Consider the following 531,267-nt stretch of genomic DNA (forward strand, 5'->3'; position numbering starts at 1 on the left):
TAAAAAATAAGCAGAAAAAATAGCCTTGAGGGAACACATACAATGCAGGGAGAAGAAATCTATTTTATATCCTCACAGATAAGAAAAAATAAGCAATTATGAATAAAACAGGTTACCTTTTACAAAGGAGAAGGGCAAGTATTCAGAGAAAAAAATAAAAATATAGTAGCAGAAAAGAAAAACTTCTGGTGATTGGAGGACAAAACTGAAAGGATCTCCCACAAATTGCAGCAAAAGGCAAAGGGATAAAAAACAAGAGAGAAAAGATAAAAATTTAGAAGGCCAGTGCAGTACATGAATAATAGTACTTCTTCTAGAAAGTACAGGGAAAACGAAAAGATAGAAATATATACGAATTAATTTTTAAGATAATTTTCTGGAAGTGAGGGACATGAGTTTCTAGATTGCAAGGGTTTGAAGCATGTCAGGTATAATGGATAATGGTAAGAGTAGCTAACACGAACAGTGTTAGGGCTTCCTCTGTGCCAGGCACTGTTCTAACTGCTTTAATATATTTAACTCATTTCCTTGTCAAAACCATCATTATCTACCTTTTACAGATGTAGAAATTAAAGCTGAGAAAAATTAAATAAACTGTCCAAGACAATACAGTCAGTAAGTGATGAAAGTGGCATTCAACTCCAGCTGGCCCACGCCCTACACTCAATGCTCTAAATCACTGTACTATATTGGATGTGAATAGACTTACACCATGATTCCTATCAGGACACTGGGATCTAGGGGAAGATGCCATAAGCTTCCAGGGAGAAAAAGCAGGTCTCATGGAAGGATCCACAGTAAAGATGGTTTCAGAATGCTGACAATAATAAAACTAAAAAGAAATGAACAGGCTGGGCATGGTGGCTCACACCTATAATCCCAGCACTTTGGGAGGCCAAGGCAGGCAGATCACCTGTGGTCAGGAGTTCAGGACCAGCCTGGCCAACATCGCTAAACCCTATCTCTACTAAAAATACAAAACTTAGCCGCACATAGTGGCATGTGCCTATAATCCCAGCTACTAGGGATGCTGAGGCAGGAGAATCACTTGAACCCTTAAGGCGGAGGTTGCAGTGAGCCGAGACTGCGCCACTGCACTCCAGCCTGGGTGACAGAGCGAGACTCCGTCTCAAAAAAAAGAAAAAAAGAAAGAAAGAAAGAAAAAGAAATGAACAAACCCTTCAAAATTTTGTAGGAACATTATTTACAACCTACAATGCTATACCTAGCCAAGCTGTCAATGACATCTTGAGAGTAAAATAAAGACTCTAGACAAGAAGAACTCAAAAAATTTTCCTCCCATGTACCCTATCTCAAGTAACTACTGGAGAGGATGCTGCACCAAAATAAAGCAGCAAACCAAGAAAGAGGATGACCACACAAGAAACAGGGGCATCTGCACAGAAGAGAGTCGAGTGAATCCCCAGGCGGATAATGTCAAAATCACAGAAGGAGAGTTTGTTCTGAGTATGAAAATAAACAGTCCAGGTTAGAGCAGGACAAGACTTCTTACGGGCCTTCTCAGGAAGGTGAAATAGAATAAAATACATCAGAATGTTTTGAGAGGACTAACAACTGGCAATGAGCACGGAGTTAATAAATAAATATTTCAATAAATGCATGGAAAACTAAGCAATTACTAAATCCAATTACTAAATTTCTAAATCCTGCAAAAAGAAAGTAACAGGGAAGGAAAATTAATCATGGTTTGCTACATAGATCAGTTCTGAAATGTTCACGTACTGCTGTGGTATGAATGTTTATGTCCCCCAAATATTGTATGTTGAAATCCTAATTCCCAAGGTAATGATATTAAGAGCCTTTTGGAAGGTGATTAGGTCACAAAGATGGAGCCCTCATGAATGGGATTAATGCCCTTATAAAAGAAGCTCCTCAGAGCTAGCTGGTCCCTTCCACCATGTAAAGACACAGGTAGGGAACTGTGGACTCAAGAAACAGTTCCTGTCTTCACATGCATTCCTATCCTTGTGGATAGGAACTATCTATTATGAACAGGACCTCACCAGGCATCTGCTGACTCCTTGATCTTGGACTTTCCAGTTTCCATAACTGCAAAAAATAAATTTCTGTTTTGTATAAACTACCCAGTTTATAGTATTTTGTTTTATCAGCCCAAATGGACTAAGACAATAGTCACAATAATGTTAACATTTAATACTGATCTAAGACAAATTATAATATAATCTAATGACATGTTTAGAGGGAAAAGGAAATATTCTACACCTGTGGTAAGGTTAAGAAAAAAAATAGGCCGTGCACGGTGGCTCACACCTGTAATCCCAGCATTTTGGGAGGCTGAGGCGGATGAATGACTTGAGGTCAAGAGTTTGAGACCAGCCTGGCCAACATGGTGAAACCTGGTCTCTACCAAAAACACAAAAATTAGCCGGGTGTGGTGGCACGTGCCTGTAATCCCAGCTACTAGGGAGGCTGAGGCAGGAGAATCACTTGAACCCGGGAGGCAGAGGTTGCAGTGAGCCAAGAGTGTGCCATTGCACTCCAGCCTGGGCAACAAAGTGAGACTCCGTCTCAAGGAAAAAAAAAAAAGAAAAAATGTTATCATCTATACTGGGAAGTCAATAGATTGTGCCTAGAAAGAAAAGAAAAAAAAAACAAACAAACAAGAAGTAGTAATACCGACGTGGTATTTCCAGTTTTCGAGTCATGGAGGTAAATAACAACATAGGTAAAGTACGTGAAATTAGTTGACTCTGTAGAGGTAGAAATGAGTGGTAGTGGTATAGAAAACTATTATTTTATTTTATTTATTTATTTATTATTTTTTTGAGATGGAGTCTCGCTCTGTGGCCCAGGCTGGAGTACAGTGGCGAGATCTCGGCTCACTGCAACCCCCACCTCCCTGGTTCAAGCAATTCCCCTGCCTCAGCCTCCCGAGTAGCTGGGATTACAGGCGCACACCACCATGCCCAGCTAATTTTTTTGTATTTTTAGTAGAGACAGGGTTTCACCATGTTGGCCAGACTGGTCTCCAACTCCTGACCTCAGGCGATCCATCCACCTCAGCCTCCCAAAGTGTTGGGATTACAGGCGTGAGCCACTGTGCCTGGCCTATTTTATTTTAAGACAGGGTTTTTTTCTGTTGCCCAGGCGGGAGTACAGTGATGCAATCATAGCTCACTGTAACCTCGAATTCCTGAGCACTCAAGGGATCCTCCCACTTTAGCCTCCCAAGTGGCTGGGACTACAGTCATGTCTGGCTGATTTTTTTTTTTTTTTTTTTTTTTGCTTTTGTAGAGATGGGGTTTCACTCTTTTGTTCAGACTGGTCTTGAACTCTTGGCCTCAAGAGATCCTCCCACCTCAGCCTCCAAAAGTGCTGGGATTACAGGCATAAGCCACCATGACCAGCTTGGAAACTACTGTTTTAAAAAACAAATCTTTATTTGAAATACATTTACAGAAGCCGGGCAGAGTGGCTCATGCCTGTAATCCCAGCACTTTGGGAAGCCAAGGCGGGTGGATCACCTGAAGTCAGGAGTTCAAAACCAGCCTGGCCAACATGGCAAAACCCCGTCTGTACTAAAAATACAAAAATTAGCCAGGCGTGGTGGCTTGCGCCTCTAGTCCCAGCTACTCAGGAGGCTGAGGCATGAGAATCACTTGAACCCAAGAGGCGGAGCTTGCAGTGAGCTGACATTGTGCCCCTGCACTCCAGGCAACAGAGTAAGACTCGGTCTCAAATAAATAAATAAATAAAAATAATATAAAATAAAATACATTTATAACTGGCAATGTTTAAAAAGAGAAACAAACTGAGTTCCACTGAAATTAAGAGATTTTCTCGGTCTCTGGGCGGGCCGTGGGAGGCTTCCTGAGGTGGGGGCCGGGCCAGGATGGCTGCAGCGCAGCGACGGCCGGGGCCGGGAGCGGGTCCTGGGCGGCCCAGGAGAAGCAGTTCCCGCCGGCGCTGCTGAGTTTCTTCATCTACAATCCGCGCTTCAGGCTGCGCAAAGGAGAGGGGGAAAATAAGATTTTATTTTATCATCCAAATGAGGTAGAAAAAATGAAAAGATTAGAAATGTCGGATTGTGTGAAGCTATTGTACAGTTTACAAGGACCTTTAGCCCATCAAAACCTGCAAAATCTTTACATACACAGAAGAACAGACAGTTCTTCAATGAACCAGAAGAAAATTTCTGGATGGTCATGGTATTTACATACACAGTGTATCTTTCTGAAATTGTATGGTGAAGCTATGGGTGATCTTTACTATTCAGAATTTAGGAAAGTTCTCTGGCTGTTGCATCCAAGTAAAATTAAAATAAAATTGGTTGCAATTTTAAAATAAAAAAAAAGAGATTTTCTCATGGATATACAACTAATTGGGACAGGGAAGACTCTAGAACCCAGATCTACTAAAACCTAGAGTTTTCTCTCTATTACTATCTTATCTAAATCTGATTTTTAAGAAATCAAAACTAACAGCAACAATGCCAGATATATTGCGCAGTAGATTTGCGGACTTTAGATTTTAAAATATTTACAGTTTTCAAATAAATTATTGGAAGTATTATCCCTGAGACTAGATGGATTAGTGACAGTAACCCTAAAAAGAAAGAGTTCAGGCCGCTCAGTGGGATGTGGACTACAAAAATAAAAATACAGCATGAATCTTTTCACAGTCCAAAACATATGTTGATACAGCTGGAGATTGTTAATTTTTAAAGAAAATTGAATTGGTTTTGATTTCCAAAGAAATGAAAACACACTAAATTTCTGCTAACAACTATCTTTGGTTGTGTAATCGTAAAATGGTCTTTTTCCACATTTTAACCAGTTAACAATCCAGCTCTAATATTTATGATAATTACTGAGATGGAGGAAATTTAGTCAAAATGTCAGAAAGAACAAATAGGAGAGGACAGGTATGTAAAGGAAGTGGGAAGAAAGAGTAGAGTGGGTAATCTGGTGAAAGCTCCAACTCCCAGACTTTCAGCCAAGAAACTTTGGGAATGTTTCTGGTTGGCAGATCAGAGTCTTACACAGAGCACACTGGAATTTTATGAGGCAAATTTGGACTAGGAATGTTGATGTTCCACCTTCTCAAGTCACACAGCCAAGGCTATATACAGAGCCTGGGTTCCTGACAACTTTTTTCAGGGATGAGGATCACTAAATCAAATGAGTCACTCACATCAAAACTCCTGACACAAAGTGCTCTTCATTTGTGCCATATGTCACAGATAGAAGAAAATATCGGGATAATTCAGATAATGGCTTCTAAATATGTCAAAGCAGCAACCACCAGACACAACTCCTTACTCTGAGGTTAAACTATGGACCTACATGGATTATAACCCCCAGGATGCTTTGATTGTTCCGCACCTTTATAAAATTGGAAATCTACATTTATAAAATCTGCATTTCTATAATTACAGATGTACTGATATGCTATCTAGAATTTACTTCAAAATAACCCAATGGTGGGAACTGGGGTGTGGAAAGTGAGTGAGTATAAGTGAGATAAAATTGGCCGTGAGTTGATAAGTGCTGGAGCAAGGTGATAGAGACATAGAGATTCATTTTCTTATTCTTACTACTCTTGCATGTTTGAAATTTTCCACAATAACGAGTTGCATGTGTTTTTTTTTTTCATCTTTATTATCAGATTCTCTAAAAAAATTGGAAGATCTTCCCCTTGGGAAAATCAAACTGGAAGATTATCCCCTCAATGCCACTCTAGCATGGCACCGACAGACTGGAGCTGAGTGGCTGCTGCCCCTTTGGAGGAGGCGCATGCTCTCCCCTTCTCCAGTCTCTGCACTCCCTGTATGGCTTCACTGGACCATTTTGCTCATTTATGCTACTGACTCGATATTGGAATGCATAGGTTTGTAACCTCAAAGTTATCCATAACCCCCAAATCCCAGAGTGATAGCAATGTATCAAAAATTTTATATTTGCAGAGTGATATCAGTAAGGTGGCAGAATAGGAAGCCTCAGATCCTCACTCACCAAGGAAGACACTGACTTAACAATATACAAACCAAACTGCTTTAGTAAGAACTCCAGAAACAAGTTAAGAGGTTGCAGCACCTCAGCAAGTGCATTGAAATGGGTAGGAAAATTCATGGCATTTTACCTGCCCTAGCCATTCCTTCTCCCGTGCACAAGGTGGCACAACCAGGAGAAAAATTCTAACCCCATTTTTCCTCAGGAGTGAAAGAGATGAATGCACTGTTTATCCAACATTCTGGTTTTTCGGGGATGCTGCTCAAGGACTGGGTTCTATCTTACCTGACTTGGAACAGTGACCAGAACAGCAGTTTGGATGCCAAGTTGGGGGGCCACTGGGAACAAAGGCAAGCTCCACAGTTTGTTACAGCACTGGAGAGAGTGTAGTACCACAGACAGACACCAGGAAAAGCAAAAGATTATGAGCTCCAGTGAAGAAGCAAGTAAACCTTTTTTAACTGGGAAGTTATACACACAAGCCCAGAGAAGATGCATTCCCAGAAAGGTTTGGGAGGTCGCCATACACTCTAGCCAGGCTGACTGGTGAAGACCCTCCCCTGCATGAAGCCAATGTCTAAAGACTGGGAGAGGTAGCTGTTTTTTATTTGGTTTGGGGGGTTTTGGTTTTTTTGTTTGTTTTTTGTTTTTGTTTTTTGAATGCCCAAAGCTCAACAAAAGGGCACAAGGCCTACAAAGAAACAGGAAAACATGGCCTGATCAAAGTAACAAAATAAATTTCCAGAAACCAACCCCCAAAGAAACGCAGGCCTATGATTTACCTGACAAAGGATTCAAAATAAACATCTTAAAGATGCTAAGTGAGCTAACAGAGAAGATAAACAACTAAAAATCAGGAAAATGATACATGTACAAAATGAGAATATCAACAAAGTCATAGAAACCATTTTTTAAAATCTGGAGCTGAAGAATACAATAACTGAATTTTAAAATTCACTAGAGGAGTTCAACAGGACACTTAAGCAGAAAAAAGAGTCAGTGAATTTGAAGTCAGATCACTTAAAATTATTGAGTCAGATAAGCAAAAAGAAAGAATGAAGAAAAGTGAAGAACGCCAAAAATACTTATAGAACACCATCAAACAGACCAATATATGCATGATGGGAGACCCAGAAGAAAAGGGAGAAAGGACTAGCAAGCCTACTTGAAGAGATAATGGCCAAAATCTTCCCAAATTTGAGGAAGAAAATGAACATACCAATTCAAAAAGCCCAACAAACTCCAACTAGGATAAACCAAAGTGACCCAAACCAAAACACATTATTATCAAACTGTAAAATGTCAAAGACAAAGAGAGAATCTTGAAAGCAGCAAGAGAAAAGTGACTCATCACATACTAGGGAGATCTTATTAGACTATAAGCAGTTTGTTTTGTTTCTTTTTTTTTTTTTTTTTGAGATAGGATCTTGCTCTGTCACCCAAGCTAGAGTGCAGTGGCATCATCATAGCTCACTGCAGCCTCGAACTCCTGGGCTCAAGCAATCCTCCTGCCTCAGCCTCTGGAGTAACTGTGACTATAGGCACACACTACCATGCCTGGATAATTTTCTTTTTATTTTTTGTAGAGATGAGGTCTCACCGTATTGCTCAAGCTGTTCTTAAACTCCTGGTCTCAAGCAATCCTCCCACCTTGGCCTCCCAACCTTCTGGGATTACAGGTGTGAACCACTGAGCCCAGCCTACCAGCAGATTTTTTAGCAGAAACCCTGCAGGCCAGGGCAAAGTGTGGTGGCTCCCACCAATACTCCCAGCACCTTGGGAGGCCAAGGTGAACAGATCAGTTGAGGTCAGGAGTTCGAGACCAGCCTGACCAACATGGTGAAACCCTGTCTCTACTAAAAATCCAAAATTAGCCAGGCGTGGTGGTGCTACTTGGGAGCATGAGGCAGAGAATTGCTTGAGCCCAGGAGTTGGAGGTTGCAGTAAGCCAAGATTGCGCCACTGCACTCCAGCCTGGGTGACAGAGCGAGACTCCGTCTCAAATAAAAGAAACCCTCCAGGCCAGAAGGGAGTGAGGTAATATATTTGAAGTGCTAAAAGGGAAAAAACTGCCAACCAACAACACTATGTGTGGCAAAACTGTCCTTCAAAAATTAAAAAGAAATTAAAACTTTCCCAGATAAACAAAAGCTGAGGAGGTTCGTTACCACTAGGCCTTACCCCTACAAGAAATACTAAAGAGACTCCTTCAAGTTGAAACAAAAAGACACTAGACAGCAACATAAAACCATAGAAAAATATAAAGCTTTCTGATAAAGGTAAATATGTAGATAAAATGTAGAATTAGGCCAGGTGCAGTGGCTCATGCCTGTAGTCCTAGCACTTTGGGAGGCTGAGGCAGGCAGATCACCTGAGGTCAGGAGTTTGAGACAAGGCTGGTCAACATGGCAAAATCCTGTCTCTACTAAAATTAGCTGGGCATGGTGGCACATGCCTGTAATCCCAGCTATTCAGGAGGCTGAGGCAGGAAAATTGCATGAACCCAGGAGGTGGAGGTTGCAGTGAGCTGAGATCACACCACTCGACTCCAGCCTGGGCAACAGAGTGAGATTCCGCCTCAAAAAAAAAAAAAAAAAGGTTTCTCTATCTATATATAAAATTCTATAGTATTGTAAGTAGTGTAATGTTGTTGTGTAGATCACTTTTAAGTTTGGCATAGAATCTAAAATACAAAAGCATGAAAAATAACTATAAATTATGTTAATGAATACACAATATAGAAAGATGTAATTTCTGACATCAATACCAAAGTAGGGGAAAGTGGAGATGTAAAGAAGTAGAATTTTTGCATGCCACTGAAGTTGAATTGTTATCAGTTTTAATTAAATTGTTATAACCTTAAAATGTTTTACGTAAAAATGGTATATTTGTTCATTCTGACCTTTGTCTTGAACTGTTTTAGTCCCATATTCAATCATATCATGGCTATCTCCTGATTTTTAAAAAGTATCCTATCTTAAAAAGAATACCAAAAAAATTAGCCACGCATGGTGGGACCATAGGCAGCTATAGTCCCAAGTAGCTGGGATTGCTTGAACTTAGGAGTTCAAAGTTGAAGCGAGTAATGATCATGCTACTACGCCCCAGCCTGGGCAACAGAGCCAGATCCTGTCTCTAAAAAAATTCTTTTAATTAAAAAAATTAAAAATAAGAATGCAACAATCAAGTGCATTCTATTGTGGATCTTTCACCATCTGAAATTTTCTTTTTTTTTTTTGAGATGGAGTTTCACTCTTGTCTCCCAGGCTGGAGTGCAATGGTGTGATCTTGGCTCACTGCAACCTCCACCTCCTGGGTTCAAGTGATTCTCCTCCTGCCTCAGCCTCCCAAGTAGCTGGGATTACAGGCGCATGCCACCATGCCTGGCTAATTTTTTGTAGTTTTAGTAGAGACGGGGTTTCACCATGTTGGCCAGGCTGGTCTTGAACTCCTGATCTCAGGTGATCCACCCATCTCAGCCTCCCAAAGTGCTGGGATTACAGGCGTGCGCCTCCATGCCCGGCCCTGAAAATTTTCAATCAATGATCGTCTATTGAGTGCCTATATGAGTTATGCATTGGAGCACTAACATAAGAAAGCATTCCTTTCCTGCTCTTAAGGCATTTCAAGAGAGGGAGAGACATATACACATATTACTGAATTTTGCAATGTAATTTTATTTCAATATGTGCAGTTTTCAGAGGTTCAGAAACACCTGCCTAAAATCATGATTAAGAGAATCTTAAAGCTGGAAGCAGGACTCTTCTCTCAAGAAAATCATGAGGAACCAAAGCTTTCTCAAATTCCATCTTTTCTCAAGGAATATTAAAATATTTTATTCTGGCAAACTTTTTACAGATACACGTTTCATTCATTTTCAACATTATGAAAAAGAATGTGTGATCTGAGAGACCAGAACAGATGCCTCTTTATCAACTAAGATGGCCCACAAGGTTAAGGAAATAAAAATTATTATGGTGTCAAGGGCTCAGGGCTCAGTTGGCATGACAACTTCCTAAATTCCTACCCCTAGAAGAAAAAGCACACTCTTGCTAAATTCCATAACAACAGGAGCTATCACAGCCCTCCTGACCTTGATTTACATCCCACACCACTACAACTCTGATTGAGCAGAGGACTAACCTTACAAACCTTCTTTTCTGAAAAGCAACTACAGACCTTAAGCCAGTTTCTGCCAGCTTATAGAGGCTGCTCATGAACTGTGTCTGTGCCCTGTAGTTCACTTTTGATATAGAGCCAAACTCCACCTTATTTTAATGCTAAAACCCCACCCCAAAGTGAACATGGGAAGTATGTTACATATATGTTTGCCCATTGCACATGTGCTTGACTACCTTCATACATATGTATAGCTTTCCCCCCAAAACCTGCTGAATATGTATTACTTTACTGTGTGATACACGCCCTGGGAGGCCTAAAACCCAGCCTGCCCTTTCCCTCTTCGAAGAAAGAGCACCTTCAGTCCACTTCAGAGACTCTCTTCCCAATTCGCAAACTGATATCACCAATAAAACTCTCCTTTCTAATATTTAGCCATCCTGATGGTCTTTTGGACAACAGATGGAAGCATATTACTTATACCCACAATTAATGCCACTAACTAAAAGTGCCAGGTTGTGAGTGAGGTGTGACATGCTTAGGGCTCCCTGGTGGCTCCAGAGGACAGACCACAAAATGATATCTGTGCTTCTGGGTTACACAGTGGGGACATCAGGATGTGACATTTTTGCACACAAATTCTCCATGCTACTTTTAAGAGAAAGACATAAGTGACAAGTTGATTATCAGGGATTATGATTTTTAAAGAGAAATGATCAGGATTTGCCATAGGTACAGTGGCCATATTTTCAACTAAAAATTCAGGTCAGATAGTTTGGCAAGTAGTACATATATATTGTAAGAATAAAACCAAATTTTTTAAATTTCAAGACTCCTGGTCTGCACAAAGATCAAGAGAATCAGCCCAATATAATATATCTTCTATACCTAGATTACAATGATAGTGATACTCACAGTAATGTCTAACACTAGAGTAATTCTCATTGTGTGCCTGGCAGTTTTCATTTAATCTTAAGAAGTAGGTATACCTGTATTATCCCCATTTTACAAATGAGAAAACAAACACAGAAACAAGGTAACTTATCCCAGCTCACACAGCAATAAGCAGCTGAGCTATGATTTGAAGAAAGGCACCCAGGTCTAAAGTCTATATTCTTAAACAGTATGCCACAGTGCCTTTCATAATGAAATGAAGCTAAGATACTAGAAGATCAGCCAGGCGCGGTGGCTCACACCTGTAATCCCAGCACTTTGGGAGGCCAAGATGGGCAGATCACTTGAGGTCAGAAGTTCGAGACCACCCTGGCCAACATGGTGAAATCCCATCTCTACTAAAAAATACAAAAATTAGCTAGGTGTGGTGGTGCATGCCTGTAGTCCCAGCCACTCGTGTTACTGAAGCATGAGAATTGCTTGAACCCAGGAGGCAGAGGTTACAGTGAAACTTCCACTCCAGCCTGGGTGGGAAAAAAAAAATACCAGAAGATCCTAAAATGCCTACTGAATCATCTAAAAAATACTAAACTGTGCTCAAATGTAACATTAATATCCAAGTGTGCTTTATTGGATTCAAATGCTAGAAAAATTATTCATCCAAATCCAATACTTTCCAGTTGATCAATTCCCCATCCCCCATCCACTCTGTGTTTTCCTCATAAGACCTTCTGTGTATTTTCATGTCACTTTCACACAAGTATGTGTGTTCCATATGCTTCAGGGTCATTCCAGATAGAAAATAAGAAATTAGGCAGAAGGAAAAAGACTGAATTTTTTTTTTTTTTTTTTTTTTTGAGACACGTTCTCACTCTGCTGCCTTGGCTGGAGTGCAGTGGCATGATCACAGCTCAATGCAGCGTCAAACTACTAGGCTCAAGGGATCCTCCCATCTCAGCCTCCTGAGTAGCTGGGACTACAGGCACACAGCACCATGTTCAGCTAATTTTTTAATTTTTTGTGGAGACCGGGTCTCCCTATATTGCCCAGGCTGGTCCCAAACTCCTGGGCCCAAGCGAGTCTCCCACCTCAGCCTCCGAAAGCACTGAGATTTATAGGCATAAGCCATCACCCCCAGCCTGACAATTTTTTTTAGGAGAACAAAAACAAAGTGAGTTCTACTTGCTACTTTAAAGCACCACATGTGAATATTCAATGATGTTTCATTGCAAATTGGAAACTAGATCCCATTTGTCAATTTTGGCTTTTGTTGCCATCGCTTTTGGTGTTTTAGACATGAAGTCCTTGCCCATGCCTATGTCCTGAATGGTGTTGCCTAGGTTTTCTTCTAGGGTTTTTATGGTTTTTAGGTCTAACATTTAAGTCTGTAATCCATCTTGAATTAATTTTTGTGTAAGGTGTAAGGAAGGGATCCAGTTTCAGCTTTCTACATATGGCTAGCCAGTTTTCCCAGCACCATTTGTTAAATAGGGAATCCTTTCCCCATTGTTCGTTTTTGTCAGGTTTGTCAAAGATCAGATAGTTGCAGATGTGTGGTATTATTTCTGAGGGCTCTGTTCCATTGGTCTATATCTCTGTTTTGGTACCAGTACCATGCTGTTTTGGTTACTGTAGCCTTGTAGTATAGTTTGAAGTCAGGTAGCGTGATGCCTCCAGCTTTGTTCTTTTGGCTTAGGATTGACTTGGCAATGCGGGCTCTTTTTTGGTTCCATATGAACTTTGAAGTAGTTTTTTCCAATTCTGTGAAGAAAGTCATTGGTAGCTTGATGGGGATGGCATTGAATCTATAAATTACCTTGGGCAGTATGGCCATTTTCACGATATTGATTCTTCCTATCCATGAGCATGGAATGTTCTTCCATTTGTTTGTGTCCTCTTTTATTTCGTTGAGCAGTGGTTTGTAGTTCTCCTTGAAGAGGTCCTTCACATCCCTTGTAAGGTGGATTCCTATGTATTTTATTCTCTTTGAAGCAATTGCGAATGGGAGTTCATTCACGATTTGGCTCTCTGTTTGTCTGTTATTGGTGTATAAGAATGCTTGTGATTTTTGCACATTGATTTTGTATCCTGAGACTTTGCTGAAGTTGCTTATCAGCTTAAGGAGATTTTGGGCTGAGACGGTGGGGTTTTCTAGATATACAATCATGTCATCTGCAAACAGGGACAATTTGACTTCCTCTTTTCCTAACTGAATATGCTTTATTTCTTTCTCCTGCCTGATTGCCCTGGCCAGAACTTCCAACACTATGTTGAATAGGAGTGGGGAGAGAGGGCATCCCTGTCTTGTGCCAGTTTTCAAAGGGAATGCTTCCAGTTTTTGCCCATTCAGTATGATATTGGCTGTGGGTTTGTCATAAATAGCTCTTATTATTTTGAGATACGTCCCATCAATACCTAATTTATTGACAGTTTTTAGCGTGAAGGGCTGTTGAATTTTGTCGAAGGCCTTTTCTGCATCTATGGAGATAATCATGTGGTTTTTGTCTCTGGTTCTGTTTATATGCTGGATTACGTTTATTGATTTGCGTATGTTGAACCAGCCTTGCATCCCAGGGATGAAGCCCACTTGATCATGGTGGATAAGCTTTTTGATGTGCTGCTGGATTCAGTTTGCCAGTATTTTATTGAGGATTTTTGCATCGATGTTCATCAGGGATATTGGTCTAAAATTCTCTTTTTTGGTTGTGTCTCTACCAGGCTTTGGTATCAGGATGATGCTGGCCTCATAAAATGAGTTAGGGAGGATACCCTCTTTTTCTATTGATTGGAATAGTTTCAGAAGGAATGGTTAAACTAAAGAGCTTCTGCACAGCAAAAGAAACTACCATCAGAGTGAACAGGCAACCTACAGAATGGGAGAAAATTTTTGCAACCTACTTATCTGACAAAGGGCTAATATCCAGAATCTACAAGGAACTCAAACAAATTTACAAGAAAAAAACAACCCCATCAAAAAGTGGGCAAAGGATATGAACAGACACTTCTCAAAAGAAGACATTTATGCAGCCAACAGGCACATGAAAAAATGTGCATCATCACTGGCCATCAGAGAAATGCAAATCAAAACCACAATGAGATATCATCTCACACCAGTTAGAATGAGGATCATTAAAAAGTCAGGAAACAACAGGTGCTGGGGAGGATGTGGAGAAATAGGAACACTTTTACACTGTTGGTGGGACTGTAAACTAGTTCAACCATTGTGGAAGACAGTGTGGCAATTCCTCAGGGATCTAGAACTAGAAATACCATTTGACCCAGCCATCCCATTACTAGGTATATACCCAAAGGAATATAAATCATGCTGCTATAAAGACACATGCACACGTATGTTTATTGTGGCACTACTCACAATAGCAAAGACTTGGAACCAACCCAAATGTCCAACAATGATAGACTGGATTAAGAAAATGTGGCACAAATGCACCATGGAATACTATGCAGCCATAAAAAATAATGAGTTCATGTCCTTTGTAGGGACATGGGTGAAGCTGGAAACCATCATTCTCAGCAAACTATCACAAGGACAAAAAACCAAACACCGCATGTTCTCACTCATAGGTGAGAATTGAAAAATGAGAACACTTGGACACAGGAAGGGGAACATCACACACGGGGGCCTGTTGTGGGGTGGGGGTATGGGGGAGGGATAGCATTAGGAGATATACCTAATGTAAATGATGAGTTACTGGATGCAGCACACCAACATGGCCCATGTATACATATGTAACAAACCTGCACGTTGTGCACATGTACCCTAGAACTTAAAGTACAATAAAAAATATATATATTTAAAAAAAAGAAAATTGGAAACTAGGGAGGTACTAAAAATGAAGTCTATTATTTTTCTTAACCAAATGAAATGTTTCAGTTTATCATTTTTAAGAGAATTTCTCTCTTGCCTTCTTTTGGTCCCTCCTTGGGATCTCAAAGATGCATATTTAAGATGTCTTTTGAAAACAATGCAGCTGAAGAAATTTCCTCTTCTTTTAGTGCAATTTTACAAAAATTAAAATGAATAGCACAAACGACTCAACTCCAAATGCATTTTCATCTACTTACAGTGCTGTCGTTTGTGACACAAGGAACAAGAGTATGTCAGGGACTCAGAAGATCTGTCAGAACTGGGTACTAACCCACAGCTGTGGGCAGTGGCCCATCCACCAGTGGGCATTCAAATATCTGCCCTGAACTATACATAGTGAAAGGTCCAGAGACCTTCATGCCCTTTGGATGCAAGACACAGAGTACAGATTCAATCATGAACTGACTGTCATTTAGATGGAAGAGGTCTTCTCAAACCGGCTGGCCTTTCCCTCAGGAGAAGCTGAATTTCCTTAGATGTATTTTCTTGACACTTCAGTTTACAAAGACGCTTCACTTCATACTCCCTTTCGAGTTTGATAGCTGAAAAAGAAAATACACAAAACAATCTGACATACATTTTTCATCAGGCATAACTAAGTCAAAACTGAATATCATACAGCAAAATCCATATGCCTGAATAATAAACAAGATGACAGAGCTACAAAGATAGGAGGTATGGGTGTAAATACACAGATTTAAACATTTCTCTGATAAGCAAATGGCACACTGAATTTATAACTTATTAAAGCAGAACTTAAGGAACTTACATTCTGCAGAAGGGAGCAGTCCATCTTTAATGGTGGTACATTTTGTGAGCTGCACAGAACCACCAAATGAAATTTCTTCCAAGAAAGGCAACTTGATATTGGCTAGGTTTGTGGACCAGGTCTTTGCAAGCAATGCAATATCCCAAGGTTCCTGTCTGGGGCAAAAATTCATTAATCCATTCAATAAATATTGATTAAGCACCTACTATGTGAGATGTAGAAGACATTAATTCTCAGTTCCATTTGCCACTAGACATTTTGGTTTATGGGTGGAGGGGGAGATGTTCAGAATTTTCCAGAGTTGTAGTTCCAGACAGGAGAGGGAGATTTATATTAACTAATATAGAGATAATACTGAACAATGACCAGAAATTACACCAGGAACTTTGATTCAGCCTCCATGAAGTCAATCCATTCTTTCCATGTAAGAGGATGTAGATAAGAACTGTAAGCTCCAGAGTCTTTTATAGCTCATAAAAATGTGGTCATATTGAAGAAGGAAAGAAGGGCATAATCATACATTGAGCAGGGTGCTTGGCACAGACTAAGGTTTTGAGTGTGCAATCTGGGAATGGGGATGAAATTCCAAACTACAAATTCAAAATAACCACTATGAACCTTTAAAAATTGTTCTCTTTCACCTAATTCTGAAATTTGAAAATATCAGCTACATGTTTCTCATCTGCAGTCAATATGAGTTCAGCCTCATATGCATGAAGAAAGTGAAAGACCTGCTTTGGTCCAAGCAGGGGAAGTGACCATATTACACCAGCCACCCCTTTGTTTACCTGTTCCACCTTCCCCATCCTTTATCATCTAACTTTCAGGAGTGACTTAGAGTCTACAATTATTATAGATGTACCTGAACAAGTCATAAAAATGTATAAGAGTGTTCATTGAAGTGTTGAAGTGTCATTCGTTTAAACAAACAAACAAAAAAACATGGAGGCCGGGCATGGTGGCTCACGCCTGTAATCCCAACACTTTGGGAGGCTGAGGTGGGTGGATCATCTGAGGCCAGGAGCTCAAGACCAGCCTGGCCAACATGGTGAAATCCCGTCTCTACTAAAAATACAAAACTTAGCTGGGCATGGTGGCGGGCGCTTGTAATCCCAGCTACTTGAACCCGAGAGGTTCTGAACCCAGCTTGAACCCGAGAGGCGGAGGTTGCAGTGAGCTGAGATCATGCCACTGCACTTCAGCCTGGGTGAGAAGAGCAAAACTCCGTCTCAAAAAAAAAAAAAAAAATGGAAATAATCTTAATATCTATCAAGAAGAGCCTGATTAAACAAACTGTAGTACAAACATGTAATGAAAGAATAAGGATTGTGTCGATTTGGAAAGATAAGCAATAAAACAGTTATTGTTTACATAGCACCTACTACTAGGCACTGTTTTAAGCAATTTACACACATGAACTCATGTAATTACTGCAACAACCATATGAAAGAGGCAGGTGCTACTACTATCCTCAGTTTACAGATTAGAAAACTGAAGAGTAGGCTGGGCATGCTGGCTCATGCCTATAATCACAGCACTTTGGGAGGCAGAGGCAGAGGCAGAGGCAGGAGGATCGCTGGAGGCCAGAAGGCCAAGACCAGCCCAGGTGATGTGATGAGATCTCATCTCCACAAAAAAATCAAAAAATTAGCCGAATGTGGTGGCACAGGCCTGTGGTTCCAGCTACAAAAGAGGCTGCGGCAGGAGGATCACTTGAGCCCAGGAGGCTAAGGCTGAGACTGCACTGAGGTGATAGAGTGATACCCTGTCTTGATAAAAAATAAAGATCTCCAGCCGGGCATGGTGGCTCATGCCTGTAATTCCAGCACTTTGGGAGACCAAGGTGGATCACTTGAGGACAGGAGTTTGAGACTAGCCTGGGCAACAAAGTGAGACCCCATCTCTACCAAAAATAAAACAAACTCACCGGGCACAGTGGTGTGTGCCTGTGGTCCCAGCTACTCAGGAGGCTGAGATGGGAGGATCACTCAAGCCCAGGAGGTGCACAACATTCCAGCCTGCGTGACAGTGTGAGACCCTGTCAGGAAAGAAGGAAAGAAGGGAGGGAGGGAGGGAGGGAGGGAGGGAGGAAGGAAGGAAGGAAGGAAGGAAGGAAGGAAACTGAGGTGCAGAGAACAACTTGCCCAAGGTCACAAAGCCATTGGTTGTGAAGTTGGGATCTGAACCCAGGAAGTCAGACTCCAGAATTAGTGCTCTTACCTATTAGGCTATACAAGATATATTAGGAAGGGGTGGGCAGAGCAAAGTTCAATATGATTCCATGTGTTAAAAAGACATATGTGTGTGTATACATGTGTGTATGTGTCTTGTGTAGCAATGCACATACACAATGCAAATAAAATAATAATAATAATAATAATAATAATAATAATAATAATGACACTTACTATAATGGTACTTGCCCATAGTTCAAGGTCTAAATACGTACTAAACTGACAAAACTAAACAGAATGCAACAGTGAGTTTTCTCTGAATTTCTTATAGCTCTGGTTTTATAATCCCGTAGGGAATCCTCATTTACTTCACAGAATATTGTTTAAAAGACAAATTCAGCTGATGCCTAATCAAACGTTTAAGAAAGGAAAAGACTGCACTACAATACCACAGAGTAAAACTACTGTGTGGTTGCAACACGTGCTCACTATGCGTTCACTGGATGACAGGCAATGTGCAAGTACTTCACATACACGACTTCATTTATAATCCACACCGCATAGCCAATTGTTATATGCATCTTGCAGATGCAGAGATCAAGGTACGAAGAAGATGGCCTTAGGGAGCTGGGGGCAGGGCCAGGCTTGGAGCCCACGTCTTCTTGATTGGAAAGCATGTGTTGTCCATCCACTGCCTGCCAAAGTATACAGGATATAAAAGCGACCCTTTGTACCAGCTAATTAGGTGCTCTGTTAAGATACATCTGACACCAGGGCATTTTTTTGGTAGACGTGGAGTATCTAAACAAAGTTTTTTTAAAGTTGTGGGTGGAAGCAGAAAATGCTGTCTTGGAACAAAAAGACTCCGAGTCTAGCCTTTGCATTTCCTTACTACAGGACTGTGACTTTGATCAAACTTCTCTGAACCTCAGTTTTCTCACTTGAAAGTGTTGTGTTGTAAAGACCAAGTAAGATAATTAACTTATAAAAGCAGTTGCCAAAAAAAAAAAAAAAAAAAATCAGATCCCAGACACCTCAAAATACTTCACATAGCCCAGTATCTCATGGGGAGCACAGAGTGTCCAGTCCTTTTATTTAACAAAGACACTCCCCACCGCAGTCAATGCTTACCCTGATTTAAAAAAAAAAAATAGTACTTACACATTATAACAACTGCCCCGCAAAATGGTTTTCACTGTGTTCTTTCTTGGCACTCCATACGCCATGGTGAGTTATTACGGTATGATTTCGTTACATAGGTGCCTGATGGAATGTCACAGATAACTCTGTTCACTTTACCTGAAATGATGGCAACGCACCTAATTAATGCCTCTCACGTGAATATTTTGTAGCCAAATAATAGAAAAAAATTCTGAATGTCAGAAAGTCCTTAATAAGTGTTCATTGAACTGGAACCCCAAGTGTAAAACCGTGTTCTCTTTCATTTTTCCATGAACTCATTTTTTCATTTTTTGCCACCGAATAAGGAGAAAATGCCAGGTAAGTTTCGTCATCCTGAGACAAAGTTTCGGTGTCGCACTCTCTGCCCTTGCCTGAGCCTGCCAAACCAGCTCCAACACCGCTGCGCCAAAATGTGTCTGATCGTGGCAGTGCTGAGCGACCAAAGGCTCTGCCTGCACAGGAACCACCCGCCCCGGCCCGGGCACTTTGAGCAGAGCAATCCTTCCCAGGTTTTCCCTCATTCAAAACACTCAGCACCACTCCCGCGTCCCCGCCCTTGCACGCCGATTCGGGGCGAGTCCCCTACCCTTCCCCGGACGGACGCGCAGGGCCCGGGAGGAACTGGTTCCCGGGACGGGTGGGGGCCTCGGCCGCCCACAGAGCCCGCGGAGAAGGGAACGGCCTCAGCCTCGGCTCCTTCCCACACCTGGGCCCCACCCTGCCTCCGACTCGCCAGGAATGCGCTGTGTGCGCGGGGCTTCCAGGGTGGCGGGTCCCCGCGAGCCGGCGCCGGCGGCCTGGTTACCCGGGCTCCAGGGGCTCGGAGGGTCGCGGCCGGGGTACTGAGGTAAGAGCGCGCTGCGCTAAGCGCACATGGCCGCGCACACGCCTCGGGGCCGCGCCGCAGGCACACGCCTCCTTCCCGCTCGCCGCGGGCGCCGAGTCTGGGGCTCCTCGCGTCACACGGGAGCCTCAACAAAGGGCTTTGTGGGGCCCTCCCCACCCGCCAGGGAGGGGACGCCGGGCCCGGGAGACGCGCCCCGCGGGGTCCGCTCTCTGGTAACCGGGCCGGGGCAGGCCGCGCTCTCGGAATCCAGCCAACCAGCCAGAGAGGGCTGTAAGCCAGACCTTTCCTGGGAAGGACGCTTTCCAATGTAGGGGGCTGCATCCAAGCGATCTGGACTTCGTTTGCGGGCGCCATTTAAAGAAATGTACCCAGTCCTGGCTGCTGACATCTGGGGAACCGAAGCCCTGTTGCCAGCGTTCTCACACTGCAGTGGGTGAAGGCAGTGAGCTCAAAGCCCACGTGTGATATTTTAGGTGTTCGTGTTCAGAGCAAGACAGCATCAATTTCTAAAGCCGTTATTACGCTGTGGTGATTTCGTATTTCTTCATTTGAATACATCAGATGGCCACCCCTTACGGTCAAATGAAACGAGCTTACATTTCCATTTTGAGTGAGGGTTTTGATGTCAGAACTGGTTTGGAATTCTAGCTCTGCCACTTAAGATTTAACCTTAAGATTTCGCATGTCACTGCTCTAAGCATCAATTTCTTCATCTATAAAACAAGGATAATGCTCTATGTCTTAGAGGGTTGTTCTGAGGATGAAAGATCCTGCCCTGAGATTCTCCGCCACGTGATAAATGCCTAATTGATTGTGAGCCTAAAAACAACTTTATGAAATAGGTAAGAGCGATACTACTCATTTCAATTGTGGAGCCGACGAATGAGTTCAGGGTGGTTAAAGGGCTGCCCAGAGTCACATGGCAAGTTCCAAAGCCAACTTTTAAAGATAAACACAGATGGGCCAGGCACGGTGGATGGGCCGGGCGCGTGTCTCACGCCTGTAATCCCAGCAATTTGGGAGGCCGAGAGGGGCAGATCACGAGGTCAAGGGGTTCGAGACCAGCCTGGCCAACCGACATGGTGAAACCCTGTCTCTACTAAAATGCAAAAATTAGCTGGGCGAGGTGGCGCGCGCCTGTCGTCCCAGCTATTCAGGAGGCTCAGACAGGAGAATTGCTTGAACCCGGGAGGCAGAGGTTGCAGTGAGCCGAGATGGCGCCACTGCATTCCAGCCTGGGCAACAGAGACTCCATCTCAAAAAAAAAAAAAAGATAAAACACAGTAACCTTTCCATCTGACAAGCAACTTCTGATCCTTCTGATTAGAGTAGGCTCGCAGGGCTGACCCATCTTTCAAAGGTGCTTTTGTGCCTCCCAGAAACTGGAAGGTGAGGACTGTCACTCGCTCTTCAGCATTTCTGCTCTACCACCAATGAAAAGTGAGCACCGAGGAGTGACAGTGGGTGTTTTCTTTCCACAAAGAATGTTGAAACCCTCAATGGACTGTGAGACCAGTGTACTACAGATTTTGGCCTGAATTTTTATTTATTTATTTATTTATTTATTTATTTATTTATTTATTTATTTATTGAGATGGAGTCTCGCTCTGTCGCCCAGGCTGGAGTGCAGTGGCGCCATCTCAGCTCACTGCAAGCTCTGCCTCCCGGGTTCACGCCATTCTCCTGCCTCAGCCTCTCGAGTAGCTGGGACTACAGGCGCCCGCCACCACGCCCAGCTGATTTTTTTGTATTTTTAGTAGAGACGGGGTTTCACCGTGTTAGCCAGGATGGTCTAGAGCTCCTGACCTCGTGATCCGCCCACCTCGGCCTCCCAAAGTGCTGGGATTATAGGCGTGAGCCACCGCGCCCGGTCTTTGGCCGGAATTTTTAAAAATGAGTTAGCATAGAATGGCGAATAAAATTAGAGTACATCACACAGATAAGTGTAAGAAGGTATTATTTTGTGGCACTTTCATTTCTGTTATATACATATATATATACACATATACACATACGTGTGTGTGTGCTCAGGCTCAATGTACAGCCCTTAACAATGGGTCTAAAAAATTTGAAAGGCACTTTCTTAGGTGATTTTATTTTAGAGATGAAAAAACAGAGACAGAGAAGTTATTTGAGGTTATATCCAGATAGGGGACAAGCCACCTTAGAAGGGAAGTTCCTCATGGTTCCATGGTAAGTTCTCTTTTTATAGTTGTAGAAATAGGTCTAGGGCCACACCAGAAGAGGTCAAGCCTGTGATTTCTTTATACAGGAACTCCATTTCCAGCATATGCATAAAATTCCTGACAATTGTATTTAGTTATTTCCTGTGTGACTCACTGTGAACAAATATGGTGGACATTACTGTGTATGACTTCTGAGATAAGGTCATAAAAGGTATTGTGGCTTCCTTCTTGCAGTCTCTCTTGGGTCACTCACCCTAGGAGAGACTGGCTGCCATTTGAAAGGACACTCAAGCTGCCTTATGGAGAAATTCATAAGGAATTGAGGGCTTTTGCCACCAACTATGTGATTAAGCCATCTTGGAAGCAGATGCTTCAAGGCCCAGTCAAGCCTTCAGATAACTTTAGCCCCAGCTGAGGTCTTGACTTAAACTTCGTGAGAAATTCTGAGCCAGAACCACCCAGCTAAGTCACCCTAGGATTCCTGGCTCTCAGAAAATATAGGATAATAACTGTTCATCATAGTTGGGCACGGTGGCTCATGCCTGTAATCTCAACACTACGGCAGGCTGAGACAGGAGGATCACTTGAGCCTGGGAGTTCAAGACCAGCCTGGGCACCATAGTGAGACCCCATCTTTACAGAAAGTAGAAAAAAAACTTAGCTGGATGTGGTGGCACACACCTGTAGCCCCAACTACTCCAGAGGCTGAGGCAGGAGGATCCCTTGAGCCCAGGAGGTTGAGGCTGCTGTGAGCCATGATCACGACTGCACTCCAGCCTGAGTGGCAGAATGAGACCCTGTCTCAATTAAAAAAAAAAATCATTATTTCCTCATTTTAAGCTACCAACTTTTGGGATAATGGTTACACAACAATAGATAGCATTAGACAGCAATAGATACCACTAAATATCTTATTGTAGAAGGAATGTTTTATATAGAGGAAAATGCTCATCTTTTTATAATTAAGATTAATACTAAAATTAAAATGAACAGTAAAACACATTACACTTTACAGACATTTGCCATCCAGGACGACTTAAGATCCTTAACATTGTCAACACAAAAAAATACATGGCCTCTGCCACTTCCCCACATGTATTTTAAAATAATACAATTTTCTAGAAGGTGGATGTCCAAAAGAGATCTGGTTTTTCTCACAATGACTATTTCAGTATATCCTTTTGAAATATCAAATTCTTTCTACAATTTCTTCCCCTCTCTCTCCCTCTTTCCCTCTATTTCTATCTCTATCTCTATTGATGTCTCTATACCTATCTCTATTGCTATCTCTATTCATCTTTTTCCCCCCTGCTTTGCTGGCGTCCTACACACATCTTTCTATTAGGTAAGGCTTCACCCATCTCTTCTATGCCAGAAAGTAAGCAAGTATCCTTTTAATTGGTTAAGAGAGCATTGCTGCCACCTAGTGTTAACACTAAAGCACAAGAAGGAATGCAAAAGATCAACACCTAACACAGAAACAATAATAGTGTGGTAACTTTACAGTCATTTACTATGTTTTGAGTACTGGTGAATGTATTTCATATACATTGTCTCAATTATCACACAATAAATGCTACTATTAATTTAGTGGTGGGATTTTAGGAATATTAGAGAAGAAAAAATGGAGGCACCTCAACCACGAATAACTTTTCTAAGGTTACAGGATTTGAACCCAGACTGCCTTATTCTAATTTTTGTGCCGTCCTCATCACACTGCACTACATATTCTCCCAGGACTATAATTAGGGCAAGGTTTTAGATTACACATTTGAAAACAGTTACGCAACTACCCTTTTCAAATATAATTTCTCATGACATACATGTATATATGTATGTGTATCGTCATTCTCATTTCAAAAAGTGACATTTTCTTTCTTTTAACTTAATGTGTAAATCACAAATGCAGCTTACAGTTTTCTAATGACTATTATAAAACTCTCTAGTAATGACACCAATTCTAGGATAACGACAAAACAACACATCTGCAAAAACTTTAAAATCACCAAATAACGGCCCTAAATATTCTCCACCCTTCTGTACTAGTTTCTAATTGTCTCACCTGTCTGGCCACTCCTTTGCTTATTTCTCTCATTCTTCTCGCCCTTAAATTTATGTCTTCCCGTAGTCCATTTGTTCTGCCTCAGTACTCTCAGTGGCTCTGTTCTCACTAATGTAACTATCATTTCTCCTTGGATGGGTCCCAAATCTGATTCTCTAGCCAGCCTTGGCTTCTCTCCTAGATGCGTATCCGTTTGTGGGAACTTCCTACTGGACTATCTTGTTCAGAAGAAAATTTCAACATAACCAAAATGTAATTCATCTCCTACTCCCTAAATCATCTCCTCTGTCTATCTTTTCTATTTCTGGGAATGGCCCATGAGTCTCCTATGAGCCAGGCTTAGAGGACTGGAGTCATTTTTAAAGTATATTGCTGGCCACCTACTCCATGCTAGCCATCATTCTTAGCCACTTTACATGGCATCTGACCCTCACAGATTAAGGGGGAAGAAACTAATACTTTCCCTAGTACAGTTAAGGGGGAAAAATGTTTAAAGGGCTCTAAAATGGCCAGACACAGCGGCTCATTCCTGTAATCCCAGCACTTTGGGGGGTCAAGGTGGGTGGATTGCTTGAGTTCAGGAGTTCAAGACCAGCCTGAGCAACATGGCAAAACCCCATCTCTACAAAATATACAAAAATTAGCAGGGTGTGGTGGCACGTACCTGTAGTTCCAGCTACTCAGAAGGCTGAGGTGGGAGGATTGCTTGAGCCTGGGAGGTGGAGGTTGCAGTGAGCTGAGATCGTACCACTGCACTCCAGCCTGGGTGAATGAGTGAGACTCTGTCTCAAAAAAGAAAAAAAACATACATACATAAAGGGCTATAAAAGTGACTTGTTTATGATTACACAACTAGTAAGTTGTAGAGCCAGATTTGAACCCAGGTCAGTTTTACTCCTGAGCTACCTCCTTTAAGTTCTCTGGATTCTCTCACCCAGCCACAGTTCCTGTATCCACAAAACTCCCATTGTATCCTTACAAAAACATTCATCCACTCACCCATTTTGGTTGCTCTAGAGTGGGTTTCTATACCTTAGACACATTATTGCATGACCAAAACAGACAATAATGGCTGCAGCTAGTGGTAGACTTCTCTACTCTTCTTAGAGGCAGAAGTCACAATCTCCAGGTGCCCTGTTCCTTGGGAGACAAAGCAGGTCAGAATCCATTCTCCTGTTCCAAGATATAGCATGTGATTTACAGCCTAGGATCCTCTGCAGAGCTGGAGTAGTGGGAATCCCTGGCTGGTTCTCAGGCTGGCACCACCAAACCTGCATCTGCCACGGAGCAGCTTATACCAGGAAAGCTCAGCCCCTGACAACTACATTTGAATTCCTCCCTCAGGCAAGCACAAAGCATTAGTTCTAAGTATAGGAAAAAAAAGTATTTCCTTACATATCTTAATACATGAGACCTTTAGGCTGTTACAACGTCACCCTATAAAGTACTAATTAAAGCAAAGGATTTACCTGCTTCAGTTCAATTGAAGTTTCAATTTCATGCTGACTTATAATGTTGCTTTAAAAGTATATCACAGAGGCCAGCCAAAGTGGCTCACGCCTGTAATCCCAGCACATTAGGAAGCCAAGGTGGGTAGATCACTTGAGGCCAGGGGATCAAGACCAGCCTGGCCAACATGGTGAAACCCCGTCTCTACTAAAAATACAAAAATTAGCCAGGTGTGATGGCACGTGCCTGTAGTCCCAGCTACTTGGGAAGCTGAGACACAAGAATCGCTTGAGCCCAGGAGGCAGAGGTTGCAGTGAGCCGAGATCATGCCACTGGCCCCCAGTCTGGGTGACAGAGCAAGTATCTGTCTCTAAATAAATAAAAATATATCATTGGGCCAGGTGCTGGGGCTCACACCTGTAATCCCAGCACTTTGGGAGGCCAACGTGGGCAGATGGCTTGAGCCCAGGAGTTCGAGACCAGGCTGGGCAACATGGTAAAACCCTTCTCTATTTTTTTAAATAAATAATTAAAAGAATAAAAAGAGTATATCATTAGTTTGAAACTAGGAGAAATTAGAAAACTGAGATAAGATCTCTAATTATAAATATTATTTTTGAGTCACATTTTATTGGCTTTTAAAATATATTATAAATGGAACACCTATAATCCCCACTACTCAGCAGACTGAGGCGAGAGAATTGTTTGAGCCCAGGAGTTCCAGGAGGTGGTGCTCTATGATCGCACCTGTGAACAGCCACTGCCCTTCAGCCTGGGCAACATAGCAAGTCCCTGTCTCTAAAAGTAAAAATAAAAATTTAAAATCCCATTCAACTGAACTCTTCCTGAGGAAATGGAGGCCAGAACAAGAGGCCGAGTGCTCTGATAGAAAGTCTAATCACGAAATTCAAGAAATCTGAACCTGCCAGGCACAGTGGCTCATACCTGTAATCCCAGCACTTTGGGAGACTGAGGTGGGAGGATCACTTGAGCCCAGGAGGTCAAGGCTGCAGTGAGCCACGATTGTGCCACTGTACCTGGTCAACAGACTGAGAGTGAGACCCTGTCTCAAAAATAAATACAGAACTTCTCTCGCTGAAGCACTGACCTCCTAATGATAAATCTGTCTGAGGATTTTACTCAATTTTTTTTTGTCTGCTCGCTCCTCTAAAACAAATTATTAATTCTTTCTCAGCTTCTTAGTTTCAAAGTACCAACAATAAGTCAAAGGACACCCCTGCAGTTCATTAGTAGACATTGCAATCTCTGTGCTTTTAATTATATATTGCACATTTGAGAAATGAAAAAAGAGATAAAATAATGCCAGAAATCCCCACAGAACCAAGAGTTGTAGAAAGAAAGACAAAATAAATAAAATAATAACATTTAAAAATTAAAATAATGCCAGAACAAGCTTACGTCTATCCCAATGTTAAGGAAAGTCTCTAAAATGTATTTAAGTAGTCTTATAGAGTCTACTCAGTTTCTAAATCTGGTATTCCATTCTAAATTTCAGGCAGTGCCAGGCACAGTGGCTCACTCCTGTGATCCCAGCACTTTCAAGAGGCAGTGGTGGACAGATTGCTGAAGTCCAGGAGTTTGAGACCTGCCTGGGAAATATGAGACCTTGTCTCTACAGAAAATCTAAAAATATATACATATTAGCCAAACATGGTGGTGCCTGCCTGTAGTCCCAGCTACTCAGGAGGCTGAGGTGGGAAGATCACTTGAGCCTGAGAGACAGAAGTTGCTGTGAGCCAAGATAGTGCCTCTGCAGTCCAGCATGGGAAATAGAGCGAGCCCCTGTCTCAAATAAATAAAATTTCATGAAACTGGACATGTTCAGAATAATACTTCAAATTCCAGAAAATGCTTTACATTTTGCAAAGTGTGAGTCTTTAAAAGAAGACTTGAAACCCCACAAGCAGAGTGTGACAATTAATGACTTTGTAGTAAGTTTCATTAAAAACTAGTACTGGTCTTACAACTCTAGCCAAAATGTAGGTGTGATAGGCAGCTTTTTTTTTTTTTCTGAGACTGAGTCTCACTCTGCCGCCCAGGCTGGAGTGCAGTGGCACAATTTCAGCTCACTGCAACCTCCGCCTCCTGGGTTCAAGCAACTCTCCTCCCTCAGCCTCCCGTGTAGCTGGGACTACAGGCGCCTGCCACACCTGGCTAATTTTTGTATTTTTAGTAGAGACAGGGTTTCACCATGTTGGCCAGGCTGGTCTTGAACTCCTGACCTCAAATGATCCACCCACCTCAGCCTCCCAAATTGCTGGGATTACAGGAGTGAGCCACCGCACCTGGCAGTAGGCAGAATTCTAAGATGGTTCCTGTTACTGGGAGATTTGTATCCCTGGTCCCCAAAATTAATGTGTTGAGATCCTAAACCCCAGTATCTCAGACTGTGACTTTATTTGAAGATAGGGCCTTTCAAAGAGGTAATTAGGGTAAAATAAGGTCACAGGGGTGGGTCCTAATCCAATATGACTGGTGTTCTTATAAAACAAGATTAGGACACAGAAATGCAAGAGCAAAGACCATGTGCATTACAAAAAGGCCAGACCCCTCTTTCTCTGGCCAGGTTGGTTAAGACACACACTCTTGCCCTGACCTTGGCTCCCTCCATGGTTTTGGAATCTAAAGCTGGTGAGTCGAAGAAGCAGGGAGAGTAGAGAAGCTGCCCGCCCATGATGCCTGAAATCAGGCTGGACTTCAACACCAGGATAAAGGCATGCCATAGCTAACAGCACAGTGAGGGAGTCAGATGCATGGGCCCTGCTACCAAACTGCCTGGGTTTGGATCCCTGCACCACCTCTGACAAGCTATGTATCTGATGCTAGATATCCTAGCAACAGACAGGTAAATCTTGGACATTACAATTTTCCTCAACACAGCAGAGTGAGCTGTTCAAATTGTAAGCCAGATCATGTCTGTCTGCTCAAATCCTGCAGTGGTTCCTTTTTTTTTTTTTTTTTGACATGGAATCTTGCCCTGTCACCCAGGCTGGAGTGCAGCAGTGCAATCTCGGCTCACCACAACCTCTGTCTCCTGGGTTCAAGTGATTCTCGCGCTTCAGCCTCCCAAGTAGCTGGGGTTACAGGCACATGCCACCACACCCGGCTAATTTTTGTATTTTTAGTACAGATGGGGTTTCACCATGTTGGCCAGGCTGGTCTCGAACTGACTTCAAGTGAGCCACCTGCCTCGGCCTCCCAAAGTGCTGGGAATACAGGCATAAGCCACTGAGCCCGGCCAATGGTTCTCTTTTCATTCAGAGAAAACAACCGAAGTCCTCACAGTGACCCACAGATCATATCTGATCTCTTCTCTCTGTCTCTCTCACTCACACTCACACACACAGCTTTTATTTATTTTTATTTATTTATTTTTTATTTTTTGAGACGGAGTCTCTATCTGTCGCCCAGGCTGGAGTCCAGTGGCGCGATCTCGGCTCACTGCAAGCTCCACCTCTCAGGTTCACACTGTTTTCCTGCCTCAGCCTCCCAAGTAGCTGGGACTACAGGCACCCGCCACCGCACCCGGCTAATTTTTTTTTTGTATTTTTAGTAGAGATGGGGTTTCACCATGTTAGCCAGGATGGTCTCGATTTCCTGACCTCGTGATCTGCCCGCCTCGGCCTCCCAAAGTGCTGGGATTACAGGCGTGAGCAACCGCGCCCGGCCACACACAGCTTTTATAACCTCCACTCATACCAATCTTCATTTGCTTGCTCTGCTTTTCCCTCCATGACCTTCGTGCTCTTTCTTAAGCCTGCCCAGCATACTCCCACCTGCTATGGGTTGAATTGTGTCCCCTAAAAAGATATGTTGAAGTCCTAACTCCCTATACATGCTATACATGTGAATGTGACCTTGTTTAAAAATAGGGTCTTTGCAAATGACCATCTAATCAGGCCAACTTTGCAGGTGACCTCATCTAATCAGGTTTAGAATAGGCCCTAAATCTAATCTCTAGTGTACTTATGACACATATAGATACACAGAAAGAACACCATGTGACCATAGAGGCGAGCCTGGAGCAATGTGTCCACAAGCCAAGGAATGCTAGGGGTTGCTCACAAGGATCAGAAGGTAAAAGAAATAAGGAATTACTCCAGGTGTGGTGGCTCATGCCTGTAATCTCAGCACTTTGGGAGGCCAAAGCGAAAGGATTGTTTGAGCTCAGGAATTCAAGACCAGCCTGGGCAACGTAGTGAAACCCCATCTCTTTTACAAAAAAATTAAAAATTAGCTGGGCATGGTGGTATGCACCTGTTCCCAGCTACTCAGAAGGCTGAGGCAGGGGGATCTCTTGAGCCCAGAAGATCAAGGCTGCAGTGAGCTATGATCGTGCCACTGCAACTCCAACCTGGGCAACAGAATGAGACTCTCAAAAAAAAAAAAAAAAAAAAAAAAGAAAGAAAGAAAGAAAAAAAAGGGAATGAACAGACTCTCTTCAGAGCCTCCAAAAAAGCACCAATACTGCTGACACCTTGATTTCAGACTTATAGCCTCCAGGACTGGGAGAGAACAAATTTCCATTGTGAATCCCCCAGCGTGGTACCTTGGGAAACTAATACACCACCACCTGCCTTTACCTTAGCTGTTCCTACTACCTGCAACATCCATCTTCCAAACATCCAGATAACTTGCCCACCTCCGTCAAGGCTTTGCCAAGTACCCTTTTCAAAACTGCTGCTTCTGACACCTGTGCTGACAACCCCCTTACCCTGCTCTAATCTATTTCAGCACTTATCACCTTCTAACATCCTATAGTTTATTATGTTTATTGTTTTGATCATCATCTATTGTTAGAATTTGAGCTCCGTAATCATATGGAATCTTTATTTCTTTCACTGAGGACCCTGTATGCCAAACAGTGTAATAAAAAAAAATAAAGAACAGTGAATATCATGAAAGACAAGACAGTGGTTACCTTTGAAGGGAGAGAGGGGGCTGTGATTTGGAAGGTACATGGTGGCTTCTGACTTGCAGGCAGTGTTCTATTTCTTAACCTGGTTAGCAGCTTTAGAGATAATTGCCTTCTCATTATTTGTTAAACTGTACATTTATGTTTATGCATCTTTCCTTGTGTGCTATTTTCACAAGAAAAGGAAGCCTCAAGAATTTTCACATTTCTTCCATGAGGAAAGGGAGATTTATTGCTTTAAAATATTGTTTATAAAAATGTTGTAAGTGGCCAGGCCCGGTGGCTTGGCTCACGCCTGTAATCCTAGCACTTTGGGAGGCCGAGGCCGGTGGATCACGAGGTCAAGAGATCGAGACCATCCTGGACAACATGATGAAACCCCCTATCTACTAAAAAATATAAAAATTAGCTGGGTGTGGTGGTGCACACCTGTAGACCCAGTGTCCCCGTAATCAGTCGGTTCTTGGTCTCGCTGAATGAAGCCACAGACCCTTATGGTGAATGTCACAGCTCTTAAAAGCAGCGCATCTGGAATTGTTCATTCCTTCCAGTAGGTTCGTGGTCTCGCTGGCTTCAGGAGTGAAGCTGCAGACCTTCATGGTGAGTGTTACAGCTCCTAAAGGTGGCGCAGGCCCAAAGAGAAAGCAGCAACAACATTTATTCCAAAGATCAAAAGAACAAAGCTCCCATACCATCGAAGACAACCCAAGCAAGTTGCCGCTGCTTGCTCTGGTGGCCTGCCTTTATTCCCTTATCTGACCCTACCCACATCCTGCTGATTGGTCCATTTTACAGAGAGCTGATTGGCCCATTTTACAGAGAGCTGATGGGTCCGTTTTGACAGGGTGCTGATTGGTGCGTTTATAAACCTTGAGCTAGACAGAGTGGTGATTGGTGCATTTACAATTACTTAGCTAGACACAAAATTTCTCCAAGTCCCCACTGACTAGCTAGACACAGAGCGCTGATTGGTGCGTTTACAAACCTTTAGCTAGACACAGAGCGCTGATTGGTGCGTTCACAAACCTCTAGCTAGACACAGAGTGCTGACTGGTGCATTTACAATCCTTTAGCTAGGCTGAAAAGTTCTCCAAGTCCCCACCCATCCCAGAAGCCCAGCCAGCTTCACCTCTCACTGGCACGCTGGCACTCGCCGGGACTTTGCGTCACCCAGCCTGGGCACTCCGGTAGCCCAGAAGGAGCTCATCCCGAGATCAAGCCCAGCAGGAACCGGCCGCCGCGCCCAGTGCGGGGCCAGCCGAGCCTGCGCCCACCCGGAACCCGCGCCGGCTAGCGAGCGCCTTGCGCAGCCCTGGCTCCGCCCGCGCGTTTCTCTTCACACTTCCCCGCGAGCACAGGGAGCCGGCTCCGGCCTCGGCCAGCCCCAGAGAGGGGCCCTCATAGCGCAGCGGCGGGCTGAAGGGCTCCTCGAGTGCGACCAGAGCGGACGCCAAGGCCGAGGAGGCGCGGAGAGTGAGCGAGGGCTGGTAACACGTTGTCACCTCTCACCAGCAACTCAGGAGGCTGAGGCAGGGTAATCGCTTGAACCTCGGAGGGGGAGGTTGCAGTGAGCCAAGATCGCGCCACTGCACTCCAGCCTGGCGACAGAGCAAGACTCTGTCTCAAAAAAAAAAAAAAAAAAAAAAAAAGTTGTAAGCTGGCAGCAGTGGTGTACACCTGTAGTCCCGCCTACTCAAAAGGCTGAGGCAGGAGAATTGATTGAGCCCCGGAGTTCAAGGTCAGCCTGGGCCGCATAAAAAGGCCGCATCTCTAAATAATAATAATAATAATTGTAAGTTCAATGATTACAGATTCGAAAAGTACACTTGGAGTTCATAATTCTCCAAAAGAGAAGCTACAAAGCAGCAACATGCCACACGTAGCTGCTGTTAAGGACTGAATTGTGCCCCCTCAAAATTCATTCGTTGAAGCCCTAACCCCTAATGTAATTATATTTGAAGATAAGGCCTTTAAGGAGGTAATTAAGACTAAATGAGGGGCGGTTGCGGTAACTCACGCCTGTAATCCCAACATTTTGAGAGGCTGAGGTGGGCGGATGGCTTGAGCCCAGGAGTTCGAGACCAGTCTAGGCAACATAATGAGACCCCGTCTCTACTAAAATATTTTAAAATTAGGCTGGGCACAGTGGCTCATGCCTGCAATCCCAGCACTTTGGGAAGCCGAGGCAGGCGGATCATTTGAGGTCAGGAGTTTGAGACCAGCCTGGTCAACATGGTGAAATTCTGTCTCTACTAAAAATACAAAAAAAAAAAAAAGGTAGCTAGGCATGGTGGCACATGCCTGTCGTCCTTGCTACTCAGGAAGCTGAGGCAGGAGAATCACTTGAACCCGGGAAGTGGAAGTTGCAGTGAGCCGAGATCACACCACTGCACTCCAGCCTGGGCAACAGAGACTCCATCTCGAAATAAATAAATAAATAAATAAAATAGCCAGATGTGGCAGTTGCGTGCCTGTAGTCCCAGGTACTTGGGAGGCTGAGGTGGGAGGATTGCTTGAGCCCCAGAGATTAAGGCTGCAGAGAGCTATGATGGCACCATTGCACTCTAGCTTGGGTGACAGAGCAAGATCCTGTCTCAAGGAAGAAAAGAAACCTTGCATCTGGTATGAAATGTTAGACAGAGTTTTGGGGTAGAGTTGGGAAGACAAGTGGTGATCTGAGGTTGGCCCCAGAAAAACCACAGTCCCCATTATCCAGGAAGATGGTTCTGAACACCACTTAGGCTTCTGAGGTCCTTTTTTTTTTTTTTTCTTTTTTTTTGAGACATAGTCTCGCTCTGTTGCCCAGGCTGGAGTGCAATGGCACAATCTTGGCTCACTGCAACCTCTGTCTCCAAGGTTCAAGCAATTCTGCCTCAGCCTCCCGAGTACCTGGGATTACAGGCACCCACCATCACGCCCAGCTGACTTTTCTATTTGTATTTTTAGTAGAGACAGGGTTTCACCATATTGGCCAGACTAGTCTTGAACTCCTGACCTCAAGTTATCCACCTACCTTGGCTTCCCAAAGTGCTGGGATTACCCACGTGAGCCACCGCTCCTGGCCCTGAGGTTCTGATTCCTGTTTGATGAACCTGAAGATGATTAGTCAGCAAACCGGGGCTAGGTGGGATGGGCCCATCAGTAATCCTGACTACCTCAGAGGGCATAAGGGCCACTGACCTTCAGAACTCAGCCATTTCCCGGGATATGCTCAGATCCGCAATAAACTGGGAACAAATTCTAATGATTAGGAAGGATTTTAAAATCAATGTTTATTAAAGAGGAGGGCCCTGCATGTTTCTATTTCTCTCTACAGAGAGCTTTTATGGCCTTTAATGTAGAGTAGATTGAACAATACTTCTCAGAGGAAGCTCTCTGGAATCCATAAGAATTAAGTGGGGAATGACGTTAAAATGCATATTACCAGGCTCTGACCTCAAATATTCGGATTCAGATAGTATGGGCCAGGGATCAAGAATCAGCTTTTTAGGCCAGGCATGGTGGCTTAGGCCTGTAATCTCAGCATTTTGGGAGGCCAAGGCAGGCAGATTGCTTGAGGCCCGGAGTTCGAGACCAGCCTGGGCAACATGGCAAAACCTAATCTCTACCAAAAACACAAAAATTAGCTGGGTGTGGTGGTGCATGTCTGTAATCCCAGCTTCTTGGGAGGCTGAGGCATGAGAATTGCTTGAACTGGGGAGGAGGTGAAGGTTGCAGGGAGTTGAGATCGCATCGCTACACTCCAGCCTGGGCAACACAGCAAGACGGTCTCAAAAAAAAAAAAAAAAAAAAAAAAGAATTGGCTGGGCACGGTGCCTCACACCTGTAATCCCAGCACTTTGGGAGGCCAAGGCAGGCAGATCACTTGAGGTCAGGAATTTGAGGCCAGCCTGGCCAACATGGCAAAACCCCATCTCTACTAAAAATACAAAAATTAGCCAGGCATGGTAGTGCACACCTGTAATCCCAACTACTAGGGAGGCTGAGGCAGGAGAATTGCTTGAACCCAGGGGGCGGAGGTTGCAGTGAGCCAAGATTGCACCACTGCACTCCTGCCTTGGTGACAGAGCAAGACTCCATCTCAAAAATAAATAAATAAATATTAAAATAAAAATTTAAAAAAAGAATCAGCTTTTTACAAGTAAGTGTTTAAGGTGATTCTCTGTCAGATGTTTTTAGACATTTCTCCAAGAGTGGCCCAGAGACCACTGGTGTGAGATGATCACTTAGAGTCTTGTGAAAAATACAAATTTCCTAGACATCCTGAATTTTAGTAGGGAAAAGGGCGATAGGGAGTGGAGCCCAGGATTCTGCATTTTAAAGAGGCTTCCCAGTTAAAAGTTTACTGGCAAATGTTAAGAACCACCTGCCTAGGGAATAATAAAATGTTCTCTTGGAGAGGAGGGAGGGGATCAGGAAAAATATTATAACTAGATATAATGGATACTAGGCTTAATAGCAGGGTGATGAAATAATCTGTGTACCAAACCCCCATGACACATGTAACAAACCTTCACATCCTACACATGAACCCCTGAACTTAAAATAGAAGTTGAAAAAAATGTTGTCTTGAATGGGCCATGACCTGGAAGATCTGTTTCTGCTAAATCTCATTAAGCTACTTTGGGGGTATTTTCATGAGGAAACACAACACAAAGACTCAAGGGAGGAATGAAAAAGAGACAGGGCACTGTTTAAGGACAGGAGTTTGGTAATAACCAAGAATGGTATCACATCAGGCCAGGTGTGGTGCCTCACACCTGTAATCCTAGCACTTTGGGAGGCCAAGGCGGGTGGATCACTTGAGGCCAGGAGTTCGAGACCAACATGACAAAACCCCATCTATCCTAAAAATACAAAAAATTAGCCAGGCATGGTAGCGCACGCCTGTAATCCCAGCTGCTCAGGAGGCTGAGGCAGGAGAATTGCTTGACCCGAGGAGCAGAGGTTGCAGTGAGCCGAGATCATGCCACTGCACTCCAGCCTGGGTGACTGTGCCTCAGAAAAAAAAAAAAAAGAGAAAAAAAGAAATGGTGTCACATCAAATAATTTGTATAAAGTTTCTCCAGTGGGAGGGCCACAACACATTTGCTCCCTACTCATCCTTGCTTTGCCTGCAGAGAGCACAATTTTTCTTACACATAGATGCTCAATAAGTATCTGTTGAATTGTTTTGAATGTATTCCCCTTTGGAGAACTATACTTTCAACATACACACACACACACACACACACACACACACACACACACACACACACACACGTTGCTGGTGTTTGGATGAGCATATATGTGTGTTTATGGGTAGGGGCAGAAGAAGTGATGATGAAAGAAAGTGGGTTTGATAAAGGGAGGGAGATAAAATTGAGTGAACTGCTGAGTAGATTTGAGTTATACTTAAGGAAAACGTAACTACAAGTTCTATTTTGGTTTACTTCCTCTCTTGCCCTGGGATCTTAAGCAAGCAAGCTACTTTCGTTTCTCTATTTCAACAGTGTCTTTTTTTTTTTTTTGGAATGTGCCTTGTGGAATTATTTTTAAAAGTAAGTAATATGAGATTGGAAAGCACCTTTTCCTCTTAGCCAAAAGTGTGCAGAAGAGAATTTCCACCATCTGGGCCACTTCAATAAGAGAAGTACACTTACACTCTCTCTCTCTCTCTCTCCCCCTCCCTCCCCCTCCTCAACCTTACTCTCTCTCTCTCCCTCCCTCCCTCCTGAAGATCATTTATTTAGTAAATGTTTATTGAGAATTAATTATATGCTAGAAGCTGTGATAACTTCTGGGATAGCAAACAAGACATGACTACTACCCACTATTGTTGTAGAATCTGGAGAATTCAGGGTCTGAATTCTCAGACGTCGGAAGATCAAAGAAAAGTCACTAACCAGCCCTCCTGGCACAGGTGGGCAAGTTCCAGTGTGAGAAGCCAGGCTTCCAGCTGTCCAAGTGGAAACTCAGCGGGATCCCTCTTAGTGATCAGGGCTTGTACTTGGGAGGAAGTGCTTGTACTTGGTGTGGAGCAGACAGCAAGGACATATGGAACTCACCCCCACCTTTACCTGTCTCTCAATGTGGTGGGGAGTGGGACAAGTTGGGATATGCCAATCTCTCTGTGTCCTTCTCCCATAGAATGGCTGCTGGTTCACATCTATCTCCCATGACCCATATCTCATGCAGGCTCCTCTTTTTCTAACTTTTAACACAAATTATTCAGGGAAGGGGATTCTGGGAACTATAGTTCCAACTTAGCCAAGCTAACACCATTACATATGAGGAGCTGGGTCAAGAAGTGATGAAAGAGAATTCTCAAGACACCAACACTTGGCTGAAGGTGTCAAAATCAAAGTAAAGATTCTAAGCAAAAGTGCTTGTTCAGGTCCCAAGCCGTTTGCAACTTCTCAAAAGCTTCTTTGAGTGGTCTCCTGTGTCAGCACTAGAATTTTCCTACATAACAAACAGCAAACCGGCTGCAGGAAGGTAGAAGTCAGCTGGTAAATAAATATATGGCTGATACCCAATACAGTGACCACAGGCGCAACAATTAAGGATGATCACTGAATTTCTATATCTCAGTGCGACACGATAGCTATTAACAATCACTTTAAATTCTAATTTTTTATCAGATTTAGATTTATGAGGTATGGAATACTCCTCTGTTCAAATATTTATTAATGCTTACTATAAGCCTCGTGAAAGTGAAACATCCTACTAAACTCTGTATGAACCAACTACACACCCTTCTATCAGTCCTTGCTTACAACACCTCAAATCCCCTGCCCAACTGTGCCAGATTCTCTGCAAGACTTACAGTAAATAAAACCTAGCGATACACTGAGCCACATGATAAAGTCACAAGCTCTTCGCCCAGAAAGATTGAGCGTAATTCCTTAAATTAAGGTGATTTGGAGCCAGGTGCCTGGGCAACAGAGGAAGACTTAAAAAAAAAAAAAAAAAAAAAAAAGGTTATTTGGTTAAAAATAGCGGAACTTCTAGGGAACTAATTTAAACTGAAAGTGGGATTTATAATAAAGATACTGGCTTATCTCATTGGACACAAGCACAGGAATGCAGCCAGCCCTCAGGCAGAGACTGAAATAAAGAAGTAGAAGGAGCACCCCACTGCATTTCATTTCTGCTTCTCTCTGTGCACTTGCCCCTTCTGCCTGCAAGCTGAATTTTTCTGTTCTTCAAAACACAAGATGAAGCTGGGTGTGGTTCCTCATGCCTGTAATCCCAGCACTTTCGGAGGCCAAGGCGGGCAGATCACTTGAGACCAGGAGTTTGCGTCTCTACTAACAACACAAAATTAGCCAGGTGTGGTGGCTTGCACCTGTAATCCCAGCTACTCAGGAGGCTGAGGCAGGAGAATCACTTGAACCCGGGAGGTGGAGTTTGCAGTGAGCTGAGATCGCACCATTGCACTCCATCCTGGGCAACAGCGCAAGACTCTGTCTCAAAAAAAATTAAAAATTAAAAAATTAAAATGTTTTTAATGGCAGAATATAAAAAGTAACAATCTTTTGCAAAACGGAGAAAGAAGGAAGACCTAGGGAAAGTGCTTAGGTAGAAATGTGAAAATATCATCCCAAGGGACAGGGTGTGACTGACCTCTATTGGTTGTAGCAGATTATTTGTTAGGAGGTCATCGAATGCCATCTAAGAAGTGTGAAGTTGATCCTGGAAGAAACAGGATTTGAGGAGTCAGTGTGCTGTGGCATAACCAGATTTATGCTTAGAAAAAGGGAAATCGGTCCATGGCAAGACGGAGAATGGTTTAGAGGACATAAAAGCTAGGGGCAGGAAGTCAAGTTAGAAAGTTTTGCATGAGGCCGGGCACAGTGGCTCATGTCTGTAATCCCAGCACTTCGGGAGGCCGAGGCGGGTGGATCACGAGGTCAAGAGATCAAGACCATCCTGGCCAACATGGTGAAACCCCTGCTGTACTAAAGATACAAAAAAAATAGCTAAAAAAAAAAAATAGCTGAGCGTGGTGGCTTGCACCTGTAGTCCCAGCTACTCAGGGGGCTGAGGCAGGAGGATTGCTTGAACCTGGGAGGCAGAAGTTGTAGTGGGCCAAGATCATGCCACTGCACTCCAGCCTGGCGACAGAGTGAGACTCCATCTCAAAAACAAAAAAGAAAAAAAGTTTTGCATGAAATAACCAAGTCAGAATTGAGGGCTGAAACCAAGGTATGTCCTTTGAAATGCAGAGAAACAGAACAGCTGTGGGGAAGTGGAGGCAGAAGGCTTGGTGACAGGTTGGATGTAAGCACTGTCCGGGATGGAGGAGACTTACACTGGCTCTTTTTTGAACAGTGGTGAGATCCCAGCCTTTTCATAGGAATTTCCCCTGCTTATTAGTTTTGTGGAATAAAATCAGATTGGCATAATTCCTCTCATCCTACACCCCCACTCTTGGGAATATCCAACACACAGATCAGACAGATCTGCTACCTCAAATTGTATTACTAGGCTTAATTAACATAAAAGGGCTGCATCTTAATTTCATGGCTGGTATATGGGACTGGAAATCCCCTGGAACTCTACCAAGTCTCTGGCCTTCTGAGCTCAGATGAAGATTTTGGAAAGCTTGCTGAGGGTTTTTTCTTATTTCTTTGATGAGTTTTGCTGCTGCAGCATGCCTTCCTGGTGTTCCAGGTGAGAATACTGAGTGCTCACAACATGCCAGATATTTACTTACATTCTTTGTCTGTCTGTCTGTCTCTCTGTCTCTCTCTTTTCTTTTTTAGAGACAGGGTTTTGCTCTGTGCCCAGGCTGGAGTGCAGTGGCACAATCATGGCTCACTGCAGCCTTAACCTTCTGGGCTCAAGTGATCCTCCCACCTCAGCCTTCCAAGCAGCTGGGACCACAGGCATGCACTATCATGCCTGGCTATTTAGAAAAAAAAAATGTTTTTTTGAGACGGAGTTTTGCTTTTTGTTGCCCAGGCTGGAGTGCAATGGCGTGATCTTGGCTCACTGCAACCTCTGCCTCCTGGGTTCAAGTGATTCTCCTGCCTCAGCCTCCCAAGTAGCTGGGATTACAGGCATGTGCCACCACACCCAGATAATTTTTTGTTTGTTTGTTTTGTATTTTTAGTAGAGACGAAGTTTCTCCATGTTGGTCAGGCTGGCCTCGAACTCCTGACCGCAGGTGATCCACCCACCTCAGCCTCCCAAAGTGCTGGGATTACAGGCGTGAGCCACTGCACTCAGCCATTTAAAAAAACAAAAACAAACAAACAAACAAAACAGAGTCTCACTACATTGCCCAGGCTGGTCTTAAACTCCTGGCCTCAAGTGATCCTCCTGCCTCGGCCTCCCAAAGTGTCGGAATTACAGTCATGAGCCACTGTGCCCAGCCGATTGTCTCTTTTTATTCTTATAATATCCCATTTGGAGAAACTGAGACTCAAAAATGTTAAGGAACCTATTGCCCATACATCATTTAGCTAGTAAATCCAAAACTGGGATCAAACCCTCTTTTAGTCTGGACCCAAAGCTTGGTCCTTGAATCACTACAAGTTCCTGTGTTCTTACTGTAAGTAGCTGCACCTTCTGCCTCCCTGGAATTAATAGGTCTCCTGATAGTCAATGCCTGCCTATATATCCATGAGCCAACTGCTCTGCCTGCTCTCAAAATGGTATTTAGAAAGCAATATTTCGGTATGGTTTTGCTATTGCTATTGAGATGTCAATACTCCCAGGTCCTTTCAGGGGATTGAACTAACCAATGCATGTGTTTGTGCATGTATACACACACACATGAGCATATAGATATGTATATGAGTGTATACATATAAATGTGTATGAATATGGACATGAAAACATATATGTAAATGTGTGTACACATGTTTACATTTATATCTATCTTAATATATTAAAGACCATTAGGTCACTCCAGTGCTTCCAATTCTAATCCATCCACAAGGTTCATTCTAGTTTTCGCTTTTCTTTTTTTTTTTTCAAAACCACATTCAGTTTTTAATTTAATTTTCCACTGGGCAATTTACATATCTCCCTCACACTGTCTTTTAAGTTAGTGTCACAATTTTCCATAATAAACTGCTTAAAGAAGCTTTGGTCAAAAATGGAATGAAGTCGCAATAAAAAAAAAAAAGTACTGCTTTTAAAAAACCAACACTTTAACCAATTTTATATTCAAACAAAACCACATGGTATTGGCGTGATATATGTTCTCAGTGTTTCCTTGGGGCTGGCTTCCTTGCCATCGTGCCACAGCACAGCTGTGATCTTCCACAGTTTGTTGTGCTGGATGGCGGAAGCTCACTCAGCTTCACATCCAGAGGCCCTGGATGGAAGACTCGAGAGTCTTGAAATCCTAAATTGTCATGGCTCCACCGATGTCAGTAGTGCAAAATTTGCGACAATCTTGCTTGCCCACCTCATAAATAGAGACTTGAGTGATGCTATTCGGGTGCAGCATCTCCAACACCGTGTTGCGGTCCTCAGTCGTGGCCCTCTTGTCCATGTTGCAAAAGCATTCATGACAGACATGTTGCGTTGGATGCTCTGTTTTGGAACGTCCAACCTGGAGATGAAGGTCAGGCAGCCTCGGTCATCGAAAAGAGCGTTGGGCAGCAGTCATGGCCAGCAGCCACCACTCTGTTCTCTGAGACAAATGAAACACTTAGGAGCAGCAGGAACTCTGTGTGAGACCTGCACACTTTTTGAGGCATCAGCAACAGACATGGTGCTGTTGTGGCTGACCCAGGCCAGGCGGCTCCCACTGGCAGAGAAGCTGACCCTGTGGACCCAGCCACCAGTGCCACTGCCACCTAACTCTGACATCAGCTGCCCAAAGGGCATCTTGCTGCCCCAGTGCATACTGACTGGCTTTTCATCCACTTTTTTTTTTTTTTTTTTTTTGAGACGGAGTCTCGCTCTGTCACCCAGGCTGGAGTGCAGTGGCACGATCTCGGCTCACTACGAACTCTCCCGGGCTCACGCCATTCTCCTGCCTCAGCCTCCCGAGTAGCTGTCATCCACTTCTTTAATGTAGGCAGAAAACAGTCTGCATTTGAAGTCACATGATCCTGCTGCCAGCAAAACGTCGTTGGGATGGCAATCCAAGCTGAGGACTGTGGAGCGAATTGGCTTTTTAATGTGCTTGCTCACCCACCAGTCATTTTCAGACTCAAAGTAACAAACAGAAATGAATCGTGCTCCACTTCCCACAGCAAATTTGTTCCCTAGTGGGGACTACTTCACAAAAGTAGCTGCACAGTTAATTCTCAGGATCACCAGGGTTGGCTTACAGACACCATCTTTCTGACTCCAGACATAGGCATTGTGGTCTGCCCCACAAGTGACGATGCGGTCGCTCTTGGGAGCCCAGTCAATACCTGTGATATGTCCGTTGTGCTCCTTGAGTTCATGAGCTTTCACCCCCCGGCTCCCGTTCTTCTTCTTCCTTTTTTTTTTTTTTTTTTTTTTTTTTTGAGACAGAGTCTGGCTCTATCGCCCAGGCTGGAGTGCAGTGGCACGATCTCAGCTCACTGCAACCTCCACCTCTTGGGTACCAGCAATTCTCCTGCCTCAGCCTCCCGGGTAGCTGGGATTACAGGCGCCCGCCACACCATGCCTGGCTAATTTTTGTATTTTTAGTAGAGATGGGGTTTCACCATCTTGGCCAGGCTGGTCTTGAACTCCTGATCTCGTGATCCACCTGCCGAGGCCTCTCAAAGTGCTGGAATTATAGGCGTGAGCCACAGCGCCCGGCTCCGTTCTTCTTATAGATGTGCACTTGGTGATTATTGGAACTGAGGGCAATCTGGGTATGATCCCTGTTCCAGGCACGATAGGTGATTGGCTCTAATAAAAACTGGTGCAGTGACATTATTCTTAGTGTTTTCAAAGGAGAGAAAGCTGGGGTCGGGGGAGTCCGGACGGGCTTGGAGTGGAGGATTCATGGACTCTGGGCAGTCAATGCAAACAGGCCCACCACGGGGACCGATGACTAATTTTCTCTATTTCTATACTTTAATCCCTTTTCTGACAGTGAGAAACCTGACCCTCATTATCTTTGACATATTAGTTTACCTGAATATATTAATCTTCCTGTATATGACCAACCTCCCATCACCTCTTTCATTCCCTCCCCATGCAAACATCCTCCTCACCCCATTGTATTCTGATATGCAATACTAGGCCACCGTAGGCTCGTGGGTGAAAGCCCTCCCATGCCATTTGTGCTCTTGTGTTCTCTGAGCTGCCCCCCTGTATAAGCACCCTCCATCACCCACTCCAGTTCTGACTCCCCACACCAGGTTGCTCCCATGTATGGATGACTTCCTCTCCTTTCTTGGGCTCCAGCACCAGTGCTGGGCCATTTCCATGAATGGATATCCTCCTAATCCCCTTAGGTTCTGACTCTTCACATCAGGCTACTTCCATGTCCACCCAAAACCTGTGAATGTGATTATTCAGAAATAGAGTCATGGCAGATGTAATCAAGTTAAGATGAAGTCATATGGCTTTAGGGTGGGCCTTAATTCAATGACTGATGTACTTAAAGGAGGGAAGGCTGGGCACGGTGATTCACGCCTGTAATCCCAGCACTTTGGGAGGCCGAGGGGGGTGGATCACCTGAGGTTGGGAGTTCAAGACCAGCCTGATCAACATGGAGAAAGAAACCCCATCTCTACTAAAAATACAAAATTAGCTGGACATGGTGGTGCATGCCTGTAATCCCAGCTACTTGGGAGGCTGAGGCAGGAGAATCACTTGAACCCAGGAGACGGAGGTTGCGGTGAGCCAAGATTGTACCATTACACTCCAGCCTGGGCAACAAGACTGAAACTCCGTCTCAAAAGAAAACAATAAATAAAAAAGAAGAGGGAAATTTGGACTCAGATATACAAGGAAAATGCCATGTGATGATGGAGACAGAGGTTGCAGTGATATGTCTACAAGCTAAGGAACACCAGGGAGTGCCAGCAACCACCGGAAGCTAGGAAGAGGGAATGAACAATTCTCCCCTAGAGGCTTGAGAGACAGCATGGCCTGATGACATTTTGCTTTCAGACTTCTGGCCTCCAGAACTATGAGACAATACATTTCTGTTGCTTTAAGGCACTTGGTTTGTGGTCATTTGTTACAGCAGCCCTAGGAAAGTAATACATCTACTTTGTCTGGAACAAGAGGACAGAAGTATGTACTTCCATTGATTTATGTGCAGTTGCTAAGAATTTGGTTGGATGGTCAAGAAAGGAAGAAGATTGAAACACTGGTGACAAAGAAGTATGGGGAATAGGTATGTTGATGCACCTCTTGGAAAGGACATAGACTACAAAGACGTGTGTCTATGTGAATGCTCATCAAGGGAAATTCACAGCAGAGGATGCTCTGAATAACCAAAAGGACAAAATGACATACTATGTGGATGCAAAAAAAAAAAAAAAAAAAACTTTTTCCGGACACTTAATGTTTACTCAATGGGCACATGAATAAAGTGGTCATGATGGCAGGAATGGAGGCTAGACATGGACTCAACAACAGCTTCTCCTGAAGCTCCTAATCAAGATTAGCCAGGCTGACACTATTGCTGAGCACCTTATCTGCCAACAGCAGATGCCAACACTGACCCCTGATATGGCACCATTGCCATATGATTAGCAGCTGTCTGGTAGCAGGCTGATTATACTGGAACTCTTCCATTACTGAGAGGGCAGAAATTCATTCTCATTAGAATTGACACATATTCTGGGTATAAATGCCTTTTCTATTCATAATGATTCTGCCAGAACCTCCACAGACTCATAGAATACCTTGTCCACCATCATGGTATTCCACAGAGCACTGCTTCTGCTCAAGAAACTCATTTCATGGTAATGGGAATACAGCAGTGAACTCATGTCTATAGAATGCGGATACTGCATCATCTAGAAGTGGCTCCCCTAACTTAAAGGCAAAATTGCTTACTGAAAACTCATTTATGCTGCCTGTCTTAGTCTGTTTGAGCTCCAGTAAGAAAATACTATGGACTAGGTGGTTATAAACAAGAGAAATTTACAATCACAGCTGGGTGTGATGGCTCAAGCCTACAATCCCAACACTGGGAGGCCAAGGTGGGAAGATTTCTTAAGGCCAGGAGTTCGAGACCAGCCTGGGCAACATAGTAAGACACCATTTCTACAAAAAAAATAACAAAATTAGCTGGGCTTGGTGGCGTGTGCCTGCAGCCCTAGCTATTCAGGAGGTTGAGGTGAATGAATCCCTTGAGCCCAGGAATTCGAGGCTGCAGTGAGCTATGATCATGCCACTTCACTGCACCCGGGGCAGCAGAATCAGACCCTGTCTTCAAAAAAGAGGAAAGACAGAAATAAAGAAAGGAAGAGAGAGAGAGAGAGATGAAGGAAGGAAGGATGGAAGGAAGGAAGGAAAGGATGGAAGGAAGGAAGGAAAGGAAGGAAGGAAGGAGAGAGAAAGAGAGGAAGAGAGAGAGAAAGAAAAAGAAAGGGAGAGAAAGAGAAAAAGAAAGAAAGAAAAGAAAGAAATAAAGAAAAAGAAAGGGAGAGAAAGAAAGAGAAAAAGAAGAAAGAAAAGAGAGAGAAAGAGAAAGAAAAGTAAGGAAGGAAGAGAGAGTGAGGGAGGGAGGAAGGAGAAGGGAAGGGAAAGAAGGAGGGAGGAAGGGAGGGAGGGAAGAAGAGAAAGAGAAAGGAAGGAGGAAGGAAGGAAAGAAGGAATTTAGTCATGTATCACATAAAAACAAGAATACCTTCTAAGAAGTGTGTTGTTAGCTGATTTTGTCACTGTGAACATCTTAGACTGTGCTTACACAAACCTAGATGGTATAGCCTCCTACGCCCCTAGGCCATGTGAGATAACCTACTCCTCCTAGGCTACAAACCTTTACAGCATGTTACTGTACTGAATACTATTGGCAGTTGAAATGATAAGTATTTGTATAAACATAGAAAAGATAATGTGTTGCACTATCAGTAGGTATAGGAATTTTTCAACTCTACTGTAATCACATGGGACCATCCGTCATTGACCAATATGTCATTATGCAATGCAAGATCAAGGTACCATCCATTTCTGTGTCTGGTGAGATGTCTCTTCTGGATAGACAGCCTTCTTTTCACTCTAATGTCACATGGCAGAAGGGGTGACAGGTCTCTCTCAGTCCTTTTTTTATTTTTAAGGGCACTAATCCCATTCATGAGGGCTATGCCCTCCTGACCTAATCATCTCCCAAAGGCCCCACTTCCAAATACTATCACCTTGGGGGTAAGGATTTCAACATATGAATTTTGGGGGGGACATAAACATTTAGACCACAGCAGTGCCAGATGTGAAACCACACTTTTAAAGATCGGATTCTGACTTGGAAGATGCAGTATATGCTTTGAATCAGAGACCGTGATGTAGTGCCATCTCCTCCACAGCCAGAACAAGAGTCCAGGAATCAAGGAGTATGAGTGAGAGTGGCTCCTTTCACTACTGTATCAAATAACCCACTTATAAAATGTTTCTTCCTATCCTGGCAACTCTAAGACTTGCTGATGTGAAAGTTTTTGTTCTCAAGGGAGAAATGTTTCCATTAGAAATACAACTATGTGTCTAGTCCACTACATTGGAAGATGAGGATAACACCTGACCATCTTGGGCTGCTTATGTCACAAATCAACAGGTAGAATAAGTGGTTTCTATACTGCTAGTGATTGATCCCAACTACCAAAGGGGAACTTAGGTTACTGCTAAACCACGAGGACAAACAGAACTATGTATGGAACCCAGGGGATTTCCTGGGACATCTCTTAATACTTCCATGCCTGTATTAGTCAGGGTTCTCCAGAGAGACAGAACCAACTGTGTGTTGTGTGTGCGTGTGTGTGTGTGTGTGTGTGTGTGCACGTGATATGGGGAGATTTATTAGAGGAATTGGCTCACATGATTATGGAGACTGAGAAATCCCATGACAGGCCATCTGCAAGCTGGAGACCCTGAGATGCTGGTAGTGTGACTCAGTCCAAGTTCAAAATCCTCAGAGCCAGGGAAGCTGATGGTGTAATACTCAGTCCAAGGCCAAAGGCCTGAGAACCTGGGGGCATTGGTGTAAGTCCTGGAGTCCCATAGTCAGAGAGCCTGGAATTCTGATGTCCAAGGACAGGAGGAGGAGAGTATCCCAGCTCCAGGAGAGAGAGAGAGAGAGAGAGAGAGAGAGAAATCCTTTTCTCTCCTTTTTTATTCTATACGTACTAAACTCCTTAGCAAAAATGGTCACTTGGCCATATCCTTAGTATTCTCTCTTGAACTCTTGAACACACTTTTTCATTTTTTACATGACCAGGCTGAAAATTTTCAAATCTTTCCATTCTGCTTTTTTCCCCCTTTTTTTTTTTTTTTTTTTTTTTTTGAGGAGGAGTCTTGCTCTGTCACCCAGGCTGGAGTGCAGTGGCATGATTTTGACTAACTGCAACCTCTACCTCCTGGGTTCAAGTGATTCTCCTGCCTCAGCCTCCTGAGTAGCTGGGATCGCAGGCATGCACCACCAGTCTTGGCTAATTTTTTTGTATTTTTAGTAGAGATGGGGTTTCACCATGTTGGCCAGGCTGGTCTTGAAGTCCTGACCTCAAGTGATCTGCCTGCCTCAGCCTCCCAAAGTGCTCGGATTACAGGCATGAGCTACTGCGCCCGGCCCCATTCTGCTTCTTTTTAAATTATGAATTCCATCTTAAGTCATTTATTTCCTCTTATATCTTACTGTATGTGGTTAAAAGTAGCCACACAGATCCTAAAAATATTTTTCTTAGAAATTTGTTTTACCCAGCTGGGTGTGGTGGCTAACAACTCTAATGCCTGTACTTTAGGAAGCCAAGGCAGGGAGTTCAGTTGAGCCCAGGAGTTCAAAACAAGCCTGGGCAGCAAAGTGAGACCCTGTCTCTACAAAAAATTTAAAAATTAGCTGAGAGTGGGGGAGTAGCATCCCAGCTACTCAGGAGGCTGAGCTGGGAGAATTGCTTAAGCCCAGGAGTTTGAGGCTGCAATGAGCTATGATCACACCACTGCATTCCAGCCTGGGTGACAGAGCAAGATCCTGTCTTAAAAACAACAGCAAGAAAAAAGCTCTTCCATCAGATATCCTAGCTTATCACTCTTAAATTCTGCCTTCTGTAAAGTCTAGGGCATGAACACAACTCAGCCAAGTTCTTTGCCATTTCATAACAGGGATGGCCTTTACTCCGGTTTCCAAGAAGGTATTCCTCTTTTCCATGTAAGACCTCATCAGATTGGCCTCTACTGTCTATATTTCCACCAATATTCTAATCATGGTCACTTAAGTAATCTATAATTAGTCTCAGCCCTTCCCTGCAGCTCTCTTCTTCTTCTGAGCCCTCACCAGAATCACCCTTAATACTCCATTTACAGCAATCTAGTCTTTTTCTAGCCTGCTGCTCCAGATCTTTTTAGCCTCTACCCATTACCCAGTTCCAAAGCTACTTCCGCATTTTCAAGTATTTACTATAGCAACAACTCCAATCTTGGTACCAATTTTTTTGTCTTAATCCATTTTGTGCTGTTATAATAGAATGCCACAAACTAGATCATTTGTAAACAGAAGAAATTATTTAGCTTGCAGTTCTGGAGGCTGGGAAGTCAAAGATTGTGAGCCTTCATCTGGTGAGGGCCTTCTTGCTGCATCACAACATGGTGGAAGGCATCCCAGGGCTAGAGAGCATGCTCAAGAGCAAAAGGGGAACAAATTCACTTCTATAACCAAACCACTCCCTCAATAACTAACACACTCCTTTGATAACAACATTAATCCATTCATGAGGGTAGAGTTCCCATTACCTAATCACCTCTTAAAAGTCCTACCTTTTAACATAGTACTGTTGTATTGGGGATTAAGTTTCCAATATATGGCCGGGCATGGTGGCTCACGTCTATAATCCCAGCACTTTGTGGGGCCGGGGTGGCTCACATCTATAATCCCAGCACGCCAAGGCAGGTGGATCACTCCTGAGGTTGGGAGTTCCAGACCAGCCTGACCAACATGGAGATACCCCGTCTCTACTAAAAATACAAAATTAACCGGGCATGGTGGCACATGCCTGTAATCCCAGCTACTCCAGAGGCTGAGGCAGGATAATCACTTGAATCTTGGAGGTGGAGGCTGTGGTGAGCCGAGATCACACCATTGCACTCTAGCCTAGGCAACAAGAGTGAAACTCCTTCTCAAAAAAAAAAAAAAAAGTTTTCAACATACAAACTTTGGAGGACAAATTTAAACCATATCAATGCCCAAGAAAAAATATTAACAGAAAACTGTCACACACACAAAAAAATAGAGGCTGGAATATTAAGACTCAGACAATTTAGAAATGAAAGCTTGGTCACTCCACTAAGACACCTGACCAGCTGAGCTTCTGGCTGAGGGCAAAGGGAATACAGAGTAGGTAGCAGAAGGTCATAAATATCAACCATGGTCTCGTCATCAGTTAAAAAACAGGGCTGTAGTAGGTTGGCTACATATTTTCTCTTTGCTTGTAATATGTATGTTTATTTTTAAATGTTAGCCATTTTCTTTTTTCCCCCATGATTTAATATACAAGTTGTTGGAGGTTAACTTTACAATTTAGACTTTAGCTAACAGAATATTTAGTAAACTGTGACTGAATTTGAAAAGCAATTAATAAACTCAGTATTAAAATTTTTTAATTTTAATTTTTAAAATTATAGTAAAATATGCATAATGTAAAATTTATCATTTTAATCATTTTTAAGTGTACAGTTCATTGGCATGAAGTACATTCATATTGTTGTGCAACCATCACCACCACCCATCTCTAGAACATTTTCATCCTCCCAAACTGAAATCCTGTACCCATTAAGCAATAACTCCGCATTCTTTCCTTCCTGCCCTCCAGGCCCTGACAACCACTGTTCTACTTTCTGTCTGTATGAATCTGACTATGCCAGGCACCTCATACAAGTGGAATCATACAATATTTGCCATTTTGTGATTGTCTTATTTCAAGTATAATTTTTTAGAAGGTGAATTATAACTCACATACAAATACAAAATGAATATGTGTGATAGGTTTTATTTACCTCATTAATTAATGAGGGAACCAGTAAGATGTTACAACTAGATCAAAGGATAATTCAAAAAAACACACATAAATAGGCAACAAGGAATGCTAGAATGCATTTATTTAAAAGATGGAAAATGGTCTAACCACAGGGTGGTTAATCTACTATATTCCACCAGACACAAATAATTTTCATTTCTATGAACTAAAAATCTTTTACATTGTTATTAGTTTTCTACAACTTTCAGAGCTATAAAATAGCCCCAAAACAATGAAAGGAAAAGAAAACCAGGGAGTGTATAAAAATAGAATGTCCAATAATCATACATATAGAGCATGAATGGATATTGACAGTATAGCCGTGAATGGAAAAACAAAAACAAAAAAGGGAGGGTAACACTGTGCCAGTTATCAATTTATTGCTCCTTAGTCCAAAGCAATCTTTCTTTTTCTTGTTTGGAGTTAACTGATCTGGATCTGGATCCCATGAACATTTCTCATTTGCCAGCTGGTGCAATGTTAGGCTTATCAGCAGAGGGCACTAGAGAGACACTGCAGGCATAGCAGAGAGGCAGTAGCTGCCCTTCCTAGATCTCCTTGTTGTAGATTTTGTTCTTATGGTGTCACCTATGGAGTTCCATTGGCACTCACTCTCCAATAAGCTTCCACCTCACCCCAGTAGATGGCTTCCAGCTCACCATCCCCACCTGCAGCTGCACCACCACCTCTATCTGCAGCACTCCAGTGAATTCCTCTGTCATTTACACATATAATTTCTCTGCCATCTAGCTACAGCCCCGTCCTCTCCAAGGGGGTCTGAATTTTAGCCTCAGGGTTGAGATCTCTTCCAAGTCTGTTACTCCCTTGGATGTTCTCCCTCAGCCTTAGAGGTAGTCATGCTGTTTACATTTGCTTTTTCTTCTTCTTCCTTTTTTTTTTTTTTTTAAGAGATAGGGATCTTGCTAAGTTGCCCAGGATGGTCTCCAACTCCTGACCTCAAGTGATCCTCCTGCCTCAGCCTCCCAAGTAGCTGGGATTACAGGTGCTAGCCACTGCATCCAGCTGCCTTTTTTTTTTTTTTTTAATTTTTAGAAACGGTCTCACTCTGTTACCCAAGCTGGAGTGCAGTGATACAATCATGATTCACTGCAGCCTCAACCTCCTAGGTTCAAACTATCCTCTAACCTCAGCCTCCTGAGGAGCTGAGACTACAGGTATGTACCACTATGCCTGGCTGTTTTTTAATTTTTTGTAGAGATGGGGTCTCACTATGTTGCCTAAGCTGTTCTTGAACACCTGGGCTCAAGTGATCCTCCTACCTTGGCCTCCTAAAGTGCTGGAATTACAGGCATGAGCCCTTGTGCCCAGGTTCTGGTATTCTTTAGAGTTATCCTTTATCTGTCTTAATAGTTAACCATGTTTTATTAGTTAGTAACCTTTATATTAAATTTTTCCTGCTGGGTGCAGTGGCTCATGCCTGTAAGCCCAGCACTTTGGGAGGCCAAGGCGGGTGGATCACCTGAGGTCGGGAGTTTGAGACCAGCCTGGCCAATGTGGTGAAACCCTGTCTCTACTAAAAATACAAAATATTAGCCACATGTGGTGGTGGCAGGCACCTGTAATCCCAGCTACTTGGGAGGCTGAGGCAGGAGAATGACTTTGAACCAGAGCTGCAGAGGTTGTAGTGATCTGAGATCGCACCATTGCACTCCAGCCTGGGCAACAAGAGTGAGACTCTGTCTCAAAAAAAAAAAAAAAAAAAATTCCTGATAAATTATTGGTATAATTTCTGTCTCCTGATTGATAACACCATAAGCTTATTTATTTTCTCCCTATTTTAAAGTTGTCAAATCCATATTATTACTCGTGCAAAATAAATATATTAGCATGCTTTCATGTCATATTAATATTTTCTAGGAATTTAGTTCTGAGTTGTAATTGAAATAGTTTCTATTTCTCTTTTCTTTGGTTCTTTTATTTGGATTTTACTTACATGTTTGATACCTTCTGATATTGCTCCCTCTCTCTTTTTTCTTTTGAGACAGGGTCTCACTCTGTTGCCTAGGTTGGAGTGCAGTGGCACAATCATAGCTTGCTGCAGCCTCAACTTCCCAGGTCCAAGCCATCCTCCAACCTAAGCCTCCCAAGTATCTGTGACCATAGGCGCATGCCACCACATGTGGTTGTTTCTTTTTTTGAAACAGAGTCTCACTCTGTCACACAGATTGGAGTGCAGTGGTGTGATCTCAGCTCACTGCAACCTCTGCCTCCTGGGTTCAAGCGATTCTCCTCCCTCAGCCTCACAAGTAGCTGGGATTACAGACGTGCATCGGCACACCTGGCTAATTTTTTGTATTTTTAGTACAGATGGGGTTTCACCATGTTGGCCAGGCTGATTTTGAACTCCTATCCTCAAGTGATCCACCCCCCTCGGCCTCTCAAAGTGCTAGGATTACAGGCGTGAGCCACCACACCAGGGCCATGGCTAATTTTTTTATTTTTTATAGAGACAAGGGCTCACTATGTTGCCCAGGCTGGTCTTGAACTCCTGGGCTCAAACGATCCTCCTGCCTTGGCTTCCCAAAGTGCTGGCATTATAGGCATGGGCCACCACACCCAGCCTCTGATATCTCTTAAAGCAGTATGAATTTCTGCTTCTCTTATAATGTGGGTCCTTGTGTGACAAATTTTCTGTGAACTTGTATGCTTGAGGCTTAATGTCAGCTTTACTATGCTTTTATATTTGAATGATAATTTAAGTGGTAACATATTTGTGTGCTAGCACATTCTCACATTGCTATAAAAAATACCTGAGATTGGGTAACTTATTTAAAAAAGAGGTTTAATTTACTCATGGTTCTGCCAGCTTACAGGAAGCATGGTGCTGGCATCGGCTTATCTTCTTGGGAGGCCTCAGGAAACTCTGAATTATGGCAGTAGGCAAAGGGGGAGCAGGCACGTCACATACCCAGAGCAGGAGCAAGAGAGAAAGAGAGGAAGTGCCACACATTTTTAAATGATGAGTTCTCTCAAGAACTCACTCACTGTCATGAGGACAAACCAGGAAGATGGTGTTAAACCATTCATGGAAATCTGCCCCCATGATCCAACCACCTCCCACCAGGCCCCACCTCCAACATTGCAGATTACAGTTCAACATGAGACTGGGGCAGGGACATATATCCAAACTGTATCAATTTGTCAGTCTCATATATATATGAGACCGAGTCTCACTCTGTCGCCCAGGCTGGAGTGCAATGGCACGATCTTGGCTCACTGCAACCTCCGCCTCCCAAGTTCAAGCAATTCTCGTGCCTCAGCCTCCCAAGTAGCTAGGATTATGGGCATGCACCACCACATCTAGCTAATTTTTGTATTTTGAGATGGGGTTTTGCCGTGTTTGCCAGGCTCGTCTCAAACTCCTGAGCTCAAGTGATCTGCCCGCCTTAGTCTCCCAAAGTGCTGGGATTATAGGCATGAGCCACCACACCTGGCCCCCAAACTATAACAATTTGAATGATAATTTATTTAGAATTTTAAATATGAAATTCTAAGCTCTAGGTTTGTTTCACAATACTTAATATTACTCCTTTGTCTTCTTGCAGCACATGTGCTGTTGAGAAATCTAATATCAATATGATCCTTGTTCCTTCATAGATAACATGTTCTTTCTTTCTAGAAGATTTCAGAATTTCTTCTTTATGTATGTTACTTTGACATTTCATTCTAATGTATCTAGTGTGGATCTTTCCTTTTCTCTTTGGCACCTTTATAAACTTTTCAATCTGAAATCATTCATCTTAAATTATAAGAAATTTAATGTTATTTCTTTGACTATATCATCTTTTTTTTTCCTTTTTTTTTTTTTTTTTCTGAGACAGAGTCTTACTCTGTCGCCCAGGCTGGAGTGCAATGGCACGATCTCAGCTCACTGCAACCTCTGCCTCCCAGATTGAAGCAATTCTCCTGCCTCAGCCTCCCGAGTAGGTGGGATTACAGGCTCCCACCACCACGCCTGGCTAATTTTTTGTATTTTTTAGTAGAGATGGGCTTTTGCCATGTTGACCAGGCTGGTCTTGAACTCCTGACCTCAGGTGATCTGCCCACCTTGGCCTCCCAAAGTGTTGGGATTACAGGCGTGAGCCGCCGTGCCTGGCCTATGTCCTCTTCTTCCTTTTTGTTTCTAATTTCCCCTCTTGGGACTCACATAGGTGCTGACACTTGTACTTCCATCCTGTCATGCTGGACCCGTTGACTTCATTAGGGATGGTACCATGTTTGAGAGGCCGAAGAAGAGACTTGGAACCTGCAAACAAGACAGGGTTTATTGAGGAGACTTAAATACAGGGTGGTCTAGTGTTGGTGGGCTGGACAGGAGAACCACAACCAATTGTAAAAAGCATGCAATTTATATAGCATTTTCACTTAACACACTTCCCCTAGCAACCTCCACCTGGCAATGTTCATTTAACCCAAAACAAAAGAGGGCCTCCATCCCCTGTACAGCCTGCATTCCAGGGAATAGGCTGCAGGTTATGGTCCTCATAGATAAGGAATGAATCTCCGGGTTGGCCACTCCTAGATTCCTTAGCTTGGAACTCCAAACACACATTCTTCTTAGACGATAGGGTCATTCTCAGGGTATGCTTACGTTATTGCTGTCAGGTGAGTCTGCCATACAGGGTCATTCTCTGGGTATACTTACGTTATTGCTGTCAGGTGCATCTGCCATACCGGGTCATTCTCAGGGTATGTTTATGTTATTGTTGTCACATGTGCCTGCCGTACAATCCTCCATATTTCTTTGATATGTTTTATGCATTATCATTTCCTGCTGGCTTTTCCATCTGTTTAGCTGTGAGTTTTTAGAGGAGGGCCTCAACAAACCATGGGAAACTACAACCTAACACCCACTTTTGTAAATAAAGTTTTGTTGGAATAATCATATTCATTCTCTATGTACTGCCTATGGCTGCCTTTGTGCTATAATAGCAGAGTTGAGTAGTTGTGACAGAGACCATGTGGCCCATAAAACTTAAAATGTTTACTATCTGGCCCTTTACAGAAAAAGTATGCCCACCCCCATTCTAGAAGATAGGAGTCATCTTGTTCTATTTTCCCTCCTAAGGGCCTAGAATGTACCCTGCCCAGGCTTGTTGAATGAATGAATACATGAATAAATAAGCTTCAAAGGACAGATATATCAAAAGGTGGAGGCCGGGCATGGTGACTCATGTGTGTAATCTCAGCACTTTTGGGAGGCTGAGGTGGGAGAATTGCTTGAACCCAGCATGGGCCACATAGCAAGATCCAGTCATGTGTTTTTGTTTTTGTTTTTGTTTTTATTACAGGTAGAACTAGAGCATTCTAGCTAAAGGGAACAGAAATAGAATAAGTAAATACGTACAAGTGAAAATCAAGGGCAGCTTTCCAGTAGAGCAAAATGTCTAGCAAAAGTGAAGTCAGAAAGACTGGTTTAAGAAATATTCTGGGGCCAGGCATGGTGACTCATGCCTGTAATCCCAGCACTTTGGGAGGCCGAGGCGGGTGGATCATGAGGTCAGCATTTCAAGACCAGCCTGGCCAAAATGCAAAATGGTGAAACCCTGTCTCTACTAAAAACACAAAAATTAGCCAGGCGTGGTGGTGGGCGCCTGCAATCCCAGCTACTCAGGAGGCTGAGGTAGAGAATTGCTTGAACCCGGGAGGTGGAGGTTGCAGTGTGCCGAGATCACGCCACTGCACTCCAGCCTGGGCAACAAGAGCGAGGCTCCATTTCAAAAAAAAAAAAAAATTCTGGAAAGCCTGGAGTCTAGAATGAGGAGTTGATACTGAATTCCCTTTGCAATTGCCACATATATCACATGACCAGAGGTATAATTAAGGAAGATTCATCTGAGAGTGGAGGTTGCTGTAATGGTGAAGTTCTAAAGAGCTGACTCAGAATGGTGATGGAAAGTTTCTGAGAGACAATGCAGCTGGGTGGAAAGAGATGGGCTTCACAGCCAAACATCTACAACCCAGCCCCACAACATCCCAACTGTGTGACGTTAGGCAGTTGCTCAATCTTTCTGATTCGTAGCTATTTGTCAAACATGGTGATTCAGTGAGGATCCAGTTACAAAAATAACACTCATGCCAGGTAGTTCAGTGGAGAAAATTTAATACTGAAAGACCCAAAAGGGGAAGGTGAGACTATTCAGGCATTAAGCAACTGCCACCCTAAGGTGGGGACTAAGGGAGAACTTAGTGTTACAGGAGCTCAGGAGGCAGGGCTGTTCATTGGGATCTGTAGAAGCTGGGGCTATGGGGGAGGTGCTGCCACTGGGCCAGAGCCATTGCCCAGAGCAGAGAAAGAAGAGAAATGCCCAGGAGTTGCCTCTCTTCCTGCCCTTCTATCTCCTCCCAGTGCCTTCCATTGGCCAAACCCACCCAGAAGCCAGTTTCCCAGCAAAGAAGCCCTGAAAAGGTGGTTTGGGAGAATCTACCCCGTGACTGAAGGCAGAGTAGAGGAAGGGCACCTAGACTAGACTAGACTAGATTTGAGGCAAACGAGCAGATGACCTGTGCCATCTATCTCTGACTTGGGGTTGTGTTGAAGCAGGCTGAGCTGACACTGTGGGCTTCCACGTAGTATACAATCAGTAAATGGTAAATGTTCTTTTTTTCTTTTTACATCTCCATCCTCATTTTTTACCATTCGTCCCCAAATTCAGACATATTGATGTCTTTTTAGTTTCTAAAGGTCACTATGAACTCTATGACTTTGGGACCTGTGGATATTTAACTCCCTCTGCCCACGAAGTTTCATGTCCCCGTTTGATCACACACATTTTCCCCAACTTCCTCTTTTCTTTTCTTCTTTCAAAAATTTTTTTTCTTCCTCCTTCCCTCTCCTTCTCTCTTCTCCCTCTTTTGTTTTAGAATTCATCTTAGTTACTACCTCTGCCAGGATGCCTTCCCCAAGTCCTTTAGTGTTTGTTGGATGTCCCTGTCTGTGCTCTGATAACCTCCTATGCTCTATCATGTGTGCCTCTAGCCTAGCACTGAGCAAGACATAGATTTATTTTTTCTTTCCGTATGAGTTTTCTGTCGCTGCATAACAAATTACCACAAACTCAGCAGTCTAAAACAACACTCATTCATTACCTGACAATTTCCATAGGTTGGACTTGCGGCATGTTTTACCTGGGTCCTCTGCTCGGGATCTCACTAGGCTGAAATCAAGGTGTAGCCAGATGTATCTTCATCTGGAGGCTTGACTAGGGAAAGTTCATTTTCAAGTTCCCTTGGCACAATCCATTTCTTATGACTGTGGCCTTTTTTTATTTTATTTTTTATTTTTACTAGCTGTTGGCCAGAGGCCACCCTCAGCTCCCAGAGGATGCTTTCAAGTCCTTGCTATATGGCCTCTATACAGCATGGTAATTTGCTCCTTTAGGGCCAACAGAAGAGAAGCTGCTGCAGCTTTGGATCTCTCTGACTTACTCCTTCTTTGGCTCCTAGATCCTCTTTTCAAAAAAGAGCTCACCTGGTTCAGTCAGACCCAACCACACTCAAGGAGAGGAAATGAAATCATGTGGGATTGGGAATCTTGGGAGCCATCTTAGACTTCTGCCTACCACACTCTCCTTCTAGATACGAACTCTCTGAGAACAAGGTTATTCTCTTACTTCTCTTTATATCCCCAGAACTGAGCAGAATTAGTACCTGACAGTAGCTATTTAATACAAGAATAAAGACATAAAACAAAAAAAGGGAAGAAAACTCATAAGGAAGGGAGAGATTTAAGAGGAAAGTTAAATATGACTTGGTAATAATGGACACTTGAATCAGAATCCCGAGTCTATAATGGCACCATTAACAAAAGTTGAGAACCAAATAACAGGAATTGGGTAGTATAAGTTCCACGTTAGATACATTGAATTTATTTTGCCTGTGGGACAACCACATGGAATTTCTTGCAAACCAATGAGGGTGATAGTCTGGAACTTAGAAGAGAGATGTGGGTTGGGATGAAACAAAGTATTGAGTGCTGAGTTCTTGAAGTTGTGACATAGTCTTTAGGGTGCTCTTACCTCCAATCCTGCTCCACCGGGGCACTGTTACTTAGCTTTTCTAGTCTAACCCTCTCTATTATTTCTTTTCCTTCCCACTTCTCAACTATTTGACTTTCCCATAATCATTCAGGTTTCCTTTTCCTCTTCTTATTTAGTCCTCCAGATATAACTGTCAGCATGAAAACCCCATTGCCAGCTCCCTTGAGCCTGCTGATGTGAATTTCACACTGATAGACACTAGTTGAAACACTTATACTAATCTAATTTTGTGTATAGTGTTAAGAACATGGCCTTCAGCCATGGAAGAGCTGAGTTCAAATTCTACTTCTACTATTTAATTGGTTATGTAATCATGATCAAGATGAAATATCTCTCTGAGGTTATAACTTCTTTATTCATGAACTAGACAATATACCCACATTTTCAAGGAGATTAAATAAAGTTATATGTGTACAATGTCTGGGAAATTGTGGAAACTCAGTTAAATCCCTACATTTGTTTTGGGGGATGAAAAAATATTATTGTGCTCACATTGTGTTTTGTTCCAGCTGCACTGGAATTTTGCAAATTACTACTTTAAATGTGAAATCAGTTGAACAATACAACTACATGACTAAAAAGCATTCACAGTCCCCACTGGATTTGGGGAGTAGTGTGTAGCAATGAGGAAAAATTTACATACAATATGAACCTCATATTTGTTAGAAAAAGTGATGTCAGGTCACTAGGAATCACGTTTTCTGCAAAGTATTCATCACAAAATACAGACAGTTATTTTAATTATAATAATTGTGCACCTGGTTCTTCTTACAGCAAGTTCACATTTGCATATCTGCCTCCCAGATAGAGACAGATAACTAAGAATTTCTCTATCTGCCCACAATCTATACCTGGCTTTCTGTACATTTTCTTGCATAACCTTAGGGATTATAATTGTAGCCTGACTGTCTCCAATCCACTTTCATGTGGCAGTCTCAGTAATCTTTCTAAAATGCCACATGATCAAATCAATCTCCTACCCACCGCATTTAGGATGAAAGGAAAGCTTTGTAGGTTGGCATGTAGTGCCCTTCACTATCAGTTTCTGGTTGACTTTTCCTGTCCTATTTCATATCACTGCCCCCCTCATAATCTTTGCCTTGAAGTCCCGCTCCTCCTCTTGATTTCTGTTCTTTTTTGGGAACTGGCCCTTCCTCTACTTCCCTTAACCTGGCTTAGACTAATCCTTCCTCCTTTTTCATCCCTCCTCAGTGCCAGCATCTCCCTCTCCTCATCTACACCGCTTTCCCCGGAGTCTGGGTTGGCTGTTTAATTTAATTTTTTTGTTTTTGTTTTTGAGGTGGGGTCTCATTCTGTCACCCAGGCTGGAGTGCAGTGGCATGATCATACCTCAACGCATCCTCGACCTCCAGGGCTCAAGTTATCCCCCTACCTCAGCCCCTGAAGTAGCTGGGACCTCAGTTGTGCACAACCATGCCTAGCTAATTTTTTTGCTTTCTGTAGATACAGGAACTCACTACGTTGCCTAGGCTGGTCTTGAAGTCCTGGGCTCAAGTGATCCTCCTGCCTCATCCTCCCAACGTGCTGGGATTCTGAACGTGATCACAGTGCCTGGCCTTATTTTATTCTATTTTTAATCATAAGTATATGCTCAGGTTAAGATTTATTTGTTCCGCCAGGTGTGGTGGCTCACGCCTGTAATCCCAGCACTTTGGGAGGCCGAGGCGGGTGGATCACGAGGTCAGGAGATTGAGACCATCCTGTCTAACATGGTGAAACTCCGTCTCTACTAAAAATACAAAAAATTGGCCGGGCGTGGTGGCAGGCGCCTGTAGTCCCAGCTACTCAGGAGGCTGAGGCAGGAGAATGGCGTGAACCCGGGAGACGGAGCTTGCAGTGAGCCGAGATTGCACCATTGCACTCCAGCCTGGGCAATAGAGCGAGACTCTGTCTCAAAAAGAAAAAAAAAAAAAAAAAAGATTTATTCCGGGCGTGGTGGCTCACGCCTGTAATCCCAGCACTTTAGGAGGCGAAGATGGGCAGATAACCTGAGGTCCGGAGTTCGAGACCAGCCTGACCAACATGGAGAAACACCCGTCTCTACTAAAAATACAAAATTAGCAGGGCATGGTGGCGCATACCTGTAATCCCAGCTACTCGGGAGGCTGAGGCAGGAGAATCGCTTGAACCCAGGAGGTGGAGGTTGCGGCGAGCTGAGATGGTGCCATTGTACTCCAGCCTGGGGAACAAGAGTGAAACTTCATATCAAAAAAAAAAAAAAAAAAGATTTATTTATATACTTTGCGAGAATAAGTTAATGCCCTTTGAGATATACATGCAGTCATTTGGAGGAACATAATTTAAACTGCTGGCTTAAAATGCTTGGATCTTGCACAACTGCAGAGTTTAGAAGTACTTCAGTTTGACCAAACAGTTGTCCATGTTGTGATGCTGGGCACATTCCTCACCTGCCTCTATCTTAATGTTGTCTTCCCTCCTCATGGGCTGTTTAGGTGCTCTGAGAATACATCCTGTGAGCTTCTATGAGTCCCAGGGGTTTAACTAATTTGTTTTTAAATTTTAAGTAAAATCATGGCTGAAAATTGTCAGGTAACATCCCAGGAGCCCTCATATGAAGAAGCACCTAAAAAGTCCCATCATCATATTTAAAAGGGAGATTTATTTGGGGGGGTGGGGGGGTTCTGTTAAAAAAAAAAAAAAGCACCGATGTCAGAAACATGCTTCATCTTATTAGAAACATAATCTGAAATGTATGAGATTAGGTTGTCAAAATTAAGAAAGTGCTGGAATTTCATTGAGTGTGCTAAAAATGTAATTTAAGAATTCTTGTAAGGAAGATGATGGAGGAAAGTGTAGCTAACAAAGTTAAATATCTGCAACTCCATTACATAATTACTCTCCTTTTGTTTATGTCTGAAATTTAAAAAGTAGATATAAAAAATTTTTTAAAGTAGATATAGTGTAATCACTTTTTAAAATAGCCTTCTTATTGACTATTTATATAAGATGACCAGCAGAAGAGAGAGAAAGGCAACTTAAAAAATAATAATAACTCACTGGCATGGCTATCCTTTTTTATTCATTATCAGAAAATTAATTTGATTTAGTCTTTTTAAATAGCCAGTCACCATTCACGAAATAAATCAACAGAAGTGTGTACTGGAATTATTTACTTGCTTGTTTCTGCCACCACACTGGAATGTCATGAAAATAGGAGCTCTGTCTTTGTCATCAATATGGCTCGTCACCTAGCACATTGCCTTAAGAATATTGATATAAATGGAATGACTTACTCTCTGAACCAAAGCTACATCATCTTCAACAAAATTTTTGCAAAATTACAATCTTCAATTCCAAAGGCAGGAAAATAAAATGATCACACTTCCACTGTCAACATCATTTACTAAGTTGACCACAGTTTGAAGAGCCCTATAGGAGATACTATGGGATGACACAAAAAGAACACAAAAAAGGAAAACATTTTAGATAGAAGTGGTAAAAGTTTTCAGATTATAAAATATTACCATGCTAATATATATTTCACAATGAAATGTATTCATTATATAGCAAAAACGTTAAAATACTTGTTATTGATTAGAATAGAGATCAGTCTCTGTTAGAAACCTTTAAAAGGTGTACAAACACTTTGTAAGAGATGACTCCTGTCCCATCCTGCTCAGGGATGACCAGAACTTTCATCTTAGATAGATACACCACCAGGTTTCATCAGGGACACCTTAATTATTTTAGCTGTCTAGGTAAACCAATCTCCCGATGGGAGGATATGGAGTAGGGCGAAGAGTTATATTTTGGAAAACAATCCATGGGAAATTAAGTCAAGTAGCCAAAGGTTTAATTTGGAAATGCAAATATCCATCAATTAGGTTTTCAATTATGTGGACAATAAAAGAGTTGAGCAGAGCAGTAGAGACAAACAAAATTAAAAAGAGAAAAGGCAGAGAAGGCAGGGAGGGGCTTATTTTCACACATTATACCAATTTACATTACACATCATATTAAATTTAAGTAAGGCGCTTTTCTTCATCCAAATAATTTCACCCATTTTAAACCATAAAATACTGTCGGCGAAATCTCATCTGGGCCATTTGATGTAATCTTTCTGCGTCCCTTTCAGGAAGGAAGGTGCGACAACACAATGAAGACAGCCTGTTGCTTTCCTTGGTATGTTTACAGCAGGAATCGGGCAGCGACTTAACTAGACATAAGTTTCCCCTTCTTCCCATGGGTCTATTTGCCAAAGCCCCCTGCACCTATTAGAATTTTCTGAGGTTGGGCTGGTGGAGAGCAGAAACCCGGAGGCTAGATTCAGGAGACCTGGTTTCCCATGCCACTTAGTAGCCTGTGACATTGAGCACAATACTTACTTTTCGGCGCTTCCGTTTCATTATTTGGGAAATGGGAACAATATATCTGTTTTATAAGATTGTTGTGAAGATGAAACAGGCCTGTGTGTGAAAGGCCTTTTCTAAATTGTAAAGCGCTCCCCAGATGTTAGTTATTATCTCCTTTAAAGGGCACAGAATCTGTTTCAATATTATAGGAGGTTGCAAAAAGGCTCCTTGACACTTTTTGCTCAGAACTTGACCCTGAGCTTAATCTCGCCGTAAAGTGAAAGGGTTCTTGCGCCCCCACAGCAGCCCGGGGCAGGGTCACCCTCGCGACCGGGGCGGTCATTGCCGTATTCCGTCCTGAGCTGCCGCTCCCCCACGATCCTCCCACCAATCCCGGGAGGGCCGCGACGTCCCTTGCCGCTTGGGTGGCGCCAGCTAGAGGGCGCGGGCCGGGGCGGAACCCGGTACCGCAGCTCGGGAGGTGGGGGTGGGGGCGGGGCCTCGCGCGGAGGGCGTGGCCTCGGGGCGTCCCGGGCAGCCGGCGTGCTGAGCTTGCCAGCCAGCTAGCGAGCGACGGGCGCGCGCGGCCCCTGCGCACTCGGCCGCCGCCTGCGCGCGTTGCGGCCGCAGCTGCACCTTTGCCTCCGCGGTTCCGCAGCCGAGCCCCGGGAGGAGGCGCTCCCCTGCGTCGTCCGCACTTGCGCCCTTTCCCACCGCAACAGGTCAGGGGAGGGCGGAGGTGACGAGGGCGCCCGACCCGGGACTAGAGGACGGAAGGGTCTGGAAGGTGAGCGCAGCCCTGCGCCACCCAGGGCTGGGGGTCGATCCGCCCGGCCCCCGACGCCGCCGCCGCGGACTTCTCGGAAGCCGAGGCTCTCCCCGCCTCTCTGCCGGCTTCCCAGCACGCTGACTCAAGTCGCTGGCGTTCCCACTTTTCCGGTGGGAGCCCTCGGGGAGAACGGGCTAGGGCTCAGAGCTCTCACCGCCCTACTTGCGATCCCGCGGCAGGTAGCGCGTAGAAAAACAGGGGACGGGGACATGGGAAGAGACCCATGCTCCTCCCTCACGCGCAGCCCCCAAGTCAGACGTTTGCCTGTGCACCCCGCGTTTTGCGGAGAGCTGTCCCGTTGTTGGGACCTGCTACTTGAGTTGCGTAATGAGTCCCAGAAGTTTCTCGGGGGGAGGGGGCGGGGAAAAGTGGGGTTCTTCTCTCCTGCACCCCGGGACCCTTCCCTGTGCCTGTCGTGGAGAGAGATGAGGGCTTCCCGCCGCGTCTCGCTGAGAGCAGGAGGGAGGCGTGTGTCGGTGGTCCGTAGCCTCCGGGGAGGAGTTGGAGCCACCTTCTGAGACTTAACTTCAGGGACAGAGGGAGAGGCGTCTTTAGTATGGGACTGGTTAATTTCTCTTGATAATGCTTTTTTCCCTCGGGTGTCCCATCCTCTGTGGCCGTCGCAACCCCACCCTCCGACGGTGCGAGCGCCGGAGCCAGCGAATGAGAGGGGAGAGAAGGTGGAGAGTGTGAATCACACGTTACCTTAGTGTAATGGTAGTTGCATTAATGGAGCTGCGACGGGCCTGCGGGCGGTTCGATACCGTCCGGCTAGTTTTCTCTTCCCGGAGCTTCTCCACCACCAGCACCCGCAAATTGTTATGCAGATCATCCCGGGAAGGCACTTGGCTTTGGAGGTGGAGATGTGTCCGAATCTCCCTTGAACCAGTCTCTGTTAGGGGGAAAGGCCTTGCAGCCAAGTGATTTGTTTTAAGGGTGGAGCCGGAGATAATTTTAAACACCCTCCCCCTTGGTGCACGTTGCGGGGTGTGACTCACCACGGGGAAATCAGACTGATTTAAAACCTTCAGTGCAAACTTGTAAATTAAGGCGAAGACCCAGTGTTCCCTGGGACAGTTGCAAAGTGAGAAGAGCTCAGAAACTGAAGCACAGAAACGTTAGGTAGGAGTCTGAGAGGCGTGGAGAATTTTGCTTGTGCAAGATTATTTCAGAGCAAGGTCGTGCGGTGTGTGTAGAAGGTAGGTGGCCGTGGGTTACCTCTCTCAGACCTGCGTGGTGTTGGCCTCTGGGTGGGGATAAAAGTCACGAAAAAGACCTTTGGACCCAGAGTCTAGTTTTTTTTCTTTGGGGCCGAAGAATACCTAGGCATGGCCCTGTTTCAGTGTTTACTTCCTCTGTCTAATGTATTTCCTTAGCTCGCCTTTCATCTTTAGTGGGAAGGATTACTTGAGTGGATATTCCGGAAGTAGATTCACAGGAGAATGGAAAATTCTGGATGGTTTGCTTGCTTTAATTTCAAGGTGTTGTCTCTTGTGGATGTTGGGAAGTATTGTACTTGAATATTTGAAGATAAATATGGAGAAAAGCAGTGGTGAGAACTAAAGGAAAATGATCCAAGGGGAGATGAGAGAAAGCAACAAAATACATAAGTAGTACGTAAAACTAGAGAAACTCACTGGAATTAAGCCATTTTTATGGAGAGAAAGAACCAAGGAAATAATTTGGGATAGATTTGGTCACTTTGAGACAAATAGAGATTGAAGAGTGGGACTTTTGGGGAAAATGAGTTTAGATATTGGAGACTTTTCTTTTTTCAAATATAACTTACAAGGATGTTGAGGCTGGAGATGTGAGACTTGCAGGTATGTTGCTGTGAATTCTTTGCTTTTCACCTGCAAGAAAATGAACTGTTAAATATTAATCTGCCTTATTCACTGTAACAATTGAATTTGTGGCTTTGGCATTTGCTTAACTCTTCAACTTTGCAAAACTATAATTTTGAAGAATCACAGTGTGTTAAATTAGAATACAAAGATCATTTAGAGATTGAAAATTTATGACAAAAGTCCAGGCCATTGTAAACATTGCTTTCTCCTACATGCGTAACAGGCATGCATTTTTTGCCACCAGAATCACTAATCTACTATAGGGTAATAAGACTATATCAAAACTAGCTGTCTCTTCTGTTTCCTCTCCGGTTTAACTGAATTTTGCAGAGCTGGTTGAGGTGAAAGTTACTTTTTTAATTGACTGAGAACTTGCTTAATTAGGTTTTGGATTAAATTTGGAAGAGACTATTCAATTAAAATACATATATATTTATCAGGCACCTTTACAAGTCACTTTATTTATTTTTGAGACAGGTTCTCACTCTGTCACTTAGGCTGGAGTGCGGTGGCACGATCATAGCTCACTGCAACCTCCAACTCCTGGGCTCATGGGATCCTCCCTCCTCAGCCTCCCAAATAGCTGGGATTACAAGCATATGCCACCATGCCCGGCTAATTTAAAAAATCTTTTGGTAGAGATGGCTTGGGGTGGGGGTGGGGGTGGGGGGCTCCCTATGTTACCCAGGTGGGTCTTGAACTCCTGGCTCAAGCAGTCCTCCCACTTTTGCCTCCTCAAGTGCTGAGATTACAGGTGGAAGCCACCGTGCCTGGCCTACAAGTCACTTTAGCCAGGTGATTGTTTAGTTGAAGTTTCATATTGCCTTGAAAGTTGAAAAGAGGGGTGAAAAAATTGAGCTTAGAAAGGGTAAACTTGTTTTCAATATTTTTTGAAAAGCTGATGGAAGGAGTTCTATGTTCAACTCTGTAATTTGTGGGCCCAAAGTTCCTTTATTTCAAGGCTCTAGACCATTAACTAATTTTTTGGGAGATTGAGAAAGTATGTTAGAGAGAGTGCAAATTAAGGAACCTCATTGGGGCCAGGTGTGGTGGCTCACGCCTGTAATCCCAACACTTTGGGAGGCTGAGGCGAGCGGATCACTTGAGGTCAGCGGTTCTGGACCAGCCTGACCAATATGGGGAAACCCCATCTCTACTAAAAATACAAAAAGTAGCTGGGCATGATGGCGTGCTCCTGTAATTACGCTTCCTCGGGAGGCTAAGGCAGGAAAGTCGCTTGAACCCAGGAGGCGGAGGTTGCAGTGAGCCGAGATTGCACTGCTGCACTCCAGCCTGGGCCACAGAGCAAGACTCCGTCTCAAAAAAAAAAAAAAAAAAGAAAAGGAAAAAAGTAAGTGTATTTACCATAAATATACAGAGTTTGATTAGTGATATTTTCCTCAAATAATAAATTCAACAATGGTTTCTGAAGTTTAATTGGCAGTTGCTTTCTAGTAGTCTCTTTTTTTAAGACACAGTAGAAGCTTATTTAATAGTGTTGATTTGGATCTTAGATTTTAAAATAGATTACATAAACTCTGTAATCCATTTATTAAAATTCTACCACAGCATGGAAATAAATGTGAAATATGTGGCTCTTTGTAGGTACACATCCATTATTCATGATTGTTTATATCTGGACAACAGATTGTTATAGACTTGACACCATGAGACCCCAAGGTCATCAGGGTTGCTAATAGGAGTTTCTGTTGTATGCCTTAGGACAGAACTTCAGTAGTATTCCCGAAGGGAAGAAAATCAGCTGATTTTCTTAAATTATCTGGCCCATTTTAAACATGACTAAGGATTTCTTGCTAGAGTGACTTTTTCCTATTAAAAGACTGAGATTATTGTGACAAATAGTGCCTGAAGGAATCAATTACATCATTAATATAGTATCTCATATTCATTCCTAATACCGCGTAAGTATTGAGTAGCTTCTGTGAGCCAGACGGTATCCTAAGCATTGGAGAAATTGTGATGGTAACATGATCAAGAAAGAGAAAGGGCCTGTGCAGGTGGAACTTATATTGGCACTTCACTGTTTACCAACAGCTTTCACATGGCATAATCATTTAAGCCTAATTGTGACTCTGAAATTGGAATTCATTTTCCATTTTAAAATCAGGAAATTGAGTTGAAGAAGTTAAGTGACTTGACTCTGTGACTCAAAGCCTGGTGCCCTTTCTACTATGGTACACTGTGTTGGCTATGTTGATGTGTGGTTTCCTGTTTTTCAAGAATTACAGCTTGACTCTAAAATATAAATAGTGTTTCTCCTTGGGTAAGTAATTCTTTCTGATCACTATGGGAATAAAAACAAGTATTTTCATTTAGGATTTTGAACATTTGTGCCTCCAAAGGAAAAAATTATGCAAACCTATTTAACAGACACGTGGTGTTTATTTGCACTAGATAAGAATCCTTACCTTTCTAAAAATTAAATAGAGGGCCTTACGGACTAGCTGCCTTAGTGCTTGAAAACTATTATTCAACTTGTGAAAGCTCAGTTCATAAATTTTTTAGAGCATATCCCTATGTAAGTCAGAACATACTCATACCATTTCCTTCTTATAGATACAGTGAATATGTGCAGCCTGGCAGTAGTTCTCAGACCTATAATGTACTCCTGAAAGGCTTGTGAAAACACAGGTGTGCTCCTCTTACCCGTCCCCCGAGTTTCTGATGCAGCAGGTCTAGGGTAATGCCCAAGAATTTGCATGTGTAACATGTTTGTGGCTGATATTGATGCTGTTATTTCTGGAACAACACTTTGAGAACCACTGTGGTATAGCAGAGAGTTTAAAAAGGTTTCTGAGTCAGACAGCTTGGGTTTGAATCTTGGATATGCTACCTACTAGCTGTCAGACCTTAGGCAAATTACTTTTTTCAAGAACTATGAAGGCTGAGCGAGCACTGCTGCTTACGCCTGTAATTCTAGCACTTTGGGAGGCAGAGGCGAAAGGATCATTTGAGCCCAGGAAATTTGAGACTAGCCTGGGCAACAAAGTGAGACCCCTTCTTTAAACAACAGCAACAGCACCTGTGAAGTCTGAGGTTTTACCCTACTCTCAAGCTAACTAACCTGCCACAGTTTCATGGACCCCTGGGTTACAGAGGAATGACTTTATCACTCATCAAGATAGCTGTAGCCAGAATATCAACATTTTCTTAGACTGGTTTCCTAAGCCCCAATTTTCCAAAGGGTTATGTGAAGAGGGGAAGAGAGCCAAGTGACACATGCAAAAACAGTGGGTTGTATTAACAGGAAGGGAATCCTGAGTTTTTATGAGACAGAGTCTCACTCTGTTGCCCAGGCTGGAGTGCAGTGGTGCAATCTTGTCTCACTGCAACCTTCGCCTCCCAGGTTCAAGCAGTTCTGCCTCAGCCACTCGAATAGCTGGGATCACAGGCATGTGCCACCACGACCAGCTAATTTTTGTATTTTTAGTAGAGACGGGGTTTCACCCATGTTGGCCAGGGTAGTCTTGAACTCCTGACCTCAGATGATCCACCCGCCTCAGCCTCCCAAAGTGCTGGGATTACAGATGTGAGCCACTGTGCCTGGCCTTCCTAATCTTTTATAGTTGTCAGTAAGTGTGTCTGCTCTTCACAGGGAGATTTTATCTTTTTTTTATTTTTCTTTCCCCTAATCATTAGAACCTGTGAAGGGAGGGGCTGGGCATGGTGGCTCATGCCTCTAATTCTAGCACTTTGGGAGGCTAAGGTGGGTGGATCACTTGAGGTCAGGAGTTTGAGACCAGCTTAGCCAACATGGTGAAACCCTGTCTCTACTAAAAATACAAAAATTAGCCGGGTATTGTGTTGGACACCTGTAATCCCAGCTACTTGGGAGGCTGAGGGAGGAGAATCGCTTGAACCCTGGAGGTGGAGGTTGCAGTGAGCAGTGATCGAGATTGTGCCACTGCACTCCAGCCTGGGTGACAGAACGTGACTCGGTTTCAAAACAAAACCTGTGAAGGGAGAGTTTTATCTTGATTATACTGCATAGTGAACATGCTGCCCTTAGTGCTAGGAGACTATCCCTAATTTTCCAAGGCTGTTCACCATACAAACATCTTTAAAGATAATTTGAAACAGCCAGGTACAGTGCCTCATGCCTGTAATCGCAGCACTTTGGTAGGCTGATGTGGGAGGATTGCATGAGCTCATGAGTTTGAGACCAGCCTAAGCAACGTAGTGAGATCTCGTCTCCACAAAAGTTTTTTTAAAAAATAGCCAGGCGGGCCGGCCGCAGTGGGTCACGCCTGTAATCCCAGCACTTTGGGAGGCCAAGGCGGGTGGATCGCTTGGAAGTCAGGAGTTCGAGTTGAGCCTGGCCAACGTGATGAAACCCCGTCTCTACTAAAAATACAAAAATTAGCCGGCGTGGTAGCACATGCCTGTAATCCTAGCTACTCGGGAGGCTGAGGCAGGAGAATTGCTTTGGGGGTGGAGGTTGCAGTGAGCCAAGATTGTGCCATTGCACTCCAGCGTGGGCAATAGAGCAAGACTCTGTCTCATAAATAAATAAATAAATAAATAAATAAAATAAAAAATAGCCAGGCATGGTGTTGCATGCCTGTGGTCCCAGCTACCCAGGAGACTGAGGTGGGAAGATTGCTTGAGCCTTGACCTAGGCTGTGGTGAGCTGAGATCCTGCCACTGTACTCTAGCCTGGGCAACAGAGCAAGACCCTGTCTCGAAAAAGATAATCTGAAACAAAAAGACAATTGATGCCTCTGCTTGTAAAAATATGCACAAATACCACAGACCCATGGAGAAATTGTCTCCGAACACCTTTCCAATCCTCCGTTTTTTTTTTTTCCTTATAAATTGGAGTGAGCAATATAGCAATATCTTCTTTATTGAGTAGTTGAACAGAGTAAAGGTACTAAGATTTGGCAAGTTCTTGGAGCAGAGCATAGTAAGTGCTACATAAATGTTTGCTATTATTACTCCTGAAGGAAGAGATTGTGTTCTCAGTCTTTTTTTCTTTTTTATGGTAAATATTGTCTCATAAGATGAAGTAATTGGTTTACTTTGAATAAATGGCAAACTTTGAGTTTGTTCCAAGAAACTTTTGTAAGGGTCCAAATTCTGAAATGAGGACAATGCCTTGTACGATATTTTACCAGCCCACAGGGAATGAGGTAGAGACATTTTCTACCAATATCCATGTGCTTTTCTGTGTTTCCTAGCTTCTTTATGGTTACACAGAATCAGGTGACTCATCTGTCCAGATAAGCAGTGAGTCACAGATAAGCAATAAACATTTATTTATTTAGCATAAGTTAACTCCAGATAGTAAGTAGTAAGTACTATGAAAAAATAGAAGTGTGGCCAGCACTGCTATTTTCCTACTCAGTAGCCATTCCTGTTTGTTCTTGTTGTCACTAAAAGAACTTTAATTGCTAAGAGACTACATTTGTCCAGTCTTAGGTAATAGATCATGTTTGTTCTCAGCCAGTGGTGACAGTTTGTATCTTGATTTACCTGCTTCCTTTAAAGCTAGAAGAACCTGGGTGACCTAGTTCTGGTTTTTTGATGGTAAAGATTTTTGGCAAAAATAGACAAATATGTCAGGCAAAGCCACACCTTCCTCTTCTCCTCCTCTTCGTGCCTTGAATATGAATGAGATCTCTCGTTCATAAGATGGACCATGGCAAGCATGAAGACAACATGCTAAATAGGCAAAGCAGAAAAAGTCAGAGTTCCTGATGCCTCATTGCATAGCTAACAGTATGCCAAGTAGCCACCCTCTTCTAGACTTGCTGTAGGAGAAACATAAACTTCTATTAATTTAAACAGTTATTACTTACAGCTAAACACATTCCTAACCCATATAATAAGCATAATGGAGTAGAGAGTTGTGGGTTGGCTGGAGAGAGTCCTTGAGGGACAGCATTGTCACATTAGCTTTGAGAGTCAGTGGAGGCCTCTCTGAGAATGTCATTGGAGCTGAGCACCTAATGATCAGAGGGAGCCAACAATATGTGGGATGTGTACTTGAGTGTAGCGTAGCACCAGAACCCCGTTGAACAAAACTTCAAAGTGTAGAAGAGATAGTTGGGGAAATTGTATTCCTTTATGGATTTCTGAGCTTGTGAGGTCCATGTGCATTGGAGAGCCTAGAGGAACTGTAGATGATCAGGTCAGTTTGGGGTCCTGGGAGATTATGATCTCTCCCAGGGGTAGATCTCTCTACTAGGGGTAGAGTTCTAGAGAATCAGACTAAAACAGAATGTATGTCCCATGACTTATCCCTAACACATTGCCTGTTACCAAGAGACTGTTATTCCTGGGTAAAGGAGAAGTATAGTTGACGAGGGACTAACTAGCCTACAGGCCTCTGAACAGAGTAATTTTTCTCATATTCTCCTTTGGAAACTAGATTGTGGTCCGGGGACTGGGGAGCTGCTTGCTCTGTTTGTCCAGTTGAAAAGTTCCCAGGCTGGGCTCAGTCGCTCACACCTGTGATACCAGCATTTTCGGGACCAGCCTGGGCAACATGGCAAACTCCTGTCTCTACAAAAAATACAAAAATTAGCCGGGTGCAGTGGCTCATTCCTGTAATCCCAGCACTTTGGGAGGCTGAGGTGGGCAGATCACCTGAGGTCGGGAGTTTGAGACCAGCCTGACCAACATGGAGAAACCCCGTCTCTACTAAAAATACAAAAAAATTAGCCAGGCGTGGTGGTGCATGCCTGTAATCCCAGCTACTCGGGAGGCTGAGGCAGGAGAATCGCTTGAACCCTGAAGCGGAGGTTGTGGTGAGCCAGGATCCTGCCATTGCACTCCAGCCTGGGCAACAAGAACGAAACTCTACCCAAAATAAAAAAAACAATAATAACATAAAATGAAATAAGCCAGGCATGGTGGCACACATCTGTAGTCCCAGTTACTCTGAAGGCTGAGGTGGGAGGTTTACTTGAGCCCAGAAGGTTGAGGTTGCAGTGAGCCATGACTGTGCCACTGCACTCCAGCCTGGGTGACAGAGCAAGACCCTGTAAAAAAAAAAAAAAAAAAAAAAAGTCTTCCCTAGTGTGTGGAATTGCCCCAGCACATGGTTTGGCCAGCCAAAAAAATAACTAGAACAACCACTATCATTTATTGAATGTTTACCATGAGCCAGTCATTGTGCTAAAACTTTTACAAACATTATGTCCCCGACGACAATCCCATGAAGCCCCTGTATTACTGATGAGAAAGCTGAGGCCTTAAGAAGAATAATTTTCTGGAGGTTTTTTTTTTTTTTGGACAGTCTTGTTCTGTCGCCCATGCTGGAGTGCAGTGGCGCGATCTCAGCTCACTGCAAGCTCCATCTCCCAGGTTCACGCCATTCTCCTGCCTCAGGCACGCGCCATCACGCTTGGCTAATTTTTTTTGTATTTTTAGTAGAGATGGGGTTTCACCATGTTAACCAGGATCGTCTTGATTTCCTGACCTCGTGATTTGCCCGCCTCGGCCTCCCAAAGTGCTGGGATTACAGACAGCCGCGGCGCCCAGCCTCGAGGTCTTATAGCTAGTTGCAAAGCAGGTCTTTTACCAGCATGTGGTAAAGACTCTTGAGAGTAGGTTCCCCAGAGTGTACTAGGTTTGGAAGCACTTAATGACCTAAGTGAACAGAATATTTGAAAACATCTTGAGTCACTTTTTATATTCATCTTCTCCCTTTTTTTCTATTTATGTATGTATGTGGTGTGAGTGTCCATAAAACTTACATATATGTGTATATACTCACATGTATGTGTATACACACTCTTGAATTATGAATTGTTTGAGGAAGAAAAGCAGTTTGATACACATGACATTTTAATTTCTGAATAAATTTGGTAAGCAAGAGAGGGAGGACTATAGAAAGGTCACTTAGATAGTAATGTACATTCCTGCCATGGAACATTCCAAAATGAAATAAAGTTTGCATCATTCACATAAAATTTAGTGTGGATATAGCTGCTACCATGTGTCAGTGTGCTAGGTATTTTAGCTAGGTGATATAATATATGCTTCTCAGTTACTCTGGAAGGTAGGAAGGTCTCTGTTTTACACATAGGGGCATGGAGGCTGATAGAGCTTAACTTGTCCAAGGTGATCATGCAGCTCACTTGAGCCTAGCTGCTTTCTGCTGTACAGCACTACTCTGTTTTTAAATAGAGCCAAGTTAGTATCTTCCTTATTTTCTTTTCCTTTTTTTTTTTTTTTTTTTTTTTGAGGCAGGGCCTTGTTTTTTCACACAGGCTGAAGTGCAGTGGTGTGATCACAGCTCACTGTAGCCTCCACCTCCTGGGTTCAAGCTACCCTCTCACCTTAGCCTTTTGAGTAGCTGGGACCACAGACATGTGCCACCTTGCCCAGCCTTTCCCAATTTTTTTTTTTTTTTTTTTTTTTTAGACAGGGTCTCTGTTACCCAGGCTGCAGTGCAGTGGCACAGATCACAGTTCACTGCAGCTTCCTCCTTCCTGGGCTCAACCAATCCTCCTGCCTCAGCCTCCTCAGTAGCTAGGACTACAGGCATGTGCCACCATGCCCAGCTAATTTTTCTATTTTTGTAGAGACAAGGTGTCACTGTGTTTCCAGGGCTGATCTTGAACTTAAGCAGTCCTTCTACCTTGGCCTCCCAAAGTGTTGGGATTACAGGCATGAGCCACCATGCTTGGCCCATGGAGGATTATATTGAAAGATTGATAGCATAACAGAATAAAAGGTGAAAATGCCCTTTTAAATCTCCTGCTCTGGCCTCTTCACCAAAGCTCTTCCCTTTCCAGAAAGCTACTATTAACAGTTTGGTATATGCTATTCCAAACTTTGTGTGTATGCATAAACTTAAAGCATTAAACAAAAAATTGGCTCACATTGTACATTTTATTTAGATCTTGCTTAGATTAACCCATGTGGTTCTTTTTGATGTTTTAAGGCATCTCATTATGATGTATCTGTAGTGCTCCTGAGCGGTGAGACCTGGGGGGTTGCTCACTCCTTCAGTTTTCTACTTATCAGTCCCGAGGACCCTTTTCCACTACAGATCTCTATGGCTTGCTCCTCACTTTAAGTCTTTGCTCAAATGTTGTGTTCTCTGACCACCCTACGTAGAACCGCAATACCCTACCTTGATTCCTCTCTGCACTCCCATTTTGCTTTTCTAACATCTATATATTTTACTGAATGTGTCTTTGCTTACCTTCTGTAGTATGTAAGCTCAATGGTAGCAAGAGTCTTTTCTTCACTATATTTTTTATGTTTTTTGAGGCAGGGCCTTGCTGTGTTACCCAGGCTGGAGGGCAGTGGTGCAATTTCAGCTCACTGCAACCTACATCACCCCCACCCCCCACCCACCCCCACCTGCATCCCTACTCAAGCAGTCCTCCCACCTCAGCCTCTTAAGTAGAGTAGCTGGGAACACAGGCATGCACCTCCACACCTGGCTATTTATTTTTATATTTAGCAGAGACGGGTCTTGTCATGTTGCCCAGGCTGGTCTTGAACTCCTGAGCTCAAGCATTCAGCCAACCCTGGCCTCCCAAAGTGCTGGGATTACAGGTGCACACCCGGCCCACTCTCTTTATTCTTAGTACCTGGCTTACAGCAGATGCTCAGGATACATTTGTTGGTTCTGTCAGTCAGTCAACAAACAAGTGAACTCAGGACCCCTCTCAGATTGATAGCCACCCAACAGCCCAACCTGTCTCCTTTTCTCCTGTTATCACTCTCCACCAAAGAGCCCTAGGGGTGGGTGCTATTGGGTTGCAAGCAGGTTGAGCATCTTCACTGGGAGGGTAATGTGGGGAACTGCCATCAGGGACTCTTCAGATGCCTCTACAGAAGTGTTATGAAGAATAATGCCAACAGGAATACAATAGTGTTTTATTGATCACTTACTGTGTGCCAGCCCTGCAAGTCAAGAGAGAGAAAGTGTGAGCAGCAAAGGCAGGGGTAGAGCTAGCGATGCAGAGAAAGAGAAAAAGGAGAAAGTGAGCGATAGTAAGTGGTGAGGGAAGGGAAGGGAGACTAGTGGGGATTGAGTTGGAGAATTGAGAAAACTTGCCTAGGGGGCCACTATTGCTGGTCAGAAGAGTGACACATGTTTGACCCTGAAAAGTAGATCTCTGCTAGTGTGAGTTTAACTAGAATATTTTAACATCCATGCTGCAATCTTTTGAGAGAGGAGAAAGAGTGGCAAATTATGTCTGCTAGTATGGAAACATGTAGTTAGCAAGTCAGCAATTTAAATTTCATGGAGAGGGAGATAAAAGACCTTATCGGGAGTAAGAATAGAGCTGTGAAGGACTATATTCAGTGTTTCAACCTCAGCCAAAGTTGTAACAGCCTCTTAAACAGAGGCAAGTTAAAATGATTACAAATTTAATGTGTGTTTCCATTTGTATCAAATGGTTTGTCCAGTCTGTACTAAGATAATTTAGTAACATACCTTTCTTTGCCTTAAGGATGTTTGAAAAGTAAAACAAACTATTTAATGCAAGTTAGGATAAGTGTAGTCAATTTATAAATACTCACTAGAGAGGGAAAAGGAAACAGCTGTAGACAGTGTTAACCATAAAGAGAGGTTGTTTCCAGAGTTACCCAAGATAGTACCAAGACTATCTGCCCAGATTGGATAATAATTTTTCCCCCAAATTCAGTCTTGTTTTGAAAGAATGCCCAATAGTTGTTTTATTTCGGTTTTTGTTTGTTTTTTTTTTGTTTTGATTAAGTACCTTTAATGAGTGGAAGTAAAATCTTAAGATTGATTGTCACTGGGACCCACTTTTCTTAAGTGTTGCATTCTTATGTGAGAATGACCTGTTGATTTCCTTTCTCTTGCATAGTTGACACTCTTACCTTTTCTTCCTTTTAATTCTAGTGAGGATGCTGACACAACCTGTGACCTTAGGCAAATTACTTAAAACTAAGTCTACATTTCTTGGTTGTTTTTTTTTGTGTGTGTTTGAGTCTCCATTTTCTTAACTATAAAATGGGATATTAGTATCTGCCTTGCAACTTTATTGTAATGTATTAATGAAATGCCATTTTTAAAAGGGCTTATTTATATTTAACACAATGCTTGGCACAAAGTAGGCACCAGGGGAATGGTATTTCCTTTTCTCCTCCCCCTCCTCCTTATGGTAAACTTGTGCACATTGTTTTCTTGCTGAAATGGCTTTGAGAAGCAGCCTCACAGTTAAAAGTGCAATTGGCCTTTGATATATACTAGATAGTTTGTTCATACAACTTGGGAATTGGAGAACCATTTTCTAATTCAAATGAGAACTTGGAATTCTGTCTCCAATAAAGCTTCTTACAGGTCATGCGTATCCCTGAATTTACTCACAGGCTAATGTTCACAGGCTACTCTTTGTTTCTCTTTCAGATGAACAGACTAGCCACTTTGCATTGACTGGAAACAATGGCATTTACAGAAAGAGTCAACAGCAGTGGCAACAGGTAAGCATAGAATCTATGATTCAAAGACATGCTGATATTTAATTTTATAATCTACTTTTCAATGAATAAGTTTGGTCTTTTTCAATTTTGCAACTTAAGAACTCACGGGTGCAAGAAAATGTTTGAAATTTTCAGTTTTCTCTACATGAAGTCAAACTTGTTGGACTGGCTACATATTTTCTTTTAAATCTAGCAATCGCTGAGTCTGTTAACTCATTTTTTTTAAAAATGTGGATGTTAATTTAAATGATTAAATCAGCATTCTAATGCTGTGTTCAGGATAACAAGATTGCACTGATTTGGGGAAAGCATACACATGTTCAGCCTGTGCTTGAAATAAATAAACAAATCCATCTCATCCTGAAAGCTGTGAAGGAGGGAATTCCTTCATATTTGTATTTTGCCCCTTTCACATCTCTCCCTCCAACTCTGCACACACAATTTAGTGCCTTCTTGCATATAGTAATTGATCAGTGTTGATTGAGGGGATCATATTAACATTTTGAAGCAGTTTTACATAATAACTCATTTGACATTCGGAAAGAATTGTTATCACTGATTAGTTTTTATTTAAAGTATTAGCTATTCAAAAATATATATATATATATATTTTTTTTTTTTGAGATGGAGTCTCAGTCTGTTGCCCAGGCTGGAGTGCAGTGGTGTGACCTCAGTTCACTGCAGCCTCCACCTCCCAGGTTCAAGCAATTCTGCCTCAGCCTCCCAAGTATCTGGGATTCACCATGTTGACCACGCTGGTCTCTAACCCCTGACCTCAGGTGATCCCCCTGCCTCGGCCTCCCAAAGTGCTGGAATTACAGGCGTGAGCCTCTGCGCTACTCCAAAAACGTATTAAATGTTTTTAAATGTTACTACTACCCCTTGTAGTAACATTCTAGCAATTGCAGAGTTGTTTTTATTGTTACTTTTATCATAATTTCTATTTATTAATTATTATTATTATTATTTTTTTTTTTTTTTTTTTCCCGACTGGGGCAGGCGGGCTTTATTCCGGGTGCTGGAGAGCTGTGGGCCCCACTCCTCCCCCAGAATGCCACCGGGTTGAGGGGCTGAGCCTCAGCAGGGGTGAGCGCTCAGAGCAGGAAGGGGATGATGGGCATGCGCAGGGGCGGGTAGTCCCGGAACTCCTTCAGGTAGCTGCGGTGCTTGCCCTTGGCCCAGATGGTCATCTGGGTGAAGCCCACCAGGGAGAACAGGGCCACTGGGAGACACTGCGTCATGATGGCGAAACCGATCCAGGACCCCACCTCGTAGGTGTAGTTGGGGCAGGACACCAGCAGGAAGAGCCACGTGAAGGGGTTCTTGGTGGGGTATGGGATCTTCCGCGTCTTGGACCCAGCGGGCCGCAGGTCCCGCAGGGCCATGTGGATGGAGAAGTTGCCGAGCTGGCAGATCACAAAGATGGCGAGCGCCAGTTTCACCTGCTGAGCTCCGTAGGTAGGGGGAGTGTAGAGAGGGTGATTGATGTAATAGGCCATCCACGCGGCGAAGCCCCAGTAGTAGGTGCAGTTCTGAAAGGGAGCAGGGCAGGGATGGGACTTGGGCCAGCACCGGACAAGGCAGATGCTGCCCATGTCTCATCCCGAGGTATTATTATTTTTTTAAGACAAAGTTTCGCTATTGTTGCCCCGGCTGGAGTGCAGTGCCATGATCTTGGCTCACTGCAACCTCTGCCTCCCGGGTTCAAGGGATTCCCCTGCCTCAGCCTCCCAATTAGCTGGGACTACAGGCGCATGCCCCGACACCTGGCTAATTTTTGGTAGAGACGGGGTTTCACCATGTTGGCAGGCTGGCCCCGAATTCCTAACCTCAGGTGATCCACCTGCCTTGGCCTCCCAAAGTGCTGGGATTACAGGCGTGAGCCGCTGTGCCCAGCCATAATTTCTATTTATAATAGAATTCTTTTCCCACTTCTTGCTACTGCATTTCACTAGTCTAAAAAATAAAAACATTATAAGAAATGTAGACTCAGACTTATTTATAATGCAACAGAATAGATGATGGTGCCTGCAATTGTGGACCATCCCAAATGTTCTCCTACTTCTCCCCCTTTCTGGTTCATTTAGGAAATTATTCAATTCCTGGTCATCATTGTGGGCTGCTAAACTTGGTTTACTCTCTCCCCTCACCAAAGGGAAGACAGTTAGTTGACCCTGGCTGCTGCAGTTCACATTCTGCTAGAGCCTGGGGGAAAGCTGTTGTCATTTGTCTTTAGGTTTATTCATAATGTTGGGTTTACACATACGTTTTACATTTTTATGTAGTTAAATGTCTTGTCCTTTATGGGTTCTGGCTTGATTGTGCTTAGAAAGGTCTTTCCTCCTCCAAGATTGTGAAAATAATGTCATGTGTTCTTTGCTGGCACTTGTACGATTTCATTTTTGCATTTAAATCAGAACTTGTAAGCTGGTGGACTGTGGGACAGATCTGGTCAACATATGGGTTTTGGTTAGCCTGTCACGGAATTCTGAAAGAAATTATCTGCCAGTGTTTTTTACATAACAATCTTCTATCTTCTCATGAAAAATGTAAGATTTAGCAACCCTGGGCTTGCATTGTCATATAGCAATGCTCAGAAAGAATTGAATAGCTTCGGCTCTTTTAAGCGGAACACAGGCTTTCTAATTCAGAACTTCCCAATTGGTGTGCCATCAAATGCTTTTCAGGTGTGCCACGATGTTGATTCCCCGCCCCCCAGCCTAAAGGTCAGCCAGAGCTCCTATCTAATTTCCTCCTGCAGACATCATCTGCTTTGTCCGTTTGCCCCAGAGACTTGATGTCACAAAAAAAAAAAATTGAGAAAGCACTGACGCTTTTCAATTCGTTACAGTTCTCTGCACAGCCAGATTCACACATTTAGTTAGCTGCTTGACCCTCTTAACTTGCAACCCATTTTACATCTTTGACTTTTTAGTATTTTGATCCACATGTAGTTAACTTGAATATATATTGTACATTTCATATTAATAGGAAAAGGTAAAGATGGGGGATGTTAGGGAACTTTTTTTTCTTTTTCTTTTTTCTTTTTTTCTTTTTTTTTTTTTTTTTTGAGACGGAGTCTCCCTCTGTCACCAGGCTGAAGTGCAGTGGCATGATCTTGGCTCACTACAACCTCCACCTCCAGGTTCAAGCAATTCTCCTGCCTCAGCCTCCTGAGTAGCTGGGACTACAGGCACACCATGCCCAGCTAATTTTTGTATTTTTAGTAGAGACGGGTTTCACCATGTTGGCCAGGATGGTCTCGATATCTTGACCTCATGATCTGCCCGCCTTGGCCTCCCAAAGTGCTGGGATTACAGGCGTGGGCCACCACATCTGGCTGGGAACCTTTTTTTTTTTTTTTTTAAAGCAAAAAGCTAGACAATTGTTTCATCATTTTTTATTAAATCACCTGTCTTTTCTCCACAGATACAAATGCTATGTCTAAATTTTATCACAGTCTTGGGTCTGTTGTTGGGCTGTCTTTTGCTCCATTGATGTGTCTTTTGGCAACTGTGGCATATTGTTTCACTGTATCTTTATATGTCATAATATTGAGGCAGATTCTTTGTAATTCTTGTTTTTAGAATTTTCATAGCTATTCATTCTCATGCTTCTCAGTGTATTCTGAAGTCATTCATCATTTTCTAGAAAATTTATGATTGGCATTTTGATTGGAATCCCTTGGAATTCATCAGTTAGAGTTGACTACTGTAGGCTATTAAAACGTCTTCCTATAAGAATGTAGATATCAGACTGGTGAAAATTTAAGGAGCTGAAGTAATTTTAAATTTTAATTGTAAGATTTTCGTGGAGGTGATTTTTCAAAAAGGTTTAGTTACTGATGTTGGTTCCTGTGTTATTTCTGGTAGATGAATCAATTATATTAGGTAAAAGTATTATCATTGGCATGATTAAAAAGATGTTTTAGCTTAAAACCTAAATGATGGGTTGATAGGTACAGCAAGCCACCACAGCATGTGTATACAACCTGCATGTTCTGCACATGTATGTAACAAACCTGCATGTTCTGCACGTGTGTTTAACAAACCTGCATGTTCTGCACATGTATCCCAGGACTTAAAGTAAAAAAAAACAAAAAAACAAAAACACAACTTTTTTTTTTTTTTTTTTTGAGATGGAGTCTCACTCTGTCCCTCAGGCTGGAGTGCAGTGGCGTGATCTTGGCCCCTCTGCCTCCCGGGTTCAAGCGTTTCTCCTGCCTCAGCCTCCTGAGTAGCTGGCACTACAGGCACCCACCACCACGCCCGGCTACTTTTTGTATTTTGTATTTTTTATTTATTTATTTATTTTCAGTAGAGATGTGGTTTCACCATATTGTCCAGGCTGGTCTCAAACTCCTGACCTTGTGTTCCCCTCCACCCCCACTACCCACCCCCACCTTCAGCCTCCCAAAGTGCTAGGATTACAGGCCTGAGCCATGGCGCCCAGCAAAAAGAAAAAAGATACTTTATATTCTATGACATATTTTTTTTGTTTTGCTAGTTATTAAGTTTGGATGGGTAACTGCCCCTTATAGTAACATTCTAGCAATTACAGAGCTGTTTTTATTATTTGTTACTTTTATCATAATTTCTAGCTCCTCACCTCCTCAATATGCTCCTTTTAGTTTTAGTACCTACTACAAGTGGTAAGTTTGGGGATATCCTTTAAAAAGCTCTATTTTTAATACACACCAGTAGCTCACTTGTTTAAATGTTTAATCATGATAGGTATTTAATCTTTTATTTGCCCAGAAAAAAACATTAAATTCATGTGGAACTGGTCCAGGACTAGGATATATTTGCAAAGGAAACAGATGTGTATTGAGTACGCAGCTCTAATCATTCAAACTAAATTGAAGTCTGAACGTGAACCCTTACTTTGCTCAGGGCTATCAAAAGTCATAAGCGTGGACAGAATATTAATGTAATGTGCAAAGACAATGTTTTAGTTCTTACAAATAATGAGCTTATTCTGTGACTTCCAGATTTATCGGCACTTGACACTGTTGAATTTGAGCTCACTTATATTTCTTCACCTTCCTTCCGTCCCCCTTTTTAATAGTTCTTTCTAAAAATTGTTATTGGAGTCTAACAGACTGAAAAAGGCAGACATTATTAGTACAGTTTAGTGCATTTTCTTTTCTTTTTTCTTTTTTTTTTGAGATGGAGTTTTGCTCTTGTCGCCCAGGCTGGAATGCAATGGCGCGATCTCGGCTCACTGGAACCTCCATCTCCTGGGTTCAAGCGATTCTCCTGCTTCAGCCTCCCGAGTAGCTGGCGCACCACCACGCCCAGCTAATTTTTGTACGTTTTTAGTAGAGACGGGGTTTCACCATGTTGGCCAGGCTGGGCTCAAACTCCTGACCTTAGGTGATCTACCTGCCTCGGCCTCTCAAAGTGCTGGGATTACAGGCGTGAGCCACCGTGCCCGGCCTAGTTCAGTGCATTTTCATAAAGTGAACACATGTAACAGATTAAGACCAGCTGTCTAGAACTCCTCTCCTTTCCCCTTTCAGCTACTACCTCCCTTAAAAGTCATCACTGTTCTGACTTGTAACACCCTGCATTTGTTTTGTCTGCTTTTCAATTTGATTTAAATATAATCATATAGCATATACTCCTTTATAAAGTTTCCATTCATTTTGATGTTTGTATTAGTTAACCTTCAAACACTGTGAGGTTTAGGGGTAAAATATCTACATGACTTTTGGCTCCCTAAAAGCTTAACTACTAATTAGCCTACAGTTGACTGGAAGCCTTATGAATAACATAAACAGCTGATTAACACATATTTTGATATGTATTAAGTAGTGTATTCTTACAATAAAGTAAGCTAGAGAAAAGAAAATGTTATTAAAATCATTTCTAGGCATGGTGGCTAATGCCTGTAATCCCAGCACTTTGAGAGGCTGAGGTGGGCAGACTGCTTGAGTCCAGGAATTCATTCGAGACCAGCCTGGGCAACATGGTTAAACCCTGTCTCTACAAAAAATACAAAAATTAGCCACCTGTAGTCCCAGCTACTGACAGGGGTCCAGGTGGGGTAAAGGCCTGAGGTGGGAGGATTGCTTGAGCCTGGAAGGTCAAGGCTGTGGTGAGCCAAGATTGCACCACTGCACTCCAGCCTGGGTGACAGAGCAAGACCCTGTCTCAAAAAAATCTTAAGATAAAATGTATTTACTGTTCATTAAGTGGAAGTGGATCATCATAAAGGTCTTCATTCTCATCCTCTTTATGCTGAGTGAAAGAGGAAAGTCTTCATGTCTCTGAAGCAGAAGAAAATCCATGTCAATGGACTTGTGCAGTTCAAGCCCATGGGGTATTTTTATTTCTTCTGTTCAATATATTTAAATATCTTTATCATATATTTTATATTAGTATATTACTTATGTAATCACTTTACCTTTTACATTCTTTTCCCATCAACTTCTCATAGTCTAAGATGATAATGTAATTATCCTTTTTGTTCCACCTTGTGACTGTCATCTACCCTCCAGCTATTCTTTCTGCTTTTGGTTTTAAATTATCCAGATTTCCAGATTAATAGCCTATTTTATTTTATGATTATTTGTGCCCTTGCAAGCTTTGTCTTTAAAATGACAATAAAAGTGGAAAAACCAATAAGCATTATTTACATTGTTTTGATTGAGAAGGAAAATCGTGTCTAGGATTTTATTTCTCCTCCAGCGTCAACTCAAATACCACTTGAACAGAATGTTCATATTGATTAGGACTAATGAACTATCATTAACTGAATAAATTGTTCAAACGCCAAATTTTAAATTGCTTCATCTTTGAATAGTGCTTTTGCTTTGCTTGGACTTTCTAATTTCTTTTTCCTTATTGAAAGAGAGAATGTGCCTTTTTGCCATTTCACTAACATGTTCCCCTTCTTACTCTTTTGTATCAACTGCTTGAAATGTCTCATTTTCTCCTTGGAATCTTGAAACTAAAATTAATTTTTACAAAGTGTGTGCTAAATTACATTCTTCTGAAATTGGGCCCAGGTAACTGAAGCCAGAGAGTAAAGTTGGGATATATTCTGGGAAATTTTTTACTTGAGGACAGGGGGAAAACATGTTAAAATAAACCATAAGAATGAAGTAAATGTCATTTCAGGCTATACCACCAAATGGGTGGGACATGATTTTATCGTCTTCTGCCATTCAGAGTGGGTACTGAAGTGTTTTAGGAGATTTGCTGAGATGCTTTTCAGTTTTTGGGAAGATTTGAGGGATTGGATTTTGTTAACCTTGCATCATATAGGATGGAATACTGTAGCCCCTGGAAGCTCTCCTTTTCGAGTTTGAATTGATGTTTAACTCTCCTAATTGAGAAGAATTCTCAATTATTGAGGAAGCTACAAGGTGTTCAACAGATTAACACCTATTATATGGACAGATCTTCTTTGTGCAAGTAAATCAAGGGCCAAACTTCTAGATGCTTACTAGAGAGTTTAATGGCTGTAGGCCATGTTTTCCTGAAATAGTGATTGGCCTGGGCATTGTAAATAGTGCACACCTGGAATTGTGAAATGAGGAAATAAGGTTTCCTGCATTTTCAAGTGAACTAGTTTCTGGCCTGATTTACAAGTGCAATAATATTTCTTATACAAAACACCTTGTTTTCCCTCATTTTAGAAAATGATTGCTAACTGATAAGTATGTGTCATTGTCATATGTAGTTTAAGATGAGTCACTCAGTTTGATGGGTTTAGAAGAGTTTAGATTCAGACTTACCTGAGAACTGAGGAAATATTTTTTTGGAATTAGTTATTTCCCAAAAGGAAAGCTAAATTTTGCATATAAGAAGACACTGCTACATAGTATTTACTCTTCTACAAGTGGCATAGTCATCTTAGAAAACAACAGAAGTAACTTTATTGAGGTGTAATTTACAAGCTATTTTAAGTATACAGTTTAATTTTTAGTAACTTTACTGAGTTGTGCAACCATTACTACAATCCAGCTTTAGAACATTTTCATCTAGATGGAACTACCTGTTTACAGTTAATCCCATTTTCATTCCCAGCCCCAGGTAACTATTAATCCTCAATAATTTTGCCTATTCTGGACATTTTATATAAGTGCAATCATACAATATGTTAATTTTTGTGACTGGCTTCTTAGGATAAAGTTTTCAAGATTCATCCATATTACAGCATGTATCAGTTTTTCAGTCCTTTTTATTGCTAAATAATATTCCATTGCATAGATGTGCCATCTTGTACTATTCATCAGTTAATGGACATTTAGGTAGTATCCACTTTTTTGTTTTTATGAGCAATGTTCCACATATGTTTTTATTTCTTTTGGGCAGATGTTTAGGAGAGGAATTGCTTGCCTCTAAGGTAGGTTTCTGTTTGGAGTCATCTTTATTTTAAGCTCACAAGCCATTGTGCCTGGGGTCACTTTTGTTTATTTGCATGTACTTTTTCTCTGTCTTTAGCCCTGAACTCCCTGCTGAGGCTGAGAGTTGGAGGAGAATGAATTAATATTAATAATTATTTTGTGCCTTCAGTATAGTGGACACTAGTCCAGGCATTTGGCATTATATCATTTTAGGTGCTAAACTTGGTCCAGGTGGTAGATAAGATGAACACTGAGTTGAATTGCTGGGGATAACATTGTCTTTGTAGGGATACTAATTTTATACTGTCTTGATGTGGGAAAGAACCATTTTTCTTTCTGGAGGCCTTCCATTATAACAGTACTTTTCTTCTGAAGCCATACTAGTCAGCCTACTTTAGGAAGAAGAGAATTTCAGTTCCAGTTTCTCCTGTTTTGCAGAAGCTGGGGAACCATTATTTCAAAATCTGAGTCATGTTTTCTATGCTCTGTAAGGTATTCATATCAGTAGCCTAATTTTACTGGAGAAAGCAAAAGCCTGGAGAGACCTTCATAGCTGAGTATGTGAATCAGACTGTGGGGAATGCTGGGGCAACTAGTTCATTTTTGGTTGGAAATTTTTTTTTCTTTTTTCTTGAGATGGAATCTCACTCTGTTGCCCAGGCTGGAGTGCAGTGTTGTGATCTCCGCTCACTGCAACCTCTGCCTCTTGGGTTCAAGCAATTCTCCTGCCCCAGCCTCCCAAGTATCTGGGACTACAGGTGCATGCCACCACACCTGGCTAATTTTTTATTTTTAATAGAGACAGGGTTTCACCATGTTGGCCAGGCTGGTCTCAAACTCCTGACCTCAGGTGATCCTCCCACCTCAGCCTCCCAAAGTGCTGGGATTACAGGCGTGAGCCACCATGCCCAGCCCTGAGCCACTGCGCCTAGCCTGATTTTGCCATACTTAAAAAAACAAACAAACAACTATCCTTTTTCCTCTTTTTCTTTGCTGAACTATTTTAAAGCAAATTCCATTTCACTTCTTCATACTTTATGTGCATCTCTAAAAATATATGGACATTTCCCTACTTAAATACATACCCGTCTCACACCTAATAAAATTAACATCTTGGATTCGTCTAATACCTAGTCTATCTCTGAACTTTTTCTTTTTTTTTCCTTTTTTTTTTTTTTTTTTTGAAACGGAGTTTCACTCTTGTTGCCCAAGCTGGAGTGCAGTGGTGCCATCTGGGCTCACTGCAACTTCCACCTCTCAGGTTCAAGCAATTCTTCTGCCTCAGCCTCCCGAGTAGCTGAGATTACAGGTGCACATCACCATGCCTGGCTAATTTTTTGTATTTTTAGTAGAAACGGGGTTTCACCATGTTAGGCTGGTCTCAAACTCCTGACCTCAAGTGATCTGCCCAACTCAGCCTCCCAAAGTGCTGGGATTACAGGCGTGAGTCACCGTGCCCGGCCCCAAACTTTCTAGATTGTTTTAAAATGTCTTTTAAAATTGTTTTTAGCCAGGTGCGGTGGCTCATGCCTGTAATTCCAGCATTTTGGGAGGCCACGGTGGGTAAATCACCTGAGGGTCAGGAGTTCGAGACCAGCCTGACCTACATGGTGAAACCCCGTCTCTACTGAAAATAAAAAATTAGCCGGGTGTGGTGGTACGTGCCTGTAGTCCCAGCTACTCGGGAGGCTGAGGCAGGCGAACCACTTCAACCCAGGAGGCAGAGGTTGCAGTGAGCCGAGATTGTGCCACTGCACTCCAGCCTGGGAGACAGAGTAAGACTCTCTCAAAAAAATAAAATAAAATAAATAATAAATAATAAAATTGTCTTCATCTTGATCCAAGGAAACCAAAGTTCACATATTGCATTAGGTTTTGTTTCTTGAGTCTTAATCCAGAGCAGCATTTACTCTATTTACTTGTGGGGTGGGAGCATTTACTAGTTAAGGAAACAGTTGCATGTATGTCCTACTTCTTGGATTTGTTTGTTTCCTATTAATGCGTTTAACTTGTTTCGATATAGCAGTAGTTCTCAACGGAGGACAATTTTGTCTCCCTCTCTTCCAGGGGACATTTGACAATGTCTAGAGAGATTTTTAGTCATCACAATCTAGTGAGTAGAGGCCAGGGATGTTATTAAACATCTACAATGCACAGAACAGCCCCCACCACAAATAATTTCCTGGTTTCTAATGTCAATAGTGCTGAGATTGAGAAACTGTCAGCCTATCCCATGTATTTCCTGAAGAATGGAAGTTAGCACTAAAAGCTTGGTTAGAGTCAAGATAACTCTTTTTGCTTAAAATAGTTAAATTGCCCAGGAGTGCCGGTATTCTGTTTTGATCTGGGTGTTGGTTACAAGAGTATATCATTTTGTGAAAATTTATATGTGAGCTCTACACTTTAAAAAATGTGTGTTATTTTTAATTTTAAAAGTTTACATTAAAAAAAGAAACCTCTTTATTGTGTTGGGTCCCTTCCTCTTTTTGTCTGCTACTTCACACTTCTTAAATAGTTGAATAAATCTTTAAAGCCTCACTCCCTTTTAAAGTTCCTTAATACTCTTTTTTTTTTTTTTTTCCCAATGTGAGAGACTGGTAGAGATGGGGGAAAAAATGGGTGCCTTTTGAACTCATTGTTGGGATGGTTGAGTGTCTGTTAGGGAAGTCAGAGTGCTGGTACTTTCCTTGCTCTGCAGAAAATTGCAGAGTTGCCCTAAGGGAGGGACACCTAAACGATAAGTAACGTTAGGCCACTTGGGTTTTGTGTAAAGCTGAAAGGAGAAAGTCATTCCAGATGGGATGGTTTGAAAGCAGAGGTTGGCTTTCATGAGCTGTGGAATTTGGGAAAGGGGCATTCTGGGCTGAAAGAACCAGGGAAGGTAAGGAATGCATTAGGGGTGTGCTGGGAACCTTTTCTTGAGCGATGTCTTAAAGCCAGCTTCTCTTCTCTGTCTCTGATAAATAATTGGAAGGAAAGGCAATGAATTTTTTTCTGACAGTTGGTTCTAACTGGGGGCCAGGGCCTCGTTTGCAAATGAAAGGACTGCTGTTGGAGTAGTTGAAATCACAATGGGCCCTGACTCTTTTCACATCAAAGTGTAAAAGAATCTCCAGGGGTGATAAATGGGGGCTGCTGGACTCATTACTTGTAAACAAAGCTGAGGGATGACCTCTACATTTTTTTTTAATTAAAGGAAAACAGGGTTTCCTAGTGGTGAGCATGGGGCTGCTCTTCGTTTGAATTTTGACTGTTCACACTGGAAAAGATCTTTCTTTAAGGTTACAAGGGAGCTGCCGCTGTTACCCAGGATTTACCCTGAATCTCAAACACTACTGGAAAAATGCTGTGCCTAGGACGGCCCAGCAGGTATCCTGCATGTGTTGAGAATTGAAGTGCAGTGGGTTCCGCTGCGTTGTTACAGTAAAGTGGAACAGGGCAGAATTTCTGAGTGCTGCTCCTCTCAGGAGACTGAGGGCTCCTTTACTCCTTTTCCCACCCGACATCAGGAGGAAAACTCCTTTATTCCTGTGCAGTGTAGAAAAAGGTCCGTTTTTAAGTAAATTCTTAGCTCTTTGTAAAAGAAGTCCAAAGGCAGTGGTTTTAGAGTTTAAAGATAGTATTTCTTTATATTTGTGTAGTTACAAGGCTTTGAGTATGATCAAAACGTTTAACCAAAACTAAAGTATGTGCATACTTTATGGTGTTGAAAGCAATGCTACTAAAAATAGTACAACATTTTATGGGATTAAGATTGCAAATTGCTGCCTAAATTCAGCTTGCAGTTAAGGCCTACCTTCAGTAAACTCTCGTTGTGTAGTCAGCTCCCCACCAAGCTTATCTCTTGCTGTTTTTCCACTTGGCTCCTCTGTTGCAGTCAGTCCAAGCCCTACCAGATTTTAAACAACTGGAGGTCAGAGACTGCCCTTTGTAACCTGAGTGGAACTGGTAAGGCACTGGGCACCCAAGAATTCTAATGTGTTTACTGACTTTCCACATGTTTAGTAATCACCTTCTGAGCCTATCTTCCAAGCAAGTTGTAAGACTTGAGAAAGGAGCAGAGGTCACAGCTGGCAAGGAGCACAGCATCCCTGGATGGTTGACAGAGACAAGCTATCCTCCAGATGAAATATTTCCAACTACAGATGAGAGTATTGAAGGCCTTCCATTCCCCTTTGATATCAGAATGGTGAGAATGTGGGAGACACCACCAGTTAACCCTGCCTTCATGAGTACAGATACCCATGAAAATATTTAATAAGCGCAGTGACCAGACGAGACCTGTGCTAAGTATTTGATAGGCATGCTTTCAATCTCGTAACTCCCTATGAGGTTATGTTTTACAGATGAAAAAGGGAAAAGGAAGATACTCATCAGTGGCTAGCTTCCTTCCATCACCGAACCCTCAAGTCCCTGTTCCCTTTTTGTCTTTGTAGAAGCTGGTGGCAGGGATATACTTTCTGAGCTCTGGTTTAAAACTCTGAGTTTTGGGCCACAGATCCCCTCTAGCTGACTCTTCTTTTTTGACATGAATGAGATAAAAAGTTGTTCCTGGGAGATAGTTTCAGCATGGCTACAGTAGTCAGAGAAACGTGCATCTTTTCCAGTGAAGGAACAAAGCTGATTTCTTTGCACTGGGGCATAGTGGGGGTGTGGGAAGGGGGGGCTGAGTGATGGGAATAGGGGTCACTACTGAGTCATATGGCAGGAAAAAGATGAAAAGATTAGTTACCCAAAAAAAAAAAAATTAAGGAATGGAGGTGGTTCCCATCCTAAATTAGAATCTCCCCAGTTTGCGTTTCAGAGCCCTTTTCATCGCCGTGGTGAGATGATGTGTGCTCTCTCAGAGCACTTTGTGGTCTGTTACAGCATTGCACAGATGTCAGGTGGCTGCCCTGTTAATAAATCAACCTCTCAACGGTTAGAAGTTGTAGCAGTTCTCGTTTTAGATTATCTTTCTACATCCGGCAGAGGCTTACTGTCCCCCGCAGAGCACTTGGTAAACGAGATATGAAATTGTCCTTTAAGAATGGAGGTTTAATTTTCCAGTAGGACAGAGTATTCAATAAATGAGAGTGGAGACTATATTTTATTTGTCTAAAATATATGTTTTTTAAAATGTGTTCCTCAATAGCTGGTAAAGGACAAAGCCAGGGAGTTGAGAGCAAAGGGTATGCACGAGCTGAGATAGCAGGATATTTGGAAAAGTTATTGTTTCTTTTTTTTTTTTTTTTTTTTCCTGTCTCATGTCCTCAACCTGGAGTAGTGACTCTGGTGAGTAGAACACTTCTTACAGGCTCACTGGGACCCTGCCACTAAATTTTCACCTGGAGAGGCAGCCTAATTAAGAGAGAGTTTGCTTTGAAATCAGTTAGATCTGGGTTTGAATTGTATCCCCATGAGACAGGTAATGCTGGGCAATTTTCTTAACCTCTCCAAACTCTAGTTCTTTCATTTGTAAAATAAGGATAATAATGACTAAATATATACATTTATTTAAAGCCCATGGAGTGCTTGGTACTCAATAGACATTTAATAAATATTAATTTTCTTCCCTTTCTGTTGACTTGCCTTTGATAATTTCAGCATTTAGGGTGTGGAGAATTTGAACTTCATGATGTTCATAGAACACCTGAGGTTTAAAAGTTTGGGTTCCATTGGGCAATATAGGGAAAGCAGCCTTCCCATGCTCTGAGACCCAACTCTGAAGCATTGTCTGGGACCAGCGCCTGGCACTGTATGTGAACTGTATAATCACGTGTTCCTGCCAACTGTGGGTTCAAGTGATGATGAGTCTGATTTTTGTTACTCTGGAACTTACATTATTAAGAGTTTGGGTAATTTGAAATGGTAGGTGACACTATGAATTAATTTCTCAATAAAATTCTCATTTCATATTTACTACTAAAATATTACTTTAAGATATAGTTTAGGATACACATGAAGATAAGTATAGGCCAAGCACGGTGGCTTATGCCTGTAAAACTCAGCACTTTGAGAGGCTGAGGTGGGTGGATCACTTGAGGCCAGGAGTTCGAGACCAGCCTGGGCAACATGGTGAAACATCATCTCTTCAGGAAATACAAAAATTAGCCAGGCGTGCTGGCATGCACCTGTAATCCCAGCTACTTGAGAGGCTGAGGCACGAGAATTGCTCGAACCTGGGAGGCAGAGGTTACAGTGAGCTAAGATCACACTACTGTACTCCAGCCTGGGTGACAGAGTGAGACTCCCATCTCAAAAAAAAAAAAAAAAAAAAAAAAGCATAGATAACTATGTGTAAAGAAACTAGGTATTCATTTAATAATACTTTTTATCCTTTTAGGTTAAGTAAATAGAAATCATATATTTCCTTCAGGTTAGTTTGATCTTGAATGGAAGTTCTCTGTTCTTAATCCAATATTCATTCATTCATCAAAGACTTTGTGGAGAGCCTTTGATGTCAAAAGTGTCAACTAGGAACTAGGGAGAGGGGATGGGAAGAAAAACTGGTACCATGGGGGAGGGAAGGAACTGGGATGGAGGTAGATTAGTCCACAGGGAGTTCACATTAGCGCTTGCGTTCAGGTTACTATGTGTAGGTTACTATGTGCATCTACTCTTTTTCATCCAATGCTTTAAACTTTTTAAAAAGCTTATTCCTAGTCCAGTATTGTATTTTAACCTTATAAAGATCTTATAGGGTAGGTCAGGCAGATAGTTCCATTTGAAGTTTAAAGGGGTTAAGTGGTTTGCCAATGATCTCAGGGTTAATAATGAAACTGTTTTCTCAACCTGGAATGAGTTTTCTCTCCCTTTCCCAGCTCCTCAGTCTATTGATATCTTAGTCATCCTTTAAGGTTCAGCTGAAATACCACCTTTTCTTTTCATTTCTTTTTTTTTTTTGAGACAGTGTCTCACTCTGTTGTCCAGGCTGGAGTGCAGCATTGCACAGTCACGGTTCACTACAGCCTCAATCTCCTGGGCTCAAGTGATCTTCCCACCTTGGCCTCCCAAATGCTATGATTACAGGTGTGAGTCACCATGACTAGACTGGTTTTTTTTTTTTTTTTTTTTTAGTACAATTTTTTTGTAGACCTGGGATCTCACCATGTTGCCCAAGCTAGTTCTGAACTCCTGGCCTCAAGCAGTCCTCCTGCCTCGGCCTCCCAAAGTGCTGGGATTACAGGCATGAACCACCATGCCTGGGTTGTTCTTTTGGTTTTTTTTTTTTTTGAGATGGAGTCTCGCCCCGTCACCAGGCTAGGGTGCAATGGTGTGATCTTGGCTCACTGCAATCTCTGCCTCCCAGGTTCAAGCCATTCTCCTGCCTCAGTCTCCCGAGTAGCTGGGATTGCAGGTGCGCACCACCACATCCAGCTAATTTTTTTTATTTTTAGTAGAGATGGGGTGTTGGCCAGGATGGGCTCAATCTCCTGACCTCATGATCCGCCTGCCTTGGCCTCCCAAAGTGCTGGGATTACAGGTGTGAGCCACCGCACCCAGCCGCCTGGGTTGTTCTATACATCTTTTTTTTTTTTTTTTTGAGATGGAGTTTCACTCTTGTTGCCCAGGCTGGAGTGCAATGGTGCAACCTCTGCTCACCACAACCTCCACCTCCTGGGTTCAAGCAATTCTCCTGCCTCAGCTCCTGAGTAGCTGGGGTTACAGGCATGTGCCACTATGCCCGGCTAATTTTGTATTTTTAGTAGAGACAGGGTTTCTCCACGTTGGTCAGGCTGGTCTCGAACTCCCGAGCTCAGGTGATCCACCTGCCTCAGCCTCCCAAAGTGCTGGGATTACAGGCCTGAGCCACTGCGCCCGGCTGTTATATACATCCTTCTCGTTATTCCTCTATCATAGCTTACTATTTTTAAATATTAAATTTCTGTTTGCATTATTGTATGGTTTCTCTCTCCTGATTAGACACAGACTAATAAAACATTTAGTAATTATTTTCCTCCATCTCATATATCCGTCTGAGTCGTAAACATCTTTTATACCAAAGACCTATTTAATCCTTCAGCACTATCTCTGTGTTTTGCAAATAACCAGCAATTAATAAGTGATTTGAGTTTGCCGCTATTGGAGTTATTGTTGCTGTCATAGAGAGATGGAGGAGTGCTGATGTGGAGGGTGGTTATAATGGGTATTTATTTGACCTTTCTTAGAAAAACAACCCAAAGTTCTTACTCTGTTACTAATGGGTTAACTTAGTGTTGCTGTGAAAGTCTGTAACTGTTAAGACAATTACGCATTGTTGACTCAACTGTTGAAAACTACATTTTAAGGCATCTATATAAAGTCTTCAGAATTATGTAAACAGTGATTTACTGCTACCTATTTGTCTTCATTGACCTTTTAAAAACAAATTCCTTGCACAGGCAAGCCTTAGAGCCAATGGTGCCTACAGGTTACCTGTATTTCACTTTTCGGCTAATTTGTCAATGTTTTCTCACAGCAGTGTTTTTGTCTGTTTTAACCAGGGTGTTTGGTTTGGATTAATGTTCAGTTTCTACACACACTTGCTAAGCCTCTTCTCTTATCCACCTATTAGCAAAAGGGAAGTGAAGGGTATAGCCTGTAGAGGGAATTCCCCCTCTTCATTTTGCATTCTAAGTCTATATCTAGGAAAGCATTGTAGCCAAAAAACCCAGGAGTATTGTCTGTATTTTGAAGATATTTGCTCCAAGATGGCTCACAGAAAAAAAATAATTGATAGTATCATTATTAGGCTAATGGGCATTTTTGACTCCTTAAGAGTTACTTGGCTCAGTCAGTCTGCTGGTTGAGGCTTTGGATTTGCTGATTGCAGCCCATGGGTATTTGCATACGCCTTCCCTTCTCCCAAGGCCTTTCTCCCCCATCAGTGCTTGTCATTGCTGAATTCATTGCACCCCTGTCCCTCACACCCACTCACATGACCTTCTCATACTAATGCCTTTTCACACTTGAGCAAGGTTTCTCCTTAATGAAGACAAGATGCATTAAACTTCCCAATTCAGAAAATTGGAGGGTAATGATATGTATGAAATAAAGTAGTTTCTTTTTAAGAGAACTCAGAGCTGTCATCCATTGATTCAGGGAATGAATGTGGTTTTTGGTGTGCTGTATTCTCCCCTCTTCCCCAGGGTGGTAGTTAGTTTCTTTTTTCTTTCCTTTTTTTTTTTTTTTAAGTTCTGGGATACGTGCAAGGTGGTAGTTTCTACAGTGAGATAGTGACTTGATAATCTGAGAAATATGCATCTTACCCACACACATACCCACACCCTAAATGGAGGTACTACAGTATATTTTGCACTTCAGTAAATGCTCAGCACCTACTGTGTGCAGAGTGATATATATTGAATTTTGTGTGCGGTGCTGTCAATCCTTCCTCTTCTCTGATTTCTGAGACACAATCTGGCTCCTGTGCCTTGTGATTCTGATGAGGCCCTCTCAATTTCTCACCAAACTTCCTTTTGTCTTGCTTGATAAAAGTTGGCATTCCTCAAATCTCTATCTCTGACTTGCTTTCTTTTTATACTATGGATTTTCTCTGTATAATCTTTCATAGTGACTTCACCATCCCCCAGTGGGTGATTCCAACATCTGCATTTTCAAGCCAGGAAAGCACTGTAGCTCCCCCAAAAGCAGAAATATTGTGTATATTTTGAAGATATTTGCTCCAAGATGGCTCACAGGAAAAAAAAAAAAATCATAGTATTACTAGGCTAATGGGCATTTTTGACTCCTTAAGAGTTACTTGGCTCAGTCTGCTGGTTGAGCCTTTAGGATTTGTTGATTGTAGCGTGTGGGCATCTTCCTCTACTTCTCCAGAGGTAAGCCATTATCCCCCATTCTAATTTAATCATTCCTCCTCTTCTGTTCCATAATAATTAGGAGAGACTTCCTTATATGGGGAAGTTTCCCATACATTCCTTTTGCTTCTCTAGTTAAAAACTTCCAGGGCACCATATCTCCTACACTTTAGAGTTTGATTCCCTTAGTGTGGTGTTCAAGCCCTTTATCCCCTGGGCCTCAGCTTGTTTTTCAAGTCTCATCTCCCATCACTACTGTCCTTCTACCAACCTTGGTGCCTTGCTTTATAGAAGATCTCTCAATTCCATATACAGGCTTTTGTCATTCAAGTACTGTGCCTTGGCATATACTATTCCTTCCTCCCATCCCTGCTTCATCAGTCCATCCCTTTGTCTGTCAGTGCTATCAGGGAAATACAGGGTTTTACAGGAACATGTAGGAGTAGTACCTCAGCATAGATTTGAGGACTAATCAGAGAAGACTTCTTGGAAGAGGCAGTTAGGCAGAACACTGATGTATGTTTAGAGTTGAAAAAATTGGGTGGAGGAGTGGATAAAAGAGAGATGTGTGTTCCAGATAAAGGAACCATACTTGTGAAGACTTGGGCGAAAAGAAAAAACAAAACAGAAGTAAACCGTAGGGCCCTTTTGAGGAACTGAATGAAGTTCACTGTAGCTGGAGCAGAGAGCACCAGGTCAGGAAGTGATCTGGTGAGCCATGCTAAGAAATTTGACCATGTATTTAGGGTAATGGGAAGCCATCAAACTATTTTAAATATGTTAGTGGTTTAATATGATTTTAAAAGGTCGCTTGTCAAATGGAGAATGGAGTTTAGTGGGACATGGGCAGGAGCAGAAGCAAAGCAACCCATTGTGGGGATATGAAGTAAGTAGTGCATGGGAGAGCTGAAGAGAATCCAGTGGGCTCTGGATGATTTTTTTTTTTTTGTAAACAATGAGAAAAGATAGGTAGGTTGGATGCATGAAACAGAAGACTCAAGAACAATTCTTAATCATTGGTTTTGTCACTGGGAGATGCTGAAAGATGGGAAAGACTGAGAGTGGTACAAGTTCCTTTTTGAGTAGTCCAGGTTTGAAATGCCTGTGAAAATCCTGGCAAGTGGAGATGTTAAGTGGGCAATTGGTTCTCTAAGTCTAGAGTTCATTGGGGAAGGTCTGGGCTTAAGACACAATTTATTCAGTAGAAAATGAATCACAGTTGTGCATGAGATTTCCCAACAGATGAGAGTGCTCAGGAACTTGAACTACGTAGCAACTTAGTGGGAACTAAGTAGCAGAGAAGGCTTAGTAAGGAGGTTGAGATGGAGCTGATAAAGAAGCTGACAAAACCCAGGAGAGTGCTCTCTTGGCCAAGGGAAGAGCAGGTGGGGAGAAGAGGTTCAGAACATCAAATGCTGTTAAACTGTGGATTCAGTCACCTCTTCCGTGAAACCTCCTCTCTTACCCTCAGGCAGTAATGGTCTCCCATTTCTCAAAGATACAACCTTTTATTATGGCATTTAAATTGTTTTTGTTTTTATCTTCCTTACAAGATTCTGTCATTGGACAGCTGATTATGAGCTAGCAGACACAGTAGAAATTCAATCAATTAATACATTAAATAATTTATAGAAGAATGATTATTGGCCTCTGCCACCAAGAAATGGTTATGTCTTCTTAGTGATTTGCCTGCTTTTTGTCTCCCTGGATTTAGGATGTAGTTTTGAAAATAACATTGACGTTCCTTCATAGACGTTCGTACAGTTTTCAGTATTCACAATGGCAGAAGTATGATATTTCGACTGTGCCCTATTTTTATGCTGGGCAAGGACCTCAAGAACAAAACTCCTGTGACCTTACATAGGGGTCTTACACTGAAGGAGTATGGGAAATAGCAACTCTTGTAAAAATAAGCTGGTCAGTGGGTGGTAGGTAAGCTGAGGGAAAAGATTTATGAGCAACATCCTGTTCTGGGATCACTGCTGGGGACGGAAGAGGGGGAGAAACTGCTATATAAATCACGAAGGCAGCTCAGGAAATAAAGTCTGCCATTGGAGGGTCTCAGGGGGACCCTTCTTGGATATCTTTTGCATAACACATGGGTGAAGGAGAATCAACAGGTGTCACTTTTCTCAGCCCATGTGGGGGGTTGGTGCTGGGTTGGGATAATTCATCTTTCATAAGGGAAAAAAGGAGCAGAAGATGACAGAGTGAGATGGCACAGTGGGCCCCAGAGTCATCTCTAGTTTTGTAATTGCTTGCTGGATTGTGAAGAAAAAAGGAGAGAGAAGGGGCCATTTTGTAGGAGCAGAAGATTGTGTTCATTGGTCTTAGGTCTCACGTGGTAGCCTCTCCACGGAGCGCCTCCTTGTTCCTTCAGGAATCTGCATCAGCTTCTGCTCAGTTCAGGATGTGTAGGTGACATCCTGTCTTGACCAGAGGGTGCATTTGGCTTGAGACTTTTTTTCTTTTCAAATGAAAGACAGTTGAGTCCAGGCGTGGTGGCTCACGCCTGTAATCCCAGCACTTTGGGAGGCTGAGGCAGGCGGATCATGAGGTCAGGAGATCAAGACCCATCCTGGCTAACATGGTGAAACCTTGTCTCTACTAAAAACACAAAAAATTAGCTTGGCGTGGTGGCACGTGCCTGTAGTCCCAGCTACTCAGGAGGCTGAGGCAGGAGAATTGCTTGAACCCAGGAGGCAGAGGTTGCAGTGAGCTGAGATTGTGCCACTGCACTCCAGCCTGGGCAACAGAGCGAGCTTCCATCTCAAAAACAGAACAAAACAAAAAACAGTTGAATCGGTTTATCAATAGGGGATTAGATTCTATGTTATGATGTACCTACAAAATAGAAATGAAATAGTTGTTAAAAAAAAAAAGGGTAAGATAGGCCCGGCGTGGTGGCTCACGCCTGTAATCCCAGCACTTAGGGAGGCCGAGGCAGGCGGATCACGAGGTCGGGAGATCGAGACCATCCTGGCTAACACGGTGAAACCCCGTCTCTACTAACAATACAAAAAATGAGCTGGGCGCCGGGGCGGGTGCCTATAGTCCCAGCTACTCGGGAGGCTGAGGCGGAAGAATGGCGTGAACCCGGGAGGCGGAGCTTGCAGTGAGCCGAGATAGCACCACTGCACTCTGGCCTGGGCGGAAGAGCGAGACTCCGTCTCAAAAAAAAAAAAAAAAAAGGTAAGATAGTTTATATGTGCATCAAGATTGCATGATATAGTATACAAATTACAGAACAGAATCAAAGATATCTTATTTTTGTGGGTAGGAAGCTAGAGCTATATCTACCTAGATAAACACATTCATAGAACAGGTCTGAAAGGGGGTGCACCAACTCCAGCAACATGAATCTTTTGGGGGAATATAATTATTTAGTTTTTTTAATGTTATAACTTTTAAAAAATTATACGTGGAAGGGTAATATTTGTTGTTTGTTCTTTTCCCATAATGTGCATATATCAATTTTATAGTTTAAGATATTAAAGTGGGCCAGGCATAGTGGCTCACACTTGTAATCCCAGCACTTTGGGAAGCCAAGGCAGCAGGATTGCTTGAGGTGAAGAGTTCCAGACCAGCGTGGGTAACATGGCAAGGCAAGACCTCGTCTCTACAACAACAACAACAAAGATACTAAAGTGGAAACACTTCCTAGAATGTTATTTGAAAAAATGAAGGAATGAGTCCCCATCCTGCTACCTCCTTAAGAAGATAAAAATGTTGCTCCTTTACTTAAGGGTACATATTTTTATTTTTAGTTAAAAATATTTGGAGCGCTTGTTGCATTCTAGGTATTGTTCTATGTAGGGAGGATGCAGTAGCAAAACAAGACAAAGGAGATCCTGCTTTCCTGGAGTTTCCATCCTAGTGTGTATGGGTAAACATGTATTATAGATGAAAAATAAACATGAATCATATCAGGGTTATAAAGCAGGTTTGGTGAGGGTAAAGAGTGTCAGCTGGATGAAGGAAAGGTGTTCTGTTTTATATCTAGTCATCAGGAAAGGTGCTGCTGCTAAGGTTATGTTCGAGCAGAGACCTGAGGAAGTTTGCCAGATAGAACTGGAGCTGGGGGTGGAGGGAACTTTGCAGGCGAGGGGGAGCTTGTGCATAGGCCCTGAGGCAGTGTGTGCTTTGTATTTTTGTGGAACAGCAAGGTAGCCAGTGAGGCTGGAGCAGAATGTTGAGGAGGGTGTTTGGGATGAGGTTTGGGAGCTGGCAGGAGGCCAGATTGTGGAGGGCCTTGTCGGCCGTTGGAAAGTTGTTGGAGTGAGAGAGAAAGCCATTTGAGGGTTCCATCAGAGGAGTAGCACTCTTCAAATGCCCTTTAACAGGATCACTTGGGAAGCTTTGTGGGGTTTACACTGCGGTGAGCATGGGAAAAGCACATTAGGGGAAACTATCCTTGCAGTGGATGGGGATTATCTTTCCCTCCCATTTCACTAATGGAGAAAGTCAAATGTTTGGCACAGGAACATAAAACACTGTAAGCAGGGACCAGGTCCTGAGTTTTCCCAGTGGCAACTTCGGTGCTCTGTTTTTCAGAGGAAGCTATCTGGGAATTTCCGTTTCCTAGCATGCATTATAACATGTTATTTTTAATAGCTAGGTCTCTGATCAGTTATTGTGACTGATCTCAGTCTTCTTGCATGAAGATGATGCCTCTGATTTATGATATTTTCTAGAATTCTGAGTCAGTATGAGTTAGTGTCACTTCTTCCATAACAAGGTGGGAATGCACCCATACATTTGGTCCTTGTGTTGCTAGCAGATATGAATTAAGCAGTAGTTTAGCTTACCTTGGAACCAGCTGTTCCTTGCAGATGCACTGATATTAAGGGTACACATGTCTATTATAAGGCTGGTAAATTAGAGTTTGCTTTATCAGAAGCTTATCAAAGGTCTGCTGTGTGCAAAGCACTATGCTGCATTCTTTTAGAGCTATTAGATAAATAGCAATACTCTATCTTTAAGGAGCTTACAGTCTATTGGACACTATGGGCAAAAACACTAATGTTAGAGTTGCAAGATGATGTGGAAGTACAAAGGAGGTAGAGATGAATTATGAGTGGACAGTATGGGAAAGCCTTCCTGAATGAGACAGCAGGTATTTCAACTGGGTGTTAAAGTTTGAAGGGGCGCTGGGTAGGTTGGCTTATGCCTATTATCCCAGCACTTGGGGAGGCTAAGACTGGAGGATCACTTGAGCCCAGGAATTTGAGACCAGCCTGGGCAACAAAGTGAGACTCCATCTCTACAAAAACTTCAAAAGATTAGTCGGGAATAGTGGCACATGCCTGTAGACTCAGCTACATGGGAGGTTGAAGTGGGAGAATCACTTGAGCCCAGGAGGTCGAGGCTCCTGTGAGCTGTGATTGCATGGCACTCTAACCTGGGCAGAGCCAGAGCTTGTCTCAAAAAAAAAAAAAAAAAAAAAAAAAAAAAGTTTGAAGAGCAGAAAAGCAGGCATTTTATGCTTAAGGGAGAGCCAGAGAAGTGACATGGAAGGAAAATGGGTCTGTTACATTTTCTTCCATTACCAGAATGGTCTGTTATAGCTGAGGTTAAAGTATTTTTAAGAGAAAAGAAAGAGGAAGGCAGTGGGAAAAGTAGATGGAACCATTCCATCTAAGCCTGAACTGTCTACTATGGTAGTCATTGGCCATATGTGACTTCTGAGCACTTGAAATGTGGCTGGTTAGAGTAGAGATGTCATGGTATAATACAGATTTCAAAGACTGGGAAAAAAATGTGAAATATCTCAACAACTTTAATTACAAGTTAAAATGAAGACAGTTTTGGGTTATAAATTTAATATTATATTTATTTTAATTTATCTTGAGACAGAGCCTCACTGTATTGCCCAGGCTGGAGTGCTATGGTGTGATCTCAGGTCACTGTAACCTCCATCTCCTGGGTTCAAGTGATTCTCTTGCCTCAGCCTCTCAAGTAGCCAGGATTACAGGCGTGCACCACTACACCCAGCTAATTTTTTTGAATTTTTAGTAGAGACAGGGTTTTGCTATGTTGGCCAGGCTGGTCTCAAACTCCTGGCCTCAAGTGATCTGCCCATATCTACCTCCCAAAGTGCTGGGATTACAGGCCTGAGCTAGCACACCTGGCCTAATATTATTTAGATTTATTCCACTGCTTTCGTTTTTTACCTTTTTAATGTGGCTACTTGCAAATTTAAAAGTGCATTAGTAACCCCCATTATATTTCTGTTGGTTATAGCTGATCTAGGTTAGGGCTAGTAGCCCTAGAAGAGGGATTGAAAGCAGGGTGAACAAGAAAAGGAAAGGGAGAGAAGAAACTGAAAAAGGACAATCTCTGGGATTTGTAAGAGTTTGTGTGTGTGGGGAGGGGGTCAAAGATACTGCTTGTGGCTTCTGACCTTGGTGTTGCAATCAACTTGGAGTGCACTGCTGCACGGAGGCAGTGAAGGGTGGGGGAAGATTATTTCACTTGGGGCCTGTTGATCCCAGGCTGTGCTGTAGGGAGGTTCCTTTGGCAGCCAACTGTGGAGTGGATTAGCATTGGCAGAGCTGGAGGTGGAGAGACCAGTTTGGTTGGATCCCATGCCCGTTAACACCTGGGTGCTGCAGCCTTTTGTATAAGGGGGCAGGATGAGGGTGAGGTTTCGGTGTGGTGTACTATAGACATAATCTGCAGAATTGCTTGGTAGTTTATGCTGAATTTTACATTGGGCTTCTCAATTCTGCCTCAGTTGGTCTCTTAATTTTTTTCCCCCTTAAATTACTACACCCCTTACGGTAGAGAAAAAAGGAAGTATGTAGGTTATGGTATGGCCAAAATTTTTTAATGTATTGAATTTGGACTGGTGTAGCAACTTGTCTTTTTCCTTATTTATTTCTGGAAGCAGATTGATTTGGTAAAGAGAAAGGAAGTATCCAAATAACAGGTCTGCTGATTTCTTACCTAGACTCAGCAAATGTTTATTATGAGGACCTGCCTTTTCCAGAGTTAACGTTTTCTTTCTTTTCTTTTCTTTTTTCCTTTCTCTTTTCTCTTTTCCTTTCTTTTTTTTCTTTTCTTCCTTTCTTCCTTTCCTTTTTCCTTTCCCTTTTCCTTTCCCTTTTCCTTCATGCCACAGATACTTATTGAAGATCTGCTGTCAGATGATGCCTTAAAATCTGATAGATCAAAGATGACCTATGGGAGAGAATACGAGAATAGAAAAATGGGAGTCCCTGTTCTGTTTAACCTGGCAGATAAGCACACAGCCAGATTGTGAAACAATGTGATAAACGCTCTAGCAGAAGAGCAAATAAAGTGTTAAAGGATCATAGAAAACAGCAAAGTGTCACGGATGAAATCTTTCTAATGAGAACCCTGGTAATTCTTTTTCTTTTGGGGCCCTTTGGGTCATGCCATCTTACTTGGAGCAGTGCTATGGCAGAATTCAACTTATTTATTTATTTATTTTTGAGATGGTGCTTTCGCTTCTGTTGCCCAGGCTGGAGTGCAGTGGTGTGATCTTGGCTCACTGCAACCTCTGCCTCCCAGCTTCAAGTGATTCTCCTGCCTCAGCCTCCCAAGTGGCTGGAGTTACAGGCACATGCCACCACGCCGGGCTAATTTTTTTGTATTTTTAGTAGAGACGGGGTTTTACCATGTTGGCCAGATTGGACTCTAACTCCTGACCTCAGGATGCGCCTGCCTCGGTCTCCCAAAGTGCTGGGATTATACAGTCTTGAGCCAACATGCCCTGCCCAACTCATTTATTTAAATTTTATCCTTCTTAAACTTTTTAGTTTGTTTAAATGCAGGGATTTATATTAAATATATTCTCCTTCTGTGGCTGTTCTGCCATTGTAACTGGTTGCTATGAAGCTGCTGTTTTTCCAAGATTTGAAGTGCAGATGAAGGTATTAGACAGGAAATGCCATCCAAAATTGCTAACTTCTGATTTCCTGAAAGGATGGTATTTTTTCTAATTAGCAATAGTCATGTAAAATATTTTAAAGGCCAGTGTTGTGAAATCACAGGAAAACATTTCATACATAAAGAGCTGTACACGGTGTTTTGCTCACGTTAAGTTAAATTCAGAAAAGAGCTTTGGTGACTAAAACGGGCGTCGTAATACAAAAACCAAGTTGTCGGTTTGTGGTGAAGGTATTTTGCCATCGTTTCTGGTTTCAAATTCTAGGCTTTTTCCTTACCCTCTTTCATCTTATGAGTGATATTCTCCAGCTAACTGTTGCCTCTTCCATCCCCCTGTGTCCGTGCTATAAAGATTTTTGTAAAACCATGACTGCTTGAAAAACTCCCTAATAGATCATTATGCTCCCTAAAGAAAACTATTGCAAGTCTCTTTGCAACCCAATACGCACTTATCTCTTTAGTGCTTTTCCTACTTCTCTCTTGTGCACCCTATAATACAACCTCAGTTTTTGCTCCTTTCCCCCAAAAGCCATGTTTTCCCATTCCTCTGTGTTTCTGACCATATTGGTCCCTTCCGACACTACTTTGTTTTTTTAGGGAAATCCTATTTATCCCACCTTAACCTCTTTTTTTGTTTGTTTTGTTTTTGAGATAGCGTCTCACTCTGTTACCCAGGCTGGAGTGCAGTGGTGCAGTCTCTACCCACTGCAGCCTTGACCTCCTGGGCTCAAGCCATACTCCCACCTCCACCTCCCAAGTAGCTGGGACTACAGGTGCACACCACCACACATAGCTAATTTTTATATTTCTTGTTGAGATGAGGTTTCACAACATTGCCCAGGCTGGTCTCGAACTCCTGGTCTCAAGTGATCCTCCTGCCTCGGCCTCCCAAAGTGCTGGGATTACAGGTGTGAGCCACTGTGCTCAGTCTTCCACCTTAATCTTTATTTGGTTTCAGTCCAACAAATAGTTATTGAGGTTTTCCCACATGCTGTGTGTTGAGGATACAAAACTCATTAAGACAGCCTTTTTTTTCTCCCCCCAAGGAACTAATACAAGGATGCAGGTATATAAACACTTAATACTACCTCCTTATCAGAGTTAGGTGTTGAAAATACAGTGACAAATAAAACACAGTTATTCTTTTGCCCCCATAAGGTGTATGTTGTATTGGGGGAGACAGAAGTCAAATATTTAAAATTGACCTATGAGAAGTACTGTGAAGGGGGAAAAGCCCCTTTGATCTGAGAAAACAAGTGACTTGAGAGGGCATGAAGATCAATTTTAGATAAAGAGGAGGGTCAGGATTGGCCTCTTTGAGGAGGTGACATTTTAAAAAAGACATTTAAACAAGTAATTACGGTATCATATAATAATTATTATAGGGTGAGTATAGCAGGCCTACGAGAAGAAGTGTAAATGTAAATGAATGGTTATAATACAGTGTGTTAAGTTCAATGATGGAGGGATGTAACAAGGAAGGGAACTTCTGTAGTGGGAGGGGCACACAGAGTTTTTATTGCCCTGCAGTGGAAGGATGTGGGGAGGGTTGGCTGTAGGGCTTTCCATGCAGAAGCACAGAGGTTTAAAACAATTTGGGTTGTGTTCACAGTATTTAACACATCTATACTCACATTCTGGTATTATTACTGGCATTTTGCATTGCAAGGAGCCCAGAGGCAGGTAAGGAGGCAGAGAGGTGGGTGGTGTAGAAAGGCGCTCCGCATTATGGAATCAACCATGGAATCAACCTAGGTGCCAGTGGTAGACTAGATAAAGAAAATGTGGTACATATACACCATGTCATATCACGCACCCATGAAAAAGAATGAGATCATGTCCTTTGCATCAATGTGCATGGAGCTGGAGGTCATTATCCTAAGCAAACTAACTCAGAAACAGAAAACCGAATACCACATGTTCTCACAAGCGGAAGCTAAATATCAAGTACATATGGACAGAAAGAAGGGAACAACAGACCCCAGGGCCCTACCAGAGGATGGAGGGGGAGGATTGAAAAATGACCTAACATGTACTATGCTTATTACCTGGGTGACGAAATAATCTGTGCACCAAGCTCCCACAACATGCAATTTACCTGTATAACAAACTTGCATGTGTACCCCTGAACCTAAAGTAAAAGTTAAGAAAAAGAAATGGGCTCTGGAGCCAGAACTGGGTGCCTACCTCGGTGTCTCACATGCCCATACCTGATGTCTAGGGCAAGGTTTGTAACTCTTTGTGCCTCAGTTTCCTCATCTGTAACACTGAAATGATGATAGCACCTACCTTGTCAGGTTATTGTAGTGATTAAGTAACTTAATACTTAGGAAATTCTTGGAACAATGTCTGGCACACAGCAAGTGCCCAATAAATGCAGGTGATGGTGCCTGTGGGCATTTTATTGCATGGAAATAATCTTTGACCTGTTGGAAATCCATGAAGGCCTATTTGCAGTGGAATAACTTGATCATGTTTCTGTTTTTCAAATACAGTAAGTAGTCCCCCCATATGAGACAGATACATTCTAAGACCCCCAGTGAGTCCTGAAGTCACAGATAGTACTGCACCCTATACACTATATAGTATGTATTTTCAATCTCATAACTGAAACAGCTACTGAGTGACTTACAGGTGAGTAGTATCTGTAGTGTAGATATACTGGACAAAGGGATGATTCACGTCCCAGGTGGGACGGAGAGGACAGCGAGAAATTTCATCACACTACTTAGAATTGTGTGCAATTTAAAACTTATGAATTGCTTATTTGTGGAATTTTCCATTTAATATTTTTAGACCTTGGATGACTGTGGGTAACTGAAACCATGGAAAGTGAAACTGCAGATAAGGGGGGCTTCTGTATTGTTTTAGAGGGAGTGTGAGCATGTGTGTTAGGAGGGGGCTGGAATTGCATTTCTGTGGATTCTCCAACCTCACCTTTTTCCCTCACCCCCTGCATAATTACCTGTTCCTTCACCTGTGTTCCCATGGTGTCTTATCTCTGCTGTGGCGTTTTCCTATTGTATTTTATAGTCTGTGTTTCTCATACTAGACTGGGTCCCCTCAGGGTGTTAAGGACTATGTGTTACTCATCTTTACATCCCATTGCCAAGAATAGTACCTAACACTGGCACATACTGGGCACTCAATAAATGTTTGTTGAATTGCTTTGAAAGGTTTACCAGGGAGTTGCCCTAACATAATTCTGGAGAAAGGTCCTCCCATAGAAGAGTCTGGGCACGTTGCTATGGGAGAGTGTTTTCTTTGTTTCACACACCAAGTATTTATCGAGTGCCTACTGCACACTGTGCTGTGAGGGGATACATAGATGAGTCAGACGTGTACTCTGCCCTGGGTTGTGTTGACTTAATCGTGGGTGGAAGGAAGATGGTAAATGGTTGCTGATAGGTTTAATGAGAAATAAGCTATGATGTGGTTTAGTTGTATTTGGGCTTTTGTTTAGAAGCATAATTATTTCAATCAAAGAATGTTAGAATTTTTTTAAAATGATGTCTCATTGATGGTAGCTTACTTCTCTTACTTCTCATTACATTCACTTTTTTTTTTTTTTTTTTTTTTTTGAGATGGAGTCTCGCTCTGTCAGCTAGGCTGGAGTGCAGTGGCACAACCTCGGCTCACTGCAACCTCCACCTCCTGGGTTCAAGCGATTCTCCTGCCTCAGCCTCCCGAAGAGCTGGGACTACAGACGCGTGCCACCATGCCCAGCTGATTTTTGTATTTTTAGTAGAGACGGGGTTTCACCATATTGGTCAGGCTGGTCTTGAACTCCTGACTTCATGATCCACCCACCTCGGCCTCCCAAAGTGCTGGGATTATAGGTGTGAGCCACCATGCCCGGCCTACATTCACTTTTATATTATGATAGAATCTGTCTAGTAAATTTCATAGTGTAGTTTCTTTTTAAATTTTTATTCTTTTGGAGACAGGGTCTTGCTCTGTTGCCCAAGCTGGAGTGCAGTGGTGCAACCAATATAATATAAAGTTTCATAGTGAGCCTGCTTGTTTCTTGGATTTTAATCCTGAGTAGAAATGATTCCACTTAAGGTGGGATATATCCTTGTCTGTAGCCAGAAGACCTTCATGAGCTCTTGCTACCTTTTCTTGGATTTACTTTGTAATCAGTGTTGCGTATTATGTTTTACTGGAGGTGCCTAGTTACAAGGTTTTATTACAGCAGTATTTCTAAACATTTGGTTAGTCTGTCTCTGCTTTTCCCACCATAATTTTCTAGCACTTGTAGCTCACCTTATCTCCCACTTCCCTTTTTAAATAGAAAACAGGCTTGTTCTGTTTTGACCAGGTATAACTCTTTGCTCAGACTGTCTCTAAAGCCCAGAAAACTATTCCTCTAGTGGTCCAATGAAGTGTTCCCCATTGAAAGTTTGCCTCATGTACTCTCAACTCCAGTGGTCTTCAAACCACTGGAATCACTGAATACCGTCTCCTTTGCCTCTGCCTCTCTTTTTATTTTTTTGAGACAGAATCTTGCTCTGTCGCCCAGGCTGGAGTGCAGTGGCGTGATCTCGACTCACTGCAACCTCCGCCTCTTGAGTTCAAGTCATTCTCCTGCCTCAGCCTCCCGAGTAGCTGGGATTACAGGCATGTGCCACGAAGCCCGGCTGAATTTTGTAATTTTAGTAGAGACGGGGTTTTGCCATGTTCACCAGGCTGGTCTCGAACTCCTTGACCTCAGGTGATCCTCCCGCCTCGGCCTCCCAAAGTGCTGGGATTACAGGGATGAGCCACTGCCCAGCCTGCCCCTGCTTCTCTTAACACACTGGGAAGCTCCTGCTGTAGCAAAATCCTCAATAAATAGGTGTTGATTAGATGAACTGATACGAATAAAACCTATGTGGGGGTGGGAGAGTTTTTAAATTACTCAGATTTTTAAGGAGGATTTCAATAGTCCTTTTTATCTTTGTGAAAATTTTATTTGAAAGTTCTTATTTTAAAATATCAAACCTGTCAGAACAGCTACACTTTTAAATGCTCCTTTAATATGAAAAGATACTCAGTCATGCATAAAAAGAGAGATGCAAATGAAAACTACATTTAGCTATCATATCTTGTCTATCGGAGTGGCAAAAAATAAAGTTTGACAACATGTCTTATTGAAAAGGTTGTAGGGGGAAGATACTGTGCTTACATACATAGCTGGTGGGAACGCAAAATACTATGACTGTATTAGGAGAATTTGACAATATGTAGCAAAATAACATTTGCATTTACCCTTTGGTCAGCCAGGCTCACTTCTAGAAATCTATCTCCCTAGGAATCTAACTCTTTTGAGACAGAGTCTCACTCTGTTGCCCAGGCTGGAGTGCAGTGACGTGGCCTCAGCTCACTGCAACCTCTGCCTCCTGGGTTCAAGTGATTCTCCTGCCTCAGCCTGCCGAGTAGGTGGGACTACAGGCATGTGCCACCACACCCGGCTAATTCTTGTGTTTTTAGTAGAGATGGGGTTTTACCATGTTGGCCAGACTGGTCTTGAACTCCTGGCCTCCAGTGATCCACCTGCCTCTGCCTCCTAAAGTGCTGGGATTACAGGTGTGAGCCACTGCACCTGGCCCCTAGGAATCTAACTCTAAGATACACTGGCAAAATATGAAAAAAATGTCCAGAAGTCTATTCATTACAAACTATATGTAATAGCAAAAGAGTGGAAAAATCTAAATATCAATAAAGAGTTGGCTTAAAAAACCCAGCTGGGCATGGCGGTACATGCCTTGTAATCCCAATTACTTGGGAGTCTAAGGTGGTAGTATAGTTTGAGGCCGCAGTGTGCTGTGATTATGCCAGATGGATAGCCACTGCATTCCAGCCTGGGCATTGTAGTGAGACCCCATCTCTAAGAAAATAAAAAAGGAAACCCATTTGGGATTTCAACACACTAGAGTATTAATATACCTGTAAAAGGAAATGGACTATTTTCTACTGTTGCATAATCTCTAAGAGATATTATTTTTTAAAGTAAGGTATAGGACAACATGTACAATAATGCTACCTTTAGTAAGGGTAGAAAAAAATGAAAATGTGCATTCATTTGCTTATATTAAAAGAATAACGAATAGAAAGCAAACTTAAAAACTGATTGAAGAGAACAGATGGAGGAGAGAACGATAGAAGCTAGACTTTCCTGAATGTACCTTGCTTTGTGGCTTACTTTGGAACTATTAAATGTGATATATAATTATGAAATAACATTTTAAAAAGTTGAGGGAGGAACTTATCCTTTAAAAGTTGAAAGTAATGGCCAGGTGTGGTGGCTCACGCCTATAATCCCAGCACTTTGCGAGGCTTGAGGCACCCCCCCCCTCCACCAAAAAAAAGGAAAGTAACAATGAACAAATGAACTTAACAGTGTTTTGTTTGTTTGTTTGTTTTGTTTTGAGACGGGGTCTCGCTCTGTCGCCCAGGCTGGAGTGCAGTGGCACAATCTCGGCTCACTGCAAGCTCTGCCTGCCAGGTTCACGCCACTCTCCTGCCTCAGCCTCCTGAGTAGCTGGGACCACAGGTGCCCACCACCAAGCACGGCTAATTTTTTGTGTTTTTAGTAGAGACAGGGCTTCACCATGTTAGCCAGGATGGTCTCGATCTCCTGACCTCGTGATCTGCCTGCCTCAGCCTCCCAAACTTAACAGTTTTTTAAGTTGATTATGTAGGAATTGTAGGCAGGCCTTGCTTTGTATAGTTCTGATATGCACAAATTTCAGTTATTATGGTTTATTTATTTTCTTTATTTTTGAGATGGAGTCTCACTCTGTTGCTCAGGCTGGAGTGCAGTGGTGTGATCGCGGCTCACTGTGATCTCCACTTCCCAGGTTCAAGCAATTCTCCTGCCTCAGCCTCTGGAGTAGCCTGCGATTCCAGGCACCCACCACCATGCCCAGCTAATTTTTGTATTTTTAGTAGAGATGAGATTTCACCATGTTGACCAGGCTGGTCTCAAACTCCTGGCCTCAAGGGATCCACCTGTCTCGATCTCCCCAAAGTGCTGGGATTACAGGTATGAGCCAGGACCCCTGGCCTAGTTACTATGTTTTAAATAGCTCCAGCCCCCAACACGGTGGTTCAGATTTCAGTTAGGACAGTTTATTAACTGTGCAATTTCATAAAGCACAAAGTTTGCTTCTAGCTTGTTATACCACAAATCACTTTATAAATAACAGACGTGCATCACGATCTCTAACCAGTCATTCTCTTCCTCTTAAAGCCTGTTGGTGACTGGTCACTAACATCTGCTCTTCAGTTTATACACAGACAGCAAGGCGTGTAGTTGTGTTGCCTGTCTCCCAGTAATAAACCCATGTGATATTTTACATAAATGGATCACCAAAAGAGGAAATTCGCCAACAGAGATCAAAGCACGGGAAATAAATGAGAAGTGACAGCACTGAAGTGAGATTCTGCAGAATGTTAATGAAGTTACAGAAGAAATAGCTGACTGTGGGAATGTGCAGTGAAGAAATTTACTGAAAGTCAACTTACTGATATAAATGAGGAAAGTCATTGTGAGGAAAAGGATGAAGATGTCCCAGAGGAAGTGGTGCCTCACAAACACTTTGTATTAGAGAAACTTGCAGAGAGATTTTACCACATTGAAGGAGCAAAGGATTCAATGTTGGAAGTTGATCCATACTTAGCAGGGAGTACAACAGTTTGCTAAGGCAAAGAAAAGATGTTCACATTGTGTCAGAAATTATATGACAAGAAGAAGGCAAGCGCTGTTCAAAGAAAAAAAATTGGCTTTTTTTTTTTTTTTTTTTTTTTTTTTTTACAAAGTGCTGTAGTCTGTTTGTATCCCCCTCCCAAATTTATATGTTGAAATTCTAACCCCCAGAGTGACAGTATTCAGAGGTGGAGCCTTTGATGGTGATTAGGTCATGAGGGTGGAACCTTCATGAATGGGATTAGTGCCCTTATAAAAGAACTTGGGCTGGGCGTGGTGGCTCATGCACTTTGGAAGGCTAAGGCAGACAGATCACCTGAGGTCAAGAGTTTGAGCCCAGCCTGGCCAACATGGCAAAACCCTGTCTCTACTAAAAATACAAAAAAAATTATTCAGGCGTGGTGGCAGGTCTCTGTAATCCCAGCTCCTCTGGAGGCTGAGGCAGGAGAATCGCTTGAACCCAGGAGGCGGAGGTTGTGGTGAGCCGAGATCGTGCCACTGCACTCCAGTCTGGGCGACAGAGTAAGACTCTGTCTCCAAAAAAAAAAAAAAAAAAAAAAAAAAAGGAAGCTTGTTTGCCCCTTCCACTGTGTGAGGGCACAGGTAGAAGACGCCTTCTTTTAACCAGGAAGTGAGCCTTTACCAGACACTGAATCTGCTTGTGCCTTGCTCTTGGACTTCCCAGCTCCAGAACTGTGAGAAATAAATTTCTGTTGTTTATAAGCAAGCCAGTTTTTAGTGTTTTGTTTTATAAGCCTGAGTTAGACTAAGACACAAAGAAATAGAATACTTTGTCAGGCCAGGCACAGTGGGCTCAAGCTTGTAATCCCAGCACTTTAGGAGACCAAGGCTGGCAGATCACTTGAAGTCAGGAGTTTAAGACCAGCCTGGCCAACATGATGAAACCCTCTCTCTACTAAAAATACTAAAACTAAGGCTGGGCACAGCGGTTCACTCCTGTAATCCCAGCATTTTGGGAGGCCAAGGTGGGAGAATCACCTGAGGTCGGAGTTTGAGACCAGCCTGACCAACATGGAGAAACCTCGTCTCTACTAAAAATATAAAATCAGCCGGGCATGGTGGCACATGCCTGTAGTCGCAGCTACTCAGGAGGCTGAGGCAGGAGAATCACTTGAACCCAGGAGGAGGCAGAGGTTGCAGTGTGCCGAGATCACGCCATTGCACTCCATCCTGGGCAACAAGAGCGAGACTGTGTCTCAAAAAATAAAAAAATTAAAAAATAAAAATACTAAAAATATAAAAAATTAGCTGGGCATGGTGGTGCACGTCTTTAATCTCAGCTACTGAGAATTGCATGAACCCCGGAGGTGGAGGTTGCATTGATCCGAGATGGCGCCTCTGCACTCTAGCCTGGGTGACAGAGCAAGACTCTGTCTCAAATGAAAAACCAAAAAAAAAAACAAAAAACAAATAAAATACTTTGTCGCCAGGCGCAGTGGCTCACGCTTGTAATCCCAGCACTTTGGGAGGCCGAGGCAGGTGGATCACGAGGTCAAGAGATCGAGACCATCCTGGCCAACACGGTGAAACCCCGTCTCTACTAAAAATACAAAAAATTAGCCAGGCGTGATGGTGGGTGCCTATAGTCCCAGCTACTCGGGAGGCTGAGGCAGGAGAATGGTGTGAACCCGGGAGGTGGAGCTTGCAGTGAGCTGAGATGGCGCCACTGCACTCCAGCCTGGGTGACAGAGCGAGACTCCATCTCAAAAAAAAAGAAAAAGAAAAAAGAAATGCTTTGCCAATGTATCTAGTGTTTTAAATCATAGCCTACTAAATATTACTTTTTTCATTTCTTTATAAATGTGTAAGTGACAGAATTATTAGCATTTTGACAGAAATTTGTAAATGCTGTGGACAATCGTAATTTTTCCTGTTGATGATTAAGGTTGTTTGGCACAGTTTCGGCTTTCATAGTCGTTTCTATGGTCCTGCACTATTTTTCAAAGTGAGAACTGTATTTCAAGTGACCCTTTTTTTTTTCCAAGTGACATTTTTTTTTCTTTTTTTTTTTTTTGTGACTGAGTCTTGCTCTGTTGCCCAGGCTGAGGTGCAGTGGTGCAATCTCAGCTCACGCAACTTCTGTCTCCTGGATTCAAGCAATTCTGCTTCAGCCTCCCGAGTAGCTGAGACTAGGCGCACGTCACCATGTGCAGCTAATTTCTTTTGTGTTTTAGTAGAGACAGGGTTTCACCGTGTTGCCCAGGCTAGTCTCGAACTCTGAGCTCAGGCAGTCCGCCCGCCTCGGCCTCCCAAAGTGCTAGGATTACAGGCATGAGCCACTGTGCCTGGCCAAGATACATCTTAAGGATGAAAAAGAAAGAAAGCTGGATACAGTGGTTTAAGCTTGTTATCCCAGCACTTTGGGAGGCTGAGGTGGGAGGATTGCTTGTGTCCAGGAGTTTGACATCAGCCTGCGAAGCATAGCAATATCTTGTCTATATAAAAAATTTTAAAAAGTAGCTGGGCATATAGTCCCGCTACTTGGGATTCTGAGGCAGGAGGATTGCTTGAGCCCAGGAGGCTGAGGCTGCAGTGAGCTGTGATGATGCCACTGCATTCCAGCCTGGCAGCAGAATGAGACTCCATCTAAAAAAATAAAAATAAAAAAGACAAATCTTAAAGTGTTCTCAGCAAACATGTTTAGTAATGGTATTGGTATTATTATTGTACTTGTTAAGAAACAAATAGAGAAAAGAGATACAAACAAAATCAAACAGTTTAAAACACTGTAATCCTAAATTTAATAGAAAAGGGAAACTAACATGTTTTATAAATACAAATATTAATAGTAATATAATATATATAATTATGCATAATATATAAAAATATAATATATATAATATGTATTACTATATATATATATATATATATATATATATATATAAAATTATATTTTAGGCCGGGCAGAGGGGCTCACGCCTGTAATCCCAGCACTTTGGGAGGCCGAGGTGGGTGGATCACCTGAGGTCAGGAGTTTGAGACCAGCCTGGCCAACATGGCAAAACCCTGTCTCTACTAAAAATACAAAAATTAGCTGGGTGTGGTGGTGGGCGCCTGTAATCTCAGCTACTCAGGAGCCTGAGACAGGAGAATTGCTGGAACCTGGGAGGCAGAAGTTGCAGTGAGCCAAGATCATTGCACTCCAGCCCGGGCCGACAACAGCGAGACACTGTCTCAAAAAAAAAAAAAAAAAATGTAGCTCGGCGTGGTGGCAGGTGCCTGTAATCTCAGCTCCTCGGGAGGCTGAGGCAGGAGAATCGCTTGAACCCTTGAAGCGGAGGTTGCAGTGAGCCAAGATCACACCATTGCACTCCAGCCTGTGCGAAAAGAGCAAAACTCCATCTTAGTAAATAAATAAACAAAAATTAAAATGATACTAAATAGCAAAATCCAGTAGTTACTTTTGGAAAATGGCAGGGAACTAACTCATAATTAAAAAAATAATAATAAAAGAATCAAGCATTTATCCTAGTTTTTTGAATAAGCTGTAACTCAGTGTAACTAAATGATAGAGAAAAAGTTATTTACAGAAAAAAAAACTAATAAAAAGTGATAACATTATCATTTTGCATCCTCTCTCTGAATAAGCAAAGATTACCACTAATTGATAATACTGTTAGGTAAAGAGCTGGTGAGAAACTTTGTAATGGGATGTCTTAAAGTGACTAATTAAACACCTGAATCCTTTTTTTAAAATTTAATTCAATTCAATTTAATTTAATTTAATTTAATTTAATTTAATTTAATTTAATGTAATTGGAGACCGAATCTCACTCTGTTGCCCAGGCTGGAGTGCAGTGGCATGATCTCAACTCACTGCAACCTCCACCTCCTGGGTTCAAGCGATCTTGTGCCTCGACCTCCCGAGTAGCTGGGAGTACAGGTGCCTGCCACCACGCCCAGCTAATTTTTGTATTTTTAGTGGAGACAGGGTTTCACCATGTTGGCCAGGCTGGTCTTGAACACCTGACCTCAGGTGATCCACCCGCCTTGGCCTCCCGTAGTGCTGTGTTACAGGCATGAGCCACCGTGCCTGGCCCTGAATCCATTATTTAAAGTTAAGATATTTTTAAAAAGAGTTAACTATTGTGCCTCTTCTCGTGATTTAATGAGGTATAGACTAACCACCTATGAAATAGTCTTTCCAAAAATTTAGACAGAAATCTGATCAAGCCAGTTTATAGAACATACATTCAACTGAGAAACATGTTAAAGGACTCTTCTTGGATGCTGTCAGCAAAATTCATAATGTTAGAACTCTGCAGAAAAAAAAAATTGTTTTTCCCCCAACAAATAAATCTCATAAAAAAGAATATAGATTATAAAGAAGCCTAAGAGACATATCAACCCTTAATAAAAGGATCCTGTTTGGCTCTGAACACACTAATGAAATTGGAAGAATAATTAGATATTTGATGCTAGTAAGGGAAATTTTATTAATATTACATTAATATTAAGTAATATTACATTAATATCAAGTAATAAACATTTTAGATAACATAATAGTATTGTGGTTATTATTATTATTTTTAAAATCATCATTTTTTAAAGAGAGGGTCTCTGTTGCCCAGGCTGGGGTGCAGTGGTATGAGCATGGCTTGCTGGGTACAAGTGATCCTCTGGCCTCACTGTCCTGAGTAGCTGGGACTACAGGTACACACCACCATGCCCAGCTAATTTCATATTATTTTTTGTAGAGATGGGGGTCTTGCTATGTTGCCCAGGCTGGTCTCAAACTGCTGGCATCAGGTGATTCTCTTGCCTTAAATCCTCATCTTCAAGCCTATTTAAAACTGAAAACCCTTATCCTGAATTTCTTATCAGTAAAATAAGGAAGAGGACTAAATGTCTTTGCTGCTTTCTCTGTGCTCTGCTCTAGCTGTTATATAATAGCCACTCCCTCATGATTTCCTTCTCAGAATCTTATTATTATAATGTATAAGCAATAATGTTGCTTGTGGATAAGACTTTATTTAATGCGTCTACCTCTGGGGGCAGGAACTTCAGGGCTCACGCTGGATGACCTGATTGACCCTAGGAAGTTGCTCTGTACCCTCTTCCAGACCATTTGTCCCCTCCTGAGCAGGATCTGAACATAACAGCTCTGGGCCTTGAGTCAGGGGTCATTTAGGGTCTTGATAACCAAGAATGTATAGACTGGGATGAGTTAGACTTGGTGGAGAGCCAACCCTCTGTGTGGAAGTCCTAATTCTTCAGTAGGTGATAACTGATTAATACCCATGTGGAAACCAGAAGCAATAACCACCAGAGAGTAGTAATGATTTGGCACACCACCCCCTTTTTGCAAGTTATTATTTGTGTTTTAAAAATCATTCAGTCTGGCCAGGCACAGTGGTCATGCCTGTAATCCCAGCACTTGGGAGGCCGAGGCGGGTGGATTACTTGAGGCCAGGAGTTTGAGACCAGCCTGGCCAACATAGTGAAACCCCATCTCTACTAAAAATACAAAAATTAGCTGGGCATGGTGGCACACGCTCGTAGTCCCAGGTACTCGGGAGGCTGAGGTAGGAGGATCGCCTGAGCCCAGGAGGTGGAGATTGCAGTGAGCTGAGATTGTGCCACTGCACTTCAGCTTGGGGGACAGAGTGAGACTCAAAAAAAAAAAAAAAAATTATCCAATTTTAAGCTGGGGTCATGTTATTCCCGCCCACCCCCCAACCCCAGAGTTTCTGATTCAGTAGTTCTTTTTGTTTTTGATATATAATAATTGTACATACTTATGGAGTTACATATACATTAGATACATTTATACAATGTGTAATGATTAAATCAGGGCAGGGCAATTAGGATGTTCATCACTTAAAACATGTATCATTTCTTTATGCTGGGAACATTTCAAACCTTCTCTTGCAACTGCTTTGAGATATATAATAAGTTATTAACTATAGTCACCCTACTGTGCTATCAAACACTAGAACCTGTTCCTTCCATCTAACTGTATGTTTTGAACCATTAACCAACCTCTCTCCATACCCCGCCTCCCAGCCTCTGGTGACCATCATATGGTTCTCTACTCCGTTAGATCAACTTTTTTTTTTTAGCTACCACATTTGAGTAAAAACATGCGATATTTGCCTATCTGTAGGACCTTCTTAAGACTGTGAAACTGTACCTAGGAATCCAACTTACAAGGGATGTGAAGGACCTCTTCAAGGAGAATTAAAAACCACTGCTCAAGGAAATAAGAGAGGACACAAACAAATGGAAAAACATTCCGTGCTCATGGATAGGAAGAATCAGTATCGTGAAAATGGCCATACTGCCCAAAGTAATTTATAGATTCAATGCTGTCCCCATCAAGCTACCATCAGCTTTCTTCACAGAATTAGAAAAAACTACTTTAAATTTCATATGGAACCAGAAAAGAGCCTATATAACGAAGACAATCCTAAGCAAAAACAACAAAGCTGGAGGCATCATGCTGACTTCAAACTATACTACAAGGCTACGGTAACCAAAACAGCATGATTCTGGTACCAAAACAGATACATAGACCAATGGAACAGATCAGAGGCCTCAAAAATAACACCACACATCTCCAACCATCTTATCTTTGACAAACCTGACAAAAACAAGCAATGGGGAAAGGATTCCCTATTTAATAAATGGTTTGGGAAAACTGGCTAGCCATATGCAGAATACTGAAACTGGACCCCTTCCTTACACCTTATACAAAAATTAACTCAAGATGGATTAAAGACTTAAACATAAGACCTAAAACCATAAAAACCCTAGAAGAAAATCTAGGCAATACCATTCAGGACATAGAATTGGGCAAAGACTTCATGACTAAAACAACAAAAGCAATGGCAACAAAAGCCAAAATTGACAAATAGGATGTAATTAAACTAAAGAGCTTCTGCACAGCAAAAGAAACTACCATCAGAGTGAACAGGCAGTCTGCAGAATGGGAGAAAATTTTTGCAATCTATCCATCTGACAAAGGGCTAATATCCAGAATCTACAAATAAACAAATTTACAAGAAACAAACAACACCATCCAAAGGTGGGTGAAGGATATGAATAGAGACTTCTCAAAAGAAGACATTTATGCGGCCAACAAACATGAAAAGCAGCTCATCATCACTGGTCATTAGAGAAATGCAAATCAAAACCACAATGAGATACCATCTCACACCACTTAGAATGATGATCATTAAAAAGTCAGGAAACAACATGCTGGAGAGGATGTGGAGAAATAGGAAAGCTTTTACACTGTTGGTGGGAGTGTAAATTAGTTCAACCATTGTGGAAGACAGTGTGGTGATTCCTCAAGGATCTAGAACCAGAAATATCATTTGACCCAGCAATCCCATTACTTGGGTATATACCCAAAGGATTATAAATCATTCTGCTATAAAGACACATGTACACATATGCATACTGCAGCACTATTCACAATAGCAAAGACTTGGAACCAACCCAAAAGCCCATCAGTGATAGACGGGATAAAGAAAATACGGCACGTATATACCATGGAATACTATGCAGACATAAAAAAGGATCAGTTCATGTCCTTTGCAGGGAAATGGATGAAGCTGGAAACTATCATTCTCAGCAAACTATCACAAGGACAGAAAACCAAACACCACATGTTCTCACTCATCAGTGGGAATTGAACAGTGAGAACACATGGACACAGGGAGGGGAACATCACACACCAGGGCCTGTCAGGGAATGGGAGACTAGGGGAGGGATAGCATTAGGAGAAATACCCAATGTAGATGACAGGTCGATGGGTGCAGCAAACAACCTTAGCACATGTATACCTATGTAACCTGCACGTTCTGCCCATGTATTCCAGAACTTAAATTATAATAATAATAATAATAATAATAGACTGAAACTGGCCAGGTGGGGTGGCTTATGCTTGTAATTCCAGCATTTTGGGAGGCTGAGGCAGGAGAATTGCTTGAAGCCAGGAGTTGGAGACCAGTCTGGGAAGTATAGTGAGACCTTGTCCCTATTTAAAAAAAAAAAAAAAAAAGACTGCCTAACTTGTGGGAGACAGAGCAAGATGCCTTCAGGAGGAATCTCTGGCCGTCTTCTTTGGTAATATCCAAAGAGCTTTGGTCAGCGTTGATATCAAAGCGGTGTGAAGAAAACATAAGGCCATAAGACTAATCTCTGGAGAGCTGCACACTGAAGGGGAACCTAAGTTCTTGAGTCCCTGGAGTACCCCAAGTGTGGTTTCAGAGAGGGTGCCATTCATGAGCAACACTGCTAGCCATTAGTGGCCAGCAAGAAGGGGAGTGAAAGGAGTATCTTGTAGATGGTGACTTGGGTAATATGAAATTGCTGTCATCAAGGTTTATCAAAAAACCAAAGGTTAAATATTACATGTAGGCAATGTGAGGCTGCCCCAAATGGTGTGTTTCCCAGGAACTTGATTCAACTCTGAGAATAAATGCATGAGTACTGAGAAAACTGTTTGGGTGGAAAATATTTATTTATTATTTTATTTTGTTCCCTCAGCTGTGATCTGCTTATTTGAGCTTGTTAGAAATATGTAACCTAGGCTGAGCGCGGTGGCTCACGCCTGTAATCCCAGCACTTTCGGAGGCCGAGGTGGGTGGATCACCTGAGGTCAGGAGTTCGAGACAAGCCTGGCCAACGTAGTGAAACCTTGTCTCTACTAAAAATGTAAAAATTAGCTGGGCGTGGTGGCGGGCGCCTGTAATCCCAGCTACTCAGGAGGCTGAGGCAGGAAAATTACTTGAACCCAGGAGGTGGAGGTTGCAGTGAGTCGAGATCGTGCCATTGCACTCCAGAGCAAGACTCTGTCTCAAAACAAAAAACAAAACAAAAAAAAACCGGCGCAGTGGCTCACGCCTGTAATCCCAACACTTTGGGAGGCAGAGGCAGGCGGATCACGAGATCAGGAAATGGAGACCATCCTGGGTAACATGGTGAAACCCTGTCTCTACTAAAAATACAAAAAAATTAGCCGGGCTTGGTGGCAGGCACCTGTAGTCCCAGCTACTCGGGAGGCTGAGGCAGGAGAATGGTGTGAACCTGGGAGGCGGACCTTGCAGTGAGCAGAGATCGCCCCACTGCACTCCAGCCTGGGCGACAGAGTGAGACTCCATCTCCAAAAAAAAAAAAAAAGAAATATGCAGCCAACATATATAGCCTTCTGCAACTATATATTTGTTTACAAAAGAGAAAAATACTGTTGAAATTGTTTTGACCCAGGTTCTTTTAAAATCGCTTTATAGTCACAAAATGATTGTCCTAGAGGATACCAGCCTCCATAACTGTGGCTACTACCCTTAAGACTCAGTAACATTAACTCTCAGCTCTGAGACTTTTTACTACGTTTTTTTTTAAAGGATGTGGGTGCAGTGGACATCCCTTAACTACATCTTTAGTGTGGCTTGCTAATCACCACAGAGACTTTAGTGTTGGTACCTGAAACATCTGGAAAATAAATCAACAAATTAATCCAACAGGACTGGGTTTTCATGTTTACTTCAAATTGCTTTTTTTTTTTTTTTTTTTTACATCCTTTTCCATTATTGAAATATGGTAGATGCTTTGGTCCTATTTATTGAATTTTCTTTCAACCTTCAGACACTTCTCGAGAAAACCAAACCAACCATGATAATACATTACTATTTTGCCTTTTGCAGAAGTCGTCTAGCTGAGCTTGAAAGTAACATCAAATTTGGGAGTGCTGTGCTGAAACATATCTAGGTATCAGGAAAAGTGATTTTCCAAAGGCTTGTAAAAAGTCATAGGATTCTATGACTGCTTCCTCAAGAGTGTAACAATAGCTTATCAAGAGAGGCTGTGCAGCATAGTGGTGAAGATTATGGACTCTCGAGTGCAGGGTCATATCTCAGTCCCACCACTTACCAGTTTGCATGACTGAGAAAATTGCCCATTTTCTTGGGGCCTCATTTTTCTTATCTCTGAAGCAAGGATGGTGACATTGTACTTGGCTTAAAGGCTTGGAATTAATTTAATATGGGTGAAGCACTTAGAGCCAGGAATATTGTGCATGCTCAGTAAATTCATATTACTTACAAAATTAATTCCTAACACCTTCCTTGCCATTTTGCTGGACTGTGGTATCTAAGATTGTTACTAAGTGTCTCAACCACGTGTACTGAGGGAACATTATCATATTTGGAAGAAAGTCATCTTTATGTGAATTCCCAAGTGACAGTGTAGGGACCCATTAAGTTGTTAAGCGTTTTAAGGCATGAAGCTGGCCAGCTTTGAGGTGTCAGTGACTTGTAAGGGCACTAACAAGTCTGTCAGTTGGGAGCATAGTTCCCAGCTGCAAGTTCTCACCTTGACAAAGTTATAATTGTATTAGCAAGGGAAGACCCCTCCTTTCTGAGAACGTAGGAAATACTGTAAACCTGAAAAACTCTGTTGCTATAACTTCTGTAATTTTCTTAAATGAATTCTTAAACATGATGTATAAAATGACAAGATTTAATCAGCTCAATAACATATAAATCCTTGATCGTGAAAATATGTATAATTGGTTATTAATCAGCTTTTTGTTCTCTAGATTAATTGTAATTTCAAGACATGTAGGATTTAGAAAATGGAGTAGCCCTTTCTTTGAGTGAGTAAGTTCTTAGAAGACAAAGATTTTTTAAAAAACATGCTTTCCTATAGGGTTGCATGAGCTTTAGACGTAATAAATGCTCAATAAATGTTGATTTGATTTAGTTTTAATCTTCCTGTTTTACATGTGACCTAGGTAGGAAACAGAGTCCACAGCCAAGAAGCCTCAAATAAAACTCCCCTAACTTTTTGGAAGGCAGCCTCAGTCCTCAGATGGAAGGTAAAATCCATACCTCCAATTAGGTTTTGCTTGGATTCAAACATTTGCTAGGAATAAAAACAGCACATTTACGACAGGCTAGGTATCACAGAAAGTGCCAGTAGTTGATGTAACCTCTTTTATGTGTGAGGAGACCAGATCTTAGTATAACTAATAAGCTGCAATTTACTGATCATTGTGGCTTGCCTATATATGTAGTTTTTTTCTCCCACAAATGAGGAAAACATCCCTGCAGAGATTGAGGAATATCTCCTATCTTCCAGTTCTTAAATCCTTCCCCTTTCCTGATATGTGTTCAGGAAAATTTAGGGATAGTTTCAAGGGCAGGAAAAGCCCATAACTCATAGATGACTATGCCACAATACTGTTCAGAGACTGTTTCAAACTGAATAATGGTAGTAATTGTGGACACTTGTCTTTGAGAGTTTATGGAACTCCTAAATGTCATAGATTTTATAGTACTGTGCTTCTCAGAGTTCAATGAGTATATGAATCACCTTTGAATTTTGTTAAAATGCAGATTCTGGGCTGGGCATGGTGGCTCATGCCTGTAATCCCAGCATTTTGGGAGGCTGAGGTGGGTGGATTATGAGGTCAGGAGTTCGAGACCAGCCTGGCCAACATAGTGAAACCCCATCTCTACTAAAAATACAAAAAATTAGCTGGGCATGGTAATGTGTGCCTGTAATTCCAGCTACTCGGGAGGCTAAGGCAGGAGAATCATGTGAACCCAGGAGGTGGAGGTTTGCAGTGAGCTGAGATCGTGCCATTTCACTCCAGCCTGGGAGACAGAGCGAGACTCCGTCTTAAAAAATAATAATACATTAAAAATATAAAAATGCAGATTCTGATTCAGGAAATCTGGGATGGGACCTAAAACTGCATTTCTTATAGGCCTCTCATGTTAGAGCTGCTGCTCTGCAGCCTTACTTTAAGTAACAAGGCACTAAAACACAGGTTCTAACTCAACTGCACACTAAATTGCCAGAAGGCACTAAAAAAGAGTCCCCCTACTAAATAAACTATATTTAAACAAACATTTGTTTTCTTACTTGAATTAATCAAAACACACGAAGTTGCTAATTCGACTTCCTGATCACTGTGGGCTCACTGGTGCTGGCACACTGAGTTGGCATAAGCTCCAGGAAGGCCCAGAGCGGAGTCCTTCACACACTTCTCATGGTCAAATATGTGGTTTCCTTTGGATTTTTTGAAATGTTGGAAATTGTTCATTGATCCTCACTTGCTCCATTTGTGGATCTGGATCAGAGTCCACTGATTGTGTAATGAGAGAACCCCAGATTATGCAATCTGGGGGCAGATCTCACCTGCAAACACATGTGTAAAAGGAAATCTTAGCAGCTGCAACTGTAGCAGAGTTCTTCACAGTTCTCTGCTTCAGAAATTATCTTTTGGCTGCATTGGTTTTGGCTGCCTTTCTGCTCAAACAAGCAAACACTCCCCTTGATCCATCCAGCATCATGACTTGATATGCATGAGAACTAGGAGCTTGTGTTAGGTAGAGTGAAGGATAAGCTATCAGAGAAGGCTTCTGAGAAGAGCTGCATTTGTTAGAGTTTAGATAATGGTAAGGGGTCTTCAGCTGGAGCAGAGGGAAAGGGGCATTCTAATGAAGAGAAAATACTGTCTGCAAAGGTTGGTGGCATTAGAGAACTGTGGGGCTGGAGGGTGTTCATGGGAAAGCGGGGAGGGGACAGAGAGAGGTTTGGTGGATGATAAGGCTACTGAAGTTGGTCCAAATTGGGAAGGGTGTTAGATATCCTGTAAGAAACTGTCTCCAGGCCAGGCATGGTGGCTCACACTTTGTAATCTCAGCACTTCGGGAGGCCAAGGCAGGTGGATCACCTGAGTCCAGGAGTTTGAGATCAGCCTAGGCAACATGGTAAAACCTAGTCTTTACAAAAAATTAGCCAGGTGTGGTGTTGTGTGCCTGTAGCCCCAGCTACTCAGGAGGCTGAGGTAGGAGGATTGCTTGAGCCCTGGAGACCGAGGCTGCAGTCAACTGAAATTGCAGCACTGCACTTCAGCCTGGGCAACAGAATGAGACCTTTTCTCAAAAAACAAACAGGCAGTTAGAAAAATCTACCCCCTTCCCCCTCCCCCTCTCCCTCCCCCTCTCCCTCCCTCCCCCTCTCCCCACGGTCTCCCTCTCCCTCTCTTTCCACGGTCTCCCTCTGATGCCGAGCCGAAGCTGGACGGTACTGCTGCCATCTCGGCTCACTGCAACCTCCCTGCCTGATTCTCCTGCCTCAGCCTGCCGAGTGCCTGCGATTGCAGGCGCGCGCCGCCACGCCTGACTGGTTTTCGTATTTTTTTGGTGGAGACGGGGTTTCGCTGTGTTGGCCGGGCTGGTCTCCAGCTCCTAACCTCGAGTGATCCGCCAGCCTCGGCCTCCCGAGGTGCCGGGATTGCAGACGGAGTCTCCTTCACTCAGTGCTCAATGGTGCCCAGGCTGGAGTGCAGTGGTGTGATCTCGGCTCGCTACAACCTCCACCTCCCAGCAGCCTGCCTTGGCCTCCCAAAGTGCCGAGATTGCAGCCTCTGCCCGGCCGCCACCCCGTCTGGGAAGTGAGGAGCGTCTCTGCCAGGCCGCCCATCGTCTGGGATGTGAGGAGCCCTTCTGCCTGGCTGCCCAGTCTGGAAAGTGAGGAGCGTCTCTGCCTGGCCGCCATCCCATCTGGGAAGTGAGGAGCGTCTCTGCCCGGCCGCCCATCGTCTGAGATGTGGGGAGCACCTCTGCCCTGCCGCCCCGTCCGGGATGTGAGGAGCGTCTCTGCCCGGCCGCCCCGTCTGAGAAGTGAGGAGCCCCTCCGCCCGGCAGCCGCCCCGTCTGAGAAGTGAGGAGCCCCTCCGCCCAGCAGCCACCCCGTCTGGGAAGTGAGGAGCGTCTCTGCCCGGCAGCCACCTCGTCTGGGAGGGAGGTGGGGGGGTCAGGCCCCCGCCCGGCCAGCCGCCCTGTCCGGGAGGTGAGGGGCACCTCTGCCCGGCCGCCCCTACTGGGAAGTGAGGAGCCCCTCTGCCTGGCCACCACCCCGTCTGGGAGGTGTACCCAACAGCTCATTGAGAACGGGCCATGATGACAATGGCGGTTTTGTGGAATAGAAAGGGGGGAAAGGTGGGGAAAAGATTGAGAAATCGGATGGTTGCTGTGTCTGTGTAGAAAGAGGTAGACATGGGAGACTTTTCATTTTGTTCTGTACTAAGAAAAATTCTTCTGCCTTGGGATCCTGTTGATCTGTGACCTTACCCCCAACCCTGTGCTCTCTGAAACATGTGCTGTATCCACTCAGGGTTGAATGGATTAAGGGCGGTGCAAGATGTGCTTTGTTAAACAGATGCTTGAAGGCAGCATGCTCGTTAAGAGTCATCACCACTCCCTAATCTCAAGTACCCAGGGACACAAACACTGCGGAAGGCCGCAGGGTCCTCTGCCTAGGAAAACCAGAGACCTTTGTTCACTTGTTTATCTGCTGACCTTCCCTCCACTATTGTCCTGTGACCCTGCCAAATCCCCCTCTGTGAGAAACACCCAAGAATGATCAATTAAAACAAACAAACAAACAAAAAAACCCACAAATATTTATGTTGAAACTTAAACCCGATGTGGCAGTATTAAAAGGTGGAGCCTTTAAGAGGTGATTGGATCGTGAAGGATCTGCCCTCATGAATGAATGCATTCAAGATTAACGAGTTTATGGGTTACCATGGGAGGAGAACTGGTGGCTTTTAATTTAATTTAATTTTATTTTTTTGAGAGGGAGTCTTGCTCTGTTGCCCAGGCTGGAGTGCAGTGGCACGATCTCAGCTCACTGCAACCTCTGCCTCCCGGGTTCAAGTGATTCTCCTGCCTCAGCCTCTCAAGTAGCTGGGATTACAGGTGCCCACCACCATGTCTGGCTAATTTTTGTATTTTTGGTAGAGACGGGGTTTCACCATGTTGGCCAGGCTTGTCTCGAACTCCTGAGGTCAGGTGATCCGCCCGCCTTGGCCCCCCAAAGTGCTGGGATTACAGGCATGAGCCACCACGCTTGGCCTGAACTGGTGGCTTTATAAGAGGAAGAGACCTGCAGTAGCATGTTTGCATGCTCAGCTCCCTCACCATGTCACTTTGGGACTCTAGAGTCCCCACCAGCAAGAAGGCTTTCACCAGGTGTGGCCCCTTAACTGTGGACTTCCCAGCCTCCATAACTGTAAGGAATAAATTCCTTTTTAAAATAAATTACCCAGTTTCAGGTATTCTGCTATAGGCAGCAGGAAATGGATTAAGGCACATGCATTCTAAATATTTAAAAATGCATACTTGGGCTGGGCGCAGTGGCTCATGCCTGTAATCCCAGCACTTTGGGAGGCCGAGGCAGGTGGATCACAAGGTCAGGAGATCGAGACCATCCTGGCCAACACGGTGAAACCCCATCTCTACTAAAAATACAAAAAATTAGCCGAGTGTGGTGACGGGCGCCTGTAGTCCCAGCTACTTGGGAGGCTGAGGCAGGAAAATGGTGTGAACCTTGGGGGCAGAGCTTGCAGTGAGCCAAGATTGTGCCACTGCGCTTCAGCCTGGGCAACAGATCGAGACTCCATCTCAAAAAAAAAAAAATGCATACTTAAGAGAAAAGGATAGAAAAAAACAGGCCTAAGAAGCTGAGTGAGGCTGGGCATGGTGGCTCACGCCTGTAATCCCAGCACTTTGGGAGGCCGAGGCTGAGGTCAAGGACTCCAGACCAGCCTGGCCAACATGGAGAAACCTCGTCTCTACTAAAAATACAAAAAATTTGCCAGGTGTGGTGGCACATGCCTGTAATCACAGCTACTTGGGAGGCTAAGGCAGGAGAATCGCTTGAACCCAGCAGGCGGAGGTTGCAGTCAGCTGAGATTGTGCCATTGCACTCTGGCCTAGGCAATAAGAGCGAAACTCCGTCTCAAAAAAAAAAAAAAAAAAAAAAAAAAAAACAAGAAAACTGCGTGGACAGCTTTAGTATCAAGAGGGCAGAAGTAGAACCAATGGAACAGGGCTCTATTTTAGCTTCATGAGAGATAGAAGTTTCTAATCCTCATCATTGGCCTGCTGTGGAAGGGGCTGCCTTGTAATGACAACAGATGTCCCTGGAGACATGCAAACAAGCTAGTCTCGCTAGAAGAAAGAGCATTCTTGCATGGAGAAGTGGATTAGATGACCCTTACCTCCTTCCTGGAACTAAGACTTGATTATAGTTGTTTTGTTTTTAGAATAATTGTGATTCAGTTTTGTGACTACAAAAACAGGTGTGTGTTCATTTTATAACGTTTAGACAATTTTTAAATACCCAGAAGAAAATAACGTCATCTGACTGTTCCATTCAGAGATACCTACTGCTAGCATTTTGCTACAGAGGCCCCATCAATCTTTTGAATACACATTTCATTCAATTTTGATGAAGTGGGATACTAACAAACATACTGTATTGTACCTGTTTTTTTTTCCTTTTAAAAATTATTGTATTTTGTACCTGCTTTTTTATTAATCAAAAAACTCTGATACTATGAATGTCTTCCTTGTCATTAAGTATTTTTTGTAAAACAAGAGGGTGAAAGCTTATTCAGTGGAGGGGGTGGTAGTGGTGATGGGAGGAATTAGAGATCAGTGTTATAAATTCAGAAATAAAGAGAAGTATCTAAAGTGAGCTCTTCCCACTCCCATCCCTCTACTTTCAGTATCTCAAGAAATCTCTGGGATTTTGGTAGCAATATGTGTGGAGAACAAGCCAGGAAAAGGATCTCTAGTTTGGATGATTGGTGATTGGCTCATAAATTAGGGGCCAGGAGGAATGGAGTGGGTTGGAATTGGGGCCATTCAGATGAATTCTGGCCTGGTCTGGCCTTGGGACCATTTCTCAGGCTGTCTCTTTCTCTTCCCTGTTTCCCTTTCCTTTTGAAAGGCATCACTACTCCTTCGCACTCACTGGTGTTTGCTATTCAACAAATTATTAATGTGGCTGATCTTATTTTAAGGGGTTTATTGCTGATCTTCACAGTTAAAAAACACACGGTAAAATATGGAATGTTTTAGTTTTGTGTTAGCCAAGTCCCTCCTGATCTGCTTATAGGAAGCTCTCTTTGAATTCTGCCTTCTGCTTTTATTCCCAAGGAAGGAACTAACTAAACACACTTTTCCCCTAGTCTTTTTTAATTCCTTTTTTTGTGAAGGAGATACTATCTTCTTCCTGTATGGAGAAACCACCCCTTACAGACCCTAGAGGCAGCTAAGTCTCATTGATAGATATCTCTCAGCATCTGTTGTAACTGCATCCAGATGGGGAGGATCTTATTGTGTAGACACAATGAGAAAATGTTCTATTTTGGACAACCTCCCAAGTGCCTTTTCATGCCCAGGAAAGTGTTTTGGGGCATCTAGAACAAATAGTCTTGGAGTTACAGAGAGAAGTTTAGGTTGGAGTTACACATTTAGAGAGTTACTGATGATATTGTACAAGACAGCATTTAGATTGAGAAGAGACAAGTAAGGTTTGTTAGAACTCTATCCTGGATCCTGGATGTGTGAGCAGAAAGAATTGTAAAATAAGATTGAGTTGCTTGAAGTCTGCAGAGAGCCTTTCATGGGAGGTGGTCACTGGCATCATAAAGGAAGCCGACTTCTCTTGGTGTAAGAAGCTTGGCAGTGATGGCAGAAGGAGACTGGGTGGTAGCGTTTACAGAGAAGAAACCAATGTATTGGGAGAAATGCCTTGTGCTGGGACTAGGGTAGAGAAAATAGATGATGAGCCTGGAGCATCCTGTAGTAACAGAAAGGAAAGGGTGCTCGAAACACAAAAGGATGGGGCATGTCAAAGGGGCAAGGAGCCAACCTGAAGGGGCTCCCAGTGGCCAAGGCTGGAACAATTTGATAACAAAATCAATCATGTAGTGGCTTATGATACAAAGTTCAAAGGAAATACCTGTGAGAGCATGCTCATATAAATAAATAATTGAATGAGTAAATAAATGGAGAAGAGGCAAATCTTTCTTAGAGAAGAATTTCAAATATGTATAGCTATTACCACCCCTTTTCCTGTGTCTGCTTCATTCTCTCCCTCCTTTGAAGGGAAAACAGCCAAAACCAGATAGAGGAACATTCTACGGGATAGCCAGCCTAAACTTCTCAAAACTGTCACGAAAAACAAGGAAAAACTGAGAAATAATGCAGTTTTAGGATACCTCGGGTTGCATCTTGGACCAGAAAGATGTCATTGATGGAAAAAGTGGTAAAATCAAAACAAAGTCTAAAGTTTATTTCATAGTAATAGACCAATGTTGATTTCTCAGTTTTGGCAAGTGGTCAATGGTAGTGTAAGATATAAACAGGAAACTGGCTGGGTGGGGGTATAATCCTTTGCAACTTTTTTGTAAATCTAAAGTTATTCTAAAATAAAACATTTATTAAAAAATAAACTCTGTGTGTGTGTGTGTGTGTGTGTGTGTGTGTGTGTGGCAGAGGAAGTGGGGGAACTTGAGCTTGTTTGTAGACTGATAATAAGTAATTGGTATAATTGTAGGCTAATATCCCTGATTGATCAGGGTATTAGGGTAAGGAAGGGCATGTTTTATTAATGCACAAATAGGAGGAGATATGGAAAACTGTAGACCAGATCAGGTAAAGAAAAAAACATTGAGTGAAGAGGTAAAGTTGAGCAGTAATTTGTATACATTTTTGCTTGTATACCTCCTACAAGAATGTTGAAAAACTGTAAATCTTTATTCTTGAACCAAACAGTTGAATCAGATTTATTTTATTAGAGAAAGTCTAACTTCTGATGGCCCTATACATCTCATTTCATAATTCTAATTTGTATATAGTCAGGCATAGGCACCTTGCCGCAGGCTTGTTACCTGGATGTGTTTAATGAGGATCTATCTATTAATATTGATTTAACCCCGGGGACTCTCCTCCTACAGAGAACTGTTCCTTTGGGGGCCTCAGAGGTATTACACCTGGAGTAATGCACCATTTTAATATTGATTTGGGGTGGATGAGAGGACTGCTTTCCTTTTTCTACTTTTTTTTTTTTTTTTTTTTTTTTTTTGGTGACGGCGTCTCGCTCTGTCACCAGGCTGGAGTGCAGTGGTGCAATCTCGGCTCACTGCAACCTCCCCCTCCCAGGTTCAAGCGATTCTCCTACCTCAGCCTCCCGAGTAGCTGGGACTACAGGCGCTTGCCTCCACGCCTGGCTAATTTTTTGTATTTTTAGTAGAGACTGGGTTTCACCGTGTTAGCCAGGATGGTCTGGATCTCCTGACCTCGTGATCCACCCGCCTCGGCCTCCCAAGGTGTCGGGATTACAGGCGTGAGCCACCGCGCCCGGCTCGTGCTTTTCTTTTTCAAGTGGAGAAAACCAAGTGGGAAGTGAGAGCCTGAATCCTGGTTGTAAGAAAGAGGACATTTGTATATTAAGGATCTAGAAATAGATTTGCCCTTAGGTCGTGAGAATCTCCAGGTAACCCCAGTTTAAAGATAAAGGCAGAGAACCTGGAAAGTGTGAAATAAGGATAGGAGGGCTGCTTTGTGTTGAAGTCACAGCTGAAGGGAGAGCCGGTTAATTTCCAGTGGTGCTCATTAGCAGTCCTCCTTGCTGTCTGCCTTCTGGGTAATGCCTGTTTTTATTCTCCTCCATTATCTCCTCCCTCTTCCTGTGTCTGCTTCACTTGAGATTTTCAATGGCAACCTTGAGCACCCTTCTCTTGGCAAAGTGATTTTAGCAGTGTCCTGGTTAAACATCATTCCATTGAAATGAAGTAGCAGTTCTTAGGGGATTTGACCTATGTGACGTTTAGACCAAAAATGCTACAAAGGGTAGAATTGTTGAATGACCATTGTGGTACAAATGCATACATTGAATGAGGTATGTTAGAATTCGGAATAAGGCAACCTGTTTAAATTTTTTCTTTTCTTTTCCTTTTTTTTTTTTTTTCCCAGAGACGGTCTTGCTCTGTTGCCCAAGCTGGAGTGAAGTGGCTCACTGTAATCTCAAATTCCTGGGCCCAGGTGATCCCCCTGCCTTAGCCTCCTGAGTAGCTGGGACTACAAGTGTGAGCCACCATGCCCAGCTAATTACAAAAATTTTTTTAGTGGAGGTGAGATCTTCCTATGTTGCCCAGGTTGGTCTTCAACTCCTGGCCTCAAGTGATCCTCCCACCTCAGTCTCTCAAAGTGCTGGGATTACAGGTGTGAGCCACCAGGCCTGGTCAACTCTTAAGTTGTTAAAAGGGCAATGAAGTTTTTTTTTTTTTTTTTTTTTTTTGAGATGGTGTCTCACTGTGTTGCCCAGGCTGGAGTGCAGTGGTGCGATCTCGGCTCACTGCAGTCTCTGCCTCCCAGGTTCAAGTAATTCTTCTGCTTCTGCCTCCTGAATAGCTGGGACTACAGGCACATGCCAGCATGCCTGAGACAGGGTTTCACCATGTTGGCCAGGCTGGTCTCAAACTCCTGACCTCAAGTGATCCACTTACTTCAGCCTCCCAAAGTGCTGGGATTACAGGCATGAGCCACCGTGCCCAGCTGGGCAATAAAGATTAACGGGCGATTTTACTCCTTATTTGTAGGGTAAATTGGGTCTGTTAGCAGGAGCCGGGTCCAGGGATTCTTAACCTGAAATCTGCGGAGCCTCACGTGCTTCCTAAGTGGGTTTCAGGGGAATCAAATTGCATGGAAGTTTAACAAAGGTTGTACTTCAGTGTCCTCAAATTTCATCAGAAAGCCAAAGAATTCTTTGCCCCTCAAAGGTTAAGAATGCCTTTTTGTTCAGTTTCACTGCTGATGAAGATGGTGGGTTGGATACAATGGTGTTTTCAAAACACTTGGAAATAATAATGCCCATGTTGGTATTGCAGTACTTTTTTAGCCACATACAGTATCCAAGTCACAAATCATTTCTCCTGTACTTAGTAATTTTAGATGTATTATAATCTAGTATCATCCCACTTGTTTCAAATTACTCCCATGAATTTACATTACAAACCATTTTGAGAGCCCAGGGAATCTCAGGTGTAATTCTAATCTGGTATTGATTCCATATATCTTTGGGGGTAAATATTTGCTGTATTAAAATTTTTTTTCCATTTATTCATTTATTTGAGACTAGGCCTTGCCCTGTCACCTAGGCTGGAGTTCAGTGGTGTTCTCATAGCTCACTGCAGCCATGAAGTCCTGGGCTCACGCAATCCTCTTGCCTCAGCCTCCCAAGTAGCTAGAACTATATATCCAGCTAATTTTTAAATTGTTTTTTAATAGAGACAAGGACTTGCTATGTTGCCCAGGCTGGTGTCAAATTCCTGCCCTCAAGCGATCTTTTTACCTTGGCCTCCCAAAGCACTGGGATTACAGGCATGAGCCACTATGCCTGGTCTGTTTCCTCATATTTAAGTGGTGTCAGATCAATTAACATAGTTCAAAAAGTATAATTTTAATATTATCAATGTTACATTTCTAGCCTGTGCTAAATGGACATATTATGAGTAAGTGCTATTATGAAGTATTTTTTCAGCAATTATGTCTGATACTAATTTGTTTATAGCATAAATGATCACAGTCAATATAGATAAAACAGCAAGAGAAAAATGGGGAAAAACAGCCACCAAAAAATTATTGAGAGTAGACTTTTGCCTGGTTTCCTTGAATATTTACTATTGCAAAAGAAAATATGCGTACAAAGGTATTTTGTTGTCCGATATAGATTTCTTACAAATGAAAATAAATGTTGGCCAATTATGGTCCTTAGAATGATTCAAGGATTATAAATCAAGACTGAACCAAAAACTTCTTAAAATTATTTTCTAAATAAGCATGATCTAGGTAAATGGCTTTCAAATGAAAGCAGACCACAAGCATCACCTGGAGAATTTATTGAAATGCGTATTCCTGGGACCTCACCCCACAAGGATTCTATTTCAGTAGTTCTGCAACTAGGATCTGGAGTCTGTTTTTAACATATGCCCCAGGTGGTTTGACCACATTTTGCTAAAACTGAATCTAGGTGCTAAGAGGTTACATGGAATAGCTGTAATATATAACACCTTTAATTAAAAGAAGGCTCGATGAGTGTGGAGAGGTGAGGGAGACATGGAAGTATTTAGCAAATGATATAGAATAAGTTTGCACCTCAATTACTGTGAAACCCAAAGAGCTTTTGTATATGTACATTTTAGATATTATTTACTACATTAAAAATTAAAATTGAGGTATTTAAAATATTTATTTTTAAAACCCATTACATATTGACCTAAATAAAACTTTTATAAAACCAATTTTCCAAAATTAAAAAAATTATTGAGAAAGAATGGCATTATTTTACATTCATGCAAATCTCTTTACTGTCTGGCTTAATAGAAGACAGCTAGATTCTCATACAGGTTATCCAAAATGCTTGGGACCAGAATTGTTTTGGATTTCAGATTTTTTCTGATTTTGGAATATTTGCATTATATATTCTTGTTCCAGTGAGCATTTCCTTTGAGCGTCATGTCAGTACTCAAAAAGTTTTGGATTTTGGAGCATTTTGGATTTCAGATTTTCAGATTTGGGATGCCCAACCCAAACAGATTGAATCTGATTCTCTATTCAATTTGTTGCAATGTTGTTTTGGTTGAAGTCTATAAAGAAAATCCAACTTCACACAGAAAGAGGATGAGTATTTTTAATACCTTCTTTGATATTATACCAAAACTCTGTAAGTGTTAGTTTCTTAAAGGTTAATTGCATTGTGGAATCTGAAATGAGCTTTTTAAAAAAACTAAACCTTTGATACATTAAAATCAGTTGGTCTGTTTTGCACTTTTTTTCAGTGGATCTTTCATCCATGCATGATTTTGGTTTTTGTTTGAGAGAGAGTCTTACTCTGTCACCCAGGCTGGGGTGCAGTGGCACAATCTCAGCTCACTGCAACTTCCACCTCCCAAGTATCTGGGATCAGAGATGCGTGCCACTATGCTCAGCTAATTTTTTGTGTTTTTGGTAGAAATGGGGTCTCACCATGTTGTCCAGGCTCTGGTATCAAACTCCTGAGCTTAAGCGATCTGCCTGCCTTAGCCTCCCAAAGTGCTGGGATTACAGGCGTGAGCCACTGCACCTGGCCTACCCATGTATGATTCTGTTATACCATTGGTCATTTCAAAACTAAGGCAGATCTTCTCATATAACTTTCATCACTGTCACTCTGATCTCATCAGGAAAGTCTTTAAGTATTGGCGAAGCTGGCAAGATTATGTGGCAGATGCAAAAAGTCTTCCAAAATGCTTGAAAGCTCAAATTTCATCATTGGCAATAAGTACTGTCAATTGTTTTCCTCAAAGAAACAGGCTCAACTTTGTTCATTTTTAATGTCTGCCAGATACCCAAGTCAGAATAACTACAGTTTGTGAATTGTTCTTTCAAGTAAAAATGGTAGTCCATGAAAAAAAAGCTAGCTCAGCTTGCAACTCAATTACACAAGTGCTTTTCTTCTAGACAGCCATTGTACTTAAGTGTGCAGTGGACTGCTTCCTGGGTACTTCCCATTTTATCACAAAGAACATCAAAAAGACCCATGCTCAAGGGTCAAGATTTAATGAACGTAATAATTCTGACTGCTTGCTTCATTAACGACAATCATAAAGGAAACGCTTAAAAAAAAATAACGTGTGGTAGTGAAGAATGCAGTGACTACTAGTTTCATTTGCTGTCACTGCTTTGGTTAGTGCGAAGGCGCCAGCAGTTTCCCCATAATTGCTTTTGCACCATCAGTGCAAATGTCAGCACAGTGAAAAGACAATGTCTTTGTGTTATTCTAAAAATAGTTCTGACCTCTGAGAGGGTCTTGGGGACTCCCAGGAATCTAGTAAACACACTTTGAGAACCCTTGATAGAGGTGCCTTGGGCCTCCCTCCCAGCATTGTCGTTTTAGTGCCAGGCATTAACATGTTTGTATTTCACGACGATTTAGTAATACAATCTGGACTATCTCTTTATGAGACGGGCAATGTTGTCATGATTCTAGGTAGAAGAACGGAGAGTCCACAGTGCAGGCAGTTATTCAGTATTCATCTAAGAGTCTTCAGCTCCTCCGGTGTGCTGGTCCCTATGAGATGCTGAAGCACAACCTCCCTCCATCCTTGCTCATCCAAGTATTTTCCTGCTTTTGAGGCACGGCTTAAACGCTTTCCATGGTCCTCTGAGTAGGAAGTGATTTCGTTTGTGCTTCGTATAGGACTTACTATATTGCATGCTCAAGTTTTTTGTTTGCTTCTTGTCAATCCCTTCATTGCTTAAGACCAAAATGAGGTACTATTTTTCCTGTAATCTACGTGTAGTCCAAAAAAGGCGGGCTGTTTTGTAAATATTTGTCTCTATGTAAGGAAATCAAAACTGAAAGCGGAGTAACACCAAGTATGCCCGTTTCTTGAGCTCAAGCACTGGAAGGATCAAAAGTAGCGAACGTGGTTTACTGCCGCGGTCTTGTTCCTGCTCACTGCCGCCTCTGGGGGCCCCATATTCAACAAATATTCAAATTGGAGCTGGAGTTCTGAGCGGCTGGGTACTGTGTATTCCAGCGGTGGGTGTCTGTACGTAGTTAGAACCTGGCAAGAGAGCACTCTCGAGGAGCCCGCAGGCGGGGCTCGGCCGGGGACCAGCAGGGCTTGTCGGCGCCCAGGCTCTGCCCCCTACCCGACCCTGCCTGCCGCTTGCCGCCTGCCTTTGGCTAGGGCCGCCGAGCGCCCTGCCCATTTAAGTAGGCGGGCCGTACCACCGCAACTTTCTTGACAGGGGGTATCCCGGCGGACTCGGACAACTTCAAGTGAGCCCAGAGGCAATTTCTTTTCCTTTCTAACTGTGGCCCGCGTTGTGCTGTTGCTGGGCAGGCGTTGGGCGCCGGCGGTCTTCGAGCGTGGGGGCCCGCTGGCTTTCCCTTCTCAGAAACTGCGCCGGGGGCGCTCGCTTGCCCCGGATTCGGACGCGGCGCTCCCCGGGCTCGTCTGAAGTGCAGATCGCCGCAGAGGCCCCAGTGCCCGGATGTCCATCAGGATTAGCGCGAGCCAATACGGGCCGAGCCCGGGGCTGCGCCGAGGACGCCCGGGGCTCGAGAGCAGGTAGTCCCGTAACATCGGGGCGCCGCGCCGGGACGCGTCCCCGCCCGGCTCCGCCAAATGGTGAGCGCGGCGCTGGCAGCAGGGCCCGCGGGGTGAAGGCGCTCATGGACGGAAGACCCCTGGCTCTATAAGCTGAATTATGGCAGCCCAGTCAAGGTAAGCCGTGCACCGGAGAAACTTTTCAAACGCGTTCGTGGCGAGGGGAGCTGAAGGTTGCGGGGGAGGGCAGGGTGCGGGGAAGGAGACGGACAGGAAGCAGCTTTGTCATTGCCTTCTCATCATTCCCGAGGCTGTGGCTTGACTAAATGTCAGATAAAAAGCAGTTTGGAGAACATGCTGGACAATTTCTGCACAGCGGAGAGAGGGATGGAGTTAAAGTGAAGATTAAAGTTAGATAGCCCCCTTCTTCCCCCAGAACTGTTATTTTCCGGGACATTAAGTTGATTTCACTTGTCCGCCCTTGCCCAAATTTCCATTTAGATTCTTTGTGCGCCTACCCCTCGGTTTTCTGGATTTCTTGCTGTTGTCTCGAGGGGAAGTTTAGAAATACGATTAATGTAAAACATAGTTCACCTTGGAGAGGGTGGGTGAGAATTTGCCTGGTGAGTGAAAATTTTACTGCTAGAATGTACGATTCCACATAAAACGGCCCCGCTTACGTGAATCTGCTGAGTAGGCAAAGACCGGGAACGCGCCGGGGTGGTGAAGGGGAGAGAGGATAATGAACTGCAGTTGCTGTCAGAGGAGCGCTATTGTAAGAACCTGAAGCCCCGTCTTTCCATGGTTTGTTACTGTTTTTGTAATGAGCGTTGAAGAAGAGTGATGACAAGGCATTAGTGATTATTATGAGATCCAAACTGTTCTGTGCGATTTTATTTTAGTTTTGACAGCAGTTGGTGCTAAGGGAGACTTAGGAGTTATATATACATTCTCTTTCAACTGTGTTTTGCTAGAAAGCAGTTTGGTCTCACATATTTAAAGTAGTAGGGTTCTTCAAGCTGATATTTGATGTAGAACAGTGATTTTGGGAGGTCTCAGAAGACTTAACACGTCTGAAGACTCAGATCATGGAGAGAAATGGATGTTAAATGTTCATGTTTGGGCTGGATGAGACAATGTTTTTTTCCTACGAAATAGAACTTTCTAGGAAGGAAAGAGCTTCTCTGTATAAAGTACCTCCTATGTGCTACCTGCTTTTTATATTTCTTCTTCTCAACACAGTGGTTTATCCTCTGCTTCCATTTTATTGAGTTTTAAGAAAGTGGTTCTTAATCTGGGGCCAAGTAGTAGAACTTGGATGAGAAACACAAGTTGTGTCTCTATTTTTGTTAACCTCTAGCTGAAATTTAGTGTTTTTTTTTTTTTTAAGTAGGACTAGAGATAAAACTATAGTACCAGTCCTTGTGATGTTATCACAATAGAAACTATATGTCTTTTCATAATCTTAATACAATTGTTGCAGATGTCTTCAAACACCTTTTGTGCTCTCCACTCAGGAAATTAAGGAACTGCTTTATCTTGCTTAATTCAGTAGTAAAGAAAAACACTACTGTACCATTGATTTCTTTTAAATATTTTAATAGGTGCTTGTCTATATAATCTGGTACCTTTGTATTCTTATGTATTTTATTTAATGTATTTAAAAACATTTTTCTGATAGTGCTGTTATTGTCAGACTGCTACAGAGGTCCATGGCAGAAAATTAAGATTAAGATACCTTGATCTAAGAAGTTAGTAAATGCTGTGTGACAGATCTCAGTAATATAGCGCAGGGATTTGTACCCAGGTGTGAGAGATTCAATGCCAGCGCTCTTAAACTAATGATAAAAATAAAATGAGACACAAGCTAAATTGGACACTGCTGTGTGCCAGGCACAGCATTAAGCAGCTTTAATTGGATTAGCTCTGACTCTTCTCAGGCACCTAAATGGGTAAGTACTTTTATTATCCACATTTGTTAGTTGAGGAAACTGAGGTCCAGCCTGGCTGTTTCTTGCCTGAGGTCACAAAGGTGGAGCAACGCCTGACTCCAGATCTGCTTTGCACACTTCCTCCCTTATGCTTCCTCTTTAATGCTGAGGTGAGATGTTAAAGGGAGCTGCCAAGCCTCAGTATAACAGTACAAAGAATGATTCCTGCTAAAATTGGTTGTTTGTAATATGTAATAATCCTGAGTTATCAGTGTGGTGGTTCAACTTGCCAGCAATTAAAATAGGAGAATTGTGCTTATTTCTGATCCTCTACCCCACCTTCCGACATGCCCTGGAACTAGGAACAAAGCCACAAGACTGTTATGTCTGTTGTTTTCTTAGTCTGTGTGTTGGGAGTATATCTCACATTTTGTAAATGTGCATTTTCTTTGGTTACACCTGGAATGTGGTCCAAGCTCATTCAGATAATTGTGCTCTGTGGGAGAGAAGGTAATCTTTGAGATCCAAAGAGAATATATGGAGAAGATTCAAGATATTTTGGGATTTCAGGGAAACTCTAAAGCTGGGCCACGTTGCCCTGAGTAATGCTAAGAGAAACCAAAACATCACCTGTGATGTAAAATCTCAGGTAGTGAAATCTTGACCATGTACTACTACACATTAGTGTTTGTTTGCTCTTGAGACAATTAATTTAGACCGACAGACTCATTGTACTTACAGATTTGTAGCTCAGTGTTTAAGCACACCAGTTTCTTTGTTCATTGTTTAGTTTGATTCCTGATTTGTTATTGATGGGTGATATATGACTAATTTTTTATGCAAATGGATTAGGCGGTGTATTCCCATCCCTGTAGTTCACTCCTTAAGACAAGATACTGTCTCCCACATTTTAGTCTCCCCTACATAAGCTAGAAGTACTTTGAATTGAGAGATTACCTAAGTATTTCTTGGCTTGTGGACTTTTATAAATTAAGGCTGTGTTAAAACCTAAGAGTAGGAAATTTGTTTTGTGGCTGATTTCTTCTCTTAAAGCTGGAAGACATTTCTTGACTAAAATGCAATTAAATGCTTTTAAAATTTAGATTTTTGGGGGTCATATTTTGAAAACAATAAGTATTTGGTTTATTGTATTCCTAGAGTTGAGAAAGGTGGTCACTGAGAAATGTCTTGTCAAAGCGGATTGTATGCTGTGTCTGGGCTCTCAGATAAGTGTGTGCTTTCTTTGGAACCTATAAACATAACAGACACATTGAATATATACTTCCTTGTGGAAATTGCAACAAACTTGCTTTCTTTGATGTGAAATAGTTACAGAACATGGCTTTAGTTACTGGACTCTGATGGAAAGTGCATCCAGACTATTTTATAGAAGTATAAAAACTAGCAACTAGTAAACCTAACAGTTTATAGACATATTTTTTTCCTGCAAGAATTAACAGTGCTTTATACTGAGGAGTGGTGTTGATGGATACAGTAAAAAGGAGGACTTTGCCTGATTCCCACCTCCGCTAACCCTCTCATTGAAGCAGATCCCTGAATTCTAGAAAGGAAAATATACATACCTTCAAATACTATCAGGGATTAGCCAGTTTAAAAAAATCACCTGGGCCGGGTGTGGTGGCTCACGCCTGTAATCCCAGCACTTTTGGGAGGCCGAGGCAGGCGGATCACGAGGTTAGGAGATCCAGACCACTGTGAAACCCCATCTCTACTAAAAATACAAAAAAAAATCAGCCGGGTGCGGTGGCGGGCGCCTGTAGTCCCAGCTACGCGGGAGGCGGAGGCAGGAGAATGGCGTGAACCTGGGAGGTGGAGCTTGCAGTGAGCTGAGATCGCACCACTGCACTCCAGCCTGGGTGACAGAGTGAGACTCCGTCTCAAAAAAAAAAAAAAAAAAAGAAAAAAAAAATCACCTGATGCCACCTGAGAACCCCTGGCCCTTCTCCACCCTGGGGCAGGGGTGTATGCATGGGAGTAGGGGAGTTGAACTTGCTTCTTTGGGAGAGTTGAATCTGGTGGCTGAGCACGGAGCTTCTCAAAAGAAAGGATTTATAGACAAACTGCAGTAGGAAAGTATGTTCAGTCAACTCTCCCACAGTTTTTAACTTTTGAATTTGTCTAAAATTAATGAAGCTTTGAAAAATCAATAAAGAAGCAAAGTCAGATTGTGCCCAAGATTTATATGAAGCTGGTTTTTGGTGGATCTCTTTGACTCTAGGGAGGGAAAGTTTTCCATTGCAAAAAGCAATGCTCTTAAACTGGTATAGATCCAGTTTTGCCCTGCCCTATGCCCCGTCTCTGATTTTTGAGCTAGTGATTACCTTGGAAGAAAATTCATGAATGCAAAGCAGCTTTGATTAAAAATGAGCCATTATCAAAGAGAATACTGTGGTTTTGGAAAGTACAGTTCAAAGAAGAGATTTTGGGATGGAAATAATTTATGTAGTATTTTGATCCATTGAATATTCTCACTTTTTCCTTCTTGTGACACCATTGTAAACAGTGTCCTTGACAGAAGAGAAACACAAACAGGTCTCTTAAGTGATTTCTTTCTAGTTCATCCTGAGAGCCCAGTTGAGCTTCCTGACTCACAGTCTAGAGCTGCTTCCATGATAAAGACTGAAGGAGCGGTGAGTCATTTTTTAAAGTCAGCTGATTTATGGGGATGTTGTTGTTTTGGCAAAACTAACTCAAGTGATCTCTCGAGATTTTGCTGGATTTTATACCATACCGTGAAAAGATATTCCATAGCTGGATTTACACTCTTGAAAATGGGGTTTTTGTGCGTGCTGCATCTAAAAATTTTAAATTTCAATTACATTCAGGAATAAAATATTATGGATGAGAGAGAAATCTACTTTTTCATCTTGGTTCTGTCATTTATTTCTTGTGAGCCTCCAAATCTATTTTTTACATAATACCTGTAAGAGAGAGGAGTTATAAAGCTGGTTTGTTAACTGTTGCTTTGAGGTATATATAAACTTAGTTTTCTGTTAGCAAACTTCTCCATTTCATTTCTTGTTTTTTTTTTTTTTTGTATAACTATACATATTTTAGTAGAGATGGGGTTTTCAACATCTTGGCCAGGCTGGTCTCGAACTCCTGACATCAGGTTTCTTTTCCAAGATAGGCAAATAAACTTATTCTAATTCTGTATGTGAGATATAGTGGAAATACAATATGCACCTCTAGGACAAAGTTTCTTGGAGACATGCTTCTTGGCTCAGAAATAGAAACATATAGTGAGGCTAAGTATAATCTCTTTGTTGTGGTTGGTTCAGTTACGTTTTATTGATATAGAGTGAGTACATAACTTTTACGGGTTAAATGATTACCAATCGTTTTTACTTAAATGTAAAAACTGGGGGAGCTGAAGTAGTATTTTCTGTCTCCTTCAGATGGTCCTCAATTCATTTTATTATGAATATAAAGTGTTCATTTGCTCATTTGCTCAAAATAACACAGCAGGTAGAATGCACAGTGTCTTGCTCAAGTACAAATGTATCAGATGAACTTTAGATTTACACTTCAGGAGAAAATATGTATAACTTTTGGTGCTAATGCCCCAGGGAACTAAAAGTAAAGATTAACTTTAAAACCATGCAAATTGCTGACTTTCTGTGTCTTGGCAGTGATCAGTGTTGAGAATCCCTCCCCTGTGCAAACTTTTTCCTTTTCTTATCTGTTCACAGTGAGTTAAAGCTTAACCTGATGGCCACAGAGCCAACAGACCTGGCATCTTGAAAGTCTTGTTCTCTGCTGAATGTCTGTTTTCTTGTGTTAGTTTATTGGCTTTGTTTTTAATTTAACCAGATTGAACTGCTATCAAGTTCTTTTTTTTTTTTTTTTTTTTTTTTTTGGGAGACGGAGTTTCGCTCTTGTTGCCCAGGCTGGAGTGCAATGGTGCGATCTCGGCTCACAGCAACCTCTGCCTCCTGGGTTCAAGCCATTCTGCCTCAGCCTCCGGAGTAGCTGGGAATACAGGCATGCTCCACCAAGCCCGGCTAATTTTGTATTTTTAGTAGAGATGGGGTTTCTCCATGTTGGTCAGGATGGTCTCGAACTCCAGACCTCAGGTGATCCTCCCGCCTCGGCCTCCCAAAGTGCTGGGATTACAGGCGTGAGCCACCCTGTCCGGCTGAACTGCTATCAAGTTCTTAAGGCTATTGCTGGGAGCAGTAATTTGGTGACAGATTTAATATATTAAGAGAAAATCCCAGGGGTAAACATCTTATCTAAAGGAACTCAAGCAGACAAAGGGTAAAATATTTTTATTGACACCTAGATTGTCTTTATTTCGGTATGTTTTCAAAGGGCACTCACTGTTTGACTGCATTCTAAAAAGTACCAAGAATTGTTTTTCCTCCGTGGTGGCTCATATGGGTGAGGGCTTGGAGACCTGCAGGCCACATGATCCTTTATTTTGGTGGGCTGGGGAAGAGTTAAGGCTGTGATGAAGATCTTACCTTTTTTTTTTTTTTTTTTAAGTATTGCTTACTGCTGGATTGGCAACTAAACAAATAAAAAGTAAAAGGCTATTTTAGGGGCAATATGGTCATATGAGGTTCAGGGTTCTCAAACTTGATTAGACACAAAAATCACCGTGGGTGCTTGTTAGTATGCAGATTCTGCTCCCCCTCCCCCAGAGATTCTGAATGGACAGGTTCTGGGTGGAGCTCTGCTGTCTGTAAGGCCAGGGGCGCAGGTACCATGCTTTGTGAGATGGTGCATGTGTGAGTGAGAGAGATCATATAAACCATGTTGTATGATGCTATTAAATTTTGATATCATATATGCTTATAAATACACATTTTTCCCCTCCTATTGAAACAGACTGGAGGTTGGTAGAGAAGGTGGATATCTACGTCCATAAAATTTATCCTTATATTACAAACTGTTGGTTGAAATATCCAAATGCGTCTGTGTTAAAAAAAAAATTAAAAGATACCAAGAAGCAATTCCCAGTGTTTGATCATACAGCACCTTCCCAAGAATTGTTTCTTCTCAAGGAGCAGGGTATTTAATTTACTTTTTTCCATGCGTTGTGGGCTCCCTCCCCAGTTAGAGTTAACTGCTAAGTATCTCTCTCTCTACCACACACAGCCCAGTTTACCAGGTGGCAGTTGTTTTTGTTCCCAGGGAAAAGTTAAAATGGTGTGAATTGGTCAGTTTTGTCCAAACTTTGTGAAACCGAAATGAAAGTTTTGTTTTTTAAGAAAAGCTTTGCCTAGGGGTACTGCTGAACAAATAATGTTCAACAAGACATTTTAAATGGAACTCCTACTGGGAAGTAAATGTTAAAATTATAGCAGATGTCACTTCCTGTAACAAAATTCAGGAAACAGTCTTTGGTATGTGGGTGTTGTAACTTTTCAATTTTTGGAACTTTCCTTCAGGAAACTGTCCTGTCAGAAGCAAAGCAGTCAATAAAATATGAAGCACAACTTAAACTATGTTATACAGTGTAATTAAATTTTGATTTGGTGCATATGTTTTTGTGGTCAAGACAGACCCAAGATTATCACGTGACTTTCATCCTGGATAATGTAAGTCTGGATAACTTGTTAAATTGCTTCTCCCCCACTTCTCCCATTCTGGTTACTTTAAAAATACAGGTGTATCTGATTTACTCTGGACTTGAATTTATGGAAAGTGGTATAAAATTAATTAGTTCTCATTGTTTTGTACAAAACTATGAAACCTGTTTCCTCCCTAGCTTTGCAGAAATTTTGTCTCAATTGACAAACTGTCTACCTTAGACATTTCTAAGATGGCCTATTTAGTAAGTTGGTAGCTTTGAGCTTTGATAAAAGTTTGAGTCCATGATATTATGGTTTAAGAAAATTTTTCCTTAAAGGAAAACAGAACGTGTTATTGAGTTAATATTGCTGGGTTTTAGTTGTTGTTTATTTGCTGAAAGGATAGTCATTGGTATAAAGTAAGCTAAAGCTCTGTCCTTTTATATTTTTTCAGGTAATTTTGACCTAGCAATTACAGCTATAGGAATGTTTTCCTGTTACTCATTTACAGTCTGTGTCTCCCTCTCCCCTCCAGCCTCCTTTTAGAGTTAAGACGGTGCTAACTCTCCATTTAAAAAAGTGTGTAAAAAATAAACTTTGTACCACAGGGGAAAAATTAGGCAGTAACATTTACTGGCATTAGAATAGCAAAAGGATAAAATGAAACCTAGTGTATTACCTTAATACATAATTGAGGTTTTGCAACCTAAAAATATTGGAAAGAATTATTAATGTTGTTCAGATTGTCTGCTTATCTTGTGACTTGGTTTTAGTAAAATTCAAAGTGCCACTGGAACTTAGTTTTTGTTTTTAAATGGGAACTATGCCCAGAAGATGAAAAGTCCTAGGTTGGCAGTTAGATTGAATTTGATAATTCTGTCACTGCTGATGGTGTGAGTTTTTTATTTGTTCTTACCCTTAGGGCAGGGAGGGGCCTCCTCTTAAAAACACCTTCATTTCTTTCTTATTTTAGCAGTCATGTTTCTTTAAGGGTAAAGTAAAAATCATTAGGTTTACTTAATTCTGAGTTTAAATTTGTAGGCTTTATAAAAATTCTTGACAGTTTATGATAAGCCTAGCATAAAACTTCGTTTTCTCTCTGAGGTCACTCGTATTCTGTGTTGACATCCTTAAAGTATTGGTATTATCCATGATCTTAGAGTGTTTTAAAGAATGAAGAAGTCGGGCGTGGTCGCTCATGCCTGTAATCCCAGCACTCTGGGAGGCCCAGGCAGGCGGATCACCTGAGGTCAGGAGTTTGAGAGCAGCCTGGTCAACATGGTGAAACCTCGTCTCTACTAAAAATACAAACATTAGCTGGGCGTAGTGGCAGGTGCCTGTAATCCCAGCTACTCGGGAGGCTGAGGCAGGAGAATTGCTTGAACTCGGGAGGTGGAGGTTGCAGTTAGCCAAGATCATGCCGTTGCACTCCAGCCTGGGCGATCTTTTGGTAGCTTGGTGTAAATGACCTTTTGTGGGGAAAGAGGGAAGAGGGGAATAGTTAAATTGAATCGAGGTACGTTCCTTGTCACCCAGATCTTTTATATCTTTTGTTATATCTCATTTTATGGGTATTTCTTCCCAGCCCAAGTTTTTGTAAAAGTGATTTTATTCGAGGTCAGGAGATCAAGACCATCCTGACTAACACAGTGAAACCCCGTCTCTACTGAAAATACAAAAAAATTAGCCAGACGTGGTGGCGGGCGCCTGTAGTCCCAGCTACTCGGGAGACTGAGGCAGGAGAATGGCATAAACCTGGGAGGGCGGAGCTTGCAGTGAGCGGAGATTGCGCCACTGCACTCCAGCCTGGGTGACAGAGTCAGACTCTGTCTCAAAAAAAAAAAAAAAGTGATTTTATTGAAGTCTATTTTATATATCATAAAATTCACTCATGTCAAGTGACAACTCAGTAATGTTTAGTTACTTTACTGAATGGAGCGACCAGTTTTAGAACATTTTATCCCATACCTGGTAAGATCCCTCCTGCCCATTTACAGTTAATCCCGGTCCCCAGCCCCACCACCATAACCTACTTTCTGTCTCTGTAAATATGCCTTTTCTGGGCATTTCACATAGTGGAATCATAAATGGAGTATGATGGTTTCTTGCATCTGACTCTCTTTACTTGCATATGTATATATATTTTAAATTTACCAGCCTCAGCACATTCTGGCCATACTTGAATAATTTTTTGAGGTTCATCTGTGGTGTACCATGTATCAGTGGTTCTATCCTTTTATTACTGAATAGTATTCTGTTAATAGATGTGATGGACAGGTTGTCCCAATTTTTTAAAAAATTGTGAATAATGTTGCTGTGAACATTTACATACAAGACTTTGGACATATATATATGTGTGTGTGTGTATGTGTATATATATGTGTTTTTTTTTTTTTTTTTTTTGGTTGGATAGCTGAAGGTGGAATTTCTGGGTCCTATGATAGTTTTTTGTTTGACTTTTTGAGAAAATGCCAAACAGTTTTTCAAACTATATGCCTAGCCTAACTTTGAACTGATCTAATTTAGTCAATTTCTTGCAAATTGTTTGCTATCTTCATAGTTATTTGGGCTATGAAAGTAGTGGTTCTGAGATCTGATCAATTTTGCATTTGATTATTAGAAAATTATATATTGTTTTCAATTTATATGTGATCTTAAAACACCGCTCATTTTCCCCCATATACAGTTCTTTATTGTATTTTGTAAATTGGGCTTTTCGATGAAGAAATTCATATCGAGGAATGTTTAAAGAAAGCCAAATTAAGTTTAAAATGCCAATGCATGCTGATTATTGTCAAAGTAGTAAAGAAAACTCCAACTCCACAACTCATAAACCCCTCAAATAGCAGAATTTAAATATATTATTTGTTAAGTAGAAATCCTTTATTTTATAATTGCAAAATGGCCCTATAAATTGTTATTTCAATGTGCATTTTAAATAAAAGCGTTCGGGCAAAAATGCGCTGTTCTCATTCACTAGAGCCTCACATGCAAAGATAAGTTATCTAAGTGAAGCGTCTGGAAATTATCGTTCAGACTTGGGTCCTGCCTGGGGAAGGTGGTGACTATGTGCCCTCCCTTGATGGTGTACTCCGACTTCAGTTAAAGATAGATCTGTTGCACAAACAAAAATGTTTCATGAAATGCTCTGAAAGTATCTTTAGGGGCATGTGTGACGTTAGTGAAAATGAATCATCTTTTTAGCATTCAGTCGTTCTATTTAAAAAAAAAAAAGCTGTGAGGCTCTGGCTAGAAGATGTCTTCATTTCTTCCTTTATGAGCCTTTCAAGTGTTCTTTCAACTTGGAGAGCCTCAATGCATTGTGGCAAGTTACTGAAATCTGCTGCTCTGCATATTAATTTACCTGCGTAAGAATTATATCAGTATCAACAGCTTTATGAATGTGGCCAATTCACACGCATTAAGTGTTTTTCATGTTATCTGTAAATGTATTGAGTACTTCATTGTTCACTAAGAGCCAACCATTGGTGTGTGCAGGGCTCTGAGTTGGTTTAGATAAATACACTGTCTCCCTCCCTACAAGGAGCTCATAGTTTGGTGGGAGAGACAGAAATAAGCAAACAAACTGACAAATAAAACAAGTGCAAATTGTGGAAACACAGTGGCAAAAAACAGGATACTGTGAGGGAATAATAGGGGGTGGGGAATTGGTCTTGGTGTGGGGCCAGGAGAACCTCTGAGGAGGGTTACCTGAGGCAGAGAAAGAGCAAGCCATGACACAGAGAAAGGTAATTGTCCTTCTAGAATGTACATGGAAGTAAGTGGTGATGGTGGTGAGAAGGATGGCTTTTTTTGAGACAGAATTTTGCTGTGTTGGCCACGCTGGAGTGCAGTGGCACCATCATGGCTCACTGCAACCTCCAAGGATGGCATTTTTAAACAGGGATAAAAATGTTAGGAAATGACCGTCATGTGGCAGTTTCTTGAAATAAAAATTTGATTGTTTTAGTGGTTTGTAGTTCTACCAAAACTTAGCCCTGTTTTTAATTTATTTTAATAAAGGCAAAGTGAGTACCATAACAACCTAGCTATGAACTTTAAAATAGAGACTATAGTTTCTAAAACTTAGGCTTAATTGGCACATAAATGTAAACACATTAAACAAGTGTTGAAAAGAAATTCGAGAGGACATTTTTCTTTGGGAGCCATCAAATAAGGGATGTGGTAGAATTTAGAAAGGCCCCCAGGTCAGTGAGGTACAGTTATAAGGAAGTGAAGATTTAGACAGTAAGGAGGGCATTCCACCTGGCTATTAAATATAAAGGTTAATTTACAAAACAACCTTTTGTATGTGTGAAGGACTGTTATGGGAAGTGGGGTGAAAGATGGTCTCTATCTCTGCCAAAAATAGATCTTGAAGAGATAAATAGCAAAGCCCATGAAGGAAAACACAGAAGTGGTGTTCTTTTTTATATATTTAGCAATAGGAAATAATCTTCTGCCTTGGATAGTTTAGGAAGTAGCAGATGGTTTAAGTACCAGTGATATTATGATTATATATTGGTTTTCGTCCATGGTTCCTGGCCCATAACTCCCACAGTCCTTGTTAGTCTTTTGTTATAATGGTGGGGCACTTTAGGCCTCAGGAGACAGAATCTCTCTGTGACCTTCTCTTATCTTCCTTTCACTTGCCCAAGGCAGGACTCTAATCTAATTGTAAGTCTAAAGACTTTTATTCCAGAGAGTTCCTGCCCCATACTCTGGAGGAAGGAATGCTGTACAGAGAGGCCAAGAAAAATCTGAACTGAAGGGTGTTGGTTGATTTAGATCATACCCTTTTTGTCCAGTCACATTTCTACATGGTTGTCAATCTTGCCTACACTATGAAGTCTTCATAAAAGGCCCAAGAGGACTGGGTCTCCAGAGAGCTTCTGGATAGCTGAGCATGTGGAGGTTTAGGGAGAGTGGTGTGCCCAGGGAGGGCATGGAAGCACCACGCCCCTTCCCCCATATCTCACCTTACACATCTCTTCATCTGTGTGCTTTGTAATGTCCTTTACAATAAACCGTTAAACGTTAAGTAGGTGTTTCCTTGAGTTCTGTGAGCCACTCCAGCAAATTAATTGAAACCGTGGGATCCCAACTTGAAACCAGTCTATCAGAAGTTCTGGAGGTCCAGACCTGTGACTGGTGTCTGAAGGGGTCGGGGGGGGGCAGTCTTGGGGACTGAGCCCTCAACCTGTGGGATCTGACTCCATCTCCAGGTAGTTGTGTAGATAGTAGGAAAATCTCCTCCTCCCACGTTTGATCACAGAAGTCTTCTGTGTTGACGATTGTTGTGTGAGAGCAGAGGAAAAACACAGAATTTTTTGAAAACAGCACCTTTTTCTCAAGGGATTCTGTGGCTTCTTGAAAAAATGTGATCACAATAAACTACTGTAGGAACTGAAAGTTTTTGTCCTTTGTGTATCACAGCTATATTTAATTACATAAAGTTGCTTCAAAGATCTGCATTCATTATCACCTCATCTCTTTTGTACTTCTCTTCACAGTTATTTTCAAATGAATGTATTGAGTTATAGACCTTTGTGGCATAATGATTGCTTTTATGAATGTTTCACGACCATGTAAGAAAGAACGTATTTGCTTTATTTTCAGAGTCCAGAGATAAATGTGGTTTTGTATCTTATTTCTGTATTCTTATTTTGTCTGTTTGATCTGCCATGGACTAAGAGATGAATAAAAGCCTCATATGAGTACACTGCTATCTTAAGTTTCTTTGCAAATGTTGATGCCATGTTTTTGTTTTGTTTTGTTTTGTTTCAGATGGAGTCTTGCTCTGTTGCCCAGGCTGGAGTGCAGTGGCGCAATTTCGGCTCACTGTAACCTCCACCTCCTGGGTTCAAGGGATTCTCCTGCCTCAGCCTCCTGAGTAGCTGGGACTACAGGCACGTGCCAACATGTCCGGCTAATTTTTTGTATTTTTAGTGGAGACAGGGTTTCACTGTGTTAGCCAGGATGTTCTCAGTCTCCTGACCTCATGATCCGCCTGCCTCAGCCTCTCAAAATGCTGGGATTACAGGCGGGATTACCATGCCCAGTAATGCCATGTTTTTGATGCACAGGTAGTCATCATTGTTAACGTCGTCTTTTCAAATTGTCCTGTTTGGCAATATTAGTTTTTAATGTATTCTTCCAGAAGGTTTCTTTGAGTATAGGTGATATTTCTTAAAAAGATGTGTATCTTTTAATATATTCTGCATGCGGATTTTATTTTGGTTTAAGGAGTGATGGAAGATTTCTGAACCCTTCCTCTCTTCCCCAAGACTCACCATTCTGTTCTCTATATTTAAGCGCCATCATCAAATTCACTGTACCTTTGTATGCGTTTTAATATATGATCGGGCTGATTGCCCTTCTTTACCCTTCTGAGGTGCACTCTCAGAATTTTTGTGGCTGTTTTCTCATGTAATTTTTCTGAGTCTTCTGTCAAACAACTTGGGGCCTTGTAATAGGATGACTTCCTAACAAATTTGTAAAACCTCATCCTGTTTTTCAGAAGTACTAAAGTTTTAAATGGATTACCGTGTTCTTTGTAGATTTTCATGGAATGGGAAAGGCTAAAGTAGAGGGCCAGGGACTCCTGAGTCACTCACCAGACACCACTCATTTATCTTGGAGACATTAGGGAAATCCTGTTTGCCTCAGTTTATCCAGAAGTAAAAATGTACATTTGCTCTTGTCATAAATGAATGTATTTTTAATGTAACTCTGTAAGAGTGGAATCATATTTCTATAGGTGATTTACATCTGGCTTTAGGCAGAAGCAGTGTTTCACAGTATCATTGTTTCTGTGGATAGTATCCCACTTTCTGGCAGACTTGATTGAATCAGTATGCCTTGGAAATAATAGATGTAATTTAGGCTCTTTAGAATCTTTTTTTGTAGTTCAGTAAAACAAAACTAATTGTAAGTTAATTGTAATTAAAAGAGAAATGTCTTCCTGAATCTCAGTAATTTGTCTAAACATTTTCTTTTTGTTCCCTTTCAATCTTTTATTTATGCATTAAATTTTTTCACATTGTTGACTTATTCTTTATGTGTGTTTGATAAGTGATTTAGTCAACACATAGGGGAAAAAGGGGTTGGGATTACTTTAGACTGTTATGATTTTTGAGATTGTCATTTTGAAGAGGAACAGATAAATCTTTCACATCTTTATGCTTAGAAATGCCATGCTAGGGCGGGCGCAGTGGCACGCGCCTGTAATCTCAGCACTTTGGGAGGCCGAGGCCAGCGGATCACCTGAGGTCAGGAGTTTGAGACCAGCCTAGCTGACATGGTGAAACTCCATCTCTACTAAAAATACAAAAAAATTAGCCAGGCGTGGTGGCGGGTGCCTGTAATCCCAGCTACTTGGGAGACTGAGGTGGGAGAATGTCTTGAACCTGGGAGGCAGAGGTTTCGGTGAGCCGAGATCGTGCCACTGCACTCTGGCCTGGGCGTGACACAGCGAGACTCCATCTCAAAAAAAAAAAAAAAAAAAAAAATGCCATGCTAAAAACACTTTTAAAAGTCAAAAATAGCCCAGTTAACATTGACTAAAGCAAGGTGTTATTTTATACATTGTGCTAGGAGCCAAGGTAGTTAACAGAGATATTAACACACTGACACTTAGGTTTAGTAGATGTTCCAGTCTGTTCATGATGCTGGTGATGGAAAGTATTACTGAACACCATACTTAAAAGCTTTACCCATTCATATTTATTTGTAAGACTGTGGTAGCTGAAGAAAAACTAGTATAGCCCACAAAATCCAAATAAATCAAGGACCCCTCTACGATGTTTTCTTCCCGTGCTTACAGATATATATATATATATATATATATATATATATATATATATCTATCTATATCTATCTGTGTGTATATATATCTGTGTGTGTATATATATGTGCGTGTATATATGTGTGTGTATATATATGTGTGTGTATATATATGTGTGTGTATGTATATCTGTGTGTATATATATATCTGTGTGTATATATGTATATATATCTGTGTGTGTGTATATATATATAATATCATGTGTGTGTATATATATACATATCACGTGTGTGTATATATATGCACACACACACACGAATGTTAGCAAAGAACCCAAGCATTGCCTCAATAAGTAACGTTAGAATCATACATCCAAGCCAAAATCTTTATTTATTTTATTTTTAATTTATTTATTTAATATAGATGGAGTCTCTGTTGCCCAGACTGGAGTGTAGTGGTGTGATCATAGCTTACCGCAGCATTAGACTCCTGGACTCAAGTGATCCTCTTGCCTCACCCTCCCGAGTAGCTGGGACTACAGGCAGGCACACACCACCATGCCCAGCTAATTTTTAATTTTTTTTTGTAGAGATGGGGTCTTTCTTTGTTGTTCAGGCTGGTCTTGAACTCAGGTGATCCTACCACTTTGGGTTCTCAAAGTGCTGGGATTAAAGGTGTAAGCCACTGTGCCCAGCAGACTGAAATCATTTTATAACTGTGCTTTTCAATGTTATCTTAAAATTAGCTGGGGAAGAATTCTGTTTAGTTTTTGTTTTTTGGTGTCAGTCTCATTTAAAAATTGACAAGGAAATGAATGGATTTGTGGTAACTGCCTTTTAACTTTGTAAATTTTAACCTAATGTATGTTTAAATTATCAGAAATAGAAAATTCAGATACTTCTATACTTACTGACTTATTATAAAAACTGTGCCTAAACTGAAGGACAGAACCACTTAAATTATTCATTTATTTGAGAAGAAATTTTCTATTTTAATTCAACAATGACTTTTTTCACTATATTTTCATGGTTGAACTGGCTAGAGTGGGTAGTTATTTCAATAGGTGTTGGAAATTAAAAAAAGTGTAGATAGTTTCCAGTTTACTGATTTTCTTCCAAAAATGTGTTTGGGACATAGAAAATGTTTTGCAGAAGCAGCAAGGAAAATCATGTGATGAAGGTTAGGCCCTAGGCTAGAGCCAGAATGTTTCTTAACTTGTGCCAAAATGTCCAACATTTGGAATAATAATGGCAAACGGTGCAATCACTGAAATAAAGCATGAAAACCATGCTTAAACAAGAGGGTTCGTTCTATACTTGTGTTAGCTTTTAGCTTTAGGGGGTTTTGTGGATGGAGAAAGAGGAGTGGTGTAAGGGATCTTTAAGATTACTTGGAGGAGACTGGAAAAAATGGATTCTTTGGGGCAGGGGCATTTCCACTGGTAAACCTGGGCACTTTTAAGGACAGAGGATTATGTATAATTTTGATCTATGGTAATAGCAGTCTTTTATTAAGCAATTATTTATTGAGCATTCTGTTATGTTCTGATCTCTGAACCAGGAACTTTGCAAAATGGTATCATTTAATCTGCAAGGCAGAGCTTATCACTGCCATTATACAGATAAACTGAGGCTCATGGCAAGTGACGGCTGATACACAGCTTCAGATCTACTCCAGACTTACATGTAAATGTCTCCTTGCCCTTCATACATATATCCATGTGGCCAGTGACCCATGATTTACTGGTGGAGCAAAGGAAGGCATAGAAAATGGAATATGGGTGGGGTGTCTGTTTATCTCTAAACTGAGCTATAACTGAAACAAAAAAAGAGGATGAGAGTAGGGAAACATGGTATGTGTAAAATTCCTCTCAGAGTGAAGAAATGTGAGGTCAGTGTTTCCCAGCGTTAGCCTCTGGGAAGTAAGTGCCTTTTCTCCAGCTTGGTTACTGCATGGGGAATTTGGAGAGAGATGGTAGGGTATTTGTAACTTGGGGAACTCCAGCAATATTTGGGACAGGGGATGTATGTGGATGGAACCTTTTTGTATAAAAGATGTGAAATCCCTTTTACCCTTCATCCTCCTTTAGGATCCTGCTTTTTTTTGAGTCAGAGTCTTGTTCTGTCTTCCGAGGCTGGAGTACAGTGGCGCTATCTGTTCACTGCAACCTCTGCCTCCTGGGTTCAAGCAATTCTCCTGCCTCAGCCTCCTGAGGCTGGGATTACAGGTGCCCACCACCACGCCTGGCTAATTTATTTATTTATTTTTTAGTAGAGATGGAGTTTCACCATGTTGGCCAGGCTGGTCTCAAGCTCCTGGACTCAAGTGATCCACCCGCCTCGGCCTCCCAAAGTGTTGGGATCACAGGCGTGAGCCACTGCGCCCAGCCCCGATCCTGATCCCTATCCTGCTTCTTTAGAAAAAACTGATGTTTAGAATAAAACATTTTTCCACCCCTTCATTTTTAGTGTGAAATGCATGCATCCCTTCACCTCTGCTGTGAGATACCACATTTTATGCCATCCTTGGGATCCCCTTTTTTCACAAGGTTCTCTTATCCTGCTCCATAGGCTGCCAGCTCTAGTGACCATCTATTGTGTTTAGTATTGAGTTATCTCCCTTTTTAGGGAGGAAAGGGATGTAATGGGAGAGGCATAGGCAGAATGCAGGAAGGGGCACCAAAGCCTGTGCTCCTTTGCCAGCACTTGGACTCCAGCTGTGTATATTCATTAATAATGACTCACAGTTATTGAACACTAGGCACTGGGCTCAGCACTATGTCTGCATTAGTTAATGTAATTATTACAACAGCCCAAAACTTTTTGGTACAATTCTCATCTCTATTTTAGAGAGGACGAAACTAAGGCTTAGAGAGTGTATGGCTTGTCCTGTTGGCTGTACCTGGCAGTGACAGCATCTCAGACGTGCCGGTCATAAATGTAGCCATTGGCAAAGATTTCCCATGTCAGTTCCTTCCGTCCTGCATTATTGTGGTGGCTGCTATCCCAGTAGAGAAGTAACACAGTGACTTTGGGAATATTTCTCATTCTCTACAGGGGTGGTTCTCCACAGGGGAGGAGATTTTACCCTTCCCTATCCCGGGGATATTTGGCAATGTCTGGAGACAGATATGGCTGTCACGCCTGGGAGGGGGGTGTGCTACCATCATCTCAGATAGAGGCTAGGGATGCTGCTAACGTCCTGCAATACACAGGACAGCCCCACCCTAAGAATTACCTGGCCCCAAGTGTCAATAGTGGAGAACTCTCGCTCTGCAGGTTTCGCCTAGTTCCTATGCATGGGGATGTTTGTGTTTCCGAGAGCGTCTGTACATTGTCATCAGACCCTAAATCATGCTGGCCCCAGGTGTCAGTTACTTGACCTGTATTTGCTTAGGACACAGTATGTGCAAGACACTCCTGGGTGCTCTGTGGGTTACACAGCCTTACTCTACCCCTCACCACCATGTTTAGTGAGTAAATGATTTACCCAAAGAACCACAGTTAGGAAGTGGCAGAGCCTAGGTCTGAATCCTTCACTAACTCCAGAGACCATGCTTTTTTTTTTTTTTTTTTGCGTGGTGGTGCATGCCTGTAAGGCTGAGGCAGGAGAATTGCTTGAACCCGGGAGGTGGAGGTTGCAGTGAGCTGACACCATGCCATTGCACTCCAGCCTGGGCAACAAGAGTGAAACTCTGTCTCAAAATAAATAAATAGGTAAATAAATAAAATTAAAAATTTGCCATGCACACCCAGCTAATTTTTGTACTTTTAGTAGAGATGGGGTTTTGCCATGTTGGCCAGGCTGGTCTTTGAACCCTTGACTTCAAGCGATCCTCCTGCCTCGGCCTCCCAAATTGCTGGGATTACAGGTGTGAGCCACCATGCCCTGCTGAGACCATTCCCTGTACTCGTTTACTGTGATGGTAACCAAAATGTTCCATCGTGTGGCATGTTGCTGAGCCTCCTCTCTGCCTCCTTCAGTTTCAACAAAGTCGTGGCAGGAGACTGACAAACAGCAGTCTCTGTGTGGGGACCTTGAGTGGCCATCCAGTTGCTCTGTAGTAGGAAGTGGTAGGGAAGTTGGAGGTGAGGAGGGCCCGTTAGTAGGGAACTGAGGCCAGACTTCTAAAAGAGCAAGGAAAGAATTTCGAATGACATGGTTCCTCAGCATGTCTGCAGGGAGGAGGTTTATTGCAGCAGCATTTAGAACTAGCTCAGAGGAGAAATAATGGGCGAAGGGAGATTGGTACATATAAGGTAATACCTATTGTATTACAGATTTACTTATGTAAAATGCTTTTCTAAAATCTGGTTCTCTCGTATTTTATATACCAGATGTAACTCAAACTAGATGAAATAGAACCATAGACTCAATCCTTCCTAAAAGCTCAAGGCTTTCTGGCTTGGTAATTTTGTGGGGAAGCACTTGCAGGAAAAACACTTTGAAATATGAAGAAGGAAATGTGATTCCGGTGGTTTCTTTATAGGCCCTAAATCAGTACAGGAAGAAATAGGACAAGAACCAGAGAAGATTAACTTTCTGAAACTTTACAAACAGCCTAATTCCCAAGTAGAGAAAAGTATATTTTAAAGAATGAATACTGGGGGAGGAAATGAGGGAAGGTGAATTAAGCCTTCACAGTGGCTGCTAAGGAGATTACCCTGAAAACTTCCCAGGTGGGAATCTGAAACTTACTTCTACAAATGTATGCATGTGTCTCTACTAGATTGCTTGTAGTTTCCCAGTAGAGCAAAAAGCAGAAGCCAGAGAAAGATTTGAAGGTGTTAGGTAAGTGCTCTAGTTTTGCTTGGCGTGCATGCACGGATACACATGTAACATGCACACTTCTGCTATTTCAGTTCTGCTGACAGCTGATGAAATCATGTGTCTCACAAGTTTAGGACCACTCTTGAGTTCCTTTCCTTCCAAAGATTTGCTATAATATTTCATAGATAAATTTGTGCTTCCAAATTACTCCTTTCTGCTAAAATCTGAGATTTAACCAGAAGCCTGTAAATACCCTAGAGGAGAGAGGAGAGTCTGTTGGAAAAATGTGGGGCACACAACGATCCTACCACAGTGTTTTGACCAAATTTAATAGTTTATTCTTGTGGTTATTTTTTCTAACATTATGAACATTTTCAAACATTCAGAAAAGTTTAATGAATTTCACAGTAAAAAGCCTTATTCTCAGATTATAAGTACATATTAAATAGTCCTAATTCAAAATCCTAAACATTCCAAAATCTGAAACTTTTTGTTGTTGTTGCTGTTGGGTTTTTTTTTTTTTTTTTTTTTTTTGAGGTGAGTCTCACTGTCGCCCAGACTGGAGTGCAGTGGTGTGATCAATGCAGTGGCCCATTGCAACCTCTGCCTCCTGGGGTTCAAGTGATTCTCCTGCCTCAGCCTCCCAAGTAGGTGGGATTACAGGCGTGCACCACCAGGCCTGGCTACAAAATCTGAAACTTTTTGAGTGATGACATGACACTCTAAGGAAGTGCTTATTGGAGCATTTTATTTTTCAGATTTTAAGATTAGTAGTGCTAAATGCCAGTGTTCCAAAATCCAAAAAAAAGAAAAAAAATTGAAACCCAAAACACTTAAGGTCCCAAGCATTTCAGATAAAGGGATACCCAGTCTGTATTAACATTTTATTTTACTTGCATTACCATATATTCATCTCTTTGTTGCTGTGTCCATCCATTAATGTATTTTTATACTTCTTATATAAGTTGTGGGAGAGTATACTGTCCCGTAAATAGCTTGTATATCATTAAAGTTCAGTATTTTTTTTTACGTTTTTTTTTCTTTTGGTATAAAATGCAGTGAAAGGCACAAATTTTAAGTGTACTGGCCCATTTTGACAGTGCATGCATCTGTGTAACTCATACCCCTAGTAAGATTTGGAACTATTCTTAAGGTTATTTTTTGGTGTGTATCTGGGAAGATGATTAGAAGAAGAGTAAACAAACACGTAACCTGTTTTATTTTTCTTCCTCTCAGGGTGTCATTTCAATTTTTTAAAACCTGTTGGATGAGTTGTGTGTGCTTGATAATACCTCATTTTGTAGAGATTATTTAAATTCCTTGAGGTCTCAGACCAAAGCTCTTGGATTAAGGTACGTTTTTCTTCACCTAGGTTGTCTCTTGCTGAGAATTAAAGATAAATTTTTTAGAACCAGCCCTTCTCACACTGAAGGAAAGTGGAGACTCATGTCCATTTAAGACCTCCCCATTTTTGGGTAACAGTAAAATGCATGTGACAGAATATAACTATTACTAAATCATTCCCTGCCACTCTAGGAGTGCATTTATTAGAGAAATGCTAGGACTATTGGATTGTGTTCTTCCAGTGTTATGCTTTTGAAGTTGTGGGAAGGCAGGCGGATTGTCCCCAAAGGAGGTGCCCTTAGTTGATGTCTGTCATCCTACACAGGTGGGGTCTTTTATTTCATGGCCAGGGCTCTCAAAGGCTTCCTTTTGGCCACAATGAGAGAAATCTGGGGGTGAGTGAGTGTCCTCCCAGGTAAATTAATGGTGGGTCTGTAAATAACCAGGGGCCCCAGACTGAAATCGGGCAGGTTGTAATTTGTCAGATACCTGGATGCCTGTTACCTGTTTCTTTTTATTCTGTTATCCTCTAGCATTTGGTAAACTTTGATATAAATATTGTGGCCGTTTCTGAGCTACTTTATTGTAAGAGAATAGTTGGGAATCTGTGATTAGGCTAGAGTTATAAGGGGAAACAAGGTCTCCCTGAGTGCAGGTGGGGCATAGAGGTTTTAAATGGGAAGGAATAGGTGATAAGAATATGTAAGAGGTTCACTCTACCTCCATTTGAAGACAGAGGTTTAACGTTATGAAGACTGTCAACCTGTTTCCTCCTTACACTGTCAGCCTGACAGATGTCTTTTTATGTACGTAAAGGTATTCAGATCCAGCAGTGCATTCTCCCACCAGACTTTTGAAGAATCAGGACATTTGAGGAACATTAAGTTCTGACCTTTAATAGCAGCCACTGGCTTAATTCTTCATATTTTCCAAAAACCACACCCGCCTGCTGGAATAGATAGCACAGGGAAGTTGGATGGACTCCCTGTGCCTTGGGAGTTCTTACTCCCAGAGTGTCTCCTAGTGTTTCCTTTTGCTGTGCTGTGTCCCGTATATCCTGTCATTTCCATTTATTTTATCCTCAAATTATAAAGAATTGTAGTGTTAAGTCCGTTATTCACTTTAAGATGCAGCCAGAACAGTGACTGGAGTGGTTTCATACCTCATGGGTTTCCCACACTTCCATCAACACACACTTCACAACACCTTGGAGGCATTGTGAAAAGGTCAAGCTTTGGAGATGGGGAAGAGTCCTGAAGATGTTGGGTGACATTGTACAGTGAATGGAGGCTGCCTGCTTGGCACACTTTCCATCACACATCACATTTTGCTAATCTTTTGGAATAAGGGGGAAAGACATTTAAATGAGATAATTAGAGATAAGAATGGAGATTTTAATCTTTTCCCTGAAGTCAAGAAGGCAGATAAGGAGAAATTGCTGTCACTGAAAGACTGTATATTTTACAAGAAGTTATTTCAGAAGCAGTCTCTATTCCTTTAGGCTTTAAATGAACTTAAAAAAAAAAAAATCACCCCTTGTGTTTCTTACTAATTTAGGGACTAGTCCAGGGGTCAACAAACCTTTTCTGTGAAGGACCAGATGGTAAATATTTTAGGCTTTGCAGCCCACGCGGTTTATGTTGCACCTACTTAGCTCTGCTGTGGTGGGACCAAAGCATCCATAAACAATACGTAAGCAGATGAGGATCACTATGTTCCAATGAATCTTTATTTACAAAAATAGGTAGCTGGTCCAGATTTGGCCCATGAGCCATAGTTTGCCAATCCCTGGACTAGCCCATCCTTTTATTTCTTGCTAACTTTAAGGAACATTTTAAAGTTGAAATTTAAAGATTGGCCAGTGTTAAATATGAATGGTTAAAAAAATTCTCCCCCCTTTGCCGCTGGCAGTCTTACCCTTCTTTAATTTTACTTACAAGTCTGAAACACTGGTCTAAGCATGTCAGGAAATAAGCGAACAGTTTGGGGGTGGGAGTATGCAACTAAATATTCGTTTAAAACTTACACTGAGCTTTTTTTTTTTTCTTCCCCGTTCCATTTCACATTGTTAATGTTGGCTCAGCAAACAGAATGATATGTGGAAGTCTTGAAAACAGTGTAAAATCATTTGAATTAGGAGGTTAGGCCAGACTTCACAGCAAAGCTCTGTGTAACCAGCGTCCTGGTACTCTGTGCAGACCCAGTGCTGAGTGACTCGCATTCCCAAGATTGAGCCTCTTTTGGGCAATGAGGAGCAAAAGGGGTCTGGGAATGGTGATCGGTTTTGTTTGTGTGATCATCTGAGGCCCCAGTTGAGTGCATTTGCATTCTAAACTCCCACATCCACACTCGGTTCATTTCCCGAAAACTGACAGTTTTCCACGTGCACAGTAATTTGAGATCGTTGTTTCAGGCTGAGGAAAGCCCACAGGCCGTTGTCTGGGGTGGGGGTAGGAGGGTATTGCAGGCTCTGAAAGATAATTGAGGCACTCCAGACCAGTGGAGTGGGTGGCTGCAAGACGTTATCGTCCCCACAGAGTATCAGGCATGCTTTCGGACCCATCCTGTGAGAAATCTGAGTGGAGTAAGACGGATGCAAACACCCTATGGTGAATGATCACTCCCCTACAAACTTAAGTGCTGTCTTGGGGCGGAGGCCTCTTTCTCTCTTGGAAACTTCTGCTCATCATTCAAGATTCAGCTCAGATGTCCCTGTTCTTAATTAATTAAATCACCCCAGGCTCCTCCATTTAGAGTTCCTGTTTTTCTCCTTAGTCCTTTAGCACTTGTAATCAACCTCTACTATCACTCTTAGCATATGTTTTTTTTTTTTTCTTTTGTTCCTCCTCCTTCATTTGTGTATCTCGCTAAATTGTGGAATCCCTCACCTTTTTATCCCTAGGTCTAGCACATAAGAGGAAGTCAATGTTTACTGGAAATCAGGGGCTTTTCTGTTCTCATTCTGTGAGGCTTACAACCTTGAAGTACAGAAAGCCATAGATAAATGCATTCCTGTTCTCAACTTTGACGTAAATAATATTCAAAATACAATTCTGTTTTGAAGAAATTATTTTATAAACAGGTCTTATAAAATATAAATTGTCACAGTGTATCTGGTGGTAATGTTGAATGTTTCCTTATTGTTTACTTGCAGTGGATATATTAGTGTCTGCTTTTCAGAGAGTAGAAATGGAAACTTTACAGCCTTATCAAGAACTTAACATTATTAAGGACTCTAAAAATTCTCAAGTGTATGTCTTTCTTAATTACTTGAACTCTCAGATTCTAATTTTTAGCGTTGGCTGAAGGTTAGAGGGATGCTTTAAGATTGATAAATACCTTTTGTTTTATGCAAGTGAACTGCCTATTGGTAGTGATGGTGAAAAGATGATATATTCTGCATATAAATGTTGATAGCTGAGCCAAAATCCAGCCCAAAGAATCCTGACAAGCTTTGTAAGGCTCACAACACGGCTTAGCAGAGGTCAAATGAAGGGAGACTTCTGCAGAAAAACAATGACTTACTGTTTAGCTTTAAGGAGATGCCAATTATAGCGGGTAGTAGGAGGTGAGCTGGGGTTATGATGAAAATGAGAATATTTAGAAACATGTAACTGTTGCTTGTTACCATATAAAATACCAATAGATGTTTCCAGCTTTCTTCTCCTATAATAATCTCCCTGTTCTTCCTACTTGAAATGTCTGTGGAATGAAATGGAACAAAATGAAACTGCCTCTAGTTTTTATGACATTAAGCTTTCTTTCTGTAGAAACGAGTGTGGCGTGTGTAATTAAATAACCAAAGGGAAAGATAACCAAGATCAAGATATAAACAAAAGCGCTGATGGTTCTTTAAAAGCATTTGTATGGACAACTTATTCCTCCTTTTTTTGTTGTTGCTGTCTGCTTTGTGTAATATGCAAATAAGGTTAGGTATCTGCTTTGTAGTCCATGTGTTGTTTGCTAGGAGCCTAGAAAAAACTTCTCAGTTGTAGGAATTTTGTCTCTTTTTATGAATGTGTCCACAGCAGCCTGTTTAAAATGTAATTGACAGTGGTTTCTCCTTGTAGCAGTTGTTGATTGGGGGGTTGGAGGATCCTTGACATTTAATTTTGGATATACTCTCCCATGATAGAATGAGCTTGAAGTGGAGAGTGGAGGAGCCCTACAATTTTTTTTTGGTTTATTCAGTAATTGAAAAATGTGTTGATGGGTTCCTGTGTACTCAGTTCAACAATAAATGTTTCAAGCTGTGTGCAGGGGCTCACACCTGTAGTTCCAGCATTTTAGGAGGCCAAGGCAAGAGGATTGCTTGAGGCCAGGAGTTTGAGACCGACCTAGGCAACAAAGCAAGACCCCATCTCTACAAAAATACTTAAAAATTAGCTGGGCATGATGGTGCATGCCTGTAGTCCCAGCTACTCAGGAGGCTGAGGTGGGAGGATCCCTTGAGCCCAGAAGTTGGAGGCTGCAGCGAGCCATGATTGTGCCACTGCACTGGGTGATAGTGAGACCCTGTCTCAAAAAACAAAACAAGAATAAATGTTTTTTCTTTAGAGAAATAAATTGCATCTTGCCAGTTTCCTTAATATCCTGTTGTTCCCCACTGTTCTTATCAATACACAGACACTTTTCCTTTCATTTTCCAAGTGTAAGCCTTTTCCTGTTGCTTTTTGCTGCTGGTTAGCAAGTCTAAATGCTGAGCATTTGTTCTGGCTGAAGCTGTGCTTGGTACATTGGCCCAGTTTCAAAGGTTTTTCTTATTGTATGTGGTGCAATTGGTTCTCTGGAATGTGTGCGTTAGAAGTTCAGTGACTGGGAGGGACTCTTCCTTTTGGAATGGTAAATCCTGTCCTGTGTTCCAAGCTGTTCTATAGAATGTACCTCATTCAGTTTGGTGTATGTTTGGGATTTTCTGGTGCTTAAATTAAGTAACAGTATATTCACTTAGTACATTTGATCTCTTATGGGCTGTAGAAGTTAGTTGTTTCTTAAAACCAAATTTGCTCCTGAATAATTTGAGAGAAGAGGTGCCTTTTAAAATCACCTTGGGGACGTTTCAGCAGTTTCTTCTTGAGGCAAGATGAATTTGGGAATAATTTGTTTTTCTTGTTTTCTGTGTGGGACTTGAAAATTTGATGTTTTAATCAGTTTAGAGAATGTTCTTCATAACTGCCTGTTTTTTTTTAAATGTTATTATTAAATGGTTAACTTCAAAATTTATTTAAAAAAACTATTGAGTCTCTGGATCTGTATGTAGAGTTAGATGTGCAAAATCTCACTCAACCAATATTCATATGACCTGATGGGTTAGTGCTGGGTAAATAGGATCAAGCGGGAAGGGGTGACTGACCTGCAGCCACATGCATTCTTCCTTGGGATGGGTGCAGGGAGTCAGATGATGACGGAACAGATGAGTGAGTAGGCAGGATCATTTTAGATGGGGATTGAAAGGTGAAGTGCTGGAGAGCACCTCTGGTGGCGGGGACTGGCTGAGGAGCCGATAGTTATAACCTGAGATATTAGTGGAGAGAGAGCGAGTCTTCCTCAGCTTTAGGCACAGAGCATGCAAACGGGGATTAGCGATGCACAGCTTGACCTGCTCCAGGCATGAAAAGGCAGCCAGTCTGGCTAGTATTCCAGGGAGGATAGGGGGAGGAAGGATGCTAGATCTCGGAAGTGTGCTGGGAATGGGGCCTTGTTGGCCAGGCTTCTGGATTTTAACTTTGAATGCTATAGCAAACCTGTGGAGGGCTTTCAGCAGTGGAAGGACCGCTTAATTTGCCTTGCATTTAAAATTCTCTCTCTGGATCCTGTATTTTCTTGTGTTGTTCCCCATGATGTATTTATAGCAGCATGGAGAGATTTGTTTATTGTCCAAGTTTTCATCCTAGAGGTAGCTTTCTAAAATTATTCTGAATCTGTTGATTTAAAACTAAATGTGTATTTTCTCTAAGTGTTACCCAAACGTAGTACCTTTTCTTTTACTGTAGAGCACTTGGGGTTTTATGACTAATTAATAAGTATGGTAAACTGAAGAATAAAACATGTAACATTAACTGATTAACACGTGGTGTTAGCTGAGGCAACTCTCTTGGTCCATCTAAGAAAGGGTGTTGTCAGCCTGCCTTCTAGGTTTGATTCATTTGATGGGTAAAAGAATTTGGTAAAATCAGTTTTAGGTATCAATGAGTCACATTTTGTCGTTAGATAATAAATAGACTGGCAGAATTCAGCAGAATTCTGAATCATTGGAAATTGAGTAATGCTTGAATATAATTATTTCAGTCAAAGATATGTATTAAGCATCGCATTTATTAAGCGCTGTGCTGGGTAAGGAACCCTCGGAATAGTCTGTGCCCTTAAGGAGAAGCTCACAGTCTAATAAGGAAAATCTGTAGGCACACATATATAAAGTCTATCTAGTTTGGGTAAATATAAACGTAGACAGCCTAGGTATCCCAGAAATGGAGGCAGGGATACTGAGGAAGACTTTTGAAAGGCAACAGTTAGAGACCAGGCAGGGAGAAGATCTGTGCTTCCCAGAGCCTCCCTGCTCCTTGTGCTTGAAGGGTAGAAAGTGAGGCAGAACGCAGGAAGGGTGCTCTTACCTGGGAGGGCTGAGGCTGGCAGAAGTACTGCTTGAAATACTCACCCAGGAGGCCTGGCATGGTGGCTCACATCTGTAATCCCAGCACTTTGGGAGGCCGAGGAGGGCAGATCACGAGGTCAGGAGATCGAGACCATCCTGGCTAACATGGTGAAACCCCATCTCTACTAAAAATAAAAAAAATTAGCTGGGTGTGGTGGCGGGCGCCTGTAGTCCCAGCTACTCAGGAGGTTGAGGCAGGAGAATGATGTGAACCCGGGAGGCGGAGCTTGCAGTGAGCGGAGATCGCGCCACTGCACTCCAGCCTCGGCGACAGAGCAAGACTCCGTCCCAAGGAAAAAAAAAAAATACTCAGGAGCTTTAGTCCTGTAGGCACCAGGGCTCCCAGAAAGGTTTTAGGTAGGTGAATAACAAGATCAGGTTTATGATTTTTAGAAAAATCAGTGACGCAGCTTTGTGGAGATGGACAACCCAGAAAGAGGAGCCTCTCGGGGCCACATTCCAAATGAGAAGTGAAGTCCATTTTATTTGAATGTTGGATGCTTCATAGATTTAATACCCAAAACATTTTTTAAAAGTTGGGGAATGAATTAAAGGAAGAAAGCATTAAGAAAAAGACTTTAAGCTTGCTTGTCTACATTCTTAGTTTGTAACTGTAGGATTTTTAATTTTTGTGGCTGTCATGAGAGACTTTCACCAGCCTCATTATTTTGCAGGTATGAGATGTGGTCCTTCAGGGTCAGTTGATAGTGTGACATGAGTGGCCTGGTAATGAGGCCAGCACTCTGGTTGATCCTAGTACAGACCAGAAGAGCAGGAGAAGAGCCAACACGTATCCACATTTCTGATTGGTGCCAAATGAGCAGTGCCAATGAGGCACTGTGCAGCTGTGCTCACCAGGGGCCTTTACAACTAAAGGGGAGACATAAATAACTAGTCAGGTGACAGACTTTATCTCAGGTTAAAAAAATTGGTTTATCTCTGTTGCCATTGTGGAGGGTAATTTCTGTATATCCCCTTGCTTGACTGCTGGTAAGCACTTGACATCAGTCTCAGGGACTGAATTTTCTGAAATTTGTCAGTAACATCAATACGCTGACATTGCATATAACATAAAGACATGTTTTATTAACCCCTAGCTGTAGATTGCCAGACTTTTGAGGTGAGAAGTGATTTTTTTTCACTGGTGTGGTTTGTGTAATTGTTCTATATACGTGCTGGCCTTGCTCACTCAGTACTAGTTTTTTATTTTTAAAATATGTTTGGAAGATGAGAGGCTTGGTGTGCTGCACATGGGAATACATTAGCTCATCTGTCTCCTCTCCCTCTGTCATGCTACTTTTCTGTTGGAGCTATGTATGTCCAACCACACAGTTTTCCTTACTCCCTTAAAAACCAATTGATGAGGAAGACAAGTTCTTGTGTTTTTCTATCTGTAAGGTAAAAAATACCTCTCAAAATAGACTTATGAGATCTATTAAGAGAAACAAAATGGGTTATATTAACTACCCCAGTTAAGAAACATCAGCTACTGGTGTTTGAATGTTAGAACATATTCTCTAATATGGCAGCAAGTATCTGCTTTTTTTCTCTCTCTCCCCTCCCCCATCCCCCCTTTTTTTGAGACGGCTTCTTGCTCCATCGCTGAGGCTGGAGTGCAGGGTGTGACCTGGGCTCGCTGTAACCTCTGCCTCTCAGGCTCAAGTGATCCTCCCATCTCAGCTTCCCAAGTAGTTGGGACTACAGGAGTGTGCCACCATGCCCAGCTAATTTGAGATTCTGCTTTACGCAGATGGATCTAAAATTACTTGCTAACAGTCTAAGACTGAGTTCAGAACCCAAAATCAGTTTTCAGAGCTTCTAATGAGAGTTACTGCAAAAATGATTAACACTCCAGTATTTCTTTATCCCCAGTCTGATGTTGCTATAGTATATGAGGCTCTTTTAGTTTTTAATCAGAACTTTTATACAAATAATAGATGCTTTCTCATTGTGAAAAGAATTTAAAAACAACGTTAACAAAATGCTCCCCAAACCACATCACCACTTAACATTCTGCACCCTAATCCCATGCTGCTTGGTGGTAGGTTGTTTTTGTTTTGAGATGGAGTCTTGCTCTGTCACCCAGGCTGGAGTGCAGTGGCGCGTTCTCAGCTCACTGCAACCTCCACCTCCTGGGTTCAAGCAGTTCTCCTGAGTCAGCCTTCTGAGTAGCTGGGATTACAGGCACACACCACCACACCCGGCCAATGTTTTGTATTTTTAGTGGAGATGGGGTTTCACCATGTTCGCCAGGCTAGTCTTGAACTCCTGACCTCAAGTGATCTGCCCGCCTCGGCCTCCCAAAGTGCTGAGATTACAGGCATGAACCACTGCTCTCGGCCCTGCTTGGTAGGTTTTTGTGAAATGTATCCTTTCAGACCTTTGCTACATATTAATAGGCATACAGAAGTACCTGGCAAGTTCATTTTGAAAGGTAAATTAACATGTCTCTCCTTAGAATTGATGTGACTTTTTAGTCACGTTTGCCCAAGTGTAGAGTCGTTCTCAATTTAAAACTTGCAGGATGCATTTAAGATATGCAAAATATCTTACTGGCTCTGAGTCCTGGAGAGTGTTTATGATGGGTACCAAGAATGTAAATTTCACTGTCATGTATCACCCTCCTAGAGAATGGCAAGAAGTTATGTGGGCAGTGTTTTCAAGGTTGATTTAATTTTGCAAAATGGGGTCACATAAAACTTTAAAAATAAATACTATAATAAATTATAATAAGACTGAGCCTTCTGTGGCAAACAGAAGTGAGTAGCAGAGAGTGCTAATGCATTGAGATAATCCCCTGGGGGCTCTTCCAGGAAAACAACTGACATCGTGCTGTTTTGTCATTGTAGTTGGCTGATATTTTTAATATGAAATCAGATTGTAAGACTTTGTTTTAGGATTAAGTCTCTGATTACTTTCTTTATAAATTTTAAGAATGTTATTCATGTTAGTTATTGAGAGTGAAAACCCTGGGACGATTTAGCTGAGTGATTTTTATTATGAGAAAGTCTCTTACAAATTCTTTCACATGGATGGAGAGACGAAAAAAATCTCCCTTCTTTGAAGCAACATTTTATCCTGCCTTCAGACATGGAGTCACTTTGATTTCTCATGTTTAAATTGTATTTGGAAGTCAAACTAGTATTGTGCTTGGAGGTATGTTGATGCTTTTTCATAAAGCCAATGTGTGAAAAATGTTTCCCGCATGTTAGATGGTAGGAATAGGGGAATGTGGAAACAAAAGGCCAAAAGATGGACTTAGAAAGTTGAGATGTGGCTTTTAAAATGAAAAAGTCACTTACATGGTGTGGAAGAACCCTAGCATCCTGTCTTTTTGCCTCCCTGTTTGTGACAGATCTCTATCTCACCATCCTCTAAGCTGGGATTGCCGAACTTTTGTGTTTATTTGTTGCTCTATCCTTTGTACATTCAAATCAGAATGGCATAGTGCTTCTAAACAGTAATAAGACTTAATCCTTTCCAGAGTTAATGTACACTGTTGATTTTAGGATTTTCCCTTTCCTTCCTGCCAGATGTCTCCATCCTTATGAAGATAAATATATAGGAGAAATCACACTCTGTCATCCAAGAGAGAGTTAAAAATTTAAACTCGAATTCTAGAGAGTTGGTGACATGTATCAGAGGAAGGCCTATGTGAAGTGACCAGTCAAGGGTGATAAATGGGTAGTCAGCTGTGCACAGCCAGCCCTGTGGGCCGTGAGTTGCCATGGAAGCACCGAATGGCATTCAGCAATCCCGCATGACTAACCTAGTTTAGCAGCAGGGCCCATGGGCTCCAGCCTGGGAGAAGGTGCTTACAGCCAGATGATACCAGAGCCAACACACTGCCCCACGTCTCATGCCCAACTTGGGCCTTTCTGTTACTATCTTTTCCTCATCCACATATGCTATTTCCTTTTTTAGTGTGAAGGAAAGAGAAAAAGGAATCACTCTCACTAATCCTTACAGAGTTGTGATTTCTTACATTTTACCACAATATTTTAAACACATCCATCCCTACCCCCAAGAAGCATTTGAAAAGTCAGTAAATGTGCCCTGACAGGCCCCAGCATGGGGTTGACTAAATGACTGTATTGAGGGGCTGAACAGGCAGCTCTGAATTCCTCAGGATTTTCACCACCTTTCTGAAAGTGAGAGCATTCTGGCACGTTTTAGCTTTCCAAAGCTTCATTCAAGCTCTTGTGCTGAGTTAGTGGATTCGGTCAGTGAAACGTCTGTGGCACAGTCCCCCTTTCATGGCTTGAGTGTTTATGTTCTGCAGGTGAGTTTTCACATGTGACTGATCTCACCAGGCACTGGACACTGAAGCCTGTGGTTCTCCCCATTTCTAGTTCACTTAACTAAAATACAAATGTGGAGGAGGTGGCTTGATGAATTCTGTAGAGATCTTTTGATACATCAGGTTGAACCTCAAAGATGGTGGACAGTAGTATATGATCTGAAGGCAAGAACTTGGCTACTGAAAGGAGAATTATTTCCCTATTTAAATAGATTTTTGCAGACTTCCAGTAGAACTCATGGTGTCTGTGGAGTGGTCAGACTTTGCATCCTCCTTCCCAGGGGCACATCAGAGGCTCTGAAACAAGAATTGTAACACAGTTTTTATATTTATTTATTTATTTATTTTTGAGATGGAGTCTCGCTCTGTAGCCCAGGTTGAAGTGCAGTGGCGCGATCTCGGCTCACTGCAGCCGAGATCTAGCGATTCTCCTGCCTCAGCCTCCCAAGTAGCTGGGATTACAAGCACGTGCCACTACGCCCGGTTAATTTTTGTATTTTTAGTAGAGACAGGGTTTCGCCATGTGGGCCAGGCTGGTCTCAAACCCCTGACGACCTCAGGTGATCCTCCCACCTCGGCCTCCCAAAGTGCTGGGATTACAGATGTGAGCCACTGTGACCGGCCCACAGTTTTTATAACTGAAAGAGCAGCTTCATGCCATTGGCCATCCTTCTCTCAAAGGGGTCCTCTGTTAGGTCGTTCCTCAAGGACAGGCCTGTGTGGATCAGTTTAACCAAACATCAATTTTGTGGCTCTGAGATGACCCTGCTGGCGGAGATGATACTAAATTGTTGATGTGTACCTTTTTGAGACTAAAGAAATATGAGTGGTTATAAGTTAGCACACTTTAGCACACCTTCTTTGTCTTCACTGCTTTATTTAACGCAGCCTGACAGCTTTGCTAGCAGAACTGTGGCTGAGAGTATAAGCTTTCTTGCCAGGCATTGGTGAATGTTCAGGTCTACCATTTGTGAGCAAGTCAATCCCCTCACCCTTTTTTTTTTTTTTTAATTGAGACAGACTTTGACACTTGTTGCCCAGGCTGGAGTACAGTGGCGCAATCTCGGCTCACAGCAACAACCTCTGCCTTCCAGGTTCAAACAGTTCTCCTGCCTCAGCCTCCGTAGTAGCTGGGATTACAGGCGCCTGCCACCACACCCAGCTAATTTTTTGTATTTTTAGTAGAGACATAGGGTTTCACTATGTTGGCCAGGCTGGTCTCAAACTCCCAACCTCAGGCGATCCACCCTCCTCAGCCCCCCAAAGTGCTGGGATTACAGGCGTGAGCCACCATGCCCTGCTTTTTTTTTTTTTTTTTTTTTTGAGATGGAGTCTTGCTTTGTTACCTAGGCTGGAGTGCAGTGGCATGATCTCGGCTCAGTGCAACCTCTACCTCCCGGGTTCAAGTGATTCTCCTGCCTCAGCCTCCTGAGTAGCTGGGATTACAGGTGTGCGCCACCACGCCCAGCTAATATTTTGTATTTTTAGTAGCCACAGGGTTTCACCACGTTGGCCAAGCTGGTCTCGAACTCCTGACCTCAAGTGATCCGCCCACCTTGGCCTCCCAAATTGCTGAGATTACAGGCGTGAGCCACCCCACCTGGCCGCAAGTCAATCTCTGAGCTAGCTTTCGTTCAGTTGGAAAATGGGGTTAATAATCCCACTCTCACAGGGTTGTTGTGAAAATTAAATAGAAAACTGATGTGATAGTGCCAAAATCAGTGTTGACTAACATGTTAAGTGATGTCATTCCTTGGCCAGGCTGCTGCTGCTGTTATCATTGCTTTTGTATTTTGGTAAGCCCCAAAAAGGATGTGCTGTCTTTTACCCCTGGAGATCCCTTGGAAACTTGTTCAACATACAAGCCTTGGGGCCCATGTCAGGCCTACTGCCTTAGAAACTCTGTAGGTCTCTGTGATCTGTGTTTTGACAAACCCTCCAGCTAACTGACTCAGGTTTGAGAACCTCTTAGCTAATGCAAAGTACCATCTAAAATCAGCTAAGGAGAACTTGTAACTCACTATATTCTATTCGGAACAGTGGGAAAGAATGGCCAGGCTGATGTTGGGATACATTTTTCCTTAACACAGGACTGGAAAAAAAAAAAGACACCTTTATTAAAGTGACAGTTAACTTATAGTTATTGAAAGGTGATTATTGACAGCTGGGCGTGGTGGCTCACGCCTATAATCTCAACACTTTAGGAGACTGAGGTGGGTGGATCACTTGAGGTCAGGAGTTTGAGACCCGTGTGGCCAACTTGGTGAAACCCTGTCTCTACTAAAAATACAAAAATTAGCCAGGCGTGGTGTCGGGTGCATCTAATGCTATCTACTCGGGAGGCTGAGACAGGAGAATCACTTGAACCCAGGAGGCAGAGGTTGCAGTGAGCTGAGATCACTGCACTCCAGCCTGGGCGACAGAGCGAGACTCCATCTGGAAAAAAAAAAAAAAAAAAGTTGCTACAGAGTTTGTGAATCATGTAGGGTATTTGCCGCCTCCTAAAATTCCCTCATTAAAAAATTTTCCCATCTGCCCCTTCCTTGCTTACACCTTGGTTTAAACAGTGATGTGTATAGGCTCAACAAAGGTTTACTCATGGTATGAATAGTGGGTTTATTTTTAAAATTTCATATTCCTTTATCTCAAAATGGAACCAAGAAAAAGAAAATATTCACAAAAGATTTGCCTGGGAGCTTTTAACAGATCATTCCCTAAGCCATTGCAAATTTGCAGCAAGAAACCAGAAAGCTATTTAATGTGACTGGCAAAACAATTTAGTTGCAAGGAGAAAGGAGGCAACCCAGAGCAGGGGCTCAAAGCCTACCTCTACTCTGTGAACTTCCTGCCTCTTCGGTCTTCCTCTGCCCTGCCCAGGAGCTTTTGTGAGTTCCACCCAAGAGGGAGTTGTTGGACAGTGTGGGGAGAGCAAGTGTCTTTCACAAAGCCTGGACCTCATAAAACTCATCCTACCAGTGATATCCATGATGTCTTTTTTCACCTCACTACTTATAGGGCTTTTAGTTGAAGGGTGATGGTGAATCATAAAAAGAAAATTTGTCTCGAAATAGGTGTAGAATTACATGTCTGCCGATAAAATCTTAACGTGGGTTTAAAAAAATTTTTTTGACACTAATGAAGTAAAACCTTAATTAACTAGAATCCTTAATTTAATAGGATTTCCTCCCTGTGGGAGAATTCTTGATTTTAGAATCACATAGTAATAAACCAGTGTTAGGAATTCTGTGAAAGAATGGCTTAATTGTGTTCTTCTGGTTATTTCTGTGGCAATTTTCAGTATTTTGGAATGAAAATCTGGAAGTATGGGAGAAACCCAACTGATGCTGAAATAAGGCTAATACAAGGCTGAGTTGATTGATTTAAAAATATTTTAGTAATGTAACTTCGTTAAAGGAAAATTGAGTGTGTGGAATTGATGAGAAAATTGAGGACTCTGAGCAGCCTGTTAGTTGAGGTGTAACTGTTCACACCCTCCCTTTTGGATCCTGGACTGAGAATTGCCATTTGGAGTTCCCTTCTCTGAGACAAAGGTAGCATTTATTTAGAAGGGGCGGAGCTCTGCCCTGTGAAGCGGAGCCTAAGGCTGTGAACACTGACTGGCTATAGGGGCTCTGCTGTTTTAAGTGGCATATCAGAGAGGGGAGAACTCCCTTGGTGGTGAGAATAGCCAAGCAGACAAGCACATGCCCATGGTAAGCTTTCCCCACCCGCTCACCCATAGGCCTGTCTTGACTGCTGCAAGGTGCATGCACTGGATAGTTTGGGAGAATAGAAGCTTAGATGCTCAGAGGATGGTTGCCTGCTTAGCTCCTCCCTGCAAAAACTGGCTCAAAGTGGCTATAAAACAAGTTTGAAGGAAAAAGTGATTTCCTAATCAGCCTGCTTACTTGGCTTCTATGGTTATATGCTAATGGCATATGATCTTTTGAACCAACAAGAGGAATTACCAAAATGATAAAATAATTGAAGGAATTGAGTGTCATCAAGTCCAGTGTGCTACTGCCAACTGGAAGTAAGTTTAACTGAAACAGGTGAGACTCAGACTTCATTACAGAAGATTACACGACCAGTTTCTGGTTCAGCAGCTTCTTCTTTTCAGTATTTTGACTGGCATAAATTATTAACTTTGTGGTTTTAAGAGTTCTTTTAAAATCTGATATTGCAATATCCATCATCTAGGAAAAGTTTTTGATACACACAGGTCTAAGAAGATAATTTTTTCTTTCTTTCTTTCTTTTTTTTTTTGAGACGGAGTCTCGCGCTGTTGCCCCGGCTGGAGTACAGTGGTGCGATCTCAGCTCACTGCAGCCTCCGCCTCCTGGGTTCAAGCAGTTCTCCTGCCTCAGCCCCCAGAGTAGCTGGCACTACAGGCGCCTGCGACCACAGCCAGCTAATTTTTGTATTTTTAGTAGAGATAGGGTTCACCATGTTGGCCAGGATGGTCTCGATCTCTTGACCTCGTGATCCACCTGCCTTGGCCTCCCAAAGTGCTGGGATTACAGGTGTGAGCCACTGCGCCTGGCCTAAGGAGATAATTATTTACCACATTGTAGTGAATTCAGTCAGGCAGCTAATTTCTCTCCATACATCCTACTCCCATAGATTAAAAGGCTATAGAAATACTAGATTACTTTTTAGATGATTTTTTAAAATAATTTTTGCATGTGTCTTCCAGAGTTAAATCTTTTTTAAATAGTTGTAAGTTTGTAAAAATACGTAAGTGTAGTGGCTGTTTTTTAATCTAAAAGTATTTAATGATTAGCTTCTATGCAGAGTACCATGCTTTAGCACCAAGAGAGGTGCTAAATTTGCGAGGTTCGTTTCTGATGGAGTTCACATGCTAGGGGAGAAGGGAGGAGGAGAGAGAACTAATTGATGTGTTAGGTAAGCACATACTTGGTGGATTTGAGGAAGCCTTTAGAGTGAGTGACATTTGAATCATTCCAGAGATTTGCCAGAAGCTGAAAATTAAGGATGGGGGTGTGTGGTGGAGAGAGAAGCAGTGGAAATTTGTGGCTGGAATGAAAGCATCAAAGTCTAGGATATCACTGAGGAATGGGGAGTAGTCAGGTGTGACTGGAATGTAGAGGTAGTTTGTAAGAGAGTCATACTTCCTAGGGAAGCTGGCTCTGGAAGAATTGGTTATCTTTCAGTAAAGAGAGCCTGGTGGAAATTAGAGCAAGAGGCTGCCTTACAGGGTATGCTCAGGGGATGGACGTGACTGACTGACTGTCAAGTAGAATGCATGTGACAGGCCTGCAAGGGGACAGTAGATAATTTCTAGAGAGTAGATCTGCGTCAGATTATGGGGGAATTTTAATGCCAAAGCAAGAATTTAGAGTTTATTCTGCAGTAGTAAAGAGCCATCAAATGCTTGTTATTTTAAAATATGGATTGTGACATGAGAACCAGGGCCTTAAATCAGGTTTCTTTTCATGAGAAGGCTGAATTAAAGGGATAAGATGTGGGGGAGGCAGGGAGACCAGTAGGCTTTTGTCAAAGGAAATAAGAGAAGTCAGAAGAGGGCAAAGAGGCCAGGAAAGGGGGTGGGGAAGGGCGTCTGACATCAGGGCTAGAATTTCCGAAGGTACTGACCGACAGCCTTAACTAGACAATCAAATATTTTCCTGTTTGTTCAAACGGCATTGGGAGAAAACATTCAGTAGATTCCCTAGGAGCAAGTCTGTGAAGACAGAAGTCATTTTATAGTTCTTATTTCACTTTTTAATCATACATTGCGTGTGAGGGCTGGGAAGTGACCCTTGGTGCTGACAATGAGGCAGGTCCACTTTTGGTTTATGTGTTGGTTAAAACTGCACTACTTTTGGTCTCCATCTCTGATTTGTTTCTCGGTGAATGCCGTTTAACCCCTTTAGTGCCAGGGCTGATGATTTAGGATACATTTTTATGTGTTTTAAGTAGGGCAGTCAGATTATAAAGCGTTCTCCGTCGGTAGAGCTGACATCTATAATTGGATTTTCTCATCCTTGACGTTTGAAATGAGAAATAAAAATCATTTTTTGTGGGGTTTACATGCCAAGACACTCCCAGTAGAGTAGGCTGAGAAAGTAAATGCTGTTTTGGGTGCCTGGTAATCTTTTAATTATGAAATAAGCCTTTTGATTTTAATCTTTCAAAATGTACGCTACTGATCCAGGAAAACGGCCTTTCTAAAGTCCACATCCTGCTGACTCCTGCAGATGAAAAGCTTCCACCTCTACCCCATATTTTGCAAGCTGAAAATAAAAATATCATTAATCTTGTCTCAGTTCCACTGCTGCCTATAAAAGGCTGTTCAGTTTGGAACCAGTCCTGAGCCATGATGGAGACCATGGCCCAGAGTGAATGCTTGGGTTTTGGGAGCCAGGACCCCAGGCTGGAGGGTCACAGCCAAGTGACTGAGGCCTCACCCTAAGGCTGGGTTAAGGAACTTAGGCTTTCTTTAAATCACAGCCGTCATCACTGCTTCTTCCCAGACCTGTCCTCACCTCCCTTCTCACATGTAAGTATGCCTGACAAAACTTGGAGACTGATAAATTTTATTGTTTTCATTCTTTTGTGGCATCTGAAACAGTTTGTACAATGACGACAGAAACCTGCTTCGAATTAGAGAGAAGGAAAGACGCAACCAGGAAGCCCACCAAGAGAAAGAGGCATTTCCTGAAAAGATTCCCCTTTTTGGAGAGCCCTACAAGGTATTTACTGAACACTAGACATTGAAGTCCTGATTTATCACAATGTTGAACCCTATGATGAAACAATTCAGTATAATTGAGTTCGAACAAGGGTCACAGCTGTGAAAATAAGATAACTTATTCTAACTTATTCTAGAGATTTTTGAAAACAAAGTATGAAAATTCTCTGAAGGTTGTTAGAATTACCAAAGTTTGTGGTTTTCTTTTGTAATGCTAGTCTTCTACAGTTAGTAATATGTATCCATGGTAGTCTTCTCAACAGGGGAATTGAGTTAAAATGGCACATTAAATTCTACATGTCGTACATTAAGTTCGGAGTTTTTTCCTTAATAGTATTATATAACGTGGTTTGTTAAATGGTAGTTTTCCTTAGTTTTTTTTCATTCTCAAATTCTCCTTTTTTTTCAGACAGCAAAAGGTGATGAGCTGTCTAGTCGAATACAGAACATGTTGGGAAACTACGAAGAAGTGAAGGAGTTCCTTAGTACTAAGTCTCACACTCATCGCCTGGATGCTTCTGAAAATAGGTTGGGAAAGCCGAAATATCCTTTAATTCCTGACAAAGGGAGCAGCATTCCATCCAGCTCCTTCCACACTAGTGTCCACCACCAGTCCATTCACACTCCTGCGTCTGGACCACTTTCTGTTGGCAACATTAGCCACAATCCAAAGATGGCGCAGCCAAGAACTGAACCAATGCCAAGTCTCCATGCCAAAAGCTGCGGCCCACCGGACAGCCAGCACCTGACCCAGGATCGCCTTGGTCAGGAGGGGTTCGGCTCTAGTCATCACAAGAAAGGTGACCGAAGAGCTGACGGAGACCACTGTGCTTCGGTGACAGATTCGGCTCCAGAGAGGGAGCTTTCTCCCTTAATCTCTTTGCCTTCCCCAGTTCCCCCTTTGTCACCTATACATTCCAACCAGCAAACTCTTCCCCGGACGCAAGGAAGCAGCAAGGTTCATGGCAGCAGCAATAACAGTAAAGGCTATTGCCCAGCCAAATCTCCCAAGGACCTAGCAGTGAAAGTCCATGATAAAGAGACCCCTCAAGACAGTTTGGTGGCCCCTGCCCAGCCGCCTTCTCAGACATTTCCACCTCCCTCCCTCCCCTCAAAAAGTGTTGCAATGCAGCAGAAGCCCACGGCTTATGTCCGGCCCATGGATGGTCAAGATCAGGCCCCTAGTGAATCCCCTGAACTGAAACCACTGCCGGAGGACTATCGACAGCAGACCTTTGAAAAAACAGACTTGAAAGTGCCTGCCAAAGCCAAGCTCACCAAACTGAAGATGCCTTCTCAGTCAGTTGAGGTGTGTGGAATTTCTTATCTTGGGGAATTCCAATTCGAAGACGGATTTGAGATGAAAATGTCCGGAGGATGTGGGGCAAGGTGGGGAGGTTAGTCCATGGCTTTTGGGTAGGGGGAATTCTTTTTGGCTTTAGGATCTTGTTAATAACCCGCGAAAAACTCAGATCTGAGATGGACGACTGATTATAGATATTGAAATGCAGTTTGCAGAAAGGTTTAGAGAACCTTTTTATGGAGCCAAAATTTATATACAGTAAAACATAGAGATCATAAGAGTACAGTTTGTGTTTCAAAAAATAGATACACCTATAGGATCCAAAACCCAATCAAGAGAGAGAAGATTTCGGTTACCAGAAAGTTTCAGGAAGGTTTTCAGGTGTCTTATTTATTGTTTTGGGAGACACTGGGGTAACAATGTGAACACGAAAAAATTTTTTTTGATTAATACCTCCTCAGACCCAGTTAATTTTTCCTGGGCTCTAAACCGTAAAAAAGTAAAAACAAGATGACAGAGTCTCTTAATTTTTATTATTTTAGAAGGACTTGTTCCCTGTAAATTGTAAGGAACTTTATAACTAAAGTTCTGTTCTAATATTTTATTATTTATCACCTAAAAAAGAAGAGTGGGTATACGGTGACATTTCACTTGAGAGTGAGTCACAAATATAATACAGAATGTTATTCAATTATGGGTTTTAAAAGTAACCCAAATGCTGTACTTTTTAAAACCAAGAAAAAAAATATTTCTTTTTCTACTGCATGGATAAACAGCAGCATTGTGTTTGAATGAGGAGAATTAGAGCATACATTCTGTCACTGAAATTTTAAAGTGGTACCAATTTCTCCAAAATTAAGATTAGTAGTGTGAAGTGAAATGTTTGAAGGGAATTTTAAAACTTATCTTTTAATGTAAAGTCTATGGTTTAGTTACATCTATTGTATAAACATTCTAATTTGCATCTCCATTGCTCAAAGACATTTATGCCATCCAGATATGTTTTACATAATGCCAGAAGGTGAAATTCCTCAGGTGGGGGCGTGATTCCTACCTGGAAAGATAACCTTTATCTTCCAGGAGGACAACTTGTAACTTTCTGGTGTCAGCTTCTGGTTTAGAAGAGGGAGGTTGGGGTGCCGTCCTCACTGAGCTCTTGAGCTGAGTACTTCCAGATGTCTTCTGAATACCACTTGTTTGGGGACCAAGGAAAAATAAGAAAGAAGGAGTAAAACCAATGGCAGAAATGACCAAGATGGCAGAACTGCATCTCTGATCCTAACTTAAGAAGATTTAATGCACTGAGCCATTTATTGAACATTTTGTGCTGTGATGGAGGTAGGGGTAGGCAGCTGAATGAAGGCAAAATAAAGTGAGATCCTCCCTCCTCAAAACAGTCACTCCCCCTGCCTTCTAATTCAGGCAATAAAGAACTCAATGAGAGTTTCTTTCTTTCTTTATCAAATAGGGTTAGCTGTATGTTCCCAGTTTAAAAAAAAAAAAAAAAGGGGGGGGGGGGACAACTTAACATTCTTTCTAAAAATAACAAACCTAAAAAATTGCTTTAAAACAATTTTTAGACAAATTAGCAAATATTTGCATTGTCTACCAAATGCCCAACCATATGCTTAAGTGCAAGATTCTGTGCCAGAGAAATCGGTCCTTGCTGCAGGACAGATTAGTCTAGTATAGAGATCAGCCTACACTTATGAAACAATTAGAGAACAATTGAGTTTTCTCTCTCTGGAACGAGGTGCTTATAAACCTGTGTAATTCAGCCCTAGGTTTCCTAGTAGATGTTTCTGGGAGAGGATTCCTGTTAACTTACTGTTTTCTTGGGTGGAAATAAGTAGGCTGAGTTGAGATTCTTCAGTGTCTTAAAACCCCTTATATTTAATATGTATTTTGAACATAGGACTATGTTAATTGGCTCTTGCATGTTTTCTGAGGAACAAAATCCTCCATACATTTGGTCATTGAAGAATGGGGTTTTTTTTTTGGCACCAGTGCATCTGCTGTCAACAATGGAGTAGAAGTAAACCTTTCATCTGCAGCCTCTGTTCACAGTCAGCATTTCCTTTAATGCGGTGGTTCCCTCTGGTCTCGGCCCGAGTTCTCATGCCAGGCAGCGGCAGCTGTGGTACCAACTGCCTGGGAGCCCCGTGGCGCTGTTGGTGAGTGGGAGGATGGAACTGAGGGGGTCAGACAGATGGAGGGCTCTCGGTGACCCCTTTGAGGGCAAATTAGGAGCCAAGAGCATGGAATGAAGGAGTCGTCAATCCGGGAAGTGGGGATCTTGGTGCTCCCTGGTCAGGTTTTGGATTTGATTTTGCTCTTTTAATGAAGATCTCATGTTGCACAGACTTAGCATTAATTTTCTGTTTATACACTTAGCAAAATGGGTATTTTTGAAAGTTTTAAAAATATACTTGAATTTTATATTTCAAATTTTAATATTTCTTGTGAATCCAAGGATTATTATTCTGGTGAACCCAAGGAAAGTGTAGAGATGTAGGACCAAAAATGTGGAAATTAGCCCCAGAGCAGGTAAACTTTGAATATAGGTGAGAATATTACCAATAGCCTGGGTTATTTTTGGGTTTGGGGCAGAAGGGGAAGCTGTCTCTTGGTAGAGCTGGGAGAAGGGGGTGTGGGAGTAGCTGAGTGATTTTCCTTTATTTGCTTAATTGGTCCTAAGGCAAGTCAGAGGAAATTTTCTCTTTCCTAGTGCTCTGAGTGTGAGGGGATAGTTGGGTTTTGTGGTTTGTTTCATTTCTCCCCTACCCCTTTCCACTGCTTCTGTGAAATAGTGATTTTACAAATGAACCCAAATTGGAAAGTCACTCTTTTTATTTTTTGGTTTTTATGTTCCTTCATTCTCTAGCCACCTAAGTGTGGATTCTTTACTCCCTGTCCTTTCCTTTCACCTCATGGGAAATACTTGGTTTTATGTTCTAGTTGGTACTATAAAAACTCATAGTCTTCTCTGGGATAAGTCTTTCTCAGAATTAAAGTTTAATTCTTCCAAAGATCCTAAGGGAAAAAATTATCAAAAGGTCGGTTTCCGACTAGAGGCCTGGACCACAAAAATCTGCACTTGGTTTTTCTCCGGGAGTGTCTGTTTTAGTTTTACGTCAACTGGAAGATGTCTAGCAGTGTGAAGTGACCAATCTGAGGCCAGGCCCAGAACTCCGCGATCTCACGTGGATCCCGTCCAGCTGCAGAGTTGCCACATCAGAGGTGGACCTGCCCAATTGGAAGATTGAGATTTCTTTATATCGTTCTTTTCTGTCTAGAGATAACAAGTGAAAGAGAGAGAAGCCGTGGCATCTCTGTGAGTGCTCATGCACATGGACCCCGAGGCTGGGGGCATTGAGATGGAACGTGGAGGTGGGGAGGTGTGCCTAGACACAGGTTTCAGATAAAGGATTTATGTGCTAGATAGGCTTTTTATTGAAAAGGAGAAGTGGAATAAGCAGAGATGGGTATACCAAATCATATACTGAATTTAGAATGTTTGAATTTTAAAGCTAAAGACAGCTCTTTCATTTTGCAAATAAGGTCTTAAAGGGTAAAGTCCTTCATTTTGCAAAAAGTTGTAGTTAATATCAGAGCCAGAGCTAGAACACCCAGTTCTTTTGACTTGCTGTTTGGTGGCAGCATTGGTGGCAGTGGTGAGATGTTTGTGTTTTTGACCAGAAGAGTTGTAATTTGTCACCCAGACCGAACCTACAGCAGAGCCATGGAGGATACAGTGAGTTTCATTTCCTGTGTGTTTCTTGGCCTCACTTTTATCTTTCATCATTCCTCTTTTTCTTTCCTTTTTCTTTTTTTTTTTTTTAACGTACTCATTCAACAAACTGGTATTTTGTTTGTTTTGTTTTGTTTTTTGAGACAGAGTCTTGCTCTGTCGCCAGGCTGGAGTGCAATGGCGCAATCTTGGCTCACTGCAACCTCCACCTCCCGGGTTCAAGCGATCCTCCTGCCTCAGCCTTCCATGTAGTTGGAACTACAGGCATGTGCCACCATGCCCGGCTAATTTTTTGTGTATATATTTTTTTATTCGAGACGAGGTTTCACCATGTTGGCCAGGATGGTCTCAATCTCTTGACTTCATGATCCGCCCACCTCAGCCTCCCAAAGTGCTGGGATTACAGGTGTGAGCCACTGTGCCCAGCCCAACAAACTGATATTAACCCTCCACTGTGTTCCATGCACTGTAGTAGGTTCTTGATGATACAGCTGAGATCAAGGTAGACAGATCCCTGGTCTCATAGACCATCTATTCTAATGGGGGGCATTGATAATATAGTTATAATGAAATCATAGGCGTTGATAAGAGTGCCGCAAGAAGTAAAGAGGGTGATGAGGATGAGATGAATCAGAGGAGGCTGACTTAAAAATGGTGGTCAGCACAGGACCCTCTGAGGAGGCACCTTTCACAGAGACACCTCACATGGAGGATGAACATGCGTCAGTCATGCAGAGCTCAGAGACGTATTTCATTTCAGGCAGAGGAAACAAGTGTAAAGGCCTGAATTTAGGAAAAGGCATGGCCTTGTTAATCCCAGCACATTGGGAGGCCGAGGTGGGAGGATCACTCCTGGGGAGCCCAGGAGTTCAAGACCAGCCTGGGCAACATAGTGAGATGTTTTATCAAAAAATTAAAAAGTTTTCCCAGCTATTGGGAAAAAATTAAAAGTAGTTCCAGCTACTCAGGAGGCTGAGATAGGAGGATCACTTGAGCCTGAGAGGCTGAGGTTGTAGGGAGTTGAGATACTGCCACTGAACTCCAGCCTGAGCGACAGTGAGACCCTGTCTCAACCGCTCCCTCCTCCCCCCACACCACCACCCAAAATAAACAGAAATGAGGGGAGTATGGCTAGAACACTGAGAGTGAGGGGAGGATGTGAGATGGAACTGGCGACATAGGCAGGAGTAAGACCATGGAGGCTTTGTTGGCCGTGAAAGGCATTTGGGTATTATTTGTGATTGAAACCATTGGATAATTTTGAGCAGGGGAGGGACATATCTACTTTTTTTTTTTCTTTTTAAAAAACTGTAACTCTGGCTTCTGGGTGGGAAATGGATGAGAGGGGCAAAGGTGGAAGCAGGGAGACCAGTTGGGAGATAGGAAATGATAGTGGCTTGGGGTAGTAGCCATGTATGTGGATAGTAGCCATGTACGTGGTATGAAGTGGACAAGTTCTGGATCTGTTTGGCAGGGAACTGATAGGGCTCTGTGATTGACAGGAGATAGGAGTGGCCTGAGGTGAGGGGAGGCGAGGCATCAAACAAGGCTGGTAGACTTTTTATTTGAAAGGCAAGGATGGTGGGATGATACTAGCTACCGAGAGGGAAATGACCTGGAAAACTAAGAACTCTAGTTGGGTCATGTATTAAGATCATGTGTTCGGTTTGAGATGCTGTAATGTATCCAGGTAGAGATGACAAGTGGCAGTCATAAACAGGAGTCTAACTCTGGGAAAATGTCAGAACTGAAAATAATTTGGGATTTGTGTTTATTTAGTAGGTATTTAAAACCTTGGGACCGAGCATGTGTACCTAAGAATCCTTATATGGTCTTAATTCCTCCTCCAGATCAGTCTGGCTTTGAGTCCTGATTGTGACTGATTTCTGCAAAGCAATTGCTCTTTTCCTTGTGGCCTCTTGTCACATCATGTTAGGAACGTTTTGTTGCCAGATGCTTGCATTTAATTTCCAAGACCCAAGTGTACATTCATTGTTGGACCACTTTGATTCATTGCAGCTCTTAAATTGAGCCTCCTATTTTCAATAAACTACCAGCCTAACAACTGCATGAATTAACCCACAGTGGAAAACTGTGTGATAGTGATTCACTTTGCATTCACATATACAAACATTCTTTCCTACTTCCATATTTAATTTAAACCTCAAGAAGAGGGACTTCCCTATTATGAGATGATCTAAACCTTCAGGCGGTTTACTTCTGGATATGCCGATGGTGCACATCCTGCTCCTGCACCACTCAAAACACATTTAAGCAGCTTACTCTCACAAACACATCATGTATTCAGCAATTTTAACCAAAATATCTTGAACCCCTGTTGTGTGCCAGGCCTGGTGCTGGGGATGAGAGGTTAAAATGGTGGGCAAAACCAGATGGTTCCAGTCCTCTTGGATCTTAACTGTCCTATTAGAAACTGACATTAGTCAAGTAATCACTCAGATCCATGTATAAGAAGCTTTGACAAGTGCTATAAGGGAAACTACAAGCTATTCTAAGAGCTATAAGAGGGGATTGTGACTTAGAACTAAGGAGCTGAGGAAGGCTTCTCTGAGGAAGTACTATTTGAATGAGAGCTGAAGGTGAGTAGGAGTGGCCCAAGTGAGGGGTGTTGGGGCTTAAGCAGTGTCAGTATTCCAGGAAGAAGGAATAGCATGTGCCACTGGCTTATGCCACACCATGTGCAGAGACCATTAGAGAATTCTTCCCAGGATATAAGCCCAGTACCATAGATCAAAGGGAATTTTTCATTTATTCTGAAACTTGGCAGCACATCAGAATCACCTGGGAAGCCTGATAAAAATACAAATTGTTAAAAATAAAAATTCCCAGGCCCTCCCCTAGGGGGGCTGAGTTTGTTCTGTAGCCTGGAAATGACAACTGTTCCGGAAAAGCTTATGGGCCACAGGGAGCTACAGGGGCCCCTCCCAGTGGCTCAAGAAGCCCCCCGACATGTGGGTCTCGGGCACAAGGATCACACTGAACTGATGGATGGGGCTTTCATTCCTGAGTAGGACGTCAGAGTAGCCTTGGGAGAAGCACAGGAGTGGGATCCCCAAGACTCTCCTCCTCTTTTCCTCCGTAGCTCATGTTTTTCATTGTTCTGCCCCCAACATAAGGTAGAAGATTATGACACAATCTTATCTAGCTTTTCAGGTTCCGTTTTCTAAAAATGTTTTATTATGGTAACTCTAGATTCCGTAAGCTCGACCTCAGTGAGCCTGGGCAGACCTACATGACCTAAATGTGTTAGGAAATTGATAGCAGAGTAAAGTTATCTGTGTGCAGAATTCCCTGCTGCCATGGGTGGTGCCTGGAGCAGACGACTTCCAAACCGCTTGTAAGAAAGCATGAAGAATAAGTCACCTGCACTTCAGAGGCCAAATTTTAAACCTGAAAAGATCTAAATATAGAAGTTTTAAAATAGTGACAGGCAGGTTTTTTAGAGCAGAAGCTGTAAACCAGCAGCCTGAGGGCTAGGTTGGGCCTGCAGACAAATTATTTTGTTTGGCCTGTAGGGCTTGTTTTCTTTCTTTCTCCCTACCGCCCCCCACACTTTTAGCCAGTATTTACAAACTGGAGAATTTAGGAAAAAAATCATTATTGGCTGAGTAGAGGCAATTTCTGGAACCTGGCAATCTTTAGAGTTTCTCTCTCTCACCCGGGCTGGAATGCAGTAGCACGATCACAGCTCACTTCAGCCTTGAACTCCTGGGTCCAAGCAGTGCCCACTTTTCCATCCTGAGTAGCTAGGACTGCAGGCACATGGCAGCATGCTTGGCTGATTTATTTTTATTTTTTGTAGAGACAAGGTCTTGGGGTGTTGCCCAGGCTGAACCTGGCAATCTTATGAAGAAACACTTTAAACTCTGAAGGAAACTTTTTAAGTAATATAGACACAATATTTTTGAAAAGCTCTTAAATTGCTAAAAATTAATGCAAAGAATAGAATTGCTTATAGTAGCCCAAGAGGAAAGCATAAAATTGAAACTGGAAGAACTTTTTGGGTGGTATTAATTGGAGTTGTTTTTACTTTGTGCATTTCACTTTCTATTCCTTCTCGGAAATGCCAGAAGTACATTTGGTACCAGGATGAGAAATTCCTGTTCCTCCTTGTTTTCACACTTGAGATGTTTGTGGATGGTTATTGGATCCCCCTGAGTCTCTCCAGTTGTGCCTTTGCCAAGATATAGACATTCAACTCTTTTGAATCTTCCCAGACTGCATGTGCTCTCCCAGGCTCTCACATAGCCACCCGGGTCATTTTAGCTCTTCTCTAGATTAACTGTGTTTTATTTTGAGCCAACTGATAATCTTCAGGGACAGAAACCCAGATATTCCAAGGGGAATCTTGTTGATGACTGAGTTAGTGGTTTGATTTTGGCTGTTTTGGTGGGGGTGACCAACACTCATGAGATATTTAAACAGTTCCTCCTAAGAGAGGATCCTGGTTCATGTTAACATAATAATTTATTTTTTGGTCTTGTATTTCTTCTCTCCAGTTGCCAACAGCAATTTGACATTATTTTCCAAGGTTAACTTTGCATGTTCACATTTCCCAAGAACTCTATAAGCAGCTATTTTTACATTGATTTTGTTCCTTTCTTTAATTGTTGAAATAACTCTATTGATGGTTTTTCCCACAGAGGTCTAGGGTCCACACAAACTATTAGTTTTCTCTTGAACTTCATTTCATTCCCTATTTAAATTTGGCCTACTTTCTCTCTGCATTTTTTTTTTCCTAACCCCGTGGTAATTTGTCAAGCCCATTCTAATCTTCTTAATCCCTTTGGCTGAAGGGTTTTGAGGTTTAATGTTTTAATCTAGAGGCCTCAGTATTTAAGTAATTAGAGGTCCTATTTCTAGCTCTGTCCTTTAGATAAATCACCTTAGGTTTTTTATTCCAATTTACAAATAATAGAACTCTGAAAACTCATATTGGACAGGAATGTGGAGCTTTGAATTGAAGTGCATGAATTAAGAAAGGAAGGCATTCTATGTTATGTATATTTCTTCGAGGTATTCTTAACAACCCCACACTATATTATAGATTCCCTTTTTCCTTAGAGCTCAATTTTTAAAATACCCCGAAGCAAGTATTTGCTGTTGCATTTTAGAAAAATTTAAAATAGAATTCTATGGTATAATTAGAATGTATGTTACTTCCAACATTTTTTCATGCTCGAGAACATGGGAACTTGTGAAAAAATTTTTTCCTATTAAATAATCTGAACATTCTTACAAAATGTTTTTTAAAAATAACTTTGTTTCTTTGTCATAGAAGGATTCATATTTTTACATTCTGTCAACAAATATTTGAACACCCATTAGATATAAAGGGAGCTAATAGGAAAGAAAGACACAGGCACAGTAAATTTATTATGACATAGCATAAAAATCCAAAGTGTAATCAGTATGAGCAAGGTAATACGGAACTCTTCATAATACATTGCTGGCATAGTCCCCTTGTTCACTTTATGATGAAAACTATTCTAAATGCTTTATAGGTGCTAACTCATTTCATATTCACGATGATCCCATGTGGTAGGGTACTGTTACCATCCTGTTTTACTGAGAGATTTAGAGGTACAGAGAGATTGGTTGTCCAAGCTTCTGGAGGCTTTTGCCAGTGGATCTGAAATCCAGACTCAAGTAGTCTGGTTCCAGAGTCCACAGTCTTAACCACAACACCTACATTATATTGCCTTTCAAAATTAGAAGCTGTACATTTTTTTTTTAAGAGTTGACTTTTGAAGCACTTTGCACTCTGGTGAAAGGTACATCCAGGCTAAAGGCTTAGGAAGAGAAAAGACATAGAAGCAAGACACGGAGGGAAATCTAGTGGGAGTGGCAGGGCCTGTGGCTCCAGGAGGTTGGGCATGGGCAGAGGAGAGCAGTGGGGAGATGGGCCTGGTGGCAAGATAGGGCCAGCTTTTGAAATTCTTTAGTTATTTATTGAGTAATTTAGATAAAAACAAGAATCATTAATAAAAGGCGGAGAATTATTTTGGCTTCATGGCAGGTGGTACAGCTTGGGCTTATAATTCTGTAAGACTTTGGGCAAGGAACCTAACCTTCCTGTGTTACCAGTTTATTCGTCTGTAAGTAAAGTGGGTCTAATATACTGAGGTAATCTTTGAATTACTTAAGACAGTGCCTTGTGCATAGTATGAGTTCCATACTCCTACTATGGAACTCTTGGTAGTGGTAGAAGTGAAATTTGAACTGGGCCTTAAGAAAAAGAATTTGGACAGAGGGTTATCAAAATGGGGAATTAGTGATGTTGGGGAGTTAGGAAGACTGATCGTATTGTTTATTGAAATGTACTTTAGAAATGAAGTTGGAATTAGATCAAGTGGACCATTAATTCCCAGTTAAGAGTTCTAAGTGAATAAAGCCCCTAAGACTTGATTTTAAAGTATTAAAAATAAGTAAACAAATGAAAAGCCTAGTGAAAGAAAGTATTTCCTTAGGGGTTATCAAGCTTTTAAGAATGGGTTTGCCATGGTGTTAAACCCCCACCGCTGTCTTCAACATCCCCCCGCCCACCATCCCCACCCCTGCCTGATGGCTTAGTTGCTCTGTGAGCTCACTCCTGAACAGCAGCATTCCCGTGGCTTGGCAATCTCTGGTGTAAACAGTTCACTTTATAAAAATGTACGCACTCTAAAATCTTGTAGTGCCCTTTCCCCTTTAATTTCCAAAGCACTTATTTGTTTCTCTCTTGATTATCACAGTAACCTTGTGAGTTAAGTATGGCAGTTGGCAGGAGTCACCATTTTACATGCCGTGGAACTGAGTCTCTAAATTTAATTTAAGCTAGTAAATGGCAGAGATGGAGACATGAAACCTGGACCCTGGCTCCTAGTTCCAGCGCTCCATCTGCCACAAAACATGGTTTCTGTGGAGTAATGATGGCTTATGTACACTTTTATTTAAAGTGTGCTGTTTTTCCACATGGCCTTGCTTTCATGTTGGCATCTGATGAGTCATGCAAATATAGGGTGGCACGGGTGATTCAAATGACAGGATGAGTAAAACTCAGTTTTGGTCTTCGTGGCCATGTGGCTTGCACTGAGACCTTTAACTTTGCTTCCTACCTTTCAGAGAAGGAAGCACCAGGTATGAATTCTCTCAGTTCTTTCTACCTACAGTGCCACCCCCGCCCCCAAATCATAGCAGCCACCATTTGTCTCTTTCTGTTTAATCTCACAGAAGGAGGTGTTCTCAACTCCCCCACTCTCAACCTTTGGTTAGCTTAAACCTTTCCCTTATTACTCAGCTCTTTCATGATAGTCTATAGTTACATTTAGGCCTTTCCCAACTGAAAGAGCAAAACAAACCCTTCTTCACTCTTGTGTCTTCTCTAATTACTACTTTCTTGTTCCCTCCACAGCAAAAGCTCTGGAGACAGAAGTAGGTAAACACTGTTCCTGCTTCCTCTCCTCCCCTCCCCTCTACTTGCAACCCATTGCAGCCTGCTCTGTGCCTTCACGCCACTGCCTCTGCCGGCAGGAGCCACTAGTGGACTGTATTGGATGAATTCGAGGAATGCTCTTTAAGGCCTTATCCTACTTGACATCTCTGTAGCATTTGACACTTGACCACCATCACCTTAAACACTCTCCTCCCCTGTTGTCTGGGTTTTCTTCTACCTTTTTGTACGTGCCTTAATCTCCTTTGGAGGCTGCTGTTCCCACTCCTCCTCCAGGGCTCTGTCCTCAACCATCTTTTCTCATTCTGCAGCCTTTCCCTGGTGACCTCATTTGCACTTAAGATTCAACTGCCGTTGCTCACGAACACCAGAGTGATTTTCTAGCCTAAAACTCTTAAAACGTATTTTGAGATCTAGGTTCTGTTATCCACCTGCCCACTGGACTTTTCTAGTAGGTGTTGCACAGGCATCTTAATTGAACCTGTCTAAAATGGATTTTTTTGTGCCCCCCTCTCCCTGTATCACTTCACACACAGAATGTTCTCCTTCCTCCTGGTCATCAGTTCTCAATTCCTTTCTGTCATATACTCCATTGTTTTGAAAGCAGCTTGATCCTATGGAGATTACTTTATAAACATTCATAGCTTCTCCTTTTCTCTGTCCCTCATTTAGTATGGATTTTTACCGTCTTTCTTGAACTGTTACAACTTCTTTCTAACCTCTCATCTTGCTGTTTTCCTGCTTCTCAGTATGCCACATTATTTCACATGAGTGATTTGATTAAGTGAAAATCAGATCAAGTCGTACTTTTTCAAGATCCTTCAGTACCTCTCCATCACCTTCAGGACAGAAAGCCAGATGTGTCCATTTGTCTTCTTGCCTCTTACCTGTCTCTGCAGCCTTGAGTTCTGGCCCTGCTGCTGGTACTGCCTTGTTCCACTGCAGCCCCCAGACCCTTATAGATGACTTTCTGCTGTGCACCCCGCTGCCCAGGCCCGAGTTTCAGCACTTCTCCCTTGGTATCATCCTGCTGCTTTTTCTCCAGGTGGTAAACATTTTGAGGGCAGAAGTCAATTGTGTCTCATATGCTTGTTTGTCCTTTGTGTTTAGCACAGGTGAGAACTGGAGCCAAATGGGAACTTTGCTACGCTGTGCTCAGCTTGAGGATTTCTTACCCAGCTCACTCTGGTCTGGAGTCTGAAAGATAATCTCTTAAATGCTTGGCTTAACAGAGGGGTGAAGTACTGGACTGAATTTCCTATTCAGGACACTTGACTGGGAAATGGGTGCAGTGTTCAATAATGTTTTTGAGAAATCATTTCACCATTTTCTACCTAAGTATTAAGTAATTTTTGGCATTCCTACATTAAAAATAAACAGCCTAATCCATTCATTAGGAATTTTTAGTTGAGTTCCAGCCTCATAATTACTGTACTTTTCAGAATTGAGCCTGGAGATTAATCAGATTGTTTTATGTGCTATAAAAGTTGGAAGTTTTATGCATCTGTCTCATATATAGGTGCTTTCTTTTGTATTAAATAAGACACTGGATTTCCTTTAGCATGTGTGTGTGTATATATACTTCTTAAAAGTAATGCATATAATAAAACTGCTGTTAATCTAGAAAAGGATTTGCAATTTTAAATATTTTGCTATTGAAGGAATCACTTTTTTGGGAATGAGTCATCCAAATGGGTAGGGCATACACTCTTCTAGACCACAACGGTATCATTAACTGGTATCCTAGTAACTTAAGAATTATTGGGCCAGGCACGGTGGCTGACGCCTGTAATCCCAGCATTTTGGGAGGCTGAGGCGGGTGGATCACCTGAGGTCAGGAGTTCGAGACCAGCCTAACCAACAAGGTGAAACCCCATCTCTACTAAAAATACAAAAATTAGCCAGGTATGGTGGCAGGCGCCTGTACTCCCGGCTTCTGGGGAGGCTGAGACAGGAGAATTGCTTGAACCTGGGAGGCGGAGGTTGCAGTGAGCCGAGATCACGCCACTGCACTCCAGCCTGGCGAGAGTGAGACTCTGTCTCAAAAAAAAAAAAAAAAAAAAAAAAAAAAAAAACACAAAAAAACAACAACAAAAAAACGGAATTATTGACCCTGAAATTGCCTGACTGGCAACCTGGGCTTAATTTTCTAGTAGATTAATGGTCTTGCACTAAAGGATAAAACCGGTACCGAGGTCTTTTATCTCCCTTATATTCGCTCAGGATTCTAGTGAACTAGTTGCTAAGACAAGGGAAAACACTGGTCTGTTGTTCTGAACCTAATTGAGTCTTTTATTATGTTATGACTCACCTGTAGTTCAGATTTATTTCATTCAAGTCATGTAAAATAACTACACTGTGGTTTGTTTTGCTTACTTGGTTCGTGTTTCTAGTGATCTGTCAGGCTGAGTATGCCCATCCGCTAAAGTATGCCCATGGCTTTGGCAGGAGCTTGTGCAGCAGAGAGGAGACCACAGCAGTAAAGGGAAGAGGCTGCCTCATTCCATGGCCCCTCCAGGCTGAGGACCTATTCAGAATCTCTGTATGGAAACTGAAGATATCCATAGTACCTTAAACTGGGCCATGTTTAGCACAACAGGAGATTCTTCTCTTAAAAATGAATGCATCTCTCAATCTCTTACTCCCTTGTTCTCCCACTTGTGAGAGAAGGAAGCATTAAAACCAACACTGGGGCGTGGCTGCCCACAGAGCGTCAGAGACTGTTATATTAATTTAGTTGCCAACATCTAAAAATTAGTACCTTCACATTGAAATCTGGATTTTATTTTTTGTGTTAAAAATGGGAAGAATTGGCAACATACAGTCTTACAGCGCAATCCTGTTAGGCAGGGTGCATGTGCTGTCTTGTCCCAGACCTAACTAGGCCCTTGATATCACCTGCTTGATCCCTGTAACTGTTAATGTTCTCTCCGTCAATTCAAGCATTTCTTTATCTGTATGATTATTCCTCACTTTGAGCAGACCCAAGACATGAGAATCCAGACATGCAAAAGACCTATCTTTTCAGTAAGGTAATGTCATCATGAAATGTCCTTAAAAAAATGTGATTGATTTCTCAAACTTTTGAAAGGAATTAGGTAAAGTAGAATAAACTTTGCTTTTTTTGACCCTCTATCCAAACATAGAGATGTTTTCCTACAAGTCTTTAAATGTATGATTCAGGCATTCATTCATTCATTCATACGGAAAACAAAATACTAACAAGGTTAGTCTAATTAACTTTTTTCTTTTTAGACGGCTGTTCCCAAAACTGTGGAACATGGATTCTTATCCTCCTTGTTTTAGTTTTCCTGTATGAGTGATGAGAAAATGGATAATTATCTTAGTCTAGTGATGCTGCCATAACAAAAGACCTTAGACTGGGTAATTTATAAACAATAGACATTTATTTCTCGCAGTTTTAGAGATTGGGACGTCCAAGATCAAGGTGCTAACAGATTGAGTGTCTGATAAGGACTTGCTTTCTGCCTCCAAGATGGTGTATCTTGCTACGTCCTCATGTGGCAGAAGAGATGGAAGAGACTTGCTCCCTCAAACCCCTTTATACAGGCACTGATCCCATCCATGAGGGCAGCGAGCCCTCATGACCTAAGCACCTCCCGGTAGCCCTGCCTCTTAATATTATCACCTTGGGATTTAAGTCCAACATAGGAACTTTGGAGAGACACATTCAGACCACAGCAGGAGTTATCGATGCTTTTTTCAGCTGTAAAATATATGTTTTTTTTCCAAAAGAGTTTGAATTATAGCACTTAAATGGTGGTGCTGTTTACAATACCAAGTCCAATAGCATATCCTTTAATACCTTTTATTTTAAATTACTTATTTTTATAGCCAGTAATAGGAAGCCTGTTTTAAACATTCATCAGCATACAAAAGTTTGTTTCTTTCTTTTGATTTTAGCAATATTAATCACTTAGTTAGATAGAAAACTCATGTGTTCTGTAGGGTACAGGTGGGTACTTATTTATAACTAGTGGTGAATAAGTATATAATACAGCATGTTATTCATTGGATGGTAAAGACTGGATGTTGTTGGAAGGAAGGAAGATATATTTTAAGGTTTTGTTTTTGGAAATAATTAGATGAGGCTTTTAGGCATTATATATAGGTAGTGGTTAAAAGCATGGATTTGGGATTAAGGAAGACTTGGGTTTGAATCTTGTTTTTACCTTCTCGAGGCCGTTATAAGACAAGAAAACTACTTAACCTGTTCAAGTCTCAATTTCTTTTCTGTAAAATAGCAATGGTAGACAGTTCTTTGTAAGGAGATAGGTTTAAGTAAGAAAATGTATGTTAAACCTTTATATCGATGTCTGGCATATAGTAAGTATGTAATAGCTGCTGTATCTACATCATAATTATAGCAGTTATTTTAACGTTGTCTAAATGTATAAGCATAGTAGATTCACCTCTTTTTTTTTTTTTTTTTTTTTTTTTTTTGAGACAGAGTTTTGCTCTTGTTGCCCAGGCTGGAGTGCAATGGCATGATCTTGGCTCACTGCAACCTCCACCTCCCAGGTTCAAGCGATTCTCCTGCCTCAGCCTTCCCAAGTAGCTGGGATAATAAGCATGCACCACCAATCCTGGCTAATTTTGTATTTTTAGCAGGATGGGGTTTCTCCGTGTGGGTGAGGCTGTTCTCGAACTCCCAGCCTCAGGTGATCCGCCCACCTCGGCCTCCCAAAGTGCTGGGATTGCAGGCGTGAGCCACCGCGCCCGGCCAGATCCACCTCTTTACCTTGGCTTAGAATCTGAAATTGTGGAAGTTTTAATAGTTTTGAATATTATGGCTTTAAGAAAATATGAGTGGGAAATAATGTTTCTAATGGACAGAGCTATGGAGTTAGAATGCATGGGTTCATTCTACTTCACATTTAAATGGGACAGTATTTCCTGAGCTAGAGGGCTGTTGTGAGAATTAAATGGGATATGTTTGCCTGACATTTAGTATATTGTGAGATATACCACCTTTCCTTGACATATTGTGTTAGTAAAAGAAAATTTATGCTGTAGGAAAATTGTATATTATCCATCTTCAAGTAGTCTGTATAGATGTTACAGCTGTGCCTAGAAGTCAGCAGAATCCCAAGAAATATCTTTGTGTTTTAGGTTGGTTTGCTGGTGTTTCACAGTTGTTGTGATGAAGTAATGAAACTCTGTGTCATGGATTTAATTTTAGTCAAGTTTTTAAATGTTACACTTTTTCAATAAGAGACTTGAATAGATATTTTATGCCCTAATAAAGTACTGAATACTTGCTGTAGTTTCAGGATTCCAGAATTGCATTAGTTGTGAGAAGTATATGGGGCAAGGGCTAGTGTGTAAAGGGCTTTTTGAGCCCCGTCACATTTGAGCATTGTGACAAATAGAAAAAATTATAGTACTGAACTGAACACTGATGTATAAAGTGTTAATTCTGTGACCTGGGTCACAAATTTAGTAAGGAAAGGTGTAAGATTAAACATATTTTCATGGAATCTCTGAAGGTTCCTGAATCCAATATAGAAGATAGGCAACATTTGTATTGACTGATAGAGTAAGATGGTTTTACAGGGTAGGAAGCTGGAATGTCCCAAGATATTCATTCAGTTTTTGGTTCACATAGTATTGATGAGTATATAAACTTCTTTAAAATAGTATGGAGGCCAGGCACAGTGGCTCACGCCTGTAATCCCAACACTTTGGGAAGCCGAGGCAGGAGGATTCCTCGAGCCCAGGAGTTTGAGACCAACCTGGACAACATGGTGAGACTGTCTCTACAAAACATTTTAAAAATTAGCGGCTGGGCACGGTGGCTCATGTCTATAATCTCAGCACTTTGGGAGGCTGAGGTGGGTGGATCATCTGAGGTCAGGAATTCGAGACCAGCCTGGGCAACAGGGTGAAACCCTGTCTCTACTAAAAATGCAAAAATTAGCCAGGCATGGTGGTGGGTGCCTGTAATCCTCAGGAGGCTGAGGAAGGAGAATTGCTTGAACCCAGGAAGCGGAGGTTGCAGTAAAGTCGAGATCGCGTCATTGCACTCCAGCCTGGGCAACAAGAGTGAAATTCCGTCTCAAAAGAAAAAAAAAAAAAAGCCGGGTGTTGTGGCATGCACCTGCGGTCCCAGCTGCTCAGGAGGCTGAGGTAGGAGGATCACTTGAGCACAGGAAGTGTAGGCTGCAGTGAGCTGTGTTCGTGCCACTGCACTCCAGCCTGGCTGACAGACTCTGTCACAAGAAAAAATAATATAGTGTGGGGACACCAACCTTTATTTTATGTGTCTTAATGTGGTGCATTAGTCTGCTTTCACACTGCTGATAAAGACATACCTGAGACTGGGCAATTTACAAAGGAAAGAGGTTTAGTGGAGAACTCACAGTTCCACATGGAAGCCTCACAGTCATGCGGAAGGCAAGGAGGAGCAGGTCACGTCTACGTGAGTGGCGGCAAAGAGAGAGGTTGTGCAGGGAAACTCCTGTTTTTAAAACCATCAGATCTCATGAGACTCACTGTTACAAGAACAGCACGGGAAAGACCTGCCCCCATGATCGAATTACCTCCCACCAGCTCCCTCCCACAACACATGGGAATTCAAGATGAGATTTGGGTGGGGACACAGCCAAATCATGTCATGTGAATTAGGAAGAAATATAAACCAGCATATCAAACAAACCTAGGGTTTCACAAATATTGCTTAGGATGAGGTGAGGTTAAAAAAAAAAAAAGTGAGTTGATCATAAACTGATCTAAAAAAATAGTACAAGTAGTATTATGACGCAGTGCCGCTATCAAAGTAGTATAGAAATGACCGAAGTTTGGGAAAAACTGTTTTGGACTGTCCTCATATCATGGAGGAAAGACTGGTTAAAGATGGGGCAGTGTCAGAAGAAAAATAAGTTTTAGGCCGGAGGTAATTTTAAACATTTTCTTGCCTTACCAGCGGATGGCTTCCTTGTGCTTAAAGAACTTAAACAGTTGAGAATTAAATTTTGCCCATTATTTTTCCCCCCCCTTTCTCTGTGCAACCTCTCTGCCCCTTAATAAATGTTTTTGGTACTGACTACTGCTGCTCCTGCTAATACCATCCTGTAGAAATTTTTCTTGAGTGAGGAATAGTTTTTAGAAGGCTTTTATGATGATAACTTTTAAATTTATTTTTAACTATGCCAGCAGGTTATTAGATATATAGGTTCAAAGGAGATTGAGGCTGGAGTCTGTTCAAACATTTTCAGAGGTGAAGATGACACAGGGTTCATGGAGATTTCCTTCATGGTACCAGAACAGGGCAGGGTTTCACTGCATGATAATACCCATGTTTCCATTGCTTGTAGACCTAATCATTTTTACTTATTGATTGGCACTGTGGGCCAAGATCGTGACATCCATCCTAATAAGCAGGTCTCATCAAAAGCCTTAGAATGGAGAAAATTTTAATAATGCTTTATTAGTTGGTTAAGTAAGCCCTGATGTTTGGCTTTCTAGTGACCGGTCATTGCCCTGCAGACTCTGTAATGGGACAGTTTGGCTGGGTGTAGGGGGTCATGCCAGGCTGAGGTGGGAGGATTACTGTAGGCCAGGAGTTTTGAGACTAGCCTAGGCAACATAGACCGCCCCCCATCCCTATAAATATTTAACAATTAGCTGAGCATAATGGTGTGTGTGCTTGTAGTCTTAGCTGCTGAGGAGGCTGAGGTGAGAGGATCACTTCAGCTCAAGAGCTTGAGGTTACAGTGAGCTATATGATTGCACCAGTGAACTCCAGCCTGGGCAACACAGTGAGACCCTGTCTCAAAACAAAAACAAAAACAAAAACAGGTAGGGAGAGACAAGGAGAAGGGTAGTACTGACATGGCCTGTCTTTACTTTCCCCTCTCAGCCCTGGAACTCTCCACAGGGAAAGGTTTTTTGTTCCTTCTTCTTGTCTAATAAATGGCTTGACTTGAGGGGTATCTTGGAGGCATTCTCAACCCAACCCTGAAGGTTTATCAGCACTTTCCTGGTGGACAGCACCTCAGCCTCTGCCCTGGCTCCTTTCATCCTCATCCCCTAGAGCCAGGATCCCAGCATTTACAAATTAAGATGTTTCTCCCACATTAATTAATTCAGAATTTATTAGAAACATACTGCAGACACAAAGGTCAAGTACACGACGGCTTCTTCAGAGCTGAAGAGTCTGCAGCTGTTTACGATTATATCAGAGGAGGAGATGTAATCAAAGATTGTACTATACAATTATTAAAAGTTACAGAATTTGTTACTGTTTATCATTCCCTTTCCCCTTTCAGAGGACATTTTCACAGAGATTCATGAAATAAAAGTTTGGTTAATGACAGAAGTGGGAAACCTTAGTAGGATGGAAGAAAAGAAAGAAAGACTGAGGCTTTTGTGCCATGGTAAGATGGTAAAACAATAAAAATAACATCTGCATTTTATTGAGAACATACTCTGTGTGTACAGGCACTGTGTTTAAGCCGTTTCCATGCAACAAGCTTAATAGTTGGAGAATCTTGCTCATAAGCACCTACCCTGCACAGCCAGAACCACTATGGATAACTTCTACAAACATCTCCTGAGATTTTTGAGAATTCCTGTTTGCAAAGTCTGCTGAAGTTGTTCCCATAAACTGCAATAAAGTGTAACTTCACGAGAATTACTGTATGTATCCCTTGAGTGGTGAGTGATGGACTACAGTGAGAAGTGGATTCTAGGGTGTTGGATTCACATTTGTGGCTAACCAAGATTACAAATTCATGCATGTTCTGGAATTTCAGGGGCATTGCTAAATGCACAGAGTCAGGGGCCTGCTGGATGTGTTTTTAGTGGCAATAAGTATTACCCAGTCTTTTCTGCTGCTGTAAGCTTTCAGATAGAGACTTGAGAGCAAAAAGGTCAGCTTACCCTTTGTAGTTGGAACTCAGTTCCTGTAGAATTTCTTTGGAAACATGTGTTTCTAATATGTCAGAATTGGTTTAGCTTAAGCTAAAAAGAAAATTATAGCCTGATTTGTTTAAAGGAACAAAAATGTCTACATGCCACAGTTTGGATGCACAGAGCATGGTTCAATGCTCAGTAGACTTTTATGCTTTTTATTACTCGGATTTTTATTTCTCTATCAGTGTGCTAGATAAAAAGTAAAGTTTTATGGGTAGTATTCTAGTTCTACATAGAAGTTTTATTTCTCATATAGTTTTTTCTTATATGTAAAATTACATGTTATGAGCTACTTTAATATTAACAAGTAACCTCAGTAAAATACTAAAGTGACTGTTATGGGATAAATAACGAAACTTAGGAAACTTAGGATCATTTGTTTTGAAATACATAATACTGGAATTACTGAATTTTTCCCTCTAGAGTTTTAAAATTCCCATTGCCAGTGGAGTGGGGGTGGGGATGTGTGCACGTGTGTATTGTTATTTTTGTTCCTGAGATTGGGCTATAATGTAAGCATGAAAATTGCCCCCCCCCCACTCCATGAATAAATTGCCTTTATATCTTATCTTACTAATGATATGCATTTACACATAATGCCTTGTGATAGAATTAATTCTAAAGGAAATTGTTAACTAGATGAGATTTTTCAGACACTGCCTATTAGGCAGGTTTTAATAGGAACTCCCACTGGTGGCTTAACTATTTTGCTTGTGTGCTATCATCTACTTTAAATCCCATAGATTTTTCCATCAGCCTTGAAAACAAAGGTTAAACTATTTTTGGGTCTTCACATCCTGGTTTTGCAGGGAGACGGGAGGTATGGAGGCATTGCCCATTTCATAAAGCTGTATGTTTTTGAACTACGCACATGGTGCTTTGCACGAATCAAAACTGCCAAAGGGACAGATGTTGCCAATTTCAAATGTACAGGGGGAAGGCAAATATTGCTAAGCAACGGTGTACTTGAGAGAGCATTTTTAGGAGCAGAGCCAGGGGAGTTATGCCTGGGAGCACTCACTGCTTCTTATGGCTCAGTACAAGGGAAGAGATTCAAAGTTCTTTCCTGTAAGGGCCGCCATTGCAGCCGCCAGCACACGAGACAGTGACCTAGTGGCACCGATTAGGGCTGGCAAGGGGATGTGTGAAAACAGGAAAGCTTTTTTGCCATGTGGGAAGGCAGTAAGACATGTTCACAGAGGTGAGTGCCCCACAGTGTACAGCTGCCCCACAGTAAGTATGCAGCAGCTGGAGGTTCAGGTGGGGAGGATGGAGGGTAGGGAAATAAGTGAGAGGTGAGGCCACAAGAGAAAGTTGATGTGTCTTGTTTCTCTTCCCCCTTCTCTTCTTTTCTTTTGCCCCCCTGTGTTAGGGGCTAACATGGAAGAAGAGAAGGATCAAAATGACCTCTGTGGTTTAGTGCATGACCTTATAAACAAGGTAAATAAGCTTGCCAGCCATAGGTATTCGTCCCTTCCCATGTCCCCTCCCTCTGTATAAACTTGATAGGTAATAGACAGGTGGCGTGGTGTGTGTGGCCTCTTTTTTTTTTTTTTTTTTTTTTGGCTACCACTAGAGGCTTGGAATACCTCTTGAGATTTGCATGGTTGTTAGTTTAGATTATGGATTCATTCTCTCCCTCCCTCTCCTTCTGTCCCCATCTCCTCTCTTTTCTGTCTCTCCCTCCCTCCCTCTCCCCTTCTCCCTCTCTCTCCCTATCCTCTTCCTCCCTCCCTCTCGTCTCTCTTCCTTGCTTTCTCTTTCCTCTCTCCATCTTTTCTCTCCTCTCCCCTCCTCTTTCTCTCCCCTCCTCTTTCTCTCCCCTTTCCCTCTCCTCTCTCTCCTCTCTCCCTCTCCTATCATCTCTCCCTCCTTTCCCTTCCCTTTCCCCCCACTTCCTCCCTTCCTTTTTTCTCTTCTCCTTCCCCTCCTTTCTTTCATTTTACTGAAATAATGGTGAGAGTGACAGTAGAGAAAATATAACTTGGAGTTTTGTATCTGGAGAAAATCACAGCATATTCTTGGCAATATATTTGAAAGAAATTCAAAACATAAGTATTAAATAAGGTATTCCTTATCACTCAGGATTTTTTTTTTTTTTTTTTTTGAGACGGAGTCTCACTCTGTTGCCCAGGCTGGAGTATAGTGTGGGATCTCAGCTCACTGCAACCTTTTCCCCCAACCCTGTTCAAGCAATTCTCCTGCCTCAGCCTCCTGAGTAGCTGGGATTACAGGCGTGTGCCACAACGCCTGACTAATTTTTTGTTGTTGGTTTTGTTTTTATTTTTGTTTTGAGATGGAGTCTCGCTTAGTCACCAGGCTGGAGTGCAGTGGCAGGATCTCAGCTCACTGCAACCCCTGCCTCCCGGGTTCAAGTGATTGTCCTGCGTCAGCCTCCTGAGTAGCTGGGATTACAGGCCTGCGCCACCACACCACGCTAATTTTTGTATTTTTAGTAGAAACGGGGTTTCACCATGTTGGCGAGGCTAGTCTCAATCTCCTGACCTTGTGATCCACCTGTCTCGGCCTCCCGAAGTGCTGGGAGTAGAGGCGTGAGCCACTGCACCCAGACCTAATTTTTGTATTTTTAGTAGAGACTGGGTTTCACCATGTTGACCAGGCTGGTCTCGAACTCCTGACCTTGTGATCCACCTGCCTCGGCCTCCCAAAATGCTGGGATTACAGGCGTGAGCCACCATGCTCAGCCTTTTCTTCATCTTTCAAACTCTGGACTTGAATTTCTGGATCACTTAGCAAATGTTTATGGCTTTTAAAAATCTTCCTGAAGTAAAGCTAAAAACTGAAAATATTGGCAGCTTCTCAGCCTAAATATGATGTATGTGTGCGTATGCATTTATGCATGTGCATGCACACTCCATCCAAGATGTTATTTGTTGTTTCTCATAAGAAACTTACAATTTAAGTCAAATTTAAAAGATGGTGGGTGCTTCTACCCAAGTTTTAACATATAAACAGTATTAATTTTCACCAGTCTAGGAAAATTTCAAAATAATTTTCCTTCAATACAGACAGGTGTACTAGAGAAATTTCAGTGTACTTCTAGCTTTATGGTTCTCATTAATTTATTCAGCATAGTTTGTGATCTGTCTATATTTGTAGGGGGTGTAAATTTATGTGATGAAAAGCTAATAGGCGAGGACGATAGTGTTTCCACTTTTTACTCCCCAGGAGACAGGAATTGTTTAAGGTTAGCTATAGTGAGTCCGCTTAAGTCAACGCCAAGACAACTGAGAAACTGGCGAAAAAGCAGTGAGAAAGGAAGAAGAACCCCCAATTTTTTCTTTGATTGATTTGAATGTAGGCTAGTTATACCTTTTTGGCTGTTTTTAGTAAGAACTATGTTATAAAATGAATTGGAGGACCTGTTACCACCAGACTTAGGAGGTAGTAGTTTTCCAGTGACTTTTAATTTCCCTACCAGTCTTTTTTTTTTTTTTTTTAAATACAGGGTTCTAGGTTAGTGTAGGAAAAAAAACTGGTGTATTTTATTCCACAAGAAGCTTTTGGTAAATTATTTATTAAGGAAACAACTGTTGGACATTGAGATGGCTTTTAAAGATTTACCTAGAAGAGATAATAAAACAGATAAAACTGATCTGCTCAGGGGCCTGTCTTCAGTCTTTTCAGGCTCGTTTACTGTGGTGTTCATGCCAGCGCAGCCTGGTAGACAGTGTTGCTGTGGCTGTAGAAATAACACTGCTCATTTTTATGGAGGATATTGCTGTATGCCAGTTAAAGAAATTCAAGTTGAAAGACCTTTAAATTTTTTTTAATAATACACTTCCTTCCCCACCCCCAAGCTGTCACCATGATTATGATGCCAGGAAAGCAGTGCGGTGGCTCCAGGATTGTTCTCCCATGGGCTGTGTGCCAGGTGGATGAAGTAGTCAGGAGGGCCACAGTTGGGTTTATGTACAACCTAGATATCATCTACTTGTGCTGGTTGACCCTCCATTTTCTAAAGGCAATTTCCAAAGGGAGTTGCTTTTGTTGTTACTATTAGAACGGTTGCCTTTTTTCCATATGATCTCTTCTCTGTCACTTAGGTTCTGTATTCTATATAGAAAAGTATGGAGGGAAAGGGAAGAATCAGGAAAGATAGTGAATGCAAGAATATTGGGGGTTATGATGTGGTTAAGTTAGATTGTGCCTCAAAACACTGAAAAGATTGGAGTTTCGGGTCAGGAGCTCTGGATTAAAGGCCAACGGGAATCTTTTAAACTTCTTGGTTGTGTGTGTGTGTCGGTGTGTGAAGTCAGAGGCAGACGATGAGAGAAATAAATTGAGATGGAGAGAAAATAATATGAATGCTTAGAAGATTTTAAATTCAGGGCTGGGCGTGGTGGCTCACGCCTGTAATCCCAGCACTTTGGGAGGCCGAGGTGGGCGGATCACGAAGTCAGGAGATCTAGACCATCCTGGCTAACACGGTGAAGACCCGTCTCTACTAAAAATACAAAAAATTAGCTGGGCCTGGTGGCGGGCGCCTGTAGTCCCAGCTACTCAGGAGTCTGAGGCAGGAGAATGGCGTGAACCCGGGAGGCGGAGCTTGCAGTGAGCCAAGATCACACCACTGCACTCCAGCCTGGGCAACAGAGCGAGACTCCGTCTCAAAAAAAAAAAAAAAAAAAATTTAAATTCAGAAGGCATTAAGAGGACATTTATTTTTTAAACGATTTTCTCCTTGGCACTTATTAAATACCTATTTAAAATAAATTCAAGAATAACTTTTATATATCTAGTCTGCCCCTTGTATTTATTTATTATTTATTTTTATATTTATATTTTTGAGATGGAGTTTTGCTCTGTCTCTCAGGCTGGAGTGCAGTGGCACGATCTCAGCTCACGGCAGCCTCCGCCTCCTAGGTTCAGCAATTCTCCTGCTTCAGCCTCCCCAGTAGCTGGGATTACACGCTTGCACCACCCACCACCACGCCTGGCTGATTTTTTTTGTATTTTTAGTAGAGATGGGATTTCACCATGTTGGCCAGGCTGGTCACAAACTACTGACCTCAAGTGATCTGCCTGCCCTCGGTCTTCCAAGGTGCTGGGATTACAGGCGTGAGCCAGTGTACCCAGCCTCTTGTGTTTATTTAAAAAGAAATACTGGCGTTTGTCGAATGATGGAGTCTTATTTTCAAACTTTTGTATTAAATATATTTTCGCTTTCACCAGATCAGTAAATCAGTGTATCAGATGAGTCTTGCTGGAAGTCTGATGTAGTTTGTGTATAGTTTTAGACCAAATTTATATGCAGAGATAACGCAGGAAAAGATAATTAAGTCTATCTAAGATTCAGTGGGATTAGTAAGCCTTAAAAAAAAAAAAAGACCAAATCTGTTTATTGATAGGTTATAGAAAAGCAAAATACTTCCTTAAATTAGGCACTTTTTGATAGGCTTAAATAAATGATGTATAACTGTTCATGATGTTCTGATATTAAATGAATTGTACATTCCCAGGATGACCTTGAGCCCTTTTTCTAGACCCTAGTAATTAACCTGATTGCTCATTACCCAGCATTAAAGCCAAAAAAAAAAAAAAAAAAAAAAAAAAAAAAAAAAGCGGGGGCGGAGGATTTACTTGTTCAGAATTAAGATGTCAAGGACAAGGTCGTCTTTATTTGCCTTCTCTCTTTTGCGTTTGTTATAGTGTCAGTAATCCCCAGGGTGTTTGGGGCTCAGATTGCTTCCTCAGAGTATATATGCCTCTAGCCTACCACTTCAATAATTTTCTGTCCTTTTTTCCCCCGTTTTTTTTGTGTTTTGTTTTTAAATAACGATGCCAGGAGACAGAAAACCAACACCTACTCCAGAAGAGGCTGTTGAGATTACTGCTGGAATAAGCCCAGGATAAAATCTTTATGTCCTTTCAGACAAAGCGTGGATTAAATAGTTTATCTGACTCATATGACTGCAGTTTCTTTCGGCCTCATCCAGAAACTGATACAAAGTTGTTTTTTTCTTCTTCCTTTTTCTGGTGCTTCTATAATCTTAGCTTATGCTCAGCTGTGAAAAAAGTAAATGTCCAGGCAGGCACTCTCTGCAACATAGAATTAAACATGCTTCCTGAACATTGTTTGCACTTTCATTTGACAGAGAGCAGAAATACAGGTTTATGTATCCATAAATCCTGTCATGGTTGACAAAGTAATTTAATAGTGTTTTGACTCAGAACCATCCGTTAATACGATTTGAGAGACAGAGTAGAGTGCTCGTGTGTGTGTGCACGTGCGTGTGTGCATGTGTGTGTAGGACTGGATGGGGTGGGTGCAGGGCAGGAAGCATGTGACAGAACACCACCACGCTGCAGTTTCACACCCTCCCTGCAGCAATAGGTTTTAACTGAAAAGCTACTACTCATGCTTTGCAAATTGATAGTCCCACTGAAAAAAAAAAAATTAAATTCTTCCGAAAAACACTCTGAGGTTTTCGTGAGCAGAATTGGTTGTAGAAGGGGAAATAGATCATATAGCTTAGGCCATTTGAAAGGACTTGTCAGTTGACTATTGCTGGAATGGAACCAGTGTCTAGACTTGTTCTTTGTGATGCCTTTAAAAAAAAAAAAATCAGTGCCTTTTAACCATTCTTACTTAATCATTCATGGCTGCTGTGCCCACAATGGGCTTCATGGGGCCTCATGTGGTCTTTCATCAAAGGCACAGTGTTTTAAAGTCTTAGACCATTGGGGATTCTGATTCCCCTTATTACGTGGTGAATGGTAATGGTTCATAGTCAATAGTTAGGAAGTTGGTGAATAACTGAGATTAGACATTTACTGTCAAACAGTGGTAAGTTTTTTACATTTGTTTTTCATTCAGGTACTTTGTTGTTAAGTGAGTTTAAACCTATCCCAGCACACCCTACTTATTTTAACTTTTGCACTGTTAGTTGACATATTGTCATAATATGTACTGAAAACATTTCTGCGTATAAAACATCAACACTGAATTGTACCTTTTATATGTACTGTTTCATGTGACTATACAGGACCTTGCAAACATCAAAAATTATATTGTATGTGATCTCAGGATATATAATGGTAACAAAATCAGTGAATCCAGCATTGTTACTGCTTCTCTCATTATTTGCATATTCTTATCAAGTGAGTGTTTACAATTATACATGTGGACAACAACCACTCATTGTTTTCATTTTTATTTAAGCCGGGTCTTAAGAACTGGAATCCTTGGTTTCATAATTAAAAGAGGCCCTCTTTGTAGAGATCAAAACAAAATTTCCAGAATGTTTTAAGTAGCTCAGTTAATGCAGATTGAGCCTCTACAAATTTTATATGCTTTAGAAAAATATCTTTATGATGCCAATTATGCAGATTACCTCACTGGTATAATCAAAATGACCAACTGGAAAGAAACAATAAGTTTTCTAATTATTCATATTAATCTTTAAAGAACTGCTATTTTAAAATACTTCTTCCCATTGGGTTTTATAAGTTTCAGTGATGTCTTAGGATTTAGTGGGTTTTTTTAGCTTGTTTTTGCTTTAGTTGATGAAAGATAAGGTAATATCATTTGCTTATGAAAGAGCAATTTACCTAAAGGTAAATTTAAAAAAATCAAATATATAAATATGTGTGCATATATTCACTTATATGTACACATATATACACACGTATTCAATATGTTATATATATATCTCCTATCTACACGATATATTAGGCTCTCATTTATTAAATGAACTGGGGTGCCAGCACATCTCTAACATGATCTTCCAGTGTTTATCCTGGAGTATTATTTCTTCATCTTCTATCTCAAGGAAGCGTACGTACATCCTTTCTTTACCCAAACATGCTGCCTGATATACCTACCCTCCCCAACCTGACGTTCTGATGTTACTGTCATATCTGAAATTTTGCATTCTGAGAAATTTATGTCCCCAAACTGCATTTAGGCAACTACTCTTATAGGTGAAAACATCTGATTAGGTGGTAGTGGTTGATGGATTATAGTCACAAGATAATACTTCTTTAAAATTTGAAGACTTCTGCATCTTAAAAATATCACTGTTCTGTGAAGTTGTCTGGAGTTTTACCAATATGAGCTGACATATATTGCTTCCCAGGAAAGAGATTGGAAATTCACCATAAAACTCTAATTACTTTTTGGTTATCTTATGTATCTGAATTTTGTTTGAGATGTCATGACATGACAAAATCGAGTATTCATTTTATAAATATTAAATGAGTCTAGAATTATGCTAAGGCCTTGTGAGGAATGCAGAGATTACTAAACCCTAGTTCCTGCTTGTGGGAAGCCTGTCTGGAGGAGAAAGATTAGAACACTAAGGGTTACAATCCAGAGTTGAATGTGATTGGAGAGTCAAGGGAGGGAAGACTTCCAGAAAAGGGCAGCCAGTGGTTGTGATGCACTACCCCCTTCTTCTAGGTTCCCCCAATAGGAGTAGAATTCCTTGTTCGTTTCATAATAAATTTTTGTTGGGAGATAACTGTAGGTGACCTAGAGATTCCTCATTATTTTAAAATAATCTTTTTTATCCACCTTATTTCTCCTCTCCCTGAAAAATCTGTTTAGAGAACTATAGAGATTCTGCAGTTAGGGAGATTCTGCAGTTAGCCTCATTTGTGTTAGTCTTCACATGTGGCAGGCAGTTTGACGTTAAAAAGAGTCAGGGAACATGAAAGTAATTTTTTGCTACATATTAGAGCTTATCACTTTTAAGGAATATCCAAAACCTTTCCATTATTTAAAGATATCTGGGATTAGATGAAGTGTAGCTAATAATTCTTAAGGGAGGATTTAACAGTTAAAGTTGGTTTTGCAACTTAATGTAATAATACTTTATTTTTAGGAAAGCTGTTCAGAGCACCTTATTCCTTGTTTTGTAATCCATCACCCCTCCATCCATATTAATCTTTAGCATGGCTGTTTTTTGTTGTTGTTTTCCTTGTTTTAATTTGGACTATAACTGTGCTCATATATCTGTCCAGTGATTTAAAAAAATGTTTATCCTAAAATTCTGGGTATACAGATAGATGGGTAGTTGCCCATAGGGCATGATGCTTCTGAAAGTAGAATTACTGCTGGTCCCTTTGAACGTTTTCCAGCTGAAGTAGGCACACCCAGGCAGTATGAGCATGTTCTTGGAACAGGCTTAGCTATTTATGTAATTTACTCTGTGTCTATAGAACACAATTTTATGACAAACCTTGTTCAGCCAGGCCTTTTAGTCTCCTCCTCTAATCTGTCTCTTAGAAATGATGATTATGGTGTCTTCATATAAATGCATGTATTTATTTGTATGGAATTAGTTTTAACATGCATTGTCTTATTTCTTCCTCAAAACAACCCTGTAAGATTATGTTCATTTCAAATGTGTCTTCTCACTATGTAAGTATGACTAACAAAAAGGAGAGCGAGAATAAAAAACTTCTCTTTCAATAACTTTCTAGTCTAGTTTGGAAAGTTCGTGAAGTTTAGCAAGTGAACACTGGGCCAGGCCTTCAGAGCAAGTCCTGTGGCAACTCGAGTTCCATTAGGGAAGGCTGACTGGAAATCTGTTTTGTTTTGTTTTTTTTACAAAAATTCAGTGTGGCGTGTATTACGTAGGGTGTGCCCAGAGCACCAAGGTGTAAGCTGGGGACAGTTTAACATAGGTGTGTGTTCAGAGTAAGGTAAGTTACATAGAGGAAGGCTAATAGAAAATTTAGCTGTACTTCGAGAACAGGCTTTTGATCCCTATTTATTTCAATCTAATATTTGTGTTTTTAGTAATGAATAGGTAATAGGTCAGAATTTAAAAGGTTAAAAAAAGGATATACATTGAAAATCTTCCCCCTATTCCTTCCCCCAGCCTCCATTCCCCAGCCTTCCTTTCTGGAAGTAATTGATGTTAGGACTTTCTTGTGTATCATTCCCAGTGGTATTTTATGCATAGTAAGCAACTCCATATATATGTTTTCTTCTCATTGATACTTTCTTCATTTATAGAAATGCTGGCATATAATGCATCTTTTTTTAAAAATTTATTCTTCTAAACAATGTATCTTGGAGATTACCCCAAATCAATGCAAAAAGAGCATCCTTATTCTTTGTTGTAGTTGCGTAGCATTTATTTCTTTCTAGGTGGCATGTACCATAGTTTTCATAGTCAGTTACCTGTAGATACACATTTAGATTGTTTCCAGTATCTTGCTATTTGCAAACTAGGCTGAAGTGAATAACTTTGTACATATTTTTTTTGTACATGTAGGAGGCAGTGCTAAAGGTTAGAGAAGTGTCTGTGTAATTAGAATTTGCTGACTATTGCCAAATTAATGTCCTTAAAGGTTGTAGCACTTAATCCTCCTACCAATCATGGGATTTGAGTGCCTATTTCCCCATGTCTATCTCATAGATGGAGTATTGTTAATCTTGTGGCTGTTTGCCAATCTACGTGTGAAAAGTAGTTTCTCAGTAGTTGTAATGTTTCCAGGGAGAAAACAATGCAAAACAATTATCTTTTTGTCTCTTTTATGTTTATTTACATGTAGTTTAGTTTGTTAATTAAGGTGTTGCTTTATAATTCAGGCAGCCTGCATCTTCTTAAGTGTCTAAAGCCATAAGAGAAACTTAGTTTCAAATTCTGAGTTCCGGGACTGAAAACATGCCAGCCATTGTTTATGGGGTTGCCTCTGTGTGGCTGGCACCCTGTGATTCAGTGAGGGTTCTGGCCCTAACTTCCATGGAACATATTATCTAGAGGGAGTAGAGAGGATGCAATAACAGAGAATGTACGGATAGTTACGGGAGCATCTGCAAGAGAACCTGGACAGTTTTGGGAGTAAGGGAGCATCAGGGATGTTTTCCAAAAGATGTCTTTCATCTGCAACCTGAAGCTTTAGTAGGAATTATCCCTGACACAGATGGAAGAGAGAAGAGGGCTCCAGATCGGGGCAAGAAAAGTGTGACTTATCTAACTAGCGAGTTGGGGGTAGATGAGCAGCAAATAGTGAAGACTGAACAGTAATCCAAAAGGTGGTGACACATTTGAAGAAAAATAGCTTGGACATTTATTTTACTCTCTTAAAAATTAAACTTTGGATAGATAACCTATTGGGATTTTTTTTTTAAGCTGTCATGCTGTTAAAGAATGCCTTGATAATGTTGGCACCGCCTGTTATTCCATATATCAGTGCCTTTTGATGGTTTTGAAAGTGTGTTTTATTAGATATGTTTTAATATGAAAACATATTTGACCTTCATACCAACCCTGAGAAGTGGTTAGGTTTGGTAATACTATACCTTCTCACAATGAGGAAATAGTCCCAAAGAGGATGAATCTTATCCAAGATTCAGCGCCAGTCTTCAGCAGAGCCAGATCTAGAATCCAAGATCTTTTGGCTTCCCTCGTCAGCACATTGCCTTTGTGCTCTCTCTATTTCCTGGTTAGTGATAAGTAAGCCTTTTTGAGAATAGCATTGTTATAAAAATGCCGCTCTGTTGAAACTTGAGAGACTTAAAACACAATATTGCAAGAGCCTCCCAGTCTCAGTGGCATGTTTCTTCAGCCAGCTCTTTTTAGCTTATTAAAACAAACTGTCATGCTTAGAAGACATTCACTCACATATTTTATTTTGGTATCAGTGCGTTTCCTTACAGTTACACAATGTCATTCCAGGAGGAGTGAGAAATCAGGCCACGGCCAGCATTGCTGCCTTTTCTGGTCCGAAGCACTGGTAGTAGGAAGAGGCAGTTAAATGTGAATACCAAAATGCTTCTTTGTAGAAGCAAAGGAAAAACGTAGCTCTTGAAAAAATGTTTTAGGTTATGCATAGGACAACTGGAATCACACACCCTCCTAAAATGCTAATATATTTGTTTCTTGCAGCAGTGTTGAGGTTTTTAGAAAACTGGTATAACAGTATTCTGAGCCAGCTCAGCTGCTTCAGAGCTTTTGTGTGTCCTTGCATAGACAACTTAATTTCTCTAGGATTCAGTCTCCTCGTTTTATTTTTAAAATTATTTTATTTGTAAATACCTCATCGTGGACTCCAAAAGCATGTCTCCTCGTTTTAAAAACTGGCATAATACCTACCACAAAGGTTGATGTGAGAATTAAATAGAGCTTTATACAGAATTCCCTCAGGCATTTTTAAGTTTATGTAATAGGGATGTATCTTACAGTTGATGGGTACATTTAGTGTAGTCCCCCTACCTCCCAAGCTAATAATGGTGCGTCGTACAATTGATGGTACCAAATTGAGGTGATAATAACATAGAAAGAGTTTAATGCAACGTGAAGTACAAAATGCATTCAATAAGTAGCTGCTATCATTTTTTTAAAAATTAAATATGGCTGCTTGTTAAGGCCATATCCCAGGAGGAAAGTGTGGTCTCTGCTGGGAGGTTGGTCTACATACAGGAAGCCAGATGTGTGAGATGGCTCTAGATAGGCAGAAGGGGAGAGCTCGTGCCCTCTAGGAACCTATTAATAGATATCAAGGGTGGGAAAAGGCAGTGTTTTGTGGTCATGTTAAAGTCAGTGTCTATACCATTGAGGAAAGAGCTAGCCAGAGAAGGACTTACAAACTAGATTTTCTTGATTCATGCAACTATCATAGAAATGTTTATTGTTGCTTTTTGTCATTTTGTGTTCTTTAAGGACGTTGTACATTGAATGTCTTCAGCCTTATCTCAGTTGTGGCTTAGAGAGAGCTGGCCAGGACCAATTGTTTATTCTTTGACCATGGTGTTAAAGGGAGAGTCTGGCTCCTTTTAGTAGGAGTAGCAGTATTTGGCTGGAGACCCTATTGGGAGAGTGGATTTTAGGAAAGGGGTTAAGAGCCAGGTGCAGTGTCACACACCTGTAGTTCCAGCTACTCTCTGAAGGCTGAGGTAGGAGGATGACTTGAGCCCAGGCCAGCCTGGGCACCATAGCAAGACCCCATCTCTGTAAAAGAAGGGGATTAGGGGATTAGGATGTAACGGTTTAACTGCTCCCCTTTTGGAAAACCTCCTTCCAGTGGCATGCTTGGAGGTGCCAAGTTGCACTTTATGAGACGAGGCAGCCTGTCCTTGTAGATCTTTCCCTGTAAACAAATCCAAAAGATCTGTCTTGTAGTTTAAGTGTCTCTAATTAGGGTGGCGAGAAGAGTGAAGATGTGAGTCTCAGGTAGATGGAACATAAAATGATCTCATACTATGCAAACTTTTCAGTAGCCTCTCTTTTAAATGTAGGTTTACAATGTGTTTTGGTATACACAAAAGTATTTAGGGATAAAGGGACATTAACTCTCTAACTTACTCTTAAACAGTTCAAAATGTAGGTGAGCAGAAGAGAAAAATATAAAGCAAATGTAAAATGCTAACATTTGGGAAATCTGGGTAAAAGGTATGTGGGAAATCCTCCTACTGGCTTTTGTAGTTTTTCTCTAATGAAATGAATTTTTTTTTTTTTTTTTTTTTTTTTTTGAGACAGAGTCTCACTCGGTCTCCCAGGCTGGACTACAGTGGCCCAATCTCTGCTCACTGCAAGCTCCGCCTCCCAGGTTCACACGACTCTCCTGCCTCAGCCTCCCTAGTAGCTGGGACTACAGGCATCCGCCACCACGCCTGGCTAATTTTTTGTATTTTTAGTAGAGATGGGGTTTCACCGTGTTAGCCAGGATGGTCTCTTATCTCTTGACCTCCTGATCCACCTGCCTCAGCCTCCCAAAGTGCTGGGATTACAGGCGTGAGCCACTGCGCCCGGCCGTATGAAATGATTTTTAAAGAAAAAAGTATGTATGTTGAACATCTTTCCATGCAAACACCTATGTTTATGTTATTAAATCTGCATGCCATACCATTGTACGGATGCACTGTAAAGGCAGTTAGCTAGATGCATGTTGTTTGCCATTTGCTCATTTCCAATTATTTGCCATGGGAAACAGTGCTTTGTGGAGATCCCTAAATATGATATGCCCTCATATATTTGGAATGAAATCACTGTTCCCCTTTGAAACACCTTCACTCCCATAATGGACTTGACAGGAAGATTAACAGTAAATTAACCAACTAATGCTTGAATCTAAGACCTTATTTAGAATTTTAAATGGGTTAAATGGTGACTATTAGTATCTGGATAAGGTCAATGTTGCTAATCTAAAATAAGCTCTCAAAATTTCTTCAGTCCTGGTTCATCCAACATAACAAAACTCTTGGGGAAAAAAAACATTTCGGCGACATGAAACATCTTGGCAAAGTGTCTACTGCTTGAGTAATTATGGAGATCAGAAAGAAGTCTTTCAGTCTCTTGAAGGGTGTGGCTTTTTGAAATCACTGTGTTGGAAACAACGGACAAATCTTTTCTGCCTTCTTTTAAAATGTGCTTCACTATTTTTAATGGTTGCCAAATATTTTGATTGGATTCCTAGTCTCATTCCAGCAACACGTAGGATGAGGGGAATATTTTTTCCAGACTCAGCACAGTCATGTGCTTGTTCTATTGATTCACCTTCGACTTTTAATTGTTATTTTTCTAATGATCCATGTAAATTGAAATCGTAGAATAGTATTACATTTACCCTCATGTAAAAACAGCATTTCTGTATCTTAAGTTTGTGCTAAAATAGAGCACAAATGTTTGGTCCAGTTTTTAGGTGTTTCTTAATGGTTTTAAAAACAAAAAGGCCTGGTTGTTTGCATGTGTAATGCTAGAGATGATTCCAGTGGATCCTGCCAGATGTAAGGGACACCCTTGATTCTCTTTGGTTATACCTGACTTCAAGACTCTTTCCAGGAAATTTACATGTTTTAAAAACAGACTGCATCTGAATTTTTTTTTAATTTTTAAATTTTATTTTTAAATTTTTGTCTGTTTTGAAACTGGGTTACGAGACTGGCTAATTTTTGTATTTTTGGTAGAGATGGGGTTTTGCCATGATGCCCAGGCTGCTCTCAGACTCCTGGGCTCAGGCAATCTGCCCGCCTCGGCCTCCCAAAGTGCTGGGATTACAGGTGTGAGCCAGCACACCTGGCCTACATCTGAATTTTGACATTAGATTCAATTACAGGACGGTGTGAATGTTTGTATGCTCTATTTCCTTTTTCTTCATCCATGGAGTGAATTGGAATGAGGGAAATGGTAGATTAATAAACCCTAGATTGCAAATTAGCAACCAGTTCTATATTAAATTACACATAAATTAGAACCAAGAACAGGAAAGAACCCCTTGCCATCTGTTCTCTAGCTGCGAGGTAGGTATTAAATGGACCAAAAAGAGCAGAGTTTTATGCATAGCAGTGGCAGTAATGGGAAAGTCATATGTTGTATAGTACTTGCTGTACTGTGCCCATGATGCCTGGCTCATGAATTGACACAGAGCAAGTTGCTATTCCATTGAAAACCATATGTTCCATGTCTCTAGTTCAGAAAAAATAATTGATTTTAATTTAACTTTGCCTACTTTCTTTGCTCTTAAAAATATGTAGACTGTAAAATGTCATTCCCTAGGCACTGTCTGGTGGTGATACCAGCAGCAGCAATAATCATTATTTGTTTAGCTGGGTATTAGGAAGAGGTAGAAATAGTAGATCTTTCCTCTAAGACAATAATTAATCTCCTCTACCCTTACAGTCTTTCTCTGAAAAAAACTTTGTGTGCGTCTGTGTATGTATATATGCATGTATGTATAAAGTGAAATGCTGACTTTAAGTGAGATATTTTTAACTTTAAAATGAATTTTGGCAGGCTAGCATATAAAAATAATGAAGAGTTATCCTTGATTGGACTTAGCTCCTTACTTTCGACCCACTAATGTGTTCAGATGATCATCATCTTTGTCTTCATTTAATGTGGCTTATTGGTTAGCTGTTGCTATGAGGTAGCTGACTGTGGCACCTATTCTAATCTTATTTTGTACATCTCTTATTCCCTAGGTTTACTAATATACTAATTTTCTTTAATAAAGAAATTTTAGAAACTTTTAACCTGAGGGTCAACAGTTAGTCTGCCATTGTCTCCATCATTACTGTGTTTCCCCACAAGATTCAGTTAGATTAATCTCTCTGGTCTTATTTCATCCAAATGTAAAGTTGTTGTTGTTTTATATATATACAGCCAGAGTGCAGTGGCATGATCTTGGCTCACTGCAGCCTCCACCTCCCTGGCTCATGTGATCCTCCTGCCTCTACCTCCTGAGTAGCTGGGATCACAGGCATGCACCACCATGCATGGCTAATTTTTATATTGCTTTTGGTAGAAATGGGGTTTTGCCATGTTGCCCAGGCTTCAAATGTAAAGTTCTTAATACTTAGCTAGTAGAAGGTAAGCCTTGAGATGAGTATTGCTGCATTAATACAGTCATCCACCAGTACCATCACTCTTGACTCTGGTTTGCTAACCTTTTATTTTTTGCTTTTCACTTTCAGCAGACCTACTCCAATGAAGTCCATTGTGTTGAAGAGATTCTGAAGGTGAGTTCACTGTTAATCTTTCTCATTTGAAGAAATATTTAAGTAGGTAGGCGTACATCCATTTACTTTCACTTTAAAGAACAGTTGCCATTGGCTGGGTGCGGTGGCTCATGCCTGTAATCCTAGCACTTTGGGAGGCCAAGGTGGGCGGATTGCTTGAGCTCCGGAGTTCACGACCAGCCTGGACAACATAGCAAAACCCCGTATCTACTAAGAAAAATACAAAAAATTAGCCAGGAGTGGTGGCACATGCCTGTAGTCCCAGCTACTCAGGAGGCTGAGTCAGGCCTCCTGAACTCGATTGAACCCGAGAGGTGGAGGCTGCTGTGAGCTGAGATCACGCCACTGCACTCCAGCCTGGGCAACAGAGTTGAAACTATGTCTCCAATAAATAAATAAATAAATAAATAAATAAATAAATAAATAAATAAATAAATAAAAAATAAAGAACAGTTGTTGTTCCCAAACCCCTTTTAACCATTTCTCCCCCACTCATCTCCAAAGGCAAAAATAAACCAGAATAGTAACAGAAGTAGTCTTGGAACGTAATTGAATTCTCTACCAGATTTTATTAATTAAATTGAAGTCTACAAACTGCAAGACATTTGGACCAGATTTTTATGGCATCTCTCGTTAAGTTTTTCTGGTTGTCCATAAAGGCCCAGGAGAGTTGCTCACTTCCCAGAGAGGAAACTTCCTGTATTGATGTGTGGGAGGCACCAGTGGTTAAACAGTGCTTGATTTATACCTCTTGGCGTTCTGTAGGTGATACCTAATACCTATGGCCTCATACATACAGCCTTTTCTTCAGTGAGACGATGAAATTTTAAAGGAATGAAAGAAAAATAGTGGGAAGTAGATGGTCATCTTTAGACTTACCTTGAAGGATTACTTTTTGCTTTTGTTTATTGAAACTATGCCATGAACATTTGTGCTTCCACAAATATGTCATTGAATACATTACCCACTTGTTCAATTTTTCTTGTACAAGGATGACAGATTCCTTCTAGAACTTAATTCCAGGGGAAAAATGTTAACTTTCCTCATGAACTGGCATTCTTTCTTTTTATCAGAGAAGAATTATATATAATGTTTCCCATTTTGCCTTTAATTTCCAGGAAACCCAGAGCTTAATTTTAATGCTCAGGTACAGTAATTGTAAAAACTGAGGGTTTTGTGTATTTTTTATCCCTCTTCTGTGGCCTTTAATTTGCTTCTAGGTCAATTTTAATGATATTCTTGTCTTTTACTGTAGGGTTTCTGACTTTTTTCTTCTTTTTTTTTTTTAATTAGTAGAGAGATGTATATAATAAATGTGACTGTTAATTTGAATCACTATTGCTCATATTTTCTCAAAATACATTTACTCAATTTTAGTTTTTTAACTTTTCATTTTAAAGTATTAAGTGATGGTGGTACTAAAACCAGTAATTAAGTATATTGGTTATTTCCTCACTTGTGAAATTTTTGACAGTAGTAGTATCTAACCAGTTGTTTGGAAAACAGCTTGTTTTTGTTTCACAGTCTTTTGTCCCATTTTGTAGTTAGGGTTTTCTGAGAAAGAAAGAACCTCTAGAGAAACATACCTTTTTTTTTTTTTTTGAGACAGAGTCTCTCTCTGTCGCTCAGGCTGGGCGTGACCTTGGCCACTGCAATCTCCACCTCCTGGGTTCAAGCGATTCTTGTGCCTCAGCCACCCAAGTAGCCGGGATTACAGGTGTGCGCCAGTACGCCCTGCTAATTTTTGTATTTTTAGTAGAGACGGTGTTTCACCATCTTGGCCAGGCTGGTCTCAAATGCCTGACCTCAAGTGATCCACCCGCCTCAGCCCCTCAAAGTGTTGGGATTACAGGCGTGAGCCACCGTACCTGGCTGAGAAACATACTTTGAACTGCTAACAGTGAGGAATTTTTGTCAACCAGCATGTAAGATTAAATAAGTTACCTCGATTACATTTTTTATCATCCTTTTCCTCTTCTGTTTCTGAAATTTGTTGGTATGGTAAGTCGTAAACATACTAAGGAATTTAATTATATACTGTGGCCTTGGCATTTCCTCTGAAATTGTGCGTTATTTGTTCTATCATTATTTCAGAAGTAAATGCAACAGTGCAGGTTTGTTGTCTTCTGCATATGTCAGATGCTCCTCTTAGGTTTCGGTGTGTGTTGAAATAAGACATGTCACATCCTTTATTTAGGAATGGTGGTATTACAGCACCAGACAAGCATCTTTAATTGAAGGAACCCATCCGTCCTCCTTCCCTTCCCACCCAGGATCACGTTAGTGAATCCTTGCTTACCTCGAAATGCTTGAGAGAGAGTGGTTAATGTATAAATCATGCCCATTTATGATTTGGAAATCATAACTTGGGAAAGCAAACAGAAGGACGTCCAGGACTGAACAGGCCATAGGCCTTTTCATATTGGAGTCTGCCCCTTCTCTTCTGTCTGTGACCTCAGTTAAGTTATAGGTCGCTGCTGGGCTTTGGTTTCCTCATTGGTAAAATGAAGGCCCTGGGCTAGCGGATGATCTCCAGGGTCCATTCCAGCTCTTACTCTTGACGCTGACCCAGATGCTACTTTCCTTTGCCTCCCGGTTCCCGTTCTCATCTTGTACCAGCAATTTATTAAGATTGCCAGGAATCCAAACACAAATCTTTCTGATGGGTGATAGAGGCAGTAAGTAGTTTCCTAACAGAGAAAATCAATCATAGAAGATAATGTTTGGTTCTCTGGGGTCAGTATTTAAGGGGGAAGTGTTGTAATGAAGGGGAAGTGGTGGCCCATAACTCCAGCAGGCTAATGGAGTAAGAAGATAGCAGACATACACTGTTAGTTTTCAGGGAATGGTCATGCACTAGGGTCTAGAAAGGGCAACATGCCCTTGGTGGGTGCATGGAGACACCTCAGATTTTCTACTTACAGGCAAGCCTGGCCTCCACAGTATCTTGGGGGATTAATGTGGTACCAGCAAGCATTACCTCAGTGCAGCATTTCCATGATGCTAGTACAATGAGTGGTAGCACTATTTATATGTTCATTTGTTTATTCAACAAATACTTGTTAAGCCTCCACAGCACTAGGATGTTGTAGTGAATAAGACAGAGTGCTTGCTTTCATGGAGATCAGAGTAGGGAAGAGAAATACATAGTGTTGGGTGTTGATGGTGCTGTGAATAATGCAACAGGCCAGTAAACAGAAGGCTAGGCAGAGGGAAGAACTGGTGGAAAATCCTCGAGGTGGTATCAAGTTGGTGTATTAGAGGAACAATTAGAACTAGACAGTGTCTCCAGAGCAGGATGAGCAAGGAGAAAAAGACAGTAGCTGTGGGGCCTGGAGGGCCAGGGCTGACGTAGGTCCCAGTGATTTGTCTCTGTTCATGTGACAAGTCATTGTTAAGGTAGGAAGTGAAATCATGGCCTTGTGAGTCTTTCTGAGCAGCCTCTTCTCCTTAATAATGGCCCCAGTTCTCTTAAGTCCCTCTAGTAAGCTAGGCATGTAGGGAAGTATATAAATCCTTTCAGACTACCAGGGAACCACTTAGGGTTTGAAAGAATTTATGTACTTTCCAACTGCCTGATTTAATAGCTGGGACAGCCTTAGGCATTTGGTGACTAAAAGTCATAGATACCATTGAGATTCCAAATAAATTATTGAAAAACATAAGGGTGATGTTTTCAGATACCTTCTCAATTAATTATTACATGTTTTTGTGTTGTAACATTATAATGGTTCTGTGCCTTAAAGTATTACCAAGTAAATAAAACAGCAGGAAGCTCTCTTTGGTGCAGTATTGAAATTCTTTTAAAACTGGACTTTTAATTAAAAGTTGTAATGCTTTTAATTTATTAAGTGCCTTCTGTGCAGTATTCATTCAGTACGGTACATAAAGTACTCTTACAATACTTTGAAAATAAGTGGTTCTAGTTTACCTCTTAGTGAGCATTGAGGATTAGGGTTCAGATGACTTACTTAGGCTGACATGGCTGGTAAGGATTGGAGTTAGGATTCAATCTGGGTCTTTGGCTATAGCCATTATTCTTTCCAGTATATTTTAGGAAAGATCTCCTGTTGTGTCCTGAACAAAGCAGATGGCCAGTCAGTAAACAAGGGCACGAGTTCACTTTTAACAAAAATTAAGAAAGCCGGCATCACTTACATTACTCGTCACTGTGCGAGGTCGCTGCTGTCTCTCCTGAGGCTGTGGTAACCCACAGAGCTGCAATGGGGAAGGGCAACGGGAGACCTGCACATAGGTTGGAAGTGGAAGTACTTGCTACAGTGCCATCTCCAGCTGTTGCAAGGATCAAATGGCATTTTTGTGGAGATAGGTTAGCCAGGACTTAGAAAAGAATGAGGCGTTAGAATACATCATGTGTTATACAGGTGGAGTAATATAGCATGCTGTGGGGTCGCAGATTGCTGGTAGAGTTGTATGTCAATTTTTTTTTTTGTTGTTGAGACGGAGTCTCGCCCTGTCACCCAGGCTGGAGTGCAATGGTGCGATCCCCGCTCACTGCAACCTCCACCTGCCAGGTTCAAGCCATTCTCCTGCCAAGTAGCTGGGATTACAGGCATGTACCACCATGCCCGGCTCATTTTTGTATTTTTGTATTTATTTATTTATTTTTGAGACGGAGTTTCATTCTTGTTGCCCAGGCTGGAGTGCAATGGCACGATCTCGGCTCACTGCAACCTCAGCCTCCCGAGTAGCTGGGATTACAGGCATGCACACCCAAACCCAGCTAATTTTGTATTTTTAGTAGATATGGGGTTTTTCCATGTTGGTCAGGCTGGTCTTGAACTCCCGATCTCAGGTGATCCACCTGCCTTGGCCTCCAAAAGCTGGGATTACAGGTGTGAGCTGCTGCGCCCGGCCGCATGTCGAGTATTAAGCCAGTTTGCCGGGCAGGTCTGACACATGTGGGAACCACCTTTGACTTCCTGGGGTACCTTGACTCAATCATTTTGGACCTCAGTTTTTTTCAATCTGTAGATGTTGGGGTTGTAGTTAATGGTCTCCAATGCCATTTTGGCCTTTTAGAAAAGTGTGTTTGTGTGTGTATGTGTATTTGCAATTTGACACATCTTTTTTCTGACATACCTGTTTTCAACAAGTATTTTTAGAAAAATTTGTGAATGTGTTTAGAAGAATTCATGTCAAGATACATATATCAATTGTAAGTTTTAGAAATCTTTCCTTCAACTGAGAAAATTGTAAAAATTAAGCTTCTCAATGGAAAAGAAAGGTAATTTTAAGCTCCTCTCCTTCAAAAAAGTTCTTATTTGCTAATAGTGTGTATCAGGGAAGGGTCAAATCCATTAAAACTCTCCCAAGTGGAACAAGTGACCTGAATTACTTGTTTGCTTAAGTCAAACAGGAAAGTTCTTCTTCCTTTGAACTGAAATAATTCCAGGAAATGCAGTAAAGAAGCTGAGGGAGAAAGAATGCATCGAGGAGAGACTGCTTTTCCAGCCCAACCTGTCACCTACAGTCTTCACAGCTCCACAAGCTCTGGCAGTACCTGTTACGTACAGTTTATGTGCTTGATAATATTCAGGGTGTTAAATTCATTCACGTTCTATACCTTGATTGTCTTCTACAAACTGGCGTTTTTTAGTTTTTTATGTTGGAGAGCTTTAACTTTTCAACATAGCCCACTGAAATAGGAGTTGTTTTTTTTAAGTACATGAAATAACTTTTAAGATTGTACTTGCCATTTATGATCAATCCATTCTACATTAAGTTCAAAATGTTAAGTAGCAATGAATGTTCTATTTATAATTTACTTTTTCTTCCCTTTCCAAATATCTTTCCAGGAAATGACCCATTCATGGCCGCCTCCTTTGACAGCAATACATACGCCTAGTACAGCTGAGCCATCCAAGTTTCCTTTCCCTACAAAGGTAATTCCTTAAAAGTATGGCAGGCATTGCATCCACCTTAGTGAAAAGCGTAAGGCATTGCTGTGAGGCAGATTGATAAAGTATTACTTGTTCAAATCTTTGGAAATGAGGTTAAAATTATGATTAATTTAGCTTCTACAGTGCTTCAGAATGCTTTCAAACATTTATTCTGCAACTTAGAACATCCTAGATTTTCATAAAGCTTTATAATTTATAAAAAGCATTCAGGATTTTCCAATACGTTCTCTCATTTGAGGATCCTTACTTTAGAGATGGGAGAACAGAGGGGCAGGGAAATTGAGTGTGTGATTTCTCGTTCAGAATTAGATATATGCACATACATCTTACATATCTCACACTCCCTACATTTTCTTGAGTTTAATGTGATCAGTTACACTAGTGCTGGTTTAATAACAAGCAAATAAACTGCTGACTTGTGTGTTTCTGTTACAGTATTTATGAACAATGCGTTAAAACACTGCCATTCTCCTTTTTTTTAATTTATACTTTTGGATAACCTTCAAAATGTAGAAATAGCACCTTCAGATCTGTGTTTTGTTCAATCTGATATGCATGTTCATTGTTTTATATACATAATACATATATTGAGAGAGTGAGAGAGCTATTCCTTTCCATGATACTGTTGTGAAAAGTAGTTCTAGGCCAGGTATGGTGGCTCATGCCTGTATTCCCAGTACTTTGGGAGGCCGAGGTGGGTGGATCACTTGAGTCCAGGAGTTTAAGACCAGCCTGGGCAATGTGGCAAAACTTTGTCTCTCCAAAAAAATACAAAAACTAGCCAGGTGTGGTGGCATGCACCTGTAGTCCCAGCTACTTGGGAGGCTGAGGTGGGAGAATCACTTGAGCCCAGGAGGTTGAGGCTGCAGTGAGCTGTAATTAAGCCACTACACTCCAGCCTAGACAACGGTGAGACCCCGTCTCTCTACCACCAAAAAAAAAAAAAAAAAAAAAAAGGTTCTATCTACAAAAACTCAAATTTGCTACTTTATATATTTACTTATTTTCTAATAATTTTTAAAATGTAACTCATGGACCGGGCATGGTGGCTTATGCTTGTAATCCCAGGACTTTGGGAGGCTGAGGCGGGTGGATCACGAGGTCAGGAGATCAAGACCATCCTGGCCAACATGGTGAAACACCGTCTCTACTAAAAATACAAAAATTAGCTGGGTGTGGTGGCGGGCACCTGTAGTCCCAGCTACTGGAGAGGCTGAGGCAGAAGAATCGCTTGAACCTGGGAGGCAGAGGTTGCAGTGAGCCGAGATTGCACCACTGCACTCCAGCCTGGGGTAACAAAGCGAGACTCCGTCTCAAAAACAAAAAACAAAACAAAAAAAACAGTGACTCATTATTGCTTGTTTTAAATTAAAGCACTAAGCTCTGTAAAAATATCTTTGTGCAACAACAAAGGAAAAATAAACTCTAGGAAAGAAGAGAAGCAATGAAAGCTAAAATTAGGTTAATCAATATTTTCAACTTATGCATGAAAAAAGTTTGAATAGATGGATAGCTGCAAGTCATAATGAAATAATTATAGAATCTGTGATGGGTAGTATGGGTATTCTCTACACTGTTTCCATTTTTCTAGATATTTGAAAGTTTCATAAGACTATCCTTTTAATACTAAAAGCTCAACGGTTTTCTCTTTAACTTTATAAGCCTTAATCTTTTAATAATTAGATATTTTTATTTTCTTTCTAGGACTCTCAGCATGTCAGTTCTGTAACCCAAAACCAAAGTAAGTAAATTTGAAACTGCTTATTGGATTGGAGAACAAAGCATAGCTTTTACTGTTTAACGTAAAAACATTAGTAAAAAATGCCCCAGCAGAGATGAGGCCTTCCTATGTTGAAAGAATAGGAAAGGAGAACAAATATAAAACTATTCTTTATGTGGGATTTAAAATTGTTGACCAGGCGCAGTGGCTCATGCCTGTAATCCCAGCACTTTGGGAGTCCAAGGCAGTTGGATCGCTTGAGCCTAGGAGTTGAAGACCAGCCTGGGCAACATGGTGAAACCCTGTCTCTACAAAATTAGAAAAATTAGCTGGGCTTGGAGTCATGTGCCTGTGGTCCCAGCTACTTGGGAGGCTGAGGTGGGAGGATCACTTGAGCCTAGGAAGTAGAGGTTGCAGTGAGCCAAGATTGTGGCACTGCACTCCAGCCTGGGAGACAGCACAGATCCTGTCTCAAACAAACAAAAACCAAAATAAGATTGTTGCAAAGAGTTAATAAAGATGTTTTAGTGAAATACTAAACAAATGCAGTGTGGTATTACTGACACATAGTAGCTGTACCAAATGTGACTCTCACAGCTAGGAATTGTATACAACAGTAGATTGGAGTGTGTCATTCTTGTGTTTTAAAAAACAAAACTAAGAAATTTTTATAAGGAATATGACATACAGTTTGTCTAGCCCCACTATATTTGTTTGCCATGTAATTCTTTTTCAGCCTGAGGGTTAAATCTGCCCTGCAGCTAGTTTTTGTAAATAAAGTTTTATTGGGACATAGCTGCACCCATTTATCTAGTATTCTACAAAGTATAGCACAAAAAACCTAAAATATTTATTGTCTGGCCTCTGTAGATAAAATTTGCTGTTCCCTGCTGTAGAGATACTGAATAAGATCTTGCAAAGAAGTCATAACTAAAATTTCCCCAAAATGCAGATAAATAAACCCGACTATATTGCTACAGTATTGTATGAGTAGCTAGGTAAAATTAACTGAAATGGATGGCTGCTTGGGAAGATTGGGAAATCTTTTTTCTCCACATCTTGGCAGCTAGCCCAGACCAGTGGAGTGTGCACAGGTCTGAAGGCAGAACACCAGCTCAGCCGTGGGTGGGGTTGCTATGCACCACTCTGCCCCCACCTTCGGTCTGCTTGGGTTGCTGGTCATGCAGGTGGCATGTCTTTCACGGGGTTGCTCATGGTTTGTTTTATTGCTAACTCATGGTTTAGAAAGAACCTTTAGTCCATTAAACCATTTGATTTCCCCTTTTAGCAAAATATAGTTGAAGATGAACTGATAAGCACTTTCTTGGCCAGGGATGGATCATCCTCTTGCCCTATGCAGTAATGTGGGTCAATTCCTTGTTACTCTGATGAGAAATTGTCCAACATTGGTGGGTCTCCTGGAGGTCCTGGCTCACCAGCTGCTTACCCCCACATCTTTTATGCTGCTGTCACTTTATTCTGCTATTCCGGCAGCCTTATTTATCTTTGTGAGAATGTGACCTGAAAAAGAGGGATCTAGTTTGTTGCATGTAGGATGAAGAGGATGGTGGGGTATGGATGGATATAGCTTTCAGTGAAGAGAAGACAAACATTTCTTAAAGTATGCCCAGCAAGTCAACTCTGATTTCTTCAACACTTGATCTTATGGTACTGGTACATAGGTTTTAGAGTCTCTGGAGAGGGGAGGTAGGGGGATTTTACTTGGATGCCCTAGTGTTATATGTCCACAATTGCAAAACCCAGACCCTGTGGAATTTAGAACCCAGGCAAGATGATCGTGTGGAGTCCCTGTGAATGGTCTGAAGAGGAGGGGCCTCTGCCCCTCTCGTTTGGAGTCTTGGTCCTAGCTTTCTAGACAGAGGGGAGGCCATTTGAAAATATCATATAAGAGCTGCTGCCACCATGAGGGCAAAGTGACTAATTGCAAATATGCAAGGGTCTCCACATGACATTTGTGGGAAATGTCATTCAGCCCTGCCTAAAAGGTACCCATGTTTCTTTTTCACTTCCAATTCTGTTTCAGGTCCCTATTACCTCATGTCTAGACAAATGCAGCTGCCTCCACACGTAACATTTCCTGCTCCCTTCTAAGTTATGCCAGGTAGCACTACCAGAGTAATCCTTCTGAGGAATCACTGTGTCATGTTCCTGTTTAGATCATTGATGTGTCTCATAGCCCAGCAAATACAGTCATAACTTCCCATCCTGGCCTTCAGAGCCCTCTGAAATCTGCTTCCGCCTGTTTCAGTGCTGTCCAGCACAGATTCTGCACCTCAGCCCTGCCCTTTCCAAACTCAGACCCTCTTCTTCTTGTTTGTTCCCACTGTCCTCTCTCTCTTGCCAGCATCACTCTGCCAGAATCTTGGCTGTCCTTTGTGATACAATTCATTTTGTTCTTTCTTTAATTTGCTGCCTTTGGTATTACCAAGAGAGCAACCATTCTGTGATTTCCCAGGGCAGTTAATTTATGTATTGACTTGTGTACTTAATCTCACAGTGCCTTGGATTATAGATATTTATGGACCCGTTTCATGTCCCTCAGTCAACAGTGAGCTCTCTGAGGACAGGGCCAAATGCCTTAAACATGTTGGTATCTATGAGGTAGTCTATAAATAGCTGCTGAATGAATGAATTGCAGGTGGGGAGTTGAATAATGAAGGGACAGGTGGGATGGAGAGCACCTAGGACAGAGCTGTCTAAAGAGAGTGATAACAAATCACTAATATCTTTGTAAAGTCACATGGGACCCAGGGCGCTGGGAGCATAGCCCTGGCAGAGTGCTTCCATGTGGGCCTCCACCCCTGTCAAGGACAGGGAGGTCTTCCAACAGGTAGGTAAGTTCCTGGCGTCATAGGTAGGGTATGCTGCAAGCAATGATTTTCAGTGTTTTTGGCCTATTGAGAGGTTTTTGATTCTGAACCAAGCATTCTCTCTAGAAGTAACATAAATGTCATCTTATAATGCTAAGATTGTACCAAGTGCAGTGTGTTTAGGTAAAAACTGGGGACCGACATAAAAGAACTCACAACTAAGGATCTTGTAAATATGTGTCATTGTGCTGCTTTGATGTTTCTCTCCCCCACAGAACAATATGATACATCTTCAAAAACTCACTCAAATTCTCAGCAAGGAACGTCATCGTAAGTGAAATGCTTTTTGTGTATTAAAATTTTGTAGTATGAAATTGTAATGTCTCATGTCAATGCATTGCTTAGATTTTTCTGCCTTTATGTAATGACATTAATAAGACTGCTGCATTCTAAAGGGAAGAAAGGGCCCACATTAATTTTTTTTGCTTGTTTGTTTGAGATGGGGTCTTAACTCTGTTGCCCAGGTGGGAGTGCAGTGGCATGATCTCGGCTCACTGCAATCTCTGCCTCCCGGGCTCAAGCGATTCTCATGCGTCAGCCTCCTGAGTAGTTGGGACTACAGGTGCCCACCACCATGCCTGACTAATTTTTGTATTTTTAGTGTAGAGAGGGTTTCACCATATTGGCCAGGCTAGTCTCGAACTCCTGACCTCAAGTGATCCGCCTGCCTCAGCCTCCCAAAGTGTTGGGATTACAGGCGTAAGCCACTGCACCTGGCCTAATATTTGGATTAAGTCCCCCTGTTGAAGGTCTATGTACCATTGGAGAGTTTGGTAAAAGGTCTTCTTGAGGGGGAAAAAGGGTTTTTGAGCCATTATTTACATTTTAACTCTGGGAATAGAAGGCCTTTGCTTTTAAGATGTCATTCTTTAATAGCTTTAGCTGTTAGAAACAAGTTTTGGGGGATGTGCACAATTGAAGATTTTCCGCCCTTTTTTGGCCTAATTTACTAATAAAGAGCTAATCTTATTGCCCAGCTATTCTTTATTAAGGCCAGTAAGTCCAGAAATATTTTGGGTTATGGGAACGTTTTAGACTGCATATTAAAGATTTTTAAATTGGCATTTTGACCCAATTTGTCATTTCTTGATGGTATTGAACTCTTACTACTTTACTTTCATATGACAGGAGCTGGTCATAGGGACTAAGTGAGGAGGCCTTCCTCCAGTATCTGATCTGTCACTAACTCTGTGTTGCTAGTCTCAGGATTTCAGGTGGCCCAGGAGTTTAAGCTCCAACTTTCCTTTAGTTTTAGGCACAATATTTGTTCCATGTATTTTGGAAGGTGGGGATTGCTATGGATTATTTAAAAAACTATATATTGAGCTGGAGAGGTTATTTTATCTCCTCGCCATGACTAAATGTGGGTCTGGGTTAAGTGTTTGTTTCCCAAGTGCCAATTCCTTAATGTACTTTGTGAAATGAAGGGAAAAGGAACAAGAAGACGAGGTGTTTTTGTTTTTTTGGTCTGAAAGATGGGTTTTGTGCATGTGGTAAGAATGTATTTTATTTGTGATACTGGTAGATGATGAGGTTTTTGTTTTTGTTGTTTTTAATGCCTTTTGCTGGGAAAGTAAAATGTTACCTTTTGTTATTCCCTTTTTTTTTTTTTTTTTTTTTTGGAGACAGGGTCTTGCTCTGTCACCCAGGCTGGAGTACAGAGGACTACAGACTACAGGGACACACCCGGCTTTTTTTTTTTTTTTTTTTTTGGTAGAGGTGGGGTCTCCCTTTGTTGCCCAGGCTGGTCTCCAAGTCCTGGGCTAAAGCAGTTCTCCTGCCTCAGCCTCCCAAAGTGCTGAGATTACAGATGTGAGCTTCCACACTTAGCCTCTTTTTTTCTTTTTCTTTTTCTTTTTGGAGACAAGGTTGCTTTGTTGCCTAGGTTGGAGTGCAGTGGCTCTTCACAAACCCAAATAGCACACTGCAGCCTCAAACTTCTGGGCTCAAATAATTCTTTACCTCAGCCTCCTGAGTAGCTAGGACTACAGGCACAGGCTACTATGATGCCCGGCTCCCCTTCCCTTTTGCCTTTCACCTTTTCTTTTTTTCCTTTTTAATTTTTACATATTTATGTTTTAACATATTTTTAGAGACAGGGTCTCACTATGTTGCCCAGGCTTGTCTTAAAACTGCTGGGCTCAAGTGATCCTCCTGCCGCAGCTTCCTGAGTAACTGGATTACCAGCACACACCACCACACTTCCTTTATGTTTTTGGAAATTTTACTGGCTGCTAAATTCTAAGACTGTAGACTCACTGACATGGATTACATTTAAGGAAGGAGGAGGTTTGTTAAACCAGTTGATGGCTGGTAAGGAGTAGAATCTGCAGATCAAGGACCACAACTGTAAGAATTCTGTAGAAGCTCTGTAATCTCCCCAGGGTTTTACACCAGGTATTTCTTTGTGATGGTTGGTTGTCAAGCCCTGTAGACCATAAAAGGCCCTGACCATTGTCTTTGGGGCAGCCAGGAAGGGACGTTAAAGCCTGGGTATCCCAACTGACTGTAAGCATAGAGGGGAGGAGCTCTCCCAGGAGTAGAGTGGGTGGAGCAATTGCACCGAAGTTGGGTAGTGACTGTGTCTCTCGCCTGTGGATAGAGGAAGAAAGGCAGCTGGGTCTGATCTACGCCTGACAGGTAGCCTCAGACTGAGCAGGCAAAAGTCACACCCTACCACTCCAATTTCCATCAGCTTTCAGACTTTCAGAGACAGACCATTCCTGTGATGACACTGCTCAGTGAAATGAGTGGTTTTCTTGATAGCAGTGTTAAACCACTCAAATCAGAGGTGCCTGAAAGTAGCTAACAAGTATATCTTGTGACACGTAGTGTTTGCTTTATAAAAACTATTAATTTAGTACATATAAAATTATCTAGGAAAGAATATTTGTGATGATCCTAATAGATTTACAGAAGGTAGAAGTAGGACCTAGTGGAAGGGAGGAGAGGTAAGAGTAACACAGAAGAGAAGTGATACTGAGGCCGAGTAGATAATGAGGGTTGTGTGGACTTGGTGATTATGTGGGGGGTAGACGTGGTGGTATTGATAAGTGCCAGAATGAAATGTATCCTTGGGAAAAAGGAATGACTTTTATGAACTCACTTTTAATGGAGATTAGAAGAAAGTGGTGTCCCAAATTAATTGGCAAATTGCAGTTGTTTCAGATTTTGTGTGGCAAATCTCTTAGTGCTCGCGGGTTGATTTGATCTATTGTCAGCATTAGGCTTCTTTGACATGCAGTTAAGCTATTTGAGTGGCACATAGAGTGCTGGGGAGATATTCTAATGCATTTTGAATATCAGAAAAAAATTATTAATTGCAGGGTCATTTACACTTTGATTTAAAAAACCAATCTAGGTCTTAATGCTTTTTCTTTCAGAGTTATGAGGACTTGGGAATCCTTAGACAAGTGGAATAGGACATATAAGAGTATAAAAGAGAGGCCCAGTAGTAAAGGATAAGCTTGCGAGTGGTCTGTATTAACTCAGATATGGTTAGGGGGTAGCAACGTGGTAGAAGGATGTAGTTGTGAAATTAAATGTAATGGTTCAGCATGTAGTTTGAGATGTAGTTATTTCTCAAATAATTCCTTCTGTAAAGTTCTGTAGGTAACTGATTAGCTAGGATGTTAGTGCAATTTGCCCCTAAGTTTAAGAGAGAGTGTATTTGTTTAAGGGCTCTTGGTTTTGGAATCCTCTTCCTTTCCAAGGCTTAGATCTGTGAAGTGCTGAGGACAAAGTATAAAGTATTTCCTTTTTCTGTACAGTAACTGTGACCTTCATATAATTGTGGACAATTCTTTTTCTGTGCAGCCAGATTTAGTTTACTGGTGTCAGTGCATTTGTCAGCCTCTGAAAGAGGACAAAAATGTTAATATTTTAGAAACTAAAAAAGCAATTTATTTGTATATTCTAGCTAACTTGTTTCTTCCCCTACCCCAAAATTGCCAAGTCCTTACAAAAAGGTGCCCTCCATTATTTTTCTTGTTTTTGGCCTCTGAAATCAACACTTACTTAAAATAAGAGACAGAAATTAGTCATTATAGCAATTTGAAATATTTATTACTTATGTGGAAGGTTTCTTTTGAAGTGAGGGAGATATCTGGATGTGAAGGCTGAGATTGGGATTGTCCCTCGAGTTGGATGAGAAAGACTGTTGCCAAGTTAGTAAAGACTGGGGTGAGTCTGATACCTTTTCAAATGAGCCCGAGTTTTCAACTTTTACTCAAAACATTGTTGGCTTTTAAATATTTTGGTAAAGAGCAAGGGAAGACTCATTCTGTTTATTGTAATATAAAATTGTCACATCAGGATGTAAGTAGTGTCAGCTGAAATGTTCTAGAATTAAGTCCAAAGACATGCTTTACTTGTAGCATATTTAAATCATGCTTAGCCTAAGGAAATTAAATTTTTCCTTGTTTTCAAATATTAGCTTATACCGTTTGAACCTGGATATTTCAATGGCAGGTCTAACTGAGAGTACAATTTGCTGATAAATATTATGGAAGTGGTAGAAATCTGCCCCATGTGTAAAGCTTAGAACTTGACATTGAAGTAATATCTACATCCCTTATTCACAGTTCTTCCGCTTCCCAAAAACAAGGAACAAACATTTGTGCTGGTTATTTGTACATTTGTAGATCTGCATTAAGCCTTCACCATCATAGAACATTTATTAAAATGTTTTTCACTAAGTGTTGATCTCACTTTTTATTTTCCTTTTTTGAGACAGGGTCTCATTCTGTCACCCAGGCTGGAGTGCAGTGGGGTGACCTCGGTTACTGCAACCTCCACCTTCTGGGTTCAAGCAATCCTCCCACCTTAGCCTCTCGAGTAGCTGGGACTATAGGCACACACCACCATACCTGGCTAATTTTTGTATTTTTAGTAGAGACGGGGTTTCGCCGTTTGGCCCAGGCTTGTCTTGAACTCCTGGACTCAGGCAGTCTGCCCACCTTGGCCTCCCAAAGTGCTTGGATTACAGGCGTGAGCCACTGTGCCCGGCCCCCACATGCTGTGTGCTTGGTGCTGCTTTAGGTACTTGGAGAAACTGTGGTCAATAAGACAAAATATTTTGTAACAAACTGTAGGTGGCATATAATACAGAGCAAGGGATGTGACAGTGACAGGGTTGAGAGGAATTCTTTGGATAGTAGTTACACTTCAGGGAAAAGAGGGGTCCAGAAAGGTCTCCCAGAGAGGGTGACATTTGATAAGAGAAAGGCAGAGACTATTTGCCACCTTGAAAGGGGCTTGACAGATTATGCTGTAGGCTTTGAAAGCTTTTGAAAACCTGAGGGAGTCTTTTTTTAAGTGATTACTTTGAAAGAGCTCATTTGCATATATAAAACCTGGATTTGGGGAGCCCTTAAGGGTCCCTTTAAGTGTCATTTTACATCATAACTGCTAATTTACTACAATAAGTGACCCTAGGCTAATTTAAACGTAGATTGAAAGATTGAATAAAATATATTTTAATTTGCTAGGAATCTTAGCCTTAAGGGTAGTTAGTGTATTTTACCCTCTCTGTGGGATGCTGGGCTGTTAAACCAACAAGGTGTGGTCCACTTTCACAAGCATATTAACATTCCTGCCTCCTAGCAAGGGCCTCCAAGAACCTCCATAACCTATCCCCTACCACGGCCTGTCCCTGACACACATGTCCATTTTCCATTCTGGCAGGCTTGGCCTCCCTGCTCTTTTTGGTGTTGTGATGACTCTCCCCACAAGACTTGCATTGTGCTCTCTCCCTCCTTTCAGCTGTGACCTGGGGTGGCCTTTATCAGTAGTTTTCCCTAACTACCCTGTATAAAAGAGTGACCTCTAGCCATCCTTTCTCTTTTATCCTTTTCCCTCCACAAGCTTGTTACCCATTGAGAAATGGTGTATTTTAGTTGTCTTCCTCCTCTAGACTAGCGGGGATATTTTTCGGCTCAGAGTTGTAGCCATAGGGTCTAGAGCAGTGCCTGGCACATAGTAAGTGCTCAGAATAAATGCAGAAGGAAAGATTCTACACGATAAACTTGATTGAATACCTATATACAGTATTTAATAGACATGGTTTAGAGTAATATTTTAGATTTTGTTTCTGTTAAAAGTATATCATTCTTTTACCTTGTCATACTTACTGATTTAATCTACTGATTTAACTTCAGATTTTCCCTCATTTACACTCTTGTGATTTTTCTCATTTCCTTATTTGACATCAGATAATCTTCACTTCGTCCATGGAGTTTAAATAATCTTTTATAACTCCAGCACCATTTTTATCATATCAACCATTAACCTCTTTCACTAGAGTTAATCATGTAGAGTCAGTTTCCCCTCTATCTTGTTACCCCATAATTCCTGTGGAAAGTTTCCCATGAACTTGAATTCTGCCTTCTAACTATTGTCACCATTTGGAGATTTCCTATTATATGTTGTGTCACAACTGCTGGAGATCTACCTTTTCACTTTTTCATCTCTTCTTCGTTTAGCCTGCTTCGTAATTTGTAACCTCCCACCATCTCTTAGAATGCACGGGCAGTCCTTATTTCTGGCATACATCAAGAAAGGAATCAGAGCCTGATTGCTTTGAAAATGCCAGGATTCTACGGCCAGGCTCACACCTGTAATCCCAACACTTTGGGAGGCTGAAATGAGAGGACTGCTTGAGCCTGGGAGTTTGAGACCAGCCTGTGCATATAGTAAGACCTCGTCTCTACAAAAGATTTCTTTAAAAAATTGCCAAGCATGGTGGCACAAACCTTTGGTCCCAGCTACTCAGGAGGCTTAAGTAGGAGGGTCACTTGAACCTGGACGGCGAAGAGTTTGCAGTGAGCCATAATGGTGCCACTGCACTCCAGCATGGGCGACAGAGTGAGACCTTGTCTGAAAAAGAAAAAAAAAAATCCTGGGATTCTGGATGTGCTCTGGAGCCCAGCCTCTTTCTCCTGCCTTGTGTGCCATTGCCCATCCTATCCCCGGATCAGTTTCAGATTTGTGAGATTCTATAAGTTTACACATTCTCACATACTTGTTAGTGGTTCCCGAAAAGTGTTACTTTTCTTATTATTTTTAGCACACCTGATACCATGGCTGTGACTTACTAATTTTAAGTAACTACTATGAGCACTTACTCTTTCTCAAAGTGATCTTAAGAAATGTTAAGCCAAGAAATAAGGTTATGTAAATACTTTTTGGGTCTGAATTGAGATGTTACAAAATATTGGCAGTGAAAGCTTTGGGCAAGCCCAGTACTAAGAAATGGAAAATAAATGGCGACTTGTCTTTATGTCTTCACACAGTAGCAATCGGGTTGACTCACTGCAGCGTGTCTGCCAGAACCTGTATGTGGCTCTTTAAGCTTTGCTAGAACAGCTGCCTGAAAAAGCAGTTGTACAAAGGGTTTTGAGAATTGTTTGTTACCTGTAAGCAAAAAGTTTACCTAACCAAATGTAAAATGTGATTAAATCTACATGTAAAGAGTTGCTTTACCTGAGCGATTTGGCTTCTTTTGAACAGTGTCAAAGTAGGTAATACGGTTGTATATGTTTTGAAATAACTGCCTTGACTTGGCATTTGGAAATGAAACTTGTTATTTGACCAGTTAAAGTATATAAGGTTTAAAAGTTAATTTGTCTTCATAAGGGAAACATAACATATTGAGTTCCAATAGGAAAGTAGTTTTATTTTAAATCAAAGTCTCTCTCTTGGTGGGTTCTGGAATTTAGATTTAATTCCATCAGTTGGGTTTTCTAACCATTGTGTAATACATTGGCCAGAACAAGGGGATCTTGGGCATGTCAGGTGGCTGTTTTCCTCATCCTTAGAATGTGAAGGGATGGTCAAAAGCCACCACACAGGATTGTAATGATAAGCAGTGTCTGTTCTGATCACATAGTGGGCACAGCTACATGATACTGTTATTCAACAAAGGGGTCCTATTCATTCAGCCTGCTGTTTTAGGATACCTACCAGTTTCTAGACAGAATATAAAAGGTGAAAATGATTTGATCCTAATTAAAAAAAAATTTATAGGTGAGAAAGAAGAAGCATATCCATTGAGCTTTCTGTTCTCTTGACCTAGGCTTTATTGCCGTGACTGAGACTGGGTCTAAGAGATTTGGATTCTCTTGTCATGGGGACAGAGGTGCTCACCCAGGTGTGCTGTAGTTCATCTCCTCATTTTTCACATTCAACGACTGATTCTTCACATATAGTATGTGCTTGGCTTCAAATACAGTTTGTGGGACAGGCAGAGGACCTTAGCCTCTTAAATTTAAAAGAAATTTAAATTCCTTTAAAATTTGTCCTTAGGCCTAAAAATCCTTCACCTGTCATCAAACTGTCTTCAGCTACATAGATTTTCTGTTTAAAAAAAATTCTAATGGCATTCATGATTAATTTTCTATATTAGCATAACTTAGTTATGACTTGTAACTTAAAAAAAGTAGATGTTGTACATGTTTTTTAATCAAAAACTTTAGAAAAAAATTTTTTTCTTGCTGCCATTTTCTCCTCCAATAATAGCATGCTAGTTTACGTTGAGATACCCACCTCTGGTGATACAGTAAATCAGGCTTTCTGGAATAGTTTGTGGTTACTCTTGGCTGTGCCAGCAGACACTAGTAATACACATATCTGCTGATTCTCATGTGAGATATGTTTATTCTTTATCAAATAAATTATACTCACAAATTTTTATTAAGTAAAATACTTTATGTATAAATCCCAATACATCCCAAATGAGGGAGGAGAGGTTTTGTTTGACCATACTGGTTTATCATTTCTGAGTGTTTCTTTGGAGACAGCTTTTGCAATCTTCCTTCAGAGATCACAGTCCGTACTCTTTAGGTTTGGAATAGGTTTTGTATCTGTAGGCTTATTTTGTTACTATCTATGTAATTCTCTGCAGGGAAAATTTTTAGAATCTGGGACAGCATTTTCATGGTGCCTGTTTATCCTGAAGAGGAAGTGGAGCCAAAAGTCAGAACTTTCTCTAACTTTCTGACTTACTTTAGGAGAGTATATTCTTGGAAGTTAGATGTTTGGTAGCTAGAAGAGAAAGTTACAGAATTTTTAATCCTGTGCTCAAAACAGGAAATGTGGTTGGATTACATGATCATTGATGTTACAGGAATTAAGGCAAATCAGTTTTATTCAAAACAAACCTAGTAACTAAGAAAGAGGTCAGTTTTTTGTTTTGTTGTGGTTGGTGACTAATGCTGAATACACTTTGCCAGATTTTTTTCTGGTTGTATTATACTTTACATTTATTTCAAAGATACATCTTTTATCTTTTGTTTGTGTATAACTCAGCCCAGCCACCATTTAGCAATAAACCTGTTGAGTGACTTTTTTTGTATACCATTACGTTGCTAACTGACAAGTCCTATGACTGAAGGCTATATTTTCTAGCCTTGAAAAAATATGAATTTAGCTGTGCAGGGTGGCTCACGCCTGTAACCCCAGCAGTTTAGGAGGCTGAGGTGGGCAGACCACTTGAACCCGGAGCTCTAGACCAGCCTAGGCAGCATAGTAAGACCTCATCTCTACAAAAACACAAAAATTAGCCGGGCATGGTGGCCTGTGCCTGTAGTCCCAACTATTCGGGAGGCTGAGGCAAGAGGATTGCCTGAGCCCAGGAGGCAGAGGTTGCAGTAAGCCAAGATCACACCTGGGTAACAGAGTGAGACCCTGTCTCAAAAAGAAATAAAAATATGAATTTAGCTTCTGTTAGATAAATATTGAGCAAGATCTACATTTACAAGTTGCTAACAGTTTTCATTTTATTTAGAAACTTATCCCAGTATGTTTTTAGTACATTTATGAAAGTTGTTTCTTGGCAGAATTACCACCTCATGTAGGCGGTCATTTACGAAACAGCCAAGTTTCGTTCATTTTCATTAGAAAACATAGTGATTTTTACCAGGATTTCCAAAGACACCATGCCTGCTTTCTTCAGTGGTAGATATGGCTTTGCAGTAAAAATTGTTGATCAGATTTTTGAATAGGTGTTTTTGGAAATACTGAAGGATTTTAACCTCAAATAATTTGCCGGTGGAGTTTTTAAAATTTGACAACACATGTACAGATTGACAAATGTTTGCTTTTTACTATTTAGGTTCACCATAAGCCAGAATGCCTACAGATACATTAATCCAAGTTTGAGGAAATTTTTTTTTTTTTCCTCACTGAAACAATAGCAATAAGGTTAAACATAATGTGTAGACAATCGAGTTTGTATTACTGTTCTTCCCATTGATCAGTGTTCACATAGGCAAAAGAGAATAATTTATTGTCAAAAATAAAGCTCACTATTAATAATGTCCTTTAGACAGAAATGTAAAGTAACTGCACTGTTGGGTGATGTTTGCCTTGATAGCATCATACATCTTACTGTGTATTTAATTCTAATGTTGAACTTTTTATGTGCCTGGCACTGTTCTGAGTGCTTTACAAATATTCATTCATTCAACTTTAATTCATTTAATGGCTAACTACTTTAGTTCAGTTAGAGCTTATGGAAGAAAGTAATTGAGTATATTATGTATCCCTCCCCATTTGTTTTGTTTGCATGGACCCTGACTTCACTGATTAGGAGTGAAGGACTTTAGTCTCAGGGCTCGCAACGAATCCTTGTCTTGTGGTAGTTCTGCTTCAGTGTTGTAGCATGTGAAAGAGTCTGTTTTGAGATGGTAAGAGGCTTGCACTTAACTGGTTTCTGTGTTATAATTGTATAATTATAATTGTATTCGTACATTGTAATTGTATAATTGTAAAACTTAACATTTTCAGGAAGTCACAGCCTTTAATAAATAAAGAAAACTTACACATATCCTCTCTCTTTGTTTAATTAGGCATATTTTCTATTTACATGCTAGAAAAGTTGTTAGAAATCATTTCACATTCATTCTTCTCTGTGTCCCTGCCCATTCCAGCATGCTCGAAGACGACCTTCAGCTCAGTGACAGTGAGGACAGTGACAGTGAACAAGTAAGTGTTGCACAGCCTGTAATACCAGGAGTCCTTTTAAATACATCTAACAGATCTGAGCTGCTTGTTCTAACCTGTTTTTTGTTCTTTTCCTGGTCTTTCTTCCCCTTATTGTGAATGCCTAGACCCCAGAGAAGCCTCCCTCCTCATCTGCACCTCCAAGGTACCGTGTGGGTTTCTCCCCATCTGTACAGAATGTTTGCAATTTTTTACCAAATGGGAAAAATAAAGCCTTATTTAGTACTTTCACATTTTTTGTCATGGGAAGGAGCTGAAGGATCACAGTAAAAGGAAAGTACCTGTTTAATATTTTGGAAGCTTAAATCAGCCATAGGGAGGTTGTTAACCCTATAGAAGCGAGAGCCCCACACTCATCTACATCATCAGTATAGATGTTAAAGATTTTTAAGAGTTTACAGGCTGGGCGTGCTAGCTCACGCCTGTAATCCCAGCACTTTGGGAGGCTGAGGTGGGCAGATCACTTGAGGTCAGGAGTTCGAGACCAGCCTGGCCAACATGGTGAAACCCTGTCTCTACTAAAAATACAAAAATTAGCCAGGCATGGTGGCGCATGCCTGTAGTCCCAGCTACTCGGCAGGCTGAGCCAGGAGAATCGCTTGAACCCAGGAGATGGAGGCTGCAGTGAGCTGAAATCGTGCCACTGCACTCCAGCTTGGGTGACAGAGCGAGACTCTGTCTCAAAAAAGGAGTTTACAAACAAGCTTAAAATACAATTTATCATCAGTATTAGGTAATCAATATTTGAAAAGTTAAACTGACGAGCCCAGTGTTTTAATGGAGGTAACAGATTTGCTGTTTTCAATAAAGCTCAGTTATTTCCAGAACTTCTTTTCCATTATGCCTGTTTTCTTAGTTACATGAATTTTCATATTGTTTCAGCTGCTTTTCAAAATGACCAGCAGTACATTTTAGTGTGATGGGAAATGGAATAAGCCAGCCATACTTTAGGAAATGTGATGATTTAATTTTTGAAAATATGAACTATTTGAACTTCTTTTATAATACTTTCCTCTGGTAATATGCCAGGTACCTGCCTTTCATGGACAAAGTTATTTTACTCACTTGAGATGTGCTCATCCACTCAGAGACGACATTAGCAATAAAATCTTGTCCATTATGCAGGGGATGTTACAGTTAATGTGGAGGAAGCCCATGTGATTATGTGCACTCTTACAGATTCATAAGGTTTGCTTGTTCAATTATATCTTATTTTGTTCAGTAATTTCTGGTGGGTTATGATGACTCATAAAACATGACAAGGTAGCCTAACTTCTAAAAGTGGAGGAAAAGGAAAAAGAAGAGACCAAGCGGGGGTACAAATTTGAGGCAGGAGTAACATTGAGAGTGTATCCCCTTTTGCTCATCACTGGCTTACGCTCTTCAGCTGCCATGGAGACAGGGCCACCAACTGGGTGCAGCATTTCTGTGAGGAAATTATATAGTGGTATCGTGTGTGTTTTAAAGTTACCTCAACTAGTGATTTTGTTATTGTTTAATAATTTTTATTCTAATATGTGTTATTTATGAATCTATTTTGAAAATATTTTAGGTAGATTTGAAATCTGTCCAGATTATAGTTAATGACTTATTGCTTTAATTAATACCATCTAGGGTGAAGCTTTAAGATTATATATGCTTTGAAATTATATATGTGTCTAGCAGTGTGATCAATGTGTTTTCTTACTAACTTAGATTTATTGCCCCATTCTTAAAATTTGGAGTAGATAATCTCTACTTTGTCTGACATTTGGGGATGATCCCTAAGCCACTTACGAAGAATGGTCCGTTTTGTAGTTCTTCCAGGAAGTGTGAGTGGTTGGTTACTTTTGAGTTCACCTTGCAAAGGAACACCATTTATATTTAGTGGTCTTTGGCTACCACCCAGTTCTTGTTTAGAGAATATAGGGAGATTTTAACTTACTGGCTTTTCTTACAGAAATTAATTTGATTTGGTTATGTGTAACAGAGACCAGCAAACTTAAAAGGATCAGATAGTAAATATTTTAGGCTTTGTGGGCCATATATGTCTCTATTGCAGCTGTTCAAATCTGCCATTGCAGCATAAAAGCAAACATAGTACATTAAAAAAATGGGTATGGGTGTCTTCCAATAAGACTTTATTTAGAAAAGCAGGCAGCCAGCCTAGGCAATGGTTTACCAACCCTTGATATGAAGCACCCAGCATCTAACTTAAATTTTGGATCACTTGACATATTCTTCAGGAGTAAAATTTCACAGGCTTCTCTTTTATGCATTTATCTGGCAATCAGTTTTCAGAGGTTTTTGCTTTTCTATTAAACTACTTTGGGCCTCTCTCAGTTGGATGACATGATAGTTTAGCAGTGTATCTAATACCAAGGCCCGCCCTTTTGAGTAGCAGGAAAATGGGCAAGGGAGAAAGAAGAAATCCACCTTGTATCGTGCCTTCTAATTTTATCTTTTGGTTGCTTTGCAGTGCTCCACAGTCCCTTCCAGAACCAGTGGCATCAGCACATTCCAGCAGTGCAGAGTCAGAAAGCACCAGTGACTCAGACAGTTCCTCAGACTCAGAGAGCGAGAGCAGTTCAAGTGACAGCGAAGAAAATGAGCCCCTAGAAACCCCAGCTCCGGAGGTACCGTGTTCCCCCTCGAGATGGCCACCTTAGATGGCAGCATTCTGTCCTTTGAAGTTAGAGTCAGTGCTGTGGGCCAGGACTGACCATGAGACTGAGTCATTCTGTCCCATGGGGCAATGCTTTCCTGCTCCTATGCTGTCTAGAGCCATCTGTTTCTATTTATTTGCTTCTTACCAAATATTTAATAAAGGAGAGTTGGGAGAGAGGTCTTCTCTCCCCTGTTGAAAATGATAGGTCTTCTCTGTCATTGCTAGTGGTGTTTTGAAGATCAACTCATTAAGACTGTTTGCACACCATTTTCTTTTCCCTTCTTTTAGAAAGAAAACTTGGTTTCAGTAGGCTGCTATTTTAATATTAATGAGAATTCTTCGTGAAATTTTAGAAATGCATGAATTAAAGCAAAAGGAGACTGCCTGATTTAGCAAAGGGCAGGAATGTGAACTAGAAATAAGTCATCAGGAGTTCTATTTTCGAATCACTAAAAGCCATGCATTAAATTGATGGCAAAGTGATTTTGTCAGGGTTCTGTTTCTTGCTCCTTTCTGTCCCATGTAAAACAGGGACGATGGTGTTTGCTTGTCACCCACCCTCAGGAGAATATTGTAAAGACAAACTGATAAGACTGAAAATCTTAGGCACTAAATAAATCTAGAGGATTTATGCTATTTACTGGATTGTTGAGCACAAGAAATTGTTAGTAACATCTAACAGGGTTGCCAAATAACCTCAAAATTTGGGTAGCATTGTAAAAGTTATGGTGGGGAAAGAAATTAATGAAAAGGGAAGGCATGCTTTTCTTTTTGGTGAATGAAACCAGCCCACATCGAGAAAATTATTCCATGTATTTAATAAGGGAATGCCAGGAAATGAAGCTTTCTAATTAGGAAAGCATTAAAAAGCCTTCTGTATTTGTCTCTGTTTAGAAAGCAAAGCAGTTCCAATGGGGCATTAACTGAATACATCTGGAGCTAATGTAGGGAGACTTAAGGGTCTTGTCTGAGGGTGAGGGAGGCTGAGAAAATAACTGGCTGTCATTTTCTGTTAGATGCGAATCTATGTCTGGCGCAGAAAATAAGAGCTTGATATGTTTTGGAGTGGACAGACATGCATCAGTATTAACTGCACTTGAAGTGCCTTTCAGATTTTAGAAACTACACTGTGTTTCTGGGGCTCTTTGTTTCCTTATATGATACTAATTGCTATTGAAATAATTTTTCTATGCCTCAGGGAAAAGGATACTGAATATGCTGTGCAGACAAATTGTGTTTATAAGATCTTTGCTTTATGTTTCACCTTATTCTTAAGAAAAATCTTCATGCTAGTTAGATTACTGACATCGAAAAGATAATTAACATTTAATTCAAATAAAATGGAAATGTTACAGATTTGGCTGAATAATTGAAACTTGATAGTCTGGCGTTTGTAGTAATGAGACATAGATATATTTTATTGCTTGAGAAGTTACTGGAATAGAGTGAAACCTCTGTAAAATAAATGGTCCCATCCTGCCTTATCTTTTAAAATCACTTTAATAAAAAAGGCTAGTATTGTTATGTATTGCAGATCCAGGCTTGGGGACAGTATGTGTTATATACTGAGGCTTATCCTCCTGGGAATATTTTATCTTTGTTTAGATTTTAAGTTTTGAATTTTTCCTAAAGTATTTAACTACATCTCTTTCCTTTTACAATAAATACCTGCATTATTATAAATTTCTGGTGTTGTTTCAGAGTAACAGAAATTCCATAATAAGCTGTACATACAGATATTAATGAGAATTCTTTTTCATTAATATTGCATAATCAGTACTGTAAATTATGGAATTTTCACTCTTAACTTTCTCACTCCTTTTTTTTATTTTTTTTTAACTTTCTCTTTTCTTTGTCTTAATTTTTGTGGGTATGTAATAGTTGTATATATGAGTGCGTGACATATTTTGATACAGCCATATAATGCATAATAATCACATCAGAGTAAGTGGGGTACCCATCACCTCAAGCATTTATTCTTTGTATTACAAACAATTCAGTTATACTTTTTCAGTTATTTTAAAATGTAAATTAAAGTATTATTGACTACAGTCACCCTGTTGTGCTGGCAAATACTAGATCTTGTTCTGGTTTTTTTGTTTTGTTTTGTTTTGTTTTGTTTTGTTTTGTTTTGTTTTGTTGGTACCGATTAACCATCCCCCCACCCCCTACTACCCTTCCAATCCTCTGGTAACCATCCTTCTACTCTCTATCTCCATGAGTTCAATTGTTTGAATTTTTTAGCTCCCACAAATTAGTGTGTATCTTCCATTTTTTTAATGCTCTTTTTAAAAAAAAATTTTGCACTCATATTCCCCATAGCTATGTAGTGTTACTAAAAGAGTAAATCTATATTGTGCATAATAATAAGCTCAAAACTTCTTAATTCAAAATCATAATTCATTCTCAAATATACTAACTTTTGCCAATTTATTAAAACACCTAATAAAAAATAATTATATCCTTTTTTTCCTATTTCCAATTTGCAGTATTTGGATTGCACCAGCACTGGGAGGGCAGATTGGGGGTGGGATGAGGAGACGCAGAGGAAGAAATGAAAGTCCAAACTTTGATCCTCTAAACAAAGATAAAATATTCCCAGGATATTTGAAAGTCTTAAAACCTTGGCACTTTTATCTACTTAAACTTTATTTTTTTTTTTTTATTTTTTTTTTTTTGAGACGGAGTCTCGCTCTGTCGCCCAGGCTGGAGTGCAGTGGCGCGATCTCGGCTCACTGCAAGCTCCGCCTCCCGGGTTCACGCCATTCTCCTGCCTCAGCCTCCCGAGTAGCTGGGACTACAGGCGCCCGCTACCACGCCCGGCTAATTTTTTGTATTTTTTTTTTTTTTTAGTAGAGACGGGGTTTCACCGTGTTAGCCAGGATGGTCTCGATCTCCTGACCTCGTGATCCGCCCGCCTCGGCCTCCCAAAGTGCTGGGATTACAGGCGTGAGCCACCGCGCCCGGCCTTACTTAAACTTTATTTTTAAAAATATTTTATTTTCATTTTTATTTATTTTTATTGAGATGGAGTCTCACTCTGTCACCCAGACTGGAGTGCAGTGGTGTGATCTCGGCTCACTGCAACCTCTGCCTCCCGGGTTCAAGTGATTCTCCTGCCTCAGCCTCCTGAGTAGCTGGGACTACAGGTACGTGCCACTAAGTCTGGCTAATTTTTGTATTTTTAGTAGAGACGGGGTTTCACCATGTTGGCCAGGCTGGTCTTGAACTCCTGACCTCAAGTGATCCACCCACCTCGGCCTCCCAAAGTGCTGGGATTACAGGTGTGAGCCACTGCGCCCAGCCTAAAAAATATTTTTAATCAATCCCTTATGAAAACATTTTTTCCATCACAACACCCAAATAATGTATCAAATTATATCCATTTCACAACTTAATATTGGGTATACAGGATTGCCCCTACCTGTTCCCCTTGTCTGGCACAACTACTCAATTTTACCCTCAAATTGGGACATAGGCCTTCCTTTGGAACATTTTTAGGACTGTAGTGGAAGAATATATTTTATTTCTGTAATCAGGACGTTCCTTTAGGGACTACTAAATGCATCTCAGTACTGTCCTGTTTTGAGGGTTGGGGGGGAAACCAGATGTTATTTATACTGGGAATGACTTCCCTTTTGGGTTCACACATAAATAGTCTTCTAAAGAGCATGTCAGGGATTGGGGTGCAGTTGTAGATATAGCCAGTGGGTAAGATATGTCCATACCTTTCCTGAGGAAGGGTGTGAAGGCTTTGTGCCTGATGTGATTGGCAAGTGATGTATCTCACTACCTTGTCCCATCAGTTAACCACTTATGTAACCACACCCTGAAGTCTCCAGGAAATCATGTTTGACAAGTGGGTATTGTGTGCTAATCTTTTCTCTACTCTTAACCATTCTGCGTTCTTAGAATATTGAATACGGATTTAGATTACATGTGACAAAATGCCTGCCACATAATAGTGGTTTCCTTCTTCCCTCCCTCTCTGCCCTTAAATTCAGATGACAGCATGAGTATACAGTTGACATAAGCGAAGGAAGCCGTAAGGAAGATAATGTTATCATAAGCAGCAGTATGGGGTAAACAGAAAGAAAAAAGGAATTATGTAGTCATCTTACTGTCCAAAGAATGTTCTTGCCTGGTTTTTTAAGTTTCTTAGTTCTGTTCTGTTAGTCACACTAAACCCAAACTATCTACCTGATCCTTTTATTACCTAACCTTTTCCTGGCCAAAAAGCCTTTATGTCATAGCCACATATTTTGCATCATGGATTTCCATGTTTTATGGAGTTGAATTATTTGGGATGTTCCACTCGGGAAAATTGTCAGCAGTCTTTCTTCCCCTTAAAACCTTTCCATCTACCGGAGTGTTCTCCTTATCTATAATCTAAGCAAATAAATCTGAAGTGGGATGTCTTTCAACTAATTTTCTGATGCATTATGTGTATGACTTATTTCTACAAACCACCTCCCCGAGTGGATCTTTAAATAAATTAGTATTTTTCTTAAGATAAGGACATAAGGACAGCGATGTATAGTCTTTAAAATAAATGTAACTATCACTCACTCTGTTAGACACTAATATTTTTCTATATGATATGAAATTCATGGGTATAGTAATCCACCTAGCAGAATACTCATATATCTCATGCACCCACTATATGCAAGATAGAGTAGTGGAACTTGGAGACACAAGAGTCTCCGTCATTCTTTTAATAAGGTCTAACAGCCGAGCTGGAGAGACGTGGTGGGATGCAACAGCAGTTAATTTATCAACAAAGGTTGAACTAATAGTTAAGGTAACGAGCCAGGAACCTATGTTTTTATGCCACGCAATTGTACATTCTCATTGCCCCTGACGGTATGCCTCCCTTTGTATCTTAGAAACATAGGTGCTGTTTCAGACCAGGTTGCTTATAATGAGAGATTTGATGTATGACCTTTTTTTTTTGAGACCAATGTGTCACTCTGTCACCTAAGCTGGAGTGCACATGGCTCACCGCAGCCTCAAACTCCTGGGCTCAACAATCCCCACCTTAGCCTTCTGAGTAGCTGGGACCACAGGCACGTGCCACCTCTCCTGGCTAATTTTTTAGTTTTTTGTAGCAATGAGGTATTGCTATGTTGCCCAGGCTGGTCTTGAACTCCTGGGCTTAAACAATTCTCCTGTCTTGGCCTCCCAAAGCTGGGATTATAGGCCTGAATCACCGTATTGGTCGAATGTTTGACTTTTAAAGAGTTCACGTGGGATTAATGCTTGGCTAATGTGACCCAGCTGACTTTATCAAGGTATAAAAATTGCAAATCACTGTATACTATATGTGATATGATAACTTTGTCATGTATAAATGTTTACTACATAATGTTTTTAAGTAAATGAGAGAAATGGGCCTGTTATTCTAGTGCTTTGGAAGACTGAGGCAGGAGGATCACTTGAGGCCAGGAGTTTGAGGCTGCAGTGAGCTATTATCATGCCACTGCACTCCAGCCTGGGCGACAGATTGAGACCCTGTCACACACAAAAAAGAGAAATGATCTCATCTTGAATAAAAGTCATCTTTAGTTGAAAAATATGTCAAAAAAAGGATAAAATGTGAGCCCACTAAAAATTTATTCATTAGCTGCCTTCTGCAAATACTTGATGAAATGATTTTTTACTCATTTCCTCCTATTATTCCTTAATAGAGTAGTTCACAAAACAAAATGTGTCAATTCTGTTTAAATTATACTATAATTACCATTAGAATATATTATAAAGATTTCTCAGCAGTTGGCAATTGCCTGTTGATTAATATTTGCTATTACCAAATTTCTAAATCCCACAAAAAAGTGAAGGTTGCTTTAAGAGTTAATTGTTATAGAACTTATAACTTGAGGAGGATGACCGGAACCTAAATTCTGGGTTTGGAAGTATTTGCTCCTCTGCAGGACAGTGTTGTATAATTGGGTGACTAACACAAAAGAATAATTTGTCATCAATGGTCAGTTAACACTTTTCTTTCTTTCCTTATTTTTAGCCTGAGCCTCCAACAACAAACAAATGGCAGCTGGACAACTGGCTGACCAAAGTCAGCCAGCCAGCTGCGCCACCAGAGGGCCCCAGGAGCACAGAGCCCCCACGGCGGCACCCAGAGAGTAAGGGCAGCAGCGACAGTGCCACGAGTCAGGAGCATTCTGAATCCAAAGATCCTCCCCCTAAAAGCTCCAGCAAAGCCCCCCGGGCCCCACCCGAAGCCCCCCACCCCGGAAAGAGGAGCTGTCAGAAGTCTCCGGCACAGCAGGAGCCCCCACAAAGGCAAACCGTTGGAACCAAACAACCCAAAAAACCTGTCAAGGCCTCTGCCCGGGCAGGTTCACGGACCAGCCTGCAGGGGGAAAGGGAGCCAGGGCTTCTTCCCTATGGCTCCCGAGACCAGACTTCCAAAGACAAGCCCAAGGTGAAGACGAAAGGACGGCCCCGGGCCGCAGCAAGCAACGAACCCAAGCCAGCAGTGCCCCCCTCCAGTGAGAAGAAGAAGCACAAGAGCTCCCTCCCTGCCCCCTCTAAGGCTCTCTCAGGCCCAGAACCCGCGAAGGACAATGTGGAGGACAGGACCCCTGAGCACTTTGCTCTTGTTCCCCTGACTGAGAGCCAGGGCCCACCCCACAGTGGCAGCGGCAGCAGGACTAGTGGCTGCCGCCAAGCCGTGGTGGTCCAGGAGGACAGCCGCAAAGACAGACTCCCATTGCCTTTGAGAGACACCAAGCTGCTCTCACCGCTCAGGGACACTCCTCCCCCACAAAGCTTGATGGTGAAGATCACCCTAGACCTGCTCTCTCGGATACCCCAGCCTCCCGGGAAGGGGAGCCGCCAGAGGAAAGCAGAAGATAAACAGCCGCCCGCAGGGAAGAAGCACAGCTCTGAGAAGAGGAGCTCAGACAGCTCAAGCAAGTTGGCCAAAAAGAGAAAGGTGAGTGTGGGGAGACTGCCCTGACTCCAGCGTGGACCATCCTTGCTGTTGGCCTGGCGGTATCTTTGATCGGCCTTTGATTTAGGCCCAGTTGAGTTGTCTCACAAGTCTTTGCTTTGATTCGCTGTAGCCTTTGCATCTTCTTCCAGCATTACCTGTCTGGACTTTGCTTCTCATTCTGCAGATGGGCATTAACACGTGTTATGTCCTTCCATCGGTCTTGCTAGTTTGAAAAAAGGTGAGGCAGTCATTAAAAACAATAGCTTCTTTTAGGATAATGTAGCATCTAGGGCCGCCCCCAACCCACCTCTTTTTTTTTTTTTTTTCCAAAGACAGGCCCTTGCTCTGTTGCCAGGCTGGAGTGCAGTGGTGCGATCTTGGCTCACTGCAGCCCCTACCTCTGGGGTGAAACGATCCTCCTACCTCAGCCTCCTGAGTAGCTGGGACCACAGGTGTGTGCCACCACACCCGGCTAATTTTTGTATTTTTTTTGTAGAGGTGGGGTTTTGCCATGTTGGCCAGGCTGCTCTTGAACATCTGAGCTCAAGTTATCCACCCGCCTCTGCCTCTGCCTCCCAAAGTGATGGGATTACAGGCCTAAGACACGATGCCCAGCCTCATTTTCATTTATTCTTGTAACTGGCATTTACCACCTGACCCATTAGGTTTTGCCTTAGTAGTTGAGATCTGATCTGAATTGAAATGTTAATTCATATTCTGAATTATTAAAAGAACGGCTCTATACAAATTTTACTCTCATAGTAGGATCTTTTATACCAATATCACATCCATATTTTAACGCATGACCATACAACACCTCTTTACAGTTACTAACATGTGGTTAGTGTCTCATTGAGTAATATAGGCTGATAATGGCACGTTGCAAAGTGTTGACCATATCATTTTATTTATTATAATTTTGGAAGATTCTTTTGGATACAGAATGGACAGAGTAACAAAATTGCTGCATTATTTAAGATTGTCTGTTACTTGAACATGCCACTGTTTTAGACAGGCTCCTTCCTTTTATTTTGAATCACTTGAGTTCCTGTTCTGTTTGTTGCTTTTTCATGATGATGAAAGATTAGTGAGTTTTTCCCCAGTAGCATTCCCAAGCCAACTTGCCCAAGAATCAGAGACAAAGTCACAAGAAGGGCCAACTCTCTCCTGCTGAGAAGGAATAAAATTTTTAACACTCTTGTAAGTATGTGAAAAACTTCTTACTCAGCTGTGGAAGTTGAGCTAAGAATAACAAAGGAAAAAAAGATTATGAAGCCTGCTGTCATGTCTGAGATTTGACTGATTAATCCAGTGCGTTAAAAATATAACACGACTTTACCGAATAGTAAAGGGCGACTGCTTTCTTCAGAACCTCCTTGCAGCAGACTAAAGGATGTGTATTGCCGCCATGTTTGCAGCAGGCAAGTTGAGTGGGATGGGATCCAGTGCTAGTAAGTGCTCTGTCTCAGCTAGAAGAGGGCATATTTTCATGCCAGAAACTTCTTTAAACTTTTTGTATGGGATGGGGTGGGGTGTGTGTGTGTGTGTATGTGTGTGAAAGGTACAAAACTTTATGGAGAAAATTGTGATGGACCTGGTTAGGAAAAAGATACCTGCAGCTGATACACCTGGGAAAACTTCAGGAACACACTCAGGTAGCTCCCTGTCCTGGTAAATCTCTCACCTGTCTCCCAGCTGCTGTGGTCTTGTGTGGTCTCCAGTGCTGACCGTCTGCATTAGCTGGAGTGGGGACAGGTACTCACTTCTGAAAGGATTACCTACCAGGTGGCAATGTTAGAACCCGGAGGATCCCCCAGAGAGCTCAGTCCAGTTCATACCCCAGTGCAAATCTAGAAGTGCAGCTTGTGGCTCTAGAAAGGGAAACTTTCAGCTCTCACTGTTGACTGTGGGAACTGTGCCCTCTATAAGCCGTTCCCAGGTTTTGGCTGAGCACCTCTTGGGCAGCTTATTTATCTTTCTGTTTAGAGCATGCAGAAATAGTGATCCCTTCATCTTAATCGAGTGCATGATTTCTTTAAAGCGCTGTCAAGCTGCTGAGAGATCTGGCCTGGGGAACAGTCTGCCTCCGTGGTACTGTCAGGATTGATGTCTGACCCACTGGTTCCAAACCCCGGCTACACATTACATTCACCTGGTAGCCTTTAGCACTGATGACGGGAATCCCCAACCCCCATTGGTATTTTAAAAATTCCTCTGGTAATCCTAGTGCCTATCAGGGCTGGAAACCACTGAAGCAGAGCCGTACTGCAGGGCCCAAGAGCATACAAAGCTAGTTATTTGGATCCAAAGTTGGTCAAGTGTGCAGTGTTTAGACATCATGATCTAGGCAAACAGAATTCCTGGCCTGAAATATGTCACTAGTTAGAAACATTAGAAGCTTTCAGGTAAATAAATATAAAAAACCAGTCAACCGTATTCTTATTTCTTCGTCAGAGAATCATGTGTCGTTTGGTTTAACTTCCTGCTGGATTCTGGATGGGAGTTGTTGAACATATTAATCTCATTATTTTCTGTAGAGGACAGGTTGTCCCCCCTTCCTCATTAGCGCCCTGACTGCTTGTTAGGGCTCTCTGCCTCTGGCCCTGTGACCAGCACGGTTGCTCCAGCAGGCAGCAGTGTGTGGGCCTGCTCTCCATGGCAGAGACAGGGCTGTGAAGCTTGGGTACTGCTCACATTTGGATAATGAAGATATTTTTCATTGTGTTCATTTTAAATGTGAACATTAGAAAAAACTCTGAGCATATAGTCAGAGGAATAGAAGAACTTGCTTGATCCTTCACATTAGTGGTATTTAGTGTTTTTATTTAAAGGCCTCTTAGAGTCTGTCCCTCTCTTGGCACAAAATTTAGCCAAATATTTTCTTTCAGAAGATTTACAGATCCTTGAATCCACTTCAGACTTAAAAGTGTATGAAGATGATCATAAAGAGTTAATGATGGCTAACAGCTGTGATGAAGCCATTAGACATGGCACCTATAGAAATGCACACGTTTTTTTACTACTCTACAACAGTGGGTAAGGAACAATGCATGAGGAAAAGTAGAGAAAACTGTGAGGGTAAATACGCATGACCTCACGTCGTGTTCTTTACATAAACTACTGAATTTCATCAGTCTGATTACAGTTTAGATTTTCTAATACCAACTTATGTTTTCTTTTAAAATTTTTTTATTTTTAGCTTAGAGACTATTCTGTTAATTACTTATTTTTTAGAGACAGGGTCTCGCTCTGTTGCCCAGGCTGGAATGCAGTGGCATAGCTCACCAACCTCAAACTCCTGGGCTCAGGTGACCCTCCTGCCTCAGCCTCCAGGCACATGCCACTGTACCCAGCTAATTTATTTTTTGTAGAGATGGGGTTTCACTTTGTTGCCCAGGCTGGTCTTGAGCTCTGGGCCTCCAGCAATCCTACCTCAGCCTCCCAAAGCAGTGGCATTACTGGTTGAGGGTAGTTGTCTAGCTCCTTGGTGTTTTGAACAAAGAATTGGACAAAATGCACAAAAAACCAAGGCAGTGAAAGCAGAGATTTATTTTAAATGAAAGTATGCTCCACAGGGTGGGAGCCGGCTGAAGCAAGAGGCTCAGGAACACTGGTTCTTCTGGGGTTTATATGCCTTCTAGAGGTTTCCCATTGGTTTCCCATTGGTTCACTCTAGTGGTCCACGACTAGTCTGATTGGTTGTAGGGGGGACCAATCAGAGTTACTTTCATTTTCCACACAGAAAAAGGAGGGGTTATATCTTATATCCAGTCAGGGTGGGTGGGCCTTAGGTTCCCTGCCTCCAGACCCTATTCTCCTGCCTCACTGGGGTTACAGGCATGAGTCACCATGCCTGGCCTATGTTTTCTTCTTCAGAATTCTTAAACCAAGCTTATTTTTTTCCAGATTTGGAAGAAAAGTTGAACTCAAGAACCACAATATATACAGTAATACACAACCAGGCCAGTGCAATTGGGAGCCCTCTAAAAATGTACCTGGCTGGGCACAGTGGCTCACACTTGTAATCCCTGCCCTTTGAGAGGCTGAGGCGGGTGGATTGCTTGAGCCCAGGAGTTCAAGACCAGCCTGGGCAACTCTGTGAGACACTGTCTCTGAAAAAAAAAAATTAGGCACAGTAGCGCATGCCTGAGGTCCCAGCTACTCGGGAAGCTGTGGTGGGAGGATCACTTGAGCCCAGGAGTTAAAGGTTGCAGGGAGCTGTGATTGAGTCACTGCACTCCAGCATGGGCAACAGAGTAAGACCCTGTCTCTAAAAAAAGAAAAATAAACACGTAACGTGCATAGAGCTACATGTGTGAGCCTTGCATTGTTCTAGGAGCTCATAGAGATAATTCCTCACTTCATTCAGTCATCTTACAGATTCCTTTCAAATGAAGGATAGTCTGTCTTAATTGTCATTTAGATGAATAACTGAATAAGGAGGTGCATTCATTCAAATCTTTTTTACTTTTTCTAAATAATCGCTTTGCTGACCAAGACACTTCAACTTTTTTGGGAAAGACATTCCAGTGCTATCATTTATGCGTTTTGAAGAGTGAGGAAGGGAAGTTATGATGTGTAGTAGGAAAATGCAGTTTTATTGCAGGGAGTGATTGGTTCAGTCCTTCCCTTCCATCCAAGATCTGACTGTCTTTTCTTGGGTTATTGCTCCAGATCAGCACCCCTAGTTATCGTTCAAAATGAAAGCTCATCCCTTCTGATTGACTAAGGCCACTTACATCTAAATTTCTTCGTGCCTGTTAGTTACCCTGAGGAGAGCACCACAACCATATGCATGTGATAGCTTAGGCTGTTCTGAATCATGCGTTCCCTCACCAAAGAGAAAAACAAGTGGATGAATTTCCCTTTTCTGTAGCACTCACCCCAGTGAACATAACCTGTCTGCACAGCAAGTCCCTGGGCCTGATCTTGGTACAAACTTGAATTGGTGTCCCTTGTGTCTTTTTCATATTGAATCTCCTTCCGAGGCGAATCACAGGGAAGTCCCTGAATTTCCCCAAAGACTGCTTCTCCAGTTTTCTGTGTTGCATGTGCTACCAAGCTCATTTGCTTCCTTTTGGAAGAGGATAATAGAGCCTTAGAATTTAGGTGCGGAAAGAACCTTAGTGGTCCCTTGATCAGCTGCCACCTTTTATAGATGAGATCCAAAAAGGCACTAACATGGCTTGACTGCTGAGTAAAAATAGATCTGCAGCTCAGGCATGCTGCCTCCTCCCAGTCCCGTGAGCTTTCCTCTTTTTCACATGTGTTTTCTCCGTACAAGTGTCTGTTGGGAGGATTCTCAAGAGGCGCACAAGGTCGGCGTACTGGCTCTGGCGCTGCCGGTGAATAAGGTGGTTACCGCGTCAGCCCCGGCTTGGTTCCTCCACGGCCCCCACCACTGCCACTCAGTGCCCACACACATTCCTACTCCACTTTAGCTACTCCTGCAGATGCTCCCATCTTCCTTCACAGCCAAACTCCTGGTTCACTACATCTTTCCATCTGCTAGAATCTCTATGGCACCAAATAAGTGTCAGTTCTGGAAAAAGCCACCTTTTCCCTGCTTCCTACAAGTGTCTGCTTGGTGAGCTGGCTGCACGGCAGCGCAGCCTGCCGAGAGGCTTTCCCTGACGGAAACTGACTTGGCCCCTTGCAAGCCCATGTCTTCCTTTTATGGCCTTCACTCTTGCCCTGTGCTCCACTGTGGGTGGAGCAGCATCTGGCAGAGATGATCAGGGCTGCCTGACCCAACAGGTTAAGAAAAGCAAACAAGTCTGTGAGGACCAATTCGTCAGCCGGCAGCCTCCCTTTGTGGAAGGTGAGGCACCATCCTTGAGACAACTAACCTAGTAGAAAAAGAATTTCTGAAACCCAGACCTTAAGCCAGATTCCCTGAAGTGGGGATGACCTGGGGATAAACCACAGGGCAAAGGGACTCCTTTTTCCTCCTGAAGAGAGAGTATCACCTCATCTGAATGGCTTCTTGACCCAGAAAAATCTAAAGAACAGCATGCCTCCTGTTTTACGGCAGGTCTTGTTCTTGGAATTTTGGTCTGCATTTCTGCTCACCCAATATTGCATGGCTCCCATGTTAATGACCCTTTCCTACATCCATCCACTTAAAGTTGTAATGCAGTCCTGCATCCAGTGCCCTCAGCTGTGTCCCTGAGCTGTTAAGCTGAATTTCTGTGCCAACTGACAAATACCGAGTGCCTACTCTGGGGAAGCCTCTGTGGCTGTTCCAGACAGAAGATGACAAAGTTCTAAGTGCATAGTGTACAAAAAACCACTAACTTCATGCCCGCTGGCTTGATCTCAACAGTTAAGCAAAATCAGCAGAAGGGGACTTTTGCTTTATTTAGTTTGATGGCTTCCTTTCTACCAGCTTATAGAATATTATCTGCTTCTAGGTTGCTAAATATCAATATAAAGCATATTATTCCAGTAAGTGCCAATGCAGTTGTTAGATGCTGGCGCTGAAGTTAGTGCTCACTGCATTCTCTCTTGTTGGCTGTCTACTTGAGTCACCGATTGGCACAGCCAGAGCTATAACCAGTCTGTGAGGATTGATTTGCCCTGACTTGTATCTTCATGTGTGGTCTATAAGGTCTGCCAGATTGGCTTATAGTCACAACCAGCATGTCCTAAGCAAAATGAAACTATATGAACAAAAATCAGCTCTCATTTCACTGCTAGACTTTGGTGTTTTCTTTAAGAAGTAGCCTTGTTAATGCTTAGTTTTGCCTTGGGGGCCTTAATGTGTCATTAACTGCCTGGAAATACCTTTCATTTAAAAAAGTATACTTTAGTACCTAATGTTCAATTTAGTATCGATCTGGATATTTTAGCAAATTTTGACTTTTCAAAGACAAAGTTTCTGTCTTGTAATGTTTCTTGGGCCGGCTATACTGCCTTTCATCTAAAACTCACTACAGTTCACTGGGCCGTTTGGTAACAGGGTAACCTGGGCATAATTAGGTGCTTGATTGACAAGAGAGTTACCAGTACCAGAAGTCAGGTTCTATTTTAACCCCATCATTTCCAATTGATTGTTTTTCTCTCCACCATTATTCACTGTCTCTCAAGTGTTAGCACTCTGAGTTGTTGAACGGAGGTTTGTATGCTGCGCAGAGCCCTGTCGCAATGCCCCAGCAAGCTTCTTGTTGGCATGTGGCCACTCTAAATTGTGCTCCAGGATCTGCTATGGGTCCATGCTTGCAGGAGAAACAGCTGTGTAGAATTTCCTATTGCATTTCATTTGTGGGTTTAGAACTCGGTTGCTTATTTCATATTGTCTCCCTTTTCAGTCCTTCAAGGTACATTTTTCCAACTTCTCTAATGAATTATTACATTTCTGAGTAGCTGATATGTTTTTATCTTATCTAAGCAGTATATTTATAATTCCTTCTTTGCATTGGCTAATCTGATTAGTAGTTCAGAACCCAATTTTCAGATTGTCTATAGCAAACTGTGAAGAACTGTGCTGTCAAGTAGAAATAGAATATAAGCCACATATGTAATTTAAACTTTTCTAATACCACATTAAAAACTATAAAAGGGGAGGAAATGGAAAATTAGTAAAAAAAAAAAAAAAAAAAAAAAAATTCTTTTTGAGACAGTCTCATTCTGATGCCCAGGCTGGAGTGCAGTGGCGCAATCTCAGCTCACTGCACCCTCCACCTCCTGGGTTCTAGTGATTCTTGGCCTCAGCTTCCTGAGTAGCTGGGACTACAGGCACGCACCACCACACTCGACTAATTTTTATGTTTTTAGTAGAGATGGAGTTTCACAATGTTGGCCAGACTGGTCTTGAACTCCTGACCTCAAGTCATCCATCCACCTTGGCCTCCCAAAGTGCTGGGATTACAGGCATGAGCCACCGCGCCCAGCCTAACATTTTAATAATTATATCTAATCCAGTATACCTAAAAGATTACTTTAATCAACTCCCAAAATATGTAAGTCTGTTATACATCAGTAAAAAAATCAATATAAAAATATTACATTCTCTTTTTTCTACTAAGTCATTTCAGACTAACACCATTCAAGTTCAGGTGCTCCCTAGATGTGGCTGTGGCTGCAGCTGCCAGATGGTAGCATGCAGGACAGTGAGAACTGATAGCCTCCCGAGGGTACGAGCCTTCACTTGGCCTTAATTTATTTCTTCCTCCTGTATTTTCCCTTCTTAACATTCTCACTTGTGCACATGCCGCAAGATTAAAAACAGGTATCTTTGTAAGCCACTCTGAAGGAAGCCGTTTTGAAACAAGACACTGCATAAATGAATAAAAGTGTCTTTTCCAAAGGAGCCTGTGAAGGGCTGGATGGATGTGCAGATGCAGGCACACTGATTTGTAGGATGCCAGGAGAAGGGAATTTTGTTTTTTTTCTGTTTTCTATTATTTTGTGTGGAGCCAGGCTGCTTATTGGTGTCTGGGCAGATTTGGAGCCTACACATCTTAAATTATTCATTTTTCTTAAACTCGGGAGGAGAGGAAGACACAGGAAAACTGGGACCTCCCACAGTTAATTTGAAGTTTTTTATTTTTTAAGAGAGGATTTCAGGTTTGTTAGGGATTGTCCTAAATTGACTGGTGTCCCAGATTTCTAACTTGGTGACCTGACACTTAGGAAGTTTCGTTCTAAATGCACATGAGAATTAATTGAAGGGTCTCACCCATCACTTACCTGCCACCTGCTAGACAGTATGTGGGCTTCCTCCTGAACCCAGAGCCATGGGAAGGAGGCCGTCAGGGAGTCTGCATGTCAGACTCCTTAGAAAGCTGGTGTATGTGCTAACAAGTGAGGCACAAGAATGCAAGAAAGACTTTCATCGTGGAAGAATTCTGTGTTGTTTTAGTGATTAAATGTATTTAGCACTTTAGTTGGTATAAATGGATGCTTTGAAGGTACTTAAATTCTTTTTTCTTTTTTTTAACCCTACTTTCAAGCTACCAAGTTAGAGATACTTAAATTCAATAGTGACAGATTCCCTTTTCCTTACTCCCACTAAAATATTTACAGTCTTTTCAGGGTTTTTTGAAAAATAAAAACATGTTTCTGTATATGGAGAGATATAAAGACAGTATTAAAAAAATTGAATCAGTGGAGGGGAAAAAATGTTAGCTAGAATCCCAGAGCAATTGTTTCTATTGTTGTTATATATCTTTGTAGTCCTTTCTGTAAAATACACGGGATTTTGTAGACGGTTTCCTTTCAACATTGTACTTATTTTTCAGTAGAAAATAAAGTAAGCTTTAAGTAGTCCATTTTGAATTTTATACAAACAATAAACTAGTGGGTTTAAGTGGATGGTTCTTTCGAAAGAAGTTGGAGGAAACCTCATAAAAAATCATCTCTGTATTATTTGATGTAAATATGCATGTTTTGTGGATTCTTTTCTATTTAGAAAAACATCAGTGGTCTATTGAAGTCTACTTACTGGCATTGTCTGTTACTTTAGGCATCTTCGTTTTCTTGCATGGGAGGAATTGTTTTTCTTCGTGCAAAAAAATCTGTCTCAATAGAAATTATATCAAATCTACATTGTCCCCTGCCCACTCCCCATCACACTCACACACAGACACACATGGTAAGTACTAAGAAGGTTGCTGTGCGTACAGAGATGTCTCCAAAGGTTCCTTTACCCTCTTTGCCTTTTCTATATTTTCTTTTCTGTTTTGTCTGTACAATTATGTTGGTAATAATTTGCTTTGCTGATTATACTGTAATAGGGTGAAGCAGAAAGAGACTGTGATAACAAGAAAATCAGACTGGAGAAGGAAATCAAATCACAGTCATCTTCATCTTCATCCTCCCACAAAGAATCTTCTAAAACAAAGTGAGTATAGAGATTAGCAACCACCTAATCTACGGTGATCAACACTTCTTGGGTCTTGACATAGCAAAGAAATTTTTCTTCTGCACTAGAATCAGTGGATTAATAAACTCAAGCTCATTTGGACAATGTAATAAGTTTGTTTTTCTTTCTTGCATCCATGAGGACCTTACAGGAATTAACAATTCATGTGGCAGCAAATTTAGATTTATCAGAAACATTTTCACTATGGACAATTTCTTTAGACATCTGGATTTTTTTTTTCCCTGAGGGAAAGTAAGAAAGGTACCCTTATTTCTACTTTGCAGAATTGGAAACAAACACACAGAGAAAATGACTTGTCCAAAGTCAGAGAATTCTTACTGTGTGTTGGAGCCAGCATTTGGACTCCGGGAGCCTGTGTTCAGTGCTCCTTCTTTTAGAGATGACTGAGAATCTGTCAGACCACTCAGTGTCTGTTGTTGGGAAGAGGGGTGGCAGGTGAGAAGTGGTAGTGCCAGGAAGACGTAAATATAACAAGCAGCTATTATTTACTGTGATTTACTCAAGAAATTGCTTCAAAAAATGTATTGGCAAAAACAAGTGCATAGTGTCACCGTGTGGGAACCGACAGAGATGGGGAAGGCTCAGATGTGGAGGGTGTGTGTCCACTCGTCTTCTTGTCAGGGAAAGGCACCGGTTGGGAAGCAGCTGAAGCAGGCGTTCGGAATGGTTGGGGAAAGTCAGGACCACTGGCAGACTCTGCAAGCTTAGAAACTATACAGCTTCATTTATCACTAATGGGTAGGGCTAGATTTTTGAAATGCCTCAAAAAGTCCCTGAAATTTGGCCTGTTTACACAGTTTCATGCTTTGTGATACCCTACTCTTTTGTGCCAGCAGCCAGTTTGTAACTAAACAACGAAGCCGCTTGATGTGTACTTTGCCTCCTCTTAGTTTTACGTGATGTTTCACTCCAGGCCCTCCAGGCCCTCCTCACAGTCCTCAAAGAAGGAAATGCTCCCCCCGCCACCCGTGTCCTCGTCCTCCCAGAAGCCAGCCAAGCCTGCACTTAAGAGGTCAAGGCGGGAAGCAGACACCTGTGGCCAGGACCCTCCCAAAAGTGCCAGCAGTACCAAGAGCAACCACAAAGACTCTTCCATTCCCAAGCAGAGAAGAGTAGAGGGGAAGGGCTCCAGAAGCTCCTCGGAGCACAAGGTGAGCAGGGGCGGCGGTCACTCTGTAAGATGGGATGCATTGCTGTACCTTTACGTTCCCAAAGAAGACAAGTTGCTAGTGATGGCACTTCAGAACTGTCCATTGCTTTTAATGAGGCAACTGTTTGTGTTTAAAATGCTACTTTTTGGAGGGAGAGTAAAAGGTATTAATAATACACAAAGATTTAGGTGTCGATTTATTCTTCTTACAGTGATTTCAGAGGTGAAAAATCAAAATAGATTTTTGTGCTAGTTTTTGTTAGGGTGTTTTACAGTAAGAAATAGTTACCCTGTGTAGTCCTGCTTTGAATGTTTGATCTCAGATACTTTCATTCTTGGTTATAGTGGGGAAAAAATGATCCACTTTCTCAAATAAAAGTTCTTCTCTTCCTGTTAATCTGGGTGGAGTGGAGTGGTGTGTTTGGATTGACTAAGAGAAAGTGTTATGTGTGGCTTTGTGAGTTCTCTGATCTCTTGGACATTCTAGTCTTTTTGAGTCCCCAGTACAATCAGAACCACCGCTTCAGTTGAATCTGTAGCTGAGGAAGTGTTTAGCCAGGGTAGATTGTGCATTGTTTGATTTACTCTTTTTTGAAACTACTATTTCGGGCTATTTAAGAGGGATGGTACTTTTAGGACAGTGGTCTTAAATGTTAGAGTGTAATCTGTATATTGATTTTTTTTTTGAAGGGTTCTTCCGGAGATACTGCAAATCCTTTTCCAGTGCCTTCTTTGCCAAATGGTAACTCTAAACCAGGGAAGCCTCAAGTGAAGTTTGACAAGTAAGACTTCAGATGATTTCTTCTTGCTCTGTTTTGTTTTGTTTTGCTTCCCCCCCCCACCAAGATAGAGTCTCACTCTGTCACCCAGGCTGGAGTGTAGTGGCATGATCTTGGCTCACTGCAACCTCCACCTCCCGGGTTCAAGTGATTCTCCTGCCTCAGCCTCCCAAGTAGTTGGGACTACAGGCATGAGCCATCATGCCTGGCTAACTTTTTTTGTATTTTTAGTAGAGACGGGTTTCATCATGTTGGTCAGGCTGGTCTCGAACTCCTGACCTCAAATGATCCGCCTGCCTCGGCCTCCCAAAGTGCTGGGATTACAGGCGTGAGCCACTGCACCCAGCCACTTCTTGCTCTTTCTTCCTCCATTTCCTCCTCCCCTCCTTATTTCCACTTCTCCTTCTTTGTTTACCCTCTCTCCTCCCCTTGCTGTCCTCCCATCCTTTTTCACTCTTGGTCTTATCTTGCCCTAGTCTAGTAATTTTTGGCTCATATGACCTGTCCCTGGTTTTTCCTCTTTTTCAGACAACAAGCAGACCTTCACATGAGGGAGGCAAAAAAGATGAAGCAGAAAGCAGAGTTAATGGTTAGTATTGGCCCTTTATCTCTTTGGTAGAATGTTTTCTGATAGTAAAAAAAATTTTTGGTAGTCTCCATTCTGCTGTATTCCATATCACTCAGCGTATGTGCGGTGGAAGGAGGGGGTGCAGCAGGCGCAGGAGAAAGGAGTGTATGGGCCCTACCATTGGCCACAACATATGCACGCAGCAAAATCAGGACCTTAATGATTAAGGGGTAGGTGGTTCTTAGTGGTGGTATTTTCTTTGGCTCCATTGATTCAGTCTGATCATGGGCAGATATACAAAGGACCTAGTCACAAGTTTTGTATCTAAGTAAGTCAAAGTTAATCTACCTGCTGGTGATTTAATGCATAGGTGCCTTTTTATTCCACTGCATCAATTCTTTGGATGTGAAAAATGAGCCCTGCTGTTGAAACTCAGTCAACGTGTGTTCACTCTAAAACATTTCACAAGGCAGGAAGCCTGTTTACATTCCAAAATTATCTTAAAGCCTTCAGAGGCTGACCTGAAGGAAGAGTTGAGCTAGGCTATTAGATGAGATTTTAAGATGAAGGTAATGATTATACTGTTGGTAAACATGCTTTAAAAACATGAATTCTCTTTACCTATTGGCTTTTGGACTTTCTAAAAGGTGGTGGTTTTGTAGTTAATTGTGTACATAATTATGCTTTTACATCACTACTGCAATAATGAGATAATGTTTGCCCTTTGTCATATTTAGATATCCAAGACTCTGGGGCTTTTGCTTATGTAGTGAGTTCCTAAACCTAAATCCCCACAAATGCAAAAATGCAAAAACCTCCCTGGAAAGCCATATGTTGAACTTTGGTACACAGAGGAAGGGCATGAGTTGCCTTTTTTGGTTCACATGCAAACCTAACTACACATTTCAGACACCCACAGGGGTCTGAATCAGATTGATTCATGGTGGCCCAGCCCGCAAGATCCTGGCCTGGTGCTCTTCAACCCTAATCTGCAGACCTGTATCTCTTCTCAGACTCTTTCATCAGATACCCTTGCATTAGGCAAAATGTTGATTCCTTACCATGCTCAATTCTGTAAGATAGTCAAAGACAAGCCTCTCTAGCCCTGTTCCTAAAACTGCGCTGTACCAGGGTGACCTAAGTCAATTAAGAATCTGAGATTGTGCCAAGCAGTGGTTTCAGCAGCTTCCATTTTTCCAAGATTATTACTGGAACTGTATGAATCTTTGGAGTTTTGGAAAGAGTAAATATTTCGCACTGTCAGCCAGTTATCTAAAACTTATCTTGACATTGGATACTTTCAGTACTAAGATTTCTCGTTATTCAAAGGAGTAATATTCATACTCTAGGGAACTTTGTTTTTAATCTATTCATATGCATACATTCTTTCTCCTTACCTAAGGTGACTGTACATCCCAGTGTGCCAGGACAGTCCTGGTTTATGCCTGTTTCATCCCAGTTTGATAAATAATTATATCCCATTTCACTCTTAAAATATGCCAGCTTGGACAGTAAGCCCCTGTGGCCCACCCACTCCATAATATTCTCCCTTAATAGCATAATGTTTCAAAGATGTGCAGTTGGTGTTCCAAATAGTTACCTATCCAACTGAGTAGAAAGGGATGTATTTCTTCTCTACGTTATCTTCAACTGATGAGTGATGAGGGAAACTACTTTAACAATGTTTCAGGAGATACATGGAATCACAGAAATATGGACGTTATTGGCCTTATGATATACTTATCTAAAGGAAATGGATATTGACAAATTGCTACACAGTATTGTAGTTTAGTTTATTTCTAGCCTAAAGCCAATATTAACTTTGGAAATCCCATGAAAGAGATGGTGTTGAATAAGTATATTTGGAGAATTCAGTTCCATCAGTGAAGCAAACCGGTCATGCCAAATACTGCTGATTAATTGGGGAATACTCATTTGATTTTTGTTCTGTCACTAATCTGAGCCTCGGTTCTCTAGAGAAAGTATTTTTTGATTAAGTTACCTTTTAAAATAAAAAATGTTAGAATAATTGAATATTCTGAAATATACATGTATACTACATGTGTATATGTATAGCAGCCTAGTTCATTCTGCTACTGGTAAAACATGAGAACAGTATGCACTAAAGTCATTCTGTTGTCAGCTCACTGGGAGAAGCGTTGTTTCTGCCCTGTGTAGAGTGCAGCAGCATGCCTAAGTAGCATGACAGCCCATACCGCTCTCATTGCTGACGTGTCTCCAGCTCCTTGTATTCCACTTACATCTTTACTATTTTCTTTCTTTCTTTTTTTCTTTTTCTTTTTTTTTTTTGAGCCAGAGTCTTGCTCTGCCACCCAGGCTGGAGTGCAATGGCATGATCTCGGCTCACCGTAACCTCTGCCTCCCATATTCAAGCGACTCTCCTGCCTCAGCCTCCCAAGTAGCTGGGATTACAGGCCTGCTACCACACCTGGCTAATTTTTATATTTTCAGTAGAGATGGGATTTTGCCGTGTTGGCCAGGCTGGTCTCAAAATCCTGACCTCAAGTGATCCACTCACCTCAGCCTCCCAAAGTGCTGGGATTACAGGCGTGAGCCACCATGCCCGGCCCCTATTTTCATTCTTTCCTTTTGAACATATCAAATACAAAGCAGAAATTACAAATGCTAATCAGTTGCTCTCAAGGTCTTCATGGGCAGTACATACGCCACATGTAGAGAGAAAGACAGTTGCATCACACTGTCATCAGCTGCACTTGCCATATGCCACTTAGAAGCGTGCTGTGTGACAAAGTGTGTATTCAGGGTGTAGGGTGACCACCAATATCTGATTTTGTTCATATTTCTACATTCCCTTTAAGGGACTCTGAAATGTTACCCCTGTTGGCCTCGGAGGATGGTTTTGTGCACTAAAGCAGATGTCAAAGGAGGTTAATCTATTGGGCTGTAAAATGCATATAACAATTATTGTTGGCTATTATGTCTAACATGCTCATAAACCATGATGAGTGTTTTCTTTTTAATAAACTTCAGCACGCACAAAGAAATATGCGTCTGCATTACTCCAGACATGTGGAATAATCTGTTTCTCAAGGAAGTTATAGAATGAGTAATTTGACACTAATAACAAGGAGACTATGTACTTACTGCCTTAGTTTGCGTATGTGCTTTCATAAGGCTTTGAGAGCATGGTCTTAATACGGGATCATTTTCTTTTTCCTAATGAATTTTTGCTAAAATAGTTTTCAGCAGGTCATAGCTGACAGGCTTTGGTTATCATTTTTAGTTCATTCATCCTCACACTTCTCCCTGGCCATAATTAAACTAAGACAGTGGAGGAAAGTCACACTAAAGAATGTGGGTGAGAAACTAAATCAAGGTTTGTCTTCAGCCTAACAATGACCATGTTCTTCTCCTGCAGACGGACAGGGTTGGAAAGGCTTTTAAGTACCTGGAAGCCGTCTTGTCCTTCATTGAGTGCGGAATTGCCACAGAGTCTGAAAGCCAGTCATCCAAGTCAGCTTACTCTGTCTACTCAGAAACTGTAGATCTCATTAAGTAAGTGCCGAGTCATTGTGCTTTCCTCTTAAGTCCTTTTCTTTCCTCACCTTTATTGTTTTAATCCATTTGAACCTTAGTGTGAAGATGGCTCAATAAAGGGGAGCCTTAAAAAAGTTATTGGTCTAAGAACTAGTGTTTGTCCTGAAGTTGCGTTCTAGATGAAGTGCTAGCACAGAATAACTGGGTCCAACTGCATCATTTTGCTAAGTGCGCCAAGAAGTGCCAAAGCTTTGAGGGAGATTGGTTTTTCCAGTTTAGCTTTTTTATGAAGTGTCCTCTCCTCTCAGTTTAAGCCTTTGTTTACTTACCTACATTTCAACAGGGGACTCAGTAAGGACACAACTTCACTTGGTTTCAAGAGGTAGACAAGCCACACAAGAGACGTGTACTCACCTAGTTTTCTCAATGGCCTGGATTGTTGCTCTAAAGCCTTGGGTTTTTAAATTTTTTTCCTGTGATGCTCTCATCTCTTCTTCAGGAAAAGTCAATATAAAATGGAAACAAGCATAGTAAGTTGTATTTGTGTCTGCCTTTGTTTAAAACCTGATGTACTTTTATATTTTCCTATAGATTCATAATGTCATTAAAATCCTTCTCAGATGCCACAGCGCCAACACAAGAGAAAATATTTGCTGTTTTATGGTGCGTATTTTCCTTTGTCTAAATAGTACTAAATTTGTTTTTGCATCTGTTGATGTTACAAAAAGATTCTGAAATTTGTTTTCTTAATGTGAAAATTATGAAAAGCAAGTCAGTACTTTGGTCAAAAGGTTAATCCCTCACTGATAGTAATTCTTATAAAATGGTATCTGCTGCCATTTTTCTGATGGCTTGGTAAATGCTTTGGTCTTGTGATATAAATTATATCCTTGTGTTTTCTACCAGCATTTACTTTTGGGATAGTATGAACAGAGCAGTAAGATACTTTACATACTAACTCACACAGGTGAGGCAAACCCGGTGTGTTCATTAGGCTATAAAAGGTTAGATGGCTGCTTTTCTGTAGTATGATAGTCACGTGCAGTTTCACTTCTGTCTTTGTTCATAGCATGCGTTGCCAGTCCATTTTGAACATGGCGATGTTTCGTTGTAAAAAAGACATAGCAATAAAGTATTCTCGTACTCTTAATAAACACTTCGAGAGTTCTTCCAAAGTCGCCCAGGCACCTTCTCCATGCATTGCAAGGTAACTCTAAGTCTAATATAAATAATTTCCAGAATTGAGTCATTTCTTTATTTACTTCTTGCTTTTGCAACCATTTGTATGCTTACATATGTCACTTTGCCTTTTCAAAAATTGTTGGCTTCATCTGTTTGCTGGTTGCTCCTAAATTTAAATTATTAGCATATTTCTACCTTTTTGAGAAATAGTTATAAATCAAGGTTTTTGCTGATTGGAAAACATAAAAAGGTAATTGCAAAGAATATAGAATTGAAATTTTTGAGCTTTGAGGTTTTTGTTTGTTTCTTTGTTTGTTTGTTTTTTGAGACAGAGTCTTGCTCTGTCTCCCAGGCTGGAATGCAGTGCTGCAATCTTGGCTTACTGCAACCTCCACCTCCCAGGTTCAAGCGATTCTCCTGCCTCAGCCTCCCGAGTAGCTGGGATTACAGGCCTGTGCCACCACCATGCCCAGCTAATTTTTGTATTTTTAGTAGAGATGGGGTTTCACCACATTGGCCAGATTGGTATCGAACTTGTCACCTCAAATGATCTGCCTGCCTTGGCCTCCCAAAGTGCGGGGATGCCACAGGCGTGAGCCACCGCACCTGGCCGAGCTTTGAGGATCTTTAGATAAGCCTAAGAACACAAAACAAGAGGCGGAGCCAACAGAACCAGAGCCAGAGTCCTTTCTCTCTCTGTATGTATGGACATAGCTTCTTGGCATTTCAGTAAACAAGAAATTTCCAGAGCCATATGCCACACCAGCAATACTAAGAATGAAAATGATTATCTTTAGCAAAATTTTTTTCCCCATTTTGTGAACTAAAATTGTTCATGTATGCTGTAAGTTATTAGAAAAAAAGAATCCTTGTACAAGTGTTTTTAAAGTGAAGCTGGAATTTTCTTCCCTGTAGTCCTTGCCTAGTATTTTTTAATTTGGTCATACTCCTTGTGAAGTTCCTAGTTCTGATAAGCTTTGCTATTTTAAGAATATCACTTACACGACTGCCCTATTTCTAGCACATTCAAAAGAAGAGACTCCCATATGGCCTCTCTTAAAAAAGAAAGTCCTGATTAAGAAGCAACTTCGTATTACCTCTGAAGATTTTCATGGCTGCTGCATTGAGATATTATTCTAAGCTAATAGATTGTCAATCACATTATTTACATAACTCCTTCAATCATTTGTCCATCCAGTATATACTGAGCACCTTCTTCATACCAAGCCTTGTTTTAGGTACTGGGGATACAGCAGACAAGAACCACTGCCCTCATGGAGCTTTCACTCTACTCCTTGCAAATGTACATTCTGCTAGGTCCGTGCAGCCCAAACGGCAGGTGTAACATCATGAGGCTACTGCCGCTGAACCATCATCTTTCCATTTTATATTCATTAACTCTTTTTTATTTAGTCCACATTGAGTCACATGTTAACTTGCAGGTCCAGATATTCAGCCAAGAGTGGAGTAAAGAGGAGATAGAGTCTTCTGATGCATGATACTTAATATTAGTTCATTCATTGGCTCAGCAAGTATTTATCAGGAGCCTACTTCTAGCACCTATTGTGCTAAGTGCTAGTAATGCAAAAATTAGTGAGACATTATTTCTGCTGTGGCCCAGGAAAAGGAATAAACAGTAGATAAATGTAAGAAAAGAGAGATGTTCAAGTGGTGGCAGAAAGGAAGCTGTGATATATCCAGGGTATCCACAGTGTCTAAAAGAATGCATGGTACAGAGCAGGTGCTCAGTTAGTGTTTACTGAGTGGATGAAAGGATGAAATACAGGTGGGTGCACACACATACCTACATATGCATACATTACATACATAGAGTATTGTCTTACTAGGAGATTCCAGGCAGAGGAAGTAGACTATGCGAATGGCATGGGAAAGCATATTTGGAATACAGATTAGCCCAGCAGGGTGTCTCGTTGACCTTGTAGGAGTGACTTTAGCAGTGGTTATCATTTTGGCAGGTGTATAGTGAAACTTTGTGTCTTGGACTGTAGTTCCAGACACGTAAATCTGTGATCCAGGGGTCTACTGGTGACTGACTGATCAGTTATCTCTTCTCTTCCACCTCCCAGAAGCACAGGCACACCATCCCCTCTTTCCCCAATGCCTTCTCCTGCCAGCTCCGTAGGGTCCCAGTCAAGTGCTGGCAGTGTGGGGAGCAGTGGGGTGGCTGCCACTATCAGCACCCCAGTCACCATCCAGAATATGACATCTTCCTATGTCACCATCACATCCCATGTTCTTACCGCCTTTGACCTTTGGGAACAGGCCGAGGCCCTCACGAGGAAGAATAAAGGTAAATAAATGGCTTTGTGGTGGTAATTACTGGGGTGTTTGGATTGGGAGGAATAAACATTGGTTTATATTTTATAAGTTCAGTTTCTTGGAGAAAAGGGAATGTGTAGCTGTTTTACTTTAATTATATTTTCTCTATTCTGCCTCAAAACCTAGTTGCGGTTGTTCCTTGAGCACTGTGGCATGGAGCTGAGTTTCTGTGGCTAGATCTTAGCAAAACCAAAATACAAGTGGCTTTAGCGCCTTGCCCCTTCTGAAGCTCTGCTGTCATTACTTCAGCCTGAGCTGAAATGCTAGCTGAAAGGCAGGGCAAATGAAGAAGAGGAGCCACTGGCTGTTCCTAGGCCCAGCACATTGGAGATACAAAGTAGCATAACCCAAATACCGAGATTATTTGTTTTTAGTATATGTTAAGAAAGATAGTAGCTATGGTACGAGAGATACAGCGTAGTAAACATTATTGAGACTTGTTTGGGGAAGAAGACCCTTGGAGAAATGCAAGGTTCAGGAGAGTTGGAGCCAGCTGGCTGTAACTACTTACTTTCGACATAGAGCCTCTTAGGGCCTTATCTGTCTTATCAAACTGATAATGCTTTTAACTTTTTTTTTTCATTAATGCATCCTTTGAGGCAAAGGTATAAATTTGGTGTTTTCCAAGTGCCAGCCATTGTGCTAAGCATTATGGATTCAGCTCTAAAGCAAACCTGGTTGGTAGTCTAGTGGAGAATTAGCAAGCAATTACAGTAGATTGTGATTTTTTTGATGTGATTAAGTGCAGAATATTGTGGGGACCTACCTTCTGGAACCTTGAATTTTTGTTTCCATTTTAATTTTTGTGTGTGCTTGTGTATTTACTTGTTTTTGTTTTGTTTTGTTTTTTTTGCAGAATTCTTTGCTCGGCTCAGCACAAATGTGTGCACCTTGGCCCTCAACAGCAGTTTGGTGGACCTGGTGCACTATACACGACAGGGTTTTCAGCAGCTACAAGAATTAACCAAAACACCTTAATGGAGCCCCAGGTTGATTCAATGCCTTGGGAACTATTTTTGCACATTGGAAGCCTCAAAAACAGTCCAGACATTTGTTTCATCAGGACACCAAACTCTAAAAAAGAAGCACCACGAGATGGCCAGGACATTTGTCCACTTAAACTCTCAACAACAGTGTGATCATTGGTTGGACACTGTGGTTATGCAGAAGCAGAGATGAGGAGGCTGGCCCCAGAGATGATCTTGCCCTTCCTAACTAAAGGACAGAAGTGCAATTTAGCTTAAATGGGTGTATGAATGGTCTAGAAACATTTCTATTTTTTTTTTAAACCAGCAGGATACAAGTTGCAAATGAAATGAGGAGAAACAGTTTCAACTCTGAAAGTGAATTTCACGTCATCTCAGTAGCCACGCTAGTCCATTCCCAGAAGGAAATTTTTTTTTTTAACAATGACTTTTGGTAAAGGGTTTTGTGGATGATTTTTTTTCTTTTGAGTTTTGGGAGAAATATTTGTTTAGTAACTTCTAATGGCCATCTGTAAACCATAAGTAATGAAGGACTCCACTGTGCCCCACTTTCTGCCAATGAACAGTGGCTTGATAATACCAAGTATTGTTGTAATTTATAAAATTGAAGGCAACCCCCGCTCCTGCCGCCCCCAATCTCCCCATTGCCTAGAGCGCTGCACATTGACCCCAGCTCTGACTTCTCATTACTGTGCTGAAAGTCAGCCCACGTCGGAGCGGTGAGGAGGAGCCACAGCACATGGGGTGCCACCTCGAGGTCTGCACAGGAGGACTTGGCGCTGCCATTTCCTACCCCTGCCATTTCCCACCCCTGCTTCAGCGAAAGGGACTCTCTAACAGGGCAGTCACTGTTGACTCTATTCTGAATTTCCTCCCTTGGGGAAGAAGGGAACCAACATTTATACCTGACCAGATGGCTAAAGTGCTTTTAAAGTTTTGTTTAAGTAGAGCTGGAATTTGAGGTGCTGATCTGTGGTCTACAGTTATGTGGTAACTCATGTTGTCCAGCCAACTCAGAGTTTCGTCAGTGAACAAGAAACATGAAATCTGCTTCTTAGAGAGGCTATATTTTTCTGCTACAAATATTTTATATTTATAGCAAAACTAGACTTTCAGAGTCCTTGATTGTCTAGGGGAAGTTAACTCCCTGAGAGGATGTAGAGATTTGGGGTGGTTGATTAGACTTTTGAAAAACTCATCACCACATGCCTTCACTCCAGAGTGTTCTCAGCTAGATTTGATTTGGTTGAGGAGGAACTGTGGCCCTCCGTAAGTTATTGCCATAGTGTATGCATTAAACCAAGTCCATTTTGAATGACCTAAAATGAAGTAACACAATCAGAAATCCCATGTGCCCATAAGCACAGATTTTTCTTTTTCATTGAAACTTTAAAGGTTATTATTGGAAACATTACTTTGAGTGCAGTGTTTTTAAAAGCCAATTCTTTTTTATCCCTTTTAGAAGTAGAATTTGCACACTTACTACAATTGAGGAGTGTCATCTCTATAACTTTTTCTCCGCCTTTGTCCCATTCTGCCCCTGTACATGTTTCCTACCAAGCATGTTTCACATTTTCCTATTAGTGGAGGAGGGAGAACCATATTTATTTATAATGAAGACATCTAAGATCCCTATGATGAATGCAGGAACTCTCTTGGTAGTTTGTAAATACACAAAGGGATGTGTCGAGGGATGGGAGCGATGCTTATCTCTCACAGTGTGAGTGGTCTGTGTGAGGCTGTTCCTTCAGTTTCTTCTCCAGACTGTTCTTTGGTTGTCACTAAGTCAGAGGTCTGGTCCCTCATGTTTAGGTGAAAGCCAGAGAATGACAGCTGTAGTCATATCTGAGCATAAGACCTTGATGTGTGATTCCTGATGACCGGTTTCATTTATTCATGTTATAAAGCAAAGCCCTGGTCCTTTTTAAACTACTAGTTTTAAAAACCTGTGTTAAATGAACAGTAATTGCCTGGTAGGTTTGGTGTGTGTGTAGCATTGTGTGTCCATCTGTTATATGTAAAGGACAAGGCACCAGAATCAGGCTTTATTTCGATATTGAAGATGTTATTTAACATCTTTCTTTTTTCCTTACTCCCTTAGCCATCCCCTCCCCTTTTGTCCTATCATTCCCTAGAACAAGCCACCTGTCAATTGTGAAGGGTTGTGTTCTTTATGGCAGGTTCTATGCAGATTGTGCCAGAGCATGTGCGTGTTCTGTTGGCAAGCCACAGTGCTCCCTTGACTGAAGACATTTCCAGGTAGATTTCTCAGCCAGCTCTAAAACAGATTGCTTTTTCAGTGGCCTTACTCTTTGTGGGTTTTTTTTTTTTTCTCTGAACTTGATATAAAGATTTTATTTGTCCCTTGAAAAAGTAACAAATGTGCATAGATCAATTTGTACTACTTTGGTCATTGGATATTTCTGATCCTTATTGCATTGTACCTAAAGGAGAGTAACTAATGGTAACCTTTTTAATAGAGTATGTGAAAGGTAGTGGCTGATGAATCCTTAACGTTCATAGGGTCTTTTTGCTGTTACGGTTGTATATAGAGGTCTGAAGGATTTTTAAAATGATTTGCACTTTTTCACTGCATGCTTACAATTCCCAAAGGCAAAATCTGTACTGAGGTAGATCATTTGAAAGGGCTAGATTATAAAATTAAGCCTTAGAGTATGGAAAGTTCTTATAACAATAATAGTACACACTTCAGAGTAAGACAAATGCAAAGCATCTTAAGGAGTGAAAATAGAGTGTAAATCTTGCCTTTGGCACTACAAGGTGTGTGTGTGTGTGTGTGTGTGTGTGTGTGTCTTTAGTAGGAAATGGAAGAACACTGTTTTATTTTTTAAAGTGTTTAATGTTTCTGTCCTTTCTGTGAATTATTGAATTTAAGAGCCCTGCTAAATAATGAAAAAACACTTTACTAAAATTTATCAAATTATACTGGGTTCGGATTGTGAAAACATTGGCCACCTAGTAGCAGTGGTGAGGAGTGGGAGGGCCCAGCAAGCATTTATCAGAAATAGAATCACAATAGGAGGAGAATTTGACTGTCTGATATTATGATTTGATTACAATACTGAATGGGAAAAGTATCTAATATTTTGTAACAAAAAGACCTTCATATTATCTGTTTTGACCAAAATATGTAGCTATTTCCCTTACACAGATTGGACCGCACTTATCTCCCTTGTCCTGTATCCTTTAATTTCAGGTCTCAGGATGTTTAGAAAGCTAAAACCCCCTACCCCTTTCTGGCTGAAAACTTGCCTTATTTGGTATCTTACACATTAATGTTACTAGCATCAGGAGCTTACTGTTTTATTATGATTCATCTTCAGTAATTTTTAGAAGCAAGAAGAAAGCCATTGTGTCCTCTACAATTAACAAAACTTATCTCTGATATACAAAGGGATATAAATATATACACTTAAATAGAGAAAAAGAGGTTGATTGAATTGTGCCTTTGAGTGAACCCAGTTTTTAAATACCGCTGTGTTTGTTTCGCCATGGCTTCAGGGATGCTACATGGCTCTTGCACCTTTTACTCCTCTGCTTTATGAAGTTTGAGTTGTATTTGTGCATCTTAAAGTAGGTTGAGGCTTGAGGCTGGGCTTTCGGGTTTTTTTGTTTTTTGTTTTGTTTTGTTTTGTTTTGTTTTCTTGTACTTAAACCTGCTTGCTTCCTACCACAGATTCTTTATTTTCCCAAACACTACAAAAAAACTTTTAAAACTTTGCCATTTCATCTGTTTACACTCTTTGCCACTGATTAGCAGTATTTAAATCTTGCAAGAATATTTTGTGCTTTCTTTAGAAACACAAGAGTATAGATTTTTCTCACTGAAAAGTGAGAGTTACGCATTGCAGCCATGAAGGGATGCTAGGATCAATTATGGCAGTACCTTTTTTCCCCTCCTGTTCTTGAGCCAGTTGTCTCTTTTGTTTTGGGTCCCACTTAGGATTAATGGATGTAAGGTATTTTCCTGTGCCTTTATTTTGTGTCATTCTATTGGAAGGAGGTGTAACGGCAGAATAGCATCGTGTTGGGGGTTTTCCTTCAAACACTGCAAGTGATATTGCCACCATGTGAACCTCAAATATGCAATCCAGTTGTGTTGGTTTCTCGGTGACTTGGAGTGTTCATCTCTTCATGAATTGTGAGCACTGACCATGTTCTTCAGTTCTTAATTATGGTGAGTTGACAAATACCAACTACTGCTTTTCTTTAGGTGGCTATAAATTTCTTACTGTCAGGAGGAAATGACATTATATTCTGTTCCACTGAACGTCAGAGATCAGCAGGCACTGTACTGGGTAGAGAAGTGCCTATACTTCTCTACCTAAGAGGGCAGGAGGGAAACCCTACAGCTCCTTGTGAGCCTATATATTAGTATATCGGCCTGGAGAGGACAAGGGAATAAGACCACTCATAGTGAGGCTGGCCAAGCTGCACTGGTCGGACCAGGCAGTGGCTGACCTAAGGAAGACAACTTGCTTTGCTTAAAAGTAGATTTTTTAAGCAATGCTTAACACAGGCAGCATTCACCTTTGTTCAGGCCATCGACATGTATTGTTAAAATTACTGCATATCCCCCTCAGATATCAAGTATACACTGTTCATGTTGGGGTTGTGTGTGTGTATGTGTGTATGTACGCACGCATGTGTCCCAAATCTTGTTTTAATTTTTTTTTTCTGAATGTGATCATGTTTTGGATGATACCTGAGCAGGGTTGCCTTTTTTTTATTTATTACCATTATATATTATATTATATTATATTATATATTTTTTGCTTTCTTATAACTTTGGAGGAAAGTCAAATCTTGGTATTATTAAAATTGTTTTAAAAAGGAGTAAATTTTCCAGTTGATAAATGAAAATCACTGGCCTATGTTTAATAAGTTTTTCTTTAATTACTGTGGAATAACGTGCCAGCTATCATCAACACAATGATTTTGTACATAGGGTAGGGAAGCAGTGATGCTCTCAATGGGAAGATGTGCAACACAAATTAAGGGGAACTCCATGTATTTTACCTACTTCAGCAATGGAACTGCAACTTGGGGCTTTGTGAATAAAATTTAGCTGCCTTGTATAGTCGTTTGAAAGAATATGTGATCTGTGAGAGAATTATAGTTTTTTTTTAGAAGAAAAATCTGCAAAAGATCTTTCCAAAGACAATGTGCCACAGATCTTTTGTTCTCTGTAATGAGGATTAATTGCTGTTTAAACAAAAATGTAATTGTTCATCTTTAAATTCTTTCCTTTTCATAAGAGGATCAAGCTGTAAAAAAACAAAAAAATTAATAAAAATTTCGAGAAATCATTGGGGTTGAATCCATGCTTTCTCTTTACCTGAATACAGTTAATTCCTAATACCATTATGTGAAATTGCCATCTATAGCCAAGGAGTTTCATGTGAGCAATGTGTCCTTATTCGCAATATTTATTGCTGGAGTGGAGAAAGAACTGGGTTCAGAAGGCAGCTTATCCTTCTGTTCAGTGGATCTCGCTAAGATCATAATCGGACACAAATTGGCCTAACATCACCAGTGTGGCTTCTTATCCTAACATCAACTGGAGGGTGTAGTAGTGACCAAATTTGCCTATTTCCAAATTTGCTGGGTAGACAGGTTTGTAGAATGTTGGTATTGAAAGGAATCTAAAGGTTATCTGGCCTTTTCACCCTTTGCCACCGTTAAAGAAAAAATACTCTTTGTGATTTCATGAAATGGGAAAGGACCTAGGTGCTGAAATCTGACTTCCTTGTGTTTGAATCTGATTTTCTGGTTTGCTAATTATGTGACCCTTGGTCAAATTAACCTCTGCATTTCTCTTTTACAGCTGTTGAAATGGTATCCACCCAGTAAGATTGCAGGGATCACATTAGATGATGCATTGAGATTGCTTGGCATGGTGTGTGGCGTTATGTAATCACTCAGAAACCAGTGGCTATTTCATTTCCTCCCCTTACTGCACTGCCATATCCCAGCTGCTGACCCTCCAGCCGGAACACTCACTGCCTTCCTCTTCCTTTTTAATTTTTTGTCCTTCCAAACGTTAGATCAGTCTCCACTTGTACTAGTTCTAGTGAACAAACATGGACCCAACCCCTGTAAATTTATAGTGAAGTTGAAAAGTCAACAGTAACTGTTGTACAAGCCATGCAATAGCAAGTTTGGGGAAAGGGAGTGTTTTCGATCTGATTGGGAGAAACTACGGGGAAAAGAATCTACTTTGAACTAGGGCTTGAAAAACGGGTCTCAGTCGTCAAGTCTCTTCTGGGTGTTTAACCTTTTTCACCAAAACTTTCCATGTCATATCTTGTATAACTTAGTAGTCCAGGTATGGTGGTGCCAGTTTAACCTTCTTGTTAATTGTTTCTAATCTGGGGATATTATAAAGAATGTTTCCATTTGGGGAAATTTTTGGGGAAATTCAAATATTTTGAATTTGGGATATTTCTTTGGAATTCCAAGAAGTGGATTGTATAGTGAAAACATTCATTTTTCTTCTTTTTTTTTTGGAAAATATTCAAGCATATCCTGAAAAAAATACTGTGTATACATGTATTCCTACCACCTAGATTCAACAATTAACATTTTACCATATTTTTTATGTAAATGTGTAGGTGTGAACACTTAGGCTGAATAGTGAGTTGCAGACATATTTCACCCCTAAAAGTTACAGCATGCATCTGTCAGGACACTTTCCAAAGTAGTCACAATACCATTATAGCATCTAAAGACATTTCTCAATGCTTAATGTTCAGTCCATATTCAAATTTCTGTAGCTGCCTTCAAACTTACCTTTTTGAACATGGCTTCAGCTGTTTCATGCATTACATTTAGTGATTATGTCTCTTTAGTCTTGAGAACAATCCTTCCTTCACCCCCCCCCCCATTTTTTTTTTTTTTTTTTTTTTTGAGACAGGCTGTCACCCAGGCTGGAGTGCAGTGGCACAATCATAGCTCACTCTAGCACTCAGTCGATCCTCCCACCTCCACCTCCTGAGTAGTGGGGACTACAGGCACATGCCATCACGCCCAGCTAATTTTTGTGTTTTTTATAGAGAGACTGTTTCACCATGTTGTCCAGGTTGGTCTTGAACTCCTGGGGTCAAGTGATCTACCCTGCCTAGGCCTCCCAAAATGCTGGGATTACAGGTGTGAGCCACCACGCCCAGCCACCCCCACCTTTGTAATGTCCCCCATCCTCGATTTGTCTGGTTCCCCCAAATGTTCATTAATTCATTCATCTCCTATATTTTCTATAAACTGCAAGTTCAGTCTAGGGGTCTGATTATATTTAGCAAGAATCCTTCACAGGTGATGCTGTGGGCTTCATACTGGATCACATCAGGAGGTAACTAAAATGGTTTTTATGTGTGATAATAAATTTGAGTCTTTGGTTAAGATATGATCACCAGAACTCTCCTTTAAAAATATGATCTTTTCCCTATCCCCACAACCTTTCACTTAAGTGATTTTATTATAGCACGCATTGATGATCCTTGCTAAAAAGATTACTTCATTGGGAGTTAAAGAATGGGAAGAGTATATTTTACAGGCTCTTGTTATTGTCAGATAACCCATAGAAAACTTTTATCGGCCGGGCACGGTGTCTCACGCCTGTAATCACAGCACTTTGGGAGGCTGAGGCGGGCGGATCACGAGGTCAGGAGATTGAGACCATCCTGGCTAACATGGCGAAACCCCATCTCTACTAAAGATACAAAAAAATTAGCCGGGTGTGGTGGTGGGTGCCTGTAGTCCCAGCTACTCGGGAGGCTGAGGCAGGAGAATGGCGTGAACCCGGGAGGCAGAGCTTGCAGTGAGCCGAGATCGCGCCACTGCACTCCAGCCTGGGTGACAGAGTGAGACTCCATCTCAAAAAAAAAAAAAAAGCTTTATCACATTTTCAGAGTATCTATTTTCCTAATCCTTTATCTAACCTGGGTATTATGTTGGAAAAGGGGAAAGGGAAAAGTCACCGAACTTGATAGGTGGCAAATGGTGTCCCTGGTGTGTTTTATTCCATGATAGAGTATTTTTCCCTCACATTAAGCTGCCATTTGCAGTGCATGGGTTATGTGACTAGTATTCTAGACCCAGTTCAAATGCCCATCTTGGTAGATGGGGGGAAACCTGTTTTCACCAGTTATATAGATTGAGTTCACCACTCGGAAGGGTTCTGCTAATAAGGAAGGGGATGCTGAGCAGTAAAGAAAAGAAAGATGATCCACCAGGCTGAAAAATGCATCTTTTTCCTTTTGATTTATGTATTTAGAGGATATTAACCTTTTGTTAAGTATTTCTCTCCAAATTAAGTTTTTTATTTGTATTATGCTGGGCTTTAAAAAAAAAATTTAAGTCGGCAGTGTCCTTGCCGACTTTTGATGTCTCCATAAGGTGCATACAGACTATTTCCCAGATGCTGTACAAGGCAGTTTTACTATCACTGAATACTGGCAACTACTCTGTGAGGTTAAAGTGGTAGTCTCCCTTTGTGTTATTGTATTCGCAAGTATCTAGGCACTTTTGGAGCCTGCATTATTTGAATAGGTACTGGCTCACTATTTGCCAGGGTTGTCAGGAATGTAAATGGTCACAATCCAGGCTACTTTTAAGTAAGTCATCTAGGTGGTGCTTAGAACCCTCAAATCCATTCCAAATAACTTTGAAGCCCCATGTGTCTTTACCAGAATATAATCGGAGGTTTATCTGCTGTTACTTTGGTAGTGATTAGATAATTGTACTGTCTAGTCTGTTTTGTCTGAGGAACAGGACTCTTTCAGCGTTTGTGGTTTTCCAGTAGACCACACTCAGCTGAAAGCAAGACTGTACTGAGACACCAAGGCTCTGATAATAAGGGACTTTGCCCTTCCAACAGACTGAGGGCAGGCCTTGAAATGCTCTTTGAACACACAATTCTATTTTAGCTTTAAAAAGACCATGTGCCTCCCCTGGATAAGTGCTTTAAATCACCCTTCTCTATTATGGAGGCCCAGTCCTAACATCTCATTTACCTTATTTCATGTGTAGGAGGAAGAAACAATTACAGGTTCTGATATCTTCACTGCTAACTATTCCTATAAATTATCCTCTAAGAAACACTACCAACCCCTTCTCAAAAAAGGTGCATGAGCACATATTTTCTTAGGAATACTCACACTACTGGATGTGGAAAACCAGTCGTGCTCAACTGAATGAACTACAGAAAAATGCCTTTAGTTTTCCATCTTTGAACTACAATCTTTGAAGAAACTCCTTGTGCAGGTAAAACTTGGTACCCAGGACTGCAACTGAGGAATTCACAATCTCAAGGGAAGAAGCAAGTGATCCTGGTAGAGTGGTTTTAAAGAGCTTCCCAAGCTTACATATACACGAGAATGTAATTTTTCCATCCTATTTTTAAGCTGATTTACAAATAAATAGTAAAACAAATTACAGTTAGCCTTCCATATCCATGGGTGCTGCATTGGTGGATTCAACGGAGATAGAAAATATTCAGGGTGAAAAATTCCCACGAAGTTCTAAAAGACAAAACGAATTTGCCATGTGCCAAGTACTGTGTTGCATCCACGCGAATGAAGTGATGTGTAGTTATTGTATTGGGTATTGAAAGTAATGTAGAGATGATTTATAGTATATGGGAGGATGTGCAGAGGTTATATGCAAATATTGTGCCATTTTACAAAGGGACTTAAGCATCCATGGATTTTGGTATTTGTGGGGATCCTGGAACCAACCCCACACTTATACCAAGGGACAACTATATAGAGGCATACAGAGCAAAAAGTGAAAGGGCAAGTGTACTTCCTCCCCAGATTCTACGGCCATTAAGTTCGTGCGTATCTATCTTTCTACAACTTTTCTGTGCATTGTTTTTTACACTGTGTATCAGTCCTTTTTCAATGTCCAGCATATTTTGGCTACAAAGTACCATGTAATAAGATATGCCACCATTTATTTAAACATTTTCCCATTATGGGCACAAGTCACTCCTCCCCACAATATTCTGTGGTTACAACAATGTACTGAAGGAATCGTAGTACACAACATCTTTGTACATTCTTACAAGTATTCTATAGGATAAATTCCTGGAAGGGAAATGTCTGGGTCAAAGCATAAGCTAAATTTTAAATTTTTGATGTTACAGGCCGGGTGTGGTGGCTCACACATGTAATCCCAGCACTTTGGGAGGCTGAGGCAGGTGGATCACAAGGTCAAGAGATCAAGACCATCCTGGCCAACATGGTGAAACCCTGTCTCTACTAAAAATACAAAAAAAAAAAAAAAAAAAAAAAATTAGCTGGGCGTGGTGGCACGCACCTGTCCTCCCAGCTACTTGGGAGGCTGAGGCAGAAGAATCACTTGAACCAAGGAGGTGGAGGTTGCAGTGAGCCGAGATTGCGTCATTGCACTCCAGCCTGGCGACAGAGCCAAGACTGTCTCAAAAAAACAAATTTGATGTTACCAAACTACCTTCCCCACCAACTGCAGATGATCTTACATTTTTGCCAGTCGTGAGTGCAGTGCAAAAAACAAATCTTACAGTACTTTAATTGCATTTATCTGACAAATGAAGTGAACCATTTTATCACAAGTCCATTGGTCATTTGTGTGACTTTATGGATTGCCTATTCCTGTACTTAGTTCATTTTCTGAGATTGTCTTTTGCCTACTAGTTTGTAGAGTAAGAAGGTTGTACAAGGTTGATTGCCTCCAGTCAACTGCATGACTCTTCCTGAGTTTGCTCCACTGCCTACACCTCAGTAGGTATCACCTGTGAGCTGCTTACAACAGTTCCCACCTTTACCTTTCTTCTTACAAATGCTACAGGAAAAAATGATCAATCCTTGAGTGAGACTTTATGTGTGTCACCAACTCAGGATCTTTGGCATTTGAAGCTCCACTAATATCTTTTTACTACTTGTCCAAGCAAATGATATTTATTCTGGATAAAGTGGAAGCTGTTTAACATTGGCAGTTTTGAAACCCACTGAATGAATATGAATTTCATCATGGATTGTCTTTATGGCCTAGAGAGATCAAATCTAAAATTGTTTGCCAAATGTCAGTCCTGAACTTAACTATAGTCCTATTAACCTGATATTTGCTTATCTTGAATGAAGGTTAAAAAGAGGAGACTGGTTTCTTGTCCTTGTGAAATTTACTCACATCCAATCAATAGTTTCAGTGATTCCTTTGTGTAAAATTACATGCTTCAGTATGTGTGTAGGCATTAAAGCATAGGTTAGGGTGCCCAGCTCCTGGATGACATGTCTCTACCCAAGTTACAGGTAACTTGAGACCTGGTGTTTTTCCATTCAACTAGCCATTGTCTCTGCTTTCAGCCATTCCTCTTAACACAGATGTCACTATTCTAAAACTAGCACCCTGTGGACCCACTGTTCAGATTATTTCAAGCTTGAGAGCAGAGCATAAGCCAGTTTATCTGACAGGTGGAGGACAGCACTCCTCTTGTACCTATGTATTTGTCTGGAATTCCCCACAGCAAAACAGAGTCAACCAGCATTTTCCCCTTTCCTACATCCATGATACATTCCCGTCATTATAGCACAACACTGACCTAAAAAAGTAAAATTGTGGAGAAGGGGAAAGAAGTATATATGAAGCCACATGCCCTACGTACCTTCCATTGCTTGTACTTTGAAACCATCTTTCTTTCAAATTAGTCATTATGCTTTACAGATGACACGTGAGCCCAAGATAAGTACAGTCATCCCTTGGTATCCATGGGGGATTGGATCCTGGATTTTCCCCCATACCAAAATCCAAGGATGCTGAAGTCCCTGATATAAAATGGTGAAGTATTTTCATATAATCTACACACATCCTCCCCTATACTTTAAATCATCTCTAGATTACTTATAATTCCTAATAAAATGTAAATGCTATGTAAATAGTTGTTACATTGTTTAGGGAATGACAGTATGAAAGTCTGTGCCTGTTCAGAACGGATGCAACACCATCCCTTTCGCCACCCCCATGCCCTCAATTATTTGCAATTCACAGTGGGTTGAATCCATAGATGCAGAACCCAACAACAGAGGGACAACTGTAATCTGTCCATGGTTAGGGAGCCAGTAAAAGGTGAAGCTCAGATGATACAGATTTGTCTGACTTCAAGTTACGAAGGGGGTTTTGCTTGTGAGAATAAACTAGTGAAAATGTGGTTTTATAAGTTGCTTTAATGTAATCTGCAGCCAGTCTTAAACACTGTTACCATTTAACCACTTTTGGATTGTACTATAGACAATTAGACAGGTAATAAGACTGGACTGTTAATAGGCCTTAGAGGCTTTATAAACTGGAGCTTGAGAAAGAAGTCCTAAAAATCTGCAGTGATTAGCAACTCTTCTAATGCATCATTAGAAGCACATGGGGGATCACCCCATCCAATGCTGCTTTCCATGTTGCCCTGTGGATTTTCTCCATTTACCAGCACTAGTCAAGACACTAGTGCACCTCTAGTGACAGCTAAAATTGATAGTTTTTCTTTCCTTATTTGCATGAAGACATGTATTAATAAATAAAAGTTTAATAAAACACAAGTAAATGTTAGTGTAACACACATTTCAAGAAATGAGCATAAAGTAAATGTTTTTAAGTCATGAATAATGTAAACTAAGCTTTAATGGGTAAAATCCCAGGAAATAAGAAATAGTAACTGAAACAGGCAAGAGTATAAATTCCCCCAGGGTCCTCCAAGTTTGAGAGTATAGGGGCAGAATAAAACTTTAATTCTGAAGCTAGTGACCCTGAAGTTTGAATGCCTTGGCCCCCTCACCTGCCTTACACTGTCCAGGCAAAACAGCCAACCAGAAATAAAAAATATGGCACTGAATTACCATCCTTTACCTTGCACAAGTTACATGAATGTCTGGTACTATATTTCCTCATCTGTAAGAAAAAAGGAAGGAGTTGAAATATGATATCCTGAAGTGTATGAGATAAAGATACTGGTAATCAAATATTTCCCTGTTAAAGATGGTGTATTAAAATCTAAAAAGATACACAGAACTTATTAAAAAGACCACTGTCCTTTAAAATCATCTTGGTGGTTTCTTCACATGTATTACCACAGTTCAAAACAAATTTACAACAAAATTATTTAAAACTGCCTTCAGGGCCCAGCATAGTGGCTCACGCCTGTAATCCCAGCACTTCGGGAGGCCGAGGTGGGCGGATCACGAGGTCAGAGGTTTGAGACCAGCCTGGCCAACATGGTGAGACCCTGTCTCTACTAAAAATACAAAAATTAGCCAGATGTGGTGGCACACACCTGTAGTCCCAGCTACTCAGGAGGCTGAGGCAAGAGAATCGCTTGAACCCGGGAAGCGAAGGTTGCAGTGAGCCTAGACTGCGCCACTGTACTCCAGCCTGGGCGACAGAGCAAGGCTCTGTCTCAAAAACAACAATAACAACAACAAAAAAAACTGTCTTCAGAACTATGTGCAAGCATAGGTACATCCTATTTATTTTATGGTTGCTTTTCTACAAAGAGTTAAACAATACTATCCACATAAATAACTCATCAGACTTGGCTCCAAAACACAATTGCAAAAGACAGAGGATAAAAATGTGTCCCTATTAGATAATTTCAGTATCTACCTAAGTTGTTTTCTTTGGGCAATGATGGCAGCACCATTGGAGTAAGTTTAAAACCTCCATGTTAATTCTTTAAAAACCAGTATTCAGCCAGGCGCGGTGGCTCACACCTATAATCCCAGCACTTTGGGAGGCCGAGGCTGGAAGATCACCTGAGGTCAGGAGTTTGAGACCAGCCTGACCAACATGAAGAAACCCCCGTCTCTACTAAAAATACAAAATTAGCCAGGTGTGGTGGCGCATGCCTGTAGTCCCAGCTACTCGGGAGGCTAAGGCAGGAGAATTGCTTGAACCCAGGAGGCAGAGATTGCAGTGAGCCAAGATCGTGCCATTGCACTCCAGCCTGGGCAACAAGAGCAAAACTCCGTCTCAAACAAACAAAAAAACCCAGTATTCATAGTGTCAACATTTTATAGGTTCTGATACATGTTTAAAAATTATCTTAATCTCCTTCCTCATATCCAAAGCTTACCCCCTAGACTTGGCTAAATGTTCTCTTATCCTAATCTTTATACTCCCTTATCCACCTCTAACTGATAAGTGGAGTGGACCATACTTACTAAGGAGTGGAATCACTGTGTACCCAATGTCACATACAAAAATGCCCCCTCCTTCCCCTTACCTCAAATTGAGTAAAGCAGTAGGTCAACCATAGGCAGTCCCATCCATCAGGCTCTGCTATTCTGTGTTCAGGCGTAAAATACACACATGTATACATGTGATTTCATAGACATGTCAGGACAATAAAATGCATTGTTGGGTAATTTGGAAATCTAAAGCCTAAGAGCTCAGGGAAATTTCACATATATACATTCTCTCCACTTTCTAAAAAATAAATGACATCACCTGTGTGAGTGATAGCTTTAAAGCAAAAACTTCTTATGTTAAATCATTAAATGTTTGCTTCTACTACCCTAATTTCCTGAAGCCACATCTTTTTTTACTTACCAAATACACATGCCTTAAATAAGTAAATCCCTGGCCAGGTTCCTTACTTAGCTCAAAGTTTTAACTTTTTTTTTTTTTTTTTAAACATGCATAGTGTTCTGTCCTTTCAGCAGAGCCCTAGGAGCAGCCGAGACCTAGTCTCCTAAATTTTTACAACTCTCCATAGGCATATTTACAAGGTGTTACCTGAAAATACCAACAAGCCACCAGACACATTTGTGTCCAATTCATTAAAAAGAATTTATATTCATTCCACTAGTAAAAATGATTTATTCCTCTGGCTCTGATTTGAAAGGATGTAATAGGTTTGAGTAAACAATAACCATCTCTGGCCTTTTTTCCCCTTCTTTGTAGGCGTTAGCCACTCTACAGGTCTAAACCCTTGTTATAGCAAAAGATCTTAGTGCATAAAGTGGATAAGATCTAAAGCACACAAATTTAGTTTTGACTATAATGTACCTCTTGGGATTATGTAAAAGCCACAGCCAACCAGCTCAGCTCCTGGGTATTATTAATAGTAGTAATGAAGTAAAACATTTTGAAACTGGACTCAAATTGTGTTCAGTGTGCTAAACCAGGGATGCTGTGAAATGAATGTAAATTTTAACAAGCCTGTTCTGAGCTTTAGACTTCTCATTAGTGCCCCTTTCCCAAGTGTAATGTGCAGAATGAGCCACTAGAGGGCAATCATTTTCTTTAGGAAAAAGATGCTGTTTGAAAGCACTGTACATTCATTTAACCACAATGACACCATGTCTCACACCCAGGAGAATGGATATAATCAAAGGAAAAGGCAATATCAAGTGTTGGAGGGGACAAGGAGCAACTGGAAATCTCATATGTTGCTGATGGAAACATATGGTACTGCCACTTGGATAACAGTTTGCAGTTTCTTAAAAAGTTAAAATCATGTTACAATAAAACCCAGCAATTCCACGTATATGAAACTACCCAAGATAAATGAAAGCATATGGTCAATTAAGATATGTTCATGAACATTCATGGCATCACACATAATAGACAAAAATTGGAAACAATCCAAACAACCATTATTGGTGAATGAATAAACAAAATGTGATATATGCATATGAGGGAATACTATTCAGCTATAAAAAATTCTACACTATGGATGAAGTGAACCTCAAAAATATTATGCTAAGTGAGAGAAGCCAGATGCAAAAGATTAAATATAGTGTGTGATTCAATTTATATGAAATACCCAGAAAAGACAAATTTATAGACAGAAAGCAGATCAGTGGCTACCTAGGGTGAAGAGAAAGGAGGGGAGGAGTGGGGACTGACTGCAGACAGGCTCATGAGAATTTCAGGGGGATGATGAAAGTGTTCCAAATCTGGATTATGATGAGGCTGGCACAATGCTACAGGTTTACTGAATCACCATGTACACTTACAGTGGGTGAATTTAATATAAATCATACTTCAATAAAGCTAACAAAAAACACACTGATTTAGCACTGCATTAGAATAGGTACTGGGAAATGAAACAAGTGAAAGAAAGAAAACTAGAGCACTGTGTATTAGAATGTAATACAAATAGCCACTATGTCATTCGGTCCTGAGCTCTGGCTTTTCAGACAGGAAAAAAGCTCACTGTTTGCAAACAGACTAGGGAAATTTAGGAATTTATGATCAAGTAAGAATTTTATTACTTTTGGCCAAAGGCCATTACATTTGTTACATTAAACAGAAACATTTGTTTAAAAAGGAAGGTTGTAAAGTTTCAAGCAGAATGCAATTATTTTCTGACTCTCCATCAGTACTTTGGAGTCATATTTATGAAGGGATTTAAAACACATCAATGTGCTAAGGGTCTGATGTTATATAAAATAACTAATAACTTGAGATATTCAGGGCAAAGAGAGACACTTGAAGTGACAGGCATATCCATACCAAGTAATTTTACATTTCCTGAATTATCCTTTTATAAACTAGTTTAAATTTACTTAAGAAACTTCAGGTATAATAATATATGAGATCAAAAGGCTCGTTCTGGCCTGTAATCCCAGCACTTTGGAAGGCTGAGGCAGGAGGATTGCTTGAGCCCAGCAGTTCATACCAGCCTGGGCAACTTAGCAAGACCTGTCTCTACAAAAATATCAAAATTAGCCGGGCATAGTGGTGCGGGCCTGTAGTGCCTACTACTCAGTAGACAGAGGTGGGAGAACCACTTGAGCCCGGGAGGTCAAGGCTGCAGTGAGTCATGTTCACGTCATTGCACTCCAACCTGGGCAGCAAAGCAAGACCCTGTCTCAAAAAAAAGAAAGCTCTGTTAAGGTCTATAAGCAGCAGTCTCCAACTTTTTTGGCACCAGGGACCAGTTTTGCAGAAGACAATTTTGCCACGGACAGGGCAGGGGTGGGGACAGGTGGTTTGGAGATGAAACTATTCCACCTCAGCTCATCAGGCATTAGATTCTCATAAGGAGATTGCAACCTAGATCCCTCACATGCGCAGTTCACAATAAAGTTTGCTCCCCTATGAGAATCCAATGCTGTCATTGGTCTGACAGGAGGCGGAGCTCAGGCAGTAATGCTCACTGGCCTGCCGCTCACCTCCTGCTGTGCAGCTCCGTTCCCAACAGCCCACGGACCAGTATTGATTTGAGGCCCGCGGACGGGGGCCCCCTGGTCTATGGAACGTCTTCAACACATAAATTTCAGAGGAGGCTAGTGGTACACAAGAGAAAAATTAGTGAATATTAAGACAAAACTATGTCTTTTCTTTGGCTTCTAGAATGGTAGTGGTTTATGGGGTTATAAAAGACAAGATCATCCAAAGGGCTCTCCCATTACTATTAGTTCCTAGTTCAATTATAAACAATATACTTTTAAAAATGCTTTACTGGGCTCTCAAGAAAGCAGGGACACTGAAAGGCCAATATAAGAGATGGAACCTGAGCAGGAGTGGTAACTAAACAGGAAAACCAAAGTTGCCCTGAGGACAAATGCCATTATCAGCGCTGGGACTGAGAGACCAAGTTCTGGACCCATAGCAAAAGGAGGAGCCAAGAAGAAAGCTAAAATGCCCCAGGTCAGTTTTGTTCCCTAGCCTAGAGACACAAATGTGAAACCTCTCTGAAGGAGCACATTCCCAATTAAAGAACCTCTGGATTCTCAACAGGTTCTACTAAATATATATTTACAAATAAAAATCACCAAACACAGGAAGAATGACATACCATAAGGAAAAGTTCAACAGAGACAATAAACAGATTTAGACCCTCAAGGGACTTCAGATATTGGAATTACTGGCTACAGGATATAAAGATAACTATGTATGAAATGCCCAGAGAAATAAAAAAGATAGAAACCAAAGAAACAGAGGAAGTCTAGCCAGAGCAATTAGGCAAGAGAAATAAATAAAAGGCTTCCAAATTGTCGCTCCCCACTGAGAATATAATCTTACATCTAGAAAAGCCTCGACTCTGCCAAAAAAATTGTTAGATTTGGTAAATGAATTCAGTAAAGTTGCAGGACACAAAACTAATATACAAAAATCAGTAGTATTTCTATACGCCAACAATGAACTAGTGGAAAAAGAAATCAAGAAAGCAATCCTATTTACAATAGCTCCCCATAAAAATAAAATACATAGGAATAAATTTAACTGAGGAGGTGAAAGATGTCCATAGCAAAACTATAAAACACTGATGAAAGAAACCGAAGAAGTCATAAATAAATGGAAAGACATTCCATGTTTCTAAATCAGAAAAATTACTATTGTGAAAATGACCATAATTCCAAAAGCAATCTATAAATTCAGTGCAATCCCTATCAAAATACCAGTGTCAGTCTTCACAGAAATAGAAAAAAAAAAATCTTAAAACACACATGAAAGTACAAAAGACCCTGAATAGTCAAAGCATTCCTGAGCAAAAAGAGTAATGCTGGAGGTATCCATACTACCTGACTTCAAAAGATACTATAAAACTATAGAAACCCCAATAGCATGGTACTGGCATAATAACAGACACACAGACCAATGGAACGGTAAAGAGAACCCAGAAATAAATTCACATATTTACAGTCAACTGATTTTCAACAAAGTGCCAAGAACATTCAGTAAGGAAAGGACAGTCTCTTCAATAAATAGTGCTGGGAAAACTGGATATCCATATGCAGAAGAATGAAATTAAACCCCTATCTCTTACCATATACAAAAAGCAAATCAAAATGGAGTAAAGACTTAAATGTACGACTTGAAACTATGAAACTACTAAAAGAAAACATTGGGGAAACACTTCAGGACGCTGTTTTGGTCAAAGATTTTTTGTGTAGGACTTCAAAAGCACCAGAAACAAAAACAAAAATAGACAAATGGAATTACATCAAGCTAAAAAGCTTCTGCACAGCAAAGGAAACAATCAATTGAATGAGGAGACAACACACAGAATGGGAGAAAATAATGTACAATCTCTCCATCTGACAAGGGATGAATATCCAGAATACACAAGGAATTCAATTCAATAGCAAAACAAAACAAATAATCTCAGGTCTTACGGGACAATACAGAAAAAAAAAACACAAATAATCCACTTTAAAAATGGGCAAATGATCTGAATAGACATTTCTCGAAAGACACACAAATTGCCAGCAGGTATATGAAAAAATGCTCTACATCACCAATCATCAGAGAAATATAAATCAAAACCACAACAATATCTTACCCCAGTCAGAATGGCTATTAAGATTAAAAATAACAGATATTGGCAAGGATGCAGAGAAAAAGAAACTCTTATATATTGTTGGTGGGAATGTAAACTAGTACAGTCACTATGGAGATTTCTCAAAAACTAAAACCAGAATTACCATTCGATCAAGCAATCTCATTACTAGGTATCTACCCAAAGGAAAAGAAATCAATACATCAGAGGGATACCTGCACTTGCATGTTTATTGCAGCACTATTCACGATAGCAAAGATATGAAATCAACCTAAGTGTTCACCAGTGCATGAATGGATAAAGAAAACGTGGCATATGCACACAATGGAACGCTATTCAGCCATAAGAAAAAGAATGAAATCATGCCATTTGCAGCAACATGGATGGACTGGAAGTCACTATGTTAGGTGAAATAAGCCAGGCACAAAAGACAAATATCACATGTTCTTACTTACATGTGGGAGCTAAAAAATTTGATCACATGGAGGTAGACAGTGGAAAGATAATAGAGGCTGGGAAGGGTGAGGGCAGGGGACGGGGGAGGATGAAGACAAGTAGGTTAAAGAGTACAAACATATAGTTAGATATAATTAAATTCAATGTTTGATAGCAGAGTAGGGTGACTACAGTTAACAAAATCATAGCTGGGTGATGGACACTCTAAATACTCTGACTTGATCACGATACATTATATACATGCAACAAAATTTTACATGCAACCTATCAATATGTACAAATTTTTCTAAAAAGCTCAGCAAACTGGAACTTCCTTGCTCTGACAGAGTAGCAAAACCAAGGAAGATTCAATATTGTAGCACTGTCAATACTCCCTAATTAATCTTTAAATGTGATTCTAGTTGAAAGAAAGAGAAAGAGAGATAGGGAGAGAAAGGAAGCTGGGCACAGCGGCTCAATACCTATAATCCCAGCACTTTGTGAGGCTGAAGCCAGGAGGATCGCTTGAGGCCAGGAGTTCAAGACCAGCTGTGCAACATGGCGAGGCCCTGTCTCTACAAAAAATTTAAAAATTAGCTGGGCCTAATGGTGTGCACCTGTGGTCTCAGCTACTTGGGAGGCTGAGGTGGGAGGATCGCTTGAGCCCAGGAGTTTGAGACTACAGTGAGCCATGTTTGTACCACTGCACTCTAGCCTGGGTGACAGAGTGAAACACTGTCTCAAAAAAAAAAAGGGGGGGGGGACAGAAAAAGAAATTTCCTACAGCTATTTGCTTTTTATCCCCAAGGAATTTTACAAACTGATTCTCATACTGAATTTAAAAAGCAGGCCAGGCATGGTGGCTCATACCTGTAATCCCAGCACTTTGGGAGGCTGAAGCGAGAGAATTGCTTGAGCCCAGGAGTTCAAGACGAGCCTGGACAACACAGAGAGGTGGGGTGGAAGAGTGGAGGGAGGGGAGGCAGGTGGGGGTCGTGGGGGTGGTGGATCACCTGAGCCCAGGGAGGCTGAGGCTACAATGAGCCATGATCATACCACTGCACTCCAGCCTGGGCGACAGAGCAAGACCCTGTCTCAGAACAACAACAACAAAAAACAAAACCAGAAGGCCAAGAACATTCCTTAAGAAAAATACAAAGGTAAGAGACTACCCTTGTCAGGTATCAAGACATATAATCAAGTTATAACAATTAAATAATGTGCTACTTGGCCCTTGCTTAGGCAAACTGACCAATGGAACAGAACAGGAAGTCCCCAAATAAACATTTGGCTACAATGGCAAATTTCCATGTAAGTAAAGCCTCTGAGGAAAGGATGCATTAGTCAATAAACGGCGCAGGGAAAACTGATTTTCTACATAGTAAAAAAATAAAATTTTAAATCTATATCACACATACACAAATCAATTCCAGGTAGGCTAAAAACTTAACTGAGACACTTTTTTGATTTTCAGAAGCAACATTGAGCAACTATGACCCTGGGATAGGACAAATTTCTTAAAACATAAAAATAACTCACGTTTGAAAATATTAAATTTTGTTTACAAAAAAACCCAAAGTGAAAAGCTACAAACTGGATGAAGATATGTGCAAGAACAACAAAAAAACAACAAAAATATCAATATCCTAAATACAAAAAACTCTTAAATAAGAGCAAAAACAGAAAAATAAAAGACATCAAGACATATTTCACAGAACAGGAATGACTAATAAACATGAAAATGTTTTTAACTTATTAATCAGAAAAATGCATGTTTTCTTTTATAGTGAAGTGAGTGCTGTCACATTCATAAGGAAAATGCAATTTAAAGCCACAATAAAATACCATTTTACACCTAACAGATTGGAAAGAATTGGGTCTTATGATAGCAAGTAAATAAGAAACCATACTGTAAAGCGGTGCAACCAGTTTGGAAAACAATTTGGCATTATCTTGTAAAACTGTTAAAAAGCTGATCAGGCACATGCCTTACAAACCACCAACTTTGAATCTAGGTTTATATGCTAAAGAAACTCTTGGACATGAGCACCAAAAAATTGGATATGAATGTTCGTTTCAGCATTGTTTGTAAAAGCAAAAAAAAAAAAAAAAAGAAAAACTAGACCCAAGAAAATAAATTGTAAAAATAAACCTGTTGAATAAAAACAACAAGTTACATAAGACTACATAAAGAATACTTTTTTGTTGTTTGTTTTTGAGATGGAGTCTTGCTCTGTTGCCCAGGCTGGAGTGCAATGGCGCGATCTCAGCTCACTGCAACCTCCACCTCCCGGGTTCAAGCGATTCTCCTGCCTCAGCCTCCCGAGTAGCTGGGACTACAGATGCATGCCACCATGCCTGGCTAATTTTTGTATTTTTAGTAGAGACGGGGTTTCACTATGTTGGCCAGGCTGGTCTCAAACTCCTGACCTCGTGATCGGCCCACCTCGGCCTCCCAAAGTACTGGGATTACAGGCGTGAGCCACTGCGCCCCGCCAGGATGATACTATTTTTTATAAAGTTCACAAAAATAAACGATATATAGCCATGGGACATATGTATGAAAGCAAAAGGGAGGCCAGGTGCGGTGGCTCACACCTGTAATCCCAGAACTTTGGTAGGCCGAGGTGGGCAGATCACAAGGTAAGGAGATCGAGACCATCCTGGCTAACAAAAATACAAAAAATTAGCCGGGCATGGTGGCAGGTGCCTGTAGTCCCAGCTACTTGGGAGGCTGAGGCAGGAGAATGGCGTGAACCCGGGGGGTGGAGCTTGCAGTGAGCCGAGATCACGCCACTGCACTCCAGCCTGGGAGACAGAGCAAGACTCCATCTCAAAAAAAAACCAAAAGGGAAAAAAAAAAAAAAAAGAAATGATAGATTCAAGGAGGTGGTTACCCCTAAAGAGTAGGCTGGGGATTGGAATTGAGAAGGAACACAAAGGTAGGGTTAATACTACCAGAAAGGCTCCAGTTCTTAGTGGGTGGCTTCATAGGTATTTTATTATTATGTCTTCATCTTGCATATATTTTTATGTATGCATCAAATACTACCTATAGAAATGTAGTGACCAGGCCAGGCATGGTGGCTCACGCCTGTAATCCCAGCACTTTAGGAGGCCGAGATGGGCGGATCATTTGAGGTTAGGAGTTCAAGACTAGCCTGGCCAACATGGTGAAACCCCATCTCTACTAAAAATACAAAAATTAGCCAGGTGTGGTGGCATACACCTGTAATCCCAGCAACTCAGGAGGCTGAGGCAAGAAAATCACTTGAACCCAGGAGGCGGAGGTTGCAGTGAGCCAAGATCACACCATTGCACTCCAGCCTGGGCGATAGAGTGAGACTCTGTCTCAAAAAATAAAATAAAATAAAATAAAATAAAAAGAGACTGAGGCAGAAGAATCACTTGAACCCAGGAGGAGGAGGTTGCAGTGAGCCGAGATCATGCTGCTGCCCTCCAGCCTGGGCAACAGAGTGAGACTCTATCTCAAAAAACAACAACAACAACAACAACAACAACAACAAAAGAGAAATGTAGTGACCAGAAATACTTTCATACTGCTAAGAAGAGACTACAAAAAAAGGAAATGATCTTTTCTTAATGTATGCATACTGTATTACCTAGTGAATGCAGAAGTATGTATAACTGATATAGGTGGAGCAGTTGAGTTTTTTAGTCACAAAGAATATTAGTCAATCACTAACTTAGTTGTGATCTTCAACTAGTTATTTAATGTCTTTGAATCTATTTTCTTTTTAACTTTTGAACCTTTTTTTTAACGGTGAAGTATCAAATTACTGTAAAGATGAGAAATGTTATTAAGTGACTGGTACAGGCGATACATTTTTTTAAATGATAGCTAATACTCCCCATAACTATTACTCATATCTAAGAAACCCCTTATATTCTACTGAACTTAGCCTCAAACCACTAAGATAATGGAAGAGTGACTTGTTAAAAACAACAAAAAACGCACCAGAATTTCTGCATTCAAATAAGGTTGCCTCTCAAAGAGACTATACACTTCTTTCACTGACCTTGCCATTGCTCAGGATTTTAGAAATATTTCATTCAAACTGTTTAGTGTTGAAAACATTTTTACCAGTAGATGAAAAACCTCACTTCTTTGAAAGTAGATTTTACCTATGAAAATAGACATGAAATATTTTCAATCATGTTTGATGAATAATCAAGTTAAGATTTTGGTCAAGATTAACATATGACTATGATGAGACTAATTCTTTTGAGTGACTTACAAATGATCTCTTCAGGCTATTTTCAAAGATGAGTTTCAAAAGAAGTTTTAGCAATGGCAACCTTAATTTTTTTAAAAAGCTACAACTTTGCAAGGTTTCTACTTGGAAGGACAACAGTCATCCTAATGCATAGTCTCATTTCTATATAGTACAAGTCTGCAATTACTGAAGAGACAACTGCTTAAGATCAGTGAAACTACTTACATCAGTTACCTTCAACCTTTAATTTTCATAAGGGAAAACGAAAAGCTTTCTAAAATTTTCAGTTAAACATAAAGATCCTTCATATAAGGAGAAAAATATAGCCAACCTACTCAATTTTGTATTTGAGGAATGGAGAATAAACAATTACACAGTTTTGACAGGATCCCATAACAGCAATCAAATAATGATGAGAAGCAGTTACACAGACCTTTTAGAGAGAAGTTTGTGCTAATAGAAATATGCAATGTATTTTAATTAAATAAATAGCACTGATGTGACCCCAACTTTTTGATATCCATAGTTGGTGATATATATGACCACTTATTACATTGATTTTCTGGAGTATTATAACACAAATTTATAAATGGTTTTAAGAAAATATTATAGAGAAGTTTTACTGACACTTGGAATTTTACATGAAGGGGAAAGAGACATAGCCAATGGCATCCCAGTAATAATTTCTTTACACATCTGATACGAGAAACCACAGAAACATTCTTAACTGATACAACATGAATTAGATTCTAAAGGCATTCTTTAAGACATAGAGAAAAAAGAAACAAAGAAAATTCTCAAGTTTACCATTTACAAGAATAGTTTATGCAATTTCAAGAAGTCCTTACCAAGGCATTCAACAGCACTGTAAGTTCAAAGTTCATTTGGGAATTAAAAGAATGAATAAAATACTCCTTAGAGGGAGTACAAAGTTTATTCAAACATTTTAGAAATAATCAATTAATTACATAAGTATATAGTGAAATCTGTCAAAAACAATGTCAAGTAACTTGTTTTTAAAGTGGCAACGCAATATAGTAAAGCAATGGCTTTAATGACTAAATGAAAGAATCACAAAGCACCTAGAAATATTTATTGAAGAAATAATAAACAAATTTTCATGATTTATTTTGTCCATTTGCAATTTCAGTATTTTAGCTCTATCTCATATCATTTTTTGGTAGGTGCTGTTAACATATGAGGTTAAAGTGGTAAGTCTCACAATAAAGTAGCCATCTTCTTTGAATATTTCATCTCTTCATTTCTATGAATATAATCATCTTTCAGCTGCATGATTCCTTCAGCCTGATTCTCATTTCATGTCTCAATAAACGTGTTTTTGCCTGATAAAGAGAACTGTGCACATATTGATTCTGCTTTTTTATCTTTTTTTTTTTTTTTTTTTTGAGATGGAGTTTCACTCTTGTTTCACCGCTGGAGTGCGATGGCTCAACCTCGGCTCATTGCAACCTCCACCTCCTGGGTTCAAGCAATTCTCCTGCCTCAGCCTCCTGAGTAGCTGGAATTACAGGTATGCGCCACCACGCCTGGCTAATTTTTGTACTTTTAGTAGAGACAGGGTTTCACCATGTTGGTCAGGCTGGTCTTGAACACCTGATCTCAGGTGGTCCACCCACCTCGGCCTCCCAAAGTGCTGGGATCACAGGCGTGAGCCACCATGCCTGGCCTATTTATCTTTTCATACTGCTGTCAGGTCCTTCAAGGCTATGCTTCTGATTGCCCACACACTTTACTTCTGAGTATTTCATATTTTACGGGTAGGTAGGGTACCAACTTAGTATGTTAGATAACCATTGTATAGTAAAAACCAGAAATGAAAATATAATAACCCTTATAACTCCTTACATATAAGAAAGACAGAAATACATCAAAGAAAAAACATTTTAAATAATCTCAGGAAACAATAACAAGATCCTCTCCCCGAAAATAAATATAACAAACATATTAGTAACCATAGCTAAACAAACACTGTAATATAAGAACTCCATTAGACATAAGAAATAGACATTGAAGCCAGGTTTTGACACTTATTCTCCACATCCAGCCAGTTGTCACCAGTCTAGTAAGTGCTACAGGGTTAACTGCCTCTGGACTGACTGAAATATGGTTGTACTTACACAAAAGAACACTGGTTCAGATCCAGCAATGACTTATGAACTTGCCCATAGGTAGAAAAAAATAGCTTACTGGATTTATATCTGCTTCATAAGAGACTTTTATCTGCCAGCCTGACCCCTCTTAAAACTTTTTTTTTTCTTTTTTGGTTTGATATACTCAATAGGCACTGGCTTTTTTTTGTGATGTGGCTTTTTTTGTGATGTGGCTTTCCACACTATTGTAGAAGTCCAGAATCCCATTTAATAAGATGCATGAGCTATTAGTCAATGAACTTTAGGGCTGGATGGATCAACGAAGTGTTTTTCACTGCCCCAGCTTCCTTATGAACCAGATTACTGACCAGCGGTGAACTACAATAAATTCGAAGACACAACTAACAAAAACTTAGGAAGGCCTGGAAGAGAGGTGCCAAACTGCACTGCAAATACAAAATAAAATATTTTCATGTTCTTGATAAATATTTATAAAAAAATATACATATAATGAATAGGCCATTTTATAATGCTAGTTAAAACTTTGAAGAGCTGTTAAATCTGTAGGTCCATCAATATCCTGGCTTCAAATCAATATGTAGAAATATTTTTAATTAAATTTCAATAAATACACCAGAGGGATTTAAATATGATAAAAACAGTAATTTCAATCTCTGTTTTTACCAACAATATGTTTAATTAGTTCGTGATGGGCTTGAACTAATCAATAAACTACAGTCTACAAAAAGGTTTTTGTAAAAATGCATTCATTTCTGATAATAAATAAATGCAGATTGATTCTGTACAGTCAGAAAAACCAGGATGGTGGCAAATAGCAAAATAGAGAGATGATAAATCTTGGATCCAAAATCAAATGATCAAAGAAGACAGTTAAAGATATTTTCAGACTGCCCACATTAGAGTCATGTAATCTGCATCATTCTTTCTCAAGGTCTCTCAATTGGGCACCAGAATAACATCAGATCTAAAACCTTGTTCAATATTTCCTCTGGTTCACCTTTTGATTATGTAACAAATACTTTTTGCAAAAGATGAAAAAATAAAACTGTAAAATCATTTGGATGGAGTTAGCCCAGCTAGGTCTTTTGGTGTCCTAGCAATTCAAACTGAAATTAAAGGCTTCTTATAGCCTATAAGCTTCTGAAAATGCAGCTAAGTGGCATTCAAAAAGACAGAACATTTTTTCTACTTCCGTAAATATAAAAGAAATTGAAAAATCACCACCTAGAAAAAAAAAGCTAGGCATAAATTCATCAGCACCAAGTAGAAATGATCTTCAAAAGGGGCAAGTCTCTTATGTATCCTTGTGTTAATGAATAGGTACTAATCTCTCCTCTAGGAAAAACCCACTGCCTGACGTTAACATCTTTAGGCAAAAGAAAAGGCAAAACTCAACAAATTACATTTTGATTCATCCAAATAGAGAGAGAGAGAGAGATTTCAAGATTTTTGGCACTACTTTAAGCATTTTTCAGGGTAGGTATGATTTTAAGTTCGACTATCTTCTTCCCTACTCCATTATTTGCAAAAGCAGGAAGTATCAAATTTAACTCTATTACTAATAATTCTTCAGGTATCATTCCAAAAGTTGTACTTAGTCACAATACAACAGTTAACATTTAAATAAGACTCTAGTTGCAGTAAAAAGTGTTGAAAGGTGGTCATATCAAAATCTTGGTTTTCTTTTGTACCTATCAGATATGACTAAATTGTTGGTGGCCAGAACTCAAATCACATACAGTCAACCACATTATTGGATCCATGACCTACATCTCGAATTTGGCTAGTTAAACAGGAACACACAGCTACTCCTGCTCCAGCTCTGCAGTGAGACACAGATCCAACAAGCTCCCACCTGAAAAGACGGAGAAGAAAAAATGTTACAAAGCATAATTTACTTTACTCAAAATACTAACCAAAGACAAAAATTCCCTATGTGAGACTGGTTTTGTAGGACAGCAAGCTTCCAGTGGGAGATAAGATATCCCAAAGCTTAGTATTAACTACGACTAGCAACATTTTAACACTCTGAAGTAATCTACTATTATACCAGAAGATAATATAAAGCACGGAGACAACATGTAAATTACCTATTCAGCACTGGATCAAACGCTTCTACTGTATTTAAGTATGCATTGCCATTATGACCACCAACTGCAAAGATTTTGCCCATCACTGTTGCGATTCCCACTCCACCTCTGGGAGTAGTAAGTGCTGCCACATAATCCCACTTGTTGCTTCGGGGGTCATACCGCTCAACTGAACTCAGAGGAGAATTATCATCAAAACCACCTATGTAAAGAAATATTTTAAAAACAGCATTACATTCCTTAGAAATTAACTACTAAATTTCAATTCAATGGCTTTTACAACCCAATCTTTTAAAATCATTTTAGAATGGTTTAGAGAAAATTTTTTTAAAAAATTCATCCCAATACCTGTCTACCACCACCAACAACTACCATTAGATGTTGTCTACAATTCCACGTTAGGTAAGTGACATTTTCCTCAATACTAGGATTAAAGATCTTGTAAGTAGGAAAAAAATGGAGTCCCTGTATCTAAGCAGATAATTCAGAGAAAAAGAAAAAAAAAACACAAACATTCATAAATTTGTCCTTAGCCGTCTAGAGACAAGCAAGACAGTACTGAGATTCCTTCTCTGTGTATTATATCTTAAACAGTAAGAAGGCATAAGAAAGGAATAAACTGAATCATGATTCATCCAGATAAAAGTTAAAGTTTTCCAATTGTTTCCCTTAATACTATAATCGCCATCATAATTACAGAAATGGTGGACTATGACTGAATTCTCACCAATTTTTGTCATAACAACATTTTCCTCCTACATATTCCAGAAGATAGCAGTCCTTTCTATAGCTCATTCTAGCAATGTACTTAATCTGTTCCTGAGGTTATAGAGACTGTTATTTCAACAGTGCTCCTTCCTTTAAAAACAAGTGTCTCTTTTTGAGCTCCAAGTCTAAATGAATATAATAGCTTTCTTTGGTGACAGCCTAATTTACTGAGAATAGAAAGTATTGATATTATGATCAATCTATATAAAAACAAGGTCAGAGGCCGGGCGCGGTGGCTCACGCCTGTAATCCCAGCACTTTGGGAGGCCAAGGGGGGCCGATCACGAGGTCAGGAGATCGAGACCATCCTGGCTAACACGGTGAAACCCCGTCTCTACTAAAAATACAAAAAAATTAGCTGGGCATGGTGGCGGGCGCCTGTAGTCCCAGCTACTCGGGAGGCTGAGGCAGGACAATGGCGTGAACCTGGGAGGCGGACGCTTGCAGTGAGCCGAGATTGTGCCACTGCACTCCAGCCTGGGCGACAGAGCAAGACTCTGTCTCAAAAAAAAAAAAAAAAAAAAAAAAGGTCAGAAAAAAAAATTCAAGTCAACCTCTCTAATGGGTTTAATTTTATTAAATCAATTAAAATGAAATTCACCAATTTTATCTGCATTCTTTCCATGAATTCTGACAAATGTATAGTGTCATTACCATTACAACCATTATATAAAACATTTTTTCATTATAATAAAGGGTTTGGTTTTAATTATTGCTCATGCTAATGTAGATTAAGGGTTTTTTTAAATTTTTGTTTTGTTTTGTTTTGAGACAGGGTCTGACTGTTGCCCAGACTGAAGTGCAGTAACACAATCACAGCTCACTGCACTCTCAACCTCCTGGGCTCAAGCGATCCTCCCACCTCAGCCTCCTAAGTAGCTGGAACTATAGGCATATGCCACCACTCCTGGCTAATTTTTTTTTTTTTTAAATAGAGATGAGGTCTCAACTATGTTGCTCAGTCTGGTTTTGAACTCCTGGCCTCAAGTGATCCTCCTGCCTCAGCCTCCCAAAGTGCTGGGATTACAGGGGTAATCCCTGCACCTGGCCAAGTTTTTGATAGCTATATTTTCCATAGTCTTCTTTTTCACTAGTTCCCTATCATTTCCCCAGATAATGCATAAAAATGTATTATAACAAAGAATTCAAACCAGGGATAGAAAAAGCAAAATGCAATTAGGATGTTAGACATGCCCACACCTTCAATTTTTTCTTATTCAAATCAGTTGTACCTGTTTTAAGTAGAACCTGAATGACCAAGAAGATTTTTTTAATGTTCAACCTGAATCATTCTTATTTTTACCATGTCTATTCTAATTATAAGGGTCCAAAAGATTTAAAAAGTAACAGCAACAATGTTATTCCTGTCGACATATAACACATGTCAATGCCTGTGGTAGACAGGGAGCTGTGAGAGGTAGCAATGATGTAACATAAGAACTTTGGATTCACAGATCCAAGTTCAAATTCCAGCTTTGCCACTTATTTATGCATGTGAACATGAGTAAATTATTCATTCTCTCTGAGTCTCTTGACTACATTACAGAGCTGTTGTGATAATCAGGCAAGATGTAGAGGTAAATTATGTTACTTCCCCTCTTCTTTAATACACATGAGCACTGAAAGATTCAGCATTACTTCTGCTACTTATAAGAGAATGCTGTATTGTTAGCATATAAATATCTATAAGAAATATGTTAAGTAACACAAACAATTTACATCAACATATATAAGCAAATGTGACCTTTGCTAGTGACAACCTCTCTGAATTCATTTCCTCCTCTATAAAGGAAGGTATTACTAATCACAATATAGCTAATCATGTACTGGGGAACTACAAAGTGCCGGAAACACTTTGAGATGCTTAACATGTATTATCTCTTATTCTTAAAATGATTCTGAAAGATAGACATTATTCCCGTTTCATAATCATTTAAAGCCTTGCTACTGGAAGTGTGTTGTGTGAACCTGAAACTGCATCACTATAACTTGAGAACTGTTTGAAACACAGAAACTAGGCCCCTCCTTTGCAATATAACAAGATCTCCAGATTATTCATATGCACATTATGGTCTGAGAAATCACTGATCTAATGTTCCTCCCAACTCTGCAATTCAGTAAGTCAAAAAGCAATATAGATCAATTACTGAACACTACAGCCAGGGCAAGCCTTGCAGTCCCCAAGTGGTGTGCATTCGTTCCCACAGCCCCACCAGGAAGCAACGTGCCTGCAGCCCTGAGCCGGATGACCTGGGGACCAGCAGGGCAGCCATGGTGAGGAGAGTGAGGATGCGGGGGCCGCTCCTGCCAAGAAGGCCCCGGCCAGATAAGACAAGCCCAAGACGCTGCCCTTCTTGCTGCTGGGCAGTTGGTCAGTATCCAGAGCAACGAGGCTGTGGCCCTACTCAAGACTCATGGCCTGTAACATGTCCATGGGCTTTGGTGAGAGTTGGAAGAAGCACCTCAATGGAATTCGGGAAACGTTATTTTATCAAGATAAAAGGATTTGTCGCAGAAGAAAGGAAACATTACACTGTTTATCCACCCCCACACTAAGTCTTCACCTGGACCCAGATGTGTGACATAAGAGATGTGAAGGTTGTCATCCCAGGACAGGACCCATATTAGAGACCGAATCAAGTTCATGGGCTGCTTTAGTGTTCAAAGACCTGTTCCACCTCTGCCTGGTTTGGAAAACATTTATAAAGAGCCATCTACAGATATGGTTTTATTCATCCTGGTCATGGAGATTTATCTGGGTGGGCCAAATAAGGTGTTCTCCTACTCCAGGCTGTCCTCACTGTTCTGCCCCATCAAGCCAATTTTCATAAGGAAAGAGGAGGCTGGGAGCAATTTACCAATGCGGTTGTGTCCTGGCTAAATCAGAACTCGAATGGCCTTGTCTTTCTGCTCTGGGGCTGTTATGCTAAGAAGAAGGGCAGTGCCATCCACAGGAAGCAGCACCATGTGCTGCAGATGGCTCATTCCTTCCCGTGTACAGAGGGTTCTTTGGATGTAGACAATTTTCTAAGACCAATGAGCTCCTGCAGATGTCTAGCAAGAAGCCCACTGACTGGAAGGAGCTATGATCCTGAGCTGAGGAGTAGTCTGTCTCCATTGGTGGTTATTGGGAAGCTGTTGTTAAAGTATTTGTCACTTACAAAATCAAACTGAAAAATTTCCTATTAATTCTTAAATACTCTGCATAAGGGGTAAAGCTTCCATAAAGCAGCCATGAACCAGGTTGCCCAGAAATGGCAGCTTTATATAGCCACACATAGCAAAGACTATCCTTTGGCCAAATGTCTCTACAACATGGCTTCAGCCTAAAATATGCTAACTTCTCAGAAGACAGATGAAGTCAAATGCTCACTTGGCTCTCTTTACCCCACACCCCGCCCCCCGCCTTACCTTTATGGTTAAAGGGGGAAGATATATACCCTTTAGGTAGAACCATAGTTTGATGCCTGCTGTTACTTGGTTTTGCCTAGTTAGACTTTCAACTACAAGGTATTTTAGGGGGTGTTTTTGTGTAGAAAGGCCCCCTTTTCCCAGCCTGGCAGGCATTCCAGTCTCTGCCAAGTACACTTATACTCCCTTGATCTTTCAAGGGGCCTTCAGGTCCTTCCTTGAGGGAACTATGAGGGTTTTGCAGGTTTCTAGAAATCTGGCCGTGAAATTAGGGCTCAATTTTCTGATTGTAGTAAAGGTGAAGACTCCTAAGGAACAGCGCTTGGTGTTGGCCTTAACAGACAGACAAGGGCTGAGGGATGTGAACTGAGTCTTGTTATTCTTTCGGCGTTTTGTGGAATAAGCAGTGAAATTTAGACAAGAAAGAATAGAAAAGAGAATTCTTCTTTAATGGGGGGAGGTGATTTTCTCCTAGGGTTATCCTGAGTTGGGGTTTTTAAGATAGCACAAACTGCTGCATGCTGTTTTTTATGGACTGAAATCAATTTATAATATTTTTTTCTGCAACACTGGAGATTTTTATTTTTTAAAAGATATATATATGTATATATATGTGTGTATATATGTGTGTATATATATACGTATATATATGTGTATATATATACGTATATATATGTGTGTATATATACGTGTATATATGTGTGTGTATATATATGTGTATATATATACGTATATATACACACATATATATACACACACATATATATATATCCTTCTTTTTTAAGACACAATCTTTATTGGGTCTGTACCTTCATCCTTGATCTTGTTAGCAATGCCTTTTTTTGCTGTTAGGTGGGTTAAAGCGTTAAACCTGCATGGGGTTTGGTAATAAAAGATTGTTAAAGTAAAAAAAAAAAAAAAAGCAATATAAACATTGACATGACCTTTATTTATATGAAATACCTAGGCCAGGTGTGGTGGCTCATGCCTGTAATCCCAGCACTTTGGGAGGCCAAGGCAGGAAGATCACTTGAGGTCAGGAGTTCAAGATCAGCCTGGCAAACACGATGAAACCCTGTCTTTACTAAAAATACAAAAATTAGCTGGGCACGGTAGCACACACCTGTAATCCCAGTTACTCAGAAGGCTGAGGCAGGAGAATTGCTTGAACATGTGTGGCAGAGGTTGCAGTGAGCTGAGATCATACCACTGCACTCCAGCCTGGGTGACAGAGCAAAACTCTATCTCAAAAATAAATAAATAAATACCTACTGGCTTACTTGAAGTATTCAACATAATTTCCCTTGAAATGAGGTTGAGAAAAACAAATCTGAGACCTTTTAAAATTTATTGTAGCAAAGCACATTCAATCTGTGTCCTTCCATTTAAAAACATATACCTTATTTAAATGTAATCCCCTTCTTTAAATAAATTTGTTACTCTTAGAAAAATAAGGCTGTACATGTTTTAAACATGAAAGATGAAGATTTAAACAAAAATTATGAATGTGACCTTAACAATTCAGCTAGGCATGATGGCCCATGCCTGTAATCCCAGCACTCTGGGAGGGCAAGGCAGGAGGATCACCTAAGGCCAGTTGTTCATGACCAGCCTGGGCAACACAGCAAGAACCCATCTCTACAAAAAACAGAAAAAAACTGGCTGGGTGTGATAGCCTGGGCCTCTAGTCCTAGCTACTTGAGAGGCTTGAGGCAGGAGGATCATGTGAGCCCAGGAGTTCAAGGCTGCAGTGAGCTACGATTGTGCCACCGCACTTCAGCCTGGGCAACAGAAAGACACTGTCTCCCTCTGAAAAAAAAAAAAACAAAGAATTCAAAAGCATCAGACTGAACATGTACAATTCTCTGTTAATTATAAACAAAATTTTGTAAGAAAGAATTCAAAAGCACATTTCAGGACCGATTCTACTTAAGGCTAAATGCAATGTAATTTTTGTTACTCTGTTATATGACACTTGTCATTGTATATACTGATATATTAGAGAAATACCCATTTACTCACCAACTACGTATAAGCAACCATGAAGCTTGCTAACTCCATTGCCTGCTCTTCGCTGACCCATTTCTTTAACTTCTATCCACTTATCCAGATGTGGATCATATCTCTCCACGCTAGATAAAGAAGCCATTCCATCATTGCCACCTACTGCATAAACATGGTTCTAAATGAAGAGAGTCAAACAAAACACATTAGATTTCGAATTTATTTATATATTGTTTTAATGGTAAATTAGAATGTACAAGGCAGTATTTCAGGAAATAATATGATATATAATATCTTCATACTGGTGATGATATATTGGACCTTTCCTTATTTTGGTTATGAATGTAATGCAATGTAATTTAATGACAAGTTGCCATATAACTTACTACTAGAGCAACAGAGCCAACTCCTCCACGGGGAGTATTCATTGGTGCCACTGTACTCCACTGATCAGATTCTATGTCATATCTCTCCACATCATTGAAGCAAGTATTGTCATCTAACCCTCCAATTGCATAAATTGGGCCTCCTAAGGAAGCCAAGGCAATTCCTCGCCTGCAAAGACAATAAAACATACTTTAGCAAATGAGTTTGTTTCCAGGAAAAAAAGTCATATAAAAAATTGTGCTAATGCAAATCATTTATCATGTTAACCTTCAAACAGTATAGTTTGTTTCCATTATTTTTAGATCTATCAAAGCTTTTGACTAGATGGCTACAGAATTGCCAAACTGTGCAACTCTATGTGAATACTGCCCCCTGAAGTTGTACAGTGCATAGCCTACACAGGCTACTTTAAACTCAAAACAATAAAATATAACCCAACAAAATAGTATAAAAGAGTTCAAAATATTCAATTAGTGCACACACAGCGGCATAACTGAGAGGTTAATGAGTTGACAGAGAAGTTCTGCAGCGGAGGTCAGAAGCCAATCTCACTTACAAATCCATGCAATTACAGAGCTCATTTTGTTGCAGGGTTTCATTATACCACACAAAAGAGTATTAAATTTTATATTACAAGTTTTATGTCACGTTGCTTTATTTCTGAAGCGTATTTATTTCTCTCTAAAAGTAAGAGACTTAGCCCATGTTAAAAGCTGATTTAACAGTGATCAAAAAAAAAACTCAATTTCTTAAAAAACACACTGCACCAATCAAAAGTTGAACTATTATCAAACTATTATTTTGTCACTAGCTTGGATAATTTATAAACCTCTACTATCTTGTGTCTCATCTGAGACATAGATGGATATTAATGAGTTAATACATGTAAAGCACTAAGAACAATGTCTGGCCCATATTTAGTTCTATGAAGTATTAGCTTTTATTATTATTGGAGAAAGCAGCTGCTTCACTGAGATTCTAACTCTAAATTTACCAGAGAGTATCCAACAAAAGAATTCTTAAGGATAATGTTATCATTCACTTTCAAGCTCCTCAACCTCTTTTCTCTTGGGTATAAAGCTATGACTTACCAAATACTGTGCTGATAAAAATGTTCAGGTGTGTGAGAACAAGTACATGTGTTCTCTAGAATGTAACGATGTTAGGTCAGGGAAATAAAGTAAGTATGCCTCATAATTGTCCCTCCCCTTAAAGGACAAAAGCAGACAACATCATTGGCTTATTTCCTACTCCTCAAAACTCTCTTGGTTTTCATAACATCATACGTTTTAGTCCACTCCTACGTCTCTGGCTAGTGCTTTTCAGCTTCATCAGTGCCTTCTTTACTCCATCATTAAATTATAAAGTTCCCTAAGGGTCACTCTACACTTTCTCTCCCTAAGCATATCCCATTCTTTCCACAGATTTGTGATAATTCAAATATATATTTTCAGACATATACCCAATTTCTACCTCAAATATGTCTTGCTGGCTCTTCAACCTTAACTTTAATCTGAAATGAAACTCACTGCCCACCTCGCTGTGGTAGGCAGAATTTTAAGATACTCCTCATCCCCCATGACCTTCATCCCCTGGTGTTACTCTCATGACTATGCTACATTATATGGCAAAAGGGAGGTGACCTTGGCGGGCCTAATCTAATCAAACAAACCTTCAAAAGCAGAGAGGTTTCTCCAGCTGATTGTCAGAAATTCAAAAAACCAAGTGAATGCAGTGTGCCATTGCTTGTTTGAAGGTGGGGGGGAACATGTGGGAAGGATCTGGCAGTGACTTGTAGCCAACAGCCAATAAAAATGAGAAACAGTCCTATAGCCACAAGGAACTGAATTCTATCAATAACCTAAATGGCCCTGGAAGTGGCTTCTTCCCCAGTGCCTCCAGACAAAAGCCTAGCCCAATCTCTTGATTCTGGCCTTGTGGGACCCTAAGTAGAAAGCCTAGCAAAACCTGCATGACTTTTGAACTGTGAGCTAATAAATGGGTGCTATTTTAAGCTGCTAAATTGGGGGCAATTTGTTACATGGACATAGAAAATTAATACAACCCCATCACAAAACAAACAAAAATTTTATCCCATTCACCATGTTGTTTTCCTAATTCAGAAATCATACCATTATCCATCCAGTTGCTTAAGGCAGAAACCGAAGAATCATCTTTGCCTCTACCTAACTGTTCTTTCTAATTATCATAAAGTGTTTTTGACCATACACCTCTGAACTATCTTTCAAATATGTCCTCTTTTCTCTATCTCAATTTCTATCAGTATAGTCTAAGCCACCATTATTTCTTTACATCAAGGGATGAAGAATTACAATAACCCTTTTTGGTCTGTCAGACTGTTTTCACTCTGGTCATCCTCAAATCCCTTCTCCATTTTGAATGCAGAAGTTCTCTGAAAAGAGAAATCTGATCCTACAATTCCCCTATTATTTAAATAAAAATATAAAATGTATATTTACTATACATGCATATTAAATATATATGTTTAATTCAAAGCCCATCAGATAAAATATCCTTGGCAAACTTGAAAGGCCTTCAACCTTTACTTACTCTTTCTGCCTCATTTCTAGACACTCTTCCCCTTAATCTTCCAACTACATTGGACCACTTTCATGCTCTTTGCTCTCTTTCATCGCCTGGTTTTTGAAGGCTCTTCATCTCCCTCCACTTACCACTCTTACCCCACCTATAATAACTTAATCAGGCTAAATTCTGCAGTTCCTTCAGATCATAATAAATGGGACTTCATTAAGATGTTCTCCACTCCTCAAGCACCCTTTACTCACCCCATGCTAATATTATTGCCCTTATGTCATTATTTGTTATCTTCTCTTCTACAATGTAAGCTATACAGAGGCAGAGACACTGGCTATGTTTTCTACTGCTGGTAGCAAAAAACAAAGTTGTATCTTTACCACTTGGTGTGTCTTGTGGTGGGCATTTAAAACTTTTTTTTGAATAAATAAGTGAACCTTTAGACATGCTGTCAGGATGATGGGTTTCAACAGACTCATAGCTTAAACAAACATCGGTGTCCATTTCAGTGGAAAGATGAAATAAAAAAATAAAGATAACCAGATATTTCACATGTGAAAATGTATTGAAATGCCAAAAAGATGATTTGGGGCTATATAAGTTATAAACAAATAATATGACAAAATAATTGTAGCTCTATTATTTTTCACACAGATTGTAAATGCTCGGGGCATATTTTAAAAGATTAAAGAAATTCAATTGCTATTTTGCTAGAGAAGTTTCATTCAATCTTTGGCTAAAAACCAACATAGTAACAGGGATATAAAGATTAAAAAAGTACTTTGGGATTTTATCTCCCATTTTAATCCATGCAGTTATCACATAGTGTAAATCACTCCCTATTAAAGTATTAAAATGTCATTTGTAGACAGTGGGAGATAACAGTTTAAGACTAGCTTTTTTTTTTTCTAGGATTCTTTTTCATGAGGGGAAAAAAAGCTTAAAATGTCTTCACATTTTTTTTTAATCTTTCATATTTTAACACAAGAAGCAAAAACCAGTTGAAAATATTATTAATCAAAAATAGAAAATTAGAGGCAACATATCCCCATGTGTGGTTTAGTTTTTAATTGCTCATTTTGATAACAAGTCATTTTTGCAGAATGGTGCTAATTTGCCAACCATATAAGCCACAATGTCTCAGGTATGGTTTTACTAGTTCAGGTTTGTTTCTTTTAATTAAACTGTGGGTGATACATTTATATATATTAAGGTCAGTATCATTATATATCATATATATGTGTGTATGTGTGTGTGTATATATATATATCACCTGCAAGTTTTTTTTTTTTGAGACGGAATTTTGCTCTTGTCATCCAGACTGGAGTGCAATGGCGCAATCTCGGCTCACTGCAACCTCCACTTCCTGGGTTCAAGCGATTCTCATGCCTTAGCCTCCGCAGCAGCTGGGATTACAGGCACCCGCCACCACGCCCAGCTAATTTTTGTATTTTTAGTAGAGACGGTGTTTTGCCATGTTGGCCAGGCTGGTCTCAAACTCCTGACCTCAGGTGATCCGCCCATCTTGGCCTCCCAAAGTGCTGGGATTACAGGCATGAGCCACCATGCCCGGCCCACCTGCAGTTTTATTAAAAGAAACTCTTCAGCAATATTTTCAATATTTACTAAGATAGCCCTCTTCTCTCTTCTCGCATTATATTTTCACTCTGACACAGAGACAGAATTATTCTAGTATCTAGTTTTATACAAATTATTAAGCTCAGTCTTTGAAATCCTCACGCTATTAACAGAACAATAAAGTTGAAAAAAAATAGGCAATAAAATTTAATCTCCCATTTGGTGCAAAATATATGTGATCTTTCTGACAATACAATTCCAATCACTAGGAGGAATTACAGTATGCTTCATTGCTACTATACTGAATCATAAACAAATATTTATTCCTTCCTACTAAATCAACATACACTCTTAAAATATCTAGTAACTCCTGTAAGTTTTCTTGTCTCCAGATCACAACGCTTCAACTATTTTTTGTAGATAACATGGTTTTCAGTTGTATTACTAACCTGCTAGTTTTTTCTTACATGCATTCCAGATTATCATTCTCACATTTATTACAATCCATTTTTGTGCATTTTCTATAGATCTTATTTTCAAATTATAAACATGTTACTGTACTAACAAGTTATGTTCATTATAAAACATCCACCCAAAATAAATTTTTAAAAATGTACAGAGAGTCTAATCTTTTATTCCCATACCCCAACTGGTGTTATATACCCTACTTCAACAATACATCTATAGATACGGAGAGATCAGTGTCAAGAACAATACAACTATAACTCCCTTAATCTAAGGCTTCACTTCTTTTAATGTAGGCAACTGTATTATATTCACTTTTTTCCTTTCCTTTTTTTTAAGAGCTGTGTTTCATAATGGTTCAGGTACTTTTCTCCATATGAAACAATCAAAAACCTGATTTCCCACCATGTTATGTTGTACTCGTGGGATTGAGTTTTTAAAATACCTAAGGCAGGTTTTAACCTATAACTCTAATTTTAACATTTTTTAGGTTTTTGTCTAGAGTATATGTGGTCTACTCCGTCTTTGGAATCCTGATTTGGTCACATGCCTTAGTGATCTTTCCACCTTAGGATATCTAAAAAGCTGGTATTCAAGTCATTAATGAAAGTGTCAAACAGGTTAGAGTACTAAGTATGTTACTAAAAATCTTCCCTTTAGACTGATACATTAATCAGCATATATTCCAGTTTATGTTGATGAGAATATAAATATTAGAACATAAATATGTAAATGAGAACATAAATATGTAGGTGAGAACTTAAAATATTACTGTTCATCAGGATAAAAATCAATGAAGAAAAGAGAAATTGAGGACTATTTTCTTAACATGATAAAAATATAGATACCTTAGTCCTAAAGTCAGTATCTTATTTAATAGCAAAACACTAGATACTTTTCTAATAAGATCAGGAACAAGACAAAAACACCTACTATCTCTGCCATTATTCACCTGTATTAGATTATTAGGCAATACAATTAGACAAGAAAAATCAGTAAGAAGCATAAGGATGTTTGGGAAAATTGACTCAAAAAGTCTACAGATTAATTAATACTACTGTTCAATGCTAATTTCAGTAACTGCTATGGCTGTGTAACATGTTAACATTATGGGAAGCCAGGTGCAGGGTAGGTGGCAAGGTTTTGCCATCTCAGCACTGGCATTTGGCATTATCTTTGCCACTGGCACTTGGGATTATCTTTGCCACTGGCATTTGGACTAGAAGATTCTTTGCTGTGCATTATAGAATCTTTAGCATCATTTCTGACTTCTTCCCATAGATGCTAGCAGCAATTTTCCCATCCCCAAGCTGTGACAACCAAAAATGTCTTCAGACACTGCCAAGTGTCCCATAGAGGGGACAAAATCATCCTCAGTTGAGAACCACTGGTACACAGAAACTTTAATATTTTTGCAACTTCTCTGAATAAACTAAAATTATCTCAAAATAAAATGTTTAAAAAAATCAATGCTCATGTATAAGTGAAAACTGTGACTACCATATGGTACTCTAAAACATGACTGCATTTTTAATTCTTAAAAAAAATAAAAGGTGTTAACAAAGTATCACTTTGGACATGCTAACAAAATGTGTTTGAGAAGGTATTTAAAGTTTCTAAAGTAGAAAAAAAAGTTTAAAATAAGGCCTTTAAATTTTAAGAAACTTTATTTCCACCATCAGTTCAAAATAACTTTCCATGCTGATCTACCTCTTTGTGTTCATTGATGCCTTCATCATCCATTTATTAGTGAGAGGATCAAACATCTCCATACTCCCTAAATGTTCATTTCCATCATGTCCACCTACTGCATACACTTTACCTGTCAAATAGAGAAGTATTTTCATTTGACTCCAAACAAATAAATTCATATCATTAATGTTACATATATAAACATTATATAATTAAAATATCACCATAAGTTAATTTTCAATAATTGCTGTTCTGTTCAACATTATGATCAATGTCATTTCAGTAGTTGAATGAAAAATCAATGTAAGCTTGCACTAAACATGCTGTTCTACATGAAGTTATTTATTAGTAAATGCTCTAATATTATCGCCCCCCCTTAGGCTTCCCAACTTTTTATTACTTGGTAGATGAAATCACTAATCATGCCTTCAGAGAATGCTTAATAAAATGGAAAAATGCTCTTATTAGGTTATATTTGAAAATATAAAACTGGTGGCTGGGCATGGTGGATCATGCCTGTAATCCCAGCACTTTGGAAGGCTGAGGTGGGCGGATCACCTGAGGTCAGGAGATCAAGACCAACATGGTGAAAGCCCATCTCTACTAAAAATACAAAATATTACCCGGGTGTGGTGGTGGACACCTGTAATCCCAGCTACTTGGGAGGCCGAGGCAGAATTGCCTGAACCTGGGAAGCGGAGGTTATAGTGAGCTGAGGTCGCACCACTGCCTTCTAGCCTGGGCAACAAGAGCGAAACTTCATCTCAAAAAAAACACAAACAAACAAACAAACAAAAACTATATATATATATATAAACTGTGCACACACACACACACACTTACACACATACATATAAAACTGGTTTGTTGTTTGGCTTTTCTTTTTGAGACAGGGTCTTGCTCTGTCACCCAAGCTGGAGTGCAGTGGCGTTATGACTGCTCAATGCAGCCTCAAACTCCTAGGCTCAAGTGATCCTTCCACCTCAGCCTCCCAAGTAGCTGAGACCACAGGCGTGCACCACTATGTCTGGCTAAATTTTTAAATTTTTGTAGAGACAAGATCTTCCTACGTTGCCCAGGCTGGTCTTGAACTCCCAGGCTCAAATGATCCTCCCACCTCAATCTCCATAAAACTGTTAATATGATCAATTTTTTTCCTCAATAAAACAAACAAAAACACACAGAGAAAGATAGGCAAGATTGTACACCAAAATGTCAACTGTGACTACTTCTGGGTGTTTGTGTTGCAAGTGGTTTTCATTTTTTATGAAAATGTTTTTATATTGTTAAAAATTCATTTATACTTTTATAATAAAAAAGTGATCTTTTAGAGTTTTCTGACAATTTATCCATGGTTCTAAAATTAATTCATTTTCAGGAATAAGTAAAAAAAAATTAATTGTACTAATAATCATTAATTTTAATTAGATGGGCATAAAAAAGCTGATATGTAATTATAATTTGAGTTCTATAAACATTTTTCCTTGGTTTAGTTTTTTGGTAACTATAACTCAGAATAGTTTAACTCTTTATATCTCTTTTCTCTGATATTCATCTCCACATTATGCACACTGAGCATCTGTGGGCACAAAGCAAGTAAATTATCACTAACCAAGCATTTTATTTAAAAATAATTTACAATTTAGTCATTTTCTTATATAAAAATAAATTCTCAGAGTTGAAATATTTTAAAAAGAGCATTGTGATCATATGATATTTCAGACAAGAGTGGACCCACCTTCCACAGAGATTACACCCACATGTCGCCTTCGACTATTCATTTCTGGTCCAAAGAACCAACTGTTTTTGTTGATAGAATAGCATTCAATACTGCGAAAGGGGTCACCAGATCCACCTCGACCACCTACACAAAACAGCACACCTAAAGGTAAAGCCACAAAATAGAGATAAATCATAGCTGCCAAGTTGAAAAAAATTAGAAAGCCAAAACTTTGGATAAAAGCAAAAAGACAAAAAAAAGTTATTTGGATAGTATTCAATGTTATTATGTTACTAGAAATCTAATAAAATTTTCTTCTTGTCCCCTCAAAGAATAGGGTATATCAACTATCTCTGCTTGCTAATGTCCCACTACAATATGGTTTATACTCTCACCTACCTTCTAAAATTACTCTTCCTAAGGTCGTAACAAAACCAATCAGCCTCTAAGTTAATTTCTTATTGAACACAATTGCAACATTTGATATGCTGATCATCCCATTTTTTGGGAAACATCTTACTTCCTTGATTTCTATATCAGTCTCCTTTTGTCTCCAATCATCTATTTCCTTCTATGTTTTCCATGTTCCATCCTTAGCCCATTTCTCACATATTTTTTGCTCACACAGGAAAAGTTCATCCCTTTGTTTTAGATTCCATCTATATCATAACACCTTCCTATATACATTTCTAAGCCACATCTCCACTTGATGTCCCACAGACACCTCAAACCCAACAAGTTCAAAAGGATCTCCCCTTCTTGCCTACCTAAACAACCTCTTCCTTCCCTGTGGTGTCCTATCTGTTCCTCTCTATTCCCAATACCACTGGGAACAGTTCATGCCCTCATCACCTACTACTTAACTACTGCAAAATCCTGTCCTCTCTTAACACTTAGCTGTCTTTTTGCTTTCAGATTGTCAACACAGTAAACTAATGAAAAGGCTCTTTTGATAGCCTTCCATTACCTACACCAGTACTTCTCAAAAACTTTAGTGAATGCCACTGAATTGTACACTTAAAAATGGTTAAAATGGGCAGGTGCAGTGGCTCATGCCTGTAATCCCAGCATTTTGGGAGGCTGAGGCAGGAGAATCATTTGAGGCCAGGAGGTGGAAACCAGCCTGGGCAACAGAACAAGACCCCTATCTCTACAAAAAAAATTTAAAATTAGCCAGCTGTGGTGGGGCATGCCTGTAGTGCCAACTACATGGGAGGCTGAGGCAGGAGGATCACTTGAGCCCATGATTTCAATGCCGCAGTGAGCTATGATTGCACCACTGCACTCCAGCCTGAGTGATGGAGTGAGACCCTGTCTCTAAAAATAAATAAGACAAAAAATGCTTAAAATGGCAAATTTTGTTATATATATTTTACCACAATTAAAAAAAAAAACAGTGTAGTGTAATTCAGAATCAGCTGGAGGGCATAAAACACAGATTGCTGGGCCTGACTTCCAGAGTTTCTGATTCAGTAGGTTTGGGATAAGTCCAAGAATTTGCATTTCTTACAAGTTCCCAAGTGAAGGCTGATGCTGCTGGTCGAGGGGTGACCACTTCCTTCATACTTTGAGCAGCAAAGGCTACCTTACAAGGTAAAACCTTATCACAGCATAAAGGTCTTCCAGGATCTAACCCAATCTCCTCCCCTCTTTCTCTCTCTTAAACTTCATGCTCCTGCAACTATGCATATAGTACACATCTTTGGTGTTCCTATAGCACTTTTGGTAATTAGCATTTATTTAACACACAGTATTAAAATGATCTGTTATGCCAACATCTGTTACCAGAGTCTAAGGTAGGTTAAGACTGTGTATTAAGCAATTATGCATTAACAAGGACTAGCACAGTACCTGCCATGTACTAGGCATTCAATAATTGTAAAATGAACTGAACACCCTTACCCTAACTAGCATTCAGAAGAACATTTATTTATTATTCACAACCAAGGCTAAGGTTTACTTTCTCTACAAAACCTTTTCTGACTCTTCCAAGATAAAAAATAACTACTGTTTTCTTTGTAAGTCCCATTATACCTTATGAAGATATAAAAGTACCTGTTAAGACTTTACTGCATTTATTCAAATGTCTATTTTCCTAGACCAGACAAGTTATTCCAAAATAAGTCCGGCTGTATTCTGTATGTGCCTGCATTTCTTATGTTTAACCCAGAGCCTTTCACATGGTAGGCACTTAATAAAGGTTTGCTGAATGACTGCATAAATGAATGCCTGGTAGCTGCTTGTGCTATCTTTTTCAACTAATTCAATATTTTAAGTCAGATAAATTTAAAGTCGGAAGAGCAGCAAATTATGGTGGCTCACACCCATAATCCCAGCACTTTGGGAGGCTGAAGTGGGTGAATCACTTGAGCCCAGGCATTTGAGACCAGCATGGGCAATATAGTGAGACCCAATCCCTACAAAAAAGAAAAAAATATATCTGGGTATGTGCCTATGATTCCAGCTACTCAGGGGGCTGAGGGAGGAGGACTGCTCGAGCCCATGAGGTTCAAGGCACAGTGAGCTGTGATTGCACCATTGCATTCCAGCCTGGATGACAGAGCAAGATCCTGTCTCAAAAAAATTTTTTTAATAAAAAAAAAAGTTGGAAGAAACTGTGAAGATCATTTAGTCAAATTGTTTATAAGTAAACAGAGGCCTTGATTAAGAAATTTGTTTATAAGCTGGGCTGGGCGCAGTGGCTCATACCTGTAATCCAGCACTTTGGGAGGTTGAGGTGGGTGGATTACTTGAGGTCAGGAGTTCGAGACCAGCCTAGCCAACATGGTGAAACCCTGCCTCTAGTAAAAATACAAAAAAAAAAAGAAAAAAAAAAAATTTGCCCGGCGTGGTGGGGCACACAAGAATGGCTTGAACCTGGGAGGCATGGTGAGCTGAGAAAGCGCCACTGCTCCCCAGCCTGGGTGACAGAGCGAGACTCAGTCTCAAAAAAAAAGAAATCTGTTTATAAGTAAACTGAGACCCTGATTAATAAATTTGCCCAAAATTACAGATGTTCAATGGCACAGCTAGGATTATAATCCCAGAATGCAATGTTAATCTTTGATTAGATTTTCTTTAAGTAGAAACTAGTATTTCATCTATATAGTTCACATAGGAACATCGTATGGAAGGAAAAAAAAAAAAACTAAAATAGAAGTAAAAGACCAGGATGCATACCCTTTCTCTACTATTTCTATGTGTGACCTTCGGCATATTTTTAACTTAATTCTTAGTCTCCTCATCCTTAAAACAGAATAAAACGACCTATTTCAAAATGAGGATCAAATCCTTATCTAAAACCTACTACATAAAGTTCCTTCAGTCATGTAGATCATTTATATGACTGTCTAGTATATTTTGGCATATAACCTAGGCTGCTAAGATGTTATTTGAATTCAATTCTGAGTTTGAAGAATTCCATCAAATACACTGACTTTCTAAATTCACAACAAAAAAGCTATACAACTAAAAAAAATCAATTCTTGGGCCGGGCGCGATGACTCACGCCTGTAATCCCAGCACTTCGGGAGGCCAAGGCAGGCAGATCACGAGGTCAGGAGATTGAGACCATCCTGGCTAACACGGTGAAACCCCGTCTCTACTAAAAATACAAAAAAATTAGCTGGGCATGGTTGTGGGCGCCTGTAGTCCCAGCTACTCAGGAGGCTGAGGCAGAAGAATGGCGTGAACCTGGGAGGTGGAGCTTGCAGTGAGCCAGCCGAGATCGCGCCACTGCACTCCAACCTGGGCGACAGAGACTCCGTCTCAAAAAAAAAAAAAAAAAAAAAAATTACTTACTTACATCAACCTATAAAAAATGAGGATAATTAGTTTCATGTTAAACTAATTATCTAGAAGAACTACTTCTTCATAGGTAGGTGTATGACTTTCAGCATTTCTTTGTATTACCTAGATAAAATCTCATTCTACTCATAATCAGGTATTGCCTTTTGTTGTTGTTTTCAGGCTATCAAAGACCTCATTATTTGATAACTGCATATTTAGATTGCACCATATATAGAGGAAGTCTCTATTTAGAGCTCCTCTTCCTAAATTTCTGAACCTCATGTATTCACTCATGTCTCAAATATGTTACGCTTTATAAATATTTTATTAAAAAGTGATACTTCTTATAGCATAATGTCTCAAAAAAAAAGAAGCGAACATGAACTATTTTCTTGGGAAAAATTATAAAGTCTAAAAATTGTATCAAATAAAGGTGAAACTGCCTGCCTCCTAAAATATAAGGGCTTTAGACTCTAAGAGTTTAATATAACCCATTATACAAATGTTAGCTATGTTTAGTGCCCTTTTTATTTGGTAAAATGAAAAAACAAATATTTAGATGCACAATATATTTCAAGTTCCATGCTTGGCCCTAGGGATAGAAACCTAAATAAGATACTCAGCTGTCTTTGAAGAACTTAAGACATGTCAAATGAGTAAATGACAATGCAACATAGTAAACCAAGTTCAGAATCGGGAAAGATCTCAAAAGAAGAGATATTTCAGTAGGCTCTTCAGAGTATACAGGACTGATTACGGCTTTTTAAAAAACTGGCTTATTGGTAAAACTAAATAATGTACAGTAAAAATTATAAATATATAAAACCGTATTTGCCAATTATTACTTTAAGGCAATCAGACACTAATTATATTACAACTAAGTTTGGGCACACATGAACAACCCTCAAATACAACAAAGATCCTTCCAGGAGAATTGACAAAATAATTTGGTTACCAGCAGTATGCTTCCTTGGGGTAGTCCGAATGGAGTATTCAAAGTCAGGTACTGCTCTGCTACTCAAGTGAAGGTGGTAATTTCTTGCTTCATCCAGTAAATCTCTACATTTTAGATTTTGCTTGACAATCTGTTCTTTTGCCACAACACCCATAAGAAAATCAACCGGCAACAATGGCAGGCGAACCTAAGATCATGAATAGTTGCAATACAACAAATTTTATATTTTCTTGGGAAAATATAAAGTCTAAAAATTGTATCAAATAAAGGTGAAAACAAGATGAGTAATTCTCCACTTCTACTGCAGCATGTTCTCTTTTTAAAACTTAAGTTGTTACTTCATGAAATGTAACATGTTCATGATTTTCAATGTGCCAAATTATAAGCAATTTCCAGTACTGGTCTGCTCAAATGCAATCAGACTACACGTTAAATTATATCCACCCACTTTAAATATCGGTTTAAATAGGCTTTATAATTGAATTGTCTTCATTCAAATTGCTTACTTCCAAAAACGGTACTGACATAATCACAAGGCCCTTCTATTGATAAAGGCACAATCAAAACAAAAGTGCTGTGCTTTGTTCTTTTGCCTTTTTAAGCTAAGATTAAACATAGGGAAATGTGATTTCTTACTTAAAAATGTAAAAATTCATATCTGAAACAAGTGTTGTTTTCTTCAAATTAATGATCTTGGAAGGGAATATACTAACTTAGGGATGCATCCCCTCTTTCAACAGAGGCATTCACCATTCCTCTATTAAAGATACACTGATTTTCCAGTGGATTAAAGGGGATGATGAAACCAGGTAATGCTATTTTGAGTTAAAAGCACACACACACGTAAGGGGTTGAGTCCAGTCTCTCTCCCCAACTGCAAGACTTCGTTGCAGCAGTCCCTGTATCTATTGTTATGGCCCCCCTTGAACGAAATCTGCCTTACCATCTTAAAGAAAAACACATATACACAAATAAGATATAGCTGCAAGATAATGAAACTTTCTATTTGCTTTGCTGACAAACTTACTTTCAAAATAATTCTGAGAAGATGTAAATGTGTTCTGAACTTTGATACTCATATGAATGCATAAATATTGTGATATGCACTTGAAAAAATGTCTTATCATCATACTCTGAATAGGTTTACTTCATCTGCCTATAAATATCTAAAATGAGAACACTGGTAATTATAAGCACTTTCATTCTTCTTCATTCTTCTTACTATTTGTTTAAGTTTCTGATAATGCTATTAGGAAACTTTGTTATTAAAAATCACGAGAATTATCACTGAGTGCTTTTATCAAGCACTAAGTTTTAACAAAGCATTTAATTTAGAAAAAATAAGTAAATAAGAACACTCTTCTTTTAAGTAGCAAAATGTCATTTTACTTCTCAGGAATAAATGAAGAAAGGAAAAAATGGAGGAAGGGAAGGAGGGAAGGGAGAGAAAGGAGAGGAAGACGACAAAAGAAAAAAAGATCACAAGGGCCTATAATCTTCTTATCCTGGTAACTCCTATTGACAGTAAAAAATAAGAACAGTAACAATGAGACACATTTCTGAGGTTTAAAAAAAGTCAAACTACGGTGAGAGAAGAAAATAGAAGTGATGTCCTATGGTTGTTTACATAATAAATCTATCCACATTAGGAATAACTATACTTTTATTAGCAAAATAATTCATTAAAATTTAGAAACCATTATAAAACAATAATTATAAAGTATATTAATTTAGAGCTATTTCTTCAAACCATTTTCTATTGGCATAAATAAAATATTCATCATTAGTATCCCAAAGGAATATTTTAAATATTCAGGTTAAAAGCAGAGAATGATATTGCTAATTCAAATGTGACAAATTTAGATTCATCCTGAAACAGCACAGCAAGTTAACAGGAAAATTAGAGAGCTAAAAGCCATTTCTATTATTTATTACATCAATAATTTCTATATTCCTTGAAATAATCTACACTTTTCCTAATAAATGAAGCATGTTGATTTGCTTCCATATCACTTCATTTCTGTGTGAAATCTTATTTCAGCTCCTACCTGTGCAAGTGTTTCATCCAACCATTTGGAATGATGCTGAGGATTGGCAAGAAGCCACTTGATGGCAGCATTATAGACCTGCTTTTCATTTTCAATATTTAGATCACTGGAGGACAAAAGCTTATGGAGGTGCTGCGGTGATACACTTACAAAGTCTTCACACTCCACTACTTCAGTAAAATGGTCACAGGCATACTGATCCGCCATGTCCATTAAGTCTATTCGATTGTGACTTTCTGCAAAGGCTCTTACTGCCAGGCAATTGGAGGGATGAAAATGTAACTTCATGTATTCACAACAAGCTCTAGCCACCAGTTCAACCTGCAGAATACAGGCTGCATATAAGAGAGGCTGGACATTGTCAACAGTCAAAGTGAGCCGTGAAGAATAGACAAACTTTACCAAGTCTTCTATTGCATCACCATCAAAATCTCTAATCTCAATCAGCGTTTGCTTGGCTTCAGCCATTTCAGAAAGAAACATGGCTCTAAAGTAGGGAATAACACAAGCCAATACCAGCTTGTGACAAGAGATTAGCTTTGAGCCAACCTGTTCAAAAGAAACCAAGAAAGATTCTGTTTAATATCAAAATCAGCTTCAGGTCAGCATTTAACATGTGTTTGTAGCAGGGACAAAATTTCCAGACAAATTTAGAGTATCTTTTTATAAGGCGATCCTTTGATCACTTACTTTCAAGTAGGCCAGTTTCTTAAAGTCAGGTAATTTTCATATTCCAAATTAACCACATATCATATTCATATATATATATACACATACTTTAAAATTAAAAAAAAATTTTTTTTTTTGAGACAAGGCCTTGCTCTGTTGCCCAGGCTGGAGAGCAGCGGCGCAATCTCAGCTCACTGCAACCTCTGCCTCCTGGGTTTAAGCAATTCTCCTGCCTCAGCCTACCAAGTAGTTGGGATTACAGGCGTGCACCACCACGCCTGGCTAATTTTTGTGGGTTTTGTTTTTTCAGTAGAGACAGGGTTTCACCACGTTGGCCAGGTTGGTCTTGAACTCCTGGCCTCAACTGATTCACCTGCCTCAGCCTCCCAAAGTGCTGGGATTACCAGTGTGAGCCACCACACTCGGCCTCTTTTATATATGTATCTGTAACATACACACAACAAACCATGATTTTCTATGTTATATTTCAGGGACATTTTGTGAATTAATACCAGCAAACATCAGTTAGCACTCATTACATGCCAACCACTATTGTAAGTGCTTTTTTTTTTTTTTTTGAAATAGGGTCTCACCCTGTTGCCCAGGCTGGAGTGCAGTGACGTGATCATGGCTCATTGCAGCCTCAACCTGCTGGGCTCGAGCAATCCCCCAACTTAGCCTCCCCAGCAGCTAGGACTACAGGCATGTGCCACCACACCCAGCTAATTTTTGTATTTTTCAGTAGGGACAGGGTTTTGCCATGCTGCCCAGGCTGGTCTCAAACTCCTGGGCTCAAGTGATTCACGCACTTTGGCCTCCCAAAGTGCTAGGATTACAGGCATGAGCCACAGAGCCTGGCCTTCTAAGTGCTTTTCATATACTAACTCAGTTGTCCCAACATCCCTATGAGTAAGTACTATTATTATCCACAATTTATCAATCAGAAAACTGGAGCAGAGAGTAAATATTTAGTAGTATTTACTATGAGCTCAACTGAGGTTTTTTTTTATTTTCTATTTACATTATCTTGAAATGATATAGCTCACATAAAAGCAGTAAAAAAAAAACACTGCAATCTCATCACCTTAATTATTGAAAAATCAGATAGCTTCCAACAGTATGCTATTACAAATAGCACACTAGTGAACTTCTTTGTAACTAAATCGTTATTCACATTCTCTATTATTCCAACAGATAAATTATTGTAAGTAGAGATGCTGCTTCAAAGGATACAATGTGAATATGTGAATACATAATGTCAAACTGTCCATTTCTGAGCTTCTTACAGTATTTGCACCATATCTTGAGTGTTGTTATTGTTGTTGTTGTTGTACAAAGTCTATGCTGCCCAGGTTGATCTCAAACTCCTAAGCTCATGCAATCCTCCCGCCTCGGCCTCCAAAAGTGCTAAGATTATAGGTGTGAGCCATTGTGCCCGGCCATAGTTGCCAATTTGATGAATAAAAAGATCTCATCTTTTTTTTTCTTTTTTGCTCTTAAGATTGAATCATTTATAAATTTTGAGCTATTTGTATTTCTTCTATGAACTACAAATTTTTTATTTATAAGTACTCATCATATAATCAGAGTATTAGGCATTTGTCATATATATTTCAAACTTCTCTTTTAGTTTGCTTTCAAATTTTATTCTCTTATATAAAAACCCTATGGATTTTTATGTAATTAAATGAAGTCTTTTTATTTATTGTTTTAGGTACCTGCTAGAAATGGGAATCATTCTAATATTCTATATTTACTTCACGTATTTTTTATACTACTTTTATGGTTTTATGTTTTACACTTAAATTTTTACTTACATCTGGAAGTTTTTGGTACTGAGTGGGAAGATATCTTCTTTTTAATACAGTATTTATCCCATTTTCCCAGGAGTTTATAATAATCAAATACAAGTAACAGTTATAGTACTATTTTAACAGTTTTCCTGTTTTCATGTAGTGTTTTGATTATATAATAAACAGTTGTATCTCATTATTTGAGAACTAATTTTAAAATGACAACTCCTAGAGTGTTCAAATGTATAAATGGTTTTGCTTATAAAAGCCCCTTCCTCAGTCTTTTTTCACTAATGTGGAGGAAGAAGCAGTATCACTTATTTCAGAAAGTACAAGACAATCATTTCTGTCTGTTATGCTATATTAAATTTTTTCACAGAACTCACAAGGCAGTATTTAGATTCCATTGAGACTAAAGTTGTAATGTAGACTATAACATAAAGCTTGGCATGTTTTCAAATTCACGTCAGCTCTAAAATGGGATCTGAAATCTGATACTAAATAACTTTTAAATAGCCTAAGCATATCCTTTAAAAAATTATTTCCACATGCCACCACTGGGATTCAGTTTCTATGCAAATATTTGTAAGTCTCACATGACTTAAACCTGCTCCATTAAATAACTTGCCAACACTCTCTTACATAATAGTATCATAAAATAGGGTTCTACAATTTCTAGATAACCATTATTTTAACACTTGCCATCCAAGCTGTACAAATCAATGGCCGGCAAGTCATTTTCATGTTGTTTTTAATAAGATTCTGTCCCTTTACAATTCCATTTGAGTCTTGATTCAAACAAACTAAAATGTGGCTATTTAACACATACACCCCTATGTACCCTTTTAGAATAAATATCCATCTTTATTTTATAAAGATCTTTAAGCCACATGTATAAATAGGAACAGCCAAAAATTTGGCTTTTTAATGCACTGATTCTCCTTTGATGTTATATAGTTAATTACATTCCTGAAAGTTTATTTGTACATTTTCTTTCTCTGGTACAAAAAAATAATTACCAATTACCAAAATCATTTCATTAGAAATTTGAAAATGAAAGGAATCAAAGTCTAAAGACCTGATGTTTAAAATTGGATGAAAAACACACAAGCTACATAATATTAGACATTACCGTGTATTTAGAATTATATAAATACTATATGTCCCTGATACTACTTAATTTTCTAATTTACATTCTTTCTTTGTTAGATCAGTGAACGTGTGACTAATTCAAGATAGTATTACGAAAGAAAAACCTTAGACAATTAAATTTAACGGAGTTTAACTGAGCAAAGACGGATTCAAGAATTGGGCAGTCCTGGAACAAGAATAGGTTCAAAGACACTGGTGCTGGTGCATAGTCGAAAATTATTTACGGACAGAAAAAGGAAGGTGACACACAGAAAACGGAAGTGAGGTACAGAAACAGACGGGTCAGTTACAGCTCAGGGTCAGCCTTACTTGAACACAGGTTGAACAACTGGTTGCCTTTAATTGGCTGAACCTCAGTGATTAGCACAAGAGTAGGTTGCAGTCTGTTTACACAACCAGTTAGGTTACAGTTTACTGTGTACAGAGAAACTTTTAGGCCAAGTTTAAAATACATAAGGTGGGAGCTTCAGGCTAAACTTAACAGTACTCAGGGAAAAATCATGTCACACTTCAGTATTAAAATATGTAGAATATCAACATTCATTAAATGATTCCTTAGACTTTTGTTTAAAAAGCTTGAAATACCAACTATTAATAAAAACTTTGAGTAATTTTCCAGAGATTAGCCAATATGAATGGAAATACAATGAAAATAAGGCTTTTGGATTAGTAAAGCACTTGACTATCAACATACAAAGCATTCCTAACTCCACTAGTTAGGACTTCATCATGGCTCGAGTGCCACTTGCTCGAGCCCGCTCCCACTCTGTGGAGTGTACTTTCATTTCAATAAATCTGTGCTTTTGTTGCTATTGAAAAAAAAAAGAGTTAACATTTATTTTGTAAACTATCTCCACTTCACTTAAAAAAGTTTAGTAAAGGCCGGGCGCAGCTCACGCCTGTAATCCCAGCACTTTGGGCGGGATCCACCGAGGAGGGCGGATCAGGAGGTCAGGAGATGGAGACCATCCTGGCTAACATGGTGAAACCCCGTCTATACTGAAAATACAAAAAAAAAAATTAGCCGGGCATGGTGGCACGCGCCTGTAGTCCCAGCTACTTGGGAGGCTGAGGCAGGAGAATCGCTTGAACCTCGGAGGCAGAGGTTGCAGTGAGCTGAGATTGTGCCACTGCACTCCAGCCTGGGCAACAGAGTGAGCCTCCATCTCAAAAAAAAAAAAAAAAAAAAGAATTTTAGAAAAAGTAAAATTTTATCTTAGTATTATTAACCATTATATATACAGGAAAATTTTCCATATCAGTTGAAAAATGCCCTTCTACTCTAATATACTTTAACATTCATCATTAGCAACTTATGCAAGCATCTTCTTTAATATCTTTTACTCTACATGTATATTATTCATTACTATTTCAATGTTGTTTTGACATTTACATTATGACTTTTTGATTACTGTAAATACTATTATAGTGGATATACAGTTGCATAACTTTGTAGGTAATAATAATCTTGATACTTCAAAATAAAAAATAACCTACTGGCCAGGGGCAGTGGCTCATGCCTGTAATCCCAGCACTTTGGGAGGCCAAGGTAGGCGGATCACCTGAGGTCAGGAGTTCAAGACCAGCCTGGCCAACATGGTGAAACCCCATCTCTATAAAAATACAAAAATTAGCTGAGCATGATGGTGGGTGCCTATAATCCCAGCTACTCGGGGGGCTGACGTGGAAGAATCGCTTGAACCCGGGAGGCAGAGGTTGCAGTGAGCCAAGATCGTGCCATTGCACTCCAGCCTGGGTGACAGAGTGAGACTCTGTCTTTAAAAAAAAAAAAAAAAGCTTACTGTTTAGTCTATTCAGGCTGCTATAACAAACTATCACTGGGTGGCTGATAAACAACATAATTTATTTCTCATAGTTCTTGAGACTAGAAAGTTCAAGATCAAGGCACTGGCAAATCCATGTCTGGTAAGGACTTGCTCTAAGTTCACTGATGCCAACTCTTCTTTGTGTCTTCAGATGGTGGAAGGCACAGAGCAGCTATCTGTGGCCTCTTTTTCTTTTTCTTTTTAATGTCTAAATACAATTTTAATGAGGTACAGATACATGCTCAATTTGTGATCATGAGTTATAACAAATCACAGTTTAGTTATAATTACAAAAATAGTGAAATCAGAATGTAAAGGAAAACCTTTATAAATAAGAACATCCTCAACTTTAAAGATGGCTTAGGTTTCTACATATCTCAAGATCTGCTTTGTATTTAAAATGAATAGTGAAGAGTGTATATATAATATACAAATAAAATAACATTGTGCTTCTTAAAAGCTGTATGTAAAGGGAAATATTTTTTAAATTACTAGAGGCCAGGCATGGTGGCTCATGCCTGTAATCCCAGCAGTTTGGGAGGCTGAGGCAGACAGATCGCTTGAGTCCAGGAGTTCAAGACCAGCCTGGGCAACATGGCCAAACCCCCTCTCTACAAAAAGTGCAAAAATTAACTGGGTGTGATGGTGTGCACCTGTAGTCTCAGCTACTCAGGGGGTGGAGTAGGGTTTGGGTCCAGGAGGTGGAGGTTGCCATGACCCATGACTGCATCACTGTACTCCAGCCTGGGTGACAGAGCAAGACCTTGTCTCAAAATAATAAAATAAGCCTATAATCCTTTCCCCTTATAAAGTAAAAAATAATTTACTATTCCTTCATTCTTACAGTTTTATTTTTATTTTAAATTTATATTTTTCTTTTATTGTAAATATATATACATATTTTGCTTTTTTCAACTTTTACTTTAGAATTAGGGGTGCATGTGTAGGTCTGTTGCATAGATATATTGCATCATGCTGAGGTTTGGTGTATAAATGAATCTATAACCCAGGTAGTGAGCATAATACACAACATAAAATAAACAGTTTATTTCAATTCATACCCCCACCGCCTTCCCTCCTTCCCCCATATTGTATCCACCACTATTTTTCCCATTTTCATGACCATGTTTACTCAATATTTAGTTCCCACTTACAAGTGGGAACAAGTGGTATTTGGTTTTCTGCTTCTTTATTAGTTCACTTAGGATAATGGTTTCCAGCTGCGTGTATGTTGCTGCAAATAACATGATTTCATTCTTTTCTATGGTTGTGTAGTATTCCACAGTGTATATATAACACATTTTCCATATCCAATCCACCACTGATGGGCACCTGGGCTGATTCCATATCTTTGCTATTTGTGAATAGCACTGCAATGAACATGCGGGTATATGTGTCTTTTTGATAGAATGATTTATTTTCCTCTGGGTATATACCCACTAGGAGGATTGCTGGGTTGAATGGTAGTTCAAGTCTCAGTTCTTTGAGAAGTATCCAAACTGCTCTCCACAGTGGCTGAACTAATCTACATTCCCACCAACAGTGTATAAGTGTTCCCTTCTCTCCACAGCCTTGCCAACATCTGTTATTTTTTGACTTTTTAACAAAAGCCATTCTGACTGATGTGAGATGGTATCTCTTTGTGGTTCTGGTTTGCATTCTTCTAATGACTGGTGATGATGAGTTATTTTTTCATGTATTTGTTGGCCACTTGTGGGTCTTCTTTTGAGAAGTATATGTTCATGTCCTTTGCCTACTTTTTACTGTACCTTTTCTGTTTAGATATGTTTAGATAAATACCATTGTGTTACAACTGCATACAGTTTTCAGTATGGTAATAGGCTACGCAGGCTTATATCCCAGCAACAACAAGCTATACCATATAGCCTATGTACGTAGCTTATACTACACACGTAGGCTGTAGTAAGCAGTTCTAATACAGTCATGTGTCATTGAAGGATGGGGATACATTCTGAGAAATGTGTCAGGTGATTTTATCATTGTGCAAATATCACAGAATGTACTTACACAAATCTAGATGGTATAGCCTATTACATACCTGGGCTATATGGTACAGCCTGTTGCTCTCAGACTACAAACCTGCATGGCTTATTACTGTACTGCACACTGTAGGCAACTGAAACAGAATGGTAACTATCTGCATATCTAAACATATAAACATAGGAAAGGTACAGTAAAAATACAGTATAAGGTATTTTTTTTAAAGTACACCCGTATAAGGTATTTGCTATGAATGGAGCTGCAGGGCCTGAAGTGGCTCGGGGTGAATTACTGAGTGGTGAGTGAATGGGAAAGCCTAGGACTTTATTGTACACTACTGTAGACTTTATAAACACTGTACACTTATGCTACACTAAATTAAAAAAAATATTTTTCTTTCTTTCATAATTAACCTTAGCTTACTGTGACTTTTTCCATAAACTTCAATTTTTTAAAACTTTTTGACTCTTGTAATAACACTTAGCCTAAAACACACACATTGCACAGCTCTACAAAAATGTTTTTATATGCTTATTCCAAAAACTTTTTTCTACTTAAAATTTTTTTCTTTTACTTTTTAAACTTTTTTGTTAAAAACTAAGACACAAACTCAGACAGTAGCCTGCATCTATATCAAGTCAGGATCATCCATATCACTGTCTTCCGCCTCCAGATCCTGTCCTACTGGAAAGGAGAGGACACATGGAGCTGTCATCTCCTATAGTAACAATGCCTTCCTCTTGAATACCTTCTGAAGGACCTGCCTAAGGCTGTTTTTACAGTTAACGTTTTTTCTTTTCTTGTTTTTATTAAGAATCAACTTTCTGCAATTTTTTTCTTTTTTTATGTAATGTTTCTTCTTTAGAAGTAGCAAGAGTACACTCTACAAAAACAATAAGAAGTAGAGTAAATACATAAGCCTGTAACATAATCATTTATTAGCATGAATAGGTATTAGGCACTATATATAACCATGTGTTATACCTTTTATACAACTGGCAATGAGGTAAGTTTGTTTACACCAGCATCACCACAAGCATGTGAGTAAAGCACTGTGCTAGGACATTATGATAGCTACAACATTACTAAGTGATAGGAATTTTTCAGCTCCATTCTAATCTTATGGGACCACCACTGTATATGGGGTCCATCGTTGACCAAAATGTCCTTATGTGGCACATGATTATACCCCTTTCTGAGAAACATGAAAAAGATTAAAATACTGATTTACTAGCGGAATGGATGAAGTAAAGGTGATCTTCCTTAAACACAGAATCTTAAAATTTCTTAATATAGAATGCTTAAGTGTTAACTATAGGATCACTTTCGCCATTATTATTTTTCTCTTCTATTAAATTACATCTGTGCTATCTTCTAAATGTCCTCCAAAATCATGTGTTGAAACTTAATCCCCACTGTGCTAATATTAAGAGGGGGAACCTTTGGGAAATGATGAAATCATAAGGGCTCTGTGCTCATGAATGGATTAGTGCCTTAAGAGAGGACTGGAGGGAACTAGCTTAGGCCCATTTTGTCCTTCTGCCTTCCATGTGAGGACACAGTGTTCATCCCCTCTGGAGGATGCTGTAACAAGCAAAATCTGAGAAACAGAGAGGGCAGCCCTCACCAGACACCAAACTTGCTGGTACCTTGATTTTAGACTTCCCAACCTTCAGAACTATGAGAAATAATTATCTATCATTAGCACAGTGGCTCACAGTTATAATCCCAGCTTTTTGGGAGGCCCAAGGCAGTAGGATCATTTGAGCCCGAGTTTGAGACCAGCCTGGGCAACATAGCAAGACCCCATCTCTACAAAAAAAATGTTTTAAATTAGTCAGGCACGGTGGTGCATGCATCTAGTCCCAGCTGCTCAGGCGGCTGTGGCAGGAGGACTGCTTAAGCCCAAGAGTTCACCAAAAAATTTTAATATTTCACTGAGAGATAAGAAGAAAGTACTTTAAATGTGTAATGAGAAACAATCAACAAAGGCTTTTCCATACTGCTTTATCACTTTTCCAATTTTATTAAAACTGGTTGCTTTTAGGAGAACAACATGATCCTACAGATGATGAGCAAAGTTCACTGAGGACTTTTTCATCCAAGGCTAAGTAGATTATATTTCACTATCAGGTGTAGATAAACAATCCCACTTAACAGATGGTAACAATGAAGTAGAGATTAAATTACTGGAATAGAGATATACAGTAAAACACTAGTATAGCTGAGTAAACAATCCAAAATTCCTGACTTCTAACTTACTTCTGTATTCAGAGTAAGCAAATACATCAAGATATTTAAATTCACAAGTGAAAAGCTTATCTGGTCAACAGCAATTTATTAATTTCACTAATAATATTTGTTGTTCTAGGGTTTCAGAACTCTCAGAAGTTAACTAAGAGATAATGAATATCAACATTAAATTAGTACAATAATTTTATCTTATGCTAACTTCTCTTCATTTACCCTCTATGTCCTTTCTCCTACACTAAAAAAAAAGATTGAGACTAAAAGCATTCTGACTGTATCAAATATGTATAGCAACAAAATTTGCCTTGTATGGTTACAGAAACCCCCATTTCTCATATTACACTGAAGAGGCCTGAGAAAAGTACAAAAAAGGCAATCTCACCTTGAGTGTGACATCACAGAGTTCTCCATTTTCATAAAATCGAAGAAGAGAACCATGAAAATCTTTCCAAGCTTCATTTGCTTCAAAAATAAAGGAATCTTCTCCATCACCATCACTAATTGAGGATCTGTTCTTTATTTGCTGGTGCTGTTGTTGCCTTTTCCCCTTTGTAATGTGATTCCTAGCTTGTTTACTACTCATAGAATCTGAAGCCATTTGCAATATTCCTCTTTTAATAGAGCTCTCTTCTCAAACATGCCATTTATTTTTTTTCAAAGGGTAGAGAGAAGGCAGAAGGTAGATGTAGACACTACAATTCAGACGTTTTTCAAAACCCACTCAACTGCCATTGTACAGTTTGCTGTGACTGAAAAATCAACAATAAAACAGGTAGAGACAAACGAAAAGAAAAAAATTATTGTTAACTATAATTTGTTAATACTATATATGCAAAATAACTATATCAATCATATTTATAAAAGAACAAAAACTTTGTTTTTATGCTAAATAACACATAATTCACTTTTGCTAATTATTTTATATCAATAAAGGAACTCCTTTAAAATCCAACAAGAACAACTGACTTGAGCACATGACTTTTGAGATGTGTAATATGCTATCTTCAAAGAGAAAGGCCATGAACTAAAATTTTTCTATTTTTTAATTTTTATTTTAGAGATGGGGTTTCTCCATGTTCCCCATGCTGGTCTCAAACTCCTGGGCTCATGCAATCTACCCACCTAGGCCTCTCAAAGTGCTGGGATTACATGCTTGAACCATCATACGTGGCCATGAACTAAAAATCTTAAGTTTTGAGGCTTAACTGGGAGTTTTTTTTTTTTTAGCAGAACAACATGATCCTATAGATGATAGGTAAAGTTCACTAAAGATTTTTTCATCCAAGCCTAAGTAGACCGTATTTTACTATCAAGTGCAGATAAACAATCCCACTTAACAGATGATAACAATTAAGTAGAGATGAAATTACTGGAATAGAGATATACAGTAAAACACTAGTATAGCTGCCTTCCAGCTATACAATTTAGTAATGCAATGCCAAAACAGAAGGATATTTTGATTGAATTAGGTTCATCCTAGATTCTGAAGTCAGACTATGGTTCTACCACATACCAACTGTATGAGCTTGAGCAAATGACAACCTGCTTAGACCTCGATCTCTTCTGTAAAATAGAGATACCACTTAAGGAAATATTTTGAGGATTAAAAATATTTTACTGCCAAACATACGAAATGCTGCACTCTTAAAAAGATCTCATTTTATTTGCATTTTCACATAGAACTTATTAGTATTTACATATAAAATCAAACTTTCCTCATCATCAAAGCATATTTGATGAATATCCACACCATCCATAATTCTATGCTACAATTCTACTTTGGTGACAGAAACAGAGATTTTAAGTTACTAATGAAACACCTATTCCATCACTTACTGGCTGTGTAATTTTTTTTGAGGCTGTGTAATTTGTAAAACTGAGGCTTTACTAATCCTCAGTTTCTTCATCTATAAACAGGGATACCTATCTACCTCATGGCACTATCCTGAGAAATACATCAAATACAATAATGAATTTACAAGTGCTTGTTTAAAATATTGGTATTATTAGAGTGGAAAGCTCTGCTTATTATGTAGTTTCAGAAAACTCTAAATATTCTAACCAGAACTTTAGCTACATTAGGTTCTTTATTGTTAATCTCATCATTTCCAGCTTTTGACAGAAATCAATGGTTAATGTAAGGTTATAGATTACAGTTATTAATGCCTTCTTATGGTTTCTGTGGCAGACATACATGACAGTGATCCTTAATGAGTCATGTCTTCATATAATCCCCTTGCATGCAGGAAGAACCTGTGACTTGCTTCTAATTGACGGAATGTGGGAAAGTGATGAGATGCCACTCTCTTGATTATGTTACATTATAGAATACAGTATGAGCAGACTGGAGTAAGAAGCTTTCCTGCAGGCCTTGAAAAGCAAACCACCATGGAGACAGTCATGTAGCAGGGAAACTATAGGCAATCCCTAGGACCTGAGAGAGGCTTTCACCTGACAGTCAATAAAAAGCCAGGCCCTCAGTCATACAGCTCCAAGGAAATGAATTCTGCCAATGACCTGAATAAGTGTGGAAGCAGATTTCTTCATAATTGAGCCTCTACATAATACAGCCTGGCCAATAGCTTTATTGCAGCCTTATGAGATCCTAAGCAAAGGACTCAACTACACTGTGCCCAAACTCCTGATGCACGGAAACTGTGAGATAATAAATGCATGTTATTTTAAGCCACTAAATTGTGGTAATTTGTTACACACAATAAAAAATGAATATAGACACCTTCTGTCAGGTCTAAAATTTTATCTGAGGAAAGCATCTATAGATATTCTAACAGGCACCAGCCACTGTAATATCTCTCTTAAATTCACATTCCTGCTGCAAAATCAACAAAAAACAGATGGGACAAATAGAAAACAAATAGCATAATCAGGGCTTAAAAACTTTTTCTGTAAAGGGCCACAGAGTAGATATTTTTGGCTTTGTGGGCCATATGGGTCTCTATCACAACTACTGAACTCTGTCATTGTAACACAAAAGCAGTCACAGACAATAGTAAATAAATAAATAAATAAATAAATAAATAAAGCCATGTTCCAATACAACTTTAATTATTAAAAAAAAAAAAAAACCACTTAGTGGCCCGGTGCAGTGGCTCATGCCTATAATCCCAGCACTTTGGGAGACCAAGGTGGGTGGCTCACCTGAGGTCAGGAGTTCGAGACCAGCCTGGCCAACATGGCAAAACCCCGTCTCTACTAAAAAATACAAAAACCAGCCAGGCATGGTGGCATGCACCTGTAACTCCAGCTGCTTGGGAGGCTGAGGCACAAGAATCACTTGAACCCGGGAGGCGGAGGTTGCAGTGAGCTGAGATCACACCACTGCACTCCAGCCTGGACAACAGAATGAGACTGTGTCTAATAAAATAAAATAAGAAAAAACACTTGGTGAGTGTGATTTAATCCCCAAGCTCATAGTTTGCTGATCCCTGAGTAAGATGGTTGATTTAAACTCAACAATATCAATAATCACATTAAATATAAATAGACTAACCACTTCCAATTAAAGGCAGAGACTCAGGAATGCTATTCAGCAAAAGGGACAAGCTATTGAAACATGTAACAACCGGATGAATCTCAAAGTATGCTCAATAAAAAAAGCCATGCAGTATGATTCTATCTATATAACATTCTCAAAATGACAAAATTATAGAGGTGGAGAACAGATTATTGTTTGCCAGAGGTTAGGGAAGGATGAGAGGAGAGGAGAGGAGTAGCTGTGGCTATAAATGAGTAGCACAAGAGATACTTGTGATGGAACTGTACTGTATCTTGTCTGCAGTAGTGATCATATGAATCTCTATGTGATAACATACACATACACACAAATGAATGCATGTAAAACAGGTGAAATTTGAATATTTGCACACCCATGTTCACTGTGGCATTATTTACAACAACCAAGAGGTAGAAGCAGCCTAAATGTCCTTAGACAATGTATCAAAGTCAATTTCCTAGTACAAAAGTTATGCAAGTTGTTATCATTGAGGGAAACTGGGTGAAGGAAACATAAGATCTATTACTTCTTACCACTGCAAGTGAATCTACAATGGTCTCAAGTAAAGACTTTTTTAAAAAGAGAGATTTTCAGATTGGATAAGAAAAAGCAAAACCCAACTATCAAATGCGTACAAGAAAAAAACCTACTTTAAGTATAAAGACACAAATAGGTTAAAGGAATTGGATAGAAAGAAGACACACCACGCCAACAGTAACAAGAACAACAAAAAAACCCTAAAGAATTTTTAAAAACTGAAGAGTAGCTATAATATCAAACACATAAAATTGTTAGTGATAAAAAACACTATATAAAAATATTCCATGCAAAAGAAAGAAGTTGGACCCTCACCTTACACCATATACAAAAACTAACTCAAAATGAATTAAAGACCTAAATGTAGCCCTGAAACCATAAAATGACTAGACTTGAAACCATAAAGCTACTGGAGGAAAACACGTGGGGAAAAGGATTCACAACATTGAATTTATCAATGATTTCTTGTATATGATGTAAAAAGCACAAGCAACACAAGTAAACACAGACAAATGGGACATCAAACTTTAAAACTTCTATGCAGCAAAACAATCAATAGAGAAGAAAAGGCAACCTACAGAATGGAAGAAAATAGTATTTGCAAATATATACCTGAAAAGGGGTTAATATCCAGATATACAAAGAACTCCTACAACTCAATTAAAAAAAAAACAAAAAAAAAAAATGAAGAACCCAATTTTAAAATGGGCAAAAGGTTGGGTGCAATGGCTGGTGAATGACTGTAGTCCCAGCTACTTGGGAGGCTAAGGTAGGAGGATCACTTGAGCCCAGGAGTTCAAGGTCAGCCTGGGCAATACAGCAAGCACCTGTCTCAAAACAAAACAAAACAAACAAACAAAAACCAAAAACATGCCAGGTGTGGTGGCTCACTCCTATAATCTCAACACTGGTAGGCTGATACTCGAGGATTGTTTGAGCCCCAGGAGTTCGAGATCAGCCTGGGCAACACAGACCTTGTCTCTACAAAAAATACAAAAATTAGCTGGACGTGGTAGCATGTGCCTATAGTCCCAGCTACTCAGGAGGCTAAGGTGGGAGGATCACTTGAGCCCAAGAATTCAAGGCTGCAGTGAGCTGTAATCATGCCACTGAACTCCAGCCTGGGTGACCGAGTGAGACTGCCTCAAAAAAAAAAAAAAAAAAAAAAGAAAAAAAAAAAGGTAAAGGACTTGAATAGACATTTCTCCAAAGATGATATATAAATGGCCAAGAAGTATAGCCCTTCTTCAGTATCCTCAGAGGACTGGTTGCAGGATCCCTGCAGATACCAAAATCCTTGTATCCTTAAGTCCCTTATATAAACTGGTATGGTATTTGCATATAACCTATGTACATCCTCCTACATATTTTAAATTATCTTTTAAATTATCTCTAGATTACTTATGATACCTAAGACAATGTAAATGCTATGTAAATAGTTGTTATATTTTTTAAATTTGTATTATTTTTATTGGATTTAAAAAACATTTTCAATCCATGTTTGGTTGAATCTGGGGATGTCTAACCTGCAGATACTGACAGTCAACTGTATATAAAAAGATGTTCAATATCACTAATCATCAGGGAGATGTAGATCAAAATCATGAGATATCACCTTACACCTGTTGGGATGGGGAAAGAAAGAAGTGTTGGCAAGGACTTAGAGAAACTGGAAACCCTTTCCACTGCTGGTGGGAATGTAAACTGGCTTCCATAGCTGCTATGGAAACAGTATGGATAGTCCTCAAAAAGTTAGAAATAGAATTACCATAAAATCCAGCAATTCCACTTCTAGGTATATATCCAAAAGAAGTAAGAACAGGATAGTAAAGACATATTTGCACACCCATGTTCACTGCAGCATTATTTACAACAACCAAGAGGTAGAAGCAGCCTAAATGTACATCATCAGATAAATGGAAAAAGAAAATGTGATTTATACATACAATGGAATACCATTCAGATTCAAAAATGATGAAAATCCTGTCATATGCTACAACATGGATGAATCTTAAGGACATTATACAAAGTGAAATAAGCCAGAAACAAAAAGACAAGTTCCACTGATTCCACTTATATGAGATATCTGAAGCAGTCAAATTCATAGAAAGTAAAATGGTGGTTGCCAAGAGAGGTGGAAAGAAGATGTTCAATGGGTATCATTTCAGTTTTGCAAGATAAAGTTCTAGAGATCTGCTGGACAACAATGTACATATAGTTAACACTAGTGTACTGTACACTTGAAAATGGTTAAGATGGTAAATTTTATGTTGTGTTTTTCACCGCAATAAAAAAAGACACTACATAATGACAAAAGTGTCAATTCCCAAAGACATAGTATAGTCTAAATGTGCATACACCTAACTTCAAATCTTCAAATCTTCAAAATACACAAAGCAAAACCAAAAAGAACTAAAGGGAGAAACAGACAAATTCACAATTATAATTGAAGAGATTTAAACATTCCTCTTCAGTTATAGAACTAGTTAGCAGAGAATTAGCAATGACATAAAAGAACAGAACACATCATTAACCAACTGGATTTCATGGGTGCTTATAGAACACTCCTCCCAACAAAGGCAGAATATACATTCTTTTCAAGTGCACATGGACCTATATAAGCCATATCCTGAGTCAATAAACAACCCTAAACAAATTTAAAAGAAATTACATTGTATAAAATGTAGTCTCTGACCATAACGGAATTAAACTAGAAATAAGTAATAAAGACAACAGAAAACTCTCCAAATGCTTACAAATTAAATGCACACATCTAAATAATCCATGGAGCAAAGAGGAAGTCCTAAGAGAAATTAGAAATTTCTTCATTAAGTTAGTTCTTAACAAAAATGAAAATATAAAATACCAAAATATCAAAATTTGTAGGCTACAGGTAAAAAAGCAGCTTAGGTGAAAGTTCAGAAAATTATGTGCTTACATCAAAAAAAAGTACTAAATCAAAAAAATTAGCTGGGCGTAGTGGCAGGTGCCTGTAGTCCCAGCTACTCTGAGGCTGAGGCAGGAGAATGGTGGCATGAAATCGGGAGGCGGAGCTTGCAGTGAGCCGAGATCACACCGCTGCACTCCAGCCTGGGCGACTGAGACTCCCTCTCCAAAAAAAAAAAGAGAAAGTATTAAATCAATATTCTAAGCCTTTACTTTCAGAAACCAGAAACTAGAAAAAGAACAAAATAAACTCAAAGCAAGCATAAGGAAATAAACAGCACAAACAAAATTAAAATGAAAATAAAAAACAATAGATAAAAATCCAAACCAAAAGCTATTTTTAAAAGATCAACATATTTTTAGTAGAGACGGGGTTTCAGCATGTTGGCCAGGCTGGTCTCAAACTCCTGACCTCAGGTGATCCACCTGCCTCAGCCTCCCAAAGTGCTGGGATTACAGGTGTGAGCCACCACACCTGGCCTGTTGATCAACAGAATTGATAAACATCTGGCAAAAAAGGCGGGGAGGGAAGACACACATCACTAAAATCTGCAATATCAGAGACTATCATTGCAAACCCCACTGGCATTAAAAAGGTAAGTAAGGTGAATGCTATGAAAAATTCTACACACATAAATGTGACAACTTAGATGAAATGGACCAATTCCTCAAAACCCACAAACTACCAAAACTCACCCAAAAGACAACCTGAGCATTGCTATAACTATTAAATTAAATCACGGTTTGAAAAGCAATCTTCAAGCACAGATGGTTTCACTACATTCTACCAAACATTTAAAGAAGAAATAGCCTTGACTCTACAAAATCTCTTTCAGAAAACGGAAGAGGAGAAAACACTTTCCAACTTATTTCATGAGAAAACCTATGACTCTGATACCAAAACAAAGATAGTACAGAAAAGGAAACTACAAATCAATATCCCTCATGAATACAGACATAAAAATCCCCAACAAATATTAGCAAATATAATCCAGCAAAATATAGAGAATGATCACGACCAAGTAGAATTTATCCTAAGAGTTTATGCAAGGCTGCTTCAATATTCAAAAAAATATAGTCTACCATATTACCAGCATATTAAACCATACTAAACCACCACAACAACATACTAAAGAAGAAAAACCACATAGGAAGTAAAAGTTATCTCCAGTGCAATAAAGCAAGAAAAAGAAAAGGCAAAGACTGGAAAGAAACAAAACTGTCCCTATCAGCACACATAATTGTCTATGTAAACCATTCCCAAGGAACAGCTAGAACTAGTAAGTTTAGCAAGGTCACTAAAAACAAGGTGAACATGGCTGAGCACAGTGGCTCACACCTGTAATCCCAGCACTTTGGGAGGCCGAGATGGGCGGTTCACAAGGTCAGGAGATCAAGACCATCCTGGCTAACATGATGAAACCCCGTCTCTACTAAAAAAATACAAAAATTTAGCCAGGTGTGGTGGTGGGCGCCAGCTACTCAGGAGGCTGAGGCAGGAGAATGGCGTGAACCTGGGAGGCGGAGCTTGCAGTGAGCCAAAATGTGCCACTGCACCCCAGCCTGGGTGACAGAGCAAGACTCTGTCTCACAAAAGAAAAAAAAAAAAAAACAAGGTGAACACACAAAAAATTAATCATAACATAGCACACTGTAGTCTGGAACTTCAAGCCACTGCACCTGGCTATAGTTTTATATAGTTTCTGATCCATTTTATATAATATATAAAATATATTTTTATGTTATATATATAACTATACCTAAAACAATAAAACTTTTTGAAGAAAACACAGAAAAACTTCATGACTCGGGGTCAGGCTACTAGTTGTTAAATATGAAAGAAAAAAATTGCTAAAATGGACTCCATCAAAATTAAAACCTTTTGCTATGAGAAAGACACCATAAGAGAATAAAAAGACAAGCTTCAAATCAGGAGAAAAATGTTGGCAAACCACATATTTGACAAAAAATTTACATCCCAAATATATAAAACTTTCAAACTTAACGAAAAACAACTCAATTAAAATATGGACCAAAGACTTAAGACACTTCACCAGTGAAGACACATGGATGGAAAATAAGCACACAAAAAGATGTTCAACATCACTGCCATTACGTAAATGAAAATTAAAATAATGAACCAGGCACAGTGGTGTGCGCTTGTAGTCTCAGCTACATAGGATGACTGCTTAAGCCCAAGAGTTCGAAGCTGTAGTGCACTATCATCCGATCATGCCTGTGAATAGCCACTACACTCCAGCCTAAGCAACATAGCCCCTGCCACATCCCCATACACACACCCCACAACCATAATGAAATACCACTACACATCTATTAGAATGGCTAAAATAAACAATACTAACAATACCAAGTGCTGGTGAGGATGTGAAACACCTGGAATTTTCATATACTGCTGGTGGCAATGCAAAACAGCATCACTGTTCTAAAAAAAAAAAAAAGGTGGAAGTTTCTTACACAGTTAAACATATTCTTATACTATGACCCAGCAATCTGACTCCTGGCAGTTTAACCTAGAGAAATGAATGCTCGTGTTTACACAAAAACTTGCATATGAAAACATATAGCAGCTCTAGTTGCAATTGCTAAAAACTGAAAATAATCCAAATAACCTTCAACAAGTCAATGGATAAACAAACTGTGGGTACACCCATACAATAGAACACTACCTCACAATAAAAAGGAACAAACTTGGTACATGCAACAACCTGGATGAATCTCAATGGCTGCTGAGTGAAACAGGCCAGTCTCAGTAGGTTACTACATACTCTATGATTCCATTTATATGATATCCTCAAAAGGATAAAATCATAGTGATGAAAAACAGATCAGTGGCTGACAGGGATGAGGGGCAGGGAAAGAGTATGACTAAAAGGAGACGGCAAAAAGAGAGTTTTATGGGATGATGAAACTATTTTGCATCTTTTTTAAGTGTTAATTTAAAATTGATTTGGGTGATGATTAGATAAATCTACACATTTGTTAAAATTCATGGACTTGTACCCCAAAAATGTCAATTTTGCTATATGATAAAAAATAAAATGGAAAAAAAGATTGTTGCATTCCAACATACTCAGGATAAAACTCAAAAGACACAAGGCAATATAATCACAAGCCACTCTACTGCTTAAGGGATAAATCAGCCCATAAAAATAAAATATAAAGGCTGGCCAGACACAATGGCACATGCCTGTAATCTCAGCACTTTGAGAGGACAAGCTAGGAGGATCGCTTGGGCCCAGGAGTTCAAGACCAGCCTGGGCAACAGAGTAAGATCCAGTCTCTACAACAGATTTTAAAGTTAGCCACATGTGGTGGCACGCACCTGTAGTCCCAGCTACTTGGGAGGCTGAAGTGGGAGGATCGCTTGAGCCCAGGAGGTCGAGGCCACAGTGAGCTGTGATCATGCCTCTGCACTCCACCCGGGGTGACAGAGTAAGATTCTGACTCAAGAAAACACACACACACACACACACACACACAAAGGAAGACATCAGCATCACGATAGAAAACACTATCTGCCGTCATCGTTCTAATTGCATGTAAATTAAATCATTTAGTCCTCACTACAACTCTATGAAGTAGCTACTTTTATTTTGCCCTTTATCCTTCCGCCTCAGCACCCCCTGCCCAAGTAGCTGGAACTATAGGCGTGCACCACCATACAGGGCTAATTTTTGTATTTTTTGTAGAGATGGGGTTTTGCCATGTTGCCCAGGCTGGTCTTGAACTCCTGGACTCAAGCGATCTGCCCACTTAGGCCTCCCAAAATGCTGGGACTACAGGCCTGAGCCACTGCACCCAGGAGTCTTCTTTCACTTATTTTGCCATGCCATATTTTGTGCCCTAACTATCTGAAGAAACTGAGGCACAGCAAGATGGAGTGAAGCCCAAGTAAGTGGTGGAGCCAGGATGTGAACCTAGGCAGCAGGGCTCCCCAGCCTGTGCTATTAACTACCACACTACAGTTCAAAGCACTTTAGAAGTGAAATATAATTACAGAACAAAATATATGAAAAACCAAGGTCCTTATCTTCTCCCTCACTATACTTTTAGATTCCCCTACTTTTACAAGTAGCAACACCATTTTTTCAGTTACCCTACTTCAAAACATGAGCCATATTTGACTCCTCTCAACTTTCACAACCTATCCACTTCAATTCTCCTGGATTCTACTTGGAAAAATCTCTGTTCATCCATCCCTTTCTTCCTATTGTCATTGAACTCTATTCTCTCTCATTGTACTCCAGTTCAGATCCACATACTAACCTGGATTGTAGTGACTTCCCCTAACCAATCACCACATTCCTCCTTGCCATCAATAAACATCTCTCAAGGATTAGATGCTGCTGGATTTATCTAACTCAAACTGTCCTTTCCAAACTGCTTAATGTATGTAGCTCAGCTTATCCTGGCATTCAAGGTCCTCATTGCTCTGGCTCTAGTCTACCTTCCAGTCTTTTTCTCCATTCATTTTTTACATAAAGTAGGGAAAGGGGGAAAGAAGATGGAAAAACTACTTATTAAACCACTGTGCACCACCTATTTTGCCAGTAATCTTAAATATACTCTTGTTTAAGCATCACCTTATGGATGGTTCTAACATCCCTGACTTGCCCAAGGCCACACAGTTCTGTAGAAATGGTGGGAGATGGGGTTTCAATCCAGCTGTGATTAAGTCCATTCTTTTTCTACTATATCACAGATTTAATTATTCAGTTTTCCTCAAATGTATTTGCAAATGCTCAAGCTATTCCTTGTGAGGGAATGATGTCAAGGCCCAACTTAAATAATTCCTTTTTATGAATTATTTCCTAATTCTCCCAATGGGATGTGATCTTTCTTGTGAACCCCCATAGTACGCTGTATTTCTCCAACTCGTTCACTTTTTTTCTTTTGTATTTTAGACTTGCCTGCTTAACACAGTCTACTCTTTTTTGAAGACTGTGTCTTAACAATATCTATGTATTTGCCGACAATGAGCCGGAGTCATGAGTGACTGAATTAACACGATCTCTATGGGTTGGGTTTTTTCCCCCAATGAAAAAAACTGGGTCAACTTGGCTCTCTGCTCCTCCCATTTGACACACAGCTGCATCTTCTCATGCATTGCCAGCTGCATCGCTGAGGTAGTGAAGGTGATGGCCGGAGTCAACGGATTTGGTCGTATTGGATGCCTGGTCACCAGGGTTGCTTTTAACTCTGGAAAAGTGGATATTGTCGCCATCAATGACCGCTTCATTGACCTCAACTACATGGTCTACATGTTCCAGTAGGATTTTACCTATGGCAAATTCCATGCACCGTAAAGGCTGAGAATGGGAAGCTTGTCATCAGTGGAAATCCCATTACCATCTTCCAGGAGCGAGATCCCTCCAAAATCAAATGGGGCAATGCTGACGCTGAGTACGTTGTGGAGTCCACTGGTGTTTTCACCCCCATGGAGAAGGCTGGAGCTCACTTGCAGGAAGGAGCCAAAAGGGTCATCATCTCTCCCCACTTTGTTGACGCCCCCATGTTAGTGATGGGCATGAACCATGAGAAGTATGACAACAGCCTCAAGATCATCAGCAATGCCTTCTGCACCACCAACTGCTTAGCGCCCCTGGCCAATGTCATCCATGACAACTTTGGTATCGTGGAAGGACTCATGACTACAGTCCATGCCATCACTGCCACCCAGAAGACTGTGGATGGCCCCTCTGGGAAACTGTGGCGTGACAGCTGCAGGGCTCTCCAGAACATCATCCCTGCCTCTACTGGTGCTGCCAAGGCTGTGGGAAAGGCCCTCTCTGAGCTGAATGGGAAGCTCACTGGCATGGCCTTCTGTGTCACCACTGCCAAGGTGTCGGTCATTAACCTGACCTGCCATCTGGAAAAACCTGCCAAATATGATGACATCAAGAAGGTGGTGAAGCAGACATCGGAGGGCCCCCTCAAGGGCATCCTGGGCTACACTGAGCACCAGGCTGTCTCCTCCAACTTCAACAGCAACACGCACTCTTCCACCTTCAATGTTAGGGCTGGCATTGCCCTCAACAACCACTTTGTCAAGATCATTTCTTGGTATAGCGATGAATTTGGCTACAGCAACAAGGTCGTGGACCTCATGGCCCACATGGCCTCCAAAAGGAAGACCACCAGACCACCAGCCCCAGAGAGAGCATGAGAGGAAGAGAGAGGTCGTCACTGCTGGGGAGTCCCTGCCACACTCAGTCCCCCACTACACTGAGAATCTCCCCTCCTCACTTTCCATGTAGAACTCCTGAAGAGGGAGGGGCCCAGGAGCCCCACCTTGTCATGTACCATTAATAAAGTCCCCTATGCTTAGCCAAAAACAAACAAACAAACAAACAAACAAACCTTGGTCAACTCTTGTTAGTCTAGTGAGTTGTCTTCTTCTTCTTTTTTTCTTTTTTTTTTTTTTTGAGGCAGGGTCTCACTCTGCCACCCAGGCTACAGTGCAGTGGCACAATCTCGGCTTATCACAGCCTTGACCTCCCAGGCTCCAGCAATCCTACAGGCATGCAACCACCATGCTGGGCCAATTTTTGTATTTTTTGTAGAGATGGGGTTTTGCCATGTTGCCCAGGCTGGTCTTGAACTCCTGGACTCAGGCCATCTTCCCCCCTGGGCCTCCCAAAATGCGGGGACTACAGGCCTGAGCCACTGCGCCCAGGAGTCTTCTTTCACTTATTTTGTCATGCCATATTTTGTGTCCTATATGAGTATTATGACAGCAGGTATCACTAATATCTTATTTTTAAACTTTACTAAGTTAAAATGCATACAGTTCAAAATGACCATATACTTTTCCCCCTTACATCAAACTACTCTAGCTCTATCTAGTGAAAGTTTTATTATTGTTGTCACAAAATGTTTTCATTTGTCAGCGTACTATTTCTATGAAAAGGGCTTTAATAAATATTCACTTTTATAAAATTATTTTTACATTTGAATTCAGATTTGGATAGGACACAACAGCTCAAAAGCTGTCTATACCAAATTCTCTTAAAATGGTCTGTTTAAATAATGCAATGTCCTCAACTTTAAAAAATCTATTATATATAATAGAACAGGAAGACAGAAGCAGGAAAAGAGTACTTACTCAAAGACTATTCACTCTGCCTAAGAAACTCAGTAGACGTTAGGACTTATAAAGTCCGTATATTAGTATCAAGTAAATATGTAATTCAACCTACACTCCAGAATTTAAAACAATCAGAATTTTTTTAAAAATATGCCTAAGATTCTGATTTTTAGGGAGAAAAATAAATGATATTCCTCCTTCCTCAAATATATTAAAAGATTAAAAGCACAAAACAACAGAGAGGAAAAAAATGGACATCCGTGGCACATCATTGTCATAACATGCTACAGATGTCCATTTCTATCACATGTTGGCATATTATGACAATGAAGCAGACAGAAAGCTGATTCCTTTTTTTTTGCTCCTCTAAGTGCCAGTAAAGGCATATCGATCAACAAAATAGGAAGTTATGAAGAGAAAATACTTCAAACAGAAGCAGACAGGTTTATAGTTCAACGCAGAGCATATGTAACAAAACTAATATATTTTTATAAGTAAACATTATTTCCAATGAATTACAGAAAACAGGACTGATAGCAAAAGCTTAAAGATACTATTGTGCTAAGCCAGACCACCTTATTCTCGTTCTCTAGCTTCCTTTGTACTTATAATTTCTATCACATTTAGCATGTGATATTAATATGTAATACCATTACGCTGAATACTGTACTAACTCACTTTACACTGTATTATCCTCATAACTCTTTGCAGCACAGTGACTGTGTTTTCATACTACACATTAATCAAAAGACTACTAAACAGAAAGAGGAACTCCAAATGGCACTTGGTGTTCCGTTTTGGGTTTTTTTTTTTTTTTTTTTTTTGAGGCAAGGCCTGGCTCTATTGGCCCAAGCTGGAGTGCAGTGGCGCAATCTTGGCTTACTGCAATCTCTGACTTCCGGGCTCAAGCCATCCTCCCACCTCAGCCTTCTGAGTAGCTGGGACTACATACAGGCACACACCTCCACACCGGGCTAATTTTTGTATTTTTTGTAGAGATGGGGTTTTGCCATGTTTCCCAGGCTGGTGGTGAACTCGTGAGCTCCAGCAATCTGCCGGCTTCGGACTACCAAAGTGCTGGGATTACAGGCATGAGCCACTACGCCCAGCCCCAAATGGCACTTTGAAAGCACCTCTTAAAGAACTCAATGCCAGCTGGTTGCAGTGGCTCACGCCTGTAATCCCAGCACTTTGGGAGGCCGAGGCGGGCGGATCACGAGGTCAGGAGATCGAGACCATCGGCTAACACGGTGAAACCGTCTCTACTAAAAAAAACACAAAAAACTTAGCCAGGCATGGTGGCGGGCGCCTGTAGTCCCAGCTACTCGGGAGGCTGAGGCAGGAGAATGGTGTGAACCTGGCAGGCAGAGCTTGCAGTGAGCCAAGTTCACACCACTGCACTCCAGCCTGGGCGACAGAGCGAGACTCCATCTCAATAATAATAATAATAATAATTAAAGAAGTTATTTTACAATTCAGTTAGATGAAGATTTTGGATACAAAAGATTATATTTTATAGCAGTATGTGATTAATTTTAGAGCTACCCCTGAAAGTTGATGGAAGACGTGTGTGCATTTACCAAAATCAATTCTTGCATACTTGTGAAATAACAAAATGGCAAACCCCACCCCATGTTCCATAGAGCAAAACCTGAATGTGTTTAATTTTCCACATACTTTAGGCTATTTCACACCTCTCTGCCTCCTTTCAGGCTTTCTGCTCTTTCTGAAATGCCCTTTACCACCCCTCTCTCCTGCTAACTCTTGCTCATCTTCTAAGATCAGCCCAGGTTCATCTGCTCAGGAAGGCCATCCCAAAACATCTTCCTATTCCTAGTGTACTTCCTCTGTGCTCCCACAAAAGTCTGATATTTTTTTCATTATACTTATCACAAAGTATACCCTATTCAATTTTTGGTCAAATTCAAAATACTTAATACTTATAAGTGCCTATTCACTACTAGTCTTCCCTGTAACACTACATAAGCCCCTAAAGTATAGGCACCGTCTCTCTTCACTGCTATTACTCCCATGTTCAGTAAACACATATAACACAATAAACAAACAGAAGTACTTAAAATATTTTTATAATGGATGAACAGATTATGAACACTAGAGATTATTTTTCTACTATAATCCAAATTAATGTATGCTTAAATAATTTTAACTAAAGTAACACTGTGCATAAGACATTTACTTCAATTTTTGAATCACTTTATTTCAAAGGTAATACTCTTCTTAAAATTTCCATTTTTACTTTTAAGTCAGGAAAAAAGTAGGCTATACTCATTATTTCCTTTTTATTTACATTTAAAATTTTGAATCAAACAGTCCAAAATATACCAATCATTAAACGAGAATCTGCTGGTTTGAAAAACTGTATAATAGCTTCAATAGTTCCTACTCAAAGTATACATGACTTCCAACAAATTACTGCCGTGACTTTAAAAAAATGTTTTTCTTGGCCAGGCACAGTGGCTCAAGCCTGTAATCCCAGCACTTTGGGAGGCCAAGGCAGGCAGATCACTTGAGCCCAGGAGTTTGAGACCAGCCTGGACAACAAAGCAAAACCCCATCTCTACAAAAAATACAAAAATTAGCCAGGCATAGTGGCACATGCCTGTGGTCCCAGCTACTTGAGCCTGGGAGATGGAGGTTGCAATGAGCCGAGATCACTGAGTTGGAAAGAATAATTTCCTAACTGGAAGTCAGGGCGTGCTGAAATTCAACACTGATAGGAGACCCAATGGAGAGATCTAGTAGGTTACTGGAAAGACTGATTAGAGAGGTCACTGGTGCTGAAGTCAAAGTCATAGTTAAACTTAAGTGTGAATTAGATGCCTGCAACAGCTCGATGTCAGAGTCCTCTTTTAGACAGATGTGTTCTTGAACAATAACTGAGTAAAGACCAACAATAACATGGCCTTCAGTTAGTAGTACAGCAACACTGTCTGCTGAAAACTGTCCTTACGTATAGAAAAAAGGTAGATTTAATGAAAGGGAAAATGATCAATGAGAATATTTAAAAATCCTTATTAATCAATGAAATTAAATATTGCCAAAGACAAAAAATAAAATTGGTAGGGCTGTCAGGAAATAAACACTCTCACACTGCTGTTCATATAAGCCTTCCTAGGCTCCATTTAGCTAAGATATCCAAAATCTTTTTAATTTACGTGCCCTCTCATGTAACAGTTCCACCTTTTAAGAAATATCTTGATGACTTAGGCTGTGAGTTATACAACCTAGTAATTTTTTTTTGAAAACTGAAAAGCTAAAAACAACCAGTTACCAATGAGCTGGGAGGACTGCTTGAGCCTACCAGGAGTTCAAGACCAGCCTGAGCAACATAGTGAGAGCCAGTCTCGACAAAAGATCAAAAAATTAGCCAGGTGAGGTGGCTTGCACTTGTAGTCCCAGCTACTCAGGGGACTGAGGTAGGAGGATCATCTGAGCCCAGGGAGGTCAAGGCTGTAGTGAGCCATGATCTTGCCAGTGGACTCCAGCCTAAGCGACACAGTGAGACCTTATCTCAAAAAGAAAAAAAAAAATTTTCTTAACAATAGCATTTACAGTCTTTACAGTCATGTGCTGCATATCAGTGTTCTGGTCCACAATAGATGATGATGGTGACCAATGCATAGATGATAGTCTCATAAGATTATAACACTTTATTTTTGCTGTACCTTTTCTGTTTAGACACACGAATAGGTAACCACTGTGTTACAGTATTGACTATATTATTCAGCATGTTACTACATGCTGTATAGGTTTGTAACCCAGGAGCAACAGGCTACACCACAGAGCCTAGGTGTGTAGTAGGCTATACCACCTAGGTTTGTGTAAGTATACTCTATGACGTTTGCACAATGGCAAAATTGCCTATTAACATGTTTCTTAAGAGTGTATCCCCATCCTTAAATGACACACGCAATATTAGATACTACTATTATCAAAGCCTGCTTGTTAAATACTAATGTCATTTCTAGGGTCTATAAACAACATTTTCACTACACTGAATACTTTGTAAGATGTTTATTTTGGGATCTGTTTTATTAAAAAGGAATTCCTTTGACACCTTACAGTAATCATTTCCTTGTTTGAACTGGGCCACTTAGTTTATCACAATCATAGTGGTCTAAAAGTCTAGTATAAAGTATTAAAAGAAAGATCTTGAATTTTACCTAAATATGCGAACTACATGCATGAACCTTAACAGGGGCCTATATTACTCATTATTTTTATTTGAGAATGTCAGAGAAGTGACAGGGTTGTACTTAAGATAACAATGCCTACTAAAAAATTAATTTATCAATAATTTGTTGCCAAGTATCAAAGTATGGAATATTTCACACTGGATGTTTGAAACCAAACGAAAAGCACAAAGCTGAATTTACTACTTACTGAAGGGATAGCTATGCCATCCAGGCACGGTCCCTCTGAATAGAGCACATTGCTGAGCTTACATAGAGTTTAGGGGGTAGCATGGGATTCAGGGATTGGCAGACTTTCAGAGGCTTATTAACATAGTTACTGACATTAGATTACTACTAGCTACATTACTGGGAAGTTACCTAATCTCTCTGTGTCTCAATGTCTTTATTTTTAAAAGAACACAGCATGGCTGTGTTCCAATAAAACTTTGTTTACAAAAACAGGCAGCAAGCTTGGTTTAGCCTACAGGCAGTAGGTAATCAGTTTCCTTCTGGTTCAAAATTACAGTAGCACATTTTGCTATTTAAAATTATAGAAGCTGTTGCCTTGCTTTTGAGAGATATCTGTCAGCCATACGCGACACAAGGCACATAAACTGGCGGTTAGCAGCAGACACTTTAGAGCTAGACAGTTTTGGGATTCTGTGTTAATTGTGCAGCCTCGGGCAAGTTACTTAAAATTACTCTGAGCCTCAGCTCTAAGGTTGTTGTGATGGGTAAGTGAAGTAATTTATATAAAGTATTTAGCTCTGTATCTAGTACATAGTAAGATTCAATAAACAGATGTTATTACTTTTATAAATTATGTGATCCTGAGTCCTTGGTCAGGAACACAGTCCTGCAATCAACATTTTTTCCAGCAAAGAAATAAAATATGCTTTATAATGCTCTACATGAGATTGCAATTATTAGGAACCCACTATAGAAAAGATGGTAATACCCTAAGTCATCTTTTTTTTTTTAATGACAACAGCAAGCATTAATTGGGTGCTTCTATCTACTTATTAGTTGTATATTCATTGTATGATATTGGTTAAGTTACATAACGTTTCATTAGCTTTAGTTTCCTCATCTGTAAAAATGAGGAAAATAATAGTATCAACCTCATAGGATTGCTATAAAACTTAAATGAGTTAACAAACTGGCACATAACAGATATATATATATATATATATATATATATATATATATATATATATAATTGTCATCATGAGTTAAATACTTACATGTATTCATTTCAATCCTTGGGATAACTCAAAGAGGTAAAATTCCTATTTTTTTGCAGTTTTGGATAATGAGGCCCAGAGAAGTTAAGACACCTAACCAAGGTCTCATAGCTATGAAGTGCAATGTCGAGGATTCAATAGAGACTTGCCTGACTACAAAGCCCAAGCTCTTATCACTAGGCCAAAGACAGAATTAATGTTATCTCTGTATGGAGGTGCCTATGTGTAAATGACAATGAGAACCAAAATAGTGGTATTAATAATATTCTCCCTATACAGGAAATGTTTCAGGAATTTTTAAAGGTTTTTTTTTGGTTTTGTTTTTTCTTTGAGATGGAGTCTTGCTTTGTCACCCAGGCTGGAGTGCAGTGGCACAATCTCAGCTCACTGCAGCCTCCTCCTCCTGGGTTCACATGATCCTCCAGCCTCCGCCTCTCAAGTAGCTGGGATTACAACTGTGCACCACCATGCCCAGATAATTTTTGTATTTTTAGTAGAGAGAGGGTTTCATCATGTTGACCAGGCTGGTCTGGAACTCTTGGCCTCAAGTGATCCACCTGCCTCGGCCTCCCACGGTGCTGGAATTATAGGCGTGAGCCACCCCGCTCGGCCAGAATTTTTTAAGGTTTAAGTGTAGGAGAAGCCATACAAATCACTGATCTTAAAATGATTGGATTCCCATAGGTAAAATTTTTGCTGAAATTATTCCCTTTTGTTTTCCATATCTAATTAATTTAATTCAAACTTTCATTATTAAAGTTAAGCAATCCTCTGCATTAAAATAACTAAAGATCCAACGTAGTGACTTATCTTTTATATATAAAGTATGCTGCAATATTGGCATTCATCTCTACTACTAATCTTTGAGGTCTATTTCAGACTTCTCAGACTATTTTTACAAAGAACCACACTTCTGCTACTTTATTCTATAAATTCCCAAATATTGGTTTAGAACCTTGAACTTTGAAAAACATTTCAACTTTAAATGAAAATATTAATATCAAAGGAAAAAAAGATCTCAAGGAAAAAGACATTACTTGATGGACAGATTCATTCACAAGTTTGTTTAGCATCACTTGATCCACCTCATACTCTCCCAGCCTTGGGAATGCTACTAGTAACTGATCCAGAACAGAACTTGGTTTTACACTGTAAAGCCTTATAGCCCAGCAATCATTATACAAGGAAAACAGGGCAAAATTCCAAACGCTTATTCTTATAAGAATAAACTCAGATTTAAAAGTATGTCCGATTCAGAAATTCAAAAAAAGCAAATAAGTTTTAAATGTTATAAATGAAAATCACAAATTATAATATAATCTACAAAAGCAAACTGTAAATTTCTTGAAAACATACATATCCATCTTTTCAAACTAGCAGTACTAAAAGTCAAAGTGATCATCAATTAGGATTTAATAAAATTTTATACTCTATGATATACAAGAAATATCATACAACAGATTATGTATATATCATCATCTAGTTTGAAAGATTAAACACTTAATTTTCTTTAACATTGGGTGTTTTGTTGTGAAAACAAAGAACATCCAAATTTAGAATAAACAAGCCAAATTATCTTTTGGCATTTTAAATAATATTCTGACATGCTGGATTGTATTAAAGTCCCATTCTCTGCCTCCACTGTATTGCCCATCAAGGCTGGGGGTGGGGAAGAAGAGAGGAGTAGACAATACCTGCCTAATGATAATGAATCAATCAAAGGTACCACTTCCAGGTAGAAGTAGCAGCACTATTATTCATATGAAGGTAGTGTATCATAAATATCAACTTCTAGCTTTGGAAGAAAAACAGATACTCAGTGCTTCAAAAATAGCCTGTTCTCTTTCCTTTCCGCAATATAACCTGTTTCTCTTTCCTTTCCACAAAAAACTAATTTTAAAAATAATCTCTAACATTTTTACTAAAGAAACCTGCCTAGATCATTGAAGCTAGTGGTTTCCTAAACCTTTAGTGGGAACAAGGTCATGATGCTCTTTTAATTTAATTTTTCCCCAGAAAAGTATAAATTTTCATTTAATTTCTCCCCAGAAAAGTATAAATATACAGAGTTCACAGACCCTTGGAAGACCATTTATGCTCACGCTAACAGATTCAGGTTAAGAGTCAGAGAGATGAAGTAGAAAATTTCCCAAGGTCCCTCCAACCCTCTTCCATAATTCTCTCTCTGACTCATAAGAACCAACTAAATCATTCATAACCAAACCAAACAATATACTTTCTTGCATGACCAACCCATTTAAAAAAAAAGCAGCTGACAGTATCTATATAGCAATATCCACCAGAAAATAAATTGTACTGGCAGCATTTTAAAATACAGCATGTGACTAGTAATATCAATGAATATTATAGTTGATTATAGCTTAGAGAATGTTTTCACATACAACACCAAATAATCCTCAATTCTGGTAAAATAGAAGTACGTATTATTTTTATCCCCCTTCCACAGCTAAGGAAAGAGGTTTAGAAAATTACTTGCCATGCTCACACAGCCAATAAGTGGAGATCTGGGATTCTAATAGAGAATTGTGTAGTACCAGAAGTGAGCTCAGAACAATATTATAGTCTGGTGCTTCCATAAAAGCTCCTCAAAACAGAGAAAACAGAATTTTTAAAAATAGACTAATGGGTGACATTTTTATTGCAGACATATCTTGACATGAGTAAACAAAAATTAATTTATTTAAAATGCTCAACTCCCTCTTGTTTCTTTGGCTAATATAAACCATTTTGTTCAGAAAAAAAAAAAAGACATAGTCAAGTGAATTTTAGCGACTGAAAACAACATTTTGTTATTTTATGAAACATTTATCCTCCCTCATCTCTTGCTTTTTTTGGGGGTGGGGGGAAATAGGGTCTCACTCTGTCACCCAGGCTGGAGTGCAGTGATGCAATCATGGCTCACTGCAGCCTTGACCTCCCTGGACTCAGGTGATCCTCCCACCTCAGTCTCCCGAGTAGCTGGGACCACAGGTGCACACCACCACATCTGGGTAATTTTTGTTCGTTTGTTTGTTTTTTTGTAGACACAGGGTTTCGCCGTGTTGTTCAGGCTGGTCTGGAACTCCTGGGATCAAGCAATTGGCCTGCTTTGGCTTCTGAAAGTGCTAGGATTACAAGCATGAGCCACCGAGCCTGGCCTCTTTTTTTTTTTTTTTTTTGGAATATAGAGAAAGGTCTCACTTTGTTGCCCAGGATGGTCTCAAACTCCTGGGCTCAAGCAATCCTCCTGCCTTGACCTCCCAAATTGCAGTTACAGGTGTGAGCTACCATGTGGGGCCCTTTAGTTCTTAATATACAAAAATAAATGTGACTCTTGGGAATTCCAATATAAGTAACCAAAAATTTAAACATTCAATTTATAAAACACAAAAACTATCTGAAATTAATGTTTAAGATGTCTGCAATAGTCTCTTTAATCTTTTTAAAATGACAATATCCATTTCAGTTCTCTACAACTCTCAAAAGTTCTTGATAAAAACAAAAGGGTTATTTGTCCAAACCCACAGAATGTTTAACACCAAGAATGAATCCTAACTGTGGATGTGATAACATGTCAATGTAGGTTCATCAATTGTAATATACGTACCACTCTGATGAGAGATTTTGGCTCTGTAGGGGTAGGCGATACATGGGAAATCTCTATACCTTCCACTCAGTTTTGTTGTGAACTTACAACTGCTCTAAAAAAGAAAATTCATTTTTCAAAATAGCAGGTGGGATCAAAATTTACCCAACTTTTTTTTTTTTTTTAGATGGAGTCTCGTTCTATTGCCAGGCTGGAGTGCAGCTGCGTGATCTCAGCTCACTTCCACCTCCCAGGTTCAAGTGATTCTCGTGTCTCTGGGACTACAGGCATGCGCCACCATGCCCAGCTAATTTTTTTGTATTTTTAGTAGAGATGGGGTTTCACCATGTTGGCCAGGATGGTCTTGATCTCCTGACCTCTTGATCCGCCCGCCTCGGCCTCCCAAAGTGTTGGGATTACAGGCGTGAGCCACCGCGCCCGGCCCTAACTTTCTTCTTAATGAATGAAGAAATACTGTTTTTAAAAAATAACCCTCACTGAATGTGAACTGAGTTTCTTGTCAAAAAATGTGCAATTATTACAGAATATATCATCTTAACCAATTATCAGTAATCTTATCAAATGCTAAAAGAATTGGCAGCTTTAAAAATTAAAATGATGAAGCTAAGTGCTCATATGTAGTTGAATAGAGTATCCTTAGACTTTTTTTTTCTTTTTTTGAGATGGAGTCTCACTCTGTCGCCCAGGCTGGAGCGCAGTGGCATGATCTCGGTTCACTGCAACCTCCGCCTCCCGGGTTCAAGCCATTCTCCTGTCTTAGCCTCTCGAGTAGCTGAGACTACAGGCATGTGCCACCACGCTCAGCTAATTTTTGTTATTTTTAGTAGAGATGGGGTTTCACCATGTTGGCCAGACTGGTCTCGAAAATCCTGACCTCAAGTGATCCCCCCGCCTCAATCTCCCAAAGTGCTGGGATTACAGGCGTGAGCCACTGCACCCGGCCCCTGAGACACCTCTTTTTATATTTAGGCTTACGCAATTTTGGTATCTTGAAAGCAATTTTTTTAAAAAGTGACGAAATAAATAAAGTGACTAAAAGTTTGAAGTTTGAACTGGGTCAGTTTGACAAATTAAGAAGGGTGCCAGGAGGAAGTCTGAGGAAAAGCAGCAGCTTAATGCCACCGCCATCTCCAAGCAGCGTTCCAGGCGCCAGCACTGTTAGCAGCAGTCCTCTGCGTACCCAAGAGTACCGCAGGGCCAGAACACGAGAAAGATGCGCGAAGAGGATTTCCTTCTAGAGAGAGAATAAAGAACACCAAGAGTCCAACAATTACCATCTTGTATAGGAGAAAAACAATGCAAAGGAAAAAACGTGCAACCAGCAGATAAAATACTTATGTCAACCCAGGTTCTAAGGACCTTTTCCCAAAGTATCCCTCTAAACTGGTAACATTAGCTTAGGGCAGAGTCAAGAAGAAAGTTATGCCATTAACACAGATGAAAATACTGAACGTTTTCTATGAAAAGTCACCCGATTAAACACTGCCAAGAGGGAAAAACAGTGCAAGTCCAGTAAAGCACGAGACACGTAGAAAATTCAAGCTATGTAGCCAAATCGCTCTCTCTGAAGAAAACAGCAAGCCAACTGAACCCAGCACGGAGTGGAAGGCGTAAAGAGCTGTCATCGTGGCGGTAACAACTCCACCGGGCGGCTGAGCGTCTAGAAAGAGGCTGCGGTTCCTGGTTCCACATCAGGAGGCACTCTCCACAAGGTCTACACCGCCGCTCCCGGGAAGGCACCTCCAGGGCGGCCAGCAAGCCCCCCGAGTGGGGACAGGCAGTGCCTTCCTCGCCTCGTCCCCGCGCGGCGTGGCCCGGAGGTGGCCCACTCGCCCCGCCCCCGCAGGCCGCGGCTCCAGGGGGCGTCCGGCCGCCCTCCCGGGGCCCCGAACCCGCGCCAGCCGCACCGCGCCTGCCCTCTTCCTGGACCCCGCGAAGCACCTGCCTGGGCCCCTCTTCGAAAGACTGGGAGGAAGGAGTCAAGGAGCTGCCGGGGAGGCTGACAGAGCCAGAGGCTGGAGCTCCCCTACGGGAGCCGGGAGCATAACCCTGCTCCTCCCGCCAATGGGGGCGACAAAAGCCGTGGAAGGTTGCTCAGGGGCTGGATCTCCTGCTGTCCGGGCCCCAAGCCCTCTCAGCTGTGGAGTTTCGGTTGGTGCACGAGGGCTCGAATTTCCTCCGCACACCGGAGACCCAAGACGGGACGGTGTTGCGACTTGGGGGCTGGGGTGAGGGAGGGCTCGGCGCGAGCGGACGGCACCGCACAAAGGAAGAGGGGACTGAGGGGAGACGAGGGGACTGAGGGGAGACGAGCGTCCCGTTACCTCGATCCTCGACCCTGTTCTTCCTGATGTCGCTAAGGTTGCAGCCACGTTACCACGCTCCCAGAGCCCCGGCCGCCCTCAGCGGAACCTCACCAACCCCGCGCGAGCACCCGGCGGACGCGCGCTCTCCTGCGCGGCCCCGCGGAGCCCCGGCGGGCGCTTGGCGTCCTCTCGCCTCAGCCCCCGCGAGCCGCGGCCTCTGGGGGCGGGGCGGGCTGGGCGGGGCTGCGCACGGCACTCTGGGAAGTGTGGTTCTCGGGACCTCCTCCCCGAGGCCACCCCCACGGCCTCGCCCCCGCGGCTCCCTAGTGGGCGGCCGGGTCTCAGGGACTGGGCAGTGTTGCCCGGCCTGGTGAAGGCGGACCAGGGCGTGGCGGAGGTCCCCATAACAAATCTTGAAATAAAACACTGCCTAAATACCTTTGAGCTTATCCATGCTTCACTTCTGCGGCGGTACAAAATTTAGTTTCTTTGTATGTCCATCAAATCCCCTTCTGCGGTTGTGAGTGTTCCTGGGATTTATGTCTTTGAAAAAAGAAGGGGAAAAAAAGGTTTGCATTTATTCCTGTGTCACTTTCACCACGTGCTCTACAAAGGATATACAAAACAACTGTGTTTATAAATACACACCCACAGTTTGTAAACCTAAGGAAGCAGTTGATTGACCTGAGAGCTCGCTGCTAAAAAGCAGTGCAAGTGGCCATGCGCGGTGGCTCACGCCTGTAATCCCAGCACTTTGGGAGGCTGAGGCGGGCGCATCACGAGGTCAGGAGTCGAGACCATCCTGGCCAACATGGTGAAACTCCGTCTGTACTAAAAATACAAAAATTAGCTGGGCGTGGTTGTGCGTGCCACCAATCCCAGCTATTCGCAAGGCTGAGGCAGGAGAATTGCTTGAACCCGGGAGTCGGAGGTTGCAGTGAGCTGAGATTGTGCCATTGCACTCCAGCCTGGCGACAGAGCAAGACTCCGTCTAAAAAAAAAAAAAAAAAAAAAAAAAGCAATGCAAGTAAAAGTGCTGTTGAAATGAATTAATTTTTCTATAATGTCAATAAAGTGGAATGTGTGAGGCGGGAGATCAAGAGACAGCAAAAAAACAAAATTTTTTTTAAAGAAAGATATTCCCCTAAATGTGTCTTTTGCCAGACTAACCTCAAACTTTCACAATCCTAGGAGTCTATTTCAGAATAAATTTAATCCTAGGACCTTTATTAATATTAACACATATGAACATTAGCACATTGATTTTAATAGAAATGAACATATATATATCTGTATATATATATGCATCTTCTATAAAAACCCCAAAGCAACTATTTGAATTTGAAATTTTATTTCTAGAAAAAAAATCACATTTTTTACATTGAAATATAAATAATTCTTAATATTTCAAAATATTCCTCTTTAGAGCATTAGTATTTTGCACATTTAATGCAAATACCTTTAGAAAAATAGAGTAAGATGAGTTTTAAAGAAGTATGCAGTGAAGAAAAGTCATAAAATGTGTCTGGAACGTGATGTAAAAATTGTTGGGACTCAGAAATCGATACCCCAAAATATGGTGCTTTGCCGCGCTGAACTGAGGAAGCAGCTTCAAGGTGTCTCTTACCTTCCCCATTACCCCTCCTGCCTCTCAATTCTTTGTCTCTCCCAAAGCACCAAATGATGTCGTTCTCTGAATTTCCCTTATCTGCCTAGAAACTAGACCTGCCAAAGAGGAACATATTTGCCTTACCTGATTTTTCATTTACTTAACTCATATTGGAGGAAGAAAGACTGAAGTCTGTCAACACTCTTGGACAGACTTTTGTCACAAACTATTGTCTGCTGTATGGGCTCAACACACTTTTTCCCAGGCCATTGTATGTTCCCCATTTTCCCCTAAAAGTCCTTTACTATACCTTAAGTTGCCACATTTCCCCAATCTCCCTTTCCCCCATAAAGAAGAGTATATAAACGTCTCTACCCCATTGAGTCATTGGGTAATCATTCTCCTGAAATCTCCCTGTGTTATGCACATTAAAATAAATTTTGTATGTCTTTTTTCCTATTAGTCTGCCATTTGACAGTTGATTTTTCAGTGAACCTTCCAAGGGAAAAGGGAAAGCTTCCCTGTATTCCCTTTATTAAACATAAAACACAATATGTATTTTATTTATTTATTTATTTTATTTTATTTTTTTGAGACGGAGTTTTGCTCTTGTCGCCCAGGCTGGAGTGCAGTGGCACAATCTCAGCTCACTGCAACCTCCACCTCCCAGGTTCAAGTGATTCTCCTGCCTCAGCCTCTGCAATAGTTGGGATTACAGGTGTCTGCCACCACGCCCGGCTAATTTTTGCATTTTTAGTAGAGACAGGGTTTTACCATGTTGGCCAGGCTGGTCTCGAACACCTGACCTCAAGTGATCCACTCGCCTCAGCCTCCCAAAGTGCTGGGATTACAGGCATGAGCCACCACGCCCGGCCTACAATATGTATTTAGTAAGACCATGTTAATAGAAATTTTGTTTTTTATAGCCTAAGCTTTTATTTTATTTTATTTATTTTATTTTAGAGACAGAGTCTCACTCTGTTGCCTAGGCTAGAGTGCAGTGAGTAGCACAATCATGGCTCACTGTAATCTTGATTTCCCCGGCTCAGGTGATTCTCCCACCTCCCGAGTAGCTGGAATTACAGGCCCACACCACCACACCTGGCTAATTTTTTTGTTTGTTTTGTTTTGTTTTGTTTTGTTTTGTAGAGATGGGGTTTCTCCATGTTGCCCAGGCTGGTTGTCAAACTCCTGGTCACAAGGGATCTGCCTTTCTTGGCCTCCCAAAGTGCTGGGATTACAGGTGTAAGCCACCATTCCTGGCCACTTTTCTTGTAATAAGGTGCACAGTAACTCCTAAAAATGCTTATAAAAAAGAGCACAACTGCTCTTTTTCTTCTGCTAATTGACATATACACAATAAACTATTTGTAGTTACTAACAAATCAAAGAAATATACACAATATTTCAATATTATTATCATCTATTTATCGAAGAACATTTTTTGAGCACCAGACACTGAGCTAGGAACTGGGAAATACGCAGTAGACAAAATTGAATAGTCCCTGCTCTCATGGAGACTTAGGATCTAGACTCGGAGACAGAGAATTAAACAGTGAATAATGAAAAGGTATGCATGGGGTGGCCAGGGGTTTGGGGAGCACCTAAGATACACCTAATCTAGAGCCTTTTATTGGGGCAGAGGAGTCTGGCAAAAATTCTGAAAATTAAATGAAATTTTTAAACCAAATAGCTATAAACTGGGGCAAAAAAAATCTTTCCCTAAAAAGTGATATATCTGTAACAATGCTCTCAAATAATTACTTAAAAATATATACAGTATCTTACAAAATAAGACATACCTCAACTAAAACAAAACACACATTTCCTAAATCGGACGAAATGTCTTCTTAGTTTTTACCCATTCCTCCCTAGCTCCATTTGAGAATAAGCAAGACTAGCCTATAATAAGTAAGGATCTAAGAAATTCCTTCCCTTCCCTCAAAGTCCGATAAATTAAAACTGGAAAGGATCTGATAGCTGTTTGTTCATTTTATGATTGTACTTTAGTCAGAAAAAAATTGCAATATTTTAACCCCAATCAACATTTGCATTTTTTTTTTTTAAATTTGAGATGGAGTCTCGCCTTGTTACCCAGGCTGGAGTGCAATGGCACGATCTTGGCTTACTGCAACCTCCGTCTCCCAGGTTCAAGTGATTCTCCTGCCTCAGCCTCCTGAGTAGCTGGGTTTCGGCCTCCCAAAGTGCTGGGATTACAAGCATGAGCCACCGCGCCGGCCAACATTTGCATTTTAAGTCTTTATCTTTAATCCTGGGATAAAAGGCTTTATAACCATCAAAAGAATTTCAGATGTGGGCTGGATATGGTGGCTCATTCCCTGGATGACAGAGCCAGACAATTTTTCTTTCTCTTAAAGGAGTCGGGGAGCAGGGAAAGAATTTCAGATGTGGCTTGCCGAGGGATTTGGAAAGATTAATGAAGAAGGTTATTTTATCTTCATTTGCTAGGGAGGCAAAGCTTGCAACCAGAGAGCAGGTCCCAGAAGAGTTGCTAAGGTTCTTTGTCTATGGAAACGTACTTAAAGAGCCTGAACACCGCCAGCAAGACCACTATCTTCCTGTCCAGGTCAGGGTTACTGGCTTGCAGTTACATTTCATCCCAATCCTTTGACTCCTATCCTGTCACCCTCCTACAAAACCAGCCTTTACTGTGGCACTTCAGCTTCCCTCAACAATCATTTCCCGCCTTTTATCCTAAGACACACATGTGGATGGCTATGTTTTCTGACCTTAGGCTGGTGGCTCAACTTGTGCTGTTTTAATAAATTAATGACAGTTCTTCCATCCACTACCATGCAATCAGCCTGACATAGGTATCTCTAAACCTTTGCTGACCATTTTCTGATATATTTCTCTGATATATATTGTTGTTTTGTTTTTGTTTTTATTTTGTTAAAGAGATGGATGGGGTGGAGTTTGGTGGGGTGCGGGGATGGGGGGATTTTGCTATGTTGCCACGGCTGGTCTTGAACTCCTGGCCTCGAGGGATCCTCCTGCCTTAGCTTCCCGCCTTAGCCTTCGGAGTGGCTGGGATTACAAGGCTCAAGTCACAGCACCCAGCATCCCTGAAATATTTAAAGTTCCCAATTTTTCTGTGGGTCTTTGTAATTGCTGTTCCTTCTACCCCTTTGCCTGGTGAACTCTTTCTAATCATCTAGTATTAACTTAGAAAACTTTTTAATTAGGAAACCTTTCTTGGTTACAGTCCCCCCTCTCCAGTTTTGGGTTACTGCCTCCTATATATGCTCATCTTACAACTTATTTTTGCCCCTAAAGTAGCACTTAGTGAGCATTTTAAGAAGTTGTCTATATCTTTCATTTGTCTGAAATCTCCTTAAATAGAAAATAACAGCATAGTACTTGATGTATAGATGCTTAATAAATACTTGGACTATAAATGGATGCATATCAACTTTGCTCAGTAAACAACCATTCGGTAACTACTTCCTGCCAAGGGCCAGGCAGTAAATATTTTAGGGTTTGGGGCCATAAGGTCTCTGTTGCTTCCTAAAGGACAATAGTCAAGTCTCACTGGTGGCTCCAAAATATCTATATAAGACAGAATTTGAGTTAAAACTTGGAATGAAAGGAGTAGGGGTGCAGCTCTGGGTTAGAGGACATTACTTGAAGATATCTTTACAGGCACACAGTTATTGTTTCCACTGAATATCTATTTTAGGTAGTTTGGGGGTGGGTCTGTGGGTGAAGCTAAAACAGAAAGCATCATCCTTGCTATGACCACTGCTAGTTCTGTTGGTGCTCTAAATCATTTCTTTTGAAAATTACTAGTGCTGGTGACTTTTGAAATGCGGGTGTTGTTGTTTTTTTGTTTTGTTTTCATTTTTAGCATTTTATTTTTATTACTCCATCATACCCAAGTCTAATCAGTTTCCATTTCCCATGAACCTGCCTAGATAGGGTTGAATTCTCAGGCTGAATATGTGGGGGAACTGTGGAATTCTCTCCGGAGCAATATGAGAAATGACAGAATGAGAGCAATTTGCCTCCATCCCTACCACATTCAAGAACTGTGACTTTAGTTACCAGAAAAAAACACATTTAGAGAAACTTTGATTTTCAGTAACTATTTTTGAAACATGTGCCACATACTTCTGAGCAAAATTGTATCCATATGTATGGTAGAAATTGGCACAGTGAAACAAATGTAATTGTGTTTCCATTGCAATTTGTATTCCAAATGTACGATGTCTGTGAAAAGTACTTCTTTCATTAAGATATAGCTCTATATTAGGCCAGGCGCGATGGCTCACGCCTGTAATCCCAGCACTTTGGGAAGCCAAGGTGGGTGGATCAGTTGAGGTCAGGAGTTCAAGACCAGCCTAGCCAACATGGTGAAACCCTGTCTCTACTAAAAATACAAAAATTAGCCGGGCATGGCGGTGCACGCCTGTAGTCCCAGCTACTTGGGGGCTGAGGCAGAAGAGTTGCGTGAATCCAGGAGGCGGAGGTTGCAGTGAGCTGAGATCGCGCCACTGCATTCCAGCCTGGGCAACAGAGCAAGACTCTGTCTCTCTCTCGCTCTCTCTCTCTCTCTATATATATAAATAATATATATATTATTTATATAAATAATATATATTACTTATATAAATAATATATATATTACTTATATATAATATATATTATTTATATATAATATATATATTATTTATATATAATATATATTATTTATATATAATATATATTATTTATATATAATATATATTATTTATATATAATATATATTATATATATAATATATATTATATATAATATATATTATATATAATATATATTATTTATAAATAATATATATATTATATATAAATAATATATATTATATATAAATAATATATATTATATATAAATAATATATAATATATAAATAATATATATATTATATATAAATAATATATATTATATATAAGTAATATATATTATATATAAATAATATATAATATATAAATAATATATATTATATATAAATAATATATATTATATTTCCTTTCTGATATCATCTTCACATTCTCATAATAGAGTCAATCTGAAAAGTTTATTTTTTGATATGAAAATAAATGCAACATGGCAGACCCTACTAGCTGCTTAAGCAGCATCTTTTTGCCTTCTTCTTTAGAAGGAGAACTCCAATATTGTTAGCAGGATGGCTGAAAGCCCAGCTAAAAGTGCAACTATTGCACAGGACTTTGGGGATGGCTGCTTAAAGGAAACTAATCCAGTTTTAAAGTATCTCTCTCGTTTTTCTTTCTTCCTGGAAGCGATGGCTTGAGTTTTAGTAGCCATCTTGGACCATAGAGTTATTTGACACTGGAGACGGGGCACCACGGTTCATGCCTGCAATCTCAGCACTTTGGGAGGCCCAGACAAAGGAAGCTTGAGTCCAGGAGTTCGAGACCAGCCTGGAGAACACAGCAAGACTGTGTCTCTACTAAAATTAAAAAGAAAGAAAAAAATTAGCCAGTGGTGTTGGTATGTACCTATAGTCCCAGCTATCTGGGAGGCTGAGGTGGGAGGATCCCTTGAGCCCAGTAGTTGGAGGTTGCAGTGAGCTATGATCATGCCATGCAGTCCAGCTGGAGCAACAAATCCAGACCTCGTGTCTAAATAAATAACTAAGTTATTTGTCTTTGGAAGTCATGTATAGGATGCTGGATGAATGACAGAAGGAGCCTGAGTCCCTGATGACCATTAAACCATCATTTTAGTCCAGGATTGCCTCCCTTTGTGCAATGAAAATAAGCTTTTATCTTGCTTAAGCCACTGTGTCAGGGCTTTTGGTTTTATATAGCCAGACCTAACCCTGATTTAAGAGCATACAGAGGTGCATGTGTATTACATTACAGTAAATTATGCAACCCTGTATATTCTCTGCCATTTGATATCAGCCTGATCTCCTGATCCCTGAGGAGGGTAGGAGGCTGGAGTTTGGGTTCAGTCACAGAGCCAGTGATTCAATCAATCATGCCCACATAAATGAAACTCAAAAAAACCCTCTGGATTCCAAAGCTTGGTGGAACTTCCTGGTTGGTGAACACATTGATGTGTCAGGAGGGCAACACCTCCTGACTCTATGAGGAAAGGACATGGAAGTTCTGCGTGTGGGACCCTCTCAGATCTCACCCAATGTTTCTCTTCATTTGGCTGATACTGATTTGTATCTATTAACATTATAACACAGCTGTTATATATATAGTGCTTTCCTGTGTTCTGTGAGTCATTCTAATGAATTATTGAACCTATGGGGGCCATGGGAACCCCTGAATTTGTAGCCATTGGTTCAGAGGTGACGGTGGTCTGAGGACTCCCAAACTTGCTGCTTGCATCTGAAGCAAAGACAGTTTTCTCAGGGACTATGCCCTTAACCTGTGGAGTTGGCACTAACTTTGGGTGGTTAATATTGGATTGCATAACCGTATTATACTTGATTGGTGGCTTCTACCAAAACAGTCTCACTAAAGACCTGGAGGCTTTGGAAGTTCCAGTTGAGAAAAGGATAATATTTGCACTGGAACAAACATGGCTACTCCCAAATTGCCAAGTGGCCTGCCCAGCCTTTCAGGCTTTCTTTACTTTTTTATCAGCAATTTAAGCCTATTCTTTTACTGGGTCAGTGGAGAAAGAAGGTACAAAAGTCAGGAGTCATAAAGAGATCAGCAGATGAAAACCACCAACTGAGAGATAAACTAGGGTTGAATAATCAGACAGGGTATGTGAATTTACTTCCCTGGACTTTGACCATTTTTCATGGAAACTTAAAGATAATACTTGGAGGTTATATTGCAACCTTTTGTAGATGATGTAATTTCTTCCCCTAAATGGTTGCTACCAGTCATGAAGCCACAATCTACCACCCATGTACCCATAATCTTTGCACAGATGGTACAGAAAGAAGCTCAAATTCTCAGCTTCTCTGGCTAAGTGATTCCCCTTGGGAGTTTAAAAGCCAACATTGAACATGGAAATTACACTAAAAAAATTATAATTGCATTTCTTTTTCAAAGAAGCAGAACCAGAAGAAAAACTTTTAGCCTGTTTCCTCACAGGTGAAACTAGACTATTAGAATAAAATAGCCTGTTGTTCAGCCTATTTGGAAGGTTTCAGTTGCTCCTTTTATCATCGGCTAAGACTTGAATTATAGAAGGCCAGAGGGTAATTAGATATATGCCTACTTGGTAGAGGTACTACACAGAGACTCTGCCTTTATGCTTGCAACTGTTGAATAGAAAACAGATGAGGCTAAGCAGACCACAGGACAGATGACATGTGATCACCTCTGCAGCATGGACATTGACCAGCAGCCATTTACACATCAGCCCGAATTTTTGAAACCTCCCTCAGAACATGGTCCTCAAATCTGGAATATCTTTTTCCTTTTTTTTTTTTTTTTGGTGGGGGGGGGTGCAGGGAACAGGGTCTCACTCTGTCACCTAGGCTGGAGTACAGTGGTGCGATCTTGGCTCGCAACCTCTGCCTCCCGGGTTCAAGCCATTCTCCTACCTCAGCCTCCCAAGTAGCTGGGACTACAGGTGCATGCCATCATGCATGGCTAATTTTTGTAATTTTTGGTAGAGATGGGTTTCGCCATGTTGGCCAGGCTGGTGTCGGACTCCTAACCTCAATTGATCCACCTGCCTTAGCCTCCAAAAGTGTTGGAATTACAAGCGTGAGCCACTGCACCTGGCCTACTTTTTTTTTTTTTTGAGATGGAGTCTCACTCTGTCACCCAGGCTGGAGTGCAGTGGCACAATCTCAGCTCACTGCGAGCTCCACCTCCCAGGTTCACGCCATTCTCCTGCCTCAGCCTCCCAAGTAGCTGGAACTACAGGTGCCCGCCACCACCTACCCTTTTTCTTTAGACAAGAATTAAAAGAATATTCGTTTTACCTCCCTCCCTTCTCAACGTGAGCCCTTTCCTCAAGTTTGGCCAAACATCTCACTCCTCCCTCCTCTCAAGTTCATTCCCACCCTCTCAGTCAGGTCACTGGCAGAAAACTCATGGCACACTTCAGCAATTTGAGGAGAGTTTAGTAAAGGTGTGGACAGATTCTAGAGGCAGCTGCAAGGAATAATGCAGTACTTCTGAGCTAGTAAGAGAGCGGTTCCTGGAACCTGGAGAGAGGAAGCTGTATGTAGAGCACCTCTTGACTAAGGTCTTGACAAAGGAAAACAGCTAACTCATGACAACCCTGCAAGAACGGAGCTGAGAGAGAAACACCCCAATCTTCCTGCCCTTCCCTTTGACCTCCTCAAGTGACACTTCCACCCCCAATATAACTGCTGGAAGCCAGGGGACAAGGACTTCTGTCAATTTCATCCATAACGTTTTCTGGCACCAATCAAGGTGGAGAAGGGTGAAGACGAATCTGGAGAGATCTGGAGAGACAAGTAGCACCCCTACTATTAACGTTTTTGTTCAGGCTGGGATTATCACCTAGATCACCTCATTCCAACTGTCATGTAATCCTCTAGTCTGGTCAAGAATTCCACGTATGACCTACTTTTAAACATAGAAATGCCTCTCTCCTCAGTTAGCATTTTTATCTGTATCACTCACACTGACAATCTATAAATCTTTTATTAACACTTAAATGTTTCATGTGTATATAAGTACTGATTATATTATTAGCTCTGGGGACCACAGCTTAAGAGTTACAAATCTATTTCCAGCATCTAACGCAGTGTTAAGCACAGACCAGGTGATCAGAATTGTAATCTTCTCAATTCCTGCCCCTCACTTTTTATCCCACTCCCTACCTGCTCCAGGACAGGCTTACACCTTCACATTATGATGGAAAGAATCATTTAAAATCAGTATTAGGAAGAACCAGAAGCCTAGATGTTAGGATTTTTTGCATAGTATTTTTGCACGCGTCAATATGTATGTTCCTGACATCGGGGCTGTGTAGCATACAAGTGGAATGTGGACTTCCATCTGGAGAAATGTCCAGCCCTTCACCTGGGGGATTTTTCTCTCTGTCTGGGTAGCCCTGGCCAGCACAGCAGGCTAGAAGTACTGAGAAGTTTGTCCTCTCTCCCCTCCCTGAAAGCGGATTTCAACCAGTGACTGAAGGGAGTTGGTGTCTGAAAATCACAGCGGCCTCACCTGCCCGGTGGGGGCAACTCTGAGGTGCATTCTGCCTGGTTTCTCAGTTTCCCAGGGGAGTGAGCCTGGTCACCCTCCGCGGAATCTGTGTGATAATGTACCCTTCATTGACTTTCTTCCCTTTCTTTCTTTCTTCCCTCCTCTCCTGCCAGTGCCTTTTGGGATCCTTTTCCAAATGAAATACCCTGACTTAATTATTAATAAATCTAAACCCTTACGTCTGGGTTTGCTTCTGGGGTAACCCAACCTAAGACAGGCAGGTGCTCAGTGCCAGCCTTCTGCCTCAACATGCCACCTGCAGAATAATGGCAGTGGGAGAATGATGTGATAATCCCACCTGTGAACAGTAATGTTCACCCCACCTGTGAACAGTAACGTTCATCCCACCTGTGGCAGGCATGTACAAGGACATGCTTTGCTTGATATAACTTCTATGTCCCACAAATACTTCTTTTTTTTTTTTGAGATGGAGTCTCGCTCTGTCACCCAGGCTGGAGTGCAGTGACGCAATCTCAGCTCACTGCAACCTCTGCCTCCCAGGTTCAAGCGATTCTCCTGCCTCAGCTTCCCGAGCAGCTGGGACTACAGGCGTGAACCACCATGCCCAGCCAATTTTTTTAGTTTTTGGTAGAGACGAGGTTTCGCCATGTTGGCCAGGCTGGTCTCGAACTCCTGACCACAAGTGATCTGCCTGCCTCGGCCTCCCAAAGTGCTGAGATTATAGGCGTGAGCCACCATGCCCGGTTGATTGTCCACTTTTATTGTTCACACTATCTCACAGATTTTCTCCTAATGCTTTATTTCTATAACCATGAATCTAACATAAACATACCACATTCTATTGATGACATCTCCCTTTCAAAGCTAATAATTTCTAATATTCAAAAATAATTATACATTTCCTATACTTACTGGTATATGAGGTTAATTATTCTTTATGAGTGTATAAAAAGGATAATTAAATAGAACTGTGCACTTACCTCTGTGTGCTCCTTTCCAAACACATCTCTCTTTCTCCCATAGTAAACACTATCTGAATGTGATATTTATTTTTCTCATGTATTTCTTTGTAGTTGTACCCTATTTGCATTTAGTTTGCATGTGTTTGAAATTTAAATGGACAGAATCATACTGTATGTATCTTTCTCCAATCTGCTTTTCTTATTCTTATTGTATTTGTGAGATTCATCCCTGTTGATACACATGGCTGTGGTTTCTTCATCTTTCACTGCTACATACTATTTCATCATATGAATATACCATAATTTACTCATCTTGTTGATGGATACTTGGATTACTTCCAAGTTTTTTCAATTACAGACAATGCTGCTATGGACACTCGTGTATATGTATAAGGGTACATAGCAAATACAAGAGTTTCTCCAGAAGTGGAATTGCTGGTTTTACAATATGCATGACTTCGATGTAACTAAAAAATGCCAAATTGTCTTCCAAGATTGTCATATCAATGCACACTTTTAAGGTAGTTTTCTGAGGACTCCAGTGATCGTACATTCTGGCCAAGACTTGGTTTTACCAGACTTCTTAATTTATACCAGTGGTAGACATAAAATAGTATCTTGTGGTTTTAATTTTTCCCTAATCTTGTGATCATAATTTGCACTTATCTAGTTATGAATGAGGTTTTAATATGTTTAATATATTTATTACCAATTCAGATCTCCTTTTTGTAAAATCCATGTTCAATTTGTTGGTCCATTTTTCTATTAGGTTTTTTTTTCCAATTAGTTTTTTTTAGGTGTAATTTTTAAATATTCTGAGTAGTAATCTTCTGTACATTATGTGAGTATTAAATATCTTCTTCCAGTTTGTGACTTGTCTTACTTTTTAGTGATATCTTTTGATAATCTTGCTTTCCAATGGTATCTTTTTATTTTTCTTTTTTGAGATGGAGTCTTGCTTTGTCGCCAAGGCTGGGGTGTAGTGACATGATCTTGGCTCACTGCAACCTTCGCCTCCAGGGTTCAAGCAATTCTCCTTGCCTCAGCCTCCCGAGTAGCTGGGATTACAGGCACAGGCCACCATGCCTGGCTAATTTTTTTGTATTTTTAGTAGAGACAGGGTTTTACCATGTTGCCCAGGCTGATCTCAAACTCCAATGGGAGGTAGCTTTTGATTAGAATGTAATCAAACTGACCGGGTGCGTGGCTCATGCCTATAATCCCAGCACTTTGGGAGGCCGAGGCGGGTGGATCACTTGAGGTCAGGAGTTTGAGACCAGCCTAACCAACATGGTGAAACCCCAACAAAAATTAGCTGGGCGTTGTGGCACGCACCTTTATTCCAGCTACTCGGGAGGCTGAGACACGAGAATGGCTTGAATCCGGGAGGCAGAGGTTGCAGTGCGCTGAGACTGTGCACTGTACTCCAACCTGGGCAACAGAGTGAGACTCTCTCAAAAAATAAAAATAAAAGAATGTAAACAAACTGATCAGACTTCACCTATTTACCTAGTGGGTTGAGTTTCTTTTATATCTTCTTTGAGAAATATTTCCTATTTCTGGGACATAACGATATTTTCTTCTAAAATTTTGAATTTTACATTGTATATTTAAATCTTTGGTCTGCCTAGGTTTTTTATAAAATCAATTTTTATCACGTTACCACTTATGCCTACAAAATCTTGATTGAAGATACTTGATAAATATTTTTCCATTTTCTTTTTTCATTCTTTGATTTTCTATTTTAAACAATATTTTAAAAAATACTAATTTCAGGCTAAATGTATCTTTTAGAAGCACTCGACAATGCATTCTTTGTCATTGTTTAGACATTACATAAACTACCAAAAATGCAAGTGAGCCAACTATTTGTCACAATCAGTGTTCACTTATTGGATGAAGAACTACATTTAGAGTAGAATGAGTTCTGGGTCCATACTGTAGATGTAGAGATACTTTAAAGTACAATCATAAATCACATAAGGATGTTTTGGTCAACAAAGGACTGCATGTATGGGTGGTGTCATAAGATTATAGTGCAGCTGGCTGGGTGTGGTGGCTCACGCCTGTAACCCAAGCACTTTGGGAGGCCAAGGTGGGCGGATCACAAGGTCAAGAGATTGAGACCATCCTGACCAACATGGTAAAACTGCATCTCTACTAAAAAATACAAAAATTAGCTGGGCGTGGTGGTGCACACCTGTAGTCCCAGCTACTCAGGAGGCTGAGGCAGGAGAATTGCTTGAACCTGGGAGGCAGAGGTTGCACTGAGCGGAGGTCGTACCACTGCACTCAGCCTGGCAACAGAGTGAGTCTCTGTCTCAAAAAAAAAAAAAAAGATTATAGTGGAGCTGAAAAATTCCTATCCCTTAGTGACGTCATAGCCATGATAATGTCCTGCACAACGCATTACTCAAGCTCATGTGCATATTGTGATGTTGGTGTAAACAAACCTACTGTGTTGCCAGTGGTATAAAAGTATAGCAGATACAATTATGTATATTCTATAATACTTGATAAGAAATGACTATGTTACTGGTTTATTTACTATACTTTTTATTGCTATTTTAGAGTATACTCCTACTTATTTCAAAAAAAGTTAACCATAAAACAGCCTGGGGCAGGTCCTCCAGGAGGTATTCCAGAAGAAGGTATTGTTATCATAGAGATGACAACTCCATGTGGGTTATTGCCCCGGAAGACTTTCCCAGTGGGGCAAGATGTGGAGATGAAGACAGTGATATTGACGATCCTGACACTGTGTAGTCCTAGGCTAATGTGTGCTTGTGTCTTCGTTTTTAACCAACAGTTTAAAAAGAAAAGAAAAGAATAAAAAAGCTTAAAGAATACAGATACAAAGAAAGAAAATATTTTTGAATGGCTGTACAGTGTGTTCTAAAGTTTATAAAGTTTATAAAGTAAAATAATTACAGTAAGCTAGGGTTGGTTTATTACCAGAGAAAGAATAAATATTTGAATAAATAAATATATTTTATTTATAGTGTAGCCTGACTGTACAGTGTTTGTAAAGTCTACATAGTGTACAGTAATGTCCTAGGCCTTCACATTCACTCACCACTCACTCCCTGACTCACCCAGAGCAACTTCCAGTCCTGCATGCTCCATTGAGGGTAAGTGCCCTATACAAGTATCATTTTTTATCTTTTATACCGTATTTTTAGTGTACCTTTCCTACGTTTAGGTACACAAATACCACCGTATTCTAGTTGCCTACAGTATTCAGTCCAGTAACATGCCATGTGGGTTTGTAGCCTAGGAGCAGTAGGCTAGACCATATAGCCTAGGTGTGTAGTAGGCTATACCATCTAGGCTTGTATAAGCACATTCCCTGATGTTCACAAGACAAAGTGATGCATTTCTCAGAATCTTGTTAAGTAACACATGGCTGTATTTGAGGTGCCAAATGAAGAAAGTATAAAAATATCCCTTTGTCATCATTTGAGATGAATTGAATAAACTACACTTTGGGGGGCAGGGTGGAGAAAAAGCATAATTGTTATCATTTAATCGTCACCTAGCATGATCTCTATAGCTAATCAAGCATTGAAAATTATCCTCTATATTTCATATTTAAATATGACCTGCTGAATTGAATATGGAGAGGTGTGATAAAATGCAGAATATCTCTCAAACCCTATCAGCTCCTAATACAACCCGAGGGGTAAACAGGACCTTTCAATGACTTGGCACCAGAAGGATTAGGCCAAAACACAAGTCTTTGGGATGAGAGCGGAGAGGTTGCGGGCCGCGGGGCGGGTCGGTGGGGAGGAGGGTGCGGGGGAAGGGGGAATCGAAGGCGCCATTGGAAACGTTGTAAAATGCTTGGAGCGCCCTCTGCTGGAATATATTGGTAAAACAGCAGTAGTGACGAAGCGCTCTGCCTCCAAGTTGGTAGAAATAGAAACCAAAAAAAGCGAATGAAATGGCTCTTTCTTAAAGTAAGCCTTGACACGAGGTTCAAACAACAGTAGCCTTTCTTCTAGAGTTTTATGTAAGATTTGTCACTTTTCCTTCTACCTTAAAATATCTGCCTTATACCAGGAAAAAGTATGAATTTGATTTCTTTTTCCTTTTCCTTTTTTTTTTTTTTTTGAGACGGAGTCTCGCTCTGTAGCCCAGGCTGGAGTGCAGTGGGGCGATCTCGGCTCACCGCAACCTCCGCCTCCCAGGTTCAAGTGATTCTCCTGCCTCAGCCTCCTGAGTAGCTGGGACTACAGGGGCGCACCACCATGCCCGGCAAATTTTTGTATTTTTGGTAGAGACGGGATTTCACTATGTTGGCCACACTGGTCTTGAACTCCTGACCTTATGATCTGCCCGCCTCGGCCTTCCAAAGTGCTGAGATTGCAGGCGTGAGCCACTGTGCCGGCCTATGAATTTGATTTCTTAATAGACACCTTAAGGGAGGCAACCTCAAGGAAGGGCATAACATCACTTTAGAACACTAAGGACTGAAAATTTCATTACAGCCCAGACTTTTATTCATTGCGTACCTTTTGAAAAGTCATTTAATTTATCTGTACTGTGTCTTTTTTTTTTTTTTTTTTTTAGATGGAGTCTCACTCTGTCACCCAGGCTGGAGTGCAGTGACACAATCTCAGCTCACTGCAAACTCTACCTCCCGGGTTCAAGCGTTTCTCCTGCCTCAGCCTCCCAAGTAGCTGGGATTACAGGCGTGCACCACCAAGCCCGGCTAATTTTGTATTTTTAGTAGAGACGGGGTTTCTCTATGTTGGTCAGGCTGGTCTCGAACTCCTGACCTCAGGTGAGCCACTCGCTTCGGTCTCCCAAAGTGCTGAGATTACAGGCGCGAGCCACGGCACCTAGTCTGTATTGTGTCTAAAATGAAGATGACAATAACAATCTCAAACACTTTGACAGCGGGAAGTTTCACAACAGATGTGAAACAAAATTCCTAAGTGCCACATGTCCTTCCCATAGCTAAAAATCCCAGAACTGGCCAGCAGCCATGTTCCCAGATGAACACCGTATTGAGTCCCAGTCACTGTGTCAGGCCTGAGAATATGGTTCTCATCCTCCCAGAACTCCCAATCCAACTGTCTGCTGGGGAAGACACTATAATAATGCAAATAACAGCAATAAAACACGGAAAGAAGAATGTATTGGAAGATTATAAGGACACATACTTTTCTAGATAATCAGAGAAGTCTTCAAAGAAAAGCTGTATTTGAGCTGGGTCTTAAATAAATAATGAGATACTTGCCAATACAATGCATATTTTTTTCCTTAAAATTGTTTAACTGTTATCAGTAGAAACTAAAAACAAAACAAAACAAAATGTGTTTTTTCAACATAATAAATAACAGAAAATTAGCCTAGTTCTAGTTTATTTCACTGGAAGTCTTAACAAACAACATACTGATGCAGTCATTGATTAAATAAACAAATCATAGCCAGGCACAGTGGCTCACACCTGTAATTCCAGCACTTTGGGAGGCCAAACAGGCAGATTGCACGAGCCCAGGAGTTAGAGACCAGTTTGGCAACATAGTGAAACTCTGTCTCTACTAAAAATACAAAAATTAGCTGAGTATGGTGGCATGCACCTGTGGTCCCAGCTACTCAGGAGGCTGAGGTGGGAGGATAACTTGAGCCTGGGAGGCAGAGGTTGCAGTGGCACAATCTTGGCTCACTGCACTTCAGTTTGGGTGACAGAGTGAGACCCTGTCCCTAATAATAATAATACAGATTTGACACTGATAATAATAATGAGTTCTGTTTTTGCTACCTTTTCAGAAAAACATATCTAAACATATCTGTGTTCTGTTAATGTGTTTTAGTGTTATATCATTTTTTTTAAGACGGAGTCTTGCTGTGTCGCCCAGGCTGGAGTGCAGTGGCACAATCTCAGCTCACTGCAACCTCCTTCTCCTGAGTTCAAGCAATTCTTTTGCCTCAGCCTCCTGAGTAGCTGGGATGACAGGCGTGCACAACCATGCTGGGCTAATTTTTGTATTTTTAGTAGAGACAGGGTTTCACCATGTTGGCCAGGCTGGTCTCAAACTCGTGATCTCATGATCCACCCACCTCGGCCTCCCAAAGTCCTGGGATTACAGGCGTGAACGTCCACGCTCAGCCTACATCTTATATTCCATGCATTTCTTATATTTCCTGGATTTCTCACCAAGCATATTTGTAGAGAAGAAGAAAAAAGAGAAAATCATTTTTGAAAATATTTGTTATGTATTTTCATAAAGCATTTAAGTCAGCACTGTGTAATAGAACTTTTTGTGATAATGAAAATGTTCTTGGCCAGGCATGGTGGTGGCTCATAACTATAATCCTAGCACTTTGGTAGATCCAAGTTGGAAGATAGCTTGAGCCCAGGAGTTCAAGACCAGCCTAGCAAGACCCTGTCACACACACAAAAAAGTTCTATATCTGTTCTTTTTAATAATGTAGTTATTGGTCACATGTGACTATTGAGCACTTGAAATGGGCCTAGTTTAACACTGAGAAAGAAAATTGTTAATTTTATTTAATACAAATTGTCATATGTGGCTAGTAGCTACCAAAATGGACAGGAGAAAAGTAAAGTTATCATTGGAAAAATAAAAAATGTATTGGACTTATTTGTATTTATTTTAATGAAAGCTTAATATTATTTTGATCTGGAAATACATATGATAGAAGGAATCATGACTTTTCAGTGCTCAAGCATCCATAATTTTTACCCTGGTCCTGTATAAATTGGCTCCATGAGATAATGTAATTTTTCATGCTATCTGCCTATATTTTATCATTAAGTTATTGTGAACTGTAACAATTAGCAGTCAAATTTACCATTCCATTTGGTCTCTCTAGTGACTTTTTTTCCACGTAAATATTGTTTCGAGACACCTATTTTAAATTCAACACATTCTATTATATTTTTTAAAAATGCAGATTCCCCAGAGCTCTGGATTCTTTTGTCTTCAATACAATATATACCTTTTTCGCACTCAGTAAGGTTCTTCTCTAAGTAGTAGTGTTCAATAAATATTTGTGATTAAATATGTGAAATTTAACTTATTTTAAGATAAGTGGAGAGTATAGTAGATAGAAGAGTTCCTTCAAAAGACACTCTAGCGTTTCTTTAAAAGCCTGGAAGATATAGTAGGTGCGCAGTAAATATTTGTTTGCTTGATGAATGAATAAAGTTGTGACTCTTTAAAGACATTCAAGTGGGAAATGGAGCAGGGCTTGGAAAGGAGACCCCAGGGAGAGGCTCCAGTGCGCCTGTTAAGAATCTGACTCCATCTGATGTGTAATACAGACTTGGCAGGAGCAAAGCTCCGTTATTTCCCAGTACCTCTCTCCAAGCTTGGCTGTTTATTGAATCATAAGAATTAAGGAACATGCGCACTTCTAATAAGTGAAAAGTTCAGTAGTTCCTCTCTGCTTGATAATAGATCAGAGAAAAGGTGATGAGGTGGATAAGGCCAAGCTTTACCTCTGGGTACCTTTTTCTCAGTTCCCTTTCACCCTCCTTCAAATAATCCAGAACATATGCAAGAGGCAGCAGGTGTTTCAGCAGTACTAACAATACATCCTCAGAGGATGAATTTATGAGAACCTTGGGCTGAAACTACCTACATGGCTTCTTCAAGGTAAGATTTATTTGAGAAACATGGTTTGTAAAACCTCCTTGCCAGGTTAGTATTATTATTTACAGTAATTCTAAAAATAAAGTAAAAAGAGAAAACCCCATCAGGTCCAGTGCTACTTCTCAATCATCAGCCTCCAGATTCTTCCCTCTTTTTCCCATCCCCTTTTCATAGGAATTTCATCCAAGAACAAACCTTTGAGTTTCTATGATCTTAACCCCCTCATCTGGTAGGCACTGATGGAATTTTAAATGTTTGCTCAAAGTCCTAATAATTTACTATCTGATATTCCACATAAATGAATCATGATGGTTTCTTTTCCCCACAGCACTTTGAGAACACTTCCTCCAGCCAGCTTGGAGAAGGAAAAGATACATGCTGCCCCTAAAAGCAGCACCCAGGGCTTCTGTCTTCTAATACCATAGACAAAAAAGTTTCTGTCTTCTACTTCACAGTCTTATTGCAATGTTAGATTAAGGAATCGTTAGATAATCAAACCAAGGCAACATAGCTCACCTGGGCTTTAGGTTGTAGAGGCATTTACATCAGCTTCTTCTGAAAATGACAGCATCTAAAGAGGAATTACCAGAAAAACACTGGCAGCACTGTCTTCCAAACACCACTTTGTACTTAGAAAGTACTTTTTCCATTTGTTGCTCTTTATAGTCTTCTTTCATTTATTTGTCCAGTTGTTAGGCTCTTCAGTAGCTTCAGTTGTTCCAGTTCACAAGGTCCTCATTACAGCATGAGTTATCTTTTTGTTTACTCTGCTTGCTTCTGTGTTAGGAATAAATGAGCTGAAACAAAATCATCCAGGAAACACATATCCTGGATCACGTGTCCCTGACAACCTTCTGTGTCTCTCCAGGGTGCTCTGAAGCTGAATTGTTTAAAGGGTTATAGGTTCTCTGAGATAATTAAATCAAAGGTGGTTTAATGGTAAAAATTCATATTAATTGTGTTCTCCCATTATTTCCTCTCATAGACTGAAATAGCCCTTAAGCAGGAAGTCTTATGTAAGACTCACAGATAACAATCCATAACTGTTCAAAAAAGAAAAGCATGCCCTTGTTTTTAAATGGCTAATGTTTTCAAAAATTTCTCTTCCAGAAATTTCCCTGAATCCATTAATCAAAATGATAATAGTATACACATATATTCTTTTTTCTATTTTTTTGCTTTCTGATCTATGTCTGAATTAGTATACAAATTTATTTATTATAGCTTTACTTTTTTTTCTCTTTCCTCTGCCAACAGCCAATGTATACAGTAGCAATAAGTTTTTAGATAAATCTGTGTGACTCTTTCCTCAGGTATAGCCCTGTACTTAAGAGACATTCAGTAATTACTGGTCAAAAAAGGAATCATATTACCCACTTCCACATGGTGGAGTGAAGATCTTCTCCATAAAAATCTGCTCCTCCAAAAAAACAGCGAGAAGATTGGCAAAAATGGTCAAAATCAATATTTTCAGAACTCTGGAAATTCATCAAAGGTTTACGACAATCTAAAAAGTATTTATTTTAAAAAATGACTAAATATTGTTAAAACGGTGAGATTTGTGGCATTTTAACTTGCCATAAATCCATTTTTCTCTCCCCAGCTCCCTAGAAGTCTTGAAAATTAACAACCTTGCTATCATGACAGCCATGAAAACCAGCAGTCTAGCAGTCTCTGAAGATGGCCAGAATGGATTTGGAACTCTCAAAAGCCCAAAGCCCAGAGAACTGTCATTATAGGACTTATCTGGCAGCTTTCTGAAAGCCCTATTTGCAAAGGTTGTCTTTATCTGATCTAAGGGTTCACTGACTGTGAACAGCCTTTTCCCTGGGGCAATTGTTGAGAACAACAAGCAAAATTGTTTAATATCACAGCTGCCTAACGTGATGATAAGAGTTGGGGCAAACAAGAAGCTGGCCAAAGAAGCTGAAAGAAAAAGGTAGGAAATGGGATGTCCATAGGGGGTCTTTAAAAAGATCTGACACAACCTGTTGGGTACAATGTTCACTATTCAGGTGATGGGTACACAAAAGCCCAGACTTCACCATTACACAATACATGCATGTAAGAAATCACACACTTTTACTCCCTAAATCTATAAAAATAAAATAAAATAATTTTTAAAAATTTAAAAAGAAGCTCTGATATATTCCAGAAATCTGGAAGGCCAAGTACATATATGGTGCATTATGCATGATGAGTAGGGAAGACCTGAGGAGGCTGTAATTTCCCACCTCTGGCTAACTTGAATCTCTGCACAAGTAGAGAGTGAAAACTACAGGCAGAGTTGTAAACTGCCTGCCAGAGCATTGAAAGCATGTCCCAATACACATTCTCAGAGTCCCCTGGCAAAGGCTAGAGGACTTCAAGACATTGAAAAAAAATTTTTGTTCAATTATGATCTGTTGACTAAGCTAACCAAATATAGACTTTAGTGGCCACACATGACAAACAATACAGATTTTATAGAATTAGTTCAAGAAAGTCACTAAATAAACAAACAGCAACAGAACAACAACAAACAGCAATAATAACAAACCTGTGTGTGTTGGAGGGGACGTCTGATTTCCAGAGGTGCCACATTACTTTGTTGGAAATGTCCAGTTTTCAACCAAAAATTACAAGGCATGTGAAGAAAGAGGAAAGTAGAGTGAATACACAGGATAAAAAGCAATAAATAGAAAATGCCCCTAAAAAAGCCCAGACATTGGATTTCCTGAGCAAAGGCTTTGCATCTGCTATTATAAAAATATTGAAAGAACTAAGGGAAACTGTGTCTAAAGAACTAAAGGAAAGTATGAAAATAATGCCTCACCAAATACAGCATATCAATGAAGAGAGAGAGATTACAAAAACAAGAAGTTCTGAAGTTGAAAATTACAATAACTGATATTTAAAAATTCACTGGAAAAGCTCAGAAGCAGATTGAGAAGGCAGAAAGAAGAATCAGCAAACTTGAAGATAGGTCATTTGAGATTATCCAGTCTGAGGAACAAAGAGACAGAAGAAAGCAAAAAATGAACAAAGCCTCAGAGACCTGCAGGACATCATTAAGTGTTCCAACATATATAAAATGAGAATCCCAGAAGGGTAGGAAAAAGAGAAAGGGGAAGAAAGAATATTGGAAAAAATGATAGTTAAACACCTCAAATTTAACTAAAACAATTAATACATACATTCAAGAAACACAATGTGCTTCTTTATAAAAGCAAAGATAAGCCAGGTGTGGTGGTTCACACCTATAAAACCAGCACTTTGGAAGACTGATGTGGGAGAGGATTGTTTGAAGGCAGGAGTTTGAGACCAGCCTAGGCAACATAGTGAGACTATCTCTGACAAAAAAAAAAAAAAAAAAAAAAAAAAAAAAAACAGAGAGAAAGAATGAAAGAAAGAAAGAGAAAAAGAAAGATTAAACAAATTTTTTGCGATAGGGTCTCACTCTGTAACCCAGGCTGAGTGCAGTGGTTTGATCATGGCTCACTGCAGCCTCAACCTCCCAGGCTCAAGTGATCCTCCCACCTCAGCCTCCTGAGTAGCTGGAACTGCAGGTGTGTGCCACTATGCCCAGCTAATTTTTGAATTTTTGTAGAGATGGGGTCTCAATATGTTGTCCAGGCTGGTCTTGAACTCCTGGGCTCAAGTGATCTTCCCCACTTGGCTTCCCAAAGTGCTGGAATTACAGGTGTGAGCCACTGCACCCAATCTGCAAAAATAAATTTAAGGAGATTCACACTGAAACACATTATAATCAAGCTGCCAAAAGCCAGAGGCATAGATAATCTGAAAGCAACAAAAGAAAATAAAATCTCATCACATATGAGTTTCCTCAATAAGATTAACAGCCAATTTTTCACCTAAACCATGGAAGCCAGAAAGCAGTGGGATGACATTCGAAGTGTTGAAAGAAAAAGACTGTCAACCAAGAATTTCATATCCAACAAAGCTAACCTTTAAAAATGAAGGACAAATTAAGACATTTCCAGATAAACAAAACTGAAAAGAATTCATCACTAGCAATCTTCCCTACAAGAAATGCTAAAGGGAGTCCTTCAGGCTGAAAGTAGAGAATACTAGATAGCAATTCAAACCAACTTGAAGAAGCAACAACATAGGTAAATTTTAAAGACAATACAAATACAGTTTTATTTGTAATTCTTTTTTGCTCTTATCCAGTTTAAAACATTACTACATAAAGCAATAAAACTGTGTTGACAGGCTTATAATGTGTAAAGATGTAAATTCTGTGACAATAATAGCATAAAGGAGAGGAGACGGAATAAAGCTATATAGGAGCAAAGTTTTGTATATAATTGAAATTAGGCTGGGCACGGTGGCTCACGCCTATAATCCCAGCACTTTGGGAGGCCGAGGCAGGTGGATCACGAGGTCAGGAGATCGAGACCATTGTGGCTAACATGGTGAAACCCCGTCTCTACTAAAAATACAAAAAATTAGCCGGGTATGGTGGCGGGCACCTGTAGTCCCAGCTACTTGGGAGGCTGAGGCAGGAGAATGGTGTGAACCCAGGAGGTGGAGCTTGCAGTGAGCCGAGATCGCGCCACTGCACTCCAGCCTGAGTGACAGAGCAAGACTCCATCTCAAAAAAAGAAAAGAAAGAAATTAATTTGGCATTAATCTGAACTCAGTTTTTTATAAATTAAAATGTTAATTATAACCCCAAGGGCAAGAACTAAGAAATCAACTAAAAAAATAGGTAAATGAACAACAAGGAAACTAAACTTGTTCACTTGAAAATATATACTTAATACAAAAGAAGGGAATAATAGAAGAATAGAGGAAGAAAAGAAGACACAAGACATATGGAAAACAAACAGCAAAATGGCAGATATAAATTTTACCTTATAAGTAGTTATACTGTATGTATATAGATTAAGCACTCTCATCAAAAGGTAGAGATTGGCAGAATGAACACAAAAACATTACTCAACTATTTGCTGTATACAAGAAATACACTTTAGAACAAAGACAGAAATAAATTGAAAGTTTAAAAAAATGGAAAAAGATACACCATGGAAACAGTAAGCAAAAGAGAGCTGAAGTGGCACTCCTAATAACAGACAAAATGGACTTTAAGACAAAATTATTACTAGAGGCAAAAAAAAAAAAACCATTTCATAATGACAGAAGAAGACATAGAAGACAGAACAATGATAAACATATGTGCACCTAAAAAGAGAGGATCAAAATACATGAAGCAAAAACTGACAGAACTGTAGGGACAAATAGACAATTCTACAACAGTTGGAGCAGTTGGAGACTTCAGTAATCCACTTTCAATAACGTGTAGAACAATTAGAAGATCAACAATGGAATAGAAGATTTAAACAATACTATACATCAACTGGATCTAACAGACTTTTATAGAACATTCTACCCAACCACAGTAGAATATACATTCTTCTCAGGTATATATGGAACATTCACCAATTCTTTAGGATAGACCATACATTAGCTGATAAATCACATATATTTTAAAATATAAGATCATACAAAATATGTTCTTTGACCACAATGGAATAAAATTTGAACTCATTAACAGAAGGAAAGTTGAGAAATTCATGAAAAAGTAAAAATTAAACAACACAATTTTAAATAACCAATGGGTCAAAGAAAAATCACAAGGAAAATTAGAAAATACTCTGTGATGAGTGAAAATGAATACATACCAAAACTTATGGGATACAGCTAAAGTAGAGCTTAGAGGAAAGTTTATAAGTGGAAATGCCTATATTAGAAAAGAAGAAAGTGCTTAAATCAATAACCTAATTGTACACGTTAAGAAACTAGAGGCTGGGCCTGAGGCAGGTGGATCATGAGGTCAGGAGTTCAAGACCACCTGGCCAAGATGGTGAAACCCCGTCTCTACTAAAAATACAAAAATCAGCTGGGCGTGGTGGCGGGCACCTGTAATCCCAGCTACTCGGGAGGCTGAGGCAGAGAATTGCTTGAACCCGGGAGGTGGAGGCTGCAGTGAGCCAAGATTGTGGCACTCCACTTCAGCCTGGGTGACAGAACAAGACACTGTCTCAAAAAAAAAAAAAAAAGAAAAGAAAAAAGAAACTAGAGGCTGGGCATGGTGGCTCACGCCTGTAATCCCAGCTCTGCAGGAGGCCAAGACAGGTGGATCGTTTGAGCCCAGGAGTTTGAGAACAGCCTGGGCAACACAGCAAAACCCTGTCTCTGCTGAAAATATAGAAAATTAGTCAGGTGTGGTGATGCATGCTTATAGTCCTAGCTACTTGGGAGGCTGAAGTGGGAGGATCGCTTGAGCTGGGGCAGCAGAGGTCGCAGTAAGACAAGATCATGCCACTGCACTCCAGCCTGGGTGACAGAGTGAGACCCTCTCTCAAAAAATAAATAAATAAATAAATAAAATAAAATAGAGAAAGAAGAGAAAATTAAACCTGAAAAAAGCAGAAGGAAGAAATAACAACTGAGTGGAAATACATGAAATAGAGACTATAAAAACAAAAGAGAAAAATAAAAAAAACTAAAGTTTTTTTTTTTTTTTAAAAAGTCAACAAAGATTTAACAAGACTGAACAAGAACAAAAGGTCTAAAACTCATATTACTAAAATCAGAAATGATAGTGGGGACATTATTATCAACCTTACATAAATAAAAATAATTATAAGGAAATGCTGTGAACAATTACATGCCAATTATAGGTCTAGATAACCTACATAAAATAGATAGGTCTGTCCCAACTTCCCAACTCATTCTATGAAGTTAGCATTACTCTGGTGTCAACAAAGACATCACAAGAGAAGAAAACTATGGGCCAATATGTTTTTTGAATGTAGATACAAAAATACTCAGCAAAATATTAGTGAACTGAATCCAGAATCATATGAAAGGAATTATATACCATAATCAAGTGGGCTTTATCTCAGGAATGCAAGGGAAGTTTCACATATGAAACCCAATCAATTTAAAACACCATTAATATAATGAAGGGGTGAAACCTACACAATCATATCAATAGATGCAGAAAAAGCATTGACAAAATTCAACACCTTTAATGATAAAAACACAACAAACTAGGAATAGAGGGAACTTCCTCATCCTGATAAAGCATATCTAGGAAAAAGCAACAGCTAACATACTTAATGGTGATAACTAAACACTTTCTCCTAAGATCAGGAACAAGACAAGGAGTTTTCCTCTTGCCACTTCTATTTAATATTGTACTAGACATCTACCCAGGGAAATTAGGCAAGAAAAATATATTAAAGGCGTCCAGATTGGAAAGGAAAAAGTAAACGTTTCTCTATTTACAGATGACATAATTTTACATATAGATAACCCTAAGAAATCCACAAAAGAACTATTAGAGCTAATAAATGAAATCAACAAGTTTACAGGATACAAAAATGAATATACAACATCAATTGTATTTCTATAAACTACCAATGAAAAACAAAAAATGAAATTAAGAAAACAACTTCATTTACAACAGCATCAAAAGAGCTACAAGATTTATACACTGAAGACTATAAAACATTGTGTAAGTAAATGAAAGAAGACCTAAATTAATGGAAAAACATCTTGTATTCATAGATCAGAGGACTTACTATTGTTAAGATGGCAATACTTCCCAAATTGATCTAGAGATTTCACATATTTCCTGTCACAATCCCAACTGCCTTTTTTTTTTTGCAGAAAATGACAAGCTGGTCCTAAAATTCATGTGGAAATACAAGGCACACAGAACAACCAAAATAATCTTAATACATGAACAAAATTGGAGGACTTGAACTTCACATTTTCAAAACTTACTACAAAGCTATAGTACTCAAGGCAGTGTGGAACTGGTAGAAGGATAAACATACTGCCTATGCACACGCAAAAGAATAAATTTGGAACCCTATCTCACACCATATACAAAACCTAACTCAAAATGAATGAAAGGCCGAATTGTAAAAGTTAAAACTGAGAAGTGAAGCCAGCTGGACCTCCTGGGTGGAGTCGGGACTTGGAGAACTTTTCTTTCTTACAAGAGGATTCTAAAATGCACCAATCAGCACTCTGTAGCTAGGATTGTAAAACGCACCAATCAGCACTCTGTAGCTAGCAAGGGGATTGTAAAATGCACCAATCAGCACTCTGTAAAATGCACCAATCAACGCTCTGTAAAATGCACCAATCAATGCTCTGTAAAATGCACCAATCAGCAGGATCCTAATAGTAGCCTATCACAGGGAGGATTGAAAAAAGGGAACTCTGTTAGGACAAAAACAACATGGGTGGGGACAAATAAGGAAATAAAAGCTGGCCACCCCAGCCAGCAGTAGCAACCTGCTTAGGTTGCCTTCCACGCTGTGGAAGCTTTGTTCTTTTGCTCTTCCCAATAAATCTTGCTGCTGCTCACCCTTTGGGTCCGTGCCTCCTTTAAGAGCTGCAACACTCACCAGGAAGGCCTGCAGCTTCATTCTTGAAGTCAGTGAGACCAGGAACCCAGCTGCAGGAACCAACTCTGGACACAAAACTACTAGAAGGGGCCAGGTGTGGTGGCTCATGCCTGTAATACCAGCACTTTGGGAGGCCAAGGCAGGTGGATCATTTGAGGTCAGGAGTTTGAGAGCAGCCTGGCCAACATGGTGAAACCCAGTCTCTACTAAAAATACAAAAAAATTATCCTGGTATGTTGGCAGATGACTGTAATCCCAGCTACTCGGGAGGCTGAGGCAGGAGAATCTCTTAAACCTAATAGGCGGAGGTTGCAGTGAGCTGAGATTGTGCCACTGCACTCCAGTCTGGGTGATACAGCGAGACTCCCTCTAAAAAAAAAAAAAAAAAAGTCCTAGAAGGAAACCTAGGCATAAATATTTGTGGTCTTGGATTAAGCAATGGTTTCTAGATATGACATCCAAAGCACAAGCAACACAAAACAACATTTAAAAATTCGATTTCCTCAAAATAAAAAAAAAAGTTTGTGCTTCAAAGGACACTGTCAAGAAAGTGAAAAGGCAACTCACAGCATAGGAGAAAATATCTGCACATCATATACTTGATTAAGGACTTATGTCCGGAATGTATAAAGAACACTTACATCCCATAAAACAAAGACAACCCAATTTTTAAATGGGCAAAGGACTTGAATAGACATTTCTCCAAAGAATATATACAAATGGCCAATAAGCACATGAAAAGATGTTTAACAACATTAGTCATTAGCAAAATACAAATCAAAACCACAGTGAGATACCACTTGACACCCACTAGGTTGGCATTGATTAAAAAGACAAATAATAATGATTGTTGACAAAAATGTGGAGAAATTGGAACCCTCATACATTATTGGTGGGAATATAAAATGGTGCAGACGCTTTGGAAAACAGTTCAGCAGTTCCTCAAATAGTTAAAAATAGAGTTACTACATGACCCAGCAATTTCACTCTTGGATATTTATTCAGAAGAATTGAAAACAATGTCCATATAACAACTTGTATATGAAGATTCATGGGAGCATTATTCATAATAGCCCCAAAATGGAAACAATCTAATGTCCATCATCTGATGATTGGATAAATAAATGTGATATCCATGCAATGGAATATTATTATGCCATTAAAAGGAGTAAAATACAGATACATGTTACAACATAAAAGAACCTTGAAAACGTTTTGCTTAGTGAAAGAAGTCAGACACAAAATGCCACATATTTTAAGATTCCATTTATATGTAATGTCTAGAATAGACAAATCCATAGAGACTGAAAGTAGGTTAGTGGTTGCCAAGGGCTGAGGGGAGAGTAGAGTGAGGAGTTACCACCAATGTGTAGGAAATCTTTCAGCAGTGATGCAAATGCTCTGAAATTAGATAGTGGTGATGCTTGCACACAACTTTGTGAGTATACCAAAAATCAAACTAAACTATAAAAAAAAAAAGCCTCACCAACATTTTAAAACTTTGGAGGTAGCTAATAAAAATATCTAATATTTTATGGCACTTATGTGCCAGGCTGTGTTCAAAATCAATCAGATTTTAACCCATTTACACCTCACTACAAGTTTATGACATACTGTAGTTCTACTGAAACTGAGCCAATAGTCCCATAGACTGTTCTCTTGGATAAACAAAGAAATTGGCCTTTCTCGTTTTACAACTTGAAACTTACATTTATTTTATCTAAGTTCCTTTCTCAGGAAAGGACCTTCAGACCTCTCAAAAAAAATAATAAAAATAAAACTATCAAAAAGCTGAAATTCACAGGCCAGGTGTGGTGGCTCATGCCTGTAATCCCAGCACTTTGGGAGGCCGAGGTGGGTGGATCATGAGGTCAGGAAATAGAGACCATCCTGGCTAACACAGTGAAACCCCAACTCTACTAAAAAGAAAAAAAAAAAAAAAACCTTGAAATTCACCATATCACTGCATCAGATGCGAGACCCCTCATTCATCATGATTGCCTTCTCGTCCCTCCCTAGTTTCTGTTTTCTTCCACATTGTTACATTTCTTCCTTGCTGTGTAAATCCCTGGTTTTACTCTATCAGACAGATGGATTTGAGACTGATCTCCCATCTCCTCAGCTGCAGCGTCCTATTAAAGCCTCCTCCCTTCTCAATACTTGTCGTCTCAGTGACTGGCTTTCTGTTCAGCAAGCAGCAAGACCTAGACCAAACCCTGGTGTTTTGGTAATACTATTACTATACCTATTTTTCAGAGGAGGAAACCTGAACTCAGAGAGGTTGAGCAACTTGCATAAGGTTACAAAAGTAAGGGACAGAGTTGGGATTCACATCCAAGTGTTCTGATACAAAAGTCCATCGAACCAATACATTATTTAGTTTGTCACTGTGACTGTGTAGCAAAGGCCAAAAGAATGATAAACGGAAAAAAAAGTATATATATATATATATATATTTTTAATTATTATTATTTTTTAAACAGGTTCTTGCTCTGTCACCCAAGCTAGCGTGCAGTGGCACGATCATGGCTCACTGCAGTCTCAACCTCAGAAACTCAAGCTATCCTCCTACCTCAGCCTCCCAAGTAGCTGGAATCCCAGGCCCACACCACCAAGCCCAGCTAATTTTTTATATTTTTAGTAGAGACAGAGTTTCGCCATATTGGCCAGGCTGGTCTTGAACTCCTGGGCTCAAGCGATCTGCCCACTTCAGCCTCTCAAACTGCTGGAATTACTGGTGTGAGACCCTGCATCCAGACAGCAAATAATTTAAAAGATAATTCATTTTCAAATGAATTATTGTGCCTTCTGGAGGATATTGGAAAATCTTATCTTTAAAAACAGGAGAGTAAAACAATTTATAATTAATTTTCCTGGGTTAAAAAAGGTATTTGCTGGCATTTACATTTCAGCATGCAAATCCCAAAGCTTCCATATTAATTCTTTTTGAAAGGTGGATTTTATTAAATCTCTGCATTTCTATCTGCAGTGCTCAATCACATTAGAAATATTCATTTTATTTTGAAGTAGAAGCTGGACGAAACAGGATGGGGCACTTGGCTCTGATAATTCACCGGGGCTGAGTTCCTTTGAATGCTGCCAACTCAAGCAGACTCAGCGAGAATGGCTGCAAACAGTAGGATTCAGTTCATACTGGCAAGTTTGGCCGGGCTCCACTTTGTCACTGCACAGAGGGGAGCACTTCAGAGCAAGTGAAGACTATTTTCTGCCACGCCAAGATTAATCTGCTATGTGCTCACTCATGTTAAATTTCTAGAATTTTGAAGAGAAGGCTGTTTCTTGTCCCAAAGACGGCTGTTTAGTAGGAAATGTCTAGTTCCAATGTAGTTATTGAATATCTTGAGAATAGGAAAATCTTCATGTAAAGTCATAACTGAGGGACCACATGGTTCAGGGCAGTGACTATGTGCTGGAGACAGCAATAACTCTGCTTGTTTCCACTCTTGCCCACTATAATCCATTTCCATACAGTGGCCGGAATGAGCATAAGGCTAGAAAAAACCTAAAATCATAATATTTCACTTTTCTAATTGCTTTCCATTGCACTTGACACCCAAAGTCCTTACAGTGGGCTATAAAGGCCTACAAAATCTGACCCCTGGCTATATATCTGACCCTGATCTCCTACTTCTAGTTTTTTTAAACAACAAATTGCAAAGAAAGAAAGAGTTGGAGAGAGAGCTATAGGTTTAAAGAAACTTAAGAGATCTTTGTAGATCTCTTTTTCCCGCATGCTATGTGTGGGTCCTGTTGGCTTCTTAATTGAACAAAACAACTATAAAAATATAAAGCAATTAGAGTAACTTGAATATGGATTGTATATTGGTATTAATTATTATTAATTTTTAGGTGTAATAATGGTAAGGTAATTAGCATATTTTAGACAGTCCTTATCTTTTAGAGATTTTTGCCAAAATACTAAAATGCAGATGAAAGAATACGATATTTGGGATTTGCTTCAAAATACTCTAGTGGGTAGAGGAAGAAGTGGGGAGGTATAAATGAAACAGGATTGGCTATGAGAAGATAGTTATTGAAGATGGAAGGTAAGCTTATTATACTATTTATACTGGGAGTTTATTATACTGTTCTCTCTACCTCCCCTTGAGTCTTTGACAGGACTTTGCCGAAATAAGAAATCATTTGGGTAATTGCCTCTGGAAGAACTCACTAAGAGAACAAAGTCAGTTTGCACAATGGGGAAGAATCTTTGAATTTAAGCTTTATTGTTAATCCATTTACACATTGATTTAATTTTTTTTTTTTTTTTTGAGATGGGGTCTCCCTCTGCTATCCAGGCTGGAGTGAAGTGGCACAATCTCGGCTCACTGCAACCTCTGCCTTCTGGGTTCAAGCAATTTTCCTGCCTCAGCCTCCTGAGTAGCTGAGATTACAGGCATGCGTCACCAAGCCCAGCTAATTTTTTTGTATTTTCAGTAGAGATGGGGTTTCACCATGTTGGCCAGGCTGGTCTCAAACTCCTGACCTCAAGTGATCTGCCTGCCTCGACCTCCCTCCCAAAGTGCTGGGATTATAGGAGTGAGCCACCATGCCCGGCCCCACTGGTTTAATTTTTGATTTAGCAATCCTGTTTCCATTCCAGTTGGATATTTTAACATTTCTATAAGCATCTAAAACAACTGCCTTTTTTCTTTTCTTTTCTCTTCTTTTCTTTTTGAGACGGAGTCTTGCTGAAGTGCAGTGGTGCAATCTTGGCTCACTGCAGCCTCCACCTCCTGGGTTCAAGCAATTATCTGCCTCAGCCTCCCAAGTAGCTGGGACTACAGGTGCCCTCCACCATGCCCAGCTAATATTTGTATTTTTAGTAGAGACAGGGTTTCACCATCTTGACTGGGCTGGTCTTGAACTCCTGACCTCATGATCCACCCACCTCGGCCTCCCAAAGTGCTAGGATTACAGGCGTGAGCCATGACGCCCGGCCAACTACTGTCCTTTTTCTATTGAAAGAAGAGGGAAGTAAGGCTATAACTTGTCTTATATTCCCATTTGTATCACCAGTGCTTAGCATGTAATAAATGAACAAAAAGTATTTACTGAATTAATAAATGACCAACTAAAATCCTTATTACCTTCTCCTTTATTCATTTCAAAGATATTTATAAACATCCTACCACATGCTAACAAAGACCTTGTCACATTACCACCTAGGGGAAGTGTTCGAGCCAGAGGGAAATGTATATTTATATTTATTTATTTATTTATTTGAGAAAGAGTCTCTCACTCTGTCACCCACGCTGGAGTGCAGTGGCGCCATTTGGGCTCACTGTAACCTCCACCTCCCGGGTTCAAGTGAGTCCCCCGCCTCAGCCTCCCAAGTAGCTGGGTTTACAGGCTCATGCAACCATGCCTGGCTAAATTTTGCATTTTTAATAGAGATGGGGTTTCACTATGTTCGTTGGCCAGGCTGGTCTTGAACTCCTGACCTCAGGTGATCCACCCACCTCGGCCTCTGAAAGTGCTGGGATTATAGGCGTGAGCCACCACACCCGACCTATTTACTTATTTATAGAGACAGGGTCTTGCTCTGTCACTCAGACTGGAGTGCAGTGGCACAATCACAACTCACTGCAACCTGGGTCTCCTGGACTCAGAGGATCCTCCTGCCTCAGCCTCCCAAGTAGCTGGGACTACAGGTGCATGCCACCATGGCCAGCTAATTTTTTTAAATTTTTTTATAGACAGGGTCTCACTATGTTGCCTAGGCTGATCTCAAACTCCTGAGTTTAAGTGATCCTCCTAACATGGCCTCCCAGAGTGCTGGGATTAAACACGTGACCCACCATGCCTGGCAAAATATACTTTTAAAGGCCCAGTGTGAAGAAACTTGCTGTGTTCAGAAACAAAAAAAGGCATTTGTGGCTGAAATTTAGTGTGAAAGCTGATCAAAAGAATTGTGTAATTCTTGTCATACCCAACTTAATCAGAGTCCAGAGGGAGAAAGCACTCAAGGCACAGACCGACAGTTCTAAAAACTGAATTTTCTGCAAGCCCAGCCTGCTGTAACCCCAAGACCAATTTTACCTAGTAACTGCTGAAGCAACCTGCCTTGACTCTAAGACTGGTTTTACCTACCACTGTTACTCCCCATCCAGGGCTTGCCAGCTCCCAAAAGTTTCTGTAGTGCTAATGAGGTTTCTTTCAAAACAATACATATCATTTCTCTTTCTAATAAAATTCCCAACCTTCTCTTGCTTCTTCCAACGTACCAAAGACAACACCAGCCTGAGTTTATGCCCGGAATGGCAATTCTGTGATTTCCAAATAAAGCATTTAATAGAGAGATCTATCTCTATATTTTATTTGACTTTGACAATGACAGAGTGGGGGAGAAGTTGGAAAGGGGATCAGACATATGTATCCAGGGGCCAGATCCTATTGGGCTTTATAGGCCATTGTAAAGGATTTTGTTTTAAGTGCAGTAGAAAGCCATTAGGAAAGCAAAAATATAATCTTTTTTTCTAGCCTAATTTTCATTCTCTATGTGATGTAGATGGATTGTAGTGGGGGCAAGAGTATATGAGTATATATTTGGATTTGCATGGACAATGTCTCTTCTCAATGGGGCTCACCCTGGATTCCCTGTTTAATATTGCACCCATTCATCTTGCACTGCCAGGCCCTCTTCCCTGTTTTACTTGGTTTTCCAAAGTACGTAGCACCTTCTAGTATACTACATAACTTACATACTTTGTTGCCTTTCTTTCTCCTGGTAGAATATAAACTCTATAAGAACAAGGATCTTTGTCTCTTTTGTTCATGGACTGTCCAAGAATCTAGGAAGGACATTGCCTGACACATAATAGGCATTCAACAAATATCTGTTGAATAACAAATAAATGAGTGGCAGGATTCAAGGTGACAGAATTAAAGGAGGGGCTGTCCCTTTATGCCTCATACATTTTTTAATTACTAAAGTTTTTTAACAGTTATGTTTTATTTTTGTTATTAAAATGATGTATAACAGAATTACAAATTATGCATTTGGTTTTGAAAAGGTGTTCATAAAGATACAGTGTCACTGGTCATTTGAGTTTTGAAAACCCTACTTTTTACTTCATAGTAAAATGAAGGATGTGTTCAATATGAGTCATAGCTATCATTAAAAACCTTCCCAGGGCCAAATATGTCTCACTACAGAAGTGTAGAACACACGTTTTGGTAGTGTAAAAGAAATTTTAGTTAAATTCTAAATGGCTTTATCCTGTATAAATGTCTATTGATTTAGGTCTTTCTCTCTTATTAGACCATTAGCTCCTTGAGTACAGGGGTTGAATCTTACTTAATTTTAGATTCCTCTAGGCAAGGCTCAAATCTCGTCTCTTTAATAAAAATTTTCTACCTTCCTAAAGTAATCTTTCATTTTCTATGCATGTGCAGTAAATAAAGAGTGTAAATTTTCCTGAATATGAAACTGACCCAATAGTCCCATAGACTGTTCTTTTTGATAAACATAGAAATTGACCCTTCTGATCTTAAAGCTTGAAACTTATATTTGTTTGATCTGAGTTCCTTCATCAAGAAAGGATCTTCAGGCCTCTCAAGAAAGTATCAAAGACAGGCACTCACCAGATCACCACACCAGATGCTTCCTTGCCACTCCCTAGTTCTTATTTTTTTACACATTGTTACATCTCTTCCCTGCTGTACATTTCTTCCCCGCTATACATTTCTTCTCCTAGTTCTAGTCAGTCAAGGAAATGGATTTGAGACTGAGAGCCCATCTTCTCAGCTGCAGCACCCTATTAAAGCCTTCTTCCTCCTTGGCAATACATGTCTCAGTGATTGGTTTTCTGTTTAGCAAGCAGCAGGACCTAGACTGAACCTCTGGTGTTTTGGTAACAAATAGTTTAGGTTGCAAGTTCTTAGATCATTTTTCTTCTTATACAATTCTCAAAATGTCCTAGTATTTTCAATTTCATTATTTAAGCTATAACTTCTAAACTTCTCTGTAGTTCTGAGAAGGGGCACAAACATACGTTATCAGTTTTAAAAACAGTAAACAGCCTAGCATCTTAGACAATAATCTTTGAAGTCAGGTATCTGTGATTCTAACTCTGTCCTTTACTAAGGGCATCGCCTTGGACAACCTCCCTGAGAATTTTATTTTATTTTATTTTATTTTTTCTTTTTTTGAGATGGAGTCATGCTCTCATCGCCCAGGCTGGAGTGCAATGGCACGATCTCAGCTCACTGCAACCTCTGTCACCTGGGTTCAAGCTATTCTCCTGCCTCAGCCTCCCAAGTAGCTGGGATTATAGGCGCCTGCCACTACGCCCGGCTAATTTTTGTATTTTTAGTAGAGAAGAGATTTTGCCATGTTTGCCAGGCTCATCTTGAATGCCTGAGAATATCTGTTTTCTTTTCTTTTTTCTTTCTTGTTTTTTTTTTTTTTTTTTTTTTTTTTTTTTTTGAGACAGAGTCTCACTCTGTTGCCCAGGCTGGAGTGCAGTGGCGCAGTCTGGGCTCACTGCAAGCTCTGCCTCCCAGGTTCATGCCATTCTCCTGCCTCAGCCTCCCAAGTAGCTGGGACTTCAGATGCCGGCTAATTTTTTGTATTTTCAGTAGAGACGGGGTTTCACCGTGTTAGCCAGGATGGTCTCCATCTCCTGACCTCGTGATCTGCCTGCCTCAGCCTCCCAAAGTGCTGGGATTACAGACATGAGCCACCGTGCCTGGCCCTGTTTTCTTTTCTTTAAAACTAGGGATTGCAAAACCTAATTTGAAGCAAAACTGTGAGAACTAAATGAAATAATATACACAAATCACCAACTATAGTGTCTGACACATAGAAGATGCTTAACAACTAGCATGTTTTACTATTTATCAAGAAACAGTAATAGAAATATCAAAGTTTACTGTTATTAGTCATTCGGTTTTTATTTCTTTGTGTTTTTATTGAACTTTTTTGTATCTGCATTTTTTTTCTCTTGGAGACCAAAATGTAAGCTGCTCAGGGCAATTTCCATTTTTGTGTTTTGTTTATTGTGCCCGAAACAGTGATGGGTATAATAAATGAGTATTGATTGAATTAAGCTAAATAAGATGTTTGGCCTCTGAGTTTAGGCATCAGGGACTAATATTGAATCTCTAACATTGTTCATTGCCTATGGAACATCAATGGGTGTGTGGTTTTTCACCAGTGTTATTAAACATATTTACTGAGTACCCAATATGTGGCAAGCCCTGTGCTTGGTACAAGAGGGTAGTGCAAGTCGGAAAGGATAGAATTTTCAAAAACTGGTTTAACACTATGAGATTAATTTGTATATATATATATATATATTCTGTTATTTTTGTTAATGTACATAGCAGCACTTTAATCCATTTGCTGCAGTTCTGTCATGTTTTGTATTAAGACCAATTTACTTGACATTGTATGTGCTTGGCATTAAAAGCAGGATAAGAATTCTATTTTCAAAAGGGGCATAGTTAACTGTTGGACTCTCTGCCAAAGTAATTTTCCCTCCCTTCTTTTAACCTCCCAAGGAGACAATTGGTTACATTCTAAGCAGATGCTTGCTCAGAGAGTGGGCAGCAAGCCGTGGGCAGCCCGCTCGTTTAATTTTAAGCAAGATCTTTGTGTTTTTTATTATATTAATTAGTGTATTGGCAAGGTTGAATGGGATTTTTAAAGCAGCAGGGGTTTTGCTGATCCCTTAATTTGCAGTTTGTGATGGCTCTTTTGTTTTTGTTTTTGTTTAATTTTTTTTTTCACTCATTAAACACTCGAATCTAGCATTAGCTGTGACTCCCAGTAGTTCTGGATCTTTAGGGAGTAATGTATAAAGACAGATGGTGGGTATGATGAGGACAGCAAAATGCACTTTCTCTTTGGTACTACCTTGAAAGTGGGCCACTGCCCTATTTTTTGCTTGTAGACAGGCATTTAACTATAGTTAATAAGCCCGGAGAGAGAAGATGCTACACTGTAGATAATTTTAGTGATTTTTAAAAAAACTCTTCAACGTTTTATTCAACCTTTAGATTATGCAAATAAAAAACACCTGTTTTAGACATCTTGGCCTGGTGAAGAGAAGACTGGAAGAAATGCATTGGGAAAGGATTTATTTGTGTAATTGAATGTTGAGGGAGATTTTCCTATTGTCTATGAGTTAACTACTTGTCTTCTCACCACTGTTGAGGGCAAAGACATTCCATATGTTACCCCATCTAATCCTTACCATAACTATCTTAGTTAATAAATCTCAGTCCAGTCCAGTTTAATGCTTTATTCTCAAATTCAACATAAATCTTATTTCTTTCTCTACTCCCAGTGCAGGCTTGACCCATGGCTTTGAGGAGAAAACTACATAGGCAGCTCTTGTAGCCAGCACTTATCACAGAACAGTTGTATAAAGGAAATTGTCTATAACTTAAATATAAATTTTGTTAAGTATTCAGAAAGTTTAATACTGTAGGACTTGGAGTTGGTGGTGTGGTGTGGTGGGGTTGGAAAATGCAAAGGAGTTCTTACCAAGGAAAATTTGAGAATTAAGGAGTGATGAATTAGTGAATAGATGCTGCTATGGTATGAATGTGTCCCCCAAAGTTCATGTGTTGGAAACTTAGTTTCCAGTGCAACAGTGTTGAAAGAGAAGATCTTTAAGAGGATTAATGCTGTTATCACAGGAATGAGTTAGTCATCATGGGAGTAGGTTCTTGATAAAATAATGAGTTCATCTCCCTCCGCCCTCACCCTCTGTCTATCTCTCTCTCTTTCCCTGGCCCTTCTGCCTTCCACCATGGGATGATGGAGCAAGAAGGCCCTCACCAGATGCAGCCCCTCAATCTTGGACTTCCCGGACTCCAGAACTGTAAGAAATAGATCTGTTTCTTATAAACTTACCCAATCTGTGGTATTCTGTAATAGCAACACAAAACCAACTAAGCCTTATGGTAACTGATTAGCCTTATGGTTAATTTGGCAATATAGTAAAATATCCCATTTTCAAACAGGTTTCTTACATATGTATATGTTTTATTTTGCTTTTTTGAGACAGGGTCTTGCTATGTTGCCCATGCTGGAGTGTAATGGCTAGTCACAGGTGCAATCATAGGTCACTGTAGCTTCCAACTCCTAGACTGAAACAATCCTCCTGCCTCAGTCTCCTGAGTAGCTGGGACTATACGCATGCAGTGGCTCCATATGTTTTGATAAATTCTCGATGGAACAGGTAAAGTTCATGTAAAAAGATCATAATCAAACAAGCTGTCCCAAAATGAATGGAACTTTTACTTTTCAAAAGTTACTACTCCATTTTTTGATCACTTTGTAACTGCTGAGGGGGGAATAAGATAAAATAGGCAACCCTATCTTCCTCCCTCCACCATGAGACCATATGAGTTGCTTGGGAACCGCTGGGATTCTAAAAAAAATAAAATCTATGCCTCAAGCATTCTCTTCTCTTTTCTTTTCTTTTTTTTTCCTTTTCTTTTTTCCTTCCTTCCTTCCTTCCTTCTTTCCTTCCTCCCTCCCTCCCTTCCTTTCTTTCTTTTCTTTCTTTCTTTTTTTTTTTTTTTTGACAGAGTCTCACTCTATCGCCCAGGCTGGAGTGCAGTGGCATGATCTTGGCTCAGTACAGCCTCCACCTCCTGAGTTAAAGTGATTCTCCTTGCCTCAGTCTCCCAGGTAGCTGGGATTACAGGCGCCCACCATCATGCCCAGCTAATTTTTCTATTTTTAGTAGAGATGGGGTTTCACCATGTTGGCCAAGCTGGTCTCAAACTCCTGACCTCAAGTGATCCGCCTGCCTTGGCCTCCCAAAATGCTAGGATTATAGGTGTGAGCCACTGCACCTGGCCAAGAATTCTTTAGGAAAAGAAAAATACGTATATGGAGAGTCATTATTTAAGTCATTTACTATAAAACAGACAATTTATAAATGAACACGTACAATGATGCTCACATTCTGAGAGTTAATCTGTCTTGAAAAAGCATCAGTCATTGTATCTAAAATTAATTTTTATATACACTGTCTCTTTTTGCTTTATTTTTACATATTTTTTTCAAAGGAAATGATGCTTGAAAGAGTACGTGGCATAATTTTTGAAATGAAGTGTTCTCTTCATTCACTGATAATGAGAAATGGTAGAGGAAAACAGAAATAATAAGAAATGTGTGGTCCTGGAAACTATGACTGGGACTGTTGACACGTTTTAGGATCTAAAATGTGTAATTATTTTGGAAAGGGCAGCAGCATAAGCATTTTGAAAAAGACTAGCATAAAATATTTGTAAAGTGTCTGAATGTTTTTTTCTGAGAAATGGTCTGCAGTAGCTACAAAATGTTAGTGACAATTGATACCTTAGAGGGGATGTTTGCATTATAGTTTGATTGTTAAACTTCCATTTAAATTTTTATTATGTAGGATTTATTCTAGTTGGGCACCCATGAATGACTTGTTGATGATAAAAGGTTAGTCATGAGGTATCCATGTGGCTTATCATCTTCCAGAGCAAGAATTTTCTCTGTAAGACAGCATGTGGCTTCTGCTGTTCCCCAGACTCTTCCTTTGAATATCCTTGTAAGGAAATAACTCATCTTGGAAAATTATATAGAACAGTATAGAACTGTGGACAAAAGAATTATCTTTGGAATAAAATCAACCCGGCCTTGAGTCCAGGCTCCACACCTTATTGGCTGTGACACTTTTAACGAGTTACTTAATCTCTTTTAACCTCGATTTTCTTTTCCTTTCTTTTTTCTTTCTTTTTTTTTTGGGTGGTGGGGGACCGAGTTTCACTTTTGTGGCCCAGGCTGGAGTGCAGTGGCGCAATCTTGACTCACCGCAACCTCCGCCTGCCAGGTTCAAGCGATTTTCCTGCTTCAGCCACCCTAGTAGCTGGGATTACAGGCATGCACCACCACGCCTGGCTAATTTTGTATTTTTAGTAGAGACAGGGTTTCTCCATGTTGGTCAGGCTGGTCTTGAACTCCTGATCTCAGGTGATCTGCCCGCCTTGGCCTCCCAAAGTGCTGGGATTATAGGTGTGAGCCACTGCACTGGGCCTAACCTAGGTTTTCTAAATAAATGTAATAAATAAATAAATAAATAAAGAAGGAAGCTGGGCATAGTGGCTCATCCCAGAGTTTCTGTAATCCCAGAAACTCAGGAGGATCAGGCCCAAGGATCACTTGAGCTGATATTTATAAAATGTTTAGAACAGTGCCTGGCAGATAGTAAAACTATATATGTTATTTGTTCAATAAATAACAGTTTTTTGATTACTATACCTTAAAACAAGTCTATATTTACATTTTTAGGGTAACTTAGTATGAAGTGAGTCTCAGAAGAAATACCTGTGACATATATTCATACGGGGCCCAATTTTGCATTTTCATTGTTTCTCGTACTTCTTGTTCTTTTTCTCCAAATGGATCTTTATTTTGATCCATTTAGTTGCAGGCAGGGGTGGAGGAGCTAAGATTTAGTCATTTATCTTTACAAGGCTTTTTTTTTGTATGTGAACTTGGTTTATTAGACACATAATCTTGCGTTCAGCCCTAATGTCTTTACCAGCATTTTCCAACTGGAACATAAGGGCATAGGAAAGTAACAGAAGAATTAATCTTTTTTTGTGTGTGTTTTTTTATTTCTTCAGCTCAGATGATCACAGGGACTGATACAAAGAAAATATGTTGGTTCCAAGACTTGTAGTGAGCCCCACCTTCAAATGTACTGGCATGCTTTTAAAATTGGAAACTTTTCCTTTTAGATGACACTGTGACAGATTTTACTTTGAAGCAGACAGCTTTCATTCTTGATGAAGATCCACTTGTTCAATATGCACCTTTATTATGGGCTCTGAAGTAGTATTTAGGGAAAAGCATGTCTCTAGTTTTCCTTCTGGGAGGAGTTTACTAGATGCCGAAGCAGTTTAATCCTTTAAAACAAAACAAAACATGCAATTAGCTCTAATTAAAAAATACTTTTACTATTTAAAACTCAGTTTGTTTTTCTAACATCTAATTCTTTGTTTTCTAATTACAGTTACTATACTTATAATAATTTCAAATCTAGTAACTGTAAAAAATAATCTCACTGACTGACAAGGAATTTCTCAAACAGGCAGTCATTACTTTGTGCATTATATGGGACCATAAAAATAACTACATGGCCAGGTGTGGTGGCTCACATCTATAATCCCAGCACTTTGGGAGGCTGAGGTGGGCAGATCATTTGAGATCAGGAGTTTGAGACCAGCCTGAGCAACATGGTGAAACCCCGTCTCTACTAAAAAATGCAAAAAAATTAGCCAAGCATGGTGGCGCATGCCTGTAGTCCCAGCTACTCAGGTGGCTGAGGCAAGAGAATTGCTTGAACCTGGGAGGCAGAGGTTGCAGTGAGCCGAGATGGAGTCACTGCACTCCAGCCTGGACAACAGAGCAAAACTCCATCTCAAATAATAATAATAATAATAATAATAATAATAATAATAATAATAATAATAATAACAACAACAACTATGCAGGCTGAAACTATGAAAAGCAATCTTAATAAACAAAGATAAAAATTACAATTGTTCTGTGATCTTTTGTCAAAACATTAAAAACAAGCTGAGCACGGTGGTGAAACCAGCCCAATTGTTCCATAGACAGTTGATTGACCCTTCTGCTGTTAAAGCTTGAAACTTGTATTTGTTGTATATGAATTCCTTCCTCAGGAAACAACCTTCAGGTTGCTCAACAAAGGTATCAGAGAACTGAAACTCACCAGATCACCTTACCAGATGCCTCCTTGCCCCTCCCTAGGTCTTGTTTTCTTACACATTGTTACATTTCTTCCCTGCTGTATAAACTCCTAGTTTTAATTAGTCAGGGAGATGGATTTGAGATTGAGCTCCCATCTCCTCAGCTGCAGCACCTGATTAAAGCCTTCTTCCTTGGCAATACTTGTTGTCTCAGTGATTGGCTTTCGGTGCAGTGAGCAGCAGGACTTAGACCAAACCCCTGGTGTTTCAGTAACAGTGGCTCACACTTATAATCCTAGCACTTTGGGAGCTGAGGTGGGAAGATCACTTGAACCCAGGAGTTTGAGACCAGCCTGGGCAGCATAATGAGAGCTCATCTCTACAAAAATAAAAAATTAGCCAGGTGTGGAGGCACATGCCTGTATGTAGTTCCAGCTACTTAGGAGGCTGAGGTGGGAGGAACACCTTGAGCTTAGGAGGTTGAGGCTGCAGTGAGCTGTGATGGTGCCACTGCAATCCAGCCTGGGCAACAGAGAGAGACCTTGTCTTAAAAGAAAAAAACCCACAAGACTGTCTTATTGTTAGTTATGAATGTATAGGAAATTTAAAAATAGTAAAACTGGTATTTATTTAGTACACTGTAATTTGAAACATTAGATACCTTGAGAATTAAAATGCTTTAATTATAAAATAAACTTATTACAAGTAGTTTAAACAGTGTTTGCCTTCTTCTCGTTACATAATTTATGATATGGAGAGTATGGAGAGAGTAACTTTTCTTTTTCTTTTTCTTTCTTTTTTCTTTTTAGAGACAATGTCTAGCTCTGTCACCCAGGTTGATGTGCAGTAGCTCGATCATAGCTCACTGCAGCCTTGAACTCCTGGGCTCAAGCAATCCTCCTGCCTCAGCCTTCCAAGTAGCTGGAACTACAAGTGTGCTACCATGCTCAGCTAATTAAAAAAAATTTTTTTTTTTTGTAGGGACAAGGTCTTACTTTATTGCTCATGCTGTTCTTGAACTCCTGGCTTCAAGCAATCCTCCTGCCTCTGCCTCCTGATACTGTTAGAATTACAGGAGTGAGCCACTGCACCTGGCCAAGGGAGCATCTTTTCGATGCCTTGGCTAGTTCTCATACTCTTCTAAGCTTTGATCAACTTACAACATTTTCTCTTTTGTGCTTCCAATGTTGTGAGACATCTCTGAGAGCTGCTTTACTGTAAAGATTTTTGCCATTGTAATTTCCCCTGGGACATCTTCATCCTGTTCATTATAACTACTTCCCTCACTTATGCTGAAAGTTTGCCTTATAGTTGTCAAAGCTTTTAATAGTACTGACGATTTTTGAAAGTGATTTCTTTAGGATAACTGAAATCTATCACCCTGCAGTTTCAATTCATCAGACTTAGTTTTACTTAGGCATAAATAAAACAATTGAAACCTCTCTTCCACATGGATGCTCTTCAAATACTTGAAGACAGCAGTCGGCAATCGTGTGTTGCATGAGTCCTTACTTCTTCATACTGAACATATCTGATTCTGACATGTAGCTTTCTCCCAAGATGCTTGTCATTTTCACTTCACCAACAAATTCCTCCCCATTGGTCAGAATTTACCACACAGTAGCAATTTCCCTGGTCACTTCCTCTACATAATAAAACTTAAAACTGTCAGGCAAGTCAGGAAATTTTCAGAGCACTGCTTTTTAGCTGGTTGAAGTATAGCAATTTTATCATTTGCTTATGAAGGCAGCTTCCAATTTCCCCCTTCTATCTGACCAGCACATAGCAGGGACCCTTTGGAAATGATCCTGAAACGATTTCAAAAATAGAAAAAAATTAGAAGAGGCTAGAATTCAAATAATTATACTTGCCAGGCACATATTGGGACTATTCTAGAATATTTAGTACCCTGTATTCTTGTTTGAGGTATACTTCTTAGATTTTTATCTTTTCAGGTGTTGGAACTTTGGAGAAAGATCTGTTATGCCTTGCATATTGCTTATGTTTATTTAATGTTGCTACTTGGGCCTCTAAGGCCATACATATTTGGATAAACATCTGGATGTTCTCTCAGTGCATCTTGGGTCTAGGAGCAAGGGTATGGAGTCCCCACCTAAGGCAATAGGAGCTGCTTCTGCCAGAGAGCTGTGCAAAGTAAGCAATGTCCTGGTTCCAGGACCAAGGGCCAGAGCAGAGACTAGAAGTAGAGACCACAGTTTGCCAAATATATATAGAGTTAAGAATGAAATTTGGGAAGATGAGGGATTTCTTATGCAAATGCCTTGTGTACCAAAACACCACATAGAATTTCAGACATTTATTGGTCAGAAAGACATTAATTCATAGATGGAGAATTAGTCATTAGGGTCCAGGGTGTACTTGGGGGAGAAATTGATTCCTGCATTTGCTTTGAAGTCTAAAATGATACAGCTTTTCACCATAGGGGAAGAGTGATGGGCAGTGGGAGGCCCTCGAACTTGACTTTTAACAGTAATCTTTTTTCTTAAATTGCTGTGAGAGCAACATCCTCCAGCTGGCCTTATTTTCCAAATTGTGTTCCTTGCTACCTTGTTGCTTTTCTGATGGCAAAAGTCCTTTGAATATTAACACAAATGTGGAGGTCTTTTCAAATTCCCATTTGGGCACAGCCAAAACGTCGGCATATGAGTTGTGGCAATTTACTTTTGAGCTCTGGTAAGCATTTTGCTACCAAGACAAATACATTGGTGCCTTTGAGGCCATGCCAATTCCTAACGCCAGACCCTGCACAATTTATATTAATTGCCATCCTTTCTCTATGTCAGTGATGTGTTCTACTCACAACCCCAAATCCTCTTCTCTCATCCTCGCTTTTTTCAAATGTGTCTCTAGTTACTGGGGATATGCAGCCTACACAAGGGTTCCCAATACCTGCATGATCAACAGCCCCACAGAGGCCATTTAGTCATTACAGAACCATTTTTAGATAGGTAAAGCAGGATAAGGGCTGGGCTGAAGATCGATGTCCAGCCTGCTGAATCATCAGGAGTTTCTTGAATTTTTGCATTCTGGGAAGCATCTTCACCATCTAACACTGAGTACGATTGGCTCTCTTTAGGAAATGCTCTCTCTTAAACTGTGTCTCCCTTAACCCCACCTCTCCATTCCCAGATCTATAATCGCTGTCTCAATAGTTTCCCTAATTTCCCTGTGACATTGATGTTGAATTCCATAGGCCCTCACAGATCATGCTGTGCTAGTCTATTCCCCTTCCTTCACCAGGAGTCAGACTGCTTTTGTAGCAGAGGAGGAAAAATAGCAACAGTGATTACATAGCATTAAATTAATAGAGCGAGGGGCCTACCTGGTTCTAGAATGATAGTTACATCTGAGATCCAATAAGATCGAATTTACTTACTAAACTTTTCCATCTTAGTTCAAAGCAACCTAGATAAGTTTAGAAACAAAATCACAAAACAAAATACTTGTTACCTATGTGTCATTTGTACACCAGGTCCCTCAAATAATTGGCTAAACTTGGCTCAAAACCCTGAAACCGGCCAGGTGCAGTGGCCCATGCCTGTAATCCCAGCACTTTGGGAGGCCAAGGTGGGTGGATCACCTGAGGTCATGAGTTGGAGACTAGCCTGGCCAACATGGTGAAACTACTAAAAATACAAAAATTAGCTGGGCATGGTGGTGCGTGCCTGTAATCCCAGCTACTAAGGAGGCTGAGGCAGGAGAATTACTTGAACCTGGGAGGTGGAGGTTGCAGTGAGCTGAGATTGAGCCATTGTACTCCAGCCTGGGAACAGAGTGAGACTCTGTCTCAAAAACAAACAAACCTACCTCTAAAATCATGTGAAGGCTTTGTCCAATGTCCTGATTCCTCATGCTTCTCTCTGCCTTCACCATTCTCCTTCCTTTCAGATGATCTCTGATCAACCTCGTGATATCCTGTATGAGATCTGTATGTTCATCATTTTCTACTCACTGAGTCCAAACCTTTTGTAATTTTTTCCCATAGATCTTCATCAAGAAAGGTACTGGCAGTCTCGGAGAGGCGTCACGTTGTTAAGGCTTTCATTTTCCTACTTGCACCATCCCATTCCCTCTTATTCCTCTCTCCCTGTCTCTCCCTCTTCTGAAACTACCAGAAAATCCACCGTCTTGTCTACCTACATTCACACCCTATCGATTTCTCAGCTTCTAACACATACACGTTTGGCAAGGCATTTCCTCTGTCAAATACAGCACTCTCCCTGAAGGGAATTCTGGCTAACTCAATTATCCCACTTTGTTACACTAGAAAAACAGATTATGAAAGGTCCTGCTATGGCAGGAACTACTAAGTGCATATTTGGGGCAGAAGTAATATTTCATCTTTACTTTTGTACTCTTTCATTTTTAGTTGATTTTGCCAAATAGCTTCAAATAGCACAAACTAGAATAATTTTTATAGTCTCCTGAGACAGAGGAATACTTTATCCTTGACCCAAATAATGCTGAATTGGTAATGCTTTCTATTTGCATCTCCTTTCTTTAAGACTAATTTGATGAAGAATCTCAGCTCTAGTAATTAACTGCTTTTTCTTTATTGCAGTGTAAACCAAAGCTGACATACTCCCAGGCTTCTTTCCTCTCCATCTCCCTTCTCCTTCTTATTCCTGTTTATCTACTTATCCTTTAAGGAGATTGAAAAGAAAGAGGAGGCCAGGCGCAGTGGCTCATGCCTGTAATCTTAGCACTTTGGGAGGCTGGGGCTGGAGGATTGCTTGAGACCAGGAGTTCAAGACCAGCCTGGACAACACGGCAAGACCCTGTCTCTCAAAAAAAAAAAAAAGGAGAAAAGAAAAGAAAAGAAGGAAGAGGAAGAAAGGGAAAAGGAGAAGGAAGAGGAAAAGGAAGAAGAGGAGGAAGGAGAAGAAGGAGAAAGTCTATTTAATCATTGTTGCTATTTTTCCTTCTTTGCTACAAAGGCAGTTGGAAGCCCTGAAGGTCTCATACGTTCCAGTAGAGGACATTGCATGTCCTTTGAAAGAAAATTTCCATTTGATACACATTATTAAGCACGATTTTAGTAAGTGAAAAGAGAACAAACCATTAATGGAGTGCACAGCCAAGAATGGAATATAAGGTAATAAATTTTTTTCATCTTTATTGTATCATCAATCTTTGAGGGCAGCAAAGGAGGTTCTGTTCTTTTGTTTATCCCATTATTTCTCTGTCTTGGAGAATCATTGTGTTTTACTAATTTTGTGAAGATTTAAATGAAGGGATTTAAGGAATACTTTTTTCTTCCAAATGCTTAGGGAATTTATTGAGCTATTTTCCTGGTCTGGTATTAAATCTATCCCAGATGGGACTTCACATTTGCCCAAGGTTTATATAATAATATAATAAAAATGACTACATCAAAGACATTCTGTTTAGTACTTGCACACACACACACACTCTCTGTTTTCAATACTTGACAAATATTTAACATTGTTTCCTTTTACTTCCTTTGACACTGAATTTTATATTACTTCCTAGGAAGGAAAAATAATATGACTAGGATCCTACTGCCACAGGACTCAAGAGTTGCCTTCCAAACATGACTTTCAAAAAAGTGAGAAATGGTGAACAGGGGGCAGATCAGAACTTTCGGCCTATTTAATGATTGACTGTAGACTCACCGCCTAAATCGCTTTAGACCCTTCCTGATTTCTTTTTGTTCCAGGGTCATGGACTAGTACTTATTTTCATGGGTGACTTATTTCTTTCTTCCTCCTTCAGATTCAGATTGAGAAGGGTGCCCGCACTAACGAGAACAGTCCCCTTCTCCCCCCCCTCCTGCCCCTCCTCTTCCTTTGTCTTTGTTGAATAAAACAGATGTGGTGAGCAATTCTTTTTATACCTTTATATTTTATATTTGACAAGTGCACTAAGTAGTATCAATTTCTAAGCATCTATCTTTTTATAGTTTAAACTTTTATCAGAGAAATACATAAACTCAGATGAAAAAATCATAAATGTTTAACAAGGCTTTTTAATGAAAACCAGTATCCCCTGCCACATTCATCCCCACCATCATTCTTCTCAGAATAAACATTTACTTGCTTCAACTGGGTCTTCAGGTATTTATTTCCGAATGTCTAATAACATGTTCATACTATTTCTTATTTTTTTGAATTTTATGTATTCCACATTGCTTCCTGTAACTTAACCATCTTGCACTTCCAAAGGCTCCACTCCAAACTTGCCATCTTCTACCCTCTATCCTCCCAATATAGCTACAGGATTTTTTTACTTAATAAACACTCACAGTTTACATTTTATGACTATATAAGCATTATTTACAAGTGAGACATATATCATCCTATATTTTCTTTTCTGTACATTTTTTTCCCGAGTTAATGGTCTTTTTAAAAGCTTATTCTTTTTGATCTGCTGATTCTTTATTCATTCATAACTCTTTTTTTCTTTTCTTTCTCTCTCTGTTGCCAAGGCTGGAGTGCAGTGGTATGATCATAGCTCACTGCAGCCTTTAACTCCTGGGTTCAAGCAATCCTCCTGCCTCACCATCCCACGTAGCTGGGACTACAGGTACATTCTATCACACCTGGCTAATATTTTTAAATTATTTTTAATTTTTGTAGAGATGAGGTCTCTTTATGTTGCCCAGGCTGATCTCAAACTCCTGGCCTTGATCCTCCCACCTTGGCCTCCCAAAGTGCTGGGATTACAGGCATGAGCCATGGCACCCAGCCCATTCATAAGTCTTGATAGCAGGGTAAACCTCTCCTTAAGTTATACCTATGTATCAAGTAAGCTATCAGCTTCTCTCTCTCTCTCTCTTTCTCTCTGGCTCTTCTGCAATCACTCTGCTATAGCCTTTTTTTCAATCCTATGACTTTATACCTTTTAAAGTTTGCTTCATTAATATTTTAGAGGAGTTATGAGAGGAATGGTGGTAAGTTTATGTTTTAATATATCAATTTACAAGAATTGCCCACTACATTTTAAATGAAAAATTCAAAGGATTTAGGATTAGGTTGCTTTTTCATAAAGATATGAGCATAGCATAGAAAATACTCTTCAACTATCATGAACTAGGTGATTAGTATTATTTTCATTTTAAGATATTAAAATGTAATGTCTCAGTAAGCTGTCCTAGCATATAAGACATTTGTTATAAGTATGAAAAGGTACCCTCCTAGATTTTGTTTGAAAGTTCTTGTGAAATTTTTGAGAATTTAAACCACTTGTGATGGCAGCATTTGCAAAAATCTCCCAAGACAAAGTAATACTAGGGGCTTGTCTATCTGAAGTGAAAACAAGAGGAGGGAAAAAACAGCATCTCTAAAAATTTTTCTTCTATGTATATTAAACATAGAAACAACAACTCAAAGGCATTGTCAGTAATGCTTTCATCTGAGTGGGTGCTTAGATGGCAGATCATTTTGCTCCCTCTGGGAGGAGCTGTCTGCAAGGAGTTTAATGAATCAGGCTGTTGCCACTGATCCTCAAAAAGAAAAAGAAAGGAGTCATTGTGTAGACCGATTGTCTGCTAGAATACAGATGATAAAGTTTAGATAAAACTTGATTTCCCTCGATAAACCAAAGCGGCCAATGTCTAAGGCAGTGGTCTTTCACTTTTTAAACAATTTATTTAAAAATAATTAATATGTGCATATATATTAAAAAGTCAAGTAGTGCTAAAGACTTTAAAATATATGTGCCCTCCACCATTTCACCTCTCTTAGCCATGTCTTTGGATATTTACATGCATATTTCAAGGAAAAAAGCACATATACAGCCATCTTTTGATTCATCAATTTTAGATATTATCAGTTGACTTCTGTGTTAGTCCAGATTCTCCAAAAGGCAGACACAAAGGTGGAAAATGTATCAGGAGAAACGCCTGTAGAGATCATGGAGAGGAAACTGGGAGAAGACTGTGAGAGTTCCCAGACTGCCATGTGGGTCTTACCCAGTGCAGGAGAGAGGGGACAGGAGAAAAGGTATGGGGAATCACCTTAGACTACAGTACCATCTAAGGAAAGGACAGCAAGGCCATTAGAAAGTCCTCGAACCACAGTCACCCATAGGAGGGATCCCCAACCCCCGGGAATGGGCCTTACTTAGCATCTGTTTCACTGTCAGTAATTGGCTGAAAGCAGCCCACGGGCAGCATGAATGCACTGAATTTCAGAGTGCAGCAACTGGGCTCGCTGGTCTATTTTGCTCCCTGCAGTTGGAGGTCTGAGAGGGGGCGTTCGCTTGCCTGCTACCACGTCCAGTATGACAGGTAAGGATTTTAGCTTCCTTCCACAGCCTCTGCCTGTTTTTCTCCCCTCCAGTATAATTCTATTTCAATTTGGGTTAAATCCATATTCACTGTTTTCATTGTCATGATTATGTAAGTTTTGCTTATAACTGAGGCAGATAATGCATCATAATTCTAGTTTATTGTACAGTTTCTGTTTCTCTTAAAGGTAATAATTGCCTCATTTTTCCCCGTTTGCTTATTTTTCTTTGAACTGATGGACAAAATTTCCCACAATTCTTAATAGCTCTGTAAAATACCTCTTGATATAAATTTTCATATCATCAAACTTATAGCAAATCTGCTAAATTCAGGAGTAAGCTGGTAAGTGTTCTATAGAATGTAATTTCCTACAAGGTAGTTAGTTTTTTAGTTTGTTTTGGTTTTGGTATTCCTCTGTATTATGGTAGTGGAAGGCTGGGATGCTATAGAACTCAATTTAATATTGTAGAATTGAATTAAAGCAAGGAGACCTTTACTAATTTGCAAACATATTGTTAATCTTGCCACATTTCTATGAGGTCAAAAAATGCATCATCAAATACTTATTGCACTTTCTGTGTGGCAACTAGCTAGTTGATCACTAATTTCTTTCCTCCTTGTGGAAGATTGTATTTTCCAGAGAAGACCAGAACATTACCCATCCTGCATATTCTTCTTATAATATAGCTTTAGCTTCCATCTATCAAGAGATGGAGGCTCTATCTCCTTCCCTTGAAAGTGAGCAGGCTTTGGGGACAGTTTCAGCCAGTAGAATACAGCAGAAATGATGCTACATGACTTCCCAGGGTAGGTAAAAAAAGGTGACACAACTTTTATCTTTGATGAAACATTTGTGGGACTCCTAAGTCACTCCGTAAGCAGTGTGACTGCCCTGAGGTGCTATATTGTGAGGAAGGTCAAACTAGCCCCTGGGAGGGAAGCCCCTAAGTCTACGTGAGGAGAGCCATCCAGCAGCACTCAGATGCTCTAGTCCCCACAGGCTCCAGACCCATGCAGCTTCTGTCATTGTGCAAATCCATGAGAAACCATGAGCCAGAAAAGCTCAGTTGAGCCCTCTCCAAATTCCTGGCCCACAGAAACCGTGACAGACAAATTATGATTGTTTTAAGCCACTAAATTTTGGGGTGATTAGTTGGCACAATAGTGAATAGAACACTTGTCTTCCTAGGTACACAAAAATCAGAAGTGCCCGAGTTCCCAAGAGTGCAAGAGGAAGTTATATACTTCTAAGCTTAGCACAAAAGCCTCCATGTGTGATCCTCCATTCCTTTTTCCCTTCTGCTACCTGAATCCAGAGGACATAGGGAAGTAGCATAATTCCCTGAATGGCCATGTTGAAGGTTTCAGACTTCATGTGAATGATAAAATGTTATTCTGTAACCACCAGGATCTAGGGAGTTACCTGTTGCAGTGATTAGTGCTATTTAAGTTATTAGTGTTACTAATAGAATAGCATTTTATCATTCACGTTATAGTGGCTTACACCACACAACTATCTTGCTGCATTTACTCAAGAAATATGTGTCAAATGGCAGTCAGGCACTGTATCAGGTGCTGTGGATACAGTGGTAAATAGGAGGGTGCTTGTTCTCTTGGAGCTTACATTCTCATGGAAAGGAGAGAACCACAAAATAAGTAAACAGGCTGGGCGCGGTGGCTCATGCCTGTAATCCCAGCACTTTAGGAGGCCGAGGTGGGTGGAACACTTGAGGTCAGGAGTTCGAGACCAGCCTGGCCAACATGGTGAAACCCCGTCTCTACTAAAAATACAAAAATTAGCTGGGCGTGGTGGCGCACCTGTAATCCCAGCTACTCCCTATACACCTTTATGTCCTTTCAAAAGAATCCTTTCGGACACTGAAATGCTTCAGACTTCTTTTTCCTTCTTTTCCTGCTGTGGATTCGGTCTCACTTGGCTAGAGAATTATAATGATACATGCATCCCAGCCTTATTTCACAGCTGCTTCTCTAAAACCTGTGATCTCTAGGCTCTGCTGGAATTGAACAAATGTGAGACTAATAAGAGATGAGGTCAGAGAGTTAACAACGGATCAGATTGTGAAGGGCTTTACTCTAAGGGAGACAAAAGAGAAGGGCCCTAAGCATTATAAGTCTTTTCATTTGTTTGTTTTTTTGAGACAGGATCTTGCTCTGTCACCTAGGCTTAACTTCGGTGGTACAATCTCGGCTCACTGCAGCCTCTACCTCCCAGGCTCAAGCGATCCTCCCACCTCAGCCTCCAGAGTAGGTAGGACCTCAGGTGCGCACCACCACACCTGGCTAATTTTGTTTATTTTTTGTAGAGATGAGGCGTCTCACTCTGTTTGTTGCCCAGGCTGGTCTCAAAGTCCTGGGCTCAAGTGATCCACCTGCCTCAGCCTCTCAATCTGTCAGTATTTCAATGTGCCGGTATTACAGGCATGAGCCACTGTGCCCGGCCGGTAAGTTTTATACTTAAAAAGATGACACTGCCATGTGGGGAATACTGCAGGAAGCTCAAGAAGAAGCAGGAGAACACTTAGGCTATTGCAACCTTCCAGGCAGAGCAAAATGATTTGGATCAGGCAAGTAGCAGGACCAATGGTGGGAAGTGATTGAATTCTGGTCATAGTTTGCAAGAATGGTGGAGGGGATTTGCTGATGGTTTAGATATGAAGATGAAGAGTGACAGTCAATGATTACTCCAAGGATTTTAGTCGGAGAAGTCAGAAAGATGGAGTTGCCAACTACTGTGATAAAGAAGACTATGAGAAAAACAGGTTTGGGAAATAATATTGAGAGTTTGGTTTTGGAAATGTTAAACTTGACATATGTTTTAGACATCACATGCTTCATCTTATTATTTGCCAAAATCATTCTGAAAATAAGTATTACAGTCAATTTTGTTTTATAGATGAGGAAACTGAAGTTGAGAGAAGTTAATTGCTCAAGCTCACACACTAGTAGGGGCAGAGCCAAATTTAGAATCTGAGTATTTTGGAATTCAAAATCAGGGCTCATCCCACTACCAAGCTGTGCTTACCCATTTCTACAGGCTATTTTTCGCCTTATTCTCTAAATGACCTACACATTTTCCAAATTGGTTTTTCTACACATTCTTTTTAATAACTATCCATCTTTGGTTTCCTGCTACTACATGTGGCCTGACAATTAGACACATGATCTTTCTGTGATGCCCATGCATGGCAGATTGCTAATATCAAGTCTCCCCTGAATTGCAAATGTATACATGGATTCCTAGCTAGATACTACATTCCCAGGTCTTGTCACAGCTAGGTGTGACCATGTGACTAAGTTAAGGCTGGTGTGGAAATGTGTGCAAATTCCAGGTTGTGTACAGTGGACCCTTGAACAAGAGGGTTAAGGGTACTAGCCTCCTGCACAGTTTAAAATCTAAATATAGCTTTTGACTCTCCCCAAACTTAACTACTAATAGCCTACTGTTGACTGAAGCCTTACTAATAACATGAACAATTAACACATATTTTGTATATTATATTTGTTATATACTGTATTCTTACAATGAAGTAAGCTAGGAAAAAGAAAATGTTATTAAGAAAATAAGGAAGAGAAAATACATTTGCTGTTTTTCAAGTGGAAGTGAATCATTGAAAGGTCTTCATCCTAGTCATCTTTATGTTGAATAGGTTGAGGAGGAGGAGGAAGAGTAAGGGTCAGTCTTGCTGTCTCAGGGGTGGTAGAGGCAGAATAAAATCCATGGTCTAAGTGGACACATGCAGTTCAAATCCTTGTTGTTCAAGGGTCACCTGTGCTTAGAAGAAAGCTGCTTGCCCTCCACTTCCTCTTTCCCACTTCCTTTGGACTAGAACAAGGGGTGTGCTGGTGGACAAGGGGCACACCCTACACAAAGATGGAGCAACAAGATAGAAAGAGTTTGGGTCCCTAAATGATCCCACAGAGCAGTGCTGGCCTCTTCTCTGGGGCCACCTAATAGCTTACACTAAATGACAGAAAACTAAAACTTTTCTTTTGTGTAAGCTTGTATTAAAAACAGCTGAGCCACGGTCTTAGCCAAATATATCATGAATAAGTCACAATGCACTACAGCTTCCCAGAAGGCAATATGGCATTGTGGTTAAGCATATGGACTCTAGAATTAGACTGTGGGTCTGTCTAATCCTGGCTATGTCATTCAGTCTTGGCCTAGTTATAGAATTTCTCTGTGCCTTAGGTCTTTTATCTTAAAGTAGAGACAATAAAAGTATCTACCTCATACGGTTAAATAATATATACAGGACATTTATAGCACTGGTTGGGGCATTTTAAGGGCTCAGTAAATATTAGCTATATAAATAACTTATCCAAACAGGTAAGAATAGGCTATTAACATTGAAAGCAAATATTGACCATGATATATTTTATTTGAGTAGGGGTGCGTGAGGATCCCCACTCAGTGCCTTCCTCTTACCATTCCTGGCTGTGGTAGAAAGGCTAGATGTCCACCAAAACCTCATGCTGCACAGTATGGAATTACTACTGAGAATCTGCTGCCCAGACAAAGGTAGTTTATTCCCAGACCCTCTCCACTAATTCTGGGTTTGGGGTTTTAAACAAAAATTTTTGGTAAAATATACATAACATAAAATGTAACCTTTTAACCATTTTTTAACTTTACAGTTCAGTTCAGGAAAATTAAGTACATTCATTTTTTTTTTTTTTTTAAGATGGAGTCTCACTATGTCACCCAGGCTGGAGTGCGGTGGCGTGATCTCAGCTCATTGCAACCTCCGCCTCCTGGGTTCAAGTGATTCTCCTGCCTCAGCCTCCTGAGTAGCTGGGATTACAGGTGCACGCCACCATGGCTGGCTAATTTTTGTACTTTTAGTAGAGACAGAGTTCCCCCATGTTGGCCAGGCTGGTCTCAAACTCCTGACCTCAAGTGATCCACCTGCCTCCGCCTCCCAAAATGCTGGGATTACAGGCGTAAGCCACCACACCCGGGTCATGGCTAATTTTTTAAATTTTTTGTCAGAAGGTACATCTTTTGGCCAGGTGCGGTGGCTCACGCCTGTAATCTCAGCACTTCGGGAGGCCGAGGCAGGCACATTGTTGTGCAAGCATCACCACTGTCTCTAGAACTCTGTCATCATTCCAACTGGAACTCAGTACTCATTTTAAAACTTTCATGTCCTTTGCAGGGACATGGATGAAGCTGGAAACCATCATCTCGGCAAACTAACACAGGAACAGAAAACCAAACACTGCATGTTTTCACTCATAAGTGGGAGTGGAACAATGAGAACACATGGACACAGGGAGGGGAACATCACACACTGGGGCCTGTCAGGGGATAGGGGGCTAGGAGAGGGATAGCATTAGGAGAAATACCTAATGTAGATGACAGGTTGATGGGTGCAGCAAACCACCATGGCACGTGTACACCTATGTAACAGACCTGCACGTTTTGCACATGTATCCCAGAACTTAAAGTATAATTAAAAAAAAAAAAAAGCTTCTCATTCCCTGCTCCCCACAAGCCTTGGTAACTATTCTTCTATTTTCTGTCTCCATAGATGTGACTATCTCAGGTACTTGATGTAAATGGAATCATACTGTATTTGTCCTTTTGTGTCTGGCTTCTTTCACTTAGCATGTCTTCAAGGTTCACCGATGTCAGCAAGTGTCAGAATTTCCTTCCTTTTTCAGGCTACATCTTGTTCCATTGTGTGGATAGACCACGTTTCATTTATCACTCATCCATCAATGGACATTTGGTCTGGGCTGATGGTTTTTTTGTTGTTTTGTTGTTTTTTGTTTTGTTTTTTGTTTTTGAGATGGAGTCTCACTCTGTCACCCAGGTTGGAGTACAGTGGCACAATCTCGGCTCACTGCAACTTCTACCTCCCTGGTTCAAGCGAGTCTTCTGCCTCGGCCTCTCAAGTGGCTGGGACTACAGGTGCGTGCTACCACACCCGGCTAATTTTTTGTGTTTTTAGTAGAGACGGGGTTTCACCATGTTAGCCAGGATGGTCTCGATCTCCTGACCTCGTGATCCCCCAGCCTTGTCCTCCCAAAGTGCTGGGATTACAGGCGTGAACCACCATGCCTAGCCGTTTGTTTGTTTTGAGGCAGAGTCTCGCTCCGTTGCCCAGGCTGGAGTGCAGTGGCGTGATCTCTGCTCACTGCAACTCTACCTGTCAGGTTCAAGCAATTCTCGTGTTTCAGTCTCCTGAGCAGCTGGGATTACAGGCGTGCATCACCACGCCTGGCTAATTTTTGTATTTTAGAAGAGATAGGGTTTTACCATGTTGGCCAGGCTGGTCTCAAACTCCTGGCCTCAAGTGACTTGCCTGCCTTGGCCCCCCAAACTGCTGGGATTACAGGCATGAGCCACTGCACCTGGCCGGGCTGATGGTTTTTAAGAAGTAGGTGAGGCTTCTTCATTCTCTCTTATACCATTTACTTCAGAGGACTCCGCGGCCCGAGAAAGCAGTTGATTTAGAAGAAGGAAAGACCCTGCCCTGCAGAATCATTATGGAAGCTACTGAGTGACAAGGCATCCCTGCATTGGTCCTTTATATGAGTAAGAAAAAAACTTTCATTTTGCTAATTAACATTAGAAATTTTGGATTTATTTCTTACAGCAGTTTATGTTACCCTAACAAATTGTCAGGCTACTCATACTTTTCAATTTTTTTTTGAGACAGGATCTCCTTTCATTGCCCAGGCTGGAGTGTAGTGGTGCAATCATAGCTCACTCGGGTCTCAAACTCCTGGGCTCAAGCCATCCTCCTACCTCAACCTCCTGAGTAGCTGGGGCTATAGGTGCATACCACCACATTCAGCTAATTAAAAAAAAAAATTGTGGAGACAGGGTCCATATTGCCCAGGCTGGTCTCAAACTCCTGAGCTCGAGCGATCTCCCTTCCTCAGCCTCTTAAAGTGCTGGATGTACAAGCATGAGCCACTGTACCCCAAAGGCTACTCACGCTTTACTTAACTTGGCAAAACATTTTTTGTCACCTGATCCAACAAAGTGATTATTCTCTCTCTTTATCCCACAACAATTTCTCTGCTTCTAGAAAACCACTGTTCTGTAAAAATAAATAAAACAAACAATATTGAGGGGTCTTTTCCTTTTCCCATGCATCCTGCCATGAAAATAATATGATTTCTTTTCCAGAACCTACTCTGATGAGCTCATTTCCCACTCTGTCTGAACTAAGAAAAGATATTCCTTTGTGTGAACCCAGATGACACCTCTGTCCAATGTGTTTTGATTTTACTGAAAGGGATCAAAGTTCTTCACACCGAAATCACCAGACTCCCACATGGGCAGGGGCTTGGGCAAATAAAGAGCTGCTGCTGCCATTGGATTTTGCACTGCCCCCACATGGGTTTTGTTTGTTTTTGTTTGAGCTTTGCCAGCAAAGATTTATAATCCTTACCTTTCTGCTGTTTAGCAAGGTTCTGAAAAAAGAGGACAGCACCTCCTATGAAGAGCATGGAGACCCTAACGAGATGCAGCCACCTCTGGTGATACGTTATGTAAGCATGAATAAGCACACTTAAGGTCTTATGCTGACAGGATAGACTACAGAGTAACCTTGCCTTCTCCAAATTTGCAAGACTTCAGGAGTTTGAGAGATCTCCAGTCTATTTCCTTTCCCTCAGATCTATTTTCAAATCATTTCTTATTTTTCTTTTCTTTTCTTTCTTTCTTTGTTTCATTTTTTTCTTTCTTTTCTTTTTTTTTTTTGGCAGGGGTCTCACTCTGTTGCCTACATTTGAATGCAATGGCGCCATGATAAGTCACTGCAGCCTTGACCTCTCAGGTTCAAGTGATCCTCCCACCTCAGCTTCCTAAGTAGCTTGGACTACAGTGGCACACGACCATACCTGGCTAATTTTTTTATTTTTTTTAGAGACAAGGTCTTGCTATGTTGTCCAGGCCAATTTTGATCTCTTGGGCCCAAGCAATCTTCTTCCCTTGTCATCCCAAAATGTTGGGATTACAGGTGTGAGCCACTGCACCCAGCCTTCAGCTCATTTGAAAGAGGTAAATTGCTCTTCAAGACACCCAAGGGTGGATTTTTCTTGGATTCAATCTGAAATGAACAGAAAGTAGGGAATAAAAATTTGAAATGTAGATTGGAAAAGTCAAGAGACAGTAATTGATTCCATCTCTGCATGACCAAAGTAGCCCAAGTTTGGTCATTCTGGGATCTTAGAGTTGGCATTAGTTGAAGCACCGAGACTTATTGTCTCTGGCCACACTAGCTCCTGGGGCACCAGCTCTCAAAGGCCTCACCCTGAACAGGGAATATGGGTGGGTATGGGTAGGATAGAAAGGGAAGGAGGGATGGAAGAAAGGACTGGGAATTTGAAACATCAGAAATAGGGGAGGAGAGGCAGAATGAGGCGGGAAAAATAGGTTAGGTGGTGGGAGAACTAGAAGGGGAAGAAATGGAAGAAGAAAGGAGAATAAGATGGAAAAGAAAAGGGAAAGGAAGGATGGAAAATGGGAAGGAGAGAGAGGAAGAATGAGGGAAATGGATGGGAACTAACATTCACTAAGGACTTTTTAGGTAAATGATAAACAACCTTGAGGCTGGAGTCTCGCTTTCCAGCTTAAAGGGACTGGGACTGTGGCAGGGATTTAGGCATTTAAGGCTGTAGTGTCTATAAAATCTTATCCTGGATGAGACCTTATAGGTACTGAAGGTGCCTTCAGCCAGGATCAGCTACCTAATTTGGGCCCTGTGCAAAATGAAAATGTGGACCCTTTGTTCAAAATTATTAAGACTGTCAAGGCCAGGCATGGTGGTTCATGCTCGTAATCTCAGCACTTTAGCCAAGAGTGGTGTGTGCCTATAGTCGCAGCTACTAGGGAGGCAGAGAGCTAGGAGGATTGCTTGAGCTCAGGAGTTTGAAGTGACAATGAGCTATGATCACACAACTGCATTCATCTGGGTGACACAGTGAGACCCCATCTCTAAAAAAGAAAAAAAGAAAAAGAAGAAGAAAGTTAGCTGGGTCTCTGGGCAGGAAGTTCCCAGCATTCCCTGATTCTTGCTCAGATATAGAATAACTGAGATTATCACTCTTTATTTTTACCTTCCCATAGTATGTGATTTCCATCAAATTAAGGATTTTAAAAGGGCAAAGTTGTAAGTTTTACTCGAAAGATGCCAATTACATATAGAGAAATTAGCACTCACAGAAAAAAAAGTTTAATCCAAAAATATTTCATTTTGAAATAATTTCAAATGTATAAAGCTGCGGCAAAAATAGTACAAGTATAGCCTTCACCAGTTTCTCCAAATGGTGACAACTTACAGAAACTATGGTACAATTATTAAAACTGGTAAACTAACATTGTTATTATGTTATAACTAATCTACAGACCTTATTCAAATTTGCCAATTGTGCCACTGATTTTAAAATATGCAAACTAGTTTTGTAGTAAGATGTAGTTAATAACATATAGTTTTTGATATAAAATTTTTTTCCTAAAATGTGCAGAGCATCTGAGTTGTTTGAAGTCTTAGGGCAAACACTAAGACACTTTGATGCTACTGAAAATCTGAAGTTGTCACATAAAGGCAGTCTCTAAGATTATCCAGTTTTAGTGCTTGAATGGGGGAGTTTGTTTCCTCTTAACTTGGGAAAGATGAGCTGGTGTTATAGACTGGATGTGTTTCCTTCCAAAGTCTTATGGTGAAACCCTATCCTCTAAGGTGGTGGTATTAGGGGGTGGGGACTTTGTGGGGTGGTGGGTACTGAGAACATAAGAATGGAGCCCACATGAATGGGACTAGTGTCCCTAAAAGAAGACATATGAGAGAGTTTGCGTCTCTCCTCTCTGCCATGTGAGGCTACAAGGAGAAAACAGCCACCAGCAAACCAGGAAGTGGGCTCTCACCAGACACGAGATCTGCTGGTGCCTTGATCTCGGATTTCCCAGCTCCAGAATGGTGAGAAATAAATGTTGGTTGTTTAAGCCACCCAGTTGTCTATGCTATTTGTGTTATAGCAGCCTGAGTTGACTAAGACAGTGAATTTCAATAACAATGAAACAAATCCCTAGATTTTAAAAAAATTGAACATTTTACCCATTAATCAGCCTTGTCACTTCTTTGAGTATGCCCTGATATAGTTTGAGTGTGTCCTCCAAATTTCACATGTTAGAAACACAATCCCCAAATTCATATGTTTATTGGAGGTGGGGCCTTTGGGAAGTACTTAGGATTAGGTAAAATCATCAGGACGGGGCCCTCATGATGGAACTGGCGGCTTTATAAGAAGAAAAGAGACCTGAGCTGACACGCTTGCTCTGTCTTGCCATGTGATGCCTCCCACCATGTTGTGATCCAGCAGGAAGGCCCCCACCAGATGCTGGTGAGACAGGAAAAATACAGGGTGGTCACAGAATAGAAAATTCTAAGCATCAGTTTCACAGGACTAACAAAAGGAAACTGTTGAAATAGCTGCAGAAGCTAGGGGCTGATAAGACCCTAAAACCCAGGATGTGGGCCAGGCTGGCTAAGACCAACTGGACCCAACATGGAACTGGATTTGACCTAGATTTCACCTAGGACCTCATTATATGCTCATTAACATACTCACTCACAAACCCATTGATGCCATGACAGTTCTGGGAACACCCATATTTGGGGTAAAAATGGGTGGCACCACAGTTCTGAGAAATCTTCATCTTTTTCCAGGAATCTTCATGAATATTCCAGCCCTTGGTTAAAGAACCCCATAAACGTGGAAGCCCCAAACTTCATTGTATTACTGACTCTCTTGAGTACACCCTCAATTCCCCTTTCTTGAATGTGTACTTTTCTCTTTGCAGTAAATCTTTCACTATTTTCTGACTCATCCTTGAATTTTTTCTTGTGACAGTGTCAAGAACCTGGACACCGGCTGAAGTCAGGGTCCCACCAGCATTTGGGGACCTCCCCCAGCCCATTCATATCATTGGCACCATGTTCTTGGACTTCTCAGCCTCTGGATTGGTAAACTAATTAAACCTTTATTCTTTATAAATTACCCAGTCTGGGGTACTCAGTTACAGCAACAGAAAATGGACTAAGACATGCCCTCTGCCCAGTTATATATCATGTAGCATAATGATTACCCTGATATATGTAATATTTTTTTTGGGTCTTGATAATATAAAATGGCCTAACTTGGATTGGATTAATATGAAATAAAGGAGATTTCCAATAATATGATATGTAGGATTTGCTTACAAATAATAAGAGGTAGAGGGCCAGGCACAGTGTCTCACACCTGTAATCCCAGCACTTTGGGAGGCTGAGGCGGGCAGATCACAAGGCCAGGAGATTGAGACAATCCTGGCTAATACAGTGAAATCCTGTCTCTACTAAAAATACAAAAAATTTGCCAGGCGTGGAGGCACGTGACTGTAGTCTCAGCTACTCAGGAGGCTGAGGCAAGAGAATCGCTTGAACCCAGGAGGCGAAGGTTACAGTGAGCTGAGATCACACCACTGCACTCTAACCTGGGCGACAAAGCCAGACTCCATCTCAAAATAATAATAATAATAATAATAATAATAATAATAATAATAGGTAGAATCAACCCAAACATACATTGATAGATGAATGTAAAAAAAGGTAGAATATATAAAATGGAATATTCTGCAACTTTAAAAAGAAGGAAATCCTGTCACATGCTGTAACATAATGAACCTTGAGGACTTTATGCTAAGTGAAATACATTAGTCAAAAAAGGATAAACACTGTATGATTCTGCTCTTATGAAGTATCCAAAGTACACAAAATCACAGAACAAAAAGTAGAAGGTGGTGCCAAGGGATTGGGGAAAGAGGGAGGCAGAATTAGCATTAAGTGGCTGTAGAGTTTCAGTTTTGTAAGATGAGAAGTTCTGGACCTGTTGAACAGCAATGTGCATATAGTTAATTCTACTGCAGTGTACACCTAAAAACAGTTAAGTTGGTGGTGATATGGTTTGGCTGTGTCCCCACCCAAATATCATCTTGAATTCCCACGTTATGGGAGGGATCCAATGGGAGGTACATAGAATCATGAAGATAAGTCTTTCCTGTGCTGTTCTCCTGATGGTGGATATGTCTCATGAGATCTGATAGTTCTATAAGGCGGAGTTTCCCTACACCAGCTCTCTCTCTTTGCTTGCCACCATCCATGTAAGACGTGATTTGCTCCTCCTTGCCTCCCACCATGATTATGAGGCTTCCCCAGCCACATGGAACTGTAAGTCCATTAAACCTTTTTCTTTTGTAAATTGCCCAGGATCAGATATGTCTTTATCAGCAGTGTGAAAATGGACTAATACAGTAAACTGGAACCAGTAGAGTGGGGCACTGTTGAAAAGATACCCGAAAATGGGAAGCAGCTTTGGAATTGGGTAACAGGCAAAGGTTGGAATAATTTGGAGGGCTCAGAAGAAGACAGGAAAATGTGGGAAAGTTTGGAACTCCCTAGAGACTTGTTGAATGGCTGTGACTAAAATACTGATAATGATATGGACAATGAAATCCAGGCTGAGGTGGTCTGTATTAGGGTTCTCTTAGAGGGACAAAACTTATATTAGCAGGGTATAATCTTTAAGATATTAAGATATCTTTAATATATATATAATATATATTATATTAATATATAATATCTTTAAGATATTAAGATATCTTTAATATCTGAATATTTTGTAGCCCTCAACCCAATCAAGTTGACACTCGGTATTAACCATCACATGGTCTCAGATAGAGATGAGGAATTTGTTGGGAATGGGAACAAAGGTGACCCTTGTTATGTTTTAGCAAAAAGACTGGCAGCATTTTGCCCCTTCCTCCTAGAGATTTTTGGAACTTTGAACTTGAGAGAGATGATTTAGGGTAGCTGGCAGAAGAAATTTCTAAGCAGCAAAGCATTCAAGATGTGACATGGGTGCTGTTAAAGGCATTCAGTTTTGAAAGGGAAATAGAGCATAAAAGTATGGAAAATTTGCAGCCTGATAATTTGATAAACAAGAAAATCCCATTTTCTGAGGAGAAATTCGAGCCGGCTGCAGAAATTTCATAAGTAATGAGAAGCTGAATGTTAGTCCCCAAGACAATGTCTCCAGGGCATGTCAGAAGTCTTCACAGCAGACCCTCTCATCATAGGCCTGAAGGTTTAGGAGGAAAAAATGGTTTTGTGGGCCAGGGCCAGGGTCCCTCTGCTGTGTGCAGTTTAGGGACTTGGTGCCCTGCATCCCAGCCACTCCAGCTGTGACTAAAAGAGGCCAAAGTACAGCTCAGGCTGTTGCTTCAGAGGGTGTAAGCCCCAAGCCTTGGTGTTGAGCCTGTGAGTGCACAGAAGTTAAGAACTGAGGTTTGGGAACCTCTGCCTAGATTTCAGAAGATGTATGGAAATGCCTGGATACTCAGGCAGAAGTTTGCTGTAGGGGCAGGGTCCTTATAGAGAACTTCTGTTAGGGCAATGCAGAAGGGAAATGATGGGGTCAGAGCCACCACACAAGGGTGCCTACTGGGGCACTACCTAATGGAGCTGTGAGAAGAGGGCCACCATCTTCCAGACCCCAGAATCGTAGATCCACCTACAGCTTGCACCGTGTGCCTAGAAAAGCCGCAGACACTTAATTCTAGCCTGTGAAAGCAGCTAGGAGGGGGGTTATACCCTGCAAAGCCACAGGGGTGGAGCCACTCAAGGCCATGGGAGCCTACCTTTTGCATCTGAGTGCCCTGGATGTGAGACATGGAGTCAAAAGAGATCATTTTGGAGCTTTAAGATTTGACTGCCTTACTGGATTTTGGACTTGGATGGGGCTTGTAGCCCCTTTGTTTTGGCTAGTTTCTCCATTTGTCATGGCTGTATTTATCCAGTGCCTGTACCCCTATTGTATCTAGGAAGTAACTAACTTGCTTTTGATTTTACAGGCTCATAGGCAGAAGGGAATTGCCTTGTCTCAGATGAGACTTGGGACTGTGGACTTTTGAGTTAATGCTGAAATGAGTTAAGACTTTGGGGAACTGTTGGAAGGCATGATTGGTTTTAAAACATGAGGACATGAGATTTGGGAGGGGCCAGGGTTGGAATTGTATGGTTTGGCTGTTTCCCCAAACAAATCTCATCTTGAATTCCCATGTGTTGTGGGAGGGACCTGATGGGAGGTAACTGAATCATGGGGGTGGGTCTTTCCCATGTTGTTCTCCTGATAGTGAGTAAGTCTCATGAGGTCTGATGGTTCTATAAGGGGGAGTTTCCCTGCACAAGTTCTCTCTCTTTGCCTGCCGCCATCCATGTAAGATGTGATTTGCACCTCTTTGCCTTCTACCATGATTGTGAGGCTTCCCCAGCCACGTGGAACTGTAAGTCCATTAAACCTCTTTCTTTTTTAATTGTCCAGTCTTGGGTATGTCACTATCAGCAGCATGAAAATGGACTAATACAGATGGTAAGTTTTATGTTATGTATTTTTTACCACAATAAAAAGTAATAGAAGAGGTGAGAATTGGATGGAAGTATAGATGAAACTAGTTGACCAAGAGTTGACAACTGGAGAGGCTGGGTGATGGGTGTATGGGGTTCATTATACTGCTGCCATTCATCTCTCCTGCTGCCATGTGAAGATGTGCTTGCTTCTCCTTTGCCCCTCCACCAGGATTGTAAATTTCCTGAGGCCTCCCAAGCCATGCCTCCTGTACAGCCTGTGGAACTGTGAGTCAATTAAAACTATTTTCTTTATAAATTACCCAGTCTCAGGTATGACCTTACAGCAGTGTGAGAATGGACTAAAAAAGAAAATTGGTACCGGAGAAGTGAGGCATTGCTATAAAGATACCTGAAAATGTGGAAGCAGTTTTGGAACTGGGTAATGGGCATAGGTTGAAATAGCTTAGAGGGCTCAGAAGAAGACAGGAAGATGAAGGAAAGTTTGGTATTTCCTAGAGATTTGTTAAATGGTTTTGACCAAAATTCTGATGTGGTATAGACAATAAAGTGCAGGGTGAGATGGTCTCAGATAGAGATGAGGAACTTGTTGGGAACTGGAGCAAAGGACACCCTTGCTATGTTTTAGCAAAGAGACTGGCAGCATTGTGCCCTGCTCTAGGGATCTGTGGAACTTTGAACATGAGAGATGATTTAGGGTATCTGGTGGAAGAAATTTTTAAGCAGCAAAGCATTCAAGATGTGGCCTGGCTGCTTCTAAAAGCCTATATTCATTTGCATAAGCAAAAAGAGCTTATATTTAAAAGGGAAACAGAGCATAAAAGTTCGGAAAATTTGCAGCCTGACCATGTGGTAGAAAAGAAAACCCCATTGTATAGGTTGAAATTCAAGCTGGCTGCAAAAATTTGCATAAGTTCAAGAGAAGCCAAATGTTAATAGCCAAGACAATGGGGAAAATGTCACCAGGCATTTCAGAGACCTTTGTGGCAGCCCCTGCCATCATAAGCCCAGAGGCCTGGGAGGAAAAAATGATTTCATTGATGCAGGGCCCTGCTGCTTTGTGCAGCCTTGGGACATGGTGCCTGGCATCCTAGCTGCTTCAGCTCCAGCTGTGGCTAAAAGAGGCCAAGGTACAGCTTAAGCTTTGCTTCAAAGGATGCAAGGCCCAAGCCTTGGTGGCTTCCATGTGATGTTGGGCCTGTGGGTGCACAGAAGGCAAGAGTTGAGGTTTGGGCACCTCTGCCTAGATTCTAGAGGATATATGGAAATGCCTGGATGTCCAGGCAGAAGTCTGTGGCAGGGGTGGAGCTCTCATATAGACCCTTTACTAGAGCAATGCAGAGGGGAGATATGAGGTTAGACCCCCACACAGAGTCCCCACTGGAGCACTGCGTAGTGAAGCTGTGAGAAGAGACCCATTGTCCTCCAGACCCCAGAATAGTAAGATCCACCAACAGCTTGCACCATGCACCTGGAAAAGCCACAGTCAGTAAACATCAGCCTTTGAGAGCAGCCATGGGAGCTAAGCCCTAGAGAGCCAGAGGGGTGGAGCTTCCCAAGGCCTTGGGAGCCAACCCCTTGCATCAGAGTGCCCTGGATGTGAGACCTGGAGTCAAAGGAGATTATTTCAGGGCTTTAAGATTTAATGACTGCCCTGCTGGGTTTTGGACTTGCATGGGGGCTGTAGCCCCTTTGTTTTGGCCATTTTCTCCCTTTTGGAAGAGGAACATTTGCCCAGCACCTGTACCTCCATTGTACCTTGGAAGTAACTGACTTGTTTTTGATTTTACAGGCTCCTAGGCAGAAGGAACTTGCCTTGTCTCAGATAAAACTTTGGACTTGGACTTTTCAGTTAATGCTGGAATGAGTTAAGACTTTGGGGGACTGTTGGGAAGAGATTATTGTGTTTTGAAATGTGAGAAGGACATGAGATTTGGGAGGGGCCAGGGGCAGAATGATATGGTTGGCACTGTGTTCCCCACCCAAATTTCATGTTGAATTGTGATCCTGAGTGTTGGAGGTGGGGTCTGGTGGGAGGTGATTGGAACATGGGGGCAGATTTCCCCCTTACTGTTCTGTGATAGTGAGTGAGTTCTCACAAGATCTCTTTATTTAAAAGTATGTAGCACTTCCCCCTTTGCTCTGTCTCTCCTGCCACTATATGAAGAGGTGCTTGCTCCCCCTTTGCCCTTCTGCCATGATTTAGGTTTCCTGAGGCCTCCCCAGCCATGCCTCATACAGCCTGTGGAACTGTGAGTCAATTAAGTCTCTTTTCTTTATTAATTACCCAGTCTTAGGTATGTCTTTGTAGCAGGGTGAGAATGGACTAATACACCCACCAAAAGTTCTATGTCCCAGATAAAATTTTCCTAACATTGTTAATAATCACACAGCATTCTTTATCCAAAATGAAAATAGCTTTTCTCTTATCAAAATTCTATATTTTATTTATTTTTTTATTTATCTTTTGAGACAGAGTCTCACTCTGTTGCCCACGCTGGAGTGCAGTGGTGCAATCTCAGCTCACTGCAACTTCTGCCTCCCAGGTTCAAGTGATTCTCATGCCTCAGCCTCTTGAGTAGCTGGGATTACAGGTGCACACCTCCACACCTGGCTAATTTTTGTATTTTTAGTAGAGGCAGGGTTTTACCATGTTGGCCAGGATGGTCTCAAACTCGTGACCTCAGGTGATCCACCTGCCTCAGCCTCCCAAAGTGCTGGGATTACAGGCATGAGCCACTGCGCCTGGCCTAAATTCTATATTTTAAATGTTAACTGTCAAAATAAAAGAAAAAAAAAACTAACCTTTTTTCATCCCAAATTATGGAAAGACCCAAACAGCAGAGATGACAGTAAAAAGAAATTTAAAAATCACCTCAAATCCTATCATTCATTGGAAACCTTTGCATATATATCCTTCCAGACATTTCTTAATGAACTGTGAGGGTTTTTTGTTTTTGTTTGTTGTTGTCCTTGTTGTTGTTTTTGAGACAGAGTCTCACTCTGTCGCCCAGGCTGGAGTGCAGTGACATGATTTTAGCTCATTGCAATCTCTGTCTCCCAGGCTCAAGCAATTCTTATGCCTCAGCCTCCTGAGTAGCTGGGACTACAGGCATATGCCACCAGGCCTGGCTAATTTTTGTGTTTTTAATAGAGATGGAGTTTTACCATGTTGGCCAGGCTGGTCTCAAACTCCTGGACTCAAGTGATCCACCTGCTTTGGCCTCCCAAAGTGCTTGGATTACAGGTGTAAGCCACTGCACCTGGCCCATGAACTGTTTTTTAAAGTGTCTGTTGCTGTCAGATAAAAAGAGCCTATATTTATATCATATGGAAAGTGACTCCTAGTTTATCAAGAGTGTCATTCAAAATAAACATATAGATTAGCAATTACTCATTGCATATGCAAAATTATGTGTTTCTACATAATCTTTTTTGTCTTAGAGAAGGAGCCAAAATTTTCATCAGGCTTCAAGAATATGGTGTCTTGAACAGACTGATACTATAATCTTGAACCTCTTAAAGTTACATATTCTATTCAAACAACTCTTTGCAGCCAATCATTTCTTCATTAAAGACAAATTTGAAGGACTTTTGTTTTATTGTAATTCAAGTTTGAAATTAATAACACACATCTTCACCAAGGAAAATAACCACTTAACACCAGATTTTATTTGTTCTACTATTAATAATTGACCTATCCTCCCAATTAAAAAAAAGTTTGGTTAAAAATGTTGAGGTTAATGTATATTTTATATAAGCTTATTTGCTTTTATATTTTTCAAGAACTAAAGTTTTATTGTGTTCACTTGCTTATTTTTCACAATTAGCCTAATACTTGCATAAAATATTCCATTAGGTGATATTGAATAAAATGAGTTCAATGAGTCATTTTTTCTTGAATTACTTAATTCAGAAACAAATTTCAGATTCAAATTCTATTCTCTTACTAAATAAAATGTAACCCCATTATAGAATGGTTTATTACATGGAATTATAATAATAACTTGTGATGATGTATTTAAAGTTATTATATAACAATTTATAATTTTCATTCATTTAGCCATTTATTCACCATATAAAAGACAGCGAACAGGCAGGGAAAATTCTGTTAGTGGCTGAGGCTTTGCTTCCAATCCTGAAGTAGAAATGCAAATAGATGGAAGGCTTCTTTTCTCAAAACAAATAAAACCTAGAAGGCCTCAAGTCAAAACAAGCCCAATGACCTATTCTGTACATTTTCTGCAATCTATTTCCTAATCCATTTCTTTAATGTCTTCAGGGTCAACTGTCAGCACCAGAAGAAGAGGAACCAGCATGCATCAGCAACCAGGACCTAGGAGTGCTAAGTGGAGAGCTTGAGGACAGAATAGAGAGGGAGCCTATCAGGCTGAGCTGCCTCTTGGCTCTTCCCTTCAAATCACTTGAAGTGTCAAGATTGGTGAGGATTAGACTCCTTTGGGTTAATCCCTAATGTTGTTGACATAGTTACAAGTAACTGTCAAAATTTACATTTCACATGAATCATTAAATAAAACTTACAGGAGGCCATTGTTTTTGACTGAGCTCCTGCACTAGGCCCCAACAGACCAAACCAAAATGGAGTCACTTGTGTTAAGTGCCACATAATCAAAACGTAAAGGAAGAAGAAAAATCCCTAAATAGACCAACTTTTCTAAAAACAAGAGATTCACAGCAACAAATTGGAAAGGGCCCAGTCAACCTGAGCATGATAAGAAAGTTTCTTCTGCTTTAATTCTTATAAGCAAAGTAACCTGATGTTAACCAAGTCACTTTTTTTGGTATTATTCTGTTTCATTGTTCCTGCTCAAGCTACCTTACAAAAACCAATGGTTCTGCTATGCCCAAGGAAGCTCTCTTTATTTTTAGATGGGATGCTGCCCAATTTATGAATAGCCAATAAAAGCCCATTAGATTTTTTATTACATTTGTTGAAATTTTGTTTTCCAACAGAGTAAATTTTTAGGTTTTATTTTACACAACTGGCTCAAATATTTTATAAGATGTTCACCAAAAGAGAAATTTGTTTAATTTAATTTTATTTTTTTTCCTTGAGATGGAGTCTTGCTCTGTCACCCAGGCTGGAATGCAATGGCTCAATCTCAGCTCATTGCAACCTCCGTCTCCTGGGTTCAAGTGATTCACCTGTCTCAGCCTCCCAAGTAGCTGGGATTACAGGCACCCACCATCATGCCTGGCTAATTTTTGTATTTTTGTAGAGATGGGGTTTCACCATGTTAGCCAGGCTGGTCTTGAACTCCTGACCTCAGGTGATCCACCCGCCTTGGCCTCCCAAAGTGTTGGGATTACAGGCATGAACCACCGCACCTGACAGTTTTTATTTCTTAAATATAGTCATGGGTTGCTATTGCAGGATCTGGCCAGCAGCCCGCAATGCAACGGGGCTCTCTCTTTGCTCCTAGGTGGATCGGCAGGTTGAGAAATAATAAACACACACAAGATAGTGAAAGCTGGGTCCAGGGGGGTCACCGCCTTCTGGTCCCGCGGTGCCAACAATGCACTGGATGTACCAGCATTTATTATTAAGTTTAGTGAGGGTCGGCGTAGGTTAGTGAGGGATTTAGGGTCATTTGATTATGAGGTGAGATGGTCACATGGGGATGAAGTAATTCTTTAACATAACATTTGTATGTAGAAGTACAGTACATTTGTATGTAGAAGTACAGTATACAGAGATAAGAATTTACAATATAGTTTGTGCATCAGTAATTTCTAACAGAGCCTTAAAGCAGAAACACAATCTTTCCATAAACTATGATTAGCAAGATACTAATCAGCAGTAACAATTGCAACAAAGGCTGGTTACAAACAATCCATGGAAACAGGACCTGAAGCCAGACAACTGATTAGACCAGAAATTCTCAGAAGGGAGTATGCCTTAACCCTAAAGAGGCCTAGAAGAGCCGCGGCAAGATGAGGGCGTTTATAGCCCTGTCTTATCCATATGGACAGGCGCCCCCCATGCATCCGTTTATAGGCTTTCCATGAGGGTTGCATTCCATTCCCAGAGCTATGAACATCTGCTTTTCTGGGATAGGAATCTTGGTGATGTGAAACCTCCCTAACTGCACATCCATTCATAGGCTCTCTGCAGGGGGAAGCACATCATGCACTGTTGGCTCATTCTGGCAGTCCAATGTGGCATTGTCTTTATACAATCCTGCATGCAATTTTGCATTTACAATAATCAGGAGCATTTCATCTTTTATTCCATAGCAGTAGTTTCAGGGGGTCTCCCTACAGGTTGCATAATGATGTTTCAGTCAATGACAGACCACATATACAACAGTGGTCCCATAAGATTATAATGGAGCTGAAAAATTCCTATTGCCTAATGATGCCGTGGCCATGAAGATGTCATAGAGTAACGCATTATTCACGTGTTTGGGGTGATGCTGGTGTAAGGAACCTACTACACTGCCAGTGGCATAAAAGTATAGCACATACAATTAGGTGTAGTATATAACACCTAATAATAATGATAATAATAAATTATGGTTACTGGTTTATTTATTTACTACACTATACTTTTTTTTTTTTTTGAGATAGTCTCACTCTGTCGCCCAGGCTGGAGTGCAGTGACTTGATCTCAGCTCGCTGCAAACTCTGCCTCCTGGGTTCAAGCAATTCTCCTACCCCAGCCTCCCAAGTAGCTGGGATTACAGGTGCCTGCCACCATACCCAGCTAATTTTTGTATTTTTAGTAGAAACAGGGTTTCACCATGTTGGCCAGGCTGGTCTCAAACTCCTGACCTGCCTGCCTTGGCTTCCCAAAGTGCTAGGATTACAGGTGTGAGCCACCACGGCTGGCCTACACTATACTTTTTATTGTTATTTTAAAGTGTACTCCTTTACTTATTTTTTTTATTATATTAAAATGTACTCCTTTACTATAAAAAAAAAGTTAACTGTAAAACAGTCTCAGACAGGTCTGTCAAGAGGTTTTTCAGAGGAAGGCACTGTTATAATAGGAGGTGACAGCTCCATGCCCATTACTGCCCCTTCAGACCTTCCAGGGGGACAAGCGGCAGAGGGGGAATACAGTGATATCAATGATCCTGACCCTGTGTAGGCCTAGGCTGATATGTGTGCTTGTGTCTTTGTGGTTAACAAAAGTTTAAAAAGTAAAAAATAAAATAAAAAAGAAAAAGCTTATAGAATAAGAAAATAAAGAAAGAACATATTTTTGTATAGCTGTACAACGGGTTTGTTTTAAGCTAAAAGTTATTACAAAAGAGTTAAAAAGTTAAAAAAATTATAAAGTTTCTGAAGTAAAAAAGTTACATTACCAGTAAACTGAGTTCTTCTCCTATTTTATATCAACCAAAATAACACCCAGTTGGAAAAGAGGCAAGCAGGTTTTATTCCTGGCCAGGAATGGAGGAGGGGCTCTCACTCTCAATGCCGCTTTTTCCCGATCAGTAGAGGCATGGGTTTTTTAAGGACTAAGTAGGCACGCAGCCTCCAGACACGCAGGCTCATTTCGTGCATATGTCTTCATACAATCCATGTCACAAAATGGTGGACATTTTCTTTTACAGAAGGGAATTTTAGCGTTACAGTGATATGTTAATGACCTAAAGGCAACTAGGGGGGTCATCTGTTCCAGTTTGTGCCAGTTTGGGGGATTCTGATCTTCCTTTGGTATCTGGTCAGGGGTCAAGAAACTCTGGCACCACCCCAGGCCATCTTATTTCTTTAAGCAGTTGTGTCTATAAATAGACTAAAGAAAAACAATAAGAAAAAGGAACTTTCCCAGTTAATTCATCAGGACTGAACTGGTAACAGTTAGAGTAAGCTGAGGTTAATTTATTTCTGAAGAAAGAAAAATTAGTTTTATAATTTAGTGTAGCCTACATGTACAGTGTTTATAAAGTCTACAGTAGTGTACAGTAATGCCCTAGGTATTGGGGGAACGCACCCCCAATATTTCAACATAGGTTCTTCCTATTTTCCATAAGTGTCAGCCAGCTGAGAAATAAAGAGAGATAGTACAAAGAGAGGAATTTTACAGCTGGGCCGCTGGGGGTGACATCACATATTGGTAGGGCCATGATGCCCGCCTGAGTCTTAGACCAGGAAGTTTTTATTAAGGGTTTCAAAAGGGGAGGGGGTGTAAGAACAGGGAGTAGGTACAAAGAACACATGATTCAAAAGGCAAAAAGCAGAACTACTAGTAAGAGTCCAACAAAGATCACAAGGCAAAAGGCAAAAGCAGAACTACCGATAAGGGTCTATATTCAGTGGTGCACATATTGTCTTGATAAACATCTTAAACAACAGAAAACAGGGTTCAAGAGCAGAGAACTGGTCTGACCACAAATTTACCAGGGTGGAGTTTTTCCCCACCCTAGTAAGCCTGAGGATACTGCAGGAGACCAGGGTGTATCTTAATCCTTATCTCAACCACATAGGACAGACATTCCCAGAGCGGCCGTTTATAGACCTCCCCCAAGGAAGGCATTCCTTTCCCAGGGTATTAATATTAATATTCCTTGCTAGGAAAAGAATTTAGCGACATCTCTCCTACTTGCATGTCCGTTTATAGGCTCTCTGCAAGAAGAAAAATATGGCTCTTTTTTCCCGACCTTATGGTTGTCTTCCCTTGTTCTATAAAAATCGCTGTTATTCTGTTCTTTTTCAAGGTACACTGATTTCATATTGTTCAGACACACATGTTTTATAATCAATTTGTACAGTTAACACAATTATCACAGTGGTCCTGAGGTGACATACATCCTCAGCTTATGAAGATAACAGGATTAAGACATGAAAGTAAAGACAGGCATAAGAAATTATATAAGTATTATTTGGGAACTGATATATGTCCATATTAAAATGAAATCTTCACAATTTATGTTCCTCTCTCATGGCTCCAGCCGGTCCTTCCATTCAGGGTCCCTGACTTCCCACAACATCTCTCCCTTTCTTTTTATATAAATGTGCCATGGCGATGAAGGCTTGTTCATTCTCTTAGTTTTGATGCAGGATTCTTTGACTGGTCTGGCACACTAAAAACAAGCCACTTAAACAGAGAAACATAATTCCAATGTTACTACAGTGGAGCCCCTAATAGACTTAATCCAAGTTGTGGGGTTTAGTCCATAAAGACTTTCTGCCACCTGATCTAACGTCTCAGCTCCAGGCACAATGGATAAATGAGCTTGAGAGGCTTCAAATATTTGTTTCTTTAATTTAGTTATGTCCAAGGATAAATTATCTTCCCTACCCAGAAGGTGTCCTTTGACCATTTCCCGTGAATGATCAATCTCGTAGGAATATGGTGTGATACAGAAATCAGAAGTATTCCAATCGCACTGCATTTGCATGCGATGTTTGAGACTCATTAGCCGATCTCCAAGCCAAATAACAGACTGTCTTAAATCATTAATTTGATTAGCTAATTTTTGACCAATGCCCTGTTGAGCATTCCACATTTGGGTGGAATTGGCTTGCCGATCATTAACAAAATGAGCCGTTTGAATAGATCGGTGTAATGCCACTCCGGCAGTGGTGGCCAGTGCAGTGACTAATTAGGCCCATGATCACAGCGATTAAAGTGAAAACAAATCTCTTAGATCTTTTGAGAATTCGTTGTTAACACTTCATTAATTAAATATACTGAGGGGGAAGATTCCCAAGGTCTGGGTAAAGTTACTGGTATCCAGATTCTTTCTTGAGCTCAAAGCAACATTACACTTTTCCTGGAGTCAAAATGGGGGTTAACACAAGTGTATAAATGACAATGCATTGGACAGTTTGATTGTTTGTCCAAATTTTGATATTTCCCACTAACAGCATGTAAGAAGGCTTAACACAATTCTATATAGGAATAGTCAGGCTGGAGGTAAACAAAGCAGAATGTCTGAATCTACATTGATACTGAGGGAGAGGAGCGGCAGTGGCAACGCCCGATGTTCTCTGCTGTAAAGAAGCAATCCAAGGTGCCCGGGGATGCCAAAGAGGTAGAGGGGCATAACTGGGCTGAGAAGAATTATCATAATGCCAACTGGAGTCCCATAAAGGGGGATCAGCATCAAAACGAGGAAGAGGGTTCAAAGGGGATTTATCATGGGGTTCAGAATCACGGATGCGAGGGGCGGTAGTGGGGACAACAGACAGAAAAGTTTCCCCTTCCCAGAGTGCATTTCTCTGACTTCTCCTGGGACAAACCTGAGAAAAATTTTCTGCTTTCAAAAACTCATGTGATTTGGTTTGGCTCACCACGATAATCTCCCTTTTTAAAAGTCAACTGTGTCATATAACATACCCTCATCCCAGGGCAAAATCCATGCTATTCACAGTCATTGGGATTATGCAGGGCATGTACACCAGGAAAAAGTAGTCTTGGTGCCATCTTAGAATTCTGCTGGCCACACATTGTTTCACTACAACCGTTATCAGAGGGACAGCAATATCCAAGGAGCAGGAGAAGCAAGAGAGCTCTAAAAAAGAGACCGAGAAAATCAGCCAAAGAAGTCAGAGAAAAACTGGGAGGAACTGAAAAATACAACCTCCTCACATGAGAGGCCTTCTAGCTGATGATTAAGACCATGGATACTGTAGCTGAACTGACAACTCCACCATTTATTCCTTGGCTGTGTGGCCTTGGATGACAAGGTATTGACACTTTACAGTTGCTTATCTTTAAATTGTAGCCAGTTGAAATCCCTACCTCACAGGATTTTTTGTGATGATTAAATGAGTAAATGGATGTAAGGTTTGTAGGAAAGTGTATCAGAGAATAATAAGCCCTCTATATGTGTTTGCCAATGTTTGAAAGGATTAAATCCCTTTTATATCATATTGATTAATGGAGCATATAATTTCTATTCTCATTGGACCTTTAAAGATTCTTTTTATATCACCAGTTTCCGCCTAGCATCGCTCTGGAGATGTACAAGGGGCTTAGTAAAGGTTGATAGAAACAAACCAATTATGTAATCATAAATAATGCAATAGATGAATATAATACAATTATATGTAGCCATTAAGATTAAGAATAACTTAGGTGGTATGGTTCTTTTTAAAAATTTAAACATTGGCAGGGCCTGGTGGCTCAGGCCTGTAATCCCAGCACTTTGGACGGTCAATGGGAGGACGGCTTGAGCCCAGGAGTTAGAGACCAGCCTGGGCAACATGACAAGATCTCATCTCTACAAAAAAAATACAAAAAATTAGCTGGTCTTGGTGGTGTGCACCTGTGGTCCCAGCTACTCAAGAGGCTGAGGTGCAAGGACTGCTTGAGCCTAGGAGGTCGAGGTTGCTGTGAGCTGTGATGTAGCCACTGCACTCCAGCCTGGCAAAAGAGCAAGGCCCTATCTAAAATAAATAAATAAATAAATAAAATTTAAACGTTTAAAAATTATGGGCCAGGCATGGTGACTATGCCTGCAATCCCAGCACTTTGGGAGGCCAAGATGGGCAGATCCCCTGATGTCAGGAGTTTGAGACCTTGAGACCAGCCTGGCCAACATGGTGAAACCCTGTCTCTACTAAAAATACAAAAAAAATTAGCCAGGCATGGTGGCAGGCACCTGTAATCCCAGGTACTCGGGAGGCTGAGGCAAGAGAATCATTGAATCCCTGAGATAGAAGTTGCAGTGAGCCAAGATCGTGCCACTGAAATCCAGCTTGGGTGACAGAAAAGGATTGCGTCTTGAAAAAAAAAATTATGGTGAAATATACATAATATAAAGTTTACCATTTTAACTATTTTTAAGTGTAAAGTTCAGTAGTATCAACTACATTCATATTTTGCAGCCATCACCACCATCCATCTCTACAACTTTTTCAACTTCCTAAACTGACACTCTGTACCCATTAAATAATAACTCCCCATTCTCCATTCCCCTCAGCCCCTGAAACTACCATTCTACTTTCTGTCTCTGTGTATTTGATCACTCTAGATACCTCGTATGAGTGGGATCATACACTATTTATACTTTGTACTTTTGTGACTAGCTCATTTCACTTAGCATAAAGTCCTCAAGGTTCATCCATGTTGTAGCATGGTGTCAGAATTTTCCTCTTGTTTAAAGCTGGATAGTATTCTACTGTATGTATATGCCACATTTTGTTTATCCATTCATCCATTGATGGATATTTGGGTTACTTCCACTTTTTGGCTACTGTGAATAATGCTGCTATGAATGTGGGTGTACCAATATCTATTTGAGTTTTCTTTTCAATTCCTTTGGGTATATACCCGGAAGTGAAATTGCTGGATCATATGGTAATTCTGTTTACATGCAATGGTTATTTTAATATTGTATCTTGCCCCCCTTATATTTAGTTCAAAATCTGAGAACTCATCACTATGCTGTACTCTCTTATTGCCTCAAGACTTGTGCACTTTATAATTTTAGATACTCTTGTAAGCACTGGAAATCCTTTCTGAAATAAAGGTGGGTAGAAAGTAATCAATAAATACCAGCTATAATATGTTAACTTCACTTTTTCCATGGTCAATAATAGATAATCTATACATAACTATTAAATACATGGCTCAGATAAATGTACTTATAGCAATTTGAAATTTTGCATGGTTTTATATTGTGACTGTATATATGCCTGTATTGTGAAATTTAATAGCATACATATATTTATCTTTATTTATAAATTGGTTATTTTATAACTTACTATTTTCTTCTGTGCTCTATCCTCCACTTCAGTGCTAGTTTTGTCTTTCTCAACCACAGATCTGATCTCGTTGGTTTTATGTACTCTACTCTTGCATGGCTTGCCTCAATAAAATCCAAATCTGTCAACATGTTTTTTGAAACTCTGTACTGTTGGGCCCCAAACATCTTTTCCAAGCTGTTATTCCCCCAGATTCCCAGGTGCATGATCCATGTTGACCCTGGATGACTTACCATGCTACAAACGCACAACTTGTAAAACATTTTGTACCAACATGCATGTTTGTTCCCTGTGGCATATTCTTGCACCTCCTCCTCTTTAATATCTTTAATTGCATCTCCTCAGCAAAGATTTGCCCTGTCACCCAAATTAATCATGCTGTCTATTCACAAAGCACTTGGTTAGTAACTTTTCAAAGGGACTAACCCTATTTTTCTTTGAGTGAGTTGTTATTTACAAACAGGCTGGATTAGCTGATCTGTTGTAAACATCTTTAAAGCAAGGATCACATCTTCCTCTCTGATTTTTCTACATTCTAGCATCATGTATTTCCTATCAAAGTTGCCGAGTGAATATCTTTTCTTGAATGAATTGTAGAAAAAGCCTTGTTTTGGCTTGAAAAAGTCTATGAGTTGTTGTAGTTTATCTTGAATATTTCTACATTAAATTCACCAGCATAGAAAATAATACTCTCAAATGTGCAATATTGTTAGATAACAAGGTACACTGGAACTGCAATATTGTTTGAAATATTTAAATCACATCATTCCAAATTGAATTCAACATCAAGTGGTCTTTTTTTTTTTCCTGCTACATAGGTAATACAGGATAGTTTTGATGACTGAAAAATAGGCTATGTTTCCAGACTAGATTAGAATGTGGGGAGAAGCTTAGAAAGAGAAGGCTGAAAAGAGAAAGAGAACAATGGAAGAGAAGTAGAGAACTAAATGCATCAAATTAATTGAACGAAGTCTGAACTAATTAGTAAAGAGCCATCAGAAGGAAAGAGGTGTTGAGAAACAGAAAGTCAAAAAATCCAGGGCTGGGTGCAGTGACTCACGCCCATAATCTCAGCACTTTGGGAGGCCGAGGCGGGCTGATCACTGGAGGCCAGGAGTTCGAGACCAGTCTGGCCAACATAGTGAAACCCTGTCTCTACTAAAAGTACAAAAATTAGCTGGATGTAGTGGTGCATGCCTATAAACCCAGGTACTCAGGAGGCTGAGGCTGGAGAATCCCTTGAACCCGGGAAATGGAGGCTGCAGTGAGCCAAGATCACACCACTGCACTCCAGCCTGGGTGACAAAGTGAGACTCTGTCTCAAAAAGAAAAAAAAAAAAGTGAAAAATCCTAGTTATTGGAATTAGGTATGGGAACAGGCAATTTGGTTTTCAGTGTTGTTTGGGAATATTTAAGTCTTAATTTATACAAGTTAGCCTCACATTTAAAAGTAAGAAGATCTCTATTGAGATAATGGATCATTACTGGAGTGCAATTGGTAAATGACTTCACTTTTCATAAGTGTTTTGATGTGAATTTATGAATATTCTCTAGCTGCTCACTGGGTTTGTGAAGTTAGTTTGAATGAGACATGATTGCACCCTAGGCAAGTCAGAATGTACTTGCTTTGATTTCACTGTGATTACTTTTACTATAAAAGATTCCCATTAAATACAAGTAAGTTCCCACTTAACTTTCCTGTAATTCCACCCTTGCTGCAAGCAGCTGACAGGCAAATTTGATCAGATGTAATACATCCAATCAGATAAAGAAGGGGTTTCAGCAAAACACTTGGCAGATTTGAAGAGCTGAATAGAAAAGGTCATGAGCTGTCTGAAAACTTTTAGACACAAGAGGAAGCAAATAGTAGAAAGCGTGAGAGCACTCTTAGGACAGGGATTGGCATTTCCCCCTTACGGTTTCTCACGTAATTTGTGAAGACATAAACACAAGGGTAACTGTTAAATTCGTTGTAATTATCACATGTACAGAACAGCCCAGTTCACATAATGCTGCACTAAATTCAAAGTTAGTGTTATAAAAAAAGATGCCTCTAAAACATATGAATTACCTAGGAGTTTTTAAAAAATGCAGATTCTGATTTTGTAAGTTTGAGATGGGTTGCAACAGTTTGTATTTCCAACATGCCTCTCATGCGGCAGCCATGCTGCAAGGGCATGTTTAAACTTCCCCATTTACACAGGCCATGAGCCCCGAAACACCCATCAGCAATCCTGGGATGGGTGTTTCGGGGCTCATGGCCTGTGTAAATGGGGAACTTTAATGTTAGATGTTCATTCCATCTTTGGAAACATTATTATATAGATCATATAAGATTTAGATTAGAAACTAACCAAGCATTTTCTCTTCAACCATACATTTACTCTGCTACTCCTTTAAGCTTTGCATACAGTTGAAGATTGGCTGTACCTATACCACCCTCAGATCTGAGCAAGTGAGGGCCTTACCCCAGTCCTGTGCCTCATAGAGCCTTATTCTTTGGAGTGCCCTCTATGAAATTTTCCAAGTCCTCTTCGGATGCCTGCTCTGTTTTTTCTCTCTGGGGTACTCTCCCTTTCTCTCCCTGTGTATAAGGTTGACCAGATATCCTGGGGAGCTCTGCAACTTGTAACTATAGGATCATCCTGGGGTCTTGTTTCCAGGCTTTCGTTTCAGGAGGGTGGCCTGGAGAGCAGACTGCTACTTCTGGTTGGCAAAGAATTTCTTTTGCAGGATTACATGAAATTTGGCTGCCAGAATGATGCTGACATGCTGATTTTGGATAATTCTCACTCACATTGGGCATAGATCTAATTTAGGGTTGTAAGCTATCTAAGGTCCACTGCCCAAGCCGCATGTGTTGACCCATGCATCCACTCGCAGTTTGTTCTGAGTATGATGCCACTTCTGCTATATAACATCCAAGGGCTGCAGGGTGACATCAGATGTCCTTACCCCGCTTGCCAATGGCATTCAGGAAAATCATCCTATCCCCTCTGCAGGTTCTATGCCATGGGTCAGGCAGTCCTTTTGGCTGGGGGTTGGGGGGTGGCTGCACTTATCTCTTCTGAGGGCTTTTAAGACTATTGCTTCTTCACAACAGTGGGCCTTTCTGACTGATGTGATGATGCTGTGTTCTCTTCTCCCTGGTCAATGTTAAGCTCTCCTAGAGGAGGGACAGACATTCCTTGTGCAAATGGGGCTGTTCATTTTGTTCTGTCCACAATCCCCTCTCTGCTGCTGGTGGTGTGTGGGAGGTAGGGTACGGTCAGGAGTGGCAGAGATCAATTCTAGAAATGTAATGATGATGGCCTAAAAAGTTCAAGACAAGACACAGTTGAAAGATGTGTTGTTCTATGTGATGCTATAACATTCTAAATGATAAATTTAAAATGAGCAATAAACAACGAATCATTCATGTTTTCTCGTATATATACCCTGGGTAAGACTTGAATTTGTGATTATCATCAAACATTGTACCAGTAACAATTGTACTATATTGAACTGTGTTGTACCAGTAACAATCTTTGAGTGATTGTCTCTGAGTGATACCCAGTATTCATGGGTAGCACAATGGATGATGCAATGTCAAAAGGCATAATGTAGCTAAGATTAAATAAATGGTAGCAGGGTATTGGAAAGGGGTGAAGATTCATATTATTTTATTACAAACATATTACAAAGAGCCATGGCATTATGAATAATAACAGCATTGCTACCCTTTCTTGTGGTAAAAGATATGAAATTAGCTAGGAATGGCTCATTTGATAAAAAAGAAATGATTCCTGGACCAAAGAGATAGTACCAGGATGCCGAGAAGAATCTTTACATGTACTGCTCGGACAATAAATACACAAATCTTCCTATTATTCTAAATCTTTATCAAAAAATCACTATACTGCATGCACATGGACCTATAAATTTTATAAAGCATTTTTAATAAAAGTGTTTATATAGATAGAAGCCCTGCAAAAAAATATTTGTCTGGTGATCTGCACATCCTAGCAGTAGCCCTTGGAACTGGGATTTTGGTGAAAGAGAGGGCTCTTAGAGAGAATTATAGATGAAGATTGTCATAGGAAAACATTTGGAAGCTCAGGTGGAGCTTTTTATTTTTTTGAGACGGAGTCTCACTCTGTTGCCCAGGCTGGAGTGCGGTGGCGTGATCTTAGCTCACTGCAACCTCCGCCTCCCAGGTTCAAGTGATTCTCCTGCCTCAGCCTCCTGAGTAGCTGGGATTACAGGCATGTACCACCATGCCCAGCTAAATTTTGTATATTTAGTAGAGACAGGGTTTCGCCTTGTTGGCCAGGCTGGTCTCGAACCCCTGACCTCAGGTGATCTGCCCCCCTTGGCCTCCCAAAGTGCTAGGATTACAAGCATGAGTCACCACGCCTGGCTGCAGGTGGAACTTTTAAGGAGGAGGACTACACTCAAAATAAGCAAGAAAAATGGACAAAGAGAGATGAATATTTTGCTCGCACATTTCTCTGAGCTTCATTCATAAAAGATTAAAACCAAAATGGAATTAAAATAAGAAGTTTTCTGCTCTGAACTTAACACTGGAATTTAAGAGGTTTCTATTTTTGTCAATATGTATATCATAAAATATTTTTTAGTTGCCTGTGTATGGTAATAGTTCGTCCGCAAAATGTTCTTTCTCAGCGTGCTCTTCCCTGACTCTACTACTTTAAATGCTCTCTCTCATATTTGCAGTCCCTTTATTGTTTGTCCCACCTACTAGAATGTGAGCTCTGTTAAGACAAGGAGTTTGCCTTATTCATATATGTTTCCCTGGGCCTAGAACTTTGAGGGCACTCAGTATTTGTTAAATTAATATTTAAATAGATGAACTAAGAAATACTGGAAACATCCTAAGTGCCTATCAAAAGGGAATGGTTAGAGTACCATTTTAGTACTGTGTACTCATGAAAAAAAGTTGAATTCTCTATACTGAAACAAACAGCTGTTTGTGATAAGTTGGTAAGCTAAAAGAGCAAGTTACAGAACATAATGTATGGTATGAAACTACTGATACGACCCATGCAATAAGAATATAATGTATTTGTCATGAACATGCATCAGTAAAAGACTGGAAGATTGTGCATTGACAGTGTGACCTCTGGGAAATGGGATTGCTGGGGGTAAGCTTCTATTTTTTACTTTCCATGTTTCTCTTTTGAATTTTTGTAACCATACTTTAAAAATAATACATTTTACTCATAAATTTCTTGATTATAAGGCAAGAAATTAAAAGAATGTTATGAAAAAAATTATTGCCGGTGACTAAGAAAAAAAATTAGAAACAATAGCACTGTGCTTAATCTCACACATAGAAAGGGGTCAGTAAGTTCCAGTTGATAAACCAGCACTCCTGCTGTCAAAGAAACCAGAGTTGAGAAAACCCCTGGATTCATTTAATAACTGCCAGATGTAGCTGTTACCATCCACATCCTTGGTTCTTGAAGGACACTCATAGAGACAGAGTTTAGAAGTCAAACGTTTTATTTTATAACTACAAGAGGTTATTTTTTTAAAGCACAATGACATATTTATTTTTAGTGAATTGTTTTTGTGACTTTTAAAAAAATCATTTGTTTTTAATAAAAACAAGAGGATAGTCCATGCAAAAGCATTCTATAATACATGTGAAAAACACACAAAACAAGATTAGTCTTGATGTAGTGGGAGTCGGATTATTTTTTCTATTAAAAAAAAAAAGGCTGGGCACGGTGGCTCACACCCGTAATCCCAGCACTTTGGGAGGCCGAGGCAGGTGGATCACGAGGTCAGGAGATCGAGACCATCTTGGCTAACATGGTGAAACCCCGTCTCTACAAAAAATACAAAAAATTAGCCGGGTGTGGTGGCGGGCGCCTGTAGTCCCAGCTACTCAGGAGGCTGAGGCAGGAGAATGGCGTGAACCCGGGAGGTGGAGCTTGCAGTGAGCTGAGATCATACCACTGCACTCCAGCCTGGGCGAAAGAGTGAGACTCCATCTCAAAAAAACAAAAAACAAAACAAAACAAAACAAAAACCAAAAAACCTTTCTTTCTTCCTTTTCTTCTCTTGGGTCCATTGTTTCTTATGTAATAGCCAGTACAGTTCCTTTTCCTGTGTTAGCTTTAATTTTTGAGCCTAAAATTGTCTAAACATCTCTGGGACCAAGGATATATGAAAGCATAAATTACAAAGAAAAAGGTTATCATGGGGCTAGAACTTAAAATTCTGAGATTTAAAATAGAGTCGGTCACCTTTCATAATGTATCTTATAAGACTATAAAAAGGGAGGAAATATAGAGGGTCCACTTTTGGTGGACTTCAGAGTTATACAGAAGACAGAATCAAGTAATAAAGTCCAGAATAGAGTTGCACCGTTTTGGGCTAATGAAAAAGGAAGAGGCTAGGGAAATCTTTCAAATGCTGAATCTTAAAATATGTCCAGGTTGAGATAAAGCTGCCTGCTGAAACTTGATCTCTTAGCTGTGCACTCATTCTGTGTTCTTGTTGATATTCTGTGGCATGGCTACAGATTGGAATGCTACTTGAACAGTCTTAAACCTTCCCTGTGTAAATAAGTTCTCTTTGTATTTACTTTTAGGGAGGTAGCTTTTGTCCACCTTTAAATGGAAAAATAAAATATCTTAAAGAAAACCTTTTAAGTATGTTTATGTAAGCACAGAAGTTTTTAAGAGGCATGAAAGGAAAAACAGACCTATGAAAAACTACGTAAATATTCTTGAGAAACAGGAAGACAGGTAATTAATCTTGTTCGTTTGACTGCTGCTAGTGCCAAACCAATGTTTTTAATATTATCAGGACTGAAAAAATGTGAAATAAAGCTTTGCAGCATTGATTCGAAACTATTCATATCATTATCATGCATACATCTCTGGCTGGAGCTTATTTATTCATTTCATTTTGATTTTGTGGCCAACCACTGCTTCAAATTGAATATTCTGCATACGATTTAAAATCGCTGAGGCGCGTTCAGGAAGAAACCTGTACAAAAAAGAAAAAAAAATTGAAAAATTTTCCATTTAAAATCTTTGACAACAGAGTTCTGTTTTTGGTCATTTAGAATACGCTGAGAGTTATCTGGTTTGCGTTTAACTTTCCTCCGTTCTTTTCTTCTCTTGCAACCACCTCTCTTTTACGTGTGCATCTTTCTTTTTCTTTTTTTTTTTTGACATAACTTCATAGTGGACTTCATTAGGAAAAGTGTAAAAACATTCAAATTCATAAAATTGAAATGAGACAGTAAAATTATGCCTTGTGGCTATAGTAATTGCTATAGTAATCACAAGTAAGGTAAAGTCTAAATTATTGCCTGAACACAGAGGTTGCAGTGAGCCGAGATCACGCCATTGCACTCCAGCCTGGGCGACAAGAATGAAACTCCATCTCAATAAATAAATAAATAAATTATTGCCTAAACAAACACTATTTTGTCAGGCTTCTGCTGCAAGCCCAAGGCAGAAAACATTGCAGTTATTAGAAGTCAGCCCAATTATGAATCTGCATTTGAAGCTGGAAGAAAGGGGAAAAAGTGTGTTCTGATTACAGCATCAAGACATTCTAGCCTGCAAAACAGTAACTTTATTAACGTCTTGCAGCGGAGTACGTTAATAATCGTAACCATGCATTAAAACTCTCATTTCATGTCAAAAAGAGAGTAATCAGTTTTCCTCATGATTTATGTTTTACTGAATTTCATACAGTTCGTCCCTCTGAAAATGTTTTTAGGAACATTCCCTCTCCAAGGAGTGCATCTTAAGATACCCAGGTTGCTTACGACAGGTCATCTTTGGTCATTTTAAATCAATCTGTCTGAACCTATGTGTGCACCTTTGTAATATTCATAGTTCAAATTGGATGCAAATATAAATAAAGCACTGATACATACCACTCTTCTCACTCTCTTATCTGATATGAGTAAAGATCTAAAACTGAAGGTCTGAGCTCATTGCTGAAACTGCTGATTAATCTTGATGCTAAAAGCTCACCAAGAGACACCACCAGAATCCATTCTATGCAAGCCTTCACCTCTCCTTTACTATTTACTGAATATCTATTATGCACTCTATAATAAGGTAAACTAAAGTACTTGAAAAATAGCTATTGTCTTTGATATTGTTTAGCTGATAGGCTAAAATGGTCATCTTAAAACAATTATTGAAAAATATCAGCCATCTAGAATTAAGGGCTATAACTGGAAGGAGGATTCACATGGGCTGGGATAGTGGAGGAAAGCTTCAAAAGGACAACTGATGTCCAGGAATGCATAAGAGATGAGTAGGCAACTGAAAGGAAGAGAGTGGCTGGCCCGGTGGCTCACGCCTGTAATCCCAGCACTTTGAGAGGCACAGGTGGTCAGATCATGAGGTCAGGAGTTCGAGACCAGCTTGACCAACATGGTGAAACCCTGTCTCTACTAAAAATACAAAAAAACTAGCCAGGTGTGGTGGCACATGCCTGTAATCCCAGCTACTCAGGAGGCTGAGGCAGGAGAATTGCTTGAACTCAGGAGGTGGAGGTTACAGTGAGCTGAGATCAAGCCACTGCACTCCAGCCTGGGCAACAGAGTGAGACCCAATCTAAAAAAAAAAAAAAAAAAAAAAAAAAAAAGGAAGACAGTATGTGAATGTAAAGAGGCAGAAATAATAACATTCTGCAGAGAAAGTCATATTGAAAATCACTTTGGTATTGTTGACTAATGCAAGATTTACTTCCTTGTTTTGGGGGTAGGTGGGTGAAAGATGGAATGAGCAAAGGGGCAGGGAAGATCTGGCTGAAAGAAGGACAAGGATAAGAAGAGAGCTCATGTGGGCCTTTTAACTACCCTCACAAAGAAACCTTCATGCTAGTAATTGCATCTGCTCGTAAAATTGTGTCTCTCTATAAAAGGAATTAAATGCAAAGAAGATTAACAATATATACCTGTTGCCTAGTTACAAACCACCATGACAGCTTCAAAGGATACAAAAGACTTTGAGACTCTTGTTTATTTTACTGGGATACTATTCTCCAACTCAGGCAGAATAATTGTTTTTATCACCTTGGTCATATGCATGTATATGCATGTAATTTTCAATATTAATATGACTTGCTTTGGGCCCCAAGAGAGTTGGGGTTCCATGAAACTCACTTCCTACAGTGCTTAGTACCAAGACACTAATTTAGTCAACTTTTATTTTTTTTCATTTTTTTAAAAAATTTATTTTTCCGAGACAGAGTCTCCTGTTGCCCAGGCTGGAGTGCAGTGGCACAATCATGGTTTACTGCAATCTCCGCCTTCCGGGTTCAAGGGATTCTCCTGCGAGTGCCTGGTATTACAGGTGCAGGCCACTATGCCTGCTAATTTTCGTATCTTTAGTAGAGCTGAGGTTTCACCATGTTGGCCAGGCTGGTCTCGAATGCCTGACCTCAAGTGATCTGCCTGCTGTGGCCTCCCAAAGTGCTGGAATTACAGGCGTGAGACACCACACCCGGCCTAGTCAACTCGCGAGATGATGTTGCTTGGGGGTCAAGGTTCTCCTTATGTTATCTCAAGTCAGTCTATTTAAGCTAAAACCAAATACTGAAATTGATACACCAATGCAGTTTGTACCCTGTTCTCAAATTGTTCTATTTCAAGTTTGTTCATAGTTTATATGGATTTGTTTCAAAAAGGCCCAAGGCTTATGAAGTTAGTATAGTTATCTTCTCACTGATACAATTTCAATTTAGAAACTGCTCCTCAGAAGAAAGCTGAGAGAGTATTTCCTCTGGGAAATTGTTGCTGTTGCTATTTCATATAAATTCTGTTCTCTAAGACTTTAACATTTGAAGTCTATACATTTTCAGTGACAGGGGCTTTGTTTGTATTACATTATTTTATTCTTATGTCATCCTTATAAAGAAGATATTATCAGCATATTCATTTGGCCAGGTGCAGTGGCTCATGCCTGTAATCCCAGCACTTTGGGAGGCCAAGGCAGGAGGACTGCTTGAGGCCAGGCATTCAAAACCTTTGTTGCCTGGGCAGCAAAGTGAGACTGTCTCTACTAAATAAATAAATAGGCTGGGCTTGGTGGCTCACGCCTGTAATCCCAGCACTTTGGGAGGCTGAGGCGGGCGGATCACCAGGTCAGGAGATCGAGACCATCCTGGCTAACAGGGTGAAACCCCGTCTCTACTAAAAAAAAAAAAAAAAAAAAAAAAAAAAAAAAAAAAAAAAAAAAAATAAGCTGGGCATGGTTGCAGGCGCCTGTAGTCCCAGCAACTAGGGAGGCTGAGGCAGGAGAATGGCATGAACCCAGAAGGCGGAGCTTGCAGTGAGCCAAGATTGTGCCACTGCACTCCAGCCTGGGCAACAGAGCGAGACTCTGTCTCAAAAAAATATAATAAAAATAAATAAATAAATAAATAAGACATTCTAAAGACATTAAAAGGATAATAAGGGAATGTTATGTACAAATTTATGCCAAAGAAATTCTACAACTTAGATGAAATGGACAAATTCCTTGAAAGACACACATTACCAAGAATTAATAAGTAAATTGAATAGCCATGTAGCTATTAAAGAAATTAAATTTGTAATTAAAAACTTTCCCATAAAGAAAATTAGAGGCCCAGGAATCTACCAAAAAAAAAAAAGCTTATCGAGTTTAGCAAAAAGAGGTTTAGCAATTTAGCAAGACTGCAAAATATGAGATCAAATTACAAAAATCCAATATATACTGACAACAAACAATGGGAAATATAAAATTTTTTAAAATGCCACTTGCATTAGCGTCAAAAACCGTCAAATAGGGCTGGGCATGATGGCTCATGCCTGTAATCCCAGCACTTTGGGAGGCTGAGGCAGGTGGATCACATGAGGTCAGGAGTTCGAGACCAGCCTGGCCAACATGGTGAAACCCTGTCTCTACTACAAACACAAAAAGTTAGTTGGGCGAGGGGGCAGGTGCCTGTAATCCCAGCTACTTGGGAGGCTGAGGCAGGAGAATCACTTGAAGCCAGGAGGCAGAAGCTGCAGTGAGCCAAGATCACGCCACTGCACTCCAGCCTGGGCAACAAGGGTGAAACTCTGTCTCAAAAAAAAAAAAAAAAAAAAAAAAAAGAACCCGTGAAATACTTTGGAATAAATCTGACAAAATATGTGCAAGACTTAAACACCAAAAACTACAAAATACAATTTAAAGATTTAAAGATTTTGAAGAAGATTTTAAAAATAGATATTATGTTCTTGGATTAGAAAACTCAATATTGTTGATATGTCAATACTCCCCAATTGCTCTATAGATTCAGTGCAATCCCAACCAAACTTCCAGCAGACTTTTAAAAATGGAGTCTTTATTATTAACTACTTCACTATATTGCATTCTTTTTAAACTGTGTTTCCTTTAGTTAGAATAGTCTTCAGCAAAGTTTGGGCAGAGACAGTAGATTTGGTAGAGAAAATGAATCACTCTCTTTTTATAGACTGGGTAGGAAAATAACAGAGGAAATAACTGTTCTCCCCAGGGATGGAGAGTTTCCATGCCAATTTTCACAACTGAAAGATGCTCCATAATAATAGCTCTATTGGGCCAGGCATGGTGGCTCATGACTGTAATCCCAGCACTTTGGGAGGCCGAGACAGGAGGATAACTTGAGGTCAGGAGTTCGAGTCCAGCCTGGCCAACATGGGGAAACCTGTCTCTATCAAAAAATACAAAAATTAGCTGGGTGTAGTGTGGCAGCACACACCTATAATCCCAGTTACTTGGGGGTCTGAGGCATGAGAATTGCTTGAACCCAGGAGGCGGAGGTTGCAGTGAGCCAAGATCATGCCACTGCAACCACCGCAATCCAGCCAGGGTGACAGAGTGAGACTCTGTCTAAAAAAAAAAAAAGCAAAAAAAAAAGCTCTATTGGTGTTTTAGTATTTGGGTGTTCTGTGCTGTACTTACTTCTGTAGTCTCAGAAAGATATTGATATACGATGGAACAAAAATCATTTTCTTATTGGTAAGTATTCCATCTATCAGACTTCTTACGACTTCATCTGTCTCCAATACAGGCCATAATCTGTGATTAAAAAGAGGAAAATATTATTTTTATTTTCTAAAATTTTAATTTTATAAGTAAATGATGGCAGGAAAATTATCCTATATTTTTACTAAATTTAGAATGAAGATTTAAAATATTCCAGGATTTGCTGCATTAATGCCACCCTACCCACTTCCTCCACATCCCATGTTGATGTTTTGTTATCAGAAACTTATACTTTCATATCCAGTAGGTGTGTTTCATAGCTCACTTAGTCAAAATATCAAAATGGTGGCGAGGCATTAGATGGTAAGGAGTAGTGGAGCCAGACAAGAAAGAGGAATGGCTAGGATTAATCATGGGACAGGAAGGAAACATCTGACATCTCAAAGCCTGTTGGATGCAAGGAGAAAATTCTATAGCTAAGTATACTTTCTTTCTTGTGGAGGTATTCCATAAAGCTGGATTGTTTTGAGGTCGTCATTTTGTCAGAGGCGTTTAAATCAGAGCAACTCCATCTTGAATAGGGTCTGGGTAAAATAAGGCTGACACCTACTGGGCTGCATTCCCAGGAAGTTAAGGCATTCTTTGTCACAGGATGAGATAGGAGGTTGGCACAAGATTCAGGTCATAAAGACCTTGTTGATAAAATAGGGTGCAGTAAAGAAGCCGGCCAAAACCCACCAAAACCAAGATGGTGATGAAAGTGACCTCTGGTTGTCCTCACTGCTCATTATAAGCTAACTATAATACATTAGCAAGCTAAGAGACACTTCCACCAGCACTATGACAGTTTACAAATACCATGGCAATGGCAGGAAGTTACCCTATATGGCCTAAAAAGGGGAGGAAATCTCAGTTCTGGGAATTGCTCACCCTTTTCCCGGAAAACTCATGAATAATCCACCCCTTGTTTAGCATATAATCAAGAAGTAACTCTAAATACCCTTGGTGGAGCAGCTCAAGCCATTCTTCTCCATGGAGTAGCTGTTCTCTACTCCTTTACTTTCCTAATAAACTTGCTTTTGCTTTGCACTGTGGCCTTGCCCCGAATTATTTCTTGCGAGAAATCTAAGAACCCTCTCTTGGGGTCTGGATTGGAACCCCTTTCCGGTAAGAATTTCGTATTTGAGATTCACCTCTGACTTGCCTATCCTGCAGTTTAATGAGAATTTAAGAGGGGCCCAAGGAGTATGACAACTGGAGGTATGTCATACTTCCAGTTTTCCTTATACTGAAGGCTGTGTACATGTACTCTTGAGAAATATTCATAAACATAGGCTTAGTGTAGAATTGTCTGTTAGTGCAAGATGATGACAGAAAAATGGATTTAAAATGTTGTATTCAAATTAAGATGTCCAGGCATGGACTGAACAGCCAGTGAATGTAAAGGCTGGGTGAGGAGTTAGGGAGCCAGCGAATGTTAAAACTTCATTCCCTGGGATGATCTGTGGTTTGCTGCAGATTATTATGTGATTGAGTTCTCCACTGCCTTGAATAGCAAGCCAACAGAGAGTAATACAAATCAATACATTTCTAAATTACTCCGTTCTGCCCTTTCTCTCCCTGATTTCATCTACATGGATCCAACAACCCAGCCTCGGAGCCAAGTGTGACATTACATATCAATGCCTTAGCCCTTACTAAGGAAATTCACAATCTAGCAACCTCTATAAAATCAATCCCAAATATTTAGCATTGCCTGTGTCTACCTCTAAGTTAGCCCCCAGGAACCCTGTACCCAGAGTTCCATTATCCTTACTCCCCTCATCTATCATGCCTTCCCCAAGAGTGGCAGGATACCCTTAGGAAAGCTCATGGTACACGAAGCCTGAATGCCTACCAAGAGGGTTTTTATTGGGCCCAATTCCTTGTCTAAGAAAACAATCAGGAGTTGCAATAGTACTATAGTATTTACTTACATATTGCATACTTATTAAGTACTGTGAGACAACGTAGCAAATGTAAGAAGCCACGTTTACTCACTTCTGGTTGTCAGCATAATTTCACAAAGTCCCTGACTCTGTGACAATGTGCAGCTCTCTGGAAAGATGCTTTGAAGACAATACAGGATAGAGCACATGGCCCCCACTATCAGAACAGTTCAACTGAACCTCTCTAAAGGGCTGCTCTCAGGCTATAGGCCTCCGACTGTAGTCTTCAGTAAGGCTTCTAAATAAAATTAACACCTTTAATTCTTTTTTTTTTTTTTTTTTTTTTTTTTTTTGAGACGGAGTCTCGCTCTGTCGCCCAGGCTGGAGTGCAGTGGCGCGATCTCGGCTCACTGCAAGCTCCGCCTCCCGGGTTCACGCCATTCTCCTGCCTCAGCCTCCCGCGCAGCTGGGACTACAGGCGCCCGCCACCACGCCCGGCTAATTTTTTTGTGTTTTTTAGTAGAGACGGGGTTTCACTGTGTTAGCCAGGATGACCTTTAATTCTTTAAAAACTTATTTTTTTGGCCGGGCATGGTGGCTCACTCCTGTAATCCCAGCATTTTAGGAGGCCAAGGCAGGTAGGACACCTGAGGTCAGGAGTTTGAGACCAGCCTGGCCAACATGGTGAAACCCCGTCTCTACTAAAAATACAAAAATTAGCCAGGCGTGGTGGTGGGCGCCTGTAATCCAAATACTCAGGAGGCTGAGGAAGGAGAATTGCTTGAACCCAGAAAGGCGGAGGTTGCGGTGAGCTGAGATCGCGCCACTGTACTCCAGCCTGGGTGACAGAGTGAGACTCTGTCTCAAAAAAAACAAAAATAAAAACAAAAACTTTTTTTTTTCTTTAGTCAACAGTACCTATGGTCTAACACCATGAAGGACTCCAGTGGCAGGGAGTGATTCCAGCTGCAGAGACCACATAGCTAACTCAGGCTGTAAGAGTCAGTATCCTCAAATGAGGCGGCACTCAACAGAGAATTGTTTAGTTCTTTTGAATGAATATATTTAGGATTAATTCCCTTCCAGTAAAAAATTGGTTTCGAATCATTAAGCTTAGTATATTTTGTTAACCTGCAGCAGAATATATACTAGGATTAGAAAAATTTGTTAAGCAGATGGCTTAATTTTCGGGTTCTTATCCACACCTTCCTGCTTTTTTCTTCTCCTTTCAGGACTAATTTTTCTTCTCTTGTGGTCTCAAATCCTGTCTCACCAGAGACAAGAGTTCTTGCAGAAATTCACCTTGACTAAGGAGCTAGATACTCAATTTATTTGCTGGTCCTTGGAACATTTGCATTTTAAAGACAGGGTGGTAACGGTGATCAAATGTATGTGCTTTCTCCCGGACACAAATAAATATCCCAGTTCATCGGTGGCTGATCATTCCTGCTAGTCCCTAATGTGTTTTCCCCCTTTATTCCTTTAATTTCAAGATAATAATAATAATAAGAAAAATTATTTTTCCTTCTTCATTTTCTTCTATTAGTTGGCCTGCCTAAACATTTCTCATTAGTTTTCATATCAATTTATCATACCACATACCCATTCTAACTTGATTTTGACCTTACCTTGTGCTTGGATTTTTGGTGAACCCAGTATTCACAAAAACTGGGCAGAGACATGAGGTTTTGATACCAGTTTTTCCCAAGGCCTGAAGTTCTGATGTCAGACCTCTGTGAAAGCCAACAGCGGCAAATTTGCTGGAACTGTAAGAGAATTATTAAGCATTGTTAGCTAAGGGAGAGTGAAACCAATCCTCAGCTTTCTGTGAGAAGGCGGTATCATTTGGCTTAAGAACAAGTGGAAGCCAAAAATCAGCCACTTGTGATTTTTCTGAGAGTATAAATGGCAATTCATTTTCATTTTCTTACATGATTAAGCAGAATTGTGAACGTATCTCATTTCTTAAACAACAATGATAACAAAAGAACAAAAATAACTCTATTGATTGGCTTAATGTTCAGTTTTCCATCCTACATGTAAGGTTTTTCCATTGAATCTTCAAACTGTTTTCTAATCAGTTTTTATTGCTGCTTTTATTTTGAAAAATATGAATCAGGAAAAATACATTTAGAAATTCTACAAAACTGGTATCTGTGTTGACAGACTTCTGTAGGACTCTGCTCATTTCTCCTCTCTCTCTCAATAACTGAGTTATTCTCTTGACAATGGTTGATAGTTTTTCTCTTGACAATGGTTGCCACTTTGGCCTCTTAATTTTATTATGAGGATCTGGAGAAGAGTTTACAGGAAAGGATATTTGGCAAATACAGCAGTACATCCTTAACGCCTCTCACCTCCTTCCCTTTATGTCTTTGGTGGTGCATGGAGTGTGGTATCTGCAACTTTTAGTCAGGTAGAGTCGTTTTCTCTCTCTCTCTCTCTCTCACACACACACACACACACACACACACACTTTCATGGCACAAGCACACTGTAAAATGTTTTGATCCAGGGACCACTCTGATTGTCTTATCTTGGGCACCAAGGCCATGACATAGACATGTGTTCATTTTAGCTTCTGTAGGTTTTGCTTCTCAGTCTGTGGGGTTTCTGTTTCTTATTCCAGGAAACAATGGAAACATGCTTGGCATTACTGTTTTCTCTCATTGTTCTACAGAGGAGTTTGCAGAAATCTAAAAATATCTTAAATATAATTACAACCTGGTTTCATTGTTTTAGAAAAAGTCATTTAAAAAATCATTCTAAACTACTATAAATTTAAATTCTGTAAATCCAAATCACTCTGCTCTCAGCATTGTAATCTTGAGGCAGGAGAACAGGGTCTGGAGGCAGGGAACATAAGGCCGATTCATGCTGACTTCCTAGAACTAAATCAAATGGAAACACTCCAGCTATGACAGGAAATATCCTCTCCATTTACATATGGTGTACACTGAGTAAACGACTCTGTAACTTTAATTCATCCTCTTCATTTACATAGGGCGTACACCAAGTAACCAGTGGAAACCTCTAGGGGGTATTTAAACCCCAGAAAATTCTGTAATTGGCTCTTGAGCCCCTGTGCTTGGGCCCACTCCCACCCTGTAAAGCGTACTTTCATTTTCAATAAATCTCTGCTTTTGTTGCTTCATTCTTTCCTGGCTTTGTTGGTGAGTTTTGTCCAATTCTTTGTTCAAGATGCCAAGAACCAGGACTCTCCAGTGGTAACAATTTGAAGTGTAATGCTCCCTTCAAAGTATAAAAATATATAACATGGCTGGCATGTGATACTTACCAATATGGGATGAGGTAAGGAATCCCTTCGTGGCCGCACACTGAAGCCACTGTGACGATGTGGCCATGATTTCTCTCCATCATCGATGGAAGAAGTGCTTTTGTGATCTTAAGGATCATTGCAGAAAGAAGAAAGACAATGACATAGACGTTAGGTTTCCAAATCAGGTAGTTTTATTTTTGTTAAGACAGAAAGGCATTTGAGAGAACTTATACAATGAAATAAAATACTTCCAAGCATTCCATGATTAATTCTTTACAAATGATAGAAATAAAGATACAAATTTATTGGTATGGTAAGCCCCATGCCAACACTAATCTCAGTACTCCCCCTCCTTCCCTTCAGAAGGAATCAAATAGATCCTTTTTTGGATATGTCATCTAAACAATATTAAGGGAAAAATTCAGAGTTTTCAGAACTAAAATTATTCCTTATGATAATTTGGTGTCATATAATTTTTTGGTTTGGGGCTTTATCATTCTAATTAAAAGAGTGAAATCTTGTGTAACTGTATTAAGACAGTTGAGTAGTGTAAGCTGAGAGTTCTACACCACACTAATGAATCATGATTGAATTCACTATCTCCCTATTTGTAATATTGTATATTATATGTTGATGTTACAGAAAACAAGTCTTTCTTTTTTTCCAAAAACCTCTTTTGTGAGAAACATCAATAAAATTTTATAAGAATTTAATAAATCCTATGCAAATTCATAGAACTAGAACTCCCAACCCAAGCTACCTCCAAATTCCCAACCCATAGAAACTGTGAGAGGATAGTGAACATACATTGTTGCTTTAAACCACTAAGTTTTGTATAATTTGTTATGCAGCTATAGGTAGCTAATGTATGAGGTCTCCGTGTAGTTTGGTGGGCATGGGAGCCAATTCACATATGTGAAGAGCTGGTAAAGGTAAGGGGGACACATCTCTTTTTTTTCTTCTTTCTTCTAGAATCCAGATCTGCCCTAGATTCTACACTAATATTGAGGCACTGGAAGATTAATCATAAAAATTTCTATACAAAGGCAGTTGAAGTTGATATTTCCATCTCCCACAAAACTAACCAATTATATGAGGTCTGTATAGCTGCATTTCTCAGTTCCAGCACCCCATGGATCTAGAACACTTGCCTCAGAGTCTCGTCCAAAAGTGTCCTCGATCCTATATACATCCAAGTAATTACTTCTGATGTCCTTTCCATTCTAAAATTCCACAAAATGAGGACACATTACAAAATCATGGTGTGGAGGGAAAAAAATGAAGTCACAAGTGACAGCATTGAAAAGATGTACACTGACAACCCTTAACAAACCTCCACAAACATTTGTTGAGCTCCTGGTACATGCCAAGCTTTGTGTCAGATACTGGTGGACAAGACAGACCAAGTAGCTTACATTCTGGTGTGTTGTGTCCACTTGAATTCTGTGTCCTTGTGTCAGAGACTCTGTGGCTCTTCTACTCAAACAAATTTAATGATTCTTGATTAAGGCAAAGATCTGGCCAGTTTCCTGTCCAGAAGTATGTGAACTCCGTTATAAGTTTCATGTATCTTAAGAGAAGGTGCACAAATCAGAAATGTTTCTGACTCACACTCACCCAAAAATGTCCTAGGATGTTGACCTCAAATGTCTTGGTAATCTCTTCATCCTTGGTGCTGAGAAGATCGGCTGGATATACTGTCCCAGCATTATTCACCACGATTGTTACATCACCCACTTCTTTCTTCACCTTTTGAAATTGAAAGAACACTTTCACTGGGTGTATTATTCAAACTCAAAGTTTTGGGACCAATATAATCCAAAGATGAGAGTCTTTCTTCTATTGTATGAGGTCTCTCAGAGTTCAGGCAAGACAGACTGTTGAGCTCAAATCGTGGAGGCCAAGGGAACACTGTCATAAAGGTGGGATAAACTGTTCTTTTAACATCTAAATTTCAGTACCCAGCACATCATGTTTTGCAAGTTTATCAGTAAAGTGAAATTAACATTTATGTTGATAAATTCCTATATAAATTCTGACCAAATATTTTTAAAGTGTTCATTTTTTAAAAATGTGTTTTTCTTTAAACTTTTTTTTTTTTTTTTTTTTTTTTTTTTAGAGATAGGGTCTCACTATGTTGCCTGGGCTGGTCTTGAACTCTTGGTCTCATGTGATCCTTCCACCTTGGCCTCACAAAGTGCTGGGATTACATGTGTGAACCACCGCACCTGGTCTAAAGTGCTGGTTGAGAAATCCTGGTTTCATAACCTAATAACTACATGACCTGGGTCTGGCTTAACCTCTCTGAGTCATAATTTGCTTATCTGTAAAATGAAGTTTACAGAGTTATTGTAGGGATTGAATTAAAAAATGTAAAGTTTGTTAGAGTGCTTAGTTCATTGTGATTATTTGGTATTTACTCTTTTAAAATAATTGTGATAATAATTATTAATATTACATTTTCTACAGAAGACTACATTAACACCAAAATAAAATCTCACAAGGGAAATAATTAAAGAGAAGCTGGAATTACTGCAAAGTTAATAGGACTAAAACAAAACTAGGAAGTGATCCATATTCCCTGATGATAAATCTTTTGTCAGTCACTCTGTGCCACTGCTCACACTTCTGATCAGAATGAAATTGATTAATAATATGAACAATAATAATGGGCAGAGCTGAGTGGATTACATACAAGAAAAAAAGTATATATCCTTCCTTGGTGACATAACTACTTCAGTTAGCAGCTAAAATCCAATTTAAATCAGGCAGTCATAAAGACCTTTCTCATTTTCCACGTCAGCGTCCTAGGAAACAAAATAATCTGAAGAAATTTGTGAACCTGCAGTCTCACCTGATTTAGAGAGCGATAGATCTCTTCTCTGTTGCTGCAGTCTACCACATACGCATGCGCAGTGACGCCTAGTTTTCGGCACTCAGCTGCAGTTTCCTCCACACCGCGCTGTAATTAGGAAGAAACAAATTCCGAAAAAAGTGGAGGAGAAGACATTGGAGAAGAAAAATTTTTAGACAATTAACATTCGGCTAGGCGCGGTGGCTCACGCCTGTAATCCCAGCACTTTGGTTGGCCGAGGAGGGCGGATCACGAGGTCAGGAGTTCAAGACCAGCCTGGCCAACATGGTGAAACCCCGTCTCTACTAAAAATACAAAAATTAGCCAGGCCTGATGGTGTGGGCCTGTAATCCCAGCTACTTGGGAGGCTGAGGCAGGATAATTGCTTGAACCTGGGAGGAGGAAGTTGCAGTGAGTGGAGATAGTGCCACTGGACTCCAGCCTGGGCAACAGAGTGAGACTCTGTCTCAAAAAAAAAAAAAAAAAAAATTAACATTCATGTCCAAAATGAACAATTAACATTCATTTTGGACATGAAGATTAGTTAACCTTTTAAAAATTGGCCTCCTGGGTCAGGTGTGGTGGCTCACGCCTGTAATCCCAGCACTTTAGGAGGCCGAGGAGGGTGGATCACTTGAGGTCAGGAGTTTGAGACCAGTCTGGCCAAAATGGTGAAACCCCATCTCTACTAAAAATACAAAAAATTAGCTGGGCGTGGTGGTGGGAGCCTGTAATCCCAGCTACTCGGGAAGTTTAGACAGGAGAATCACTTGAACCCGGGAGGCGGAGGTTGCAGTGAGCTGAAATCATTCCATTGCACTCCAACCTGGGTGACAGAGTGGGACTTCGTCTCAAAATAAAATAAAAATTGGCCTCCTTATTTGTTAGAAAATTTCTTGAGAGTGATTGCCTAGTTGCAATGAGATTACCCCTGGCTTTTCTGCCAGGGAATGCTCATATTAAAACCAAAACAAACAAAACAAAACAAAATCCCTTCATGCTTTTTTCAGCTTTTCCTCTTGGTTGGAGGCTGTACAGTAGGCAGTTTCTCTAAAGCAGGCTACTTTCAAACCTTGAAGAACATTCTTGAAAAACATTGCTCTTCGTGGTGTCATGGAAGATGAATATGGAGAAGAAAGAAAAACTCAACCATTAATTTATCATACATTTGTTGAGCACCAACTATGTAATAGGCAGTAAAGTGCTAAGTAGTAATTCTAAACTAGTGGTAATGGTAAACTGTATGCCTCTGCCCATCATATTTTTCTTGATGATTCTGACTCATCCTCCTAGGAGGGAAGGGAAAGAAGTCTCCTTAAAGAAGAAGGACTTTCATAGGGAGACCATGCTGCTACTCTAGGAGATATAACATTACATTCTTCAGGTGTTTGGGAGTGAGATGGGCAAGGCCACTGGATGGATTTCTCATTTATGTACCAAACTTGCCCATAACCATAGGACATGGAGACAGAGCAATTTACTTTCAGCCTAAATTCAAAGACCTCTTTCCTAAGATAAAATTGCTCTAATGTTTCTTGACTCACATTCTGGAAAATTATAATTCTTTTCAAGTTTTCACCTCAGGTGACTTTTATAGAAAATATTATAAGGTTTTAAAAATTATACTTTTCCGTCTCACAATCTGTAAACTCTTCTCTGTGACAAAGAGGCAAGGATACCTGAAAAGCCCTATTCTTCGTGTATTGAGATGACAGTGGTGTTGCTGCTATTTAGGGCAAACCTTGAATGAGTGGTCTCTGGGTCCTTTGTATTTCGCTACTGTAGGCTAAACCCTGGAGCAGCAGCCTGAACTCCCCAAACATGGATGTTAGGACCCAGTCTCAAAGTCAGTATCCCCTCAAATAGCCTTTTGTGGGATTGCAGAAGAGTAAAAAAAGAATAGGAGAGTCTTTCACTGATTTAGTTGGTAGCTTGCTCACTGCCAGATTGCACAAACCACACCATACTCTCTCATTTGTTTCTAGGTCAGTAGAGAGCATAAGTTACCAGAGCATTCATCAGATGTTTTGATTGAAGAATTAATTATTCTTCAGTTTTTTTTTTTTTTTTTTTTTTGAGACGGAGTCTCGCTCTGTCGCCCAGGCTGGAGTGCAGTGGCGTCATCTCGGCTCACTGCAAGCTCCGCCTCCCGGGTTCACACCATTCTCCTGCCTCAGCCTCCCGAGTAGCTGGGACTACAGGCGCCCGCCACTACGCCTGGCTAATTTTTTTGTATTTTTAGTAGAGACGGGGTTTCACTGTGTTATCCAGGATGGTCTCGATCTCCTGACCTCGTGATCCGCCCGTCTCGGCCTCCCAAAGTGCTGGGATTACAGGCGTGAGCCACCGCGTCCGGCCTATTCTTCTGTTTTATAACTGAGCTAGACAATTGCAAAATGTGATGCCTTGTCTTTTTGTTAGCAAAACACTTGCTTTAGCTTAAACTCCAATGTGTTTTTTGAACCGTATTCCCAACGCAACAGTTTAGATTGCATAAGAGCCAAACTGCTACTGTGTCTCTCATCTCACAGGGCAAAAGGAGCCAGTTATGATGAAAACTCAGCCAGCATCTTCCTCGCCTAAAGGAGATCTGAGTTACATTACAGCCTTAGAGTGAATCATTCAGTAGCTTAAATGTTTAACCATGAAATTTAATGATTCAAAGAGAATTTTTGAGGTTGGGTTACCTATTTTTCTTAAGTCTTTTTTTATTTTTTTTGAGACAGAGCCTGGCTCTATTGCCCAGCTTGGAGTGCAATGATGCCATCATAGCTCATTGCAGCCTTGGCTTCCTGAACTGAAACGATCCTCCCACCTCAGCCTCCCGAGTAGCTGGGACTACGGGTGTGCACCCCCGCACCCAGCTAATTTTTGTATTTTTTGTAGAGTTGGGGGTTTTGCTGTGCTGCCCAGGCTGGTCTTGAACTCCTGGGCTCCAGCAATCTGCCCACCTCCGTCTCCCAAAGTGCTGGGATTACAGGTGTGAGCCACTGCACCCGCCCTTAAGTCATTTTTAATACGACTTCCTTCTAATTTACTTTTCTCTTGTCTCTGGAAATTTTAAAATTTAAAAAAAACTTAATAAATATAGCCCTTTCCCCAAAAATACACATCTGGAAAGAGATTTGAAGGTTAGATTTCATCAAGCCCTTTTCATAGATTTATACTTATTTATATTTTTGGACAAATGCCTGAGAACAGCAGGCAACAATTTTCTCTATTTGTAAATTCTTGCTATCTTCCAGAAAGTTCATTCGAATTTCTTCAAAGACCAAAAAGATGGCAAATCATTTTTATATACATCAACTCCTCTATTATATAAATGCTCATATCTGTTAAATAAAAATGTAGTAGCTTTTTTGTATAGTATTCTTCACTATTCAGAAAAAAAACAGAAAAGAATTAGTTCTCTAAGTGTAAGAGACATTTTAGGTTTCAACTAAACATGACAGCAAAGAACATGAGAAAGTAATAATATAATGGTAATTAAAACCACTGTAATTTGCAGAAAATGTGATTCTCAAGGAGTACTTCACAATTTTTCCAATCCTAAAATCCTGTAAACACTTCTCTGCATATATTTTCATGGCCTTACCAGAATTTACAAGTTTAGAGAAAATGATACAAGATTTCAGTTCCTTCAGTTTTATTTGGGGTTGTTAATGTAGTGTTTACAAGTAAGAACACAGGAAAAATACTAATGTCCAAGGAAAAGCCTGACTCACTGCGCACATATTTTATTTAACACAGTTATTGTTTATCATGTGCCACGTATCGTTTATCATATGCTAAGTGCTGAAAATATTACTTATTTAATCCTTTTGACTACGGACTGGCAAACATTTTCTGTAAAGGGTCAGACAGTAAATATTTTAGAACTGTGTTGCTTGTGCATGAGGGGAGGCACTAAAGGTTTCTGTTGCAAGTTCTTCGTTTGACTTTTGTTTGTAGCTGTAATTTTCAGATCCCGTTCTTGCCCATCCCCTAAGTTATTATCCCCACTTCAGAGCCAAGAAAACAGGCTGAGAGATAATATGTGACTTGCCTCATTTAGCAGCTTGGAAGGAGACTGGCTCCTGAGTCTTTCTATCAACCTGCACACCATGTCATAAAAATCGCTGCTTAGTTCTTAATTACATTCCCTTCATCTAACTAACCTGACACATATACAGACTAAGGGACCAGGGAATTTATCAAACTTTGAAAAACAAAAATACAAAGATAAGTAGATGGTAAGTCAAATAATTCTTAAAATACATATCTTACTCTGTGACTTTAAAAAGTTGGAAGATGTATACATTACCTTATTAATATCCCACAGAACCAATATGCTCTGTCGTTTTGCAAATTCATAAGTAGTCTGCCTGCCTATTCCATGCCCAGCTCCAGTAATGAGAACAATCTCCCCAGCCACAGATTTTCTCCTCTGAGGAATGAAAAACTTCACCAACGACTCCAAGTAGGAGTAGATGATGGTGATCAGAAGCAGAAGGATTTCTAGGATGATGTTCATGGCTTTGCTCTGTCCTCTTCCTTCTGGTTCAGTCCTTGTGTAGTCCTAGGGAGGAGGTACTGTCTACACAGAGCTCTAGGGAAGGGGTGTGCCCAGTTGTTAATGGGACTACCAGATGGAAGCCAGCTTTGGAAGCAGGCCTTGTTCACGTGTTCTAATGGGTTTGAAACACCTCAAATATGAAGTGATGCCAAGTGATGCCAAGAGCACAAGAGAGTGTGCTCTCTGGACTTGTTTATCTGAAAAGCAGTTATGTACTATATTTCACCTTGAAGTTTCACCTCTAGAAACAATTCTAGGGGCCAGGTGCAGTGGCTCACATCTGTAATCCCAGCACTTTGGGAGGCTGAGGCAGAGGATTGCTTGAGCCCAGGAGTTCGAGACCAGTCTGGGCAACATAGTAAGACCCTGTCTCAAAAAAAAAAAAAAAAACTATAGAAAAAAATTAGCTGGATATGGTGGCATGTGTCTGTAGTCCCAGCTACCCAGGAGGCTGAGGCAGGAGGATTGCTTCAGTCCATGAGTTCGTGGTGCAGTGAGCTGTGATTGTGCCACTGCGCTCCAGCCTAAGCAACAGAACAAGGCCTGGTCTAAAAAAAAAAGAAAAAGAATTCTGGAGATACTGCATCAGCTAATGATCTGTTGGTATCTTTCTGGAAATTGTTACCTTTTTTCAATATGAAAAAGGAGAATGTAGAGATAAGCTTAAAGAAACTTAGATAAAGTCTGAATGAACCCAGCTTAGCTATTTGATTCATTTATTCACAAAAGCTCAGCATCAATATTTCAACTGGCTAATTATTTTACACATGATGACCATTTCCCTGAAAATCTCTTGAGTTTGGGGGAGATTTTAGGATACAGAACCATCAGTTCCCTTTGTGATAATACTGGAAAGAGCATTAGACCAGGAGTCGGGAATCTCAACTTTAAAGTGGGGTGGCTTCTGTCTTTGTCTGCTGCTGTAACAAATTACCATTGACCAGGTGGTTTATAAATTCCAGAAACTTATTTCTCACAAGAAGTCCAAGATCAAGGCGCTGGCATATTCTTTGTCTGGTAAGAGCTGGCTTCCTGGTTGATAGATGGCTGTCATTTCACTGTCACCTCAAGTGGCAGAAGGAGGAAGGAAACCCTCCGTGTTCTCTTGTATAAGGGCAATTATTCCCATGGCAGAGCTCTCATGACCTAATCACCTCCCAAAGGTCTCACTTCCTAAAACCATCACACTGGGAGATAGGATTTCATAATATGAATTTTGAAGGAACACATGCAGCCTATAGCAACTTCCAATAGCCAAGAAGTGGGAACAACCCCAGTGTTCATCAACAGATAAACAAAATATGATATATACATGCAATGGAATATTACTCAGCCTTAGAAAGGAAGGAAATTCTGACACATACTACTAGATAGATGAACCTTAATGACATTATGCTAAGTGAAATAAGCCAGATGCAAAAGTATAAATATTGTATGACTCCATTTATATGAGGTACCTAGAGTAGTCAAATACACAGAGAGAGACAGAAAGCAGTAAGGTGGTTACTAGGGGATGAGGAGAAAAGGAATGGGGAATTATTGTTTAATGAGTATGGAGTTTCAGTTAGGATGATGAAAGCTCCGCAGGTGAATGGTGGTGATGGTTATACAACAATGTGAATGTGCTTAATGCTACTGATCTGTACATTACAAAATAGTTAAAATGGTAAATTGTATGTTACGTGTGTGTGATTTCTAGCAATCCTATTTATTTTCTCTATGCTACAGTTTCCTTAACTAGAAAATAGATATTTTTTAAAAAAGCACACATTACCCAACATAGACCTTCAGAGCACATAACAACCTCAACCTTCCCTCATATGCCAACACACAAAGTGGCTATAAGGATCAAATAAGAGAATATGTTTATGAAATAGTTTTGCAAGTAGTGAATGGTTATATAAATCAAATACTAATTATAGTAAGAATGCGAATGTGTTAATCACTATATATCATGGACTGATTTAAGGGCTTTACATATCAACTTGTTTAATCTTCACAACATACATTTGAAGTAGGTGCTATTAAAATCTGCATTGTACAGATGTGGAAACTGATGTATAGGCAAGTTAGGTAACTTATTTGTAAGCATAAAGTAACAGCTGGCAAGAGGTGGAGTGAGGATTGAAACCCAGGAAGCCTGATGCTGTAGCCTCAACTTTTAACTTAGATCAGTGGTTCTCAACTAGGATTACTTTTGTTCCACAGGGTACATTTTGGCATGTCTGGAGACATTCTTTGTTGCCACAATTTAGGCATGCCACTGTCATCTATCTAATAGGTAGAGGCCAGGGAAGCTGCTGAACACTTTACAATTCATAGGAAAGCCTTGTGCATTGAAACCAAGAATTATTTAGCCCAAACGTGAGTACCCTCAACTAAGGTTGAGACCTGGCCTATACTTATATTATATTGGAGACAGTGTAATTGGTTCTTTCAGTTTGAACCTTGGATAAATTTATGGCAAAAAAATAGTACTTGGTTATATCTTTCTGCATGCAGGTTTGCTGTGACATGTATATGGAGCTGTTAAATATTGACATAGGTGCTTTAGATCAGACCTCATGCTGGGCTGCAGTGCAGGAATCTGTTTTCAGATTGAATGTCTATATTTGAATATCCAGCTTGCTCAGAGGGGGCCAGACCAATGCTATCTAAATCAATACAGTACTGATGCAGTTTTGAAAGGCAGTTTTAAAATTTACAGTGGAATCTAGATTATTTTACCCACTGGATATTTGTATTATGCAAGAATTAAGAATCTTTGAGACAGTGAACAACACTTCTTAACATTGTTCTCAAATAGTTTGGTTGCTGAGAAATTTTATTTCATATGAGACAACCTAGTGAGCTCTCTCTCTTTTTTTTTCTTTTTGCTTGTTTTCTATGGGACGGAATGTTCATGTTCCTCAATTACAGGGTTCATATTTGCCCCAACAATGCTAGAAACATACACTTTGTCCCTTGATTTTGTTGTTGTTGTTGTTGTTGTTTTGTTTTGTTTGTTTTTGAGACGGAGTCTCGCTCTATCGCCCAGGCTGGAGTGCAGTGGTACAATCTCAGCTCGCTGCAACCTCCGCCTCCCAGGTTCAAGTGATTCTTGTGCCTCAGCCTCCTGAGTAGCTGGGATTACAGGCACCCGCCGCCACGCCTGGCTAATTTTTGTATTTTTAATAGAGATGGGGTTTCACCATGTTGGCCAGGCTGGTCTCGAACTCCTGACCTCAAGTGATTCACCCATCTCGGCCTCCCAAAATGGTGGGATTACAGGCGTGAGCCACTGCACCTGGCCCCCCTTGATTTTTTTCCTTAAGTTTTAGAGACTTTTTGTTTGTATGTCTTTATGACATCACTGGCTTCATTTCAACAAATTTTCATAACAAGTAAAAATGTTTAATTTGCTTTGATCACATTTTAGGTCAGTTTCCTACTGATATGAATGAAGGTACCTTAAATTTATCATTAATTTGTCTTTCACTCACATTTTAGGATGAGATGCTTTCAGTAAAATTTTCTCAACTTAGCTAAAATCATCCATAGCATTTAGAATCTTATTAAAATAAGACATTTTCTAAATTTTGGTCTGCTTTTTTTTTCCTTTCATTAATGTCCCTTTTGAGAGCCATCTGCCTACCGGTTTTAGAAATGTAATTATCTTTATTCAGTAAGAATAATTATCTTTGTACAAAGGGTCAACACTAAGCCATCATTTCTCTGAAGATCATAAAATGAGGACGTTATGGAAATTATGCCCATTAATCTACTGTTTGTTTAGGCTAACTGTAGTAATCTGACACGTAGAGGTTTGGGAATATAATCTCTTCAAATACATACTCTTTTCTTTTCCTTCCTGGTGGGGTTCATTAGTTCATTGCCAAGGGTTCTATTCATGTATACTGGCAAACTGATAACACAGTATTAGGTATTCTTAAAAGACATATAAACCTCTCCTTGAGGTTCCAAAACCCCTATCCAAATACACAAACCCCAAACTCATATTTCATGCAGAGCCTTGGCATGTTTTGGATTACAAAACCTTTTGCTTCATCACTCCATACCAATCCTCCTTGTAGTACCAAAGAGAGCATCCCGATCTCTATAGTCTGGTTCTCAATCTTTCTTTTATTTTCTCCTAATTCTTCTTCCTCTGTTTATTCCAAACTCTTCCTGCCTAAAAGTTGTCTCTTTTGCTTTCAAATATTTTCAGATCTCTCCCATTATAAAAATATTCAACAAAATCATCCTGTCTTCCATATTTTACTGTCAAATTAGTCTACAGTGATTACCTCTGTTTTCTGGCTTCCCCTTTCCTTAAGAAAACAGAAATCTCTTGTCCTTTTACCTCTTTTACTCTCTACCTGGTGCAAAGTGCTATGACAGCTGCATATAAGGAGCAACAGGAGTTCACAGGAAGGGCAAATTACCCAGCCCTGAGAATGGAAGTGGGAGTTGAGCTATAAATGGGGCCCTGAGGATGACAGGAGTAAGCCAGTGATGAAGGAGATAAGAGTGTTCCATATACAGAAAACCAGGTATGCCAACACTAGGAGGTGAGGAATCATGGTGAGGTCAAGGAATAAGAAGTTCTGGCTGGGCACGGTGGCTCAGGCCTGTAATCCTAGCACTTTGGGAGCCTGAGGCAGGTGGATCACTTGAGGCCAGGAGTTCGAGACCAGCCTGGGCAACGCGGTGGAACCCCCGTCTCTACTAAAATACAAAAATTAGCCAGGCCTGGTGGTATGTGCCTGTAGTCCCAGCTACTCAGGAGGCCGAAGCACAAGAATCACTTGAATCTGGGAGTCGGAGGTTGCAGTGAGCTGAGACTGTGTCACTGCACTCCAGCCTGACAGAGTGAGACCCTGTCTCAAAAAAACAAAAACAAAAAACAACAAAAATAAAAAAGAAGTTCTGTCTTGGAAGCAGGGTGTGGGGTAGAGAGAAGTTAGATAACTTAGCAGAGGCTCAATCACTCAGAGCATAGGATCAGTAAGGGCTAGTGAAAGGTGTTGAACAGGGAACCCATACCATCAGATGCACACCCCAGAAATGCTGCAGTTTGGAGAATGCATTGAAGGGAGGACAAGAATAGATGGAGGGAGACCAGTTAGGAAGCTTTTCATTAATCTAGACCAGGCTGGGCACAGTGGCTCACGCCTGTAATCTCAGCAATTTGAAAGGCCAAGGTGGGTGGATCTCTTGAGCTCAGGAGCTCGAGACCAGCCTGGGAAACACAGGGAGACCCCCATCTTTACAAAAAATACAAAAAGTGGTTGGGCATGGTGGCATGTGCCTATAGTCCCAGCTACTTAGGAGGCTGAGGTGGGAGGATAGCTTGAGCCTAGAAAGTGGAGGTGGCAGTCAGCTGAGATTGCGCCACTGCACTCTAGGCCTGGGCCCAGGAGTGAGACCCTGTCTCAAAATCATCATCATCATCCTGTAGCCCAGAAGTCACAGTGCCCTGAATGAGGGTGGTGGCAAATGAGACATTAAGGAAACAGAATAATACGATATATAGGCCTTTATTTATTAAATATATAGAAAACACTTGGTTTGTTTCAGAGACTATTCCAGGTATTGGGGTAATACCAGTGAACAAAATAGATGAAAGCAAATCTGTTCCCTTGGGAAACTAACACTCTAGGGGCAATGTAGACAATAAAGAAGATAAATAAACAAAATGTATAGAATGCTCTACAGTGATAAATGCCAAGGAAAAAAATAGAGAATAGAGGGAGAAATGGAATCTTGTAGGGTATGGCTGTGTGGGGTAGGGTTGCAGTTTTACGTATAGAGTAAGAAGACCTCAAAAGAAAGACCTAAGCAAACAGACTTAAAAGAAAGAAGGGCACTTTGGGAGGCCGAGGCGGGCGGATCACGAGGTCAGGTGATCGAGACCATCCCGGCTAAAACGGTGAAACCCCGTCTCTACTAAAAATACAAAAAATTACCCGGGCGTAGTGGCGGGCGCCTGTAGTCCCAGCTACTTGGGAGGCTGAGGCAGGAGAATGGCGTGAACCCGGGAGGCGGAGCTTGCAGTGAGCCGAGATCGCGCCACTGCACTCCAGCCTGGGCGACAGAGCGAGATTCCGTCTCAAAAAAAAAAAAAAAAAAAAAAAAAAAAAAGAAAGAAGGGGCTAGCTATGTAGATATCTGGAGGAAGAGCATCTGGAGAGAGTGAACAGTAATATACTAAGGCCTTGAAGTAGAAACATGCCTGGTGGGTTGAGGGAGCATCAAGGGGACCTATGTAGCTGGAGAGAATTGAATGAGGGTGAGGATAGTGCGACAGTTAGTTTCATGGGTCAACATGACTAGGCTATAGTCCCCAGTTATCCAATCAAACACTAATCTAGGTGTTGTTGTGAAGGTATTGTACATGCGGTTAACATCTATATTCAGTAGTATTTAAGTAAAGGAAATTATTCTTTATAATGTGGATGGGCCTTAACCAATTAGTTGGAAGGTTGTGAAAGCAAAACTGAGGTTTCCCTGAGTCAAAAGAGGTTCTGCTTCAACATTGCACCATCAGTTCCCACCTAAGAGTTTACAGCTTTCTAGGCTACCCTACAGATCTCAGACCTGCTAGCCTCCCACAATCACTTAAGCCAATTCCTCAATTTCTTGAAATACATCTCTCTCTCTCCGTGTATGTGTGTGTGTGCTGTGTGTATATATAAATGTACGCATACACAATCTCCTACTGTTTCTCTGGAGAACCCTGATTTATACAGGTAGTAAGGTAGTGGGGTAATTGTAGGGACAAAAGGCTGGATTACATATCGCCTTGTAAAGTCATGGTAAGTACTTTAGCTTTAAGTTTTAGATGAGAAATTAATGGAGGATTTTGAGCCTGAAGCATGACACAATCTCAGATATCTTTTTTTAACTTTTATTTTTAGGTTCAGGAGTACATGTGCAGGTTTGTTATACAGGTAAATTGCATGTCTTGGGGGTTTGGTACACAGATTATTTTGCCACCCAGGTAATAAGCATAATACCCAATAGGTAGTTTTTCGATCCTCACCCTCCTACCACCCTCCACCCTCAAGTAGGCCCCTGTGTCTGTTTTTCCCTTCTTTATGTCTATACGTACTTGATGTTTAGCTCCTACATATAAGTGAGAACATGTGGTATTTGGTTTTCTGTTCCTGTGTTAGTTTGCTTAGGCTAATGGCCTCCAGCTCCATCCATGGTTTTGTTTTTTTTTGTTGTTTTGAGATGGAGTCTCCCTCTGTTGCTCAAGCTGTCTAAGTGCAGTGGCTTGATCTTGGATCACTGCACTCCGCCTCCTGGGATCAAGCGATTCTCCTGCCTCAGTTTCTCGAGTAGCTGGGATTACAGGTGCTCGCCACCATGCCTGGATAATTTTTGTACTTTTAGTAGAGATGCGGTTTCACCATGTTGACCAGGCTCGTCTCGAACTCCTGACCTTGTGATTTGCCTGCCTCAGCCTCCCAAAGTGCTGGGATTACAGGTGTGAGCCACCGTGCCTGTCCTCCATATGAATTTTAAAATAGTTTTTTTTTCTAATTTTGTGAAGAATGTCATTGGTAGTTCGATAGGAATAGCATTAAGTCTATAAATTGCTTTGGGCAGTATGGCCATTTTAACAATATTGATTTCCTTCCACTCATGAACATGGAATATTTTTCCGTTTGTTTGTGTCATTTCTGATTTCTTCGAGCAGTGTTTGTAATTATCATTGTAGAGATCTTTCACTTTCCTAGTTAGTTTTATTCTTAGGTATTTTATTCTTTTCACAGCTATTGTGAATGGGATTGCTTCTTGATTTGGCTCTCAGCTTGGATGTTGTTTATGTATATGAATGCTACTGACTTTTGTGCATTGATTTTGTATCCTGAAGCATTGCTAAAGTTGTTTATTAGATTGTATTAGTCCATGTTCATACTGCTATAAAGAACCACCCAAGACTGGGCAATTTATAAAGAAAAAAGGTTTAGTTGACTCAGTTCATCATGGCTGGGGAGGCCTGGGGAAACTTACAATCATGGTAGAAGGCAAAGGGGAAGCAAGGCACCTTCTTCACAAGGCAGCAGGAAGGAGAAGTGCCCAGTGAAGGGGGAAGTACCCCTTATAAAACCATCAGATCTCGTGAGAACTCACTATCATAACAGCATGGGAGAAACTGCCCCCGTTATTCAATTACCTCCACCTGGTCTCTCCCTTGACACGTGGGGATTACAATTCAACATGAGATTTGGGTGGGGACGCAAAGCCTAACCATATCACAGATCAAGGAGCTTTTGGGCAGAGATTATGGGATTTTCCTAGATATAGAATTGTATCTCACCTACAAACAGGCAGAGTTTGACTTCCTTTTTTCCTATATGGATGCCTTTTATTTCTTTCTCTTGCCTGGTTGCTCTGGCTAGGATTTCCAGTACTGTGTTGAATAGTTGTGAGAGAGGGCATCCTTGTTTTGTGCCAGTTTTCAAGGGGAATGCTTCCAGCTTTTGCCCATTCAGTATTACATTGGCTGTGGGTTTTTCATAGATGGCTCTATTATTTTGAAGTATGTTCCTTCGACGCCTAGTGTGTTGAGAGTTTTTAACCTGAAGAGATGTTGAATTTTATTGAAAGCCTTTTCTGCATTTATTGAGATGATCATGTGGTTTTTGTTTTTAGTTCTGTTTCTGTGATGAATCATATTTATTGATTTGCGTATGTTGAACCAACCTTATATCCCAGGTATAAAGCCTACTTGACTGTGGTGGATTAGGTTTTTGATGTGCTACTGAGTTCAGTTTGCTAGTATTTTGTTGAGGATTTTTACATCTATGTTCATTAAGGGCACTGGCCTGAAGTTTTCATTTTTGTGGTGTCTCTGCCAGGTTTTGGTATCAGGGTGATGCTGGCCTCATTGAATGAGTTAGGGAGGAGTCCCCCCTCCTCAATTTTTTTGGAATAGTTTCAGTAGGAATGGTACCAGCTCTTAATATATCTGGCAGAATTTGGCTGTGATTCTGTCTGGTCCTGGGCTTATTCTTGTTGTTAGGCTTTTATTACTGATTCAATTTTGGAACTCCTTATTGGTCTGGTCAGGGATTCAATTTCTTCCTGGTTCAATCTTGGGAGGTTGTATTTCCAGGAATTTATCCATTTCTTCTAGGTTTTACAACTTCTGTACCTAGGAGTATTCATAGTAGTCTCTGAGGGTTTTTTTGTATTTCTGTATAGTTAGTGGTTACCCTTTGTCATCGCTGATTGTGTTTATTTGGATCTTCTCTTTTTTCATTAGTCTAGCTATGTGGTCTATCTATCTCATTTATTCTTTCAAAGAACCAGTTCTTGGATTCGCTGATCTTTTGTATTTTTTTTGCATCTCCATTTCCTTCCTTTCAGCTCTGATTTTGGTTATTTCTTTTATTCTGCTGGCTTTGGGGTTGGTTTGCCCTCATTTCTCTAGTTCCTCTACATGTGATGTTAGGTGGTTAATTTGAGGTCTTTCTAACTTTTTGATTGGGCATTTTGCACCATAAGCTTCCCTCTTGACATTGCTTTAACTGTGTCCCAGAGATTCTGGTATTTTGTATCTCTGTTCTCATTAGTTTCAAAGTATTTCTTGATTTCTGCTTTAATTTGATTGTTTACCAAATAGTCATTCAGGAGCAGTTTGTTCAATTTTCATGTAATGGTATGGTTTTGAACAATTTTCTTAGTATTGATTTCTATACTAATTGTGCTGTGGTTCAAGAATATGCTTGGTATGATTTCGGTTTTTTTTTAATTTGCTGAGGATTGTTTTATGTCCAATTATGTGGTTGATTTTAGAGTATGTGCCATGTGCAAATAAGAATGTATATTCTGTTGTTCGTGGGTGGAGAGTTCTGTAGGTATCTCTTAGGCCCATATGGTCAGTGTTGAGTTCAGGTCCTGAAAAATCTGTTAGTTTTCTGCCTCAATGATGTGTCTAATATTGTCAGTTGGGTGTTGATGTCTCCCACTGTTATTTTGTGGTTACCTAAGTCTTTTCATAGGTCTCCATAAACTTGTTTAATGAATCTGCATGTGCTCCTGTGTTGGGAGCATATTTAGGATAGTTAGGTCTTCTTATTCCCATTACGTAATGCCCTTCTTTGTCTTTTTTGGTCTTTGTTTGTTTAAAGTGTGTCTGAAATTAGAAGAGCAACCCGTGATTTTTGTTTGCTTACCATTTGCTTGGTAGATTTTTCTCCATCCCTTTACTTTGAGCCTATGGGTGTCACTGCATGTGGGAAAGGTCTCTTGAAGACACCGTGTCATTGAGTCTTGCTTCTTTATCCAACTTCCCACTCCAGGCCTTTCAATTAGGGCATTTAGCCCATTTACATTCAAGTTTAATATTGATATGTGTGGATTTGATCCTGTCATTTTGTTGTTAACTGGTTATTTTGCAGACTTGCTTGTGCAGTTGCTTTGTAGTGTCAATGGTCTATGTACCTAAGTGTGATTTTGTAGTGGATGGTAATGATCTATCTTTTCCATATTTAGCACTCCCTTTAGGACCTCTTATAAGGCAGGCCTGGTGGTAATAAATTCCCTTAGCATTTGCTTGTCTGAAAAAGATCTTAATTCTCCTTCACTTATGAAGCTTAGTTTGGCTAGGTATAAAATTATTCGTTGGAATTTCTTTTATTTAAGAATGCTGAATATAGGCCCCCAATATCTTCTGGCTTGTAGGTTTTCTGCTGAAAAGTCCATTGTTAGCCTGATGAGGTTCCCTTTATATGTGACCTGCCCCTTCTCTCTAGCTGCCTGGAAAGTTTTTTCTTTCATTTCAACCTTTGAGAATCGGATGATTATGTGTCTTGGGGATAGTTACTCAGTCAGACAAAAATAAAGAAAAAGATTAGGCTGGGCATGGTGGCTCACACCTGTAATCTCAGCACTTTGGGAGGATGAGGCAAGAGGATCACCTGAACCTAGGAGTTCAATACCAGCCTGGGCCGGGCACAGTGTCTCATGCCTGTAATCCCAGCACTTTGGGAGGTGGAGGCAGGCAGATCACAAGGTCAAGGGATAGGACCATCCTGGCCAACATGGTGAAACCCTGTCTCTACTAAAAATACAAAATTAGCTGGGCGTGGTGGCACACACCTGTAGTCCCAGCTACTCAGGAGGCTGAGGGAGGAGAATCCCTTCAACCTGGGAGGTGGAGGTTGCAGTGAGCTGAGATTGCGCCACTGCACTCCAGCCTGGTGACAGAGTGAGACTCCGTCTCAAAAGATAAATAAATAAAAATAAAAATAAATAAATAAAAGACCAGCCTGGGCAAGATGGTGAGACCTCATCTCAACCATAAAAAAAAAATTAGCCAGGTATGGTGTTGTACACCTGTAGTTCCAGCTATTAATGAATCCCCTGGTTCAGGACCACAGAATATCATACTAGTTGGCAATGAGAAATCATTCCCCATTTACCTGAAGACAACCTAAAGCTCTTTGATTTTAGTATGTCTCTCAGAATTGGCTCTATTGATGACCGAGATGAATCTTCCCACCAAACTGCTGAGAAGTGAAATCAGAGTTAGGATAAACTTCATTCAAATAACATTGACAAGCTTTCAGACTTTGAGACTAATGTTGGAAAGCTTCTTTCTTCTTCTTCTTTTCTTCCTCTTCTTCTTCTTTTCTTCTTCTTCTCCCTCTTCCTCTTCCCTTCTTCTTCTTCCCTCCTCCTCCTCCTCCCCTTCCCCTTCCTCCTCTTCCTCTCCTTCTTCTTATCAAAATTCAAAATCCCCATGATACTATAGTCATTCATCTTTTCTCCAGAGTAAGGGCTATAGACTCCAAGGTTCTTCTGGGTTTCTGCTACTACTGCTGTGTTCACAGCTAGTTCAATGCCTTCTAACAATGCCTTCTGCACAGGACTGCTGAAGGACTAAGTGGCAAACTGTGCCTGCCACATGGTTAACATTCAGTAAATGGGGCACACTACCATTTGCCCACATAACATCAAAAGAAGTAATGCTTATTTCTCATAATGGTTAACGCTAAAGTTCATCCAAATGTTAATTTATGACAAGTGTTCTAGGAGCCAAAATATGTTTATTAGGAAAAGTTGTCAGTATATTTGGGCCTTGATTATCTTACTAAAGTTTGCTAAAGGCTTTCTCCTAGTCTACTTCACTGGCAGGTGGCTAGCAGTCTGGAACAAGTATAATTTAAATAAAAGAATAAACAATTAAATCTATTTCAAAGTGAGTTAGAAGCTGAGTGTAACAGGCTCTCCACTTTCTAGTGTCATTTCTGTTACCAGGATAGGTGTTTTAATCTATAAATTCTGTGGATAGTCAACCCTAGAGTGCTAGTAGAGTATAGCTGAGGTATGGAGAGGAATCTAAGTTATATTATTCAAATATAATGTTTGGGAGACAAGAATTTTTGACCCATATGTATTTACACTAACTAAATGCAAACTGTAGTCCAACAGCAATGCTATTTTGATTCTCTGAATTAGAAGAAGGTAGTTGATGGGAAAGAGGGAGAAATTTACCATAGAAATGATGCTTTCTGAGAAATTATCTTATATGTTATAGAATCTGTAACGTAACCTTCCTTAAACATATTACCAAATGATCCTTATAATTTGTGATGACACTGATGATATTACTTAACTTGTTGAATGGGCTAATTGATGTAAGTTAAGTGTTTAGGACAGTAACTGACATATGTTGCATAAATATTAGTTTCTGCTTAAAATCTGGATCAAAATCTTTCTCCAAAAATTTTCTGAACCTAAATGTAGCTCACTTGCTACATTTAACAGGATGTTAAAGGATTCTGCCTTATGTGTTTTCTGAATATGAACTGTCTGATAAAAGGATTAAAGTTCTCCATGTGTATGTGTTTGACATAGCCTTTTTTATTTTTATTTATTTATTTTTGAGATGGAGTCTTGCTCTATTGCCCAAACTGGAGTGCAGTGGCACAATCTTGGCTCACTACAACCTCCGCCTCCGGGGTTCAAATGATTCTCCTGGCCCAACCTCCTGAGTAGCTGAGATTACAAGTGCCCACCACCACACCCAGCTAATTTTTTTTTTTTTTTTTTTTTTTGAGACGGAGTCTCCCTCTGTCTCCGGGCTGGAGTGCAGTGGCACCATTTCGGCTCGCTGCAACCTCAACCTCCTGGGTTCAAGTGATTCTCCTGCCTCAGCCTCTCAAGTAGCTGGGACTACAGGCACCCGCCACCACACCCAGCTAATGTTTGTGGATTTTTAGTAGAAATGGGGTTTCACCATGTTGGCCAGGATGCTACTGCTCCAAAGAAGTGCTTCTCAAATTTTAATATGCATACAAATCATCCGCCCGCCTTGGCCTCTCAAAGTGCTGGGACTATAGGCATGAGCCACTGCGCCTGGCCTACGCCCAGCTAATTTTTGTATTTTTAGTAGAGATGGAGTTTCACCATGTTGGCCAGGCTGGTCTCAAACTCCTGACCTTGTGATCCACCCACCTCGACCTCTCAAAGTGCTGGGATTGCAGGCGTGAGCCACTGTGACCAGCCGTGTTTGATATAGTCTTGAAAATATTTTTCTTTCGTAGAAGAAACCTAACAAACCTACTAAATTTTTAAATTTATAGATCTGATCTTATAGTCCCATCTCAATGAGCCTCACATCCAAGAAATTTCCAGTTTTTAAAAAAAGATTGCACAATTTATTTTCCTTTAATTTGAAGGTTGTCATGTTCTGTTTAAGACAAAAAGATGGAAACACCAAAAGTTTAAGTGTGATCCATTTATTATTGCTGCCATTTGTGGGTACATTCTCTCAATTCTCCTTAAATCCCAGTGATGCTTTTATACTTGCAACACGTGTATCCACCTCTAGCTTCCCTGTGCAGAAATGTTTGGCATTGGAATGTGAGGTATCTCTCAGGAAACAGAGTGGCAATGGGTAGGATGAAACCTACCCATTGAGAGTTCATGATATTCATTGTGAAATACCACTAGATATAGTCCTTCATTTTATTTAGAGAGCTTGAAGTTTCTGATTTTATGTAGAACAGAAAAAGAAACACAAATTATACAAAATTTAAGTGCAATCAAAAATAAAAATATATGTTAAATAAACGGTTATGGTACAAATTTTGCAAAGCCTTCAGGTGAGCCACAAATAATCTTGGAAATTATTTTAATAAAGTCATTTTGGTTCTTTTTCTTCATTTTCCTTAAAGTCACCTCTAAAGGTATTTCTCTGTTTATATCATATGTAATCAGCTTTTGGCTAAAGAACAAGTGGTAGTAAATGAAGACTGCCAAAGCCTCAAAAATGATATTGAAGAAATGGGGATAATTAGAAAAAACAGAAGTTCAAACATTAAAATTCTGGCACTATTAGATGACATCAACCTAAACCTGGTAAATCAGTTTTCAGAAAACTAGGTGCTTATTGCGCTTTCATTTTATATCCAATAACTGCATCAAACTTAACACTGATTTTTCGTTTTAAAACTGCCAGGAAACGCTCAGGAAGGATCCTAAAAGAAAGATATATGCAAATAATTAGAAAATTAATATTAAGTGCATTTGTAGAATACCCTCTTTAGAAATACTTTTAAGTTATCATGTATAGTCATGTTCATGTTAAATAAGATTAAGCATCTTAAATCTGAGTCACTACTATATATTCTTTCCCATTAAATCTATTTCCTTTTCAAATGGAAAAGAAGGCTTAGCCTTCTTTACAGTAGAATAACCTGAAGTAGTCAGTTTTTGAAACAAAAGATCTGAGGGAGGAGGTGTAAGAACTGAAGAGTTGAGATACTAAAGACTTTACAAAAAGAAACCCGACATTAAAAAGGAAATGAGAATAGGAACTAATTTTGTACTTTATAATGCAGAATATTATTAAAATGTTCCACTAAGAGACTGCGGAAGTAGAACTGCTAAATAAAAATGCAGACAACGCTTTGGTTTTGAGCATAATGCTGAACCAATTATTTCACCTTTCAGTTTAAATTCCTCACGTGTAAATGGAAAAATTAACATCTATCCCTCAGTGTTCTTTTGTGGAATCAATGTGTTACTATATTAAATAAAATGTCTTGGCCTGGCGTGGTGGCTCACGCCTGTAATCCCAGCACTTTGGGAGGCAGAGGCGGGTGGATCACGAGGTCAGGAGACCGAGATCATCCTGGCTAACACGGTGAAACCCTGTCTCTACTAAAAATACAAAAAATTAGCCAGGCATGGTGGCGGGTGCCTATAGTCCCAGCTATTCAGGAGGCTAAGGCAGAAGAATTGCTTGAACCTGGGAGGTGGAGGTTGCAGTGAGCCCAGATCATGCCATTGCGCTCCAGCCTGGGCGACAGAGCGAGACTCCGTCCCCCACAGCACCCCCCCAAAAAATGTCTTGAACAGTGACGGACACTAGCAGGTCTCATCTCTTTTCTCCAGACACTACACTTAGAATATTTAGGGAGTTGTCACATTCCAGTGGGTCTGGGAGAAAACAAAACAGAATATGTAAATCAACATAATAATATACAGAAATCTGCCTAGATGGCATGAAAAGAGGGTTTGGAAATATGACACCAATGTGACCTCATAACAAGAATTAGGGCAATGATAATAATAATAGTAGTAGTTATAATAACAGTGGCATATAACATTTATTGAGTACTTACAATGTACTGAGTACTTTTTATTTTATTTATTTATTTTTGAGGTAGGGTCTTGCTCTGTTGCTCAAGATGGAGTGCAGTGGCATGATCATGGCTCACTGCAGCCTCAACTTTCTGAGCTCAAGCAATTCTCCCACTTCAGCCTCCTGAGTAGCTGGTACTACAGGTGTGTTCCAACACGCCTGGCTAATGTTTTTGATTTCTAGTAGAGACAAGGTCTTATTATGTTGCCCAGGCTTGTCTTGAACTCTTGACCTCAAGCAATCCTCCTGCCTCAGCCTCTCAAAGTGCTGGGATTACAGGCGTGAGCCACCGTGCCCAGCCCTGAGTACTTTAAGAGCATTATTTTCTTTATTCGTCTCAGCCCTATAAAGTCCAATTGTTTTCTCCATGTTACAGATAAAGAAACTGAACTTCAGATAAGTTAAAAAACTAATCCATGTTCATGTTGCAAGCAAGTCACACAAACACAGCTTCATTCAACTCCAGAGCACAAACTTTGAGTCTTTATGTTTAAAGGTCTAGAAACTAGAATTAATTTATTCAATCAACAAACATTTTGGTGCCTCTAATGTGTCAGTCACTCTTCAAAATGCAGAGCATACAGTGATGAAAACTAGGCAAAATTCCTTCTTCTATAGGTTTATATTCTAAGGGGCTGCGATCACTGAGTGCATACTTACGTAACATGACAAGTACAATGCCAGAAACATCACAGGCTTTAACTCGTCTACTCACCAAAGAGATCCCTGAGCTTTACTATCTAAACCTCCAAGGCATGTTCATCATAGTTTTTAGCAGAAGGGGCAAGAAAGCCTAACATATGTCATGCTTTTCATTTCTTGAGTTTTTTGCTCTTCGCATCAGTAATTCTCAAAATATAATCTCTGGACCACTGTCTGTGGCAGTTGCCTATTAAAATACAGATTTCCGGTCCAACTCAAACATCCATGTTAAAATCTTTAGAAGTGAGATCAAGGGATCTATTTTTAAATAGACTTCCCAAGTGATCCTGATATCCCACTGACTTGGAGAAGCCCAGTCTAGGACAGGCAGCAAGAGGCTTTTTCTCCCAGCTGTCCTAAGGCACCTCTCCCCTTTCCCCTCCTTATGTGGCCAGCCTCATTGCCACACAGCTTTCCCAGATGAGGAATGAAGCAGTGTGTTATGATGAGACATTCGTGAAACTAGTGGTTTCCAATCTTGGCTGGATAATTGAATCACCTAGAAAGTTATTGTATCTCTCAAAGCCCAGGCCACACTCCAAACCAAGTCAATCAGAATTTGGGGGAGTTGGTCTCAGGCAGCAGCATTTTTTAAACTTCCCAGGTGAATTCCAGTGTGCACCAAAGTTGAGAGCTACTGCTCCAAAGAAATGCTTCTCAAATTTTAATATGCGTACAAATCATCTAGGAGAACTTATTGAAATGCAAATTCTGACTCAAGAGATCAGGAGAGTCTGTATTTCTAACAAACTCCCAGGTAATGTGTGTAGTCCAAGAACCACATTGGAAGAAGCAAGACTCAAGGATTTCTAAAATTATAAAAAAAAATTTAGCAATTCATATACTTCAGTATGATTTTGCACAAAACAAAAGCTCAATGATTATCTGTTGTATCTTTAAATAAATACCTAAAACCTAACTCTGGTCTCCTTTAATATCATTGTTCTATGATTCCATTATGTAAAGATGCTTAAAAACTATCCTTCTTCAGAGTCATTCATTTATAAGACAAGACTTGCAGAAATATACAAATTTCTTTCTTTACAAAAAGTAAAAATGTGTGGAAATTACTCGGTTCATTTACCCAAGAGCTGTATCAATCTTGCCTCAATGTTATTGAGCCTGTTATTTTTATTAAGTCAATTCCATTTAACTGTACTTTATCAACTGCCTGATTTAAATGTCAGTAAAAAATGCAATAGATAATTGTTATTTTACCTTTCATTTCTAAGGTTTCTTAACTGTCACTTACCTTTCCAATGTTGTTAAAAAAGCTATAGAAGATGGAATAAAAATCATCTTCTGCTCAGTCAGAATCCCATGCATCAGCCTGTTTACCACTTCCTCAGGTTCCAGAGTGGGTCCCAAACTGAAATCAGAGTCAGTCTTCAGAAACAAAATACTTCACCGAGGCTTCAGCTTTAGTTTGGTGCTAACCAACAGCTTTAGTATGGTACAGACACCATAACATAACTGATTTGTAGTGTCTAGCCTAGTATAGGTGCTCAGAAATGGTAGCTACTTTACCATTGATAATAATAATAACAATCATTCACTTAGTGCTTATCGTGTACCACACACTGTGCTAAACCTTCTACATAGGTTATTCCATTGACGTTTGACAATAACTTTATGAAGGCAATATTATAATTCCTATTCCACAAATAAGAATTATAGAAGTAACTAAGATTCAAATATAATTGAGCTAGATTAGGTCTGACAACTTTACTTTTAAACTTTAAGCAGTCTCGGGAAAAAAATCAGATACTATTATACAAGTTTTATTATATACTCAGTCTCCTTAGTGAACAATTCCTAAAGCATCAGAGGAATTAGAATATGACAGGTACGTGCCCACCTTTAGGCCCTTCATCTCCACATGATATGCTTATATTTATTAGGTCTTTGGTTTTTTTGGTTGTTGTTGTTTTTTTTGGTTTGTTTGTTTTTTTGAGGCAGGGTCTCACTCTGTCACCCAGGCTGGAGTGCAGTGGTGAGATCTTGGCTCACTGCAACCTCCACCTACTGGGTTCAAGCGATTTTCCTGCCTTGGCCCCTCAAGTAGCTGGGACTACAGATGTACGCCACCACTCCAGGCTATTTTTTGTATTTTTAGTAGAGATAGGGTTTCACCATATTGCCCAGGCTGGTCTTGAACTCCTGGACTCAAGTGATCCGCCAGCCTCGGCCTCCCAAAGTGCCGGGATTGCAGGCAGGAGCCACTGCAATTAGGTTTTGGCTTTGTTACTTAGTTCCATGTTACATCTTTGTTGTGTAATCACTCAAGTATATGTACCACAGACTAGCAGGTGGCCCCCAAAAAGTGGGTTTTAGGCTGGGTGTGACGGTTCAGGCCTGTATCCCCGTAATCCCAGCACTTTGGGAGGCTGAGGCGGGTGGAGCGCTTGAGCCCAGGACTTCGAGATCAGCCTAGCCATCATGGCAAAATCCTGTCTCTACAAAGAAATACAAAAGAAAATTAGGCAAGAGTGGTGGTGCACTCTTGTAGTGCTAGCTACTCAGGAGGCTGAGGCTAGAGGATCCTTTGAGCCTGGGAGGCTGAGGCTGCAGTGGGTCATGACTGTTCCACTGCATTCCAGCCTGGACAACAGAGCTAGACCCTGTCTCTAAATAAATAAATAGATAGATAAGTGGCTTAAAAAAATCAGTTACAGAAGTGCAATTAGAGAGGAGCTGCACAAGAGTTAGTACTGAGACTTTTTAACATTTTATTAATGACTTAGAAAAAATGATACATAATTAAATGTACTCATGAAATTTGCCATGCCACTAAACTATTTGGGTGGCTAACATTTTGGGGAGGCTTATTTTTAATGTGTGTGTCTAGTTAAAAGAAGTGAGACACCAGGCGTGGTGCTCAATGCCTGTAATCCCAGGACTTTGGGAGGCCGAGGCAAGCAGATCACTTGAGGTCAGGAGTCTGAGACCAGCCTGGCCAACATGATGAAACCCCATCTCTACTAAAAATACAAAATTAGCCAGGCATGATGGCAGGCACCTGTAATTCCAGCTACTCGAGAGGCTGAGGCAGGAGAATCACTAGAACCCAGGAGGCAGAGATTGTAGTGACCCAAGATCGTGCCACTGCACCCCAGCCTGGGCAACAAAGTGAAACTTCGCTGCAAAAAAAAAAAAAAAAAAGAAGTGAGGCAAAAAGTACTGGATGTGCCAGGCAGAGTGACTCACGCCTGTAATCTTAGCAATTTGGGAGGGTTAGGCGGGAGGATCACTTGAGCCCAGGAGTTGGAAACCAGCCTAGGCAAGATGGTGAGATCTCGTCTCAAAAAAACAAAAACAAAAACAAAACTGGATGAAATTCTTTAGAAATAAATAAAGAATAATTCATTCAGAAAAAAAATATATTTTGAAGTAAAACTGGGACAATTGAGAAGTATAATATTGTATTTAAAAGTGAGCATGATTATTGGATCCATGAAGGAGAGTAGAGCTTAAAAATATATAAGCTTTAATTCTCAGCACAGTTCATTCATTTATTAGAATATTGTGTTCACCATGGGACCTTGAAGCAATAGTATTACATATGAAAATCTTGGAGATTTGATAGGAGAGGAAATGTAATAATGAAATCGATGGCTTTTGGCCTAATGGAAGCAAAAAATCAAAGGCAACGGAAGCTTGCAGCATAAACAGGCAGGGGTATCAAGGAGGATGAATCCAGAAACTGAAGGATGCTATGCCTTGAAAAGCATTTAGAGGGAAATTCATTTTGTAGCACATTGCTACCAGACTTCAATATTCTCAAGCTCAATGAAAGCTTATAGACACCTGTGTAAATAGAGCACTCTCTCATCCACACTGTGGCCTTGCTAACCTACCTATCAAGCGGTGCTGCATTCACCAAACTTTTCTAGTGTACCCGATTTCTTTACCTAAGGTTTTTAGCCCCTGTCAGATAACTTCTTATTGAAATACAATGACTGTTCAATATCATAATTTTAAAAGCCAAAAGAAAAGGCTTTCAGAAAAAACTCAATTTCTTAGCAAAATAGTATCTTAATCATTAAAATGTCAGTATGTGGAAACATTTTTTTTCCCAATACGCTAAAGTTAACGAGAGTTACAAATCCCATTAAACAAATGTTCTTAATGGATTTTGTAGAAACTATCCAAAAACACTTCAAGCCAATCTGCTGGGGTGGGAAAGGAGGGTGCATGTTGGGGTAGAGAAATACTGAGGGGGAAGGAGTATTTTCGTCTGAAGGATTGTATTTGATGACCTACTTTAACCACTTAAGTAATGAGTAATTTTGGGGAAAACATTTCAACTCTTTTTTTTTTTTTTTTTTGAGACAGAGTCTCGCTCTGTCGCCCAGGCTGGAGTGCAGTGGCACGATCTCAGCTCACTGCAACCTCCGTCTCCCAGGCTCAAGCAATTCTCCTGCTTCAGCCTCCCAAGTAGCTGGGATTACAGGCATGTGCCACCACGCCTGGCTAATTTTTGTATTTTTAGTAGAGACGGGGTTTCACCATGTTAGCCAGGCTGGTCTCGAACTCCTGATCTCAGGTAATCTGCCTGTCTTGGCCTCCCAAAGTGCTGGGATTACAGGCGTGAGCCACTGTGCCTGGCCTCAACTCTTTAAATCTCAGGTTTTTGTTTTTGTTATTTCCTAATCTGAAAAATAAGGATAGTGCAGTGGTGCAGTGGCAAATGTTTAACCACTGGCTCTCTAGGGGACAAAAATCTCAGTTTAGTAGCATTTGTTGATTTCCACAGTGTAAATATTCCCACGACAACTAATTTTAAACTATCTACCTGACATCACTGAATGAGTACTACTATATAAGCCAGCACCAGCACTCCACTGGGAATATGACGGTTAAATGGAAATGTATATATACAAGCACTTTATACAGTTACACTAGACAAATGTTACATGAGGCATTTTCTTATATAACATCTTTTTATGGTACTAGTCAATAAAACTAATATCTTTCTGTGACACACACATACAAACTCCTAAATTTTTAGAGAAAAAATAAATTGTGTTATATATATTACAGATGGGAAATTAGATGTTTTAAAATGATGTTCAACAGAAATAAATCTTGGCTGCCCCCAAAATGATCAGAACACTCAATTACACTTAATCTAATAAATTCAGGTTATGCGGCATTGTTTCTATCATTAGTTGGAAAGAGATAATTTATTTCAGGAAAAAAACATTTAACTAAAAATTGCTTGTGTAGCTAACAAGAGATCCCAAAATATTATACATGAAGCAAAACCTGTCAGAATTAAAGGGAGGGAGACATAAGACAGTTTCAACAATAATAGCCGGGGACTTTATTTTCCACTTTCAACAACATATTGAAGAACTAGACAGAAGACCAGCAGAAATAGAAGACTTGAATAACACTATAAATCAACTATACCTAACAGATGCCTCACACCATCCCAACAACAGCAGAATACACATTATTCTCAAGAACACATGGAAAATTTTCTCCCAGGTAGACCATACATCAGACCACAAAGCAAATCTCAATATGTTTTAAAAGATTAAAGTTATACAAACTATGTTCTCTGACTACAATGGAGTAAAATCAGAAAATAACAGAAGGAAAACTGGAAAACTCACAAATATACAGAAATTAAACAGTACCCCTAAATAAGCAATGAGACAAATGAGAAACCACAAGAAATTAGAAAATACTTTGAGGTGAACATAAATGAGAACACAACATATCAAGATTTATGGGATGAGGTGAGCATAGTGGCTCAAGCCCATAATCCCAGCACTTTGGAGGCTGAGGCAGGAAGATTGCTTGAGCCCAGGAGTTTGAGATCAGCCTGGACAACAGAGTGAGACCCTGTCTCTACAAACAATTTTTAAAAATTAGCTGAGTGTGGTGGCACGCACCTGTAGTCCTAGATACTCAGGAGGCTGAGGCAGGAGGATCACTTGAGCCCAGGGAGGTAGAGGCTGCAGTGAGTTATGACTGCACCAACTGGCACTCCAGCCTGGGTGACAGAGTGAGATCCTATCTCAAAATAAATAAATAAACAAATAAAGACTCATGAGGTGCAGTGAAAGCAGTGCTCAGAGGCAAATTTATAGCTGCAAATGCCTGCATTAAAAAAAGAAGAAGATCTCAAATCAGTAAAGTGAAATTCCACATTAAGAAACTATAGAAACAAAAAATAAAAACAAACCCAAAGCAAGCAGAAAAAAAAGATTGAAGCACAAATGAATGAATTAGAGGACAGAAAAACTACAGAGAAAATCAATGAAACTTAAAATAGGTTCTTTAAAAAGATAAACAAAATTAGCAAACCTTTAGCTACACTGACCAAGGCAAAAAGAGAGAAGACTCAAACTACTAAAACCAGGAATGAAAGCAGGGACATTCCTGCTGACCTTACAGAAATAAATAAGATTATAATAGAATACTAGGACAATTGCATGCCAACAAATTAGAAACCTACATGAAATATACAAACTCTCAGGAATACACAAACTACCAAAACTGACTCAAGGAAAAACAGAAAATCTGAGATCTTTAATAAGAGATTGAATCAGCAATCAAGAAACTTCCAGGAAAGAGGAGCCCAGGACTAGATGGCTTCATAATGAATTCTACCCAATGTTTAAAAAAGAATTAACACCAATCCTTCAAATTCTCCCAAAAAAATAGAAGAGGAGGAAATTCTTAATTCATTCTCTGAGTCCCGAATTACCCCGATACTAAAAACAGAGTAAGAGATCACATGAAAACTACTGACCAGTATCTCTTAGGAATATAGATGCAAAAATTCTCAACAAAAGATTGGCAAATTAAATCTAGCATTATATTAAAATAACTACATGCCATTATCCCAGGAATACAAAGTGGCTCACCATACACAAAACAGTGAAATATACCATTTTAATAAAATGAAGGGAAAAAACCTACACCATCATCTCAGTAGGTATCAAAAACGCATTTGACATGATACAACGTTCCTTCGTGATAAAAACACTCAACAAACTAGGAACAGAAGGGCATTTCTTCAACCTGTTTTATAAGCATTTGTGTAATGCAGTCTGATTTATATAATCAAAATGGAGTAGCAAAGATAGTAGGATTTATTAAATATAAAAGGATGGGCCGGGTGCGGTGGCTCACGACTGTAATCCCAACACTTTGGGAGGCCGAGGCAGGCGGATCGCTTGAGGTCAGGAGTTTGAGATCAGCCTGGCCCACATGGCAAAACCCCCATCTCTACTAAAAATAGAAAAATTAGCTGGGCATGGTGGCACGCACCTGTACTCCCAGCTACTTGGGAGGCTGAGGCAGGACAATCGCTTGAATCTGGGAGGTGGAGGCCGCAGTTAGCTGGGATCATGCCACTGCACTCTAGCCTGGGCGACAGAGCGAGACCCTGTCTCAAACATAAATAATTAAATGAATGAAAATATTATTGTTGGCCAATTTAATGATAAAAATATCATATTAATATAACATGGAAGTACTGTTTTTTTCCTATCATACTGGCAAAGATTAAAAGTGTGCTAAGCTGGGTGTGGCAGCTCACGCCTATAGCCCAGCTACTTGGGACACTGAGGCAAGATCAGCCTGGGGAACAAAGCAAGACCTTGTCTCTAAAAGAAAAAATATATATATGTATATTTTTAAAAAATTTTAAAAACTATTTGTTGAAATTCAAGTTTAACAAAAATAACTGAGCTTAAAAAAATAATTGGAACACCTGATTTACATTTAATTCCAATAAACCCAGATTATGCTGTATTATACCTTTATAGTAAACAGTAAATTGTATTGATTATTGGGAGCAATAGCATCTCCTAGTGATGATTTTAGGGTTGTTTTTAGTATTCTGGATTTTTTTTTTTTCTTTTTTTTTTTTTTTTTTTTATTATACTCTAAGTTTTAGGGTACATGTGCACATTGTGCAGGTTAGTTACATATGTATACATGTGCCATGCTGGTGCGCTGCACCCACTAATGTGTCATCTAGCATTAGGTATATCTCCCAATGCTATCCCTCCCCACTCCCCCGACCCCACCACAGTCCCCAGAGTGTGATATTCCCCTTCCTGTGTCCATGTGATCTCATTGTTCAATTCCCACCTATGAGTGAGAATATGCGGTGTTTGGTTTTTTGTTCTTGCGATAGTTTACTGAGAATGATGGTTTCCAATTTCATCCATGTCCCTACAAAGGATATGAACTCATCATTTTTTATGGCTGCATAGTATTCCATGGTGTATATATGCCACATTTTCTTAATCCAGTCTATCATTGTTGGACATTTGGGTTGGTTCCAAGTCTTTGCTATTGTGAATAGTGCCGCAATAAACATACGTGTGCATGTGTCTTTATAGCAGCATGATTTATACTCATTTGGGTATATACCCAGTAATGGGATGGCTGGGTCAAATGGTATTTCTAGTTCTAGATCCCTGAGGAATCGCCACACTGACTTCCACAATGGTTGAACTAGTTTACAGTCCCACCAACAGTGTAAAAGTGTTCCTATTTCTCCGCATCCTCTCCAGCACCTGTTGTTTCCTGACTTTTTAATGATTGCCATTCTAACTGGTGTGAGATGATATCTCATAGTGGTTTTGATTTGCATTTCTCTGATGGCCAGTGATGATGAGCATTTCTTCATGTGTTTTTTGGCTGCATAAATGTCTTCTTTTGAGAAGTGTCTGTTCATGTCCTTCGCCCACTTTTTGATGGGGTTGTTTGTTTTTTTCTTGTAAATTTGTTTGAGTTCATTGTAGATTCTGGATATTAGCCCTTTGTCAGATGAGTAGGTTGCAAAAATTTTCTCCCATGTTGTAGGTTGCCTGTTCACTCTGATGGTAGTTTCTTTTGCTGTGCAGAAGCTCTTTAGTTTAATTAGATCCCATTTGTCAATTTTGTCTTTTGTTGCCATTGCTTTTGGTGTTTTGGACATGAAGTCCTTGCCCACGCCTATGTCCTGAATGGTAATGCCTAGGTTTTCTTCTAGGGTTTTTATGGTTTTAGGTTTAACGTTTAAATCTTTAATCCATCTTGAATTGATTTTTGTATAAGGTGTAAGGAAGGGATCCAGTTTCAGCTTTCTACATATGGCTAGCCAGTTTTCCCAGCACCATTTATTAAATAGGGAATCCTTTCCCCATTGCTTGTTTTTCTCAGGTTTGTCAAAGATCAGATAGTTGTAGATATGCGGCATTATTTCTGAGGGCTCTGTTCTGTTCCATTGATCTATATCTCTGTTTTGGTACCAGTACCATGCTGTTTTGGTTACTGTAGCCTTGTAGTATAGTTTGAAGTCAGGTAGTGTGATGCCTCCAGCTTTGTTCTTTTGGCTTAGGATTGACTTGGCAATGCGGGCTCTTTTTTGGTTCCATATGAACTTTAAAGTAGTTTTTTCCAATTCTGTGAAGAAAGTCATTGGTAGCTTGATGGGGATGGCATTGAATCTGTAAATTACCTTGGGCAGTATGGCCATTTTCACGATATTGATTCTTCCTACCCATGAGCATGGAATGTTCTTCCATTTGTTTGTCTCCTCTTTTATTTCCTTGAGCAGTGGTTTGTAGTTCTCCTTGAAGAGGTCCTTCACAGTGTTGGATTCCTAGGTATTTTATTCTCTTTGAAGCAATTGTGAATGGGAGTTCACCCATGATTTGGCTCTCTGTTTGTCTGTTGTTGGTGTATAAGAATGCTTGTGATTTTTGTACATTGATTTTGTATCCTGAGACTTTGCTGAAGTTGCTTATCAGCTTAAGGAGATTTTGGGCTGAGACGATGGGGTTTTCTAGATAAACAATCATGTCGTCTGCAAACAGGGACAATTTGACTTCCTCTTTTCCTAATTGAATACCCTTTATTTCCTTCTCCTGCCTGATTGCCCTGGCCAGAACTTCCAACACTATGTTGAATAGGAGCGGTGAGAGAGGGCATCCCTGTCTTGTGCCGGTTTTCAAAGGGAATGCTTCCAGTTTTTGCCCATTCAGTATGATATTGGCTGTGGGTTTGTCATAGATAGCTCTTATTATTTTGAAATACGTCCCATCAATACCTAATTTATTGAGAGTTTTTAGCATGAAGGGTTGTTGAATTTTGTCAAAGGCTTTTTCTGCATCTATTGAGATAATCATGTGGTTTTTGTCTTTGGCTCTGTTTATATGCTGGATTACATTTATTGATTTGCGTATATTGAACCAGCCTTGCATCCCAGGGATGAAGCCCACTTGATCATGGTGGATAAGCTTTTTGATGTGCTGCTGGATTCGGTTTGCCAGTATTTTATTGAGGATTTTTGCATCAATGTTCATCAAGGATATTGGTCTAAAATTCTCTTTTTTGGTTGTGTCTCTGCCCGGCTTTGGTATCAGAATGATGCTGGCCTCATAAAATGAGTTAGGGAGGATTCCCTCTTTTTCTATTGATTGGAATAGTTTCAGAAGGAATGGTACCAGTTCCTCCTTGTACCTCTGGTAGAATTCGGCTGTGAATCCATCTGGTCCTGGACTCTTTTTGGTTGGTAAACTATTGATTATTGCCACAATTTCAGAGCCTGTTATTGGTCGATTCAGAGATTCAACTTCTTCCTGGTTTAGTCTTGGGAGAGTGTATGTGTCGAGGAATGTATCCATTTCTTCTAGATTTTCTAGTTTATTTGCGTAGAGGTGTTTGTAGTATTCTCTGATGGTAGTTTGTATTTCTGTGGGATCGGTGGTGATATCCCCTTTATCATTTTTTATTGTGTCTATTTGATTCTTCTCTCTTTTTTTCTTTATTAGTCTTGCTAGCGGTCTATCAATTTTGTTGATCCTTTCAAAAAACCAGCTCCTGGATTCATTGATTTTTTGAAGGGTTTTTTGTGTCTCTATTTCCTTCAGTTCTGCTCTGATTTTAGTTATTTCTTGCCTTCTGCTAGCTTTTGAATGTGTTTGCTCTTGCTTTTCTAGTTCTTTTAATTGTGATGTTAGGGTGTCAATTTTGGATCTTTCCTGCTTTCTCTTGTAGGCATTTAGTGCTATAAATTTCCCTCTACACACTGCTTTGAATGCGTCCCAGAGATTCTGGTATGTGGTGTCTTTGTTCTCGTTGGTTTCAAAGAACATCTTTATTTCTGCCTTCATTTCGTTATGTACCCAGTAGTCATTCAGGAGCAGGTTGTTCAGTTTCCATGTAGTTGAGCGGCTTTGAGTGAGATTCTTAATCCTGAGTTCTAGTTTGATTGCACTGTGGTCTGAGAGATAGTTTGTTATAATTTCTGTTCTTTTACATTTGCTGAGGAGAGCTTTACTTCCAACTATGTGGTCAATTTTGGAATAGGTGTGGTGTGGTGCTGAAAAAAATGTATATTCTGTTGATTTGGGGTGGAGAGTTCTGTAGATGTCTATTAGGTCTGCTTGGTGCAGAGCTGAGTTCAATTCCTGGGTATCCTTGTTGACTTTCTGTCTCGTTGATCTGTCTAATGTTGACAGTGGGGTGTTAAAGTCTCCCATTATTAATGTGTGGGAGTCTAAGTCTCTTTGTAGGTCACTGAGGACTTGCTTTATGAATCTGGGTGCTCCTGTATTGGGTGCATAAATATTTAGGATAGTTAGCTCCTCTTGTTGAATTGATCCCTTTACCATTATGTAATGGCCTTCTTTGTCTCTTTTGATCTTTGTTGGTTTAAAGTCTGTTTTATCAGAGACTAGGATTGCAACCCCTGCCTTTTTTTGTTTTCCATTGGCTTGGTAGATCTTCCTCCATCCTTTTATTTTGAGCCTATGTGTGTCTCTGCACGTGAGATGGGTTTCCTGAATACAGCACACTGATGGGTCTTGACTCTTTATCCAAATTGCCAGTCTGTGTCTTTTAATTGCAGAATTTAGTCCATTTATATTTAAAGTTAATATTGTTATGTGTGAATTTGATCCTGTCATTATGATGTTAGCTGGTGATTTTGCTCATTAGTTGATGCAGTTTCTTCCTAGTCTCGATGGTCTTTACATTTTGGCATGATTTTGCAGCGGCTGGTACCGGTTGTTCCTTTCCATGTTTAGCGCTTCCTTCAGGAGCTCTTTTAGGGCAGGCCTGGTGGTGACAAAATCTCTCAACATTTGCTTGTCTATAAAGTATTTTATTTCTCCTTCACTTATGAAGCTTAGTTTGGCTGGATATGAAATTCTGGGTTGAAAATTCTTTTCTTTAAGAATGTTGAATATTGGCCCCCACTCTCTTCTGGCTTGTAGGGTTTCTGCCGAGAGATCCGCTGTTAGTCTGATGGGCTTTCCTTTGAGGGTAACCCGACCTTTCTCTCTGGCTGCCCTTAACATTTTTTCCTTCATTTCAACTTTGGTGAATCTGACAATTATGTGTCTTGGAGTTGCTCTTCTCGAGGAGTATCTTTGTGGCGTTCTCTGTATTTCCTGAATCTGAACGTTGGCCTGCCTTGCTAGATTGGGGAAGTTCTCCTGGATAATATCCTGCAGAGTGTTTTCCAACTTGGTTCCATTCTCCACATCACTTTCAGGTACACCAATCAGACGTAGATTTGGTCTTTTCACATAGTCCCATATTTCTTGGAGGCTTTGCTCATTTCTTTTTATTCTTTTTTCTCTAAACTTCCCTTCTCGCTTCATTTCATTCATTTCATCTTCCATTGCTGATACCCTTTCTTCCAGTTGATCGCATCGGCTCCTGAGGCTTCTGCATTCTTCACGTAGTTCTCGAGCCTTGGTTTTCAGCTCCATCAGCTCCTTTAAGCACTTCTCTGTATTGGTTATTCTAGTTATACATTCTTCTAAATTTTTTTCAAAGTTTTCAACTTCTTTGCCTTTGGTTTGAATGTCCTCCCGTAGCTCAGAGTAATTTGATCGTCTGAAGCCTTCTTCTCTCAGCTCGTCAAAATCATTCTCCATCCAGCTTTGTTCTGTTGCTGGTGAGGAACTGCGTTCCTTTGGAGGAGGAGAGGCGCTCTGCGTTTTAGAGTTTCCAGTTTTTCTGTTCTGTTTTTCCCCCATCTTTGTGGTTTTATCTACTTTTGGTCTTTGATGATGGTGATGTACAGATGGGTTTTCGGTGTAGATGTCCTTTCTGGTTGTTAGTTTTCCTTCTAACAGACAGGACCCTCAGCTGCAGGTCTGTTGGAATACCCTGCCGTGTGAGGTGTCAGTGTGCCCCTGCTGGGGGGTGCCTCCCAGTTAGGCTGCTCGGGGGTCAGGAGTCAGGGACCCACTTGAGGAGGCAGTCTGCCCGTTCTCAGATCTCCAGCTGCGTGCTGGGAGAACCACTGCTCTCTTCAAAGCTGTCAGACAGGGACACTTAAGTCTGCAGAGGTTACTGCTGTCTTTTTGTTTGTCTGTGCCCTGCCCCCAGAGGTGGAGCCTACAGAGGCAGGCAGGCCTCCTTGAGCTGTGGTGGGCTCCACCCAGTTCGAGCTTCCCGGCTGCTTTGTTTACCTAAGCAAGCCTGGGCAATGGCGGGCGCCCCTCCCCCAGCCTCGTTGCCGCCTTGCAGTTTGATCTCAGACTGCTGTGCTAGCAATCAGCGAGATTCCGTGGGCGTAGGACCCTCCGAGCCAGGTGTGGGATATAGTCTCGTGGTGCGCCGTTTCTTAAGCCGGTCTGAAAAGCGCAATATTCGGGTGGGAGTGACCCGATTTTCCAGGTGCGTCCGTCACCCCTTTCTTTGACTCGGAAAGGGAACTCCCTGACCCCTTGCGCTTCCCAGGTGAGGCAATGCCTCGCCCTGCTTCGGCTCGCGCACGGTGCGCACACACACTGGCCTGCGCCCACTGTCTGGCACTCCCTAGTGAGATGAACCCGGTACCTCAGATGGAAATGCAGAAATCACCGTCTTCTGCGTCGCTCACGCTGGGAGCTGTAGACCGGAGCTGTTCCTATTCGGCCATCTTGGCTCCTCCCTCTAGTATTCTGGATTTTTAACAGCAAATCAGCAATAAGCATCCTCGGGCACACATATTTTCACTTTTGGATAATTATCTCCCTCAGGTAGATTCATAAAGGGGGATTACTGGGCCAAAGGGTATATAACTTGTAATTTAATTTCTCTAAACCTCAGATCTCTCTCATCTACTGAAGAGGGACTAATAACATCTCCCCAAAAGTATTGTTGTGAGGTTTAAGAAAATGACATTTTATTTGGTGTCTGAAATGTAAACAGGTATTTAACGAGGAACATGTTCTCTCTTCTAATTAGAAGTAATAAGTTTCTATATTAAAACCAACTTCATCTTTGGGGTCTACTTTAGTACCAGCTTAGCCTCAAAGAGGTTCATATGTCAGGACCAATCTTTAGGCCCTTCCTTAGCCAGGTTTATATTCAGCCTAGAATCATCTTAGCCTCTTTTCACACTTTTCCTCCAGAGTGCAAATCAGTGCAGCATTTCTGGAGAGGAGTTTGGCAATATGTAGGAATTAATGGCACTAGTAAGTTTTGTCAGGAGAGGGCGCTGGAGCCCACGTTAAGGTCAGCTCTGTGCGGCCTTGTAGGGGGGGCAAGGTTAAAAAATTCAATTATAACTTTTGAAAATAGGATGTCTGTTTTTAACTACTGAAAGACAGTATGACTTTAAAACTTGACTCAAATATGTTATTTTAGTATCCACATACTGAAAAAGAAATTGAGGAAACTGGCAAGTTTTATCTTCAACATCTGCTTTCAGTTTTAGTGAAGCTTATCCTCACTACTTTCATTCCTCAGATCCATTTCCCAACCTGAAAAACATATCTGTCCCTTCTCTTCTCTCTTCAGACTCCAATTAGGGTTCTCTTGTTTAATACTGATAAATTTAAACATTGACCTCTAAAATATACACTCTTACTTTTGTTTTCTAACAAAAATTGTGTATTAAAAATAGATTTTAAAGACTGTTTGATAGATTCTTGGGGGCTTGAGATCTTTGGACAGCTCCCAAATTTCTGTCTAACGTTGGCTTTCTGTTCTGCTTCCCTGTGGGATGACTTAAATTAAGTGTGTTTAAAATAGAACCTGGCGGCCGTGGATCAGCTGTCAAGAGTTCGAGACCAGCCTGACCAATATGATGAAACTCCGTCTCCACTAAAAAAATAATAATAATAATAAAATAGAACTGTTAGGCCAGGCATGGTGACTCATGCCTGTAATCCCAGCACTTTGAGAGGCTGAAGTTGGGAGAATGACTTGAGCCCAGGAGTTCAATTGAGTTCAAGGAGCCCTTGAGCCCAGCCTGTGCAACATAGGGAGACCCTGTCTCTACAAAAAATTTAGAAATTAGCCAGGTGTGGGGACACATGCCTGTATGGTCCCAGGGACTGGGGAGGCTGATGTGGGAGAATAGGTTGAGCCCAGGAGGTCAAGGCTGCAGCGAGCTGTGATTGTGCCACTGCATCCAGCCTGGGTGACAGAGCGAATCCTTGTCTCAAAAAAAATAAAAAAAATAAAAAAAGGAAAAAAATTAGAATCTTCAATTTTACCTTCAAATTAACCCTTCAAGTGGCCACACTGAATATTTTTCATTAATTTTAAATACATTTTCAACAAAGGCAGCTGAATTGGGGGAAATATGGGGAAGTTTGAGGGGGCAGAATAAAACTTAAAAATTGAATCTTGGCTGGATGCAATGACTCATGCTTATAATCTTGGCACTTTGGGAGGTGAGGTGGAGGTGGGAGAATTGCTCAAGGCCAATTTGAGACCAGCCTGGGCAAACAGCAAAATCCTGGCTCTCAAAAAAAAAAAAAAAAAAAAAAATTAGCTGGGCATGATGGCACACACACTGTAGTCCTACTCAGGAGGCTGAGGTGGAGGGTTGCTTGAGCCCAGTTCAAGGTTACAGTGAGCCATGATCACACCACTGCACTTCAGCCTAAATGAGACCCTGTCTGAAAAACAAAACAAAACCAAGCAAAATTGAATCTCATCATTACAATAAAATTGAGAATCCAAAAGTCTATCCAAGTAAGCATGTGAACTTATAATATGAATTTAATATCAGTGAGGAAAATGATGTATTATTTAATAAATAGTGCAGAAAACTCATTAACTATTTGGAAAAAACTATACTGTGACCTTACTTCTTAAATCAAAATAAATTTGGGTGGGGCAATGATTTAAATATGAAAAATGCAACCATAAAATATATGCTAGAAAAAATATGGGTAAATATTTTCAAAAACTTGGAATGAGAAAGACCTTTCTAAACACCTCACAGAACCTAAAGTCCATGAGAAAAAAATCCCTAAGAAAATTTTAATGTAAAACTAAATGAAAATAGGCTTAAAAGCAAACAAAAAACAACTGGGGAAAAAAAAAACATATGCAACAGATGTGATATATAAAGGGGTTTCTCAAATGTATGAAGAATTGTTTCTTATGTATTAATTAAAAATCTCTAGAGCTCAGCTGGGCATGGTGGCTCATGCCTGTAATCCCAGCACTTTGGGAGGCCAAGGTGGGCGGATCACTTGAGGCCTGGAGTTTGAGAACAGCCTGGCCAACGTGGCGAAACCCCATCTCTATTAAAAATACGGAAATTAGTTGGGCGTGGTCGTGCGTGCCTGTAATCTCAGATACTCGGGAGGCTGAGGCACAAGAGTCGCTTGAACCTGGGAGGTGGAGGTTGCAGTGAGCCGAGATTGCGCCACTGCACTCCAGCCTGGGCAACAGAGTGAAACCCTGTCTCAAAAAAAACAAAAAACAAACAAAGAAACAAACAAAAACAACTCTAGAGCTCAATAGCAAAAAGTGAGCTGATGCCATGAAAATAGGCAATTCATAAAAGGAAGTGCAATGTCCAAAAATCATATGCGAACATGAATGTAGCTAGTCATCAGGGTAAAAACAAAGATGATTCTTCGCGTACTGGATTGGCGGTGATTAAAAGAGTCACAGAAGGCAGACTGATGAAGAAGTAGAGAGTAAGTTGCTCTCCCTGCACTGTGGGTAGGAGTGCAAATCAGTGGAGCATTTCTGGAGAGGAGTTTGGCAATATGTAGGAATTTTTACAAGTTATATACCCTTTGGCCCAGTAATCCCCCTTTATGAATCTACCTGAGGGAGATAATTATCCAAAAGTGAAAATATGTGTGCCCGAGGATGCTTATTGCTGATTTGCTGTTAAAAATCCAGAACACTAAAAACAACCCTAAAATCATCACTAGGAGATGCTATTGCTCCCAATAATCAATACAATTTATTATAATGCTCTGTACTTTATTAGATGTCTGTAACATAATGCTGAGGGAAGTATGCAGTATACTTGCTGCTTCCAGGACCCCATGTGTAACATACGCCAGTTATAGAAAATTCAGAGAAGTCTAGAAGGATGTTTATCAAAATTTTGAGAGTGGTTTCCACTCAATAGAGGGTTTTAAGGAAATTAAAAAAGAAACTTTTCGATTTGTATTTTTCATTAACATTGGAATTTAAACAAATAAGTATGCATCATGTTTACAAAGACATTAAAGCTATTTCTAAAGAGAGAAAACATTAAAAATTATCTTCAAATTAATCCTTTATAATTTTATTTTTTAACCAAGTAAAGAGTATGATCTGGTACTCCTTTCGGAGGCTAATCTCTAGATTACCTCCAAGGGAAGTGTTTTTCACATGTGGTCTTGGGTTATCTCTATCAGAATCACCTATGATAATCACCTTTTTTAAATGTAGAGTTCCAGGCTCCCTTCCCTGCCACTACCCTACCCCAACCAAACCCAGTAAGTCAACATATCTGAGGGTGAAGCCCCAACATAGTTCCCAAGCACACCTGGTGACATGTATGCATATTTAAGCCTGTGAATCATTACTCAGGAGAAGAAAAAAGGAAGAGTTAGCAAGTTTACCAATGTCATTCATATTTACTTTTTTAGTCACGCTCCCTTGCTTTCTCTCTTTTTGGCTTTCCACCTGTTTTCCCACAATCTGCAGAAACTGAAATCAAAATGAACTAAGAGCTTTAACTATCAGGTGTTTTCAGGATTAAAACATTTAGGAAAACCCACAGAATGGCTGGTATTCATAGCAACCACCAATCCTTTTGTCTCAATTTCTCAACTTACCTTGTACTTGGATTTTTGATGAAGCCAGTGTTTACGAAATTAGGACACAGACATGTTGTTTTGACTCCAGTTATTTGTAAGGCAGCCAGTTCATCTGTCAAAGTTTTATGAAATCCAACAGCAGCAAACTTGCTTGAACTGAAAATAGAGAGTTTACAAAATAATTCAAGAATTCTGAAATGTCTGCCTGTTTTCCTCAGTTCAGCATGGTCCTCTGCAGAGCAATGTGGGCATTCCCTGAGTCTCAGGCCCCAGCCCAGAGCTACTGCATCAGAGCCCACATCTTACAAGATTCTCAGGTAAATCTGTAGGCACATTAAGGTCCAAGAAGCCCTGACATAGAAGATTTACTGCATCTTAGCATCACTTACGGAATAAGAACATTTCCTTAAAAAGCCTTTTAAAGAAAATTAGTAGAGTATTTGTTTTTGTTGTTGTTCCACAAAATTCAGTGTCACTATAAGCTGTTCCTTATTTACTTTAAGATGTCCATAGAATTTGCTGAAAACTTTTCCTGGATAAATCCTATTCTTCCTTTAAGTCACAGCTTCACTTCCTCAAAGAGGCCTTTCCTAACCCCCAGTCTAAATTATTTTCTCATTATATAGTAATTTTCAGTTTTCTATGATAGTATCTATCTCAGATTTGTAACTGAACATTCATTAGAGAAATTTTTTTTTTTTTTTTTTTTTTTTTTTTTTGAGACAGAGTCTTGCTCTGTCACCCAGGCTGGAGTGCGGTGGTGCGATCTCGGCTCACTGCAAGCTCCGCCTCCCGGGTTCCCGCCATTCTCCTGCCTCAGCCTCCGCAGTAGCTGGGACTACAGGCGCCCGCCACCATGCTCGGCTAATTTTTTGTATTTTTAGTAGAGACGGGTTTTCACCATGTTAGCCAGGATGGTCTCGATTTCCTGACCTCGTGATCTGCCCACCTCGGCCTCCCAAAGTGCTGGCATTACAGGCGTGAGCCACCACGCCCAGCTGAGATTAAATTTTTTAAAACATCTGTTTCCCACACCTTTCCTATAAGCTCCATGACTGTTTTGGTCACCAGTGAATCTCCAGGGCCCAGCACAGTGCTTGGCTCTTAGGTGCTCAATGAATATTTGTCAAATGAATGAATCACAATGCAAAGCGTTTATTTTAACAGCTCTTTCATTTGGAAGTAGTAGTGAAATTACTTATTCTAAATGGACATTACTTTCTCAGGTTTTTTTAATTTAAAAAGGGCTTTATTGAGATATAAATTCATATGTCACACAAAGCATTCACTTAATGTACACAATTAAATGGTTTTTGATATATAATTAACTTAAAAGTTGTGGTATAATATATATCATGTAAAACATGTCATTTTAACCATTTTTAAGTGTGCAATTCAGTGGCAATAATTATCAGATAATCTTTTATTCTGTTAAATCTGTATGAATTAGCAATTACACAAAGTAGCTATACATTCTGGCCAGTTAATCTATGCTTTGGAAGACAGAAAGCTGTGGAAATTTTTTAAAAAATTTTAAAAAAAATTTCTTACCTTTTTAAAAAAAGTTTAGGCACTTATTGAAGCTGATATGGTTTGGCTGTGTCCCCACCCAAATCTCATCAACAATTGTAATCCGAATTGTAATCCCCACATGTTGAGGGAGGGCACTGGTGGGAGGTGACTGGATCGTGGGGGCAGTTTTCCCCATGCTGTTCTCGTGATAGTGGGGGAGTTCTCACAAGATCTGATGGTTTTTTAGGTGTTTGGCAGTTCGTCTCTTGCTCTTACTCTCTCTCGCTGTCTCTCTCCTGCTGCCATTTAAGACATGCCTGCTTCCCCTTCCTCTGTAATTGTAAGTTTCCTGAGGCCTCCCCAGCCACGCAGAACTGTGAGTCAATTGAACCTCTTTCCTTTATAAATTGGCCAGTCTTGGGCAGTTATTTATAGCAGGGTGAGAGGGGACTAATACAGAAGGCTTAAAAGAAAGATTGTTAGATTAAATTATATGAGATTAAAAGCTTCTGTATACTGAAAAACAACATAAATAAAAATCAGATCTAAAATAGATTACTAAGTGCTAGACATTGCCCTCAGTTATTCTGATGCATTTTGGAGTTTTTTGGGGAGTCTTTATCTGTCACTTAGGCTGGAGTGCAGTGATGCAATCATAGCTCACTTCAACCTAGGAACTTCTGTGCTCAAGCAATCCTATCACCTCAGCCTCCCAAGTAGCTGGGACTACAGGCATGTGCCACAACACTTGAATAATTATTTTACTTTATTGTAGAGATGTGGGTCTCGCTACGTTGCATAGGCTGGTTTCAAACTCCTGGGGTTAAGTCATACTTTTGCCTCAGTCTCTCACGGCGCTGGGATTATAAGTGTGAGCCACAGTACCTGGCCTATTCTAAATAATTATTTTGTTTAATCTTCATAATACCCCTATAAAATATATTAAGATCCTCATTTACCAAAGAGGAAACTGAGGTAAAGATGGGTTATCAAACTTGCCTGAAGATACAAAACAAAGTGGCAGAATCAGGTTTTACGTGTGGGTAGTAAACCAGGTTTATATATGATATATTCTAAACTTTATTAACTCCAAGCAAATTAAGAGGCAAGTGACAAACTGGTAAAGCATTTGCAACATATAAGACAAGGATAAGGTTAATATATGGCAACTTTTATAAAGGAATAAGACAATACTCTAATAGATAAATGGCTAAAGGGCATTCATGGAAAAATCATAATATAAAAATGCCAGTAGATGTAGGCATATAAAAATGATTTACTTTAGGAATAATTCATATAAAAGCAAAGTAAAACAAGACGGAATTCTTGCCTAGCAGTAATTATAAGGACAGAAATTTTCATCTGAGTTTTTTTCAATGTACAGATATTTCACCTCATATAATTGAATCTAGCAATCTTTTCTTTTTAAGGCTTCATTCAATATATGTCAAACTTTCAAAAAAGTGACAAAAAACACTTTCTTTCCACAGCTTTCTATTTTCCAAAGCACAGGTTAACTGGTAGCCTTTTCTGGAAGGCAGTTTGGCAAAAGGTATCAAATTCATTAAAAGTATGCCACGCTCTCAGATCCGGTGTTTATCCCAAGGTAATAATCAATGATGTCTCCAAAGATTAATGTTCAAGGATAGTCCCTGGAGTGCAGTTCATTAAAGCAAATAGTTGGGAATAATGTGAAATGTCTGTAGTGGACAGCTGTTGTTTTTTCCCATCAGCATTTGTGTCCCCTTGTTCTGGTAATACCGCTGTCACCAAATGCATACAGTGATTGGCTCCAGGCTAGTCTAGTCACTGACCTCTAGAACAAGAACGTTTGAAGCCACTGTTGAAGTGATGTTTTTTTTCCCTTCCTGCTGGACTTGGAATTTAAAGGGTTTAACCCTGGAACTTCTGGTAGATATCTGGCCATCAGAGGAAGACAGCCTGCTTGAGACTTTAATCACAGAGCCAAAAAATTCCTCTTTGGGCCTGGGGCAGTTTAAGTTTTTTGTTCCTTGCAACTGAAAGAGTGACAAAATACCAATGATAATGAGTAAATTGAATAACTAGTGGCACGTATGTGCAGTGGTATCCCACGCAGAAATAGAAAACGATGTTGCACATAATATTTATTAACATATATTATTTTAAATTAAGAGCCAAAATTATATATTTTTTCAATGCATAACTATATGTTTGCATTTAAAATATCCTTAAAAATTATAACATGCATATCATGATTATTTTGTCAGAGGCATGTAAACCACAGCAACTCCATCTTAAATAGGAGCTGGGTAAAATAAGGCTGAAACCTACCGGGCTGTATTCCCAGATGGTTAAGGCATTCTAAGTCATAAGATGACATAGGAGGTCAGTACAAAATAAATATAGGTCATAAAGACCTTGCTAATAAAACAGTTTGCAATAAAGGAGCCACCAAAACCAAACCCACCAAAACCAAAATGGCCACAAAAGTGACCTCTGGTCGTCCTCACTGCTACACTCCCACCAGCGCCATAACTGTTCACAAATGCCCTGGCAACGTCAGGAAGTTACCCTACATGGTCTAAAAAGAGGAAGCATGAATAATCCACCCCTTGTTTAGCATATTATCAAAAAATAATCATAAAAATGGGCAACCAGCACCCCTTGGGGCTGCTCTGTCTATGGAGTAGCCATTCTTTTATTCCTCTACTTTCTTAATAAACTTGCTTTCGGCCGGGCATGGTGGCTCATGCCTGTAATCCTGGCACTCTGGGAGGCCAAGGCGGGCGGATCACGAGGTCAGGAGATCGAGACCATCCTGGCTAACACAGTGAAACCCCGTCTCTACTAAAAATACAAAAAATTAGCTGGGCATGGTGGCGGGCACCTGTAGTCCCAGCTACTAGGGAGGCTGAGGCAGGAGAATGGCGTGAACCCGGGAGGCGGAGCTTGCAGTGAGCTGAGATCGCGCCGCTGCACTCCATCATGGGCAACAGAGCGAGACTCTGTCTCAAAAATAAATAAACTTTCTTTCACTTTGCACTGTGGACTCACCCTGAATTCTTTCTTTCATGAGATCCAAGAACCCTCTCTTGGGGTCTGGATCGGGACCCCTTTCTGGTAACATCTTTCTGGCAACCACGAAGGGACTAAAGTGCAGAAACCCTGACCCTATGGCTACCTTTGGGTAAGTGTTGGGGTCCTGTAACATATTTCTGGCAGACCATAGAGTTACAATACTGAAGAGACCCCTGACCCAAAGGAAAATCATCAGGGCACAACAGTGGGCTGACTTTGAGTAAGTGGGGTGCCTACACCTGGGTAAAGAATGGGATTGGGTTAGAGGCCCAACTTAGGGGAGTTAGAGTCTCTCCTAAGACAGAGTGGGTTACAGGTCCTTCTTAATAAAAGGCAAGGACACTTGACTGACGTCAAGTTAGAGGCCTGACTTAGGAGGATTAGAGTCCCTTCTAAGATTTAGGAGGTTAGGCCAGGTGCAGTGGCTCACGCCTGTAATCCCCAGCACTGTGGGAGGCCAAGGCGGGTGGATCACTTGAGGTCAGGAGTTCGAGACCAGCTTGGCCAACACGGTGAAACCCGGTCTCTACTAAAAATACAAAAATTAGCCAGACGTGGTGATGCATGCCTGTAATCCCAGCTACTCAGGACACTGAGGCAGGAGAATTGCTTGAACCCGGGAGGCCGAGGTTGCAGTGAGCCGAGATTGTGCTGCTGCACTCCAGCCTGGCCAACAGAGCGAGACTCCATCTCAAAAATAAAATATAATAAAATAATAAATAAAATGAATAAGATTTAGGGGGTTAGAGGACCCTCTCAGTAAAGTCCCTTTCAGCTAAGAACAGGTTTGGCACTATGGGATGTTAACTGCTGTTCTCTTTGGATTAATCTGCCTTTGTACTCTTTGCTGATGGCTATGGGTGACAGGGTTAGGCATGCACAGGATCGTGGGACATGGGGAGCTTTTTCCTGCCTAAAAGGGGAAACTTGAGAGCTGACAGGATTGCTGAAAAAGATCCCTGCTCAACCGACAGCAGCAGCCTGAAGTTTTCAGTGTTGCTGCAATAGGTGGGTCTTTCTCTGGCCTCCCTGATCATTTTGCCTTCCCCACCCTGCCACAGGCAATACTTTCCGTCTCTACTTTTCCTTTCCCTTTCTTATCTTTTCTATTTCTCAGGGCGACCTTCTTGCCCAGAGACCACATGTTGAAATTCCAAGTCAGAGGTTGGATTAAAGATGATGGGGCCCAACTGGGGGTAAATTTAAGCCTTGCCAGTTTGATATTGGGTGCTAAGCAGAGTAGCTAATGTCTATGTTTTATCATGCATATTTTGCTCTGGTCAAAATGAAAAAAAAAATTTTTTTCCTTTATGATGCAGCTTGGCCCCCGGGGAGATGGTGCCACAAGCCCGATCACTAGGGCTGCTCAGGGAAAAGGAACCCAGAAGCCTGGCATGCCAGCAAAAGGCTAAGAATTTGTTACCAGTCAGATTTTTAGCTTCTCTCTCTCTGTGCAAACAGTTGAATGAATGGAAAAAAAATCAGTGTTTATCACCTCTGTAAAGACTTAATTAATGCGAAAAAGAATTCTAAGGCTAGTCTTAAGCTGGTGTATTTTGTGCTATGAATTCGTTTTTCCGTGTAGAGGGGTACTTCAGGATAAAACATGGGCTTAGAACACCTGTAAGCCCGCTTTTCAAGACTACCCAGCAAGCTGGTCAGTAACAAACTTGGTTGCAGGTCCCTGAAACAAACAAAAAACCCGATGAAGTCTCCACCTTGTTTTATGTGCTTGGGAGCTTGACCTTTTAACCGCATGGCAGTACCTTCTCTTGGGCTCTGTCTTCCAGGGAACAAGAATTTTAAAGTTCATGTCATAGCCAGCTCTGAAAATCATATTAAATAGTTAAAAGCCTTTGCAAGCTCAAAATTAACTAATCTAGACTACTTCTGAGAAAAGAAATAGACACTGCCCAGACCTGTAGCTCAGTAGCTAAGGTTTTGCACTTTCACAGTGGCAGTCTAGGTTCAATTCCCCACCCAGGAAATAAGTCATTACTGATTTAATATATGTGTCTATTCTCTTCTCCTCCATGGACTGTCTTCAATTTTCCTTCTTCTAAGCACCTAGGAGTTTACCTTTGGTAAAGTTCAGAAGCTGGAAATATTGGCCGCTTGGCATGGCTAAAGTCGGGTAATAAGAGCTCTGAAAGGATTTCTTCTTTAAAGAGCACTATGGTGAAAAGTCAGCTTAATTAAAAGTGGAATAAGCTATAAATATATTTAAAAGGCCTTTATGTTTTTCTCTTCTTGAAGCTTGTTTTGCTGGAAAAAGGTTTTTTCTTCTCAGTCAAGTGAATTATTTTTGTTTTTTTGTTTTGTTTTGTTTTGTTTTGTCTTGTTACTATTAATGCTCACATGAAAGGCCCGTAGATAACTTCTGGTAGCTTGGGACTACTTGGGAAAAACAAAGGCAGCACCACAGATCCAGTTTTGGGAAAAAAAAAAAAAAAAGAAAAAAAACCCCTCTGTTTTCCTCATGAGACCCCAAGAATTAAAAGCAGATAGATTCCTCTCAAAATCAAAGGCTCTGTTCTGTTTTGCATTGTGTTATCTGACGGTTTTGAGTTTGGGGGAGGGGGGTTATCAGCAATTACTTTGCATTATGAGAGAGCTTTGGTGTGTAACAACTAGGTAGGAAATGTACTTTAAGGGGTGGCTAATAGTAGTTATGGAGGGATACTTGACTCTGCACACTTGGATCAGAGAAGCATGCTCTAGGCCACCTGGAAGATAAGGCAACATCCTCACCCCTCACTGGGAGATGAGACTCTCATGAGGATGGGCTGATTACAAAATGGGCTGATTGGCTTTAGGTTGCCTTGCAATGAAATGCACAGTCGGTAAAAGCACTGCATTGTCTTCTCCCGTAGTATTTCCCTCCTTTTGGGGATCCAGGATCCAGTATAAAATACCACCTTTAATTTTGGAGATCTGTCTGCCTTCAGCTGCTTATTTGCTACTTATTTAGCCCTAGAAATGCATGCTGTCCCAGCTCTGTTCCTCCAAGGGCTCCACTCTGAAACCTGTCATCCAATTAAGAAACTGGCAAATGGTGGGGCGAGGTGGCTCATGCCTGTAATCCCAGCACTTTGGGAGGCTGAGGTGGGCGGATCACTTGAGGTCAGGAGTTCAAGACCAGCCTGGCCAACATGGGGAAAACCCGTCTCTAGTAAAAATACAAAAATTAGCTGGGTGTGGTGGTGGGCGCCTGTAATCCCAGCTACGCGGGAGGCTGAGGCATGAGAATCACTTGAACCTGGGAGGCAGAGGTTGCAGTGAGCCAAGATCATGCCACTGCACTCCAGCCTGGGTGACAAGAGCGAAACTTTGTCTCAAAAAAAAAGAAACTGGCAAACGAAAAACTGTATAAGTGCTGAATCTTCTATTTATAGTGTATGTTTATATATTACAAAGCTCTAATCAATTGACTTAGAAAAGTAAGTGCGTAAATATTTTTTCAGAAAAATAGAAACTAATGCCTTTTTGTTCGTGTGACTTTAGTAATCTTTTGAAAATAAAGACAGTTTTAAAGTTTATTGGTAAAATAAAATGTCTTAAAAATGTAGACATTTGGTCTAAATTAAGGTCAGATATCAGATTTGCTAAATGCTTTAAGGACAAACTGTTTCTTTAACTTTTGAAAACTGTTCTATTTACCTACTTTAAAGCCATCAGATTCTAGATAAGGCCTCATGCCCCTGGCTATGCTGGAGAGTCAGCCCTTATCTGCACTTCTGCCTGGTGTGTCCTAGACTAGTCTCCACACCTAGTACATAATTAAAATCCCTTACTTAACCAACGTTTTCATCAAAAATAAAAGTTGCTAGAAGTTAGCATTGTAATGTGTAATTAAGACTACTGAAGAAACAGTTTTACATGCAAGGTGTATAAAAAAGGTGAAATGTGTTTTTGGTTAAAAAAAAAATTGTAAGAAGAAGCATGGGAATGCGGATTATTTTCTGCCTAGATTAAAGTGTTAAAGGATTGTGTTAAGTGAAAAAAAAAAAAAGATTTAAAGAAGTTGTGGAAGGTTTTTTTTAGATGGAGTTTTGTTCTTGTTGCCCAGGCTGGAGTGCAATGGCGTGATCTTGACTCACCGCAACCTCTGCTTCCCGGGTTCAAGCAATTCTTCTGTCTCAGCCTCCCAGGTAGCTGGGATTACAGGCATGTGCCACCATGCCTGGCTAATTTTGTATTTTTAGTAGAGACAGGGTTTCTCCATGTTGATCAGGCTGGTCTTGAACTTCCGACCTCAGGTGATCCACCCATCTTGGCCTCCCAAAGTGTTGGGATATACAGGTGTGAGCCACTGCACCTGGCCTTTGTGGAAGGTTTATAAAAATTAATTGTAAGAGATTCTGTGTATGAACATATTAGCTAAAGTTAAAGGGGTATTATTCAGTTTTTCCATAAATTAAACATTGGAATAAAAGCACAACAGGTTTCTCTTAGAGGACTTATCTGCGCTTTCACAAAAAAATGTAAAGGGTTATAAAGGTTTATAAAATCTTACCTTAGGATTAAACATTAAAATTGGGTAAATATGTCTCTAAGGTTTTATTAAAAATTGGGTTTAACATTAATAATACATTAATGTAAAGGTGAAATTTCGCTTATTTGGTATAAAAATCATCCAGGAAGCATTCTCAAATGTGAAACAGTGTTTTGCTTTCTTTGGACTATATTTGTATAAATATGTTATTGGTATATGTTCCAAAGTTATAAGAAACTCCTTTATTTCTAATATGACTTAGTGTATGTTACTAATAATTATAATTGTTATGTAAAATTTTGTATGCCACAAAAGTAACCAAATTTCCTTATCAATTGTGGCTTTAATAGTGGCTGTCCTAAAGTTTTTATCATCCACAGACAGTTGTTGTCTTGTTTTAATCTTCTTTAAAAGGTGGTTTATAATCAACTATAGAATTCTAGCAGATGTTCTTAAATGCAGGTTGCTAATAACTTTAGAAATTGTAACATTAAAATAAAGAAAACAACTTTCGAAACTCTCATAAAAAGCTGGAATGTTCATGAATAACAAGTAGAACAGGAGTTAACTGAATTAACTGAACCAATAGAAAACTGAAGTAATTTTTTTTAACTTTGCTTAAAATATTGCTGATCTTTTATTTTTCAAAGGAAACTTCTTTTAAGCTATTTACAGCTTGCAGCAATTAAGTAAAATATACTCCTATGAACAAAATTTGAAACATATTTGTTTCTCTCTACCTGATTTCTCCGGAATGGAAACCAATTGTAAGTATTCTTAACTTATGGCAATATAGTTGTTTGTATAAGTGCAACAAAAATCTGTTTTCTTTTGTAATGGGACACTATTGGAGAAATTGGTTATTTTACCAAGGCTTTGACTGGAATGGTGTGCTTTCCTTTAAAGAATCAAACTTGACTTGTAAAGCCAATAAAAGCCCTATGGGAAACTGGCCTCATACTTTGCCTACACAGTCCCTGTACAGGGTTTCTGACCTATGGTAAGTAAAGAATGTCACTTTCTTACAGGTCCAGGAGGCCCAAGTTAACTTGGGACCTCAAAAGAAAAGTGTTTTACCCAACTCATAGGTATTTAAGGGTACAAACCCATGGCAGGGCTTAGCTTTAAAAAAGTCTTACCTGAGATTCCTTATAAAACAGAGTTCCATCAAAGCCAATTAAAAAGCCTGTGTGAAAAATAATTATTCTCGCTGCACTTTATACAAATAATCAGACCAAGTATAATAAAGCAAATCAGTCTTACCATAATGTGTCTTTAATAAAAATGGGAAACTGGAGAGAGAATATTATATTTCAAGAACTATAGTATACTTGTTATTAAATTCTAGTCTCAGTTGTTTTTAAGTTTGTTTCTGCAATTTAGGCTAACCCTGTTTATTCCTGTAAACCAACCAGGGATCTCTAACTGCTGCTCAGAAGAAACAAGAGGGATGGGTAATGTAAAATTCTAGGCACATTGCAATCAGCTAGCAACCCCATATCAGCTTGGTCTCAACAGTTGCCCAGTTCATGGAAAGCCTTCTAATTTAGTTTACTTGGAATAACTTTACTTACTTTGCTTTACTCTTATGGAATATATTGCTGTTATACCCTTTGTGTGGGAACACAGGACAGGCTTACTAAATGTTTTCTTAAACTAAATACTTATTAATCTCCCAGATATCACCTCTTGTCAAAACTCAAGAGTCGGCTAGGCACGGTGGCTCATGCCTGTAATCCCAGCACTTTGGGGGGCCGAGGCGGGTGGATCACAAGGTCAGGAGATCAAGACCATCCTGGCTAACATGGTGAAATCCCGTCTCTACTAAAAATACAAAAAATTAGCCGGGTGTGGTGGCGGGCACCTGTAGTCCCAGCTACTCAGGAGGCTGAGGCAGGAGAATGGCATGAACCCGGGAGGCAGAGTTTGCAGCGAGCTGAGATCGCACCACTGCACTCCAGCCTGGGTGACAGAGCGAGACTCCATCTCAAAAAAACAAAAAACACACACACAAAAAACTCAAGAGTCATGAATGGCCCTCGCCACACTGATGCTTTCTGACTAAGCTCCTCTCTACCCTGAACACAAGAGACCCTAACAGTTAGGCAGGAATATCATGGCCCCATTCAGCCTGAAGAAGTTACAAAAGATGGATTTTCATCCGTCTGCAACTCTTAGGATTAAGAGTTCTCTTATAAAAGGGAAGGGGGAAATGTCAAGAGGCATGTGAAACAGAACAACTCCATCTTGAATAGGAGCTGGGTAAAATGAGGCTGAAACCTACCGGACTGCATTCCCAGACTGTTAACGCATTCTAAGTCACAGGATGAGATAGGAGGTCAGCACAAAATACAGGTCATAAAGACCTCGCTGATGATAAAACAGGTTACAGTAAAGGAGATGGCCAAAACCCATTAAAACCAAAATGGCCACGAGAGTGACCTCTGGTCGTCCTCACTGCTACACTCCCACCAGCGCATGACAGTTTACAAATGCCATGGCAATGGCAGGAAGTTACCCTACATGGTCTAAAAAGGGGAGGCATGAATAACAAACTGCTTGTTTAGCAGATCATCAAGAAATAACCATAAAAATGGGCAACCAGCAGCCCTTAGGGCTGCTCTGTCTATGGAGTAGCCATTCTTTTATTCCTTTACTTTCTTAATAAACTTGCTTTCACTTTGCACTGTGGACTCACCCTGAATTCTTTCTTGCACGAGATCCAAGAACCCTCTCTTGAGGTCTGGATCGGGACTCCTTTCCATTAACATTTCTGCATGGTGAAGCTATCCATAAATTTAGTTTTTTCTTTTACTAAACCTTATTTTCTGATTTTACTTAAGTGACCAAAAATGCAAGAATATATTGAAAGTCAGAGTTAATGATCTTGAGTGTGTAAAAGGAATAACATATTTTTCAACTTTATGGTGAACCTATATATAGAAAGGCATATATATATATGAAAGCTAAAAGTGAGTAGATTTTTGCCCCCTGCACTTTGTAACATTACATCAAATTCCTTCTTATTAGAAATAGTCTAAATTATTCAGATGTCTTGGAGGGCTGAAAAAAATAGTCTGAATTAGTACTTCTTATTCCAAATTCTTTTTTTTTTTTTCTTTTTGTGTTGAGGTCTGTCTTTGTTGCCCAGGCTGGAGTGCAGTGGTGAAATCATGGCTCACTGCTGCCTTCAATTCCTGGGCTCAAGCAATCCTCCCACCTCAGCCTCCTGCGTAGCTGGGACTACAAGCACGCACCACCACACTTAGCTAATTTAAAATATTTTTTGTAGAGATGAGATCTTGCTATGTTACCCAAGCTATTCTTGAACTCCTGAGCTCAAGTGATCCTCCTGCCTTGGCCTCCCAAAGCCTGGGGGATTACAGGTGTCAGCCACCATGCCTGGCCCCAGATTTTTCTTTTAAATAACATTTTGTTACAAGCTAATGTTCAGAACTCAGTTTTACTGAGCGTTCCCATACTGGCAACTTTTCATGCTTATAAATTGGCTATTTGGGTTGACAGAATATATTAGCTAGCTAATTGTTTTCTTTTAAAAATCAAAATACTTGTGAACAAATTACTTAGCAAGCAGCAAAAAACATTTTAGAATAGAATCAAAAGCTTCACCTTCCACCATAAATCCAGTTCTTTTATCTTGCATTCTTCATATTAATCATTAAAACTGTTGAACTAAAACTCTGAAAAGAAATTAAAATTTTTTTCCTAAGATAGGCTACTAGAGCTAGAATAAATTATTTTCTGTGGCTGTAGTAACTCAGGACAATGATAGATGAGGGCTGAATTACAGGGAAAAGGATCAATACTCTTATTTTTCCTCTCATTTCATCCCAAAAACTAGGCGTCAGAGCATATATGATGAATTCCACTGGGGCAAAGCATTCTGGAAGCTAAAATTAGAGGTGGGAACTCCCTGTTTTGTGTGAATAACAGGAAGTGGAATTGAAATGTAATGCCAACAGGCAACCTCCTGTTATTGAACACTTGCAGGATTTCAGATTTTATGCTAAGTGCAATACATTGTATGATTTAAATCTTATAGCATTCTAAATAAGTTAGATATTATTATTATTATTATTATTTTTTGAGACGAAGTCTCTCTCTGTTGCCAGGCTGGAGTGCAGTGGCACAATCTCAGCTCACTGCAACCTCTGCCTCCCAGGTTCAAGCGATTCCCCTGCCTCAGCCTCCCGACTAGCTGGGACTACAGGCACGTACCACACACCCAGCTAATTTTTTTTGTATTTTTTAGTAGAGACAGGGTTTCACCATGTTGGCCAGGATGGTCTCAATCTCTTGACCTCGTGATCCGCTTGCCTCGGCCTCCCAAAGTGCTGGGATTACAGGCGTGAGCCTCCACGCCTGGCCTAGATATTATTATTATTATTATTATTATTATTATTATTATTTTTTTTTTTTTTTGAGACGGAGTCTCGCTCTGTCGCCCAGGCTGGAGTGTAGTGGCGCGATCTCGGCTCACTGCAAGCTCCGCCTCCCGGGTTCACGCCATTCTCCTGCCTCAGCCTCCCGAGTAGCTGGGACTACAGGCGCCCGCTACCACGCCCGGCTAATTTTTTGTATTTTTAGTAGAGACGGGGTTTCACCGTGTTAGCCAGGATGGTCTCGATCTCCTGACCTCGTGATCCGCCCGCCTCGGCCTCCCAAAGTGCTGGGATTACAGGCGTGAGCCACCGCGCCCGGCCTATTATTATTAACCTATTTTACAGATGAGGGAAATGAAGCACAGAGTAGAGTAACTTGCCTAAGGTCACACAGCTGGTGAGTGATTCAGTCAAGATTCATAATGCCATTATAAATGACATTATGTCATTCGTAAATAATATTTTTACTGGAAACAACCCAAATGTTCATAAATAATAGAATGGACAAATAAATTGTTGTCTGGTCACATGATACAACACTATGCAGCCATGAAAATGATCACACTATAGCTACTAACCATAACACGGATAAATCTCACAAATATAGTGTGATTCCATGGACATAAAGATCAAAAATAGGCAAAATTAATCTAAGGTGTTATAAGTCAATATAGTGGTTACCTTTGGGAAGGAAGGAGAGACTGGTGATTGGGAAGGGTTCCAAGAGTGGGTTCTGGGGTCCTGTAATGTTCTATTTTTTTGACCTGCATGGTAGTTAAATGGATGTATCCACTTTGTAGTAACTCATTGAGCTGCACACTTACGACTTCTTCATTCTTATAAATGTATGTCACGTGTCAATAAAAAAGGTTTAAATGTTTAAAAAAGCAGTGTCTCAGTTTAATTGCCCAATTGTTAATAACAATATCTGATAAACACTGCTTTCTGCTGGCAGTAATCTTTAGCACATCTCTGTGAAAGTCCTATCATTGATCAGATGCTGAGCAAAAACCAGAGCTGGCTGAGTTGAAGATAACTGTGGCCAGTAAGGATCACAGACTGTAGTAGTTCAGGCCAGTGATAGCTGAGGATTCTGAAGAGGAGTTCTCTAAGGGCTAGCAAAGCACAGCTCTGTCACGAAGCTGGAAGTGTACAAACCCCTTGTGTGGTTGCAACCCTGCATGTTAGCCCAAATGGCACCCTTGTGTGGTTTCTTAAAAGCCACTTCTCGGCTGGGCGAGGTGGCTTACACCTGTAATCTCAGCACTTTGGTAGGCCGAGGCGGGCGGATCACGAGGTCAGGAGATCGAGACCATCCTGGCTAACACAGTGAAACCCCGTCTCTACTAAAAATACAAAAAAAGTAGCCAGGCGTGGTGGCAGGCACCTGTAGTCCCAGCTATTTGGGAGACTGAGGCAGGAGAATGGCGTGAACCCAGGAGGCGGAGCTTGCAGTGAGCCGAGATTGCGCCACTGCACTCCAGCCTGGGTGACTGAGCCAGACTCCGTCTCAAAAAAAAAAAAAAAAAAAAAAAATCACCCACCTATGCCTAATATTCTCTCTCTCTCACTCTGATTTAATTTCTGCAAAAATTTACCCATTTTTATTAATATTAAAAATTATAAATATTAAATTTGTTACAAATGTTAATAATTAATACTAATTATTGTTCTTGCTTTGTAATTTCTTGCTATTAAAAGAGATGAGAAATGTTTTAAAAGTGGTTGGCTCGTAACTGAATACATTTCCGGCTGCTACCTCTAGCAGGGTCCTCTAGAAGGGGATTAATGATTGATAATGCTGTTAGACAAGAGACTTTGTGCAACTCTTTCTGCTTATTTTTTGACAACTCTCAATAATAAACTGGAAAACTTCAAGTCTCTTATGATTATAAAGAGAGTTCTTATTAGACAGGGTAAGAAATCTCACACACAAGGTAGGCATAAGAACCAATGAAGGAAACACATGTTCACATACCAGTAAGCCAGTAAGAAGGGGACCGAGACATGTCCAGCTGCCGAAGCCACAGTGACAATATGGCCATGGTTATTCTTCGTCATTGCAGGAAGAAATGCCTTTGTAGTCTACAAATAGTTTTTATTAAAAGAGAAAAAATACTGTATTTCAGACTCACAGACCTATTGGGAATATTTTGAAACAAAAGTATATTTTTTAACATTAATCCTGTCATAAATGAAAAAAACAAACTAACTGACAAATGCAGCAACAATAAGGTGACTGGATATGATGCCCACATTAGAAAACCTGAGCAAAACAATGGCTACTGAAAGCTTTGAGAATCCATCTCATTTAAATTGCTAAATTCAGCCAGGTGTGGTGGCTCATGCCTGTAATCCCAGCACTTTGGGAGGCCAACTCGGGCAGATCACTTGAGGTCAGGAGTTCAAGACCAGCCTGGCCAACATGGTGAAACCCCGTCTCTACTAAAAATGCAAAAATTAGCTGGTCATGGTGGCAGGTACCTGTAATCCCAGCTACTGGGGAGGCTGAGGCAGGAGAATCACTTGAACCCGGGAGGCAGAGGTTGCAGTGAGCCAAGATCACGCCACTGTGCTCCAGCCTGGGTGACAGAGTGAGACTGTTTAAAAAAAAAAAATTGCTAAATTTTTATGTTCCCCAGCCCTCCACCTCTTGTTGTTGATGCTTGGGATGAAGAAACAAGTAAGATAATACCCGGCCAAGTGCAGTGGCTCACACCTGTAATCCCAGCACTTTGGGAGGCTGAGGCAGAAGGATCACTCGAACCCAGGAGCTCGAGATCAGCCTGTGCAACATGGCAAAACCTCATCTCCACAAAAAATACAAAAACTTGCTGGGCATGGTGGTGTACTCCTGTAGTCCCTGCTACTAGGGAGGCCAAGGTGGGAAGATCATTTGAGCCCAGGAACCTGAAGCTGCAGTGAGCCAAAATCACGTCACTGCACTCCAGCCTGGGCAACACAGAGACCCTGTCTCCAAACAACAACAAAAAAAGAGACAGTAACCTATATTTGAACAAACACAAAACATAAAGATATATGTCAATAACTTGGGAATATTAGCATAAAATAACACTGCATTTTTATAAACCCCAATATTCTTTTGAGATTAGTCATCCCAAACTCACATCCAAGAAAACTTTGAGGGGCCTTTTTAAGAACTGGCTATTTGGGCAATATTTGGAGACTTCAGAAACACACACGGCATATGTACATATATATAACTTAAGACCTTCAATGGTGAGGTTCACAATAAGGTTTGCAATTTTAGGGCCAGGAAATAACATGAGGCCTGAGCCTCATGCAAATTGAAAGCCAGGGCAGTGGCTCATGCCTGTAATCCCAGCACTTTGGGAGGCTGAGGCAGGCGGATCACTTGAGTCCAGGAGTTCAACACCAGCCTGGGCAACATGGTGAAACCCCATCTCTACTAAAAATACAAAAATTAGCTGGGCATGTTAATGCCTGTAGTCCCAGCTACTTGAGGGGGCTGAGGTGGGAGGATCACTTGAGCCTGGGAAGTTGGGGCTGCAGTGAGATGAGATTGCATCACTGCACTCCAGCCTTGGCAACAGAGTGAGACCCTGTCTAAAAAAGAAAAAAGAGAATCTGAAAGCAAACTGGATTCACCTTTATAAAATCACAGACGATGACTCGGATGGTCCCCAACTCCTTTCTTTATCTCTAAATAGGATCACACAGAAATGTGAGAACCTAGCTTAGAATTAAAACATATACAACACCTGACATTTATTATTAATTTATTATTGTTATTATTAATGTTGTCAGTGAGGAAGAATGATAGAATTTGGTCATAGCATGAAAAATGATCTCTTTGTATAATGTTATCCCTGGTGCCTGGAGAAAACTTTAGCATTGATTTAATACTTCCTTATGTCTGCTAAAAGCCCCACTTTAATCTTTGGGATTTTCAAAAGGAACATTTTTGTAAAAGAAGCCATACTCACCCAGAAATGTGCAAGTACATTAACTTCAAAAGTCTTTTCAATCTGAGGATCTTGTGTAGCAAACAAATCTGATGTATAGACTACACCAGCATTATTTACTAAAATACTAACATCTCCAATTTCTGCCTTCACCTTCAAAAAATAAAATAAGAAAAGTAAATTCATTAAGAGGTATGAGGGTAAGTTTATACACAATGGCTATTTTTTTTTTTTGAGACGGATTCTTGCTCTGTTGCCCAGGCTGCAGTACAGTGGCGAAATCTTGGCTCACTGCAACCTCCACCTCCCGGGTTCAAGAGATTCTCTGGCCTCAGCTTCCCAAGTAGCAGGGACTGAAGGCTCATGCAACCACGCCACACCTGGCTAATTTTTATATTTTTAGTAGAGATTGGATTTCACCATGTTAGCTAGGCTAGTCTTGAACTCCTGATCTCAAGTGATCTGCCCACCTCAGCCTCCCAAAGTGCTGGGATTACAGGCATGAGTCACTGTTCCCGTCTTGTACGCAATGACTCTTGTTTTTCTGCTAGATCTGGATAAAAGTGATTTTGCAATCCATGTGTCAACAGGGGAAAAAAATCCTTTTTATTTTATGCACTTATGTCCAAAATAGATCTATCTTCAAGTGTATCAGGTGGAAATTTTCTTTTGCAATTTAGTCTCTTGACTTAGTTCTATTGACTATAGATCAAGAGGCATTTGGCTAAGTAGCATTTTTTTTAAAACATTACTTCAAAGGGTAAGCAAAAAAAGTTAAATTAGGCTGGGTGCGGTGGCTCACGCCTGTAATCCCAGTATTTTGGGAGGCCGAGGCAGGTGGATCACCTGTGGTCCGGAGTTTGAGACCAGCATGACCAACATGGAGAAACCCTGTCTCTACTAAAAATACAAAATTAGCTGTACATGGTGGCGGGCGCCTATAATCCCAGCTACTCAGGAGGCTGAGGCAGGAGAATCGCTTGAACCCGAGAGGCGGAAGTTGCGGTGAGCTGAGATCGCGCCATCGCACTCCGGCCTGGGCAACAAAAGCAAAACTCCGTCTCAAAAAATAAAAGTAAAACTAATGTGGCAAAATCAGGGACTACTACAGAGAATTGTGGAAAACTGATTACACTATTAAGCTGGCCACATTTTCTATTTATTTCTGTTTATTTTCTGTTCTGTTGTTCAATCGCTCTCCATTAGGTGGCAGTAGGCTTAAGGGTGAAGAGTGGTTTCCTTGGACCTTGAGTTTGGGCTCTGCCAGTCACTGTTGGACCTTGACCAAGTTACTTAACCTCTTAAAACTTCAATTCTTCCTCTGCAAAATAGAGATACTAATACAAGTTCCTTGTGAGTCGTTGTGGAAACAAATGAAATAATGCATGTAAAGGAGCTAACACTGTATCTAGTACACACAGTAAACTGCTATTACTATCATTATAATTATTTCAAAACCATTTATACTTGTCTACAAGTAACATGTTTTAAGATTCTCTTCTTGACCTGCTCAGGTGTCTATGAGGGTACTTAATATACAAATATTGGCCAAATGAGGTGGCTCACGCCTCTAATCCCAGCATTTGGGAGGCCAAGGCAGGCAGATCACTTGAGGTCAGGAATCGGAGACCAGCCTGACCCACATGGTGAAACCCCATCTCTACTAAAAATACAAAAATTAGTGGGGCATGGTGGTGTACGCCTGTAATCCCAGCTACTCGAGAGGCTGAGGCAGGAGAATCGCTTGAACCCAGGAGGCGGAGGTTGCAGTGAGCTGAGATCGTGCCACTGTGCTGCAGCCTGGGTGACAGACGAGATTTCATCTCAAAAAAAAAAAAAAAAAAACCCAAAAAACAAACAAAAAACCCCCAAAATATAGAAATATGAGGTAAATAATATTAAAATACATATGTGTGTTTTTCTAATATATATGCATGGTATGTGTGTTTTCTCTTGAAAATTCTATTTTGGTATTGATCCAGAAGGAAGAACATTTGAGAAATAAAATGGTTATGTGGAAGGGCTTATGTAAACCCTTATGGCCAGATTTCAAAGGTTGTTGCAGCTATCATTGGTGAAATGATTTCAGTTGAGGAAATATAAACAAAAGAACAAGGCTAGCTGCTAAGAGCAATAGAAGGCATCCACTGGACTGTAAAGACTATTTGTAGGCTGGGCACGGTGGCTCACATCTATATTCCCAGCACTTTGGGAGGCCAAGGTGGGTGGATCACTTGAGGCCAGGAGTTCAAGACCAGCCTGATTGACATGGTGAAACTGCATCTCTATTGAAAACACAAAAATTAGGTGAGTGTGGTGGTGGGTTCCTGTAGTCCCAGCTACTCGGAAGGTTGAACTGGGAGGATTGCTTGCACCTGGGAGGTGGAGGTTGCAGTGAGCTGAGATTGCACCATTGCACGCCCGCCTGGGTGACAGAGCAAGACTCTGTCTCAAAAAGAAAGAAAAATATTTTTAAAAAAAGACTATTTGTAGGCCGGGCACAGTGGCTCACACCTGTAATCCCAGCACTTTGGGAGGCTGAGGCAGGTGGATCATGAGGTCAGGAGTTCAAGACCAGCCTGACCAACATGGTGAAACCCAGTCTCTACTAAAAGTACAAAAATTAGCTAGGCGTGGTGACGTGCACCTGTAATCCCAGCTGCTCAGGAGGCTGAGGCAGGAGAATCGCCTGAACCCGGGAGGCGGAGGTTGCAGTGAGCTGAGATTGCGCCACTGTGCTCTAGCCTGAGCGACAGAGCGAGACTCTGTCTCAAAAAAAAAAAAGACTATACTCAAAAGGGGACCATTACAGGTAATGTAACTTTTTTTCAAAATAATTGTTATATCTTCTGGACTAGAATATAATCAATAACTATCTCTTCAACTAAGAAAGATCATAGAATCTTGATGCTTAAGCCCTACTTTTTATAAGATTGGAGTACCATAATTCCAAGGGGTAGCAATGCAAAAATACCTTATATGAGATTTTTATGGTTCCATAAGCAACTAAGATGCTTGGGCGGATAGACCCTAGCGTCCTAATGCATTTTGTTATACACTGTGTTTCAAATGAAACCTAGCTCTATTAACAGAGTTATCATTATTTAGAGATAGTGCTACAGTGTGTTGGGGGACTGAGGGAAAAGTGGCAAATAGCCTATGAGGGGCTTTTACTTTGTTATGCATTTACATGATTTCATTATTTTTCTTATTGAATTCTCACAGTAACTCAATGAGACAGCAATTCTTATATGCTCACTTTAAAGATGAAAACATGAAACAGAATGGTTGAGTTTCATACCCAAGGTCACATGGCTATTAAAAGATGGAGCTGGGACTCTCCCAGATCTGTCTGACGTCAGAGCCCAAGACAAGCCACCCCAAACAGAAAGGAGGCCATGGGCAAAAGTCTACCAGTACTCCTGTAGGGCATCAATCTGCCATGCTGAAGGCTCTTCAGTCAGAATTGAATTTCATCAGATTATATTTACGTTAGTAAAGTGTCAAGCTAAGTTTTTTGACCCTGATCAACACCATTTATACCTATATACTATTTTATATTACCAAAGGATTTTCCCAGACACTCTTGACCCTTTCTTCATCATTGCCTATTACCTCCCCAGGATATGAATGTCTGTTTTGTATTTTTTTGTATTAATTTTGTTTTTAAATTTTTGTGGGTACATAGTAGTGTATATATTCAAGGTTACATGAGACATTTTGATACAGGCATGCAGTGCATAATTATCACATCAGGGTAAATCAGGTATCCATCCCCTCAAGCATTTACCCTTTGTGTTACAAACAATCCAATTATACTTTTAGTTATTTTAAAATGTACAATTAAATTACTATTATTAATCATTTTTACTAACAAAAAATTCTTTATGGCTGCTCCTTGCAGAGCAGGGCTAACTCACAGGCAGTGCAACCAGAGTAGCCTATTTGTTCTAATTTTTGGTACCCATTAACCATCCCTACTTCTTCCCTACACCACCTCTACCCTTCCCAGCCTCTGGTAACCATCCTTCTACTCTCTATCTCCAAGAGTTCGATTATTTTAATTTTTAGCTCTCTCAAATAAGAGAGAATATGTTTTGCGTGTATATATATATGATTTTATATATATATATAAATATAAAATATATATATAAATATATATATATAAATATATATATAAATATATATAAATATATATATATAAATATATATATATAAATATATATAAATATATATATATAAATATATATAAATATATATATATATATATTTATATATATATATTTTTTTTTTTTTTTGAGATGGTGTCTTGCTCTGTTGTCCAGGCTGGGGTGCAGTGGCATGATCTCAGCTCACTACAACCTCCGCCTCCCAGGTTCAAGTGATTCTCTCACCTCAACCTCCCAAGTAGCTGGGATTACAGGCACCTGCCATCATGCCCAGCTAATTTTTGCATTTTTATAGAGACAGGGTTTCATCATATTGGCCAGGCTGGTCTTGAACTCCTGACTTCAGGTGACCATGTTGCCCAGGCTGATCTCGAACTCCTGAGCTCAGGGGATCCACCCACCTCGGCCTCCCAAAGTGCTGGGATTCTAGGCATAAGCCACGCTCCAGCAGATATATTTCTATAAAGCATTATTTGCCTCTTCTAGATACAATTGAGATGTGCTGTATATAATGGGGTTTCACTCTGAACGCATTCTTGCTTGTACCTAACTAACTACCTTAATGTCAACAAGGTCATCAGAATTACTTGGGCAGATTCCTGGATATATATATAATATTTATATTGTTATATTTATATTATATAATATATATTATATATACATATATAATATGTACATATATACATATACAGCATTATATACATATACATCTACATATACATCTCATATATACATACACAGCATTATATACAGCACAACTCATATATACATATATGTATTATATTACACATATTATATGTATATGTATGTATATTATATATTAATAGTATAATATAGTATTAGTATACTATACTATTATATTAGTATATAATAATAGTATATACTATTATTAGTATACTATAGTATAATATAGTATAACAGTATAATATAGTAATAGTATATTATAGTATAATATACTATAGTATTATAGTATTAATAGTATATGTATTATACTATTATATATGTATATGTATATGTATTATACTATTAATTATTATTATACAGCACATCTCATATATACATATTATATTATATATTTATATATACTATATAAGTATATAATATTTATCAGCCTGTATATATATATTACAGGTATCTGCCTGTAATCCCAGCTACTCGAGAGGCTGAGGCAGGAAGATTGCTTGAACCCAGGAGGCGGAGGTTGCAGTGAGCCAAGATCACGCCACTACACTCCAGCCTGGGTAACAGAGCAAGACTCTGTCTCAAAAAAAAAAAACGTTCTGATACTAAAATGATACTAAAATGGCCACCTCAAAACAGCTACTTCAAAATATCTGATTCTCAGCTTGCTTTCATTATTAAGAAATATACAAATCCCAGCACTTTGGGAGGCCAAGGCAGGCGGATCGCGAGGTCAGGAGATCGAGACCATCCTGGCTAACATGGTGAAAGCCCGTCTCTACTAAAAATACAAAAATTAGCCATGCGTGGTGGCGGGCATCTGTAATCCCAGCTACTCGAGAGGCTGAGGCAGGAGAACTGCTTGAACCCAGGAGGCGGAGGTTGCAGTAAGCCAAGATCACACCACTACACTGCAGCCTGGGCAACAGAGCAAGACTGTCTCAAAAAAAAAAAAAAAAAAGAAAAAAGAAAAGAAAAGAGAAAAAGAAAAAAAGTTCTGATACTAAAATGGCCACCTCAAAATAGCTACTTCAAAATATCTGATAATGGGCTAGGCGCGGTGGCTCACGCCTGTAATCCCAGCACTTTTGGAGGCCGAGGGAGCAGATCACGAGGTCAGGAGATACAGACCATCCTGGCTAACACGGTGAAATCCCGTCTCTACTAAAAATACAAAAAAATTAGCCAAGCGTGGTGACGGGCGCCTGTAATCCCAGCTACTCCGGAGGCTGAGGCAGGAGAATGGGGTGAACCCGGGAGGCGGAGCTTGCAGTGAGCCGAGATCGCACCACTGCACTCCAGCCTGGGCGACAAAGCTAGAGCTAGACTCTATCTCAAAAAAAAAAAAAAAAAAAAAAAAAAAAGAACTCAGGCCAGGTGTGGTGGCTCACGCGTGTAATCCCAGCACTTTGGGAGGCCAAGGAGGGTGGATCACTTGAGGTCAGGAGTTCCAGACCAGACCACCCTGGCCAACATAGTGAAACCCCATCTCTACAAAAACACAAAAATTAGCCCGGCATGATGGTGCGTGCCTGTAATCACAGCTACTAGGGAGGCTGAGGCAGGAGAATCGCTTGTGAACCCGGGAGGTGGAGCTTGCAGTGAGCTGAGATCACGCCACTGCACTCCAGCCTGGGCGACAGAGTGAGACTCCATTTCAAAAAAAAAAAAAAAAAAAAAGAACTCAAACCAAAAATTCCATAAACAAAGAGGTTCTCAAGTCTTGCTGAATCACACTTTTTATACTGCACTGAATTAGAATATCCAGGGGTAAGGTCCAGGAATGTGTATTTTAAGGAATCTGCCCAGGTAATTCTGATGACCTTGCTGCCATTAAGGTATTTAGTTAACAGGTACAAGCGAGAATGCGTTCAGAGTGAAACCCCATTATATACAGCACATCTCAATTGTATCTAGAAGAGGCAAATAATGCTTTATAGAAATAGATCTGCTGGGAGCGTGGCTCATGCCTATAATCCCAGGACTTTGGGAGGCTGAGGTGGGTGGATCCCCTGAGCTCAGGAGTTCGAGATCAGCCTGGGCAACATGGTGAGACCCCGTTTTCTACCAAAAATACAAAAAATTAGCTGGCGTGGTGGCACACACCTGTGGTCCCAGCTACTTGGGAGGCTGAGGTGGGAGGATTGCTTGATTCTGGGAGGTGGAGGTTGCAATGAATCGAGATCATGCCACTGCACTCCAACCTGGGTAACAGAGTGAGACCCCCCATCTCAAAAAAAAAAAAAAAAGAGAAAAGAAAAGAAATAGATCTATCTACAATAAAAACCTGATAAAGAATAGCTTTATTGTAACTTTCTAACCCAATTCTATGAATGGGCTTCAGAAGACCCTGTCAGCAATTCTGCAAGTGTCATCCAGGCATAGTTACCTATATGAGCATCATGGGTGAGATGAAGGCGCATGGGAGGCAGGGTGGATGTATTTGAGGCCCTGCCTTCAACCTACTGAAAGAAAATCTCTGGAAGTGGAGCCCAAGAGTATATATATACATTTTTAACAACTCCCTGGAAAATTCCAGAACATACTAATATTTGAGAGGTTCAGTTCTCGGTTCTAGTTTTGGGTTTGCTATGAGCTAGTTCTATAACCTTGGTCAAATAACAACATTTCTCAGGTACTTCATCTATATCATGTACAGACTGGGTCATCTCCAAAACACCTCCTAGCTCTAACATGATATGATTCTAACTAAACACAACATTTCACCTTCTTTGCAGAGCTGTAAATATCTTCTCGGTTGCTGCAGTCTACCACAAAGGTATGAACCTTGGCACCCAGTCCCTTGCATTTGGCAGCTGTTTCCTCCAGTCCATGCTAGAAAAAGCAAAAAAGAGGGCAAGGTAATAATTGATATGAACATATTATATCGACAGCTGAAAATAATTAAAAATAATTTTTAAAAAGTAGTGAGATTCTTTCCATTTGAATTGGGCAAGATTGTTAACAACACATTTTTGGCAGGTATATAGGCACATTTTGCTTTTAGTATTTTGACTAGCTTCTTTTATTTGGAGCTGAATTTAAAGCAAGCTTCTTAAAAGAAGATAAAAATCTTAAAATACTAGTTTTTATATTTATGAACTTTGAATACTTTGTGAATGTTGGTATCTCTGTGTATTCCATATCAGGCTTTAAAAAATGTAACATTAAACTTTTTTCCATGTCATTAAAAACTATTCATGGATGTCAGTTTACTGTCTGCAAAAGAAATAATGAGTTAACCACAGTTCATTAAACCATTTGTTCTTTCAGCATTTTAATGTGAAGGTCATATTCACTGAGCTTAGAAAAACCTTGACACAAATATGAATGAGGTAGAGTCCCGACCCCAAGAAGTTCTCTGTGTAGTAGAAAGAAACATAAGTATCATAGTTAAGTAGGACCACGTAATACTGTTATTGTTTTGATAATAAAAGATTGAATATTGGCAGTTTCAACCTAATACATTGTGATGAGTATCACAGCAGAGTTCTATACAGGGAGTTACGGGAACACAGAGGGGCACACAATACAATTCCAGCAGTGGTTTGCCATGCCCTTTCACTTGCTTTCCCCAGGGTGAAAGGACACATCAGGCAGGGTGTGGGCAATGACAGATAGGAGATTGGTCTTGTGGAAACCACTAGTAGGATTAGTGTTGTTGGATGGATCATAAAGGTCAAGGCCAGAAGAAGTTCAGATTAAGGTCCCACATGTCATATTAAGATTTATCAAAAAATGAATGAGGAGCCACTGATTAAATTATAGTGTCAGGTTTATGTGTCGTATTGATTATTTTGGCTGATGTATGGAGGGTGGATTTTAGGGGTCAACACTGGAGGAAGAAAAAAACTGAGAGGCAGTTACAGTGATTCAGGTAATAGATGACACAAACTTGAAATGTGGCATTAGTAGAAAAAATGTAGAGGAAAGAATATCCTTTAAAATATATGTTTAGAAGGTAAAATCAGTAAGACTTGGTGAGTAGATGAGGAAGGATGGGAAGGAGCCACATCTGACATCTTTGCTTTCTAGTTTTGGTAGCTGGCAAGATCACGCTGCCACATGTCAGACAGAGATGACAGCAGATTTGAGGAAAAGGGGTTATGAGTCCAATTTGGGGCGCCAATTTTGAGTCAACTTAAGTTTAGGATCATACCATTGGGGTTTTTTGTTGTTGTTGTTATCTTTGCTTGTTTGCTTTTGGCCAATTTTTGCCTTTTTTTTTTTTTAACTTTTAAGAGAATGTCTCAAAAGATATTTTGGATGAAGATCTAGTATTGTGCATTCTGCAGGCCAAGTATTAGGTTGTTGGAAAAGTAATTGCTGTTTTTGCCATTAGTTTAATGACAAAAACTGCAATTACTTTTGCATCAACCTAATAATTGTCAACTAATGCACTAATGGGCAGACCCTAGGAGGACTCATACATTTATCCACAGAGAGGATGGTGAATCAGTGTACACATTTGTAAATGGCAACTAATGTTGGAAAGGCCAAATCTGGACAGCTGTGGGGAGAATTAGTAGCTTGCATAGTGAAACTGTTATGATAATAAAGGGAAACAAGTTCTTTTTCTCCTGTGGGAAGTCAGGGACCCCGAATGGAGGGACCGGCTGGAGCCGCGGCAAAGAACATAAATTGTGAAGATTTCATTTTAATATGGACATTTATCAGTGCCCAAATAATACTTTTATAATTTCTTATGCCTGTAATCTCTTAATCCTGTTATCTTCATAAGCTGAGGATGTACGTCACCTCAGGACCACTGTGATAATTGTGTTAACTGTACAAATTGATTGTAAAACATGTGTGTTTGAACAATATGAAATCAGTGCACCTTGAAAAAGAACAGAATAACAGTGATTTTTAGGGAACAAGGGAAGACAACCATAAGGTCTGACTGCCTGTGGGGTCGGGCAAAAAAGAGCCATATTTTTCTTCTTGCAGACAGCCTATAAACGGATGTGCAAGTAGGAGAGATATTGCTAAATTCTTTTCCTAGCAAGGAATATTAACATTAATACCTTGGGAAAGGAATGCATTCCTACGGGGAGGTCTATAAATGGCTGCTCTGGGAATGTCCGTCCTATGTGGTTGAGGTAAGGACTGAGATACGCCCTGGTCTCCTGCAGTACTATCAGGCTTATTAGGGTGGGGAAAAACTTTGCCCTGGTAAATCTGTGGTCAGACCGGTTCTCTGCTCTCGAACCCTGTTTTCTGTTGTTTAAGATGTTTATCAAGACAATATGTGCACCACTGAACATAGACCCTTATCAGTAGTTCTGCTTTTTGCCCTTTGAAGCATGTGATCTTTGTACCTACTCCCTGTTCTTACACCCCCACCCCTTTTGAAACTCTTAATAAAAACTTGCTGGTTTTGAGGCTCAGGGGCATCATGATACGTGATGTCACCCCCAGCGGCCCAGTTGTAAAATTTCTCTTTATACTGTCTCTCTTTATTTCTCAGCCGGCTGACACTTATGGAAAATAGAAAGAAGCTACATTGAAATATTGGGGGCAGGTTCCCACAATATTTTTCTTTTACTGAAATCTCCCTCACAAACTGTAGTATACTCTCATGAGGAACTCTTATTCCTCAAGGGACATCAACATCTCAGGTAAACTTTATTTTGCTCTCCTATACTTAACCAGCAGCTTTTGGCATTTCCTTTTACAAGTATATTAATGTTGTATACACATAGGATAGAATATTATTCAGCCTTAAAAAGAAATGAATTTCTGACACATGCTACACGTACAACCTTCATTATGCCAAATGAAATAAGCCAGACACAAAAAACAAATACCATATGAATGTACTTATATGCAGTACCCAGAGTATCATATTCATAGAGACAGAAAATAGAATGGTTGTTGCCAGGACCTGGGGAGAGAGAGGGCTGGGGAGATATATTGTTTTAATGGGTACAGATTTTCATCTTGGGAAGATGAAAAATTTCTGGAGAGAAATAGAAGAGATCACTGCATAATAAGGTAAATGTACTTAATGCCACTAAACTGTACACTCAGAAATGGTTAAAATGGTGTGTTATGTCATATATTTTACCATATTTTAAAAAGTTTTTTAAAAGTATATTGTATTGGCCAGGTGCGGTGGCTTACACCTGTAATCCCAGCACTTTGGGAGGCTGAGGTGGGCAGATCACAAGGTCAGGATTCTGGGAATAGCCTGGCCAATATAGTGAAACCCTGCCTCTACTAAAAATATAAAAAATTAGCTGGGTGTGGTGGTGGGCACCTGTAATCCTAGCTACTTGGGAGGCTGAGGCAGGAGAATCACTTGAATCCGGGAGGCAGAGGTTGCAGCAAGCCAAGATTTTGCCACCGCACACCAGTCCGGGCAACAGTGCGAGACTCTATCTCAAAAAAAAAAAAAAAAGTATATTGTATTGATTGGGTCTTCTCTTTTTTGAACAAATATATTTCCTTACATGAACAAATTTTACAATAAAAATTTATGTCCCATTTATTCTGTTTTCAGAGATTTGCTTATTACTGGTTGGCTTTCTGTAACCACCAAGCAACTAACCACCACTCCACTATATGGATGCAAAGATACCCTTCTTTCACATCCGCTGTCTCACTTTTGCCCTGTTTCCTTGGTCTTCCTCATTTAGGTTGGTCTGCTTTCCACACCTTCTGAATTGTGAAACTTTTTTTTTTTTTTCTGAGATGGAGTCTCGCTCTGTCACCCAGCCTGGAGTGCAATGGTGCAATCTTAGCTCACTGTAGCCTCTGCCTTCCCGGTTCAAGTGATTCTCCTGCCTCAGCCTCCCTAGTAGCTGGGATTACAGGCATGCGCCACCACACCCGTCTAATTTTTATATTTTTAGGAGAAACGGGGTTTCACCATGTTGCCCAGGCTGGCCTTGAACCCCTGGCCTCAAGTGATCCTCCCATCTCGGCCTCCCAAAGTGCTGGGATTACAGGGGTGAGCCACTGCACCCGGCCGGTGCAACAAATTTAAGTTCTAAATTCCTCCAGAAAAAATTCCGGACAGTGCCCTGTAGATAGTTGGTAAGAAATAAAAAATAAGCAGATCTTCAAAAAAAAAATGAATTCTTCCTTTAAAATGTTTTGCAGCACAGTACAATTGCTCATAACTCTTCAAGATTTCCCTTGGTAACTTTTTTCAAATATGTTTGTCTATTGGTACAACTAAGACCTTTACACCCATTACCTTGATTACTAAAAATTGAAAAACTTTTTAAATTATGCCCATTATTCTTTCAGTTATTCATTAATTCAGTTTTTCATTCAACAAATAGTCTTTGAGCATATATTATATGCTCACCACTTACTGTAAATTTTTCTTTCCAAACTAGTATTTTAGGAAAAAGGGTCTCCCTGTTGCGCAGGTTGAGTGCAGTGGCTATTCACAGGCATGATCCCACTACTGAACAGCACCAGAGCTCTGACCTGTTCCGTTTCCAACCTGGCTGGTTCACCCCTCCTTAGACAACTTGGTCTCCTTCATGCCCACCGCCAGAAGGTACCATATTGATTCTGAACTTATGCAGACATGCAGAGCGCACCACAGTCCAGAACTCCCGGCCTCAAGCAATCTTGCTGCTTCAGCCTCCTGAGTAGCTGGGGCTACTGAAGCATGCCACCATGCCTGGCTACAAACTATTCTAACCAAGCATGGGAATGAGAATAGTCAAGAAGTGATAGATTATCACAAAGCAGAATGAATAATTCCCATTATCAGGCTTAGTGGAACAACAAAGCTGACACCACCATTAATTCTTCCCTAAATTAACATATGGTACATGTGGACACTGCTGTCCTCATTACATGGATGAATCTAAGAGATTGTCTTTGTACTCTAGGTGAAAGGGCCCTCCGTTTGGCCCCTCCCTGCCCTGCCAGCTAGATCTCATAACAATCAAACACCACTCCACTTTCTTCCTCATTCTCCAGGTATTCACCAGCCCAAGAGCTTCACATCTCCAGTTTCTGCTACCTGGACTGCTCCAAATCCCCACCCTGTCCTTTCCCAATCAGGTTTAGTGGTTCTCAGCCTTCTATAATTTCAAATCTATAAAACGGCAAGAAAAATAGAGTGGGATGTGTATACCGAACTAGGATTGCCAAACTTTTGGCCAAATAAGGACACTCAAAACTAACAAAATGACCCTCATATGTTATCATGTAATTTCATTAACAAATATATTTTTTACCCACAAAAAGTAGGAAGGATATAATCTCAAAATAAAATATAGATTATTTAAATTAAACTAATTTAACCTAATAAAAACTCACTACATTGTCCTCAATTTTTCTGACCATTACTCCGAATCTCTGCTACTGCCAACCCGGTTCAATAGTCCCCATCATTTCATCTCATGCCTGGATTATCACAGTAGTCTCTTACTTTACTTGTTCCTTCCATCTTTTCTCCTCTTACATCTCTCCTAAGCCCAGCAGCTGGAGGATCCTCTTCAATAGGAATTACCCTCAAAACCCTTCATTGACTCCCCAGAGTAAAAAGCCAAAATACAGGAAATTTTATCATCTGTAGCTCCAGCCCTTTAAATCTCTACACCGGTACTGTCTCATAGAAATATAACGCAAGCCATGTATATAATTTTAATCTTTCTAGTAGTCACACCAAAAAAAAAAAAAACAATCTAGTGGCATATTTTATTTAACCCAACATATCTAAGTAATTATCATTTCAACATGTATACTATATAAAAATTATTAACACAAAATTCTACATTCTTTTCTTCATACTAAGTCTGCAAAATCCAGCATGTATTTCCACTCACAGTGCATCTCAAATCAGACTGGCCACATTTTGAAAGGCTCAAGAGCCACAAGAGGCTAGGGGCTACTACCTACCACTGTGTTGCACAGAGTAGATCTAGACCTTTCTTGTGCTTCTCTCCCTTCCCTCAGTCTATGCCAGGCTTTGCATTTGCTGATCCCTCCCTGCAGGACTCACTGTGCTCTCAGCTTCTTCTGATATTGATTCAATTATCTCCATCTCAGTGGGGCCTTCCTGGCCACCACTGTAAAGTCAACACTCCCCTCCTACCCTCCCCACCATATAGAGTCTTTTATCTACTTTCACCTTTTATTTTTTTCTTTATGCTTAACACCATCTAACAATTATACATTTTATTATACAGTGTGGCATACTGCCCCTAGCTCATGAGGCTCATGTCTTCCTCAGTGCTATATCCTCAGTTCTGCATTAGAACAGTGCCTAACAGATAATAGGTGCTCAATAAATATTTGTTGGATAAATGCATGTCACTGAAGATCAGAGAAAATTTTGTACAAACCAGCACTGGACATTGGAAGTCATTAACCTAACTAACTCTTACATACATTTAAATTTTAGCTTAAACCACACTTTGTCAAGGAATAATAAGAACACTGCAGTGTGTTTACCTTATACCACACTGTGCTAAATGCTTTGTATGCATTATCTCATATCATACTGACAGCTTTTTGAGGTATGTATTGTTATTTTATCCATTTTGCAGAAAAGGAACTAAAGCTGTGGAAACGTTGAGTAAGTTACCCAATCAGAAAACGAAAGCTCAGATGTGTCTGACTATATCACCATGCCAGACCTTGACCATGCTGGTCCAGGCTGGACCTGGGTTGTATTTTTCATTGCTCTTGTAATTACTTTTTTATTTATTAATTTAATTTAATTAATTTATTTATTTTTAAGACAGAGTTTTGCTCTTGTTGCCCAAGCTGGAATGCAATGGCATGATCTCGGCTCACTGCAACCTCTGCCTCCCAGGTTCAAGCAGTTCTCCTGCCTCAGCCTCATGAGTAGCTGGGATTACAAGTACACGCCACCACGCTCAACTAATTTTTTGTATTTTTGGTAGAAATGGGGTTTCACCATGTTAGCCAGGCTGGTCTTGAACTCCTGACCTCAGGTCATCTGCCCGCCTCGGCCTCCAAAAGTGCTGGGATTACAAGTGTGAGCCACCGCATCCAGCCTGCACTTGTAATTACTTAATGTCCATTTTCCCTACTAGACTGAGGTCATGGAACCTTATTTTCTGTTTGTCACCCTATCCCTAATGTCTAAGCAGCAGACAGTCATTATTTGTTGATTGCTGTCTTCATCAGCCACTCACTGGGTTAACCCTCATTTAACTTCACATCCTTTGAATTATTGTTTACAGCATTGCATGTCAACTAGTGTGTAATGGATAATGTTTCAGGCCATCAGGTATCTTCTAGAAACCCCTTTGTTCATCTACCAAAGGTCAAATAAAAGGTTGGATTCTAGGTCCTCTTCTCCTCCCTAAGCCACACCTACACTTGTCCTAGGTAAAAAATTACACTGAAAGTTTTTTTCCCTTTTATTGTTTTTACTAAAAGATGCTTTCCCGCCACTCCTTCAGTATCACAGGTCAAACGTGGTAAAAAATGTTTTTTAAAAAAATTTGAGACAGGGTCTCACTCTGTCACCCAGGCTGGAGTGCAGTGGGGCGTTTACAGCTCACTGCAGTCTCCACCTCCCAGGCTCAAGCAACCCCCCACCTCAGCCTCCCGGAAAAGATGCTTTTTAAAATTACTCTTGGCAATAACTATGGCAATGTAGCATTGGTTTCTGTTGAGTATAATCTTTTTGTTTGTTTTTTGAGACGGAGTCTAGCTCTGTCGCCCAGGCTGAAGTGCAGTGGCGCCATCTTGGCTCACTGCAACCTCCGCCCCGCGGGGTTCCCGCCATTCTCCTGCCTCAGCCTCCCCAATAGCTGGGACTACAGACGCCCGCCACCACGCCCGGCTAATTTTTTTTTGGTATTTTTAGTAGAGACGGGGTTTCAGTGTGTTAGGATGGTCTCGATCTCCTGACCTCGCGATCCGCCTGCCTTGGACTCCCAAAGTGCTGGGATTACAGGCGTGAGCCAACGGCGAGTATAATCTTTCAAACCACTTTTCTCATTAACAGTAAGTAGGACTTTCTCTTAATAGGTACAAGCTTCTTACTCTTTTAATATATAGCTAAAACGATTGTTTTTTCCCTATTTTTAAAATAGAGGGATCAATGAAATCAGGTTCAGGAAAAAATTATGAGTTATCCTTAGGGCAAAAATGGGGATCAATTTACAAATGGGGCAGTAACTGGGACTATTATAACCTCTAGGTCTGTTTATCATGTGATCATACAACATATTAATTCATGCCCTCCCATCTGCAAAATGGCAATACTAATTTTTTTTTCCTCCCTGCTTTGCAGAGATGAGGTAAAGGGTGGTTGCCAGCAAAATGCAGACACATCCACAAATTAAAGGTACCAGAAAGTAAAACATAGTAAACACTGTTACCTTATTTATATCCCAGAGAACCAGCTTGCTTTTAAGTTTAGCAAATTCATAGGCAGTCAGTCTCCCAATTCCATGCCCAGCTCCTGTAATCAGCACGATTTCGCCGGTGACTGATTTTCTCCTCTTAGGAATAAAAAGCTTCACGAAGGACTCTAGGGAGCAGACGATCAGTAACGGGAGAAGCAGGAGGATGTCCAGAAGAAATTTCATCCCTTTTGTGGCTGCGAGCGTTTGGTGTGTTTTTTTTTTTTTTTACCACTCTAAACTGCTTTTAGAGGGTAGCTCGATCTAACACCAGAAAGAGTAGGGGCGAGAGCAAGGAGGAACTCCCGTATCAAAGAAAAACAACTCCGAAACCGTTCCTTCCGCTGGGCTGGGCTTTGTTGGTCTTTCGCAATTGGCTCGGGCTGCAGTGCTTGCTAGCTCAGAGATCTGGGAGGGACGAAGTCCAGACCGGAGCAAAGCTTCCTAGTTCTGCTTTGCGCAGCCCCCACGCGGTGTGTGGCCGCGATTGTCTTTTACACCACTTTCTCCCGGTGTCGTGAGCCGGCCTTGGAGGGTTAGTTGCTCACTTGTTTTCCTAAATTGGATAAGTTCCAAGGATAACCGACAGTGTCCACAGGCCAGATGCTTCTTTCATAGTTGAAGGTTGCTTATCACTAGATAGGGGGTGCCGCTGGGCGCGGCGGCTCTCGCCTGTGATCCTGGCACTTTGAGAAGCCCTGGCGGGAGGATCGCTTGACCCCAGGAGTTCGAGATCAGCCTGAACAACATAGGGAGACCCCCGGTCTCTTTTTTTTTTTTTTTAATTAGCCAGGCGTAGTGGCGTGTGCCTGTAGTTCCAGCTACTCGAGAGACTGAGGCACGGGAATTGCTTGAGTCCAGGAGGTGGAGGCTACAGTGAGTGAAGATCGCGCCACTGCACTCCAGCCTGGACGAAAAGGCCAGACTTTGTCCTAAAAAACAAAAACTAGATAGAGGATGCAAATGTAGATTCCTATCTTAAAGGATCCTGAAAAGACCAATCGTTCTGCTTCCAGCTGAGAAATTGCGCTACATCACATTTTAGTTTGAACTAAGCACGATTTCTGGAAGACAGGGGAAATTTTGTCTGTTCAAGGACAGCTTCAATCAAGCGCCAGAAAAAATTGTTATCGTATTAAAGGGATTGTTTCCACAAGAAAGAAGAGTATATTTGAATAATCATTTTTCACTTGACCTATTAGAGTTTGAAAATAAAAAATATATGTTGTACTTTAGGAATTTTATCTTTATTCAAGTGAATAAATAGCAAATCATTTAGCCTAAAGATTACCTATGTAACATTTGGTTTTGTAGCCTATATAAATGGGTATTCAGTATATGCTAACTAGTGACTTGAAAAAATTCTAGAGATTGGTTACTGGAAGAAAAGACCTAACTAGGGCTTGTGTCCAGTAAGAGCTTAATAATGGTATTGCATGCATTTTTTTCCAACTCATTTTTGACAGACATTGGATTTGGGTTTTGCGCAAGACACTCCAGTGCTTGGGAAGGGACTTTGTTGTGTGACAATAGTCAACTTTCATATTTAAGAGCCAGAAAGATCACACAAAAAAATCAAAGTTCACAAATAGTTCAAACTCGATTGTCCCTCTTACTTAAGCAGCCATACGTTGTTATAGGGGATGAAGGGATAGTGGCAGCCTCACAAAAGTGAACCCCATTATAGAATTCTTTGAATTCAGAATATCTACAACTTTTTTTTGGATAGCCTCCAAATCCAAATTTACAAAACACTTGTATAGAAAGTTTACAAAGTGTTCTTCCACATATATTATTTCATTTGATTTTCAAAAGCCTCCTAGGAAATAGAGAAAAGTAGAGTCAGGATATATTTATACCTATACTGTAAATGAATAAATCTGTTAGATCAACTTTAAAATCTACACAGTGAGTAAAAGTGTAACTGGGGCTACACATATGTTCAGTGTTTGTCAATTTTTTGGTCCAACACCTACAGGAATAAATTACATCTGACATGGTGATCTACTATAAGAAGTGTTTCAACTATGTTGAGTTTCATATATTGAGGCTCTAGCTATGCTATTTTTTTTTTTTTTAAAGGAGTCTCCCTCTGTCTCCAGGCTGGAGTGCAGTGGCGAAATCTTGGCTCACAGCAACCTCAACCTCCACCTCCCAGGTTCAAGCGATTCTCCTGCCTCAGCCTCCCAAGTAGCTGGGACTACAGGCACGCACCACCACACCCAGCTAATTTTTGTATTTTTAGTAGACAGGGTTTCCCCATGTTGGCTAGGATGGTCTCAATCTCGATCTCCTGTTCCACCCACCTTGGTCTTCCCAAGTGCTGGGATTACAGGCGTGAGCCATGGCACACGGTCTGGCTATGCTATTTCTTATTCCATTCTATTAATTAAAAAAAACTGGGTAGTTTTAACCTACAGTTGATCAAGGTTTCATTGGTTAAGGGAAAGAACACAGCATTTGGACGCAGTCGTACCTGAATCCCTTATGTGTATGTGACTTCATCTCTCTAAACATGTTTCTAAATTTGTAAAATTGAAATAATACTTACCCTACAGGATTCTTGTGACGTTCAAACGAGTTAATAGAAAGCACATTGCTTTATCAACTATTCAACTTTATGTAAATTATAATTAACACCAATAGAATGTGAGTGATGTGAATGGTCTTGTGAATGATGGTTGTAACATGATTTTGTGAACAGCAAACTAGATGTTTACAATTAAAATCATTCACAGTTAGAACACAGATTAGCTTCTATCTGACCACTATGTGATTTTATGTATTTGTGGTTTTAAAAAACATCTTTCATTGGTAGGGTTTAAAATATTTTGTACTTGGGACATCTGTTTTTTAAAAAATTTTTTATCTATTTATTTTGAGACCGGATTATGAGACTAGCTAATTTTTGTATTTTTGATAGAGGCAGGGTGTCCCTACCCTGGTAGAGGCTGGTCTTGAACTCCTGGGCTCAACCAATTCACCGGCCTTGGCCTCCCAAAGTGCTAGGATTACAAGTGCGAGCCACTGCACCCAGCCTATGTGGGGCATCTTAATTACATGCTGCCTTCCCAGAAGTTGAAATAGTATTTAAAAAAAAAAAAAAAAGATAAGGATAAGGGGGTATTTTTCTTTAATTTTTTTTTTTAAACCCTAACTTGAACCAGAAGAATAGGGGTCTTTCATCAGTGTCTTGAACACTTACTTACTATGGCCAGGCATATGCTTCTTCTGGAGCTTCCTCACCTCTCTCAGCCCTCACCTAACACATTTCATTTTATCTTCTCAATAACCTTAAGCAGTAGGTTCAATAGAAATCTCTATTATATGAATGAAGAAATAAAGAATTAAGAGAAACTAAGCAAACCACTTGAGATCATAGTATAAATGTAGAGTTGAATTTAAACCTAGGCTGTCGTCACCGGCTTTTTTTTTTTTAAACTGGGAGTCCCAGCCAGAGCAATTAGCTGCCTTCTTCCCTAACGCAAAAAAGAAAAGTGAATCCAGTTCTGAACCATTAGATAAATTCGAAAAGATCAAAACTCCTGATTTTGAATCACAACATTAATAACACTTCCCTTTCATACAATTAGGTAAATATCTAATTAGCAGGGAATAGATTGCAGCTGCTAAAAGAATGCGTTCGAATTCCTACCAAGCTTTTAATGAGCCGTGTGATATTTGGTTAATTACTTAACCTCTCCTGAGTTCTCAGTTACCTCATCTGTAAAATGGATGTAATAGCAGCTTGGTTGCCGTGAAGAGTAAATGACATATATACAAAGCACAGAGTCATTCATAAGAGTAAAAAGCACAAGAGTAAATGAGATATATATAAAAGCACATCTTGCATACAAACATACTTAGTGAATGACAGCCATTACTATATGTTAATCAGTTATAGTAAGACGCCTGTATTTGCAAGGCTGTCTCTGTAGTATCCCAGCAGATTAGGAATGAAAGACCACTGTAACACTTAGCAATTACACAGGCCAGTGAAGAATGCTCACTTTCACTATAAAAAATACTGAGGAAAAATATACAGAAATGATTGCCAGACCTACCAACAGAGGTATTTCCCATAGTTTTCTTGTCATCCTGAGATAGAAGACTTCACAATTTGACTCCGAAGTCTGAATTTTAGAGCTGGAGAAATTTAGACATTAGCTTGTGTGCAATGACACTTTTTTTTTTCTATAATGAATCTATGAATTCAAAGTAGTACTGTGTCCGGAATTGGTGGGTTCTTGGTCTCACTGACTTCAAGAATGAAGCAGCGAACCCTCGCGGTGAGTGTTACAGCTCTTAAGGTGGCGCGTCTGGAGTCTGTCCCTTTTGATGTTCAGATGTGTTCGGAGTTTTTTCCTTCTCGTGGGTTCGTGGTCTCGCTGGCTCAGGAGTGAAGCTGCAGACCTTCGCGGTGAGTGTTACAGCTCTTAAGGCAGCGCGTCTGGAGTTTTTTGTTCCTCCCGGTGGGCTCGCGGTCTCGCTGGGTTCAGGAGTGAAGCTGCAGATCTTCGCGGTGAGTGTTACAGCTCATAAAAGCACCGCGGACCCAAAGAGCGAAAGAACAAAGCTTCCACAGTATGGAAGGGGACCCGAGTGGGTTGCCAATGCTGGTTCGGGCAGCCTGCTTTTATTCTCTTATCTGGCCCCACCCACATCCTGCTGATTGGTAGAGCCGAGTGGCCTGTTTTGTCAGGGTGCTGATTGGTGCATTTACAATCCCTGCGCTAGATACAAAGGTTCTCCACGTCCCCATCAGATTAGTTAGATACAGAGTTTGGACACACAGGTTCTCCAAGGCCCCACCAGAGCAGCTAGATACAGAGTGTTGATTGGTGCATTCACAAACCTTGAGCTAAACACAGGGTGCTGATTGGTGTGTTTACAAACCTTGAGCTAGATACAGAGTGCCGATTGGTGTATTTACAATCCCTGAGCTAGACATAAAGACTCTCCACGTCCCCACCAGACTCAGGAGCCCAGCTGGCTTCACCTAGTGGATCCCGCACAGGGGCTGCAGGTGGAGCTGCCTGCCAGTCCTGTGCCGTGCGCTTGCATTCCTCAGCCCTTGGGCGGTCGACGGGACTGGGCGCCGTGGAGCAGGGGTTGGTGCTCCTTGGGGAGGCTCGGGCCGCACAGGAACCCACGGAGTGGGTGGGAGGCTCAGGCATGGAGGGCTGCAGGTCCCGAGCCCTGCCCTGTGGGAAGGCAGCTAAGGCTCGGTGAGAAATCGAGCACAGCGCCGGTGGGCTGGCACTGCTGGGGGACCCAGTACACCCTCCGCAGCTGCTGGCCCGGGTGCTAAGTCTCTCATTGCCTGGGGCCAGCAGGGCTGGCCGACTGCTCCGAGTGTGGGGCCCACCAAGCCCACGCCCACCCGGAACTCCAGCTGGCCTGCAAGCGCCGCACGCAGCCCCTGTTCCCACTCGTGCCTCTCCCTCCACACCTCCCTGCAAGCTGAGGGAGTGGGCTCCAGCCTTGGCCAGCCCAGAAAGGGGCTTCCACAGTGCAGTGGGGGGCTGAAGGGCTCCTCAAATGCCGCCAAAGTGGGAGCCCAGGCAGAGGAGGTGCCGAGAGCAAGCGAGGGCTCTGAGGACTGCCAGCATGCTGTCACCTCTCAGTATTTTCAAAGTTAGAGTCAATCCTCTCAAACTCTACTGCTGTTTTATCAACTAAGTTTATGGAATATTCTAAATGCTTTGTTTTCATTTCAGTATCTTCCCGGCATCTTTACCAGAAGTAGATTCCATCTCAAGAAACCGATTTGCCTTGCACTTGTTTATGGGATGGAGATGGCTTCTTTCCTTAAACCTCAGGAACCAACTTCCACTAGCTTCGAACTTTTCTTCTGGAGCTTCCTCACCTCTCTCAGCCTTCATAGAATTAAAGAGAGTTAGGGTCTTGAACTGGATTAGGCTTTGGTTGAAGGGAATATTGTGGCTGGTTAGATTTATCCAGACCACTAAAACTTTCTTTATATCAACAATAAGGCTGTTTCACTTTCTTATCATTTGTGGGTTCACTGGCATAGAACTTTAAATTGATTTCAATAATGCTTCCTTTGCATTCACAGCTTGGCTAACTGTAGATGCAAGAGGCCTAGCTTTCAGCCTATCTTGCCTTTCAGCATGCCTTAAGTTTAATCACTTCTAGCTTTTGATTTAAAGTGAAACACATTTGACTCTTCACTTGAACACTCAGAGACCACTGTAGTGTTATTAATTGGCCTAACTTGAATATTGCTGGGTTTCAGGAAACAGGAGGCCTGATTATGGGGAGCAGGTAAGAGGGTTGTAGGGAGACGACCTGTTGGTGGAGCAGTCAGAACACATGATGCTTATTGATTCAGTTTGCTGTTTTATATAGATATGTGGTTTTTGGTGTCCCAAAACAATTACAATAGTAACATCAAAGATCACTGATCACAGATCATCTTAACAGATGTAATAATAATGAAAAGATTTGAAATATTGTGAGAATTACCAAAATATGACACAGAGACATGAAGCGAGCTTTTGGGAAAATTGTGTCAATGGACTTGCTCAATGAAGGGTTACCATAAAGCTTCAATTTGTAAAAAGCACAATATCTGTGAAACGCAATAAAATGAAGTGCTGTAAAATGAGGCATGCCTGTAATTTGTCGAATGTTCTATGGTTCATAATGTGGGAATCTAGGTCTCTCTGACTTTGAGGTTATACTCTTGAAATGTCCCTCCCCCACCACCTTTTTTTGGCCTCTAAGATGTCCTTGGATTTGTAAAGACTAGAGAGAAGATCCACCTTAAATGGATATTAGTTGGCTTCTTTCAGCCAAACACTCCTTTTGTCAGTAGACCTTAGAATCTGGAGAAAACAGAAAAAAAAAACCTCAAAAAACAAACATAAAACTAGCCAACCAACCAACAAATAGAAAACCACAGAGATGATCAATAGATAAATATCCAATAAATCATTAGGATAATGGGCAGTTTTCTTTAGGACTCCTCTGCTCCCACCTGAGTCTCTCCGCACTATAAATCACATCAATCCAACATGTAAAATGACCTGGCTGTTGCCCACTTTTTGCTTTATAGTGTCCATAGCTGTGGAAGCTGTCCAAGTATTCAGGAAGAGCCACACAGAGAAGAGGTCTTTTCAATGGATCTTTATTTTGAATCTAAGATATGACAAGAAAGTTCTTGAAATATGGGTTTGGATATAACTTTTGCAAATTACATGTCATATGTTTCAATGATAACTTCCTAGAAAATTAATAACTATGATACCACTTTAAGAAAAAATTAAAACGAGAAAAATGACTTTCTTTTATTTATTACAAGTGGTAATATGCTCGCAGCTCTAATGATGAGATTATCAAATAAATTACACATTATCACATATCACTGCAATCAAGAACCGCAATTTTAGTATTATCCATCTCAACATGTTTAAAAAATGTGTTGGCTGGGCACAGAGGCTCATGCCTGTAATCCCAGCACTTTAGGAGGCCAAGGCAGTCAGATCACCTGAGGTCAGGAGTTCGAGACCAGCCTGGCCAACCTGGTGAAACCCCATCTCTACTAAAAACACAAAATTAGCTGGGAGTGGTGGCGGGTGCCTATAATCCCAGCTACTTGGGAGGCTGAGGCAGGAGAATCACTTGAACCCAGGAGGTAGATGTTGCAGTGAGCTGAGACTGAGACACAGCACTCCAGCCTGGGTGAAAAGAGTGATACTCTGTCTAAAAGAAAAAAAAAAGTGTTACATACCTTTGTGTAAGCAATCTCATTTATTTTATTTCTTATTTTATTATTATTTTTTGAGATGTAGTCTCACTCTGTTGCCCAGGCTGGAGTACAGTGGTGCGATCTTGGCTCACTGCAACCTCCGCCTCCTAGGTTTGAGTGATTCTCTGGCCTCAGCCTCTGGAGTAGCTGGGAGTACAGGTGGGCGCCACCGTGCCCAGCTAATTTTTGTATTTATGGGGTTTTACCATGTTGGCCAGGCTGGTCTCGAATTCCTGACCTCAGGTGATCTGCCCACCTCGGCCCCCCAAAGTGCTGGGATTACAGACATAAGCCACCACGCCCAGCTAGCAATCTGCTTTATAATACTAAATTATTTCATTGAAATTAGCCTAAATAATACTTATAATATACTACTAAATTATGTTTATTAGCATACACCATTGGAGAAAAACTGAGTTTTAATAATATAGATTTAGAATGACTGACTATTTAGCAGATTTAACACATGGCCATTTTGATTAAGCTTTTTAAAAAAATTTCATGCTTTCCTTTACTATTACTTAAAATGAATAAACAAAATTAATTCTAATTAGTTTAAATATGTATTTGGATATTAATGGCAGTGTGGGCCTGTCTGGAGTGGCCACTGCCATGACACTGGCTGCAGCGAGGGAGGCGTGGCTGGGGCTGTGTGCTTCATGGAGCTGGCAGGAGCTGAAACAGGCAGAAGCCCCACCCCCTTTCTGAGTTGGCAGGGCTGGAGCCTTGAGCTCTGGAGTGCAGCTGTGGCTGCCCACCCATGGCTCTGGACCTGGGCATCCCTGTGCTCTTGGGGGCCAGGAGCAGGTAGGAGCCCCTGTAACTGCAGCTATCCAGCTGCAGCTGGGGACCCGGGCATCTCTGCACTCTCAGGGGCCCAGGAAGCCCCCGCGCTTCAGCAGACTCAGAAGTGCGTGCTCCTGCAGCCTGGACTCTCCCCGCTACAGGCACCTGCTCTGATTTTGGAGCAAAGCTGAGGCCCAGCCCCAGCGCTGTCACAAGCCGGCCAGATGTGCACATGCTCGGGGCAGCACTGACAGGCCAGCCCCCTGCCACCTTGGCTCCCTCCAGACTTTGGGTGCTGATGAGCATGGGAGGGAGGCGGAGTAGGTGCTGAGGGCAGCTTGGTGCTAGCCTGTAGGTACCCCTCAGCATGAACGGCCTGGGCACTGTGGGCATTGTGGACAGCAGGTTAATGGTGGCAGGAGGCAGACAGGCTCCTGGTTGGAAAGGGGCAGTTTGCTGGTGAAACCCTACCTTCAGTCCACGGATGGCCTGAGGCCTGGGGGCCAGGTTGCCAGTTCTGTGGACCAGAGTGAGAACTTATAGTGCTTTATATGGACCCACCCATGGCCATCCATGGACCAATCAGCACACACCTCCTCCCCTCTGAAGCCCATAAAAACCCTGGACTCAGCCAGATTTGGGCAGATGTTGGGACAACCTGTCTGCTGAGAGGAGCTACCCACCATGGGTTTCTTTTCTGCTAAGAGCTGAACAGACGTTGGGATGAACCTGCCTGTTGCCTGTGGAGAGGAGCTACCCACTGTGGGTCTCCTCTGAGCTGTTCTGTCACTCAATAAAGCACCTCTTCACCTTGCTCACCCTCCACTTGTCTACATGCCCCCTTCTTCCTGGACATGGGACAAGAACTCAAGACCTGCCAAATGGCAGAGCTGAAACACATCCCTTGCTCACTATGTTGCAGGTGATGAGAAGGAGGGAAGAGAGATGGAGAGAAGAACTGTGGCCCTTCAGAGAGCCCAGACCTAGCAGCTCCCTGAGCCAGGGCTGTGGCTCCTTTTTTGGGGCTCTGTGGTTCCTGGCATCTCCAAGCTTCTGGGTGCAACCGCATTCCCCAGTGCCAGCTGTGGAAGCTGCTTACAGTACTCCTGGTTCGGCCAAAGCCTCACAGGAAGCTAGTGTCCATGCTGGCACCTGGAGATGCCCACCCCACTGTAACCAGCATGCCTTGTGCACAGTAGCTGGACCCCACACTCACTCACTCACACACCCTTCACCACTCCATGTCTGGCTGGCCCTTAGAAGGCATGATATCCAAGCTGGTAGTGTGAGCTGAGTGTAGCCTACCAAACCCAGTGGGCCTGAGCAAAACTTGGGCAAAGGCACCACTGACCATAGAGGTTTGTGGCTGGAAAGTGACAGTCAAGGATCCTGTGACATTAATATTAATAATAATTAAGAATATTAATCTTTAATATGCTTTTGTTACAAATTATACATTGTGCTGGAGGTCCTGGTTATCTCTCCTTAGGGAGGACTCCGTTTTGCCTATGGTTCATTTTAACCCCCATTTGAGATTCACTTATCCAAGCCTTACTGGGTCTCAGAAGTTTCCTCATTTGTGGTATGAGCAACATTACTGATACAATGCATCTCCTCCCTGGGAAACTGTTTGAAAGAAGCATATACTTTCTGACAAGTTTGTTCAAAATTCATCCCCTTATTTTGTAATCATACCTACTGTGAAGGGTTTTACAGGATCATGCTTTTCCTTTAGTCTTCAGCTTTTTCATACAATTATTTTGTAGTGTAAATTATTAAGGAAAGATATTTAAATATATTTCTCAATAATGGGGCAGTGAATACAATTTGAGTAGTATTTTGGAGGATAATTGAAATTTTATTCCCTAGATTCTTCTTTTTTTTTTTTTTTTTAGACAGTCTTGCTCTATCGCTCAGGCTGAAGTGCAGTGGCATGATCTTAGCTCACTGCAACCTCTGCCTGCTGGGTTCAAGCTATTCTCCTGCCTCCGCCTCCCAAGTAGCTGGGACCACAGGTGCATGCCACCACACCTGGCTAACTTTTGTATTTTTAGTAGAGATGGGGTTTTGCAATTTTGGCCAGGCTAGTCTCCAACTCCTGACCTCACGTGATACACCCTCCTTGGCCTCCCAAAGTGCTGGGATTACAGGTGTGAAGCACCACACCTGGCCTCTAGATTCTTTTTTTTTTTTTGGTTTTTTTTTTGAGGCAGAGTCTTGCTCTGTCGCCCAGGCTGGAGTGCAGTGGCAAGATCTCAGCTCACTGCAAGCTCCGTCTCCCAGGTTCACGCCATTCTCCTGCCTCAGCCTCCCGAGTAGCTGGGACTAAAGTTGCCCACCACCATGCCCGGCTAATTTTTTTGTATTTTTAGTAGAGACGGGGTTTCACCATGTTAGTCAGGATGGTCTCAATCTCCTGACCTCATGAACTGCCTGCCTTGGCCTCCTAAAGTGCTGGGATTACAGCACTTTAATCCCAGGTGTGAGCCACCATTCCTGGCCTAGATTCTTTAAAACATAGTATATTTTCATTGACTGGGAATATTAAGCCTAATTTAGTGCCTGTATTTTAAAGGTGATAAGACTATATCAATTGAATCAAAGAAAAGAGGATCAAATAGGTACAAAAGTTAATAATTTTGAAGTATTCAGCCACAGCAGTGTTGTGGTGATCAGACCCAACACCTGGTCATGGGGTGACAAAGTCCGGTGGAATCAAAGGATTGAGAAAAAGTTTGAAAAGGAAAGTGGGACCAGGGGGCCATCGTGATTGTGGAGGCTGTGAAGGCCCCAACCTCTGGGAGCCCAAGCTATTTATTGGTAATCCAACAAAGAAACAGGTCGTGAGAATGTGGGGGTCAAAAGGGTAGGCATATGATCTACAGCTGTGATGGTTTAGCATTGATATGGTACATCTTCTGCTACTTGAGATAATGGAAATACAATTGATCTAGGAGCCAAGGAGGGCTAGAAGCAAGGAGCCAGCAAGTCTAGACACATTCCAGAGGACATTATGTCAGACATGCAAGCCCTGCCTCAGCTTTTTTCCCAACAGGCAGCTTTTTCCTAACATGCCCCCCTTCTCTTTTTTGTAAAAGAGAAGGTATCATTATTACTATCATTATTACTAGCATAAAACATGGCCTCTTTTAATTGAGCAAGGCAATTGCAGGCTGTGCAGTGCTTAATTGCCAGTTGGTGATCCAGCTTCATTTTTCTTAGCCCCTATTCAAACTGGAGTATCTGTGGTTTGAATGCGTCCCACATGTCTCCCCTTTCCCTTTTACAAGAGGACCCTTAATCCTAGGGGTTGCAGAAGGATGAAGGTCCGTCTTCTGTAACTTCTTCATGCTGAATAGGGGCAATGATATTCCTGCCTAACTATTAGGGTCTCTTGTATTCAGGGCAGAGAGAAGCTGAGTCAGAAAGCATTGGTTCATTAAGCATCGTGACTCTGGTCAGTCTTCGTTCCATCTTCGCATTCAGATTCAACTGGCTCATGGCTCATACTGGGGGAACCTGGTCCATGGTTGTGGTCCATGGTTGTGGTCCATGGGTCCCTCCAGTCTCCTGTTCCATGGTCATACACATCTTGAGGGCATCCACACGGTTCATTCATCTCCTGCAAAAACACAAGCATACCCTCACCCCCACATTAGTAAATATACTGAAACAGAAGCAAAAACTTTTGTGGATGTAGCCAGGAGGCCACTGATCATGAGAAATAGGCCCCTTCTAACAGAAGGCACAGGGACAGCAAATTGAGGCTTTTCAGACTTTCAATTCACACTGTACAGGTGGGTCCACTAGATGCTGTGGTCCATGATAGATCTTCAGATGTTTGGCAGGCACCCACACAGGCACCTGATTGTCACCTGGCGAGACACAAGCAAATACTCTTCCCCATGTAATTATCTTTCCTTTTCCCCAGTTCTTTGTATGTGCATCCCTCCACCATGTATCTTGTCCAGCCTTTTTATTTTCCTTCTGTCCTGTCAGGTGTTGTTCTGCTGCTATGAGTTGATCTTTTTGTAAATTTAAAAAATTTAATTTTAATAAAGCTAGATGCAATTGCATATGCAATGTTTTATATTCCTGGTCTCCTGCCTTCTGCTTTTGTATTTGAGTTTTTAAAGTACAATTAGCTCTTTCCACTATTGCCTGTCCTTGTGAGTTATATGGAATACCCATAGTATGGGCAATATTCCATTGTTGAAAGAATGTAGCCATGGCTTTACTACAGTATCCTGGGCTGTTATCAGTTTTGATTTTTTCTGGGATT

The 531,267-nt window shown here is 40.6% G+C and overlaps 5 protein-coding genes, 2 long non-coding RNA genes, 1 other non-coding gene and 5 pseudogenes across 50 annotated transcripts, besides 50 other annotated features; 4 read left to right on the forward strand and 9 right to left on the reverse strand.

Annotated features, from left to right (window-relative positions):
• Window positions 1-3,745: 3,745 nt before the first annotated feature.
• Window positions 3,746-63,745, reverse strand: C4orf36 (chromosome 4 open reading frame 36). 20 transcript variants are annotated; one of them, NR_183021.1, is made up of 7 exons: window positions 62,028-62,273; window positions 60,936-61,083; window positions 53,769-53,867; window positions 18,997-19,134; window positions 17,589-17,699; window positions 15,662-15,816; window positions 14,850-15,434 (listed from the first exon to the last, which is right to left on the reverse strand). NR_183021.1 is itself a non-coding variant. In NM_001414639.1 (7 exons), exons 5-7 carry the CDS (start codon window positions 19,059-19,061, stop codon window positions 15,301-15,303), a joined length of 354 nt encoding a protein of 117 aa, NP_001401568.1. In that variant the 5' UTR covers window positions 19,062-19,134; window positions 53,769-53,867; window positions 59,763-59,860; window positions 60,936-61,083; window positions 63,529-63,745; the 3' UTR covers window positions 14,850-15,300. The 20 variants fall into 20 exon arrangements, 10 of the variants coding, with proteins under 10 accessions (NP_653246.2, NP_001401568.1, NP_001401571.1 ...); NM_001414639.1 differs by lacking the exons at window positions 17,589-17,699; window positions 62,028-62,273 and adding exons at window positions 59,763-59,860; window positions 63,529-63,745; NM_001414642.1 differs by lacking the exon at window positions 17,589-17,699 and adding an exon at window positions 59,763-59,860.
• Window positions 19,375-19,434: a silencer, noted in NCBI's record as "silent region_15549". NCBI's record gives its function as "represses an Ori minimal core promoter by ATAC-STARR-seq in GM12878 lymphoblastoid cells {active_cell/tissue: GM12878}" and the evidence as "EXISTENCE:reporter gene assay evidence [ECO:0000049][PMID:35858748]".
• Window positions 19,645-20,184: a silencer, noted in NCBI's record as "silent region_15550". NCBI's record gives its function as "represses an Ori minimal core promoter by ATAC-STARR-seq in GM12878 lymphoblastoid cells {active_cell/tissue: GM12878}" and the evidence as "EXISTENCE:reporter gene assay evidence [ECO:0000049][PMID:35858748]".
• Window positions 19,645-20,360: a biological region, named in NCBI's record as "H3K27ac hESC enhancer GRCh37_chr4:87813317-87813972".
• Window positions 19,705-20,360: an enhancer, noted in NCBI's record as "H3K27ac hESC enhancer chr4:87813317-87813972 (GRCh37/hg19 assembly coordinates)". NCBI's record gives its function as "activates a minimal SCP1, AML or CMV promoter by ChIP-STARR-seq in naive H9 embryonic stem cells {active_cell/tissue: H9 hESC(naive)}" and the evidence as "EXISTENCE:reporter gene assay evidence [ECO:0000049][PMID:30033119]".
• On the reverse strand, window positions 40,469-42,458 carry ARPC1AP4 (ARPC1A pseudogene 4; annotated as a pseudogene).
• Window positions 42,529-43,028: an enhancer, noted in NCBI's record as "H3K27ac hESC enhancer chr4:87836141-87836640 (GRCh37/hg19 assembly coordinates)". NCBI's record gives its function as "activates a minimal SCP1, AML or CMV promoter by ChIP-STARR-seq in primed H9 embryonic stem cells {active_cell/tissue: H9 hESC(primed)}" and the evidence as "EXISTENCE:reporter gene assay evidence [ECO:0000049][PMID:30033119]".
• AFF1-AS1 (AFF1 antisense RNA 1) lies at window positions 52,435-62,391 on the reverse strand. Its single transcript, NR_038841.1, has 3 exons — window positions 62,028-62,391; window positions 60,936-61,083; window positions 52,435-53,867 (listed from the first exon to the last, which is right to left on the reverse strand). It is a non-coding gene; the product is annotated as an AFF1 antisense RNA 1 (long non-coding RNA).
• Window positions 52,538-52,832: a silencer, noted in NCBI's record as "tiled region #3757; K562 Repressive non-DNase unmatched - State 11:FaireW". NCBI's record gives its function as "represses a minimal TATA promoter and a strong SV40 promoter by Sharpr-MPRA in K562 cells {active_cell/tissue: K562}" and the evidence as "EXISTENCE:reporter gene assay evidence [ECO:0000049][PMID:27701403]".
• Window positions 62,257-63,006: a silencer, noted in NCBI's record as "silent region_15551". NCBI's record gives its function as "represses an Ori minimal core promoter by ATAC-STARR-seq in GM12878 lymphoblastoid cells {active_cell/tissue: GM12878}" and the evidence as "EXISTENCE:reporter gene assay evidence [ECO:0000049][PMID:35858748]".
• Window positions 62,257-63,469: a biological region, named in NCBI's record as "OCT4-NANOG-H3K27ac hESC enhancer GRCh37_chr4:87856539-87857080".
• AFF1 (ALF transcription elongation factor 1) lies at window positions 62,552-268,580 on the forward strand. Of its 14 annotated transcripts, none has more exons than XM_005263007.4 (21): window positions 62,552-64,022; window positions 76,039-76,112; window positions 173,707-173,827; window positions 174,236-175,135; window positions 211,661-211,705; window positions 217,525-217,611; window positions 219,334-219,370; window positions 222,456-222,510; window positions 233,169-233,223; window positions 233,349-233,386; window positions 235,700-235,856; window positions 241,908-242,840; window positions 252,578-252,684; window positions 253,640-253,877; window positions 254,567-254,658; window positions 255,184-255,244; window positions 258,624-258,760; window positions 259,334-259,405; window positions 259,812-259,949; window positions 262,012-262,235; window positions 263,121-268,580. In XM_005263007.4, the coding sequence occupies exons 2-21, from the start codon at window positions 76,075-76,077 to the stop codon at window positions 263,240-263,242; spliced, it is 3,657 nt and encodes a 1,218-aa protein (XP_005263064.1). In that variant the 5' UTR covers window positions 62,552-64,022; window positions 76,039-76,074; the 3' UTR covers window positions 263,243-268,580. The 14 variants fall into 14 exon arrangements, with proteins under 14 accessions (XP_005263064.1, XP_047271658.1, NP_001160165.1 ...); XM_047415702.1 differs by having other exon boundaries at window positions 211,664-211,705; NM_001166693.3 differs by having other exon boundaries at window positions 62,552-62,781.
• Window positions 62,928-63,469: an enhancer, noted in NCBI's record as "OCT4-NANOG-H3K27ac hESC enhancer chr4:87856539-87857080 (GRCh37/hg19 assembly coordinates)". NCBI's record gives its function as "activates a minimal SCP1, AML or CMV promoter by ChIP-STARR-seq in naive H9 embryonic stem cells {active_cell/tissue: H9 hESC(naive)}" and the evidence as "EXISTENCE:reporter gene assay evidence [ECO:0000049][PMID:30033119]".
• Window positions 63,470-64,011: an enhancer, noted in NCBI's record as "OCT4-NANOG-H3K27ac hESC enhancer chr4:87857081-87857622 (GRCh37/hg19 assembly coordinates)". NCBI's record gives its function as "activates a minimal SCP1, AML or CMV promoter by ChIP-STARR-seq in naive H9 embryonic stem cells {active_cell/tissue: H9 hESC(naive)}" and the evidence as "EXISTENCE:reporter gene assay evidence [ECO:0000049][PMID:30033119]".
• Window positions 63,477-63,615: a silencer, noted in NCBI's record as "fragment chr4:87857088-87857226 (GRCh37/hg19 assembly coordinates)". NCBI's record gives its function as "represses an EF-1alpha promoter that drives an FKBP-Casp9 reporter gene in an ReSE screen in phorbol 12-myristate 13-acetate-treated (for megakaryocytic differentiation) K562 erythroleukemia cells {active_cell/tissue: K562(+PMA)}" and the evidence as "EXISTENCE:reporter gene assay evidence [ECO:0000049][PMID:32094911]".
• Window positions 63,867-63,986: an enhancer, noted in NCBI's record as "active region_21696". NCBI's record gives its function as "activates an Ori minimal core promoter by ATAC-STARR-seq in GM12878 lymphoblastoid cells {active_cell/tissue: GM12878}" and the evidence as "EXISTENCE:reporter gene assay evidence [ECO:0000049][PMID:35858748]".
• Window positions 67,593-68,093: an enhancer, noted in NCBI's record as "H3K4me1 hESC enhancer chr4:87861204-87861704 (GRCh37/hg19 assembly coordinates)". NCBI's record gives its function as "activates a minimal SCP1, AML or CMV promoter by ChIP-STARR-seq in naive H9 embryonic stem cells {active_cell/tissue: H9 hESC(naive)}" and the evidence as "EXISTENCE:reporter gene assay evidence [ECO:0000049][PMID:30033119]".
• On the reverse strand, window positions 77,099-77,651 carry TECRP1 (trans-2,3-enoyl-CoA reductase pseudogene 1; annotated as a pseudogene).
• Window positions 84,891-84,940: an enhancer, noted in NCBI's record as "active region_21697". NCBI's record gives its function as "activates an Ori minimal core promoter by ATAC-STARR-seq in GM12878 lymphoblastoid cells {active_cell/tissue: GM12878}" and the evidence as "EXISTENCE:reporter gene assay evidence [ECO:0000049][PMID:35858748]".
• Window positions 85,468-86,051: an enhancer, noted in NCBI's record as "H3K27ac-H3K4me1 hESC enhancer chr4:87879079-87879662 (GRCh37/hg19 assembly coordinates)". NCBI's record gives its function as "activates a minimal SCP1, AML or CMV promoter by ChIP-STARR-seq in naive H9 embryonic stem cells {active_cell/tissue: H9 hESC(naive)}" and the evidence as "EXISTENCE:reporter gene assay evidence [ECO:0000049][PMID:30033119]".
• Window positions 86,761-87,433: an enhancer, noted in NCBI's record as "OCT4-NANOG-H3K27ac hESC enhancer chr4:87880372-87881044 (GRCh37/hg19 assembly coordinates)". NCBI's record gives its function as "activates a minimal SCP1, AML or CMV promoter by ChIP-STARR-seq in primed H9 embryonic stem cells {active_cell/tissue: H9 hESC(primed)}" and the evidence as "EXISTENCE:reporter gene assay evidence [ECO:0000049][PMID:30033119]".
• Window positions 87,434-88,105: an enhancer, noted in NCBI's record as "OCT4-NANOG-H3K27ac hESC enhancer chr4:87881045-87881716 (GRCh37/hg19 assembly coordinates)". NCBI's record gives its function as "activates a minimal SCP1, AML or CMV promoter by ChIP-STARR-seq in naive and primed H9 embryonic stem cells {active_cell/tissue: H9 hESC(naive and primed)}" and the evidence as "EXISTENCE:reporter gene assay evidence [ECO:0000049][PMID:30033119]".
• Window positions 88,278-88,572: a silencer, noted in NCBI's record as "tiled region #10323; K562 Repressive non-DNase unmatched - State 5:Enh". NCBI's record gives its function as "represses a minimal TATA promoter and a strong SV40 promoter by Sharpr-MPRA in K562 cells {active_cell/tissue: K562}" and the evidence as "EXISTENCE:reporter gene assay evidence [ECO:0000049][PMID:27701403]".
• Window positions 100,518-100,812: an enhancer, noted in NCBI's record as "tiled region #12874; HepG2 Activating DNase unmatched - State 1:Tss". NCBI's record gives its function as "activates a minimal TATA promoter and a strong SV40 promoter by Sharpr-MPRA in HepG2 cells {active_cell/tissue: HepG2}" and the evidence as "EXISTENCE:reporter gene assay evidence [ECO:0000049][PMID:27701403]".
• Window positions 101,358-101,652: a silencer, noted in NCBI's record as "identical tiled regions #10097 and #5096; HepG2 Repressive DNase unmatched - State 5:Enh, and K562 Repressive DNase matched - State 8:EnhW". NCBI's record gives its function as "represses a minimal TATA promoter and a strong SV40 promoter by Sharpr-MPRA in HepG2 and K562 cells {active_cell/tissue: HepG2 | K562}" and the evidence as "EXISTENCE:reporter gene assay evidence [ECO:0000049][PMID:27701403]".
• Window positions 133,557-133,606: an enhancer, noted in NCBI's record as "active region_21698". NCBI's record gives its function as "activates an Ori minimal core promoter by ATAC-STARR-seq in GM12878 lymphoblastoid cells {active_cell/tissue: GM12878}" and the evidence as "EXISTENCE:reporter gene assay evidence [ECO:0000049][PMID:35858748]".
• Window positions 133,977-134,126: an enhancer, noted in NCBI's record as "active region_21699". NCBI's record gives its function as "activates an Ori minimal core promoter by ATAC-STARR-seq in GM12878 lymphoblastoid cells {active_cell/tissue: GM12878}" and the evidence as "EXISTENCE:reporter gene assay evidence [ECO:0000049][PMID:35858748]".
• Window positions 134,357-134,466: a silencer, noted in NCBI's record as "silent region_15552". NCBI's record gives its function as "represses an Ori minimal core promoter by ATAC-STARR-seq in GM12878 lymphoblastoid cells {active_cell/tissue: GM12878}" and the evidence as "EXISTENCE:reporter gene assay evidence [ECO:0000049][PMID:35858748]".
• Window positions 134,597-134,676: an enhancer, noted in NCBI's record as "active region_21700". NCBI's record gives its function as "activates an Ori minimal core promoter by ATAC-STARR-seq in GM12878 lymphoblastoid cells {active_cell/tissue: GM12878}" and the evidence as "EXISTENCE:reporter gene assay evidence [ECO:0000049][PMID:35858748]".
• Window positions 135,338-135,632: a silencer, noted in NCBI's record as "tiled region #119; K562 Repressive DNase unmatched - State 1:Tss". NCBI's record gives its function as "represses a minimal TATA promoter and a strong SV40 promoter by Sharpr-MPRA in K562 cells {active_cell/tissue: K562}" and the evidence as "EXISTENCE:reporter gene assay evidence [ECO:0000049][PMID:27701403]".
• Window positions 136,780-136,829: a silencer, noted in NCBI's record as "silent region_15553". NCBI's record gives its function as "represses an Ori minimal core promoter by ATAC-STARR-seq in GM12878 lymphoblastoid cells {active_cell/tissue: GM12878}" and the evidence as "EXISTENCE:reporter gene assay evidence [ECO:0000049][PMID:35858748]".
• Window positions 140,646-141,145: an enhancer, noted in NCBI's record as "H3K27ac hESC enhancer chr4:87934257-87934756 (GRCh37/hg19 assembly coordinates)". NCBI's record gives its function as "activates a minimal SCP1, AML or CMV promoter by ChIP-STARR-seq in primed H9 embryonic stem cells {active_cell/tissue: H9 hESC(primed)}" and the evidence as "EXISTENCE:reporter gene assay evidence [ECO:0000049][PMID:30033119]".
• Window positions 161,481-161,982: an enhancer, noted in NCBI's record as "NANOG hESC enhancer chr4:87955092-87955593 (GRCh37/hg19 assembly coordinates)". NCBI's record gives its function as "activates a minimal SCP1, AML or CMV promoter by ChIP-STARR-seq in primed H9 embryonic stem cells {active_cell/tissue: H9 hESC(primed)}" and the evidence as "EXISTENCE:reporter gene assay evidence [ECO:0000049][PMID:30033119]".
• Window positions 164,489-164,989: an enhancer, noted in NCBI's record as "H3K4me1 hESC enhancer chr4:87958100-87958600 (GRCh37/hg19 assembly coordinates)". NCBI's record gives its function as "activates a minimal SCP1, AML or CMV promoter by ChIP-STARR-seq in naive H9 embryonic stem cells {active_cell/tissue: H9 hESC(naive)}" and the evidence as "EXISTENCE:reporter gene assay evidence [ECO:0000049][PMID:30033119]".
• Window positions 164,990-165,490: an enhancer, noted in NCBI's record as "H3K4me1 hESC enhancer chr4:87958601-87959101 (GRCh37/hg19 assembly coordinates)". NCBI's record gives its function as "activates a minimal SCP1, AML or CMV promoter by ChIP-STARR-seq in naive H9 embryonic stem cells {active_cell/tissue: H9 hESC(naive)}" and the evidence as "EXISTENCE:reporter gene assay evidence [ECO:0000049][PMID:30033119]".
• Window positions 166,476-166,625: a silencer, noted in NCBI's record as "silent region_15554". NCBI's record gives its function as "represses an Ori minimal core promoter by ATAC-STARR-seq in GM12878 lymphoblastoid cells {active_cell/tissue: GM12878}" and the evidence as "EXISTENCE:reporter gene assay evidence [ECO:0000049][PMID:35858748]".
• Window positions 166,644-167,395: an enhancer, noted in NCBI's record as "NANOG-H3K27ac hESC enhancer chr4:87960255-87961006 (GRCh37/hg19 assembly coordinates)". NCBI's record gives its function as "activates a minimal SCP1, AML or CMV promoter by ChIP-STARR-seq in naive H9 embryonic stem cells {active_cell/tissue: H9 hESC(naive)}" and the evidence as "EXISTENCE:reporter gene assay evidence [ECO:0000049][PMID:30033119]".
• Window positions 186,274-186,363: an enhancer, noted in NCBI's record as "active region_21701". NCBI's record gives its function as "activates an Ori minimal core promoter by ATAC-STARR-seq in GM12878 lymphoblastoid cells {active_cell/tissue: GM12878}" and the evidence as "EXISTENCE:reporter gene assay evidence [ECO:0000049][PMID:35858748]".
• Window positions 196,261-196,450: an enhancer, noted in NCBI's record as "active region_21702". NCBI's record gives its function as "activates an Ori minimal core promoter by ATAC-STARR-seq in GM12878 lymphoblastoid cells {active_cell/tissue: GM12878}" and the evidence as "EXISTENCE:reporter gene assay evidence [ECO:0000049][PMID:35858748]".
• LOC105377320 (uncharacterized) lies at window positions 196,478-203,371 on the forward strand. The gene is made up of 2 exons (XR_938956.2): window positions 196,478-196,710; window positions 201,080-203,371. It is a non-coding gene; the product is annotated as an uncharacterized LOC105377320 (long non-coding RNA).
• Window positions 201,142-201,331: an enhancer, noted in NCBI's record as "active region_21703". NCBI's record gives its function as "activates an Ori minimal core promoter by ATAC-STARR-seq in GM12878 lymphoblastoid cells {active_cell/tissue: GM12878}" and the evidence as "EXISTENCE:reporter gene assay evidence [ECO:0000049][PMID:35858748]".
• Window positions 201,352-201,401: an enhancer, noted in NCBI's record as "active region_21704". NCBI's record gives its function as "activates an Ori minimal core promoter by ATAC-STARR-seq in GM12878 lymphoblastoid cells {active_cell/tissue: GM12878}" and the evidence as "EXISTENCE:reporter gene assay evidence [ECO:0000049][PMID:35858748]".
• Window positions 247,672-248,247: an enhancer, noted in NCBI's record as "H3K4me1 hESC enhancer chr4:88041283-88041858 (GRCh37/hg19 assembly coordinates)". NCBI's record gives its function as "activates a minimal SCP1, AML or CMV promoter by ChIP-STARR-seq in naive H9 embryonic stem cells {active_cell/tissue: H9 hESC(naive)}" and the evidence as "EXISTENCE:reporter gene assay evidence [ECO:0000049][PMID:30033119]".
• Window positions 278,559-278,608: a silencer, noted in NCBI's record as "silent region_15555". NCBI's record gives its function as "represses an Ori minimal core promoter by ATAC-STARR-seq in GM12878 lymphoblastoid cells {active_cell/tissue: GM12878}" and the evidence as "EXISTENCE:reporter gene assay evidence [ECO:0000049][PMID:35858748]".
• Window positions 279,965-280,465: an enhancer, noted in NCBI's record as "H3K4me1 hESC enhancer chr4:88073576-88074076 (GRCh37/hg19 assembly coordinates)". NCBI's record gives its function as "activates a minimal SCP1, AML or CMV promoter by ChIP-STARR-seq in naive H9 embryonic stem cells {active_cell/tissue: H9 hESC(naive)}" and the evidence as "EXISTENCE:reporter gene assay evidence [ECO:0000049][PMID:30033119]".
• Window positions 280,466-280,966: an enhancer, noted in NCBI's record as "H3K4me1 hESC enhancer chr4:88074077-88074577 (GRCh37/hg19 assembly coordinates)". NCBI's record gives its function as "activates a minimal SCP1, AML or CMV promoter by ChIP-STARR-seq in naive H9 embryonic stem cells {active_cell/tissue: H9 hESC(naive)}" and the evidence as "EXISTENCE:reporter gene assay evidence [ECO:0000049][PMID:30033119]".
• Window positions 287,644-368,072, reverse strand: KLHL8 (kelch like family member 8). Of its 9 annotated transcripts, none has more exons than XM_047416012.1 (11): window positions 367,799-368,072; window positions 348,379-348,483; window positions 322,865-323,231; window positions 312,792-313,340; window positions 310,744-310,930; window positions 306,018-306,161; window positions 304,298-304,409; window positions 297,988-298,156; window positions 297,620-297,779; window positions 291,419-291,620; window positions 287,644-291,183 (listed from the first exon to the last, which is right to left on the reverse strand). In XM_047416012.1, the coding sequence occupies exons 3-11, from the start codon at window positions 323,078-323,080 to the stop codon at window positions 291,060-291,062; spliced, it is 1,863 nt and encodes a 620-aa protein (XP_047271968.1). In that variant the 5' UTR covers window positions 323,081-323,231; window positions 348,379-348,483; window positions 367,799-368,072; the 3' UTR covers window positions 287,644-291,059. The 9 variants fall into 9 exon arrangements, 8 of the variants coding, with proteins under 8 accessions (XP_047271968.1, XP_047271969.1, XP_047271967.1 ...); XM_047416013.1 differs by having other exon boundaries at window positions 348,379-348,931; XM_047416011.1 differs by lacking the exons at window positions 348,379-348,483; window positions 367,799-368,072 and adding exons at window positions 345,635-345,728; window positions 347,959-348,159.
• Window positions 294,387-295,472, forward strand: LOC100419572 (uracil DNA glycosylase pseudogene; annotated as a pseudogene).
• On the forward strand, window positions 334,561-335,831 carry GAPDHP60 (glyceraldehyde-3-phosphate dehydrogenase pseudogene 60; annotated as a pseudogene).
• Window positions 347,161-347,773: an enhancer, noted in NCBI's record as "H3K27ac hESC enhancer chr4:88140772-88141384 (GRCh37/hg19 assembly coordinates)". NCBI's record gives its function as "activates a minimal SCP1, AML or CMV promoter by ChIP-STARR-seq in naive H9 embryonic stem cells {active_cell/tissue: H9 hESC(naive)}" and the evidence as "EXISTENCE:reporter gene assay evidence [ECO:0000049][PMID:30033119]".
• Window positions 347,279-347,548: a silencer, noted in NCBI's record as "silent region_15556". NCBI's record gives its function as "represses an Ori minimal core promoter by ATAC-STARR-seq in GM12878 lymphoblastoid cells {active_cell/tissue: GM12878}" and the evidence as "EXISTENCE:reporter gene assay evidence [ECO:0000049][PMID:35858748]".
• Window positions 347,889-348,378: a silencer, noted in NCBI's record as "silent region_15557". NCBI's record gives its function as "represses an Ori minimal core promoter by ATAC-STARR-seq in GM12878 lymphoblastoid cells {active_cell/tissue: GM12878}" and the evidence as "EXISTENCE:reporter gene assay evidence [ECO:0000049][PMID:35858748]".
• Window positions 363,254-363,363: an enhancer, noted in NCBI's record as "active region_21705". NCBI's record gives its function as "activates an Ori minimal core promoter by ATAC-STARR-seq in GM12878 lymphoblastoid cells {active_cell/tissue: GM12878}" and the evidence as "EXISTENCE:reporter gene assay evidence [ECO:0000049][PMID:35858748]".
• Window positions 363,254-363,632: a biological region, named in NCBI's record as "Sharpr-MPRA regulatory region 2168".
• Window positions 363,338-363,632: an enhancer, noted in NCBI's record as "tiled region #2168; K562 Activating DNase unmatched - State 4:PromP". NCBI's record gives its function as "activates a minimal TATA promoter and a strong SV40 promoter by Sharpr-MPRA in K562 cells {active_cell/tissue: K562}" and the evidence as "EXISTENCE:reporter gene assay evidence [ECO:0000049][PMID:27701403]".
• Window positions 363,454-363,553: a silencer, noted in NCBI's record as "silent region_15558". NCBI's record gives its function as "represses an Ori minimal core promoter by ATAC-STARR-seq in GM12878 lymphoblastoid cells {active_cell/tissue: GM12878}" and the evidence as "EXISTENCE:reporter gene assay evidence [ECO:0000049][PMID:35858748]".
• Window positions 368,073-428,035: 59,963 nt separating the features above from the next.
• MIR5705 (microRNA 5705) lies at window positions 428,036-428,124 on the reverse strand. Its single transcript, NR_049891.1, has one exon. It is a non-coding gene; the product is annotated as a microRNA 5705 (primary transcript).
• Window positions 428,125-431,334: 3,210 nt separating this feature from the next.
• Window positions 431,335-450,423, reverse strand: HSD17B13 (hydroxysteroid 17-beta dehydrogenase 13). Of its 2 annotated transcripts, NM_178135.5 has the most exons (7): window positions 450,173-450,423; window positions 445,870-445,977; window positions 444,633-444,764; window positions 443,034-443,140; window positions 441,364-441,501; window positions 437,784-437,900; window positions 431,335-432,849 (listed from the first exon to the last, which is right to left on the reverse strand). In NM_178135.5, exons 1-7 carry the CDS (start codon window positions 450,380-450,382, stop codon window positions 432,759-432,761), a joined length of 903 nt encoding a protein of 300 aa, NP_835236.2. In that variant the 5' UTR covers window positions 450,383-450,423; the 3' UTR covers window positions 431,335-432,758. The 2 variants fall into 2 exon arrangements, with proteins under 2 accessions (NP_835236.2, NP_001129702.1); NM_001136230.3 differs by lacking the exon at window positions 445,870-445,977.
• Window positions 445,118-445,412: an enhancer, noted in NCBI's record as "tiled region #11108; HepG2 Activating DNase matched - State 9:DNaseU". NCBI's record gives its function as "activates a minimal TATA promoter and a strong SV40 promoter by Sharpr-MPRA in HepG2 cells {active_cell/tissue: HepG2}" and the evidence as "EXISTENCE:reporter gene assay evidence [ECO:0000049][PMID:27701403]".
• A 13,632-nt stretch (window positions 450,424-464,055) lies between the features above and the next one.
• Window positions 464,056-518,729, reverse strand: HSD17B11 (hydroxysteroid 17-beta dehydrogenase 11). Of its 2 annotated transcripts, NM_016245.5 has the most exons (7): window positions 518,402-518,729; window positions 509,796-509,903; window positions 502,240-502,371; window positions 500,250-500,356; window positions 484,820-484,957; window positions 468,031-468,147; window positions 464,056-464,907 (listed from the first exon to the last, which is right to left on the reverse strand). In NM_016245.5, exons 1-7 carry the CDS (start codon window positions 518,609-518,611, stop codon window positions 464,817-464,819), a joined length of 903 nt encoding a protein of 300 aa, NP_057329.3. In that variant the 5' UTR covers window positions 518,612-518,729; the 3' UTR covers window positions 464,056-464,816. The 2 variants fall into 2 exon arrangements, with proteins under 2 accessions (NP_057329.3, XP_011530323.1); XM_011532021.2 differs by lacking the exons at window positions 464,056-464,907; window positions 468,031-468,147; window positions 484,820-484,957; window positions 500,250-500,356 and adding an exon at window positions 501,935-501,955.
• RN7SL681P (RNA, 7SL, cytoplasmic 681, pseudogene) lies at window positions 514,424-514,715 on the reverse strand (annotated as a pseudogene).
• Window positions 518,941-519,010: an enhancer, noted in NCBI's record as "active region_21706". NCBI's record gives its function as "activates an Ori minimal core promoter by ATAC-STARR-seq in GM12878 lymphoblastoid cells {active_cell/tissue: GM12878}" and the evidence as "EXISTENCE:reporter gene assay evidence [ECO:0000049][PMID:35858748]".
• Window positions 519,024-519,596: an enhancer, noted in NCBI's record as "H3K27ac hESC enhancer chr4:88312635-88313207 (GRCh37/hg19 assembly coordinates)". NCBI's record gives its function as "activates a minimal SCP1, AML or CMV promoter by ChIP-STARR-seq in primed H9 embryonic stem cells {active_cell/tissue: H9 hESC(primed)}" and the evidence as "EXISTENCE:reporter gene assay evidence [ECO:0000049][PMID:30033119]".

This window comes from Homo sapiens, chromosome 4 (assembly GCF_000001405.40).
Source record: "Homo sapiens chromosome 4, GRCh38.p14 Primary Assembly".
Taxonomy (NCBI): domain Eukaryota; kingdom Metazoa; phylum Chordata; class Mammalia; order Primates; family Hominidae; genus Homo; species Homo sapiens.

Coding starts and splice junctions, on each gene's coding strand:
- HSD17B13 (NM_178135.5), bottom strand. CDS start 450,382: ATGAACATCATCCTAGAAATCCTTCTGCTTCTGATCACCATCATCTAC. Junction 445,978..450,172: donor TTCTGTGGGATATTAATAAG/GTAATGTATACA, acceptor TCCTAATTACAG/CGCGGTGTGGAGGAAACTGC. Junction 432,850..437,783: donor ATCTTTCTGAGACTACAGAA/GTAAGTACAGCA, acceptor TTTTTTGTACAG/GTTTCTTCCTGAACGCGCCT.
- KLHL8 (XM_047416012.1), bottom strand. CDS start 323,080: ATGGCTTCAGATTCTATGAGTAGTAAACAAGCTAGGAATCACATTACA. Junction 310,931..312,791: donor TGGATGAAACACTTGCACAG/GTAGGAGCTGAA, acceptor TCATGATCTTAG/GTTCGCCTGCCATTGTTGCC. Junction 291,184..291,418: donor TTTGATCCAGTGCTGAATAG/GTAATTTACATG, acceptor CCGTCTTTTCAG/GTGGGAGCTTGTTGGATCTG.
- C4orf36 (NM_144645.4), bottom strand. CDS start 19,061: ATGGCGTATGGAGTGCCAAGAAAGAACACAGTGAAAACCATTTTGCGG. Junction 15,817..18,996: donor CGGGGCAGTTGTTATAATGT/GTAAGTACTATT, acceptor TTTTTGCCCCAG/ACAGGAACCTTGGGATATTG. Junction 15,435..15,661: donor ACTGCTCCCTTCTGCAGAAT/GTAAGTTCCTTA, acceptor TTTCTTTTTCAG/CTATCAAACTCGAAAGGGAG.
- AFF1 (XM_005263007.4), top strand. CDS start 76,075: ATGGCATTTACAGAAAGAGTCAACAGCAGTGGCAACAG. Junction 173,828..174,235: donor TTTTTGGAGAGCCCTACAAG/GTATTTACTGAA, acceptor CTTTTTTTTCAG/ACAGCAAAAGGTGATGAGCT. Junction 217,612..219,333: donor AGTTTCCTTTCCCTACAAAG/GTAATTCCTTAA, acceptor TTTTCTTTCTAG/GACTCTCAGCATGTCAGTTC.
- HSD17B11 (NM_016245.5), bottom strand. CDS start 518,611: ATGAAATTTCTTCTGGACATCCTCCTGCTTCTCCCGTTACTGATCGTC. Junction 502,372..509,795: donor TTTACAGCTCTGCAAAGAAG/GTGAAATGTTGT, acceptor TATTTTTTGAAG/GTGAAGGCAGAAATTGGAGA. Junction 464,908..468,030: donor TTTTTAACAACATTGGAAAG/GTAAGTGACAGT, acceptor TCTTTCTTTTAG/GATCCTTCCTGAGCGTTTCC.